Source organism: Megachile rotundata, chromosome 8, assembly GCF_050947335.1.
Source record: "Megachile rotundata isolate GNS110a chromosome 8, iyMegRotu1, whole genome shotgun sequence".
In the NCBI taxonomy this organism is placed as follows: Eukaryota; Metazoa; Arthropoda; class Insecta; order Hymenoptera; family Megachilidae; genus Megachile; species Megachile rotundata.
The window spans coordinates 11,114,390-11,664,368 of NC_134990.1; the positions used below are offsets into that span (position 1 = coordinate 11,114,390).

General features: G+C 34.6%; 51 protein-coding genes and 8 long non-coding RNA genes across 164 annotated transcripts; 25 read left to right on the forward strand and 34 right to left on the reverse strand.

The window, feature by feature from the left end:
* The first annotated feature begins 12,672 nt into the window (after nt 1-12,672).
* Trs33 (trafficking protein particle complex subunit Trs33) lies at nt 12,673-14,868 on the forward strand. 2 transcript variants are annotated; one of them, XM_076534123.1, is made up of 3 exons: nt 12,673-12,806; nt 13,072-13,229; nt 13,468-14,868. In XM_076534123.1, exons 2-3 carry the CDS (start codon nt 13,104-13,106, stop codon nt 13,867-13,869), a joined length of 528 nt encoding a protein of 175 aa, XP_076390238.1. In that variant the 5' UTR covers nt 12,673-12,806; nt 13,072-13,103; the 3' UTR covers nt 13,870-14,868. The 2 variants fall into 2 exon arrangements, with proteins under 2 accessions (XP_076390238.1, XP_003707113.1); XM_003707065.3 differs by having other exon boundaries at nt 13,099-13,229.
* Nucleotides 13,976-17,457, reverse strand: Cbs (cystathionine beta-synthase). Of its 2 annotated transcripts, XM_012294190.2 has the most exons (7): nt 17,194-17,457; nt 16,984-17,093; nt 16,029-16,138; nt 15,609-15,958; nt 15,292-15,542; nt 14,947-15,217; nt 13,976-14,867 (listed from the first exon to the last, which is right to left on the reverse strand). In XM_012294190.2, the coding sequence occupies exons 2-7, from the start codon at nt 17,067-17,069 to the stop codon at nt 14,418-14,420; spliced, it is 1,518 nt and encodes a 505-aa protein (XP_012149580.2). In that variant the 5' UTR covers nt 17,070-17,093; nt 17,194-17,457; the 3' UTR covers nt 13,976-14,417. The 2 variants fall into 2 exon arrangements, with proteins under 2 accessions (XP_012149580.2, XP_003707114.3); XM_003707066.3 differs by having other exon boundaries at nt 16,984-17,456.
* A 162-nt stretch (nt 17,458-17,619) lies between these two features.
* Nucleotides 17,620-23,009, forward strand: LOC100880322 (protein Aster-B). Of its 4 annotated transcripts, XM_012294185.2 has the most exons (14): nt 17,625-18,085; nt 18,236-18,524; nt 18,622-18,823; nt 19,661-19,941; nt 20,303-20,455; nt 20,564-20,717; nt 20,911-21,069; nt 21,179-21,300; nt 21,412-21,604; nt 21,864-22,094; nt 22,199-22,352; nt 22,425-22,545; nt 22,629-22,780; nt 22,879-23,009. In XM_012294185.2, exons 1-13 carry the CDS (start codon nt 18,045-18,047, stop codon nt 22,758-22,760), a joined length of 2,232 nt encoding a protein of 743 aa, XP_012149575.1. In that variant the 5' UTR covers nt 17,625-18,044; the 3' UTR covers nt 22,761-22,780; nt 22,879-23,009. The 4 variants fall into 4 exon arrangements, with proteins under 4 accessions (XP_012149578.1, XP_076390218.1, XP_012149575.1 ...); XM_076534103.1 differs by having other exon boundaries at nt 17,624-18,085; nt 18,625-18,823; nt 22,629-23,009; XM_076534101.1 differs by having other exon boundaries at nt 22,629-23,009.
* Nucleotides 20,959-26,001, reverse strand: RpS27A (ribosomal protein S27A). Of its 2 annotated transcripts, none has more exons than XM_076534126.1 (4): nt 23,965-24,077; nt 23,669-23,886; nt 23,400-23,559; nt 20,959-21,532 (listed from the first exon to the last, which is right to left on the reverse strand). In XM_076534126.1, the coding sequence occupies exons 1-3, from the start codon at nt 24,065-24,067 to the stop codon at nt 23,410-23,412; spliced, it is 471 nt and encodes a 156-aa protein (XP_076390241.1). In that variant the 5' UTR covers nt 24,068-24,077; the 3' UTR covers nt 20,959-21,532; nt 23,400-23,409. The 2 variants fall into 2 exon arrangements, with proteins under 2 accessions (XP_076390241.1, XP_012149582.1); XM_012294192.2 differs by lacking the exon at nt 20,959-21,532 and adding an exon at nt 25,865-26,001 and having other exon boundaries at nt 23,360-23,559; nt 23,965-24,083.
* Nucleotides 24,210-26,005, reverse strand: Ip259 (NSA2 ribosome biogenesis factor-like IP259). 2 transcript variants are annotated; one of them, XM_076534122.1, is made up of 2 exons: nt 25,865-26,005; nt 24,210-25,103 (listed from the first exon to the last, which is right to left on the reverse strand). In XM_076534122.1, exon 2 carries the CDS (start codon nt 25,072-25,074, stop codon nt 24,295-24,297), a length of 780 nt encoding a protein of 259 aa, XP_076390237.1. In that variant the 5' UTR covers nt 25,075-25,103; nt 25,865-26,005; the 3' UTR covers nt 24,210-24,294. The 2 variants fall into 2 exon arrangements, with proteins under 2 accessions (XP_076390237.1, XP_003707116.2); XM_003707068.3 differs by lacking the exon at nt 25,865-26,005 and adding an exon at nt 25,357-25,818.
* Nucleotides 26,006-26,869: 864 nt separating this feature from the next.
* Nucleotides 26,870-28,401, reverse strand: LOC100883970 (protein Nazo). Its single transcript, XM_003707101.3, has 2 exons — nt 27,813-28,401; nt 26,870-27,733 (listed from the first exon to the last, which is right to left on the reverse strand). The coding sequence occupies exons 1-2, from the start codon at nt 27,985-27,987 to the stop codon at nt 27,471-27,473; spliced, it is 438 nt and encodes a 145-aa protein (XP_003707149.1). The 5' UTR covers nt 27,988-28,401; the 3' UTR covers nt 26,870-27,470.
* A 534-nt stretch (nt 28,402-28,935) lies between these two features.
* On the reverse strand, nt 28,936-32,475 carry Crk (Crk proto-oncogene, adaptor protein). Its single transcript, XM_012294196.2, has 3 exons — nt 32,102-32,475; nt 31,250-31,605; nt 28,936-31,108 (listed from the first exon to the last, which is right to left on the reverse strand). Exons 1-3 carry the CDS (start codon nt 32,134-32,136, stop codon nt 30,636-30,638), a joined length of 864 nt encoding a protein of 287 aa, XP_012149586.1. The 5' UTR covers nt 32,137-32,475; the 3' UTR covers nt 28,936-30,635.
* Nucleotides 32,476-32,630: 155 nt separating this feature from the next.
* On the reverse strand, nt 32,631-40,622 carry LOC100880731 (uncharacterized). The gene is made up of 15 exons (XM_012294199.2): nt 40,361-40,622; nt 40,077-40,208; nt 39,882-40,019; nt 38,973-39,799; nt 38,344-38,893; nt 38,093-38,261; nt 35,077-35,190; nt 34,824-34,965; nt 34,515-34,753; nt 34,203-34,409; nt 34,026-34,131; nt 33,464-33,798; nt 33,236-33,399; nt 32,992-33,151; nt 32,631-32,912 (listed from the first exon to the last, which is right to left on the reverse strand). Exons 1-15 carry the CDS (start codon nt 40,394-40,396, stop codon nt 32,821-32,823), a joined length of 3,411 nt encoding a protein of 1,136 aa, XP_012149589.2. The 5' UTR covers nt 40,397-40,622; the 3' UTR covers nt 32,631-32,820.
* colt (carnitine/acylcarnitine carrier protein colt, mitochondrial) lies at nt 36,234-41,428 on the forward strand. 3 transcript variants are annotated; one of them, XM_076534120.1, is made up of 6 exons: nt 36,234-36,383; nt 36,610-36,819; nt 37,043-37,157; nt 37,585-37,899; nt 40,660-40,833; nt 40,905-41,428. In XM_076534120.1, exons 2-6 carry the CDS (start codon nt 36,724-36,726, stop codon nt 41,090-41,092), a joined length of 888 nt encoding a protein of 295 aa, XP_076390235.1. In that variant the 5' UTR covers nt 36,234-36,383; nt 36,610-36,723; the 3' UTR covers nt 41,093-41,428. The 3 variants fall into 3 exon arrangements, with proteins under 3 accessions (XP_076390235.1, XP_012149587.2, XP_076390236.1); XM_012294197.2 differs by lacking the exon at nt 36,234-36,383 and adding an exon at nt 36,405-36,539; XM_076534121.1 differs by lacking the exon at nt 36,234-36,383 and having other exon boundaries at nt 36,596-36,819.
* A 96-nt stretch (nt 41,429-41,524) lies between these two features.
* On the forward strand, nt 41,525-43,531 carry Gmppa (GDP-mannose pyrophosphorylase A). Its single transcript, XM_003707073.3, has 5 exons — nt 41,525-41,782; nt 41,950-42,526; nt 42,588-42,864; nt 42,954-43,218; nt 43,287-43,531. Exons 1-5 carry the CDS (start codon nt 41,740-41,742, stop codon nt 43,385-43,387), a joined length of 1,263 nt encoding a protein of 420 aa, XP_003707121.1. The 5' UTR covers nt 41,525-41,739; the 3' UTR covers nt 43,388-43,531.
* A 622-nt stretch (nt 43,532-44,153) lies between these two features.
* Nucleotides 44,154-48,505, reverse strand: LOC100881066 (uncharacterized). Of its 2 annotated transcripts, none has more exons than XM_076534100.1 (10): nt 48,150-48,505; nt 47,343-47,602; nt 47,064-47,267; nt 46,412-46,969; nt 46,152-46,327; nt 45,985-46,063; nt 45,578-45,901; nt 44,978-45,480; nt 44,677-44,897; nt 44,154-44,592 (listed from the first exon to the last, which is right to left on the reverse strand). In XM_076534100.1, exons 2-10 carry the CDS (start codon nt 47,547-47,549, stop codon nt 44,315-44,317), a joined length of 2,550 nt encoding a protein of 849 aa, XP_076390215.1. In that variant the 5' UTR covers nt 47,550-47,602; nt 48,150-48,505; the 3' UTR covers nt 44,154-44,314. The 2 variants fall into 2 exon arrangements, with proteins under 2 accessions (XP_076390215.1, XP_003707122.1); XM_003707074.3 differs by having other exon boundaries at nt 47,343-47,635; nt 48,150-48,504.
* A 943-nt stretch (nt 48,506-49,448) lies between these two features.
* Nucleotides 49,449-55,994, reverse strand: Nrt (Neurotactin). Of its 2 annotated transcripts, XM_012294207.2 has the most exons (8): nt 55,848-55,994; nt 55,621-55,688; nt 54,143-54,364; nt 53,247-53,438; nt 52,709-52,922; nt 52,128-52,623; nt 51,368-52,036; nt 49,449-51,285 (listed from the first exon to the last, which is right to left on the reverse strand). In XM_012294207.2, exons 3-8 carry the CDS (start codon nt 54,353-54,355, stop codon nt 50,898-50,900), a joined length of 2,172 nt encoding a protein of 723 aa, XP_012149597.2. In that variant the 5' UTR covers nt 54,356-54,364; nt 55,621-55,688; nt 55,848-55,994; the 3' UTR covers nt 49,449-50,897. The 2 variants fall into 2 exon arrangements, with proteins under 2 accessions (XP_012149597.2, XP_003707123.2); XM_003707075.3 differs by lacking the exon at nt 55,848-55,994 and having other exon boundaries at nt 55,621-55,841.
* A 367-nt stretch (nt 55,995-56,361) lies between these two features.
* Nucleotides 56,362-61,670, forward strand: LOC100884082 (protein O-mannosyl-transferase Tmtc3). Of its 4 annotated transcripts, none has more exons than XM_003707102.3 (13): nt 56,362-57,093; nt 57,636-57,772; nt 57,878-57,959; nt 58,183-58,282; nt 58,351-58,466; nt 58,534-58,706; nt 58,789-59,044; nt 59,120-59,268; nt 59,343-59,655; nt 59,728-60,018; nt 60,087-60,269; nt 60,337-60,621; nt 60,752-61,670. In XM_003707102.3, exons 1-13 carry the CDS (start codon nt 56,902-56,904, stop codon nt 61,496-61,498), a joined length of 3,024 nt encoding a protein of 1,007 aa, XP_003707150.1. In that variant the 5' UTR covers nt 56,362-56,901; the 3' UTR covers nt 61,499-61,670. The 4 variants fall into 4 exon arrangements, with proteins under 4 accessions (XP_003707150.1, XP_012149593.1, XP_012149592.1 ...); XM_012294202.2 differs by lacking the exon at nt 56,362-57,093 and adding an exon at nt 57,361-57,393; XM_076534097.1 differs by lacking the exon at nt 56,362-57,093 and having other exon boundaries at nt 57,734-57,772; nt 58,050-58,282.
* Nucleotides 61,507-64,227, reverse strand: LOC105663668 (uncharacterized). Its single transcript, XR_001097115.2, has 2 exons — nt 62,828-64,227; nt 61,507-62,250 (listed from the first exon to the last, which is right to left on the reverse strand). It is a non-coding gene; the product is annotated as an uncharacterized LOC105663668 (long non-coding RNA).
* ILP-2 (insulin-like peptide 2) lies at nt 64,201-65,414 on the forward strand. Its single transcript, XM_076534127.1, has 3 exons — nt 64,201-64,355; nt 64,420-64,636; nt 64,905-65,414. Exons 1-3 carry the CDS (start codon nt 64,353-64,355, stop codon nt 65,072-65,074), a joined length of 390 nt encoding a protein of 129 aa, XP_076390242.1. The 5' UTR covers nt 64,201-64,352; the 3' UTR covers nt 65,075-65,414.
* LOC100874793 (uncharacterized) lies at nt 65,110-68,696 on the forward strand. The gene is made up of 4 exons (XM_003707104.3): nt 65,110-65,470; nt 65,643-65,821; nt 65,901-66,822; nt 66,898-68,696. Exons 2-4 carry the CDS (start codon nt 65,702-65,704, stop codon nt 67,968-67,970), a joined length of 2,115 nt encoding a protein of 704 aa, XP_003707152.1. The 5' UTR covers nt 65,110-65,470; nt 65,643-65,701; the 3' UTR covers nt 67,971-68,696.
* LOC100874907 (uncharacterized) lies at nt 68,566-76,534 on the forward strand. The gene is made up of 19 exons (XM_076534095.1): nt 68,566-68,692; nt 68,960-69,118; nt 69,200-71,264; nt 71,378-71,670; nt 71,758-71,870; nt 71,950-72,098; nt 72,166-72,405; nt 72,499-72,712; nt 72,788-73,197; nt 73,281-73,579; nt 73,656-73,950; nt 74,028-74,302; nt 74,422-74,581; nt 74,681-75,028; nt 75,098-75,398; nt 75,496-75,693; nt 75,768-75,881; nt 75,949-76,092; nt 76,171-76,534. Exons 2-19 carry the CDS (start codon nt 69,019-69,021, stop codon nt 76,216-76,218), a joined length of 5,766 nt encoding a protein of 1,921 aa, XP_076390210.1. The 5' UTR covers nt 68,566-68,692; nt 68,960-69,018; the 3' UTR covers nt 76,219-76,534.
* On the reverse strand, nt 75,695-79,310 carry Ids (iduronate 2-sulfatase). Of its 3 annotated transcripts, XM_076534104.1 has the most exons (10): nt 79,205-79,310; nt 78,896-79,125; nt 78,561-78,738; nt 78,360-78,490; nt 78,107-78,278; nt 77,890-78,039; nt 77,678-77,815; nt 77,388-77,588; nt 76,962-77,311; nt 75,695-76,905 (listed from the first exon to the last, which is right to left on the reverse strand). In XM_076534104.1, exons 2-10 carry the CDS (start codon nt 79,079-79,081, stop codon nt 76,561-76,563), a joined length of 1,851 nt encoding a protein of 616 aa, XP_076390219.1. In that variant the 5' UTR covers nt 79,082-79,125; nt 79,205-79,310; the 3' UTR covers nt 75,695-76,560. The 3 variants fall into 3 exon arrangements, with proteins under 3 accessions (XP_076390219.1, XP_076390220.1, XP_012149600.2); XM_076534105.1 differs by having other exon boundaries at nt 78,185-78,278; nt 78,896-79,271; XM_012294210.2 differs by having other exon boundaries at nt 78,896-79,271.
* A 489-nt stretch (nt 79,311-79,799) lies between these two features.
* On the reverse strand, nt 79,800-83,077 carry LOC100881289 (uncharacterized). 2 transcript variants are annotated; one of them, XM_003707076.3, is made up of 6 exons: nt 82,664-83,077; nt 82,398-82,565; nt 82,010-82,110; nt 80,915-81,895; nt 80,713-80,838; nt 79,800-80,581 (listed from the first exon to the last, which is right to left on the reverse strand). In XM_003707076.3, exons 2-6 carry the CDS (start codon nt 82,497-82,499, stop codon nt 80,293-80,295), a joined length of 1,599 nt encoding a protein of 532 aa, XP_003707124.1. In that variant the 5' UTR covers nt 82,500-82,565; nt 82,664-83,077; the 3' UTR covers nt 79,800-80,292. The 2 variants fall into 2 exon arrangements, with proteins under 2 accessions (XP_003707124.1, XP_012149614.1); XM_012294224.2 differs by having other exon boundaries at nt 82,398-82,599.
* Nucleotides 83,078-83,228: 151 nt separating this feature from the next.
* Ir76b (Ionotropic receptor 76b) lies at nt 83,229-87,430 on the forward strand. Of its 11 annotated transcripts, none has more exons than XM_076534108.1 (11): nt 83,229-83,586; nt 83,912-83,994; nt 84,101-84,407; nt 84,534-84,592; nt 84,791-84,967; nt 85,038-85,264; nt 85,326-85,435; nt 85,501-85,694; nt 85,749-85,854; nt 85,929-86,118; nt 86,194-87,430. In XM_076534108.1, the coding sequence occupies exons 3-11, from the start codon at nt 84,332-84,334 to the stop codon at nt 86,663-86,665; spliced, it is 1,611 nt and encodes a 536-aa protein (XP_076390223.1). In that variant the 5' UTR covers nt 83,229-83,586; nt 83,912-83,994; nt 84,101-84,331; the 3' UTR covers nt 86,666-87,430. The 11 variants fall into 11 exon arrangements, with proteins under 11 accessions (XP_076390223.1, XP_076390225.1, XP_076390226.1 ...); XM_076534110.1 differs by having other exon boundaries at nt 83,912-83,963; nt 84,061-84,407; XM_076534111.1 differs by having other exon boundaries at nt 83,912-83,963.
* On the forward strand, nt 87,224-89,836 carry LOC100875247 (uncharacterized). Its single transcript, XM_003707108.3, has 4 exons — nt 87,224-87,430; nt 87,553-88,038; nt 88,107-88,818; nt 88,900-89,836. Exons 2-4 carry the CDS (start codon nt 87,567-87,569, stop codon nt 89,243-89,245), a joined length of 1,530 nt encoding a protein of 509 aa, XP_003707156.2. The 5' UTR covers nt 87,224-87,430; nt 87,553-87,566; the 3' UTR covers nt 89,246-89,836.
* D12 (YEATS domain containing 2 homolog D12) lies at nt 89,461-93,780 on the reverse strand. Of its 5 annotated transcripts, XM_012294212.2 has the most exons (6): nt 93,224-93,415; nt 93,058-93,127; nt 92,767-92,922; nt 90,021-92,659; nt 89,859-89,932; nt 89,461-89,742 (listed from the first exon to the last, which is right to left on the reverse strand). In XM_012294212.2, the coding sequence occupies exons 3-6, from the start codon at nt 92,849-92,851 to the stop codon at nt 89,625-89,627; spliced, it is 2,916 nt and encodes a 971-aa protein (XP_012149602.2). In that variant the 5' UTR covers nt 92,852-92,922; nt 93,058-93,127; nt 93,224-93,415; the 3' UTR covers nt 89,461-89,624. The 5 variants fall into 5 exon arrangements, with proteins under 5 accessions (XP_012149602.2, XP_076390214.1, XP_076390213.1 ...); XM_076534099.1 differs by lacking the exons at nt 93,058-93,127; nt 93,224-93,415 and adding an exon at nt 93,507-93,780; XM_076534098.1 differs by lacking the exons at nt 93,058-93,127; nt 93,224-93,415 and adding an exon at nt 93,484-93,780.
* A 400-nt stretch (nt 93,781-94,180) lies between these two features.
* Duba (Deubiquitinating enzyme A) lies at nt 94,181-99,518 on the forward strand. Of its 5 annotated transcripts, none has more exons than XM_012294229.2 (12): nt 94,195-94,844; nt 94,934-95,026; nt 95,817-95,908; nt 96,093-96,226; nt 96,356-96,498; nt 96,575-96,730; nt 96,806-96,962; nt 97,056-97,267; nt 97,344-97,463; nt 97,537-97,692; nt 97,761-97,950; nt 98,038-99,518. In XM_012294229.2, exons 1-12 carry the CDS (start codon nt 94,707-94,709, stop codon nt 98,181-98,183), a joined length of 1,737 nt encoding a protein of 578 aa, XP_012149619.1. In that variant the 5' UTR covers nt 94,195-94,706; the 3' UTR covers nt 98,184-99,518. The 5 variants fall into 5 exon arrangements, with proteins under 5 accessions (XP_012149621.1, XP_012149619.1, XP_003707126.1 ...); XM_003707078.3 differs by having other exon boundaries at nt 94,200-94,844; nt 96,350-96,498; XM_012294228.2 differs by having other exon boundaries at nt 94,209-94,844; nt 96,096-96,226; nt 96,350-96,498.
* Nucleotides 99,519-99,795: 277 nt separating this feature from the next.
* Nucleotides 99,796-101,966, forward strand: LOC105663669 (serine/threonine-protein kinase Nek5). The gene is made up of 6 exons (XM_012294227.2): nt 99,796-100,040; nt 100,097-100,187; nt 100,439-100,606; nt 100,761-100,921; nt 100,977-101,133; nt 101,208-101,966. The coding sequence occupies exons 1-6, from the start codon at nt 99,982-99,984 to the stop codon at nt 101,493-101,495; spliced, it is 924 nt and encodes a 307-aa protein (XP_012149617.1). The 5' UTR covers nt 99,796-99,981; the 3' UTR covers nt 101,496-101,966.
* A 2-nt stretch (nt 101,967-101,968) lies between these two features.
* On the forward strand, nt 101,969-105,389 carry LOC100875355 (MAM and LDL-receptor class A domain-containing protein 2). Its single transcript, XM_012294225.2, has 10 exons — nt 101,969-102,360; nt 102,424-102,621; nt 102,685-103,042; nt 103,113-103,289; nt 103,377-103,803; nt 103,870-104,214; nt 104,279-104,500; nt 104,577-104,968; nt 105,038-105,203; nt 105,273-105,389. The coding sequence occupies exons 1-10, from the start codon at nt 101,969-101,971 to the stop codon at nt 105,317-105,319; spliced, it is 2,724 nt and encodes a 907-aa protein (XP_012149615.2). The 3' UTR covers nt 105,320-105,389.
* Nucleotides 105,390-105,461: 72 nt separating this feature from the next.
* LOC100881620 (rRNA methyltransferase 3, mitochondrial) lies at nt 105,462-107,025 on the reverse strand. The gene is made up of 4 exons (XM_003707079.3): nt 106,709-107,025; nt 106,373-106,611; nt 106,153-106,308; nt 105,462-106,042 (listed from the first exon to the last, which is right to left on the reverse strand). The coding sequence occupies exons 1-4, from the start codon at nt 107,023-107,025 to the stop codon at nt 105,486-105,488; spliced, it is 1,269 nt and encodes a 422-aa protein (XP_003707127.2). The 3' UTR covers nt 105,462-105,485.
* Nucleotides 107,026-107,553: 528 nt separating this feature from the next.
* On the reverse strand, nt 107,554-115,816 carry LOC100875466 (uncharacterized). 2 transcript variants are annotated; one of them, XM_076534119.1, is made up of 4 exons: nt 115,723-115,816; nt 111,796-112,096; nt 110,935-111,236; nt 107,554-110,785 (listed from the first exon to the last, which is right to left on the reverse strand). In XM_076534119.1, the coding sequence occupies exons 2-4, from the start codon at nt 112,091-112,093 to the stop codon at nt 110,324-110,326; spliced, it is 1,062 nt and encodes a 353-aa protein (XP_076390234.1). In that variant the 5' UTR covers nt 112,094-112,096; nt 115,723-115,816; the 3' UTR covers nt 107,554-110,323. The 2 variants fall into 2 exon arrangements, with proteins under 2 accessions (XP_076390234.1, XP_076390233.1); XM_076534118.1 differs by lacking the exon at nt 115,723-115,816 and adding an exon at nt 115,449-115,589.
* A 3,306-nt stretch (nt 115,817-119,122) lies between these two features.
* LOC100881729 (putative ATP-dependent RNA helicase DDX17) lies at nt 119,123-125,893 on the reverse strand. 6 transcript variants are annotated; one of them, XM_012294236.2, is made up of 8 exons: nt 125,699-125,893; nt 124,999-125,349; nt 123,874-124,527; nt 123,611-123,783; nt 123,481-123,540; nt 120,372-120,614; nt 119,984-120,148; nt 119,123-119,879 (listed from the first exon to the last, which is right to left on the reverse strand). In XM_012294236.2, exons 1-8 carry the CDS (start codon nt 125,713-125,715, stop codon nt 119,845-119,847), a joined length of 1,698 nt encoding a protein of 565 aa, XP_012149626.1. In that variant the 5' UTR covers nt 125,716-125,893; the 3' UTR covers nt 119,123-119,844. The 6 variants fall into 6 exon arrangements, with proteins under 6 accessions (XP_012149626.1, XP_012149627.1, XP_012149630.1 ...); XM_012294237.2 differs by having other exon boundaries at nt 119,123-119,901; XM_012294240.2 differs by having other exon boundaries at nt 119,974-120,148.
* A 367-nt stretch (nt 125,894-126,260) lies between these two features.
* Nucleotides 126,261-133,864, forward strand: LOC100881840 (uncharacterized). 13 transcript variants are annotated; one of them, XM_012294244.2, is made up of 3 exons: nt 126,261-126,941; nt 130,684-130,775; nt 132,436-133,864. In XM_012294244.2, exons 2-3 carry the CDS (start codon nt 130,690-130,692, stop codon nt 132,773-132,775), a joined length of 426 nt encoding a protein of 141 aa, XP_012149634.1. In that variant the 5' UTR covers nt 126,261-126,941; nt 130,684-130,689; the 3' UTR covers nt 132,776-133,864. The 13 variants fall into 13 exon arrangements, with proteins under 13 accessions (XP_012149634.1, XP_012149639.1, XP_003707129.1 ...); XM_012294249.2 differs by lacking the exon at nt 130,684-130,775 and adding an exon at nt 130,980-131,181 and having other exon boundaries at nt 126,273-126,941; XM_012294247.2 differs by lacking the exon at nt 126,261-126,941 and adding an exon at nt 128,335-128,474.
* Nucleotides 126,939-128,374, reverse strand: LOC143264941 (uncharacterized). Of its 2 annotated transcripts, XR_013038916.1 has the most exons (3): nt 128,250-128,374; nt 127,300-127,521; nt 126,939-127,077 (listed from the first exon to the last, which is right to left on the reverse strand). It is a non-coding gene; the product is annotated as an uncharacterized LOC143264941 (long non-coding RNA). The 2 variants fall into 2 exon arrangements; XR_013038915.1 differs by having other exon boundaries at nt 126,939-127,521.
* Nucleotides 133,865-134,884: 1,020 nt separating the features above from the next.
* On the reverse strand, nt 134,885-138,673 carry alpha-Man-Ib (alpha-Mannosidase class I b). Its single transcript, XM_003707084.3, has 14 exons — nt 138,517-138,673; nt 138,360-138,430; nt 138,165-138,257; nt 137,718-138,051; nt 137,456-137,623; nt 137,233-137,389; nt 136,985-137,170; nt 136,769-136,917; nt 136,500-136,688; nt 136,252-136,439; nt 136,055-136,181; nt 135,820-135,984; nt 135,605-135,754; nt 134,885-135,532 (listed from the first exon to the last, which is right to left on the reverse strand). The coding sequence occupies exons 4-14, from the start codon at nt 137,814-137,816 to the stop codon at nt 135,314-135,316; spliced, it is 1,797 nt and encodes a 598-aa protein (XP_003707132.1). The 5' UTR covers nt 137,817-138,051; nt 138,165-138,257; nt 138,360-138,430; nt 138,517-138,673; the 3' UTR covers nt 134,885-135,313.
* A 14,847-nt stretch (nt 138,674-153,520) lies between these two features.
* Nucleotides 153,521-161,002, forward strand: nudE (Nuclear distribution protein nudE). Of its 7 annotated transcripts, none has more exons than XR_013038974.1 (9): nt 153,521-154,570; nt 154,957-155,143; nt 155,217-155,507; nt 155,596-155,732; nt 155,804-155,989; nt 156,513-156,640; nt 157,018-157,191; nt 157,415-157,485; nt 160,364-161,002. XR_013038974.1 is itself a non-coding variant. In XM_076534241.1 (9 exons), the coding sequence occupies exons 3-8, from the start codon at nt 155,058-155,060 to the stop codon at nt 157,171-157,173; spliced, it is 984 nt and encodes a 327-aa protein (XP_076390356.1). In that variant the 5' UTR covers nt 153,521-154,052; nt 154,223-154,570; nt 154,957-155,057; the 3' UTR covers nt 157,174-157,191; nt 157,415-161,002. The 7 variants fall into 7 exon arrangements, 5 of the variants coding, with proteins under 5 accessions (XP_076390356.1, XP_012152023.2, XP_003708098.1 ...); XR_013038976.1 differs by lacking the exon at nt 160,364-161,002 and adding an exon at nt 159,489-159,529; XM_076534241.1 differs by having other exon boundaries at nt 153,521-154,052; nt 154,223-154,570; nt 157,415-161,002.
* LOC100883938 (histone H3.3A) lies at nt 160,578-161,840 on the reverse strand. The gene is made up of 2 exons (XM_003708049.3): nt 161,711-161,840; nt 160,578-161,601 (listed from the first exon to the last, which is right to left on the reverse strand). The coding sequence occupies exons 1-2, from the start codon at nt 161,836-161,838 to the stop codon at nt 161,319-161,321; spliced, it is 411 nt and encodes a 136-aa protein (XP_003708097.1). The 5' UTR covers nt 161,839-161,840; the 3' UTR covers nt 160,578-161,318.
* A 3,056-nt stretch (nt 161,841-164,896) lies between these two features.
* Nucleotides 164,897-166,016, reverse strand: LOC100883829 (histone H3.3A). Its single transcript, XM_003708048.3, has 3 exons — nt 165,877-166,016; nt 165,358-165,487; nt 164,897-165,281 (listed from the first exon to the last, which is right to left on the reverse strand). The coding sequence occupies exons 2-3, from the start codon at nt 165,483-165,485 to the stop codon at nt 164,999-165,001; spliced, it is 411 nt and encodes a 136-aa protein (XP_003708096.1). The 5' UTR covers nt 165,486-165,487; nt 165,877-166,016; the 3' UTR covers nt 164,897-164,998.
* unk (RING finger protein unk) lies at nt 166,016-186,387 on the reverse strand. 10 transcript variants are annotated; one of them, XM_076534222.1, is made up of 14 exons: nt 184,827-186,387; nt 184,319-184,528; nt 178,828-179,250; nt 178,345-178,568; nt 177,885-178,027; nt 177,635-177,811; nt 177,356-177,548; nt 176,982-177,253; nt 176,675-176,884; nt 176,435-176,590; nt 176,146-176,307; nt 175,775-175,913; nt 175,649-175,679; nt 166,065-166,209 (listed from the first exon to the last, which is right to left on the reverse strand). In XM_076534222.1, the coding sequence occupies exons 1-14, from the start codon at nt 184,883-184,885 to the stop codon at nt 166,095-166,097; spliced, it is 2,514 nt and encodes an 837-aa protein (XP_076390337.1). In that variant the 5' UTR covers nt 184,886-186,387; the 3' UTR covers nt 166,065-166,094. The 10 variants fall into 10 exon arrangements, 7 of the variants coding, with proteins under 7 accessions (XP_076390337.1, XP_076390339.1, XP_076390338.1 ...); XM_076534224.1 differs by lacking the exon at nt 166,065-166,209 and adding an exon at nt 170,083-175,300 and having other exon boundaries at nt 184,827-186,385; XM_076534223.1 differs by lacking the exon at nt 166,065-166,209 and adding an exon at nt 170,083-175,303 and having other exon boundaries at nt 184,827-186,385.
* Nucleotides 186,388-187,282: 895 nt separating this feature from the next.
* LOC100883607 (uncharacterized) lies at nt 187,283-211,228 on the reverse strand. Of its 4 annotated transcripts, none has more exons than XM_003708046.3 (16): nt 210,978-211,228; nt 197,264-197,482; nt 196,282-196,586; nt 195,296-195,367; nt 194,301-194,524; nt 194,125-194,222; nt 193,702-194,013; nt 193,241-193,627; nt 192,932-193,170; nt 192,582-192,862; nt 192,355-192,511; nt 192,080-192,282; nt 191,857-192,005; nt 191,480-191,791; nt 190,991-191,400; nt 187,283-190,890 (listed from the first exon to the last, which is right to left on the reverse strand). In XM_003708046.3, the coding sequence occupies exons 2-16, from the start codon at nt 197,375-197,377 to the stop codon at nt 190,329-190,331; spliced, it is 3,825 nt and encodes a 1,274-aa protein (XP_003708094.1). In that variant the 5' UTR covers nt 197,378-197,482; nt 210,978-211,228; the 3' UTR covers nt 187,283-190,328. The 4 variants fall into 4 exon arrangements, with proteins under 4 accessions (XP_003708094.1, XP_012152000.1, XP_012152001.1 ...); XM_012296610.2 differs by lacking the exon at nt 210,978-211,228 and adding an exon at nt 200,133-200,254; XM_012296611.2 differs by lacking the exon at nt 210,978-211,228 and adding an exon at nt 200,013-200,231.
* Nucleotides 211,229-211,329: 101 nt separating this feature from the next.
* Nucleotides 211,330-214,478, reverse strand: LOC100883383 (diphthine methyltransferase). 3 transcript variants are annotated; one of them, XM_076534240.1, is made up of 5 exons: nt 214,399-214,478; nt 213,914-214,103; nt 212,000-212,594; nt 211,797-211,932; nt 211,330-211,723 (listed from the first exon to the last, which is right to left on the reverse strand). In XM_076534240.1, the coding sequence occupies exons 2-5, from the start codon at nt 214,070-214,072 to the stop codon at nt 211,363-211,365; spliced, it is 1,251 nt and encodes a 416-aa protein (XP_076390355.1). In that variant the 5' UTR covers nt 214,073-214,103; nt 214,399-214,478; the 3' UTR covers nt 211,330-211,362. The 3 variants fall into 3 exon arrangements, with proteins under 3 accessions (XP_076390355.1, XP_076390354.1, XP_012152025.1); XM_076534239.1 differs by having other exon boundaries at nt 214,299-214,452; XM_012296635.2 differs by lacking the exon at nt 214,399-214,478 and having other exon boundaries at nt 213,957-214,089.
* Nucleotides 214,479-214,575: 97 nt separating this feature from the next.
* On the reverse strand, nt 214,576-218,227 carry LOC100883268 (uncharacterized). 5 transcript variants are annotated; one of them, XM_012296619.2, is made up of 2 exons: nt 218,088-218,227; nt 214,576-216,783 (listed from the first exon to the last, which is right to left on the reverse strand). In XM_012296619.2, the coding sequence occupies exon 2, from the start codon at nt 216,564-216,566 to the stop codon at nt 215,295-215,297; it is 1,272 nt and encodes a 423-aa protein (XP_012152009.1). In that variant the 5' UTR covers nt 216,567-216,783; nt 218,088-218,227; the 3' UTR covers nt 214,576-215,294. The 5 variants fall into 5 exon arrangements, with proteins under 5 accessions (XP_012152009.1, XP_012152006.1, XP_003708091.1 ...); XM_012296616.2 differs by lacking the exon at nt 218,088-218,227 and adding an exon at nt 217,510-217,649; XM_003708043.3 differs by lacking the exon at nt 218,088-218,227 and adding an exon at nt 217,493-217,632.
* A 1,712-nt stretch (nt 218,228-219,939) lies between these two features.
* On the reverse strand, nt 219,940-224,421 carry ClC-b (chloride channel protein 7). 4 transcript variants are annotated; one of them, XM_076534229.1, is made up of 13 exons: nt 224,295-224,421; nt 223,815-224,196; nt 223,491-223,616; nt 223,130-223,328; nt 222,798-223,051; nt 222,533-222,710; nt 221,942-222,466; nt 221,713-221,882; nt 221,469-221,648; nt 221,187-221,396; nt 220,861-221,106; nt 220,705-220,785; nt 219,940-220,634 (listed from the first exon to the last, which is right to left on the reverse strand). In XM_076534229.1, exons 2-13 carry the CDS (start codon nt 223,971-223,973, stop codon nt 220,533-220,535), a joined length of 2,430 nt encoding a protein of 809 aa, XP_076390344.1. In that variant the 5' UTR covers nt 223,974-224,196; nt 224,295-224,421; the 3' UTR covers nt 219,940-220,532. The 4 variants fall into 4 exon arrangements, with proteins under 4 accessions (XP_076390344.1, XP_003708089.1, XP_076390345.1 ...); XM_003708041.3 differs by lacking the exon at nt 224,295-224,421 and having other exon boundaries at nt 223,815-224,266; XM_076534230.1 differs by lacking the exons at nt 222,798-223,051; nt 224,295-224,421 and having other exon boundaries at nt 223,257-223,328; nt 223,815-224,266.
* On the forward strand, nt 220,237-221,449 carry LOC143264958 (phosphatidylinositol N-acetylglucosaminyltransferase subunit Y-like). Its single transcript, XM_076534249.1, has one exon. It carries the CDS (start codon nt 220,237-220,239, stop codon nt 220,348-220,350), a length of 114 nt encoding a protein of 37 aa, XP_076390364.1. The 3' UTR covers nt 220,351-221,449.
* Nucleotides 224,422-224,699: 278 nt separating the features above from the next.
* On the reverse strand, nt 224,700-226,654 carry IFT46 (intraflagellar transport 46). The gene is made up of 3 exons (XM_012296621.2): nt 226,052-226,654; nt 225,762-225,950; nt 224,700-225,600 (listed from the first exon to the last, which is right to left on the reverse strand). The coding sequence occupies exons 1-3, from the start codon at nt 226,264-226,266 to the stop codon at nt 225,024-225,026; spliced, it is 981 nt and encodes a 326-aa protein (XP_012152011.1). The 5' UTR covers nt 226,267-226,654; the 3' UTR covers nt 224,700-225,023.
* Nucleotides 226,655-226,786: 132 nt separating this feature from the next.
* LOC105664003 (uncharacterized) lies at nt 226,787-230,334 on the reverse strand. Of its 4 annotated transcripts, none has more exons than XM_076534248.1 (5): nt 230,201-230,334; nt 229,328-229,404; nt 227,845-228,088; nt 227,570-227,781; nt 226,787-227,388 (listed from the first exon to the last, which is right to left on the reverse strand). In XM_076534248.1, exons 3-5 carry the CDS (start codon nt 227,935-227,937, stop codon nt 227,073-227,075), a joined length of 621 nt encoding a protein of 206 aa, XP_076390363.1. In that variant the 5' UTR covers nt 227,938-228,088; nt 229,328-229,404; nt 230,201-230,334; the 3' UTR covers nt 226,787-227,072. The 4 variants fall into 4 exon arrangements, with proteins under 4 accessions (XP_076390363.1, XP_012151999.1, XP_076390362.1 ...); XM_012296609.2 differs by lacking the exon at nt 230,201-230,334 and adding an exon at nt 229,632-229,756 and having other exon boundaries at nt 227,872-228,088; XM_076534247.1 differs by lacking the exon at nt 230,201-230,334 and adding an exon at nt 229,632-229,756.
* LOC100874871 (sodium-dependent nutrient amino acid transporter 1) lies at nt 227,765-234,139 on the forward strand. 3 transcript variants are annotated; one of them, XM_076534237.1, is made up of 9 exons: nt 227,765-227,846; nt 230,826-230,957; nt 231,281-231,521; nt 232,130-232,367; nt 232,459-232,833; nt 232,974-233,340; nt 233,418-233,694; nt 233,817-233,911; nt 233,981-234,139. In XM_076534237.1, the coding sequence occupies exons 1-9, from the start codon at nt 227,808-227,810 to the stop codon at nt 234,116-234,118; spliced, it is 1,902 nt and encodes a 633-aa protein (XP_076390352.1). In that variant the 5' UTR covers nt 227,765-227,807; the 3' UTR covers nt 234,119-234,139. The 3 variants fall into 3 exon arrangements, with proteins under 3 accessions (XP_076390352.1, XP_012151997.2, XP_076390353.1); XM_012296607.2 differs by lacking the exon at nt 227,765-227,846 and adding an exon at nt 230,588-230,727; XM_076534238.1 differs by lacking the exons at nt 227,765-227,846; nt 230,826-230,957 and adding an exon at nt 231,199-231,216.
* A 911-nt stretch (nt 234,140-235,050) lies between these two features.
* Nucleotides 235,051-241,052, forward strand: LOC100874759 (sodium-dependent nutrient amino acid transporter 1). Of its 4 annotated transcripts, none has more exons than XM_012296603.2 (10): nt 235,051-235,177; nt 235,993-236,067; nt 236,405-236,678; nt 236,735-236,945; nt 237,124-237,495; nt 239,550-239,916; nt 240,203-240,302; nt 240,371-240,547; nt 240,661-240,758; nt 240,835-241,052. In XM_012296603.2, exons 1-10 carry the CDS (start codon nt 235,163-235,165, stop codon nt 240,982-240,984), a joined length of 1,839 nt encoding a protein of 612 aa, XP_012151993.2. In that variant the 5' UTR covers nt 235,051-235,162; the 3' UTR covers nt 240,985-241,052. The 4 variants fall into 4 exon arrangements, with proteins under 4 accessions (XP_012151993.2, XP_076390350.1, XP_076390349.1 ...); XM_076534235.1 differs by having other exon boundaries at nt 235,134-235,177; nt 236,436-236,678; XM_076534234.1 differs by lacking the exon at nt 235,051-235,177 and adding an exon at nt 235,700-235,804.
* A 77-nt stretch (nt 241,053-241,129) lies between these two features.
* LOC105664002 (sodium-dependent nutrient amino acid transporter 1) lies at nt 241,130-245,905 on the reverse strand. The gene is made up of 9 exons (XM_012296604.2): nt 245,661-245,905; nt 244,053-244,425; nt 243,763-243,991; nt 242,775-243,149; nt 242,188-242,377; nt 241,906-242,082; nt 241,725-241,824; nt 241,363-241,634; nt 241,130-241,294 (listed from the first exon to the last, which is right to left on the reverse strand). Exons 1-9 carry the CDS (start codon nt 245,661-245,663, stop codon nt 241,130-241,132), a joined length of 1,884 nt encoding a protein of 627 aa, XP_012151994.2. The 5' UTR covers nt 245,664-245,905.
* Nucleotides 245,906-246,046: 141 nt separating this feature from the next.
* On the reverse strand, nt 246,047-252,371 carry LOC100874645 (sodium-dependent nutrient amino acid transporter 1). 4 transcript variants are annotated; one of them, XM_076534232.1, is made up of 12 exons: nt 251,908-252,164; nt 249,922-250,856; nt 249,584-249,670; nt 249,413-249,496; nt 249,085-249,334; nt 248,791-249,028; nt 248,041-248,415; nt 247,449-247,638; nt 247,202-247,378; nt 246,864-247,140; nt 246,708-246,802; nt 246,047-246,599 (listed from the first exon to the last, which is right to left on the reverse strand). In XM_076534232.1, the coding sequence occupies exons 2-12, from the start codon at nt 250,000-250,002 to the stop codon at nt 246,426-246,428; spliced, it is 2,028 nt and encodes a 675-aa protein (XP_076390347.1). In that variant the 5' UTR covers nt 250,003-250,856; nt 251,908-252,164; the 3' UTR covers nt 246,047-246,425. The 4 variants fall into 4 exon arrangements, with proteins under 4 accessions (XP_076390347.1, XP_012151976.2, XP_012151979.2 ...); XM_012296586.2 differs by lacking the exons at nt 249,922-250,856; nt 251,908-252,164 and adding an exon at nt 252,176-252,371; XM_012296589.2 differs by lacking the exon at nt 246,708-246,802 and having other exon boundaries at nt 251,908-252,168.
* Nucleotides 252,372-255,135: 2,764 nt separating this feature from the next.
* Nucleotides 255,136-256,076, forward strand: Rpb5 (DNA-directed RNA polymerases I, II, and III subunit Rpb5). Its single transcript, XM_003708039.3, has 2 exons — nt 255,136-255,605; nt 255,707-256,076. The coding sequence occupies exons 1-2, from the start codon at nt 255,304-255,306 to the stop codon at nt 256,035-256,037; spliced, it is 633 nt and encodes a 210-aa protein (XP_003708087.1). The 5' UTR covers nt 255,136-255,303; the 3' UTR covers nt 256,038-256,076.
* A 1,214-nt stretch (nt 256,077-257,290) lies between these two features.
* Nucleotides 257,291-261,029, reverse strand: drk (growth factor receptor-bound protein 2 drk). 2 transcript variants are annotated; one of them, XR_013038977.1, is made up of 7 exons: nt 260,311-261,029; nt 259,631-259,728; nt 259,434-259,553; nt 259,192-259,357; nt 258,941-259,114; nt 257,914-258,862; nt 257,291-257,746 (listed from the first exon to the last, which is right to left on the reverse strand). XR_013038977.1 is itself a non-coding variant. In XM_076534245.1 (6 exons), exons 1-5 carry the CDS (start codon nt 260,386-260,388, stop codon nt 258,941-258,943), a joined length of 636 nt encoding a protein of 211 aa, XP_076390360.1. In that variant the 5' UTR covers nt 260,389-261,029; the 3' UTR covers nt 257,291-258,862. The 2 variants fall into 2 exon arrangements, 1 of the variants encoding a protein (XP_076390360.1); XM_076534245.1 differs by having other exon boundaries at nt 257,291-258,862.
* A 206-nt stretch (nt 261,030-261,235) lies between these two features.
* On the forward strand, nt 261,236-265,966 carry LOC105664000 (uncharacterized). Of its 2 annotated transcripts, none has more exons than XR_013038980.1 (7): nt 261,236-261,989; nt 262,082-262,285; nt 262,360-262,695; nt 262,935-264,129; nt 264,200-264,977; nt 265,178-265,383; nt 265,837-265,966. It is a non-coding gene; the product is annotated as an uncharacterized LOC105664000 (long non-coding RNA). The 2 variants fall into 2 exon arrangements; XR_013038979.1 differs by lacking the exon at nt 265,837-265,966 and adding an exon at nt 265,534-265,790 and having other exon boundaries at nt 265,178-265,447.
* Nucleotides 265,967-266,897: 931 nt separating this feature from the next.
* On the reverse strand, nt 266,898-273,682 carry LOC143264959 (uncharacterized). The gene is made up of 2 exons (XR_013038978.1): nt 267,281-273,682; nt 266,898-267,220 (listed from the first exon to the last, which is right to left on the reverse strand). It is a non-coding gene; the product is annotated as an uncharacterized LOC143264959 (long non-coding RNA).
* A 2,733-nt stretch (nt 273,683-276,415) lies between these two features.
* Amun (protein amun) lies at nt 276,416-290,006 on the forward strand. Of its 3 annotated transcripts, XM_012296580.2 has the most exons (5): nt 276,416-278,685; nt 285,705-285,801; nt 286,064-286,406; nt 286,766-286,960; nt 287,063-290,006. In XM_012296580.2, exons 1-5 carry the CDS (start codon nt 278,537-278,539, stop codon nt 287,209-287,211), a joined length of 933 nt encoding a protein of 310 aa, XP_012151970.1. In that variant the 5' UTR covers nt 276,416-278,536; the 3' UTR covers nt 287,212-290,006. The 3 variants fall into 3 exon arrangements, with proteins under 3 accessions (XP_012151970.1, XP_012151969.1, XP_003708085.1); XM_012296579.2 differs by having other exon boundaries at nt 276,820-278,685; nt 286,766-290,006; XM_003708037.3 differs by having other exon boundaries at nt 276,842-278,685; nt 286,064-286,379; nt 286,766-290,006.
* LOC143264960 (uncharacterized) lies at nt 278,693-282,069 on the forward strand. 2 transcript variants are annotated; one of them, XR_013038982.1, is made up of 3 exons: nt 278,693-279,070; nt 280,106-280,249; nt 280,415-282,069. It is a non-coding gene; the product is annotated as an uncharacterized LOC143264960 (long non-coding RNA). The 2 variants fall into 2 exon arrangements; XR_013038981.1 differs by having other exon boundaries at nt 278,693-280,249.
* A 7,070-nt stretch (nt 290,007-297,076) lies between the features above and the next one.
* On the reverse strand, nt 297,077-300,151 carry asun (integrator complex subunit 13 asun). Of its 2 annotated transcripts, XR_013038972.1 has the most exons (10): nt 299,732-300,151; nt 299,585-299,659; nt 299,235-299,521; nt 299,072-299,162; nt 298,793-299,000; nt 298,338-298,717; nt 298,106-298,267; nt 297,713-298,044; nt 297,304-297,639; nt 297,077-297,240 (listed from the first exon to the last, which is right to left on the reverse strand). XR_013038972.1 is itself a non-coding variant. In XM_003708036.3 (9 exons), exons 1-9 carry the CDS (start codon nt 299,945-299,947, stop codon nt 297,354-297,356), a joined length of 2,037 nt encoding a protein of 678 aa, XP_003708084.1. In that variant the 5' UTR covers nt 299,948-300,151; the 3' UTR covers nt 297,077-297,353. The 2 variants fall into 2 exon arrangements, 1 of the variants encoding a protein (XP_003708084.1); XM_003708036.3 differs by having other exon boundaries at nt 297,077-297,639.
* A 416-nt stretch (nt 300,152-300,567) lies between these two features.
* sta (stubarista 40S ribosomal protein SA) lies at nt 300,568-302,625 on the forward strand. Its single transcript, XM_012296578.2, has 6 exons — nt 300,568-300,633; nt 301,040-301,201; nt 301,269-301,474; nt 301,667-301,954; nt 302,160-302,390; nt 302,473-302,625. The coding sequence occupies exons 2-6, from the start codon at nt 301,069-301,071 to the stop codon at nt 302,548-302,550; spliced, it is 936 nt and encodes a 311-aa protein (XP_012151968.1). The 5' UTR covers nt 300,568-300,633; nt 301,040-301,068; the 3' UTR covers nt 302,551-302,625.
* An 11,783-nt stretch (nt 302,626-314,408) lies between these two features.
* On the reverse strand, nt 314,409-432,645 carry alpha-Catr (alpha-catenin related). Of its 6 annotated transcripts, none has more exons than XR_001096623.2 (12): nt 432,318-432,642; nt 374,207-374,396; nt 347,398-347,675; nt 345,648-345,890; nt 338,185-338,448; nt 335,883-336,134; nt 335,496-335,655; nt 335,314-335,432; nt 334,006-334,335; nt 330,524-330,730; nt 327,666-328,165; nt 325,355-325,491 (listed from the first exon to the last, which is right to left on the reverse strand). XR_001096623.2 is itself a non-coding variant. In XM_076534896.1 (12 exons), the coding sequence occupies exons 2-12, from the start codon at nt 411,991-411,993 to the stop codon at nt 327,758-327,760; spliced, it is 2,466 nt and encodes an 821-aa protein (XP_076391011.1). In that variant the 5' UTR covers nt 411,994-412,034; nt 432,318-432,645; the 3' UTR covers nt 326,648-327,757. The 6 variants fall into 6 exon arrangements, 5 of the variants coding, with proteins under 5 accessions (XP_012145790.1, XP_076391011.1, XP_003705478.1 ...); XM_076534896.1 differs by lacking the exon at nt 325,355-325,491 and adding an exon at nt 411,979-412,034 and having other exon boundaries at nt 326,648-328,165; nt 432,318-432,645; XM_012290400.2 differs by lacking the exon at nt 327,666-328,165 and having other exon boundaries at nt 314,409-325,491; nt 432,318-432,603.
* LOC105663139 (uncharacterized) lies at nt 315,945-320,048 on the forward strand. The gene is made up of 4 exons (XR_013039193.1): nt 315,945-316,066; nt 316,420-318,308; nt 318,381-319,277; nt 319,816-320,048. It is a non-coding gene; the product is annotated as an uncharacterized LOC105663139 (long non-coding RNA).
* Nucleotides 336,715-343,611, forward strand: LOC105663140 (uncharacterized). The gene is made up of 4 exons (XR_013039194.1): nt 336,715-337,739; nt 338,171-338,539; nt 338,611-338,758; nt 341,153-343,611. It is a non-coding gene; the product is annotated as an uncharacterized LOC105663140 (long non-coding RNA).
* A 528-nt stretch (nt 432,646-433,173) lies between the features above and the next one.
* Nucleotides 433,174-453,789, reverse strand: LOC100877480 (myosin-IIIb). 3 transcript variants are annotated; one of them, XM_076534892.1, is made up of 16 exons: nt 453,635-453,789; nt 450,669-451,003; nt 449,840-450,121; nt 447,669-448,253; nt 446,524-446,915; nt 446,084-446,412; nt 444,616-445,122; nt 443,692-443,978; nt 443,171-443,445; nt 440,592-440,959; nt 440,412-440,516; nt 439,585-439,841; nt 439,089-439,297; nt 438,903-438,983; nt 436,641-436,805; nt 433,174-436,116 (listed from the first exon to the last, which is right to left on the reverse strand). In XM_076534892.1, the coding sequence occupies exons 1-16, from the start codon at nt 453,648-453,650 to the stop codon at nt 435,309-435,311; spliced, it is 5,001 nt and encodes a 1,666-aa protein (XP_076391007.1). In that variant the 5' UTR covers nt 453,651-453,789; the 3' UTR covers nt 433,174-435,308. The 3 variants fall into 3 exon arrangements, with proteins under 3 accessions (XP_076391007.1, XP_012145787.1, XP_076391008.1); XM_012290397.2 differs by lacking the exon at nt 438,903-438,983; XM_076534893.1 differs by lacking the exons at nt 436,641-436,805; nt 438,903-438,983.
* A 66,953-nt stretch (nt 453,790-520,742) lies between these two features.
* Nucleotides 520,743-529,945, reverse strand: LOC143265014 (uncharacterized). Its single transcript, XR_013039054.1, has 4 exons — nt 527,715-529,945; nt 527,425-527,507; nt 523,724-523,912; nt 520,743-522,181 (listed from the first exon to the last, which is right to left on the reverse strand). It is a non-coding gene; the product is annotated as an uncharacterized LOC143265014 (long non-coding RNA).
* Between the last annotated feature and the right edge of the window lie 20,034 nt (nt 529,946-549,979).

The following is a 549,979-nucleotide window of genomic DNA, read 5'->3' on the forward strand; positions in this document are numbered from 1 at the left end:
ATATTATTTATTTGTTGCTCTAGATTTATAAATCGAAGATAAGAAAATAATGTTATTTTTTATTAGTTTTTCAATTGATCAATACTTTCAGACACTTTTAATTTCATATTGTTCCTACACGTGAAATACAAAAGTTTACTAGTTGCTCTATTATACAGTTTTTGTATATTATATCTACTTATAGTACTACCTACACTATGGTATACACAGCATAGTACTAAAAGTGTATAATATCATTGCCTATTATTAGGTATATTGTGTAGTCTTATTCTCTAGCTTTTATCCCATAGTTTCAAGTATCTTGACAGAACTTTCTGTTCACAAGAAGACAAATAGCAATCTTTTAATATCTTTCTGTGATATGAAATAACAGTTTTGTTTGTCTTATATCGACGCGTAATCGATCTTTCGTTATTTCCCACGATACAGGTCATTGTTTACCATTTCTATTTTGCGACACCGACCTCCGACCCTCGAACTACACCGTTTCGTAGCAAGATTATAGATAATACATTTCTTTGCAACATTATCTCGTGTATCTTTTACGTAAGTAGTTCTCCTGGATAAAAATCGTTGACGTAAGTTGTACATACGCACATGCATTCACTGGACCGACGCATCTGAAGACGTGAAAGCCTTTAAGAAGAATATGTTCTGATATAGCGAATACTTTAGATACCTTTCAGACATTTGACCTAACATTTTTATTGTACCATTTTCCTTTTCTTACCGGTACAGAAACGTCTCGACGGTTCTTTCAGCTCGAAGGATGCACAGAAATATGATACAGCTTACTCTCGTTATATTGCTTTTTCAGTAACATGTCAATCGGAAATATAGAAAGAGATTTTTCCATGCAACTTTTGCCGATTTCAAACTTTTTCAATTTGCAGATTTAACGACTGATAAAATTAAATATTTGAAAGTTGATAAATTTGAATATTTGAAAGTTTTAGTTTTTAATTTAAAAAATATTATATTTAAAAATATAGTTTGTGTACTTGTAAAGCTAAAAAATTTAATTTATAATTTAACGCAGTATTTCAGTGTATTATATAAATTTCTAAATTAGTAAATTTTGATTTAGGTGCACAAGGAATTATAGCATTTACAGTCTTGAATTACTGAATGTTTCAGATTTTTCTTAAGATTACGAATTTATCAATTGGGGCAGAAGTGTTTTCCGCAATAATGAATGACGTGTAATCTATAAAAAATAATCGAAAAAGATCAACTACGGTATCTAAAATTGATTTTATCAACGAGAACACGTTACAATGGAGTGTTCAATAAATGAGTGACCAAAAAGTCAAAATGATCGCGTTATCGCGATCACTTGAATTGTAAAATTTATCAAGCAGATAAAAATTACGTAAATTAAATAGTACCGATATTCAAATCATTTGTCAAATAACTTTATTATTGACGCGAAACACCGTTACGAATTTTAAAGATCTTCCAGCTAATTACCGGGGAAAAAAAGGAAACTTTGAACAGTATGGCATAATGAATAAGTTATTAGTTCGTGACGCGGCGAAAATGAGCTAACTTCGGACACTCATACGACGAGAAAATTTAATAAAACATTTTATTTTATTTTTTTTTCTTTAACCGAAAATATTCAAGTATAAGAAAGAATATGTTATAAACTAAATTATACATTATATTATATGTTGATAATATCCATACATTATACTTTGGATACGAATAACTTAAAATTATTCAAATACAAATAATATAAAATTTTTAATCTATGCAAGGGGACAGGTTGTATAATATAACTTTTATTATGAATGTTACATAGTTCTAAAAGTATACATGAAAGTGTAGAAATATAAAAATATAAAATTGAGATATATTAGTTCAAAATACAGAAATTTAAAAATATAAAAAATTAAAAGCTTTTGATAATTATTTTTATTAAATTTAAAAAATGTTCGATTGAAATAGATTCAAATGAAACTCCTTCGACGAAGTGACAGAGGAATATTCTCCGCTATTCTAATTAAACTTTGAATTGTGTGTTTCCTGATATTCGAATGAACCGTTCATCCAGATGCACGGAGTACACCTTTGTGCTTCACACCCGGCCAATTTTATACGACTGAACCTTATATCAGTTGCGTCGACAATACCGTCAGCTCTAGATATATAAAGGCTGTTTTCCTTTTCATCTCAAGGCTCTGCAGATGCGCGAAAACCGTTACAATTTTACCTACAAAAGGAGGTCCACGCTCCCGACGAAGGTGTATCCTGCAGATGCTTCGGATTCTCTTAACGTGTTCCGTCACGTTAGCCATACGCGAATGACATTTGAATTTTCTTAAAAATTTTCGAATTTTATTTATCGAGTCAAACGGGATGCCATGATTCAGCCTATGCATTTATCACCGCCGTGCCGAGACATAATTACATTAGCAAAATCCTTGTGTCAAGATATTTCAATGCGCGCTTAGCGTGAAAACACTCAATTCTTATCACACCCTACATGCGACCTGTTTATTTCGAGCTGATAACAAGTCTCAAAACCGAACAATACTTGAGACTGTTAGGTGATTATATTTGAATTCCCAATCGAAAGATTGCTAAATTCATGGAATTCAGGAATATTGGAATTTTGGGCTTTCTAGAATTTTTAAATTTTGAAATTTTGGATTTTCGAATTTTTAAATTTTTAAATTTTGGATTTTTGAATTTTGAAATTTTGGATTATGGAATTTTGAAATTTTGAAATTTTGGATTTTCGAATTTTGAAATTTTGGATAATGGAATTTTGAAATTTTCGATTATGGAATTTTGAAATTTGTAATTTTTAAATTTTGGATTTAGGAATTCTGAAATTTTGGATTTTGGAATTTTGAAATTTTGGATTTTGGTATTTTGAAATTTATAATTTGTAATTTGTAATTTTGAAATTTTAAAATTTGGAAATTTGGAAATTTGGAAATTTGGAAATTTGGAAATTTTGGATTTTGGAATTTCGAAATTTGGAATTTTGAAATTTTGAAATTCTGAGATTCTAAAATTTTTGAATTTTGAATTTTGAAATTAAGAATATTAAAATTTTGAAATTTTGCAATTTAGAAATTTTGTAGTGAACCCTGGTCGAAATTAAAAGGTTGTAGAATTTTGATATTGCAGGAAACAATACTTTATTGCCAACTAATATAGCGCGAAAAATTACTATTTTCAAAACTGAATCTTAATCCATCACAATTTAGATTAGACAGTGATTTTTTTCAGGTGATTGTGTATTTAATACTGATTAAAGAACGTGTAATTAGATAAAAACTCTCCACTTGAATCTATGAGTACAAACTTTAAAAACCTACGGCCTTGTCTGAACATTTGTTTCTAGGCAGAGATATATTCATTTTGTCGTACATATTTGCAATGTCTAGTAATCAGCGATAAGGATTGTAATAGTTCGTGACCTTGATTACTAAATATCTACTATTTATTATACATTTGTTTACCAGTTTTTTTGTTAGTACCTACGTCAGTACTTTTTCCCTATGGATGTTGCAAGTATCACATTTCTTTTTGTGGTAATAATAATGGACATTCATCATGATACTATTATATTAATCACTAAAACATTTATGTGTAAAAAATTTCGTTAGTTTTGCTTTCTAATAAAATTGTGTTTATACCACTTGTGTGTTATTAAAATACCACTGTGAATTTGATTTAATTAATTTCTAACTAGAATACTAGAGTCATATGTATATTCCTAGATCCCTAGATCACTGAATTTCTAGATTCCTAAATTTATAGATTTTTTGGTTTTCAAATTTCTGAATTTCTAAATTTCCAAATACCAATATTCCTAAATTCCTAAATTCCTAAATTCCTAAATTCCTAAATTCCTAAATTCCTAAATACCTATATTCCTAAATTTCTAAATACCTATATTCCTATGTTCCTATGTCCCTATGTCCCTATATCCCTAAATTCCTATTTCCCTAAATTCCTAAATTCTTAGATTTCTAGATTCTTATATTCCTAAGTTTCTATATCCCCAGACTCCAATATTACTAACAAAAAAAATTATTTAAATAAAGGATGCAATATTATCCCTATTGCATGTAACACAGAGTAAAAGTATAAGGTTGCATGTCACTGCAACGTTCGGCCATGAAAAAACGAGAACAACATGAACAAAAGTTGTTCAACAAAGGTCATTTATCCGAAGGCCACGGTTCCCAAGTTCTCATGATTATCGGTATTATTTTTAACAGAGAATTACATGTTTTGCTAGCTTGGAGTAAAACAAAAGAATCGTAAGCAAAGAAGCGAAAAAAAACAATTCAATGATACTATGTACTGTTTACTTCTCGACTTCAAGTTGCAAAATAAATTTGATATAAAGGTCGTAAAAAAATGATAAAAATTCGAGTTGCATATAAAAAAATAATCAGTTCTAATCCGTTTTCCTAGATTTCTCGTATCAGGAATTTTGTAATGTACATTGCAAAAAACAATGTTTGTCTTTTTTTTATTTCTGTTTAGTTTATTGTGAAAACATATGATATCGCTTTAAATTAATATTGATGACCTCATATGCACGTAAAAAATAATCGTATAATTATTGTACGTCAACAGTGAATATTTGTTCTTGATTTGTCGTAATTGCAGAGATCATTTTTTTCTAAACGATTAAAATATCTACATTACTAATAATTAAAACCTTGCGGGGTGTGTAACATTTAATCTTTGAAATTTAAGAGTTCTAAATTTCCACATGTTTAGGATGTAAACTTAGGATGGAAATTTTAATGTCCACTTTTATTACACAATTTTATATGGATTATAACTAATGTAATCACCACAGTTCAAGAGTTGCACAAGGAACCGGTTCAGGAAATGGATTTGTATGTAATAAAAAAATATTCGTATATAAAGTAAACAAAATTTATTTTACTCATTTTGGTAACTCGTTAATAGGTGATAAATAATGAAAACGCTGATGACAATTAAGTGAACATTGCTACGTATGAATAATTACATTCCCATTCGTTCATATAAATGGTAAGTTTGACAATCACTCGTAACCATCCATTCGTTACTTATCTAATATTTACAAAAGGAAAAAGAGGAAAACTTAACCTAGTTAACGCTGTTTTAATAACGTACGAGACGAACATAAAGGACAATGACAGTTAGAGTCGTCGTTTCTTGTGAGTTGAATCGCGACGAGTTCTCAAATCGATACCTATCGAAGTACAATAAAGAAATCGAAAATCAAACACGTATCAGACGGCGACTGACTTTCGAGAATCGCTACAATTTTGTTCATCTTTATTTTGCCTGCACGTCATTCGTTAACGAAACGCGGTGTACACAGTACCATGAAGCCATTGCGAATATGACGCCATCGTCTACGTAATATCACAGACAATCTTAAAATTTACCAGAAAATGATAATTGTTATATCAACGGTGTGAAACGATATCGATTTACATTTCGGTTCCCATCGATTTATCGTTTGATGATGTCAAACGTATTAAGATACGTTTACAGTGAGCGAATAAACTGTTCTTTCATTTAACTCTTCTCCTTTCATGCTTCAACTTTCTCGAAAACATTATGCCAGTGATTATATTTATATGTACTTATAGATTCGTTAGTCTATGGTCGAGAACGAAGAAATTTGTTCGTTCAGTGTAAACGCACCGCATTGCTTGCGCATGCGCACAATTGCGCGTACTTACAAACACATTACGAGAAATGGTTTATCGTTTATGTAACGTGTCCGAGGAAAAGTTATAAAAGTTTGTATTCATCAGACGGTGTATCGTTTCGTTCCACGTGCAACAAGAAAAACGAACACTCGATGTGTGTATAATCAATTGAATTCTGGTTCGATGTTAACGCTTTGACAACCACGCATTTTATGGAATGGCTCGTGTAACGTTTATTTTCAGTTCTATATGGAAAAAGAGATTACCGAGAGTCTTGGCAATAATCAGTTTCTAATTTGCAAGTATTACGCGGTAAAATGGAAGAAATAAAATGAATACTGAAGTAGAAAGTTGTTACGTGCACTCGCGACCACTGACAGGTAACCAATTTCTTAATACGAAAATTAAAAAATTCGTAAATTCGGTACCTTTGAAATTTCTTAAATTGAATATTTAGAAATGCGAAAGATTAAACGCAACGTTACAAAATTTTTAGTTAAAAGTTTAACAAAAATGTAATTGTATGTGCGTACGAAAAATTGTGCGTTGAAATTATAGTTTCTAATTTTTTTTTATAATGTGACCGATAAGATTTTGTTATAATGTTAAATAAATTTTGAATATCAATTTGTAAGTTAAGAACATAATAAAATAAAACAATTAACTACTTCAATAATCAGCTTCTTAATTTAAAAGAATCCTCCGTTTAACAATGATAAAGTGCAAATTAAGATAAACTGAATTTTATTGCGTTTCGCCCCAATTAATATTTCAAATATGTACGCATTTAAAATATCGCTCAGTAGATATAGCAAACGTATAATCGTACAAAACGATTGAAATACCAAATGTTTTGAAAACAAAATTATTCCTTTAACAAAGTTGAAGATTTTTATCTCTAATTTGTCTATCGGTATAAAATCACTACTCAAATTCGATATTGATGATTCATAATCGGTGTTCAAAGTATAAAACAAATAAATTTTCCTCGTGTGCATTAATTCACGATAAATGAATGATCATCGGATCAATTGATATGTATCGTTAATTGGCTGTCGCTGAATTAATCTCAACACGTGACTCATTTCGAAATGCAGCTATTTTAAGCGATTCAAAGTATCAGATTATTTTAACCACGATTTAATTGCATCAATAAGTAATACAATCAACGATAAACGCAGCTGATCCTTTCCTCGGATAAGTACTTATATCGAAATAAAAAGTTAGGAAAAATAGTCTGAAGGCCGCTTCATACGGCCAACAGATATTTCGTTACACAAACAGCAACGTAATTATCAAGATAATTACAAGTCTTGATTGTGCTTTTCCAAATTACACTTGAAATAATATTCCTCGTTATCTTTTTCTTTTTAACCAAGGATTATGTAGCTTACGAAAATTCCTGTTGATACAATTTACAGCCGTACCCGCATTTACGTATCTGATTTATTTTCGGTTTTCAAATTTTATCATTTTTGAGTTTTATAATTTCTACGTTTTCAAACTCTCAAATTTGAACATAGTTGGATTTACAAATTATCAAAAATTAAATTTTTCAAAATTTTCAAAATTTCAAATTTTTTGATTTCCAATTTTCAAAGTTATAAATTTTCAAATTTCAAATTTTTAAATTTGCAAATTTACAAATTTTCAAACACCCAATTTTGGACATTCTTAAATTTGCAAATTTACAAATTTTCAAACATCCAATTTTGGACATTCTTAAATTTGCAAATTTACAAATTGTCAAATTTCTAATTTTCAAACTTCAAAATTTCTATATTTTCAATTTTCAATTTCAATTTTCAATTTACAAGTTATTTCTAATTTTCAAAATTTCAAAATTCCCCAAGTGCTAAAATTGAGCATTTGCAAATTAAAAATTACCTAAATTTATAAACTGAAAAATGTAAAAATTAAAAAATGTACCTAACCAAAAAACTGATACTCTCCCCTTTTTCCTATATAACCACTTTCCTCAAAGAAGCGTACTACACTCGTGCCTGTACATAAATACCTACGACAGCAATAGATACCTAATAAAAATATATAATTAACTATCAAACATATGCAACCTATTCCACGTGGACCGTTTTACATAATACTATGTAACGCCAATCGTGTTGTCAATATAAACGACAGTACAAAACGTAAATCGGGTTACGACTGTATCGAAATATTAATCAATCGATGATACATAAAATCTGAACAGTAAAGATTCGCCGAGATCAGGTTCGATCGGAACGTCCTTCAAGACCCGTTCAAGGTAACATCGAAGGGTTGGTCAAACGAATCCCCCTCCCTCACTCGGCTGAATCACCAGGACGCTCGTTTTAACTAGTAATCAGAGCCTATACGCGGTAGTTGGCAGTTGCCAGGTCAAAGTTAACGGTTATTTTCGCCGGAAAGAGGAGAATCACCAGTGCACAGTCGACTCGCGTAGGTAGCCCCATAAGCGAAACGTTGACCTCCTCCTCCTACTCCTCCTTCTCCTCCTCCTCCTTCTTCCACACTCGCGTGTTCTCCTTTCTCGTTTTTCCATCTTACAGACTTTGATTCTCCCTGATATCACCGTGTCTCACTTCAGCTTCCAACGGCGCGCCGGCTAGAAGGAAGGCTGCTGCGATTGGTCATAGCTGGCTAGGATCGATGATGCTGCTAGCTGCTGGAGCCTAGTGACAACATGGCCTCCCTGAACGCCGATAACACCCGGTGATGATCTGATCACTCGATTTGTTTCCAATAAATCGGGTGGAGCCGATTCGCACAAATGGCCGTATCCTCTGGTCACGGCTAATAATGTCTTTGTCAGGTGGACGCTTCTCGAACTCAGATAAGTGGTTCTCGAAAAATAAACGGATCTCGCACACAGGAAGATGGAGACGTTGGATCAAGAAGGCAGGAATTAAACGGTAATACTTTTCCTTTCGAGTACTCTCCGAGATCGCCGGAGAATCGATCGTTTGGCTTTCGGCCGCTGGTCGCGAACGAGACGTCGCGACGCGCTGGCTGTGTCCAGGATCATCCTTAAATCTCTTCCTCCTCGACAATCGGCAGGCTACTCTGGTGCATCAGCGGACTCGTTCTCGCGGTGAAGGCCATTATCCAGTAATCGAGCTCTTTCTTGTTTTCCATGAGAAAGGTCAACGCAATTGGCGAATCGAAACCTTTCTGTCTAACGAGGAATCCCTCGTCTCCGTAACGCTCGATCATCGTGTTCCTCAGGTTCAACACGCCCAGTGGCCTGCACACCTTCTTCTGAGGATAAATTACGGCAAAATGCTCGACGCTTGTCCGGTAGACCTTCACTTGAACGCCCTGACGATGACCGTTCGGGCCCACCAAGGTCATATAGCCGCTCATGTTCTCCGTGTTCCAACAGGAATCCACGTTCGAGTCCTTCAAGCTCGACTGATTAAATTGCAGGAAGTTGGTATGCATCGCTACGTCGGCTGGCATTTCGCTTCGTGCTACACCTTTAACCTCCTTCGACTCGAACGAAATATCGGCTGAACGTCGGAGATTGATAAGACCGTTGGTAATTAATTAGCCAGGAAAATGTCAATGCGCGCAGAGTCAATGACTCGTTTGTGCAAAGTGTCGTGAAGCTACTCGCGTTCCAAATCAAAGTGCGACGCTCTCTCGCACAGAACTGTCTGCGTAAACTTTCACCGCCGCTATTTATACGGAATAGAAAGGTACGCATGCGCAGTGTCACATGCGTAGACGCTCTCAACAGATGTCAGCGAGAATGATAGTAGTCGCGTGGTTATTATAATTCGAAATTATTAGCCGATATCGTGATAGAAATAATCGGCTTACAGAATAATTTTCTTTTCAATCGCACGAGCGTCGTAGTTTAATGATGCGTAGATATTTTCTTGCGAAGCTTATTAAACGAAATGTTTACGATTGCTATGTTTCTGGCTACAACTGCGACAGTTCGCATTACAGACAAGATCATTGTATCTATGATAGCAAAGTGAAAAGATTAAAAATTAAAAAATAAAAAATTTGTAATTAGGTTACTTCTCAATTTAAAAATATAAAAACTAAATTTCTGTTAATTAGTTAAACTCATATGGACAAATGTAACAAACTGCACATACGTTTTTAATTAATTTATTTTAAATTTATAAACTGTTAAATATAAAAACGTGAAATAAACAACTTATTTAAAAAATCTATAAATTTATAAACGTGTAAGTTTTAATAGTTCAATTTTCAAAATTTTGTGAGTTTAAAAATTTATAAATTTAAACATTTAAAAATTCCTAAATTTGAAAATTTATAAATTTTGAAGTTTGTCAAATTTAAAAATAAATTTCCGAATTTCTAAGCTCTTAGGTCTAAGAACGTTCAATTTTGAAAATTTGTAAATTTTAAAATTAAAAAATGTTAAAGAGAAAATTTAAAAATGTTTAAAGTTTGGAAGTTTAAAAACATATTTTCGTTTCCTTCTTTGTCAACTTTGTCAAACATGGTGTATGCACGTCGTACGGCATGTAAAACGACTTTAAAAATAATATATCGAAAGTGTTTTGCCTCCAAATACATTTAATTAATTAAAGCAAACCAAATATCGTCATTATAACATAATTCGTTTGAACTGCAATTGAGAACTTTTGGAAATTATATTACATTACTAATGTATAGTTCAAATAGTGTATATACATCTATATGTATACACATCCGTATATAAATGTGAGCTGGATGCATTGGATACGCAAATTAAATTTTTGGACCTTAAGATACTTAGCCATCTAGTGGTGAATGATGAAAATTAATAAAAGTAAATACGATACTACAGTTTTTCCATTCACCGATTTGTTCGAACTGTTAACACTTTCATAACATCCGGAAAACATGATTTCGGTGCAACATGACCAATATTATTATTAATTATCGAAAAAAATCAATATTAATAGAAATCGGTCGGAAACAGTATAACTGGCGACATCTGTCGGTCAATGACGAAACTAGTGAAATTAAAAATTAAGCTACATCGACTAAATTTTGCAAACAAGCTCTTTTTTCAAAAGAAGATATATGTGAGAATGGTTTTTGGCAATTCGAAAGAAAATTTTTTGTTATTCTTATGTTAATCTCTATATCGTCAACGAGATACACAGTAAAGTGTGTAAATTGTTCTGAACATATATTGCAAACAGCATAAAGTTAATATTAATAAATATATAATAGGCATATAGTATATTAATCAATAAAATCAATTTTAATTGAATTTTCACGGAAATGAAACGAATGCTGCCATCTCTCCGACGAAAAGGCTGGAGTACATACTTTTGAATCTGTAGTTGTCTTCTTCTAATTAGGCTAATTAGAATTAGCCTAAAAATGGTTAAAAATTGATAATAATTTAATAAAGTCAAATTCGAAGTTAATTCTTTTTGCACTCCGATGTAATTCCATTCATATTATAATAAATTAAGCTAATAAAATCAACTTTATTAATAGAATTGCACGGAAATGGTACTCGTGGCGCCACCTGGCGACGCCGTGTGGGACTAATGAAACTACAGTTTCAAAATCATGTAGTTCACCTTGCTCGCCGAAGAGATGGCGCAACTTGTTCCATTTTTTTGAAAATGTAGTTAACATCAATTTTCTTAGTTTAATTTACTATAATATGCATTAAATTACATCAGAGTACAAGAAAAATTAAAGAACACAAAGTATGTCTGATGCATGTCAACATACGGAAACCGGATTTATACTTGAATGCACTGCTTAAAGAGACTTTGAATACTGTATGGTAAATTATCATCAAAATTCAGTCATAGTCCGCTCCATGCAAGATGGTACTAGTAGTACTTTCCTCGTAGCAGTCTTTATAAAATAGAGAACACGTTTTGTATGAAATCTGATAACAAACTGACCAGTAAGCTTTTGCAAGCAAATATCTACTGTATAGAAATATTTTCTTTCTATGAACAACTCAATTTCAATTTGAACAACATAGGCAATGCTGCATTTTACTCATAAATGCAAACAAAATCAGATTTCATATTTTATCCAAATGTAAAGAAAATCAAGTATCTGTGTCACCTAAGAACTACGACTTACCATCCATTTATCTAATTTTTGTTTTCAGATAAACTACATAATATGAAATATTTTGTAAACAAAATCAGTTTATTATTTACATTCTCTGTTGGCATATCAAGAGTGGATAATTTGATTTATTGCGATCAATGCATTTCAAATAAACAATAGATTTCGTGTAAAACTTATTGCGTATGATTAGTGCTCTTACTGTAAATATTTCTGGAAACCGGTCAAGTTTTTCTTAATTTTCTTGTTTGTGGAATGCGCTTCTCGAATCTAGAGGAGGAAGCTAAGCACTCTAGTTGACGCATACTATGAATCAGAGTTCACAGCCGAGTGTATCTTTGCCAAATAATTGGTCGGTACACTCACCGGTATTTACTAGATGTCTGTTGTCCTCATTCTCTCTATCAAATATAAATTACGTATACTGATAGATTCAGAAAAATAAATATTCAAAGGAATTTCACAAAAGTCAGAAAAAATATACTTCGATATTAACAAATTATATCTTTTATACAAACTGATGTTATAAAACTGTAATGCTTAAAAATTTAGCATTTCCTTTTGTAATTCCTTCATTACAGTCTGAATTATGAAATAAATGAATCAGAAAAATCAACTTTATTATATCTATCAAAACATTGTATTTAAAAACAATTTCATAACAATTAGGATTACGTTATACATAATTACACATAATTAGAAATTCAGGATAGTAAATATTAAATAACGAAATGCATATTTTTACTTCCTCTTATATTTTCAAATATTTGAAATGTATATTTTTTTTCAATTAAAATTTAAATAAATATAGTTTCCTCTTATTATCTTTAAATGTATATATGTCTTATTATTTTTACTATAAACCGAATCTCTCTCTCCTGCCACTGTATTGTGTTGACATAAATTTAAGGTAAGTTTACATCAAGCGTTATTAGAGTTGACTGATAAAATAATTAAATCGTACTGAAAAAAACCATTTAATTCGTCAATACATTTGAATTTCATTGAAAAAGAGAATAGTAAATACATAAAAATATTCATCAAAGCCAGGTAACAGCAAAAATATGTTGCTTATTATATTAATTTCTGGGTTAATGTAACTATGAAAGAAAAGGTTAGATATAGTGTCAAATAGTGTCATATTGTTTAAGAAGTAATCAAGTGAAGATAAATTATCTTTTCTTTTTTGCAATAGTTTTGCAATAATAATTTATTTATACTGATTATTTAATAATAATTTATTAAATTATTTAATAATAATTTATTTATACTGAAATTATTTAATAATAATTTATTTATACTAATCTTTTAAAAGTTGTGCGCATTTATAATTTTATTAAAGATAACATGAGACAACAAATAATTGATGCGAAAAATAGTTCTCATAATTCTGGAGAAGCTGATGAATGCCTTTTTGAGTATTTACACACTGAGATGGTCAACTACGCTCTAAGTAAAACAAGTAAAAATAAGGTAATTATTAAATTAAATTAATATAATATAATATAATATGATTCTGAAACATATAATAGTTACAAAATGATTGAAACATTTTTAATAGTTAAAAGTACTAGTATGCATTACAACTATAGTATGTAAAATTATATGTACATTATTAAATTCACTTTAATTTTAATCAATGCTGAAATTGATTTTATACTTTTGATATTGGTAATGAATTATACTGATTTATATCATTTAAAATAAAAAGGAAGGGGAAGAAGAATTATCTCGACTTGAATGGATGGGATTCAGTGTTGGATACAGAATTATTGAACGATTGACACGGGAATGGAATCGATTTAAAGATGAATTGGATATGATAAAGTTTATCTGTACTGATTTTTGGTCCAGTCTTTATCATAAACAAATTGATAATTTACGAACAAATCATCATGGTGTATATGTATTGCAAGATAACTCATTTAGATTATTAGATAAAATAGGTACTAGTAACAATAAACAATATCTTCAAGAAAGTCCAAGATTACTAGCATTTACTTGTGGACTTTTAAGAGGTAGTTTAGCGAATCTTGGAATTATTAGTACTGTTAATGCAGAGATTGCTACATTACCAAGTTGCAAATTTCATGTACAAGTGCAAAGAATTTAATATTAATAAACCTGATTTAATATAGACAAAATAAGAGTTAAATGTATGTGTATTATAAAGTAGCTGTAAGATTATAAAGTACATGATTTTCTAGTAATAAAAAAAATGCAAAAGATATTTTGCAGTGTAAGATTTTGCAAATACATGCTTCACTGCAAAATTTTATTTATATAAACAATTACAATTGAACAATAGAAATGTATTATATCAATGATATTTCAAATAAAAATGTATTATAAATGTATATAATCACAACCAATTATATTGAAAAGATAAATGCAATTTTCATAACTTACATAATTCAAAATTCATATAATTTTACCTAAGTTAAATGTGGTAAATATCACCCATTCTGCAACTATATCCTAAAGTATATTTGTACTTTGTTTGATATTTGAATCTTTGTTTCACATGTAAGTTCTCGCATAATTTTATTTTTTTAGACTAATATAAAATGTAATAAAAAATTATGGAAATATGTAAAATAGTATATAAAAGTAAAATAATATAAATCTTATAATCTTAGATTGTATATTGGTTTCTAAAACTTAACTTATATTATTAGATGTTATTTTATCATTTTTGGCAATAAAATTCAGAATATGAAACTGATTTACAATGCCAACAAAAGCATCATTATGTTCGTCGTCTAAAATAATCGCGTACGATTCCTTTTCAAGAATACGTGATAGTAGACCAATAGTTGCAGAAGGTTTAACTTTAACATAATGTTTGATCATAGTCTTCTCTACAAAATCTGTGTGTTTTACTGCACCAGAAATTAAACTCGACATAAGTTTATTCGGGATAATAACACCTTTTACATGTACATTGTCGTCACTAATAACTAATGGTTGAGACTTTTTATCTTCAAAAATATGAGTAGCTTCACGACATGTTATTGTGTTTTCCTTTAATAAAAGCGGTTTATCAAAAGACAAATTTGTAACTGGCATATTCCACCACCATTTGTTCATCTCATTGTTACACTCGAGTGCCTGTAATTTATTATAACAATATATTGTTCGGATTTATAGGAAAAATATGTATTACATATATAACAAAATAATAGATTACCAAAAATCCCCTAACTTCCATCCAATGATCAGATACAAATTTGGTCAAATAATTTCGTATTCCGTCAGGTAAAATCATAACAACACGTTTTCCTTCAGGAAGATCTTTAGCTATTTTAAGACCACCTACAAGTGCAGCACCACTACTACCACCACATAATAAGCCCTCCTGACGTACAAGCATTCTGGCAGCATTAAATGATTCATTATCCTCAGTCTCTATCCAGTCATCAATTACATTACGATCTAACACTGTAGGTATAAAGTCATATCTAAAACAATTTACTAGTTATTTTAAATCTAATGTAAAAATGTATGTCAAATGTAATCAAAAAACAATATTTACCCAATTCCTTCTACTTCGTAAAAACCAATTTCTTCTTCTGATTGTTTTGCTGGGTTTAAAATACTTCCTTTGGGATCCACGGCAATAATTTTTATATCTGGTGATAATTCTTTCAACTTTCGTCCAACACCACTCACAGTACCACCTGTACCTGCACCAATTATTACATAATCTATCTTTCCTTCGCATTGTTCCCAAATTTCAGTAGCAGTTTGATCATAATGAGCTAGTGGATTCCCAGGGTTAGTGTACTAAAAACATAATATGAAATAATAACAAATAAAAACAGTTAAATATTTATATGTATAAAGTATTACCTGATCTAGGATGATACTGTTTGGTATTTCACTTTGTATTTTTTGTGCAACACTAATATGTGACTCTGGACTACTCCAAATTGCTTCTGTGGGTGTTCGAACAATTTCAGCACCAAATGCACGAAGAGTAGACACTTTTTCTTCTGACATTTTTTCTGGCATAACAATAATACATCTATATCCTTTAATTGCAGCAGCCATTGCTAAACCAATTCCTGTATTACCACTTGTAGGTTCAATAATAGTATACCCTGGTTTTAAAAGACCCTTCTCTTCTGCATCTTGAATCATTCTATATGCAATCCTGTCCTTAACAGATCCACCAGGATTAAAAAATTCACATTTTACATCTGAAATCAAACTCATATATTTATAACATTGTCATAAGTAATTTATTAAATGAATAATATTAATACTCACACATTTCACATTTAATTCCATGAGCTTTAGGAATATTATTCAATTTTATAAGTGGAGTTTTACCAATAGCTGTTAAAATATCAGGCATTATCTTGTTACGATCAGCATATCTGAAATAATGGTTATAATACAATTTAAATAAAAAGAAATTAATTTCAAATTAAAAATAATAAAAAACATCCTTGCAAAAATAAAATATAATCTTACACCTAATTTCTGATTGACTCTATAAATTTTACCACAAACTATTACTGTGAATGCTTTAATGTAGTATACAGATACTATTTAGTATTAATGTTAACATCTATTAAATCAGTTTATAAATAAATACAGTGAATGTAATAAGTAATACTATAATAAATAACTCTAATAAATTAAACATTTTAGTTTCAACAAAGTTTAGTTTATTACATATTATATCATACAAAATGTTAACTGTTCTCATATACACAAAGTTTATACTTTTATTTATTTACATGCCAGAATAATTATTTGTTTTAACTTAATTTGATTTTGCTATATTTTCGTAATAAGCTATTTCCTTCACGTTATAGCATTGTATACTAAAATTCATAATACCACTTTTCAAATTTGATGTATGCATGCTATGCAAATTTTCTTATATACAAAGTCTCCAATACAATTTTATTATTCATAATTTTTCATATTTTAAATTGTACCGTCTCCTGAACATTATTTCTATCATGAATATTAGCTGTACACATGCTAATACAAAAGACAGTATAAAATGTTCCTTATATTTACAGAATTATTATCTAACAACATTATCGCAGAGATTTTCTATGATCCAAAGCTGTTTACAGATTTTAAGCTTTTATTACAATCTAAAATCTTTGCATGTTATAAACTTTTGTAATATTAACAACTTCAAAAACGATTTAATTTTTAGTTTCAAGTTTGTTTAATCAATTAATATTTTCTTCTATATACTTACTCCATTTTACACGTATGTGGTGAATTTGTTGCATTTGGTTTCCACGTGCACCGACTTGGACGATCAGGTCGTTTGAATTCCATCATTAAATATCACTTAAAATTCCTAAACTTAATAAAAATAGATAATAAAAACAGTCTTGATAAAGAGGTGAAATTTTATAGAATCCTCTTTTTACATATGCTTGTTTAACGAAAGCAATGTGCTTACTATCAGTTTTATCACTTTACAGATTATTTTTAACTATTATAAAAGTATCGATATAATACGCTATTATTACAAATAACAAATATTTTAATTTCAAATATCACGTATTCTCATAATTTCATATCTTTCTTCTTAACTGATACGTATTTAGTATGATAGATAGAATTCAATTTATAAGATGCAATATATGATATATCACACATTTGTACTGCTCATGCGAATGATACTGATTCCGTTGAAAATTTCGCGTTAGATATATATACTCTGTTCTGAAGATTGCACTATACAAATTGTATTCGATAAAATTACATTTATATATGAAGATTACATGCAAATTTGAAAACATAATTTTTATATTTTACAGTATCAAATATTGTATATCGTTCAAAAAAATGTATTTGTAACAATATTTGAAATTTTTGTTCCATTTTTGTTAGTGTTAGACAAGGATAGATCAATTCAATATGGTGGAACATTTTTAAGACCGTCACTGTTTTTTGTTTCATTTTAAACAGTGACTTTGCATTGATAAAAATTTTGATAAGGAAGTGTGATACCAATGATTACAAAAAACATAATAGCTGCATAATTTTGTGGAAACTATGTCAACTGTCGTGTGTTCTAATGATAATTGAAACTTTTACTTGAAATGGATTGTCACTACTGCAACGATTATACATTTTGCGAAAATCGTATACAAAGTGTGTTTTCAAAATGTATTTACAGTAAAAGTAATGTATTATATTATTGATAATCATTACGGAATATTGTATTATTATCATTCTTTAATCTAACCAAGTGTATATTATAAAGCTGTGACAAATTTAACTGTACAATTGTACTATAAAATTATTATGTACTTTGAAGTGGAATCAATTCAAAAATATCCAACCATGTACGTAATTTTATAGTAAATAAGTTGTTACAATATTAATATCTAATATTAACTTTATTACCCTATGATGTGTCATTATTTACTGATCTTTTAAAACAGCTGTTTCAACATATTTTTATTTTGAATGATTTGCAATATTTTGTGCAACAGGAATAAGTCAGTGGAAGATTTGCTAATATCTAGCCGTGACGTTATGAACAATGTAAGTTCCACTGGACTGGAAAATCAAAATTCAACAACAAATGTGGGAAATAATGTATCAGATAATGTTCAAGAAGCAGTTACTGGAGGAACTGTAGAGCGAGGTAGTCCTGTTTCAAGTCCAAATTTGTCTCCACGTCTTAGTCCAAAAGTACGTTCTAAGCGGGATCATTCAAAAACAATTCATGATCCAACTTCCAAAGAACATAATAATGCCAATAAAGTGGATGAAATACATGTAAGATTCTATTATTTTCTTTTTTATAAAATTGTAATAAACAAATTGAATAAAACTAAAATTTAGTTTCTAAAACATTTTTAATGTTTATATTTAGCAGCAGGATGTAGCAAATAAATCATCAGATTCTTCTCAAGCTGTAAAAAGTTCACACGAAGGAAAAAAGGAAACACGTGGAAGTGAACGAAGTAAAAAGAAATCATCTTGGTATAACGTTCTATATCCAACCTATAAGTCTAGATCAGAAGACTTTAAACGAATTTTTAAGGATGTACCAGATGATGAAAGATTAGTCGTTGGTAAGTAATTAACTTGCAGATTATGGATTGTTTAACAATCGTGCAACATAGCGTCCTAGAACCAAATGGCGGACTCTGGGTCCATTTGGACGTATATAATACATGTATACTACATTTCTGAATTATTGAATTTTCAAAATGTTTTCTTAGTCAAAATTTTATAGTTCATCTGGATGTTAATAAAACTGCTTGAAATGAATGCATTAAAAAACTTTTCAAAGTACAGAAATTATAAAAAATGTTATATGTAAATTCTTTTTCTTTTTTTCACAGTAATCATATTAAATAAAAAGAGGAAAAAGAATGAACAAGTAATATTCATTCATAATAATTAAACATCAATGACATTAAATATTAACAGTTACTAATTCATATATTTTTACTAAAACTTTTTCCAACAATTACAAACATGTTTATTATATTTATTGTTACATTTCCTACTAACTTTTTTTAAACGTAATTCTCAAACGCACACGTTTCACTTTATCACTATAGGATGGTGTTTTGTTTTCAATAATGTAAACAAGACGACAACAACAAACGTGCCGCGCAGTGAAATTGCCGAAACGACGCAAGCATCAATGTATGACCAATAAGTAGTTTATAGGCTAGTTCTGAGTAGACCCGGAGACCGCTGAACAAAGGTTAATTAATTGTTTTCTAGGTTTGATAAACACATATTTTGGTAATTGTTAGAATTCAATGAAATATTTATTTAATAAAATAGAAGATAAAGTATTTGTTATATTTAACAGCACGGATAAAATTAAATTAAATTACATATAAATATGCAATTAATATAAGAATAAATATAAATTAAGAATACATGATTTTCAGACTATTCGTGTGCACTGCAACGTGAAATATTAGTTCATGGTAGGCTTTATGTTTCTCAAAATTACGTATGCTTTTATGCAAATATCTTCAGTTGGGAAACTTTAGTATGTCTACGCTGGAAGGATGTTACATCTATTACCAAAGAGAAAACTGCACTTGTTATTCCTAATGCAATTTTAATATGCACTGCCACTGATAAGTTTTTTTTGACATCATTTGGAGCAAGAGATAAAACATATGTAATGTTATTTCGTGTCTGGCAAAATGCTCTTATTGGTGAGGTATGGGAATCGCACAAAATGTTTCATAACATTAAAAAGTATTACTTTAGTGACACAAAACATCATAATTTATATTTTATAATTTATGTAATTACTTTTGTATTAAATTTGAAAGATACAGCACAATATTTGTTTATTGTGTTATGATTTATGAAGTTTTTAATCATACAATGAATTTCCAAAAGTTATAAATACAATTAATTGATCAATATTTATATATTCAACATATTTATACCTGAAATTTATTTCCTATGTTGTCATTACAATTTTATTATAGAACTTATAACTATTAAGTAGAATATAAAAAATATATAACAAAGTAATTGAATGATACTTCTAAACATAATATTTAATGTTTTAGTCAATGAATGCAGCTGAAATGTGGCAACTTGTACATTCTTGTTATGGAGATGAATTGGGTTTAACATCTGATGATGAAGACTATGTCCCCCCATTACCCCCAGTTGATGATGAAAAACTATCTACAAGGTTATCTGTTGAATCATTTTCAGAGGTAATTTAATATGGAGTTAAATTGAAACAGCAATCAAAATATACAACTTTCATTTTTAGCATTCTTTAATTTTCATTTTGTTTATCTATTATGTATTTTCAATTAAAGGTAGAAAATAATAATATGGAACATCCAATAACTGGGACAATGGATGCAATTATTGAATCCAAACCAGAAGTTCATCATCTTCCTCGATCAAATCCTATTATTGATGCAACAGATCTGAGTGATACAACAGAAAGTGAAGCTGAAAAGCATGCATGTATGTATTAAATATTACTATTTGTTTAGTTTCATTAAGTTTTTATTTTCATAAAATGTTTTCTCCCAAAAATATAATCTTCTGTGTATTATACCATATAATTGTTCAATGAAATTGTAAGAAACAGATTAAACATTTTACTTTTATGTTTGTTGCGTGATTTATGTAACAGTTTATAATATTGTATTTACAGTGAAATCAAGCGTTCGAGGTAATATAGTATGTACTTCATTACACGAAGGTCGTCAGATAAACCAAGCTATATTTCCCGTTCATATTGATCAGTTGTTTACTTTGTTGTTTACAAATTCGAAGTTCTACTTAGATTTTCAAACTGCTCGCAAAACTACGGGTAAGATACAATAATGTACATTTTTATATCAGATAATTTGTTAACTTAATTAACTAAAACATTCTATTTATGAATTAATTATTATTAAAATAAAAATATTATTGTAAAGATTTAGTACAGTCAGCATGGACACAAAATGTGCAAACAGGTCAGAAAGTCAGAAGTTTATCATTTACAATGGCACTCTCTCAAGCTATTGGACCAAGGACTTGCCATATTTCAGAAACCCAAGTAATTTTTTAAAGTTATTGATTAGATATATAATATTTAGTATTACTCTAATATAATTTATTAATTATCTAAAGAATTTTTGTTTTATATACAAATTTAATATATTTTCAGATAATGTTACCATGTAGCAAGCCAGGTCATTTATACAGCATTGATGTAGAAAGTGTAAATGCTGGAATTCCATATGCAGACTCTTTTTCTGTATTTATTCATTACTGCATGAATAGCATTTCTGAAAATGAAACAAGTATTTCAATTTATGCTCAAATAAAGTACAAAAAGAGTGTATGGGGTTTTGTAAAAGGTAAATATTTGAAATAAAGTCATGTTTTCGTATCCGCAAGTAATACGTATAAATATATGGATTTAATAGCAATTTTTGGAAGTTTGAGAATTTATAAATTTGTTAATTTGCTAATTTGAACATTTATAACAAAAAATTTCATGAAAATAGCAAACAAATCCTCAGGTATTGAGGAAGCAGATGCGGGAACGTGACAGTATATACATTTTGTTTTTATTTATAAACTTGGAATATATACTTTAAATAATAAAAAAAACAGGTGTTATTGAGAAAAATTGTTGGGCCGGATTAGAAGAATATTTTACAAGTTTAGTAAAAGCATTAACTATAGAATGTGAAGAAAGTAGTGGAAGTGGAGGAGTGAAAAGGAAGGCAAGAAGAAGACGTCGTGCTACTGGTCCTGGTATTGTTTTACAAACTCATTCTACAGATCATACGTCTCCCAGTTTACAGAGCTCTTTGAATTTGCCACATGTTAATGATAATACTGGTATGAAATTAATGGTATAACATTCCACTACAATATATACATTTGCAAATTGTTGATAATTATAAGTTAAGGATATCCACAACATATATATCTTTAATATATAGTTTCCGGCGCTCGAGGTGATTCCAGTATGATAATTAGTTCAATGCTTTTAATTGCGGTATTATGTTTGATGGTAATTAATGGTCTATTATACTATAAACTATGGGGTTTAGAAGAAGCTGCAGCCTATACAATCATGGATTTACATGTATTAAAGTATGTATTATCTATTCGATACGTGTGGTGTGAGGTATATTTGTAAAACATTTTACATTGTTTAATTTTTAGAAATACTCCAAAGACTGAAGAAGATTGGATCCATTTACTACAACAGCAGGAAAGTTTGCATAATGTAGAAATGAGAAAATGGCAAAGAGTACTTCATACTGCTGCACAATTACTTAGACAAGTAAAACATTCAGTTTTATTTTTATAAAATTATTGTTTTATATATTACATGAATTGACCAAATTATTTCATTTGATTTTAAAGACAGAAGAATCTTTAACGGAATTGCAAATGAGTATACATCCTACTGCAACAGAAAAAATGTTTTCGGTCTTAAAACCAAGTGTAAAAAGCTTCAATTCGCGTCCAGAACAGCGAAGTCATTCAGAAATGTAAAATATCCTGAGAAAAATAACGTGAGTATCAATACGAAATATAAGTAAAAATTATAATTATTAATAAAAATTAAGTGTACTTAATGATACCAATATTATACAATGTTGTACTTGCATAGAACATAAATTAGATAAACAAGTACGCTGTGATGATTGCTGATAACTTCAAATGCGCAACAATACGCATGTAAATTATTTATAATCTACAAGAAATGTGATGATTTAAATTTATTCATTTGTATTATTTGAATATTTGTAGAATATTATATATAAAATTTTTTTCCTATAAAATGTTAAGTTAAATTAAGTTACATTTTTAATATATTCTTTGTATATAAATATACACGCCCAAATATATATAAGTATGAATATTAATTATAAATATAATATTTATATTTATATGTTTATGTGTGTGAATAGAAGATGTATATTAGCACAATGTAAAGCAGAAAAATAAATAATTTTTAGAACAGCTTTTAACTTTATTCCAACAATTACCAATCTTTTGAGTAATTATTTTTTAGCTATTTACTAAAATATATCTTTATAAATCTTTAAAAGTTACAAACTGTTACAAAGGTATTGTAAAAACAAATAGTATTTTTGTATTTATGACATTTTTTTAATTAAGAAATCATACATTTTCGATTTTACTTGTCTTCTGGTTTGTTAAATACAAGTGTATAACCGCATTTGCCACAATAATGTCGATCTTCCATTGCAGCCATAAAAACTCCTGCACCACACTGTTCCATAGGACATTCTCTTCTTAGTCGATGAATTTTTCCGTTTTCGTCCACCTAATCAATAACATTCATTTTCATTGATATATTCTCAACTCATTAATACATTTTTATTTATTAGTATTTCTAATTATTTTTTAATATTTTTATATAATTTTTTAAATACCTTATAAAATTTGAGCACTGCAAGTTTAACCTTCTTCTTCTTATGTTTAATTTTTTTTGGAGTTGAATAATTCTTCTTCTTACGTTTCTTAGCTCCACCTCTTAAACGTAAGACTAAATGCAATGTAGATTCCTTTTGAATATTATAATCTGACAGAGTTCTACCATCTTCCAATTGCTTTCCAGCAAAAATTAATCTTTGTTGGTCAGGTGGAATTCCTATAATGTAAATGTGAATGTGTTTTTAAAAAACATTTCATAAAATAATTAATATAAATACATATTTTATATTGTTACCTTCTTTATCTTGAATTTTTGCTTTCACATTTTCGATAGTGTCCGATGCTTCAACCTCGAGGGTAATGGTCTTCCCAGTAAGGGTTTTCACAAATATCTGCATGGTGAAATGAATGTAACTGCAAGAAATAAATAGTTCATATATTTTTTACTATTTTAAATATGTATTACTACAGAAAACCGTTTTGTAATTCATAAAATATCATAAAGTATTATACACAAAAGTAAGGAAATAATTAAAACAGTTTGTATGTCAGCAAATGTATTTTTTTATTGTAACCGTCTTTTTGATTTACATGTAAATCAATTATGTAGTCATTCAATAATAATTTATACAAGTAAAACAGCATTAATACATCCATCATTTTCAGGGTTGTTCGTAACTTGAGCATATTTTCCCCAAACTACTTTTCCAGACTGAGTTACAAGACCTAATTCTGAAATATTTACTTCAATGATTGTTCCTTTAGTAATAACACCTAAACTGGTATACATAGATGAGCTCGGATTTTTCTTAACTCCAATAATTGGCAAATAAAATGTGGTCTTTAATTCAGGATGAGTTACATGTGCCTTTTTAAAACGTAATGCCATTGGTCTAATAAATCTTTCAAATTTTGGTGGTTTTCTTGTAAAGTTCTCACCAACAAATGTTACTTTTGTTACCATTCGCTTCCAAGATTTGCGTCTAGATTTTCCAGTTCTCATTATTTTAAAAACTTCAGATTCTGACTGTGTTTTAACTTTAGGTATTGGTACATCCCATTTACCAACTTTTTCTTTGCGTTTTTGTTTTATCATATTTGACAAAACTTTTGCATCCTTTTTAACATCACGATCTAGCAGATATACAGGTAATGCTCCATTTGGTACATCATTCGACTTTTCCTTTATTTTCTTTTCCATATGAGACTTAATTTTCTTTTTCATTTGTATCTTCTCATTTCGTCTTTCTTTGTTGAAAATCTTTGCTTTTATACCACGTAAAGTACGAGCCCGTTCTGCTCGTTTATGAGGCTCACGAGCCTCTCTTTTTCTTTTCCTTTCTTCATAATCTAATCGTCGCCCATACAGCTTACGATGTCTCTCAATGTATTCGTTTTGCGGCATGATGAATTACACGTTTAGTTGTCAATTATCTACAAAATAAATTACTTCAACTTGAATATTTTGAAAATAGAAAGTTTAAATACTAAAACATTTAATACATATTAATAAAAATTTGCCACATGTATATGAATATATACATTTATTTTTAATTTTATATTTATAATTTGCTTCATAATTAATTTAATGTTAATAAAGAATATATACTGTTTATATCCTTTAATGCAATTATATTTAAAAATATAATTTGAGAAATTACATGTATTTATTATAAATTATACCTACCTATATATTTTGTATTTAAATGCACTATACCGTACTTAAATTTATATTCAATAATAGTAATTTATCCTTCGCGAATTTCGCACGTTTTGATATAAATGCAGAGTTTATTTGTACATTTCACTACATTGTGAAATTCATATAAACGTTGGTAGTCAATACTGTTCACTTCACACATTCAAAACATACTATGTCTTCAGGAACTTTAAATATTTCAAATATAGTTCTTGTATATTAAAAAAATTACGTGATATGTGAAAATATTGATATATTAAATTGAATTTTAGCAACTATAAATCACATCAATGTGATTTTAAGATGCAATCACATTTACTACAACGTGCCATGTGTTCAACTTAAACATATCTTGGAAGCAAGTAAAATACAATAACTATAAATGCAAAGAATGTTTCAAACGCATTTATAGAAATTGTAAACGTAAACGATAGAATAGGAACATTCGAATAATCATTATTTTTCAATAATTTTCAAGATTTATCGCAAAACTTACCTTCAACTACGCCATGCACATAAGAAAAGAAATCGTAAGTAAGGAAACTCTAGATTGGAGAGATAGTCAACGCCATCTATTTTGTAAATTTAATTGACTACGTTTCCATCGAGGGTTCAAATCGAGTCAGAGTCGGGTTAGAGTCGGGTTGGGGTGAGCGCTTTTACGGTGGAAACACCAAAGGTTTAGTTGAACTCTACCCTACAAAATTTTAGGGTAGCGTTCAATTGGGTTCGGTGGAAACGACAAGAGTCGAGTTCGTGTTGCCAACATAACAAATCCAAATTGCATTGTGTATCACGTGTTGTATTAATCGGTGTAGAAGAGGTTATTATTACTTTTTGTCGGTGATCTTGTAATCTGAGAAATAATTTTTGTATGTTATTTTGATATTGTAAAATTAATATTGCTCTCCTTTACATGTCAGAATATGGTAGTTGACTTTGTGCAGTTGGTAATGTTCAACCCTGTCGCAACTCCAACCCGCGACTCAAACCCGACTCTAACCCGACTCTGACCCGATTTGAACCCTCGATGGAAACGTACTCATTGATACAGACAGGGTGTCTCGTAATTCTGTTTAAAATTTAAGAACATGAAAGGGGAAATTCAGAAACAATATTCGTCTTTTAATTTTGGCTTAAAACATTATTTACCGAGTTATTAATAATTAAAGTTAGCCAATCAAATGATGCGTTTTTGAAGTACACAGAGTCGTAGCACATAAACCACGCGCTTACCGCACATATACTACTGTTATGTAATAAATAAGTAAATGTATATATATAAAGAAATGTACAAAAATTAAAAATATTTCTGAAAAAGTAACTGAATTATTGTAGAATAATGTATTTTCACAAAGGATTGAATAAAATTTAACGGAATCTCATGTACATATATGTATATAGCAATTTATTGCATCAATGTCATAGATCATTTGGCAGTGGTTAGAACATGTTTTATTATAGAAAGAATGAGTAAAATTCAAAAATAGATAGTGTGAACTTATAGTTTAGTAATTTATTATCATTATATTTACAATTGCAAAAGTGTACAAATATGTATTATTTTTTATTATAATTAATAAAATGTATAATCATTTATTATATATAATATAATTTTGCTTATTTTATATATTATGTATAAAATAGTGGTTTAAAATATACTATTATATTTACCTTATTATATGTTAGTTAAGTATTATATTTCATATATAAACAATAAAATTAAATTATTTATCACAATTCCAGAATATTTTTTTAATAATGTTGTACTTTTTTTATAATTTCAGTTTTAATAGATTCACTATAAATTTCAAGAAAATAAATTAATTTTGGAGAAAAACGCATAATAATATTTTCAATTCATATTACATGTTAATATGTATGCAACTTTTTGAGAATTAAAAATTTGCATATATTATACAGGACATTTTTGCTTAAATCAAATGGTTACTCTTCTACAAAGAAACATTATAACATATAAAAATAAGTAAATCAATAAATTATACTTAATTATTCATTTGTAACTAGTGAACATGTTATTTCTTCCTATGCGAACAATGTATCAATGAACATTTCCATCTTTGTTTTTAGTATAAAAAAAATTATTGTTTTACTGTTCTATGAAGGTAGTTGGTTACAAATCCAGTAATTAATTGTACTATTAGCATTTGAAGCTCTACACTATTTTGTATATTAAGAATAAAGTCACGCATTGTATTTATATTTTTTGAATTGAGTTGTTCGCGTATTAATTGTGCTAGTTTCTCCTTTTCTTGTGGAGAAGTTTCATAAAGAAGAATATAAGTAACTGATTTAAATTCTCCTTGTGACATTAAACCTGCTACACAACTACTGAGTATACCTCCTAAAAATAGAAATTTATTTTTATAATATCTTATGCAGGGTATGATGATTAAATTTAAATACTTTAAAATAATAATTACCAGCTGTAATTCCTACAGGACCAGCAAGAATACCAGAAACCACTGTTGCTATTCCAACCATTGCTCCATATTTTATCGAAGAGTTAACAGATACTTGTATTTTTTTGACAGCTTCAAGTTTTGAAACTTCTTCTAAAATAGAAGATGTTGGTAACATTTTTTCTAAACAACTCATTTATAATTTTAACTTTAAGAATTAACTGTAATGTGTTGGAGTCTCAAACTAATCCCGTGTCGTACAAGTTTGTAGCAGTTGCATTTATATTCTCTCTCATCATTAGACTGGGGAATCCTAATAAACTTGATATAGTCTCATGCAGTTTCATTTGGAAGTCCAATCTGTGAGTAAAAGTATTGTCACCTCCCACCATTGTCCCCGCTATATTCAAATGTCATCAATTTCCATTCTTTTTTGCATATATTACTTTTATACTAACATTTTGTACATTGCATATTTGAATTATATTTCTATGACTAAGTTTCCACCGAGGGTTCAAATCAGGTTAGAGTCGGGTTGAGGTGAGCGCTCTTACGGTGGAAATACCAAAGTTTTAGTTGAACTCTATCCTATAAAATTGATGGGTAGCGTTCAATTGAGGTTCAGTGGAAACGACAAAAGGCAAATTCATGTTGCCAACATAACAAATCCAAATTGCATTGTATATCACGTGTTGTATTAATTGGTGTAGACAAGGTTATTATTACATTTTGTCGGTGATCTTGTAATCTAAGAAATAATTTTTGTATGTTATTTTGATATTGTAAAATTAATATTGCTCTCCTTTACATGTCAGAATATGGTAGTTAACTTTATGCAGTTGGTAATGTTCAACCCTGCCGCAACTCCAACCCGCGACTCAAACCCGACTCCAACCCGATTTGAACCCTCGGTAGAAACTTAGTCTATGAGATTTAAAATGAGATTTAATATAATACTAGAGTAGTATATTGTTATTAATAGGAATATCCAATTATTAATTCTTTAAACGGTACAAACTGAGCATGTATGTACCTTCCCTTTAGAATCGCATTTATCGATTTAAATTTCTTTCAAATTTTAATTTTACAAAAGGATCATGACATGAAAGATAATAAAATTATAGGATAATAAATGATTTAATAATTAAATTGCTTTATGCCTTTATAATACTTACAAAATTGATTTCGCTTTTCGATTTATTATATATTGGTTTTACTATAAATTTAATACGCATATAAAATTGTTACAAATCCATGTGCAAAAATTTGTATGGTGTTTATACTTACTTTTGTAATTTATAATGTATATATAATTACACAGACAAGTCTGCCTTAATGTTTCTTTCAATCTGATTTGAATTTATTTAAAATACATATTATCCTCTTGCAAAGATTTGTTAACAATTTAAAATAGTATCCTTACATTAATTTTAATGCAATTTACAAATATTAACAAAAAAGAAGTTCATCATGATTAATACCTCATACTTATGTAGGAACTGATAAATTAGTTATATTCTTAATCCAAAAATTGATTTTGCAGACATACCTTAAAAATTGTTTGTACAATTTATGTAAAATTGTAATCAATTCGATAATGAAATTTGTTCAGATATTTCACCCATGTATCTATATGAAATACCTTTACAAATTGTAATGAAAAGAATCTAAGTAAATTACTTTTTCTATGAATACTTTTTAAAACTATATTATAAATGAAATTATATAATTATATATTGTCATAGTTATAAATTTCTGAATTCAAGGTAGAAATAATTTTACAAAATTACAAATAAAATAATTCGATTTGTAAATACTTGTAGAAATGCAAAAAATTACAATGATTTCAAACGACTATACATAACATACATACAGCTTACATATAATTATACTCAAATGCAATTAATATATATTACTACGAGTAGAACTCGGAAGTTGCCTGTTTATATTCATATAAAAATATTGAAAACAATCGATTAAAACGTACGATAAAATTACAATTTTTACAAATATATAATAATATGTAAATATATATTAGAATGTATTTATACATACATAACTGGATTTATACGAATCACTACGTTAAACAGAACTTTAAAGTAATTTTTGAAGTTATTGTTCTTACAAAAATCACGATATACAGTTCACTTATATAGTTATATATTAATATATAATTTACAGTGATTCACGTATGACTGCCATTACAATAAAACTAATGTATACATAGTATAAAGCGGAACTTTAAAGTTGCTACCACTTTTTACATAACTAAATGCTCTTATGATCTGTATAATTACATATTAACAAGTAATCCGCGCAACTTACAATCATGACGTTATAATACGATGCACTTAGAAACATAAATTCACAGTTTCTGTTTTCTTAAAAAAGTTACTCAGCAATTGCAACTTATGTAATTACCTAATAATATATAGTTAATGTAATTCATGTATAATTACAATCATAATATGGTTAACAGCTTCATCATTAAATAGAATATTCTAGTAGAAAATGTTGCTCCATTTGTGGCACAACCTATGGCTAGACAGCATGATATGTACCGGTACAAAATTGTTAAAAAATGGTATGTTTTTTAAACCATAAATATATACGATTATCTAAAATGATCATGTATTCGAAGTTAACATGAATTTAATATATTTAAAATCGTATTAAAACAAATACAAATCATTAAAATCAACTATAGATTACTGTTGAAAACAAATAATTTCATACAGAAATTTTAAATAAGCTGCTTCTATGTACCAGTACATAGGATAACTGCTAATATAAACTTAAATTGCCAAGTCAACTTCATTACTCATCGCACTTGGAAGACCTCCGTTAAATCTCCTGATTGTCTTCTTCAACTTCATTATCCACAAATTCAACATGCGTAAATGGAAAATGACCAACCTTCCCATGTAGTTCACCTTCCCACTGGCCATTTATATTAGTTTTCGTTACTTTTATCACATCTCCAACTTCTAGTTTTAGAGCAGTTTTATCATATGCATTTGGTACTCTTGCTTGTTTCACTTTTGCAAAAGCAGGTAATGTTCGTTGAATATTTGACCTGCGGGTAGTTCCTTGTCCACTTTCTGGATATGATGGTTGAGAAGCAGAAACTTGAACAGAATTTGAATTCAGAGTCGAACTTCCTCCACTATCTGGACGCGAATTATTTTCCATCACAGAATGATTGTCTTCTTCATATTTTTGAACATATGGAACTGGAACTGATCCAGTTTGTCCAAGACTGTTTCTGGCAGTCCACCATTGCTCTTCATCTTTTGTTACAATTGTGAGAATTTCCCCTATAAATATTTCATTATTTTGTTAAAATGTACAAATGTAAAAATATGATATATAAATTTACTTTATAAATTTAAATTGTTTAAATGTCAATAAAAAGTATTTATCAAAACATATTCATTATCATATGAAACTACACAAACCTTTTCTAAATGGTAAGTCGTCTGGATCATTGCCTTCAAAATCATATTTTGCTATCACCTTTTGTGTTCTTTTAGGTGCAGGCCTGATTAATGGTGTTGTATCCAAATAATGTAATTTGTAAAAAGCCAAAAGGTTGGGAATATCAGGAAATATTTGATCTCCAATCCGATAACGTTCTTGATCACCCTGCTGAATTTTATTTATAATATAATGGCTAACTTTGCTGTCTTCTCGTACACATAGAACATAATCCCCATGTATCGATGTGCTGTCACGTACTAAAAATACACCACCTTCTTTTTCACCCATCAGTAAATCCGAGGCTTCTTGACGGGACATTGGACCAAAGTACCAACTAAAATGCATGATAATAAAAGAAACAAATAATTTCATAACATTCAACATCAACTTCAATATTATTGAATCTCATAAAAACATTATATTCTTGTTTCTGTTTGTTAAAACAACTTTTTTTAAATACTTTTATAGCTTCCTTATACTATAATTTGTTTGTTACTCTGTGAGTATAACTACATCAAATAATAAACTATTTTTTCATTAGTACTTCACTGAATTGATTATTAAATAATTTGAATCCCACTACTGAGTATATTCATAAACAAAATGTGAAGAGTCAATAAAAGTTAAGTCCCAAAGGTATTCAATTTTCATTGTAAAAATTTATTAAACATCAGCAGAATTTGTAAACAAATATCAAATGAAAAAATACATATCAAATCACATCGAGACTTTAATGGTTATGTCCATGTCTTTGATGTTTATTATTTTACGACACAACGGAAATAAAATACAAACAACAAAGTGATGAATAAAATTAGATTTTTATTTACCTAGATCTGTCATATTGATTGAAAGTAGCAGCCATTGTTTTATAAGTAATAAGCTGTGACGTCTCCAGACGTTAAGCCTCTGGCGGACATACGCCTTTCCTTTACTACTTCTTCAGTGAGTTCGAGCCCCACACATTCTAAGTCCCGACAATTAGAAACTAGCGCGACCGATAGACGGCGCAAAGTACAACAGCTCCTTCAAAAGTTGTCCAAATTTGTATTTTTGTAAAAATAATAACTATCCATACTCTACAATAAAAATAGAAACTAATAATTTAATTCGAGTTTTTTAATCTCACGGATGTAGAGTGTAGAATGGAAACTCGAAGATCTCGACAAATTTATGTTTAGCGCTATCTAACATCTTAATGAAGGAACTAAGACCTTCCATTTTGAAAACATATTCTTTTGCAAGATACAAGTATATCACTAAATTTATATTTATAAACATCATGCATGGATACACTATATATACATATTTTTAACATTTCCATAGAATATTAAGCGACAGGGTTTTAAAAAATATTACTTTACTTTCTACAAGTTTATTATTTTCTTTTGTTTTCGTACTTCTTTGTGAAACTGATATTAATTCGTCTTTTCCAAACGAGCCCTTTATCATATAAATTGCATGGTACACGCTGCGCAGAGCGCAACAGGAACTAAAACGCGAAATTAACATAATTCTGAAAAATGATGACTCATATTATGCAGCAAATCTATCGAGCTAATTGCGTAATTAATGCTGCACACATTTCAAAAAATTCCATTGTATGATGACCTGTTGCTTGAGGTGGTGGAAGTGTAGGATCTGAAATAAAAATTATATTTTTGATCATTAACTAATAATTTAAATAAGCTTAACAATAAATATACTATCTAATCTGTACCACGTCCAATATCTTCTTCTTCATTTGATAAAGATTTAAAATCAAGTAAATAGCTTTTATAATCGACTTGATAAAGTTGCAAAGACATCTTGCTGTATCTATCAGTTATCTTATTTTTCTGACGTACTCTGACACTGTAGGCATTTATGATCTTCCATTCCTAGTGTAAACAAAAATATGTTCATGATTTTCAACAATAGATTTTTTTAAATTTCTATGAAAATTAACAAGAGAAAAGTCTTACAAAGTTAAGAGCTTTCATAGCGCGATAAACTTCATTCATGATGTCATTGGGTTTAGATTGTGAGCGGATTCCTAAATGCCATTTGGCTCGTTTTACTGGAGTACCGCGAGAACCTTGTGTCTGAGATGACGTACTCCCCTGAGAGCTTTGTCTTTCCCGAAATGCTAAATTTTAACAACTACATTAAACCTTATTTTATATTTTATAAATAATAAATAAAAAACATACGTGCTATTCTTTCTGGATGTGGTCTCAAAGGGCTACTATTTGCCTCATTGGGGCTAAAGGCAACAGGAGGTGGGCTAGAAGCTACATAAAAATCTTTTAATTCGGCTTTAGCAGCTTCATCTGCGATTCGTTTATTATCTATTATTAAATGATAGGCAATTGCCAATTGATCATGTGGATCTCCACCCAATAAAGCAGAATGAACTTCAGCTTCTTTAACATTGAATTTCTCACAAACTTCATTTACCGCGTCAATATCAATTACAGAAGAATCTTGTTCAACGGGTGACGGGAATAAATATGAAGGCAAATCCTTTTGAAACCATTCATGTTTCCTAAAATAATGACATAATTTTTGGTTTTGTTGTAAATTAAAGTAAGAAGAATTCAAAAGTTTCAGCAATTTTTAGGCAGTGCGTAGAATAGAAAACATAAGGAAAAACACTTATTAGTTTGCTTACACATTATGTAGGTTCAAAGAATATATATGAATTTAGGTTTCTTCTCTCACGCACTGTCTACATCAAAGAACTATGAGATAATTGTATAAAATTTGATGTACTTGATATCCTCAATGGTTGCTCTTTTCATAGGATCCACTTGTAACATGTGACACAGAAGGCTTACAACACTTTTATTCAAATACTCCGGTATAGGAAAAACTCCCGCTAAACACAATATCTTGATTAAATTTTATATATGTATATAAAAAATGAAAGATCATAAGCATACTACTTACATTTAATTTTACGAAAGAGTGTTGGTACATGTTCATCATCAAAGGGTAATGTACCACATAATAGAGCATACAGTATTATTCCACAAGACCATATATCAACTTCAGGTCCAGCATACAGTTTGCCTGAAATAACTTCAGGTGCTGCGTAGTTAGGAGAACCACAAGATGTACGTAAGAATTCTCCATCCATCATCATGTTTGATAACCCTATAATTTTGTTAACAAATCTTAACAAATAGTCATGCATATTAATAAATATCTTGAGTGTCTTTAATTGAGTTGTTCAATAAAACATTAATTATATCCAAATACCAAAATCTGCTATTTTTACATGTAGATTGTGATCTAGCAAAAGATTTTCTGGCTTTAAGTCACGATGGACTATCATATGCCTATGACAATAATCAACCCCTGAAATAATTTGCTGAAAAAATCTTCGTGCCTCATATTCTTTAAGTTTTCCATGTTTCACAATATAATCAAACAATTCTCCACCTGATACATATTCCATTATCATAAATATATCTGTAGGTGTACTTATAACTTGATATCTGAATCAAAAAGAATAATCATAAAGTCATACTCAAAGTAATGTTACTTTGAATTACAATATTAACTTACAGTTTAATAATATGAGGATGCCTAAAAAGCTTAAGATTTTGTATTTCTCTTCGAATTTTTCCGACTACATCTAAGCTTTTAATTTTTTGTCGATTCAAAATTTTGACAGCAACCTTGTGTTTTGTTAAAACATGTTCTCCAACTATAAAAAACATTATGTCATTTTTAACACAGACATTACAACTAATTTCATTATTCATAATTTATGTAGAAACCAATTTTGTATAATTTTTTAAGAAGATAAGTTACATACTTTTTACTTTACCAAATGTTCCAACACCTAATGTTTGACCAAGTGTATAATGACCTATCTTAACAATAGGCTGAGGCTGATTAGATGGGATTTTTTCTGACATTGTTAATATATCTGCAATATATAAAGAACAAAATATAATAATTTATAAATAATGTTCAGAATTGATTAAACAGTTAAAATAAACTTCACTCATACATCTGTTAATATTCAAAGCAAGGTCAACTAGAATAATTAAAAATGATTCACTAACATTACATCGATAATTTTTGCAACTATGAACTAGTAGAATAAAATAAAAATTATGAAATGCAAATACGAAAATGAAAAGAATATTTTGCAAACTGCGAAACCACACAATTAATGACTTCAATCACCTGATACTATTTACATGTTCTATTTACAACTACACAGCTACTTAACACTGTGTGTATAATCATTTATCACATAATTTAAAGAACAGAAAACCACTGATAAATTTCTCAAAAACTTCAAACTTTATCTATAGCCCATTCAACAAGAGAACAGATAGTCGATCGACTAGCTTTCATTCGTTCTACGCATGTTCGCTCTGATTGGTTTGTACAGGATTGCATTTAGTGTACATATCCAGTGTCTTTTATTTCGTATACTTGTGATAGCACCAGTTTTCCACCTTTTCACATATTTTTATCCACCATATATATGACTGACCCAGTCGAAAGTACATCATAGTGGAACAACCATGGGTGGAAAGGAACATATTGAAGTTAGTCGAGATGCGCGGAACAATTATGTTCTCTTGTTGAACGGGCCATACTATGGGAGATTGTACGATCATACTCAATATGCATAACATATCTAATTTCAACAATTTCCCTACCATTAATTATTATACTACCATATACTTTGAAGATCATGCATACGGTGTATAAAATATATGAAATGTGAGAGGAAATATAAATTAGACATAATTAAATCTAGAAATCTGGAATTTGAAAGTATGCAAGTTTGGGGTTTAAAAATCTGAAAATGGCTTTTAAAAATTTGGACCACTGAGTATATAGTATGCGCAACATTATAAATGTCACAATAACGCATGCGTGGTACTCATGGTTAGGTTGGTTAGGTGGAAATGTGCCCGACCAATCAATTTAAATTGCGCAGGTCAAAAACTTGTCATTTGACGATTACACTTTATTGATGAGTGCACAATGGGTTGTTGAGAAATATTTTACGCTAGCAAGCACATAAAGATAAAATTATATTGCTAGCATATATAAAAACATTTTTTTTTATACCTTTTGTCAGATGTATTACATTAAAAAGTTATGTACATATACACACATATGTATATTTCATAATATTTATTTAAGTTAATGAACACATTTATTATTAGTTTATTTTAAATTACGTTCATCATTCAATTTTAATGAGACAATTCTAGATAGAATTAAAGTTTTAAGATAGAAGATCTGCCAATTGTAATTTATTATTTATATTTATATAATATATATGTATATACGTACTTTACTTTCAGTTTTTGATTATTAGGTTGGGGACGAACCACCTATAATTGGACTAAACGTTTTATACAGATAAGACTGCTTTTCATATGTATGTTGTGTTTTAAATAATAATACAGTTTGTTAAACGAATCATCTTAAAATGTCAGAAAAAGAAAGTCCAGTTAAATATTTTATAAGTGGAGGTTTTGGTGGAATATGTACTGTTATATCAGGACACCCTCTCGACACGATAAAAGTAAGGTTATATTAGTATTCAACCAAATAATTTAACCAAGTCAGTTTACTCTTAATAAAATATTATAAGAAATATACTTTGATTATTCATTAAATTGTAACAAATAAACAAAAATGTTGGATAGAATGAAAATTATTATAGGAAAAATCTCTCATTTTTCAGCTATTCCTTATCCAAATTTTTATTAGATTTGTTTTTAAATAAAACATATTTTTTTTAATAGGTTCGTCTCCAAACTATGCCAGTACCTGGTCCAAAGGAATTACCCTTATATAGTGGAACACTAGATTGTACTAGGAAAACAATAGCACAAGAAGGAATACGTGGTTTATATAAGGGTTTGTATAAATAGCATATTCTGATATTATAAGTTTAATATTATAGTAGTTAAATAATTTATATCTTATAAAATATAATTCAAATCATTCATATCTGTTTTATCTGGCATACATGAAATGTTTCAGACAGTTACACTTTAAAGAAAAATGATTTTAAAAAATACAAGATTAAAAAATGACTAAGTTATTTTCAAAGACAATTTTAAAGTTAATATTATTGTTACTTATTTGTGTTATAAAAAATATTTCTAAAAATTAATATATAATACTTTGGTTTTTTTTTAAAAGATTATCACACAATTGGAGATATAAGGTACAAAATAGACCTGTTGCATATAGCAATTAATGTTAAGCAATTGAAAATTACAGTTGATAATTAAAAAATATATAGCATTTGATTTATTAAATTCTTTGTTTCTTCTTTTAGGTATGGGTGCACCTTTATGTGGTGTAGCTCCAATATTTGCTATAAGTTTTTATGGATATGGACTTGGCAAGCAGTTAATAAGAAAAACAGAAGATGAACAACTAACTCCTTTAAAGTTGTTTTATGCTGGAGCATTTAGTGGTATTTTTACAACCATTATAATGGCACCAGGTGAAAGAATAAAGTGCCTTTTACAGATACAACAAAATGACATAAACCCAAAGTATAAAGGACCAATTGATTGTGCCAAGCAGCTTTATAAAGAAGGAGGAATAAAAAGTATCTATAAAGGTACTTGTGCCACTCTTTTGAGAGGTATGCAAAATGACTTATTCAGCCTATTTTATTTTGCTATAAACTTTGTAAGAACTTAAATCATTTCTACTTCTTTCATTTTAATATTCACTTTAAATCTTACGTTTTTATATCGTTTTATATTATTGTTTAATTTTGTCTTTTTTATACACTTACATTAATTAGTTGTAAATTAAGAAAAATATTTACTAACTGATGATATTATCTTCATAATTAGCTTTCTCTACTGAAGACTTTCTAAAATGTCTTCTGTTTAATTTTCTGCATTGCAAACCACCCTTACGTAGAGCATGAAAAACTCCCCAATTCTTCAACCTTTTTGGTGTTAAACATCTTGGTGCTGTTTCTCGTAATCTGTTTACCTAATTTCAATGAATTATTTTTTTATAATATTCAACCAGTAATTAATGAAATAAGTATTTTAAAGATCTTTACTAAACTTACCAATTGAGGATTCCATGTAACCATGGAACAACTACAATCCCATGGATTACCATCTAGTCTTACAGTCGCTAATTGCGATTGTCCATATGGTATACGTAACATTTTAAAGAATTCCAAGGGTAAAGAAGTCAGTTTATTTTTTGAAAGGATAATCTCTTTAAGCTGCTTCTGTTGTTGTATCCCAAACAAACCAGGTGGAATGGATTCTAGCTCGTTGTTAGATAAATCTATACGTTTAACGTTTTCTAATCCATAAAAAGCATCCATGGATATTTTACGAATGTAACAATGACTCAGATCAAGATATATCAGTTTGATTAAATCTACAAACGCGTCAAATTCAATGCTGGTGATATTTCCACGTGCCTTTAATTCTAACAATTCTGGCATTCCTTGAAATACAAAACGTTCCAACACTGGTATCTCTAGATTATATAGCTGTAAGATTTGCAACTGATATAACCCAAGAAAAGAATTCTTTTGCAAAAATAGTTTCGAATCTTCACCTCCCAAATAGAGTTTTAGTGTTGTGTTCATAATTTCAAAAGTACTAGAAACAAAAGGTAATTGCATATCTTATTTTTTCAATTACACAAAGTAATTTATTTTTTAATGAACTATTTAAATACCTTGGAAATATAGAATCCAAAGGATTTTCCCGAAAATCTGCAATTTTTAACATTGGAAATGGCGGAAAAGATAATTCCGATAAAAAAGTTAGATTATTCCCTTTTAAATCAAGATCTTCAAGCATCAACAAACCGGCTAAGTCAACGCTTTTAAGAGTTAACAATTGATTTCTTGCAAGTGAAAGTACTTTTAAATTAGGTGTACCATAGAAACAGAATTCTGGAATAAACTTTAAGCTATTTTTTTCTAATGAAAGCTGTATAAGACTATCCAAACCATCAAACATGTGCCATGATATATCTTTCAAGTCACAATCATACACTCTTAAATGGGTTAAAGCTCCTAAACCAGTGAAAAGTCCTACAGTTTCTCTGTAACCTTCCATTTCTTGCTTATAAACATCATAAGGAAGTATTTCTTTATCATCGCTTTCTCCACTATTCTGTTGACTTAATAATATTAATCTGTGTCCTGTACTTTGACTAGTATTATGTAGTAGTTCCTTATTTCCACTATCATCATTGGTAACTGTATTCATTGGCTTAATTACAAGATTAGCTTTATTTCTCCTTGTTGGACTTAAATTAGTCAATTTTACTCGTTCTAAATTTAAGTAAAGGAGATTTAAGCCTAATGGATGCAAAGAATCTACAGACAAAATAATTCCTCCTTGTTTCATCTGTTCACTACTTAAATTTTTTCCCATAGCTTCATTGTAATCTATGCCTTGTATATCTAAAGATATTAAATCTGTGAAACGTTGAAATGTTGTAGACTGTAAAAGAATCTCAAAGTCTCCTGAACCAGACTGAAGTATTGTAAACACCTAAAATAAATATGTATTATATTATTATTTCTTCTTAAAGTTCACAAAAAAGTACTGTGTTTAAATGTATAGTAATAGTGACCTGTATATCTGATGGAAGTTTGTCTAAAAGTTCTTCATAATCTTCAGCAACGACGCAGATCGCTACTTTCAGAAATTCAGAAATCATAGAATGATCCATATTTAAACCAAATTCAAAATTGGCATCACTGGTTAGGTTCTATTAGAAAAAATGCTGTTAAGTGCTAAAGAAAAGAGATATAATTAGTAATCATACCTGATCTTGATTTGTTCTAATCCATCGGTGTAAAGATAAATCAGCAAACTTTTGAACCTCACAGGAACATCCTGGTGGACATTTTACTTCCCACACACCGCCGATATCGATTATTTGCCCAAAGCACTCATTCTAAACACATATTTATTCAATAAAATTTAAACATAATATTACTTTTAATAAGTTCTGTTTTAACAATATATTATACCCAATATAAGAATACTATAATATAAATGTTTTATCAGTTTGCATCTATATTTTAAATAAAGAAAAGAATTATGTACCAACAGAGTAAGAATAATAATTAGAATAACCGCCATAATTTTCCTAAAATTTAAAGATTGAAGAAAAGTTGAACTTAAATACCACTGATGGTACGCTGGTTTGAAGGAAACTGAATTTTGTTAAGGGTTATCTATCTGCCTTGATGTTTCCTCTATCAAACAGGATGCTTCCTATCTAGCAACCTACACACATTATTCTTGTTTTATAATTATAAATAACGTTTCTACACCATGTTTTGATTACACAAATTCAGGTGAACCTTATTCTTTAATGATAATTCATTGATTAAACTTTTCAGATATTCCTGCCAGTGGAATGTATTTTATGACATATGAATGTTTAAAAAATTGGTTGACTCCTGATGGAGGTAATATAGGAATAGGAGCTACAATTGTAGCTGGTGGTTTTGCTGGTATTGCAAATTGGATTGTTGGGATGCCACCTGATGTATTAAAAAGTCGTTTACAAAGTGGTATGTTATGATTTATACTAAGTATAATATTTATTGTGAATATTATTTTTAATTTTATCTATTTTGTTTAGCCCCAGAAGGAACGTACAAACGCGGAATTCGAGATGCTTTTATAGTTTTAATGAAAGAAGAAGGACCAAAAGCACTTTACAAAGGAGTTACACCTGTAATGCTGCGTGCGTTCCCGGCAAATGCAGCATGTTTCCTCGGATTTGAATTTGCAATGAGTTTGTTGAATTTATTAGTGCCTGGCCTATAATGTGAATTTTTGTTAAGTTTTTAAACTAAGCAATTTATGAGACCTTTGTGTCTCAACTGTGTTCCTACAGTATTGGTTATTAAACCAATCCGTCATTAGACGGATAGACTATGTAACAGTATATTTTTATATGAAACGTAATTGAAAATATTGAACAACGATATTTGTTTTCGATTTTTGATATTATATGCATTGTTTTTTGTTATTTATACAAATAGTAATAATTGTTCAAGTATTTTCTTGTACTGAATCTCTTTTTTGTAATTTTTAATTTTATTCTTTTTTTTATTACAAACAAAAATGAATAAAAATAAAAACTTTATATGTCATTGCATACATTCTATTGTATTTATTTATATTCCCAAAGGGGTTCAGTAATATAGCTAACATTGTAAATAAGAGTAAAATAATTATGTAAAATCATTTGCTAATCATAGAATTTCTTATCCGCGCTTGTTTAAGTTTGCCGTACTGCTCTTTGTCAGGAAATTCTAGTCGTTATCTTATCTTGTTTAATGAACTGGAATTTATGAACATTTATGAACTGAAAAATTTAAAGGTGTTCCTAAATCTATTATCTGTTGCCTTTCAACACGACAATAACGAAATTCTTTAATATTGCAGTAAAATTTGTATAGTTTATAAAAATGATATTAAAATGTGTTATACTGATCGGAGGTCCATCAAAAGGTTTGTTTTTTGATAATATAATTATTTTTTATGTTGTTATTATGATCTATAAAATAATATAACCTTAAACATTGGTGCAAGCATTTCTGATATTCAGTCTAATGGTAAATAAGTAATAAATAAAAACAATCAACTTTAAAATATTCCATATTTAAACATTTTTTTAGGAACCAGGTTCAGACCTCTTTCTTTGGATATACCAAAACCATTATTTCCAATTGCTGGATTACCAATGATCCAGCACCATATAGAAGCATGTTCAAAGGTGAAAAATCTTAGTGAAATATTAATAATTGGATCATACCTTGCAAGTGATTTATCTCAATTCATCGAAGAAATGGGAAGCACTTATAATATAATCATTAGGTACCTTCAAGAATTTACACCTTTGGGAACTGCAGGAGGCTTGTATCATTTTCGTGACCAAATACGCTCTGGTGGTCCTACATACTTCTTTATAATGAATGGTGATGTCTGTGCTGATTTTGCTTTGCAAGAAATAGTTGAATTTCATACAGAGAAACAAGCATTGCTAACTATCATGGCTACAGAAGCAACAAGACAGCAATCTTTAAATTATGGTTGTATGGTCCTTGATAAAGAAGGAGCAGTTGCTCACTATGTAGAGAAACCATCAACATTTGTTTCAACTTTAATAAACTGTGGAATCTATCTTGCTTCATTAGATATTTTTCAAACAATGGCTGATGTTTTTTATGCAGGACAACAGCAAGAGAATCTTACGTAAGACTTTTTAAAAATTATTTGTCAAGTTGTGATGCTGAAATATAAAATTATTTTATAGACAGTTCAATGGTAATGGTAAAGATCCAGCTCATATATCTCTGGAACATGATATATTAACGCGTTTAGCTGGAACTGGTCGTTTATTTGCTTTACCTGTTATGAGATGGTGGTCACAAGTTAAAACAGCAGGATCAGCCATATATGCAAATCGACATTATTTGGCTCTTTACAAAGCAAAGCATCCAAACCGCCTTGCTCCTGTGGTTGATGGCTCCTATCAGATTATTGGTGATGTTTATATTCATCCTTCAGCAACTGTACATTCAACAGCAGTGGTAAAAAAATATCTGTTACTTTTTATAAAAGAAAAATATGCATGTAATTTTCTTTTAATTCATTACTAATATATAAATTGTATTTATAGTTGGGTCCAAATGTGAGCATAGGTCCGAATGCTGTCATTGCTCGTGGTGTTAGAATAAGAGAGTCAATTATATTAGCTAATGCGCTCATACAAGCACATTCTATTGTTTTACATAGTATAGTTGGGAAGAGCAGCTATGTAGGAGAATGGGCACGTATAGAAGGAACACCTTGTGATCCAAATCCTGATAAGCCATTTACAAAAATGGAAAACTTACCTCTATTTAATATTAATGGAAAGCTCAACCCTTCTATAACAATTCTCGGTGAGTCATGTATTAACTGATAGTTTGAAAAATGAAATAACGATACATTTTCATTATCTATATTTCAGGTACTAGTGTACGTTTAGCAGCTGAAAAAATTATACTAAATTCTATTGTCCTACCGCATAAAGAACTAACAAGAAATTTTAAAAATGAAATTATTCTTTAAGGTTGTATTTGAATTTAATTAAGGTATTTGCAGTATGATACTTTAATTACAAGTTATACATGTTGTTTCTTGTTAATTTTTATTGTATATATTAAAAAATATTACGTGGCGAAATATTTATAATAGCACAAAAATCAGTATTTTTTATTAAGAAACTGATATTGCACAACAGATACATTTATAAAGTATTTATACAGATGTAAATGTTTTATAACGACTTTGTTGTACATAATTGCTGATTTGTATATTTTTCATATGTATGAAAATATATCATATAAAAAATACATAAAATATTTTATTGTTTGTACAATATTATATATTTATTTTACTTTCATTTAATTGTACTTATTAATAAATTAAAAAGTTCATAATAAATATTTTTGCTATAAGTACAAAAAAGTAATTTTGTTTAAAAAATTGCTAATTACAAATAAAAAAATTTGTAAATAAATATGTAAAAAAGATTTTCCCCACATTATTTTGTTATAGATGCAATAAAATGAAATATTTTAAATATAAAAGAGTAATGTTATTTACGGTTTTTAAGCTATGTATTTGTTTATGTGATACAATTATGGAACCAAATAATTTACTGAAAAAATTAGTATAATGTATGACGTACTAAAATTATTTCGAATTCAAAAATGCTTAAATTGTAAAAACTGAATATTTAAATAAACGTACCTGGTTATTTGACACATATTAAATTTGTACATATTTTTCCCATCATTTACAAGGAACAAATGAAATGGTACTACTTGAAAAATGTATCTCCATGGCTACTTTATGTATATACAAACATGCTCTGCATCATTGGAATGTTGATTAAAAAAGTGTTAATTTTATAAAAGATAAGTCACATACAGTCTTTTCTGTTCCCAATTTTCAATTAGCTATTATACACTCTCTTTGTAAAAGTAGAAAACTTCAAAGCTTTGTTTCGTGTTTAACCCTGTTTCTAAATAACTGACTTGGTCGCAACAATCCTTGAGAATTATGTAAATATGAATTCCCGGAAATTATAACAGCCGATACAGAGTCAGAATTAGAATGCAAGAATTCATTTTTATTACTATCTTCGAACGTATATCGTTGTTGTTGCTGCTGTTGTGTTTCCCCGTTACTATTATGCCTGTGATTGTTTTTCATACGGAAATGTACTTCAGAATCTGTCTCATCTTCGTTATCCGCACTATCCACATCTCCTGAGAAACAAATTTGTATAATGCATTTTATGAAATATAATTTTAACGTGTATTTTAAACAATAAATTTAGAAACAATACCTACCATCAGAACTATTGGTAGAAGGTAAATAAAAACGCGAAGATGTCACCTTATTATTCCCTACACGTCGTTCTCGATCCCTGGCAATATTATTTGGGTGATTATATTTAAATTCTCGAGGAAGAGTATAGCTTCGAGGCAATGAAACTTGACTACCCTCCATATCGCTAATTTCTCCTTCGATTTCTCCTTCACCCTTGGAACTTTCTTCTCCACCGTTTTGGCTTAAACGTGATTTTTTATTTATTCATTGTTTATTTAACAATGAGGATATTCTATTTTATGTTATATATTTGCTAATTACCGATGATTAATGTGAGCGGAAGGTACCCAATGAGAATAATGATGAGGAAGACATCGTGGTGCGAGCAAAATTTCCGGTGTGTCTGCTCTTTCTCTCTGTGTCGTTCTCCATGAATTTGAAGGATGAACATTTGGATAATAGGAGGAAGATGGTGGTGGAGGTAGAAGGCAGTGCATTTTTACCGGAGGCCACGAAGATAACGTTACTCCTCCATTTTGATCAATTGCAGATGGTGCAGATGTAAATAATGGAGAACTGGGAGAAGTGTGCAACTTTGTATTGGGTGGTGGTTGTTGATTCGATGCAGGCGATGATGAGAACGAGGAGGTCGAAGCTGAGGGTGGAGGAAATAATTTTCCTTCTTTGATCTCTTCTTGGATAGCTCTTAATTCTCGCAGCTGCTGTTGCTTTTTCTCTTGGAGTTTTTCCCTGATCAAACTAACACTCAGGGATCCAGTTGCTCCAATATCTACTCCAATCTTTTGCTCGTTTGAGTGATCGCTCTACCTCAAAATAATGAATATCTGAATATAAGTTAAAGGAAAAACAATAATTCATAACATTCCTTTTATTTTTGTTAATAAAATAATTTTGTATTACCAAGATTATACTAGAATTTACGGATTTCTTCCAGAATGGTATTAATTGACGTGAATTATTATTTACACCAAGCCGCTGTTTCGTATCTCCTAGTGTATTTATAGAAGCTGTAACAGCTTCAGTTTGTGATTGTGGTGGAGGTGGAGGTACAAAAGTAGTTGGCTTTTTCTTTTTACGGTTTGGATTTACTACCGTTGGATTGGCAAAACGGCAGTTAAATACTCCTGGTATTCCACCATTACTTAATTTAACTCTTCTTACTCCTACATTTACGTTAATTTTTTTATCTTCTGAATATTCTATTTGTTTATCTTCCAAATTATCCTGCAAACATGTCATTGTTATGTTAGTGATGACGGTATACTTTAAATATTCGGTGTTCCGATTATGAATGATTCTTTTTATACCTGATTTGTCAAAGCTGTTAGATTCGAAGCCGTCATTCTACCACCAGCTTCGTACCTCAATCTTCTTACATGGAAAAACCTGGAGTAAGGTATAAAATTAATAGTAATTATCATGACTGAGAAGAGTGTTTCATATGACTGAATAAAATAATTGGTTCTATAGTTACCTATAATAAAGACCCATGAAAAACATACCACCGAAAAATAAAGCTAAAAACGTAAGTACTAAAGTTATAGGGTTTGGATGATGTTGGTGTGGAAGAAGATCACTTCTATTGATACCAACTATCCACACACCTATGAGTAGACTATTTTCCAAGAACATGACGGTATAAAAAATTACCTGTCCAAAAATATTTAATGTTTTTACAGATAGTCTTGTCATTTAAAATACAAAATATTTGTTTAATATGTACTGAAAAATTACCATTTTTTGACGATGATTCGTTTCGTGTAAATTTACATATGCAAATATGTAAACAAACGCAAGAAGTGATGCTAAAGATGTTTTTCTTAAAATAGGTAAATGTTCACCACCGTGAAAAAGGCCATCAGGAGTAAGCAGTAGCCACATCAACATTGATAGCCAATGAAGTGCCATAACAATTAACAGCCACTGCCCACCATAAAGTGAAGCATAAGCTACTAATACTCCTACTCTAGCACTTACAGTTCCTAAACGCCATGCTAGTTGTGCCAGCACACCTAGCCATGTCAGCACCAAACGTTCTAAATTACGAAGACGTGCTGCACCCTTACTAAAACTGGCAACTGCCCAGCATACACTCCACAAAGAGAGACCAGCAGATACTGCTGTTAATTTTGCCAGTTTGTCACTATCCCTACTTTCAGTTTCTTTTCCTTTAACAATATCTGTGTTTGATTCATTATTAATTCCAATTGATAATAGATACAATTGCAAAAGTAACATTGGTGCAGCTTCACAAAATGCATGAATAAGGCGTAATACACAGAGTTCTCTCACCTAATACAAGAGTAAAAATTTGTATAAAAGTGCTATATTTTGTAACATTAACTATATGTGATATTTTATATACACTAATCTAATAATTCTTTACCTCATGTTTGACATAAGTTAAATTAACTGGAATAAATAATTTGAAGTATCTCCAGAGTACGCCTACTTGAGTTGAATGAAGTAATAGAACACACCATATTGTCCAATTATTGCTTTCTTTTTTCTCATTAATATTGCAAGCTGGTATAGTATTACCAGTTAATTTGCCTCTGGCACCCCATAGATACCATCGTATACTAATAATCTGGAATTAACAATAAAATATGTATTAACCAAATGCAAATGTTAATAAATTAAATGAAATAATTGAAAATCTAACCTGAGAAATAATTAATGATGTTGCTATAAGAATAATGCTCAAAGGAAATAGAATGGGAGGAGCAACAGAATGATGCGCAAGAGCATATACCATTGCAAAATCGAAAACAACGTCGCAAAAATAGGATGCAAGTGAAATTATGTTGAATAATACATCGCAAAGTGGTAAGAATTCGTGTTGATGTTGTGCTTGCAGATGCTGGGCCATAATGGGCTTGTGTTATCCATTTGGATTATCCAGCACCTTTTCTTTCCATCAACCTATGCCACACATGCCACAGTATATAAATTCTTCTATACAGCAGAAAAAAAGAATAGTTATTTTAGCTAAAATTTGTAGTATTATATTAGATCATTATTATTAAAACCATTAAAATACATTTTTTAAACAAATTAATCGCTAATTTTTCGTTACAAAATATTTTGCATAAATCATATTTGTATTTGTAGCAACAGGTAGTCGACAGTCGATAGATCTAAATTTAAATAAATCGATTTTTATCCGCGCCTCTACAAATCGTTAATAAAATTCATATTTTCAATTTTTCATATGTGGCGATGTAAAAAAATAAATAAATAGCGTTAATATAAAATTAAAAGTATCGTATTATTATATAAAATTAGAAATAATATATTTTAACGTAAAAACTAATTCTCCACGCATTGTTCATAATGTGTCAATATATACACGGGGAATAGCAAGATGAAAATAATCGCAATAGATAAATTTAAAGAAAGCATTTTCATAAAAATACAATAAAAATAAAAAGAAAGTCTATAAAGTGTAGGAGGAAACAAATTTGCTTACCACATTCCTCAGATGTCACCGAATGAGTAATCACAAAAGTAACATTCTCATCTGGATGCTGGCCTCGCTAGACCCTGGACCAACGTTGGAATGCGAGGAATTTCTGTGTATACTTGGCAGACGCTTTCAAAAATAAAATCCTTTCTCACCGGCTGACCGTAGTTTGAATTCTCTTCTGACTATATCGATACATTTTTCACTAATTCATGTTTAAAAAAAACTGATTTCAACAATTTTAACAAATCTCTACTTAAATCTACCTGTTGATTCAATATTCAAGAGGCAACTGTAGTCTAACACATATTACTACCACATAGATTTATCATTACCCCACTAACTCTAAAATATAAGACTGTCGATCAAGTACTTAGGAATTCCAAACAGTGATTCTCATTTATTCTTTCTACTCTTTTCAGTGATGCTCAAACTTTTATTGCTTTATTATTCGTTATAACCTGACTAACTTCAGGACCTAGGAATACAATAGTGATAGCGTACTTGATCATCTACAATTATCTAGGTATGTATGTATCGATTGTTACAATTTCAAATTTAAAATTTCGAACTTTCCTGATCGAACATTTCTAAAGATCTTAATTTTTTAGTTAAAATATATGTATACATAAAGAGATAACCATTTGTTTGGTATGAATAATGTATGAATATTTAAATTATTATATAAACACGTCGAAAAAAATAAATATTAATATTGGCATTAATTTATTTTCATGATTATTAGCATTTTTTATAAAACATCTATAACCATACTATATTGTTATATGAATGTTTCTTGTTAATATGATTTTATATACTAAGAAATCCTTATTATACAACTAAAAATTTATATCTTTTTCTTATTTACCATATAACACTTTTTTAATAATCTTTAACTGGTACTTTTTTAAATATAGTGTTAATAAATTTTATAAAATTGTTCTAAGGCCACTTTTGCTAAAGTATTAATGTTTTACTTCGATCACATTTGTTATTACATAAACCAATGAAAATCTATTTTTATTCATTTTTTAATTATGTTATACAATGACATTATGTTACAAAATAATTATTTTTTAAGTTTTGTAACATAACACTAACTTCTTATGTGTGAATTAGAATGTGACAAAATAGTCTAACAATGTTAAAAACTGTATCAACATTCAAATTTATAATTGATATTAACAAGATGTAATAAAAGGACATAATTAAATTATTAAGAAGTGTACTTATATAGTAATGATATGAATAAATAATATTTACTATATACTTTATCATAATAAATGATCATTTCTGACCTATTAATTTAAAATAGGAATGACATTAATTTATTTCGTTTCAAATACAACACAAACATTCAAATGCACAGTAACATAAAAATGATTTTATTTCTTAAAACTTTAATAGATTTAGGAATATTTAAAATTTGTATACATTTGTTAAAAAATGAACGTTTATTTTTATTTAAATTGTGATTGAAGTTTAGAGAGGGTAGAAATAATATTTCTAAATCTGTAAGAGTTTCAAGATATAATTAATAAATATGTGCAACAGTGCAACTTGACATTATGAAAACATGACAGTGACCATGTACTTTATAAATGCACATCAATAGTGAGACAATGAGATTAAAGAAATATTTTTTACACATTCTTTAACTTACAGTACAATAAACACTGCCTACAAGACAGGTATTTTTATATTATAAAGCTATTCCCAGTTAAAACTAATATAAAAGACATTCATATGCAAACAGAATGCAGATTTATAAAATCAGTCTTACAGGTTAAAAGTCAGATCTGATACATATATATTTTTCCCTGCTTATAATATTATTTAAGCAGAAATATTTTTAAGTACATTGGAGTAAAAGAAAACGGAGCAACAGTGATATATGTACAAAGACAAAAAACCAATTAGTATCATCTACGTAGATATATGTTTCCTATATAGATATCTGGCAGCGTATTAAAAATTGCAATTGTTATTTTCGGTTGTATGCACGAAAGACTAGTGAAACAATTAAAATTGTTCATATTTTTCAATACCTAAAACGTCCGTATAACTTATTCAGTTTATACTTTATCGAAGCAGCACTTTTGAAAAGGTATATATTGAGTTATATTGTTTAAATGGTAACATCTCAGAATTGTATCAATAAATATTTTTATCAAAATATTTGTTTCCCGCTGGCATACTTCATATTTTAGGTAAAATGTAAAAATTCGTAATTTCAAAGTGTTCATAATCAATTTCTATTAATCCAATTTATATTATTGGATCATATTAATTTTCTATAGAATAATACAATATGTGAATTATAAAATTGGCAAATAGAATACTTTCGAATATGCTTTCGGTCTAAACCTTCAAATAATTACTACTCCTTTTACTTATATATAACTCTCAACAAAAAGAACAACGTACGAGTATTTTAAGTATCCTTATAGCTTAAACGAAAAGGAAACGAAACGTTTGTTTCGAGTGAGTTCAAGCAAATACATTTGCTTTTGTCTTGAAAATGTGCAATAGATACTTATGTATTGTATTATTCTTGTAAAAAAATTCCATTTACTTCATATCAATTTCGTCAGTCAGTATGTTTTAAAACATCTTCTATCCGCTTTTGTCATTTGTAATGTATAAAAGGACTAAAAATTTCAAAAATTTGAAGGAAAATCGTAGTTACACAGAACATCTTGAATTTGGTAAAAATTCTAAAATCGTCATTAAATAAACAATCAGGAAACTATTTCAATCAACTCGACCATAAGTTGGAACGATATCTTTCTCTATCCAAAAGTCGCAGTTTGGATAGTCATTGTCAGGAAGTGTATCTTGCCCAACAATGAGAACTCGTTTCACACCATTTTGATCCATCTGAGCTACTTCATCATGCCAAACGTAGTGATTGAAAAGTTGTTGCATCGCTGATACATGCCTTTTCTCAGAAGGTGTACGTGCAGCATATGATCCAAGTATCGCTGTAGCATCACTGTCAGGATCAGCCAATTGGCCACGTGCTTGAGTTGCTACATAGTACGGAATGTTACTTTTCATTCTGGCAACCGTAAGAAGTGGGCATACTACACGAATATCCGAAATCATGCTCACTAAACCTTTGAACGTTGCATTGTAACGCCTAAAAAAATAAGAAGAATATTAATTAAACATCAAACCAATTGTTATACTTTCAACACAATAAGTTTAAAACTTATTTTAACCTGAGAGCTTCATCGGCCAAGCCTGACGTTCCTAGTAAAGATTCCCTTACGATTTTTTCTACTTGTGTGGAATTAAGAGTAGTATTCGAATTAAGGTATTTAAGAGGAGCTCCAGCATGAGCTGTGGTTCCCATTACAATCTTAACCGAGAATTCATCTCTTGCCCAAATTTGACCTACGGGTTCTTGAAGAATGGCACCATCCAGGACAAGCCACTCATGTCTTCGGTCTCTCGACGTTGCTTCTCTAGTTTCAGGTAGTCCAACGTTTCCTAGATGCCAAGTTTCCGGGATCGAATCCATCAACTCCTCAGCGCTTTTGCTCCGTAGACAAGCAGCGTCGTTACATCTTATAGAATTCAAAAACTGACCGCTAAGTTGCTCTGAAATATGTAATTCTCTTCCGGGGAATATTGCGCTACCGCTGGATATCCAAACTTTATGGAAAAGATCCCTTGCTCGACGAATACCAACTAAGGTTGTTACTAGAGTTCCCCCTGCTCGGTGGCCCCATAAAGTAACAGACTTTTTGTTACCGCCGAAATTTTCGATATTCAACCGAATCCACTCAAGTGCTGCTATGATATCTGAGAGACCATAATTTCCAGATGTAGGTGGATGTGTGGCTCTTGAAAGCGGCTCAGCGGCTAAGAAACCAAAGACTCCCAATCTAAAATATGAAAGAAAGCATATAAAAAATACAGTCTACATTTTCATTCTTAAATCTTAAAATTGTTCAAACATAAGAAACTGTTATCTACCGAAAATTGGGTCGAACGAAGACCATATCACGGACTCGAGCTAACTTCGCAGAAGGCTGCATTACACCTGGAGAGCCGCCGCTAAGAGTCTCTGCACCAATCATAACGACCACCGGTAAAGGTGAATCGTATCTTACTTCGGGTGTGAAAACATCCAAGTACAAGCAATCTTCGCTTCCAACAACAGCACCGGAAGCTTCACGTTGCCAACAAACTTCAGAAGAATTGTGCGCCAGGTAAGTATCTGTCCAGCATTGTTCAATTCTTCGTAAAGTTTCCGCAGGCTGCCAACGACGGTTTTCCAGCGGCGGAACTGCATAAGGAATACCGCGGAATGCGACTGCACCATCTTCTGATATGCCTTGTACAGGACCGCAAGAAGTAACAGCTTTGATGAAGTTTCCGTTTTTCATTAACTGCGACGAATCCTTTCTTGGTCCAATACAAGCAACGCAGATAATGATCACGACTGACATCAGGATACAAAGCGAGGCCACTGAATTATAAACGAAGGGTTATTTTAAACGGACTTACGACCTTCCAAACATAGATATGCAGAGATATATAGATGCTATGCATACCTAATACAAATAAATTCCTTCTTGCAGCGGATATGCAAGCAACGAGGAAATGTTGCTTTGGAGATTCAATACCATCTGGAGCATCTCCATCGAGGCGGACAGTTTCCATCCCATCGTCGCTGGCAATAGGATTTTTCTCTGTCGCGGTGTCGTCCAGTGTCTCTACACTCGCTAATCCAGCTGCTCCTGTGGTTCCCAATTCTAGTTCTCCTTCCTACAAACAGTCATCTCGGTTAAAGCAAATCCTTAATATGGAATAAAATACAAAACGTTTTAGTATACCAAGTAAACTTCGTGTACACGTTCACGTAAAATGCGGTTAAAACGTTGAAGTATATAAGTACCTATGAATAGGATAAGGGGAGTACCTGAAGAAAAGACTACGTGCTCGAGGGTTTTAACTACTATCTTAAGGGTTTTGTAGGGTTTCGTTTGTCGAGTTATTTTTACCGTCTAATCAATCGTGTATTTTTTAACGTAAACAAAATGGCAGGAAAACTTAAATGTAATCTAATCACTGAATATGTTATAAAATCACCTTCTTTTTTCTAGGAAAAACAGAGACTAATGGTAATCTTATAGCGTCAAGTATTCCTTTGCGAGCTTCTTTTTCTTTAGCGTCCTTACTCGGCGTATTTGTTTTTTCAGAAGATACATTTTGTTCATTTTCTTTAGCATTTTTCTCGATTGTTTCACCATCGCCCGATTCGTTCGGTTTAGTCTCATCCTCCTAAAAATAAAACATAAAAATCGTAATCGTTCTATAAAAATAAAAATTAATTATCGTAAAATTGTTTAAAAGGACTAATTTTTGGGGGGCTAATCATCATCATTTATTATAAGGATACTTATTATTTTAAGGGCGCGTAATCAATAATGCCAGGTGTACTGTCTGTCTGACGTCATCCATTGGTTTAATGTTGGATAAAAATCGTTACGGGGTTATGAGCACCCTTTTATGAACACGCTATGGTGCCCCAGGAACTTGAGCTCTTTGAGTGCTGTTGTTTCGTCGTAAACAAACGTTAATCAACCAAAGGAAATTGTATATATGAATTGCTCTTTCGTCCGTTTATACACGTACTCGGATTAAATTAGTTACAAGAGAATGCAAAAACAGGTGCATGTATATACGTATTTAAATTCAATTACGTTTCTACAATACATGGTAGAATGAATGGAAAGAACAATCTGTACAGGCTGATGCAAAAACATTACCTCTCAAGAAAAATATAATTTTAAATATTATTTTCAATTAAATTTGTTCATGTCGTCTTCCTCAAAATAATTCATCAAAATTAAAATCAATCATTTTTTGTTGTAATTACAATAATTTTTAATTTAAATGAAATAACATATGTCAAGGTCATTAATGGCGGTGGTTATTCTAAACGATTACTGAAATTTTTTGATAAGATTAGAAAATAAAATTACTTTGCAAGGTTCCTTGCTTTTTGTGCGACAAAAGCCGGGCATCTTAATACCGCCAATAGGAATTTTTCTCTTAGGCTTCTGTTCTTCGGTTTCCGCGTCTGGAGTGGTCGACTCTACCGTGTGCTTCGTATTTTCAGCGTTCAGCATTTTCTGTCTTTCCTCCTCTGCGATTTCTTTCTTGTCCATACTCTTCTCTTGATCTGCTTGGCTCATTCTTTATTTCTAAAAATTCAGAAGTCTTGCACCAAACTAATTTACATTCCCATAATATAAAAATAAAATTTTTGCATAAAATATTAAAAAAGATTGTGTAATATTAAAATACGATATACTATTGAATAATATAAATAATAAAACATATTCAATGTGTATTATACAATAGAGGGGAAAATGTTGAAGGAAACCGCAATATGGATCACCCTGTACGTAAGCTTAAACATTGCAGCTGGCGTCGGGACGCCCAGACATAAACCGATCGATTGAATGGCATTGCTCTCTGAGCCTATTGCTTCTAGTTGTACATAGTTACCTGACTTTTATTTCCTGACAGTAGGAACTGCCTCATTGATTCAATTAACACGGTATCGATATATGAATATTATGATGTACACGATTTAATCGACACGGTAATAATTGAGGCGAATAAAAATAAGCAGAACGTCGTTTCGAAGAAATTTAAAAATTCGGAAAGACATTTGAAATTCGAGATTACAGAAATTTGAACACTTTAATTTTGAATACGAGGTACATTGCGTCCCAAGTTTAAATGCTACCCAAAAATCGAAATAAAATTATAATTGAACATATACGTATTGTTATAATATTTAATGCAGCAAAGCAAAAATTTCATTTATTTGAAATCCGTTATTTTTGCTGTACTACAATTTATTACCGAATTACTAGCATACTTTAACGTCTTTTTTTATAAACACAGCAACTGGCAATAGTAGACTGTAGCTTAAGGTAAAAATTCGATCGAGCAAATTTTACCGGTCGAACTATAGTGACTTCTTTTGTTTGTTTTCTCTTCTACCTTTCCGTCCCTTTATATTATTCCACTCGTCGGTACTACCATGCAGTACCGAAACAAATACGTAAAACTTTCTCTTTCGTAACATGATTTATATATACATATATATAATTACCTTCATTCTCTCAAGTCATATTTTATTTTCACATTCAAGTAAAATAATCTTACACCGGTTTCAAGACTACATTCTTTATTTTACTTGACATACGACCCAAACAAATACTTATGTTTTATTAATATCTTTAACGTTTTACAAACACGTATTATTTACAAGATTCGCTTGTTTACGCTAAGCCGCTCTTTTCTGATAACGTTACAAATAATCGATTATTCCATCTCGCAAGCCGGTAGTACGCCCACGATTCTGTTCATTTAGTTTTTCATCGTACGAATCGAGTAAATGGTACTGTTGACTAAATACAACTAAAAAGGATTTGTAAACACTCACGCTTTTCGAAGAGTACTGAGAAAGGACGCCACTGAATACTGCAGGATTTCTTGTGTACTGAGGATTTTCTGGAAAATTGATAGGTATCAAGGCGTGCAAGTTAATTTGCTTAGTGACGATCACTTTACAAATCGTAAAATAATACACCAATTCGATTTCAGATTCTATCACTAAACAATTTCAAACAGGACAATTGCGATCAAAAACGACGCCAAGCGCGTCCTTACCTGGACTGCCGTCCTACATCTGTATACGAAGCTTCTCCCCTCACAATTTGAATGGGATACGAAATTCCTTATTGGCTGGATCTGCGCATGTGCAGTCATCTCTTTTTAAAAACACTCCCCACCTTCAGCCTCACTCATATGAAACAAAAATGAAAAGAACAACGTTTATTGATGATAAACATAAATCAAATAAATTATTGAATATGCAAGAAAAGATTTATTTTTATCGCTAACCTTTTCTATGTCTTTATTAAACATCATTATGGTTACATTGACATCAGTGGCAGATTTACAAATAAGCGCTTGGACGATTCTCTGAAGCTCCATAAAACATGAATCTTGTTGCTCCTTAAATGTCATGTCATTTTTAAACACTGAACGTTATAGTCTTATTAGAAGCGTAAAACTTTATACTATCAGAACGACTTAAATTTAATACATGTTGCACGATTTACAGATAGCGAATTAGATAGTTCGCGACTATTCTAACGCGAGGCATGCGTACTCGACTTTAAATCGAATCCGCGTCGTCGCCGTCACCAGTATTGTACTGTATCGTACTTGCGTCGTACTCGTTTCACGATACGTAGCGTGCATTACTATACAATAGTATACACGTCTATCGTTTGACAGTCAATATTAACGCGCGCGCACAATAATCGTTGTTTCTTTCGTCGAATATTTTACTTTGGCGTCGAGGGTTTTCCGGGAACAGAAACTCATCTACCGTTGATATGCCTCTCTCCAAGTTTCGAAGATTGATCTGTGAAAAGGCGCGTTTGTATCTGGAAATACTGGACACATAAGTGCAATAATGTGTTTGAAGAGGAACGGATCTACATCTACGTGCCTAGAGATGAGATTCCTGCATTTTTTCTGGACATCGCAGGGTTAAACTCTTGGCTTGGCAGGCAATTAGATAGATAGATAGGTAGATCGGATAGGTAGCAAAAGAACAGAAGAGGATACTGAAGCGAAGAGGGAAGGCGTTTTCGAAAGGATTTCTAAATTAAAAATCGAGAAGAAAAGACGGCCGATCGATGTCTTATTTGTGATGGGAGTGCCTGCGCGGGGAGCACTCGCGGCGATCGTCGCCATAAGCGCTTTCGCCGTATACCTAAACAGCCTTAATTGCGGTTTCGTTTTTGATGATATTTCAGCGATAAAGGATAATCGAGATTTAAGGCCTCATACACCCCTGAAAAATGTTTTTTACAATGATTTCTGGGGTACTCCTATGCACAAGGTAGGTAATATGACAGAGGCGCTTTCATTTCCCCCTTCCCTTTTACTCTTGTCTTCCTTCTTGTGTATTGATCCGTTCAACTCTTCTCGTTTTCCTTCCTTTTTGATTTAGTTCGATCTAATTCGATCTTATCAAATTAATATGAATTTGGTTACATTTCAGTTTTTTTATCTTTATGGAACATAAATATAGAATAATCTTTCTGTTTATAGTCTATCGTATTGACGAGTATCGATGTTTTTGTTGATTTCGTTAACAATTTTGGTCTAAAATATCAATTACATGTTCTGGATTATAAAAGTAATTAAATTTCATTAACAGCTTTTAGGATTTTTATTTGTTTTGAAACTATAAAATTTATAATCAACATAAACTGAATTTTTCCCAGTCTTTAAAAATGCTATAAGAATAATGAAAACTGTTCTTTGAGATATTATAAAAATCCCAATTCAAATTGACTAATTCTTTATGTATTTTAAATATTATTATATGATATTATCTTCTTCTCCTGATACAAAACAAAATGTTTTCTTTTTAATTAGGAGCAATCACACAAATCATATAGGCCTTTATGTGTTCTTACATTTCGATGGAATTACCTGATTCATCAGTTGGATCCTATGGGATATCATTTGCTTAATGTCATCTTACATGTTGGAGTGTGTTTATTATACTTCAGGTAGAAATTGCTTCTTATATGTTCTTTGATAAAAGAATATTTTCTTAGTAAAATAAATTTAGATGAGTAGGTATAAGTCAGGTTAAGCATGTTTTGCTATTGCAGGACTTGCTTGATGTTTCTATCTGATTCTGCAACTTTTGTGTCTTCTCTCCTGTTCGCGGTTCATCCTATACATACAGAAGCAGTAAGTTGTTTGAACTGCTTTCCAAATCGATCGAATCGATCGACGTTACCTTGAAATTTTATGAGGATATTATTTCGTAATTATTTCTAGTCCTTGTTCTTCCCTTCGGCGACAATGTCTCAATACTGTATCCAGATTCGAAGGGTCGACGTCGAGCGATCGATCGCATCGTAGTACCTAGTTCACGTTTAGATGCATTGTCAGTGGATAATCGTGTCTTAAGGTTACAGGAGTGGTGGGAAGAGCAGAAACATTGTCTTCTTTATTTTATCTAGCGGCTTTAATCACGTATACTAAATGTTGCAGAAGTAGAAGATCAACAGGTAAGTTATTTATTTTTGATAAAATTTAATTTTATAAATCATAATAATTTTATTAAAATTTCTTTTAGGATGGAGGTCTTTGATATTATCCATGTCTTTTGTTTTTACTGCTATGTTATGTAAAGAACAAGGAATAACAGCTACTGCTGTTTGTGTATTATATGAGATCTTTGTTGTACAAAAGGTAAATATACTAAAACACATTTCACAATATCAATTATTTATACTTACTAATTATACTATCTGTTTAGGTAAGAGCAATGGATATTTTCCTGACATTAAAGGCAGCTTTTGGTGGGAAAAAAATATCGCTTGCTTGGTCCAGTGAAGGTACAAAACGACTGACAGTCCTTACACTTGTCACATTTAGTTTACTTATTCTTCGGCTACACGTAATGGGCTCAAAGTTACCTGTATTCACCAGGTATTACATACTTTTATGTATACATACATTGTAATAAAAAATATGTTGAAAATTCTAAAAAAAATTCATAATTGTATTTCAGATTTGACAATCCCGCATCAGTGGCCCCAACGCCCATAAGACAGCTTACATATAATTACCTCGCAGCGGTTAATTTAAGACTGCTATTTCTTCCAAACGACTTGTGCTGTGATTGGACTATGGGAACGATACCGTTGATAGAATCTTTTACTGATCCTCGTAATCTGGCTACTGTAGCAACTCACGTGACCATATTAGGATTATTGATAACGGCAATTTTAACATCTAACAGACAAACTTCCATCGTTCTCATAATGGTTAGTACTACATATTTAATTTGATTGAAGCTGTTATTTTAGAAAAGATGTGTTATACCTATATTTTTCATACAGAGTTTGGCGATGATGATACTGCCATTCTTGCCTGCCTCAAATCTCTTTTTTCCGGTTGGATTCGTTATTGCCGAAAGGGTACTATATGCTCCATCTATGGGGTTTTGTATGCTAATTGGATATGGATGGAGCATTTTATGCGACAAAAAGTAAATTTCCATACCTTTAAAAGATAAACATATTATTTAACTTTGTTCATAACTTTGTTCCTTCTGTTTTTAAGGTTTAAGAAACTAACACTATTTTTATTAATAACGCTTTTGGCTGCTCATTCGACAAAGACTTTTATCAGGAATTATGATTGGCTCGATGAATATTCTATATTTATGTCGGGATTAAAAGTGAACGATCGCAATGCCAAATTATTTAATAACGTGGGTCATGCTTTGGAAAATCAAGGTCGATTTAAAGAAGCATTGAACTTCTTTAATATGGCTGTGCGTGTTCAGGGTGATGACATTGGTGCGCACATTAACGTAGGCAGAACTTACAATCATCTTAAAATGTTCAAAGAAGCTGAAGATGCATACCTAAAGGTAAGTATACAGATATTTCAATCGACAATACCATTGAATCTGTTTCTTCTTTAAGATGTATTTTTTATTTAGGCAAAATCTTTACTACCAAAACCAAAACCCGGAGAATCTTATCAAGCACGAATAGCACCGAATCACTTGAATGTGTTTGTAAATTTAGCAAATTTAATAGCGAAGAATGCAACTAGGTTAGAGGAAGCCGACTTGCTTTATAGGCAGGCTATAAGTATGCGTGCTGATTACACACAAGCGTACATCAATCGAGGTGATGTTTTAATTAAACTTAACCGCACGAAAGAGGCCCAAGAGGTTTACGAACGAGCTCTTTTCTATGACAGTAACAATCCAGATATCTATTATAATGTAAGTATGAGATACTGGAAGTAATAACTGAATGTATAACACGTTTTATAATCGTTTTTTTTTTAAAGCTGGGCGTTGTATTTCTGGAACAAGGGAAAGCATCTCAAGCTCTAGCATATCTGGACAAAGCCTTAGAATTTGACCCCGAACACGAACAAGCATTATTAAATTCAGCTATTTTGCTTCAAGAATTGGGACGCGCGGAGTTACGAAAAGTAGCCAGAGAAAGACTGCTAAAACTTTTGCGAAAAGTACTTTCCTTTCTTTTAACTAGCATACTTTACACGATTCAAATATTAAATTAAAAATTACTTTCAGGATTCCAATAACGAACGAGTGCATTTCAATCTTGGAATGTTGGCCATGGATGATCATGACAGTGGAAGCGCTGAACGATGGTTCCGTAATGCAGTTGCTCTCAAGGAAGACTTCCGATCTGCATTGTTCAATCTTGCTCTATTACTGGCAGACGAGCAACGTCCTCTGGAAGCCGCACCTTTCCTAAACCAACTAGTTCGTTTTCATCCGGACCATGTTAAAGGATTAATCCTTTTAGGCGATATTTATATAAATAATATAAAAGACTTGGATGCTGCTGAAAATGTAAGTAAACATTAATTATTACAATTATTTTCTACTAAAGTAAAACTATTATTTGACACCGCGTTGGTAATATTTTAAGTGATATTATTGTAACAAGTGCGGTTAACATTTTGCTTTCAATTCCTTACAGTGTTACCGTAGAATACTGCAGCTGGATCCAACAAATATTCAAGGTCTTCATAACTTGTGCGTTGTAATGGTCGAACGTGGTAAATTAGGACTGGCTGCTCAGTGTTTGGAGCATGCAGCAGCGTTGGCACCTCATCAGGATTACGTGCATAGACACCTGGCCATCGTGAAAGCCCGTATAAATAGGCTGCCTCCGGAACAACGCGACACCGACGTGTTCGACGACTCTTTTTGGCAAGTTGGTTCAAAAGAAAGGAGTTTCAACATGGGGGACATCTCGGGTGGCAGTGGTACAGGGAATACTGCTGCTGCAAATGGACCTGGAAATATGGGAAACAGTGCTAACCAGTTTCTAGGACAAACGGACTCCGTTTTCTCGAATCATCATAGTCATATGGGACATAAAAAAAGCAGTACGGATCCGTTGAACGATCATATAGTGCATTTGAAAGGTCCATCGAAAACTGGGAGAATTTCTCCATTGAACGAAGCTAAAGTAGAAGTGCAAGAAGTATACAATGACAAAGACAGGCTCCTGAAGTCGGGCACAAGAAATGTGCAAGAGCAGCCCTCCGGGCGAGTTTTTGGTAAGGGCGTGAGCGCGGACGCAACGGAATTGACAATCGATCGAGAACGTGCAACTAAAACGATGAACTCTGAAAAATTCGATGAAAGCACGGCAATCTTTTCGAGAGGCACAAAGCGTGCTGGAACCACGCATCAAACAAAGGATACGGCACTTTCATAGTATTGACGTTAACTCCCGCCGAATACTGTATAAAGTTATATTCTACGTATAACGAGGGAATATCGTGGTACAGTCGTATAGAGCTAATGTGTGAATATAAAATAAATACAGAGTATTGTTTTATATGCTGTACGAATAGAACATTTTGTAAAATATATTTGAAAAATGTGCATTCTATTTGTTTTATTTGTACAACGTTTCCTTCGGTATAATTCTTGTTATAGATATAAAATGTCAGAGCTACTTTTTACTTTAAATATGCGAAATTAATTCCTACGTAATTAATGGTTTGTGATCGTGACCTGCGTCTATCGAGATTAAGTTACACTGCAAATTTTACAGTTGATTGGACATGTTGAAATCGACAAACTTCTATGCAGTTAGATGTCGTCACATCAGTCTGGTATTTAATGTTCAATTAATAAAAGCTGACACAAAGTCGCTTGCGTATAACGTGTTTAATGAGCACGTCTTTGTCGTTCAATATTACTAGAGACGTTTGCACGGCTTTATAAGGAACGTAACAGGTTTTTGCAGTGACATAATTTTCTTATTCTTCCTTAGCGTTAAATCGTCTCTTCGAGAAGCGGTAAGTTCCTTTAACTCTTCTTTTTTTACAATGACCGACGGCCCTTATACTTTTGATGAAATTTTTATTTTTATATTTGCGACTACTTTGGATTATACGTATGTCTTGATAGTCGCTTGTATAATGCAGATAAGGTCCCAAAAATTTGTAAGAGTCCGGGCCCCTGAAAGTTAAATCCGTCAGTGTTCAGAGTTAAGACTAAACTTAGGTTTCTCTATCGCTTTAAGCAGAATCATTGTTAATAATTGTGGATAACGATAATAATAATATAAGCAGTAATAATAGATAATATAGTAACGTGATAAAATGAATACATTCTGTTTGATAAAAAGAAAATGAAGAAACAAGAATAACACAGAAATGAGAAGACCGTTCGCGCCTTTACGGTATTGCGGTTGATTCGCGTCAACGGCGATCGAACCAATGCACACATTCCGTGATTAGTCAATTTTAAACAGACATCGTAATATCAATTTTTTAACACAGTGTTTTATCCCTCTTATTTCCTCTCTTGCTCATTTTAATTAATAATATTAACGGATAAACAGTGACGAGAGTGCATTAAAAATATTCAAACGGTGTAATGAATATCGAATGAAAAAATGATGTGCTATATGCAATAAGTGTTAGGTGTTTAAAAATATATTTACTTTGAAGACGAAAAAATACTGTTGAACGAAGAATGTGTTCGATTGAATTGACGACTGAATGAAATGAAGACAAGTAAAAGAAAAAAATACCTTCATTCTTTGAGTTTCCTTATTTTAAACACTATGTTCTTAATTTGAGAATTACGAAAACATGAATATTACCGTTGGAGGATCACCAAACGGACGCGAATACAAGGATTCAAGACCAATACCAACACAGAAAAATCCTTTTTACACAATTCACGTTGAACGAAAAAGATCGATCTCTGCTAATTTCACCGTAAAGAACTCACTAAAGAAAAAGCGATTCCTCTAATCGATTATAAATATACAGCTATCGATCAAATAGGAACAGTCTTCATTTTGGTACATCAAAGATCGCAGAACACACTCCGACAAGTGAAAACAAAATATGAAGAAAATACTAGCATACTTGAAAGAATGCAAATATTTGATCTCGGTGAAGAATTCTTCGATTGCTATTAATATTAATCGAGGGGTAATTTTTCGAAAGTATTTTGTTAATAGCAGTTACAAAAGAGTAAATACACTTTACGTACATAATTATTACGTATATAATTTTTCATGTACTATTTCTTGAATTATTTATCAAGATTATATATAATCGATTATACGACTATATCATTTATTTAGTTCTTAATTTTTGATGCATATTTTAATAATACGCATAACGTTATCGTAAACGTTAATGTAATCCCTATGTAAGAAAAAAAGAAGAAAAATACCGACCTGTGATAATATATCGTGATATAAAGTGATACGCATCTTTATTTTTTATTGATCTCTGTTTTATCAACGAATAATAAGTAAGTGATTGATTTTGGTACTTTCTCCATTTTTATTATTTAATTTTTATTATATTAAAAATATCTTATATAGGACTTAACACGATTAAGAAAGGCAAAACATTGGAACTATTAGTAACACCGAATAAACTATTGCACCTTTTAAAAATAATAATTAAATAATATCTGTACCGATAAAGAAAGTTATACTGAGAAGGTATGTTATCATTAGCTATAAATCATTTGACAGTATGATAATACCGGTATCAGTATCGCCGTTAGTGTCCGCTGAACAGTGGCACATTTTAATTTTCATATTTTTAAAAGATAAAAAATTTCTTGACGATACAATTTTGTTCGATTCTGTATGCAGGTTTTCTTTCCGAATTATTTGTTGAAAAGAAACACGCGTGGAGCGACGCAGACAGCATTACGATTTATGGGATACTTGTGAACCTTTCAAACCAGGGCTTTAACACGAGAAGATTTACAGCACGAGATTTATATTTGCACAAATGATATCTAAAAATAGGTCGTTACTCGTTGACTGGTACGCAACAGCATGGGGCATCGTTATTGATAAATTCTGATAAAGGTTAATAAAAGCGATTTAAATAGACACACTTGAGGATTCGCTTATGATATTTCAATTTCGAATTTGCTCGTACAACATTGTTTCTTAATTTGAAAAATTAAACTGTCAAACGTATTATAATAATTATACACATACTACAAAGAATTGTTATTAATAACAATATTTGTTAAAATGCATAACGAACACATCTTCTTTCATACATTAATTTCTATCTATGGTAATTTCAGTATTTATCAGATAATGATTGCAATGATATTTGGAAAATATTATTTTGCTTCTAGATGTTTTTATACCGACTCCACGCATTAATGTATTTAATGATCGTGATTACGATCTTAATGCAAGAAATGAAATATGTACGATCTGATATATTTCAAAAAAAACTTAAAAGACAAACCGTAAGTGAGGTACGACAATATTGCGGCGAAAGTTTATCCAATACTTTGGGAATGATATGCGATAGTGTTTATAATTCGCGGTTTAAGAAAAGCAATCAAGGTAAGAGTGCGCATGCCGCAAAATTATGTAGACCAGTGATGGGTAAATCAGGTGCCTCTCGAAGAACTCATGTGCATCGGCGGGAAAACTAAAACATAATAATTTTTAATTTTCGAAGTGAGAAATTAACTACCCATCAATACCAAATCCCTTATGGTTTCAATTGCCCCATCACTGGTATATGTAGATATTACTAATGTTAATAAAATATTTTCCTAAAATAGCTTTTAATGTTATTTCAATTAATAATATTAAAAAATCTTTCTAGAAATGGAAATGAACGACTACGCATTTAATTACGATATACATCCCTATAAATCCATAAAAAATGCAAGAAAAATGTTAAGATTCCGGAGACATTCGCGGGGAATTTACGAAGAATGTTGTGTGAAGTCTTGCTCAACAGAAGAGCTGCGGTCCTACTGTGGGTCTCGTTAAAAATATTGTTCGAGTAATTTAAAACATGGCAAATCGAAAAAAATTAAAATGTTTATTTTCTTGATATTAATATCACAATTCTACTTTGTTGTATAATCTCGAGTCTGCTGTGATTTTAATTAATAGCACTGGATTTTGAAATGTTTAAAACAAAGGACTATTTTATTCGGATACATTACGCTTCGTCTTCCGTACTTCGTCCGCCGGTGCAATCGATTGAATTTACTAAATGTTTATTATAAAATTTGATCTCATTTGTACTTAACCAATATGATATATGTATATATTATGTAAAAGCACATTAAATGTTCGTAATTAAACTATGTATTCATCTAAAAAAGTTTCTTTCTTTAAAGATATGTTAACATTTAAAAGCAGATTAGTGAAAATTAAGAGGTTAGTTCTTTTTAAATTTAGTTTTTGCGTACCGTATTTATACATATATGAATAAAATATTTCACGAGAAGGAAATATTCGTCAGTTTGTTATATTTTTTTGTACATTTTGTATTGTATAGTTATTACTTATCTATTTTTATAAATATATTATTTGGAAAAAATTTGTATAGGTAAAAGGAAAAGAAATTAAAAATTTTGTTTTACATGTGAAAAGACCTTTTTACTTATAATGGAAACTGAAGAAATATACAGTTTTGCAATTTCTCCACCAATTTTATCAATATTTGCAATACAATGGTCTCAAGATAACCATATATCAATTCTTACTGAAAAAGGAATTCATATATTTGTAAGTTTATATAATTTATTACATGGTAATCTCAGTATAACCAGTATAATATATCTGCTAATATTTTTGTTTTCCACAGGAACTTATACCCTCTCCAATGTCTCCTTATTCGAACATAAAATTTTCTAGGTCTTTTGTTTATCCACCTTCAATATTTCCAGCACAAGTTATAACAGGTAAAATAGAATCAAAGATTTGGAATATGCAACGTGAAGATGTGTATTCATGTCTAATGGAAGAAAGTTTAACTCCAAAGATGTCAAATGTTAAAGAAATGGTTCCAAAAATCATTAATTTAGCATGGTCACCACAGAATTTAATACACCCAAGCAAGTGTCTTCTTGCAATTTTAACTTCAGCAGGTACTGCTATGATAATCTACAAAATTTCAATGGAATGGTACCCTGCACATGATTTATCTTCTATACGCTATAATGCTGTAGAAAAGGAAATTAATACTGAAAATATTAGTAGCAAACAAAATTCAAATCAATCTATAACATTAAAAAATAATATAAAGGCACTGCTGGCTTCTTGTTTTACTTGGAGTGAACTTTTTATCAATTTTGCATACTTGACTGTTGCTTACCGTAATGGAGATATAACTATTTACAAAATTCCAAGAATATTAAATTATAATGAAATACCAAATCCTGAAATTGTAGGAACAATGAAATCAAAAGAGTCTGTTAAAATAAATGTTATGCATTGGATTAGTATCAATGCAGAAGAACATTTGATTATCATTGCTTATTTAGATGGACGTATTTATGGTCTTAAAGTTCAAAATCATAATCATATTCTTGAAATGAAATTCATTCATAAATATTATGATTATAAAGATCGTATTGTTATTAGTGCTATAAAAATATTTCCTCAAAATGATTCATGTATGAAAGTTCTTGTATCAAAAGGGACGTTCTTACTTTTGCTGTGTTTATCATTGGAGGGTAAATTAGAAATCTTGAAACATTTACAATTAAAAGGTTTCACGATCTCAGGTAAATAAAATATGAAACTCGATTATGTAAACTGTAAAAAAAACAAGAACACTAATAGATTTAATCATTTTCTAGGAGCTGTTTGTATAAGTTCACATAATGCATTGGTTACAACAGAAAATGGTTCTATGTTTACAATCGACACGCGAGAAAATAATTTGTCAAAAATGGAAGTAAATAATAGAATATCACAAATTCATGCACGATATTTGGGCCTTACCCATTCTTTAAATCGTGTAATATTTGTAAATCTAACTATGCCAGATACCATATATGATCATTTAGTAATTAAGGAACCAAGCAAAATTTGTATGTTTGGATTGAAAGGTAAACAGTGGAATCCATTGCTAGTTTTAAAAAACAGTGAACATGAAAGATTTGAACAATTATGGGACTGTTTAGAAGTACTTAGGATTAAAGCAATAAAGGCATCAGAACCTACAAGTATATTTCCAGAACTTCCATCAGATCTGAAATCTTTATCTTTAAAAGAGTTACAAATATCAATGTGGATATCAGTAATGATGGAAATTTGTGAAAAGAAAAAAGTAATTGAAGGCGTAGGCAGTATTGCTGGAGAGATATCAGAAGCACAGCCATTAATTTTTGTTCACACTGCCTATAATTATCTTATGTATTTTGTAAATAAATCTACATTGCTTCAAGAACAACAGATTTCTATAAACTTGTTAAGAAAATATTTAGAAATGTATCTTGCAGAAGAAGCAAATGAAAATGCATCTCCATTTTATGAACGTATTAGAAGCATTTTAAAAAAAACATCACAGTTCAAGTTAGATAACATTGAATCTTGTAGTTTGTGTGGTGAAACAATAAATGATCTACCTTGGAAAGTTAATAAATGTCCTCAAGGACATATATTACCTAGATGTGCTATTACACTTTTACAAATAACAAGTGCACACTACAGTACATGCCCAATATGTGGACTGATTTTTCATTCAGCTGTAGATGAAGTGTTTAAAGAAACAAGATGTCTCTTTTGTGATGTAGCTGCTCTTCAGGAGAATCGAATACTGAATTCAAAATATTGTGTTCCAGTTAAGAAAAGCTTATCTACATGGAATAATAAGATGGAAGTATCAGAGGAGCAAGAAGTAGAAATAATTGCCGAAGAAACAGTATGAATCTTTATAGTTTGAATGTAAATGTAACGAATACCCAGTTTTTGTATAGTAATATGTTTAAATATTTTCTTGTACAATATTTCTGAAACTCAATTATCATTTAATATGTATTTTAAAATACAGAAATTTTTTAATTTTTGACGGCAGTGCTTTTGCGAATATTCTATTGTTACAGTCCTGTTTACAGTCATATAGCAAAATTCCGCTTTATTGCATTAAATTATCAAAGTTCTGCGAATTGGATATAGTCTTTCAAAATAGATTATGTGCAAAACTTTTCCGCGTTTTCTACCCTAAACCATGAAAAGTCATATTTATCATATTTGATATATTTGTAAAAACATACATATGTATATATATTTATAAAATAAATTGTTATATTTAAACAGTTATTGAAATATTCAATATGACTGTAACGTTCAATAGCGGTTCAATTTTAATATTACACATTTAACCATCAGAGGGCACTAGTAACAACAGCTAGCTTTCACCACCTTTGTGTAAAGACTCGAACGGGGTACCGACACAATTGAGTATTTTGATCAATTACAACTGTCTTACGTGTATGTTTCGTTGCTAAAATATATGTTATTTATTTATTTAATAGTGTCTAATAATAAAAGTAATTTTCAAATTGAAAATAAATCACTAATACTTAGTTTATATACCGTGTACGGTGCTTAAAATGTGATGATTGCGTTTTAAATAATTTTACTACACAGGTAAGATTCTTAAAGACTAATATATTAATATTTAAAAACTTTATTCATTTACCTTGTATGTAAGTTAAATAGATATGAATGTGTGACAAAAAAAAATTGTGTACTGGTTAATGAACCTAATTACAGTAGATCATTTTATATATCATAAAATATATAACTTTGTTTATTAAACATTCTCATAAGATACTATTTCTTCTACAGAATCAAACGTTGCTTAAATCCGAATAATATTTTAATTTCTATAATATGAATATTTATATGTTACAGGTAAAAAAAAAAAAATGCTTTCGTATACATGCAGTATAAAGTAACATAAGTAAAAGAAAATGAAGAAAATAATGGGATCATTACATGATGATGATTCTACTTCTGCAGAAGATGTTCGGGTTTCTTTCAATACCAGCGCTATGGATTCACGTAAGATAGGTATGTTGTAAAATGAAAGAATTATAATTTCAAAACAGAAGGAATATAATTCCATAGAAACAATTTTCAAATCATTTTTAGGAAGCACTGATGCCACTTCTATTAAGAATTCAACTAAAAGACCACAAAAAAAATGTTCTTCGTCATCTGAAACTAATTATTCTAGTGCAAATGATGAAACTAAAGAGAAATGGATGTCTAATAAACAGCAGTCAAAGCTGGACAAACAAGAAAATAATACAAAAAACAAAAAAGCTATTTGCACTAATGTAAGAAGAAAAAATTATAAAAATAAGGAATCAAAATGTAGTGATTCAGAAGAAGGAAAACATTCAGAAAAAGGTCAAAAGAAGCATTCAATCTCAAAATCGAGTCGAAGAAGTTTTATCACTTTAAATAAAGATGAAGCTGATTCTAGTTCTGGAAAAGAATTTCAAAAGTCAAAATTTTCTCGTCATAACAATCTTATAAAGAAAGTGTCTGGAGCTAATAAGAATGACGAGTCAGATTCATCATTTAAAAAACATACAGAAGAGAAAACCATGATCAGTAAAAAGCAAAGTTTATGTTTTAAATCTCGTGTTATGAAAATTTTAAATAGATTTAAAGAAGTTTGTTCTGATTATGAATTACGGATGGAACATGTAAAATGGAAACATTTAAAAAAAGAATTAGTGTATCAAGAATCTGCAAATAATATTGTAAACAAATCAAAAAGTTTGATTAATGAACTTAAATTGGAACTTGATATCCAAGAAAAGGAATTAATAAATTTTTATGAAGAATGGAGTAAAAATTGTAGTATACAGAATACAGATCATGAAGATAGTTCTTCAAGTGAAAATGAAGTATTAGAAAATACAAATAAGAAAATACCAGATAAATCAAAGAGTAATTCAAAAGAAGGAAGTATAGTTTCAGAATATGATAATGCAGAAATATTTTCTGACACTGAAGTAATATCTACCAAAACAAATAAAAAAAACAACAAGGAAAATGAAAGTTCATCAGTTGCTGAAACAGAAAAACTTATAGATGATGATACTGATGAAAACGTATCAAGAGTTATATCACCAATTTTAGGTAGTAAAACTGAGAAAGAAATATGTAATAAAATACATACAAAAGATGCTTCAAGAACTGTTTTGAACGAAAAAGTTTCAAAAGTATCTCATAACAATGAAAATAAACAAGTCGAGAATGAATCTTTAGATGACATATTTGAGGAAAGTACAACTAATGATGCATCTACTTGCAAATCAGTTAAAAATAAAAATTTGCTTTCAAATGATAGCTTAACACAAAGTATTGATACAGAATCTCAACTTAGTGAAGCAACAATAACTATAGAAGACACTGTAGGAAGTAATACAAACTCAACTACTGTACTAACTGATGCTCAGAAAACATCGGAATCGACTAAAAATGATGAAGATAATTCTCTTCCAAAAGTTGTTAATAAAGGACAAACCGAAAAAGTACTCTTAGAATCAGATCAGGAAACACCTTCAAATGAAGAGTGTCCTATTAAAAAATCATCTACAAAATCTTCAACCAGTAATTCAAATGAAAAAGGCAAATCAAAAGTCAAAGAAATAAAGTCTAATAGCAAACAAGATAATAAAGTACAAAATAAGTCCACTTCTAATGATACTCCATCAGATGAGCAAGTTGAAATTATTGATATAGAAAATTCTGTTAAACGTACACTTTTAGATTCAAATTCAGATGATTCTATGGATTTCTCTTCTGACAAAAAAATGTCTGACGAGAAAGATGACGAGCTAGATGATAATAGTGATGATATGCATGCAAAAGCAAAGTTACTAATTTCTTCAAACAGTGAAAGCTCAAGTTTAAGTTCTGATAGTGATGATAAACTACAGTCTACAAAAGTGAATTTACCGTTAAAAAAAAGTAATACAAAAAATAAAGATTTAGTTACAGATACTTCAGATTTTGATGGAAGTGTAGGGGGAAGGGTGAAAAAAAGACGATATTTACTCAAAGACGAACATAAAGCCGATAAAAAATTAAATATGGCCTGCCGCGTTGTTTTAGAAAGATTGCCGAGGAGTATTCTTAGGAAACATGCGAAGGCGTTGCAAAAATCACGACAGTATTTGGAGTGTAAACAGATTAAAAGGTATGAAATTAAAATGATATAAAAATTGATAAATTTTCGCACTCTGTTTTATAAAAATTTGCAAGTGATAGTTAATTCCATTAACAATAACATTTTATTTCGATTATTTCTAGTCTTATTAATGTGGATAGACTGCAAAAAAATCAAGGAAAAAGCTGTGCATCAGGACAAATTTCATCCAAGAAAAAATTAGCAGCAAAAGAAACAAAAGATTCCCTCTTAGATCATTTAGAGAAAGTAAAAAATGGCGAGTTTGTTGAAGATGCGGACAAGAATGCTCATTCAGATAGTAGTACTAGTACAATTCTGTTACCACGAGCTAATATTCAAACTAACGATCAATTAATGTTAGAAGCAGATAAAGCTACAAAGAACATGCTTCTAAATTCTTCCGATTCAGACACTGGTATTTAATGGAATTATTCTTGAAAATTTGATCCTTTTATTTGTATATATTACATGCAATACATTTTATTAATTATTATTAATTTAGAACATCAAAAAGCCTCCTTAGAAGTTCATGATAGTGATAAAGAAAAGGACAAGATAAAGGATAAATCAAGAAGACCTTCTGCAACAAAGACAGAAAAGAAAGACGATGACGAGGTAAAAAATAATTTTTTTTTAATAGATTTAGTTATATTTAGCTTGTATTAAAAATATTTGTTTAATTGAATATACTTAGGAAGATGAAGAAAAAAAGAAGAAGAACAAATGGAGACGAAACAAGATATTGACAATGAAGCTTTCTTCAGAAACTGATTCAGATGCTGAAAAAGCAAAGTGGAAGAGGACTCAAGAGAAACTGCGAGAAAAACAGGAAGAAAATGATGAGTAAGTTATTCAACATAATTCTTCGATAAATTAAGTAACACACAATAAAATGCTTTTTTTTCAATAGTCAAGGTTCAAACATTGAGAATAAAATAGTTACACGCAAAAGGAAAAATCGTAGAAAAATTGTGGATTCTGATTCAGACACAATGGCAATTAATTCCGACACGAATTCTGATTCTTCTGTCGTATTGGAAGAAAATTCATCTTCAGACAGTGACGCTTCAACGAAGAAGCAACAGAAAAAAACACGTAAACGTAAAACGCGTAAATCTTCTGATACAGATTCCTCATTTGCGGAAAAAAGGTATATGAAACAAAAGTATATAAGAGTAAAAGTAAAGTACGTCTTTTCAAGTAGTTGGAACACACTTGTTAATAATATATGTGTATATTCTAGAGCAAAACCCAAAAGAAAACGAATAAAAAATGTAAGTACCGACAGCGATGAAAATGCTGATGACGCACTTTCAAATTCGCAAGGAACCCCTGGAAAGAAGAGTCGTAAAAATATTCGAAAAGTCATGAAGGACAAACAAGTTGCGGATGACACAAAGCAAGCTGCTAAAGAAGAAGAAGAAAGACTTAAACGCATTGCTGAGCGACAAAAATTGGTACAATATTAATTGCTTTAATGAGCACAAAATTATGTATTGTTATAACTTTTTGTTTTTGTCTGTCTAATATAGTACAATGAAATGTATGAAACCAGATTGGCTAACGAAGAAAAGGTAGACAAACTTGTATTAGATTTTGATCCTGAAACAAAAGAAGAACTTTTAAGCGTTCACGAGGATTTAGTGAAACGTTTGAAACCTCACCAAGCTAAGGGAGTAAAATTCATGTGGGACGCATGTTTTGAATCTATTGAAAGAATGAAGTCTTCCCCAGGATCTGGATGTATAATTGCACATTGTATGGGACTTGGCAAAACTCTTCAAGTAATTGCATTGACGCATACACTTTTAGTACACGAAGAACTTGGTGTTAAAACAGTTATGATTGTTTGTCCTTTAAGTACGGTACTTAATTGGAGAAATGAATTCAATCTGTGGTTGAAAGATATCGAGCATGATATTGAAGTTTATGAACTGACCAAGTAGGTTTAGTAAGTTTTGTTATTATCATAAAATTACACATATACACAACTGAAAGTAATGTTTAATAATAAATTTGTTAAAGATTGAAGCAAAATTCAGACCGAAGGTATATGTTAGAAAGTTGGCAAAGGACTGGTGGTGTACTTATCATTGGATATGAAATGTTCAGAAATCTCAGCGGTACCAATAACAGAATGCGGAAGAATATGAAAGAATCAGTCTTAAAATGTTTAATAGATCCTGGTCCAGACATAATAGTTTGTGATGAGGGTCATTTATTAAAAAACGAAGATACCGCTCTAAGTAAATCAATGAATCGTATAAAAACATTAAGGAGAATTGTACTAACAGGAACACCTCTGCAAAACAACTTAATAGAATGTGAATATTTATAAATATTAAACAACAACTTTTCGCATTCATAATTTGATATTCATTTCTATTTAAACATTTGCAGATCATTGCATGGTACAGTTTATAAAACCAAATCTTTTAGGAACAAAAAAAGAATTTTTAAACAGATTTGCAAATCCAATAACGAATGGTCAGTTTGATGATTCTACTGAATACGACGTTAAATTAATGAAAAAACGTGCTTACGTTTTACACAAAATGTTGAAAGGTTGTGTTCAGAGATTCGATTATTCAGTATTAATGCCATTTTTACCACCAAAACAAGAATATGTTATTTTTGTAAGTTTGACAGAAGTGCAAATTAACTTATATCGGCACTATTTGGAAAATTTCGCACGGTACGTAATAGCATCTGATAGCAATTTATAGATATACATATATTATTCTAAAAATTAATTTGCAATTCTTTGCTCAGACAAAAACGCTCTGGTGGTGGATTTCTATTCACTGATTTTCAAGCGTTACAAAGAATATGGACGCATCCTTTAGTTTTACAATTGAACGCAGAAAAAGTAGAAAAAATAAATGGTAGAAGATATACTAGTGATTCTGAAGGCTCATTAAGGAGTTTTATTGACGACGATACCGAGACAACTACAACTACAAGTAGTTCCAGTGATGAAAATGACGATGACGTTCAGGCTATTGACTCTGATGTTCCAAAGAAAAGTACAAGACAAAATAAAATAGGTAAGGTTTTATACATATTACTCTAACACTGTGTTATTAAAGATAGTGAAGTACAAGTGTCATGTACTTATAAATTATTTCTTTAAATGTCCATGTTCTGTAATTATTAAAATTCACAGAGCCCGAGGTTACTCCAAAAGTAGAAGAGAGTGAAGTAAAAGAAGAGGCGTGGTGGTCACAATTTGTTCAACCAGAACATTTTGAAGACATAAGAGTTTCCTCTAAGTTGTTACTTCTATTTGGTATTTTAAAAGAGTGTGAACAAATTGGGGATAAAATGTAAGTCTGTGAAGATTTAATTGTGCACTATTTTCTTTTTTTTTTTAGTTATTTTTATATCTGCAAATTATATAATAATATATTTAATTGTCCTTTTAGATTAGTATTTTCCCAGTCATTATATTCATTGACACTAATTGAAAGATTTCTTGAGAAGATTGATAACGAAACACAAAATGGTACGAGTTCGGAATGCATCGATGGTCATAGCGGTAGTTGGTCATTAGGGTTAGATTACTTCCGATTAGATGGTCAAACATCAGCTGAAAACAGAAATACTTGGTGTAAAATCTTTAATCAACCCTCAAATATGAGAGCAAGATTATTCTTGATATCGACACGAGCAGGTGGATTAGGAATTAATTTAACTGCTGCAAATCGAGTGATTATTTTTGATGCAAGTTGGAATCCGTCTCACGATGTACAAAGTATATTCCGCGTATACAGGTGTTTGTTTTAGAAATGATCTAGAAGAACAATTTTATAATGGTTGTATAAAATATGTATAATTTACAGATTTGGTCAAAAGAAGCCATGTTACGTGTATCGGTTTCTAGCGGCTGGCACAATGGAAGAGAAGATCTATAATCGACAAGTGACAAAATTGTCACTTTCCTGCAGAGTTGTTGATGTACAACAAATAGAACGTCATTATAGCAACCATGATTTAAGTGAACTGTATAAATTTGAACCGAATCCGAATAACGGAGAGAAAACTTTGAATTTGCCAAAAGATAGACTATTAGCGGAGATATTTTTGAAATATAAAAAGTATGTGGAGAACTATCACGAACACGATTCACTTTTAGAGAATAAAGTAAGTAAAATTGTCAATAATTAAATTGGGTTTGTATAAACATAAAGTTTGATTATAATCTTCGTTTATTACGATAAATTAATTGTGTTCTACATAGGCTGAAGAAGAATTGAACGAAGAAGAAAGAAAGCAAGCGTGGTTAGAGTATGAAGAAGAGAAGAAAGGAAGGCAAATGCCACCACCTCAGACAATGACACTTTATCCAAATAGTGTAATGTTGAATCAATATAATTTAACATCACCACTTGATATCACTACAGACTATGAAAAACTTCAAGAACTTATTCGAAAAGATGTTAGTATATAATTTTCTTTTATTATTTTGAATTATATAGTGATCGTATAATTATTATGATTAATATTTTGCAGTATCCAAATGCAACGCCAGAGTATCAGCAAATGGTAACTGCTCGCGTTTTAACAGATATGTACAATTATTGGGAACAACAAACTTATAATTCCAATAAAAGATTAATAGAACAGGTATGTAAAAGTTATTTAAATAATTATTGTCCTGATTCAAATTTAAATGTGATTTTATAAACAACAGAATCTAAGTACAAAAGCACCAATCCTGAGAGCACAGATGCTGAACGTGGCTCAAACGTCCTATGGATTACATAATGCCACTTTGAAACCTGCAAATCCTGTAATCCCTACAACCCCTGCAAGTTCTGATAACGATGTTATAGAGGTAATTTTCAATATTCAATACTACTTTCAACCATTTTGTATAAAAAAATCTAATGAACCACTATATTGTACTTTGCAGATTATATCTCCTCCAACAAATAAAACAAATAAAAGTAAAGAAGAGTGAGTAAGAAAAAGTAAATATTGTTAATGTAGGTTAGGAGAACCTAACATCAACATCACTTGAACAAACAAGTTTTGTATTGTTTTGCATAATATGAAAACTGTTTGATAATCTATTATCCTAGCTACTTACATTTTAATTCAAAGAACGTTTAATATTTTATATTTATATATTACACACATTATGTCTTATACTACATGTATGTTATTACCAGTATTGATGTAATTCAATATTATTATTGTTATAAATATTGCTAGTATTAAACTATTATTTAGATAATGATAGTAATCTTTGTTTAATAAATTTACATTCTTAGTAAGACTATATACTAAATATTTCTGCAAATTATTTGATAAATGTACCTGGTAAAGCATTTCTCCAACCATGCTGCAATAAATTTCTCAACTCCTCTTTTACCTTAACATATGTTTCAAAAACCGCTAAGTTCTGAATTTCATTATTGTCTACATCGTGATCATACAATTCTTCTGCAATGCTATGATTCCAGTCTGGTATTCTTGCTTCAGGTTTAAATTGTAACCAAGATGTATAACGATATCTATTTGTTCTTAGAGTATATCCCATCACTTTAATTTCTTTAAAACGCGGTTCATCACTATTTGGATGCATGGAAGGTTTAATACCTGGTCTCGGATATTGTCCAAATACTGCTTTCTTCCATAATATCGGCTACGAATTATTAAACATAGTTACTATATTCGTTCCGACCTTATCTTTAATTTTACCTTCTGTTTTAAAGCAGCTTTTATAAGTGGCATAAGAGTGATACCTTCACTACAGACAATTTCTATATGGGGATTATTTGTACAAATAGGTATTGAAGAGTTTGCTAAATCTGCGATGGTTGGAAATATGTCAACTAGTTCTACTAACGAATTTATAATTATCTGATTCTTGGATGGATTGAATGTATCATACTGTTTTGATAAATTTGTTGCATTCGCAACGTTAAAAATCTGTTTTTTATAAAATTGCGTAATCTCTCTTGAATATGCAAAATATGTTTTCAAAATATACATTCTTTTTCGACTCTCGATATATTTTTTCATGCTGTATAATATATTTTTTGGATATCCTGAAAAAATAAACAATTTGTATTGTAATGTCTTCCTAAAATGTTTTATGTTATTTTGTAATAAAACTGTATGTACCATTTGTTAGTTTAGCATTGTCAATTTGTCTACGGTTTAATAAATATTTTATTGTATTTATTTGATTTGTAATTTTAACTGCATTATTTTCTTTACTTTCTTTGAATGTAAGTCCTGGTATTGACATTATTAAAGGTACCCTGAGGGCGACGTCATAATTGCTATACTTTGCCCAAATTGCATGTTCTCCTAGAGACCACCCTATACATTTATTTACTCAGTAAATAAATTGTAACTGTAAAAGATTTTGTTACTATTATTGTCAATTCCTTTTAAACATATTGACTTACCATGATCTGACATTAATATTATGGTAGTATTATGTTCAATGGATGAAAATTTCAATTGATTCATTAATTGTCCAATCAAATTATCAATATAAGTTACAGAAGCATAGTAGGATTGAATAATCAACTTAGCAAAACTTTCTAAAAATTCGACATAAGTAAAAATAAGTAATTGATTACATAAAAGTAAAGTGTGTTTTATGAATTAATTTTACTTGGTATTTTTTCCCATGGAAATTTAAGATTTAAAGTTTCAACATCTCTTCTTTTTCTCAAATCATTCCATGGATTGTAAGCTACACTACTAACATTTTCTGGCCATCTATATGGATTAGGTACCTCAAACTTATGCAATGGATGGTACTCTGCAAAATATGCTTTATAAATATTATTTATAAAGCTATTATTTAATTTTAAAATGATAAACTGTACTTAGGTATTTTTTAGGATATTTAAATGGTATATGTGGTTTTTGAAAGCCAACTGCCAAGAAAAATGGTTTAGTATTACCAGCTTGATTTAATATGAAATTTTTAGCTTCATTCAATATTTCTATATCTGGCAATGTTTTATTTGTCATTGATGAAACTTCAACTGGACATATCTAAAGAATATTAAAATATTTTATATCAATTCAAAATAAATTTTAAAAAGGAGCTTATTAGAAATAAATTTGAGACCTTACAAGATTTTGGGCAGGTGGTATTTGTATATTTGCTTGACATACTGGAGCATTTTTATATTTTTCTGTGAATGGATGAAAGGGGGTTTCTGTCCAAGAATAAGGACTGTCATCAGAATTATTTGAACTAATACCTACAAAACATCTATGAATATATTATATTGACAAAAATACTTTATGCATCATGCTTTATAAGAAGGAAACCTGGATGAAAAACTTTTCCTATTGATTTGGTAATATATCCATTATTCTTGAGATGCTGTGGCAATGTTGTAAAATTGCCAATATCTGTTCTCCAGTAACTGTAAAAGTCATACAGTTGAAGTGTGTCTGGTCTTCTACTTGTTAAAAATGAATTTCTGCTTGGTGCACATAGAGCTTGCTAGAAGGTATAATTTACAGCATAAGAATGTGATCTGAATACCAATTAAAACTTATAATAAAAATTCCCCTATTCATTAGAAAAAGTTATATGATCATATTTTTTTCTGTCATGTGTTTATACCTTGTGTAAAATTGTCATTTGATTCGATACTAACCTGTGCAAATGCTTGCGAAAAAATGACACTCTTTTTTGCTAACTGATCAATGTTTGGTGTATAAGCTTTTGAATCACCATAGCATCCTAAAGTAGTCCTTAAATCGTCAACGATTATTAAAAGGAAATTTTGTCTTTGTGCTATACACCAAGTTAATAAATTTATGAAATATAACATAAAAAACATTTTCGATAGGTTAGTCAACTGAGATGAAACAAAATGAAACTCTTCTGAAATTACAACATAATCATATTCTTCCATTATAGGAAAATAAATATTTTTATGATAATATCTCAATACTTCTTTTACCTTATATTAAATACTTGGTTTAAACGTTACTGTAAGTTCTTATTGGTAAAATAAATGGACATTTTGTTTTTGATAGATTTTCTATTTTAACTCACTATTGCACTTTATTTTTCAATGTACAGACATACAAATGAAAATGCTATGTAATGCTTATAGTTCTACAATATCTAATACAATAACTACATTAATATACCTAACATAAATTATGTCAAAGTGATATAATATAAAATAGTAAAAATTAGTATGGAAAGTTAGAAGTTTTTATATAACATGCATACAGATTACTGCAACCTTTTTTCTCTTTTGTAAACTTTGTTTTTAAATCAACACAGCTTATTAATCTACAAAACTGTACTTTTATCTTGAATTCATTGCTGCGTTTATGAAACATTGAAAATTCTTTGGACTTGCCTATATTGCTCGTCATACTTTCCAGTAATTATGACTATTAACTTTTTAAGCGTAAATATAAATGAATTGATTCAGTATTTACTTCAAATAGTATTTGTAATAATTTTGTAAAAATAAATTATGTTGAATGTACAATATGCTTTGATAATAAAGATATACCTAAAAACATTGTAATATACATATGTTTCTGTCATAAGACATAATACCATTTTTATTTCATTTATTACATATTTTAAAATAATCATTATTCAAGTAGCTAGTAGGAATGAAATTACAAAATTTGTCAATAAAATTGGAAAATGATATTTGAAAATTATTCAATGAATGCTTTATACGATGTCTTATACAATGCTTCAGTTTTTGTTTAAAAAATCATAAAAGAATAATTCTAGTGATCTAAGAGAGTTGTATTTCAATTTTGGATTCCTATAATTAAAAGTCAGAGACACAAAGATTTGAGTAATTAACAAGGGCCATTACACTTAAATTCAATAATAAAAGCGTAATAAAATTGTGACTAGTCAAAAAGATGGAGAACAAGAAGTAGAATCGCTCTTGAAGAGAGAGGAACAATAATTCGTTTGATAGTTCGAATACTTGCGGCCCTAGTAAAATACTCTGATTCATATCGCTACAATTATTTATCATCACGTTTATAGATACTAGTTCGTCTCAAGTCAATCTCGAGTTTCTTTCTTAACAACTGATGATAATCTTTGTTCATCGGTACTTTTCGTACAATCATTTGCATTAATATTATTCTTTGCCTTAAAGTCAGTCTTAAAGTTTCCTTGCAGGGTGGTAGCATCATCTTTGAATATTTCAGTATAATGAAAACTACTCCCATTCCCAGTCTTTATGTTTGTGCTAGCATTGTTGCCAGAACCATTTGAGTGCACTTCATTGAAGTGCTTGTACAACATTACTGTTGTACTAAATTCTGTTTCACACCCAGGAATTTTGCAACTGAAATTTTTTGTTTGTTTTTAATATTACTTTCAATAATGAGGTCATGAATGTTTAGACCAGTATAATCCCTCTACTGATATTAAATATAATATTGGATTTATAGCTGAATATAAAATTATACAACTTACCGAAATACTTCAGTACTCTTAGCTTCTTGTACTACTGGCAGTTTTGAATTAGCATGATTGTCCTGGTAATGTTTCCATAGACTTGTTACATTGCTCACCTGCGCCTTACAGCCGGGAATCTTGCATCTAATTAATACATGGTAAATAGAAAATATATAAAGGTTGATTGTACTACAAGATACAAATTAATAAGAAAACTTACAAGAAAAAACTGACTGCCGACGCTTTCCCTTGCTTCAGTTTTACTATTGATTTACTAGAATTTGAACTAATAGCATTAGTTATTAATTTATGACTGTCTTGATGATGACGATAATGGGATATGTATTTATATTTTCTCCCACAACCATTAACTGCACATTTGTAAATTTCTTGTTTATATCTAGACATACGTTGCTTTTTTGGCGTATATTCTTCATCATCTGAACAATTACTATTTGTTTCTATGATATTCTCCTCAGTTTTTGAAACATCATGATCTAAGTCACTTCTAAAGATTCTTTCCAAATTATCCAGTTCTATTCTATGTTCTTGATTTCTTGAATTCATATTACATACTTCATTTTTTGAATTCTTAGTAATGGTAATATCACCATTTACATAAACGACGTTAACTTTTTCTTGGGAATGATCTGACTGAAGTTCTGAATTTTTCGTACTGCCATCATATTTGGATAGAAAATTCTCTGTATTTATCATTACATTTTCATTCATAGGAAATGTAACGGCATCAGTTACAGTTTCTGAATTGGAAGAATAATCTTCCTTACTAGAATTGTCATTTGCAGTACTCTGATCATGAGAGGTTTCTTTCTTTTGTTGCTGCATATTGTCACTTCTAAGAATATTTTGTTCATTATTGTCATCATACTGATGTGCTTTTATTGCAAAAGCATCACTTGTTCTGTTCTCATAACATTCCTCAGTACTTTGTATAATTTCCTCATCTATTGCATTTTCAGAATCTTCAAAGCATATTACTTCTGGTTCAGTTGGCAGTGTTGGTGGTTGTCTATGATAGTTTTCGATATGTTCTTCCAAACTGTTGCTGGTTGTATGTAAAGACTCACAATTTGTGTATGGACATATAAATACATTTGTTTCATTATTATGCCATTCTTGATAATGCCGCCACATACTTCCAGGGTCAGATAATTCTTCTCCACATCCTGGCTCCCGACAACTGAGTAAAAGCATTCAAACTTTATTTCTTCATAATATTTTTAAATGTATTATCAATACACATATATATTATCATTATATATTTTAATTTATAACAAAAAGAAAGTTAACTTACATGAATCTAATTTTTAAAGCTTCAAGAGTTTCATGTGTCTTATATTCATCTTGATTAGTGAATGTCTTTCCACAACCTCGTTGCTTACAAGTATATATTTCCTAAAAATGTGATGTAAAATATATGGGATATTATTAAACGTTTTAACTATTTAATATTATTCACAAAGAAAATATTGATTTTTTGAAGAACCTAAATTTTTATTGATTATATTTATAAAATCCACGTATTTACAAACAAAGCCTTTTAATAAAAGCACATTAACTTAAGTGATTATTTTATTGTGACAAACTAATTCTAAACGCACAACGCAGTAACTTGATAAACGCTGAACAATTTGTTTTGAGTTAGGGGTCATTGAACCCGTTAAATAACTCCGGTGATTTACCTTTTTTGGGACGATTTCTTCAATGGTACGATTCCTGGATACAAATCTGATGACACTAACTTCAGTAGGCCTGTCCGAGCAGGTATCTGTACCCTGGCCCATCCTGGCCGGTGTTTGGGAGAAACGGCGAACGTCGAGGCGTTTCGAAGTTCACATAACCTGTATTCACTAACGGGAATTCGGAATAGAATTTTTCTTACACCTTGAATGAAAGTCCCAAATATGCGATCAATTCCACGAACGGGATGCTTTGTCGGGCTACTTACCAACAAAGTGCACTCCCGTTCGCGCCGAAATATATTTTCTTTTTCACCTCACATTATACCGTCGTCAATAATATCAATCACTTGTTGTCATTTCAATGTACACTTCAGAGCAAATCTGGCTTCCCTGGGGAAATGGCGGCCAAGGGGAAGAGGTCCCCACTACTCGTAATAAAATTGCACATTAGCACACATTTTACCTACTTTACAATAGGCATTTTTGAAATCGATAAATAATAAAATTTTCATTTATACTTCATTTTGAAAATATATATTCAAGTTTAGGTCAATTAATTCCCACTTTGTACTGCTAGATAGCTAAGTTTAAGAGTCGTCAAATGCAATTTTTAAAATTTTCGAATACAAAGTTTCGAGTTAATAGTAAATCAATTTTTCGTCATTATTGTGCCCGTAGAACAATTTACAAGTGTCAATAAACCATAGAATTAATTTACTTCATAAAAACAAACAAATTTTTGTTTGGTAGTTCGGCGCTTAACCGCTAGACGACGAGAACAATACTGTTTTCAGGCAGAGCGCGCAAAAATATAAATTTTCAGCATACATGTAATAAGGCTTTAAGTTTGCAACTTTTTAAATCAAATACTATACAATAAGTTACTCTTCATATTTTGTTATAAAATAAATAAGCTCACTTCTAAAAGTATTATTTAAGGAAATTGGATTACTTATCGATTCTTATATGTCAATGCACGTGTGCTATGACAAGTGGTGGGGACCGCTTCCCCTTAACCACCATTTTCCCCAAAGAAGACATTTGCTTTCGAATGTACTTGAACTAACTTCATGGAGATTTTGTATCTACTATCGCATTTTAATTCATCATGAACATGAATTTTATTCGATTTGTGATTGAAGATATCTATTGGCACTAAAAATCCTGAATAGGCTTTTCTAGAAAAAATGTAAGAACAAAACCTTCACAATTCAAATTTAAAATTGAGGAAATTTTGTAATTATTTTTTTAATACCCAATCAATTTACAAAAACAAACTTGTAAACGATTAATCTAGGAATTCTTACATATGTGAAATAAACAGATATTCATTTTCGTACAAGAACTCGATCAACTCGATATCGAAATATTTGATTTCGATAATAATCTCGTATGCGCATAAACGCGATTTGAATTTAACACGCACGTTATACGTTGTAAATGGTAAAGATAATTTTAGTTATTATATGGAAATACTATCAATTTTTTAATTTCAACTTTCTTTTGTATTTTAGAACAGAACAAACTAGAACAACGCCAACAAATAAATTATCGTATATTAGACATGTACGAAACGATGAAAGGATAAGTGAATCTTGTGATTTTTCTGCATTTTATATTAAATATGACTAATAATATTAATACTTTATTTGTTTTCACTTAGGTGATAAAAAGTAAGTAATTGAAGACAATGATTTCTTTAGGTTGGATCGATATAGCCGTGCTCGCGTGAACTAAAAGGATGATGTGATAAATTGTCATATACGCAGGTGTCAACCGGGTCACCATTAGTTAGGCTGTGACCAGTTACGTTAATATTGATCACCTAGGTATCAAGTTTGTTGTGACAGTGATCGTGTAACGTAGTTGATAATTTACGGACTCTATTACATCGCAATTGATCGAAGTCAATATAATTTTGATTTAATTAAAGAATGCAATTTTCTTATCTACTACTTTATGCAACGATCTTATTTGCTTCACAATGCGTATGTAACGTTAATGATGAAAGTACGTCAAACTTTCTTATTAATTTTTTTTTGCATAATTAAATTCTTTTTAATTATAAAACGTATTCTTATTTTTTTCTCTTATTTTATCTACTCTAATAAAATAATTTTAATCTTTTTGTAACAGATGATGACAATGGAACTAAAAATCCCATACCATCACAACTAACGGTCACATCATGGAACGTAAGTTCACGATATAAAAATAGTTTCTTATCTCAAGGTACATCATTTCAAATTCTCAAGGTTAAACATTATAATTTTCTAAAATATTAAGGATTTCAAAATTTCATAATTTCAAAGTCCTGAACAAAGTTCCGAATTCCGGAAGTACCTTGGATTTAAAGAACTGCAAAACATTTTGAAAGCTTATTGTTCTTACAGGACATGCCGTACTCAGCAATCGAGAAGCGCAACGGAAAATGGATCGGTAAAGGATACGCATTTGACATCTTCAATTCAATCTGTTTCAAATTGAATATTACATACACCATTATTCCACCGAATGAGCATATATTGGGTGACGAGAAAAATGGTATTTTGGGTGCGCTATATCAAAAAGTAATAAAAATAAATCATTTACAAACTAACAGACGAACGAGGATGGTATTAATTTTTATTATTTCTATAGAAAGCAGATATAGCCGTTGCATTTCTTCCGATATTACTGGACATGCGACGATACTGTGAGTTCAGTACCTCACTGGATGAAACAAGAATAACCGCCATAATGAAAAGGCCTCAGATATCAGCTACTGGTTCAGGTCTTCTTGCACCATTTGAAGGAACCGTTTGGTTACTAGTTCTAGCATCTTTACTTTGTATAGGACCTACTATTTATATTTTTGCTAAAATCAGGTAAAGTCTTCTACAATGAAATATTTTAATTCAAATGATGATTTTAATTCCATTCTTGCAGCTCCAAGTTGTGGAATGATTCAACTTCAAATCACTTTACTTTATCCTCCTGCTTCTGGTTTGCTTATAGCTCCTTCTTGAAGCAAGGATCAAGCATTGTTGCTACAACAAGTATGTGGCTTTAAATAACCGTGACACTATTGATCTTTAATTATTACAGTTTTTTGAAACCGTAGATTCAATACGAATATTGTTTGCTACTTGGTGGATCTTCATATTGATTTTAACATCGTTCTACACGGCAAATCTCACTGCATTTCTTACAAAACCTCAATTTACGTTGGCTATTAGTTCTCTTCACGATATTGTTTACATGGGGTACAACTGGGTTACGTTCAAAGGGAGAGCAATTGAATTTCTTCTTTCTCAAGTAAGATTCAAAGGACGTTCGTAAGGTTTTTAATTTAATTATATCGTCTTCTAGGACCATGAAAATGACTTGAGTTTATTAAATGTGAGCAGACACCGAAGGAAGGGTATTTTTAAACAGTATGATCAATCAGAGAATATTTTAAATCACGTAGGCCCGAGTATGAATTAAATATTTCACTTTGATTATAATTAAACAATTTTGTAAATAATAGTCTTGTCAATTTTTTTTTAGGAAGACTTTTTTTAGCTGAAGCACATTATTTGCAAACTGTATTATTCCAAAATTATATTAATAATACTCGTAGTCATTTGGACCATAATCTCCGTTGCGGCTACGTGATCATGCCAGAAGCCATTTTGATAACGAATCGTGCGTTTGCTTTTCCACATGGTTCACCTCTGACGAAACATATCAATGCAATGTAACATTTTAAACTGTCAATCTAAAGGTATTAAACATAATCATCTTGGTCTATTAAAATATATTACTTTTGCAGGTTGCTAAGATTCGTGCAAACCGGTATTATTCAACAAAGAAAGGTAAAAAATCTTCCATTAGCGGAAATCTGCCCAGTCGATCTACGTTCAAACGATAGAAAATTGCAAAATAATGATCTTATTTTAACGTATAAAGTGGTTATAGCTGGTTACATAATTGCTGCCATCGTATTTTTGTTTGAAATAATTTATGCGTTCATACTGCATCGAGTGAAAAATAGTAAAGTGAAACACAATTCTCATGTCCGAAGAGAAAAATCTAAAACCTCTCAAATTCAAAAATCTATGAATGATGTCAGTATGTTAAAAAAGTCCCAGGTGATGTATCCAGGTACTGAAAATCTTATGCTACAGGCTAAGCAACAATTTATCAATGGAAGACATTATTATGTGATCACCGATAAGGATGGCGATCGGAGATTAATTCCTATGAGGACTCCATCCGCTTTTCTATTTCAATCTATAGCTTAAGTGCATCAATGTCTATATTATAAATTGCATTCGCAATTATTAAACATCTATTGTATTCACAATTATTATACATTAATATTTTCTAATTACGAATACAACTTTTTTATTTTTGCGGAATTTAATGACATGTATAGTCCCTTCAACGGGAAATCATTCTCGACTAACTTCAGTAGGTTCGCATCCTATACCATATAGTACTGTAACTGCGTTTTTCATTCCGTTGTTCATATATATGGACAAAGATATAATAAGAAAAAGAACTGCTGATATAATAAAAATGTACAAAACAAATCTCTTGTTTTTCTCTCAATATTGTTTGAACGAAGGATAAACAATTTCGTATGTTTCTTGAAGAATTATATTCGTTTATGTATATCAAATATTAGTCATTATTTAGTACATATTCGTCTTACTTTATTTATTGATAAATATATAATAAAAATTTCGTGGAGGGAATTTTAATTTTTTCGGATAGCAACATTGGCTAGGGTGTCGTTGGTAGCACTGAGTTTGAGATCACCGAGTGAATAGATTAGTAAACAGTAAACAATAATAGAAAGAGTGAGCCGTTCGTTAAATGTCCGGGCGTTTTTACAAATATACCTGATGCTCTGTATTTATAAAATTTTGCCGTTATTATTTCAAATCCAATGTAGGCGGTTGCTCCACACGTTTCCTTCATGGAGGTTTGAAGACAGTCTTTATTACATTAAATTGTATTTTATAAAAAAATATCCCTCAGCTGTATCTATTGTCAAATCTAAGGTAATCAATTTATAAAATAAATTTATATATATTGTACTTCATTAGTAAAATAAACCATTTTCAATTTATACAAAATTTGTTCTTCTAACAAAACTTTTATTATTATCCAATATATTTTTTAGAAATCAAAAGTTCAATGGCTGAAGAAAATACTGAAATTTGTGGATTCCTAGATGTCAAATTTTTTGGTGGCAAATCTAAGGTTCATAAAGTAAAAAAGAGGACATTAGGTCCTTGGAAAGTATGGAAAAGACATTGGTGCTCCATTAAAAGACTAGGCCCTGGTCTGGGTGTTAAAGTACAACTTGATTATACCATTAGTAATGGTAGTACTATGTCACCAAATGATAAGGGTAACTCTATAGTAATACCATTGGATGCCATCATTTGTCGTACCCAATCTAGATCCAAACAATTTGCCTTTGGTATATTTCCTACCAAAGAAAGAAAACCATTGCTCTATTTAGCTGGTAATTCAGAAACAGAAACACAAAGATGGATGGCAAATATTAGGCAGCTCTTAAAACCCAGAAGGTATAAATTTGATTCAGAATTTTATAGTATATCTATGGTTGATAACACGCATTCCAAATCATCGGGCCTCACAGGTATATGAGTTGTTAATTGTCTGCACAGTTTGTAAGTTTTAGAAATCTAATTTGAAACCATATTTTAGGACTATATGGTGACCTAGTAACTAATACATTAGGAGTGATTATAAAAGACATTTATTCAGGTGAAACAATACAAAGTTTTGAATGGAAAGAATTTGGCCAAGTTCATTTAAGCACAGCTGGTCGACCAGAAGATGTTAAATGCATTTGCGTAATTCATACAACTAAAGAGTTTCGTGGCGGAATTGGAGAGCTTCATATATTTTGTATAGAAGCTACAACATTGTTGCAAGATTTGGTAACTCAAGGTCGTGGACCGCGAAATAGACATATGAACCGACGACCTTTTAGTTTAAGCGAGGGCGATCTCAGGTCATTAGCACGCAACGAGTCGCTACAAAATTATCTGATATTTAGTGAAAAACCAGACGTGAAAACGTTGAACAGAAGAAGGGAAAATAACGATAGATACGAAGAAATACGCTGTAAAATACCTAACTTAGCAGCAGAAGATGTCTATCAACCTGAACCACCTAGTACTTCAAATTTTGGAGCAAGTTTTGGTGATCCAGGTAGCTGCTCTCAGAATAAAAGGGTTTCCGACATTTCTATGGCCTCTGGGATTTATGAGGAAATAGCAGATGAACGAAGCAGTAGTGGAACAGCTTCTCCAAGTTCCCATATGCATCAATTGTTCTCCACTCATCATCCACAAGAACCACCACCCTTACCTCCAAGACAAAGAGCTGCTTCAGAGTCTATAAGTATCAACAGGTTAGTATCTATTTAATTTTCATTATCATTATGTATACTAAACAAAAATATTATTATTTCATCAACATATTATTTTTTAAGGTTGCAAGATGCCCGAATGTTTCCATCAAACTTTAGAACTATGCTACCAGCTCGAAACTTTATACAAAGCGGAAGAAATGCTGCGATACAGAAGATACTGGATAACTCCAATTATGTTCCTATGTCTCCTCGATTAAAAGATATCTCTCTACACAATCTACAAATGCAAGCAGCTCAACAGGAAAACGATTACGTTGCGCCGAATCAAAGAAATCCTTTAACGCCACAAAGAATGATAGATAACTCCAATTATGTTCCCATGTCACCTCGATTAAAAGATATCACTTTGCACAATCTACAAACACAAGAAATTCAACCGGAAAACGAGTATGTTATTATGCGCTAAACGATTTGCTAAAAACAGTGACAATATTTTTATAAAAAGTCATGTTTGAATCATATCTCTTATGCAATATTTGACCCCTTTTCTGAACTGCTTTTAAATGTAGTATCAATTTATATATGAAAGACGAAGCTTATAAAGACGAATTTAAATAATTATATATCGAAACGGCAGAAAACGGGTCAAAAGATCAAAATTGAAATATTCTTAAATACCTATTCGTACAAAATTTCGTATGCTTTATTCAAATTTATAAATTTGTACATTTGTGAGGCTTCCGTTTCCAGAACTACATCGGAGCACGTTGATCGCAACAGATTTATATCGCTTGATTGCTATGTATGGTAGTATTACTTTCTTACGTTTTATATGCTTTTGTGAATTAATCCATGACCGACAATCTATACTTGGAACCTAATCCTTCATTCGTAAAAATATCGAATTCTTCACGGTTTAAGAGAGCTCCACGTACATCGTCCAAAACAATCACCTTCGGATGTCTATAAACAAAATAAAAAGATGACTATCACGATTTCGTGGTAATAATGTATCCACTGACGTTTAACAAATAATTATGAATTTTATATAAAATAATCTACTTAAATTAAATATTTACCCGTCATCGCTACATCTTTCCCAAGCTTTTGCCAATGACATTCTGACTAGATCTTCCACGAGACATTCAACAGCCTAAAGCAAATTAAAAGAAGAGAGAATTTAGTATATAATAAAATACATCACATAATATTATCAACAAGTAAATGAGTATCATACTCACTCGCATTATCATTCGACCAGTTGCACAGTATACCACATTTGGCACAATCTCTTCAGAAACAAGTTCAATGCCAATTTCTCTAGCAGTTTCATGTATGAAATTATAAAGAGGTACAAATTTTGTTTCAAGATTTAATGCTGTAATTTTTTTATCAGGAAGTTCTTTGCTTTCTTTGTCTTGGCTTTTGATACTTTCTAGTGCATTGTCAATATTTACAACATCTACCTCAGTACTAATTCCATTAACTTGCTGTAAAGTGGAGTCGAACGAAGAATCATTCAATCGACCTGGATAAGTTTGGAGCCACTTACAAAAGGTGTCAGGTTCAGTACACGTAGACATGTTTTTAACAATTGTAGAATCAGGTAGATTTTTTTGTTGTTTTAGAAATTGCATTGTAAAATCTGAACAAAGAGGTGTATAACCATGTAACCGTGACCAAATCATTATTTCTTTTATACTCCATAACTTTTCTTCAGGAAACGATTTTTTTTTAATGAAACTTTTTATTATTTTTGCTCGACTCCATTCACAAGCATTTTGTTTTGCGAGGTTGTATCCAAAAAATTCCTCCTCGCTTACGCAAGCATAAGGATGAAGCCGCCTATAATCAGAGTCCATAGCATCTTGAGTTATCATTGGCATTCTTCTAATAATGAACCGTAACAGTCCTTGAATATCAGCAATTTTTGCAGTCTCTATTGATTGAAGAACATCGTCATAAAATTCCTTTCTACTTTGAAGTTTATGCTTATCTTTGCCCAAGGTAATCTTCCGACGAGATAATTTGTATTCCTTTAACTCTTGCTGGTTTATTTTCGTTGTTTGTTCAGAAGTTGATTCCTTTTCAACATTAAACGAATTTCTTCGTTCAGCTATTTTTAATACTGGTATATTAGAATTTACATTCAGAAACATACTTTTGGACAATTGAAGTTTTAATCCTTGTTGTACGTTTGTTCCATTAGGATTTCGTACTTGGATTGTCGTTTCTGAATCTAAAGGCTTTTTTAATAAACTTATACCGCGGGAAGCGGTGAAACTCGCCTTTGATCTAGTTTGATCGTTATTGTGATCACTTGTGCGTGGAACTGCAATATCTACAGGAATTGTTTGATTATTTTCTAAAACTAGGACATGTTTACTTCCAGATGGTTCGAATAATGGTGGAATGGAAATTTGTAAAGGACGAAGATTCGATTGAAGTTTAGAACAACCTAGTGGAAGCGCTTTTTGTCTGTTTCGATTAGATTCATTTACTATTGAAGAATTTCCTACATTAATTGTTTCTTCTTTCTCTTTCAATTTAGACAAGTCCGCGTTTATTGAAGAATCAGTTAAGTTAGTGTTTTCGGTCGTTTTTTCTTTATTTTCTTCCAGGTGGGGATTTTCTGACGAAACGTTATTTAATGATGTTGTTAATGAATGATTAATAGTTAAATTTCCTTCAGAATAATTTAAATATTTTGATCCACAATAATCATGATCAAGATCTACGTACAGCTGCATCTGTTTAGTATCTATTGAATTTTCATTAATGTTGAAGTCACTTGAAATCTCTTGTTTTATGACAACACCGGAGTCTTTACTTATTGACTCATTTATAGTACTATTTAGAAAATCACATTCTTGTTGGCTATCAAATTGCAATCTTTCATCATTTTCTAATTTCACTCTACAATTATTTTCATTTTCAAGAACATCTTGTTCCGTTTTACCGACGTTTCGTTTGGAATTTCGAGGATCTACATAGATCCAAATGTCAACTAAAGTTTCAGCCCCTAAAGTTTGCAGACCGGTATAAGTACGATCCAATTTCAAATAATGAATTATATCCATTGGTTTATTGAGTACACTTTTAAAATGTAACTGCACCCTTAATGGAAATTCACCCCATCCTCGCCTTGAAAGGCAAAATGGCACTGATGTAACTTCTACGACATCATTAGGTCTGTAGCTAGGGTGCAAAAAGAATCTGACTTTGCTAACAAAGTCATCAATATCCGGATTTTCTTTATTTCCGCGAACGTACATTGTCCATTTATGACTAGCTGCATCTTCTCTCCATTCTGGAGGAATCCATTTTGAAATATTACCAATAATTATGCGTTTTCTGACTTTATGTCTAATCCCTCTTGAAGGATACTCAGATTCTGGAATTCCACTCTTAGGAGGAATATATCGAGGGATTTTTTTTGGTCGTGATTCTTCATTTGTTTCATTATTTCTCTTCTCTACACGGCAATGTTCATTTGTTTCTTCTGTTGATTTTTCTTTCTTTATTATACAGTCAGTAGGAGATGTTGAAAATGATTGTAATGTTCCATAACAAGTTGTATTATTTGATGTTGCAGTTGATGCAGGTACAACTGAACCATAGGATGATTTTGGTGATTTACCAATTAATTGTTTTATTGCAGGATGAATCTGAGTTTGTTTTGCTTCTCCATTTTGTGAATTCTGACACTGTTTGCGATTATAAAAATCTGTAACAATCACATAACGCAAAAGATGAAGAACTTTTGATGCTCTCTGTAATCTTTCTTGAATTTCTAAAACTTCTTTCTCTTTTATGTCAATTTCTTGTGAAAATTCTCTTTCGATTATAGTTGTTATCTTTCTTGCAGTACTACTACGTGCTAAAAATAAAACAACAGGACATAAGTCAATTTTGTTTTATATATTTCATTTCTTATACTTCTGTGATTCTATAGAAATTTTAGTGTAAAATGAAATATTTGATTACCATTTTCTTCATAAATTCGTTGATGCTTTTCATTATTTGCAACAGATGGCCCGTAATCGGGATCTTGATCTTTTAAGGCACTCATTTACCATGCTTAGTTTCAAACAAATGATAGTTCAATGAACTATTTCAATATAAACAAACAATGTTTGGTGCCTGAAAAAAGTACATTTATCATTAAATATATCAAATTTTTGCAATATTTCTTACCATCTAAATAACAAATATATATTTCATTCTACGTAGATATAAACGAGACAAAGATTTATAATTTTATAAACACTGACATACCACTCTGTAAACAAAGACTAGAGGTTATATTTTTCTTTAAAGTATATCTCAGTCATTAAGAAATGTTACACTGAAAATGCAACCATTCATTATAGATCTAATAATGATTATCATAAATAACCGACTACATAAATGATATCATAGTTACAAATACATGCATACATACATATCTTATCATTTATTGTCTAATTTATCCATATGTTACTTCATGTGTTCTATAACCTTATGACACATATAATATATGTTGTAATTATAATGTTCTTAATATTAATGACTTAATAGCGACAAGTATGTTTCATAATAAAAAGATTTTAATAGATTTTCATTCTTCTAAAAGTATTGTAAGAGAGTTTTCTTTTCATACCGTTCTTATAAAATTTTCATACATGTTAAAAATTGTATAATACGTTCAGCAATGGAACATACTTGTTTCGCGCAATTTAACTAACTTCAGTAGGCTCGTTTCCATCTATAGTTGTCCTGCTATGATACACTTTTGACTCAGTCAGTCATGTACATGGTGAACAAAAGTACATAAATAAGAAAGACCAATGTATGATATAGAAAGTATGTAAAATAAAAGATTGCTAGGTATATACGCTCCGTATCATGAACATCTTAAATGTGCTGTTACGTTGCTCATGGTTACCAAGTATGCTCGAACTAATCAAAACGTACATGCGCAAAACGAATGAAAACTGGCCGATCGAAAAGTATGTTCTCTCGTTGAACGGACTATAAATTGAAGAAAATTCACTAAATTTATGTATCTCTGAACAAGGTTCATTACAAATTTTTTTTTCAGCTAAAGTAAGTAACATTTATCAAACTTCTATAAAAAATATTTCAAGTGCATAGTTGATGCTTTTTTCTAAACTGATAAATATTCGATGTAGGGACTTTAACAATCTATTTGTTACACGAGAGATCATATTCACTTTGCGCATCACGGCAAACTTCAGTAAGCATCCCACTACTAAGTACTGCCCCTACTACCATACGTTTTCCACCCTTTCAGTAATATACCTGATGGACAAAAATATGCGAATAAAGAGAAAAGGTGATGTAGAATATAGGATGTATACAAAATAAGAGATCACTGGGTATATACATTCTGTGAAAAAGCGTATCAAAGCGCATGTGCATTGTCCTTAGTTACAAATTATACGGGAACCAATTGAAACCAACATGCGCAGAATGAACAAAAACTCGTTGAATGATGGGTATGATCTCTTGCTAAACGAATAATACTCTGGGGAAAATATTAAAAGACAGATTGGTAACAAGTCGCCTGGTAGTGTGTGCAAGTGTAGTCATGGCTGTCTGACAAAACATTCGAAATAACAAGAATTAATGCGGTAGTTGGTTATTAATGGTATCATGTCGTGCTTCTTAGGAGGTGTAATGTTACCCTGATTCAAATTTTGGAGAGTTTATCGCCGATACAGTGCCCACGATTTTATTCGGATCCACATACTTTGTAGTGTACTTTGTAGATATCATTGAGAATAATAATAAATAAGTGGATAGCAGTTGGTGGAGGAAGAAAGTTACGGAAGGCGCAGTGAGCGTGAGCCTGCAAAATTTTTCTTTGAATTCTTGTTAAACGAGAGTCGCGTCTGACGACCACCGACGATCGATTACGCAAGATGACCATTCTGTCGAAGAAGAAGACGAACGCCTCAAAAGATAGGCGAGAAGGAGGCAGCACTTCCGAAGTCGATGTTCATGGAGTGCAAAATGAGCATAGCTCTGGATCCATCACACTACCTAATAGCCCGTATCAGGTGAATGAATATCTCCTCATTGCAGCCATACTACTCGTGTAGTAGTTGCAAGAGCAAACCTTAAAACGACCTTTTGCGAACCGTGACAGGTACGTGCAGCGAACGGTTTCGCGGTCGATCTTCATGGGGTTCAAACCGATCACGGATCTGGTTCTATTGTTCTTACTGGAAACTCATATGAGGTAACAAATTCTTTCTTTTTCCTTATCTTCTTTTCCTTTCATTTTTTTTGATTGAAAAAAATTGATCAAAAAAAGAACAAGTAAATCACGATTTGATATGTATAATTTATTAGGTGTTTAAATACATTCTTTCCAACTGACTTTGAAAGATCAGAATAGCCGTACAAATTCAAAATATTTTCATGTTCTTTTGAGGTTTTGTAATGTTGATGTACAGTACACTCTTGATAACTTTTTGTGCTCGGGGCAATAGGAGAGGGAATTTTTGGAAAACCAGAAGCTAACAAGTGCCTCCACTACAAAGGCTAATATATAATGCGGAACTGGAAATATAATTAGCAGAATGACACAGGGACAAGAGACTTACTTCAATTGCTCAGTCCAATTGTCTCGTGCTACACGAGGTATGTTAAAACATCTGGATGTTTGAATAGATCATACATGTGACAAGCAATGTGATAGAAATATGTAAATAGTATTGATGAATTCTCTGCAGAAAATTAGCAAACAGAATGTTATCAGGAGTATACTGCATAAGTTTACAATATGTCAATTCATTGATTCAAGACTTTTCAGTTTATAATCTAGTAGTGTTTACAAACTACCAAAAGCTTGGTAAAAGGTCATCTATTGTAATGGAGGATATTTTGATGATCAACTTTTTAATTCTCTTCAAGAAAACTTTGAATTTATTACAAATTTGGAAGGAATTTATTTTTGTACCTAATATTATAGTTAATAAGTACATATTGTTATGCATTAGTACATTTCAAATGTTCTTATATTGAAGACGAGCGTTGATCGTCGTGAAGATAAACATTTTGAAGAAGCAAGTGGTCCAAGTCATGGCAAACGTCATAGACAGCGTGCAAGCCCCCATAGGTATGAAGTTCCCACTAAATATGTGATTACTGATAAATTGACATAAGACTGTACATACAATTTTATGATTTGTACAAGCACACATGAGATTCCAAGTATCCAAATATGTTTTACCAATTTACATATTATTTTATATCATCATATGTATGTTTAATATACTGTAAATAAAATTTTTGTTTTTAAGTAGTTGTATTGGAAGGAATTCACGTTCTAAACGTGAAAGAGAAAGAGACAGAGGTCGGGAAAGAGACAGAGAGAGGGAAAGAGAACGAGAAAGACAAGCTACACCTCCAGCCGCATCATGCAGTGGCTTACAAGGTTTTATATCCATAAAATATTTTCTATTAAATTAAATAAATGTTTGAATAAAAAAATTGATTATAGTTCTGGTAGGATGTTTTATAAATATTTAAAAATGAACTAAGTAGTAAATTTATTTAGCTACAGATGCTGGTATAATAGCTAATAATCGAATGGCTATTGTTGGAGCTGCTGCAAATTTAGAACATGAATTAGCTAATGGTTATAATAGTGGGGATGAATATACTGGCAGAACTGGAAATAATCTTACCTTGGCTGAATGGCAAGAGGTTGGTGATATTTTACATTTAAATACTTCATTATTTAAATGTTTAGTAATGAAACATGCGATATCTTTCGCTTTAGCGGGACAGGTGGTTTGAAAAACGAATGCGAAAAATGGGATTTATTGTCAAAAAAATGGGCGAAGATGGAGCATGTCTGTTCAGAGCTGTTGCAGATCAAGTTTATGGTGACCAAGAAATGCACGGTGTAGTAAGAAAGCATTGCATGGATTATATTGTGAGTTGTTAACAAAAGGCTAATATTACAATGTGTTAAAAATAAGATTATTAATTGTACAATATGTTTTTCTAGGCTTCCAATCAAGAATTTTTTTCTCATTTCGTAGCGGAAGATTTTAGCACATATGTAGATAGAAAACGACAAGAATATGTACATGGGAACCACATAGAAATGCAAGCAATGTCTGAAATGTATAATCGTAGCATTCAATTATATTGCTACAGCACTGGTGTGTACCAATATATTCTTGCTTAATTTTGTCGTTTATAACAAATTTTCAACGACCAAAATGATTATGATCGTTATTTATAATTATGTGTAGAACCAATCAATATCTTCCATACAATGGTTGAAAGTGATAATGAACCGATTCGATTGTCTTATCAACGGGGTAGTCATTATAATAGCATAGTAGACCCATATAAAGCTACAATTGGTGTTGGACTCGGCCTACCATCCTATAATCCTGGTGCTGCGGATCGGCAACTGATATCAGATGCAGTTCGTCAAAGCGAGGAACTACATATCGAACAGGTGGGGAAATTAAAGTTACATTGGTTTGCTTTGTTTAATTACTTTATTTAACGAGACAATTTTTTGTTGTTCACAGACGATGTTGGAAGACAAAATAAAGGCAACAGATTGGGAAGCAACGAACGAAGCCATAGAAGAACAAGTTGCCCGGGAAAGTTATTTGCAATGGTTAAGAGATAACGAGATGCGAAAAGCGGTAAGTGCTGTATGATTTTTAGTTGCATCGTATTAGTAATGCTAAAATACTGCCGTATCATTTTCGAATAAAGCGATCAGCTAGTAGTAGCAGTACAAGTACGGTGACCAGCGCACAACACAGTCACGCTCATTTTCATCCTCATGGTGGTCGTGGACAGCAACGTACTCATACTTCTTCTCCGACCACGACCCAAACTAGCCAAGATAATTTACGAAATTCACCGAAGGTCCGTTTTACACTGGTTACACGTTGATCGAGCAATACGAAAAGTTTATTTATATGTTTTAATTTCAGATGAACGATTCGGTAAGATACAGTAAAAGATCGCCACAACATCAGTCAACCCAAGGAGCCACCATATCTCACCTTACCTCCGATTTTGAATCTAAAATTTCTCAAGAGCCTATGCCTGGGAGCAGTAAAGAAGAAGCCCACGCATCACCAGATATTTCGTTGTTTAATCGTCTTCCTCCCGAAGTATTTGGTAAGACTACAGCAATACATATATTCGTGATATTTGTAAAATATAATTATTTCCAAAGAGATACATTTATAAAATAAATATTGACAGGTTTGACGGATTGGGAGGACAGTGACATACTTTCACAAGTTTTGGCGACGTCGCAGCAGGAATACTTGGATAGCCTGAAACAATCGCGGAATTCTGCCTCTTCCGGGAACGATGCTAACAATATACTAGATTCCAGTAACAGTTAATTTTTAAGATCTTTAACGATAAAGTTCAGAGGAATAATGAAGTAAAAGTATATGCATTTGTATGCAGTGTTTTTCATAGGATGTGATATATCCGAAAAATAAGATAGTTCTAAATCAAAAATGAAGCAATTCTTAGTGTTATCACATGATCATTAATCATCGCTGAAAGCCATTGATAATTTTGTTGAATGCATGCCTAATAAACTTAATTACTAGTAGCAAATCGTATCACATCGACTTTTATTAGTATTCCATATATAAAATTAGACTTAAATTTTAGTATAAATGTCCAGAGGAAATGTCATTTTATGAACGCGTCATCATAAAGTCATTCACAGAGTCATGTTTTATAACAACGTGAAACCGTAGATATGAGTAATGTTTTTTGTTCGGGATAGTAGATAATATATGAAGTCGTTTAAGTTTATTAAGGATGCATCTGACGTCCGCCAATAGTAATAAGAAATGATCAGGTAAAAGCATCGAGAATTGTTTTATTTTTAGTTAAAAGTTTTTGGTTTGATAGATACGGTGCATCTTATGGGATACTCTGTACATAGTGCAGTATCATCTAATTCTGCATTATATAGGGTATAAGGTGGTTTGCTTTTTTCCATGGAAGTAAATGTTCAGTGAACATTAAATCATCGTTCGATTCTTTTTTGGAATTCTCGATGTATACACGAATACTTTACAGTAGTATAGTTTCCGCTACGAAATAGCGAGCCTGTAAAACTTGTCGGAAGTCGATGTGCACGTACGAGTGCCAAAATTTAAGAACATTGAAATTCGGTAATTTGAAAATGAAATTATTTAAAAGCAAAGAAATTTTATATTCCCCTTGCGAGCGCAGTTATCCGCAACTCTTTTGTGCAATATATTGAAACAAAGCCCTAAAGCAGAATGTAGCATGCGATCCTGGGATCTTTGTCTTTTACTACGTTCGATTTGATAGGGGTTTCATTTATTTCGCTATATCGTAGCGAAAACTATGAATACATCGCTGTTACGTGCACTTTTTCGAACACTAGAGTAGCCATATTATTTTTGTCTGCAGTGTTTCACCTTGTCAGTGTCGAAATGTTTTGTAAGATCAATTTCAAAGTTACAAGAGAACGTTCTTCTTTCAGTCATTGTTCTATACTAAATTTCTTGCGTGTTTTTGGATGCCATGTTTACTGCCGGTGTTTACGCAAACCATGTAAACAAATCGGCTCAACTACGTAATTATACCTTTTTCGTGGTACGATATGATACATCTTAAACGCTTTAGAAAAATCTTTATTGCGTTATTTGTAAGAAAAGACAAATAAAACTACTACAATGTAATTTAAACTTTGGACTTTTCCTTCCTTTGTGTACGTATTTTTATTAAACTGTTAGTTCACGCGTTGGAATGTAAAGTTAAGTGAATGTACGTATAGATTATTGGATAAGATAGTAATTTTAGAAATATTAGTTAGTATTAAAATAATTCTTTATAAATTGTGAACGAAAATGTTTTTGTAAACACTTTTTATGAATAATAAATCCCCAAATTCATGCACATCATATCCCTAAAAATGCTCATAGTCATAATATCTATTTATTTAATTAGATATTATTCTTTTATTCTTTTTCAATTATTAATATATTATAGAATAACTTAGTATAGTGGAATATTGTTATTATACACAAGGAGAATGTAACGTTCAAAATCAAATTGTGTTGATGTACCGTAATCGATTATTTGTCGGTAGTCGATAATTGTACTTGTTAGTGAGAACAACGTACTTTGAGTTCAACATTTTATACGAAAATGTCAATGCATATAAATGATTATTCATTCGAAACATTATTAGGTCAAGGTACTTTTGGGTATGTATTGAAATTGATCTTCATTTCTCCATTTTCTTATTGCCTATTTTTCGTAGATCCGTTTACCTAGTACGACGAAAGAAAGACTTGAAACCGTTCGTAATAAAGGAACAAATTTTAAATGCTGCAAATGCTTTACCTTTCAAGGTAAGAAAATCCGATAGAACTAAGTAATTACACAGTTGGATATTAATATTCATTGTCTATATACGTATGTATACTAAATATGCGATTTCATGAAACTGTTTTACCTACCTGGAATTTAACGGTTACGATATTGTGATCTTGTGGTGCCCTTTACTGTTCTGCAAATAAAAAGTTATCACTTAAGCAATTTAATAACTCGTTTAATAAATTATCATATGCAGTTATTGAAGATAATGTTCTTTTGTGTATAGAATATATTGGAAGAGGTACAATGCTTATATAGATTAAGGCATCCAAATATAGTAGCTTATTATGGTGCTTGGATAGAAAACAATCACAGTTACATTTTGATGGAGTACGCGACGCGATGCACCTTAAAGGATTTATTAGAAAAATATCATTCACCTCTTAAAGAACAAGTGAGTTCAAACACTTACCTTTTCAAGTATAAAATTTATATCGGTTGTTCAATAATTAACCCATTAATACATTTCCCGCCAAAATATAGCGTAGTCGTAAATTATGTCGATTGAGAAATTGCGAATATTTTGATAACATCATACATTTTTACAGGATGCATTGTACCTATTTTCGCAAATCGTTCTCGGAGTTCATCATATTCATTTTAAAAAAATTCTTCACCGTGATTTAAAGCCAGAGAACATAATGTTGACCGGAAGTCGCGGCGATGTCGTCAAGATTGGAGACTTTGGAGTGTCAAAGAATTTTAAAGAGTATAATTAAATAAATTTAATATAAAATTACGTACTGAAATAATATGCGTTATAGGTTACACAATCCATTGACTGTGTGCCGCGCTGGATCATTTAATTACATGGCCCCAGAGATGTTAAACGGACAATCCTATGATTTCAAATGTGACATATGGAGTATGGGTATTATTCTTTACGAAATGGTCACCAAAAGACATCCGTTTCCTGCCACGGTAAATTTTTAATATTGAAATCAGGAAAGTAAAACCTATTAAATGCAATTACTAATTTTTTTTAATATTTTCAGACTCTGGAAGAGATCACAAAAATGATATGCACCGCAGATCCGCAACCCCTTCACAGAGGAGCATCAGAATCTATCGTGAATATAATATCAAAAATGTTGAGGAAACAGCCGCGTTATCGCCCAAAAACGGACCAATTAGTCCTATGTCCTTACCTGATACCTTACATCGTTCGAATATATTTGAATCTCGGTCGAATACCGAACACTGCGAAACAAAATAGTAGCAATTTTGGTCCGGAAATGTTTCTAAAATTTTTAAGACCGCAAACAATTCGGCTCGATATTTGAATAGACAATGCTACGGTTCGATTATTTTCATTCTGTTTAAAACAAAACTGAACTGTTGATATAATTACTATATTGTACGCAGCTGTTTATTGTTACTTGTATGGAATTGTCCAATGAACGGTTATCGAACTCAACAACTATGCGCATACTAGGATCAAAAGCGTAACGACAGGAAGCGAAGACCGGAACTGCGGAATGTTCGTTTTATTTCATCACGTGCATACCTCTTGAAAACCGTTTGATTCGCATTTAGTTAGAAGTATATCAACCTTCCGTCTGTATTAAACTTCCAATAATCGCGTAACGAACATCTGAGAATGAAGTTCTTTCTGTAAAGTTGCATCTATGTGATTCTAAATATCCTATCGAATTACTATGATAAATAGTTGTGATAATCTCTGTGAAATATCATCAGATTAAGGACTCTGTAAATTCTGTTTACAAGAGTATTACATAAAGTTTCTACTGTAACTATGTGGCTAATCTTGTTCATCTGCTGCTGCTTATATTCGTCATCGCACAGTACCTCGTGGTACCCTGTGTATCCTATACTTGGAGAGCAAATAGATCTAGTGGGTACACATAACGAAAGTATTAATCACAACTGGTCTAAGAGTAACGAAAACGACGAAGTTAAGGACGTGCTAGACAACAGTGATACATTCAATTCAACGCAAATACCGTTCAATTCCATCGATCGTGACCGAGAACCCTTGGACGAAGTTGAACGCATCGACCCCCGAAATTGGCCTATCAGACCGGATATCTTCTACACTCGAGCTGCTGTTCCTTCTACCACGGAAGTGTCGTTACCAAGAAATCCATTTCCATCCTTGTCAGCGCAAAGAAACTCGTCGACACAAAGGTACTTTTTAACCGATAAGTTAAAGCGTTAATACTTGAAATAAAAATATATTTCTACTATTAGGTATCCACCCGTTACTGCACCACCACCTACAGCCTCAGTAGATGAAGTCTTTTGCGACTTTGGATCATTCCCGGCACAAACGTTTTGCGAATGGCAGAATGGAGATGGTGTGTTAGACTGGATAGCTGGTACTGGCATGGGTACCAATTGGATGGGTGGTCCTTCAAGTGATTATACAACTGGAACAATGGAAGGAGGGTACGTCCATCTGATCAAGTAAAATAAGTTCATTGGTAATAACTTCTGAATAACTTGAATTAGGTATGCCTTTCTGGAAACATCACAATTGCCACTAAGGGAAAGTAAAACGAAAACTCTAGGAAGTTTATTACACAGTCCTCAGTTAGGAAGCACAGGTGTGGTTGGAACTTGTATCATGTTCAAGTATTCCATGGATGGTCTCAGCAGTGCTGGTCTTCGAGTTTTACTACATATTGGCGTGGACCAATATTCTATCAAAAAGGAACAAACTGAAGAAATCACACCTGAGAACGTAACGATACCATCTTGCAAACCGATCGACGTCTTCGACGAACGTGTCATATGGAATGCCCAGTATTACAATCTTGGAGTTTGGCAACAGACACAAATACTATACACCTTCCCTGAAGTACATTCGGTAATCGAGTAATTTTAGTTAACTTGTAGTCAGTGTTACAAATGTATTGAAATAATATATTTGTCGCTAGTTAATCATTGAGGGAATTCCCGTGGATCCCACTGACCCAGCGCGATTATACAGGGGGTATATAGCTGTGGATGACATAGATTTACAACCTGGCACTTCCTGCGTAGGTTTTTGCAATTTCGCTGGCGGCTTTTGCGATTGGGCCAACGATGCAGACGATGACTTCGACTGGACAATTGTAACTGAAGCATCAAACCTTCTATTGTTATACAAACACGTATCAATTTTTTATGAATCTTGATGAATCTCTAAATGAATCTTGCAGAGTCGAGGAAGTGGGAATCCTACAACAGGTCCAGCAATGGATAGTTCAACAGATCGATTACTGTCTGGAGGATACGCGTACATAGATTCCTCGTTCCCTCGTAGACCCGGTGATAGAGCTAGACTTATTAGCACGAGTTTTCCAGCACCAAGTGCCGACACACCTATGTGTATGCATTTCTGGTTCCACATGTTCGGCTCTGGCATCGGTACTCTCAAACTTTTTCTACGTCATTTCCGTAGTTCTGATACGCCACTACGAGAAATTTGGAGTCTGAATGGAAATTCTGGGAACACGTGGTTCGTTGCTCAAATTACAATCGGCTCTCTCGACGATTTTCAGCTTGTGTTTGAAGCAACTGTAGGAAATACTGGAATGGGAGACATTGCCATTGATGATATCTCCTTCACACAAGGCTCTTGTCCAGGTAAAAATTTGAGAAGGAAAGATAATTTTAGCTTGAGAGTGTTTGCTTGATTGTATACGTTTACAGTTGCACCCCAGGTTGCTGCACCTACTCCACGAGATTGCACCTTTGAGGTGGACGAGTGTGACTGGATCAATTCTCGAGATCCTGATCGAGTTGAATGGGAGAGGATATCCACGCAAGCACTGAGTCTAAGAAATCAACGAAAACCGTACAGCAATGGATACACGATTAATCGAAGAAATGAATATTTTCTTAATCTTGGTCGACCAAGAGGAGGATCACGATCCTCCGGAGGTGGAACAGCTCAGTTGGTCAGTCGAGAAATGAAAGGCACTGATGAACCCCTTTGTGTTACTTTCTGGTACTATATGTTTGAGTCTTTCATCGACTCTACTGGGCCAAGTTTAGGTTCGTATTTTACAGATCCTTTTGTCTATTTTAATTTACCTATAATAGTTTTATAAATTCAAAGGTGTGCTTCGTTTATCCATACAAACAACTGGGGAATCTTCCATGGAAAGTAGACCAATCTGGCAGCTGTACAATAATCAGGGCCCTACTTGGAGTTATGGACAAATCAGTTTAAATGAGAGGAAAGACTTTAACGTAGTTTTTGAAGGTACTTGGGGTCCTAATCGTGCTAGCGGCAGTATTGGCATAGATGATATTTCTTTCTATACCGGCAACTGTTCTGGTAACCTTTGACATATTTTTTTTAAATGCTACTGTTAATAAACTTTATATAAACTAATGGTGATAATAATGTTTAGTGAAACCACTTAGTGCATCTGTGAGAGCGGAAGATTGCAGTTTCGAGAAAGGATTATGTGGTTGGGAAAACATTACATCCTCTGAAAATGAGCGCACTGTTACTTGGCAACGAGCATTTCTTGCTCACCGTCCAGCTCAGTTACTAGACAAAACTTTTGGAGCAACTGGGGACTTTGTTTTTTTCGATATTTTTACCACGAACAAGCAGTCGACGGATGTACAATTACGTTCACCTGTAATACAAACATCACCCGATGAAGAATCCATTTGCTTCACTTTTTGGTTCGCTGCCTTTGGAGTCGAGGAGTCGACGACTTTGCAAATTATTAAAATGAATGCAGATGAAGAATTGAACGAAGAAAATGATGAAAATAATAATGGACAACAACCTGTAAGATTGGAGACAAATAATTACAATGAATTTAATATTTTATAGACAATTAAAAATTTGGTGTTTTAGTTATGGTCATTAACAGCGAAAGGATTTAATAATCCACGACCTGTATGGACTGCTGCACAAGTTACCATAGACGCTCGTGTACCTTACCGATTAATTTTAAGAGGAAGTGCCAGTAATGGAGGTTTTGCGATAGATGATATCAAATTTCAACCTCAAAGTTGTGCAAGTAAGAGATCTTTCGTAAACGAATTAAAAAAAGAATTAATTATACATGTTCTTTGTTTTAACTTTTTAGTCCGACCAGCTAGTGCTCTACCTGTTAATGTTAACAATGGAAACTAAGGCAATGAAATATGTATTAATTGAATTAAATGTCGAGATGAATTTATTTTCTACTTAAAATTTAAATAAGGTAAGCTTCTATTTCTAGTAAATGAAAATATTATTAAGAAACATAAACAGAAGGGAATTGTTTATTAAAAAATTCTTGTATATTAAAAAGTATTTATTAAAGTTCACTTTGTTTTTTTAGAAATTGTCTCTTAATTTCAAAAGTAACAATACCAAGTGCAACTCCTGCATTTAAACTATCGACTCCTTTCATAAGAGGTATATTGACGCGAATACCCTTTTTTTCACTTAAAAATTTGCACGAATCAATATGCAAACCTTCAGTTTCTCCACTTAAAATGATGACAGTTTCTTTTTTTGTATAATCTAAAGAATAGTATGGTACAATAGGTAGGTTTAACATGAACTGTTTCATCATTTTTTTATTTGTTGGTATTATTAATTTTGATTCTTCATTTTTTTCTCCATCGACAGCTAATTTGTTTTTCAAAATATCTGGATCAATGTCAAACACACATGCACTTGATTCAAGCATATTAGGTGTGTAGTGAGATACATATTCATCGCCAAAGTTGCTATCTGCCACAATTATATTGGAATCTTCACTAATTAATGATGGAACCTCATCCCATTTTGGAAATGCATGAATAGGTAAACGGAAATGAGATCCAGCTGCACTTCTAAGAACTTTTGGATCCCACAAATCTACACAACCTATATAAAAGAAATTCAATTTCATATTAAAATATAGTCCATTTATCTGAAGGATATGGATCATTTACTGAACATATTCATACAATTGTTTAAACTTAAGATTTACATACCTTTCAATAATATTAATTTTTCGCAACCTACACCTACAGCAGCTCTCATGATGGATCCTAAATTTCCTGGTTCCCTTATGTTGTCACAAATAATAGTAAGTGGTATTGTATGGTTATCAGAAGGATTATTACTCACATCAGGAGTATCGAAAATTCCTATATAAGAAAAGTTTCAATAATGAGATATTAATATTTAAAATATTAAAATTATGTTTATTACCTAATAATCCAGGGCTAGTAGTTAAGGCAGACCATAGTTGAAGTGATTTATACGGAACTTTATATAATTTGACTTCATCAGGAAGATTTAATGATTTTACTTCAGAGAAATCATTAAAAAATACCGCTTTTGGGACCAAACCAGCTTTGAGAGCATCTTTAATTAATCTATGTCCTTCTAATACCACTTCATTGTTTTTCTCTCTCCTTTTTCGAGTTTTTATTTGGCTCATTAAATTTCTAAAATAAAAAAGAAAATTAGAAAGTGGTTCTTTCCAACTTGCTGTATAACATGTCAATCTTATTAAATATTAAAATGTACAAGTGAAGATCTTACATTATGATTTTTTCATTTTCTCTCAACTTTGTGAACATATTTGTTTGTTTAGTTTCTGAAGGTTCTTCAGTTTTCACCGAAGATTCTTGAGTCTTATCTGAAGATTTCCTTCTCCTGTGTCTCCTTCTTCGCATACGTATAGGTTTTTCAGTAGCTGTATCCTCAGTTTCATAAAGTTCATCTTCATTAACAATTGCAATTGGTCTTCGACTAGTCCATCTACAGTACTGTCGTGTTATATTTACATTAACTAACTGACAAGTATTTACATGATACAATGGTCGGATAGCGTTACGCACGACGTTAAGAAACACCATTCTAACCAAGTTTTAACAACAATTTAATTTAATTAATCGTGGTCACCAGTGCGTGCCACTGGTGCTGGCGATATTTGTAGTCGCTGCTGATAATAAACGCAGGCGCCATCTAATGCGTACAAATTATAGTTCCTGATGATGCCGTAAGAGGTCTTCTAATAAATTTGTGAATTTAAATTGTTGCATAGCGTGTATTGAACTCTAAACTTTTATAAACTCATGTAGTGCACCAAATTTATTCAATTCGTGAGTTATAACCTAACCGTTATGTTGTTATACTGTATCTTCCATGTATTGTATCTCTATACATTATATCGTCACGGAAAAATTTGGAATTTCTAAATTTGAAAATTTGAGAATTTAAACTTAAAGTCGTTAGTGTTTTGTTTGGCAAAAAACGCGGTATTGCATAGTTCGATACTATGTAGTTGACTGAAAGGAACGTAAGTCTGTTTTCTTCTTTATTCAATGACTTCATAATTTAATGATACACTAGGGTATGTTGGTATAATAAATTAATAATTCAAGTTGCAATAGCTAATATCGTCATAGTTATATTTCAAACATAAAAAAGAAGTATGGAGCAAAATGAACAATTATGTAATAGGAAATTTTAAGCATATAATTTTCCCTAATCATTCATTGATATTTCGAAGACACCTGGGTCGAAGTATCAAATAGATAATTCTGATTAAACGCAATACACGGTTCTTATTTATTTGTAGTAGATTGAAAAAGGAAGGCTTGATACCTTGATCCGTGTGTCTTTTAATGCTTTAAATTAATTTACCTCAGTTTACATAAATCCTCTATTTCTAACATCATTCAGAATATACAGAGCAGTTGGCAATTGATGACGCAGCCAGAAAGGGAATAATTCCACATGAAAAAACAAATCGAAAATGTAGAATAAAATCATCTACATTTTTATTTATTTTTCTACGCAGAATTCCGGTTGCACCGCCATTTACCGACCACTCTGAGGTTACTCGTGTAACAGTTCACATGTATACATCTTATATGTGTGTGTATACGTTTGAATAACAGAGATTTCAAAGAGATTTTAACCAGTCTCTAGTGTTGGATATCAGGCACTGATTCCATGTTTAAAGAATCCTGGCTAAAAATATCCATTTTTTTCTTCTCTTTTTGAAACTTAATACGATGAAAATAGCAATAGTTGCAGGTGCATAACAAATGTATATTATATGTATATATATATTTGTGTACTTCGATATGCATGTATATACATACATGTATGTACATATGTGGTGTGTGTGTAAGTGATTATATGTACGTGCGCGTGTATACTTGTTTCTCTGTGTTAATGTATGTATGTAGTATACGCGCATGTCATATTAAAATGGATGTATACAAGTATAAAGTATTTATAATCAGACGTTAGAATTGCAATCCATATCAAACTGCACTATATAATTGTTCAGAAGTTTTCGTTTTTGTACGCATCATAAGAGCTGAAAGTGATTAATTCTCAGCATATGAGATATGGATTAAGCCACGTAAATATCTGTCTTTAACCTATTTAGTTTTTTTATACGATTACAAGAAACGTTTATATTTATTGTCTTTACATGATTTTGATCTTCGTGCACTTATCGTTGGCACACGTAATACAAGTAAACAATCGAGAAAGAATTTACGATTAAGCTTTGGCCGTATCGTAACGTAATTAATAATAAAATATTACAATATATCATAAAATATTGTAAAATATTATAAAATATCACAATTTTAAAGTAACTACTTTGTAAATTTGTCTGTCACAGAAAAAAAGTACTTGACAGAAGAAAAATTCAAATTTGGCGGGTAAATCGATCGAGTGCTCAAAAATCAAAAATTATGTCGTTTGTACGCATAATCAATACACATGAAGATCGAGTGCTGCAGCGAGTTGTACCTCAAAAATTTAGGAGCTTTACGCGTAAGTTCACTTTATTTTGATACTAATACACTCGCCTTATCTTGAAATTACTTATACATGCTAAGAAACTTGAAACTGTAATTCGCATTGATTATACGTCCAGACTACAAGAATATCTCTTAAGAATAATTATTGTCTTCGGTACAATTCCGTTGTTATGTATTATAGTTTCTTAATTTAATTATGTATACATATACATATATATACTGTCAAAATCTTCAAAATATTAGTCTTTCTATTTTATTGTCCAAGTTCAAACAGAGCGGAGAAAACCAGAGCAACGTGACGCGTCAATCTCATTCTTCAATATCGACCTCGACCGTCGAAATCAAGTCGTTCCATTTTCAAAAGGAAAGGCGCGCGATGGAATAGGAACATTACCAGTAGTGTAAGTATTGAAACATTTGCATTTTACATTGATATAAGATCGTTATGATTGCGATTTGAAGCATAAACTAAATTTCTGTATTTGCTGTAGATGGACAGTTGGAGAAATCTGGAGGCATCAGACATTTGGAAATTCAGAAAATTTGAATCAAAGGAAATTTGAAAATTTCATAAAGCTCGAATCTGACGGTCTGTTTTTACACAAAATGGCACCCATAATTCCGTCTTAAAAAATCGTTAAGTATCGTTGAATAATTACTGTAATTTATCCACTTTCATAAACCAGACCGTTCCTTTGCCCCCTTTAATTGTAATTATTTCACAAAATGAAACATGTCTTTTTTTTAGGAACGTATATGAAGATAGAATATTCAATAGAAATTCAACGTTTGATCTGGTTGACTCGTGTTTTTTCCGCCCAGTGATGGTTGCGATTATATCACCGCCGTGGATATTTCCGGAAATAGTATTAAATTTATACATCTGAGAGATTCTAGATAGGCGGTCAACGTCGCTCACGCAATTAAATCTGTGCGATTATTAAACGAATTAAGAAAATATACATTTATAGTATTCCTTCGTTTTAAGCCGTTTTATGCCACGACTTATCACGATCCGTTCCGTTATTGACTTCTCATTGTTTTCTGGGCACAGGTAACGTTAGACTCTAACTGTTAGAGGAATCGAGATAACAAAAGGATCGAGGCCTCCATGATACGAGTCGAAGATAACCCAAAGGCTCGGAGCAACCGCAGAGGACAACGAAGTGGCAACGAAATCATTGAAATCCATCCGGGGGTGGGTTTACGATACTCATCGCTACAAACGCAAGAAGCTTGATTCATGCGAGTTTCAAGATGTTAGAGAGAGAAGCAAATGCGTCCAGTTGCGAGCCAATGTACCAGGGAACCGATACATCGACCTTAGCCTTTTCTTAATCAACCAGATATCGGCCAGTTCGTTGAGATATTAATGCAACATGAACTCTTGAGACTGAGGTTCGCTTCTCTGAAAAAAATTAGAGTAATTGCTTACAAAGAGGCACACATGATAATAAAATACACCACACTGAAATGAAATATTCTTTGGCGTGTTATAGTAGGAATATTCAGGAGTAACATTAGGTGTGTCTTTGTGAGGATAATGTAGTTGTAAAATACTTTGAGCGTTGAATGCAATAATGTAACGGGCACGTAATTTATTATGTCGAATGTGATATTGTCCGTTACTTACCAACCAAGCTTGTCCAATGTTGGGCACATTCGACGTGTATCGTGTCTGACCCATGTCGTAATTAATTTCCGTCGGATTTCGTACTGTCGGTTTCACGAATTGCTTTCGAGAATGTTGCATATGTAATAATTGATCGTTGTCCCTAACGTCCTTAAAGATGGATGGTTTATCCGTTAATTGATTTGCCTGATATTGCTCCTAAAATTATTCATTCTCGTGTCCAATATAATTGTAGGATTCAATGAAAAATATTTTGACTAAACTGATTGACTCAATGTAGGTAGGTGCCCTCTTTATCAAGTACTTAAATGTTATTTAAAAAATACGTTTGTAACATGAAAATTTACCTGTAGTTCGCGGGCCCGTTCAGCTCGAAGCAGTTCCTTGAGACGTTGAAAACTGCCAGCCTGAGGAACCTGAGACAGAGGAGGAGAACCACCACCCACTGCACGGAAACTGGTGACGCGTCGCCTCGACGATGGTGGATAAGAATTAATCGTGCCGTATAAATGAGGAATTTTATCGTATGGCCGCAAAGAGTGTCGCATCCCGTTTCTTAATCTACTTCCTGCTGGTGCTTTGTGCACCATTCTTCCGTAAATAGGAGCGCTACCCCCAGCACGATTTCGAGGTCTCCCAGTAAATCTTCCTATATTTACCAGGTAAACAGTATTTCTTTAAAAATATTCAAACATTGGGTGAATATTCTTTAAATATAATTCATACAAAAATATCTGTGAATATTTAAACAGAATTGTTATGAATCTGTGTATCTTTGGACTTGTATAGAATTTTATATTCCGTCCAATAATTCACCATCCTATACAAAGTTTGGCTCAAAGAGCCGTCTCTAATAGCTTTAATGTATACATAGAAACCAATAATCAGATTATTCTGCTCGTGCCTCTTTGTTAGTTTGGCGTGCAATCTAAAGGCGAAACTAAATCTTGATCAAACAACAAGGTGAGGTACGACGCTATGTACAAATTCTATATAAGCAGTGGGTCGTATAACAAGAAATTAACATGTAAAATCGAAGCTTTTGTCAATAAATATCTTTACTCTATGTTGTGTAAAGGGAAGATATTATGTAAAGGGATGTTTGCTTTCATTTCAATTAAAAAAGACTAGGTCTTCAAAGGATTTGTTGAACTACCACAAATAACTATTTATATTTATTCAACAGAGACTCGCGTAGGTGATTTTACCTCGATAACCAAGAGGAGGCTTGGTACGATCGGAGTAAGACTTCCACATGTTGTAAGCAAACGGATCAGGATAAAGAGAGTAACCAGGGGTGGTCTCAGCAGCCCTGCTCTGTCGTTTGGTGTACCTCCACATCGCCCTCAGTTCCTCGCATGTCGGTTCGGTCAGGTCAACGCGCTTCTCGGTAATGTCGGAGTTCCCTGATTGCGCTGAGATCGGATCGATGTATCGTATACCGAACACGAATGGGCTGTTCGAATACGCTAACACGAAAACGGTCCATATAGTTACAGTACGCATTTTCTGGAAAAAGGAAACACACAGATATTAGTTATATTGTTACTCTTAATTCTGTACCCATAGCTATTGAAAGTTTCCTTAAATCTAATACATTATATTCTAGTCTCAAAGAACAATTATTATTAGTACTATCAGTTACAGAAATTATTTACAATGTCTTGTTATTTAAAAAAGTAAACAATCGACATTGTTTTGCACAACTGATTGAAATCAAATCTCAAACATTACGAAGCAATCAATGATGTGAGTCTTCCTCGCGTATTCAATTAACGAGTTAATGCAGAGGGTATACCATAGCTAATTGAAATTCCGCGGCACGAATAACGAAGATGATTAAATTTTATGTTCTGTAAATCATAAAAAGGAAATGAGAATTGGCCGTTTATTATCTGCTAAGTAAAGAACGCCCGGTAATGAAGTTATTAACATTTCCGAGATCAATTTACTCCGTGATATGAAAGGCTATTGCTGTTTTCAAATAATAATCACATAAACTGCTGAAAGCAGCTCTTGTATTGTAAGAATTTTTGCGTTCAGAGAGACAATTTATTTCGTTTAAAAAGTAAAAAAAAAGGTTGCACTCCATATGCTTCAAAGAGGAATTTTATTTCTGCATACCAATGTTTTCTCTGGAAATCCTTTCTGTTTTAAAAAGTTTTTTAATTTGTGACATAAACTAAATCTGTTGTAAATGTACAGATAATTGATATTAGGTCATCAAGTATTAAAACATGTTTCATTTTATTTTGTAAAGCGTTTATATTATTTATGTAAAATTATATTATTTATACACTTTTGCGATTTTGGCGGTAATATGCTATTTGTGTAAGAGTTTGGTATACAGGAGTTGATCAATTCCTTGAAAGCATGTCCAACCTTTGGAACTTTCCCGTCAACAAGTTATCCAAATTTCTTAAACGATAGTAGTTCGTGGGTGTCAGCAAATTTGCTGGACAATGTAGAGTTTCCAACTGCAATTCCTGCAGCTTTGTCATGGTAATTTGTGCGGTATGTGTCAGAGCGTTGTTTCGTAACAGGAATTTTTGGTTCTTTTTGAATCAATTGTAATTTCGGTTGCTGTACCAAACAGTTTACCGGCCATCTCCGACTCCTACCGCAGTAGAATTCACGTTCAGAAACCACACGAATGTACGGTTTTTCATAGACTCATAAAATGGGTCAACCGATAAAACCAATAAAGAAAAACCAATAATATTGTGACAAACAAGTGTGGAAGATAAAGGGCGAAGGTGTATCCCTCAAACTAACTTGATCCAATACTGAAATTTAATGCCAAATGAAAAGTAATAGATGTGGGATATCGTTTTGTTGAAATCTGTTTCTATATTTGTGGAGTTTCGTACTTAACTAATGTAACTTGTTATAGAATAACAACAGGTGGTAATCACTTCTTAAATATGTTGCTATTTAATCGATAGTGAAAGACAATTTGTCTTAACAAGATAAAACTTTCTAACTACATCATTGATACATCTCATAAACACAGTTCAGTATTAGTTATATGAAGATAATATCTGTATTAGAATTTTGAAACATTGATACTTCTGAATTTAGAAATCCTGTATCCTACATCCTTGCTTTATAGTTTGAGTCATTTTATACTTTGAGAGAAGACTCATTTTTAAGTAGTTACATCAATGACTTACACATAATATTTTGTAAATTATTTTGTTAATAATGTTATTTTATATTATAACTGGCACGTTTTCTCTTCTCACATTTTTGGCGTTTCTTTGTAATGTATTTATGCGCTAAATTATCGTCGAACACAATGAGCATCTGAAACTCGTTTTTAGAAGAAAATTGTATACAAAGTGGTCAGAAACTGGTGGAACTTTTACATAAAAAAATAAGTTGAAATTGTAGAATGGAATTTGTAAAACTAAGAAAGTAACTGTTCCTATATTTTGTATCACAAAATTCATTCATACATTCTGTATTATAGAACACAATTCTGTGCTTATTAGTAGACAATATTTTCAACAATTTCTGTTAATATTCTATTTTATAATATAAACAGAGAAGTACATTAGATGAGACAATTTCTCCAAAGTGAAACCACGTACAAAATTTGATTCTATATTTTAGATTTATATTTTTATTATAATTATTTGCTTGTGCCATTTGTTACTGACCCCTCTGTACATCACACACGTTATAAAGAAGGCATTGTTCCTTAATTCTCAACCAGTTAAAAAAGTTATTTGAAATAACTCCAAACTTTGAAGATGAAATTATCATTGTTTAAATATTTCAGCGAAAATTTCACGAGAGGAAAACTTTCTCAGCGTTAAGTGTTTAAACCAGATTAAATTCAGAATTTAATACCTAGTGGTAGGGTGCTAATTGCGATCTATTAAGCGCATGGTTTAATATAGGTAGTACTTTACAATTGAACTGTAATACATTTTGCACTTAATGCATGAATGGCCGACCACCGCGGCAACTAGAATTTAAATTTAATTTTACTGCAATGGCGTATATAGGATTTTCGGTTGGAGTAGGGTGCGTTCTTTAACTTTATTAATTTGTAAAAGCGTCTCACCATTGTATAAAATTAGGTTTAGGCAAAATTTGTTAAATTAGAGATTTAGAATTTGGAAATTATAAATTTGAGAATTTGTAAATTGGGAGATTTGAAAATTTAGGAATTGTGAATGTGAAAATTTGAACTTTTATGAAATTTGAATTGAATTGTTAAAACCTACAAATTTTTAAATCTCTGAATTTTTAATATTAGGTATATACTCTGTTCCTTACACAACTTGAGCCAGTCCATATTTTTGTCCATACATTTTCATTTTCCAAATTTGACAAGTTTCCAAGCAAAATTATTTTATACTTATATTGAAGAAAATGTAGAATATACAAGTAATGAATATTAATTGACTTTAGATCTCCGTTCAGTGTATGAAGCCATTCCGAGTAATTTCACAGGACCGTGTTAGATGACAATCCGTCAATTTTAAGATTAGCACAGTTCACGTAACATATCAATTTCTTCGCTATTTCAACCATATGCGAAAATTTTGACGAATTATTTTCGGGATCGATTATGTTCTAAATCAATGTCCTAAAGGTCATGCACTTGCAAGGATACTTGAACCACAAAACAATTTCAATCAACCGACCATGCAATTAACACTTTGACTGTTGTGTCAGACGTATACTGACGCTTAAATTCCCATACGAATGACCTATATTCACTTACCTAATTAGAATACTAAACTACTTGAAACGACTAGTAAATATAAAAATAAATACTGAATGAATTTCGATCAACGTGTTAATGGAAAACAATTTTCAGGTGACCGAGGAGAAACTGGGACGATACCTGTAACAGGTGAACCTAAAGTGCGGTGGCAATTTGGAGGTCGACCAGCAGTGGGAAGAAAATCCTTTCCACGACGAACTTCAATAAATCAAGGGAAACGGCGATCGAGCAAGGAACGAGACTCGCATGAATGGAGTTAGCGGACACACGAGGGTGGAAAGGAGGTAGAGACCGAGAGAATGAGTGAAACAGAGAGGGTAGCAAAGAAGAGGAAGGAGGTCAAGAGTGGAACGAAGAGAAACTGGTGAATGAACGAGGAGTTGGATTCACTAACCTGCTAGTCCACGCAGTCCGGAAACCGAGGAGCAACTGAGAGAGGTGGTATCATCGGGCCGTCTATTCGCCTTCCTTTCTGCCCCCGCTTCAAGCACAACCCCTGTTCACTCCAACCCCTCTCTACACCCTGTCGAGCTCCCACCTCTTTTCCCTTTCCTTCTTTTCTCTCCACTCTATAGGGAGCTTTTCCTCAGGACGATGGACATTGGCGTACCTAGGATTTTTGTATGGGCTGGGCCAGGTACCCTAACTTCGCTGATCATGTTAACGCCCCATGATCTAATGATTTTTATAAATTTCCAAATATCAATGTTATGAAATTGGGGAGTTTGCATATTTTGCTGTGTAGGAATTTGATAATTTATGTGTTCCTTGTGGAAAGGGAGTATTTGAAAATTTAGGGATGTAGGAACGTACATTTGGAAATGTGGGTATTGGGAATTTGGAAACTTGCTGCTGTGGTTATCTGGAAATTTAGGAATTTGGGGCACCAGCTTGGGATTTGAAAATTTAAACATTTGGAGATGTGAGAACTTAGAGATTTGAAAATCAGAGAGAATTTAAATTTGAAACTAACTCGGGATTTGTAACTTTGAAGTTTGGAAATTTAGAAAATAATATGAATAACTAGATGTTTGAAATTAGAGATCAATTCAAGTATTTGAGCTTTTAGAAGTTTTCAATATTATACAGTCTTGGAAGTTTGAAAATGAGGAAATTAAAATCAAATCCAATTTTTGAAAATTTGAAGATTTGTAACATTGAAGACTTCCAAATTTTTAATATAAAAGGACTGGCTCTACGTACTTTGTACCTCCGTTTACGCAGTAGGACCAGTAATGTAATGTCACCCTCATATGTACGTCAATGATTATGAGCTTTTCTCGAAGTTCAATTTCAAACTTATATAAAAACAGTGTCGTAATCTGCACACCGTTGTATCTTCGGATTCTGTCTAGGATATTCTGGTCCTTCTGCGTATAACTTTGTTATGTTTAAACTAATCAAATATAGAATAATTTCTATAATTTATTCCAAATTTGTTATCGAACATCGTTCGTTGTTATGAATAACATTTTGTGCAATACTTCAAATAAAAAATGAATGTACAATTTAAGATAATGCACTGAATGGAAGTGTGAGAAAATCAAATTTTATAGAAATCATGCTCGCAATTTTTGCTCATGCGAAGTCGGGTATGGTAGATCGCGAACAAGCTTGCGGCCAAGTTCCGGTCCGCCTGCGCAACAAGTTTCTCCCTGGGACTTAAAATCGTTGTAGCCCTCATCCTCGATCTAATGTCAAAAACACTTGCGCCATTGAAGAACCTGCATCGTCACAAATCAATGTCACAATTATTGCTATGTAAGAACAAACTAAATGCGAAGATGTATGCACAAAATGTTATACATTTATTGCGACATAATGAATTAAACAGAGACATTTTATCGGGATGTATATACTTTTTAAATTCAATCATATTAATTAAAAAATTGTAATCTGAACTTTAAGCTTATGTTTATACAAGTATTGTACATTGTAATTGTAAATGTCATGAAAGAGGGAGTGAAGGTAGTTTGAAATTAAAATGTAATATGAATGAATATTAAAATGTAAATTTATTTTGCTATAAATATTAAAATTAATAGCAAAATAAATTTACATTTTAATTAGTACAAGTTAACAAGACAATGTAAATATTTTATAATTGATAATTCCGTATATGCGTTGAAGGCTCTGGCCTGACCACGTTCAGGACCAATCTACTTGTCTCCCCTTTTCACTTGGATTGTAGTTCAGCGAACGGTATAAAATTTCTATTGAATACTTTCGTCACACTCCGTGTAACGTACATAATACGTTTTCATTAGTTTCGTGATATTGTGCCTGGGGTAGATGCGAGATTCCACGAAACGAAGCAGAAGCTGAAATAATCGAAGTACATAATACGTCTTCTATGACACTGCGATATCATCAATGTCTGCCCGATAAAGGATTAGATGTGTAAAAATCGAACAATTGAATAATCTAAATTACCGCACAGTGCGGCTGCTGAATGACCGAAAGTGGGGGTAACTCATCTCTTCTAACCACCCACGCAATCAATAGCAGCCTTGCTGCTTCTACTGAATGGACTCTGCCCTCCACGGCCTCCTCTGCTCTTCGTCTGCTCCGAGCCGGCTTCTATTCGTTCTCACCCTCACTCTATCGATTACTACGCCCTTGCCGTGTGATCATGCGGGGGGCCGCTCTATCGACCCATCCACCTGTATTACAGTTCATTCATAAATCTTAGCTGCTTTTCACTTCAGGATCACGGCTGCTTTTTTCTCTCGATTAGGCTTCTCGAATACCCTCATTGTATTTACTGTAATTGTTAGCGCTAAATTCGTGTTTGTTGTACGTTTAACGAGGGTAAATGTTTCAATTAATAATTGAATGAAGCACGTGTACGAGTCGACAGGCATGGCGGGTCAGAGTTTGTGCTAATAAGTATTTAAATGTTAATTCAGATTTCTCAGGATAAAAATCATGCAGTGAAAATTGTGATATACTTTCTTTATATAAAAAGTTCAAAAATTGTCAATGTTACTGCTAATTTTCTTAGTTAATTCTCAAAATTCTTATATTTCTAAATTTTTAATATTAAATTTTCAGACACTGATATGCATAACATTTTAATTTAGAAGTACTCAAATTTTAAAGATCTCCAAGAGCCACTTAGTTACTCTAGTGTTGAGTGCATTGACTCTATTAGTAAAGAGAACCTGGGTCCAAATAAAAAACCTACTTATACTGCATAAATAATGTTATCCAATTTGTGAAATTTGAAATAACCTAGTCTAGTTGTTACATGACTTGCAAAGTTAATAAGCTAAATTCAAAATTACAGATTTTTATTATTTTACAAGTTCAGTAAGTAAATAAAGGTGGAGCCATTCATTATGAAAGTGGGGCAAATCCATTTTCCCCATGCTGATAAATTGATTACAACATCACGTTTAGTAAACAATAAAATTAAATTTCTTTTCTACTCTGTCATAATAAACAGCTTCACAATGAATGAGATGAAAAGCAATAGTAGTTGTTTTCTATTGTCGAAGAAGCATTCCATGAAACTTTCCCCTCGAATCCTTTGATTCCTTTGTTTGGTAAATAGAAACTGACAGCGTTATCCAATATTAGTTGTCTTCTAGACAATAATTTCACGATGGACCAGATAAAGACGACGCGATACTATTGAGCGAACACGAAGTATTTGGGCTGGAAATTCGTGGTACTCAGAAATTGATTGGCATTTAATCAATTCGTCCTTTGTAGCAGTTTAGGGTTTGACACACTTTTCGTAAATAAATTTTCTTAGAAAATAATAAGAAACGCAAGAAAAACACGGACTGTTTCCTAAATAGTTAATAAATTTATTTATTACATTTTTGTTAAATACTGTACATTATTCTATCGGTTTTAAATGCTCATGTACGAATTGCTAGTAAGCACTAGATGTCTACAATTTATTACAAACTACAAATTGCGAGACGTTTCTGTAATGGATTTTTAATTGATTTATCTGCTAATTAAACTCACACGGTCACTTACACGTAGACTTATCTCGTAGTATCGAATGTTGCAATGTCGTTACAAAATATTTATGTGATGTAGTACGTGAATATTATAACTTGACCACGCTTATGCTATACATAATTGTTATATCGAAGCTTAATGGTGATTAAAACAATATTCTATAAATATATAGAAATATTCCAGAACATCGATACAAAAACATATTTCGTATCACAATTGAGATGAGAATCATATTTGCGCGATGATATTTTTGATTTCTGGGTATCGATCGTGTAAAATCAACATTGCATTCAATTAACCCTAGTACTTTTCATTTTTAATTCTTAGGATTATGTTCACATCGGAAACATTTATTCTTCAGGTTTCTATAAATTAGCTACAGTGCACAAAACTGACACGCATTATGTTCGACGTTCATGTTAAATCGGAATACCGATGTTACAATCTGTACGACATGTATCCCGTATACTTTAAAAGAGATGTAAAAAAAAGAACATGAATTGTACGCAACTGTTGGTCCTTAGTCACTCGTGGAAGATCATCTTTCGCTGCTCCAGTAACTCTTACCGATAACTTCTGTAAACACATTGATTTTCTTAAAGCATACGCAATTGTAATTCATTATGTACGAAGAAATAGTAAATGCGTCAGTATTGAGCGAACGTACCATTACTTACCTGTACGATTGCTCACTGGACTACGACTTCGGGAATAACTCCGACTGTAACTCCGACGATTACCACGTCCGTTGTGTTCCCTACTATGACTTCTGCTTCTACTTCTTGAATAACTGCGATCTTTACCGTTACGACCGCCTCGAGACCGCCATCTATTTCTTCCGCCTGAAAATATTTATAAAAACATTAATATTTCAATTAATGTAATGTACAATCAGATCTAAGCTCTTCCTTAAGCTCTAGACTTTCCCTAACCCCCTTATTAGCTTCCCGTCAAGATGTCTTGAGGTTAGGTTCTTCCTAAACGTAAGAGCAGTCATGCATAGAATGAAGGAAAATTCGAAATGTCTAATCTTAGGAGAAATAGAATCTATTAATGTGTAAATACCTCTGTGCCTGCCGTATCCACCACTCTTGTTATCGGCAAGTTCCAGTAATTTGGGATTTATAACTTGATTCGCTTCTTTTAATACCTGGATCAGGTCGTTAGCCTTATTGGAATTATTAGGTGTAAAAAAGGTATATGCTGTACCAGTTTTTTGCCGACGACCTGTCCGACCGATTCGATGAACATAATCTTCCGAACAGGAGGGATAATCAAAATTGATGACAAACTTGACGTCTTCAACGTCTGAAATAAAGCATATGTATTAGCTATTAATTAATGGAAGCATCCGCCTTCAAGACAGACATTTGTTAAGATAGTAGTAATGACAGGGCGTATATAAAGTATCGATCGCTTATTTGGAATAAATATCTTAATTAATACGCTCTCCAAATAATGTATGATTAAAATCTCTGAGTATATTGATTTAACACTTGACTTTATCTTTCATGTAACATCAAATTAAAATGATAAAATACAATGGAAAAGAATGCATGTTTTTTAGAGAGCGTTTCGACTACATTATAAAATTCTGAAATAAAGATAAATCTTTGCGCGTAAACAATTCTGGTTTCCTTTTCTAATAAAAATGATTATTAACTTCAATACATTTATGTTATCCAAAAATGATTAAAACTTATTTTGATAAATTTATTCTGATTTGATATTAAAAATTTTGTCATAAACACATATCTAATTACTTGATAAATTTTTCTTAATGTTCCAATTGTACAATTAAACACTGTAATAGTTAATGAAAAAATAAAAATATATACAAAGAATGAAACCAGAGTTGATATATATATAAGATCTTATCTGATACGATAGTTAGTATATTGTGAAGATGTAGTGATATAATTATCGTAAAGGACTTAGAAGGATGAAGGAAATGTGAATTCAAATGGAGATAAAATGTGATAAATGTGTATGTATACAGAAATATACATACACATATACATATAGATACAAAATGTTTTACAAAATGTAGCTTGCCCAACACATTAGAAATTCTTGAATGAAAGCAAAGAACCTCTTGACAATGTTGCGTGATCATTAATCAACAACTTTTTAATATCAAATATTGGGCCCAAAATAATTCAAATTTTAAAGTACTATTTTAAAGTTATACTGCACAGTGTAAAGTTGGTAAATGATGACCACATAGAAATATCAATAATCAACTTCTGTTTAACTCAAGAATATCTTACATGTCCTAGTATAACACATTTTATAAAACATTTTGTTATATATGTACATACAAAAAGTGTACATATAGAATCTGCTAGAAAAATACATTTGAACTATATTACATCAATGTTCAAGTCTAAGATGCTTTTGATCAGACAAAATGTTGTGCATTTCTTAATAAAGAAGCTTCATCGATAAAAGTATTAGTAAAATAAATTGTAATGGTATCTTCCAAACTAACAAGTACGCAACATTCAATGTTAACTAAAATATCTGATCAATCTGAGAATCATCTTAGATCCATGTGAATACAGTCAAATTGGCGTTTTTGTAGCTGATTCTGTATCTGTATATAGCTATATATATATAGCGATTAATTTTAATATTACTGTTATACTAAAATTAGGCAGTGGGTGAGTGTCGCTAGCAACGTACGGGCAGGGCCTGGCTGTTTGCGCTCGCTCCAGCTACAGCCTCCGCCATTCTGTTGCTACAGGGCACACTAGAGGCTCTGGCATCAGCTACCATGCCACCGCCTCATTGGACCGTTGTTGGGTCTGATTAGCTTGAGCGGCCAGCGCAGGGGATTCTATTCTGGCAACAACGACTTGGCCAGCCCAGATGGCGTACAGCGTAGCGTAGAACTGATATCCAGTATGTAGGAGGTAAAGTAGATCCCGATTTGGCCCGGACTGGCCCTTCACGGAATTGACGTATAGAGGCACGCGTCGCAGCCAGCGCAGACAATGCAAACCAGTGCACCACCGAACAAACAGGCGGCGGGCACCCCCAATTTGCTTTGCATTACCCGGCGTGGGCCTGCGCGCAATGTGCCTCTGCAATACAAACAAAGATCCAACCGCGTTAGGTACATGTTTACCTCATTATCTTCCTATGTTCAATATGAATTTTGTATTACTCTTATTTCTCTCATCTAATCTTTAACTGAATTCTGATTATCTTAGAAAGTCGAATTTATGTATGAGAAAAAGAATACTTTTATATTGTCTTTATCTAATTTTCGGCAAGCACGTTTCACTTTAGCTACAATGTTAACGTGAAAATTTTAGTGATCATAGTTGCAAACATAGTTGGCATACAATGCTGTATTCAATTGTTCAATTAAAAAAAAATAACAAGTGATACCTCAATTTACAACTAGATTTCTCTTTCAATACAGATAAAGTTATGATTCTGAAATTGATTTGAATTCTTTTGAAATGTACAAATTGTTTTTACATATCCATAAATGAACAGCTTGCCGATCATATCTAATATGAGTTTAAATTCATTTTCACTATCTTTATTCTCATATATTATTTAACAATTATTACCTTCAGCAAAAAGTGAGGAAGCAAATAAACACAAATATTAGAAATGTTGCATGAATCACATTATGTATAACATTTAAACTTGAAAACTATAAAACTTCTGTTTATAAGACAAACTTTCTATAATGATTAAAATTTAGTTATGATTTTTTTTCGACAAATATCATTAAAGACAAAATTACATACATCTTTTTCATGAATTGAAAAAATGTAGATAATGTTCAGTATTTTTTCAATTAATATTTTATATGTACATAATGTGGCTCAAGCATAGATCAATGAAACCTTGTTCTGATTTATAAAATATAAGTTCTTTAAAATTAGAAAAATTTTGATTAAACATATTTTAATTGCACTTAATAAATATCAGCCTACACGTGATTATACGTTCTACTAAACGCAAACAGTTATTTAGTTACTATTTTCATTGAATATTGTGTCAGAACAAGGTATCCCATATTGCAGTACTTATTAAGCTCAAATAATATTGGTAGAAATATGATTTAGAGCAACTCATTTTCCATACCAAAGGAAAATGTATAATGATGTTTGATCTCATTATTTTATCAAATTATAATAACAATCTTACGTACCAAGACCACGAGCAGCAACATCTGTTGCAACAAGAATTGGTGCTTTCCCCGATCTGAAATCTGAAAATTAAATACATTTATTAAAAAACGAATATTTCTTCTAATCACTGCTTTGCAATCGCAATTCTACCTTGTAAAACCCAATCTCTTTCTTGCTGTGTCTTATCACCGTGTATACAAACAGCTGGCCAACCATCTCTCTTCATTTTTCTGGTTATTTCATCCACTCTACGTTTTGTTTCAATAAATACTATAGTTTTATTTTCACTTTCAGCCATTATTTCTTTTAAAAGTGTGCTTAATCTGCATGAAACAGTTATAAATGTAGAATATTTCCTGAATAAAAATATGACATTTCTATTCTTTCCCATTGAGGAATTTCAGTATACTTACTTATTCTCTTTTTCGTAATCTTGACATACATCAATGATTTGTAATATATTATGATTTGCTGCTAACTGTAGAGATCCAACATTTATTTGAGCATAATCTTTCAGAAAATCTTCAGCTAAATTCTTTACTTCTTTAGGCCATGTAGCAGACCACATTAATGTTTGTCTATCTGGCCTAATTTGCTCTATGATTTTTCTAATTTGAGGTTCAAATCCCATATCTAACATTCTATCTGCTTCATCTAGTACCAAATAGGTACACCGTTTTAAATTCGTACGACCCGATTCAAGAAAATCTAATAATCTACCAGGCGTAGCTATCACAATTTCTACGCCCCCGTCCAAATCTCTAGCTTGGGCACCTTTAGGTGCTCCACCATATAGGCAGGTATTTCTAATGCCTGAAGTATGACCAAAGTCATCAGCAACTTGCTGTATTTGTTGTGCAAGTTCTCGAGTAGGAGCTAATACCAATGCAATAGGTCCATCTTTTCTGCCTAATTTAGGTTGACTATTAATATGAACAATTGCAGGCAATATATAGGACAATGTCTTTCCAGAACCAGTTGATGCAATTCCAACCATGTCCCTACCACTTAAAGCAATTGGCCAACCTTGTGCTTGTATCGATGTAGGCTCTGTAAAACCTTGGCGCCTGAAAACAATAAAAATTACAATAGATTTTAATACTCAATAGCATTATTAACTTTATTTTGTTCCTATTTGAAAATACAAATAAAAAACAAAATTATTTTAATCACTTCTTTGTTTAAAATTTATATTATCATATATATATATTGGTTCTTTTCCCAGTATCTCTAGTATAAAAAACATTCACTTGAACAGAATCAATTATTGTTATTAATAAGCTGATACTATATTTCATGTTACTGATGTTCAAAGGAAATACAATTTTAGTTCCATTCTTACTTGATCTGATGAAAGTTAACTTCTCACAATAAGCAAGTTTTAAGTTGTGACAATATTCTTGATGATGTACATTATTATCTCATACTGGATACTTGTTCTAGACTTAAGAAACAAATTCTAACATCATCATAATAAAATAACTACTATGTTCAGTCTGCTTCTAATATGAAGGAATTACTTCTGCCAGAATACTTACTTTATTTCTTTTAAAACATAGTCTGGAAAACCTGTTTCTTCAAATGTAAATACAGGATTAGGTATGTTTTTTCCTTTCAACGTAATTTCTTTTTCACTTCTGTATTGTTCAACTATACGTGGATCACGATTCTGAACTGCGTCATGTGGTATATAAAAGTCTTTTTTAAAGGGTTCTAATCTACTCAAATCCCATCTGGGTTTCCTTAAGTTTGCTCCAGGTTGACCACGGTTATTTCTGCCACCTCCTCGATCTCTGCCTCCACTACTACCCCAGTTTCTTCTATCTCTTGGTGATCTACTACGAGATCTACTGCGAGATCTACGTCTCCTATCTCTATCACGGCTACGACTAAAATAAAATAAATCAGATTGGCTTAATTAATACTGTTTCACAAATTGAATTAATTCAAAAACATTTAGTACTCTAATCTACACTTTAATTCCTTTTGCATTAACATCTTAAGAAGTTTATCTCAAAAGGGTGTACAAGGTTATAATCATCATACGTTCGTTATGGTTATCTTAGCATTTTTTTTAACTTGAATTTATCTTTTGCTTTATATTCCTTGCACAATTTGTTATATTATACAAATAGTAACAATGTGATCGCGTGTTTTTCAAATATATTATAATAACGCTGGACACTGGACATATTGATAACATGCATTCGTATATCTATATACATGTGTACGGCTTACCTTCTGTAACGACCCATATTCAGTTTCTTTTCAATTTTTATCTACTCTATTACAATGTTATTTTATTAATACTAATTATTCAAGTACAAGGAAATTCAAGGTACTACGAAACTTGTGATACTTGAATGCACTCAAAAGACGCAAATGAAAGCGGCTTCCACACCACTAACGACACAATCACAAGGAAGAAGAAAGATATCTTAAAATCAAAGCGCATGCGCAACAATCGATAAAACTTTTCAACACCTAGTTTTTATATTTTTATATAAAATATAAATGTTACTAATTAAAGAATGAATATATAATGTGAATATTATAAATATTGACGTAAAGTTAATGTTATGACCATACTATAGTATAAATAAATTATGGAGACTCAAAAGTTTGTAACGCCTTGGGCTCTCTAGAAGCTACATCCGTCAGTGACTGTATGTAAATTTTATATTTATTTTCTTCAATTTTACTACACCAAAAGGTAAAGATCCAGCTTTTAAATTATTTAATTTTTTGTTGAAACTTAATATATCGAAATAAAAAATAATATCGTTTATTAATATTTTTATTGTTTTTCGCACGGTACAAAACGATCAGTCATATTTCTACTCATCAATGTACTAATCATAATGGTTCCACAGCGAAGCGAATGTTTTGTCGTTAGTAGCTCCTGAGCCACCGTAACGAGAGGAGAGGTTAGGTCTTTCTCTCTCCTATCATCATTTTGTATAAACTATTGAAAAAGAACAAAAACGTTTCTCATTTTTAAATGTTCTATTCTCTCTTCTCAAAGTGTTAATTCCTCCGGAAAGTTATCGATCGTATTTGAAATATAAATTACACATAAGTATATAATCCTTGGAAAAAAGTCTTCTACATTATTACATACGCTTTGACATTTGAAGCAACGTACTGTGAGAAGATGAAATTTAAATAAGATGGATCGTTGTTTAAAACTGTTGTGATGATTGAAAATCATGAGATCAAAAGGTGATAATGAATACACGCGGAAACCTTGAACGGCGAACGTGTAATGCGAAACAATATGCATGATCTAATAAGACGGAGCAAAGAGGTGACTACGCGAGAAATGCAATGAGAAATCGAGTAGACGTCAACGGCGACACAAATTTCAGGATCTTCGCTTCGCCCTTTTTTTGTCATGCAACAACTACAGTACAATGAGAAACGGGACGATTACAACGCGTGCTGATGTTTACGCAGAAGAAATTCCATGCACATCTGATAGGTAAATAATACACTCATTTATTATATTAAAAAAACAAAATTTTAATTTCTAGTTTGTACATAATATCTATCACATAAAAACTGTCATCTGATACATCGAAAAGTTTGTGTTCTTCAATTGTACCCTTCAGTTTTATCTGAAATTAATTAATAGTTGTTAAATTATAGTTAGTATGAAAATTTCTTATTCCTTTATCGAATTTAAAACTTCTCGTCCTAAGCCACTTTGTGGTATCATATAACTTCTAAGAAGGTAACGATGTAATTTAATCTGTCATCTCCGAAGGTAAACGATACAAATACGAGCAATACCAAACAAGTACGATGCATCTCAAGATGATAATCATAAGTTTTACTACCTTACGAATTATCCATCCCACGATTTTTTTCGAATTCACGGATGTATATACAGTATGTACATATATGTATAGTTAAACATTTCGGAAGGTATTGGCACAAGAGGTTTCCCTTTGCTCCGTGACCATTCTGCTTTAAAACCGGTTTCATGTTGGGTGGGTGTACATACATATACTAAAGGATGAAGTAAGTCAAACTGAGAAGAGCGTCTGCCTCGGTGAAGTCTTAGATAAAACGATTAAAAAAACGTTGTTATTATATACAATCGCGTTTCCATAAACAGACAGTATATTAATATTATTTTTATATTTATTACATTTTATGTATAATGTTGTTATGAATATTGACTGGGTTAAACGGTAAAATATTTCTAATAACCACGCACTGGGAAAAAGAAGAGAGTACATCGACGATGGTAAAAATACATCCGGTCCTCGATATATTAAGCAATGGGTACATCATATAATAATAAGAAGGGTGCATTGATTAAAGCCAATGCGCATTGAGTCCTTTACATTTTAAATCGTGTACACAGTCTCGTTACATGGCTATCTTTTATATGGCTCAGTAAAGTAAAATTTTCGAAATATTCAAATTTCTCCAAATTCACAATTTTTTTTAATTTTTAAATTTCTAAGAATCTCAATTTTTTAATTTATAAATCCTAAATTTTTTCTTTACAATAAAATTCAAATGTTGGCATTCAAAATATCGGAAGTCGTGAATCCCCAGATAAATGTTACGCGCATATTTTAAAATGATCGATAATCGAACATTATCGAACGATAAGACGGTGTCGCAATAGTTAACATTCGAGTGTCAAAGTTTCGTCGATTATATTAATTATATTACTGTGTTTTCTTTAAAAGTTTAAAAGTAATATTGTTTATTGACTGAATTTTTCTAAAACGAATCGGAGGTTCAATCAACTCAAGTTTCGACTCTACCTCACCTGCCTCCCCATCTTGAGCCGTATGCTTCGCTTGTCTCCTCTTTGCCAGTCCTCTGTGTGTCTGCGTGCTTGTCGCTCGTTCAAATCGAGATGGTGTATAATTTCGATTCTTTGTTCGACGATTGGTGAACATAAACAAGCGTAATCAAGAGTTGCTGTCTGTAAATTAAGTGATCACGAAGTTATGCGTTTTAAAATTCCGTTGCCACAACGTGGCTCTTACAAGTAAGTTTATTACATAGATCGTTTTCCTAGATTTCGAGGTTAAGCATTCTTTTCCCGTCACCCCTAATCTGTTCCTTTTGACTCTTAAACGTTTAATCGCTTAACTTGCGTTTAACTCTCCTAATGTTCATTTATATATTTTATTTCTTAATTTCATACAAAATTGTTGCATTATGCAATTGTATTTTTGTGCACGATCTTTGAATAATGTGTAAAATTTTATCGTATTCTGAACGACTTTAGTTGAAAATATTCGATATTGAATTAATCTTTCAATGACAAAACTAATTCGGTAAGTGAATCGTCCTTCGTTGTAGCAATGAGATAAGTGGCTTCCAGTTACAGTTACGAAAATTCAAGGGGTAACGATGAAGTGTTTAATTGCATTGTTTCTTCTGTGTTGTCTGAAATCAATCCGTTTCGTATGTGCTTCGAATATAAACGGACTGATTTTTTTTTAATGTAAACTGTCGCAAAAAATGTGACGTTAACGGGACAGTATTCAAGACCCCATACACGCGATTCCACAACATTTTTTAGTTTGTTGATAATATCTAATAATAGATTTTTCGCTTATGTAATTTCTGGAAAGTAATACTAATCCAACCTGCGGTTTTATGAAACTTTCATTCGCTGGACATTCTTTTTGAGTTGTCCCCAATAAGATCCTTTTACCTAAAGGATGTTGTCGTATCGTATCGTATATCGGGTTTTAGTTTTAAAAAGATGTAGATATTTAAACAGAAAGTTATATAATTTTTTATTATTAAATTCCATGATCTATAATAGAGATACACTACGCGTCGATCTAAATTATAACCTAATTTATCGTGAATTACATTTCATACAAAATTACTTTAAATCCCGAATTTTCTAAAATTTCATATCTTCAAAATTCCAAGCTGTCAAATTTCTAAATATCTAAGCTCTTAGAATTCTTAAGCTATCAAGAATTTACATGCAAATCTCGAAGTTTCGAATTAAATTACTGTTTACATAATGTCGTACTGATATCTTCGAGATTCGTTCGATAAATCGTTTGAGCGGCTCCGTCTCGATAGAGGGGGTGGTTTTCGATATATGCACGTAGAATAGGCGCGTAGATTATAAGTTACTTCGAGCAGTTCAGCGTGTGTTGTCGTTCGTGGCGTGAGCGGTTCTGACTGTGACAAGTATTCCACTCTTTTTGAAATAAAAGAGATACGTTTATTAGTTTTAATCAATTGTTTCCATAAAAGTGAGTTTAATAATCGCACAAATCGATCAAGCTGACAGTTGTCAATCAACGTGTTCATAAAAGAATCGTGTAGTTATTTTTTTCTGTTTTTCTCGTGACTTCGTTCTCTATAATTTACTTGCATTTATTTTGGCATATAAATTGTAATTAACTGAGATGCTGGATTTTTAAGATTATCGTGTAATTTAAGTTAAGATTCAGTACATAGTTCTCTTTTTAATGTTTCACAGTTGACCTCTTCATTACGTAAGTTTAGTGTTAATTAATTCTACTTCTCTGATTTGCTTTTGCTAGTGTACATCATGTAAGATTGAATTTACAATAATACTTTTATCTCTAACTCCCATTCTAGTTATCGAACAATAGCGATTCAAATTTCGAGATGACTATCGATGTCGAGTTATCGCTAGTAAAATGAAATAGTAGTTGCTAGTAGAAGTAAAATGTCACATTACGTTTTTGATCGTTTACACCGTACGCCAAGATCGATAATTCTTTAAATATCGATTACATCTATTATTTACGATATTCATTTATCGAAACTGTTGTGCAACTGTGATTTCGTACGTTGCATGAAAATATGAATTTGACAGTGTTGAGCTCGATTATTTTATTTTATATAATCAAGTAGATTTCAATGTACAATGCATGTACTTAGAAGCTGTAATTATTCTTTATTAGCTCAAAGAATGCAAGTATGGTTAATTTTAGTTGTGATTTTTATAGAAATATTTTTGCAGTTTATGACAAGATATTACTTTCAATTTTTAAAGAGGTCTCAACTTGTATATATTGTCAGTATTTCCGGATTCTGTTTATTTGAAAAGGCGGGAAAATTTGAATGAAGAAATTCGAAAATTAAATTCAAGAATTTAGAAATTTGAGAATTTTGAAATACTGACAGATGACAATCTGACGTTTCTCAACGTATAATCTTTGATTTGAATAATTCAAAATTTGTTTCCCTGTCAGGAGCGGATGCAAAAGCGGCAACGGATCCCTTTAGAAGAAATAAAAGTTTTAAAAAATTTTGAATATAATGCTGTCAGAATTAAACGTGCAAGGTGTGTATTTATTTCATGAGTTTTTACAAATATTTGAAGTTGCCTCTAAATCAAGACTTTTGTATCCGTTCCTAATAATTGATTTTGCGTTTGTAATAGTAAATTGTTGCACGTTTGGATTGAACTATAAATTTCGATGCGAAGAAAAAAAATGTAACAAACGCAAAGTATCAATTAGTCATGTGTGAACTTGGAATAAAACAGGAGGACAGATGAGGTGCGCGAATCGCTGCGTTGAAGGGAAAGGATAAACGATTTGAAATATTCGAATCGCACCACGTATACAATGATTCTAATTGGTTGAAAAACTCCAAATTTCCAAGAAAATGGCCAGGCAAATATCATTTTACACCACTCTGACGTCGGAAGAAAAGAGTAGAATGCAACCTTGCATGAAAGCTAGGTGGTACGTCTCCTTATACTTTCTACGAAGTACTTAAAAAAGAAAAGGACAAAGAGAAATAAAGAACACGTGTAACGTTCGACGAACGAAATTCCACGAATGGATTCGGTTACAATTCTTGCCGTGAATCCGAGAATCGTTTTGTCAGACACACCGGCAATATTTTTAAGCGCTTATACTACAGTAAATTTAAAATCGAATGCAGATCTCTTGCATAATGTTAAGTTGTTAGGGAAAGTTAAGAACCGCAAACTGTTCAGTAATTGATACGATACCTGTGTGAAAAGGGATACAAGTTATTAACCCATTAATACACAAAGTTGCTTTTTTTTATGAGCAAATATATACATTCACAAGCATAATTTACAAATTTACACATTTTCAGATTTGCAAACACTTGAAAGGACCTCTTTCTATATCGTCGTTTAGAAGTCTGCACTGTGAAGTTGTCCATCACTGAGCTGCATCAGATGTGTTAACTACCTGTTTGCATAGATTCTATCTTTGTTTATTAATGGGTTAGCTTCGAGTTAATCTGCAACTGGTGTGTGGGTCATTTGGTCACGTAATACAAGTTCATAGAAATCAAAAACCTTGAATGAAAAGAAAGTATTGCTAAAAATAGAAAGAAACCACTTTACCAGTTACGGGTTAAGTAATAACATATTTTTCTTTCGGCGTATCGCGATGAAGCACGGGTAAGACTAGCTTGAGTTGAATAGCAAAGACACCAGGGTCAACTGCGTGACGAGCCTGAATAACAGTGTAGCAGTTGACCAGATCAACAGACCGTTGTATAACTGGAATTTAACTGACAAAAAGTTGTTATTAGGTCATTAAATATGAAACTTGAGATATAGCATTTTCCATTTTCAGTCATTCGCCAAAGATGTCAGACCATCTCACTCTCTACACAACAGAATCCATAAGCCACACGAATCCCACTTTCACGTAGTTCAAAAATGGGGATGAATAAAAATATTGTACGAAGAGCGAAGATAGACCTAACCAAACTTAATATTAAAATTTGTCATAAAAAAATAATGAATATCAAAGTTTGCGTTTCATCTGTCAAGTTTCATACTCATACGACCTAATATCATATCTTAAAACTTTTATAATTTTTATTTCGCATTATATATCTTAGCCTAATTATAGCACCATTGTATTTCCAAGAATTCTGATATTTTTAATAATGATGTGTAAGCGTTTTCAAAGCATTTGAGATATATATTAAGAGAATTTTGTTTCTTTCAGTGTTATCATGTCCAGCGATTCACCTCCGCCGCTTCACACTTCTATATCTTTGGTAGACTACGACGTACCAGATGAAGCACGTCCTGGTAAAATCACACCGACCACACCTACTACTCCGGTGACGAATGAACTATTGAATACCGACCCCGATACCGAGATGATTGAGAATGCAGTACCAATCGCGCAGACGGTTTTGCCGGTCCCTCAGCCACAGCCGAAAATCGAAAGGAATGGAATCGATGCGGAGAAAAAGAAACCGGTCACTCAACCTGAAAACGACTCCTGTGTTGTAGATTGTATATACTTCACACAACAATGTTGTGAATGTGTGATACTTTAACGGTCAGAGCTCGTCACTCGTAGAGAATAACCATTTAAATAGTTATTTGTATGATTTCTTGACTGCGATCGACGATTTAAGTCTTGAAATGCTGGACCTGAGTCAGCCCATTGGCGTAAAGTAGAAGGGGACCAGCTTGGCCTTAAATTATAAACTGGTCTTCCACATAAAAATTCAGGGACATGGAGAGTGTAGAAAAGTTAAAAATTTCTACATTTTAAAATTCTTAAATTGAGATATTTTATTATTTAAATTTATAACTTACAAATGTCCACATTCCCAAATTTTTATATTTCTAAATTTCGAAATGCTATGTAGTCATTAATGGTATAGAGCCGTTGGCTATGATTAGTAATAAAGATAGAAGACCTAGCCCAGCAAAGAAAAATATTCATTGGTATTTCGACTGATGTTAAAAATATTAGTCTTTATTTGAAAGAGTTTCAAACACTAAACAGTACTATTTGAAATTACATTTAAATCGTCATCTCAGGATATACTAAGTTATAGTATCTTTGAATCTCAGTTATTGAAATTACTAAAAAGATCGTGCTTTGGCTGTTAACTGAGCAAAAAATTAATATGGCATTCGTCCATCGTAGTTTTTATACTCTTCAAAATCAGCGAGATCTGAAATGTATACGATAGAATATATTTTGGTAATTTAGCTTTCCGAGATGTTTGAGAAAATCAATATACTTTTTATAGTAAGAGATTTATTTATTATCGAAAATCTAATACAGTGTATGAAGTTAAGAATCTCACTCATTATAATAGCAGACATTAATGTCTTTGACTGTTAAACTTCATTCCAATGTTTCTATTTATACATAAAAATCGTATTTTTATTTAATTTTAGATAAGCTAGAATTATATTGCGGAAAGTAAATTTAAATTTTTGCATGTTAACCTTCTCATGCATCTCTACTTTTAAATAGCGGTATCACGATGTACGTGACAAATATTTGTACTGAGAGGTATGTACTAATATACATACAGTTTTCCAAGAGTATAAGAAGCGGTATTTTTGAAAAAAATATTAAAAATTTTTTGTAACGTAAATACAATAAATGCTTTATTCGAATATCATTTTTAAGTATATAAATGATACAAAATTTGTATTTAAAATTAATACATAATGAGCAAACTGTACATAACAATGATAGTCTAGATGAACAGGTTAAGAAAATTTGAAGTTACATATACATCAATTACGATTGTTACATTTTAACAATTGTATAAATGCAAAAGAAAATAATCGAATTATTTTGAGTATACAACATTAAAAGTGATATATTGTAAATATTTTTCGAAGTAATGTCTAATTAAAGGCGCTGCCATGACTTCTCGAAATCCATGTCAATTAATAAGTAAGAGGCTTAGTCACGCTTATGCAAAGTTTATTTTTATAACTAGCTAACAAAACCAACAAATAAATCTTGATATTTCACAGAAACTGATGATTAGAATTCATAAAAATTGATCTTCAAATTATTAAAGTGCAATTGAATAATTTACTAATAGTATATAATCTATTTAACTATATAGTTTAATTGAATGAGCTACTTGCACTATTTATACTTCTTCAATAACCTATGCTTATAATATGAAACAAAATTTGACGGTTATTTTTTTTTACATAGGACGACTATTTCAACAATTATATTCGCGTACTAAAATCTACATTACAATATTTATTATACACAAACATCGTGTGAATATTTTTTATTAATATTTTGTACAAAAATGTGCAATAAATAAGAACAAAACTATAGTAGAAAATGAAAGTTAAGATTACTTCAAATTTATAATAATGGTTATAATAAATTTGTGAAATATATATCATACGTATTTGTGATATATATTTTTGTATTGTGAATATTTCCATAATAAATGCAAAAGTGATTCTAAAAATCTGAAATATTGACACTCCCGCGTTATATTACATCCCTTAAAAAATGTATTCCTTATATGTTAATGAACAGAAATTTGACTAGGATCTTTGAAAACTTTATAAGTAACTTGGTTTTGAGAAAAAAATTGATATCATCACAATTAAGTAGAATCTTGAAAAGGATTTGGTATGTTAGGCTACAAATAATTTAACAATTATTTCATACTTTACAATATTGTACTCAACAATTTTGATACACTGTTCACAAGTGTAATTTTTAATGTTCCATATGCACTGAATCAAGTGATTAATTACAGAATGGATTATAATGATCAACTGGAAAATACACTCTTGAATTGGAAAACGAGTAAAAAAGTCGAGTATAAATAGTTAATTGCTAGTAAATATGTCACTTTTGTGCTTATTTTATCGTAGTATAACGCACAAAAAAGTTTGCAAAATAGTTTTAACGTAGAATATTGTTAGCCTTAAGTGGAGTTTCTATTCTGAATTTTAAAGTACATTAATTTGACTAATTTCTTATTTGTCTGTGTTATTACGGTATCTATTGACTGGCCTTAAAACACATTTAAGAATTCTTTAATATCGTAAATGTACACACGATAGTTCACGTTTTAATTTAGTTACGATTCGTATATCGGCAGAGGATGTCCTTCAGAATTGAATACCCATCTATCCAAATCAATTAATTGCCTCGTGTCATCGAACAGCAAATATAAATATTTCAAAGTTTCAGCGAACCAGAAACTCTCGGTCATGTCTTGTTGCCTGGTATTCTGAACGTTACGCACGTTACCGATACTGGTATAACCTTTTTCAACTTTTGTATAGTTTTCAAAAGCCTATTAAATTACAAATAATGTATATTGTCAAATGTAAAATCAATGCATGCATACACAAAAAAGTATAATTACTTGAAATATTTGCCATCCCCAATCTTGGAACGTTTTGTTCCCAGTAAAATACCACATGTAAAAAAGACTTTCAATGAATTCTGGTCTGAGCAAATTGTGGGCATCATTTATCTTTACATGCATATCCATTGACTTTTCTCCATCAACGTTCTAAAATAATGTAATAGTTTAATATTGTAATTTATATGTAAATCACTAATTATTATTATAGTTACCTGAATATTGAAATAAGTAATTTCTGGAGCAAGAAACGTAGGTTGAATAGCGTACGTTTGATAACAAGTTTTAACAAGTTCATTTGCAAGATCCATATGATCAGATGGTAAACCATGATGCACTCCTAAAGCTAAAGTGCCTCCTAAGTAACACGTAAGATGATCCTGCAAGATGAATAGTATATATGATTAATATTAATACATAACACAATTAATTTCATTTTCAATAATTTACCATTTTTGGTCTTATTTCTTTATTGCCTCCAACCAGTTCTGCGATGAAGAGATATTTATTAACAACTGTACGTTTTACTAAATGTTTCTGTGTTCCAGAAATGCCTAGCAAATAATCATCTCGTAAACTGAAAACATTTTAGATCAGAATAATTTTTATATAAACAGAAGCAAATTTATGCACTATAAAATACTAACTAATTAATAGTTTTCCCAGTTTGAAGCCATTGTTTCAATAGATATTCGTAATAACTATCGCCACGTGCACCAAGTGTAATTGTTGCAGATTCTCTGAACATTCCAGTGTTAGCATTAATAAAAATCGGTACTAAACCATCGTATTTATCTAATTTATGAACGTGTTCTGAAACTTTCGCAACTGCTTCCTGAAAAATAAAAATGTTTTGTTGTATATAATACGATTACCAAAGTACATGCAAAATTACCTCGTACTTCGGATCCCCTGTACTACGACTCAGATCACGAAATTCTAACTGAATAGATGTAACTTCACTAGTACTACTATCAGGACCCCATTTGGGACTATGAGCAGTTTTAGTGCCAAGGTTTACATCCGAAAAGGGAACTCCAGATGATGTTAAAAAAGCTGGCATCATACGTTCTCCTAATGCCGTCTACAAATAAATTAAATCATAAATTTGTAGCTTCATTTAAACGACCAGACATTCATTCTCAAACACCAGAAATAACTTACAGCTTTATTTAAAAAAATCTTGTCACCTGAGAGATGATATGCTGATAACAGACCTCCTAATACTCTAATTGTAACTTCAAATAAATTAACATCCCTATTTGAAGTGAACACTAAATTCTTATCCACCCATGTTCTGGCTTCTAAAAATTCTGAAAACAACAAGAAATGTTAATTTTGAGATTTTTTTAAGTACATTAAAAATATATGAAATATTACCATTATTTAAGCCCATTATGTACATAGTATCAAGGGAGTCAACTATAGTAAGACCTAATCCAAACCATTCATGATATTTTCTTGATATGGGTTTTACATTATCATGACCCCAAGCATATTCTTTGTATCCATTCCATGAATGTTTAAATGCTGCAACAACAGCTCTTTGTCTACTATTTTGTGGACCTATAAATAATTATAAAATTAGTTAAGTTAGTTTACAATTTAAAAGCTATGTAAAATAATACCATTGAATCTAAGCGTGTTTGGCTTAGGTTGAGGTGGTTCTCCAATTTGATCATCGTCAACTTGGTTTATTTCTGGTTGGAATTCAGGTTCTTCAATGACTTCCCCACCACCTTTATGTTCTTGATTTACATTATCTACTACAATATCTTCTATTGCCTATAAATTATAATTAATGTAAAGAAACCATACATAAATATTTCGTTCATACAATATTCTTAATACCTTTTCATATTTAAGTGTATCTTGTACTACTTCTATGTTATTATAGTCATTTTCATCTAAAACTCCATTCTTATTATCACCAGGTAACAAATAAAATATAACTAATACGATTGTGATGACTATGAAGTAGAGGATATTTCTTTGAAACCTTGATAACTGATTCCATTGCTTGAAAATAAATTTTTAAGATATGTGAATGGTTTTTATAAAAAGTCTGAAAGAAAAATATACACAAAGTATGGAAGAAATATTTTAAACTTACTCTCCAAAGACTACGCGATGTTCCACGCGCGAAAGTTGCACTCTCTTGGATATTTAAACTAATGTAATCCGTTTTCCCTAAATCTTTCGGCGGAAACATATTTCCTTAGAGGTTAAGTTGTTCTGGCGAGTACAATAATAATAGCCAGAACACTTCACAAAACAATAATGCCACCGTTGCACATTAATTGCAAAGGTCTTCATTTATGTAATCCAAGTTAAACATACTAATAATTAATTATATTCTTTCCGGCATTCGTGAAAACCACAAAACGTAAACTTTGTTCACAAAAGATACCATGAACCAGGTGTAATGCTGATATCAGAACTTGATTCTAAAAAATGTTAATAACTTGGTATTATTTGTAACTAAAATATTACTTATTTTATTCACATGTATTTTTTATTAAATCAATTTTTGAATGTAGATTAATAAAATACTACTTACTTATAATATTATTAAATTAGGCACAGAAGTACGTTTTGAACCATAAAAATTGAGCTCGATTCTTTACAATTTCAAGACAGTGCGATTGTTTTCCTAATAAGAAAACCTTAATTGTTATTTCAACAATATTGTAAAATTAATCTCATTGTATCGTATGTATTTAATAAAATAACATTTAACAAGAAATATACAGACCTTTTTATTAACGAACCACAATACCTTCTCCTTTCTGATTTCATTATATTATTAGTTTATCATTCTTATCACTTGTTGTCACGGAAAAAAAATAAAGTATTCAATAATTTATACATTGCTATAAAGTATTTTTAACTATAAGTGAAAAATACATTACCATTATTCTCCGTTAAGTACAAGTAAAGCATCGCAAGGTAAGTTTACTAATAATAAAAATAATAATCTCAAACTGTTTATAAACATTTAAAAACATTGAAAAATACATGTACTATGTTCATTACGACTGTGGTACAAAGTACAATTCAAAACTAGTGCGTCAGAGCAACTATCAATGGCTCCGAAATCTGCTCCTGGTAGCAGGGGAGCAGAATACGCAAGGAGGTATGCGCAATACTCTTCTCCCGCCAAAATAAGCATGGCTCCCATAGTTAGATAAAAATAATTAATTACACGTCTTATGCTACTCAAAAGTGAACTTTTATAATTTATTTTCAAAGAATGATGTCCAGGGAATTTTTTAATGCCATTTTGGTGCATATTTTATTTGTAATTATTTAATTATTAATAATTATTAAAGGGAGTTCAAGGTTCGAGAAGGAATTCGAATTACACGTCTTATGCTACTCAAAAGTGAACTTTTATTATTTATTCTCAAAGAATGATGTCTAGGGAATTTTTTAATAACATTTTTGTGCACATTTCATTTGTAATTATTTCATTATTAATTATTATTAATGGGACTTCGAGGTTCGATAAAGGGTTCGAATAAATCATTTATTTCCACGGTTTGCGGAATATTCTATGAACTTTTATGATTGCATTACAAAGAATAAGGTTCAAACTAATTTTTAAAATCGATTTTGTAAGAATTTGACATGCTGCTAATTAATAATTCTAATGCCAATTTATGTCATATGTATTACATTATACATATATGGATCTATTACGCAACTTTTCTGCGCAGTCTACTGCGCACCTCTTCTGCGCAGAAAATCGTGCCACCTCTTTGCACATTCTACTATCCTGCTACCAGGAGTAGATTTCGGAACCATGATGACGTAAAAATTACCCCCACCACAGACCGATTTCGCGCGCAGCTTTTCTGCGCAGTCTACTGCGCACCGCTTCTGCGCAGGAAATCGTGCCACCTCTTTACATATTCTGTTATTCTGCTACCAAGAGTAGGTTTCGGAACCATGATGACGTAAAAATTACCCCTCCCACAGATCGATTTAGCGCGCAACTTTTATGCGCAGTCTACTGCGCACCTCTTTTGCGTAAGAATTCGTGCCACCTCCTTGCACATCCTACTATAGTGCTACCAGGAGACAGTGTTGGGCAGTCCCAGTGCATGCGCAGAAAGCTATCCGTAGAAGTCCTCAGTAGCGTATACACTTTGATGAAATATAAGGTATCAGTAGGCCCTAGTGAGGAAAAAAAAAATCAGAAGAAAATTGCAGGAAAGAGAATAAAAGGGTTAAATAACACAACAGATTACATATAATAAAAGTAATATTAAATTTGTTTATGATTATTATTATTTTTTACGTTTGCAGCCGATTTGTTATATGAATACCAATATTTGTTGCAAGAGCCAAGGAAAATATACCGCTCAGTCTCTATGAGATCATGTTAACAAAATAAAATCCATGTATTTCTTTGTTATTGTTCTCTGATATTATAATTTTCACACGTATAAAATATAGTTATTCAAAGAGGTCCTTCCATGTCGTTTTTCTTAAATAACAAATTCATTTAGTGTTTTAAAAGTTATTGTGCTTTTGTGTTATTTTAAATATAATAATCTCCCATATTCCATCATATTATTCCCATTATAATATATTATATAACTCACGACATATATATATAGTTGTATAGTTATATACAGTCATATATATGTATAACTACTTATATTACTACTTATATTACTACGCATATTACTACTTCTATCATCATTATCTTTATCATTCTTATTATTATCAATATTATTACGCATATTACGACCACTATCATCGCTGGAACTGTAATTATCCTTACTACGCTTATTGTTATCAATATTATTACGCATATTACGACTACTATCATCGCTGGAACTATAATTATCCTTACTACTCTTATTTTTATCAATATTATTACACATATTACTACTTTTATTATCATTATCCTTATTACTCTTATTATTATCAATAATATTACGCATATGACGACTATTATCATTGCTGGAACTGCAATTATCCTTACTACTTCTATTATTATCAATATTATCACGCATATTACTAATTTTATCATCATTATCCTTATTATTCTTATTACTATCAATATTATTACGCATATTACTACTCTTATTATCATTATCCTTATTATTCTTATTATTATCAATATTATTACGCATATCACGACTATTATCATTGCTGGAACAGTAATAATCCTTACTACTCATATTATTATCAATATTACTACGCATATTACTACTTTTATTATCATTATCCTTATCATTCTTATTATTATCAATATTATTACATATATTACGACTATTATCATCGCTGGAACTGGAATTATCCTTACTACTCTTATTATTATCAATATTATTACACATATTACTACTTTTATTATCATTATCATTATTATTCTTATTGTTATCAATATTATTACGCATATTACTACTTTTATCATCATTATCCGTATTATTCTTATTATTATCAATATTATTACGCATATTACGACTATTATCATCGCTGCAACTGTAATTATCCTTACTACTCTTATTTTTATCAATATTATTACACATATTACTACTTTTATCATCATTATCCTTATTATTCTTATTATTATCAATATTATTACGCATATTACGACTATTATCATCGCTGGAACTGTAATTATCCTTACTACTCTTATTATTATCAATATTATTACACATATTACTAATTTTATCATCATTATCCTTATTATTCTTATTATTATCAATACTATTACGCATATTACGACTACTATCATCGCTGGAACCGTAATTATCGTTACTACTCTTATTATTATCAATATTATTACAAATATTACTACTTTTATCATCATTATCCTTATTATTCTTATTATTATCAATATTATTACGCATATTACGACTATTATCATCGCTGCAACTGTAATTATCCTTACTACTCTTATTTTTATCAATATTATTACACATATTACTACTTTTATCATCATTATCCTTATTATTCTTATTATTATCAATATTATTACGCATATTACGACTATTATCATCGCTGGAACTGTAATTATCCTTACTACTCTTATTATTATCAATATTATTACACATATTACTAATTTTATCATCATTATCCTTATTATTCTTATTATTATCAATACTATTACGCATATTACGACTACTATCATCGCTGGAACCGTAATTATCGTTACTACTCTTATTATTATCAATATTATTACAAATATTACTACTTTTATCATCATTATCCTTATTATTCTTATTATTATCAATATTATTACGCATATTACGACTATTATCATCGCTGCAACTGTAATTATCCTTACTACTCTTATTTTTATCAATATTATTACACATATTACTACTTTTATCATCATTATCCTTATTATTCTTATTATTATCAATATTATTACGCATATTACGACTATTATCATCGCTGCAACTGTAATTATCCTTACTACTCTTATTTTTATCAATATTATTACACATATTACTACTTTTATCATCATTATCCTTATTATTCTTATTATTATCAATATTATTACGCATATTACGACTATTATCATCGCTGGAACTGTAATTATCCTTACTACTCTTATTATTATCAATATTATTACACATATTACTAATTTTATCATCATTATCCTTATTATTCTTATTATTATCAATACTATTACGCATATTACGACTACTATCATCGCTGGAACCGTAATTATCGTTACTACTCTTATTATTATCAATATTATTACAAATATTACTACTTTTATCATCATTATCCTTATTATTCTTATTATTATCAATATTATTACGCATATTACGACTATTATCATCGCTGCAACTGTAATTATCCTTACTACTCTTATTTTTATCAATATTATTACACATATTACTAATTTTATCATCATTATCCTTATTATTCTTATTATTATCAATACTATTACGCATATTACGACTACTATCATCGCTGGAACCGTAATTATCGTTACTACTCTTATTATTATCAATATTATTACAAATATTACTACTTTTATCATCATTATCCTTATTATTCTTATTATTATTAATATTATTACGCATATTACTACGATTATCATTATCCTTCTTATTCTTATTACTGTCAATATTATTACGCATATTACTACTTTTATCATCGTTATCCTTTAACTGTTATTATTATCAATATAACATATATCATTCCCCATATTACTATTATTGTTATCGTTGCAACTATAATTATTATGCTTAATAGTGTAATTATTACCAGTTAGGACCTAAGGTTTTGTCGGATTATGTCAGGCCCACGGTTAGTTTAGATTAGGTTTCTTCAGGCCCTAGTGTTAGGTCCCGGCCTAGGGTTAGGCTATATTAGGTTAGGTCGGGGCCTACGGTTAGGTTATATTAGGTTAGGTCAGGCTAGGTTAGGTAGGTTATGAAGTTATAAATAAAAAACGAAATTTCGGTAATGGCGACCTCCACGCGATGCGAGGAAAAGCATGGGGTGCAAACCCATGAGTAATCGAAAGCGAGGAAACGAGTGTTCGGACCGACCGCGGAATAAATAAATATGTGCGCGACTTAAATACGATTATTTATATATCGCGAGTGAAATAGTGCAATTTAAGGGTGAAAGCTGCCCTCGAAGAAGGACTTGCGTGAACACGTGGTCGTGCGACATGTAGAAGTTGCGATAGAAAGTCGTAGAAATTAGATTAATTAATTATAATGCAAATGTCATTAGGGATTTAGAGTGCGGGAAAGGGCGAATGAGGCATACTGAATGCATGCGGTGATTAGTTTTGGCTATTTTTGTATTTTCTTGATAGTAAATAAATAATGGCGTCGGTCAAGCATGCTTCGATATATCGTACGAACACGTGGGCATCTCCGCGCGAGGGAAAGCGCAGAGCGTAAAGGCCGGTTCGCAAACATCCAGCATGGCCGGGGAAGGGTCGCTACAGGCGCATGGAGAGCGGCCCTTAAGGACGAAGCCTAAAGGCGAAGCGAAGGCACGCGGCAACAAGTAAGATGGCGGAGGAAGGATTGCCGCAAGCGCTCGGAGAGCTGCCTTCAGGGATGAAGCCTATGGGCGAAGCGGAGGCACGCGGCAACAAGCAAGATGGCGGAGACATGGCGCGTTTTTCAAATGGTAAGCGGATTGGCTGAAGCAAGAAGACAGGGAGGAGGAAAAGAGGAAGAGGTGAGACGACACGGAACAAAGTGAAGGAAGGAAGAAATAAATTAATTAATTAATTGATTAATAAATGAAGTGAAGTGAATGAGATTAATAATAATAATAATAATAATAATAATAATAATAATAATATTAATTAGTTCATAATTAACAAATAAATTATTATAAATAGTGAAGTGATTAGTAGGTTAATAAATTAATAAATAATAAATAATAAATAATTAACAGATAGGCAACTAACTCGGGTAGTGTTAGGAAAGTGTTGTGAGAGCGCAGTGAAGTGCTAGGAGTGTTGCGGGTACAGGGGAATATACGTGACCACGTGCGCGAGTGCAGAAGAACAGTGCAAAGCGGGAAAATGACGGAAAAGTGCTGGAAGAACTGTGGAAAACGCTCCAGCACTCTGGAAACTCCGAAGACACAACGATGGTGGAGAAAAGGGGCCGCACTGAGAATAACCAGAATATCCAGCATGGCGAGGGAAGGAACGCTGCGAACACGTGGAGAGCGGCCCTGAAGGGTGAAGCAAAAGGATGCAGCAACAAGCAAGACGGCGGAGGCACGGCGCGCTTTTCAAACGGCAAGAGGAGGGGAAGAAGTAAGAGGACAGCGAGAGGGAGAAGAGGAAGAGCAGGAGCAGAAGAAGCGGCGAAACAAAAATAGAAACGACCGATCAAACGACTCAAACCCGCAAGGGAGGAAACCGGTGTCAGCCTGGTCATAGCACCATTAGGGGGCACAAACGGTGACCGACTGAGCGGGGGAGAGGAGGGAGAGAGGTCAATTGAGCAAAGCACCCTTCTGATCAACTGTTGATTCAACTAGGGACCCAGTCGTCAGCCTGGTCATGGCACCATTAGGGGGCGACAATGGGGACCAAGTGGGATCGGCGGAAGAGAAGAAGGAGAAAACAAGACACGATCGATCGAACGACTCAAACCTGCAAAGGAGGAAACCGGTGTCAGCCTGGTCATAGCACCATTAGGGGGCACAAAACGGTGACCAACGGAGCGGGGGAGAGGAGGGAGAGAGATTAAACTGAGCAGAGGATCCTTCTGATCAACTGCTGATTCAATTAGGGACCCAGTCGTCAGCCTGGTCATAGCACCATTAGGGGGCGACAATGGGGACCGAGTGGGATCGGCGGGAGAGAAGAAGGAGAAAACAAGACATGGTCGATCAAACGACTCAAACTTGCAAAGGAGGAAACCGGTGTCAGCCTGGTCATAGCACCATTAGGGGGCACAAAACGGGGACCGACTGAGCGGGGGAGAGGAGGGAGAGAGGTCAAATTGAACCAAACACCCTTCCGATCAACTGCTGATCCAGCAAGGAACTCAGTCGTCAGCCTGGTCATGGCACCATTAGGGGGCGACAATGGGGACCGAGTGGGATCGGCGGGAGAGAAGAAGGAGAAAACATGAGACACGATCGATCGAACTACTCAAACTTGCAAAGGAGGAAACCGGTGTCAGCCTGGTCATAGCACCATTAGGGGGCACAAAACGGGGACCGACTGAGCGGGGGAGAGGAGGGAGAGAGGTCAAATTGAACCAAACACCCTTCCGATCAACTGCTGATCCAACAAGGAACCCAGTCGTCAGCCTGGTCATAGCACCATTAGGGGGCGACAATGGGGACCGAGGGGATCGGCGGGAGAGAAGAAGGAGGAAACATAAGGAAATTTGGCTGGCGCCTAAACGGCGACAACAAATGAAAGCAGCAACAATGGCGGGCAGCGCTATGAGCGACCCGAAGGCTTGGCAGACTTTTTGATCGGAAAGTACTGGAACGAGGAACTTGAACGTCAGCCTGGTCACAGCACCATTAGGGGACGGATTGAGAACCGAGGGAAAGTGCTGGAAGAGAGAAAAGAAATAAATACCGAGAGCAATGGGCTCATGTAGCGTTGTGGAGAAAGACTGGGGCGAAGTAGGAACAAAAGGGCTTATTACATATTTATCTATTTGCTGTTATTTACATACTTTATTACTTCATTAGGTCTAACAGCGACGGTATTAGTATTGATGACGCACACAGGGAATCGTATATGAACAAATAGGGGAGCAGGAAAGAAACAGCGCGGGGGGGGGGGGGGGGGGGCGAAACAGAGGCAAGATTAGAAACAAATAGCGTTAATTAGGCATAGGGAAGGAAAGATTGTAAAGCGCGGAGATATCAACCTATTAATCGACGACCGAGGGGGCGGGGGCGGAAATACGGAAACGAAATATGAGCGACAGGCAACACGCAGGGGATAGGCAGTAGAAAATAGACTACAGATCGGCACTTAGGTGGGAAATGGTGGAGAAGGTCGCGGTTTTACCGTATGTTCGAGCCCACCGGGAGGCGGTGCCGAGGGGGCGTTACAAGGTCAGCTGGAGGTCAGCGCATTTTGCCCGGGAGCCTCCCCTAGATCTTGACGCAGCCCCTAGGGCCAAAACCCTTTGGTTGAGAGCATCCAGTCTCCACACATGGAACACACACGCGAGGGGGGTGGGAGGGGGGGGGGGGGGGGGTAGTCTTTCTTCCACAACTGCGAGCGATGGCCTAGACCAGGTACACTATGCCCCATCCGGTAAGGAAGCCTGGCGGGTTGCCGCCAACCCCCGCGTAGCGGGGGCGGGAGACAGTTTTAGTGAGTAGGCCGTGGAAACCGCCCCTCTTCTAGGGGCGCCGGAAGCGGGAGTCTCACACTATCTGGGCTATCTTCCCAGGTGTCCGTTACTGGATTTCTGTCTTCCTTAAACAAAAAAAAAAAAAAAAAAAAGGTTATATTAGGTTAGGTCTGGCCCCAAGGTTAGGTTATATTAGGTTAGGTCTGGGCCAAAGGTTAGGTTATATTAGGTTAGGTCTGGGCCAAAGGTTAGGTTATATTAGGTTAGGTCTGGGCCTAAGGTTAGGTTATATTAGGTTAGGTCTGGGCCTAAGGTTAGGTTATATTAGGTTAGGTCTGGCCCCAAGGTTAGGTTATATTAGGTTAGGTCTGGGCCTAAGGTTAGGTTATATTAGGTTAGGTCTGGGCCCAAGGTTAGGTCAGAATAGGTTAGGTCTGGGCCTAAGGTTAGGTTATATTAGGTTAGGTCTAGGCCTAAGGTTAGGTTATATTAGGTTAGGTCTGGCCCCAAGGTTAGGTTATATTAGGTTAGGTCTGGGCCAAAGGTTAGGTTATATTAGGTTAGGTCTGGGCCAAAGGTTAGGTTATATTAGGTTAGGTCTGGGCCTAAATAACAGCAAATAGATAAATATGTAATAAGCCCTTTTGTTCCTACTTCGCCCCAGTCTTTCTCCACAACGCTACATGAGCCCATTGCTCTCGGTATTTATTTCTTTTCTCTCTTCCAGCACTTTCCCTCGGTTCTCAATCCGTCCCCTAATGGTGCTGTGACCAGGCTGACGTTCAAGTTCCTCGTTCCAGTACTTTCCGATCAAAAAGTCTGCCAAGCCTTCGGGTCGCTCATAGCGCTGCCCGCCATTGTTGCTGCTTTCATTTGTTGTCGCCGTTTAGGCGCCAGCCAAATTTCCTTATGTTTCCTCCTTCTTCTCTCCCGCCGATCCCCTCGGTCCCCATTGTCGCCCCCTAATGGTGCTATGACCAGGCTGACGACTGGGTTCCTTGTTGGATCAGCAGTTGATCGGAAGGGTGTTTGGTTCAATTTGACCTCTCTCCCTCCTCTCCCCCGCTCAGTCGGTCCCCGTTTTGTGCCCCCTAATGGTGCTATGACCAGGCTGACACCGGTTTCCTCCTTTGCAAGTTTGAGTAGTTCGATCGATCGTGTCTCATGTTTTCTCCTTCTTCTCTCCCGCCGATCCCACTCGGTCCCCATTGTCGCCCCCTAATGGTGCCATGACCAGGCTGACGACTGAGTTCCTTGCTGGATCAGCAGTTGATCGGAAGGGTGTTTGGTTCAATTTGACCTCTCTCCCTCCTCTCCCCCGCTCAGTCGGTCCCCGTTTTGTGCCCCCTAATGGTGCTATGACCAGGCTGACACCGGTTTCCTCCTTTGCAAGTTTGAGTCGTTTGATCGACCATGTCTTGTTTTCTCCTTCTTCTCTCCCGCCGATCCCACTCGGTCCCCATTGTCGCCCCCTAATGGTGCTATGACCAGGCTGACGACTGGGTCCCTAATTGAATCAGCAGTTGATCAGAAGGATCCTCTGCTCAGTTTAATCTCTCTCCCTCCTCTCCCCCGCTCCGTTGGTCACCGTTTTGTGCCCCCTAATGGTGCTATGACCAGGCTGACACCGGTTTCCTCCTTTGCAGGTTTGAGTCGTTCGATCGATCGTGTCTTGTTTTCTCCTTCTTCTCTTCCGCCGATCCCACTTGGTCCCCATTGTCGCCCCCTAATGGTGCCATGACCAGGCTGACGACTGGGTCCCTAGTTGAATCAACAGTTGATCAGAAGGGTGCTTTGCTCAATTGACCTCTCTCCCTCCTCTCCCCCGCTCAGTCGGTCACCGTTTGTGCCCCCTAATGGTGCTATGACCAGGCTGACACCGGTTTCCTCCCTTGCGGGTTTGAGTCGTTTGATCGGTCGTTTCTATTTTTGTTTCGCCGCTTCTTCTGCTCCTGCTCTTCCTCTTCTCCCTCTCGCTGTCCTCTTACTTCTTCCCCTCCTCTTGCCGTTTGAAAAGCGCGCCGTGCCTCCGCCGTCTTGCTTGTTGCTGCATCCTTTTGCTTCACCCTTCAGGGCCGCTCTCCACGTGTTCGCAGCGTTCCTTCCCTCGCCATGCTGGATATTCTGGTTATTCTCAGTGCGGCCCCTTTTCTCCACCATCGTTGTGTCTTCGGAGTTTCCAGAGTGCTGGAGCGTTTTCCACAGTTCTTCCAGCACTTTTCCGTCATTTTCCCGCTTTGCACTGTTCTTCTGCACTCGCGCACGTGGTCACGTATATTCCCCTGTACCCGCAACACTCCTAGCACTTCACTGCGCTCTCACAACACTTTCCTAACACTACCCGAGTTAGTTGCCTATCTGTTAATTATTTATTATTTATTATTTATTAATTTATTAACCTACTAATCACTTCACTATTTATAATAATTTATTTGTTAATTATGAACTAATTAATATTATTATTATTATTATTATTATTATTATTATTATTATTAATCTCATTCACTTCACTTCATTTATTAATCAATTAATTAATTAATTTATTTCTTCCTTCCTTCACTTTGTTCCGTGTCGTCTCACCTCTTCCTCTTTTCCTCCTCCCTGTCTTCTTGCTTCAGCCAATCCGCTTACCATTTGAAAAACGCGCCATGTCTCCGCCATCTTGCTTGTTGCCGCGTGCCTCCGCTTCGCCCATAGGCTTCATCCCTGAAGGCAGCTCTCCGAGCGCTTGCGGCAATCCTTCCTCCGCCATCTTACTTGTTGCCGCGTGCCTTCGCTTCGCCTTTAGGCTTCGTCCTTAAGGGCCGCTCTCCATGCGCCTGTAGCGACCCTTCCCCGGCCATGCTGGATGTTTGCGAACCGGCCTTTACGCTCTGCGCTTTCCCTCGCGCGGAGATGCCCACGTGTTCGTACGATATATCGAAGCATGCTTGACCGACGCCATTATTTATTTACTATCAAGAAAATACAAAAATAGCCAAAACTAATCACCGCATGCATTCAGTATGCCTCATTCGCCCTTTCCCGCACTCTAAATCCCTAATGACATTTGCATTATAATTAATTAATCTAATTTCTACGACTTTCTATCGCAACTTCTACATGTCGCACGACCACGTGTTCACGCAAGTCCTTCTTCGAGGGCAGCTTTCACCCTTAAATTGCACTATTTCACTCGCGATATATAAATAATCGTATTTAAGTCGCGCACATATTTATTTATTCCGCGGTCGGTCCGAACACTCGTTTCCTCGCTTTCGATTACTCATGGGTTTGCACCCCATGCTTTTCCTCGCATCGCGTGGAGGTCGCCATTACCGAAATTTCGTTTTTTATTTATAACTTCACTATTCCACTTCCGATTTTCACAAAATTTCACCGCCCACTTCCCCCACAGTCTCCCCTCACTTCACAACATTATTTATCTCACTTAAACCACTTTTCCCACCAACAAATTGTAATTTATCGCGGAGCGACCCCCGAACACGTGCGCTCGCCACGACAGCCAACCTAACCTAATATAACCTAACCTTTGGAACTAACCTAACCCAATAAAACTTATCTTTGGGTCGTGACTGATAGTACTAACAGTAGTAGGAATACTAATTATAGTTCCACACATTGTAATACGTGTAATAAGGATTATTTATATTAAAAATAGATTATTCCTACTAACAATAGTTAAACGATAATAGAAGTAGCAATATTGATAGTGATATTGGTTAAATTGATAATAATAAGAGCGATTAGTATGATAATAATAGTTCTAACTATTATAACAATAGTTATATGCGTAAAAATATAGGTTATATTGGTAATAATAAGAGTAGTAAAGATAATTATAGTTCCAGTGATGATAATAGTCGTGATATGCGTAATAATATTGATAATAATAAGAATAATAAGGATAATGATGATAAAAGTAGTAATATTTGTAATAATATTGATAATAATAAGAGTAGTAAGGATAATTACGGTTCCAGCGATGATAGTAGTCGTAATATGCGTAATAGTATTGATAATAATAAGAATAATACGGATAATGATGATAAAAGTAGTAATATGCGTAATAATATTGATAATAATAAGAGTAGTAACGATAATTGCAGTTCCAGCGATGATAATAGTCATAATATGCGTAATAGTATTGATAATAATAAGAATAATAAGGATAATGATGATAAAATTAGTAATATGTGTAATAATATTGATAATAATAAGAGTAGTAAGGATAATTACGGTTCCAGCGATGATAGTAGTCGTAATATGCGTAATAGTATTGATAATAATAAGAATAATAAGGATAATGATGATAAAAGTAGTAATATGTGTAATAATATTGATAAAAATAAGAGTAGTAAGGATAATTACAGTTGCAGCGATGATAATAGTCGTAATATGCGTAATAATATTGATAATAATAAGAATAATAAGGATAATGATGATAAAAGTAGTAATATGTGTAATAATATTGATAAAAATAAGAGTAGTAAGGATAATTACAGTTGCAGCGATGATAATAGTCGTAATATGCGTAATAATATTGATAATAATAAGAATAATAAGGATAATGATGATAAAAGTAGTAATATGTGTAATAATATTGATAAAAATAAGAGTAGTAAGGATAATTACGGTTCCAGCGATGATAGTAGTCGTAATATGCGTAATAGTATTGATAATAATAAGAATAATAAGGATAATGATGATAAAAGTAGTAATATGTGTAATAATATTGATAAAAATAAGAGTAGTAAGGATAATTACGGTTCCAGCGATGATAGTAGTCGTAATATGCGTAATAGTATTGATAATAATAAGAATAATAAGGATAATGATGATAAAATTAGTAATATGTGTAATAATATTGATAATAATAAGAGTAGTAAGGATAATTGCAGTTCCAGCGATGATAATAGTCGTAATATACGTAATAATATTGATAATAATAAGAGTAGTAAGGATAATTACAGTTGCAGCGATGATAATAGTCGTAATATGCGTAATAATATTGATAATAATAAGAATAATAAGGATAATGATGATAAAAGTAGTAATATGTGTAATAATATTGATAAAAATAAGAGTAGTAAGGATAATTACGGTTCCAGCGATGATAGTAGTCGTAATATGCGTAATAGTATTGATAATAATAAGAATAATAAGGATAATGATGATAAAATTAGTAATATGTGTAATAATATTGATAATAATAAGAGTAGTAAGGATAATTGCAGTTCCAGCGATGATAATAGTCGTAATATACGTAATAATATTGATAATAATAAGAATGATAAAGATAATGATGATAGAAGTAGTAATATGCGTAATAATATTGATAATAATAAGAATAATAAAGATAATGATATTAAATGTAGTAATATCGGTAACAATATTGATAATAATAAGAGTAGTAAGGATAATTACAGTTCCAGCGATGATAATAGTCGTAATATGGGTAATAATATTAATAATAATAAGAATAATAAGCATAATAGTAATAGTTGTATCGATAATAAAAGTAGTAATATGGGTAGTGATATCAGTTAAATTGATAATAATAAGAGTAGTAAGGATAATAATTATAGTTCCACGGTAATAGTAATAGTAACATGGGGAATGATACATGTTAGGTCTCCAGACCTAACCTGATACAACCTAACCTTAGTCCCTGACCTAACATGATCCGAACCAACCTTAGATCCTGACCTAACCTAATATAACCTAACCTTGGATCCTGACCTAACCGAATATAACCTTACCGTAAGCCTGACCTAACCTGTTGATTGTCTGTTATGTTTATGAATGTAATGGAATGGATTGTAAATAAGTACATGATTTCTTTTATTTATTTATTGTAACTTCATAAAGACATACAATTTGCAAATATATTTTGTACAATTTTTCATTTATGTAAGTCTTTATTGGTTTAATTCTTTGTCGAAGATCGAGGCAGATTGTGTGTATATTCAATTTTGGAACTGAAAAATAAAAGCATTTATAATAACATATTTATTGTTGTTGCACGATTTAATAATATTGTTACGTGAAGGTTAGATCATTAGTAAACAGAAAATGTTAATTATAAAAATAATAAATTGAATAACTATTTATAATGTACAATTGTTGTGACTAAATATATGTGTTATATTAAAAAATAGGACTTACGTTGATTAAATGGAACGCCGAGATCCTTCCTCCACTTCAATGCTGTAAAGACTAACTCGTCGGTCTGATAGCATGGCTTAAACTACTTTTAAGTAGCGCGCAGATCAGCGTTATAACTAACATATATATAACTAACCTAACCCAGCCTAATGTAATCTAACTCAACCTATACATTCATAGTTTACAGTGCAATTATAAGAATTTTTGAAAAGTTATGTAGAATCATTAAGATGCCCTCATCAGTCACCATTGCGTGTACCGGCTAGGTACGGCATTGGCAGCAAGCTGTGACGTCAGCTGACGCATGCGCATAAAGCTCTCGCGTGAGATAAAATCTCACGACTGCCTAACACTGCCAGGAGTAGATTTTGGACCGTAATTCTCTACCCCTTCCCGGCCCCTGTCAGCTGATATGTATGATAAAGAACGTGCCACCTCTTTACATATCATGTTAACCTACTACCAGCAGTCTTTTTCAGAGCCGAAACACTGATATTGCAATGATTTATACGTGATAAGTCTTCTCAGATAGGATTGAAAAATTAAAAAAGTTTGAAAATACGAAATTTTTTTTTAAATTGTCTTTAAATTACCTTTTCCCACCTTATATTCTTATGATACAAAATTTTTAAATTGAACAGTTTCGAATTTGAAGAATTGTCGGAATGTGTCATTATTTCTCAAAAGTAGCTGAATTTTAAAACTTTTATTAATGGAAAATTTGAATAATTAACAAACGGCTCTGTTACTACTATGTTCTTCTGATACAAAATCTCAACCCAACTCAACAAATTCAAAGTTTTAAGATTTGCAGTTTTAAATGAATAAATAATTTTTTCGTTTCATTTCATATTTATTTAATCAAGTATTAGAACAATAATACAACAGTGTACAATAATATAGTTTTCTTACAATTTAGATATTTTACAATTTCGTACTACAGAAGTACGCATAATGTACAATAATTATACAACATATACAACTGTTAACGATGATAAGCGTTTCTTATAATCTACAACGGTACAATTGTTTGTAACTGTATAATATGTGTTATAATGCGATACAATGGGAGCTTCTTAGAATCTGTACATGTATATATAAAATTTTACAATTGCAACGAACAAGTAAATGAAATTTAAATTATTGAATGTATTAGTTATTTCTGTCATCACCTTGACCGTTTCAAAATTGCATATTCCAGCAAAGTCTTGCAAAATGTATTTGACTGTCACAACAGCGCGCTTTCCAAACTTTGTTAAATAAGTGGGGAATAATAGATTGTTGATTAGACTCTCTTCAATCTGATTTACAACAAAGAATATCTGTAAATCAATTCTATGAGTACGCATTTGAAATTATCAATCAATATGAAACAAAGAATAAGTCGTACATTCCACCTCGTCCTGTTCCGTGTCCACCATATCGAATGCACGCGTAACCGGTTAGCTCTCGTGACGCCACCTGAACTGCGCCGTAGCATAGTGATCGAACGGGTATGTATCTGCCATTTTGCGATCGGTAAACGAGCGTGTATTTCATTCAAGATTCATTCCGCGAACGAGACTGAATCGGATGTTATACGATTGCTCAAGGAACGTTTCGTTTAATGATCGATCGATGACCTGCCAAACAGTTTTCGCACGGTCCATTCGTAACCTTCCAGGGAAACAGAGAATCCACGTTCAACACCGTGTTTCGTGGAACAGCTTTTTTTCTACTTTACCATCACAACCAGAGTGACTCACAATTGTACGGTAATGACATTTATGTCACACGCGGCATTCGCTACGTTTCACCTGCTAGCGCTTCTTCAAGGTCCTCCGTATTTATATGCATCTTAAGGCGAACTTCATCTTAATGCGCCCACACGTCGTCATCGTTAGTCGTTTTATTCAACATTTTTAGACGATAATAGACCACAGGATTTTGCTCGGTCCAAAACGGTGAAGCTGTGTTTACGCTGTCCCGTTTCTCGCTTGCTTCGTCGCGTGTTTCTCTCCCAACGATACATGTAAGTCTAAGTCTTCTGAATTATGCAGTTATTACGCTTCAAATTTAATTTTATTTCGACTACAATTGACGATCAATGGTCTGATGTTTTATCGTTTATTTTGCTGATCAAGAATTACGCTATCAGTCTGTGTCTGCGAGTAATTATTATCAACTTGCTGTGAGTAGGTTAGATTGATGCATCGATCGCATTACAGTTACACGTATATACACGGTAATTGCGATTTTTTTTAAACGAAGTTGAACTTTCACCGTGATTGTCAACACAGATTGTATATATTAACAGGCCAATAATGATATTAACGTTTTTCACAATTTTCATAATTTAACAATTCTTCATTGATTGCATGATATTTCATGTGTAATTATGACTATTTTATTTTGTAGGATGTCATTGTATCAGTAGAAATATAGAACAATTTGTAGTTGTAATTAATTCTCAAAAACATTTGCTAAGGAATTGAATAGACTCGGAAGCATTAGTCAATATGATGGACATTGATCCCCCGGAGTTTGTGTCCAAAGATGATGAAATTCAATATTGGATGGATCTTGCTCATCAAATACATAGAAGGTAAACTATTTTCTTTCTTAGTTAGAATCTTAAAAGTAGTACGTTATATTAGAAAGTTGTTTTGTTTTTGTAGGAAAGAAGATATAGAAAGAGAGCTAGAGGAATTTCAAGAAAATTCACAATTATTAGAAAAGGAATTAGAAGCTTCGTTAGAACAGGCAGAAAAAACTAACAGAGAATTAAGGCAACGAAATACAAGACTAGCCACAGAAGTGGAACAATTAAGAACAAGATTAGACCAACAATCTGCGGATTGTATAATGTTTCAAGGAAAGGCTCAAGATTTACAGACTCAACATGACCATTTACTGAAGTATATTAGAGAATTAGAACAGAAAAATGATGATCTGGAAAGAGCTCACAGGTATTTCAAAATTATATACATTTAGTTAGAATATCTAACATATGTTGTTGAATTTAGAATAATGTATTGTGTCTTATTCAATTTACAGGATAAATAGGGTAACAGAAGAAGAAATAGAAGCAAAACTTAATTCTGCCATTGAAAAAAATGCTCTGTTGGAATCAGAACTTGACGAAAAAGAGGCTCTAAAAGTTATAGTACAGAGATTAATGGATGAAATTAGAGGTCATACAATAAACCACATAATTTGGATGATGAAGTACCCAAATTAACACCGATATTTAATTTTATTACAGACCTAAAGCAAGAAATTCAAGTTCAAGAAAGACATCAACCAGACAATGATAAATCAGCTGACAGAGTTCGTAATCACGTCGATAGCAATAAACTACAGGTTGAATTGGAAACGCATATACCTCCTAGTGGTCCAATAGTACCACAATCCATACCTCCGAGTAATACAGCAACTTCACCATTAAAAAGTAAGATACATAATACTCTACGTAAAACTAAGCGCATGTTTTGCTTTGGGCCTAAAAGATGATTCTTAATATCATTAAAATCAATGGTCAACAAGAAAAATACCTAACAAAATAGAACAGTTGCAGCTAAATGGATGCAAAATTTGAATTCAATAGTCTAATATGTCTTTCTTCAGAAATTTTCCTCAGTAACAAATACCTTAATTAATTGATATTTTAAGATTACAAAACGTCCTGTCTAACTTATATGCTTTATTAACATACTTTTATGCGCTTCAATTAATTTTATCAGTTTGTACATACATATATAATATTGTTATCGATGAAATAAAAATTATTTTAACAAACTTGTTCTTTATTTTAGTTTCTAAAAAGTATAATTTCAACTGACTTGCATGCCAACTTTCTTTTTATTTGTTTTATTAAAATGTTGTCTTATAGTTCTCAGTATGTTTTCTGTTTTCTATAAATTTAATGCTGTCATGTATCTGTAGTAATTTGTTCTTTTCCTGTTTGCAATTAGTTGGAAACAGAGTTGTAGGGGGTGTAACTGGGAACAACAATAACAATAATAATGTGAATCCACCATTGGCACCATGTACAAGAATATTAGCAATGAACATGATTGGCGACCTTATGAGAAAAGTTGGTGTAAGTATCATCAGTTTTCTTTACACTTATTGTGTTTGGTTTTTTTATATTTCAAATGCTCATTTAGCACGTATGGAAATAATTCAAAGCATGGCTTGTGTATTTTTAAAATTAAGCTGTTTTAAGTTGCCGTAAATTTTAATTTTGGTACTAGGCAATTGTCTTATTTGTTCTGGTTTTTTTGAACAGCTTTTATTTTGATTTCCTCTTAAATTTGAAATGTGTTTTCTATCAAACAAGAAATTTACTAAATAATATATAAAACTGAAATATAGGTGTACAAATACTTTGTAAAAATTTGCTCAGTTTATATAAAATGCTTTAGTATAGTGTTAGTCATTGATACTGGTAGTGTGATGTAGCTGGTGTTTTGGTAGCTTGACAGGTGGGTCTGCATGGACTGTAAGAAGGTAAAATGCACTTGCGTGGGTGGAAAAAAAACTGTTTCCACTACACCCACTGATTTACCAACCGTCCAGGTTCACACACCCACTCAATGTATACGGCAACAACCTAGATCAACCAAGTGCTGACCAAGCCTTTGTGTACAGGTCTCTATTTGGTTTCTTTTGTTTTGTATTGCATACCTCTGTTCTGTATACACCATGCTTCACTTTATTCCCTACTGAATAATCCCATGCTTTTTCCACCTAATTTTACCAGTCACAGAAATCTGTAACTTCTAATTAAAACATGGTATCGACACTGGAAATAACAATAACAATTCACAAAAATTATGATACCTCATTTAACAATACTTATTTAATTGCATAGGCATTGGAGAATAAGTTAAATACATGCCAAAACCCTTCACGAGAGGATCAAACCGTCCGCGACCTCTACAGGTAACGTTACAGCAATGTGTTAATAATTTCGAAATATCACATTATTGTCTCTACATCTTTGTGCACTGCGTGTACTTTTAGTAAAAGAGATATCATGTATCAAAAATGTTTTTAATTGACTCTGTTACAAACAGAATTATTCTTTTAAGAAATCTGATTTATACACAGTAACGCTTTAGCAAAAATTTTGTTTATCTATGTTTAAAACGATACATGATAACTATTAAATGAATTGTACTTATTACTAGTTTCGTGTTGATTCTTAATTACATAGTGCTTTATGTGAACGTTAAACTTACGAATTTGTGTATAATCAAATGCTTCTCACAATCCCAGTTCTCTAGCTTTTTAGTATTTGAAAGTTCAAAATATTTAATAAGACTGCATTATTTGTCAAATAGCTCGTGTATCGCTTGTGTTATAATTTAAGACAAAGCATCTTATTTTTTATGTCTCTAAATCTAATTTGTTTAGTTTATTAGTTGTATACTATTCTGAAGCGAAGCGATCAAAATTAATTAATACTGTAAACTAAATTTTCGAGCTTCAATGTTAATTTTTATTTAACGTTTCTTTTCAATTCCATAACTGTACTTTATTCTTTAGTATACTTTAGTTTATGTGTATGACTTGTACAGTGGAATTACATCTAATTGTCTGTACATTTTCTTTGTGGTTCAAAGAGTACAATACTATATTTTGACTATAGTCTATCAAGGTCTTAATAATCTAAATCATAAGAAATAGTTGTAGATTAGAATTTTGTATTACTTAATTCTTAAAAAATTCTATGATTATTAAGACCTTCAATAAATTGGATTAATATTATACGTATTTTGGAATAGAAATTTCGACAAATTAATTATTATTGTAATATGATATATAAAACAAAACAATCAGTTTTGTAATATGCGCGTATATGATATGATCATACCAAAAATATTTTTTATAAAGGAGTAAAAATTAAAAATTTAATCGAGTAACTATGTTCAAAAACTATAATTGTCCCAGTTAACAGACTATAATCAATGTAACTGAAAGAAATTCCTGATTTATATTTTTTAATGTTTTATAGAATAAATATAACTTAAGTACGTTTCATATTATTATAAAGCTTTTTCATGTATTAGATTGAGCTAACAATTTTCAATACTTCATAATGTAAGTACACACTTGTATATAATATGTATATATACATTTTAATGATCGATGCAATGTTATAAATTATATATAAGATAAATAGATGCATAATAATTAGTTTGTTATTATAAAAGTTTCTTTAAATTATAAATTATAATCAATATGTGATAATGTACGCGTAAAATTATATAGTTTTTGTACAAATTTGTAGCTCAATCTATAATTGCAATATTTAAATGTTGACCTTTAGTGCTCAAAAGTTTTTTGTTAAAAATAAATTTTCAGTTACAAATATACTCTTTATAAAAGAACGTTTAATTGAATCCTATGCACAGCACAAAAGGATTCAACATTATTTATGTAATACAATGTTAATTGTATTTATACAAATCTTTCTTGCATGAAGTTTACATGTAATTTTTGTACTTTCTGTCAGTAACGTTGACATAGTGTTCGCAATAAAATTGTCTGTACTATTTGTTGTATCAAAGTGCTTGAAAGCATTTTACATTGCACAATATAGAACTTCTGTTTTGTCACTGTTTTGTTAAAACCATGCATTAACATTTTTACAATTGAGACTTACCTTGAAAAACAATCATGAATTGTAAATCATCAAGCTAATTTTTATGTGCATGTTGTACAGTTTATGCACGATTCATAAATATGTACAGCATTTCTCAATCTTACATAAAATTATATTTCTTTTAATATTGTAACTGTCTATTATACAATTTAATTAATTATCAAATGAAAATAAAAATTTTAAACTGATTGAGAAACGCTGATTTAATTGAAGTTTCATAGCCATATCCTCCCTTCGTATAAAATAGTAACAAAACAGTACTAAATTTTTTTATCAGGACTAGGCGGCAAGTTCGAGGCTTTGCCTCTGGCAACAGCAACCACATTCGATTATAAACATCGGATAATATTCCAACAGTAAACTTCTACGTTGTCCATTCTGTTTCTATATTTGTAAATTCTTACTATACTTCGATTCTAATGTCATTCATTAATTTATTATTACTTAACGGTGAAACAAACATGACTTCTATTCACTTACTTATTATTTATTTTTATAAATTATTTAATTTTTCTGTTGTATGGAATTCATTATTTACAGAAGTTAACTTATTATTTCTTTTCTTGAAATTTAAAAGCATATTTGGTAAAAATATGAATGAAATTTGTAAATAATTATTCAAAATTGTAAGTGTAAAGTTGATTATGTGATAATTATAGATATGTATTAGAATTATGTTATTGTTGTGTAGATATTCACAAATGATATTAAATAAATAATTTGTGAATTTTTAGTTTAGAAAATTGGTATAGTTTTAGGACAATTAAAAAATTCAGCCACAGTTAGAAACAATATTATAACCACTAGTGCAAATCTAGCTTTTACAGTAAATTAGGAATCTATGTCTATTTTTAATAAGAAAAAGATATTCTTTTGCGTCTTGCAATTCAATTTTATACTTTAAATTATATAAAAGTTATTGAACTGTGTATCATATCTCCAACATAAACTGTGTGCTTTTGTGCCACTAAATAATTATACAACTTCATATTTTAAAACATTTATATGGAATTAAATGCGAACTAACATTACTAATTAGAATTCAAACATATTCACAACTACGTACTGAATAAAAAAAAACCATTGTAAGTTTGTATTAAATTCCGCTTGACGTATAGTGTAAAAATTATTGTTTCCGTTTTGTGTCAATAGTGAACTGATAATGAACTGGAATTTCCAATAAAACTGAAATACAAGTAGTAGCAGAATTTACATAATATTTGTAACATAAATTTGTAAAATTAAACTAAAATATTTGTAAAATAAAGTTACTGTAAACAGCTTTTCAATTCATAAAATTGAAGTTCTTTAAACCTATCACACTTATAAAATAACTGTTACCGTCTATTAAACAGAAACAGGTAAGTCAATGTTTTCAAATTTTATTTATGAAACGTTTATCTTTACACGAACAGTGAGTACTTATCTGATTGAATTACCTTATGTGATTTTAGTACAACCAGAATTCTAGTACAATAAACACTACATTGGATTCCTATAAAGAAACTGTCTTATGTTCTAATGTATATTTCTTTTTCTATGTACTGTATCAATAATGACGATGATGTATGTATTGTAATAATGATATACGTATATCATAGAATTATAATGAGAAATTGCGGTTGCTTTTTAATCCTAAAAGTACTTTTAGAAGAATTAACAATTTGTTTTGTCTTTTGTTAAGACCCATTTCGCTTCTAAACGTATTTTAGATCTCGATGTTCTTACTCTATAGATAAGATGTAAACTGATAAAAAAAGAAAAATATAAACTAAACTAAAGAACAAAAGATTAATATTTATAACTGACAATTTGTATGCAGTAACATAATTTAGTTTACAGTTTTATGTAATAACATCAAACATTAATGGGTTACTATTTTCAAAATAGCCACCAATTTTATATTAATTTATCAAAGTTCTGAATTTTCTATCCTTATCATAAGAAATGACAATTTTATAACTTGTACACTTTCATGGAGTACAAAATAATATGTAGTTTGGAATGAAAATGTTTTATCCATGATTGTTACGAATGACGATAATAATAATAATAGTGATGAGAATAATAATAGCTGTAAATGGTATGTATGGGAGTTACATATTATTTAAGCACGCTCGCCACGAATTCGTCGAGCTAGCTGAATATCCTTGGGCATAATGGTCACACGTTTGGCGTGAATAGCGCACAAATTGGTATCTTCAAACAACCCGACCAAGTATGCTTCAGAAGCTTCCTGTAAAGCTCCAATAGCTGCACTTTGGAAACGTAGATCAGTTTTGAAATCCTGTGCAATTTCACGAACCAATCGTTGGAAAGGTAACTTTCTGATCAACAATTCAGTAGATTTCTGGTATCTTCTGATTTCTCGAAGAGCTACTGTACCAGGCCTAAAAATCATATTTTATGTCATATATATAATGTCACACTTTTATTGAATGTCCATATATATTGTCATAAATATTTTCAATGAATGTGTATACATTCTGTAAAATTCACCTATAACGATGAGGTTTCTTCACTCCACCAGTAGAAGGCGCACTCTTACGAGCTGCTTTTGTAGCGAGCTGTTTACGAGGCGCCTTACCTCCAGTAGATTTACGTGCCGTCTGCTTGGTACGTGCCATTATTCAACCTGGAATAACAAAAACCTAATTAGTAATAGAACTATGTGGCTATCTTATTTTAAATCTTATATAAAATATACGAAGTCGGTTGAAACTTTATTGTTAGTACTCTTTCGAATATTTTAATGTTCACATTTATTTTAATGCAGATTATAAAACATATCAATATTAGCTATGAAAATTTGAAAAAAAACACTGATAAGCTAAATTTAATAATATAAATGTAATAAAAGGTTCAAGGTACCTCGGTGACTCGAGACACCACTGTATACAAACAAGGAACGCGGGAAAAACGATTTCGAAGAGAATATTGTAATATCTAGAATAAACGAAACTTGGTAGTGGGGTAAGAGAAAGGTAGTGGGGCAACAAGGGTGGGGGTACGATCCGTTGCTGTTCGTACGGAGGAGCCGCGCACCGAGGAACGCTGCGCATTGCGCAATGCACAAACTTTCGTTCTTCCTGCATCGACTCGAATAAAAGCTATGTTACCGAGAAAAATGTATTATGGAAATTGATAAAAATTCTTGGAACTCTCGATGGTTCTTTCCGCGGGAAATATCATTCAACAAATGAAACATAACGAATGACAGTCTCCGCAAGAAGAAGCCGAAAACATCACTCGCAAGAGAAGCTCGTGAATGATTCCCTCCACGAACGTCAATTGCAAAATGGAGGCAATACGACGGTACGTTGCGTTCGGACGCGAAAACCCGAGTTTTCCGGCACTTTTCACTCTTTACGATACACGTTGCACTTCCCGCTTATTTGCCGATAGCCAGAATCACACGTGACATAAGATGAAATACGATTTGTAGGAGTTTACGTACCTTTGAAAGGAAAAATTGTACGAGAAGCAAGAGCTAGCACTATCCGATTCCTTGTACTTCGATGGCAGTGGACGCTCTCCCAAGTCACGACTCCCTTGTCCCTACCCCCTAGAAATTAAATCGCGAGAGGCACGTAAGCCCGCGGTGCACTGCATCCAATCAGATGTCGGATAGCAGTTGAGCCTCGTAGTGTACCATACGCGATTGGTTTAGCCTCCTACGCCTAGAGTGCGAACTGAGAAGAACCCTGTCAATTGTAATATACATGATACTTCTCTCAGCAACCTCGTTTTACTTGCAACAATTATTGTCTCGTTATCGCCGAAAGTACTTAAACTGATAAATGTTTCATTTACAATATATTTCCCATGAGAATTACCGACATATGGCTCAGAATTGCTTCCGCGACGAACATTCGAATGTACATTTAAATTTGTATCTCCGCAAACGAGCTTCCACGAACTCGTTCCTGTAATTCTTTCTGCAATGAAATCGGTTATTTCGTAGAAATTTCTAGAAAAACATGCAAGTTTTATCAAACGAAACAAGAGAACACGTCATCTTGACGTTCTATAGTTATCAAGATAATTTTTAAATCGTTGCTTCGAGAGAATATGCCTTTCGTTAATGTTAAAATTGTAATTTCTAGAATTAAAGCTTCTTTAAACGTTTTCGCTTGGAAAAAGTAGACGCCATTGTGCGTCTAAACGTAAACAATATTGTATCGATATTCGATAGACAAATTTATGACCTTTATGCATTTAACTGTGCGGTTCAAATAGCACAGTACGAAATTTGATTTTACTAATGATTCTTTTTAAATTTTAAATAATATTTTTAATCTTATTATGGTATTATGCTGCAAAAATGTTTTTAAACACGTATATGTACGGTTACAATCCGTTATCAACGGTGTAATCTGTGCATTCATAATGATACATGTTTCATATTTATTCATGCAGCGCAAATTATGCTGATGTCTATTCTCGAAAAATATAATCGCACAGTTGCAAGTCTCGCGTCATACATAAAAAAAAAAACAATTGAACAAATCGCAGATCCATGAAATATGTTATTTATGTAGCTGACGTAATCGCTACAATCAGTAATCATATTAAATATGTATGATCCTATAAAACAATTAATTATAATGACGATATTTCATGGAAATGTTTTTGATATATAATTTACAATTACTCATAACAATTTTCCAAAGATATCAATCTCTAGGGGATATGCAATGTAAGCGAGTGAATTACAAGGAACCATTTTCGGATCTGACTTTCAAAATTTTTTAATTTCGAATTAAAAATTTTGGAAATTTGCAAAAATAATGCGTTAAAAACGGAAACAAATTTCGTTACATAAAATTTTGGAAAGTCGTGTATTCAATTATTTAAATCCATTAAAAGATTAAATATTAGGGTAGGTGAATATAACATCCAAACTTGAATTTTGTAATTGTATTTTATACACATACGTAGCCGTATTAATGATTGACGTAAATTACATTACATATTTTTTAAAATATAATTTTTCAAGGTATACAAAAAAGAACGTATATTTTATTCTTAAGACAATTTAAGTTAATTTACCGAAAATCTGAGTTTTTGTAGTGTAACTACAAAAGTACTAAAATAATCATTAATAAAATATAATTACATGGTCATAAATTTGCTAACTTCAATGAAATTACAAACGTAAAATATAAACGCAAATTAACGTTGATAATACAAATAATAACATAAATTTATGGCTTTCTTAGTAGATAATTCAGTAATACTTTAATTTTCTACAGATTTTCTTCATACAGTACTACAATATTACCTATATGTAATTGCATGTAAAGGTCATTTTACAGTATATTTTAAAATTAATCTATCCTAAGTTTGATGCGTAGAAAATTGTATTTAAAAGTTGAATTATGAAGTAGAGTCAATGGTATGTAACTGGCTTTTTTGCAAAATATTAAATCTACATTGTAGTATTGCTTATGCATTGTTAAGTTTACTTAGTGCAGTATATAATATTAAAATAATTATGCACAGTGACATTCACTATTTGTTATGATCTACATACTCTGCTTGGTGCTTTCTGTATATTTTCCTACCATCAAGTGATAACTGTAATTCAACTAAGCTACTAGATATGATTAATAGATATACTTTATCTCCTGCATCTTATAGCTCTAAAGCCTGGCAGTGTCAACTATAATAATGACTCATGGAAAAAACTCAAACATGACGAATTTAATTATTCATGAAGACATTTAAAAATGTGATGACAAAATGAACTTGAATAGAGAAACAATTTAAAGAAATATAAACTGTTTAAGCACGTTCACCACGAATTCTTCTCGCTAACTGAATATCTTTAGGCATTATTGTAACGCGTTTAGCATGAATTGCACACAAGTTTGTATCTTCGAACAGTCCAACCAAGTAAGCTTCAGAAGCTTCCTGCAATGCTCCAATCGCAGCACTTTGGAAACGTAAGTCTGTCTTGAAATCCTGTGCAATTTCACGAACCAAACGTTGGAATGGTAATTTTCTGATAAGTAACTCAGTCGATTTTTGGTATCTTCTGATTTCTCTGAGCGCTACGGTACCGGGCCTAAAATACAAGAATTTTGTCAAAATCACGGCAATAATTTATAATATTATTAAACCCTTAATATTATAATTTTTACCTGTAACGATGCGGCTTTTTTACACCACCAGTAGAAGGTGCACTTTTACGAGCTGCCTTGGTTGCAAGTTGTTTCCTGGGAGCTTTACCTCCAGTTGATTTACGAGCAGTCTGCTTAGTACGTGCCATGTCTAAAAAGAATTATCGTAAATTTATAACGGACAAATTGCAATTAACAATCAACAATTTTTGTATCTACATAGAGATATTTATATATATATAAAATACCTAACGAAAATATAATTAAACATAATTTAACGATCAAACTTCTTTAGTTATTGAATATGTAAATAAAAAATTAAATTATAATGAACATAAAATAACTTTTCATTTCCCTCCAAAAGTGGACACAATAAACAAAATGGCGAATAGCGTGTATGTACATAAGAATTTTGTATACCATGAAAATTATAAGCGCCTTTAATGTACAGATAATTATTTATGATCAAAGTAAAGAAATGTAAAAAATGATACGTTTTTTATCATATTCATTTAATTATATAGGGAAATATAAACATACCTGATATTCAAACGTTTACAACAAGACCGACACACAAGCTGTTTCGTTCGATGGCGTTCAACTGTTGTTTTTTTCAGAAACGCAGTTTGATCATGTCGAGGTAGGCGACAACATTGTTCAGATGCAACATGGGATTGGTCGTTGTTTCATAACGTAGCCTGCGATTGGTCGAGTTTCATCGAATGAACGTATTTGTTATGAAACTTACAACTTTACAATTATTCTAATAATCTATTACGCTCTTGGTTATCTTCTCCGTAAATCAGCAATACCGAGATATATGATTCATTTCTTTTCTCAGAAATATTTATGGAATTTTTTGTAGATGACATACTAAATATCGTTACAAAACATGAAGCATTAGACAAAGAGAGATGCCGTGATAAGAAGGGGAGGGGACAATTGGCTGATGATCAAATACGATTGGTTGCTTTTCTACGCATGTTCCGCATCGCGAATTATGAAATTAGAAACTTCTTTTTGAAAGTTTTAGATTTTTAAATTTAGAAATTAAAAATTTTTGGATTTATGGATTTGAAAATTTCAAATTTTTAATTTGTATAAAAACTTGGTCAACTAAAACTGATCAAATTCTATCAAATGTACATGTGAATATAATTTTATTTTTTCATAATAAACTGTATGATTTAATATGACTTGAATAAATTTTAGAATGATAAAAAAAGATGTTAATTTAAATATTTATCAACGATAACAGTAAACATTTAACTAATATCATGGTATCAGAAGATATCAATATAATTTATTTTTCAAATGATCAATTTTATTGATTTACAATATTCATTTTTATAATCACTACCTAATAATAGCATAAGAAGCAATAATAAACATTCGTTCTACAAATTACGCCATGAGATAATTATTATCCTTGTATTTTCATTATCAATATTATTCATATACATATATGCATATCTATAAACTTTCAGTCATCGAGAAAATATTAGAACAAAATTTATTTACTAACGTTCTAACTACAGCTACGCTAATTTAAATACGTTATTTAAAATTGTATTGCCAAAAATACGAGTCGTCAATATTAGCATTTTTTTCTTCATTTGCACACAAATGATGCTTTTTTTAATCTTTATTATTCAATTTGTACTGACATTCATTAGAATTCGCTACAATCGTTAATGACAACGAAAACTTCTTACTGCATTTTTTTGTTATGTTCCATTACTTTTTCTTTCGGTATGCGACCAGATATGAAATCTCGTTTGAATATCACGTAAATACTAGTATATTCATTGGTTTATGAGTAATCGCGTTATTTTGGCAGGACATGAACATTAAAATGCAAGCCCATATTACTTTTATACTGTATAAAAAAATGAGTATATATTTTAGTTTTTACAAAAATCAATGTACTTGTTTTTGCAGAACCTACGTTCCGTTTTGACGAATTTTCTTATATAAATCAAACGTGCACTTACTTAACAAGTTAAAAAAACATTAAAGTTTACAATTAATTTTGCAATATAAAAAATGCTCCTAAAATTGTCAGCATATATTAAATTAAATACAGATACTAGAACAAAATAAATTAGTTATAAATATTTTAAGCATCACACAAATACATTTTATTTAAAAAAAAAAGAAAAATGTTATTATAAGATATTAAAATGACATTATGGACTTTACGATGAAAAAAATTAGCAAACAATTTTCATTTTGTGTTTACTATGCGAAACATAAATGCAGTTTTAATCTATAGTATAATAAAATTATTATTAAATATACAAAATATTTTGTTCTTTAGTATCTAAAAGGTACTGCCTGACATTTAAACAATATATAAGATCTATAACGCTAAACATTTTTTAATAATTGAATACCAAACATCGTTAACTATATAATATAAAGTTTACCATTCGACTTGTTTATGAAGATAAAAAAAAGAGAATTATTTACTTGTATATATTTACAAATTATAAATATAAGACATGTTTAACTAAAGTGACTACATATACAATTAATAATATTAGTCGAATGGAAAAGTAGTTATAATTTTTTAAAGATTACATTACAACATGAAACATTATAATAAAATTCCACACTACACAAGTTTTGCTTGGTATGAACAATAATAATACTAAACAGTCATTATCTTAAACTTAAGCTTTCCTGGTTGCTTTTTATACTTCTGTTAATAATTTCTTTTCCTTCTTTAACTGGCAGCACCTTTGATTTAATATTTATTTAAATATAGATGAAATATTGCAATATTTTGTGTTCCTTCTTGATACTCTATAGAAACGAGCATGACTAATTTTTAGTACAACATTAATTGCATCATTATATTTTTATTCCAAGTATTTATTATATTAAAAACCTTTTTTGTTGCTAAATATATCTTTATACCTTTTTGTATCAAAATATTAAAAATTATATGAACATACCTTAGTATAAATCATGCAAACATAGAGTACACATATTAGACGTATATTCAAATTGACAAAATTGTATGCTATATTTGTCTTTGCCTACTTCTCAAATGAAATATTTGTAAAAAATAGATCATTATTTTTAAGATTTAATAATCCATAAAAATAATGATTTTTTTTTTAAATAAAATGCCTTAATGTAACTATAAACGAACTTATCAATTATTGTACATTTCTTTTTTTTTTTCATTAAGATTTCAAAATTTTATATATAAGACATATTTATTTATTTAAAAATGGGTAATTTTCAATTATTTCTTATTTAGTATAGAATTTTGCCCGCCTCTAGTAAACATTGTAACTCTTTATGTATTAAGATCATTTTTAAATACATATAAACTTTGAATCCATAGAAAAATTAGTAATGATATGAGTTCAGCGTGTACAGAATCACAATCATTCTATAAAATGCATGTACAGAAGTAACCACAACCAGAACAATCTTAGATATCCACGATTTTTTTTCTTTTTATAGTCTATCATTATTATCTTGCAAATATTGTTTCAATTATTATTGTTTTTCCTTTTTTATCAGGGTGACCACCAATGGTTTCTTTTTCAAGATCTTTTGTAATTGTTTACTCTTCAATTTTTGATTTGTTAGAGCGCTTTTCTTTCTATAAATTCATGTATAATTTTCATAAAGTTAACAATAATTTTTTACAGTAATTAGTACAATATTTATAATGATTATTACATGGTAGTTATAATATTGTGAATTTTATAAATACAGTGTCAATTGTATTCCTATTATGCAATTGTAACTTCACCTTAACCACATTATTTTTGTCAATCTCATAGAATAGATACTTTGCAAAGTATATTGTTAAATGGTATTTCGTTTTATAACATCATGTAACAAAATGTGGTCACCCTGAGAAAGTATGTTGTACGAACGGTCTGTGCTTATTCTTTGATGTTTAAAAAGTTATATATCATACATCGTTTATCAGCTTTGTATTTTAAGAAAATGGAACATCTTGTTTCAGAAAATATCTTCTCGGTCGTACAACAGGTTAAGTAAAATATTTCTTATCGTAGTACACATGCTTTATAATAGTACTAATATACTTTTTGTTTTCTTTTTTTTATTAAATCTATATTAATTGTTTGTAGTTTTGTTTCTTTGCACTGTAAGAGAATGACAAGCTTAATAATAAACATTTCTTTCTTTCGCAATATATCAAATTGCTCACTACTGCGCTTTAGGCTATATGCAAACATTATTTATACCGGAAGACGGTGTTGTTATATTGCAAAAATACTAAAATATTTTAACGGGCGTACTTCCACATAATCCTGCATACCTAAGGCGCGGAAATCGAGTTAATATAAATAGTTTTTCGAATCAAATTTCGTTTAGCTTGGTTAAATATAAAAGTACCATATTAACTTTAACTTATCATATAAAGGTACATCTGAATGACACGATTAGAAATTGAAAATACAGCTTCTACGCTTCACTCTTTCCAACATTAAACCTTGAAGCTATGTTTTCAATTTGCGTTCAACATTATCAATTACATATTAAAAAGTTAAATTAGGATTTAAAACTACACAAATGTTAAACATTAATTGTCATTAATATTGTTCTTCTCCCTCTATTATTAATCAGGTAAGAGTTTATGCGTTTAAATTTTGATGAGATCAATCAACTGGTACAAACAATTTAGTGTGTCAACCTCCGTCACATCAGAAATGCAGAATTATTTATAGAAATTAGAAACATTAACAGATCACATTCATTTCTCGCAGAACGTAACTTTATTACTTTCATAAATCTGTTAAAAATGGCACTGTTTTTACAGATTGTACCTTGTGCACGTTACTACTTGTTTTTATTCATTTGATTTGTGTATTTCCTTTTCTTTAATACTTGAAATTAGTTCAATGACTTTAAATGAATCATTAATTAATCAATAAATAACCAATAACTTTCCAAAGAATAGTGTAAGAACTCGTGTTACAGTTTACAACATTATTTTGACAGTAATTATTGATATTTAACAATATGAGGATGCAAATGACTGACAATTTTCTAAGAATACATATAAGCTAGTAAATTTAATACCTCAATCTTTTTACTTATATTAAAATAGCAATGAATCTTTACCATACAAAATGCAATTGAAAACAGATACAATATCAATGCACAGCAAAGTAAAATGCATCAAGTGAAATGCAAGTTTATAAAAAACCATGTCAAAATAATGCATAAGTTATTAAAACATTTTCTCACGATTCTTACAAATTTCATTGTGCAATTTCTGATTAATGATTCAAAAGTTGTATGGGCTTGCTCTTATTTTATGCTCGAATGTGCAAGTATTATTTTTTTATGTTTTTCTTTTTCTATTAGTTGTCAATCTTAATAATTCGTAAAAGATGCACCTCGAAGATTTACGTCAACGAGCGATCGCACAATTAAAAGTTTACAGCCTTTCCTCGTATGTAAAATATTTATATCTTCATAAATACCGACATACCGAACGATAAGATCTAAGTAGAGAAATTGTTATTACATAATCACAGTTGTACAGCCATTTGCTACCTCGTATTTAAATACAAAAATGCTTAGATATCAGTACCGTAGAACTCGATCATTTTTTTTAATATACTTTGTGTTTCTGTAATTTCAGTCTGATCATTATTATCAAAGAAAAAGGAACAGGGCGCAAACAGGACGTGTTTTGGGAGGTCACTATTGGAAATCGCCAATTATAAAAACTTGTGCAATTAAAATCATATACGAGTTTACAATCTAAGCAGTTTTGCAATACTATAACGGATAATAATACGAATATTTCAAAGAGCATACGTTCACATAATAATTGCAGTAACACCAGATACTATAAAATTGGATCATTATCAACAATGTGTCCACGTTTGCATAATGAATGAAACAATGTGTTAGAAGACTGAAAATAGAAGATGAAATAGAAACAGTGATAATGTAGCAAGAAAAAAACAAAGCATCCACTATTTTTTCTTTGTTTCCCACAATATTGAGCAGTCACTGTAGCAAACAAGAACACATTCTACAATGAATCAAATCAATTTGTTTTTTTTTTAGTCAGAGTACTGTTTATCGGAATTCATATACTGCTACTATATCTAAATAACAAATGCATTAGTCATATATCAAAACTACAAGTGATTAAAGGTGATACAGATTTATAGCAAGTATTCTTTAGTTATAAATCGTAATATAAATGTTCAGCAAATTTGTTTTTTTTTTGTAAGATATTACATATTACTATTTTACGTAATTCATTATTGTACAGTAATCTAATGATTATGTGTATGTTTTGCCGCCCAGAATGTGCAGATAATTCTCCCTCGATGTTAAGGAACCATCATCTGCCCTTTTATATCTGATCACAAATCCTTTCGACAAATGAAACAACAGGCAATCTCTTCAACGTTCAACTAGTGCATAAATAAACGTTCGCAATATGGCTCTTATGACTTCAATAATGTTTAACACAGGAGAAGAATCATTCGCACAAAACAGAGCATGTAACGTTTTGTATTTATATTATTGTAACTTGTCAAAAATATATTGTTCAATTTGATCCTGCCCTATTGTTGGTTTTCTTTGTGCAGTGTTCAACGAAAATCCAATTGATCATAAATTGTTCTTACATGAACGTACTTTGACAATTAAGTTTGAAATATTTAGTTTATATAAAGTTTTTACAATTATGAGATTCAACATATTCAAGATTGCATAGTACTTTGAAGTACTATTCTTTTGTATGATACTTAACGTGTTAACTATCATGTTTCTATTATCCACAATTTCAAATACCTATTACAAGTGTTTTTGATTAAGTAAATGAAAAAAGATAATATGAATGATGGGTTCATAAGTAGGCAATCAGTTAATGCGTTAAATTGAATGAAAGTATAATGAAAAAGAAGAAAAATGATAGCACCTAAAGTTATATTAAAATTATACACATTTTGCAGATTGTAATAGAAAGAAGAGAAAGCAATCACCGAAACCAACAACTTGGGCAGTACTATATAAATATTCAACTGTATGTTTTCTTTAATACACAGTATTAGCTAATTAATTTATTTTGTTATTCTCCTATTACCCTATTTTGTAGCTAAATTTGTTGCTTTCACAATAATTTATGTTCTTATTAATAATATTTTAATTGTGTTATTGTTATAAGTAAAATAGTACATATATTGTATTGTTTATAATATTCAATATTATATATCATTCAGGAATATCTTTCCTAGATTTTCACGCAGCTCACCGTAATCAAGATACACTCCAACTTTATACAAAATAACATTGTTTCATCTATATAGTATCTGTATCGATACTATACATTATATACTACACAAACAAGTACACATTTGATGTTAAAGCGTAACACAAACCATCTTTCACTTCCATAATTAGTATTTATATAAATATAATCTACTAGAGAGAACATCATGATTACGAGAAGTCGGTGAAATGGGCATTCTTTACAAGTACGTTTAGCAACAAATTGCTACCATATTAAAATTGTTTTATTTTCTACTATTTCTATCGGAAGGTAGAGAAAGTTCTTTTTCATCTTTTAGAGGTATGTAATAATAACAATGTAACAATCGACGATTTTAAAAAGGAAACAGAAAACGAGGAATAGTATCTTTAAGATAAAATATATTCAAAGTATTTGACAATAAATATTTTTGTTTTTTAAAGACTTGCTCTGTGGTTGTTGTACTTATAAAGAATGCATTTAAAAAACATAATTGAAAAATGCATTATTATAGTGCTAAATTGATTAAATTCTAAATAGTACTTTGAAAATTGTATCATGGTGCATACGATCCACAGCGAAATCAAGATATTTATATTTTTTCACCACACTACATGTAATATAATATATAATCTATTTGTAACAGCGTTATTCCTTTTGTTTAAATTCTTAAATTTTTGTCAGTATCAATGGATGTCTCATTTCCATCCCCACCTCGATAACATATTTCTTCTACCTTCTTTCAAACACCATCTTCATGTTCGTCGAGATCGTTCATACCATGATACACAAAATTGTATTTTTCTTTTAGTAACATCTATTATATTTTAATATTAATAACCTGTAATAAAAACGGACCTAATAAAAACATTTATTTCTTTTTTGGCCTCACTTTTTGATATTAAACTATGAAAGTAATCGAAGAAAAAAGAAACACAACAATCAGTATTATTGTTGGATGTTAAATAATTAAATAATTAAGTAATGTTTGCTATAATACCCCCTTTTTCTTGTTGCAATTAAACCTCTAGTATTTTTTGTTTTCCTTTAACTCTTGTTTGATCTACTATTTTATCTCGATTGGGTTAACAAGGTTCAAAAGTATTCTATAGCCATAAAAAATATACTTGTTTGTTCGCATATAATTTGTGCAGGGTATTATGCATTTTAAAATAATTTTTTAATTATATTGTAAATATTAAATAATAGTCTTTAAAATTGGTTATTGTAACATTTTATGTCTATGAGGAAAAAATTTGATAATGTTGTCCTATCTATTCTAGTCAATTATACTTTTAGGCAATATTTTACCTTTATTTTCTTTCATTATGAATGTATATTCATTTCATAATAGTGATCTTTCACCAGCTACATATTCAAAATGAAAATATTCCATAGAGCCGGTATATAAAACGCGTTTTTGATGCGTTCCATTGAAAAAAGCTAATTGGCATGCTCCATTTTAGTTTGCATGTCATAAATATCGAGCTGTAACACGTATGTCACATCATATTCTTGGTATCATAAATATAAGTTATTTCTTTATCTTTTGATTAAATTGAAAAATCCTAAATATCCGTAATATTCTTATACCTAAAATGTAAAAACTTATAACAGAAAGATTGAATTCAATCAATTCAATTAATTTAGTAATGTACTTTCGTCGTAAATTACATTTCTTCATTGCTATCACACATTATTTAATTTAATGTTTAATTTCAGTAAGGATATAGTGTATAATATGTATGTGTGTGTATTTGTATATAATGTATATATTATATATTAAGCATACTTAAAGTTTAAAATTGTAATATACTACATGTATAGAAAAGGCATGAAACAGATACAAGGACTAATATTATGATTTATAATTACTAGCTATAAAAAAAGAGAAAAAGAGAAGAGAAAAATGAAAGAAGAAAAGAAAGAAAGCGTACTTATATAAAATTTTTTACTACTGACTATTATATTCTTCGATGTATCCAAAGTATAAAAATTTTTTTATGAATAATAATTTGAGTATGTCCTATAGAAATTACAAAAGGTGAAAAAAATTATATATTTATTTATATATTTATATATAACAAAAACAAAAAGAATAGTAAGAGTGAATATCATAAGAGTGAAAACAATACAGGTACCATTTCATTTAGCTTTTAAACAATGAAACAGTTAAATGTATTATTTGTATCTTACACATCTTTGACGAATTCCAATTCGTTTCATGTTATAAATATGAGCAATTTTATTATTTTGTATAAAAGTCTAGAAATCATATGCTCCTTATATATATGTAAGAGATATTATCAATACTACCTTTTCAACCAAAGATATAAAATTTGTTAATACTTGTATTATTACCATCAGTACGGGTCAATTGAAAAATCCTATTTAAATATAGCTTTAAATATAATAGAAATATCATTATTTCGCGTGACATACGTTTAACAGCTCAGCAATCGAGGAAAATTATCCCATAACTATTATACCTGGGACATTATTAATTGTTTGTTGTTGTTGCGTTTAATTATGGTATTACAATTTTTAAACAAATATATACTTTTAGAGGTCCCAAAACTTTGTCCATCATTTACGATTATATGGTTTTTCTTCTTTTTTCCTTTCACACTACATGTGTTTGTGTAACTGGCACACATACGTGTTATTAATGCTAACTATTCAGCTAGCACCCTGCTAATAAATGTATTTTGAATTATATATTAAATATTTCTTTTTCATTTGAAGATCAATAATACGTGTTCTTAATTATATAGGATGTGATATTTCAATCTTTATAAACAGCTATAGTAGCAGCATGACTGTTGACACAAGTATGACAAATAGAGACTTCGTAAAGTCTTATCACATCCACATTCACTTTGGCGATAGTCAAAATTACATATTCGATAAAATTTTTTGTTTTTTCTATTGCGATCGTACGTGTACCATGCAGTACAAAATTTGTTTGTTAACTATTCATTTATATACCATCGCATTCTTAAAAACACTGAATTCGCATGAAATTGTATTACTACTCACATTAAAATTCTGAGAATATTCGTCCTTGTTACTGAAAAAGAGCGTAGATATAACAATGGGCGTTTCAACGAAATATTCGGACCTAACTTGTGGAGACAACCGGAGTCTGGCAGTACGGGCACTCACGTTGGTTTGGAGCGCACGTTGAGCAGACCACGTAGTGGTTACATGGTGAGAGAGTAACAGTACGATTTTGTTCTTCGCAAACCATGCACTTTGTTGCCGTTTCTCTGTACAGCACCTGGAACGGCAACGACTGAGCTACCTATAGTGTTTTCATTAATTAAACTGGTCGCAAAAATTAATATTTACGACTAACAAGAAACATTCTTGATTTTCTAATGTTACGTGTAGATAGAGATGATAGAAGGAAACTGATGAAGATGAGGTAGTTATAGAATTTAATTCTTTCGCATCCTCTTCGAATTCAACTAATAATTACTCGAAAATCGCTTGATATACCAGCTGTTCAAACCTGCATGACAACTTTGTTTTACCTTTTCTACTTCTTCGAGATCCGAACGAAGCTGCGATTGAATTGATTTTAATGCAGCTATAGATAACGATCTGAGTTCACTTGTTCTTCTCAAAGTGTGAAGATACGGGCCACCGCTAGAAGCTTCGTTCTCCACCCTCAGTGCTTTTACTTGCATCATGGCCTGTTAAATAATATTATATTTACAATTATAAGGTATACAAAAATAATGAACAACACGTGGTAATAGAAAATACTCATGTAGAAAATTGCATTTGTTATTTAGAGTACGAATGAGATATTCTAAATACCTCGTCTCTTTGTTGTTCAGCAATACTTGCTTTTCTTTTAGCTTCTTCGCTCTCCAATTGCCATGCAGCACAAGCAGCTCTAGCTTGATTAATGCGTTCGTCCCATGTTGCCAATTGTGCACGACTCGATGTTAATTCCTCCCTGAGCCTTTGCACCTGTTGAATATTATTACCAGACAAATTTCAAAATTTTATTTCGAAATGAATAATATTGAATTAAAAATTTGGAAACAATCTTACCTCCGATAAAGATCCTGTATTACTTGGACTAATAGAAAATGCATTGACTAATGGTGATGCTGGGAGTGGTTGCGTACGAGATGGAGACATTCCTTGATTCGTGAAATCAAATAAACTACTATTAAATCCGCTAAGTTTAGAAGCTGAACTGCTAAGTTGTGAAATGTGATTGCTAAATGGATCTGACACTTGATTCATAAATGGCATTGTCTGAAATCATTCAAATAAAATAAAATGTTAGAACAACGTTGGAGCATCCCATACCAGTATATGTGACTAATAAAAAAGAACAAAATGTTTTATTTACCGATTCTATTGAATCTTGATGAGAAAATCTGGACCCAGTGAGAAAACCAGTTGAGTGTAAGTGTTGAAGTGGACTGGATGTTGATGGCGAAAAATTAGTAAGAACAGAACGTTCAGCCATTCCAGGAATATTAACTGGAGCTGAGCTTCCCAATAATCCAGAACTTGCTAGGCCTGCTGATATTGAATTGCTAATTGGTGAATTAGTATCCCTATGAATTGATTCTACTAAATTTAGGGGATCATCTAGATGTAACTCATCTAATGCATTTCCTAAAAATATAACAGAAAATAACAGATAATACGTATAACAAAAACAAACAAAACAAAAGAAGTAAAAACGAGTTTTCTATTCTGCTTCTGAATGTAACTCACCTACTACGGATTCAACAGTATCATTTGGATAAAATGAACTTGAAAGTGGTGAGACTGTAGTTGCTAACGAATGACTGCCTAGGGTTCCATTCAAGTTGTAAGCAATGTATAGACTCTGTTTCTGTTGAGCTTTTTCAGCTTTTGTTAATAAAGGATCACTATCTATAGCAACCACTTGTTTTCGTATTTCACCCTGTTAAATATTTTTTGAAATTCAAGTTATTGCTATACTATCATTGATTGCATCAATATGATCATAAATACAATGGCTAAACTTACAACTTGTAAAAGAGAATTGGGATTGTAAAGTATGCTCGTTAACTTCTGCTGATTGGAAGTATTTACAGTGTTATTGGAATTAGAATTATGCAGTTGAGCACCAGGAGCTTTACTGTGTGAACTGTTACTACCAACGCTACTAGTACTTGCCGACTCAGATACTTCACCACTTCCATTCTGTAATTTGAAAATTTGCTTAGCATTAGTAAAAACAAACTTTTTTCGTAGCCAAATACTTTTCAAAACTTACACTGCTATCACTAAGCGGTTTATCTTTGTCATGAGCACGCTTATCGGGTGGAAGCGCGTTGCTGAGAATATCTGCCAGATTGGTTCCACAATCTATAGGTACCGCCATGTCCCTCGCCAGGCTCATTTCTTCTGTTGGCAACACTGCTCCATCAGCACACCATACCAACGTCCCAATATATCAATTTTGAGAAGCAATTTTGAACGCTAAGTATATCACTTACAAAACGCCTACGTTTACCAAATTGTATTTTCAAAGGCAAAAAAAAAAAATGCCAATATACTTTTACACGAAAGCGATACAAGCGTTCTGATTAAGTTAGTAATTCAAAGTTGGCGTTATGTGAATTTAATTACGTTAAATTGCGTACGAAGCGATTAAAGATTTTACTTGCATCAGCAAACAATTTGTAACACGAATCTTTAGAACTTACTAAAGTAGTAGTAACTGTTTTACGTACGATTTATGAGGGTAAACTCACGGTCAACATGTGCAAAAGCACAGAAGACTCCGCGCGGACAATAACCAGCTTGTTGAACATCGTTGCATTTCGTAGATTTATATATTTCAGGATGGAATTGTTGTTCTGTACGTGTATGACAATATGTACAAGCATCTCCTTGTTCACAGTTTCCTGGTTCACCCCATTCCTCTCCATGTTTTACATTAGGGCACGGTGTTGACCTAAATTAAAATAAAATTATAATTTGCAAGAAAGGTTTGATTTGTTTCACTTATAGAAGAGACATATTATCCCAGTTGGGGTTCATGAAATTTTAGAATAATAAGGGTATCAAAAAATAGGTTTAATAAATTTGATGAGATTTTGTATTCAGATGATTTCAGTCATAATATTTTTTCCTGTTTCTAATTCTAATCTGTTGAAAACTGACTTTATAAGGTTTCATGAACATATACTGAGACAAACTATAGATATGCTTACCTGTACTTGTACTTGCGTGGACTACGTCTCTTATCCTTACTATTATGATATTGTGGGCAAGCATAGCCTTGTCGACAGAGTCTTGGTGGACGTTTGCAAGGTTCTGTCTTGTAATTACTTAGTACATAATTTGTATCCTGCCACTTTGGGTCTTCGTTCATTAAGTTTCGTTCCTTGTCAAGTATGTTTGGTCCATTTGACGATGAATTAGGGTCAGAATCAGGGTTTTCCAGCGCTTGTATCTCTTTGATATCATAAACAGGAGGACGTAGATCATGATTGCCATGTGCAAATGCACAGTGAGGACCATTCTTAACACAAAATCCACGTGTGTCAGTGTCATGAACACACATGCAAGTTTTGTAATAGCGCAGGTGATAGCGTCGCTCTGTATCGCCAGCGGTGCGATGAAGGAATGGGCACCTAAATAACAACAAATAAAACATAAATTAGTTTGAATCCATTATTGCAATTCGCATATAACTACTGGTCAAAAATTTGGAATCATTACATGAATTAAAATAAGAGAACGTTTTCTTTGTTAAAAGTTAATAAACATTGTTTGCATTAAATTACTTTTGACAATGGTTTGATATATTTCAAGCATTCTGGCAGTGCCTTTTTAGTTGTTTCAAATTACAAATCATTTTATAATTCTTAGGGAAAAGTTTATTAGGAAATTTTATTTTAATAAAAATTAGTAAATGATTCCAAATTCTTGACTTATAATATAAATGTAAATAAAACAAATAGAAATGTGACTAAAAAATAAATTATTACTAAATAATTAATAGCAACAATTATTTATTAAATTCACTAATTTTTGCATATTAAAAAAAGAGAACGAATTTTGCTCTAAGTTGCTACTTCAATAAATATAATATAAATAAAATTGTCTATCAATGTTAAGGAAAATAAAAATAAAGTTTTAAATTATACTATATTTAATACAAATTTCGATATAGTTTCCCGCACGATAATTTCGCCATAATAGTTTCAATGTTTTGTACGGTGCAGCAACAAGGATATTACCACGTATAATTCTTTGTTGCCACCATGCCACGTAAGAGAAAATCAATATCAGTAGGCTCTTTGTTTGGAAACTCGAGGCACTGGATATTTTGGAGGGAAAACCGATCGCGGATATTTCCATCCATACACTGTGTCCAAAATAAATATTTTAATATCGCTTATCGACTGCTATTGATATCGGCATATAATCATTCTTGAGTTCTGCCGAATAATACATGACCTTGTATAACGAGTTGTCAAAAATAAAATAAGAGAAATCAATACAAGTATCAACTCGAATAAAAGTGTTACTAAAATACATATGTACAATATTATATAATTTTGTAACTAATATTTATAATCGATAAAAAATTGTAAAGCTAATATGATTTACAGTTATATCAATTTTCTTCAATTTTCAATGTGTGCAATTAGACATAAACACGTTCAATTAAAAAATACGAAAGTTTATCAACGTAGTAATAATTAATAACTCTAATATCAACGTTTGGAAAGATTACGATAAGCGCAGTCACGCACAAGCTAATTATCAATTAAAATAACGCTGGCAAGCTTATGTTTTCGAAGGAAAAAGTTTGATAACATTTTTAAAGCTTACGCTAGTACCTATAGACGTAATTTCCATATTTAATAATTGATAAATAAAAATTTATGTATATAGCGCAATATGCACGAAGTTACGTTTCGAAAGTTGATAAAAAGTGCAGTGAAAACTTTTTCATTCATTTCATCTAACTAGCGGTATCGTAGAAAGTTTAAGATAAAAATTATTTATAAACATTCCCGGTGTTATTTAAGACCATTATTTAGCGTCGAATATCTTGTTATTAATATCTTCTTAAAAGAAAATGGTTGCTGTTGTTTTCATTAGTAGATAACAAGTTTGCAATGCTCTTGCTGATAATTTTATCCAATTGTTCGTTTTAAACGATTTTTATACAATGTTATTTAAACTGAGCATTATTTAAAGATTTTCGATAAAAATATTCGATTATTTTTTGTACATTCTTTTCACGCAAAAAAAAATTGCGTACAACAATATTCTTGACCTCTTAAATATAAACAAATCTTCACTCTTAGTAATTAAAATGATTCCTTGCTGACCTAAATTTCGTGATATTCTATACAAAGCCTATCACCAAAAAGGAAAGAAGTCAATAACCTCACTGTTACATAAATATCTTTGCCTTTCATTTTCCCAGTTATATTTTTAGAATATAAACAACCTCTATTTCACAAATTTTTCTACATAATCATTTGACCGTTAAACGATCAAAATATCGACGAATAAAATTTAATGAAAATCGTTTGGACGTGTATTAAACATGGCTACGAAAGATATAGCTACATCGGAATCCATAGAGAAATGTCTAGCTACGTTAGTAGGGTTATCTACAATGGATGACAACAGGTTAGCAGCCGACGACGGTAGCTATATTCTGTCACGAGCAATGGCGGTTACGAATAACCATATACATACATTCACGAGAAGACAAACACGCGACTTATGACGAATCGTTTTAATCTTCGAGTTAATGCGATTGCACGAATATATTCGTATTATGTTGTTACGTTTGAAAAATAACGGTTAAATACAAAAGATGACTAATTCCATCTACGTAACCTTTTTATTTCCTTTCCTTGCGTTTGTAGAATTTAGGTCAAATTCTTACCCGCGAGAAGATTCACGTAACTATGCAACAATCAAATCTGAAAAACCTTAAAATAACTTACTACATTTTTTTAATACAAGCCCACGTCAAAACGGAGGTACACCATTGACGTAACTAGTATTTTTCTCAAGATTAGATTTTTTTGTTGAAATTTAGGAATTTTACAAATTAAAAATTTGGAGATCTTAACATTTGGGAATTTGGAAATAAAAAAATTGAGAATTTTTAATTTTTAATATGATCCTACATTTTACATATTTCTACATGGGGCAGGCGTCAGTATTTTTTGTTTTTGGAAAACAGGTTCGCACTAAATCTTGCATAGTTACGCCAATGGGATACCACGAATAAAAATATAAATGAAAACACCGATCGATAATAATGGAACACGTAAAAAAGGAATAATAAAAAGCGAAGAATCGTAAATGTGGATAACATATAAAACCAAAGAACTAAAAAATGTGCGGGCAGTTTTAGTTTAAAACAGTGGCTATGAGTAAGCAAGAGATTACGATGAATTATGCAATTCAAAAGAGTGTGCTGAGGGTTTGGATTCCCAAATTTTTGTAAGGCAAGACCCACTTCTGAAAATGCTAATTTTTAATAAATATTAATTTTTGTATAAATATTAAAGAAAAAATATTACTCTACTTTTTAATTTTTATATTTAATTTAGTGGGTCCGGAATCACACCTTGGGAATCCCTGATATGGTGAAACCGGAAGTGGGCATTATTTACAAAGAACTATATTTATCAATTAAGAAATAAGTTTGGTTTCTTAATTATATAAATGAGATAATTTAGTGCGTCATTATATGTACATCTATGCGTAATAATTCATAGGTGTGTTAATTTTTCAACGATATATTACAATGTTCAAAGAGGGTTCTGTATATAAAAGGCGATGCAAAATGAATAGACGAGAAGATCGTTTCGAGATGCACGTAAATAGGTGAAACTATTATGGCTACGTTTACTACTTCCATGCTGCTTTCTCGCTGTATACAAAATTCAACATGCGAAAGTACAGCGATGTATTTCGATTATATCGTCTCAACTTATATGCACACCACGCACACGTGTCATCAGAAATTACGTCGAAATTGACCCGTTTACAGTTACTGACAAAATTGAGAATATATAGATTATAAAAATTTTATACATTCAATTCTTTCATAAATCACATTTCTTTTATATTATAGTGTTAATAAATAATTATAACATACAATAAAGAAAGAAATATACATAATACATTTTATTGCTACACGCCTGAAAGAACATACACACAACACTGTTACATATATTAATCAATAATTATGACTTTGATACTTCGTTGCATATGCATTTGAGCATATAAAAGCTTGCAAACGTTGTGGCATAAATTCGGATTTAATTTCAATGACTATAGTGGAGTGTAAGTAATTTTGAACCATTAATTATCATTATTAAAAATTGAATATAAGTATACGACAGGCCTTTATAAATTTTTAAAAATGTTAATATTTTTCATAATTGTATAAATAAATATTTTCAACTTCAGCTGCCATATAACTTCATGACAATATTAAATTTTTTATTTGCCTCCTATCATCCAAATTAAAATTATATAATGCATATAAAAAACTTGACTCGTGAAAAAATTGTTTGTTTTATTTGTACACGACACACTTTGATAGCGTGTTGCACTCAATTTTGTAGGTAACTGTAGGTTATTCTCGACGAGAGTTACGTCGTTATGCATTACCACGCAGATGCGCGTTACAACACACGCGTGTCAACGACACAAAGAAACACGACGGAATCGTATATTTCTTTTTTCTTTCTCTCTTAACATACATTTATTCCGAACGATATTGAGGCGTGATTTCATTCATGCTAGAAACTGATTTGCATGTAGTTTCTAGGCATGGAAACGAGAAGTTTACGTTTTAATAGCGGGGCAATTTCTAATACGTTTATTGTATGTATATGTATACGAGCGGAATAGCAAGCAACAAAATGGTATACTCAGGTGCAACGTAGGGTTCCTTTGGATATGAACAGGGGAGGAACCTCCCACTAATTGCCTTCGATTTTGGGTTACCGATTATGTAAATTTTTACAGGTCTATATTACAACATTTCTGATCTTTAGTTCAAACATTTGAAGATTTGTCAATCAAAAACAAAAGAGTGGAGGAGCTTCTCCCTACGTCGACATTTTGACTAGAAAAAATCTCGGTGTTTGTCATTGTACAGTGCAAAGCATGGTAGGCTTCCTTAGTAACAATGACGTACAAGAAATCCCCCAGCACTTGTTTGTAAACATTGACTGAAAAAATTTGTTCCGAATTTTCAAATATCTAAATCTGCAAAATGTCAAATTAAAAAATTTCCGAAATTCCCAAATATCTAAATATATAAATTTAAAAATTATAATTAAAGAAGACCCCACCACTTGTGCAAACTAAGTGTGTACGTGACAATTCTCGGGTGTTACATCGAATGGTAGAACTCTCTTCCCCTGTATCGCCATTTTCCCTAGGGAAGCCTATTATGCCCGACACTGTACGTTTCACGGTCGAATCGGTGCAGACGAGAAACGACAAAATCGAAGAACGTAAAAGAGGGCTAATGAGTCGAAACTGAAAAAAGAGATCATGGTCGAGCAGTGCGACGCGACAGATCGATGCATCTGACATGAACAGTAAATATACCACCATTCGTCTGAATGGCTTCTACCGACGGAACGATCCCCGTCGTCAAAAGAGAAATTCATTTCCGCATCTTCAAACAGATAAACTTACTCGTCTCCATCTGGGCATATGCCGGTGGTCTCGTCGTATTTGGTGCAATAATTATCGGCGCTATAGTTGAAGGTGCGGTCCCTCTTTCTCACCGGTCTGCGCCTCCGCTGGTTCATAAAGTGCCAGTTGAAGCACGTGAACGGTCGGTGTTGTGTGCATTTGCGCTGTATAAAGAGGGGACATTGTTCGACGCGAAATTCCTTCAAGTATCTGGAATGCGAATCCACAGAGCTACACATTATTTCGTGGCGTATTTTGACGCGCGCGTCGATGCCGCGCTGCTCGCGGCCCTCCCTTCTTTCTCCGTTCTCTTTTCTTTTCTTTTCTTTTATTTATTTATTTACGTATACGCGTTATATATATTACTTTCTTTTTATGTAATCTCGTGTTTATTCACTCCACTATTTATCCTCGATCCACGCACTTTATTCTCGGCCTCTGATTCCGATCTCACTTTTTTCTCTTTCTCTCACGTAGCACGCGACCGGCCCGGCGGCCGCTTACTTACGTGTAATGATTCGCCTTTTCCGCCTGAGCTGTCAACAAAGGTTTAGAGTCGGACTTCATCTTGGACAACACAACCGAGATATACACGCGCGCGCGCGCGCGCGTCACACGCACGGACGTACAGGCGGACACGGCACTCTCTCTCTCGTCTTTCACGTCGTCCTCGTCGTCGCCGTAGCCGTCGTCGACGCCGTCGTCGCCGTCGCGTAGTCTCTTTATCGTCCCTTTTCCCCGCTGTAACCTCAGCCGTCTATCGAAAACGGAATGCGGGACACACGGCGCGCACGACGCAATACGCGTTATATGCGCCTCGATCGTCCAATCACCGTGCTCCTTTCACGTCACGTGATCCCGCCTCTTTCAAGGTCATTGGTGTTTTGGTTCGCTCGCACATAAACACGCACTCTTGCAAATGCCGGTGTTATGGCTGAAAAGTCTTCTCACACTCCTTCGTTCGATCCTGCTTGCTTTTCAATACCTAATAATGCTATGTGACATTTTATTTGCTCAGGGAAAATAGGACGCTGATAATGCAACGATCGATTCTCGACCTCGATCAAGTTCCGATTCTCTGCTACGTTCTCGCCGATGTCAAGTCCGCAACGTGTGGACGTGCCTTTCGCAAAAACCAACTACCTTTTTCTTCTCGATATTTCTCCATTAATATCTTCTATTACGTCGCCGTTCTTTAATCATTTCCTGCAAGCTTCAAAAATTAAATCGTACACATTCACAGACATCTTTCATACGCAGTTCAATAAATTTTTGTTGTTCAAACATACTTCATTTTCGTATTTCTTTTTCTTCCTTTTTAATATAAACGGCTGCGTAATTCAATAAAAATGTGTTACATTTTAGAAGATTATAATTTTCTATTGAATATCTTGTTCTGTTCAGTTTGTATTGCGATTCAGGAATGTCAGCTTATAGACACGCTTAGGAATGTCTAATGTATTCGTTTTTTTCATCGTAAGAATATTATGGGATTTTAATGACTTTGATCTTGTCCACTCTCGCTTTCACTTTTACACCGTACTTGTTTCAAATTACATTATTTTCTTTGGTCGTGGATCTTACAAGTTTCACAACTTGATCTTCTTAACACGATCTTCTACACATCACAGACACGTTTGTTTGCCGCAAGCCGTTATCGTAAGAGTTACACGAATGAATCATCTCTTATCGCTTCTTTGCGGCGATCTTGATACATATTTAGATACCCCTGTTGAGTACGGTCAGCTACAATAGTTTTTCCTTGGTGACGATTGTCGGAACTTACTCGACCACGTTTCGCGATTTGTAAACCGCGACGTGCAACGTTTAACACGACCTTGTCGCACTCCAACGATTTCGCTTACTTTCCCCCTCTCACTTGAACAAAAAATAATATAAATTTCTGTACCTCATCGGTTACCAATATTTATCGCATACTCAATAAACATTTTACGAAATGAATATCGCTTGATGTATAACCTGTTCTCTTAGGCATCTTATTCCGCGTAAACTGTTAGACTATTTGCAATTTCCGCCCAAACGATATGTGTATCAGAAAATGGCATCTCTTAGCGCATGCGCAGTTGCGGCTTCTTGAAGCATCAAATTTTGCGACCAATCAAAATAAAAATACGCAGCAAATTTTATCTACCTAGTGCTCGTTCAACAAGAAATTATGCTCGATTTGCGCAATGTAGCTCACTTCAGACTTCCTGATTTGTATTTTATTAAATATATACACAATGAATAAAATATATGGATAATAATAACATGGACCAGGACTGGTTAGATTTAGAAATTTAAGAATTTGAAAAATTGAAAATTTAGACATTTAGAAAAGCGGGACTTTTAGAATTTCAGAATGTTACAATTTTAGAATTTTATAATGTGAACACTTAGAAATTTGGGGTTTTGGAAATTTGGATCACTAAGTATACACGCTGGGCGTTAGAACGTCGTAAATGCGCATGCGCATCATTTTGGTCGCGATGCGTAGAATGAACCAAAATTCGTCGCATAATGAGAATGATTTCATTTTTAATGAATAATATTGTATACGATAATTGATTTAAAATAATTTTTTTATATATTGAAATAAAAGTAGAACTTTTCATAGAACTCTCTCGTCAACATTAAAAAATAATATGAGAACAGCAATATATTTATCTATTTTTTAATAATGTTCATGTTATTAGATCAAAATGTTCATGTTATCAAAATGTATTAACTCATTATTAAATTGTTTATTTATGACTTTCATATTTCGCTATCAATGATATAAATTTGACATTTCTACGTATAAAGGAAGTTTGCTTACTTTTTAACTATTTTGTAAAAAATAATTAAAAGGATAAACATGAAAATATAAGTTCTTCTTTCATCGTATTTAAGTTTAATGTGTACAAAAACGTAAAGAAATGCGATAATATTAAGGAAAATGTCTACATACAATGATTTCAAATGTTTTTGTTGAGAAGGACATTTCAATTATATTGTTATAATATAAATAATAGTTTGTGATAAAAAATAATCACTAAACTAAAAGTTTGTAATAAATTGTAAATAAATGTTTCTACTATGTTACATTATGCCAGTACGCTTATATTACGCAATCATACTTTTGTACAGCTTACAATTTAATAAAATTCGCTAAAAACAAAATGTATGTCAAGTATTAGCAATAACATGACAATTATAAATAATGTATTGAAGCTAGAATTAACCTATACGTAATTTCAGTTTCTATGTAAATTTGTAGCTAGTTATGACTTCCAACTTTTGTTGTTAGTTTCAATAATATTGCAAATGTATACGTTACTACTTTTGTTTACAACTTATTTGACTTTGTACAATTATATTCTTGTCTACCGTGTATTTAAAGAAAGTCTTGTAGTACGCTAACATACCTAGACACAAACTAAATGTGAACCATTCATCAGACTGATAAAAATATAATGCCTTTACAGTATATGAAAATAATACACATTTGGTTTGTACGTATGCATGTTTGATTAATGCTACATTCATAATACAATACTTCCTACAATTGTTAGATTTATAATAATACATACTACTGATTCCTTGTCATCATGCATCATTCTCTTTTCATAAGAAATAATATTTTGAGTATTTTATTCTGATTTTCTTTCCTTAAACTTCGCTTATCTCTGTAATTACGGATAATCCTTTGAAACATTTAGATTATAATTTCTAAGATTAATGTGTTTATATTGCCATTGAAAAAATTGTATATACTTATACGTTTATTTATGGAGCAGACAGTTATTAACAGCATGTTTCTTTTAAAATTATGTTTCAAAGAATTAACGATCATAATCATTGCCTTTAATGTTAACAAATCAAATTTACATAATATTACATAAAATTTTGTCAGTGTTATTCAATTAATTCTGAATTGCAATGCAAGTAATTATATATCCAATGTACCTTTTCGTTAGCTAAGTTTTTTACTTTGACATATTGCATCGTTCTGTTTGCCATCTGATATACTTAGGTTTGCACTAATTTTGAGCACTCCTTGGATGGATATTATGCAATTATTAATTAACTGTATAGTTATTACTATGACAGTATCTTCATTGGATGTTTTCTTTTGGATGGACTTATATGTTATAGTAGTAAATTCAAAGGCAATTTTAAAAATGTGCCTTTCTTTAAAAATGGAGCGCTTAGTTTCTTAACTATTATTTAATTTGACAGCAAACAAAGACTGGTCAAAAAATTGTATAACCGTTTTATCGCTTAATGTTCCTACGCTTTACGACATCTAGATTTAAATACCTATTATTAAGATTTTCATCGAATTTTAGTGAATATTTTTTAAAGTTCTGATTAATGATATTCTGTAAAATGTATTTTTCATACACAGATCCATATACTGTGTATTATTTCATTCAATTGTATCGAGACATATAGTTTTCAAATATTATAATTTAAACAAACAATTTTTGAAAAATATTACAATTGTCATTAATATATATTGTGCGATTTTAATTGTTATAAATTTCAAGATTGTATAACATTCTTTTTATATTACTGAAAATTTTCACTTTCATAGTATGTCTCAACACTTTCAATATATAGAAGACAAAACTTATATCTCATCAGTTGCACTGCTCATAGAAATATATGATGCAATTAATTAACTTATATATATATATATATATCAACAATGTTATGATTAGAAACAACGAAGAACACAGTTAAATAATATCAGGGAAATGTTTAGGCGTTTAAAATATTTCTATCCAGAGTTCATTCTTACATTTGTAATTTAATTTTGAAGTGAAAATTTATTAATTTTAATGGTTAATAGTTCTAATTGTCATAAGAATAATTCATTGGTGTTTACATGTATATTACAAATGAATGAAAATTATCTGTAACTTAAGTTAACGAATTACTGTCAGATTATACAATATACTGGCAGCTTGAAATTTGATAAATGCTTTAAAGTGAAATAATCTTACGACTTCATTTCGCATTACTTATGTAGATATTAAAAGGGAGCAAACTTTTACATATTCATTTAAATGGCCTTTAGCGTAAACAACAAGAAAATGTCTTTGAAATATTATTACATTAACAAGTTTATTTATACAATTAACTACCTATGTACAATATATCAATAAGAATGTTGTATAATTTTAACATAGATTTAAAGAGGCTTTTTTTAGAATGGCGTCTGCCATTTATATGCTAAAATTCTAATTATTTGCTCTGTTTATAACCTGTATACATAAAAGTTATGAATCGATAATGACATCCCAGACTTCGCAGATGAGCATTCTATACTTATCATTATTATCAACCATGAGTTTTCATGTAATTTTCATAGAAATTAATACTTATGGTAGTGATCACTGATTAACTATAAATTAATCAAAGATCAACTTAAAGATGGATTTATAACACATTTCAATATTCTACTGTGTTGAAATTGATATCAGTGTACTGATCAAGTATACATAATAATATATAAATTAATATAAAGCTTCCATAAATATTTGTTTCGAATATTTAGTAAATGTTCTCCTTATACTTGATTTTAGCTTGTAAAATTTTGATATATTTTTATGCATTTTGTGCCACGTTCCAATGTAATGCTTAGTAAAATTGTAAGATATTATTTAATTAAAAAATGAAAAAAATTTGTTCGCAACTGCTGAATATGTTCTCGTTTAAAACATATTCAAATTACATTCTCAAGTACAATTAAATTGTATCTAAAACGATATTGTCTCTAACTTACGTTTCTTAATGAAATAAGTTTCGCAAGTTCAAATTATAAATTTCATAAGAAGGAAGTTTGACTTAATCTATCTCGTAAGAATAGAAGTCAAATGAATAAATGCAAATTTAAAAAAAAAATGTTATGGACGAAAGATCATAATTAAACCTACATTGTTCGTTTTTTTCAAATAGTTATTTGTTTCTACTCGCACCTATTATGTATAGTATATTTACCTGGTGTAATAGTAAATTTAATTCAAACAGTTGTTCCATACGTACTGAACATCACTCTGGTGGTATCTGTATCCAGAGTAACGTCTTCTGGAGATGCTAAATCGACTTTTATAGATCCAGAATTATTTCTTCTTCTCGTCATGCCGCCACCCCAATTTGATAATGTCCAATGATACGTTTCGCCCTCCTTTTCTGTATTCGTCGTTTCTTGCGTTTCGTTATCTTTGTCTAAGCCAGTCTCTACAGAAACTGAAGAATGTGAAGCTACAGAATCGAAACTGGAATCAGCTGCTCCTCTGTAACGACTAACGTATTCAGTGGACATTTCACCAGGAGATTCTTCTATCGCTCTCAATATATTTTGACAGAGTTCTGAATCGAGTGGAATCGGATTCTCGGAGTCGCGATTGTGAATGGTAACAGCTATGTGAGCTGGATGTGGGATAGGAAGCGGAATAAGTAACTTTTCCGCGCTGTAAGGACGAATCTGTCGTTTCCACGGCTGCCAGCGTGCTTCTGTCGTACCATTTGTCGATGTTGTGCGTCTTCTAATTTTGGTAGATGTCAGAAGTCCTCCGGTATCACTGTAAAACGAATAACTACCGTATTTCTATTTTTTACCATTAACTGAATGTCTTCAAAACATAGGCATATAAAAACACAGCAACTCTGAACATTATTTACCATCGTTTGTCAGATTTCCTGCTACTACTATTTTGTTTAGCTCGTGGATTAAAAGCTGAGACTTCTAAGTAAGGGCTGTAAACTTGTATGTTTCCTCGTGGAGCGTAAACAGCCCCCAGTAAATCTGGGCCATTGGTTCCACCAAGTTCAGTACTGTGGACCATATCAGTATAACGTGACAAATCCACACCTGGATGAGGTTCTAATCTGAACTTGGTATCTGCGTCATCAAGAGGTTGGAGGAAATTTAAACTAAAAATGTCCGCGTACATAAGTCCAGCTAAGCCGGCCCAGTCACCAACACTTAAACCTTTGTTTTCCCAAAAGTCTTCCTCATTTCCTGTCAATCTGGCGAAGACGTGGGTAGGATAAAGTCGTTCCAACATGAGAGCCCCCTGTTGTATCACCACCTACACATCATTAACATATTAGTAAATTTAACATTATAAACAAATTTGATATAACCAGTGTAGTTAAATGAACAATTACTTTCAAATCGAAGGTAGTAAGTTTTATTTTACTTCTTACAACCATTCCAAGACCAGTTTGCAAATTTTTTCTACGTCTATCTAATTTCTCGTGTAATACAGCAATCAGATCTTTGGCTTCCTTTTCAAGCGATTTGTAAGGATCCTTTGTTTTGGCAAGGCTAGCAGCGAACGGACCAAAACAGGCCTCCACAAACTGAGTGAAATCTCTTTGTGGTTGGGTAATTAACCGTTCTGTTTCTTGCTGGAAAGCTAGTAATTCATCCAGCTCTAATTTAGCTTCAAATGCGGCCAATGCTTGTTCAGGTCTAATCTATCAATAACAATGAATTATTTAGTTTCTGGACTCTTTCAGTAGTTGCAATTAATGATACCTACTTGATAATAATAATCAGATGTTAATCCTGGTCCAGCTATTCTTTTAACCACAAAACTATCACTGGCAGGTATACGACCCCTGTTCTTTATTACTAAATGGAACATGGTCGTGTCCCAGACCACTCTAATCCAATAACGTATCACAGCAACTACATAATATTATAGTTGGAATAATTCTGCTGAATGTAAATTACATACTACGTCATTATGAAAAAAATTATACCTGTAAGTATCACAAAAGAAATGATGGGGCACAAAGTAAGAGCTACAATTAATGCTGCGATTGGCTGCAGACACCCTTGTATACCAATATTCCAAACTAACGCCTCCATAATAACAAAGTATCGATTTCTACTTGGTTCTGGACTATCCAAATCCATTATAAGTGCCATAAACGCGTGCAGAGCTAAAGTAATCAAAGGCATCCTAAAACAATTCTTATATTGTAAAATTTGGAAATTTGATATTATAATTGAAAAAATAATACGATTAACATACCATAAAACCGCAGTAAGCGCAATTAGAAGCGATCCTAAACTCGTGATCACACACACGATAGGAAAAACAAATAATATGATGAGTGTTCCTAAAAGACCCTTGACGCCATAGTTCCATAGCCTATTTAAATGCCTCGTCATTCCTTTCCCAATAAATCCTATAACAAAATAAATATTAAATTAAGAACCAATCAAACAATTATATATTATACTATTATATAAATATACCAGTGTCCGGTTCGGTTTCAAAATGTGTTCGACTTTTGCTAATATGTCTCCAAAGTGCAATTAACCGAGAACAAAGAGTGGGCATTTGGGACGATTTTCTGGGAAATAAAGTTCCATTTAGTTGACTCAATTCTAGGTCAGGGGTAAAAGGTTGCACGAGTAACAGAGCTCGTATGGAGACTGGACTACACCACGGTACAGCTACACCTAACAGGAACATTGCATTCCAAGTCCAACACCATGTTCTAGCAACGTAATTGATCCAACGCCACATAGGCCACCTATGCAAACGTTTTTGAATAAAGTAACTTCCCAAGACTTTAAAGTATGATTACGTTATTGCAATATACCTTGTTGTGGTTGTATGTACGATTTCTCGTTCAACTAAGAAGACAGGTTGACTTGGATCAGCTCTAGGCGTGGTAATGGATGTAGGCGTATTGCTCAGCACTGTCGGTATGATTTCAGACTGGCCTTGAAAATTACGTCTGATGATCCAATTTTTTGGAAGCCATATTTGTGTTGGCCATTGGAAGCTCCTAGTAGGCGTTTTTACTTTTCGCAATTCTTTTAATAAAACTGGTTCTCTCTAAAAGGAACAATCATATTGCAATCATAGGAAATAACAAAGAAAATAAAGGTGTGCAAACTTGATGTACCTCCTTCATAAACGTTAAATCACGATTAAGAAAATAAACAGTTTGTTGCAGATTTTGATGAGTACACAGCGTGAGAGCTTCTTCGTGAGCACTCCATTCGCACTCTTCTATAAACTTCTCTTCCACCTCTCTCATTCTATCACGCATCCAGGGTTCTATTCGAGAAAGAACCGGATGCTCATTTTCGATATGACGTCTCAGTGCTTCTTTAGTTTGCAACAATTTACGCTGAACTGTTTCTATAGCTCGATGCATCAATACGACGGATTGTGCTTGTTGGACAAGAAGTTGAGCGATTCCGTTCCCTAGATCGAGTATGTCTGGATGTGACAAAATGTTAGAGAAAACTCTTTGCAGATATTCTCTCATAACAGCTTCGTTGACTTCCTGAAATTCATCGTAAGTGACAAAACTGTACATCGAATGAAATCAATGAATTTTATTATCATCAAAAGTTGTACTCTTTCAATTTCTTCATCCGGTTTTTTTCGCGCTCTCAATTCTGATATCAGTCTTTCTCTAAAATGAAGAAACCAGCCTCGTGTCTCTCTCTCCAATATAGCAACTAGAATCGGTAAAGCTTTTCTGATAATGTCTCTGCTAAATAGTCTAAGATCAACCACTGCTCCGCCAGGTGTTCCGAACACGAAAGGAACAGGAATAGGCAATAACTGCGACAGTTCTCTTTCCACTTCAAATTTCTCCATGGTCGCTCGTCGAAGTTGTTTCCGGACGAAGCCGCACAGGAGTTCCAACGAATCTTCATACTCCGGCTGAAAAGTGCATAGCCTATATATATCTTTATAAGCGATGCCTGAAGAACTAAAACTACTTGACTCCTTTCCTTACAAATTCATAACGTTATTAAGCAAGAAAATGTTTACCCTGCAAACTAACTCTGCAACCAAGTATCGACACCTCTCTTCCTTGATTTTGGCATCTAGATTATGTGCTTGAAGTGATGGCACGCCAATTGTTATATCTGACAAGGAAAATATCACATATTAAGTTTGTGGATGAACGTGAAGAATATCTTTTAATAATATTTGATAAATTTTACCAAGTAGTCGTAACAGTCCCGTTAGCAATGCTTTCAAAGACTGTGAAACGCTGAAACAATGAGAGACAAGCCTGGCTTTAGCCGTAACCACAAGGAACCTGGTTGCCAACGCAAGATCTCGAAGCAATGCGTCTCTCCTCCTGTCTCTCCCGCGTTGAAGAAGTCCACTTAATCTCCATCGATGCGTTTGTCCAGAAAAGTTGATTGAATCCACTTCGAATTCCCTGAAATATGAAGCACATGTTAGAGTTGTCGATTCTTGGACAAAAGGGTGAGAGAGGTCCAGAAACAGAACGTAAACGTCTACATCGTGTAAACGAAATATTAACATGTTCCATGGAAAAAATAGGAAAAAAGCAAAAGTATAATTCTTTTACAATTCACACATCATACTTCAGGTGGAATATGTTAATAAGAAAAATACCCTGAAAAATATATGAAAATCTGTTTTCACAACAGGAAATCTGTGCATTATTACAATCCTTCAATTCATCACCTTCTCTACCCTTGTTTCATGGTGCTAAAGCTACTAAAAGGAATTGACGGCTATAATACAAGCATGTTCTAACATTGTGGGTATAAAAAAAAAAGACAACCTACACCATTAACATATTGTATTCTATAGCAACTAGGTTGTGTTATTTTCATGCGGTTCAACAATTATTATGTTTGTTAAAAGCTGCATTGAGTTCATAAAACCTTTGTGTAAATCATACAACAATAATAACAATTTTCGGTCAACGATGTGTTTGACAATGTTTTGTACATTTAATGTATATAATGGAAGGAGACGAGTATCATCATGCTGTTTTAAATCCTGTTTACAGTTTTAAAGGGAGAATAATCGTTCTTTCTGATTGCTGAGAAGTCGTGAAAAATGATCCTAAGTTATTGTACAAGGCGTGGTATCAATAATCAATCGTTTTGGGTGAACTGGTTGCTCTGTGTGCATGTGTGTGTATGTACGTGTTAGTGTGTGTATGTGTATGACATACCCGCATCTTCGAATGCTCTCCAATTGAGTGGCATTCAGCTTCTTCGGTTTTCCGTACTTCTCCTTCTGAAAGCTTTACAATAAATTGTTAGAAAATATCAGACACATCTTTAGTTGTGCGTTCGTTAACCAGACAACAGTTCAAGGTTGTTCTTTTTTTACTATTCGACTTTTTTTTAATCTTTTTTAAATACCACCGACGCCAAATAAGGATTCAATTCCAATTGTAATATTTTTATCAATGATTTACAACCCCTTTTTTCTTTCTAGTGGCACAAGAAATACAGCATGGACCATATGTAATAAGGTAAAAACAAAACTCCAAGAGAATTTTGAAGGACGACGGATTATTCTAATGCAAATAAGTTCCTTGTACCCTATGAAATGGCATTTGCATCATATAAGTCTTAAATAAAGCCTTGTACATCGTTAGTGGATACTTCGTATGCTGTGCTTAGAATTGTGTAACATCTAACTCTAAGGGATACAATTACTATTTTTCGTGTTTTACTATATTTTGAAGCGCTTGTAATTTGAACATCAATGTCATTAATCTATGAGTTGCAATGATATGAATGATTGATACAGATTCAACACGATTACCATCAAGCTTCAAATGGATATGACATAAGTGCTATTATGTGATACTTGTATGTCATCAAATCATGTCAGACTTCCTACGCATCATAGTTCATTAAGTTCAGCTTAAAATGTGCCCACAAATAATCTGAAAAAATATACAGTTCTACTTTAAAAAACCACAGTTAACATAATATAAAAAGACATATATAATTCTCTATATCCTCAATAATTAAAAACTTAGGAAGACCTTAATTTCATTTCTATTGAATACATTTGTTGATTTAATCATTCATGTATTGCAACTGCAAGATCACACTGACGTGATAGCTTAAAAGTTCTGATACTACTTCTATCTACAGAGATAGAGAGAAAAATACTCAAGTGAAGTTTATTTAAAATACCTACCCCCGTTTGCTGATGCTCTCTAATTGCTTCTTGGTCAACCTCCTAGGTTCACCCTTGCTATCCACAGCGACTGAATCAAGTTCATCGAAGCTAGGTGCTACAAACAAGTCCCTAAGGTGGTGCTTCTTCCTGGCAAGAGTATCTTCACCTTCCGTGCACGTGGATAAAGGAGGAGGAAGAACAATGGGAAATGTTCTCCAATGGTAAAGGAACTGTTGTGCAACCTCTTTGATGTTATGCACCAATGCCTCAACTTCAGCTGGTGCACCCCGCAAATGCGACGTATCAAATTCCACTGGCTCTTTCTATAAGTACAATTTTTCTTTTTAATGTTATGGTTTACATTAGGTAATATACATTAGGATACATTTATGGTACTATATTTTTATAAATATATATTTGAAAATTTATTGACAAGAATTTTAAAACACAGTGTATATGAGAATAATTATTAATTTGAAAGAAGGGAACACAATTTCAGGCCTTTAATCTCCTTAAACTAAAACTACTTTTTATGCTCTAGAAACGCACATGGTCAGCTAATTAAAAATTAACGATGAATCGTCGTACTAAGAACTGTTTGTTGTTACAAAGCAAAAATGTAAATTTTCGACGATAAATACTGTAGCTATATTTCGCAGTCTAGAAATTTAGAAATTGATTCATCAGCGCCATTCTTAACCCCTCAATTGACAACCGCTATAAATTAAAATTACATAGGTCTATTAATAAAACTCGATTTCTCCATTAAGAAAAGAAAAGAAGAATCGTTCACCCTCTTTTAAATTCTCCGTCTCGAGGACGACGATTAGAGGATCTCTTTCATAAGATAGATCTCGATTCACGAACAACGAGTTCATTCTTCGAGTCTGTTGAAAGGCAGGCACGCGTGTTAGGATCTCGCCTCTCCTCCCGCGAGTCAGTTGTTGAGAAATGTTCATGGAATTTTCATTAGAATTTCATCGAAACGCGTGGACAATACCTCTGGCTGGAGTCCATCTCCATTGGGTCGATGATAAGGCTGGTGATTGTAGGACTGGTGATTCGGTCCCGTGTTGGCGGAGTTGACGGAAGCTGAGTTCAAATTGTGGGGCATCTCGCGCGTGAAAAGCGTGCGCGGCGGCTGGGGTCAGCTGCCCCGTATCCCGACTATCTCTTCATACACCATGCTGCTGGTCGCCACCATTTATCATTCCACGCTCTGCACAATTCAATTTGTTTTTATTCCCATTTGCTCTCCCTTTTACGCGTACATAAATTCTTTATACATTTGTATAGTACAATATAGGCAGGACTTGAGTAGAGTTGTCGTTATCGATACATTGGCGAGACATCGTTAAGACGAATATGTAAGAGGTTAAAATGATCACGTGTAATTTGATGTAGTTTTCAATAATATAAAATGAAGATATAGGACTGCTTTTTAGAGGATATATATTTTATTAAGAAACAAGTACTGCGTAATGAATGCGTAACGCATTAGGACATGTTTACCGTACTACTGCGCATGCGCAGTGAAGGACAGGTAGATTTAAATGTCAAAATCTTAACCTAACATCTCACCCTATTAGACACAATTAAAAATTATTTTATACAGTTAAAAAATGTAACAATTAAAATTGTTTAATATGATATTAAATTATTATGCAGCACTATGCAATGTAAGTATATATCAATTTGTATAGATTTTTTTCAGTGACAGGAAGTACAGAGCATTTAGATTATTTGCAGGTTTATAGTGGTATAGTTCCAACGGGAAACGTGAGACGTTCTGCCAGTGTAGAACAATATGAAGTCCCTCGAAAGGAATAGAGCTCGAACGATCTTTTCTTGGCACAAAAGAATGATACTTCTAGATAATTACAACGCGTAATTACGACCTGAGCTCTCTCACCTGAGATTCTCCGATTTTTTCTTTCAGGCCTTCGTAAAATACGGGAACGCGGATTTCTTTAAGAGCTTCTTAGGACTGGCTACAATTTCATTGTGCTATACAATAATAAGGCAAGAATTCCAAAAGTCAATCAGTATTTTTAAAAGACTAATTCTTGTTTTTTTTTAGTAATAAGGACTTTTGATATATTATTTAAAAAGAGTATATGCAGATACAAAATGGCGGTACAAAATAGAGCTACAAAATGGAGGTAGAAAATATAACCCATTGGAATTATTTTGAGATAAAATTTTCCTGAATTGTACCGAATAGAAATTCTTGCGTAAAAGTAGATTTTATTCGATACACATGTCGGTTAGACGGAGCAAGAAATGGAATGCTCAGAATGTTAATCGTATAATGGGGTATAATCGGTTAATGGGAGTCTGCATTCAGTCGAAGCCTCTATACTGGATGATCACGTTCTTTGGTCCCCTTTTATAAAATACTGCTTCTTTTGTCGCGGGATATTTAAAGAAACACGTCTCCAATTACAGCATCTAAAAATATTGTTACAATATTTTATTATATGTCTTATTAAAAAAATAAGGGTGTTATGTTTAAAAAAAAATAATAAGGGTATGTTAAGTTCTGCATATTAACGAGAACAAAAAGTGCGATCAAATCGATCAAATCAATTTCTGGGGCACTCGACTTTAAGCGAGTTGCAGTCACGAACTGCAATGAAGTGCAAAATGATATACGACCATTTCAGCATTGATTTATTCAAACTGATAGACAGATAAAAGTGAAATCTTACTTCCTGCTATTTTCTGAGAATTGCAGGGTGAGATCAATTGATCTTACAATATGCTACTAATTCCCAGACTATCAAATTTTTTCAAACTAGCAGATTTTTTATAAATTCATAAATTCTCAGATATCCTTTATAAATTAAAAAATTCCTAATTTTTAAATCACTGGATTATGACATTCTTGAACTCCTAAAAATGTTCAGATCTTTTTTCCATATTTCCAAATTGAAAATTCAATTCTAAAAAATTCAGCAAATTTAAAAAATTCGAATCTGTCATACGTCGACAGTATTATATAAAAAAATAAGAGGGCTATCGAATGAAATCAGTTGATCAGCCACACACGTAGCCAGCAATCAAGATCTCTCCCTGCTTTCGCACGAATCGCATGTTGAACGATCGAGCAATGTGCTACGTGTATTACAGGCATAGACTGGAATAGCAGCACTGTTTTAAGGTTACCAGAGCTTGCAAGCTTTTGAAGTGGGTCAAAAGCCAGCGCTCGCCAACCTACTTGGAACGCATTCGAGCGAAGTCGTAAATATTCTTTCCTGACGAAGCTCCGTGGTGAATCTTCGCCACGAGTAACATCAACACGTTTCATTTTAAAGCAATTCGTTGCTACTGTCGTTAATCGATCGCTTCACTGTCTTTCATACAGTTTTCCTTTGTAGTTGTGTTACAAAGGTTCATATATAAAATGTTCATATGTAGACCCATCTCTGTACCATAATTTATGAGATAAAATAGATAATTTATAATTAAGTTGGATAGACTGGATGAAGTTTGATGGAAATGGTTCATTTGTAAATGACCTATCAAGGTTCCTATCAAGGTTCTTTGTAAATGACTTATCAAGGTTCCCATCAAGGCTCTTTGTAAATGACCTATCAAGGTACCCATCAAGGCTCTTTGTAAATGACCTATCAAGGTTCTTTGTAAATGACAATGTGATGAAGGAATCTAATTGCTGTAAAGCATGTGGTTGTCCAAATTCAATTTCTTAAATTTTCAAGCATACAGAAGTTTGCATTTTCACGTACTCAAATTGGTGAATTGCTAAATTTCTTGGTTTCCAAATGTTTAAACTTCTGAACTCCACAATTTGCAAACTTCTAGGTCCTCAAGTTCTACAGTTAACATATTTCAACGTTTCTTAGTACCCCAATCTCCAAATCTCCAAATGTCCAAATGTCCAGATCTCTAAATCTCCAACTCTCCAACTCTGCAACTCTCCAACTCTCCAAATCTCCAACTCTTCAACTCCTCATCTCTCCAACTCTCCAAATCTCCAACTCTTCAACTCCTCATCTCTCCAACTCTCCAATTCTCCAACTCTCCAACTCTCCAACTCTCCAACTCTCCAACTCTCCAACTCTTCAACTCCTCATCTCTCCAACTCTCCAAACCTCCAACTCTCCAAACCTCCAACTCTCCAAACCTCCAACTCTCCAACTCTCCAACTCTCCAAACCTCCAACTCTTCAACTCTCCAACTCTCCAACTCTCCAACTCTCCAAATCTCCAAATCTCCAAATCTCCAAATCTCCAAATCTCCAACTCTCCAAGTCTCCAAATCTGAAAATCCCCAAATTTTTAAACTTCCAAATCTCCAAAATCCCCAAATCTTCAAATCCCTAAACCTCCAAATCCTCAAATCCCCAAACTCCCAACTCCCCAAATTATTAACCTTCCTACCCTACCCAAAACTTCAAAAATCCCCAAATTCCCAAAAGCCTAAACTTGCACCTCCCCAAATATCTCTTCCAGCATCTCCACCGCAATAACCACAAAATTTTTATTCAACACGACAAACAAGAATCGCCTCTCCGTTTTCCGTCAAATCGTAAAACAACGTCACGCCGCATAAAATTACAAGAAACACGGTGTAACACTGCAAAGAACAGCTTACGCGTGCATCAGCAGCGAGAAGTGCATAGAAAAAACACGTGACAGAGTATACATAAACGTGTACATACGTGCACCAGGTACATAAGAGAAGCACACTTCATTGTCGAGCTCTCTGGTCGTCTCATTTCAACGTGCTAGTTGAATTGCGTCTTTTACGCAGCGTTCGGATTCAGAGGGGTACAATAACCTCATAGGATGATCCCTTAATCAAATTTAGGGATACGTTTGCTACATTTAATAACTTGTGAGATATTTAAAAAAATATCAGACATGTTTCAGTTAATACTATGCATCTTCCTTGGATGTTTGAATGCAAGCCATGAGAAACAACACACCTATAAAATTTTTAGAAACATGCTGAAAAAAGTTCCAATTTGATTTTTCTCATTTTGTTCATTTTATGTATATTACTGTTTGTACCACCAGGTGATTGCAAAAAGCACGACCCACCATTTTTGAAACAGTTTCGTGTTGATCGAGCAAGATTTCCATAGCGTGTTAATTTTACGAGTGACTATGTGCTCGCCACAGTAAATAATGGTTTCTTCGGAAGACGTCCAGAAGGAGTAGAACAGAGGGACTGCTGGTGCTGCAAATACGGGTCACACTCGATAGGAAATGCAAAGGGGGAGCCGGGATATTTCCAATAACGATTCCTCTCAATCTGGAGCACTGGTGCTCGTTATCCGGCCAACGATTACTTTGCCAAAGGAACAAGACCACCGAATACTCTTTTCCTCAGATATCACCGATACACCGATCCGTTCGAATACAATTTTTACGATTGAGTGTACGTTCCACTATTGAACTCGTTATCAATTCCGTTAAAGCATTAAGAACGGTTCTGTCTCGAGTACCGAGATGAAAAATCCACGGAAGAATTGAAGAGCTCGAGCTACCAGTGGCAGAGAATTTGCAATATTTAGAACGCAAAGTTTGCACCAAACAAAATTTGCGGAGTTTCAAATTTCATCCAACTATTAATAAAAAAGATTGTGGACATTTTCTGTAGAAAATAGTTTCTGATAGGCGTAAAGATACAATGCAGAGCAAAAAGGATGAACACAATTGTTAAAGCCGAAGCTCCAGACAGAAGGATACCATCCATCGACTTCGCGCTGAAATATGCATCGAAAGAACTGGAAATAGAGAAATTATCAAGGGAATTGCAGGGAAGATTTTTTTCCTCTCGTTTCTTTTCACGCGACGCAGGGTGAAAACCACTTCAAACATTAACACGGCTCTCCTTTCAAAAAGACGTCATCGTACGCGTGATTTCAATGACAAGTATCCAGACAAACGAGGAAACGAGTTCCTTCGCCGTCGGAAGCACCGTCATTATACAGGGTGTTCTAGTGATCCGCTCTTCCGATACAATCGACGCGGTGGAACTTTTGAATGGTTTCCATTAATACCATGTAATTGAATATTTTGTAATTATTGAAAGAAGATAAAATTAAAGGATGTACTGTGAGAGTAGAATATTTTAGATTAGTTGAAAAGTAGTTGTAATCGATGAGATTATCGATCGACGTTTTGGGGGAACCGGTAGCGTCGCAGACTACAAATGCGAGGGTCCGGGGTTCAAATCCCGAGGAGAGAGGGGGGTTCAGCATTTTTTCTGAAGAATTTAAAAAATACAACATTGTAGAATTACAACAGGTAGAATACAACACAATGGAATAAATAATGTATGAAAATACAACATGGTGCAATTACAATGAGTACAAATAACAACAAGGTGTTGTTACAGCACGTGGATGTACAACGTCGAAAGAACTACAACGCGTGAAAAATACCAATGTGGTGCAATTACGAGTACAAATAACAACACGGTGTTACAACGCGTGGAAGTATTAACGTGAACGCGTGTAAAAATGAAGGAATACACTGTGTGAATATTACAACACGATAGAATTTACAGCAAAATAGAAAAATACACCGTAAATTTCTCACAGCAGATACACAATAGAATTACAACGCATGAAAATGCAACTCTGTAAAATTACAACAGTAGTATACAACGCATCCATTATTCAGTACATAGCAACGTCTAACTCGAGGAAGTGAAATAAAGTTCCTTGAAAAATGTTCTGCAGTCCTGTTCTCACTCCTTTTCTGGAATAAGTACTGAAACGTGTTTGAGTGTGCGTGCCTAAACTCGATTCCGTCGTATCGACCCTCGAATGCAACACCCTCGGGGGTGTAAGCAGCCGCATATCAAACGAAAGCAAAAGGGGATGTCCTACAGGAAAATCGAACCTTGACTTCCTCCTTTCACTCAATTTTCTTTTCAATCTTCGTTAAAAAAATTTAATAAACACCTCTCTTTAAACCCTTAACATAATTCTATTATATCGAACATTTTTATCCTGCAATCGATAAGTCCAACATTTCTGAAAACTTCCGTTAAAATTTCACTCTATTCTAATTAACTTCACTAATTCAGGACCTGAGAATGAAACCAAAAAATTGAACTAAAAAATAAGAAAGAAAGGTTGTATTTTAAAAAGAAAATGTAAAATTTCGATGACAAACGCACAGTTATATTCGGCGAATGATCACCTTACCACAATTACGATGCAGCCATCAGCCGCCGGATGCTTCTGAACACCAGAGTGTGGAACGTAAACGTCAGAGTGTTAACGACACTATGGGAGTAGTGCAGGTGTACACATATCCAAGTAGATTGGATAATGGGCCCTTAACGACGTAACGGAATGCAGTGTGTGCACATGAACAGTAAAGATGTGGTGAAAAAGAGAGAGAGGCACGAAACAAGTATGAGAAACGTACATCGGGTACATTGAAAGAGCAGACTGGATTTAAGTGTCGTTTCCACCATGCTGATCCTGTTTGTCCGAACATACAGAAACACCGACGCTCTTTCTACGATGCTGGAATCACTGCTTCGCGTCGGAGAAGCCATTTAACTCCTACGCGATGCACGCCGGCGTTTTTAATTAAGCAGCCAGACATTTTATGTTAAGAATATTAACATACACGTATACTCCATCAAACTTTAATACAACAAAGACACCGAAAGTAGCAACTTGACCAAATTTCAGAATTAAGTTAGGATTTTAACTATACTCTCAGGTACACATTTGATGCGATAGGGAAAAGTTAGAAGACTGAACAAATTATCGATGTAATCTTTAAAGTCTCGAATTCCGCACAGGTTTTTTTGAGAAACTGTCACCCATTTGTTACCAAGGTTATAATAGTTGTGAAGAAAAAAGAGTGAAATATATACGAATTTAAAGGAACCCGATCCTTCCGCGTTGCGGTGGATCGTTTCGAATTAAACGACCGCTTCCGGCGAGGCTCGGTTATCGCATTACGAACACGAAAAATCCAGCTACGAAGGAAATACAAGTAGAGCTCCAGTCGTGCATCATCGAATTCGAACAAACTCGATCCTTCCGTGTGTTGCCGCATCGTTCTCGTCATTTGCATACGACCGCCATCGATTCAACCACCCATACACAAACGCAACCTTTAACACGCGTGCGCGATATACAAATACACGCATTTCGGCGTACGTGTGCACGGGGTGGTATCGCACAATCAGACTACGTCAAATATCAGGGTGCATTCTGCATTCTTTAGACGTGCGTATACAGGGTGATTCGGCAAAATACGACGCCGTATTTTTATCGAAATCACGAATCTTCTTGCGATAGATTAATATTAGATTTATCGCGGATGGGAATAGAGACGAGTGAAGGATGTTTAAGTATTTACGATATATCGAAGAATATAAAATGAGATAACCTTGAGAGCTGATTTATGTATACTGTACAGATTTGGATGTATTAAATAAACGTAAGGACATCCACAATCTCCGACTAATATTTAAAGCGATATTTTTCAGATACGTAGGATTAATTTGTATATGCAGTAATTGTTAGTATTTTGTTAGAGAATGAAAAATTGTTTAAGTAGATCTTGTGTATCGTTGATGTGTAGATAGTGAAATAAGTAGCTTCTCGATGCCACGATCAGTAAAATGACGCCTTGTATAACATGGTTCCGGGTAACAATGTCAGCCTAGGGTGAGAAAGTGCACCCTCGACTGGAGCAAGGGTCGCCATGCACTTTTGAATCGCGCTAGATTGTACGGGCTCGTGAAATCAGCTGGGGCGACGACCAGTCTCTTCTGCAGCTATAGGGTGTCTGAAACTCTTTGTCTTTATCTCCTGTTTCTGTATCGAGTTTCTTACTACCGTGCGTTTGACGTATAAGTATTACGATCTTGCAGGTATATTACTCAATACCTAAATAGAGTCAACTCTTATTTATGCCATATGTAACGCGTGGTTGTGCAACTAAAGATGCTCTGCTTTTGCTATGAACGATGAACGGCGATATAATGCGAGTACAACACGTGGTGATACAATACACGGTAATACCATGTAACGAAACGATACGTGGTGATATAACTAGCGGAAACACAATCTTTGGCGATATAATGGGTGGAAATCATTTTTGGCAATATAACGCGTGGAAATACAGATTTTGGCGATATAACGCGTGGGAATAAAACTTTTGGCAATATAACGCGAGGTAATACAACCCGTGGTGATATAACGCGTTGTAATGCAACCCGTGGCGATATAACGCGAGGTAATGCTATCCGTGGCGATATAACGCGTGATAATGCTATCCGTGGCGATATGACGCGAGGTAATACAACTCGTGGCGATATAACGCGAGGTAATTGCTATCCGTAGCGATATAACGCGTGGTAATGCTATCCGTGGCGATATAACGCGTGGTAATACAACTCGTGGCGATATAACGCGAGGTAATGCTATCCGTGGCGATATAACGCGTGGTAATGCTATCCGTGGCCATATAACGCGTGGTAATACAACTCGTGGCGATATAACGCAAGGTAATGCTATCCGTGGCGATATAACGCGTGGTAATACAACTCGTGGCGATATAACGCGTGGAAATACAATTCGTGGCGATATAACGCGTGGAAATGCAATTCGTGGCAATATAACGCGTGGTAATGCAACCCATGGCGATATAACGCGTTGCAATGCAATTCGTGGCGATATAACGCGTGGAAATGCAATTCGTGGCAATATAACGCGTGGTAATGCAACCCATGGCGATATAACGCGTTGCAATGCAATTCGTGGGAATACAACGCGTGGAAATATAATTCGTGGCGATATAACGCGTGGTAATGGAACGCGTAGCAATATAACGCGTGAAAATATAATTCGTGGCGATATAACGCGTAGTAATGGAACCCGTGGCAATACAACGCGTGGAAATATAATTCGAGGCGATACAACGCGTGGTAATGGAACCAGTGGCGATATAACGCGAGAAAAAAATTTGTAGCAGCACCATAGATATTTGTATTTGCATCTAAACACATCGTCTGTATCCATATTGATGATGGAAGTAGAGTTTGTCAGAAAGAGCGGCGCGAGCTCGTTCATTTTGAATATTAAAACTGACATTCCGTGGTCGTCGTCGTCGAAGCGACGATGCGTGAGATGATGAAGAGACTGAATGTCAGTGCGACGTGCCATCAACGTACTCCGTACTTGTTAGTTACTAATTACAATAATTATCGCATATAGATTACCGAAATCGTTCTCGAGCAATCGGTAATTCGAGTACAAACAAGGAGCCCGAAGCAATTCGATGATCACGAGATACACTTTAATTATCACGACTTAAAATCGCCGCGTTCAGAAATGTTCTCACTTGAACGGAAAGAGAAAGTCGAAAGAAACTACGCTCGATACGATTTCACGAATTGCAAAATCGACTGATTTAGTTTTATTCCATATGCACCGACGGCGCAGATTTCGGATTGAAAAAAATCGAAAGGCAGAACCGGAGTCGGAGAACGGAAGAAAATCGATGGAAACAGAAACGAATGGATGAATCATGAAGTGGAAGCATTCAGAGAGTTGCAAAGCTCCCGCTGCGCGAGTTCTCCATCTTCCTCTTGGCTCATTTTTTTTTTGGAGGGATACCACGTGGTCGCTTTTGCTCCCGGGAAAATCGACGACCCCGTTGTAACCGGGAGAGAGAAAAAGCAGAAGAAAATATCGGTTTTCCCAGCGGTACCAACGAGAACCGTGGAACAGTTGAAGCGTCCGCATTTCACCAAGGAGACTTCGTTTTTAGAGAAAAAATTTGCCCGAGGCTCGACTCCGAAACCTAGTCAGAATTTCTTGAATAATAGGAAATTAAAGTACGACGAAAAAATCAAAAGAACATTCATAATATTTTATTACTAAAATTCATCCATCTGCCTTAAAATAAATTCTACCATATTTAGAAATTACGCTTTTACATGTTTTACATTAGACATTTTTTATGGGGAATATTATGGAAATTTTTACTGAACTTTAAATTCGTGTGCTGTAAGTAGCTTTGCACCATTTTTATGTCAAGAAATTGTGTCAGAGTTCATACGTTTTGAAATTGAGCATTGTTGGCAGTAATTGGAAGGCAGCCATTTTATATTAAAAATACCCATCAGGCATTTAGATAGTTATTTTTATTAAGCTTTAACCTACAAATTGATATGCCATAAGTGGTGTTTTGAAATACTTTTATGTCATGAAATTGTAATTTTACATTTCAAAAAAATTCACTAGAGCGTCTCAATATTTTTATTTCTGTTATTCCCCAAAAGTTCCGGCCGCCATTTTGTAGCCCGTAATTGCACAGTTTCAGTCAATGTATTTTGTTATACTCTCGAACACGCGTTTGCACGCCTTGTCGAACTTTTAAGCTCCTGTTGGGTTTGTAAGAAATTGGACAACTCGTTAGATCGTACTTCGTGACCCAAAATTTACCGCGATACGAGAGTTAGAAACTTTAAGTTTCTTTATACGTATTGTGTGGCGCTCCTACAGAAATTACAATTTTAATTGGAATTAACAACTTTCAGCCTCGAATACCTTGTAAGTTTTCTTAAAAGATTTCAAACACGATTAATTATATGTCTTCAGTTTCAATTTAAATTAATCTAATTGGAAATCAAATATTTGATCATGAAATCCTAAGTTTTCCTACACGAGAGAAATTACAGTTTTAATTTCAATTATTTATTGTCTTTGATATCGCATTGAAACTTTTACTAGAAAGTTTCTGTATGATTTAAAATAAAGTAAGAGAGAAACTTTAATCATAAATTCTGTTAAATTTAATATTGAATTACGCTTTAATATTCACAAGGTGCTTAAAGCTCGAAGGCACAGCTTGAACATAACAGTATCTCCAGGAGACGTGATCAGGAAAGTATCGTATAGAATGAAACACGTGTTCCGGCCGACGGACACGTGGTGAACGACATCGTCTACGAAAATGCAACGATGCACGACACGAAAAAACAAATCGCATGTAGGATGTGAAACAGGATGTATAAATGGCTACATGTTTTGTGGACAAATTTGTCATCAATTATATTTGACATTTTTTTAAATCGCATAATTGTTATATCACACATTTAATAATACTAAAAATATAATAAAAAGAAAAAGATTGAATAGTACAGTAATTTTGCTATAATTTTATATATGAACAATATGTATCTTTTACACGGATCGATTATTCGAAATATTCCGCATAAAAAAGTATTAAACTACAATAACAAAAAAATGAACAATTCGTAAGATATTTCAGACTTAGTTATTCAGGTCGCTTCTTGTGCATCAGCGACAAATTATAAGTTTCTGATTCGATATTACTCGATTCGAGAATCGTAATAAACCTAGCGAGCCGTCTAATTCGATATAAATACTTCGTTGATGACAAATTTTCTACTTTGTAATTCGATTTGATATTGCGTCATAACCTAATGCGAAATTAATTATTTTTCCCACCTTGATTTACCTAAAAATTTATTACAGATTTATATGGTTAACGTGTCAGTGTCAAACTATAGTATTACATTACTCTCTTCAAAATTAATAGCAGTTTGTGATGCTAATTAACTTCATTATATACTTTGACAGTATCGATTTACCCCTTCGAAGAGATGCTGCTATCGATAATATCAAAATGTTCCCGATAATTCAATATATCGATAACAACATCGAATCAAATTGAAATAATTTTAACCTATAAATATATGGAAAATTATACCGCATTATTTTATCAGCCACTAAATTATTTATAATAAAAATTAATTCGTATCTATGTACGCCATAGACGAATCAATCTATAGACAAGAAATCACGCAAGCAATCTATCGCGTGTATGATTAATGGTTTACAGTTTATAATATTCGATAAATAATGTTGTCTAGTAAATGCTGTATAAAAATCACCCAAGGAATTCGTTCAAAGAATAATGTATCAAATGTTTTCATTTCTATGTTATTTTATGTACGACATTATTCCGTTCTCATGTGTGATAACGTTGGCACAGCACGAAATCGATTGAAACATGCATGCACGCATATCTATGTACCTATATGGTAAATAGAAACGTCAGCACGAAATCAGCAATAAAATCTATTTTTTTCTATTTGCCTATTCCGATAAAGGGAGAAGTATTAAATACGATTGTCCTGCGTAGTTTGAAAAGACAACGCCCTTTTCTCGCATAGAAGAAAAAACTGACAAACTCTAGACCACCCTAAACAACGTTGTCTACAGTTCGTTCTATATCCCACTCGTCCTTGATCTCATAACCTGTATAAACATACCAACACCCAACCAAAAGAAATATGTTTTAATAATCCTGGCGCCATGTTTTCGCGGTCAATTCAAAACTGCTAATTCTAAGCTTGAAGGGGCCCGGGGCACGTACCCCTTTCGCCCGGAACTAACATTATCATCTTTTAATATACATGTAATTATTTGATAATTTATGCGTCCTTATTATCTCATCAGATTAACAAATATTAAAAAATAGAATAGTCTTAGAAAATCATATAAACCTGAAGAAAAATTAATCGAAATATTTAATAAAATATTCTTGAATGGCTTTTCATAGATACAGAAAAAGTTAACTTTTACCACGTCAACTTAAAAATAAAATAATTAGATAGTTGTCATTAGAAAATCCGTGTACTCGAAACAATGAAACAATCATGGAAAAAAAAGATCTACGAAAATTGAATGTTAACGTGAGAAGGATTTAACGCAATTAAACTGCTGGTAGGAAGTAAAATAATTATAACAGCGAGTAAATAATGGCGAAGAAACGGATAACATTAGCACCGTTATAAATTGTATCTGAATCGACAATCAAAAGCTGCGAAGAATAATTAATATGTCGTTGAGCTAACCTTCGGCGGATTTAGTGAGAAGCGTAGCTGTTAGATGAGCTTCGCGCTCGAACGCTCGCGCCTTCGAAAAGAGAAATGACAGTCGTCCAATTTTCTCTTTTCACGAAAGAAATGTTAATTCTACAGAAATCAGGCACAGGTTTGAGAACAACGCGTGACAAAAATTAAAATAGTATTTAATTCACCGGCTATTCATGACTTGTATTCGTATTTCACCCCACCCTGACGCAAGTGGTTAAATGACATCGCAAATAGCATCGTGAATGCCATTTTCGATCAAAAAATGATCAAAAAGTAATAACACAAAGTGGCCACTGAAATGGACCACGTTAATAAAATTTATTACATCGTAAAGTTTAGTCAAACACACTGTAAAGAATTTTGGTCATTGAACATTATTTGAAAATACTGAAAGGTGGTTGTTACGCGGCGACCGTTTACAAATGAATCTGCTAATGAATCGATGGACCAGCGACAGTCTCGAAACTCGATTAAATTCTCTCACGACGGTCTCCCTAACGGCCTGGAGAATTAACCGCTGCTTTTCTCCCAATAAGGACATCGAATAAAACAACGTACTCTAACCTTAATTTAATCGGGCATTTCCGATGGTTACGCGAAGGGATTCGTAAAACTACTTGCTAAAATTTTGCAAGGATACGCGCCAAATCTTTTCTAGGTCATTCTACAGGGGCAGGACATGCACGGTCCCACAGCTGATTTTCTTGTTCAAGAAAAGAATTCACGATGCTAAGTAGCGCAGCAACAGATCGACACGGCGAATAAAATACTGAATGAATTGAAAAATTACTCACCGCAATTAATCACTGATAATTTACCGCGGCACGGCACACGAACTCGTCACAGAAATCACAGCACTGCTACCACGCCAAAACAGCCCCTCCGAACGACTGATTTTTATCGAACTGGTCACGACGAACTGCAGTTCGCGTCGACACATTGCCATCTGCCAGCGGGTCGCGTAACTACTGTGCGTCCATCGACACCGACGCCAAGGACCACCCCCACTTTTTGGCCATGCATGCGCACTGTGAAGCCTTTGAATTTAACCAATCACCTTGAACAAAAAATATAACGAAAGAATTTTGTAATTGTATCGATTGTAATAATAAAGTGAATAATGTATATTTTAATAAAATTACCCGATTTTAATTATATTTCCATTTATTACATGATTCTTTAGTTCTTTAAATTAAAGGAACATAGTTTTAAAGCATGATCGTAGAAGGAACAAGTACCAATCAAACAAATATTTTGCGATTCTGTTTCAATTATTTGTTCTGCAATTTCTCTGTTATTTAAGAAACACCAATCGCATCCGTATGCTATGCTTTTATGCTCATTGTATTCTCCAATAATGGATAGAGTTTCTGGTTTTTCACAATCGATTATTTTAAATCCACCATACATGCAAGCTGCGAGTAAATATTTTTGTACGAATGGATCCCATTTTAAACGCCATATACCCCCGCCAAGATTAATTTCTGAAATAGGTCGCTTCAGGTTTCTGGTGTCCCACAATCTTAGAATTTCATCGTAACTGAAACATTACGAGAATGTCAATAGGAATGCAAATTTTATTTTTAGATTATTTCGTTCTTTTGATACTACACCTTCCGCTTGATAATAAAAATTCTTGGGTTGCATTACTATGAAGGCTAGTAACTCCAGCACCATGAACTCTGTTCAAAGCTGCAGGATGAAATCCTATTCTCGTATCGAAACGTTGAAATTTACAGTCATCGCCGCCTTAAATATAATTAATGTTATGAAATATTCGGTTAATCGAATAAGAAATTTAATAATATTTTCATACCAGTATATATCACATTTGTATCCCAGTAATCAAAGCATGTAATCCAAGCTTCAAATTCGTGCGCAGGCCATGAATTAATTTTACTAAGTTTACTTCCATTTATTTGAAACAATGATATACAACCCTTTGAGTCACTAACTACTATCTTTGAAATGGATTCATTACTATCTGTACACCAATCTAAAGATAATGCAAGGACCTCATTCTCATTTGCAACTTTTTCTTCTGTTAATAACTGTAAACTCTTTTTGTCATTAAGTTCATAAATTTGTAGATATCCTAAAGAATTTACAACACCAAGTAAAATTTTGGCCTGACATTTAACATGTGACCATTTCATGTCTAACACAGCAGGTACTTCTAGCTGTTGCAATAATGTTAAAGATCCACTGGTTTTAACTTGAAACATGTAAATTCTTCCTAAACGTTTTGATGATACTGATTCATTGGATTTTAATTCTGCATCTTTCATTAATTGATAAGTTCCACAAACAAATATATCTTTGAAAGGATCTATTGGACACCATTCAACAGAATCAGCAGAGAACTCTGTATCAAAATTATCCAATGTGTGGAACATGGTTGAATTATTAATCTGTAACAAGAAATTAAATCCTATAATCCTAATGCACATATATAGTTCTACAAAATGCAGATTGTTATTATAAAAAGGATATTACAGGGTTTATGCACAAAAATCTTTATTTTGTATTATAAATGTTACAATCACTGGAAATTATATGACATACAATTTTCAAATCACTACAGATTTATGGTTACATAAATGTAGATAATTACTCAAAATGTATCCATTACTATTAACATTATTAGTGGAAAGAATTCATTTACATATACATTATGAAATTGATATTTTATAAGATTCAAAAGCAGTCAAAATCTGAACAGTGTTATTAAATATTTATACTTCATACTGAATTGTATAGTCATATATAAATTGTACTTCTTGGTCAGAGTATATCATTATCATTGAGATCATACTATAATCTTTAGGAACAAGATACGACATTGGTTAATTTTTGCTTAAAAATAGTAACTTGTACATGTATACATTTCTGAGCAATAGGTCATTTAAACATTATAGGAACTTTTTAATTGTCTCACTTTAAATATTTCCATAATATGTAATTACTTAAATATATATTTATGTATGTCTTACAATAACTATATACTATGACATATTAATACTTATACTGGTTATAAATGACTTTCATTTTGTCATTTCATGTACATTTCTATTATACTTGGGAAGCAAATTTGTACTATTAGTTTTCTTAAATGAGTATTTTTCAACTCTGACAAAGGTTAAATTGTCAGGTTTAGTGGAATGTATCATCTGATACATTATATGAAATTATCATTAAAGCAATAATCTTGATAAAAACATATTAAGTTTGCTCATATAATACTAACTATACTTCAATAAATTATGGCACCTAATGGTTCTCGTTATATTCTTTGGTAGTCTAAAAATGAATAAATAGTTTATAAATTAAAGAATAAATAGGCAATGACAAGTGATATGATGATGAATTTACAAAGAAATGTCAAATGAATGTATCTCTTCCTAAATATACCTTTCAATGAATTTTCATAAATAATTTTGTTAAATACTATATGTAACTTTAATGTATTATGATAGAAACTTGAGGTAGATTAGTTGTCACTGTAATTTTCTCATCTAATATCCATGTCCATTGAAAGAAAATATATATATATGCGTTTGAGATTCTTATTTATGGTTAAGTACTTATCAAATTCACAAAAACATTTATCTCATTGACGAGCGCTTTTTTCAGTTTCAACTAAACATTCCCTGACTAGAATACGGGCGTGTACAATACCACGCTTAATCTTTTCTGCAGAAGTACGACTGCCAGCATATGTAGGACGAACCTCATGACCAAGTTCTTCTATGACATTAAGCAGCTGTATATACTTTGATTGTCCAGGTACAGAAGAAACAGTTTGTTGGAGGGCTCTTGGATTTGGTACATTTATCAATGGCTCTGTAACCTTTGTTGAAACTTCTACATTTCCTCGTTCTTCTTCCATCTTCTAATGTTTTGCTTTTTAAATAAATATCCTAATAAATAATATACGAATAAAGTCAGAATTATAAAGAACTAAATAGCATAAAATAATATAATTATACAGTAATAATATGTAACAAAAGTACTGTCGAATATCTTTCTTTTTAATCAAAACATTGATAAAATACATAAACATTACCTTAACAACACATAACCTTAGATCAAATTTGTTACTTAATAAAACTTACCTTTAACGATACGTTAATAAATTTCGAATGTATATTCTATGTAATTAATAAATAAATGCAAATAAAAGTTAAATATAATAAACTACAAATTAAAACTAGCCTCGTAAACGTATCGGCTTCCACCTTCCACCCTCCCCCACTATAGTTTGAATATTGGATACAAGCTATTCAAAACGAATACAACGCTTTAACGGAAAACGTAGGAACTAAAAACTATAAAAGCGCCAATTGTGAATTGCTTAAACAGAACTCAAGGGTATAAAATCAATACACAATGTTATAGAAAATTGCTTCTTTTTATTTAGATATACCTCGTAGTCAGTTATATTCAAGGATTATACTTTCCGTAGGTACATTCTGTTTGATCAACCTTTTCCTGCATGTATATTGTAAGTAATTACTAGGTACCCATAGTTTTAACCAAAACTGCAAATACATTTTTCTTAGAAAATATAAATGAAAGCTCTTGTACAAATAGTCCCTGTCTAATGTTAATTTTTCTATTTGCTAACTGATAATTTAATGAGAAGGAATAATTCCTTCATGACTTGTATTCTATATATAAAAAACGCTCTAAAGTCCTCTTTAATTAAAATAAAAAAAAAAAAAAAGAAAAAATGATGGAAATAATCTTCTCGCCTTTTCCATTTATTTATATCCAATATTATGCACTATCGAATGATTAATTTCTTTTAGGCGTCCACAAAAATGCACGTTTCGTGTTAGTTCAGTTGATACTAAAAGTGATATGAAGTTACAAAACTACTGTTATCATGATCTCTTCATTGTTTAAAAATACTCGCTGCTTAGATTTATTTTAACAAACATACAATTGGTCGTATAAAATATCAAACAATAAATGCTACGTGTACAAGCACATTTTTGTGGATGCTAAGACACTCCCTTTAAAATATACTGCTGTACTTCATACAATGTACATAGCATTATCCTGTAAAATAATCGACTAAAAATCTAGTCACTAAGTATGTCGGCAGATCATTGCCGTGCATTATGTTCTGTTTCCAATAAACATTCTCTTACAAGAATTCTAGCATGCTGGATACCCATTTTAAGACGCTCGGCCGCGCTACGACTTCCAGCATACGAAAGACGAATATCTCTTCCAAGTTCCTCGATAATAACCAATAACTGAGCATATTTACCCTGTCCAGGCACAGTAGGGAAGTTTATTGTACTGGATGGGCTAGCTTGCGCTACTTGAACAGTTTGAACATTTTGTAAATTTCTTGGGTTTGGCACTGTGATCACAGGTTCAGGAATTCGTGGAATTTCTGGTACCTTTGGTGGTGGTGGTGGAGGGTCATTTAACTTTGTTATTGTTATCTCATTTAACTTGGCAAGTTCAGTTAATTTTGCCATCTCTGCCATTTTCGAATATTCAGGCATTTTTGTGATATCATTTTGTATATTTGCCATCTTAATCATTTCATTCATCTTCGTTTTTTCATTCATCTTTGCAATTTCTTTAGCCATCTCATTGATTTGTGCAATTTCGTTCAATTTTGTTATGTCATTATTGTATTTGGCCATTTCCGTCATTTTCACCATTTCATTTAATTTAGCTATTTCATTCATTCGTTGCACTTCATTAATCTTTGCCATTTGTGACATCTTCATCATCTCATTCATTTTTGCAATTTCATTGATTTTTGTTATGTCATTATATTTTGCCATTTCTGAAAGTTTAACCATTTCATTCATTTTAGCAATTTCAGACATCTTTGCAATTTCTTGCATCTTCATATACTCTGTTGTTTTGGCATATTCTGCCATTTTTTCCATTTCATATCTCTTGGCCATGTCCTGAGACATTTTATTCAATTCAGTCATCTTACTGAATTCGGCTAGTTGAGCCATTTGAACTATATGCTCTGGAACCTTTCCTCTTTCCATCATTTGTTTTAGCTCTGCAGAAATTTTATTCATATTCATCTCTGACATTTGAGCTATTGTTGCAGCATCAGGCATTTTTGAAAGTTCAGCAATTTTTGATATTTCTCTTGCTAAATTTTCATCCAAACAACGCTTCTTCTTAGCACGGTGCCTAGCCATACGTTGAGCTTCCTGCATTCTTCTTATGGCTGCTTGCTCCTCTGTCTCTTTGGCTCTGGCGTTCTTCATTCTCTCCGCAGCGCTGTTTAGTCTAATGGCGCGTTCTTCTTCTGTTTCTGATCTTAATTTTTGGCGTCTATATTCTCGCATCTCCCTTACCTTTTTAAGGTAAGGTTTCTTCTTAGCCTTAGGCATAACATATAATTATGCATCATAGTATAGATATAATCATCTGTATACAATGTCATTTTTGTAACTTTCAAATACCAAATTTTTCACAAAATATATTTTATGCATACGTTTCTAATTAAACGTGGTTAATTTTATTGTTCCTTACTAGTATTCATCAATATTTCTTACATATTTTCTTTATATGTAAATGTTCACATTATTTCTGTATTTCACACATCACCTGTAACACAAAATGATAACAGCAAATCATAAAAATATTCATTTACATACTCTGATATACAATGGTTATTGTCATCGTTTAAGTTATGATTTAATTACAGAAAATTACAGTTATCGACAAATCAGTGGCTTATTATTCTTTATTCACTTTTGATGTCTTCCAGAAAAACAGGCATAACAATTCAATGGTATTTTATATTTTATTAAATAATTACTTTTGCCACTAATATATCAATAACTTAAAGCATTTATAATTAGTAATAAGTTAAAATTTGCAAGATTATAAACATCTGTGCAATCAAGATAGACAAAGACAGAAAATATTGTTTTTAACAAATTTATTGAGTACATATAAATGTAATTTTTATATAATATAACGAGACAATTAAGAACTATTTGTTGCACATTGTACAGGTATAAGAATTAAAATTGCACAAAACAGTCATTTAAGCTATCGAAATATAAAATTATTAAGAACAATGAACGAAAATTATTAGTACTTGTGACAAAAGGACACGACCTCGGGATCTCCTCGCTTAAAAAACACCGTAACCGCTTCTTTCGGCGTAGAAAAGAAAAAAACAAGCATGTAAATTAATTCGATTTTCAATGTGTAAAAAGACGCGGGTAGCAAACTCAAAAAATTCCATGGCACGTGCGCAAAAATCAAGTGGTGAATACTGTTTTCGAAATCATATACGTGTACGTACGTGTGTGTGTCGGCTACCTGTATATCGCGATCGCTTGGTGTATATGTATGTACGTGTCTTCCAAAATTCGAAAGAAGAGCGTCGTCGAGTAACACAAACTGCGCATGCGCGTCGATATAAGAACGCCGTCTTCTCTGGAACGTTCACCAATCACAACAATGGCGGACGCAATTCGGTCAGTTCACCGAAACGTACGATTAACCCTCCGTGAAGCTAAATCGTGTCACGAATCGGTCTCAATTTTATATACGTATCTTCATCACGACGAAACGTGTACATTCATGGCATTCGCGTTAAAATAACTTCGATTTTTCTTAAGATATTTCGTAGACAAACGCACAAAAGCAATATCGGCCGACACGTAAGATTTTCGTTCGGAGCCACTTTAAGGGGCCAAGCGGGGTCGCCGATAGGCTGCGTGTGACGTGGTTGCGTTTATTGACCATAACCCCTTCCTACTCCCGTCTGCAACTTCACGACGGACAGGTGTACGACCCGAGTAACTGCGAAATAATTGACCGAACCGACTGCATCTTAAAATACCTCGATATTTTCAAGAAATCACGATAATACTTGGGATAATCGATTATCTTACCATTCTTATTAACGGCGATTTTTCTTATTTCTTTCCTTCGATAAAATGATCGTTTCTTGGAAATGTCTGACTCACGACAAGTCTTCTCAGTGTTTTGAAAGAACAGTGCCTAAGGAATGAGAAAGTTTTGACAAATTTTCTTCGATTTCTTTCAGACAAGGTGAGACAATGAGCTCGTCGAGAAGAACCGTATGTTCAACGAATGCTTGAGTCACGAAAACATTCCAATATAATATGATACAAAATTATTAATAATCAGTTTATGAATAGATCTGAATACATGTTTTGTAATGTTTTCGAACTCAAATGTTCGTGATTTAATAACACTCCGATGACGATCTAAATTTAATATTTCTTTGAGTATTGTTTTCTAGTCTAATTATTAATTTATTATTAATGTCATCAATAATATTCTTTTTGATTTTCCTATTGGCATAAAAGAAGTTTATAAACATTAACATTTGAAATTAACAATACTGAAGATGTTTATTCAACTCTCATGGAATTATAAAAACAAGTCAATCCTCTATCTTCTAAAAAATAAAATATAATTCATATATACATTGTTTAGAATCACTATGAGGTCATTTCTGTTTCCAACAAACATTCTTTTATCAGTATTCTGGCTTTTACAATTCCTATCTTTACTCTTTCTGCTGAAATTTTACTACCAGCATATGACAGTTTGATATCTTTTCCTAGATCTTGGATAATTGTTAATAGTTGAGAATATTTATTTTGTTGACAAGATGAATGTGCAAAAACTGGTGGATTGTCTGTACAAAAATTGCTTTGAAATTGTGCATTAGTAGGTGCATTAGCAATAGAATTAATATTTTTAAAAATAATAATCTTTTTTAATTCATGGAAATTTCCTGTTTTAAGTGTTTTTACTTCTTCTAAAGCTTTCCTCTTTCTGGCTCTAAACCTTGCCATTCTTTGTGCATCATGGAATCTTCTAATTGTAGCTTCCTCTTCAGTTTCAAAAGCTTTTGCAGTAGATCTGTGTATATTCTTTTTTCTTTCCTTAGTTGAATGTAATTGCTTGTTCTTTTTATATCTATTCCACTTGTAATTATTCATTTTGCATGAGGATGTTCCTGTTCGGTTGTCTTTTGAATTCATAAATAATATACAATGTATATCTGATGAAATATTTTTTAACAAATTGTTCTTTAAAGTTAACTACTACATGTATGTGTCAGTTACATTTAATTTAACCCATTCGTAACAGACTGATCACTAGCATGGATAATAATACTGGTATTTCAAAGATATAATTCATATCAGTAGTTACAAATAGACTAATCAATGAGATTAGCACAGTTGCAAATGAGTTAAAGAATGGTTACAAAAATTTTTCATCTATGTATAAAACTTGTTAATTTGTTCTATACCTACATTATACTTCAATAAATTTTTTGCACTATTTTATCAGTCTTGATTACTTATAATTATTAGACACACTGACAAATAAGACAAAAATGACATACTTGCACACGAGACTCGAGTATTGTATTCTTTTTATTAGCGAAAAAATCTCAAAATCTCGACTTATTAGAGATTAGAAGAAGTTAACTGTCTTGTGCTTTGTATGTATTATTATCTCAAGGTGATTCATTCCTAAAATAGGAACCTACAATTAATTGGCGACATTTGTTATATCTTCGATACTCGTGGGTATTGATACGTTTAATGCAGTGTTGCATTTTCCAACAATTCAGTAACAAAATGTCTTTTTTATTTTTTACATTTTAAATAAAGTATAAATTAATATTACAATTTCTTCCTTAGTTAACATTTCTTTCGTTAATTCGAACCTATATTAGGATCAAATGAAATAATACCAAAATGTATATATAAATTTATTTTATAAACCAGACTATGTTTACAAAATTTTCAATGCTTAAAATGCACAATGTCTAACTCACTTTTAAATATATTTACGTGATCAAAATTTTGCTTATATTTTAACTTACTTAATAGAAGTAAGCGTTTGAAATCATATTTTTTTTGTTTGTAATAATAAAATACTTTTTTATGTTCCAGATTGCATATCGAAGTTCTGAATTACGTGATTATATGAGTTACAATTGTTTCGAGACATTTATATCAGTTGATTCCATTTCTAACTGTTAAGAACATTAACATGTCCATTTCCTCCTATGAATATTATTTTCTTTTATCATTGGTAATTCTTCCAGTGTATCTTTTCTTTAAATTATGGTCATGGTTAGGTTGGCAATTGTTTGTAAATAATTAATACTATTTGTATTTCACTTCTTTGGTTAATTTCAAATTGTTTTTTATAATACTTTAATCTCTCAAGTTTGGTAATAGATTTTTTGTACGTTTGTATACTATTATAATATATGTATTATTATAATATTTCGTCAAATCTTTTTTAGTAAACTGTCATTGTATATTTATATAAAAAAGTAAAAATTAAATTTTATTAGTGATTAAAAGTTCATCTAATCCCATTCTTCCTCTATGTTTCCATATCCTAAATCTAGCTACATCTTTTCGCGTAATAATTCCAATTACCTAAAAAAAATGTATATGCAGATCTCTTTATTTTGCAATATGTTTTATAATATTTTAAATAATGAAATACCTCGTTCGTGTCATTCACTACCGGTAAATGGCGGAGACCTAAAGCTCTAAAAAGTCTAAACGTGCGAGGCAGTGTTGCAGACTGAAAACAGAAATAATTGCTGATAATTGATTCAAATTGTTGACAACCAAATAAAGTAATAAATAAATTACGAACATGTTTTACTGTGTATGGAGAAGGATTCATAAACGGTCTTAGATCAATCATGTAAGTTTTTTCTTCTTCAGAGATGGTGACTTGTTCAATAGTCGGATACCTAGGATATTCCTTTCTGAACATTTTAATACTTAAAGATTTCTCCCAATATTCGGCATACTCGTTGAAAATTTTATTTTGCAATAACACTATTAATTGAGAACGTAAGATCAGACCACGGAACCGTCCGTAAGAGTTTATTTCAGTCTACAATAAAGAACGCAGAAATTGATATTACAGAAGAATAAGAATACATAGTTTTCTAAAATTACTATAATAGTTATTACCTCATCACTACTAGGTGGATCTACTACAGGAAAACCATTAAATGTTACACATTTAAGTAGTTCCAATATATGCCCCACATTTTCTACTGTTTTTAATGTCACCACTGGATGACTCATTATCTCACTGGCATATATGTTATTTGATAACGGTGGGGCTTCCCATGCTAATATGGGAATCCCAGCCATTTGTGTATGAATATCATAAATGCCCTATAAAAATAAAGGGCTATTTATGCAACAAATAAATATCCTATAATGTTAAAGATTGGTATATTTGCGTGCCTCATTAAAAAAGTCTCCAACCCATTTAGCCATAATAAGAACTATTATAACTGGTAAACCAAAAGATATGCCTTGAGTGGCTTCTATGAGTATAGCAGTTAAACTTATTGTCATCCTAACTACTCCTCCCAACTGAGCAGCTGCGCCTAATAAAGCATATTTTCCCGGAACTAAAACAATCTGTAATAATAAATAACAGTTCATATTTGATTTTCTATATTTTATTTTTTAATGATGTTCTTACGCAATTTGGGAAAAGTCTTGTAAGACCCGAGCCAATTAATCTTCCCCATGCTGAACCAATAAGGAGAGATGGTATAAAAAGTCCACTGGACATAGATAGACCAAAGGTAGCAACAGCCAAAAAGAAGTATAGAATCACAAAAATTGCTAATGTTAGATCATTATGAGAACCTTAAAAAAAAAATTAATGAAATACTGATTGCTTTCTTTTATATGCATGAATAACATACCTTTTGGATCATGAAACAAAGACCGAACGCTACTTTCTGGGGTTTGAAACCATAAAGCGGCGACTGCGCTGTATTCACCCTCATTACAATACATCTGAATGGGAAATTTAGTGGGGTCTTTTCCTAAAGGTTTACAATCGTTTATGAAATAAATCATTAGGAATCCCATTGTTGCACTTAATCCAGCAACCAAAAGAGCTTCTATTACTTTCAACCATTTCTTCTTTATATATTTTAATCGAAAACAGGTAATTTTATAATTTAGATGATTCCAAAAAGCACCTAGAACTCCACCCGTTGCTCCCATCAACATAAATAGAGGAATTTCATAAATTTGATAGGGTATCGTTTCGAACTTTCCAAGATTTAGTAAGCCTGGATAGGAAAGGTCACCAGGTCGTCCATGATACGTGCTGAGAATAATATTTAACGTGAATGTTGTAATCATGCTAGCAAAAAATGTCCTCCATGTAAGGCTTTGATTAAAAAAACTAGTTCCCTCTTCAATACTGAATAATACTCCCCCTAAAAAAAATGTTAATCCATTTATTAATACTCATATTATGTTTATTGTCCTCTTTCTTTGCTTACCAATTGGTGCTCCAAATGCAGCAGATACACCAGAAGCTGCACCTCCTGACACGAAATCTCGTTTTTCATGATCCTCTCTAAAATACTTAAATATTTGAAAGTCCTTTTTAAACGTGGTACTTTTTCCCTGTGATATTCCTGCTGCCACCACAGCTCCAGAATGTATCATAGGTCCTTCCTATAAACACATTTTACTTTATATTACAATATTTTCTGATATTAACAACATATGATGACATTTACTTTTGATAGTGATAATATTTACTTTTCCACCAGCTAAGCCTCCCACTACTGTACAAATTACTCCAATTGTTTTTACTGCTAGTGTTTTAATACGAACAACTCGAGGTACTTTTATTCCATTTAAATAGCATTTTACTTGTGGAATACCACTGCCAGCAGCGACAGGTTCCACATAAGCTACTAAAATAGCACCTATTAAAACAGGTACAAAATTTAAGACTAACCATATTAGATATGGTAACCATAGACACTTGTCCTCCACACATTTATCTACATCTATTAGTGATCATAAGGAACAATAGCTATATGTACACATACAACCTCCAATATATATATATTGTTCTTAAAGGATACAAGTTTTGAGAAAACCATATTTTATGTTTGTTAATTCCTCAATAGAAATGTTTACAAAGGATGCTATAAGCGCTGTGCAAATACCTATTAATAGGAAAATAAACCATCTAGCAAAATTTTTTTTTACCACAAATTTGTATCCTTTTTTTCTTTCTTCATCTTGAAGAAGGTGATTCTCACATGGATCATAATCTAAACTCTTAAAAGAAAACAAAAACAAAGATAAATTTTATATGCAGTATGCATTCAAAAACTTAATTACTTTTAAGATAAGATAAAATATTTGTGGTGACTAATGTAACAAATTCCTTGGAAACCAAACAGCATAGTCATACATTTATATACAAAAAGAACAAGTTACCTCGTAATTTGTTGATAAGAAATTGGTTGCTCCAGGAGTTATCTCTTCCGTATTGAGTCTCCTTGGATTATTAGAAACTGCCTCTATGATACTTTCACATGATAAGCTACTAGGATTGTGGATACTCTGTTAAAAATGCAAAGATGAAATATTAAAACAAACAGAATACTTTCATTCTTAACAAATTTTATGAATGGAATTACAAAGAGGGAAGTATGAACGAATGACGACAGGTGTCAAAGGTTGTCATTTAACCAAAACAAAGGTAACAAAACAATTTAATGTCAGACAGTCATTATCACAGAATAGTAACAACGTTCCTACCCGAAATCTAACTTCAACATTTTCGTTCGAGTATGACGCAAAATTGTTCCTTGGTTTTAATAGCCTCTCTCTGTCACCCTCGTTATCAACACAACTATCAACATTGTCATCGATGCTACTGTTGATTAACACGTTCACATGCGTTGGTGAAGTTGCCATTTTTTTTCAGCCACTTAAATCGCAGTTCAAGAATTAGACTGTGAAACGACTATTGTTTAATTTGATTCGTCACATATCACTGTTATTACGTATTGAATGTACACGAGGAAATGAAACACCATCCGCAACCACGTGACTAATACTATGATAAGAGATACAGAATAGATATATACACAATCCCTGTCTTGATCGATTAAGAAATTTTCAGGCTTCCACATCATTTCTGCGTTAAACATAATAAAAATAAAATATCATACTAGAGACTAGAATGAATGCAGCAAGTTGAAAGTATTACGCGACTGTTATTTTTATGTTATTTACTTTTATAATAATGCGCGCGTTGAAAACGGTACCCTGAATGCCATCTAGCGGGAACTGCGTGGGTGTAGAAGTAAAGCGCTCTCTATTAAAAAAGTTTGTCATTTTCTGAAATATATTTCTAATAAACATTCATTAAAGTTATTTTATGAATATAAATTTTTAGTTCTTCTGTTTGCTGTAAGATGACGATACATTACTATTCTTCAAGTGCATTACAATTATAAAACAATTTAATTTAATAGAATCAACTGTTATATTACAAATGATAAAATATTTGGAAATACCTTTTCTTAACCTCTAAGTATTATAAAAGCTATATTATTCCATGTGTAATGTTTATAAGTATACAAATGTCTGTATAAAATTTCTTATATGTTTCATTTAATATAATGCAACTGTATTACCTATCCTTGTACCTATGACATTTATTACATTATCTAAAAACATGAATGCGTCTACATTTTTCAGTGCATATCAGTGCTTTTTTATGACACTTAGGTTACGTAACCCTCTTACGTATTCATTGCATTGTTCGTAAAACTGAGAGATGTGTCTTATAATCTGACAGGAAACTAAGGGAAACTATTACATCTCAGCAATTGTTTCTCAGCAATTACTGCCTCACTGGAATGCATATTATCACACAGCTATGTCTACCAATGTTACGACCTCATTTTGGGACCATCTTCACTCGTCCCTTATAAAAGGACGTTATAATCATTAAAATCCTCAATATTTTTGAGCCTTTACGTTCCGTACTTCCAAATAGAGTGTAAACAACGTGTGAAGCGCTTCAAGTCTCGATTCTCCATCCGATGGAATATCCAACAGATTACAAATAATATCAACCAACTCATGCAACTCGCAGTCGAGCTCCGTAAAATCCAATTCAGCCTCGTTCAGTTTTTCCTCCACTTCTGCCGGCCATTGTTGAAGCAACGAGTCGATGTCGGGCATAGGTTTCATAAGATTCACAGCTGGTGGATGCTTGCTTCTATGCAGTTGATTCATATCCTCGATCCACTTGTCGATCGATTTGCCATTTTTTTCCGCGTCCTCGATCCTCTTGATCACAGTCTGCCTCGCTGCACCGGCGCTTCGCATGTAGCTGCGTAGCTGCAGGTGCAGCACGGCCGGGTCCGACTGATTCGTGCAGGGTTCGTCCAGGACGTTTAAACCGATCTTGTCCTCCACTCCATCTGGGCGCGGGATCTTTAAGAAGGCGTCGATGTCGCCCACGGCTGGAATGAAGTCGGGAATGAAGGGGATGAGCTTGTAGTTCAGTTCTATTTTCTGAGGCGTGTATCTGCAGAAGAGTAGAATTATTAACGGTTTGAATATATAGTTTTATAACTATACTTATATAAAGCTTATAGCTTATGGTTTAAATACTTCATTATAAGCATTGTCTTAATTAGAACTTTTGCCTGAAGACCTTTATTCTACCAATGGTGCATTTAAGGGTACCTCATTATGTTTTGGAACAGTTCCTTCACTTCTGTGGATACGTCCAAGTCCTCAAAGTCTTTGGGATTATAAATTTCAACAGGCTGAGCGTTATTGGTTCCTTCTATGTCATCGTCATCGCTTTCTTCACTGTCTGAGGGGTCACTGTTCATTCTCATAGACTTTCCAAAGCCGCCTTCATTGTCATACCTGTAATATGCTTTATTGAAACTGTCTTTCCACATACCTAGTTACACCAATATTCTACTAATAGTAGAAATAATCTACTAATGATAGAAATAATTTAGTACCTCTTAAAATTTAATTTTTCACGTGGTGAATTGATGCCCATAGCATCACGACTTTCGTTTCTACGGTTCGGTCTGGGTCTCCTGGAGCTTGAAGGCCTGTGGTTTACGGGACTCTGTATTTCTTCAGCATTGCGCACTTCAATGCTCTCGTCGAATTTTGTGAACGCTGAAATGTGTGTTTCTTCTTCGTCACTGCTATCTTTGATATCCATCATTGATCATATTCAGACAATTTTGTACTGAACTATAATGGACTGATTGTTTTGGTTTTCGTTGCGTTGTTGTTTCTATGGTTGCTCGGAAGATCGATGCGCAGGCTCGAACTGCGTTATGGTGGATGAACATTGCCATTTGAAGAACACTGAAATCAAATATATTAATGAATACTAAAATAAAACTTAATATATTAAGATTTACTTAAATTAATATTTTCAATAATTTGTCCAAACTCATTTTAAATCCCTCTAGATATAAAAATTTCTTATCAATGATACAAACGATTGTACAAGAGCAATAAAGGTTTTCACAACTGCAGATAGGGCTGTAGTAATAAATTTTCTTTCCGATAGATAAAGTTAAGTAATCTTGAAGTTCCTGTTATTTATCATTATCTTTAAAACGCACCAATTTCTGGTTGTAAATTAGTAATTTTATTGGAAGCAGTCAACGTCGGACTTACACTAACAGTATTAAATAAAAATAGAAATTTCATAGAAATAAAATGATTCATAAAAGTCGTGTAAAGAGACATTTCTATAATAAAAATAAACTCTAACAAACTCATACATTTCGACATCAACTTTCGTTTAAAATAAAGTCTTTCTAAAACATGTGTACACAATAATACCACCAAGATCAAAGTACGTTCATACACGATTCGATAATTAAGACGATTACAGTCGCTTAAATGAACATATACGACTTAGTTAATTCAAGACAAAACAAGACGTGTAACAGCTTCTTGGAATGTCATATTTTACCAACAGATTCGGAACTAAAATATGGATATGAATACTGTTTCTTATATAGGATATTTCCCATAAATATGGCCGCTTCTGGTTCTCCTGATCAACCATTTCTGACTGCTTTTCTGATATATTTTGTCTGTGGTTTGCGTGCTCTGAGAATTTCGTAGTTGAATGCTGTTTAGACCGAAGATTGACTTTTTTGGTATGCTTGTACTCCTTTTGTTGGTACGAACTCTTGTTACGTCTTCGTCGGAGAAGTTTCTTTTCGGAATTCGTCCACGAGCGCAGAGGGAATCGCCGCAAGCGTGGAAGCAGTTTGTGCCTATGTTTGCAACGCAGTAGGATTCTTCTGGCAAACCCACTGCCACCCTGTTAACATGTAGAATTTAGAATAAAGCGTAGTATAATAATAAAGCAGAATATACTAGTCTAAGTAGCAACATAATAAAACTCTATTGAATTCCTAAACTCTCAAAAATATTAAAATAAAACATTTACTAAAGTTTGCAACATTAAATATTTTTGTATTAAAAAGAAGGATGAAACCGACGTTTCAATGCCAGCAGAAGAATAAAGTTGTTGACAGTCCTTCTCGCAACTGGACGCAAACATCACTAAGATGAAGAGGACGCTGCAGAGTATCGAAAACGCCAAAATATCGGATGTAAGGTTCCTGAACGTCATACCACGCAGCTTCGAGTCCGACACGTCGAAATCATCGTTGAACGCAGCGATCCAGAAGAATTTGTATAGAATCAAGTCCTGAAAAGAGAACAGACGTACATATCATGTCAGATAATGAGAAGGTTAATTACACAATTGTACCCGTAAGTAGATGAAAACTTGACGGACAATCAACTGCACGAGATAGTAAATGTCGCTCAGGTTCTCCATTATCGATCGCAACTGATTGATCATCACGGTCTTCAAATTCACGAACTATGGTGGTAATTTGTTAAGTCATTCTTTGCCGAAAAATCTCACATTGCTCTGCCAACTGCCCGGAATTTGACAAACGCGGTCATCGATTACTCTTCGTTTGTTTTTGTGAATGAACTTGTGGATATATCTGGAAGAAATAGAATGATTTATTATTTTACTGCTTTGGTACTATTCTGCTATTTTACTATTCTATTTCTTCATTTCATTATTCTATTACATACTAGTAATCTATGTCTATATATTTTAAATATAAAAGATACCTTGTGACAGTATGAATATTGAAGTTTCATGTACATAGAAGTAACAATAGAATGATTTATTATTTTACTGCCTTGCTATTACTCTGCTATTTTACTATTCTATTTCTTCATTTCATTATTCTATTACATACTAGTAATTTATGTCTATATATTTTAAATATAAAAGATACCTTGTGACAGTATGAATATTGAAGTTTCATGTACATAGAAGTAATAATAGAATGATTTATTATTTTACTGCTTTGCTACTATTCTGCTATTTTACTATTCTATTTCTTCATTTCATTATTCTGTTACATACTAGTAATTTATGTCTATATATATTAAATATAAAAGATACCTTGTGACAGTATGAATATTGAAGTTTCATGTACATAGAAGTAAAAATAGAATGATTTATTATTTTACTGCCTTGCTATTACTCTGCTATTTTACTATTCTATTTCTTCATTTCATTATTCTATTACATACTAGTAATTTACGTCTATATATTTTAAATATAAAAGATATCTTGTGACAGTATGAATATTGAAGTTTCATGTACATAGAAGTAAAAATAGAATGATTTATTATTTTACTGCTTTGCTACTATTCTGCTATTTTACTATTCTATTTCTTCATTTCATTATTCTATTACATACTAGTAATTTATGTCTATATATTTTAAATATAAAAGATACCTTGTGACAGTATGAATATTGAAGTTTCATGTACATAGAAGTAAAAATAGAATGATTTATTATTTTACTGCCTTGCTATTACTCTGCTATTTTACTATTCTATTTCTTCATTTCATTATTCTATTATAATAGTAATAATTTAATTAAGTCTATGTGTTTTAAATATTTACTAAATCTATGTATTTTAAATGAAGTAAGCAATAATTTAGAAATAGAACAATCATGAAGTCAAAGAAATAAAACTGAAATTATAAGAGAAATCAGTAGAATTTAAAATAAAGCAGAGCAGCTGAAGGAAGTTCCATAATCAGACGGTATCTCATCGTTCCACGCTAATCCTTAGTGTCAATTCACATTTATTGCACATGAGAAAGCAGACAGCTGCATATCACGCATTCCCTCGTGAACCATATAACGTTGACGCACAATTTTATATTAAAATATCACATTCCCTCGATGTCGAACCAGGTTTTTACTCTTCCATGTTTTCAAAATCCCTGAGTCTGTAACAGAACAGAATATATTAATTTAATAATTCACGTAGGTTTTTATCGTTTTACAATCTTGACCTATTCTTTTCATTCTTGCTGATAAAGTTTAATCATGATTGCTTTATCAAGGAAACAAGCTTTCTTTGCCATTAAAGAATGATCGTCGAATTACCCGTGTTTATTGTCCTAAATTTATTGTCAATAAAATTTATCGATAAAAATAATATTGTTTAACTTACATCCGTTCCATGTTTCCTTTGTAATAAGACGTTAAGCAAAGATGCAAAAATATATTTTGTAAAATGTCACTGAAATTTATATCTTAGTTCATTTTATTATGTACATTTCTCTCCGCAAATTTGCAAGTGTATTGAACTTTTTTTATATTGCCATCTTTGTGGATTTCATTGTCCATTAGTTGCTTCACCTTCTTAGGATTCAAAGATCCATAATGCGTCGTGATATAATGTGCAGAAATACAATGGTGTTATATGGTGACGTTTGATACAATTAACATTGCTTGATACAATGTACACAATTACTAGTGACGATACAACGCGTGAAAGTAGACATCAAAGTACAATTTGTGAAGTTACGTATGGAAGTATACCACTATAGCATGGTTTTTATAAAATAAAAATTTGTTAAAAAATTACTGGAAAGAGTTCCACAAGAAGAAAATATTGTTATAAGTAAAATGTAGAAACGAGTGCAGAATTAATAAATTCCTTTTCTTCATGGCAATTGTCAGTGCACAGAAAGTTTGAGTGACAAGAAAATTGTTAAGGTGGTTTTTAACTGTCAGTACCTTTTGCAATTAGCAACACGTGTAACAGAGCTTAGACCCGAGATTTTCAGAGAACGAAGGGGACAACGTCTAGGTCAGACGTATCTAATCGGAGTACGCGTTCAAAGCGAGCTTTATTTTGTAGTAGCACGTCTTCGCAACAGGTAGTCGGTCTTCCATCATCTTAACGAAAAAACCATCATGGAAATTTTATAACAGCATCGGTCCATCAGTTCAGTGTTCCTTTTTGAGTTTGAATTTTCTTCTCTATGTGCTCCAAAACAATTTCCTGTAAAATGTGAAAGTATGTTGTGATCTTTCAAATGTAAAATTAAAAGTGAAGATAGATACCAGAATGAAGTACCGATTTTACAATAGTTTGATCAGAACTTTTTGGTTGATTATTTTGAAAGAAGTGACTCTTTCCTGGATGTAGTCTTCTGAGTCAGTTTTGCAGTGCTTCTTCTATTATTTCGAAAGTCTAAAGGAATATTGAGTGATCCTGAAATTGTTCAGCAGAAATGGAGAAGTTAGAGAATGGAATTTATGTGAGATATTTAGCATTGTAATTAATGATGCATGATCTTCGACTTGAATAAAGTTGAAGATCAATTAAAGTCATCAAATTATTTATTAATATTTACAGAAGCAAAATGAATACACAAACGAGGCCTTCCAGATGGAAGATCATCTCGATCAAAAAGAGAATAATTTTTCTGATATAGAAAAGTCATTGAAACCCGAACAACAGAAAGATCCTCCAGAAAACGACTCATCGGTATGTTGACTTCTGCGAAATATTTACAAATTACCCGCAGTCATAGTTGATCGCTAACTGCAATATAATGCAAAACAATTTTCCTCGCCTGTCGCGTTTGTTTATTTTTTCATTCGTGAATCACAGTATTTATGTTTGACATTTGTTTTACACTTATCATCACGTACTCATCTGATCTCTATCTCAAGGCATAGTATTCGTCTCGCTATTTTTTCCTCTTCTTATCGTCGCCAATTGTGAAACTGTGTGACTTTCGATGGTATGGGGGAAATATTTTACTTATTCCGTATTCGCAAAAAATTCATTAACTTTTTTTGAATTAGAGGGAAGAATGGAGCGGAGGATTGCAATTTCTAATGGCATGCATCGCCACGTCTGTAGGTCTCGGAAACGTGTGGAGATTTCCATTCACTGCTTATGAAAATGGAGGCGGTGCTTTTTTAATACCTTACATTATTGTTTTACTGTTCGTGGGAAAGCCCTTCTACTTTTTGGAGGGTCTTCTTGGTCAGTTTACTAATAGATCATGTGCGAAGACATGGGCCATGGTACCTGCAATGAAAGGTAAAACAGTTTACCAGTTCGATAGATGAAATAGTTCTGAAAAATAGTTCTATTAATTAGTTAGTTCTATAGATAGTTCAAGTCAAGTAATATAGATAGTTCAAGTTCTATAGATAGTTCAAGTCAAGTAATATAGATAGTTCAAGTTCTATAGATAGTTCAAGACAAGTCATATAGATAGTTCAAGTTCTGTAGATAGTTCAAGTCAAGTAATATAGATAGTTCAAGTTCTGTAGATAGTTCAAGTCAAGTAATATAGATAGTTCAAGTTCTGTAGATAGTTCAAGTCAAGCAATATAGATAGTTCAAGTTCTATAGATAGTTGAAGTCAAGTAATGTAGATAGTTCAAGTTCTATAGATAGTTCAAGTCAAGCAATATAGATAGTTCAAGTTCTATAGATAGTTCAAGTCAAGCAATATAGATAGTTCAAGTTCTGTAGATAGTTCAAGTCAAGTAATATAGATAGTTCAAGTTCTGTAGATAGTTCAAGACAAGTCATACAGATAGTTCAAGTTCTGTAGATAGTTCAAGTCAAGTAATATAGATAATTCAAGTTCTGTAGATAGTCAAGTAATTCATGTATTAAATATGATTAAATTATTCCAGGTCTAGGATACGGACACGCATTCACAGCAACCTGCGTGGTCTCCTACTACTGCTCTCTAATGGGTCTAACACTCTACTACCTAGTAGCAAGTTTCCAAGCCGAACTACCTTGGTCCTATTGTCGAGAAGAATGGCAGGGTCAATGCGTTGACGCCGTTTCGAAGGACAACGACATTAACAGAAACTCACAATTAATTAATAACGCTACCATTCACAGTTCTGCAGAGTTATACTTCAGGTTTACCTTTCATTTCAATCTCACTTTCTTATAATTTCCATTTGTATTTGATAACTCAATTCTGCTATAATATTCATATATATTTCTTCAGAAAGATTGTTCTAAACGAATACGACTCCATCGATGACGGAATTGGTGCTCCCTCCTGGCAGCTGACTATCTGCTTATTCATCAGCTGGGCGACGATATTCATCGTGCTCTCCCGGGGAATAAAGAGCACGGGAAAGGCCGTGTATTTTTTAGCAATATTTCCTTATGTGGTTATGATAGCTCTGTTGATTAGAGCGGTGACCTTGGAGGGTGCGGTCGATGGGATTCTGTTTCTGGTTACTCCCAAATGGGACAAATTGTGGCAACCTAATGTGTGGTACGCGGCCATCACTCAGTGCTTCTTCTCTCTGTCGGTTTGCTTTGGGCCTATTCTCACTTACTCCTCCTACAACAATTTTGGACATAACATTAGCAGGTGGGTCCTTATAATACTCATTTAGATGGTACTCTAAAAATTAGTGTGATATCAGTCAAATTAGTCTTTGATACTGATACCTTGTTTGATACTGAGTCTTTAATTACAAGATTATTGACTCATTTTACTTATGCTTTCAGAGACGTTTTAATAGTAACCACCCTGGACACCTTCACCAGCCTAATGGCTGGCTGCACGATTTTCGGTATCTTAGGAAACCTTGCGCACGAGATAGGCACCGAAGACATATCGACAGTCGTTCGTGGCGGTACCGGGCTCGCTTTTATTTCTTATCCAGAAGCTTTAGCCCGTTTCAAAGTAGTTCCTCAACTGTTCGCTGTGCTCTTCTTCGTGATGATGTTCGTCCTCGGCGTTGGTAGCGCGGTCGCCCTCTGCGGCGCCATCTTCTGCATCCTTTGTGATCATTTCCCTAACATCAAGCACTGGAAATTAGTGCTGATAGTATCCATTCTTGGATTTCTTGTTAGCTTAGTTTATATCACTCCAGTAAGTTGAAATGGAAAGTATGAATTTTAGACATAAATTACTATGCTTTGCTAAGCGTTATGCTTTGATCGTTTTAGGGTGGTCAGTGGTTTGTGACACTGGTGGATTATTTCGGTGGCACGTTCGTGGCGATAATCGTAGGAGTGCTGGAGATGGTCACTGTTTTCTGGATCTATGGTTTGTCGAATTTTATTAATGACCTGGAGTTCATGCTGAGGTCGAGACCCTCTTTTTATTGGAGGCTCTGTTGGGCTATTGTTACACCTGTACTGATGATTGTTATACTGATTTACACCATCGTTACTTATGAACCGCCCACATATGATGGACTGCAGTACCCCACATATGCTTATGGTCAGTGATACAAGTATAGTAACATGTTAACATAAATAATGTTACATATTAACTGTCTTAACAGTGTATAATGTATAATGATTTCTCTGTGTAATCAAATAATAATCTTTGTATAATCACAGCTATTGGTTGGTTCCTGCTGGCTTTGGGCATTTTAACAATTCTCAGCTGCATTCTACAGAAAATGTTAGAAAAACGATCATCTACATTGCTGGAGGTAAGAATCTTCTTCTATGTTCACATCTTATGATGTGACCGTGTTAAATCTTGATTTTTCATTCCAAAGACCATTAAAGCAGCATTTCGACCTGACGAAGAGAAGTGGGGACCCAAAGACCCCAAAATCCGCTTGGAATGGAAAGAGTTTATAGCGCAGAAGAATTTCAAAGACCAAGGAGGCTTTGTTCAGACTTTTTTTAAATAAATTATACGAATTCTGCCTTTACTGTTGTGTGATTTAATAAAATCCTTCCAAATCCTGATCAAAATATCATGGTTCATTCCTGAAACACAATATTTAATTTAATACCAAAGAAAAAAGAATTGAAGTACAAAGAATAATATATTGCTTAAAAAAATGTTGAGAAAAGATATTTAATATAATTCAATTATGAATGTACTTGAAATTGAAATGAAAAGTGTAACTTTTAGAAAGAAACGACCTTCGACAAAGGTAAACCTGTTACTCCCTTGCATCGGTCACGCTTGAAAGCGCGTTTCTAATTAAAATTAGCAAGTCAGCAATGAGAGCGATTGAAGAAATTCTTTTAGAGGCAATGTCGTAAATAGAAAGTGAAACTGGAGCAGAATTTTGCATCGATTATACAACAGTATTGCACGCGAGGGTTTCTAGCACAATTTCTAGACAAACAACGGTCTCTAATATTTACAATATTATAATAACTTATTATTAAAAAGCTTGGCAACTTATTATTAAAGAACTTGTTAACTTATTATTAAAGAACGTTTCTAAAATTTGTAATTTTGTTGTCAGATAGCATTGTTATTTTGAGTCATCAATTTTTCAAAATTCTTTGGACAATGATGCACTACTTTTTAAATGAATGGTAAAAGAATTCTTGACCTACATATATTTAAAAAATTAAAGTACTTGATTTAATCCTGTATAATCCCTAAATCAACAGTGACAAGTAGTGAATAAAAAAATATGTATCTAAAGACGTAGAATCTATTTTTCAGTGAAGAAATAAAAGTTGTCTCAGATAGAGTAAAGGTATTAAGTCAGTGATAGCATAACAAAAGAAGGTAGATATTGATAATACGCCATTACTAAGAAGATGGTAATACTGCAGTGTTTTGTCAACATTTCTCACTGCATTCACTACTGATCTAACAAGTTGCGAATCAAAGTCGTCGATCAGTCTTCCAAAAGCAGTTGCCTCACAAAGACCTCGTAATAAATTGTCGTGGATAGAGTTTCGAGCTCATAATCCGAGCTGCAGTGATTATGGGCCAGACGAAGGTTCGTACCTGTAATTTAAACACATTTATTATAATAAATAATCTTAGCAATTTTTCTCTTTAATATTCTTTAACGATACTCGCTAATAGTTCATAAGCTTCTTACTTTAAACGCGGAACGTCTAATCTAAATTGCAGTTGTAAAGTTGCATTAAATTCTTGTTTCTTTATCTCGTACTTGTCCTATTTTAAGATATCTTAACGTGGATTTATTATTTTTTTTATTATTGCTTCACTTTCATAATCAAGTTCGACATGTGTTATTTCTTGAGGAGAAAGAAATGTTAATTCTCTTAATTATTGCAATTTTTGTGGATAAAACATTTATACATATTATTTTATATGTATATTACGTACAGTGATGGTGAAAAATAAATGAGAAGAAAATATATTAATAGCAAAAGGAATTTACTCTACCTAGTCTTTGTTCAGACTAATCGTGGATTCGTCACAACTTCAATACAATCTTACAGCAATTATGCATAATTGTAGCTCACATCAAGTCGAACTCAACAGAAGGAACACTCGTTGATGTATCATGATTTCCCTTTACGTAAACAAAGCATTTTACTCAACAGTCCACTTATCATCTGCAAATATTGGGCCATTAAATATAAAACATAAAGAAGTAAAATATAAAATCAGAATAAGAATAATAAACATTTTTCTTATATAAGAAAAATCATTTGTTCCTATTTTAAATATGTACTCATACATATGTATACTTTTTTAATTTCAGTCACAGTGCATGCTGTTGTGCAAACTTATATGTGGTGTATTACAAAATATTGTTTATATGCATACTTCTGTTTATAGAATGATTTTATGCACAATGAGGGAATGCAAGGCACCTACAAAATTTCTGTTCCTGAAAAGCAAGCTGACAATGAGGTAAGTTCTGCTATATTCATTAGTGTAATATTTACACATATTGGTGTAATATTCATTGATAGTTGCCTGAGAACTTAGTTTACTTTACAAAAGAAATTTACAAAACTTTTAATAATTAATGTCCTCCATAAACGACTCTTCAATATTCATTGATGATACTTGCCTGAGAACTTAGTTTACTTTACAAAAGAAATTTACAAAACTTTTAATAATTAATGTCCTCCATAAACGACTCTTCAATATTCATTGATGATACTTGCCTGAGAACTTAGTTTACTTTACAAAAGAAATTTACAAAACTATTAATAATTAATGTCCTCCATAAACGACTCCTCAGTCTACAGATCCCAAAACTGATAAACCAACAGGCAGAGCTCAATGGGGCAACGACATAGAGTTCCTAATGTCCTGCGTCGCCTTCTCCGTCGGTCTCGGTAACGTCTGGAGGTTCCCGTACACCGCGTACCAAAATGGAGGCGGCGCCTTTCTCATACCCTACATAATCGTGCTCTTCATCATCAGTAAACCAATCTACTACATGGAGATGATCTTAGGACAATTTAGTAGCAGATCCTGCATCGAAGTTTGGTCCGTCTCTCCCGCCTTCAAAGGTAATTCTTTATAATACGATTCTGACAAATCTTTCGTTGGATCTCCATCGTTCTAGGGATCGGATATGGCGTCGCCGTAAGCGTGTTTTCGGTGGTGACTTATTACTGCTCGCTAATGGCGTTGACGATGTACTATTTACTGGCAAGCTTTCAATCGGTTCTTCCTTGGGCTTTTTGCTGGGAAGAATGGGGTGACACTTGCTTTGACAGCAGTTCTCACAAGGAAGGGAATGCTAGCAAGAGCAGCTCGGCTGACTTGTACTTTCGGTTTGTATCCTTAATTCCCAAAAAATAAATCCTTCTTCCTAAAAATGAAAATTTCTATATATCAAGTTTCATTAAAAATGAACTGAAATGAAAATTCCTATACATCAAGTTTCATTGAAAATTAATTTAAAACTTGTTGAACTTTAAACATTAAAAATGAGAATTTCTTCCATTTCAGCAAAGTGGTTCTCAACGAAGCCGGAATCGAAGACGGATTAGGAGACCCATCTTGGAAACTGGTGCTAACTCTCCTCGCTAGTTGGTCGTTCGTGTTCATAGTGTTGAGAAACGGAGTGAAAAGCAGCGGTAAAGCTGCTTATTTTCTGGCTTTATTTCCGTACGTGATTATGATAAGCCTGTTGATAAGGGCAGTAACGTTAGAAGGAGCAGTGAATGGTATAATATTCCTGTTCAAACCAACCTGGGAGAAGATACTTGATCCTTCAGTCTGGTACGCCGCTGTGACGCAGTCCTTCTTCTCTCTTGGGGTCTGCTTTGGAGCTGTTATCATGTACTCATCTTATAATCAGTTCAACCATAATGTGTTAAGGTACAAAGTTGTTAGTTATGTAGCTTCTTATGTATCAGCTGCAAAAAAGGAAAATATGAAATCTTGTGTGGTACAGAATCTTGTGTGCAAGAATTTGAACTACATATGAGATCTCAAATAAATGAGATATTTATAGATGCAACAGCAGAAGCTAAATTTTGTGTTACAAATTTGAAGATTATAGTTTTTGATATAGGACCTAATATAAATATTTAATCTGAGTGTTAAAGATTATAGCTTGCTAGAAATTGCACCTATAAGAGATTCCAGCTTTCCAGAGATTACACCTATAAGAGATTCTAACTTGCCAGAGATTGCACCTATAAGAGATTCTAACTTGCCAGAGATTGCACCTATAAGAGATTCTAGCTTTCCAGAGACTGCACCTATAAGAGATTCTAGCTTTCCAGAGATTGCACCTATGAGATTCTAACTTGCCAGAGATTGCACCTATAAGAGATTCTAATTTTCCAGAGACTGCACCTATAAGAGATTCTAGCTTTCCAGAGATTACACCTATAAGAGATTCTAGCTTTCCAGAGATTACACCTATAAGAGATTCTAACTTGCCAGAGATTGCACCTATAAGAGATTCTAGCTTTCCAGAGATTACACCTATAAGAGATTCTAACTTGCCAGAGATTACACCTATAAGAGATTCTAATTTTCCAGAGACTGCACCTATAAGAGATTCTAGCTTTCCAGAGATTGCACCTATAAGAGATTCTAGCTTTCCAGAGATTGCACCCATAAGAGATTCTAGCTTTCCAGAGACTGCACCTATAAGAGATTCTAACTTGCCAGAGATTGCACCTATAAGAGATTCTAGCTTTCCAGAGATTACACCTATAAGAGATTCTAACTTGCCAGAGATTACACCTATAAGAGATTCTAATTTTCCAGAGATTGCATCTATAAGAGATTCTAACTTGCCAGAGATTGCACCTATAAGAGATTCTAGCTTTCCAGAGACTGCACATATAAGAGATTCTAACTTGCCAGAGACTGCACCTATAAGAGATTCTAGCTTTCCAGAGATTGCACCTATGAGATTCTAACTTGCCAGAGATTACACCTATAAGAGATTCTAGCTTTCCAGAGATTACACCTATAAGAGATTCTAGCTTTCCAGAGATTACACCTATAAGAGATTCTAACTTGCCAGAGATTGCACCTATAAGAGATTCTAGCTTTCCAGAGACTGCACCTATAAGAGATTCTAGCTTTCCAGAGATTGCACCTATGAGATTCTAACTTGCCAGAGATTGCACCTATAAGAGATTCTAATTTTCCAGAGACTGCACCTATAAGAGATTCTAGCTTTCCAGAGATTACACCTATAAGAGATTCTAGCTTTCCAGAGATTACACCTATAAGAGATTCTAACTTGCCAGAGATTGCACCTATAAGAGATTCTAACTTGCCAGAGACTGCACCTATAAGAGATTCTAGCTTTCCAGAGATTACACCTATAAGAGATTCTAACTTGCCAGAGACTGCACCTATAAGAGATTCTAACTTGCCAGAGACTGCACCTATAAGAGATTCTAATGTTCCAGAGATTACACCTATAAGAGATTCTAGCTTTCCAGAGATTACACCTATAAGAGATTCTAACTTGCTAGAGATTGCACCTATAAGAGATTCTAGCTTTCCAGAGATTACACCTATAAGAGATTCTAACTTGCCAGAGATTGCATCTATAAGAGATTCTAACCTGCCAGAGATTACACCTATAAGAGATTCTAGCTTTCCAGAGATTACACCTATAAGAGATTCTAACTTGCCAGAGATTGCATCTATAAGAGATTCTAACCTGCCAGAGATTACACCTATAAGAGATTCTAGCTTTCCAGAGATTACACCTATAAGAGATTCTAATTTTCCAAAGATTACACCTATAAGAGATTCTAATTTTCCAGAAATTGCACCTATAAAAGACTCTAATTTGCCAAAAATTGCACCTCTAAAAGATTCTAACTTTCCAAAAATTGCACCTATAAAAGCTTCTAACTTTCCAAAGATTACACCTATAAAAGCTCCTAACTTTCCAGAGACTGCACCTTGGTAACAGCTCTGGACCTCTGTACCAGTCTCATAGCAGGAACCACCATCTTCGGCATCCTGGGTAATCTTGCCCACGAATCAGGGAAAGAAGACATCAGTACTGTGGTACGCGCAGGAACAGGACTCGCTTTCATTTCTTATCCAGAAGCACTTGCTAAGTTTACGGTGGTACCACAATTGTTTTCGGTTCTCTTCTTCTTGATGCTGTTCATATTAGGAATCGGTACCACAGTTGCGTTTGCTGGAGTTATTACTAGCATCATCACGGACCAATTTCCTCGACTTCCGAACTGGAAGGCTGCTGGAGGGGTTTCTTGCGCTGGTTTCTTGATTGGTATCGTTTATTGTACTAGAGTGAGTAACGTTGTGCATTTTTGATTTACATCTTCACAATTGTGTATAATGTTCCTGCAATATAATAGAAGAGTTTATAATATAATATATTACAAAGAGTTTATAATATAATTTTTGTATAATATAATACAAAGAGTTTATAATATAATATAAGTTTATTGATACAATAAGAGTTTACTATATATGAACGTAATATATTATTCATAAAATTAAGTTCTGTATACACTATCATTATTTAAGTTCTGAATACAATTATAATTAATTAATATAAGCAACGTATCTTCAGGGAGGCCAATACATATTAAATCTGGTGGATTATTTCGGCGGAACATTCATCGTCGTGTTTTTAGCTTCGTTCGAAGTGATCGTTATTTCTTGGGTGTACGGTAAATCAACATTTATATATTTTCAACATTCCGAAAACATTTTTATCGATTGGTTATTGTTTTTGCAGGTGTCGATAACTTTTTGGATGACACTGAATTTATGGTCGGTTCGAGACCGTCGTTCTATTGGAGATTTTGCTGGGGTTTCTTAACTCCTCTCTCGCTTTTCTCTATCTTGATCTATTTCCTATCGGAGATCAAACCTATCATGTACAATGATGAATATTATCCAACATCTGCTTATGGTATAATTCAATTTAAATTACAATTAACTGTACATAGTAGCAATAGTTTAGAAAATAATAATATTATTTTCAAAATATTATTATATTTTTATTAATGTGCCTCACTCTTTTAGTTGCTGGTTGGTTACTTTTGATACTAGGAGTGATACAACTTCCCATCTGGGTCATTATTGGCAGGTTAAAACAAGGAAAAAGTGAATCTTGTTTAGATGTAAATAACTAAATAACTATATACATATTTATTAATTTATTTCATAAAATTGTATCCATTCTTCTCTGTGTTTTAGATTCTGAAACCAAATTCTGACTGGGGACCAAAGGACCCAGAAAAGCACAAAGAATGGAAGGACTTCAAGGACTCCAAAAGGATAGCAAGGATGAATCCCGACAAGAAACGATCGAGGATCGTCACTATGTTAATTGGAGATAGAGAATAAAATAACTTTTGTACACATCTTTTCACTGTTAAAAATAATTCTTGAATAAATATTCAGTTGTTACTTCATTTTAGTAATCACAAATGGAATTCGAAGTATCGAATACTTTTCTAACAAGAGATTCGTTATGGATTTCAGTCTCAAATTATTTATCTTTGCCGATTAACATGTGTAGTAATTTACGCCATTTAGGACCAGGTTTCAGACTCCTTGCTTTGGCCTTTTCTTCCTTGAACCGAAGCCAGTCTTTCTTGTACTTAATTTCTCGGGGACCCCATTCTGGAGACGGTAGAAAAGACTTCTTCACGTTCTAAAACGAAAACACAAGTCATTACCCTCATGTAAAAAAAGTTAAAACACAAATAAATAGCAAAACACCTGTATAAAAGGTAGATCTCTATTTTTCACCATCTGCACAATTACCCAGAAAGGTATTTGCAACACACTGTAGCAAAGTATGGCTATTCCAGCCGCATGAGCGGAGACTGGTAGCTCTTTGCCGCCGTAAGTCAACGGAGTCAAGGTAGCTACCGTATAGAAGAAGATGACTATCAAAATTAACGGTGTCACGAGAAACCAACAAATTCTCCAGTAACAGCTCATTCTTCTATCCAGCATAAATTCTATGTCATCGATCAAATTTTCGGTACCTATGTGAAGACACAGAATTAAGAGAAATTGTAATTATTATAGAAATTGTAGAATTGTAATTAGCTTTAGAACTAAATGGAAGTACAAACCATATACCCAGGTGACGGCAGTGATTTCAAAGGATGCGAGGACGAATACCACAAAGGATGTGTCATAGTAGTCGACTAGCGTTAGCAAGAATTGTCCACCCTGTGTGATAAATAAAACCAGTAAAATAATTCAGTAACCGGTGAAATAATATGTACAGGTGTATGTTCAGTATCTACGTACCGGTGTCACATACACAGTACTGACAGCAAATCCCATGGAACAAATTGCAGTGACAACCTTCCACAATGGAATATCAGGAAATTTTTCTTTCAGAGCGTCCACTATTGCGGAGACCATTCCTACTATGCTTCCTACTCCCAGAACGAACATCATGACAAAAAACAGCACTGAAAACAGCTATTAAATACATTCCTTTAATAAAAGATGGACAGAGAATTTTGTAATGTTGAATGAAAGACGACTTATCAGTTATAAGTAGCATGATTCGTATTACATTTTTACCTGTGGTAACACTTCAAATTTAGCTATCGCATCTGGATATGAGATAAATGCTAAGCCAGCTCCCGATTTTACCACTGCACCAATATCGTCGACGTTCATTTCGTGAGCTAGGTTTCCAAGAATTCCGAAAATCGTACATCCTGCTAATAAGCTGGTCACGGTGTCCAAGCTGGTCACGATCATAGCGTCTCTGAAACAAATTTTCGTCAGAAACAGTATTCTATGTATATGTATGCAAAACAGACACAGTATGTCGGTTAGGTTTACATAAAAATAAAGCAAAAATAAAGATACATATGAAATGACGTGTATCTCTGATACTTCGAAAACAATTGAAAAAATATTATAAAATTAATTATTTAAAGCAAAGATTGTCAAGATTAGCCACTCGAGCCTTTATCAAAATTAAACAACAGTCTAACTATACTTATCAATGATAACAGCAGTTTTCGTTGTAAAATCAAAACACAATGCTCCCGAGATACTTCACAAGATACATTATCTCAAAGATATCGCAAAAAATGTAGCACTCGTCTAGGAGTGTTAACACAACTATTGAAAAAACGTAATCTTTAAGTATATCTTACCTATACACATTATGTTTGAAGTCGTTGTGACACGAGTACGTGATAATCGCGCCAAAACAGACAGAAAGAGAAAAGAAGCACTGTGTCACGGCTGCGTACCACACAGTTGGTTCTAGGAGCATGGACCATTTTGGGGTAATGAAGAATAAAATTCCGTCTACCGCTCCTTCGAGAGTCACTGCTCTGACTAGGAGGCTGACCAAAATTATGTAAGGGAAAATTGCGAGGAAGTAGGAAGCTTTCCCTGAACTCTTCACTCCCTGGAAGGTGATGAGCACGACGGATAACCAGCTGATGAAGAGACACAGTGTTAATTTCCAATCTGGCAATCCGATACCGTCGTCGATACTGTCTTTTTCTTGAAGGACCGTCTTTCTGAAATTATGAAGATGTTTGAGTACTGAGACTGATCTTGTTGAAAGCTTGCATTATAATTATAGTATGCTTGTATTATAATTGTATTGACGGCTTAGTATATGTGCTATGTTGTATGTGATGGCTTGGTATGTGTGCTGTGTGGTATGTGATGGCTTAGTACATGTGCTGTGTTGTATGTGGTGGCTTAGTACATGTGCTGTGTTGTATGTGATGGCTTAGTATATGTACTGTGTTCTATGTGATGGCTTAGTACATGTGCTGTGTTGTATGTGATGGCTTAGTACATGTGCTGTGTTCTATGTGATGGCTTAGTACATGTGCTGTGTTGTATGTGATGGCTTAGTACATGTGCTGTGTTCTATGTGATGGCTTAGTACATGTGCTGTGTTCTATGTGATGGCTTAGTACATGTGCTGTGTTGTATGTGATGGCTTAGTACATGTGCTGTGTTGTATGTGATGGCTTAGTATATGTGCTGTGTTGTATGTAACAGCTTAGTATATGTGCTATGTTCTATGTGATGGCTTAGTACATGTGCTGTGTTGTATGTAACAGCTTAGTATACGTGCTATGCTGTATATGCTGTCATATACAATAAAATGAAGATTACAAGAAGTACAGTTCCGCCGAACTTCTGTGTTGATCGTCTGCCAATATGCTAACATTGTTGCTCATCTTCCTGCCAGAATCAATACAAACGGGTCCCCATTCTTCCTTGCACTTAGCCCACGGTAGTTCAGCAGAGAAGGAACTAACCAGGTAGATCAATGACAAAGCCAACAGCGAGCTATAGTACGTCATCACGGCAATATTCGAGTAAAACTGTGACCAGCCAACACCTGAAACGATTGAACATGAATTTAGGGTAAAAAGCAAAAATAAAACATGTAAGAAAATTACCAACGAAAGCAGGAGACAGGTTCCAAACTCCAATAGAAGAGGACGAAGAGAATTGTCCAAGTACCATCTCTAAATAATAAAACGGCTTCCCGACAAGAAACAGGACGATGATATAAGGAATCAGGAAGACTCCTCCACCGTTTTCATAGGCGGTAAAAGGAAATCTCCAAATGTTTCCAAAGCCAATCGACATGGCGATGCAGGACATCAGAAACTCGATGCTGTTGTTCCATCTGCTTTTGTCTTTGGGTTCCTTCGGTGCCTCCGAACATGAAATCCGTGAAATCTGGGAGTCTCTGGGTTGATCGATGGACTTCTTCCCTGTTTCGTCCAGGACGAACGCCTTGTTCCAGTATCCATGTGGGTCGTCGTTCTACGATACATTACGAAATCTCGTTATAAACTTGGAGATAGCGAGGAATTAGTTTTAAGTCCTTTATTGTGTCTTTACCGATATGAGTGACATGCTATCATTGTGGAAGAAAAAAGACTGTTTGCTTGAATTTTGTTGAAAATTGTTTTTTAAGATTGTGGAAGGTAATTGTTTTAGTGAATGTTTTTGTAGTTGTGGTGAAAGTGGGTGTAGTTGGTATAATGTATGATAATGTACAATAATGTATAATAATGTATAAGAATGTATAAGAATGTATAATAATGTATAATAATGTATAATAATGTATAATAATGTATAATAATGTATAATAATGTATAATAATGTATAATAATGTATAATAATGTATAATAATGTATAAGAATGTATAAGAATGTATAAGAATGTATAAGAATGTATAAGAATGTATAAGAATGTATAAGAATGTATAAGAATGTATAATAATGTATAATAATGTATAATAATGTATAATAATCTATAATAATCTATAATAATGTATAATAATGTATAATAATCTATAATAATCTATAATAATCTATAATAATCTATAATAATCTATAATAATCTATAATAATCTATAATAATCTATAATAATGTATAACAATGTCTAAGAATGTATAAGAATGTATAAGAATTTATAATAATCTATAATAATCTATAATAATGTATAACAATGTCTAAGAATGTATAAGAATGTATAAGAATTTATAATAATCTATAATAATCTATAATAATGTATAACAATGTCTAAGAATGTATAAGAATGTATAAGAATTTATAATAATATATAATAATGTATAACAATGTATAACAATGTATAACAATGTATAATAATATATAACAATGAATAATAATGTATAACAATATATAATAATGTATAATATACAAAACTAAACTTTACTTTACCAAAATAATAAATGAAAGTAGCTATTATAAATCTAATAATATTCCTTCAAATTCTACATGATGCATCAGATAAAACCCATGTATTTCTCAAAATGAAGTACCTACTGAAATTAGATGTTGTAACAGTGATAAGATCTTGTACGATTTAGATCGACATTTTCACTTTAGTAATTTCACGTTTGAAACTTGTCGATAATTTTAGTCAAGTACTCTACACAGTAATCGCTTCAATAATACCGTTAAAAGAGGCAAGCAATGAAACTGTCAAACCTTCCTTTGTACACGAGAAAAAGAACGCAGCAGTCACTCACCATTTTCTGTTTCAATGTACACTAAAATGATAACAAAATAAGTACTACGTAAAGAGTATTAAAACAACCCGCCACACGTGGGCGCTCATCGACGACCTGCTCTTATACCACAAACTTGATGCACTGATTCTAGACTACGACGAACGATCGGAAAACCTTGGCGATAAAGCGATTGTAATCCCAACGTTTAGATTAAATTGCAGTTCACTCGATCTGATAGCGGCTGATCTGACAAAAACGTACAGATTACTCTTACCCGATGTACTTTCAATAAAAACAAGGATTTAACGGACTTGATTAAGAACACTACACTAAATAATTCTTATCAAAATACTTATATTATATCAAGGAGGATAAGGATATGGAAGAAAAAGATAGAAAAAAAATTGTCTTTATGCCTCATTGACCAATATCTTGATGACTAATTTATTGCATTCAAAGTCATAATTAAACTTCAAAGAAGTTATAATTATTCTTTGATGTTTAGAGCGGTGATGTTTAATAAATAAATGTCGTGTATATTAAAATACTTTCAACGGCAGTTTGTTACTTCTGCATATTAATACTTACACAGGTACAAACGATTTAAAAAAGGAAAGATTTTGTACAATGTAAATTAAACTACATCTACAAAAAAAAATTAAAGCAAAAAATACTGAAATTTGCTATAAAGAGTGACTAAGAGAACTTATTTTTGAAATGCAGATACTGAAGCGATATATAAATTATAATTAACTAGAACAAATGTTTTTAACCGACTTATTATTAGACGAGTTTGTCCTCCCAACACAGCAGCACGTAAACGAACTGCTTGATTCTTGAGCATTCACGCTTTTCTCTTATTTTTCGCCTAGTCTCTTTGAACTCGCTCCAGGAGGCCAGCTCTCTGGTATTTTTGGGTCCCCAGTTTGCTGAGGGTCTGAAGGCTGACTTGATCATCTGTAAAGTTTTAATTTTCATTAATAAAGTAGTTTCATTAATCCACATACTTGTCTACTCTTATACTACTTCTACTATCAATTCATTCTACTATTACTTCAATCTTACTTCAGACACTTGTAAGTTCTTCTTTGAAATGATAGTGTACATCATCCAGAATGGAATTTGTAGGATACCAAATGCACAAATGGTCCATCCAGCCGCTGTAATTTTTCCCATAACAAATAATTGTTACACTAATTTAAAAAGTTATGTGAAACGTACCATGTGCACTGTCAGGATAGGAAATACCGCTGTAGGTCAGGGGTTGCAGTGTAGCTAACGTGTAAATTAAAATCACAGCTAATAGAAGAGGAGTAATAACGCTCCAACAGACTCTCCAATAAATGGACGGCCTTCTCTTCAACATGTACTCCACGTCGTCCAAAAAGTTCTCCAAACCGTACACCCAGAATATACCGGTTATCTCAAGGGTAGCTAAAATGAAGACGATGAAGGAGCCAGCATAGTAATCGACCAACTCCAACATGAACTGACCACCCTGCAAGTGAAGATGACAGTAGAGAATGAAACTTTATTTCAAGAATACTGAAGATACGTACAGGTGTACAATAAATGATGCCAACAGAAAAACCAAAGGTGACTGTACCAAGTACAACGTAGATGTACTTGAAACTTGGGAACTGGTCGCTGACGATGGTTATTATTGCGCCTGCCAGTGCGATGGCACTTCCAATGCCGAGGACGTAGAGCATAAGGAAGAATAGGACTGAAAATAACTGCAAAATACGATGGATGAATGATATATATTGCATATGAATGATAAGTTTTAAAAATTGCATACTCTACCTGTGGGAGGACAGTGAACTTCGCTATAGCGTCAGGATAAGAGACAAATGCAAGACCGGTTCCTCCTCGAACCACCTTGCGGATGTCTTCGATACCCAGTTCGTGAGCCAAGTTCCCCAGGATCCCAAAAATAGTGAATCCTGCCATTAAGCTTGTGAACGTATCCAAAGTAGTTACCACAATAACATCTCTGAAGAAGGAACAAAATGCATAGTTAGAAGAAGGCTTTCTCTGGAAAGTGATTCAACATTCAAACAGATAACAAATGAACTTAACAAATGAAATTAATATGAAAATCAGAAATTCAGCAGGTAATTGCACCAGTGCATTTAACCATCAACTTCTTTTTCTTTAACAAACTAAATAAAATGAACCCTCAATGTATAACAACGTATAGAGTCTAGGGTTTAGACAGTCAAGTTATAAAAATCAATGCTTTTTTGTGATTAATTTACACATATTCTCTTGTGACATTTAAAGAAGTGATGCAAGCGGTAACTGTATTACAAAGTACTAAACAAATAATCATCTTGAAGTGCAGCATACAAGATCACTCTCTCAATTAGCCATTATTTTATGTTCAAAGAGTAACCTGTATATATTGTGTCTAAAGTCGTTGTAGGACGAGTACATGACGACACCACCGAAGCACACAGACAGCGAAAAGAAGCACTGTGTTACAGCAGCGTACCAAACGTTCGCATCGAACAGCTTCTCCCAGTTCGGCTTGATGAAGAAAATAATCCCGTTCACAGCACCGTCCAGCGTTACCGCTCTGATCAGCAAGCTGATCATGATGATGTAAGGGAAAATAGCGAGGAAATAGGCTGCCTTTCCAGAACTCTTCACTCCGCGTGCTAGGACGGCAAATATACAACTCCAAGCGAACAGGAGGCAAATCGTCAGCTTCCAATCTGGAGCTCCTATGCCGTCGTCGATGTTCGGTTTTTCTTTTAGCACCACTTTTCTGATAACAAAAATTATTGTACTCAGACACTTTCATAATGTTTATAACGATGATTAAACTAAACTAATATAATTAGCTTAACATAACAAAACAATAACATAATGTTTGTTCGATAACCGATATGCAGTTACATAGATGAATATTTATCAAATGTGAAATCAAACATTAAGCAATTCTAGATAGATATCGCCTTGCATGATTCATAGATGATAATAGATTTGTAGAGCAACACTCCTTGAATTGATATACACTGAAAATACATGTATGCATATCTCTGAGATTGGTCTGACAGGACTATAATTCTCACAACGTGTAACGTCTATTTTAAGATGTCTTATTCTAGACATTTCATATGCAGTTGAATGTGAAATTCACCTAAAATAAAGTTCAGCCGAAGTTTTCATGCCTGTTCTATTTCTGTCAGTGACATTGTAAGACCCTCCAGAGTCGACGCAGGAGTCCCCCCATTCCTCGAGACAGGTGGACCACGGAAGCTGAGATCGAAAGCTCCCAATTAAATAATAAAGTGTTACAGACATCAGAGAACAATAGTAAGTTCCCACGGCAAGCATGGAGAACATTTGTGCCCAGCCGACACCTCGAAATCCTGGAGCTGTAAATATTGAAGTCGTAATTCAAATTCTATCAAGGTCAAATGTTTGTACACACCTGCTGACCACATTTTCACCGATGACCTGCTACAGAATTGTCCCATTATCATCTCTAGATAGTAGAAAGGTTTTCCGACCAGAAAAAGAACAATTATGTAAGGAATCAGGAACACTCCACCGCCATTTTCATAGGCAGTGAATGGAAATCTCCAAACATTGCCGAGGCCAATAGACATGGCGATGCAAGACATCAGAAATTCCAATTCGTTGCCCCAGGTTGCTCTTCCAGGCTCGTCCTCTACCATGGACTGAATATTTAAGTTATTTAAGTTATGCTAGCTATTTATTATTATGAAAATGAACATCTGCAATTTCTATTAGCATACCATTTCTTCTGGAAGAGATAAGGAGAGTGGTAGTTTACGATCATCTTGAACTTCATAGTTGAAGTTGAAGGAGTTGACTTGAAACTGAAATCATCGATAATAATTTTAATTGACGCACTAACTATGTTATTTATAATTAAAAAATTGTTGATACGAGGTGTGTTCATGTACCTTTTTATCATTGTCTGTGTTTGATCCCTGGAAGGTCGTCGTTCTGTGATCCTCATCTCCCACAAATGCAGCATTCTGTCTTCCTTGCTGTAACAGAAAATTTAATAAACTCCAAAGAAGTGAAGCAGTTCAATATTAATTAACTATGCAATAATAACTATAAACTATAAGCTATGTAATAATTATTCCATTTTTTGGAAAATCATTGCTGCGTTGATGGCTATTTTGTTATGTATCCCGAAAGAACCGTGACACAACTAATATAATTCTTGTTTAACATCCAAGGACACTTTCCAAAGTCTATAACCGCTACACGCGATACGAGGTAAATTATGTACATCTGTGCTCGGAGTGAATTGTCCGGTGATTTCGATGCTCGTACACGAGCGTATTTGCACATCATCATTGCACAAGAACATTGACTACTTTGCTGCACGAGACAATCATAAGGTGAAGAATAATGGCGTAAAAATATTAAAATTATGGATATAGAGGGATCATGCACAAAAAGATAACAGTACGCTGCAACGCTATATCTTCTACATAAATTGTGCATAATGATCTCTAGGATGACTGTGCAAACGATACGCGCAACTGAATCACGTGTCGTTGTTTCAGAACCGCATTCTTCGAATGTTGTTCCAAACATTTCAGCGGAGTCTTGAAACAGTATTTCAAAACGCTCATTGACACTGCAAACATCCACTTCTACTGAAGTACTTGACGCATACTACTTATTGGAAAAATCGCGATTAATCGAAAGCACGTAATTCCAGATATCAATTTCTGTGTTACGTATGAGGTATGTCACAAGAAATTAATTACAAGTAAACTGAATACGTACACTAACTGAATACATAGTATGTGTATTCTATACATAGGAAAGAAATATATAGCAGAACTGTAGCAAAACAAATATTACAGAAAAAGTTATGGAAAAGAATTGTATACAATGTGTAAATTTGAGAATCTTAAATTTATGGTGTAGGACCTTCCAGGAAGTAAACTTCAGTCTTCGAAAAATGCCGGTTGCAACAAAAACCAGTTTCTATTTATCGAGTGACCCTTGTAGAAGATGTAATTACTTTCGCTTCTCTTGTTTCATTTCTTTTTTTCGCCAGATATGGACAGTAAGTTCTACCGTAGAATAATTATGTGCTGTTGCGTAAAAGAAGCCGGTTCAACAACTTTGCAATGATTTTGTAATGTCAAACGTGATACGTGTTATTAGAGTCACCAGACGAGTGGACACCTCCTAGGATCCCATTATGCTCTAGAAAAAAAAGGGGATAATAGCGTTCGCTCGTAGAGTGTACAAAAATTTAGGTCGTAAAATTGAAAGGAAGGAAGAAAGCAACAAAGACTTTCACGATTCGTTTAGCTGATTTTTCGTGAACGTTACATCACGACGAAAGCGATTGTCTCTTTACTTTCATACTAGACCTCGTTATCTCTACGATGAATTATCACGGGAAAGCATTTTAACCTGTCGTAAAAAGATTATTTCCGCAGTCTTAACATTGAAATGTTTATATTACAAAAGATACATTTAAATTATACTTTCGTGGAAAGTTCAAGTGAATTAAGAATGAAAGCGGAGAAAAAAGTGTTATCATATTGTTTGGTAATTTTTGGGACTAGACAGCGAAAGCGATGATTGTCGTTGAGTCACGTACATACATTGCGTATGCACCTTGCATTCAATCCTAAATGCCAGCACTCTCACGCGACTTTGCGAAACGTATTCTCATGACTCTTCGTTCCTTTTGTTTTGGTTATGACAACACGTGTCGATTCTCACCACGTGGTTGCCTCAAATACTGTTTCAAAGAAAGCAACAATTCATTTCCAGAAAACTGTTGTGTTATGGTAACCAAAATTGGTGGAAGAAACAATTTAAGTTAACTCCAAGCTCTTCAAGTTTGAAATAGTGATTTCAAGATGAATACAAAAATGTACATGAAATATAAGATAGTACTCATTGTTTATAACAATAAAAATTCACACAATTAACTCATTGCATCAATATTAATCTTTCAGCTTCACTCTTTAATTTTTTAATTGAACCTTGTGTTCATAATCAGTTTCCTTAGGTTTATTAATCAAATATCAAGGTAATTAATGTTCAAAAATCTCCACTTCTTCTGATACTAAAGTTTTAAAATTTCCAAAAGTTATTTATATCAATTTCTGTATGTGATCCTTGATGTGTTGACACTATTAGTAAAAAGTACCTAGTCCAACTGAATCAAAAGTTCTAATTAAATGAAGATAGATACCTAGGAAGCCGGCTTTTAACGCAAGGAGCATTACAAATACCATACCTTATGCATGTTTCCAATTTACTTCAAGCAAGAGTGGATATCCGATCAGGAGGTTGAGTGTTGACAACGTGAAACGCGCGAAAAGTTTCGAATTTACAGCTTTGTGACATCTATAGCACCGGTCTCGACAGGTGTATCTATCACCTTCACGAGGACCAAACAACAACTGACCTGCGACCAGCTACGGTGCGGCTGTCATGAAAGTAATCGAAGTAGGGATCGCAAAAGCTTGAATCAAGAAGGGGGAAATGCGATTCCCGTTTTCTACCTGCTCTGTTGTCATTTCTGCCCCCATCATTTAGGTTGTGTTCTTGTCTTGTTCCCTTTCATCGTTCCTTTTTCTTCCTTCCTTTTCGGTATAATTATGGTCATAAAAAGATCAGACTGTCTTCTGGTTCCGACTTGTGTAGTCGTTGATCCTGTTTTGATCCTCGCTGGAGGTCGTGTTAGGTTTTAAAGAACATCTGTACAAGCAATATATAAAATAAGTAATGGTTTAAAAAATATCAAGGTTTATCTTGATTACCGTGTAAGAAAAATAAAATTTCGAAGTTTAATTTGTTGAGGTCAAAGTAACAAATTTCCAAGGCATCGGTAAGAGGATAAAGAAGAAAATTCTTTTACGTGCTCTGCAGAAGCTTAACGAACCTGCTAATTGTTCGACCTCCTTGCATCAAGGATGAATATAAATCGCAGCGACGCCGAGAGCGAAGGAGGAAATCGAGATAAATGCGTCTTGAACTCAAGAACTTCTGGTCGCGGTTTCTTACATTTCCTTCCTTAATTTTTTCTTCGGTATTGATCACCATGACAAAGCGTCTGCTATTTTCGTCGTCGACCATGTCTGCACATTTCCTGGAATTATAAATTTACTATTGAAATTTATCATGTTTTTTGAATGTTTACATAACTATATAAATGTACAAACATTTGGAAATTTGAAGCTATCAAAATTTGTTAAAATTTGTTCAGATTTTAAAAGATTAAATTAACCACGTCTGCACATTTTTTACAATTTTAATTTACTATTAAAATTCGTCAAGTATTTTCAGTGTTTGCATAACTATGTAAATGTACAAAAAATATTGAAATTTGAAGCAATAAAAATTTGTTCAATTTTTAAAAGATTAAATTAACCACGTCTGCACGTTTCTTACAATTTTAATTTACTATTAAAATTCGTCATGTTTTTTCAGTGCTTGCATAACTATGTAAATGTAGAAAATATTTTGAAGCTTTAAAAATTTGGTAACTTTTAAAAGATTAAATCGACATTGAAATTAGTTATGCAAATGTGAATTATTACTTGGAGGTATTCGACCCACGAGAATAAATTTACTATTACTAACACATCAAAGATTTCGACGCTCGCTTATTTAGTTACGGGAATTCCATTTACGCAATCTTCGTGGATCTTGAAACGGGAGATCCTAATTTTTTCTATGTCCAGCGAGCGTATTCGCGAATACGAGAATATTGCCTTAGCGAGTGACCTTCGACAGTAGTTAAGGGACAAGGGGGCCTGTACAAGTGAAAGTAAAAAGCAATCCAGTTAAATCTGACGTTAACTGGTTAATCATGATCGAAACTGACTTACGATAACAATGTTTTAGCATCAACACTAGAAAAAGAATAAAACATTTGATTCAATTTACATTTTACAAGCCATTCACATAATTTAATTAATTTGCTAAAATTCCTGTAAATCACCTGAGCATACATTCCTCGCCACAAAATTAACAAACACATAAATCATATTGAAAAATCTTATCTCCAAAATGTGGTTTGATTACATTCCTGTAACTCAACGTTAATATATCCGACGTACAAAAACACAGTGCCATAATTGAACAGCTACTATATCAATGTCTTATTTACATTCACGTACCGCGAAACATGCATCACCAGTGACCCACGAATGCCACTATTATAAGAATTATCCTTCTGAAAAAATACAAATGAATCGGTAATAATAGAATGAATAGGAACTAATTAATTATTATATGTATAACAGCTCATATATTATAGATAATCACTTTTCGAGGCAATAAAGTCAGCCGACGGGTCATTTTCTTATTCCTTGTTTTTATTCACGATGACGTTCGTCCGCTCCAGCATCCGCCTATAAAATTCCCGCTGAAACAAGACAGGACAAAGATACTCCTGATTGATGCCTTCACGCAGTAGGACTCGTAAATTCCATATGAGTTACGTAGTGCGAATTGAAGCGTTTTCTAACCGGATGACAGGTAGAGTGAACGGTCAAGGCTTCCCCGACGAACTGGTCGAGGCAGTTTTCTTGCTCTTGATCCCTAACAATAAAGTCACATTTTATTCGTCGATAAATTAGAAAACACGTGCCGCGTACCAAGGATCAAGTAACGAGTCTTCAAACCGGTAAAAATTATTCAACTTGTTTAAACAATGTTTCAAACAATTGTGCTTCGGTTACAATAAACGTAAATTGTCATTACAGTGAACGTAAGATATTTTTTATAACTTGTTACTGTAACGCATGGAATGTCAACGCATAGAAGTGCAACGCACAGATAAAAAATCACCTACTTGTCCCTTTACTGGTATTATGTAAAAGTGTCGAAAGATACTCTTCATTATGATTCTGATAACAATACATAGTAGGTTATCGATGATCCAATCTGTACAGGAAATATCATTGTCTAAATATTGACGGAATTTCGACGTTTTATATACGATAAATAGTCAGCATTATATAAGTTGCGCAATAGCTACTTAGCAATTCATGATTCCTGTGAATTTCAATTGTACTACTTAATTCTTGAAACTTTATTACCTTGGCAAAATCCAGAGTTATAATGTATGTACTCATAACACTCGTTTCATATTATCACACCTAAATCAATTAAGTATCAATTAAAAAAACATCACTGAATATTTTATGTGCTCAGATTTTAAATTGTTCTAGATCAGTAAAGTACGTTACGTCGGTAATTGTTCCGACCTTTGAATTCGAAAGAATATAATGGATAAAAAAACACTTCACTAACTTTGATTGTCTATTTGCATTATACTTTCCAATTAATATCATTTTTATCCGTTGATTTCTTCTTTACTATCATAAATTATTTAACGATCTAACATTATTTGACTCTGTGCTCAAGTAATTCTGCACAGAATTAGATACGTACGAAACTTATACTGAAATATGACAACGAAATTCAAATTGAAATCCATTATATGGGAACGCATGCGCATTCGGTTTACGATTAGAGCGGCTTAAAAATGTGAGGTTATGTGTATTATAAGAAACACATTTTGTTTATAAGAGTAAGGTATATCAAAAACAACAAAATAAGGAGAAGTGTAAGAGAAATTTATTTAGTTATTGTACACAATTAATTTTCACATAATTCAAAAATGGATGACGAAGCTGAAACATACAAATTATGGAGGATAAGGAAAACAGTGATGCAGTTGTGTCATGATAGAGGTTATCTTGTTACACAGGATGAATTGGATCAAACTTTAGAACAGTTTAAAGAACAATTTGGTGATAAACCAAGCGAAAAAAGGCCAGCACGTAGTGATCTTATTGTGTTGGTTGCGCACAATGACGATCCGACAGATCAACTTTTTGTATTTTTCCCAGATGAACCTAAAATTGGTATCAAAACCATTAAAACTTATTGTCAACGTATGCAGGAAGAAAAAATTCATAGGTACTATAGAAAATTAATCTTAATTAAGTAGTTTGTTTAATCAGAAAAATCTTTTTATTGAAAATCTATTGACATCAGACTGGTATTTTTTTTTATGATAGAGCTATTATTGTTGTACAACAAGGAATGACACCATCAGCTAAACAATCATTGGTTGACATGGCACCAAAATATATATTAGAACAATTTTTAGAATCTGAATTACTTATCAATATCACAGAACATGAATTGGTACCTGAACACATAGTACTTACACCAGATGAGAAAGAAGAATTGCTCGGAAGATATAAGTTAAAAGAAAATCAGTTAATGCGTATACAAGCAGGTGATCCAGTAGCCCGCTATTTTGGTTTAAAACGTGGACAAGTTGTAAAAATTATCAGACCTTCTGAAACTGCTGGAAGATATATTTCTTATAGGCTTGTATGTTAAATATACAAATTTCTATAATGGACTATTTGTAATTACAAATGTACTGTTTATTATTTCAAGTATAAATTAGAACCTATATACATAATTATTCTGTTCATCGCTTAAGAACAAAAGATACAAAATTAATAAATATTTTTTACCAGTTATTAAACAGGATTAAAATATTTTTTAATAGGCTTTTATTATACTATCAGAATTACGTTTAATAATTACATAAGTGATTCAACATTAACTATATATGAGGCAGTTAATGATTATTAGCATTATGTGTTTTGCAATACACTTTGATTTATAAAGATATTTTTAATTGGCTTGCAAAAACAGTAGTACAATTTTATACAGCTTACAATCAGTATACAAAATCAAAGTGAGCAAAACAAAACTTGTTCAAATATATATTTTATTACACTTCATTATTATACACTTCTTGGTCCAGATATATCATGGTGTGTTGTCATAAAGACAACTCAATTCCAAATTCACTCAAGCAATTGTACACATATAATTCCACGATATTTTTTGCAATAATTGTATGCATATATTGCTCCATTAATTTTACTATAACATTTAATATTAAGTATTTAAAAAACAAAAGAATGATAAACTCGCAAACACGCGCTAATAATAAATCATAAAACATATAACTAATATTAGAAATTAAAGCATTAAAAAAATATAAAACGACTAAATTTCTTTGCTACATACTTCTAAAAATCTAAGCTATTAATTTTTAGTAATTTGGGATAAAAAGTTTCACTATAACACATTTATATTTATAATAACATCAACCATAAAACTAGATAAAAATTATAATTTGTGTTCTAACAGCTTCAAATGTTAGTAAGATATAGTACATCTTTTGAGTTTATCAGCATAATACTTACATTATCAGGAACTACTATACAGTAAATTATCTCAAAAATACTGGCACTAAAGGGAGAAACTGTTACATATTTTGCATTTTAATCTCAAATGTTCATAACCACAGTTTTGATATGATATTGAAATGAAAGATTTTATTTTTGGCAAAAGTCATTGCTTAATTATTGCAGTCTTTGTATTTCAGAAACTATCATTCATATTATTCGCTTTCTTTTGTTTTTTTTTTTTCTATTTTAAATACGATGCATGCATAATTTACTTATCTATAATAGATTGACAAAGCCGCTAAAATATTTAATTTTCAATACAGACAACGTTTAATTCTAACAAAATTGCTGTGGATATGGGCATAAGTAAATAAAGCATATAAATATAATTAATATAATATATTGTTATCAATAAATGTAACATAACGAATAATAATTAGTATAATAATAATAATAATAATAATTATAATAATAATAATAATAATTACACAATAAAACTACGTATTTTAAATGTTTACACGGAAATAAGAAAGTGAGATTTACTGAAATAATCAGATAAAAAGAAGTATTTAAAAATATACATGAATTTTCATTTCTTTTCCTCGAATAATTCGTTTTAAGGCAGAAACGTTATACATACCATTCGTTCAAAAGTCAAGTCTATTTCGCATGGCCGATTTCGTGCACCGTATTTATCGCTTTTTGGCATGTCAGAAAAATGCATTAAACGGAATAAATCAATATTATAAAAATTGCAAAATTTTTTAAGTGAATAAGTATGTACCACGTTCGTATAAAAAACTTGTATAATATTTAACTCTTTTTCCATCATGAAATCCTCTGGAAAAAACACAATGTTTCAAACAAACAAAAAATATATATTTCATAACATAGTAAATAGTAAAAAAAATAAAATTCTTCGACAATATTGGCGAAAATAAAAACGTGAAACACCTTATTTAAGATGTTGTTATAGTTTTGTTGGTAATACTTAAAAAAGGATTTACCTCAAAAGATGTCAGAATTATTATTCAACGTACAGTCTGAAAAGTACAAGTCTATATATATAATACACAGCAAGTATATCTGACATATTGATATCAGATGTATCTTAACCAATGGAAGAATCCTTTCTTCCACAAATATTTGTAAAAATATTCACAACATAGAGGCAGAATGGTGTGCATTTTATGCCAAAAGGCGACGCTTTTAATACTACATCTATATAAAGTTCTTGTATCTTGCATATGGGTAGTTTACTAGGCTCTTTATCACCAAGGTCCCCGGTTCTTCGAACAACAAATTTGTATTGAAAAATACAATGTTTATGTCAGCCCGCTTATAAACCTGTCTTTCAAAACAATACGCATTATCGTTTCAATACAACCAATACTTCTCATTATTGATGTATACAGTTGATGTCATTTTTGAACATATACTCCATTAATGGACTACCAAGGTATAGGAAACACCAAGTTTCGTTTATCCCGTGTAAATACTATAAATGTATTTTTAGGTTCATGTTCTACTCAAATATTCACGAAAATGAAATGAGATAGTTGAAGATGTGTCTACCATACACGTACAATGTCTATTAATAACTTTGAATAGTAGTAGCTATCAGTCCCAGTGAAAAATTTTTTTTGAAGTTTCAATGACAATCAAACAAACATGCTACCCTGTTGTTGTGCTATGTCAAGGAACTCTACGCTTGCTTATGTAAATTACTGAGTATGGAAAAGTTCTTTTAACGAGACCAATAAACAGCCATCAATGATATATTGAGCCCAGTTAAACAACTCTACGTCTAGACCACCAATACATCCTGGTAGCCCATTCGATAGGTGGAGTTTGTAAAATATTGTTGATTAATTCTGCGGTAAGTCTGATCCTGTACGTGATAGTGGTGGGATAAAGCGGCCGATGCCTTTGGCCTCTGTGTGCACAACATGAGGCCTGAAATAAACCCTTATTTGATTAGAAGAAATTCAAAATAGAAAAAGTAATAATGTATAACAGATAAATATTACCAACCTAGGAGTGATATGGAGTAACATATGTAGATGGAAACAAACCCCGCCTATTACCAATTTCTCCATGCCACCAATGTTGATCTGTGCGATCAGTAACAGTGATTACATCACCACGTTTAAATTCGAGTTCACCAGGTTCCTGGGGTTGGAAATCGTATAATGCTTGTACTAAACACTGAAACAAAATAGTATATAATTATTTTGAGTTGAAATTCCTTTAGTTAGAGTGATCATTACATAAGATATAATTACTTCTTCTGGAACCATATCCCTTAACTTAACATCTTGCGAGCGAGAGACAGATGCTGTACGATGATATTCTACTAATTCATTTAGGCTGTTAAATTTAACCACCCACAGGAAGAATTTACCCTGAGCATCTCTCAATACTTTAAAGTGCTGAACACCATCTGAACATCTGGAAAAATTATTGAATACTGATTAAATCAATTCATTTACATATGCAGGGATCCTCTATATATTCATTTACTAACTTAACAGACAAAGAGAAATCACCAGGAGAACTTTCACTAATTCTAATAAGAAAGGCGCCTTCGTGTTTATTCATTAGTAGTCTTTCGGCATCTGCTCTGGTTATCCTTCCATAATACCAACTGTATAAAAGACAACAATATTACATTCATGTATTGCATTCAATCAATTCAAGGAAAGAACTTGTTTAGACACTTACTCGTGATTTTTCATTTCTATATAGTTACTTGGAATGAGTCCTTCTCTAGAATCTAATTCAGCCCTATACCAATTCATGTCATCTTCCATATTTAAAATCTGTAAGAATAAGGCCATGTTTCATTCAACATGTTCATTATGGATACAATGTCTACATTAAACATGTTAATCATCATACATATTGATGGCTTAGTATTCAAATATTGTATAACCACTTTATTGTTCTGAACAAAAAAACTGGTTAAAAAATACAATGGTACTTTATAATATATTAAACAAAGTGCAATTTTTATATAACATAAAGAATTTAAATTTTACAAAAATTAGACAGACAATATTAGAGAGTAAGCCATCTACATGAAACATTAAAATACATTTTTTGAAAAGAACTCTATAAATAATGACAAATGCATTATAGATCACCTACAACAAAACTATAGAAAGAAGTAAAATATTTCATATCTAAAGAAAAAAACAGAATAGCGGTAATCATCAGTTTGTAGAACGCTGTGTACAGTCGTAAATATCCTTAAGAGACACGCGATATCCGCTTGTACGAAAGCAACTCAGAAACTTTGGGATTGGTAAGCTTCACAATGAAAATCATCGATACACAGCGGACTACTGGTTTTCTCGATAGTTTAAGAAGGACTATCGCATCGTGACTAGTGACGTACAAACCTTTAAGATCTGACTTCTACGGAAACTAAGCTCATCTTCGGCTGTCGCCGTAAAATCGTGCTTTGCTATCGCCTCCATTCTTCTTCCTCGTCCCTCGAGAGCAAGAACGAAAGAGAGGGAAAAAGAGAGGCAGTACTGTATCTAGTCTTCAAAGGCAGCAGTAAAACCAGCCACCTTTGTTTGCCAGTGAAAAAGAATTCAGGCAAATTTTAGCCCTTTCTTTGTTTCGTACGGCCAATAAAATTTTTCGTTATGATCTCTATCTTTTTCGATGTGAGACACGTAATGGTTACGATACAACGCGCGCACACACACCAACCACTTGTGCTTTTTTTTCCTGTTTGTGTGATCTTCTGAATTAGTCCTTCATCGAGTTTATTCGATAATACATTCAAGCATACATGTTAGACGCGATTGTAACACTTTTCACGAATATCCGTCTCCCTTCCAGTCAGTTTTTCGTTGAACTGTCAAAACTGAAAATACGATCACGCACGCTCACGGCTGTCCATCGCTCGTCTTATCAGACATTACACTCTCGACTCTCCTACTGATCCTCTCACTGTGTTTCGGTCCAACAATGCGCACTAGTAACTGCGCAGTCTGATGTCTGAATTTCTTTCTCGACAATGTACATAAAAATATGTTCACCGTATCGAACACCTTTCGAATAGTTATAACATTCGGGTTAAACGACCTGTCCACGTTTGTCGCAGAGTTTCGTATGCCATGGAAAAAGAAACGCGATTCAATGAGACGAAAAGCTAACGCGTACTACTTTTCCGTGGCGCAGGCGCGCGCATGCGTGCTTCGAGATATGCTGCGTCGACTGCTTCGCCACCATTTTATACTTTACAAGATCACCAGAATGCATGCTCATGTTGTGATTTAGAGGTATTTCCATCCATGTAGCATTTCAATCATCACAAAATATATATCTCGTAGGTGTTTCATTATTCGTGAGTTAAGAATGACGTGTGTACTCTATGATTTCTGTTCCACCGTTCATGCAAAAATAGGAATCCAATATTCAGGGAAAGAGGATACTTCGATAAATCGATTTGACATGTATTCAATTGATCGTTTAAACTTAGGAATATGCGTTCGATGTTCAGCATCGTTTGACGCTTCCAAGAAAGATGTAGCACAAATTACCACGAATGCTATCAAAAGAGATAATGAGGTACCATGTATTTTCCATTTTCCATCATTTCTTACTACGTATATGGGATAATTATGATTGAGTAATCGCAATCGAACATGCAATAAGTGCTGACTACAATCCATTTTCTTTGCGCAATTACTGCCCATGCAGTACTACGTTCTGCTGACATTCGAGGAATCATCGAGGATACAAATGTACATCAAATAATTAATATTAAAATAATAGTAAGGTTTTTATCGTGTATCCAAAATCATGTCTCAGCTGATAATGAGTAATCTACCATGTCGTATCTACAAGAGATCAATGTATTATCGCCTGTGTATAAACATGAGCGTTTATTTTGAAAACACGGAAGAAATATACAGACACCCAATCAATGCAAATGTATTTTTTAGAGTAGAAATGATTGATACAAAGAAAAAAGAAAAGGTGATAATAGATGAATATTTTAATATTAATTAATATCTTTATAATATTATTGGAGAGTACTTTGATATCATAAAAAAATACAAAGGTACATGATGCAAATTCTTTTTTTTAATTCATTTTATTTTTAAATAGTGGTCATTAGAAATTATGATTTTGCCATTGTTTCTGTTTAAAAAGAAATAATAGCTGGTGGAAACTGCTGGTCTATTTTATACATTCAACGACTGAGTTTGCAAACAAAATGCGGCCAAGTACAGTAGATGGCTTTTCATTTTCGGTTGAAACCGGGTAACCAGGTAAAAAGTTCTCATAAATCCTCATCGGTCTAAGAGCAGTTCGTCACGCAAACAACATCGACTCGTGACTGTACCAACCTCTTATGTAAGGCTCTTCATGCGAATACATTGTTTATTTGGGTTATTGCTTGGTCGGTGTTTAAGGAGCAATGTTTTCAGGAAAGCAACGATCAGATGCGCAGCGCCGATGCGCAGCTGCGCGTGTTAGCGCGGAAATTGAATTACCTTTGTGCGAGTGCTGCGATAAAAGCGAGGCCAAATTGTACCATCTTGCAAACGCTTCCAATTAAATGTAGCTATGAACTGCAGTCTAACGGAACAAAGGACCTCAATAGCGAAACTTCTCTTGGTTTTGTTCTAAATGTCATAGGTTATCGATGAAGTAGTTTTGTTGGAAATTTGCTGGTTATAAATCAGTACTTACACTACCCGAAGCAATAACATTGTTGAGATGTCGATAATTTAGGAAATGCATGGTATGAAACATTCTTGCAGGTAAATGTTTCTGAAGTAAAATTTATATGGGTAGAATTAGAGTATCAGAAACAATTTAAATAAATGATTAAATTTCCAAAAAATTAAATTTCTATATTCCAACATTTTTATTTATAATAAATGCTTAGATGTTGTATTAAATTATCAGAAGTATCTACATAGTATTTTACCTTTCAAATTCAAAGTTAATAGTTCAATTGAAAGCTGACAAGTTTCATTCAAGGCATTTACTTTTGCAGGCCAATGAAACGACGCAAAACAGATTTAAAGTGGCGTATTATTCTGAAGCTTTTTGCAATTTAAAACGAGCCCACGTTAGAAACGTCGAAAGGAAGAGGATCAGTATTCGGAAGTGAAAAAACCGCTATAGCATTTTGATATTTATTCAGTCGAATCTTGAACGAAACGAGTCGTAGCATTGTGCTCAGAATTTTTATGGAAAGGCAGTGGCGAATTCATGAATACGTGCTTCCTGTTCAAGATTTAGTGGTATCAAAGATGCACGCTTCCGCCTACGTTCAATAAAAGTCTTCAAAACATTCGCACGCTATTTAATCAAGCTAACCCTGCTGTTCATTCTTAATAGCAAACGCGATATTAAGCTGTTTGTCTCTTTGATGATACCGTTCCCTTCGGAAGCTTGTGAGATGAAACTTGAGAAGCACATTAGCACAGAGTTGTTAGGACAAAATGTAAAACTTTCTAAAGGTAAAATTGTGTGCGTCCCCGCGCGCTGGAAGTGAAACTTCCGTGTTTTTATGGATAGGAATTTGAAGTCTTTAAATTTTAGGATTTGAAAGTAAATGTGGTTTCTTCACGTACATTATTTCTTATCTAAACCTTGCACGCGATGGTATAATTTTTATACTAATTAGTAACTCAAAGTGAAGTTTCATCTTCACTCGGTATTATTTTTAAGAAAGATTACGGCAAGAAGAAAAGAATATTGTAGTTCTAAAACGATGCGTGAAAGAACAAACGCATGAAAGAAAGAAAGGAAAGTAAAGACGCACGAAGGGGAAGGTAAAAACAAATGAAAAGCAGTCGGAAGAGATGAACAGTAAGTCTACTTGGTGTCTGAGTGAGGACGACCCTCGGTGAAAATGCAATTTCGGTTCTTGTCTGGAGACGACGTCGCTACTGTGGCTTCGTACTCCCTTCAAGATTGTTGAGGACACAGCCTCTCGTGCACACAGAAGTTCTCTCCGACGTGTTCCAGGAGATGAAAGGCTCCCGTGGCTATCAAAGGGAAAGGGAAGTAGAGGTAAAGACCCCACCCTACAATGGCCCTGAGCTCCAAGGTTTTCAGCCTGGACGTTCAGGCCTCCAGAGATTCACAGGACGGGCAGACGTCGATATTTTTCTTTCGATTTTTACGTTCCTTAATTTCAAAATTTTTTAATTTTTTAAAAAAGCTATTACATAAAAAATTAGGTACCGTTCACATTTTTACAATAATATATTCTAACAATTTGATCAGTTATAACAATTGTTTTCTCTGCAGTGCACTGAGGATGCCAGGAATAAATGAACCAGGAAAAAACATATTACTTACGGAGAATCGCATCGTCTTATTTAAACGATTACGAAACGAAGAAAGAAGGCGGTTCTAAATTTGTATCGGTTCAGTTTGCATCCTCGTTCGCGAGGTGAACGCTCTGGCCAGCGACATCTCATTGAAGAGCCTTCTTCGGCAACGAGAACCGGAACAAGGTGCCCGATGAATTTTCTACAAGCTCCTCGTGCACGTTGCCAATGATTCAGCGTTCTTGATCAGTTTTCACGAGAGTGAGAGAGAAAGACGCAGTGCACGTGCTATGTTTTACATTCTGCTTTTTTTTATCCGAGAACTTTCGAAGTTGGACTTCTAACTAAGGCCATAGTTACAGTTCCTGATAAACTGACATTGTGACGAATACGGTATAAGCAAATAAAGATTGGTTATCTTTTACATGATGTATACGTTAGAATATCTGTAACTATAGTTCGATGCTTGTGACGCACCGTATGTGTCGTATACACTTTGTATTAGTAGTAGGAAATTACCATTAGACCCTAGGTTGTTCCCTCGAAATTGAAAAATTTGCTTGCTCTGCACAGGTATGCCATTGTGAAAAATTTCGTTAAATAGAACAATTTAGATTGCTGGTATATTTCTTGGAAAGCAATTAGCTTTACAAAATCCAGTCGCGTATTCGATGGTTGTATAGGCGCGAACCAGACATAATAAGGCATTTGTATGTCCATCGTGATTTTGATAGCAAAGGTCCCGTCCTCTCTAGGTACATTTTTAAATCAAGGATCCAGAATGTCGAGAAGGTCGACTAACTCTGAACGTGTATTTTTTTTATGTAGATTGCCTAATTAATTTTACATATATTTCAATATATCCTGTTTTACATAAGATGTATATTTTATTTATGAATTTATGTACTTTATAATTTGCTGTAAATTCGTTTTTAATGATATTATGTATTCACAGGTACTGGAGAGCATATACATTTAAATTAAACGATCACTTTTCGCTGGAAATACGATTGAGAACATTGGCTCATAAAGGGAGAAAGAGGGAAAGAAATAGTCGAATCTAGCCGATAGTGCTACCGTAAATCCGCGTCAAGATCATGGCTGACGTCATCCTCTGACGCACCATCATCTGACCTCATAGTCTGCATTGTCTGACGAACAGTTAGTATTATGTTTTCCATCAGCTGCGATCATTCGATTATCGTCTACATTTCGTGCTCTAAAGGTCTTAAATCACTCATCATAATATTTAAATTAATACAATTGTACACAAACAACAAAGGGTACTGAAAGTTAGATTTTTTTATGCAGGTGTTTTACATTTCACGATGTTTCGATACCTTCGAATTGATTCATTGTTGAATTAAACATTGTTGACAATGAATTTGCACGTATGCTTTATGAGCTGCAGCGGATGAAAAAATAGCGACACAACTTGTTTCTTTGTGGTTACTTTTTTTAAATTGAAATAGATATCTTATTGCGTTATATTTGTTGCATAGAACATTTCTGTATTAAAATAATATTTCAATTCTCAATTACAACTGTCTCAAACTTGTTATACTAATATTTGCTATATGTACATTATACATTTATTTATTTTTCTATTTATAGATGCAAAAATGCGATACATATTAGACAAATAAATTTGAGGCATTGAAAAAATGTATTAAAGATAATACTTTATTAAATATGAGAGATTATATTATTTAATGCAGCTATATTTGAAATAGTACAGAATTACTGAAATCTGTCATTTGAATATTTTATAGTAACGCTTCGAGACGTGCTGCCATCTACAATGCTTGACATTTCCGATAAAGTAGAGTTCTGCATGTTACAATGAATGATGGACCGGCGCAACATGAAAATAAACAGAACATCTTGTGTTTACAAACTCTGTAACAGGTGTTTTTGTCCTTCTGAGAGGGAGTACATTTTAATTACACATCATTGACTTATATTTCAAACGTTTTCCATTGCTAATGCATTAAACTCAACTTGTCAGGTGTCAAGGACAAAATAGAGAACATTTGAAAAAGCTGACTTGTTTAATTTATGAAACATTCTCAATAGAAAGTAATGAAGTATACTTCTCAAATAAAATTTCCAGTCACAGTATTCGACAAGAGGTTATTTTTTACGAACCAGATTGACAAAGTTAAAATTTTATTCATTGCAGTTGATTCGTGGAAGCATAGATTTTGTATAGATAACAAAATTGTGAGGGTGTAAAATTACAAGTATTCAGGAACATCGAAGAAAAAGGGGGCAGGTGTACTTCGAACAGACGTAACACGAAGATAATATTCAACCGTAAGAAGGAGCAGCCTTTGCGGGTATAAAAGTGTGAGTGATCACGTCCTGCACTTTCCTAAGCACCTGCAGACCCAAAACGGATCCGGCAGGTGCAAGAAGGACACGAGGAACATCGAACAATTTTATGTTAACTTCAATGAATTACAGGTACAATACAGATAATCAAATTATCGAAACATTTTTTTGCATAAATTATTACAATCATTCACAGATTTAACCTTCATAAAAATATACAATATACAATATATAAAAATATATTGTTTATAATAATACAAGAGTTTATTGACTTGAGGAAAATTAGTATATTATTTTCAAGTTTAAAATATTATTAGGTTATTGTCAGTTAAGTAAATGAAATTATTTATTTATTTTATTTTTCAAGAAAATGTTAAAGTTTGATGTGTAACAGCATTCGTTATTTAAAGCTAGTCTCTGCAGTATATGGTGCAATAGTATTTTTCTGTTGTTTCTGAGGTAACTTTTGCGTTAACCTTTATCGCCGGAGGAAAAAGAACTCGTTAGCTTGGCGCGGCCTAGCTGGCCTGTTTCCAGAACAAACCGCCAGAGGTCTGGCGTTACGTGCGAACCGAGGCCGTGCCGATGAATTTGGTGACGTAAGAGAATAAAACCATCATAAAGGCTTGCTGGTTCATTAGCGCAAACCGCGGAGCATGGCATCCTTATAGAGAGAGCGAGGTTATAATCCATAGTCTGATCCGAGTGTATCCACAGTACGTACCTTTAAAACGTGCGCTCCGTTGGCACGGAACTGCAATACTGAACGCGAACACGCGAAACGATGAACGTTTACGATCAAGGAAAGTTGTCAGACGTATTTCACAAACGCTTTTTTCTATTATTTTAACTCAAGTCGTTACATTAAAGATGTAAAAACAGATATAAACATATATCTACGTAATTGCCATTTAATACGGTTCATAATATGATTTTGTGCGTAAAATGATTCGTTCCGATTTGTTGCGCATGCGCAGTACGATTTTTCTTTGTTACAACTTCGGTACACGGAATTTCGATAAATCAATAATATCGAACAACTATCGATATGATTACTTGATCGAAGAAGTTTAACTGAAACGTTCTGCAACAAATATTTTTCCTGAACGATCGGTATTTTTGTTTCTCTTCAGCGAGTAACGTATATTTTTCTGAGTCACGCTTACTCGCGGTTTTTCCTTTCCTTTTTTTCAAATATTTGATGTGCACGTGTTTGAGTTTATTATAGGCGTAACTTATTTTACAGTCGTATATCTTGTTGAATTATCGACGAGAAACGTAGATTCTGGTCGGTTTCCATGCTGCAGCGAAACGCAGCAATAAGGAGAGATAATATAGTTGACTTCTGCTTGGAGAGGTCGGGTAGATAAGAGAAGAGCGAACCCGCAAAATTGACTTTCGTAATTACCGACCGAGACTACAGCAGTAGTATTCAAGGTAGTATTCGCTCGATGTACGAGATTCGTAGATCAGTCGGATACGATAAAGTTTGTAATTTGTATGCAGGGAGAAATGACCGGATTCATTTGATCAAGGATTTACCGATAATCGTATGAATATTACACGTAAAGCTATTAGTAAGCAAAATTACAATTACGGTTACACCTTTCTTTGTCCGAAATATAACCTATTTTTAACTTTATCGATCGGTATATTGACATAAGATCTTACCGAATTTTTAGTGTGTGCAAAAGTAGCAGCTGTATTGTCACAGAGTGTGTGGATGGCGAGTGTGAATCTGTAGTGGTTGGCATCCAGCGTTGCGTAAAATGACGTCAATTGGTGCGTAACAATTATCTGAGAAGACCGGAAGACCGTAACCGACATCTTTAAGTTTCGCGTATTTGACACTGTCTTAGGGTGAGTTTAACAAACTTCTAGTTTCTTTCGATGGAACAGTCTTAAATCTGACACATATTAAATTATCAATAAGATATAACAGGTGTCCTGAACGGACATTTTTACATTTGTGGGGTAAACTTTTATTTTGAACGGTAGTCGTATCACAAAAAAAAAAAATGTTACGACCGACTGTGCCATCGAAAGAGGTTCAGTGTCAAACGTCAGCGATTTGTTTTCACGATACAACGAACGTCGTTACGTTGCACAACGCCGATTTATCGCTGACGAACGTGTTATTGGCGGTTCGTGATTAGCGTGAACGCAATATCTTCAGAACGGTCGGATGTTGGCGAGAACCGATTTTAAAAATCAATTCATCTCCACGCGGGAAACGTTTTTCTGCTGTTCGACTCTTTTTTAATTTTGTGAGTATTGAAAGTAATAAATATAACAGTAAATAATCATGTTACGTGCGGCAGTATATTTTGCCAAGATAACGAGGCTAATATGAGTAAGGTTTGAATTATCGATAATTTGATATATCTTCATCGTTAAGATATTGATAATTTATCGATTATCAATAACAGCAGCGGTACGGTGTACTCTATACTATAATCTATTATACTCTGATGGCCAATATGATTCTATTCGAGATCTCGTTTGCAGAGAAATCAGAATCCGGAATTCGAGACACGCAACTCGATCTTCAGCACGTATCGATTTCAGTGGCCCGATCGAACGTTGGTTCTTGCGATCTTGTTAGACAAGTCCTTCAATTGGTGACCTAGACATTTTCCACATTCCAGCTGGATTATCATTTTTGCACAGCGGCTATTGATTATGCGTATATTGAAAATTAAGTTTCATCCATCGTCAGAAACTGTATCCTTGAATTACATAGAACGTATTCTTCATTTAATGCAGAATATACGTAGCGCCACAGTGGGAGTGTTTTCTTGTTGAAAGACAGAAAATGTCGAGGTCTTGATACCGCTATCGTGGCGCACACTGTTTACCATGAATTACGCTCGTATTTCTCGAGTGTTCGTAACCTTTATTTTGAAAAACTTTCATGGAACAAGTAGCCGCGATGCACACCAGACGTTCTGTATTCAATTAATTTAAATGAAATTGATATAATAAGGGATGTACGTCACGATCATTAACATAGCTAAGTAGGTGTGAGGTTATTAATTAACTTTAATTAGATGCATCAGCTTCTGTAATCAAATAATTATTGTTACAATTATTATCACATTCAATTATAATTATTAACTACTCTTTCACCGTATCTTCAATAGGTTTTCACTGTTATGCTGCAGGAAACCAGAGCGTTTTAATCTTCATCAAAACTCCTACGACTTTGCATAAAATTCATCAGCGGTCCAAAGTGTACTGAAAATCTGATAAAAGAGCGAGGCAAGAACCTGCATATCTCATAAATCAAGCGCTCCAGTAAATCCTTCCGCACCGACTGCAGCAATCAAAACAATAAACACGGTTGCAAGTCCGTATGACGCGTATCGTTCATTTGTTTACAAACCCGATAAGGCTTTGTCCTGGGTCAAGGTTGTTCCGTTTGATAATCCAGTTCAGATAACGGTAACGTAATTCCTGGACCTTGAGTACGTCGGCAAGAGAGAACGTCGTGCAACGAGGATGACTCATTTTGGAGGAGTAATTTGTCAAATCATCTGTATCCCCTCTTTCTTTCTCCGTTCGCGATCGGTCGTCCCGTAATTCCCTCTCCTCGCGAAAAAGGCACACACGTGTTTATCGTGAATAGTGGTACGTTTAACGTGAGCACGTGACATTTCAAGAGTATCTCGAATTAAACTGTAAACATCGTAGTAGGAAAAACGGCGTTGAAGAGAGCCACGCGGACGGTACGGTGTCAATGATCCTACTATTTATTGGATCGTTGCTTACACGAGACACTCTGTCCCGCGCTTGTCTGTGCACCTCTCTCTCTCTCTCTCTCTCTGCCTTCCTATCCTCGTCTAGCTTTTTGTCAGACCACGATCACCACGTGGGTTTATGTATTTCGTTTCTGTCCGTCTTTATCTGTTGCGAACATCCTTCTCTACTCGATTTTCGCTATCTTTCATTCAGGCGGACGTCACTGGCGAATGACACAGAACCACGAGGGATCTTCTTCAGTATATATAGAATTGTTTCGAACCGAGCGATCAGCTGATTTAACGCCTCGAACGACGGAACTGGGTCACTCGTAATTTATACCTGCGAAACCGTATACTGCAGTGTTTGAGGGTTAGTCGTAAAGGAAAGTCATGCGGTTTTTTCTATTTTCTTCCTTTCAACAACTTGCGATGTTTTATGGAGATTGTTATCAAACTCTATATCTTCCAAAATAGGTTATCGCTTTAATCAGTCGCTTTTTATTGATAATCTCGATGGAACGTTTATGTAGTCACTTTTGTGAAATTTGAAGCTTCAAATTGATGTACGATGTCCGCCATTTTGTGATACTTTTATGTCATCAAATGGTACCAGACTAAATTCTAAAATCATTGCTTAAACTAGCAACCGACTTGTATTAAGAGTATCTAGGTTTAGGTGATCATTTTTGTGATACTTGAAGCTTTAGATTGATATACCTTGAGCGCCATTTTGTGATACTTTTATGTCATCAAATGGTACCAGACTAAGTTCCAAAATCATTGCTTAAACTAGCAACCGACTTGTATCAAAAATATCTACAATTAGGTGATCATTTTTATGAAACTTGAAGCTTCAGGTTGATACCATAAGTACCATTTTGTGATACTTTTGTCATCAAATGATTCTATGTTTCAAAGTAACGAAACCTCTGAAATCTACACGTCTTCTCAGAGTTTTGATAGTACATTCGTTAAAGGTGTAATGATTAAATTGGTTATTATCGTGGTCCAGCATGTAACTAGCATAGGTCGTAGGGATATAGGTAAACGCCGTTCGCGTCCAAGCGAAGCACGTGCGTGTGCCTTTTGCGTTCGCGTGTTCGCAGTTTGTGTCGTCGTGGCGAGGGTGTTGGTGGTGGTGAAAAGGGGGATAAAGGGTGACGGGTAGGGAGCAAGCACGTGTGAGGACGATTTACTCGCAGATCGGTGGAACGTCTTCCTCGTTCCCTCCCTCGCCCTCTTTCTGCACGGAATATCCGTCTTTCTTTCTCTTTCCACCCCTTCTACCTATCTTGCATACTTCTCTTTCTCGTTCTCCTTCTCCTCCTCCTCCTCCCCCTCCTCCTGTTTCTCCTACCATCGACATTATACTACTACTACGGGGTACTCCACTTTCATTCAGTCGCTTCTAAAAATAAAGTCCCTGATTCACAATGCATGAATGACAATCACACGGAAAGGAATACCACACAGACTTGTTCCCTTTCTCTCTCTTCCGTGTCTTCTGTCTTTCTCCCGTTCGCTATCTCCCTTTGATGCTCACGAATGTCCGAGAGTCTCTTTTCTCTACTATCACTCTCGTCTCTCTCCTGTTTCTTTTTTTAACCTCGCACGATCTCTCTCTCTAATGTCATCCCCCTTTCCCTTCCGCCCTGGTCCCGTACTCTCTTGTAAGAGAGTGAAATCTCAGTTCGCCTGTTGCATCGAACTATTGGTCCCGTGTAAATAGATCCCGCGGAAATTCCAAGTGCCATTGCCAGCCTGGCCCGTGATCGATTCGTACGCGCCCGATCGATCAGCGGATACTTGTTGCTTCGCGTATCGGATTTTACGAATATCACAGTGCAATGTTTCCAGTGCAAAATGCGTGCGATGAAACGATCCTTTGTGTACCGTGCTTTTGTGTTAATATTTCATATCAAATTTGCAGAGGATATGGCGATGGAAACATATGAGCTGTAGAAACAAAAATGGACGGACTGTTCGTCACTGTCGATTTAACACTTAATTATTACAACTAATAATTGCTGTGGTAGAATAAGTAGCAATTTCGTTGCAGTCTCGTTATATTGCCATCGATAAGCGGAAACATTGCGGCTCACATGTGGTCGTGTAACTGAGTCATTCAATGACTATATGTACTTTGCATCAATCCTCTGGTTCTATTATACAATTATTTTGTTATTCTATTTCATTCCTCTACTACTATAATATATTGTAATATATTTTAATGTACCGCATCGCTATTTTGCAGATATCAATGGCAGTATAACGCATGGTGATATAACATGTGAAACACTTGTTAAAATCAGGAGTTAGCGAATCGATAGCCGTTCTCAAAATCTGCGTCCGCCTGCAAACGTATCACGTGCTGATAACACGAGATATCACAGTTATCGTATTACGTCAAATAGTTTATTTTAAAACGACTTTCAGCGTTCCTCAAATTAGACATTCAGGTATAACGCTTATCCTTAGTATAACGGCTATAGACTGTACAAAGAGCGTAACGGAAGGATTTTATAGATTAACCTGCGAGGGTTAGTTGTCGGAAGTAGCAACTGTAATTTGGGAATACCCAATTGTCCCGTAACGCTCGGGAGATTCACGGAAATTGGGGCGAGTAACCCTGAATACCCTGTGATGCCGGTCTTGTGAAGCACCCAAGGAGAACTGGTTTCAGAACTCATCATCGTCGCCTTCTATTCACCAAACAACATTCCAAAATAGAAAGCCGATTATCGAGAATTGTGACTAAATGTCGTTCGAAACTACTTAAAAATCTGCAACAATTCGTCACTGTTTAGCCTTTCGCTCCGAGAATTCCTTAAATAATCTGTCGAATTTTCTTTGAACAGTTCATAAATTATTTCTTGATTTTATTAAAAAAAAATATCGTGTAACACGTATGTTAAATTATTTTTTAAACGTGCGTTAACAGGGTGCATCCCTCGTTATTATCTGTGCAACTCTAAAGAGAGACTTTAGAGCGTGAGGGAGAGCTAGGTAGCAAGCAGTACCAGCAGCTCGAACTGCTCACAGCTAAATATATCTCTCTCTAGAGTTACTCAAGGTCACAGCGCTCGGATTGGCCCACGATAAAACGGAGAGCTCTGTGCCCGTCCCTCCGGCTACTGCTTGGCCTTATGCTTCGTCCGCACACGCGTTCTATCGCACCGTGGCCCACATGTCGTATCGCGACGATGTCGTTTACCATGCTGCATCGGAACACGTGTTCCTATAGAACGCGGCAATAGTTCGCGTGCAACGCATATTTGAAATCTGCGATATCCCTTTCTATCTCCCTTCGCTTCACATTCGAATCGATAGGTATTTTCTCTAAAAAGTTACTGGGAAGAATCTATTTATTACAAATTCAGTTTAATTTTATACCAAGGTTACACTAAAAAAATAGTTTTAATGTTTATAGGTTTCGATGGAGTTTTGAAAGTGGTAATAAAAAGAGTAACAGCAATAATGTAGCTATACAACGCATAAACGATGTATGACGATATAAAATGATATGCAAAGCAGGTATGCAATGTAATGATGTAAAGATTAATACTATTTGAAAATACTCAGAATATTTTTGAAAATGCTTTTTACTGTAAAAGTGAATATTTGTAGGAAATGTGGAATAAGGCAATAATTCGAAGGTAAAATGTGAAAAAGGAAAGAACGAAGCGGGATAGCACGGTACGTGACGTTATTATTATTCCACGAACTACGCACCGACTTCCGGGTAAAGAGTAGACACGAAAGAGAGTGTGACCTGTTGCTGAGGACAAATAATTAGCGGGTTGTACAGGCGGCTCTTTGGAAACAAGCAACCCAGAAATGCATAGAATCCGAAGGGCGTATATACCGTGATGCATGCAGTACCGTGTATCCGGGATCTTGCAGACAATGGCGCGTCAACCTCGTCATAAAACGAGACTACGTTTCTATTCCCTTCAATTCCATTTATTAATTTCGAAAAGCTTATCAAAGAACGACGAGTTCACGATCGTTGGAAACTCGTTTGAATGGAAAAAAAATGTGTTGAAAGATAGTTTTGAAGCTTTTGAAAAGCACTCGTTGAATTTAAAGAGGGCCGCTATATGGGTTCGACGTTGCTGATAACAGCCGCGCTCGTTCCACCGCTGAATTTGAGGTTAGGTGATTGTCCGGGTGTGCGGTAAGCATCGATAACGGCACGTTGCAACCTCGCGTTCTGGCAACACACGATCTGGCAACCCTGCAGCGGTCGACAGTGCCGGGGTTGAATTTCAAGCGCCCGAGGGACAGAGGGGGTCGGGCCTCTCTCTTTTGTATAAGGGGCACGAGGGCTTCACCGATGCTCGGCACATAACGGTGAGTCGACGGCCATGATGCGGGGCTTATGGCTGGCTGCCTGGTTTTGCTTGCCTGCTAAAATGCTTTCAGAAGAAAACCGGCCTTTCTCTTCGGTCCGTTCCCCACCGTAACATTACCCACCACTTACTACAGACCTACGGGGTTGCGTCTCGGTAATCGCTCGTTTCTCACCACCGAATATTCCCCCGCGTATTAATTATACTCCCCGTGGACATTTAACATTTCTCCGATCTAATATCTTTAAATTGTCTTCGAAATTGTAAAACGTTCCGAAAAACCCCGAAAGCCCCCGGCCGTTTACCTGCGCGCCATTGTAAAACTTTATATTACCGTCCCTTCGAAAAACTTTGCTATAATCCCTATACAATAAACTATAAATTATAGAAAGTTGAAAGGTCTTTTGAAAGCCGGTTTTGTTTCGTGGAATAAGGGATGCGCGTATTCGAAAACACAATGACGGAATTATCAAGCGCGGCCGTTCTAATCTTTCGTGAACAACCCGATAAAATATTTCGATTTCGCGATAGTTCTCCAAAATATTTTCAGCCTCGACCGTGTACCGAAAGTTTCGTAAAGATTCCCGGTAAGTTTCTTCATTTTCGCTCAGCAGAAGCAACGACAATGGAAAGTTACCGAAGCGCAAGCGCTCGCTCGGCACTTTCCACGAGTACAGCCGACAGGCTAGTAGCTATATAAAGTGCATCGGTGGTAGTGTCGCTGACATTGGTAGTGAGGCGTTCGCTCGCTATGGTACTCATGGGTTGGTCGGCGAAGCGAGATCTCACGACGATATACTACAGCGTGCACGAACACCAGTATCGTTAACCAACACCAGCTCGCGAATGATTATACGCCAGCACTGCCATGCCGGTGTGTTAGCATGTGGTTCGACGTATAGACTTATGCTAGTCTCACACATGCGTACACAACGGCTCCTCGTGCGAGCGTATGTGGCAAAAGTTTCAAAGAAAACGCTCATAAGTTTCCTCGTGCTTGCAATTTTGCACGAGTGTCACGGCCAGTAGCGAGAAACCAACGGAATGCAAAACTAACGAGAGACAAAGACTCCCGCAAAATTTTACAAATTTTATTAATTACATTTTTGTAACTTGGAGTCACGTGCTTTCTTACTATCCTATGCCACTTTAATACTGTTTCAGAGATTCAACCGTACAGCTATTGTATTATTTTTATATATGCTAACCTAACCTTTATATATATAACCTGACCTAACAATCATATTCTACTTTTGTATTCATATGAATATTATTATTTTACATTGTGTTTATACAGCTACTGTATTCATTTTTATTTCTACTATTTTGTTATTGTATTTAAAAATTGTTTTTGGTATTATTTAAAAATTGTTTTTGGTAGGCAAGCTGAACTTGTAAAAATAATAACGCTAAAGCTCGCAAGCGCGGAAGTACAGCGCACGTCGCGTTGACAAAATTGTGAAATCGCTCGTTTCGCAACGGCATCCGTCTCGTGATCTTCCACCACTCGTAGCAAGATAAAAAAAAGGAAAAAAGCGAACACGTTTCTGCCCCTCCGCTTTACCAACCGCCCAATCGTCATCCTTTTCGAGCCACGCAAACTTTTTCAAAATGTTCGCGTCACAAGGGTTGCGAGCTCCGCATATGCTCTTTTGTGCGTATTCGAACCACTTCTGGCGCACACACCGCTAGAGCGTGACGCGTCGCGCACACAGGCAAGCGACTCGGTGTCTACCCACACGATCCAACCTCGCTGTTGCACACGTACGGGCACCTACACGAGGATTGTGAGCTATGTGTGCGTGTATGTGTGTGCACAGACCACGCGGTGTGTGTCAGCCGTGGTACGGCACCACTGGCGCGCCTCTACCCCGGCTTCAGCATCGATTTCCAGTCGGACGACCCAGCGCGATCGAGCGAACGGTACGCGCCTTCACGAGGAGGTATCGAGCGTGTCCGCTGCTCGTGGGAGTCGCGCGAAGAGGGGTCGAAATAATACGGTCCGTCGTCGTCGAAAACGAGCAACGTTCCAGACATCGAGTATACGCCGATAAACCTAATCTACCGCCTTCGTTGCTTCGTTTTACGTATTAGGAAAGATAGATCAGGGGCAAAGAAGATAAAGAGAGAGAGAGAGCGAACGAATATCCCCGCCAAGAGAGGGGAGATAGTAGGGGTCGACGGATCGGTGGTAGTGCGGGGTCCCGAGTGGGGCACAGGGAGGGAAAGGGGACGGGCAGAAGGCAGCGAACGCGCTGCCCTCAGTCGGTCGCCCGTTTTACTACAGTCAGCATTACGGAGAGAGCGAGCGATTGGCTATACATATACACGGTGTCTTCGCCTAAGCGCGCACTAACTCTCCGTGTTCCCGTTTTCTCGAGCGAAGGCTCGGCTGCGAAGCCTTCGTTCTACCCGCTCTTTCGCTCGCTCGGTCGCGAGTGCGCGCGCGCACCCGACAGAGACACCAGCGAGGAGTCGTGCAGAGAGACAGGCGCGCGTACACAGCCATCGAACGTGGTGATTCGTACGGAGACGGACGTGTAAACCGGGAGAAAAAGCATCGCCTCGACGTTCCCGTTTCTTTCGTCGTCGATGAGATCGTCAACGGGCATTCGTCAACGCTCGAGCGTAACGTTTTCCTGGCTCGACACGAAGCCACAGTCCCACGGGAGCAGTTACATGGAAACACGAGGCACGACAAGTCCTGGCGAACAGCAGGATCGACCACGATCGTGAGTAAATAGAGCGACGAAGAAGAAGGGGTACGTACCCTGTCCGCGACGGACGATCCAAGTATACCAGTACGCGAGCACCGTGTGTATTCGTCCGTAGATCGGTGCATACGTGCGTGTACGAGGACTGAAAAGAGGTGGGGGGGGAGACAGAGTCTATACTTGGCGGACATCCGGCGGGGAAACCGCACGCACTCGGTACCGAGAGAGCGAGGGAAAAAGGAGGAAGGATCTCGGCCGACGAGGAAAACGCGGTGCTCTCGAGTTCTCGAACGACTCGACGGATTCGAGAGGAGAAAGGAGGTTCTCACGTTCTCCTTCGAAAAATCGAATCGAATCGAATCGCGATCGCTTCGATCCTCGCGCGTGTGGTAGCCGCACACGCAACCGTCGAAATTTTCGGTACAAATAATAATAAGGGTGGTGGAAAGCGACGGAAGGACGTGACGATAGAGGGAGAGCGCGAGAGAGAGAGAAGGAGAAGGCAGAAACACGCCGAGCAGTGCTGCTCCCTATTGGCGACGTCGAGTCGCGCTCCCCACCCGGGACAGTCGAACGAGGTCCGAAGGCGAGTTCTCGGCGTGTAACTACGGTGATTTTCCCTTACAAGAGTGTACGCACGAGACCTCGTAGCTCCGCGAGTCGTTCCGCGTAAACGCATCACCTTTGAATCCGTCGCTCGAGTACACGCGGTCGTACAATCTAGTAAAACATCTTGGAAGAATATCGAAAAACAGCCAGAGAAGGAGAACAGACAGAGAGAGAAAGAGGAGGCCGCTTTACCACGCGTGCTATCGTCGATATTCTGGTGCCGTGGTCCCGCGAGCAGCCGTGTGTGCGCCGATCGTGGAACACGTCCCACGCGTGTGTCGCGTATCACCGCCGCCGGTGAAACCGAGAGAATTCGAACGAGTCAGAGGGTAAAATAGGATTTCTCGCGTGGTCGGTCCTCTCCCGAAGCACGCGCGGAGAGGGGTGCACGGAGGCACGAGAGAGGGAGAAGGAAAGAAAGCGAGAGAGACACTGTTCGAGAAGAGGAGAAGAGGGAGAGAGAGATAGAGACTCTTGAGGGGGAGAGACGAGGACGTGTATTAGTGCACGGAGGCGCGCGTGCTGCGCCCCAACGGCCGTTTCACGAAACTCAGTTATCACAATGGCTTCCGTGAAAGACACAGCGACTTTCTTCGCGGAGGGCACAGCGAGTCAGTTCGAACACGTACTGAAGCTTTATCCGCAGGCTCTTCGACTGAAGGCCGATCGCAAGACGAAGAAACCCGAGGAGCTGATCAAGTTGGACAACTGGTAAGTCGCGGAAAATTTGTTCGTCCTTGTTATTTCGTTCGAGGTATTAACGCCCGACACAGGCACACGGGGCCCTCATTTTCAACGAGGGGCTTCCACCACGGGCACACACGGGACAATGAACCCGTGGCGCGCCAGTTGCCATCGCATACCGCGTGTTGTGTGTGTATATACACCCGTATTGGCCCCCTCCTCCCTCTCGCGATACCAGTTACCCATTCTAGATAGTATATTTACTCTCTCCTATTGCCGTGATCGACGACGATCTGTCGAGAGCGGTCACTTCGAATCATCCGTTCGTCGCACGCTGCTTTTTCCATCAGGATAAAAATCAAAAACGCCAATTCCATCATAATAATTCACACCTTTTACCATTTGCAAATTCGTAAGTTTCTGAATTTCAAAATTTCGATTTGGAGTTCTTCATATTTCTGACAAACGATTTAACCCTCGGTGCTTGAACATGGATACTCTAACAGACTTTTCGAACAAAGATTAATCGTTTTCCAGTCGGTGCTCAAACTTTAATCTGCCGGTCTTTTCACAACGTCCCATTCAGAACTTGTAATTTTTCTTGTCCTTTTGATCAATCGAGACGAACGAGTTTAATTCACAAAGCGAATCTTCGCAATTTAAAACCAACGTAAATACGCTTTGTACCTTTTCTGCTGCTTTTGGAGTTTCTAGGTTATTCTATATTTTTACAAATTTGTAGTTTAAAATGTTTGAAAATATTCATGTTTTTTTTTTTAATTTTTGAGGCATTTACAGTGAGAGTCAATTTCGTGTTTTTGGTCAAAATCGTTTCTCCAAAATTAAATTCAGGAGATAGGCTAGAGATAGGAATTTTGTGCCAGCTCATCGAGGAAGTCCCGACGTTGCCATTACGATCGCGCAACCACCGTAGCTACCATTCCGTCGTATCGACAAGCCCGAATATTATTGCAAAAAGGATTCCACAATATTTTAATGAAACGATACGTCGATGGTCTGAGGAAGTTCGCAGAATTTTTCGTCGATATTAAGCGGATTTTCGAGCGACCGTCGCGCTGGCAACGACGCCAGTGAAAGAGGCGACTCGTCGGCGTCGCTTTCACGGCGTCATACAAACCTTTCCTCGTTCGGACACGATTTAACGAACCTTTCTCCACTTTTGTTTTCGCAATTTCTTTTTCTACTATCATACTTGTTTTCCTCGAAGAAAATATCCTTTTTAATAGGTACAAAAAATAATTTTTGGTGGAAGGCTTTTTGAAGTGAAACTTTGATGATGCGATTTTGCGCGGGAACGTTGCGTTACAAAAATTCCAAGCACATTTTCTACTCTACGAATTCTCATATTTTTAACTCTATAAATTCCCACGTTTTTAACTCTGTAAATTCTCACATTTTTAACTGTGTACATTCCTAAATTTTTTAGGTACTGCAATAGTTCTTTGGTTATGTTAGCAGTTACATACATGTGCGTTACGTTGATTTCATGTTGGCTGGCATTGAAAGCGAAAGCATTCTTGATCTTTCATAATTATGCTGCGTTTAGATTGTCCAGATGGAGTCAGATAATGTACTATTCACAATATTTTATATTTACAATATTTTTTTTACAATATAACCTTACTTTATTTTATTTAAAATATATTATTGTTTCAGAATATTCACTATATTTTATATTTACAATATTTTCTTTGAAATATCACCTTATTTTACTTACAATATATCCTTGTTTCAGAATTTTATACTTGGGATCTAGTGACCTAGAGATATAGGAATTTATTCTCTAAAATAATTATTTTGATGTGAAGACTGGTTCAACGGACATAAAATAAGACTTGTTCCCAAATGTAAAGGGTCAACAGCACCTTTGTCTCGTAAGATATACTATGACCTTTAGAAAACAGTTCTTTTTTTGTCATCTTAAGTTATTCAGCGGAGGAATCAGATAAAACCAGTTCATCGAACCACGTGAGGGCGTTAGATCATTTTATGTATACAAATTAATTACTTCCAAACTTACATATTGTTTAAAAATTATTTTTTGAACTTTTGGCAGAGGTACCTTCATCGGAAAGTTAGGTTAGGTTGCAATTTATTAGCTATAACAGTAAAAAATATTTATGGAGTCATTTATAATAAGTTTTCACAGTTTTTATACTAAAAATGACTCCCACAAACGTAGAACTTGTCGAGAAAGATTGGTTCTTTTTTCCAAAACAAAATTCGACGTTTCAGGGATTGGAATACTTACTGTTGACGAGAATTCGCGACAACGATGTTTCCACGAGACGAGAGCTTCAATTCCACTGGCGTCACGTCTGGCTTAATTAATTAAAGGCAGGTTCGAGCCTCGTTAAACACCACGTTGAGGCTTTTTCAGTACTTCCAAAATTCGATCGAAATCGATCAATAACTCCAGCTTTTTCTGTCTATCACCGTTTGTCATTTACTTGTATTCTCTGGGGAATTATCTGTGCAGCCATTTTTATTTCAAGTGTTTATAAAATTTCTCTTGTCAAGTTAATTTTTATTTTTTAATTGTTGTAGTGTCTCTGACTTGTACCAAGTGTATACAAGTAGTTTTTTTATCTGTGTAACAAAGAACATAATCTGGAGGAAATTTGAGAGGGCCCAGAGATAACGCAGCTGCCATAGCTCCATGTTGACCAATTTTTAGTACATCAGAAGTATCTTGTTTCTTCTATCAAACTCACAAATTTTTTATTGTTGAAACCCAGAGCTGTCTCTTACTTTTATATATAAAAAAGAAAGTACCTTTTTTAACTGGGTAAACAAAAATTTTAAGAAAATTCAAGAGGATACATAGGGAACGCAGCAGCCATATTAGCTCCATATTGACTAATTTTTAGTACATCAAAAATATCTTGCTTCTCCTATCAAGCTGACATATTTTTAATTGTTTAAACCTATAGCTATCTCTTACTTATACCTATAAAAAGAAAGTACCTTTTTTAACTGTGTAAAAAAAAATTTTTAATTCAAGGAGATCCAAAGAACCCAAAAGGGGTTTCATAATATCATCTTAAAATCACTTTCCATCGACCACAATTCAAAAAGTAGCTTTAGGGAATCGATAGTCCGGTTCCCATAGCTTTTTGTCCCGCTAGAATCGCCGTCTTCCGGTTTGTGGTCGAAAGAAACCGGAGCAAAAGGAAGCAGGAAAGATCTTTCGTAAGTCAACGATTAGCGCATAAATTATCTTTGTCGAATGACGGCTGGATTTTCCTAGCTAAATGGTACACAGCTTCAATTCGTGGAAACATTTTCGCTGAATCATGAATTCGTTAAAGCGATGAACATTTGGGTCAAACGGCTAACAATCGAATATCGGTTATCGTCGTTTGCGGTCATCATTCGTTTATTCTTCACTCATTACGATTACGTTCCATTTGCGGTCGTGGGATTGAATTTTGTAGAAAAAATTAATTGCTCTTCTCTAATAGACTTTTGAGTTTTATTACAGTGGTTGAGTTTGTCTAATTTTGTAGATTATAACATTTTAAGATTGCAGTGTTAGTGTGTGGTGTTTATAGGTTTATGTATTGGGCGGCTGTGGTCACGTGACTCTGCACTGGGGCGCGCAATTCAAAAATCACTTGGGGCCTCTTTCTTCACCACCCTTATTACGAGTTGTATTTTATATAATATAATACTGAATATTTTATGTATATTATGTACAGTTAAATTATATAAATTATATGCATGTTAAATTTAAAAAATATACAATTTTAAATATTCTAAAATTAAATTTTCATATTAGGAGCAAAATTAAAAAAATTTCCTGTAAATTCAGACAAAATTCTCTGCAATTACCAAAGATATTTTTTAAAGTTCTAACAACTCCCTGCAATATTCTTAAATTCCTAAATCCAATATGGTTTCAAGGAAATTTGCAGATGAATTTGAAATGAAAAAAAATAAGAGCGAGGGGATTAGTAGCGAAAGCAGAGAAGAAAAAATAAGGCACGTAGAGTTCTAGCGAGGCACAATTCCCGGCGTTAAAGTACGGCGATTGTGTCAAGGTTGTTTTTGCGAGGAGTTCGCGTTGCGTGGTGCGAGAGAGCCTCTCAAAATGGTTGCACGAACCTCTGTCCTGAAAAGGTTTCGAGACTGTTCAAAAGAAATACACCGTTCTAAAGAAACTACTCCGTTACGACACTCGACCAATTGTTTTTTCGACTTTTCGTTGGACAATCCCTGCAGAATTAAAACACGCGTTCCTGAAACAGTGAACGAAATTTTTCGAATATCATTCTTTTTTTTTTCTAGAAAAATTCATTAAATTTTTTTCGTTTAAATATCTGTGCTAATTTTCGTTCATGGATCATTAAAATAAGATTGCAACTTTTGACGTAAAAATTGAAAATATTCAGCATATTTTTTACCTCGAAGTTTTTTATACATTCTTCGAAAATTTTTTCGAGCTTGTAGCGATGGATCCACGGAATTTTTAGTAAACAAATTTCACGTGTCTTTCGAAGGAAAAACTGTCGAAAACTTTTCCGCAAATCCGCGGAAAAAATTCTAGTACACTAACGCAATTAGTGGAGATTACACTTACACAACCGCGTAACTTGTAGGGTATATCGAAGAATCTTAAATACAGCGTCAGAGAGTCTACAGCATATAGTTCTTACGTCGTTTTACCGCGAACCGGTGATTCAACGAAACACACGCGTCCAAGTGTCGCATTATATGAATGAAATACAAACTGTCCGTAACTAAGTTTAGCTGTTCAGCCAAACAGCTGATCTCTCGGTCGACCTTCGAAAGTACCTGCAATAAAAGCACGCGAGAGTGCATCTCGTTCTGTCTCTCTCGCACTCGCGTGATACCAGCCTTTGCTCCGTAGAACAGAGAACTTGTCCCGATGTCGATGACCCGAATAATAGGAACAAAGAGAGCACCGAGAAGAAAAAAGATGGAAACACTACCTGAACCGAGATGTTCGTTTCTGGTATACGTATAAAGCGATACCACTGGATTCTCCGCTTTTTTTTCACGATGGAAAATCCAGCTCTGAAGGTCACTCCCGCATTCGCACTTTTATTTTTCTTTTTTATTCGCAAAGGGACCAGTTTTGTTAATGAAACTTTAGTGACACGGTTGCAAAATTATTTGGGGGTTTAATCGTTGAAAGGTAGGGTGCAAGGTCGGATCTAGGGATATTTAGATCTGGAGATTGGAATCTGGATATATTTTAATTTCGGGGTGTTTAAATCTAGGGACGTTGACATCTAAGAATATTGGGATCTAGAGACATTTCAATTTAGGGACATTAACATTCTGAGATATTGAGATCTAGGGACATTCAAATTGAGGGAAATTCCAATCTAGGGAAATTCCAATATAGGGAAATTTCAATCTAGGGTAATTTCAATCTAGGGTAATTTCGATCTAGGGGAATTCCAATCTAGGGAAATTCCAATTTAGGGAAATTTCGATCTAGGGGAATTCCAATCTAGAGAAATTCCAATATAGGAAAATTTCGATCCAGGGAAATTCCAATCTAGGGAAATTTCGATCTAGGGGAATTCCAATCTAGGGAAATTCCAATCCAGGGAAATTTCGATCTAGGGGAATTCCAATCTAGGGAAATTTCGATCTAGGGGAATTCCAATCTAGAGAAATTCCAATATAGGAAAATTTCGATCCAGGGAAATTCCAATCTAGGGAAATTTCGATCTAGGGGAATTCCAATCTAGGGAAATTCCAATATAGGGAAATTTCGATCTAGGGGAATTCCAATCCAGGGAAATTTCGATCTAGGGGAATTCCAATCTAGGGAAATTAAAATCTAGGGAAATTTCGATCTAGGGGAATTCCAATCTAGGGAAATTCAAATCTAGGGAAATTTCGATTTAGGGAAATTCCAATCTAGAGAAATTTCGATCTAGTGAAATCCCAATCCAGGAAAATTCCAATCTAGAGAAATTCCAATCTAGGGAAATTCCAATCTAGAGAAATTCCAATCTAGGGAAATTCCAATCTAGAGAAATTTCGATCTAGTGAAATTCCAATCTAGAGATATTCCAATCTAGTGACGTTGTCATATAGGAATATTGAGGTCTAGAGATATTGAAATCTAGGGACGTTATCATCTAGGCGTATAGTTATCTAAGAGTGTTCTAATCTAGAGAAATTGTAGTATGAAATATTAAGAGTTATATTGCATTCTAGTGATATTAGTATCCCTGGTTGTTGAATTCTAGGAACATTGAGAATACTGGAATCTAGAAATACCTATAGTCTAAGCGTGTTTTTATCTGGAGATATAATCGACAGATAATGTAATTTAAACATGTGTGATCTAAAGATATATGAGATCTAGAAATTAAATAACATGTGTACATTGCAGTAATGTGTAGTTCGTTTTTACACCATTGAATTTGAAAATATTCTCCGAAGTTTTTACACCTTCGTGCAACTTCTTTCAAGGCGAGTTCTTGCACGACGTTATTATTTAAATGCATTCAAATTTATGGAAGCCAGCTAGCACGTGGTTATGCGGTTTTTACAGCGTGTATCGAGTCCCCGACGATTGCCGAATTAATAAAATAAATTGCTGTAAAGGTTGAGAGGATTTATCGTATTATAAATAAAATAGGAATACAAAAAGTCCTTACAAAATGAATGTTAAATATCAAGCTTCGCGATTAGCGTTATAAGCTTAACTCTTATCTGACGTAAGAGCTTCGCGGGAAAATAGGTTTCAAGAAAATTCAGAAATTATGGAGGATCGATAGCGCGAAGTTTTATCAGTGTCTGAGAAATCTGATGCATAACAGCGTATCCAATTTGACTCGTGTTCCGTCCTCGTGTTATGGCATCCCACGTGCTTGTCAGTAGATGGAAACCCGCTTTTCGCAGCCACATTTTTAATCATCGTTTCTTCTCCTTTGCTTATATAATTACAGCCGGCGCGAGTAATTACAATCTTGCGCGTAACAGTTCCTAGACGTCGATGATCGTGCTCACTTAACATTCGCTTTTTCTGCTTACAGGTATCAAAATGAGCTTCCAAAGAAGATTAAATCACGCGGCAAGGATGCGCATCTCAACCACGAGGAACTTGTGCAAACGATGAAATGGAAGCAAATAGTAAGTCTTTTTATACTAACCCTATATTAAATAATTTCCGTTTACTTTTATTGTAACGTTAATGCATCAGCTATAATCTAAAGTATATCAGATTAATTGCTCGAGTTTGAATCTTGAAGACTACACTGTCTGATATTGTTCTGAAATTTTCAACGAACTTTAAGTAAATGATATAGTAATCGTTTTTTAACGACCAAAGTGGTCTTCACCTTAACCATAATTACGAATTCCTTTTAAACGTGCCGTACCTTCTGATTTACAGCGTGGGAAATTCTACCCCCAGCTGTCGTATTTAGTCAAAGTGAACACACCACGTGCCGTGATGGCGGAAACGAAAAAGGCGTTCAAAAAACTTCCGAACCTTGAACAAGCGATTACAGCCCTGTCGAATCTAAAAGGAGTAGGAACCACGATGGCATCGGCTCTATTGGCAGCGGCATCGCCGGAAAATGCACCATTTATGGCCGACGAATGCCTAATGGCAATACCAGAAATCGAGGGCATCGATTACACCACCAAGGAGTACCTTAACTTTGTTCAACACATTCAAAACACCGTCGAGAGGTTGAACAAACAAAGTGAGTGTTCACTCTCGTTCGTTCAACGTCAGTATTTGTTTAATTCGAAATCGATTAATTTGTAATGTAACACCGTTACCACAACGCTTTGTGATCCACGTGTTTAGACATATTAGTTGCTCTTTTATAGCTGCTTAGGAAGAACGTATATGTACGTCTTTCATTATTATTCGAACGCGGATTTTAAATTTAAATTGCTGATGGACAGAGTATGTATACGTCCTTGATAATGTCATTACAAAGCTTAAAATCTTGTGCAACATTTCCATTACTTACATCATATGTATCAGAAAGGTGTACCCTCAGAATTGGATCACAAAGAGTTACCAATGAAAGGTATTTCTTAGAATGGTGGATTCTAAACGTGGTGTGGTTGATTGTTCCAGCGTCAAATGGCAAAACATGGAGTCCGCACAGGGTGGAGTTAGCGTTGTGGACCCACTACGTGGCGTCCGAGTTAAAACCAGAACTCCTCGACGGCATTCCAGGTTCAACAGAGAACGGTAATTCTCATCCGGCAGCGAGCAACGGCGAAGCGACGGAACCGTCGGACGACAGTAATCAGGAAGTGGCGGTGAACGGTAAGGAACTAGGCAGTATTGATCCAGCGGCCATCGACGAGAACAGCATGACCACGTCCTTCACCGAAGACTCGATGGATAAACCCGCTACACCGATTACAGTGGGCGTAGCCAGCGAAGACACGAACGATTCCCTCGCAACGAACGAGAACGACGACAGCAACAACACGCCACGACCAACGGACAGCGAGGACACCGAAGACTCGCAAGACGTCGTACAGGAGCCGCCTACGAAGAAGAGTAAGAAGTGACCCACCTCGAGCCAAGGAGCCACGAATACGAGCAACAACGTCACCAACCTAATGTCGGCCGCCAATTTAACGCTGATCGCGGCGAGGCGCTTCTAAAAAACCGCCAGGGTCACCGATCAGGGTCGCGGATAGTAGACTTTCTTCTTGTACCTCACCATCATCAGGCCCCGCCATCACGTTTCCCTTTTTTCCGGATCATGCTCCCTCTCCTTTCTATTCTCGATTCATTATTTATCCCAAATACTCGGTTACTTTCATACACTCGCTCCTTTCGTCATGGTCACGGCACCTCGCCTTTCTACGTCCTTGTCTCTGTGTGGAATAACGTAATTCGTAGTCGATGACGATGTGGAAGTCATTGTGTAAACACCTCGCTGGTTTTTCTATCGATTCGAGACAGAAACAAGAGGCGAAGCTCGACCGATGAACATTACTGTACAAAGCGTTTCTTCTTCTTCCTTTTCCCTTTCTTTGCTTTGGTTACAAGGTTTCTTGCGTTCTTGTTACTCACGTTTTACGATCGTAACTATTCTAGTTATGTCGAGTTTCATGTTTCGATGCTTGTCTGAAGCTTTCTCTCTTGTTCTGCCGTAGTTTCTCTTTTTATTGTAGGGGACACCGTAACCGCAGCTTTTCGTTCGTTGATCGAGACGATCTTGGTACTGCCTTATCAGTGACCCATTTCCGTTGGTTACGCGTTAGCGAAAAACAAACGTAGCCTTTATTTACCAGAGAAAGATCATTCCTTTTTATCCGCGATTTGTATACCGTGTTCAAGGGCCACTGAAACATACACACACACACACACACATATACGCGCGATGTTAACGTGTAAAGCGATTTGTGTGTAAAATGAGAATGAGAGGGAGGGAGAGATAAAGAGAGAATGTATTATAAAAATTCGGGTATGAGAGAGAGATCGAGTAACTGATCCTGTGACCAGCAAGAAAACAAAAAATATCGGCGGTACACCGAAACACAATGATAATATTAATATTAATAATAATTATTATTATTATTATAATTATAATACCGAATCATTACCATAATTTATATACCTAAAAGAAAAAAACTGCATGTCAGAGTGATGCATGGAGCAAAACCAAATACCTTGTAAGTAAAAAAAAAAAGAAAAAAAATGAAAAAAAATCTTTAGAAACAAATAAAAGTAACGCTTTTTTGAGTCCATCATGAAAAACGTGAAAATGAGTGGCGGCAGACACCCGAAACACACGACACACACTCTCTCACACTTTACACACACACAAGTATACACGTCACGTCGAGGTTCTCATGTACAGGGATTTAACTAGTATTTTTGCATTATTGATGATTAATTAATCATTATCGAGGATGAGGCGCGAACGAAGAAGACGAACCACGATTAATGATCGCAAATGAACGATGAACAATTAAAAACTGAAGAAATGGAAAATATATAAAAAGAAGAAAGACAAGACTACACGAGATAGAAGTATAACGATGACGTTGAAACATGATAGAGAGAGTGAGAGGAAGAGAATGAGTGCGTAAGGAGAGCGTGAAAGAGAGCATGTAAGGTTGCCAGAGAGTTACAGAAGAAGAATAAACCACTATAGCTTGATCAACAACGTTCATTCAAATTTTATAAATATACATATTATATATATATTTGTAATTTAGAACACTGTGGCCAGGCTGCGCTATAGTATTGACCTTATTATTAATTCACACATAACCATACACGATATATGGTATGACAGTCGTACTTGTTTGGCTGCACGAAACCAGAAAAGAAATTTTCAATTTCTGGTACATCGATTTTTAGTCTTTGCCAGGGGAGCAAACCCTCACCACGTCCCGACCCGTGAACCAGGAAAAAATACGACTAATAGGGTGTTTGTATGGTATCGAGCCACAGAGTTCACGAACTCGATAATTAATTCGTGTACTCTCTTGAGAACGCAACGACAGGAGGTTCTCGAAGATTTTAATGAGATTTGGCTGGATATTTGATTATTGGAACTTTAATTGTTACAAACTTTAAATTCGAATTCGAATTATTCGAATACCCAAGTTTCAAAGTACCTAAATTCGAATACTCAAATTTGAAATTCAAAGTATCGTTTCGATATTCAAATATCTTATTCCAGCTACTTCTGCCGGACTTCATTAAAGTCGCGAGAGACCAATGGAGACCTGGTCGGAATAGTTTCGCAGCGAGTATGGATGAACCTTAATAAAATCGTAGTGAATCCCGTTCTATTTATTTAGCGCCTAATTTATTCCGTATCGATCGTTTCGTTGGCAAGGAACAATATATAAATAATTGAAGTAATAGATATATTACCAACGTGGATCGAAGTGAACAGTTTCAGAGAGGAGTGTTCGAGGAATTTTTTTTTATTCAGCGGATAATGTTAATTGCTGAAAATTTGATATACATATGCGTGAATTTACTACGCGATTATAGTGATTACGGTTGATGACGACAATGAGATTGACAGCGAACGAGGGTGATTACGATTATTATATTACGTTATTGCTGCTATTAATTACTATTACGAATCGACGGCGAGCATAGTTTTTATTGTCTTTATAAACGTATAACGGATTAATGTAGCGTTGTTTTTTTTCTGTTCTTTTCTTTTCTATTCTCTTTTCTTTCTAATCACCTGATAAATTATTCTCGCAATTACAACACATTCCACCAATGACTTGTTCTGTTCAATGCCATTTTCTTTTGCGTTTTTCTTTTGAGAAGCAAAATTTGTCGACAGGGGAATCCCCCAATAAAATTACAGATTTTTCAAAAATATCGTACACAATTCGTTTGAGTGGTGCATTTTTTTTTAAAAGAAATGTTCACTCAAGTTATACTTATCGTTATTTCTATTTTTTACAAAAGAGCGTGATTTAACCGGAAAATAATTTGCGAAACAACGAAGTGCAACGGTAAAAACAAAATGGCGGACCACTCAAACGAGTTAGACTACGTAGACTTAATTCGATTCAACAATTTTCCTTAGCGCTAATCGTGGCCTTTTTTCCTCCGTATTCCCGGAACAGGTGATCAAATTTTTAGAGATCTGCCCTAGGATAAGTCCACGAGAGCTTGGAGATTCTCGACCGGAGGTGAACTGTTTAAAACTGCCATAACTATAAGCAATCGTGTTAAAAAATTCTCTTGTTTTCACAAGAAAATCGGTGAAGTCACACGTTTGCCTTGCCTTCGAACACTGGGCGTCGATCTAGCCCGATGTTCGTGATCTTCGTTTTCTTTTTTACTTCCCAATATTTTGGCCCTCCTATACCCACAATCCTCGACGGCCAATTCTCTCCACTTTGTATAGAACGCTTTCTGCGATCGATTCGTTTTCTTTCGATAGTAACGTGTAATTCTTGGATTAATTGTAAAGTAAGGCGATGTCATTACGAAGTACGAGGTTAAATAAATTATTTGAAAACGTTACTGGATTCTGTCAAATACCAGACACATTTGTGTTTTCAAGTCATCGAAAATCACCCATAAGCTTGTTTTATATATTTTAATATTTGACATTCACTCGCACGAGGGAAAACAGGGACAAGGGATTTTTATAGAGGGGATAAAGTTAATGTTTTTTCCTTCTCCTCAATCCAGCTGGAAAGTGGAAATGATTGATCCTCCTTTGTATCCGGCTTTTGTTCACTTTTTACCTTCATTAAGGTTCGCTGGGCTCATTAATCGCCACTTCATGTATTCCATGCAAAAAAGTACTTTTAGATCGGTTTACTGCGTACTATTTTTATTTTTTATAAAAACAACGTTCATCTATTATGAAACACGGTGAAAATTACTTGAGATATTTTTGCTAAAATTCGAAACTTACTTCGCGCTCAAGAGGTGACATTTTATTTCATAATTCGAGATAAATATTTTTTAAGTTTCTATAATATGACTCTTGTGACGTACAAAAATAGTGAAACAAATAGTGGGAAATATTAGCAGAGACCTCAAATATAATCTCAAAACAATTCATTTAACTTAATTATTAAGTTTTAAAGTTGCCGTTTGCAAATTCGAGAGCAAAGGGTAAATTCTCACCAGCACGATTCCCTAATTGACGGGAAGTTGACAATGCACTGATCGAATTCGGACATCATAAATGCTGGATGCTATTGAATCATGCATCATGGTTTAATAGCTCCCCGGTGACAATATTTGCAATATCGATTTCGAGGATGATTGGATGATGCTTATGACGTCGATGAACCTCAAAATCATTGCACATCGAATCTCCACAAAATCAACTTAAATTATTGATCGACGTATTTAAGTTTTCCAAAGTATCCACCTATTTTTAACGAAGGAAATTCAACTTGTTAAACGCTGAGAGCCGAGCGAATTCACAAAGTGAAAGTACTCGATCTTCAACTTTCTCCTCGTACTTGTTCAGCTGCCATACATCACCTTGCACCGTTTAATTGGAAACTTGAAGACACGAACTACGGTGAGAAAAATGATGACATTGTTACATGATCGTTTTTTCGCGTGTGCACTTGATTCTTATTCTCGTCTCGTATCTATATACGTTATTATTTTCGTCGTGGTCTTCTGCTGCTAAAATTAAGGATTGGAGCAACCTTGCATGACTCGTTGCCAGGAAACGTTTTAAGAAGTTCCTCGGGAGAAGATGAATCTACCGGTGCAAATCTGCACGCGATATCGCGTGGTACTTCAAGATGGAGCATTTTATTTGATCTTGGAACTCGAAGAGATCAAATGGAGATGGAGATCAAACAGTATCTTTTACAGAGACAGACTTTTTTACTACTCTTTCGCTCATCCATCTGTACAATTATATTATTATTCTTTCATGACTTTGCTTGTACTGTTATACTATTACCATTCTAAATTGGTACCAGTTACTATCAGTTAATATTTGATACATTGACAATCAAGCAGACCAAGCTCATTTGTTTCAGTTCAAAAAGTGCATATGACAAGTAGATTATATGGTTGCTTACAAGTAGAGAACGTCTTCAGAGAGGTAGAGAGAACCAAGGTGTAACATGGAATTTTCGTGGCAGACTTCTTTCAAGTACAGTGAAAATCTCCGCATGCAACAATTAAAGTGCGAATCTGCGTTGACCATCGATCGATCCCAAATCCATTTACATCGGCGTTAACCCAAAGGAAAGTAGCTTGGGGTCATCAGGGTCGTTCCAGTGACCCAGTAAGCTCTGGCACGACCTTCGAGTCGATGTGTTCACCCATTTAAACCATCCTCCCTCACTTTCACTCTCTTGGATCACGAGAAAACAGCAGCGCGCGTATCCACTTACACACGGGATCTCTGCGATGTACGAAGGGCACCCCGGAGTAGCGGGGGAATTCCGAACGGCGTGTGAGGTCACCGGGACAGAGACGCGGAAGACGAAGAGAGACAGGGAGAAATGGTACACGGTGAAACGTGGCTAGAAGGAGAGGTGACGAAGAGAGCGAGACGGAAAGAAGGTTGTCTATGCCGAAGAGAGAAGGCGGATGGAGAGTAGAACAGGATGCAACAAAGCACCGACAGGTCGTGTGATACCCTGTTACGTCACAGACGGAACAACTGGTTGCCTCATGGGGAGTTCGAGGAGCACTCTCTGGGTGCAAGAGGCAAGGGAGAGGAGAGACGATACCGGATAGGGGTATTCCCGGGTCCGCGGGGCCACGGGAGGGACATCCCACGGGCATCAGGAGGGAGGATGATATATACAAAACACAAGGTCACGAGTACCGGCTATAGGTATCTCTCTGTAAACACGCGGTGACGTAGCAAGCACGTGCTACCACGACGTTTACCAATGGCGGGGGCGATTTGAGGGACACCCTCCACCCTATGACACCCGCTCCAACTTTCTTCCATCCTACTTTCAATTTCCCCTACCCCTTGCAACGCATTCTCTCCTCTCTGGCCCTTCTCTCTCTCTCTCTCTTCCTTCTTCTATCTTACGCTGGTACTTTTGATAGACTTGGGAACTGGGTCCCGGAAGGAGAAAGTATGTACTTTCAGACAGAGGATCTGGTTTACCCAAACACTGCTTCTGTGGCTGGTTCGATGAACTCCTTCCTCAAGCAGGTTTTTTGTAGCACTTTGTTCAATTTTATTCTGGGTCTTCTTAGTGCTGGCTGATCTTCTGTTTAGTGCTGGTTGTCTTGTTGTTGTTGAGCTTGTTAGGATTGCTTTGATCATTGGCTAATATAGTCTGAAGTACAAGGATTTAACATCCATTAGACGTTGAGGACCTTCAAGCTTCCTGTTAGGTATAGCAGCTTTTTGGAATTGGCTAATATAGTCTGAAGTGTTGCAAAGAGTTAACATCCATTAGGTGTTAAAGACCTTCAAGCTTTCTGTTAGATATAGCAACTTTTTGGAAGTGGCTAATATAGTCTCAAGTGTTACAAAGATTTAACATCCATTAGGTGTTGAGGACCTTCAAGCTTTCTGCTAGGTATAGCAACTGTTTGGAATTGGCTAATATAGTTTGAAGTGTTACAAAGATTTAACACCCATTAGGTGTTGAGGACCTTCAAGCTTTCTGCTATGTATAGCAACTTTTACAGTCTTCTCTATCTTGAGAGTCCTGAATGAACCTTGTTCATCTGCAATAGAAGATTGATGCATTTATCAGTAGTTTCATTTCAGTTCATTCTACTTGTGTTCTAATATTAGTTCATATCTTTTGATCAAATAAAGTGTACTCCTACCACTATTATAATCTAAGATCACTATGGATCTAACTGATCTAACTGACACATTGTAACTGACTATTATTTTATACAAAGATGAAGCTGTCATTTTGTAACATTCTTGTGTCACATATTTCATGTACAATGTCACATTGTGCGCTAGTGTATGATTCTTTCTAGTGTGTACACTATGATAATCTAAGATCACTATAGTTCTAACTGATCACATTTTAGTTTACTTGTTGTAACCGACAATTATTTTATACAAAGATGAAGCTTTCATTTTGTAACATTCTTGTGTCACATATTTCACATACAATGTCACATTGTATGCTAGTGTACAACACTCAGTTTGTTGTAAGTCACTGTCTATTAACAAGCTCAAGCTTTAATATTCCAAAAGTGTCAATCTGCGTTAATGTACCAAAGAAACTAACAATAACATTCGTTAAAGATCCTTGAAATCTTGACGCAAACTGAAAGAGATTTCGCCGGGTGAATTTTTCAGTCCCTAACGTATTCCATTGAGGCAAGAGGAAAGCGTTGCAGGACTCGCTTTCCCGCTGTGCTCCCCGAGGGTTAGGGCTCCCCCTTTGTCGCCCCCTTTCAATGCTCTCTGCCCGCTCGCCTGGCACGCCAGCTGCCTCTCCATCTCTGTCTCTCTGCGAGACACGTTTTTCAAAGTTCCCTCTGCGCTAACGATCACCGGGTCTCTTCCTCTCCCTAATGCGAAACGCGGCGAGGGTCGAAAATCCCGCTGGGAGATTATTTTTCCCTCGTAGCATCCTCCCTGCCTCCCTGGCCCGTCTTCTCTGACCTGGCCTTACCAAGGAATATTACGGCCAGAATATACGTTTCCTGGACGAGGAAAATACTTCTTCTATTCTCGTGGTTCGAAGAGGATTATTGTCGATGCCATATTTTTCCCTTTTTTTGCCTCGGTATACCGGTTAACCCTTTGTCTGACGTTGTATTAAATGGAATCTGCAAATGAAAGAAGAATGAATTAGCGAGATAGGTTGCACAAAGTAATCTTCAGACTTTTGATTATACTTGATGGATTAATTGTGGCGATTATCTTGGCAATCCTTTTTTATCCGCAGTACGGTTATTACGTTTTTTCTTTGATGTTTGTGTCGTAATGAGAAGCAAAGTTACAAACTCGGAATAGTTGGAACCGGTCCATTTTATCGGTAAAATCACGTGCTGTGTTTACCTCGATATCGATCAGTCGCTGACAATTGCAGGGTTTACGAGGCTTAGGGGAACTGCGTCCCCGAACTAATATCCAACTGTCTCTATGTTCTCGGACGTGCAATTAATTCCGTAAGACCAAAAACTATATTAATGTGAGCATTTCAAAAATAATATATTTTGAGAGAGAACTCCAGCAAAAAAACTTGATATGCGACAAGGCGTCGAGTCTGTCCGAGAAGTACAAAGACCAGGAAGTGGAATGGTGATGAATTATAAAGGGCTAGCAAACGGGGCACGTCGCTTCTCTAGCACAGATCGATATCCACTCTACAGACTTGACGATGTGTAGCGAGAATCGATAACGCCATGAATTATCAACTGTCTTCCGTTACATCCTAAGTCCTATTCCGTTTGCCAGCACTGCGCTCTTCTAAATTAGAAAAATTTCAAAATTAACACTGGTACAGAAATTTGAAAATAATTCTTAAAAAAGTAATATTTAGAGAATTAAACTTTTTACGTTTTGATTCAGTTTATTGAAGTCAATCGCTCGTTTCATCGAAGTTCATTATACTATTGTTTGATGTGCAGGGGTGATTGGCGCAGTGACATCGGTGATTGTTAGCCAGGTTGTCTGTGTTTCTCTTTTCATCGGTTCGTTCGGTGACCCTTTGTCAGGATCGATATTTGGGGTAGATAGGCGAGGTAAATTATAAACGGACTCTTCTTCGTGCCACCACCTGCACAGCTGTAGCCAACGATCAATAATTCTATCTAATTTACTTTTCAGCTACGTTCGTAACATGAATTTTTTAACAAAAACATTTAACGTGATACTTGAACAGCCTGGCAGTAATTTTCCCTGTGAAATCTGCTAATCATATCTTCGAAATAGCTCCTAGCTTTCACGAGTGTTTAAAAATAGTGTAGCCTTCAGAAATACACAAAGATAATACTCATAATTTGCAGATTCCCGATATCAAAGATCAAAGCAGCCTATAATTACTTGCAGTTAAAGCTCGTTGAACCGATAAGTCCAATTATTTCCATTCCATTATGCAACGTCTCTACGTCGCTCGCGGTTCAAACGCCTTTTCTAAAATAGTCTACCTGTTATCGATAAGAGATACGAATTACGCAAGACATAAACTTGTGCGATAACGAAAATTGTGACCGTTGGAGGGGGAATGGCGAGGACAGATTTATCCGTGGACCAAAGGGAGCATCGATACGTAGTAACTGGCCGAGACGAGGAACGAGCAAACCAAAGCAAGAGACGAACATCACGTGCACGTGTGCACTTCACGCGACACACATACGCCTGTACGTAGGTGTACACACGCGTGTGTGTATCAAATAAATGCGTGCCCGTGTATGTATATGTACTCCATTGACCGGGATATCGTCTGTCTCGGGATGAATGAACCATTACGTCACGCACTTGTACTCTCTGATCCCCTTCCGCCTCCCTCCTCCTTCCCTCTGTGTATGCTTCTCCTCACCCGTCGATTCTGTCTCCTTCTCTCTCTCTCTTTCTCTCTTTTCCCCGAGCTCTCCTCGTGCTCGCATTATATTATGTGCAGCATACCTTCCTCCTTCCTTTCATCGATTAGCGGCGGAATTCCAGCCCGTGGAGGGAGACGATAGAGCTACAGTTTCGATGGAGGTCAACGTATCGCGGTGGCTCAGACACCCGGCAGACGTGTCTGTCTGTCTGTGCTGTTGTAAAATACCGTGGGACGAAGGACGCGGGGATAGAGAGACGGTGAATCGCTTTCGTTTCGTACCACTGATACACTTTTGCGCCGCCTCTTGTATACGTATCTTGGAGCGCAGGTGCCATTCTTCTGCTCCTTTACCTCGCATCCCTTTTCATTGTTCTTCCTCATGACCTTACGAGTTTACAGAGACAGTAACGTACACCGTTAATCGATTGGATCTATAGGAATTGGAAAATTTGGTTCTGACTGTTTACGAAATTATTATTATTGTACGTCACGAGTATCGTGATACATTGTTCATCGATGGTTCAACAAATTGTTCCTGCTCTAATTGACTGTACCTTAGATTAACACGTTGACTGGCTGATGCTTGAACTTCAATAGGAATCACCCACATACTCTTTAATTTACCTAATTAGAAATATCTGTGTTAGGTACTTGAAGTTATGAACAATTCGTTAAAAATAGAAATACCTAATGACAGTTTCAATGGCTTCAGTCAACGTGTTAAATGTTTCAAGCTATTAGCCTTCTATGATAGTTTCACGAGGTTCACGACCAGTTTCTTTCAAGTTGGGATATAACTTTGCTTTAGGACCGTCGCTATTAATTCTTCCATGAAACTCTGGTTTCTTCTCCTTGGGCGTACTGCGTTGTAACCAGATATCCAATAAACTTTTAGGAGCGTAAAGCCCTCCTTTATGGAGTTGTTTCCCAAGGGACATTGATGTACTCGGCGGTGGAGACATCGGTGAATCGGTCGTTGCTCTTATTACGCTGGCTCTGGCAGTTCCATCTTCTTTGCCAAATCTATCTCGTTAAAACAAGCAGAAGATTAATACTTTATCTTGATGGAAACTGTTTGTGAAGTGATGTGATTTACCCGTCCAACTCGCGCAGTGCTTGGTCCAATTCGACTTTGTCCTTGTCGTCCTTACTTCGTACTTCGAGAAGACAAGTTAGAACTTCAGAATGCGCCGCAGAATTATTAGCGTGATGTTTGAGGAATGTTTCTAGTTCCCCCCATAAAAGTCTGTAATGTTCTTCTCTGCGTACACCACTTTTGCCGCCGCGACCACCGCCTATACTTGGGAGGGGCAATGCTTCATGTTTTGCTTCTAACTGCAGCAAACTGAAGATCACTTGTTTGCATTGTACAACCTCCTCTGCGGTGAGTTCCTCCTTTACCATCAAATCTGGCAGTGGATCTATCAACTTCGGTGTAACATTCGTTAATTAGTTGTTTGATTAAGTATAATTGCATGTTATAATATACCTGTTTTAAATTGAACATAAGAGTACTGGAAATGGTAATTGGCCAATATTTTGTATGCCTCTCTAATCTGGACCTCATCTTTTCTGCTGGGCCGTCGTTGTTGCAGTTTGTACTTCGTTTTAAAGGCACCAATACATTATTGCGCATAAGTCTTCCAAAATCCTGCAAATAAAATACTGAAAATCGCGAACAATTTTTTTAGACGATTAACAATAGAGTATTTTATATTTACAGTTATTCTGTAATCCGTTACGCGTCCACCACATCCTTCGCTGATGGAAGGTGGGTCCTCCAATACGCTCCTAGCAGTGGATAACGTGTGTATAAAAATTTCTCCACCGTGTGCCGCTAACAAATGAGATATAGTTTTCCCCCCACTCTTTCTGGCCATTTCTAACATTACTGATCTTCCATTCAACAAGAAGTTGATTAGACAAGAGGAGGGTCTACTGTTTACGTCTACTGGTGTGATTCTGTGCATAGCAGTGCAGTTCTGCATTTCAGCTGCACTGCATCCTCGTGGTGTACACCATTTTAAAGTTATTGTCTCGTATTCCGAACCCTCTTCAAACCTTCTGAACGTCTTAATTAATGCTGAATCTTGTGGGTTTCCTAAAAAGAAAATAATCACATAGTGATGTCAGGTGTATGCATTTATAAACTAGTAATTTGTAATAAATAAAATACCTTTTAAAATTGCGGAATGTGCAGCTGATGAATGAAATATCTCGACGTCATAATTGGCAGAAGAACTAGCATTTTGTTCTTCCTTCATTGGTATACCAGTCACTGTCGTACTTGCCAAATCATAATGAGATAAAATTAAGTGGGATAACTTAGAGTGTAAAGCAGGTGCCTTAATAGAATGCACCTCTACCATTAATAATGGTGATACCTAAAACAAAATTTTATACAGTATTATTTCTTTCAAAATAATAATTTAGTATTATTAAGAAATAAACAAACCTCTCTTGGTCCTTGACTAGTAACTTGTGACTCAATATTGTTAGGAAAAATATTCAATATAACTAAGTGGCAATAATCTACAGGTATTAAACTGAAACATAAAACATGAATATGTTAAAAAGATAGCAGGTATAGTACTGTATAATATTAATATTATACTGACTGATCTGAAGCTAATGCTGTTTTATTTTCTTGAGCTAATTCATTCAAAAATATATTTTCCAAATTTTTCATATTGCTATTATCGCGAGCACTAGTAATACATATTACTCTTCCTCTATTAACAAGTTTACTAGCATTATCATTTAATGATGTCCTTTTCTCATGCTGAATTTCTGAACACTCATTGAGTGTTTCAATAGCTACCCTTAAGCCATGTATCACCGAATAATCTTCTCCAGGTTGTGGAGTTTTTGTAGGTACTCCTAAAATGGCTGTACCATTCATTATCTGTAACAGATTAAATTAAATAGACTAGTTGTTAACATAAAAGTATTAAAAAGTAGAACTTACATGATTTAAGTTTTGCTGTGATGGACTCCATGAGTTTAATACGTATGCGGCACGATCAGTTACAACAAACCTTATCTATAATTCATTAATACAAAAATTAGACGTGTTTAATTTAAATAGTGGATTAAATTGATTAATATAGTGTACCAATTTCCCAGTTGGAAAGAGATCCCACACTATACGGCAGTATTCCAAGGAAGCCTCTACACTGGTTGTCCACAAAGATTTACAAACAGGTGCCAAAGGTATCAAGTTCTGGCCGCGGCTTTTCAGAAAATCAAATTCTAGAGGAGCCTCAGTAGATATACCAAAATATGGCGTATGGTCCAAAACGAAAATAGTCTTATGGTTTGCAGGATACATTATTTTAAACCATTGTTTTTTAAAAGGCCACTTTTTCACGTATAATGCGTTATAACTTGTCAATTGTATATACGCGAAAAAGGCATACGATACTTCGTTGGATCAGATGTTATAGGTTAGGTTGCAATACTTTTGAGACATAAATATTACGGTTTCACCATTGAGAAAATATCGTGTAACATGGTGAAATGATCATGAAACTGTAATGTAATATTTACATTTCTTTTATCTATCACTTTATTTTGACAAGCGTTTTGGAAATATAAATGTTTAAACAATAAATTACATGAAACAGAAAAATATTTCATGTTTTTTAAGAAAATATGTAGATTTGTAAAATTAAATAATATATTTGTAAAGGTTATGATTAATAGCTTGCTAAATTTGATTTATAAAACTATTCATTTCGTGTCTGAGTAACATTTAAAATTCCCCGGTAAAATTCAGTACACTTCCGTTCCTAGATGTTCCTTCAATCGAAGTGTAAAATATATGTTTTCATAAATTAAATTGCACCTTTTTCAGGTCATGCATTTTCAAATTTACAATTTTATTTGTATATTTTACGAAGTATTAAAACTTTGTGTTATAAAATAAATATTATCCCCTTCCCCTTCTTTTTATAGCACAGATGTGAAACGTGGTACTTCCTTTCCGACTGGAAATCTCCTAGTGGCGTTGATAACGTAAGTTCGTCTAATATTTTTCGTAATTTATAATGTTTATTTAAACATATGTTAAATATTAATGTAACCCAAAGAACCAAGTGTTCCTGAGTAATAAATTCCATATAAAGTTTTATCAAAATATTTAGTAAATGAAACAAGTTTTGTACAATATTTGGATGTCCACTACACGTGGTGTTATTTTAATTAGCGTTTGATTTCAATAAAATTAACTGGTTATTCTCATTTTTTAGTATATAAAAATATTCTTATAGTTCATATTTCATTGTAATTTTTTTAATTATTTAATATATAAGAGGTTTCATATTAATTTGAGGTTATAAAGTGAGGTTATGTAGCATGCTTTTAGTAAACCAAAAAGACCGCAAAGTAGAACTAACTGTTATTTATTAATATTTTTCTTCAGGTTAATCGTAATTCAACCATAACGTTAAAATGTCAGGAGGTTTAGATGTATTAGCCCTCAAAGAGGATGATGTTACCAAAATGTTGGCTGCATTTACCCACTTGGGTGCAGAAAACGTGAACTTCCAAATGGAACAATATGTCTATAAAAAGAAAAATGATGGTATGCATTCTTATTTTAATTTGTTCTGTAAGATTTAGAAACTATAAGTAATAATTATCGATTACAGGTGTCAGCATCATAAATTTACGTCACACATGGGAAAAGTTACTCTTAGCAGCACGTGCTATTGTAGCTATTGAACATCCAAGTGAAGTTTTTGTCATCAGTTGTCGTCAAACTGGCCAGAGAGCTGTTTTGAAATTCGCACAGCACACTGGAGCTACACCTATTGCTGGACGTTTCACGCCTGGTGCTTTCACCAATCAGATCCAGGTTGATTTTGTTTCTATAAAAATATGGATTTTGTAACATTATTATTCATATATATGATGAGAATTTCTTGTGTCATAATCTACATATGTTGATTTATTTTGGCTTAATCTTTTCTGATTTAATTTTCAAAATTAAATAATCGTTTATAAATTGTATAATTGCCATGTACTAATTGTGCTAATCGTTTTTCAGTCTGCCTTCCGTGAACCCCGTCTTCTGATCGTAACTGACCCATCCACCGACCATCAGCCAATCACTGAGGCCAGTTATGTGAACATTCCAGTAATTGCATTCTGTAATACTGATTCACCTCTCCGTTTCGTCGACATCGCTATTCCCTGCAATACAAAAAGTCTTCATTGCGTGGGTCTTATGTGGTGGTTGTTGGCGAGAGAAGTGCTCAGACTGAGGGGTTCTATCGCTCGCGAAAGCAAATGGGACGTTGTCGTTGATTTGTTCTTCTACAGAGATCCAGAAGAGGTCAGTTCTTGTTATAATATGAAGAATTTACATTCACTCATCTTCCTTCGTATTTATATTTTATAAATGATGAGAAACTAGTAGCAGAGATATGCGTGTTGATTTATTTAAATATGGCTTAATCTTTTCTGAATGTATTTATACTATTTATTTTATATCCATAGAAGCTGTTCAAATATAATAATATTATGTAATATGTTTATAGGCCGAGAAGGAAGAACAGGCCGCTAAAGAGATTGCACCAGCTAAAGATTTCACAGGACCAGTTGAAGTTGCAGCTACTGCAGAACCCGGTTGGGTCAACGAAGTCGACGCAGGTGCAGTCACTACTGAAAACTGGGCCGACGATGTTGCAACACCAACCGCCGCAGCTACTGCTATTCCTGCTGCGACTGCTGCACCAGCATTCCAAACTGGTGGAGACTGGGCTGCACAGGTATAAATAATTAGTTAAAAAACAAGGTTTCTAATGTTCAAGTTCACTTGAAATTTATCTGTGTATTTCGTTCTTTTTCCAGACTTCAGAAGAGTGGTCTACAAGCACACAACCTACTACTGGTCAAAGTTGGGGAGGTGCTACCACAGAAAAGTGGTAATTTTATCCTCTTTGACTGTTTCATACACTGACATATTTTGTACAGTGAACAAAATAAAACGACTAAAAATCGGAATTATTGTTTTCTTGATCTGAACATAATTGTAGTACCTTGTTTTTCCATCTACTTTGTATACGTGCCACCTCCTTGTATATTCTACTATCCTGGTAACAGGATTAGATTTTGGTCCCGGTCATTTCCACCACCAATTTCATCAATCTATTGCGCAGATAGTTCTGCGCAAAATGCGTTGTGCCACCTCCTAGCACATTCTACTAACCGGGTATCAGGAGCAGATTTTGAACCCCATCTGTGGTCCCACTATGCTACACAATGAACCCTCTTCTACGCAAACTATGGGTGTGCCACCTCTTTGCATATTCTGTTATCCTAATACTTCTGAAGTCCTGATAGTAGGAGTGCAAAAGATGACACAGATAGTATTTTAAGTACCTTCACAATCCCATGTTATCCTATACAAAACTTCGGAATACCGTCATGTTCCGATTGTGGTCAAATTTTGCAAATAACTCTTTTTTGCAAAAGGAAATATTTGTAAAATGAAATGAAATGAAATTAAGCTAAATTAAACAATTAAAATCGATTTTAATGGGCTTTTTCGAAAATTGAACAAGTGGCGCCATCTCTCCGGCGAACGGGGTGAACTACACACTTTTGAAACACTGCTTTAATTAGTTCCTGTCTTCTACCGCTAGATGGCGGCGCATAAAACCGGAAGTCCTAGGGTAATATCTTAAGCGTGATTAAAAATTAATATTAGTTTGCTAAAGTCAAAATTATTTGGAGATTGGTCTTGCACTAGAATGTAATTCGATTAATTTTGTAATTAATTAAGCTAATAAAAATAGTTATCTTCATTCGATTAAACCGGAGAAGATACAAGTGGCGCCATGTAGCGAAATTACATGGGACATCAAAGAGGTCCTTCCAAGTCGTTTTTCTTAAATAATAAATTCATTTAATGTTTTAAAAGTTATTGTGCTTTTGTTTTATTTCAAATATAATAATCTATATTCCATCATATTATTCCCATTATATTATATTATATAATTCACGATATATACGTATATGTATATTAATAAATAATCATTTTGCAACATATCTGCAAGATTAAGTTAAAAAAAATTAATAAATTTAAATAATTACAACAATAAATTTGTTAATAAACTACCAAAAAATATAAAATTATAAAAAATGTGACGTTAGAATAATTATAGAGCAACCAATGAGAGTGGCTGCACGCTATTGGTGGATTACATGATGTCTGATTGGCTACTGTACACTAGCAATCACTCTTGCACTTCGATTTGATCTATTGGTCGATTGCGTGATGTCTAATTGGCTACTGTAAACTACCAATCGCACTTACACTTGAAGAGGTCGCCGCTGCTCAGTTTTGTTTTGGAAGTCGAGGAGGTCGGATCGGCCCTGTCAACACTTACCGGTACGAGTCAAGGGTTTACTTTACCGATATTGTGCTTGTCCCTGTATTACCTACTGTGCTTTAATAAGTGTTTAGTATGTTTTAATAAATATTTTTTAATAAATACGTGGGTGTATTAATAAATTTTATGGTGTAATTCTACAAGTGTCAGTGACTTTAACAGTGTGTTTCCTGCATGCATATACGGATATATAAGTGTACCTAGTGTACTAATACTAGTGTTTAGTGTGCTTTAATAAATATTTTTTGTTAAATATGGGGGTGTATTAATAAAATTTATGGTGTGGTTCTACAAGTATCAGTGACTTTACTAGTGTGTTTTCTTAAGTGATTGTGCATGTGTATACGGATTTATTACTGTGTTTTATGGTGCGGTTATTTGAATGTTTTATTAATTTTTTACTGTTTTAATGTATTTTGTGGAGTGATTATTTAAGTGCTTTTACAAACTGTTATTGAGTGTTGGTGTACTTTATGCAATGGTTATTTAAGTGTTTTGGCATAGTGTTACTGGTGCTTTAGTCTACTTTATGCAATGATTATTTAAGTGTTTTGACATATTGTTACTGGTGGTTTAGTGTATTATGTGGAATGATTATTTAAGTGTTTTGACATATTGTTACTGGTGTTTTAATATATTTTATGGAGTGGTTATTTAAATGTTTTAACAAATTGCTACTGGTGTTTTCGTGTGTACTATGAAATGGTTATTTAAATATTTTAACAAATTGTTACTGGTGTTTTAGTGTGTATTATGGAGTGGTTATTCAAATGTTTTGGAATACTTGAATACGTGTTTTAATGTGTTTTACCATGTAGTTATCTATGTGTTTCGGTATAAATTTGCAAACGTTTTAACCTGTGCCATACAATAATTATTCAAGTGCATTGGCATATTTTTTCGAATATTTTATGTTTCACTGAGTGACTATACGTTTTGATATATATTTGCAAATTTATTACTGGTTTTTGTAATGTAGTACTGCATGCATGCTTAACTTGTTTATTAACTGTTTGCGTTTCAAAAATGTATACGTTACTTGAAATGCAATTTGATTGACAGTTACTAAATTGTTGTCCTGCTATGATTACAGGTCACGCTGCCAATTCAATGGACAAACTGCCAAATCCAAACGTTGCCAAAGCAGTCCAAACCAGTCCAAAGTAGTCCAAATCTCTGATGCTTTACCGGTGAAACGATCGCAGTGGTGCAAGTCAGCGATCGGTGAGTCGCATGCTTTACGATTCCTCCGGTTCCCATCATGTCGTAGGACGAATGGTCCGAAGCGACACGGGAACTGGTTGTATTTTATATTTTTGAGCGAGCATAGTGACCACGACTGTACGATCGTGTAAAATTCGTACACACTATTTATTTCATTTATTAGCTCAGGTCAGGGTTTTCTTGTACATCGCGTTTTAACTTCTTTTCAATTTAAAATTAAAATTAGTACATAGAAGTCGGATGACCCTCCGATTTCACAATACTTATCGAGTCACTTTCATAAAGTTATCGAGTCACTTTCAATTTTTACGTACGCGTGAAAATTTTTTAAATGAATATGTACAAGAAAGTATCGCGAGAAACAGATTTCGATATCAAAGTTATTTACGAATGTTTGAGTCATTTAGAAATGTACTTTGATATCACAAATCTGTTAAAAATGAATCAATCGTATACTTAGATTTTTGCGAAGTGATCTTCCATTTTCCATTTTGAAAGTTTTTTAAAGTTAGAGTGAATTTTTGCTGGAAGACACTTTATTAGCATGTTTCTAATCATGTCTTTTAGCTCAGGATTTTCAGCACACATGAAGAAAACTGGTAGGTGAAAATACACGTGGCCGTGTTCATTTTTATGCTCTATACTCATGCGCGTGCTTAGATGCTACTCGCATGGGTTAGGGCAGGTGAACACGGTTTAGTTTTAAGATGTTTTGGCGATCGACAAATTGACAGTGAATTATCGACACAAGTTACACGTGTGTGTGTGGTTAGGACGTGGACCTTGTGTCGATTTATTTTTTAAATTTTGCAAAATTCTATTTGAAAATGCATACAAAATGCAAGTCGAGTCATTTGAAAATGCATACAAAATGCAAGTAGAGTCATTTCAAAGTTATATAAATTGATTAAGTTAGAAAATTGTATTTCATAGTTAAAATTATTACATGTACATATTGCATTGAATATTCGAAAGAGTAGAAAAATGAAATATGTTCAATGTTCACTGTCGATTGTCGATCGATTTCAGCAAAAAGGTATGAACTTAGAGTGTGAATGTAGTATTGAACTCGGGTGTCGGAGACGTCCCGGGACGTACTCCCTAGGATTAGGCTTATTTGCACCCGGGTGGTATGTGTGAGAACCGTGGAGTGTGTTTTTGTGAGAATGGACTTTGCAATTTTTTAAATATAGCGATAGGCAGGCAGGTAGCTTACTTCTGGTGTGAATGAGTTAGTTTTAAGTAGGTAGGGCCAGAGCAAGCTTTCACGTTTCTCTGTCCTCCTCTCTCACACGTGAGATGCTTGCATCTGGGGGGTTTACGAAAAATCGAGAAGAGAAAAATTAAATATGAATATATTTAATATCTCTTGAACTCGATTGTTCGTTCAGGCCAGGCCTTTTAGTTTGTAAGTCGCAGTCGGGTTCTAGATCCGACTGCAAAAATGAAGTATACAGTGAAGTGAAGTGTAGTGAAATAAAATAATCTGCTCGGACATTCTTTTACGGACAGCGCATTCTAAGAATCGCTGGTCGTATATCTTTTTTCAGTATTTTTCTTGATTATCAAACTAACTTATTAGATATTACATAAAATTTCGATTTTGTTATCGATCGAAATAAATTGATAGTAATGCAATTTTATTTTTATAAAACTGTCTGCTATCTGTTTATGGAGATTGATAGGAAAATTGAGAATTTATGTAATTGAAAACTAAGAATGTCCGAGTTACCGTAAAATTTCGCGAGTGATTTTTGTGAGGCTTTGCCGAAGAGAGAAGAGGCTATATGCCGAAGAGCCCCGGCAAAATTTGCCAAAGAAGAGGGGAACTATTAATGGCTGTCCATCTTAGGATGGACAGTCATTTGTCACTATGCTCGCTATTATTTTCTTGTATTTTATATGTGCTTTTTGAACGATACGAAATGTATCGTCACGTTTTGCTCGAATTTTTACGAGCATAACCACTCGCGATTTTATTTGTATCCCTTCGCGATTCGAGATTTTTATGCCCTCCCAATTAAATTTCAAGATTAGAGATTTTTGCATAACTTCGCGATTAAATTTTGAGATTAGAGATTTGCATATCCCTTCGCGATTCGAGATTTTTATACTTTCGCGATTTTATTACGAAATTAGAGATTTTAGTATCCCTTCGCGATTTTATTGCGAAATTAGAGATTTTAGTATCCCTTCGCGATTTTATTGCGAAATTAGAGATTTTTCTATCCCTTCGCGATTATTTTATGAAATTAGAGATTTTTATATCCCTTCGCGATTTTATTACGAAATTAGAAATTTTTCTATCCCTTCGCGATTATTTTATGAAATTAGAGATTTTTATATCTCTTCGCGATTATATTTCGAGATACGATATTTGTATATCCCTTCGCGATTTTAATTTCCCTCAATTTTATGTGTTAATTATTTTTCTCTGTTTCAGGAATTGATTTCGTATAAAATGTTTTATTGTTGATTGATCTTGAATCCGTAATTTTTATTGTGTTTTCTGTTTTTCGATATTGTCGTTTCACTTTTTTTTCCTACAATTGTATAGATTAATAAACTTTTGTCTGTTTCAGAATTTAATTCTTGGTAAGCTCTCTGTTCTGTAAAATCTATGTTAATAAACTTTTGTCTGTTTCAGAATTTAATTTTTGGTAAGTTCTTAAATTGATCGAAATTTTCTATGTTAAGAAATTTTTGTGAGTTTCAGAATTTAATTCTTGGTAAGTTGTTCTCTCTTCTTAAATTTCTGTGCTAATAAATTTTTCTCTATTTTAGTGTTTCTTCTTTCGTAAGTTATGTTGCCTCCTCAAATCCGCAATTTTCATTGCGTCTTGTATTTTTTGAAATTCTTGTATGAAATAAAGAAAAATTTTCCTCCTCCTCCCACAATTTTCTGTCTTAATAGAATTTTGTCTGTTTCAGATTTTTATTTTATGTAAGTAATTCAATATTTCATAGTTGTCATTATTCTTGTCTGTTACAGATATTTATTTCAAGTAAGTAATGAAATCATTCATTTTTGTCTCAATAACTTTTATTTATTTCAGCATTTTATTTTTGGTAAGTTGTGTACAGTGCATTAGTTTTACATTAATTCCGAGCTTGTGGGAGGAAGGGTGGGCTCGGGCGCAGGTTTTTCGTCACGTCATGTGGCGAAAAGCTTGCGCACATTGTAAGTACCTCTTATTCTAAATTGCACTCATCTTTGTCACAATTTTTTAACTTAGATTGTAGTAATAGTTTGTTATTTTTTGTACATTTTTTTCTCAATTTCTCCAAACTTAAAAGAAAGTTCTTTCAACTTTCTTTCCTATCTTCTTGCAATTTTTACAAAGTTTTATATGCGAGTGCAATTTTAGAATAAGAGGTGCATGTAGGGCATTTAGAATGTATTATAGTATGCGTGAGTGTGTGAATGGTGTGTGTCCTGCATCCTGTACTCACTGATAGGGCCTCTAATAGTCTATCTCATTTTATTTTTAGCTTCAAAGTTTTCAAGACTTTATTTCTTCCTCTCTCTAACTTTATTTTTTGATTGGTTTTTAATTCTTGTATTTTGATTTCAGTTTCTCTTTCATTTCATGCGAGAATATTATTTCGAGAGTCAAAGTTTTTGGATCTCCTCGTCATTTCAATTGGGTCTTGAAATTTTTAATCTCTTTAGGTTTTTATTTCAAATTTGAGGTTTTCAAAGAGTACCGTGATTTTATTTCAAGTTTTGAGGTTTTTTAATCTATACGTCTTTTTATTTCGGAGTTGAGGTTTTTGAATCTATAATTTCATTTCGGATTTTGGGGTTTTCAAAGCATATGATCTCGATTTTTCAAAAGTTTCGTTTCGAATAAAGGGAGATTTCATTTTTTCCTCCTTCCATTTTCTGTCATAATTACTTTTATCTGTTTCAGGTTTTATTTTAAGTAAGTAATTTATTTTCTTTATTAATAAATATTTGTCTGTTTCAGGAATTTATTTTAAGTAAGTAATTTATTTTCTTTATTAATAAATATTTGTCTGTTTCAGGTATTTATTTTATGTAAGTAATTTATTTTCTTTATTAATAAATATTTGTCTGTTTCAGGTATTTATTTCAAGTAAGTAATTTATTTTCTATGTTAATAATTAATAATTATTTCTCTGTTTCAGGAATTTATTTTAAGTAAGTAATTTATTTTCTATGTTAATAATTATTTGTCTCTTTCAGGAATTTATTTTATGTAAGTAATTTATTTCCTTTATTAATAAATATTTGTCTCTTTCAGGAATTTATTTTAAGTAAGTAATTTATTTCCTTTATTAATAAATATTTGTCTGTTTCAGGAATTTATTTTAAGTAAGTAATTTATTTTCTTTATTAATAAATATTTGTCTGTTTCAGGTATTTATTTTATGTAAGTAATTTATTTCCTTTATTAATAAATATTTGTCTGTTTCAGGAATTTATTGTAAGTAAGTAATTTATTTTCTATGTTAATAATTAATAATTATTTCTCTGTTTCAGGAATTTATTTTAAGTAAGTAATTTATTTTCTATGTTAATAAATATTTGTCTGTTTCAGATTTTTATTTTATGTAAGTAATTCAATTTTTCATATGTGTCTAATTACATTTTATCTGTTTCAGATTTTTATTTTATGAAAGTAATTTTTATTGTTTCATAGTTATCTTAACTACTTTTGTCTGTTTCAGGTTTTTATTTTATGTAAGTAATTCAACTTGTTATTTTGTCTAATTACATTTTGTCTGTTTCAGATTTTTATTTTATGTAAGTAATTCAATTTTTCATATGCGCCTAATTACATTTTGTCTGTTTCAGATTTTAATTTTATGTAAGTAATTTTTAATGATCCATACTTGTCTCAACTATATTTGTATGTTTCAGGTTTTTATTTTAATGATTCATGTTTCTCTTAATTTATACATTTCCCAAGTATATTGTATTTTATTTGCGTATTTTTATCGAGTCGACTCGAGTTTTATTTCACTTTTATTCCGAAAATGTTAATATAAATATAAATGTTAGCATGAATTCTGCATGCATTCTATGGGTAAGGAATAGATCATCATTGAAGACTTCCTTCGAAGGATATCATCAACTAATGCATTAATTTTAAGTAATTTTAAGTTAGTTTTAAGTTGCGTCTATTGTAACATATTGTAGTATGCATGAGTGAATGTGCGAAATGCGTATACGCGAAGATTGAAGACATCGATCATCGAGGGATGCATGTGTTACTTTTAAGTTAATTTTATGCGTGCGTTAGTTTTAAGTGTATGCTTGTGGGCAGGGCGGGTGGGTCCCTGTAAGTGCCTCTTATTCTAACTTGCACTCATCTTCACAATTCTCAATCTTTGTACGCGTTAGCTTGTAGTATACTCAGTTATTTTTGTCAATCGTTCCGAACCCAAGTGGATCATTGGGGGTTCATAGCGCTGTGAACACGCGGCAGAGGTGAGCTGCAAGTGCTGGTGTAGCGCCAGGGACACATCTCTGCGGGGCCGATCGATTGATGAACCATCTCGATCTGCCGCCTCACGGCAGGGGTCTCCTCTCTGCGGTCAGACTTGCTTCAAACGCAAGCGGGGAGAAATGGGAGACCCTCCGCGGATGTGTCACTCGTTCTTACCAGTATTTTCGGTTCATCTCTGTCTCGTGGTTCACGTAAGCCACTATGGACTACCCTTTGACCCATGGAAGGCGAGGTTCACTTGGCGAAAAATACTGATCCTCTTTTCTCACAGAAAGTTCTTCTAACTTTCTTTTCTTCTTGACAGAAAGTTCTTCTAACTTTCTTTTCTTCCCCTTTGCTTTTTGACTTCGTCATAGATTATTTGAGTGCAATATTAGAATAAGAGGTACCCTGCGTTAAGCGTGTGTGTGTGATCCCATGGGATTAGTATTAAGTTAATGTATGCGTGCGCGTGTGATACAAGTTCTTTGCAAATTTGTCGTAAAGAACTTGTATGCGAGCCTACGAGCTAAGTAGAGTCAGAACTCATTTATCCTTCTGATAAATGAGGTTGCAATGGAGGGTGGTAGGGATTTGGAGTTAGGGCGGGTCACTATTGTAACGTAGCCACCTCCTCGTGGTGTGACCTGGTAATCGATATCGTTTTCTAAATATTTTTCACGAAATTATCTTTAGAAAACGATATCGAGCTAAGAGCTACGATTAGAACTTGCAATTTCTTAGTTACATTTTTCTGTTTTATATTTCGATTCTAAGTAAGAAATTGCATAATTCATATTTCTGAATTCACAATACTTTTCCAATGTTGATTTTTCAAAATTTTTGTGTTAAATACAGGAAGATTACGTATCTTCACCCACAATTTGCAACTTTAATTGTATTTGTTTGTTTGAGGTTTAAATTTTGTATAAGTAAAAACATTGTTCACGTTAATTACGAGCTGTGGGTGGAAGGGTGGGCTCGGGCGCAGGTTTTTCGTCACAGCATGTGGCGAAAAACTTGCGCAAATTGTAAGTGCCTTTTGTTCTAACTTGCACTCATCTATACAATTTTTTAACTCGTTACATATTAGATTGTTACAAATTAGATTGTTACATATTAGATTGTATTAATAGCCTATCATTTTTATTGTCAATTGCTCGAAACTTTAAAGAAAGTTCTTCCAACTTTCTTCTTTTACTCTTTTCTTTATATACTTTTACATTATACGAGTGCAATTTTAGAACAAAAGGCACATTTAGGGCTTAATCATTTTTGTATGTTTCACGTTTTTATTTTATGTGGGTAATTTGTTTATTCATACGTGTTTTATTTGTATTTGTATGTTTCAGGGTTCTACTTTAACGATTCCTGTCTGTTTTAATTTCATTGAGATGTCTCACGTTTTGATGTTAATAATTCTTGTTTGTCTTAATTTCACTCAGATGTTTCTGGTTTTTATTTTAACTAGATAATCTTGCATTTCCTTTTCTGTTTCCTTTTTCATTGTCACACCTATTTATTTTACAGGTAATGAATAGCTCATCATTGAAGACATCGATCATCGAGGGATCATCGAGGGATGCGTGCGCTAGTTTTAAGTTAATTATATGCGTGCATTAGTTTTAAGTTAATTGTAATCGTGTGGGAAGGGTGGGTGGGTCCCTGTAAGTACCTCTACTTCCAACTTGCATTCATCTTCTCAATTCTCAATGTTTGTACGCGTTAGTTTGTAGCATACCCACTTATTTTTTGTCAATCGTTCTGAGCCCAAGTGGATCATTGGGGGTTCATAGCGCTGTGAACACGCGGTAGAGGTGAGCTGCAAGTGCCGGTGTAGCGCGAGTGATATTCTTTGCCCGGCGGGGCGGATCGGGGTTGGCACCTCTCATACTCTGATGTGCCTCCCCGACCCGCCGCCATTCTGCCAAGGGGCATCACGGTCTGGGTATCCTCTCTGTAGTAAGACGCGAGAGCGCTGGGGGAAATGGGAACCCTCCGCCAACTGGGGTGTATCACTCGTTCTTGCCAAAGGTATCTTCGGTTCATCTTTGCCGTCGTGGTTCACGTAAGCCACTATGGGCTACCCTTTGACCCATGGAAAGCAAGGTTCGCTTGGCGAAAAATAATGGTCCCCTTTTTTGACAGAAAGTTCTTCTAACTTTCTTTTCTTTTTAATAGAAAGTTCTTCTAACTTTCTTCTCTTTTTGTAGAAAGTTCTTCTAACTTTCTTTTTTGCCCCTTTGCTTTTTGAATTCGTCATAAATTATTTGAGTGTAATCTTAGAAGTAGAGGTACCCTGCGGCGTTAGAATAAGTTAAGCGTGCGTGCGTGGGATCCGATGCAATTAGTATTAAGTTAATGTATGTGTTTGTGTGTGTGATACAAGTTCTTTGCTGGATTGTGGTAAAGAACTTGTATATGCGAGCCTATGAGCTGAGTAGAGTTAGAACTCATTTATCCTTCTGATAAATGATGTTGCATTTGGAGGGAGGATGGGATTTGGAGTTAGGGTGGGTCGCTATCGTAGCCACCTCCACGTGGTGTGACCTGGTAATTGGTATAGTTCTCTGAAGGCTTTAAAAAATCTTCAGAGAACTATACCGAGCTAAGAGCTACGATTATAATTTAATTTAGAATTAGAATTCAGAATTTAAGAGCTACGATTGTAATTTTACTTATAATATATGTATATATAGTTGTATAGATTTATATAGTCATATATATAGCTAACCTAACCCAGCCTAATGTAATCTAACCCAACCTATACATTCATAGTTTACAGTGCAATTATAAGAATTTTTGAAAAATTATGTGGGATCATTAAGGAGCCCTCATTAGTCACCACTGCGTGTTCCGGCTAGGTACGGCATTGGCAGGAAGCTGTGATGTCAGCTGACGCATGCGCATAAAGCTCTCGCGTGAGATAAAATCTCATGACTGCCCAACACTGCTCCTAGCACATTCTACTAACCGGGTATCAGGAGCAGATTTTGGACCCCATCTGTGGTCCCACTATGCTACACAATGAACCCTCTTCTACGCAAACTATGGGTGTGCCACCTCTTTGCAAATTCTGTTATCCTAATACTTCTGAAGTCCTGATAGTAGGAGTGCAAAAGATGACACAGATAGTATTTTAAGTACCTTCACAATCCCATGTTATCCTATACGAAACTTCGGAATACCGTCATGTTCCGATTGTGGTCAAATTTTGCAAATAACTCTTTTTTGCAAAAGGAAATATTTGTAAAATGAAATGAAATTAAATTAAGCTAAATTAAACAATTAAAATTGATTTTAATGGGCTTTTTCGAAAATTGAACAAGTGGTGCCATCTCTCCGGCGAACGGGGTGAACTACACACTTTTGAAACACTGCTTTAATTAGTTCCTGTCTTCTACCACTAGATGGCGGCGCATAAAACCGGAACTCCTAGGGTAATATCTTAAGCGTGATTAAAAATTAATATTACTTTGCTAAAGTCAAAATTATTTGGAGATTGGTCTTGCACTAGTATGTAATTCGATTAATATTGTAATTAATTAAGCTAATAAAAATAGTTATCTTCATTCCATTAAACCGAAGAAGATACAAGTGGCGCCATGTAGCGAAACTACGCGGGAAAATTTTTCGAATCAACAAGTAAACTCGCACTGCAACAAGTGGTTACATGAGCTGTCAAGAAATGAAGTAAAGGAAACGCATCAGCTTTCGGTTTTGGTTACAATTATTTATTTCCATTGTCCTCTTTGGCTCCAATACATATAATACTTGATATATAATGATTCAATAATGTTCATTAAATACGAAGTACGAAACCTATCTACGCTAAATTCGTCTACAATCAATACCTTCATTTTTTATTCGCCATACAATATCGTCAATACAAATGAAACGTTCGGTAATAAATTATTAGGTAGGTAAGCGTTTATTTTATCATTTTTTTTTTGTTGTTTTTGGTTTCAATCATTTCTTTCTCTCACACGTGCATTCTTTTCCTTTCTTACGCTCTCAATCATCCTAATATTACACAGAATCACACGAAGCGTAAAACCGAACCTACCACGGATCAAACGAACCATTTTGAAAAAAGTCCACGATAGAAATCCCGCAACTGTTCTATCGATCGATCGCCTTCGTTCCTTATAAAATTATCTTAAACAACGAGAAAACGTTTTAAGCATCGATGGGAAGACCGTGTGAACTACGAGAAGGCGTTCATCAAACACGAACGAACGAATTATGTGTCTGTGTATGTTGTGTAAAAACCTCGAACGACTTTTCATCGAGCAGTCACGGTGAAACGAAACGACACGTATTTTTTAATGAAGTTTTACCCCGCATTGTGCTACGGCCATTTTGTTGTGTTTCTTTGTTTGGTGACAATCACAGCCCCACGTTGAATAGTCGAACGAAGAGAAAGAAATAACGACAGAATGTCCCCTTTTTCTCGACTTTTTGTCGACCATTTTCAGGGCAGGATTAAGGCTTTTTTACACCTTTGTTTTTAGAATATTTTGGTATGCATGCATTTGGAATTTTGGGGTTGTGAGATATAGGGATGTAGAATTTGGAATTTTTTAAATTTTGGTATTGTGAGATTTGGGGGTATAGGATTTGGTATATTTGGAATTTTTATATTTTATAATTTGGGTTGTAGGATTTACAATCTTTAGAATTTTGGGGTTGTGAGATTTGGGAATATAGGATTTGATATATTTGAAATTTTTATGATTTACAATTGTGGATCTAGGAGTTGTAATCTTTATGTTTTAGAACTCAGGAATCTAGTATACAGAATCTTTGGAATTTGAAGACCTACGATGGAACTTTGGAATTTAAACACTCTTGGACTTTATGAGATTTACAGAACTTCAACACTGGAATTATCAAACTTATGAGATTCACTGCATCTTTGAGGTTCATCAAATTTCAATACATTACTGTTTTAAGTTTTCTGAGATCTCGACACTTGAGAAGTTGAAAGCTCTAGTATTTGGAGACTGAAATATTTGAAACTTGAAAGTAACTTTGGAACTTAGATTTTGGTTCAAAATTCTGGGACTTTAGGTACTTTAAGATTCATGAAATTAAAAAGAGAAGAATCTTATAATATTTACAATTGAATTTTGATATTTTAGAATTTTAATCCAGCCCTGACTACTTTCGACTGCCTTTCAATCGTTCCCAAATTCGAACAGATCTCATTCTCTCTAAGTTTAAATTTTCTTCGCTATCAGATACTATGAATGCTACAAAATGTGCACTGGAGATGTCTACGGATGTTCATTTAATTTTAGCCACCATAACTAGTGACATATTCCAAATGTTTTTGAAGAGACTTTTACATCATTTATTGGTAACAAAGTAAGTTGAAAAGTAAGATTAGAAGTATGTACAGTAGAACTCTGTTTATTCATAATTTATAAGAAAACTGTTAGTTGCAAATGAACTTATACCTCTAATCATATAAATTATTAATGATATTAATATAACTTCTATTAATAATTATCTTACAAATTTTTGAATTAAATATAATAATGACATACATAAACAGTATATGAAAGAAATGATATATAAAATCCATTGAATATTACAAAGTAATAATTTAAAATTGTTATCAAAAGAATAATGAATTATTACAAAATTAAACAGAGCTATACTGTACAAATTTATAAAAGTACCACAAGAAAGAATTAATTTATTGCTTTTATCAACAGATGGATATTATTTACTGATTTAAATAGTAAACTAGGTAATAGAGTCTTTTGAAAAAATTTAATGAAACAGAAGCATTACCCTGCATCACCAAAATACGACACAAATTGTATCCTACGTTTTGCACACGAATTACAATGTTGAAACAGCTCGAGATACACGCTGATCAATTTTGAGAAAGTCACAAGATTAGCAGCTTTAATAGAAGTAGAGAAAGATCGCTATGAGGCTACGTTCGATTAAGATTTTTACGTCGCGTTCAATTGACCGTTCTGATGTACAGTATCGAGAACGGTGGGCTTCCTTGTGGAAAACGGCGATGTAGGGGAAGGAAAATTCACTACTCATTCTTTCTTTATTTAGCAATTTTGCAAATAGGTTTGGAAATTTAGAAAGTTGGACAAATGAAAATTTTTAAATTTGGGGATTTATGGGGTTGGGGATTTAGGGATTTAGGGGTTTAGAGGTTTGGGGATTTAGGGATTTAGGGGTTTGGGGATTTAGGGATTTAGGGGTTTGGGGATTTAGGGATTTAGGGATTTGGGGATTTAGGGATTTAGGGGTTTGGGGATTTAGGGATTTAGGGATTTGGGGATTTAGGGATTTAGGGGTGTAGAAATTTGGAAATTTCAAAATTTCAAAAATTGTGAATTTGGAATCTTAGAAATTTGGGGATTGGGAAATTCTGATACTAGGGAAATTGGAAACTTAAGATCTAGAGGAATAAAAAATTCGCAGACTTGGGAATTTAGTAATTTGAGAATTTGGAAATTTGGAAAATGTAGAATTTGGTAATTTGGAAAATTTAAAATATGGAAATTTGGAAAATTAAAAATTTGAAGTTCCCGCCAAACCCGAAGACGAGTAGTCGAACACTCCTACACTAGTCCTAACCCAAAGGAAGTCCCTAAGTCACCGTCTTTAAAATCGCGTTCAATTTATAAACCGCGTCTAACCGCAGAGAACTACAGTCGTGTTTTTGGCATCAGTCGCGTATAATAAAATGTAGAAAAATCTATATTTTATTAAATCGTGCATCGACGCGCACTGTAAATTCTTTTTGTTGGATAAAATCGACGAAAGATAAAGCTTACAATTTACGTAGGTGTTTTTCTTGTAAGTACGTTATTCTCCATTAAATTCTATATCGAGTATCAAATCCGAGACACATCGAAGAGAGATTTTTATCTACTGAACCAGCTATTCAATCAACTATCCGTTTTTTCCCATACGTTTATATAAACCGCTATAAGCTCAGAATATAATATATATGTATATATAATAAATATATGTATATTAGATGAATTTATCGAGGGTTCTTCCCAAACGTGGATACAAAGAGTTTTAAAATGGAGACAATTCGAGTAATTTTCGCTTATTCACTTTCTATATTAATGCACGTGGTATATGATTACAAGAAAGATAGCCTGAAGTGAGCTGCTCCAGTGAGCCGAAAAAAATCAGAAGATACAAAGTAAGCGTTGACGGCACGACAATGTCAGTTTTTCCCAAAAGAAAATGCAACAATCTCTTATCGTATGTACTTATCAATTAGTATTATTAATAATGCGTTAAAGTAATCGATTATTATAAGACGTTTAGACAAGTTTTAAGAGGTTATATATATGTATATATATCGATATTAGCTTAAACAAGATTTTTGTACTTTCTTAGAAAATTGCATAGCACGAGTAACTAATTCAGCGTTTTCTAACAGAAATCATAAAAGGTCACTGCGATTGTGGCGCCATTAACACCGACTTCAAGCACGAACGATCGCTTCCGACCGTGGAAACTATGAAAATTCCTAGATCCATCGGGTAACGTTAAAAAATATACCGATTCCAGCTATCAATTGCGAGCTAACCTGTCGCTATTAACGCATGCGAAAGTAAGTACCGGAAATTATTGTCATCCGTATATTTCTAGAACTCGTTAACTAACTAATCGTCATCTAACGTAGGACATCAACGGAGAGAACGACGGTGTGCGAAGCGCGGATATTACAGTTACGATTCGTTAGATTAAGATCATCCGAACATGGAAAGACTACGATTGGAAAATTTATTGTTCACGGATGACGGATTTACGGATATTCGACTGGATTCAATATGATTGCAAGTTTAGTAATTTCAAGATTAGGAAATTCAGAAATTGGTAAAATGATTGTTTGCATTTTCCTCTTTGGGAAGTAAGGAATTTGGGGATCTAGGGATTTTTAGATTGGGAGATTCGAGGATCTAGGGACTTTGAGATAGAGGGATTCAAGGATCTAGGGATTTGGGGGTATAATTTGGGGATTTAGAACTTTCAGGATTTGGGGATTGGTGGATCTGGGGATTTGTAGGTTCAGGGACTTGGGGATTTAGGGATTCGGGGCTATAGGGATTTGAAAATATAGTAATTTGGGAAAGTAGGGATTTGGGGAATTAGGAACTTGGAAATATAGTAATTTGGGAAAGTAGGGATTTGGGAATATAGAGATTTGGAAATATAGGAATTTGGGGGTTTAGGTATTTGGGAATGTAGAAATTTGGGAATTTAGAGATTCAGAAATACAGTAATTTCAATATATGATTTGGAACCTAACCTAACCTAAATGAAACTATGATTCGGAACCTACCCTAACCTAAATAGATTTAAAATTTAACCTAACCTAAATGTCAATATGATTAACCTAACCTAATCCTCAGTCGAATATCCGCTCATTCCACCGTCAAGTACTATGAATCTATTGCACGATTAATTTCTATGGCCGCTCTTTTCAACTAAAACTTGAAGGTGATCGAACATTCGGATGATGGGTAATATTACACCACAGGCACGAAACAGTCCAACTAACAGCAGTCGTCCCTATTCGGTAATCACGTAATAGTATTTTATTTTTTCTTTTTTATGTGTACGTATATTTAATAAATTACGATTTGCACTATATACTTCGTTCGTTAGCACTAGTGTCGGTATTTCTTTTCATCGGAGCGCTGAACAGCCACGAAGCGAACATTTGACGTTCTACAAACGTGACACGCGTGTTTCGAGTAAAAATTTGTTACCTTTTAGAAGAGATAGGCACAATCGATGGCAACGATGAACTTTCGGGAAAAAAGTGTCTCGCGCGTTGCTTCGATCAGTCGTTCTTGGATCGTTAACCCTTTGAGTGCTCTTGACGCATATATACGTCCTATAACTATGACTTTCATCTCTTAGCGTTATTCTCTAAATAAAATAATTGTTAATTGTTATGACAACAATTAATAATTGTTAATTAACTCTTACTGCCATTAATTACAATTTGAAAATATATAATTTGAGAGATAGTATCAACAAATTATGATTATTAATATTTAAACATCATACACTTATTATAAAATCACTAATAGTACTTTGAAAATTTTCAGGTGAAAATTTAATAAGTAATGTTACCGACAGTGAGTTAACAACGTTATCGACAGAGGAAATTTCGTGAGTTAGCAACGTTACCGACAGAGAAAATTTCATGAGTCAGCAAGGTTACCAACAGTGAAAATTTCGTGAGTGAACAACATTGCCGACAGTGAAAATTTTGTGAGTCAGCAAAGTTACCGACAGAGTATATATAAAATACATAGAAATAAAAAATTATTTAAACACACTCAAAGGGTTAAATAAACGTTCCCTTGATTCAACGAGTTTTTTCCCCCACAGTTTCACTAAATGGCATCATCTACTACTAACTGTTCGGACACTTCAGGAGTTGATTTACATACATCAGAAATTCTCCTGCGAACAAACGAAATTCCACGAACACCTAATCGTCGCTTGAATAATTGAGGTAGAATTATACACGGGTAAATTCGGGTACGCTACGAAATGTCGATGAATGGAAACGGAAAATAATAATCCGCGAGCTTGAATATTAAGAAGCTTCCTCGAAGCGTAATATGACCGTGATTACTAAGAGCGTGTAACTTCGAGTTATTGTTAAAATTATTGTTACATATCTAACGATATTATCGATACATGTTACACTTACGAACTGATTCTATCTAACGACTAGAAACCCGATCTATGTGTACTATCACCACTGGTTTACGTTTATATACGAGATGCGAACTCCATTTTGGACAGGAAACAACGAAGTCGACCTAATGCGAAGCTGTGTCTGTAGATCTCCTATTTATCCCTGAACATCTATCAATTACTGCAGATTCTTAATCAAAAAATCTCTACAGACTTGAAACTTCTGATGTTTAATTATAAAATGTCTTTAGTCTTGAAACTGCTGATTTTTAATTAAAAAATGTCTACAGACTTGTAACTGCAGATTTTTAATTAAAAAATGTCTACAGATCTGTAACTGCAGATTTTTAATCAAAAAATGTCTACAGACTTGAAGCTGCAGATTTTTAATTAAAAATTGACTGCAGACTAGAGACAGCAAATATTTAATTAAAAATTGACTGCAGAGCAGAGTCTGCACAAGATATTTAAATTGTGATACAAGATATTGAAGACAGTTCTCAAATTCTCCAATATAAAAATCTACATTTTATAATTACTTTCAAGTACTTCTTAATATCATTAAAATCTCTGCAAGCAATTTCTAAAAATCAGCGACTACCATAAAAGTTACAAAATTCAGACTACACTTTCCCAAGTGTAAAAACGAATGATTAAAAATCCAAAGCATCAATTCCTAATTTAACTCAGATCTACCAGTCGAGCTTCGCAGATCGTTGCTAGTTGATTAATACCCCACCAATCAGATTTAACTATGAAAACAGAACTCGTTCCCTTACAAAATATTTGTGCCGTTTTATACAAAGAAAAAACTTAAGCTTACCACCCCTTACTATTCTAAATAAAGTATGATACAGAGTTTGTACAAACGCGTCGCGTTACACAACCGATGAAACATCAGTTTGAAATTCCTGCGAGGTTATACGCGTACACGCTCCACGAAATCCGCGTAATTACACTCTAGGAACATTTTGGGGATCGAAGTCCACCGATCCGAGGCTTCCGTTTCCGGTTTCGCGCCTCGTTTTCCGATCGTGTCAGTCGATTTTACCAAGCTAAAAGCATCGACCAAGACGATCGGTTATCAACAGATCGCTCTGTTGGTCGCATTCTTTGTGCCAACTCTGTATAATACATACAGAATCGATCTTCTATTTAATATATAGATAGATAGATAGATAATATAGCTGTAAGTACGAGAAATGCATGACTGGTCGACGTTTAGCTCGCTTGAACTTAAAGTTCTATGTACAAACGTACGTTTAGCGACGCTAAAATCGCTCGAAGCGGGAGCGATTTTCAAGCGTCTCCGCCATCTTGGATCAAGATGGACGCTCTTCGCGTATGATCGGAACTACCGGATTTATCCTGGATAAGACACTATCGACGCGATACGCGAGGTGTAAAATACACTCATCTTTGTGTACAAAGAACGAGCTCGATTTTAACTGCGATTAATTTACAGCTTGTCGTTGTGGAATACAAAATGCTGCTATCGCTCTTACTGATTTACCCTTTAGGTATCAAACAATTCTTTTAATATTGTAATCTTATTTGTAAGACTCGAGTAAGATTTATCAATCTGTTAGTATTTATAGCATTGTAACTAGAATTTTTGTTAGGGTTCAATCAAAATATAATTGTAAAAATATTAACACGTCACAAAAATCATTGAGATTCAAAGAGATCATTGTAAGTCCATGACAGAAGTTATGTTTGAAACTTTTTTACTTTCAAGTTTATAATAAACTTGGTTGGTACAAACTGTTTAAATCAAAGTTAACGTGTTAATATGTAGTTAATGTGTTAATTATCTAGTACGAAAAGGGTAAATCGTTCGAAACATAGTTTGAATCGATGTCTCAATTTTCGTCAGCGGTTTCAAAGACGACTCTGCGTTGCAATCCGCGCGAAGCATCTCGATTCGTCGTTTCGAATTCGGCTTGAAAAATACATCGCTCGCGTGTCGCCCGAATCGAGAAGCCGGAATCGCAAAAACGTGTAATCTCGAGCGACGAGATTTCGAGACAAGTGAGCCAACGTGTCTTTGCCACAAAGTACGTCCCTGACCGCCCTGCTGCCGCCCCCAGGTCACCCTCTATCGCCGTCTCCTGCCCCATCGTTTCTGTGCTCGATTTTTCATTTTCGTCATTCGCAATTTTGCGTTTCTTTGCAGCCTCGATATCTCGAACTACGCGAGCGAAAAGCGGTTTGATCGTTAAGTTTATTTTTCGCATTGTTCGGTGACAAGCGTGAAATCTGAGGTTCGAACATTGGTGACTCGAAATAATACCTTTAAGAGATTATGTTAATATTATTGTAGTTAAGACTGTCTTTAGAAGGTTACATAAAATTACAGCAGGTTACAGTATTAGTGCAATGTAGGATCATTAATTTAATTTATAATGAATGTGAACATGTGAGGTATCTAAGGTTTTATGAATATGAACATGTGAGGTATCTAGGGGTTTACGAATATGAACATGTGACGAATCTAGGTATTTAGGAATGTGAACATGTGGAACCTAGGGACTTTAAACCTACTTAAATCCTAATACAATGAATGCAAATTTACCATATACAATTAATCCCATATTGCACCATACTGAACAACAAAGAACCAAATTATAAAACAGAGAATATTACAAAACACAGAATATTATAATAACAGAGAATATTATACTAGACAATGTTATAATAGAAACAAAAGACTCAGAAAGGTATTTGAAAGGTCAGAACATTAATTCCCATAAAACAAATGCAGATTTCACGCCTTTCATAGCTGATGCACGCAATAAGCAAGACCGCCTGGCTACACGAATACACCTTGCCAGACATGCTAATTAGCGATATCTCAATTAATCATTGCTGGACGTTGAAAGCAGTTTTGGAGAAGCAGCAGCACGTTCGCGTTAACGAGCACGATTATAAACGATGTTAAAGACGCTTTCAGATATTCAAGATCAAAGTTGGTTCGACGCTTAAAAATGGAAGTTGGCCTCTAAAATGGTTTCACCTCTAAAAGGCACTCTCCGTACCGAATTATTATTGTCGTATCACCAACTTTTCTACATGGAAGAACTATTCTTCAATGTGCTCGTTAACGAGTGAACGTGCCGCGACATCTTTCTTTGCATCTTGATGGCGAATCGGCCATTACGCACTAGTTACGCAGTTTCTTGCTTCGACAAAATGGCGCCGGAGTGAAAGCAAAGCCACTATTTAGCCACGGACTTGCCTGAAGCACAGCGTTGTTCGCTCAAGGTTTCGTCAGATATGGCCGCGTTATTGCCACCGTGTAGTTTCATCCCGCTACATGGCCGTTCGGCGCGATGAAACTCGATTGCACGCTGAATAGAGTCGCGTTCGGATTATCCTTCGAATCGAAGGATTACATTGTATAAAGTCACATGGAGTGCAGAAGCGTGCCTCGATTTATCACTATAAAAATCGTGTTCTCGATCGGAAAGCCCACGGATCTATATTGAGCAGAAACGTTAGCTAGTTCGCTGGTATAGCTTGTGCTCGAAGCGATTACGTTGTCGAAACGTACACGTCGACGATCCGATCGGTCCCTTTGAGCGTCTCAAAGATTACCGGCTCGATAGAAATTCGGTATACTTATCATCTAGGTCTCTTACGTTAATCGTGGCCGCCGATTGGCGACGATAGCACCGGGCGATTTAGATACAATCTCGACGAGAGCTTCTGAGAATCAGATTTTAGTCGGTTTTATAATTCGGTTGTCGAATGCGAGCTTTAAAGAGCTCTGGTTTCAATTCTCTCCAAGGGATTTCTCTACGGTTTTGAATACTTTTTAATATTTGCTTCAAATTATTTTTAATACTTGCGTTAGCACAAATTTTATTTCAGATGTCAGTGTGGTTTTTAATATATTTATTGTCAAATCGAGTTTTAAGATTATTTATCTAATTTCAAGCAATTTGATGTAGTGGAGACTAGTTTAACCCCTTGACTCGCGACGCACTGTGACGCACCATGTTATATTCATCACAATTGAATTTTGGGTTCAATTCAAGTTTTTGGCTATCAATTTCAAGTAACTTAAGACATGAATGCAGTGGTTTGAAACTCATTGGAGGTTGAACAAGTTTAACTCCTTGACAACGTCACACTCGTGACGCACTGTGACGCACCATGTTATATTCATCACAATTGAATTTTGGGTTCAATTCAAGTTTTTGGCTATCAATTTCAAGTAACTTAAGACATGAATGCAGTGGTCTGAAACTCACTGGATGTTGAACAAGTTTAACCCCTTGACGTCACACTCGTGACGCACTGTGACGCACCATTCTATATTCATCACAATTGAATTTTGGGTTCAATTCAAGTTTTTGGCTATCGATTTCAAGTAACTTAAGACACGAATGCAGTGATCTGAGACTCATTGGAGGCTGAACAAGTTTAACCCCTTGACAACGTCACACTCGTGACGCACTAGTGTGACGCACCATGCTATTCTCATTGCAACTGAATTTTTGTTACAATTTTAATTATAATCTTCATAATTAAGGTAATCTTCTTAATGTTCTATATTTGTCAATATAGCAATTGACAACTATTAATGATTCTTGATAACTATTGTTTCAAACTGAACTACGTAATTAAAAATTTGTACGTCAAGGAGTCAACGCTATTTCAACTTGTGATCTCGTAGTATTTGAAGAGTTCATACGAACAGAGCATAACGTACAAATAAAAACCACACGTAACAGAGTAAATCCCTTGGTAGAATATGTAGAGGGTTAACGAACGAGCACCGTGGTTCCCTGAAGGAGGTCCGCGAGGTCTCGACGTGTACGCTTCGCTGGGGCAGGCGAGGGTTCTTCCTAGAAAAGTAGAAAAGAAACCCGGGTGCGGCGAGCGTCCCCCTTGGCCCGTCGGGCCATCCCAAACTGTCAGACGGACGGGTCGCTGCCGGGGGCGGAGCCCGTCTTGCTGCCGTCGACACCAGCACCGCCACCGTCGCCGTCGGCGCCCGCACCCTCTCCGCCCCTGTACGGCGAGCCGCCGGCCCCACGCGCCGACAGACCTCGGAAATCCAGGTTGTACTGAAAAATAAGTCCGATTTAATTAGATTATTGTAGGGAGTTCATGGGGGAAATTAACTAGGAGAGTGTACGTCGGAGGATGAATGTCTTGGGACTTCTTGTAAGAATCTATGGTTGGGGCGTTTTTATATGATTTGGGGAATTTTGTAGTTATTGAGTTATTGTGTCATTGTTAGGTTACAATGATTTGAATCGGAGTATTATTATTGGAGATTGATTGTAGTGAAATTGTTTTTGGTGAAGGATTTTGCAAATTTATGAGATAAATTCCCAAATTTATAATTTTCCTAGAAAAACCAAATTCTACAATTTTGATAGAAACTCTAAATTTTGACAATTTCCCTAGAAACCTCAAATTCTACAATTTTGCTAGAAACCCTAAACTTTGACAATTTCCCTAGAAACCTTGAATTCTATAATTTTGCTAGAAACCCTAAATTTTGACAATTTCCCTAGAAACCTCAAATTCTATAATTTTACTAGAAACTCTAAATCTTGACATTTTTCTTACAAACTCCAAATTCCATAATTTCTCCCAAAACCCCACATTTCAAAATTTCCCTAGAGACACCTAATTCCGTAATTTCTCTAGAAACCTTATGTTGTGAAAATTTCCCTAGAAACCCCAAATTTCAAAATTTCTTCCAAAACCACAAATTCCACAATTTCCCTAGAAATCCCAAATTTCACGATTTCTTTATAAAACCTAAATTTTAACAATTTTCCTAGAAACCCCAAACTCCATAATTTATCTCAAGACCCCAAATTCTACAATTTCCCTAGAAATCCCGAATTTCAAAATTTTCCTAGAAACTCGAAATTTTGCAACTTTCCTAGAAACCACAAATTCCAAATTTCCCCTAGAAAATATAAAATTCCACAAGTTCCCTAGAAACCGCGAATTCCAAATTTCCCCTAGAAACCATAAAGTTTCACAATTTCCCTAGAAACCACAAATTTCAAATTTCCTCTAGAAACCATAAAATTCCACAAGTTCCCTAGAAACCATAAAATCCAAATTTCCCCTAGAAACCATAAAATTCCTCAAGTTCCGTAGAAACCACAAATTCCAAATTTCCCCTAGAAACCACAAAATTTCAAAATTTCCCTAGAAACCCTAAATTCTAAAATTTCCCTAGAAACCCCAAATTTCACAATTTTCTCCAAAACCCCAAATTCCAAATTTTCCCTAGAAACCTCGAATTCCAAAATTCCTCCAAAATCCATAATTTCCCTATAAATCTCAAATTCCAAAATTTCTCCCGAAACCCCAAATCCTAAAATTTCCCTAGAGATCCTAAATTTCACAACTTCTCCCAAAATCCCAATTTTTCTCCCTAAACAACCACAACAGAATAATAACGTTATCGCTAAAATAATTCAGAGCCCCAAATTGAATATCCCCAATGATTAAGTTAGAATATCTTCAATAATTAGTTACGCTCACAAAGAGCCGATTATTATAGATCAATAATATCCCAGAATTAATTTCCTCGCATAATAAGGAATAATTAATGCGCGCTTAAGCACATAATCAAAATCTAATTACTCTTATCTCCATTAAGCCCCAAAACATTTTCGCCCGACGCATCGATTTTCTAGTTAACATCGTAAATGAGCTCGTTTAATAGCATCGTGACTGTTAATAATGCTCTCACCGTGATAATACGCAAACATTATTACTCTGTTATAAGAAAGCTAATTTTCGAAAAATTCCAATGTTATTGTTATTCCAAAGCGTCTCGCACGAGCAACGGCTTATTTTTCCGTGAAAAATAAGCACAATTAGTGTCCCTGACAACGTATAAAAATTTACGAAATTACGCCCGGTTCCTGCAATAGAAGGCTGAAAACAGTAAACTAGATCGATTAGCGTAAGTTACATCAGTATAAGCGAAAGCAAAAACCGTGATAAGTAAGAAAAAACACTCAAGCACTTACCATCTCGGGCAGAACTACGCGTAAAATGCCACATGAAAAAAGAAGCGTTAAGAAAAATCACCGCGCATCGATCGATCTCCTCCGCGGTTTTAAATCCGAGTTAAAATTTCATCGAGACCAGTGAACTCGATTAACCCAGTTCGCAAGTTTCGCGAGAAGTCCCGATCGATGTCCGCGTGCAGTAAGCGCAAAAAAGTAAGGAGGCAAAAAACTGAGGGAAACCAAAGTCGAACCTGTGCAACGTAAAGAACAACGCTTCGTGGTGTGCGCGTAGTAGCGTAGCGGTAGCACGCGCGTACGCGCGAGCATCGGCGATCTGTCTCTGTTATCTGGGCAGAGTGGCGTGTCTTAAGTGCTGCAGCTGTGCGTGGTGCAGCTGCAGCTGCAGCATCTGTAGATTCTGCAGACAATTCGGTGCCTGCGGTCCACAACTGGACGTTGTGGTCGTCGAAGAGTATGGCAGGACCGAGGGATGCACGAAGGACGCGGAATTTCGTGAACCGGTGCTCGACCCGGTCGATTGAGGAACCACGGACGGGCTGAATAATGGAAAATTCAGACCAGGTGCACGGAGGATGCCGTGCAACTGGGCGGAGGTCAAAGGATGAGGGTGCACGTAAGGACTTGTCGAGGGGAGTAATTGAGGGCTAACTGGGTACAAGCAATCCTCTTCGCCCAGACCGGGTACTGTTGTTGGACTCAGCTCCACGTACTGCGGCATCGTGATATTGTGCTAGTCGATGAATACATGGAAGGAGACACTTTAGGCGTGATACGATACATCCTGCGACCTGCACTACTCTGTGCGAATATTTCTCTGAGATTATGCTTTTCTTCACTTGTCAAGTTTTAAGTCGTTTTAGATGGTTTTTGATTAGTTGGTTTTTAGTTGGTCGTCTGGGATAGTTTTGATGAGAGTTTATTTATGGTAAAAGCGAAATTACAATTTTTATGTACTGCTCAATTGTAAGTAACTTCTACTCTACTTGTAGGGAATCAGTAGAACAATTAAATCGATATGATTTATCATGTTATTCTACTTGGCTGATCACCTGAGTTCATTATTCTAATTGTCTGATCACCTATGTCACAAATATACTTGTCTGACCACCAGCGATGATGAATCTACTCGAGAGCTGATTCTCCATGTCACTATTCTACTTGTCCGACCACCAGTGATGATGGATCTACTTGAGAGCTGATTCTTCATGTCACTATTCTACTTGTCTGACCACCAGTGATGATGGATCTACTTGAGAGCTGATTCTTCATGTCACTATTCTACTTGTCTGACCACCTGTGTTGATCAGAATATACTGGTCTGATGTTCCATGTCATTATTCTACTTGTCTGACCACCTATGTTCATCAGAATATACTGGTCTGATGTTCCATGTCATTATTCTACTTGTCTGACTACCTACTTTCATGAATATCTTTGTCTGACTGCCTATGTCATTATTCTACTTGTTTGACCACCTATGTTGATCAGAATATACTTGTCTTATCTTCCATGTCATTATTCTACTTGTCTGACTACCTACTTTCATGAATATCCTTGTCCTACTGTCTATGTCATTATTCTACTCGTCTGACCACCTATGTTGATCAAAATATACTGGTCTGATGTTCCATTTCATTATTCTACTTGTCTGACTACCTACTTTCATGAATATCTTTGTCTGACTGTCTATGTCATTATTCTACTTGTCTGATGACCTATGTTCATCAGAATATACTGGTCTGATGTTCCATGTCATTATTCTACTTGTCTGACTATCTACTTTCATGAATATCTTTGTTTGACTATCTATGTCATTATTCTACTTGTCTGACCACCTATATTAATCAAAATATACTGGTCTGATGTTGCATGTCATTATTCTACTTGTCTGACTACATACTTTCATGAATATCCTTGTCTGACTGCCTATGTCATTATTATACTTGTCTGACCACCTATGTTGATCAGAATATACTTGTCTGAACTTCCATGTCATTATTCTACTTGTCTGACTACCTACTTTCATGAATATCTTTGTCTGACTGTCTATGTCATTATTCTACTTGTCTGATGACCTATGTTGATCAAAATATACTTGTCTGATGTTCCATGTCATTATTTTACTTGTCTGACTACCTACTTTCATGAATATCCTTGTCTGACTGTCTATGTCATTATTCTACTTGTCTGACCACCTTAATCAATCTACTTGTCTTACCACCTGTGTTTATCAACCTACTTACTTGATGTCCTACAGTCTTATTCTACTTGTCTGACCATATAGGCTCTTAATCTACTTGTCTTACCACAGGTTTTTAATCTATTTGTCTTACCACATAGGTTCTTAATCTACTTGTCTTACCACATAGGTTCTCAATCTACTTGTCTTACAACATAGGTTCTTAATCTACTTGTCTTACCACATAGGTTCTTAATCTACTTGTCTTGCCTAATAAGTTCTTAATCTACTTGCCTGACCACATAGGTTCTTAATCTACTTATCTGACCACATAGGTTCCTAATCTACTTGTCTGACCACATAGGCTCTTATCTACTTGTCTTACCACCTACGTTTATCAATCTACTTACTTCATTTCCCACCGTCTTATTCTACTAGTCTAACCACCTATATCTATCAATCTACTTATTCTCCTAAATTCTCATTCTACTTGTCTGACATTACAGCTTCTTAATCTACTTGTCTGACCCCATACACTGCCTACCATCTCTTTCACATTGAACCCCTATTAAAATCTACCCTCGTCATCTACCCTCATTAAAATCCCCCCCAAAAATCAATTAACCCAGGAAATATTCGCACAGAGCTAATTTCTTACACATTACGCACATCTAAACTGCATGAAAATTCGAACCTGTCGCAAAGCTAGCTATAAAAATTAACGTTCAGTCTTTCCTTATTTCTCCCAGTAACTCTAAGATACACAACTTGATTAACAATCGCAACAGCAAAGACTGAACCCATTACGCATAGCGCAAAAGTCAAAGATAAAAAATACCGAACAAAAGACAAAACCTGAGTAAAGAGGTCGTATTGAGCACTCTTCTCGAGTCTTATACGATGGCTTACCTTTGTGGCGCAGACGAAGCATGTTGTGACCACTTTCGAAATCACGTTCATTAAATTCTTTGTCTCTTGTATCACGTTATCGACTTTCGTGAATGTGGCGGCTTTTCCGACGGTGGGGTTCTTCACGGTGAACTGAAGCTGCTGAACGTACGTCGGCACGCGGTCCAGGTTTTCCAACAGTTCTTTCTTGTGCGGGCCCCCTGGTACCTGCGCCCATGCAACATCGTATACAAACTTACGTTCACGTTCTGTCGCTAGGCGAACGTGCTTGCGCACTGTTTACAACGATCTCTTACACCCTCGAATCTCAATATTCAAAACTTTGGTCCCACATCACAAGTTCAGAGATTTAAATTTAATTCTGGGGAACGTCTTTGGATCTAAATATTACAGCTGAATGTTAAGAAGTGAAAATTGTAGCTCGATAAAAATTAGAAATGGTGGATCGTTGTAGACAACCAATCACACTAGCCCAGCGAAACAGTTCATACATATGTAGCGTTTCTTAGTGACTCTTCAAAGCAATGCTTGAATTCTATTCTTTATCGATTGACTAGTAATAAATACTTTGAAATACGTATATCTTGGATACTTAGAAAATTGCATCTAATAAGTTAACAGAAAAAGATCTTCTATCCGTCCTAATAGAAACACAATGCAAAAGTTTGAAACGGAAAGTGTTATTTGTCTGAGAAGAATATTAGAGAGTGATTGTGTGAATGACAGTGAAATAGTACAGACCTTGTTGTTTTTGCTAGCTTCTCTGACGTTCATTCATTAGATTTATTTATATTCTCATCGTTAGTCAACTAAGATGATTTTTACATGTGTAGATCGCATATAATGTACAGTTCACATATAACGTGTAGATCATAGTAGACTCATTTAAACTTGTCAGTGATTATTATTTACACATGTATATTTTTAATTGAATTTAATTCAACTGCATGATGTCTACACTTGCACTCAGATTATTTTTTTTATAATTGTTAAAAATTAACTTTAATTTCTTGGGAAAAGACTGATGTGATAAAAATTCAGCTCAGTTGTTATCAGAAAAATAGATGAAAATCAGAAGCTGGCAAAAACTGAGACATAATAGTCATGCCCCAGATAGTGGAAGGAGAGGGACCACAATGCACATAGACGTCGTCCACAGACGGAAGCATTCCCGTAGCATCTAAAACACACCTTACTAATCGTACACAAAAAAGTCGTAAATGTACGTACACAAAATAGATTTACCAACAAAAGTAATGATCACAGTTGATACGACATGAAACGTGAGAATGGTAGCTCGAGAATCACGTTCCTCCAAAGCTAATTCCAACGGATAATAAATTTTTGCGAGAAAAGAATATTCTTCGTCGTTTCGGAAACCCGACAAAAGAATATTAATCCAATTTTTACCTATTAAAAGTCCAATGGGTCTAAAAGAAAATTAATGAAATGATGTTCCTTGAAAACGTGCGTTCTTCTCTGGTACAAAAAGAAACGTATAAAAAATTACACACTACGGTTGTTAGAACACGGAATCAGGGATGATTCATACCAGGTGTCACGGGTCTTGCATAGCAGTACTGCGTATATGTAAAAAAAACGAGTGTAGTGATATGAAAAGAGAAACAACATTTAACACCAGCAACTGGAACAATGAATTCGCAAAAAACATCAGCGGTATGTATATACATATATACATCGTATGTAATGTATATATATATGCAGAGCAATGATCTGTACAAGGCGAACGTGATCTCTATTAGCCCAACGAGGGTCTAAAGTAAAGAGAGAAAGAGTTTACCTGGATGGAGGCATTCAAAGAGCGAGGGTCAAAAAAAGGGTTTCATAATACAAGAATATATTACAAGGTTAGCGTTTCTGTTGATTTCTTTCAAAGAAGAGTATAGAGAGATCAAAAAATGGTTTCAGGTAACTATATATATATTCGGCCTAGCTAGGAGGGTCGAAAGGGCAGCAAACGTGTTAATTCGAACATGTCTAATGCTAATAACTCACGCTTCAGCTACTTCCAATCCACTTTCAACATTGTTCAACCGAGAACTGATCGAATCACCGAATTTTTCATCGGATTAGGTTGCCAAATGAATTCGCCATTTTACTGCTTTAAAATAATCTTGTAATACAGTAAATTCTAACATAGTGCAACGCTTGTTTCACTTACATAGTGCAGAATATAGTATGTTCTAATTTCTCAAGGTACCAATTTTCCAAGGTTTTAATTTCTCAAGGTCCCAATTTCCCAGGGTCCTTATTTTCCGAGGTTTCAATTTCCCAAAGGTCCTAATTTTCCAAGGTTCCAATTTCCCAAGGTTCCAATTTTCCAAGGACCCAATCTCTCAAGATCTCCATTTCCCAAAGATCCCAATTTTCCAAGGTTCCAATTTCCCAAGGTCCCAATCTCTCAAGGTTCCAAACTTCTAAAGGTTCCAATCTCCCAAGATTCTAATTTCCCAAGGTCCCAATTTTCCACACCTCAATTTTCCAAGGTCCCAATTTCCAAAAGTCCCAATTTCCCAAGCTTCCTATTTCCAAAAGTCCCAATTTCCCAAGCTTCCTATTTCCAAAAGTCCCAATTTCCCAAGCTTCCCATTTCCAAAAGTCCCAATTTCCCAAACCCCCAATTTCCAAAAGTCCCAATTTCCCAAGCTTCCCATTTCCAAAAGTCCCAATTTCCCAAGCTTCCCATTTCCAAAAGTCCCAATTTCCCAAACCCCCAATTTCCAAAAGTCCCAATTTCCCAAGCTTCCCATTTCCAAAAGCCCCAATTCCCCAAACCCTCAATTTCTAAAACTCCCAATTTCCAAAAGTCCCAATTTCCCAAGCTTTCTAATTCTAAAAGTCCAAATTTCCCAAGCTTCCCATTTCCAAAGGTCCCAATTTCCAAAATCCCCAAATCCCTAAAATACTTGTTCCGTTATTAAAGTATTGCTTCTAGAAACACTGTTCCAATATCTTCAGATATTTAAATGTCTCGCCCTCTCCTATTTCACTTATCTGCCTCCAGTGTCCACTATTCCCACAGCGAGTACTTTCGACCTCCGTTGCACTGAGAATTACTGTAGTCGTAAATGCAGATGGTAAACCACTGAATAGCGAATTCAGTCGACAACCTGAAACAACATATCCTTAGAACATTTGCAAGTATTTACATTTGGATTGGACGTAGCTCCAGCGCAGCGGTTACGTAAAAACGAAACAGCGAAATTCAATTAAAAAATATCTCCAATATAGCAAGGATCAAAAAACTCGGAATCAAGTCCAGTATAGAATCCGTATAATAAAAAACAATGGTTAAAAAGAGTATGATCGTAAAGAAAGAAGGGGGGATGTACGTGTATACGTGTATGTAAGGCTGTCCCACATATACACGTATATACATAGCATCTCAACATCAGTCCAATTAAAAATGTGTATCATTTTGCTCTCAAATCTACGCTGGCCTCGGCGAATATGATACATACCTGATAGCTGAATTGTCTCACAACCTTGTACAATCTGTTCGCCTCTTCGGCGAAATACTCAGCTTGGGTGAACAGATCTTGGGTTGTTTTCAACGCTCCCTCGCCTCGCGTGAACTGATACATGGAGAACGCCATCGACGACATGTTTTTCGCTCGTTTCACGATGTCGTTGTTCTCCTCCAGGGCACTTCCGCTCTCCTGCCACTTCTCCGTTTCCGCGTCCATCTCCGAAGTGATCAGCTTCATCTCTAAGCCGGCCTTTGCGATCTTCGCCTGCTCCTCGCTGTCCAGTCGTACGGGCTTCAACGGCTTGCTTGTGGTACCGTGTTTCTGAAATAGAGTCTCGTTTTAATTTATGTGCTTGGTACAGAAATTGTTCAGTAGCTATGACAAGTTTTTAATTGAGCATCCGAGGACTTTATTTTAAACCCAAGCATCCATTGGCACCTATAGTACCAGGAGGCTATGTGTTAGGTGTCAATAGATGCCAACTTAAGACGCCAAGGTCCCTTTTTTCAAAGTCCCAATTTTCTCAAGGACCCAATTTTCTCAAGGTCCCAATTTCCCAAGGTGGCAATTCCTCAAGATCACAATTTCTCAAGGTTCCAATTTCCCAAGGTTCCAATTGCCCAAGGTTTCAAATTCCCAAGGTTCCAATTTCCCAAGGTTCCAATTTCTCAAGGGCCCAATTTCCCAAGGTTCCAATCCCCCAAGGGCCCAATTTCCCAAGGTTCCAATCCCCCAAGGGCCCAAATTCCCAAGGTTCCAATTTCCCAAGGGCCCAATTTCCCAAGGTTCCAATCTCCCAAGGGCCCAATTTCCCAAGGTTCCAATTTCCCAAGTTCCCAATTTCCCAAGGTTCCAATACTCCAAAGGTCCAATTTCCCAAGGGCCCAATTTCCCAAACTCCCAATTTCCAAAAGTCCCATTTTCCCAAATCCCCAATTTCCAAAAGTCCCATTTTCCCAAATCCCCAATTTCCCAAGGTTCCAATTTCCCAAGGGCCCAATTTCCCAAACTCCCAATTTCCAAAAGTCCCATTTTCCCAAATCCCCAATTTCCCAAGGTTTCAATTTCCCAAGGTTCCAATTTCCCAAGGGCTCAATTTCCCAAGGTTCCAATCCCCTAAGGGTCCAATTTCCCAAGGGCCCAATTTCCCAAACTCCCAATTTCCAAAAGTCCCATTTTCCCAAACCCCCAATTTCCCAAACTTCCAATTTTCCAAGGTCCCATTTTCCCAACATCCCAATTTTCCAAGGTCCCAATTTCCAAAAGTCCCACTAATCAAGATAGCTTCAATGTACTCACTCCTGGCCGTGGCAGAGACATGTAAACTTGCTTCTCCGGTCGATTTTGGTTCAACTCGAGCACGTCTTTCGCCACCGTGGTCACATCGGTCATGAGCCACTGCCACATGTCGGTGAACACTAAAATATTTGTTAATGTATATTTATTCTATTCAGAGACATGCGTTTAAGCAGTTGATTTACCTTCTAGGTTTTCCTTTGCAATTTTACTGGTGGGATGTCTGGCCAACGTGTGAGCGGCGGTTACCACTTGGGGACCATATATTCTCAAGTTGATCTCCGTGAACTTCGCGGAAACTTGCAGCGATTCCGAAAGTGCGACGTGTCTCAGCATTTTGCATACCTGATTCAAGTATTGGATGAGATTAATATTTGATCATTTTGGAGAGGTGGGTACTTGATCAAGGTCTCTTATTATTATTACTTACAAGGTCTTACTACGAATTTATATAGATTTGATTGTAATTAAGATTTTACATAGACATGACTTGTACAGCTACGTTCATATTAATTTAAATTTTCAGAGACAACAAAAGAAGGATATGTTTATTAAACGAAGAGGATACTCACTTCAAGAATATGGTCGATGTATTCATGAAATCTGTCGCTGCTCTCTTGAAGACGATTTATGTCATTGGCCAGAGCCAGATTCGTGATCGTCGACACAAGTTCTTGGCCAGCTTTGGTTACCTGGCCTAAGTCGCCAGCTTGTTCCATGGTCGTGGTGCACAGCTGCTGACGAAGATCCCTGGTGGTACGTAGCACACCCAGCACAGCTTGTTCCATTTCAGAACTTGGGGATCCACCGCCGCCTTCGTAATTCTAGGGTAAACAACATTCAGAGTTCAGTTCGAAGTACTGGATTTCATATTGCTGGGAAAATATTATGACTTCATTTGTGTGGAGAAGGTGAGATTGTTGTTGGAGGTACTATGAAGATGTGGATTCGTTCACATTCGTGGTGAAGATATGGATTCGTTCAGATTGTCATGAGGATACTTTTAGTTACTTTGAGTTGAGAGGATACTTTTGGTGTGGAGCTGTTTTGTTCATATTGTGATGGAGATATGATTTCTATATTATTATTGAGGTATGATTTTACTCAGATTAGTAGGAAGATATGAGTCTATTTATATTGTAATGGAGATATGATTTCAGACACATCATCATGGAGATATGACTCTACTCACATCATCATGGAGATATGATTCTACTCACATCATCATGGAGATATGACTCTACTCACATCATCATGAATATGACTCTACTCACAACATCATGAAGATATGACTCTACTCATATCATCATGAATATATGACTCTACTCTCATTATCCTGAAGATATGACTCTACTCACATCATCATGAAGACATGTCTTTACTCACATCATCATTAACATATGACTCTACTCACATCATCATGAACATATGACTCTACTCACATCATCCTGAAGATATGATTCTACTCACATCATCATGAAGATATGATTCTACTCACATCATCATAAATATATGACTCTACTCACATCATCATGAAGATATAACTCTACTCCCATCATCATGAATACATGATTCTACTCATATCATCATGAAGATATGACTCTACTCACATCATCCTGAAGATATGATTCTACTCACATCATCCTGAAGATATGACTCTACTCACATCATCCTGAAGATATGACTCTACTCACATCATCATGGAGATATGATTCTACTCACATCATCATAAATATATGACGCTACTCACATCATCATGAAGATATAACTCTACTCACATCATCATGAATACATGATTCTACTCATATCATCATGAAGATATGACTCTACTCACATCATCCTGAAGACATGTCTCTACTCACATCATCATTAACATATGACTCTACTCACATCATCATGAAGATATGACTCTACTCACATCATCATGAAGACATCATTCTACTCATATCATCATGAATACATGATTCTACTCACATCATCATGAACATATCATTCTACTCACATCATCATTAACATAAGACTTCATTCACATCACCATATTTATCCACATAACTACAATACTATCACAACATCACACACATCATCCCTATTTCATTCACATCAACATATCATTTCCTTCCTCATTATTAATATCGTGAATCAATATCAACGCACCAATATTCTTTAATTATTAGCTTCCATTAAACTAGCCCAGTTAGATAATAGCTCCTGAATATTACATGGCTAATGGTCATGTTTCCTAAAGGGACACATATGTTTTATTCCCCAACTAAAAGGACAGCTATTCAGCCGGTCTACTATGCCATTCACTGCCATTAGTCTGTGATAACTGATTCAGTTTGGCACGGTCATTCATTCGGATTTACGACTCTTTCAAACGCGGATCAAGCCGTGTGGGATTACTCTTTCAGGAGGGAACATTTAATCCGGTATTATATGAATCTTTTTTTGCATCCATTCGAACAAATTCAGTGCCAGAATATTATATCGAGTCTGCAATTTACACTTGTACAACTGTGTTGAAAATAACAACAATAAAACTGATTCATGAATAGGTGGATGTTATTTATTGTTTAAATAATCTGACTGGCATAAAAATTTCAAGTACCAAAATTCTTCAGCAAAAGAAATTTAAACTACTTCATTTACAATAACAATTCACAATATAACCATTAGAGTATTCACAACAATAATTGCTGAACAATTTGAACAATAACAAAGCAAATAACTATTAGAACGAAGTATCTACTTCTGACACAAGAAAACTTTCCACGATAAAAATAACGAAACTTTAATTCAAGAAAGAAAATCCCAAAATTGCTTTCACAAACAAAATTTGTAAAAACGTTCTATATTTCAGAGCATTATCCTTACCATGCTGTTACCGATCCGCAAGAGAGTATTGAGCTCGAGTTTCGCTCGATCGCATAGCAAAAGGATGTTCTCTCTGTGCTCGTGACTCGTATAAGCACTATCAGTAAAGTCCTGCGTCCGCTCAACGACAGTATCCAGGGCAGATGTGAGTGTCTCTCGACATCCTGGTCCTAGGAGAGTCATCCTTGTAGTTTCCACCAGTCTCTCGAAATGTTTCAAAGCGGAGAAAGCTGTGCTGCTGTCCCAGTCCTCCTGCTGTGGACTCTGAAATTAATGACCGAATCAGAGGAACTTCTTCGGAACCATCTGCTCCCGCATTTACATAATCGCCTTTCGCGTGCATCGAAACTTTTCGGTAAAAATTTTGTTATTCGTGTGTACGAATATCTGAGTTGTTAAACGTTACTTATTCTTGCATTTATGTAGGTAGAATTTTGGAGATGAAGACGAGGTTCAATGAAGGCAAGGTAGATGAAGAGAAGGTTTAATGAAGGCAAGGAAGATGATGACAATGATAAATCTTGATGAGAGTAATGGAAATTGTGGAACTGTCAGAGCAAGGTTCAAACACTGGGTATTTGAAATTTTTAGCAAGTTTTCAGTAGATCTAACTTTAACTAAATTTCTCAAATTTTCCCAATTTCCCAGGGGTCCAATATCCCAACGGGTCTAATTTTCCAAGGGCCCAATTTCCCAAGAATCCTATTTCCCAAGGGCCCATTTTCTCAAGGTCCCAATTTCCCAAGGTCCCAATTCCCAAGGTCCCAATTTCCCAAGGGTCCCAATTTTCCAAGGGCCCAATTTCCCAAGGTTCCAATTTCCCAAGGTTCCAATTTTCTAAAGTCCCAAATTCCCAAGTTTCCAATTTCCCAAGGGCCCAATCTCCCAAGGGTCCATTTTCCCAAGGTCCCAAATTCCCAAGGTACCAATTGCCCAAGGTCCCAATTTCCCAAGGGTCCATTTTCCCAAGGTCCCAAATTCCCAAGGTCCCAATTTCCCAGGGGTCCATTTTCCCAAGGTCCCAAATTTCCAAGGTCCCAATTTCCCAAGGGTCCATTTACCCAAGGTTCCAATTTCCCAATGGTCCATTTTCCCAAAGACCCAAATTCCCAAGGTCCTAACTTCCCAAGGACCCAATTTCCCAAAGTTCCATATTTCCAAAGTCCCAATTTTCCCAATTTCCACTCTTCTGAAGTCCCAATTTCCCACTTTTCCAATTTCCAAAAGTCCCAATTTCCCAATATCCCAAACTCCTTACATTTCCCAACATTTCCAAAGAAATTTTACAATTTATAACTCGTGAACCATTTCGCGAACCAACTTGTGAATCACTCGACTGATTTCATAGTTTCAGCCTTACTCTTATAAATCACAAAAAAAAAACTTGTACTTAAATGGTTAAAATGAAGGCTTGTTTGTAGAAGATTATTTATCAGAAGATGCGCTTTAAAATGAAATTACGCGTGTTACAGTGACTATGTTTACAACGGAACATGACCCAGTACAAAGATATCGTGGAACTTTAATGGCACGCCGCGTCTAAATATAACGCGTGTTCTAAGGTCAGCATACATAGTTGCAGTCGAGGATAGAGTTCGTTCGACTATGAAATATCGAGTGCAACCATATATTTTTCTCCGGTAATTACTCGCACGAGATCCTTGAACGTGACCGAGCTCGAAAACACCATTTTCTTCACACAAGTTCCACGATTATCGCTCAATCTGCACGTAATAAATTTTTCATCGAGTATCCACTCTACGGAATCGCTTATACATCGATCTTGGATATTTTTACCGGCTATTCGGAAACATGTTCGCTTTTGATAGACCAATTTATTTTACTTTGCTTTTGAATATGTTATTGTGATTCGGTTGGAAATTTGTTTGCGATTGTTTGTTAAGGAAGGGGGAATTTGGGGTTTGGAGGGAAGTGAATTGGGTGCAAGAGTCCTAATTTTCTAAGGGCCTAATTTCCCAAAGTCTCAATTTTCTAAAGTCCCAATTTTCCAAGGTTTCAATTTTCTAAAGTCCCAAATTCCCAAGGTTCCAATTTCCCAAGGGCCCAATCTTCCAAGGTTCTAATTTCCCAAGGGTCCAATTTCCCAAGGTCCCAATTTCCCAAGGTTCCAATTTCCCAAGGTCCCAATTTCCCAAGGGTTCAATTTCCCAAGATCCCAATTTCCCAAGGTTCCAATTTTCTAAAGTCCCAAATTCCCAAGTTTCCAATTTCCCAAGGGCCCAATCTCCCAAGTTTCCAATTTCCCAAGGGCCCAATCTCCCAAGGTTCCAATTTCCCAAGGTCCCAATCTCCCAAGGTTCCAATTTCCCAAGGTTCCAATTTTCTAAAGTCCCAAATTCCCAAGTTTCCAATTTCCCAAGGGCCCAATCTCCCAAGTTTCCAATTTCCCAAGGGCCCAATCTCCCAAGGTTCCAATTTCCCAAGGTCCCAATCTCCCAAGGTTCCAATTTCCCAAGGTCCCAATTTCCCAGCGTTCCAATTTCCCAGGGTTCCAATTTTCTAAAGTCCCAAATTCCCAAGTTTCCAATTTCCCAAGGGCCCAATCTCCCAAGGTTCCAATTTCCCAAGGTCCCAATTTCCCAGCGTTCCAATTTCCCAGGGTTCCAATTTTCTAAAGTCCCATTTTCCCAAGGTTCCAATTTCCTAAGCATCCAATTTCCCAAGGGTCCCATTCTCCTAAGGTCCCATTCTCCCAAGGTCCCATTCTCCCAATTTTCCAATTTTCTAAAGTTCCAATTTCACAAGGGTCCAATTTCTCAAACTTCAAATTTCCCAAAGTCCCAATTTTCCAAAGGTCCCAATTTGCCAAAAGTCCCAATTTCCCAATTTTCAAAAGTCCCAACCTTCCCAACTGCCAATTTTCTAAAGTCCCAATTTCCCAATCCTCCAAAATCTTAATTTTCTAAAGTCCCAATTTCCCAAGATTCTAATTTCTCTCTGTTTGCAGGTTGGCAAGAAATTCTAGCGATGTCGGTGCATTAATGCAGCGACTGCAATTTGGCACGTGCCGAAGAATGGCCCGCAACGTTTATGACATCCATTTCGGCGTCGTTCGCTATGCGACGCCCTTTATCCGCGGTACGATATCAATTCGCAATGCTGTCAATGCACCCGGTCCATTCCGTGCTTCTTAAATTTCGAAAATGCTCGGAGGGAGATGGTACGGCTGAAACTTCGTGTCGTGATACGTGGAACACGTTGCGAAATATTCTCAACTTTCTAATGCACCCTTTCCGTATCGAGGAGGAAATTATCGGAAAAGCATCTCGACAAGTGGAGGACAAGATATTGACGAGTGATCGAGTAGATTCGATTTGAGATTGGAAGTGTATCTTTTTAAAGGGAAGTGTGTTTTGCAATTTGGAACGTGGAGCGATTTTTAGAGGGTTGAGAATTTTTGCATTTATAAATTTTTAATTATTAAATTACTATATTTTCGTATTCTTAACTTTTCAAATTTCTGGATCCCGAAAATTGCAAATTTCTCAAATTCCCCAAATTCTCCAAGTTCCCTAAACTACTTAGATTTCCGTAAATTTCAAAATTCTATAAATCTACAGATTTTTCAAATTTTCCCAATTTTCTCAATTTTCCAAAATTCCTAAATTTCCCCTATTTCTCATATCTCTCTATTACAAACTCCCCTAATTCCAAAGTCAACAGACTAAAAATACTAAAAATAAATGACTAAATCTCGAAACAGTCAAATTGCAAAATTTCCAGCCCCAAAATTCCAGTTCAGAATGAAAGCAGAAATTTCATATCTCAACGAGAGTGTCGTTCACATAGATAATTATTTCTTTCTCCGACGAACATACTGTGCTTTGTAACTTTACGTAATATAACTTTTTAGAGGTACTCCCAGTGTTTGACTACCTCAAGCTTTCATCAAGCAACCGTCCATCAACGCACTTTGGAGTATTTTACTTAAGGTGGTTTCATCACAAACACGCTTTATTACGAAACTGCTTTAAAATTTAATTGGATGTAACTTTTACAACGTCGAGCCTCATGCGAAAGTAAAACGGCATGAAAAGGACTATTGTTCACTGTCAAATTTCTCTACCTCCAAGTGAAATGTGTAAATTATCTTGTATTTCTTTCATTTCTTAGGTTTATGTATAAAATTGTACTGAACTGGAGTTGGAAGAATGATTATTAAATTCATTATGTACTATGGTTTTAAATTGTTAGTTTTGTAAGAGTTACAGGGTTACATAATTACAAGATTCTAATTTTCCAAGGTCCCAATTTTCCAAGATACCTATTTCTCAGGGGCCCAATTTTCTAAAGTCCCAATTTTCCAAGGTCCCAATTTTCTAAAGTTTCAATTTTCCAAGTTTCCAATTTTCTAAAGTCCCAGTTTCCCAAGGTCCCAATTTTCTAAAGTCCCAATTTCCCAAGGTCCCAATTTTCTAAAGTCCCAATTTCCCAAGTTTCCAATTTTCTAAAGTCCCAATTTCCCAAGGTTCCAAGTTTCCAAGGTCCCAATTTTCTAAAGTCCCAATTTCCCAAGGTCCCAAGTTTCCAAGGTCCCAATTTTCTAAAGTCCCAATTTCCCAAGGTCCCAAGTTTCCAAGGTCCCAATTTTCTAAAGTCCCAATTTTCCAAGGTCCCAATTTCCCAAGGTTCCAAGTTTCCAAGTTTCCAATTTTCTAAAGTCCCAGTTTCCCAAGGTCCCAATTTTCTAAAGTCCCAATTTCCCAAAATCCCAATTTTCTAAAGTCCCAATTTCCCAAAATCCCAATTTTCTAAAGACCCAATCTTTCAAAATTCGAATTTCCAAAGGTCCCAATTTCCAATAATCTCAAATCCCCAAAGCGCCTACTCACTAAATTCCTAAATCCCCAAATCCCCAAAAGAAAACAAACTCTATGCCCCTCAAGAGAATTGCCCCGTGAAGAATTTGAAAGCACATCGATATCAACAAGGTCTCTAAAAGACTATTTTAGCCGATGCAAGTTTATGCGAATGTAGGTTTCCCGCACGGATTTACAGAAGTACGGCGCCACGACGAAATATCGGCCACGAGTGCAGGGTGGTTACGCACGTAAAATAACGCGCGATGACACGGCGAGAAACATTAACAATGAAATACATGGGAAAAGCTTGGATCAAATCCAAGGAGCTTTCGCCAAATTCTGACTCACTATTAACCCGCAACGCCCGTGAAATAAGATTTTTCCGACCTTGGATAACATTGGCCAACTTTTCTAACGTGGCGCGCCGTCGCCAAAATTCTAGACAACCGCCGGCGAAGAATGCTCGTTTAATGAAGCTGTATTTCAATTAAACGTGGAAGTTCATCTTCTTGGGTGACGTTATTTGGGTTTCTCGTTTAATTCGGTTGCTGGGAAATGGAGGGATGTAGTGTAGGAGTGAATTAGAATTAAATATTGGGATTTGGGACTTTGGAGAGGTGGGTTGTTGGGAAATTGGGACTTTGAGAGATTAGTATATTAGGGGATTGGGACTTTAGAAAATTGGAATTTTGGGAAATTGGGACTTTAGAAAATTAGGACCTTGGGAAATTGGGACTTTGAGAGATTAAAATCTTGGGAGATTGGGACCTTGGGAAATTGGGACTTTGAGAGATTAGAATCTTGGGAGATTGGGACTTTAGAAAACTGGAACCTTGGGAAATTGGGACTTTAGAAAATTGGGACCTTGGGAAATTGGGACTTTGAGAGATTGGAATCTTGGGAGATTGGGACTTTAGAAAATTGGGATCTTGGAAAATTGGGACTTCAGAAAATAGGGGCCTTGGGAAATTGGGACTTTGAGAGATTAAAATATTGGGAGATTGGGACCTTGGGAAATTGGGACTTTGTGAGATTAGAATCTTGGGAGATTGGGACTTTAGAAAATTAGAACCTTGAGAAATTGGGACTTTAGAAAATTGGGACTTTGGGAGATTAAAATCTTGGGAAATTGGGACTTTAGAAAATTGAGATTATAGAAATGTGATGATATAGGAATTTGGCTATATACAGATTTGACATAATCCTCATTCACATCCCCAAGTTTTGCACATCTAAGTACAACTATTGTTACAATAATACAATTGTAGATATTCTAGTTTAAACTATTGTGCAGCTGCAGTGGTACACCAATTTATGAACACATTAATTCAGCCATTTATTACTCCAAAGTTTCAGAAAAGCAAACTTTTGATCACTGTTAGAACAATCTCGTACTAACCTACACCTCTACAAAATCACATAAATAATCTTCCACAAATTCCTCTCTATTTTTGATAACAGTAGAAATTATAACAGTACTTGACGTGGAGTTACTGTGGAAAGTTATATTATACTCATCTTTATTCATAACGAAGACCGGACTGTGTGCGAGGATTAAACGATAACCTACTTCACAGTCAAATATTCCTACATGAATCTGCTATTTGTTTTCTACGATCCACCATACATATTTATTAACACGCTATGGTGACAATTGAATGGTGTCAATCAGCTTCTGAATTTGACACTGGGTTTGCTGCACTAAATGACGCATTTCAAATTTTGCATATTATGATATGAGACATTATATGGGAAAATTATTAAAATTTGCTGGGAACTGTTAACTTATGTAAAGAATAAAATTGGGTCCAATTTCTCAAGGGTCCAATTTCCCAAGGGTCCAATTTCCGAAGAGCTTAATTTTCCAAGGGCCCAATTTCCCAAGGTTCCAATTTTCTAAATTTCCAATTTCCCAATGTTCCAATTTTGCAAAGGTCCCAATTTCCCAAGGGCCCAATTTCCCAAGGGCCCAATTTCCCAAGGTCCCAATTTCCCAAGGTTCCAATTTTCTAAATTCCCAATTTCCCAAGGTTCCAATTTTCTAAAGTCCCAATTTCCCAAGGTTTCAATTTTCTAAAGTCCCAATTTCCCAAGGTTCCAATTTTCTAAAGTCCCAATCTCCCAAAGTTCCAATTTCCCAAGGGCCCAATCTCCCAAGGTTCCAATTTCCCAAGGGCCTAATTTCCCAAGGTTCCAATTTCCCAAGGGCCTAATTTCTCAAGGTCCCAATTTCCCAAGGTTCCAATTTTCTAAATTCCCAATTTCCCAAAGGTCCAATTTCCCAATGTTCCAATTTTGCAAAGGTCCCAATTTCCCAAGGTCCCATTTTTCTAATGTCCCAATTTCCCAAGGTCCTAATTCCCCAAGGTCCCAATTTTCCAAAGTCTCAGTCTTCCAAAATCCCAATTTCCCAAGGGCCCAATTTGTATAGAATAAAAAATAATTACATAAAGTACTTTATATTTCATCTCTTTCGCATTTTGTTATATTTTATCTTTTATCTTTCCATCATTTTCATTCATATTCAAACAAATCTTACTAATTTATCTGTTAAACTCATCAAAAAATAAAATCAGTAAATAACATTTCAGATAACGTTTCAAGTACAGAGTTAATCAAATATGGAGTTGGTCAACTCACCTGAGAGTTCGAATACGATTGCGACTCGCTGCAGTCCAACACTCCATCCTTGACCACGTAGTGTATTAAATCCATGGCTCTCCTCATTTGACAGAAAACGGTGTCTCTGTTCTCCCTAGCAGACGGACATTCCGGATGCCTCAAGCAGGTTTTGCTAGACGTGAGCAGCATCATAGTACTCCGCTCCAGAACTTGGCGAGCTGCGGCCATCTGTGCTCTTCGTCTCTCGTCTTTCAGGTCATTCTAAAAGAAGTTAAGACGTTCTATTCATTTCCTAGAATTTATACTTGTTTTGGTATTGGTAAAATGTTAGTATGATTAAAATTTTAGGAACTCATTTTAGGAACTCATGGTTTTGGGAGAAATTATGGGGTTCGCAAGGTTGATGCTTGGAGACGTGTAGCGAATGTAAATGTGGAATTTTTAAGGTGATAGTTACTCAAGGTTGCAATTTCTCAAGGTGACAATTACTCAAGGTTGCAATTTCTCAAGGTGGCAATTACTCAAGGTTGCAATTTCTCAAGATGACAGTTACTCAAGGTTGCAATTTTTCAAGGTGGCAATTACTCAAGGTTGCAATTTCTCAAGGTGACAATTACTCAAGGTTGCAATTTCCCAAGGTGACAGTTACTCAAGGTTGCAATTTCTCAAGATCCCAATTTCCCAAGGTCCCAATTACCCAAGGTGGCAATTCCCCAGGTTCCAATTTCCCAAGATCCCAAACTTCTGAAAGGCCCAATTTCCCAAGGTCTCAAACCCCCCCGGATCCCAATTTTCTAAAGTCCCAATTCCTTAAGGTCCGAATTTTCTAAAGTTCCAATTTTCCAAGGTCCCAATCTCCCAAGATCCCAATTTTCTAAAGTCCCAATTTCCCAAGGTCCCAATTTTCTAAAGTTCCAATTTCCCGAAGTCCCAGTCTCCCAAGATTCTAATTTTCCGAAGCCCCAATTACTCAAGGTTCCAATTTTCCAGAGTATCAATTTTCCATTATACCAATTTCCCAATTTCCCAATTTTCAAAAGTCCCATATCTCCATAGTCCCAATTTCCCAATTTCCCAAATTCCAAAAGTCCCAAATGTCCTCAGTTCCAATTTCCCAATTTCCAAAAGTCCCAAATCTCCACAGTTCCAATTTCCCAATTTCCAAAAGTCCCAAATCTCCATAGTCCCAATTTCCCAATTTCCAAAAGTCCCATATCGTTATAGTCCCAATTTTCCAATTTCCAAAAGTGCCAAATGTCCTCAGTTCCAATTTCCCAATTTCCAAAAGTCCCAAATCTCCACAGTTCCAATTTCCCAATTTCCAAAAGTCCCAAATCTCCATTATTGCAATTTCCCAATTTCCAAAAGGCCCATATCTTGATAGTCCCAATTTCCCAATTTTCCAATTTCCAAAAGTCCCAAATCTCCACAGTTCCAATTTCCAAAAGTCCCCAATCTCCATTATTCCAATTTCCCAATTTCCAAAAGGCCCATATCTCCATAGTCCCAATTTTCCAATTTCCAAAAGTCCCATATCTTAATAGTCCCATATCTTAATAGTTCCACTTTCCCAATTTTCCAATTTCCAATAGTCCCATATCTTAATAGTCCCACTTTCCCAATTTTCCAATTTCCAAAAGTCCCAGATCTCTATTATTCCAATTTCCCAATTTTCCAATTTCCAAAAGTCCCAAATCTCCACTGTCCCAATTTCCAAAAGTCCCAAATCTCCCCATTCCCACTTTCCCAAAGTAAACAACTTAATTACCTGTCGATCGCCAGTTAAGTGAGCCAATTCCACCATCTCCGCGCCGAACTGACTGAAGGCCTTCACGAATTCGGTGAAATTGGAGACGCTCTCAAGGCGACCAAGACTACGAGCGACCTTGTCCTTCGCGAGGAGAAGCTGTTTCACGACGACGATGTCCGCCAACAGAAGAACTCTCGTCACGGAACCAAGAAGGCATCTTGCTGCCCTGACGACAGAGCCTCGATCGGCCAAACTGTCCTCCATCGCGCATTCGCATAGTTTCTCGATCGCCGATCCTGCAATGGAATAATTTTTCCATTAATTACTGCACTTCGATGATAGTGCGTATTAAATGATCGTTAATTTGCACCGCTATCGGTATTCATTAATCTTGTGAACGACTAGGAGCGGATCGATAAATTCTTGACGTTGCTAACATTCCTCTTTAATGGGAATTTCATTCCGATGAGCACGCGTCATATTTTCTCATCTTCTGCATTTTTTTATATAGAAAATATTTTTACGACTGACAATTTTTATGTAAAAATTTGTTCATTTTGTCCGAGTTTATTTGGAGGTTCAAAATGATTGTTATTTTTAATGTTTCTAAAAAAAGTGATAACAATTTTTTTTGAGACTAGAAATTGTAATAAATTATTTTTTAAACGTGGAATGCAAATAATTTTTATTTTAAGAATCAATAATTTATTTTGGAAAAAGTAGTTGCTCCAAGAAATAATTTTTGGAAGAAATTTTTATTTAAATGAAAAATTGTCAGTCATTCAATCTCACAGAAAAAAATTATAAACTTTTTGTTTACTTTCTAAAGTTTCATTTTTCAATTGCATTTTAAATTTATTTTCGACCGATCAATTTTTAAAATTTATTTTGCAGAATTATTTAAATGAAATTCTTTTCGAAAAGAGAACAACGGGACAGTGAACCGCAGATTATATTTTGCATCTTAAAATTGTTGTTATTAAATGCAGAATACATTGCACGCGAATCAATCTCGTAGATACGCACACACTATTTCCGTTCTTTGGATCTCACCGCCATAAAGCCCGTCTGCAATATCATCCTGTCTCGTCAATCGAATTTCCTTTCATCCCATGCAATGAATATTTATCATCTTATGAAACGCGATGAACAATATCAATTGCATTCGATTTTCTCCGCCTATTTTTTCACGCGTCAGACGACGCCCTGTTAACACAGATACTTCAGTGTCCCGGTGAAAATCAGGTGAGACTCGATTTTCAAAATAATTTTACTAATTTTAAGTTTTCACATTTCCCTGTGAGATGAATTATCAAGGACTCAATTTTCCAAGGACCCAATTTTCCGAGGGCCCAATTTCCCAAAGGCCCAATTTTCAGGGGGCCCAATTTTCCAAGGTACTAATTTTTCAAGGTCCCAATTTTCCAAGGTGGCAATTCTCCAAGGTCCCAATTTCTCAAGGTTCCAATTTCCCAAGGTTACAATTTCCCAAGGTCCCAACTTCTCAAGGTTCCAATTTCCCAAGGTCCCACCTTCTCAAGGTTCCAATTTCCCAAGGTTCCAACTTCTCAAGGTCCCAATTTCCCAAGGACCCAATTTCCTAGGGTCCCAATTTCCCAAGGGCCCAATTTCCCAAGGTTCCAATTTCCCAAGGTTCCAATTTCCCAAGGTTCCAATTTCCCAAGGTTCCAATTTCTGAAGGTCCCAACTTCTCAAGGTTCCAATTTCCGAAGGTCCCAACTTCTCAAGGTTCCAATTTCCCAAGGTTCTAACTTCTCAAGGTCCCAATTTTCCAAGGACCCAATTTCCCAGGGTCCCAATTTCCCAAGGGCCCAATTTCCCAAGGTTCCAATTTCCCAAGGGCCCATTTACCCAAGGTTCCAATTTCCCAAGGTTCCAATTTTCCAAGGTCTCAACTTTTCAAGGTTCCAATTTCCCAAGGTCCCAATTTCTCAAGGTTCCAATTTCCCAAGGTCCCAATTTCTCAAGGTTCCAATTTCCCAAGGTCCCAATTTCCCAAGGGCCCAATTTCTCAAGGTTCCAATTTTCCAAGGTCCCAATTTCCCAAGGTCCAAATCCTCAAGGTTCCAATTTCCCAAGGTCCCAACTTCTCAAGGTTCCAATTTCCCAAGCTCCCAACTCTTCAAGGTTCTAATTTTCCAAGGTCCCAATTTCCCAAGGACCCAACTTCTCAAGGTTCCAATTGCCAAGCTCCCAACTCTTCAAGGTTTCAATTTTCCAAGGTCCCAACTCCTCAAAGTTCAAATTTCGTAAAGTCCCAATTTTCTTAATTTTCATAATGTTCTTAATTTTCCTAATTTCCCTAATTTTCCCATTTTCCATAATTTTCACAATTTTCACAATTTCCCTAATTTTCCCAATTTTCCTAATTTTCCTTATTTTCCCATTTTCCCTAACTTCCCCAACTTTTCCAATTTTCCCACATTTCTCAATTTATTAAACGTCCATGTCCCAATCACCCTAAAATTCTCAGAGCTCCAAAATCCTAATGTTCGAGCCCCCGCGTCTGGTAAGAAACATAATTGCGAAGGCGTTGACCTCAAGAGAATGAAACGTAACGTAACGCTCCTGCGCGCAGTAAATTCTATTAGAAATTTTACGTGCCATAAAAGCTTGGTGTATCGTGAAAGGGTTCCGGTTTCCCTCCACGGAAGCCATCGCGTCTTTGAACTTTGTCCTCGAGCATTGACTAGGCGAGAAAATTTACGAACGTATGAAGTTCTTAAACTTAAATGATCTCCGGAAAAACTTCCAAACAACCGGAAAATTTATTTCCAACTGGAAAACACCGACGCGTATATAGGCGGAGTAATAAAGGAGGAAAGAACAAGAAAGTTCTTTAATAATAGGATTCCGAAGTTCAATGGCGATCTTAAATTTTTGAAATTAATTATTGCTATCAGTTGTTTAAATAAATTATAGCGATGAATTAAATAATTGAATGGTTAAATAAATTTCATTCGGATGTACATAAAAATATAGCAAGTTTAAAACAAAAATAGTGAAATTATTAAAAATGAAATAAATTAGTAAATTATAAAAAAAATGAAAATTATTAGACAGAGAAATTATAGTAAAAATAGTGAAATTATTTAATAAAATAATTTTGCAATTGCAACCATCTTTGAAGGCTGGTTTTGAACATCCAAATATTTTCTTTTTTAATGTATTATAAAAAAATAATTTTTACTGTTAAAATTTAATAATAAATAATGTCTGTTAATTATCAAACAAAGTTTGCATGAAATAAAATGCATGAATTGAATTAAATCATACTGGGAAATTTACTCGGGTATAAAACGCAACATTTCAGGAAATGAGAAAAGCGTGGACGGAAACGGAGAACACACACGCAAAGAATACGAGTGTTGCAACAAAAATGATACGAAAAGTTATAAAGTGGATTCGAGGATACGTGGTCGAGCTGAATTGGGGTTATACCCGAGATCAGAATCAAACGATTTATGGTGTTCTCTTGTCACCTGCTGGTGACTTTAAACTTTATTTATTGCGCAAGTTGTATACGCGTGTAACGAATCTGAATACATTGTAACTTTGCGAGGGCTAAAAACGGTTTGATCTTTGTTGAGAAAAATTGAGGAGATATTTGCAAATTAGCTTTTGAATGGTTGTAGATAAGAAACCTTTAGTATTTTTTTCTTTTGCTTTTTACGCATTTTTGATTACTGTTTTAGGGTGGGATTTTTGTGATTGCAAATTGGGGTAGTAGTTTTGAAGATGGTTGTTTATAGTCATTTATATGTTTACATGAGTTTTGTGTTTAATACTGCAGAGTCTGAGTTTTACAATTTTAAAGAAAATCAAATTAAAAAATTTTTAATTCTAAAGATTTCCAAATTAAAAAATTTGAAATTTCAATGAGTTCAAAATTATAAGATTGTGAAGTCCCCAAGAATTTAGCTCCATGTCCCTAAATTCTACCTAATCTAGAAATATCTAGAAATCCTAGAAATATTTCCAAAGACCCAAAATTCTAAAATCGCAAAATTAAGAAAATTCAGAATCCAATCCCAGAGTCCTAAAATTCAAAAACCTCAAAATCTCAGCATTCCACTCTGAAAAATCAAGAAGCATATCATCGCAATTATCCAGCATCATAAATTCCAATAAAAAAATAAAAGCGTAGCATACTTCAGAAAAACAGAAGAAAAAGTACAGGATTTATGTAGTTGCCTGGGTGAGGGCGATATTAAAGGGAAACGGCTAACGATCATAATTTCGTGGGTTGCTTATTTCGCTGTGTTAATTACACAACAAAAAAAAAAAAATACGAAAAAAGTTCTCTTGTTTCTCCAAATAAAAAGTGTAGAATATACGAACGTGTCTCGTTTAATATTAAACTCACAAATGCATAATACGTGCATTAAAAAATTAAAAAAGAAGTTAAATAGTACAGAAAAGATAAAACAAATTAATGTACACAGTCATTTTTTATTTTGATGAAAAGCAATGCAAATTTTAAGAGAACTATGTTAACAAATTTAATATTATTTGATTATCAATTGGTGAATATAAGTGGAAGGTGTATTAATGAATTTCAGTTTGAATGATTGGACTTGTTACTTGATAAATGAAACTTGATACTTGAAACTTGATACCTGATACCTGTAACTTGATACTTGGAACTTGAAACCTGATATCTGAAACTTGATACTTGATACATGAAATCTAATACTTGCAATGTGGAACTTGATACTTGATACTTAAAACCTGATATCTGAAACTTGATACTTGATACATGAAATCTAATACTTGCAATGTGGAACTTGATACTTGATACTTGAAACCTGATACTTGGAACTTGATACCTGATATTTAAAACTTGATATCTGATACCTCAAACCTGATACGTGTAACTTGAAACCTGATATCTGAAACTTGACATTTGATACCTGAAACCTGATACATGCAACTTGAAACCTGATATCTGAAACATGATACTTGACACCCAAAACTTGATACTTGGAACATGAAACTTGATATCTGAAACTTGATACCTGATACCTGATACTGGGAACCTGAAACCTAATATCTGAAACTTGATACCTGATACCTGAAACCTGATACTTAGATCTTGAAACCTGATATCTGAAATATGATACATGATACCTGAAACCTGATACTTGTAACTTGATACGTACTTTACTGTTACATTTTGTTAGTTAGGTTAAATAAAATTATTTTCTGATGCTGTCGTATTACAATTTTTGTACTTTAGAGGTTCGTTGTATGTGTGACGTCAGCAATAGTGATGATTAAAATATAGGTGCAATCATTAAATTCTTGTGTGAATATAAGTGGACTGTATGTAAATGAATTTCGCTTCGAATGACCAGATTTGTTGCTTGAAAATTGAAACTTGATATATGAAACTTGAAACTTGATACTTAAAACTTGGAACCTGATATTCGAAACTTCATACCTGATACCTGAAATCTGATACTCAGAACCTGAAACTTGATATATGAAACCCGACACTTGATGCCTGAAACCTGATACTCAGAACCTGAAACTTGATATGTGAAACCTGACACTTGAAACCCGAAACCTGATACTTGGATCTCGGAACCTGATATCTGAAACATGATACATGATACCTGAAACCTGATACTTGTAACTTGATACGTACTTTCAACGACCAGACTTGTAACTCGATACTTGAAACTTGATATTTGAAACCTGATACTTGATACCTGAAACCTGACACTTGGAACTTGATACGTACTTTTATTTTGCTGCGTACTTGATGACTCGAGAGTGACTCTTCGAAGAATTTGTACGTTTCACAAAAGCTCGGAGCGGGCTAACAATTTTTGTGACATTGCCGAGGGAAAACAGTTTCCGATTTTCTATCGGTTTAGCTAAAATTCGGCTGGAGATGGAAATGCGAGTGACGTATGAAGTATGTCTTTTCCCGCAGTGAGCAAGTAATAAAAGCAATACCTCGACACGAATAGAAAACTGCAGACTCTACTGCTAAGGTTAGGTTCACAGATGTGACTAACAAATCATAAAATATTGGAAATGTTATGACTCCTACAAACGTTAAATTATCTCTGGAATTATATACAGAGATCTCTCGTTGCACAACAAGCACTTTGATAATTTAATCGTTCAGTCCAAAAATCAACAAATATAATTTTCCATCAGCACGCAAAATGGGAATACAAGTAAAATATTTTCATAACGCAACCTGTATCAGTTCACGAATCGACGAACTGATAAACGTGCATCGGTTTCCCATCGAGCAAGAAATTAGCCGGGTCCCGGTACGAAACACGTCAATAAATAAAATTACGAAGAGTCGGCGAGCAGCACGAAGGTAATTTACCGTAATCGAAGAAGAGGGAAGTTTTCTCAAGAACAATCGCGATCGAAAAACTGTTTACGGAACAAATTGATACGGAAACAACGCGAGACATTACAGCTTTAGCGAACTATAATCAACCAGGAACAGCTTATCAACGCTAACTTGATGCACGGCTATGTCGAAACACCTGTTTCCACTTTACATATTCTGTATACATTATGGAATATCAAAACGTGCCTGTTAAATTGCTTCCTGCGTTCCCTGTAATAATACAGCATCTCACCGGTTATCTGCAACGTTCTGACATCGTATCTTCAATATTTTTAATAATATTTTAGGACTCTTTTCGCGCATCTTCGCTTTTGTACATCACAAACACATTTTCTACTTTCTTTACATAGATTATAAAATGTGGTATGATATAGGAATGAGTTGTTGTTAAATTGATGATTGATTGTCTCAACAAATTTTGGGTTCTGTATTTAATCACCGAGGCGAACAGTGATAAGTAAACGAAGCAGAAGAGATATGCTTATGTCTCCTAAGTATTCTTGGAAAATGGGGAGAGGTGTATTTAGAGGTTTAGGTAAGGTTTCATTTGGTAGAAGTATCAGTGTGAAGAAAATTTGGGAATCTACAGATGTGGAAATCTAGGGACATTTAAGAATTTGGATATTTAGGAATATAGACACTTTTGGGGATACACTTATGAGGATTTAGGGACTTGGAGGTCCAGAAACTTGGTGGTCTAAAAATATCAGTGTGAAGAAATTTTGGAATCTACAGATATGGAAATCTAGGGACATTTGAGAATTTGGATATTTAGGAATATAGACACTTTTGGGGATACACTTATGAGGATCTAGGGACTTGGAGGTCCAGAAACTTGGTGGTCTAAGAATATCAGTGTGAAGAAAATTTGAGAATCTACAGATGTGGAAATCTAGGGATTTTGAGGTCCACAAATGTGGTGATCTAAAAATATCAGAGTGAAGAAATTTGAAAATCTAGGGACTTCAGTGTCCACAAATGTGGTCATCTCAGAATATCACAATAAAAAAATTTGGGAATCCACAGATGTGGAAATCTAGGGACTTTGAGGTCCACAAATGTGGTGATCTAAAAATATCAAAGTGAAGAAATTTGGAAATCTAGGGACTTCAGAGTCCACAAATGTGGTCATCTCAGAATATCAGAATAAAAAAATTTGGGAATCCACAGATGTGGAAATCTAGGGACTTTGAGGTTCACAAATGTGGTGATCTAAAAATATCAGAGTGAAGAAATTTTAAAATCTAGGGACTTCAGTGTCCACAAATGTAGTCATCTCAGAATATCAGAATAAAAAAATTTGGGAATCCACAGATGTGGAAATCTAGGGATTTCGAGGTCCACAAATGTGGTGATCTAACATCAAAGTAAAAATATTTGAAAATCCAGGGTAAACAACCTAGTATAAAAATATCGTGACCTACTAATATTTGAACGCAGAAACCCGGAAATATGTCCCGAACAAAATCACCAGGTGAAAGAATGTTACAACCTTTCTGGTCTGATAGTAAGTCGTAAGGAATGAGTTAGCGTAACGTAATCAGTTCAGCTGCCTTGATAGCGAAACCTTACGATGCTTTATGCAGATCGAGTATCAAGTACGCCATGCAATCCCCCTTGACCCAATTTAACAATTAGAGAAGTGCATTGCATTGTCCCGATTTAATATTTACTATATGGTTTTTCTCTTTCTCTTCGCGAATAAATGCTCTGTTCGCAATGTCAGAGAGAACGTTTCTATTTCAGACGTAACTATCTGCGATCGATCGCCGGACTTTTCCGACGGATGTGCAGAAAACGTATGTAAATCGAACGGGGCTTTGTTGAAGATGAGAATATTGTTGAAAGTTGTTAAAATGAATAAATGAGATAATTTAGTAAATACACTTTTAGATTTTCACTTTGGGTGATGATAGAAATATTCTGGTACTGGATTACCAGATTAGTGGGTAACTAGATTACCAGATAACTACGTTATGAGATTCCTAAAATCATGTATTGGTAAAGCTGTAGGTATTCAGATTGATAGACTTCTAGATTTACTTATTTCTAGGTTCCTAGATTACTAGATTAGGAGATTTGTGCGTTACTAGATTACTACGTTACTGGATCACCAGATCACCAGATTACGAGATAAGTAGATTACCAGATAACTACGTTATGAGATTCCTAAAATCATGTATTGGTAAAGCTGTAGGTATTCAGATTGATAGACTTCTAGATTTCTGGATTTACTTATTTCTAGGTTCCTAGATCACTAGATTAGGAGATTTGTGCGTTACTAGATTACTGCGTTACTGGATCACCAGATCACCAGATTACGAGATAAGTAGATTACCAGATAACTACGTTATGAGATTTCGAAAATCACGTACTACCATGTCTATAGGTCTCCAGATCGATAGACTTCTAGATTTCTAGATCCCTAGATTACTAGACTAGTGCGTTACTAGATGACTACGTTACTGGATCACCAGATCACCAGATTATGAGATAAGTAGATTACCAGATAACTACGTTATGAGATTCCTAAAATCACGTACTATTATGTCTATAGGTCTCCAGATCGATAGACTTCCAGATTTCTAGATCCCTAGATCACTAGACTAGTCGTTACTAGATGACTACGTTACTGGATCACCAGATCACCAGATTACGAGATAAGTAGATTACCAGATAACTACGTTATGAGATTCCTAAAATCACGTACTACCATGTCTATAGGTCTCCAGATCGATAGACTTCTAGATTTCTAGATCCCTAGATTACTAGACTAGTGCGTTACTAGATGACTACGTTACTGGATCACCAGATTACGAGATAAGTAGATTACCAGATAACTACGTTAAGAGATTCCTAAAATCACGTACTACCATCTCTATAGGTCTCCAGATCGATAGACTTCTAGATTTCTAGATCCCTAGATTACTAGACTAGTGCGTTACTAGATGACTACGTCACTGAATCACCAGATTACCAAACTACCAGATAAATACATTACGAGATAACTGCATTATCAAATAGATCCCCTTCTATCCACCTAAATCCTACCCTACTCCAAACCCTAGAATCATCCAAATATCCCTAGAATGTCTCAATCACTCCACAAGAAACAAACTCATAATCAACTAAAAAAATCCCCCCCCAAAAAAAGAATCTCGTCATCCTCAATCTCGTTCTAAAATAAAATCCGTTCTAAAATATTTGTACGTAAGCACCCGAATCTGGAAGACATTCAAGGTAATTTCAGCCGGTCCAAGTGGATCCCGAATCAGCCGGGTCGGTCTTGATATCCGGCAGTAAATGCTCAATCACGTTTCATTGCGGTGATAAAATTTTATTCCTCCTTGGAAATATATTCTAAATAAATCGCTGTTATAGCTGTAGCTCACGCGCGACAAAATTGGATCGTACTCCAGTTTCGCATGTAAATTCGGCTGCACTGTATTACAGATATCGTAGCACCTACATGGGCGCAATGCGTACAACCCCGTTCACCCATTGGTAGTTTGGTGCCATTGATTCTCCTTTGTGGTGACAATGGAGGTACGTCAAGCAAAATACGTCCTCAGAGATTTATAGTGGTTAATTGGATGTGTGGAGGGAGATGCGGGGTGTTTGACCATTTGCTTTGAGTGGGTACTGAATGTTTGTGGAGGTCTATTTTGAGTTAAGTAGTTTAATAGACTAGTATTGTACGAATGTCTATACTTCATATAGATACTTGGAATTTGAAACTTGATACGTGAAACGTGGTACTTGATACTTGAAATCTGATAATTGAGGATGGAAACATGATACTTGATATCTGAAATCTGATACATGAGACTGGAAACATGGTATTGATACTTGAAACTGATACTTGAGACTGGAAACATGGTATTGATACTTGAAACTGATACTTGAGACTGGAAACATGATACTTGATATGTGAAACCTGATACCTGAGACTGGAAACATGATATTGATACTTGAGACTGGAAACATGATACTGATACTTGAAACTGATACTTGAGTCTAGAAACATGATACTGATACTTGAAACTGATACTTGAGACTGGAAACATGATATTGATACTTGAAACTGATACTTGAGACTGGAAACATGATATTGATACTTGAAACTGATACTTGAGACTGGAAACATGATACTTGATACGCGAAACCTGATAATTGAGGATGGAAACATGATACTTGATACCTAAAACCTGATACTTGAGACTGGAAACATGATACTGATACTTGAAACTGATACTTGAGACTGGAAACATGATACTTGATACCTGAAACCTGATACTTGAGACTGGAAACATGATATTGATACTTGAAACTGATACTTGAGACTGGAAACATGATACTTGATACGTGGAATCTGGCAATTGAGAATGGAAACATGATACTTGATACCGGAAACCTGATACTTGAGACTGGAAACATGATATTGATACGTGGAACCTGACAATTGAGAATGGAAACATGATACTTGATACCTGAAACCTGATACTTGAGACTGGAAACATGATATTGATACTTAAAACTGATACTTGAGACTGGAAACATAATACTTGATACGTGAAACCTGATAATTGAGAATGGAAACATGATACTTGATACCTGAAACCTGATACTTGAGACTGGAAACATGATACTGATACTTGAGACTGGAAACATGATACTTGATACGTGAAACCTGACAACTGAGAATGGAAACACGATACTTGATACTTGAAACCTGATACATCAGACTGGAAACATGATACTGATACTTGAAACTGATACTTGAGACTGGAAACATGATACTTGATACGTGAAACCTGACAATTAAGAATGGAAACATGATATTTAATACCTGAAACTTGACAATTGAGAATGGAAACATGATACTTGATAGCTCAAACCTGATGCTTGGGTCTGGAAACATGATCTTGATATCTGAAAACTAATACTTAAATCTTGATACTTGATGTCTGAAACCTGATACCTGATATCTGACACCTGATATTTGAAACTTGATATTTGATACTTGATACCTGAAACTTCATACTTGAACCTTAAAACTTGATATCTGAAAAATGAGACTTGATACCTGAAACTTTATACTTGGAAGGTGAAACTTGATATCTGAAAGGTGATACTTGATACCTGAAATCTGATACTTGGAAGGTGAAACTTGATATGTGAAAGGTGATACTTGGTACCTGAAATCTGATACTTGGAAGGTGAAACTTGATATGTGAAAGGTGATACTTGATACCTGAAATCTGATACTTGGAAGGTGAAACTTGATATGTGAAAGGTGATACTTGGTACCTGAAATCTGATACTTGGAAGGTGAAACATGATATGTGAAAGGTGATACTTGATACCTGAAATCTGATACTTGGAAGGTGAAACTTGATATCTGAAAGATGATACTTGATACCTGAAACCTGATACTTGGAAGGTGAAACTTGATATCTGAAAGATGATACTTGATACCTGAAACCTGATACTTGGAAGATGAAACTTAATATCTGAAAGATGATACTTGGTACCTGAAATCTGATACTTGGAAGGTGAAACTTGATATGTGAAAGGTGATACTTGATACCTGAAATCTGATACTTGGAAGGTGAAACTTGATATGTGAAAGGTGATACTTGGTACCTGAAATCTGATACTTGGAAGGTGAAACATGATATGTGAAAGGTGATACTTGATACCTGAAATCTGATACTTGGAAGGTGAAACTTGATATGTGAAAGGTGATACTTGGTACCTGAAATCTGATACTTGGAAGGTGAAACATGATATGTGAAAGGTGATACTTGATACCTGAAATCTGATACTTGGAAGGTGAAACTTGATATCTGAAAGATGATACTTGATACCTGAAACCTGATACTTGGAAGATGAAACTTAATATCTGAAAGATGATACTTGGTACCTGAAATCTGATACTTGGAAGGTGAAACTTGATATGTGAAAGGTGATACTTGATACCTGAAATCTGATACTTGGAAGGTGAAACTTGATATCTGAAAGGTGATACTTGATACCTGAAACCTGATACTTGGAAGGTGAAACTTAATATCTGAAAGATGATACTTGGTACCTGAAATCTGATACTTGGAAGGTGAAACTTGATATCTGAAAGATGATACTTAATACCCGAAACCTGATACATGGAACTTGAAACTCGATATCTAAAGCATGATACTTGATACGTGAAACCTGATACTTAAACCTTGAAACTTGATACTGAAACATGATACCTGAAACCTGATACTTGAAACTTGATACGTGATACCTGAAACCTAATACTTGGAACTTGATACGTACTTTTCAAGAATGACTCAAGAGTGATCATAAGCTCCAATTATGAACACACTTTATACAACGAATGCTTCAAACATAATTTCTAAAAATGTACATCAAAAATGTCCCTCATAAGTTGCACATATGCTGACATATTTCCCAAGAATTCCCACGCAATATTAAAAATGCACATGAAACGTATCGTCCACAACTATGATATATGTCGCAAGGAATGATTTGTCAGTGATTAGTCGGATGCAACGAGAGTTTTCTTTTTCGGACCACATTCAGTTGAGCATAAAGGGTGAGCATCGTAAAGTCAGCTTTTTCCCTAGGCTCTCTCTGTTCGTTCAATTCGTTCCGTATGCAAGATGGATTTCCAGCATGTTGAATCATTTAATATCTGTGCCATGCGTCTGCCATATGGATAGATTGACAGTGCATTTCGTGTAATACACGCGAACCACGCTCCCAAAGGATTAATCAGAAAGCCGCAAGGTACGTTAGCGTATTTCAATCGATCGAGAACGTCGATATAACTCGTGCCAGATATATTCCCGGCGCATTCAATAGATCCACGGTTGAACGAACCGATATGTGAGAGATAAGAGGGAGAAGTTCGGTTTTTTTATTTTTAGTGGGTGCGTTTTTATGTAACACGTGGAAATTTCGATGATAATTCTTGGCGCGAATGAAACTATTAGAGATAATATGATTTATCGCCGCACTTTAATTACGGTGCCGAAGGCAGAAATTTATGGACGTTTCCGAGTTCCAAGTATTACCGCGTTATCTGCGAACTACTGATCCGTTAGTTTCTGGGAATTTCATTCATCGGTGGGATGAAGTAATTACCTTTTTATGGGACATTCATTTTTCAGGATGAAATGAAGGAATTAACTTTTTGGGTATTTTTTGGAGGGTTCGAATTTTCTGATTTTTACGAATTTACAAAGTTAAGCAAATTTTTAAAACTCTAAATTTCTAAAATTCCTAATTTTCCTAATTTCCCAAAATTTCCAATTTCCCAAATTCCCTGATTTTCCAAATTTCACAATTTCCCAAATTTCCCAACTCTCCAAATTTCTCAATTTCCCAAATTTCACAATTTCCCAAGCTCCCAATTTCCCAAGCTCCTAATTTCCCAAATTTCACAATTTCCCAAGCTCCCAATTTCTCAAGCTCCAATTTCCAAAGCTCCCAATTTCCCAAGCTCCCAATTTCCCAAGCTCCCAATTTCCCAAGCTCCCAATTTCCCAAATTTCACAATTTCTCAAGCTCCCAATTTCTCAAGCTCCCAATTTCCAAAGCTCCAAATTTCCAAAGCTCCCAATTTCCCAAGCTCCCAATTTCCCAAATTTCACAATTTCCCAAGCTCCCAATTTCTCAAGCTCCCAATTTCTCAAGCTCCCAATTTCCAAAGCTCCCAATTTCCAAAGCTCCCAATTTCCCAAGCTTCCAATTTCTCAAGCTCCCAATTTCCCAAGCTCCCAATTTCTCAAGCTCCCAATTTCCAAAGCTCCCAATTTCCAAAGCTCCCAATTTCCCAAGCTTCCAATTTCTCAAGCTCCCAATTTCCCAAGCTCCCAATTTCCAAAGCTCCCAATTTCCAAAGCTTCCAATTTCCAAAACTCCCAATTTCCCAAGCTCCCAATTTCCCAAGCTCCCAATTTCCCACGCTCCCAATTTCCCAAGCTCCCAATTTCCCAAGCTTCCAATTTCCAAAGTTCCCAATTTCCCAAGCTCTCAATTTCCCAAGCTTCCAATTTTCCAAGCTCCCAATTTCTCAAGCTCCCAATTTCTTAATTTCCCAAATTTCCCCAATTTCCCAATTTCCCTAATTTCCCAAATTCCTCGATTTCCCAAATTTCCTTAATTTTTCCAAATTTCCCAATTTTCCCATATTTCCCAAATTTCCTAATTTCCCGAATTCTTCAATCCACAATATCCCAAACCCTAAAATTTCTCAAATTTCCAACCCCCCAAAATTCCCATCTCTCCATTTCCCAAAGTCCTCAGACCTCCTCGTGTAAAACGCCGCCTTTCAGCCGCATAAGGGCAACATACGAAGAAAAGTATTCCGCAAATATATCGATATTCGGCAAACCAATGCACCCGGCCTGGTTCTTCCTGAGAAGCCGCTCGAGGGTTAATAAATGTTTTGCACGTTGACTTGACCCGATCTTAAAAGGTAGTTGGGATAAAAATAGCAGAGTGCCGTCTATCGTAAGGGTACACAGACTCTGGAAGAAGTTACCGTTGGCTGTTGATCGATGCAGTTATTAGTAGACGATGCCACAGTGGCAGACTTTCTTCGACTAAAGAGAAAAAGCAAAATTGGACCTTCCAAATACGTACCGTTTACTCGCCGTTTTCCACACTACCCCGATCGTTATTTCCCGATATACATTTGTACTCGTTTTTTCGGGAGATTCGTTAAAAGTGTCTTTCGAAATGTTCGCTCTCGAATGGAGAAACATTCGTACAAAAACTTCGTCGCTGTTCATTCGAGTCGAAAATGCGCAGAAAAAGATTAAAAAAAAAATATTTGTACGAGTAACTAATAAGAGATTTTTTGATAAATGAGGAGTATGTTAAAATGACGTTTCTGTGCAAGTAGCACGAGTCAATCATTCGTTAACGGCGCAAGTAGTACGAGTCAATCATTCGGTCCGATAACAGCGCAGGCAACACAAGCCATTGAATTGTTCAAACAGCATATAAGTAGCACAGGTCAATCACATATTTAGATAACAGTTCTGGAAGTAGAACAAATCAATCAACTGTCGAAGGGATAGTTCTGTATGCGAGTCAATTTTCTGATAACAGTTCTACGCGCACTATTATTCAGTACGAGTCAATAGTATTACGAGTGGCAGAAGTTAATTCGCCTAACAGTTTTACAAGCCAAGGTAAAAGTACCGTAATACGAGTCAATCCTGGCTAAGTAGTTAACGCGTCCGCAAGTAGTAAAAGTCAATGGCTCGGTTAATAGTCAAACGGTAAAAGTCAATCGTTCACGTAACAAGTTTTACGAGCTGGATCAATAATTCGTTTAGATCGTTTTACAAGTAGTACAAGTCGTTTACTGAGCTGTGTAAGGTTTGCTTAATTGTATAAGTAGTACAGGCCAATCATTAATTTAAATGACTGTAAGTAGCACAAGTCGATAATTCGATCATATAACTGTGTTCCAGTACGAGTTAATTAAACGGGTGACAGTTAGAGGAATTCGATAAAAAATTTAATGAATTTCTCAGATAACAATTTTACCATTAGTTTGTGTTAATTATTTGCAGCAAAAATCAATTTGGTTACGTAACGAGGCTGACAGTGGTACAATCAGCTTGTTCTGACGACGGTTGTGTCATAGAATTTAATCGAGGTTCAGATAGTAGTTTTACAAGTAGTACAAGTCAATCGTTTGTTGATAAAAAATATTTGCAAGTAGTACAAGTCAATCATTTGTTCATCAAACCATTCTACAAGTAGTACAAATCAATCATTCTTTGTTCAAACAATTTTTACAAGTAGTATAAGCCAATCATTTATCGATAACAATTTTTTACAAGTAGTACAAGTCAAGCATTTGTTAATTAAACAATTTTATTAGTAGTGCAGGTCAATCATTTGTTGCCCAAACAATTTTTACAAGTAGTACAAGCCAATCATTTGTTGATCAAACAATTTTGCTAGTAGTGCAGGTCAATCATTTGCTGTCCAAACAATTTTTACAAGTAGTACAAGTCAATCATTTGTTGATCAAACAATTTTACTAGTAGTGCAGGTCAATCATTTGTTGCCCAAACAATTTTTACAAGTAGTACAAGTCAATCATTTTTTCATTAAACCCTTCTACAAGTAGCACAAGCCAATCATTTGTCGATCAAACAATTTTTACAAGTAGTACAAGTCAATCATTTGATCACCAAACCCTCCTACAAGTAGTAGAAGTCAATCATCTGTAGATGAAACAGTTCTACAAGCAGTACAACTCAATCAAACCTTTCGACAACAGTTCAAACGACAGAATTTAATCAAGGTTCAACAGTTCTAAAAGTAGTACAAGTCAGTTTACACAGCAGTTCTACAAGTAGCACAAGTCAACCATTTTCTTTATTCAACAGTTGTGCAAGTAGCACAAGTCATCTGTACACGACACGAGCAGTGTAAGTCAGTTTCAAAATTAACAAACCCTCCAGATAATAGTTTCATAAGCGGTGCAAGTCAATCATTCTCTACAAGCCTTCTAGAAGTAGTACAAGTCGGTGATAAGATCGTGCAACAGTATTACACGTGTTACAAGTCGATTAATCATCCACTTAAGGTCTACAAGCAATAAACCGCAATCAATCCTACAGATAACAGTCTTGCGAGTAGTACAAGTCAACCATTTGCTCGGTGGATGTTTCTACAAGTAGTATAAGTCAGCTGGATCATACGACACGAGTACTACAGGTCGATTAATTGTGCAGCTAACTGTCTTACAGGCAAACCTCAGTTAATTCTGAAGGTTATAGTTGTGGAAGTAGTACGAGTCAACCATTTGCCCAACAAGAACTCTACAGGTAGTAAACGTCAGTTCGTGTGACACTACAAGTCGTACGAGATTTAAAATTAATGAACAATCCTATAAATATTAGTTTTGTAAGTAGTACGAGTCAATCATTTGTTAGTGCATTTTGACAAGTAGTAGAAGTCAATGATTGGCTTCCATTCCAAGTAGATTAATCTACCTAACAGGTCTAGAAGCAATAGATATGGAGACAATAGTTCAACCCTCAAAATAATAATTTTCAAGTAGTACAAGTCGACCATTAGTCTGTACAACCTTTCTATGGCTACTGTAAAATAATAATTGGCTCACACAACAGTTGTACATGTACTACAAGTCTATTAATCGTCCACCTAGCAGTCCTACGAGCAATGAACATCAAGATCGAGACCTGAATAGTTTAACTTTGAAGATAACAATTTTACAAATAGTACAAGTCAACCATTAGTCTATACAACCTTTCTATGGCTATTGTAAAATAATAATTGGCTCACACAAGAGTAGTACATGTACTACAAGTCTATTAATCGTCCACCTAGCAGTCTTACGAGCAATGAACATCAAGACTGAGACCTGAATAGTTTAACTCTGAAGATAATAATTTTACAAGTAGTACAAGTCAACCATTAGTCTATACAACCTTTCTATGGCTATTGTAAAATAATAATTGGCTCACACAACAGTAGTACATGTACTACAAGTCTATTAATCGTCCACCTAGCAGTCCTACGAGCAATGAACATCAAGCCTGAGACCTGAATAGTTTAACCTTGAAGATAATAATTTTACTAGTAGTACAAGTCAACCATTTCTGCAACTAGTAAACTAAGCAAAATAACAATTGGATCACAGTAGTACTACAAGTCGATTAATCATTCACCTGACAGTTCCACAAACCTCCATCAGTTCTCAAGATATCTCAATTCTTAAACTAACAGTCTTGCAAGTAGTATAAGTCAATAATTGTGCACGTAATATCAAAGAAGTAATTTAACAGTTCTACAAGCAACGAATTCGAACTTAAGTGAATCATTCAAACACTATCTCCAGCGAATAAAAGCGACATTATAACTCGATAGTCAGTTTCGCAAGTAGCGCGAGTCAACCATTAACACGGCATGATCAAGAACCGTTAATATCGAGCTTTCGACTCTCCTCGAGATTCGATTATGCTCCGTGGCCGGCACGTGTAAACGGCGCCAAAGCGATTTAACTTCCGATTGCAGTGTTTTTTCGCCATGGAACGATGCCGTTTCAAATGTTTCAGGAAGTTGGAGTACTTTCGCGGACAAAGACGATCGAGCAAAGTGGAAAGGCAGGGCAAGCAACACGGTTCGAGAAAGTGGCGGGATGCCAAACGATATATATCGTTGCGAACAGCATCGTGCATAAGTTTCGGAATAAAGCTATCTTATAATCCATTCTCTTCCTGAAACAAAGGATCGCCTCTGGCCAACTCGATCGATTGCCTTTAATGTCCTTCTTCGGAACGCTCAAACTTTTGATTTCTATGGTCCTTTGTTGCCTCTTCAAACGTTACGATTTCTTCTCACTGCTATTGTAATTTGTATTTGCATTTCATAGGGGGGTGTTTTTTAAAATTTAGGGTCAAAGATACTTTCCATGATCTTCTGGATTTTCAAACTTTGTTAAATCAGATTTACAGATTTTTACTTCTAAATCTTTTTACTAGATTTTGTGTTTGGGAATTTGATGTTTGAAGAATCTAACGAATTGGCACTTAACACCCTTCTCGAGGAAGATAATTAAAGCACTTCCCTCGAAATTATATGAGTTAAAAGTCCTCGAGAAGTCACGTAACACTCGCACCCTTAATTTCCTCAGAAACACGTTAATTCGGTCGCAACAAGCCCAGTAGCCATAGGAATCGTCAGTATTCCTTCAAGGGTTCCACCCTGTTTAATCTTCTCGTCTTGGTTCTGTCGTCTTCAAACTTTCCACCTTTGTCGTTTTTACTCCCTGTGCACCCCTCGTCACTCCCTTTGACTCCTCGCTTTTGTCCTCTTAACTATCATCGTCTGCCTCTCGACTTTTGACCTCGTACTACATTTTCTCGTGTTGCCCGTTTCACTGATAATATCTGCTTACTGTCCCCTGTCACGTTTGAACTTTACACCGAGACCAATGCTATCAACGATTAATGGTGCAAATGTTACCCTGTAATCTCTCTTCCGCCTCGAACGTCACAAACGACTTTGCGGATCGACCTCTAACCTCACGGACACAGATTTCCTTCACTGGGAAATTTTGAATATTTCGAAATTTTGAAAGGTGGAAACGAGGTTGATATTTAGAAATTTGATAAGGAATTTTTAAGTTTTTTTCAAATTCGTGTATATCGAATTCATATATTTCGAAATTCGCATATATCGAATTTACTTATTCCCATATTCTCATATCCCAAATCTACAAATCCTCAAATTTTCATATTCCAAATTCTCATATTAACAAATTCTCATATATCGAATTCACATATTCCCATTTTCTCATATCCCAAATCTACAAATCCCCAAATTCTCATATTCCAAATTCTCATATACCGAATTCACATATTCCCAAATTTTCATGTCCCAAATCTACAAATCCCCAAATTCTCATATTCCAAATTCTCATATTTCTAAATTCTCATATACCGAATTCACATATTCCCATATTCTCATATCCCAAATCCACAACTCCCCAAATTCTCATATTCCAAATTCTCATATTCCTAAATTCTCATATACCGAATTCACATATTCCCATATTCTCATATCCCAAATCCAGAAATTCCCAAATTCTCATATTCCAAATTTTCATATACCGAATTTACATATTACGAAATTCTCGTGTAACGAATTCACATATTCCCAAATTTTCATGTCCCAAATCTACAAATCCCCAAATTCTCATATTCCAAATTCTCATATTTCTAAATTCTCATATACCGAATTCACATATTCCCATATTCTCATATCCCAAATCCACAACTCCCCAAATTCTCATATTCCAAATTCTCATATTCCTAAATTCTCATATACCGAATTCACATATTCCCATATTCTCATATCCCAAATCCAGAAATTCCCAAATTCTCATATTCCAAATTTTCATATACCGAATTTACATATTACGAAATTCTCGTGTAACGAATTCACATATTCCCAAATTTTCATATCCCAAATCTACAAATCCCCAAATTCTCATATTCCCAAATTCTCATATACCGAATTCACATATTCCCAAATTTTCATATCCCAAATCTACAAATCTCCAAATTCTAATATTCCCAAATTCTCATATACCGAATTCACATATTCCCATATTCTCATATCCCAAATCCAGAAATCCCCAAATTCTCATATTCCCGAATTCACATATTACGAAATTCTCATATAACGAATTCACATATTCCCAAATTCTCACATCCCAAATCTCCAAATCCCCAAATTCTCATATACCGAATTCACATATTCCCAAATTCTCATATCCCAAATCTCCAAATCCCCAAATTCTCATATACCGAATTCACATATTCCCAAATTCTCACATCCCAAATCTCCAAATCCCCAAATTCTCATATACCGAATTCACATATTCCCAAATGTCCACATCCCAAAACTCCCAACTTCTCAAATAATCCTAAAACCCATCATCCTAAAACCCAACCTCCAAAATCCACAAATCCTCACATCCCACCTTCACAATCACCCAAATAAACCTCCACATCCACCCTCCTCCCCACATTCCCTCCCCAACAAAACATTTCCCCATTGCAAAAACGCTACAGACGAACTGATCTCCACGGAATATGTTTACGATTGCGCGTTTGTAAGCGAACCGTTCAGGATTCAGCGTCAAAACTTGTTAGGCAAGTAGCGTGTCTCTAAAAGGCCGTCGCGAAGATTCTAAAGCCGCTCGAAGATATAAAGACGTTTGTCACGAGTTGTCGCTTCTAAAAGCTGAAAGGGTATCTCTCAGCAGCCATTCATGCTCGTGACGATGGTAAGGGAGGGATGTAGTTGTACTTCCAACAAGTTTAACTGCACTTCGACTTTGCTGTACTTTGCTACCCTGATTGTTACGATTTTTGCCACCAGTAATCCTCTTATCTAGTTATTTCTTGTACGATCGTGTCTCGTTTTTTATCGATGTATTTGCTGGAGTTTATCGTCGCTCAGTTACAATTTTTCCTCTTACGTTTCTTCGCTTCTTCGTCATTTTCGATGTATGGCACGTCTTTCGAATAGCATGAATTTTTGACACGTGGAAATCTCACACATGGTAATTCGATGCGTGGAAATCTCACATATGGTAATTCGATGCGTGGAAATCTCACACATGGTAATTCGATGCGTGGAAATCTTACACATGGTAATTCGATGCGTGGAAATCTCATATGTGATAATTTGACGCGTGGAAATCTCATATGTGATAATTTGACACGTGGAAATCTCACACATAGTAATTCGATGCGTGGAAATCTCACACATGGTAATTCGATGCGTAGTGACTCCACGCGTGGAAATCTCATATGTGATAATTTGACGCGTGAAAATCTCATATGTGATAATTTGACACGTGGAAATCTCACACATGGTAATTCGATGCGTGGAAATCTCACACATGGTAATTCGATGCGTAGTGACTCCACGCGTGGAAATCTCATATGTGATAATTTGACGCGTGGAAATCTCATATGTGATAATTTGACACGTGGAAATCTCACACATGGTAATTCGATACGTGGAAATCTCACACATGGTAATTCGATGCGTAGTGACTCCACGCGTGGAAATCTCATATGTGATAATTTGACGCGTGGAAATCACGAATTTTTGGGGTGATTTAATTTTACTTTGATTTGAAACTTGAGAGACTGGTATTACATTATTTAATATTATTATTATATTATTGTCTAACATTAGATTGATTGTGTATAGTAGGAAATTTTTATGGCGATACCTTAAATCAATTTATCACCTGTATCGATCAGTGTCCAAGATTTATTCGGCTTAAAAAATTTTTATCGACTCGAACGTTACCGAAGCAATTTATAAAATAACAAATTGTAGAGATAAATTCCGGAATGACCGTTCGAAAATCCGTTTTATTTCGAGCCCTGAACGGCATTAAATCGCTCGGTAAATGTAGATTTTATTGAAATGAGAATCGTTTAATTTGTCAAATCGATTAACAGAAACGGGAGGCAACGAATCCGGATGATTAAAATCAAAGGATACCGACTAGACGGTATTTGTTTAATTTATACGAGGCGGAAACAGCAGGAACCGCAAACAGGGACGTTGTAACGAACCCGCAAGAGGGATAAGCATTATACAGGTATTCGAGCCTGTAAACTTTATGAATTTCAGAGGCGTAGTTAAATTGCGTAATTACAATATATATTTTTGCTGTTTGATATTTTCGTGGTTTTATTTGATTAGTTTATGCAAATGGACGATGAACTTTATTCAATTTGTTCGTGAATATATTTCATAACATATGTGAACATATGTGATATGATTGCATGTTACACATACTCGTATGATCATATGTAACATGACTGTATGTTGATATTTCATATGAATATGTAACATGATTGCATGTTAATATTTTATATTAATACATGATATTTTTCGTGCATATTTCATATGAACATATGTAACATGATTGCATGTTACACATACTCGTATGAACATATGTAACATGACTGAATGTTGATATTTCATATGAATATGTAACATGATTGCATGTTAATATTTTATATTAATATATGATATTTTTCATGCATATTTCATATGAACATATGTAACATGATTGCATGTTACACATACTCGTATGAACATATGTAACATAACAGTATGTTGATATTTCATATGAACATGTAACGTGATTGCATGTTAATATTTTTATGGTTGCAAGAGTATTTTACATTTCATACAAAAATTTCATATATTACATATGAATATTCTACATATGTATCTACATATGTATACACAAGAATATACTACATATGTATATTTTACAGTAAAATAATTTTTGTATTAAAATAAAATTCACATGAGTACGAACATTCTCATCATCTCGAAGTTTTCAAAAATGCAATTCATGCGCCATCTCGTTCTACAATACCTCTCGAGCACAAAACACATATACGAATGGCTAAAAGCATCGATATAAATGCAAGCTCGAATGCCATCGAGAAGAAACATGTGTCGATACGAAGTTCTAAAAGCATCGTAATTGCAAGCTCCGAATTTATAAGAGAAAATTTATGTCCGTCGAGTAACGTTTATAGAGCGTGTTTTCGTAACGCGATCGTGGCGACGTTACCAAAAAATATCGCGAATGTGGAAACGGTATGCGTTGACCCACATTCTATGGTCCTTGAAAGATTTCTCGCCGCCTTGAGCTCGCAGCTTTGGGTGACGTCTTCGTCTCCAGGGAAAACAAGCAAAAACTCTTTCGAAACTGTTTCTTTTCCGGTTAATCCGTCTCTCTTCAAACTTCCTTGATAAAAACGCACCCTCCCGTCAAATAACGTTCCGCGGGCTCGATTTGTGCAAACCCCGTCGATTACATCTGCGTTAGATTGCAAGGAAACTTTCAACATTTTATTTATTCAAAGAATGTGCAAATGTAAATTTACTTTCGAACGATCTTTTAGAGGTAACGTAAAGCTGTGATTAATACCAAATCTGGTTTCAGGTATGAAGTATCATGTTTCAGGTATCAAGTTTCAGGTTCTAAGTATCAGGTTTCAGGTATCAAGTGTCAAGTTCCAAGTGTCATGTTTCAGATATCAAGTTTCAGATTTCAACGATCAGGTTTCAAGTATGAAGTGTCATGTTTCAGATATCAAGTCCAGATTCCAAGGATCAGGTTTCAAGTATCAAGTATCACATTTCAGATATCAAGTGTCAAGTTCCAAGTGTCACGTTTCAGATATCAAGTTTCAGATTCCAAGGATCAGGTTTCAGGTATCAAGTATCACATTTCAGGTATCAAGTACCAAGTTCCAAGGGTCACGTTTCAGATATCAAGTTTCAGTTTCCAAGGATCAGGTTTCAGGTATCAAATATTATATTTCAGGTATAAAGTGTCAAGTTCCAAGTGTCACGTTTCAGATATCAAGTTTCAGATTCCAAGGATCAGATTTCAGGTATCAAGCATCACATTTCAGGTATCAAGTGTCAAGTTCCAAGTGTCATGTTTCAGATATCAAGTTTCAGATTCCAAGGATCAGGTTTTAGGTATCAAGTATTATATTTCAGGTATAAAGTGTCAAGTTCCAAGTGTCACGTTTCAGATATCAAGTTTCAGTTTCCAAGGATCAGGTTTCAGGTATCAAATATTATATTTCAGGTATAAAGTGTCAAGTTCCAAGTGTCATGTTTCAGATATCAAGTTTCAGATATCAAGTTTGAGATTCCAAGGATCAGGTTTCAGGTATCAAGTATCACATTTCAGGTATCAAGTGTCAAGTTCCAAGTGTCACGTTCCAGATATCAAGTTTCAGATTCCAAGGATCAGGTCTCAGGTATCAAGTATCACATTTCAGGTATCCAGTGTCAAGTTCCAAGTGTTCTATCTCAGATATCATATTTCAAGTCCCTAATATCTACATGAAGGCATCCTTACAACACCAGTTACCAAATCTGAGACATCATTCAGAAGTAGAAGCAGATTAATACAAACTCGCCCAAGCAATAAATCCAGAACCCCGCAGACAGATCGATTTTTGGAAAACGACCAAAACCGTAAAAATGTCATACTTTCAAAGTGTATCCAGCAGCGTCCAAAATGTTGATCGAATCGATCGAACAGCATTTAATAAAGCCCGTAATGACAAGTACGCCACGATTAATTGCTAATTGAGACTCTAATGCGAGCGCAGGCGAATCTGGACGCAATTCCGGCCGGAAATTGCAGCGATCTCGTCCGCAAGAATGAATGCATCCGTGGTGGACGGTAATTTACGATACACAGATTAGAAAAGCCACGATAAATTTTACTGACCACGCGAGCTAGCTTCTACCAACGCAAAACTGTATTTATGGCCGACATCGGGGACGGGGTGGACGATAGGTCCCCTACGATGATAATTAAATATAACGAATCGGAAGCGAGATGTTGCGTTCTCGAGGTACTTGCTAGTTTGACAATTTGATGATCTGGGGATTTTGGGGAGTGGAGGAAATTTGGGAGTTGTGGAGGTGTGGAGATTCTGATGTGGGTTTTGGGGGTTTGAAGATTTAGGGGTTTCAGGGTTTGGCATTTGAAAATTTTGACAATTGAGAATTTTGGTATTTGAGAGTTTAGGTATTTGAGGGTTTGGACATTTGAGGGTTTAGGCATTTGAGGATTTGGACATTTGAGAATTTTGGCACTTGCGAGTTTAGGTATTTGAGGGTTTGGGCATTTGAGGGTTTAGGCATTTGAGGATTTGGACATTTGAGAATTTTGGCACTTGAGAGTTTAGGTATTTGAGGGTTTAGGTATTTGAGAATTTGGACATTTGAGAATTTTGGCACTTGAGAGTTTAGGTATTTGAGGGTTTGGGCATTTGAGGGTTTAGACATTTGAGAATTTGGACATTTAAAAATTTTGGCATTTGAGAATTTTTGGCACTTGAGAGTTTAGGTATTTGAGGGTTTGGACATTTGAGGGTTTAGGCATTTGAGGATTTGGACATTTGAGAATTTTGACAATGGAGAATTTTGGTATTTGAGATTTTAGGTACTTGAGGGTTTAGGCATTTGAGAATTTGGACATTTGAGAATTTTGACAATTGAGATTTTAGGTATTTGAAGGTTTAGGTATTTGAGAATTTGGACATTTGAGAATTTTGACAATTGAGAATTTTGGCATTTGAGATTTTAGGTATTTGGGGATTTAGGCATTTGGGAATTTGGACATTTGAGAATTTTGGCATTTGAGAATTTTGACAATCGAGAATTTTGGCATTTGACATTTTAGGTATTTGAGGGTTTAAGCATTTGAGAATTTGGACATTTGAGAATTTTGACAATTATGAATTTTGGCATTTGAGACTTTAGGTATTTGAGGGTTTAGGCATTTGAGAATTTGGACATTTGAGAATTTTGACAATTGAGATTTTAGGTATTTGAAGGTTTAGGTACTTGAGAATTTGGACATTTGAGAATTTTGACAATTGAGAATTTTGGCATTCGAGATTTTAGGTATTTGAGAGTTTAAGCATTTGAGAATTTGGATATTTGAGAATTTTCACAATTGAGAATTTTGACGATCGAGAATTTTGGCATTTGACATTTTAGGTATTTGAGGGTTTAAGCATTTGAGAATTTGGACATTTGAGAATTTTGACAATTATGAATTTTGGCATTTGAGACTTTAGGTATTTGAGGGTTTAGGTATTTGAGAATTTGGACATTTGAGAATTTTGACAATTGAGAATTTTATAATTTGTGAATTATGGAATTTGAAAATTTGGTACATGAGAACTCGACACACAAGAATGTTGGGATTTGAAGATGTATATTTCAGAACTAGATAACTTGAAGAATAGAAAAAACTTTGTGACTCACCAGCGACCCTCGCTTCTTTACACGCCTCGTACATGTCCTGCTTAATTTCCGGATTGTCATCTGCAATAGTTTCGCCAACGGTGACGAATCTTTCGACGGCCAGGTTTACAGCTTGGCCGACTCTGGCAACCGCACGGAGACTCCTGTCCGAGCATAGCGGACGTTCCCTGTGCGACACTAACGTGGAGATCTGCAAAAAGCAATTAAAACAAACCTTAATATTATCTGTAAAAATTATCTTTGTACAAAACAATCATATTCTAAACACAGTAGCTTACAAGTATTTTCTCTTGCATCACAAGTCAGAATAACTTTCATTAAATTGATGTACTGAAAGGTAGAACATAATCACTCTTAATCCTACTCTTGTATCATTCAGTAAATCGATGAATTATCTCCTCAAAATTCAGTTTCAATTTTTAAAACAAACGTGACTTTTCCATACGTTAACTTTATCAAAGTTATTCCAACTTCAGATGAAATGTATGCCACTCTAGTATTTATTTCCCTAAAGCTACACGTGGTGATCGTAATTAGCCCCGCACAATATGGAAGTTCCGTTCTTAATTACGAACGCCGGGTAAAAAGTATTTCTACCCCAATTGGCGAGTCACCAATCCCGGAGCACCATCAATTTCGAAATAACCGCACACAAAACAACGTAAAACGTGCGTCACGGAGAGGAAGAGCTCATTATTAAACGAGTTCGAGTCGGTTCTAATTAACGAAGCATCCCGCGATGCGTTATTTCCGAAGGAAAAAAAAAAAACTGATACTCGTGGAACCTTGTATAGTTTGCGATGGAAAGCCATGCTCGGATTGTACGGTCCGCTGTTTAACTACCAGACCCTTCTTGGTAAAGAACAGGCTTGTATTCAAGAAAACTGTATGCAACTCCGTTAACTCGCCTCTAGCTACAGGGCTCACGAGGTCGCGCCTATGCAACTCACTTTCAACACAATTAGACAATGCATTTACCCGACACTCGTTTTTAACGAGTTCATTGCCGGGGGTGTACGGTGACCGACATGACGAATTTTATTTAATGATGGAAGGGGAAAGGTGTGAGGGATTATGGGAATTTGGGAGGTCATGTGTGGGTGGAGTAATATAGTGGGGGATATGTGTGTAGAAATATGAGTGGTAATTTGGCAAGTGATTCGACAAGCAGAAGTCTTGAATGTAGTAATTGGATGTGTGGAAATCTCGCATGTGGTGAGTTGACAGATGAGAATGTCACTTGTGATGATTTGACGCATAGAAATGTCACATGTGATGATTCGTCGCGTGGAAAACTCACATGTGGTGAATCGACACATGAGAATGTCACTTGTGATGATTCGACACGTGGAAATCTCACATGTGGTGAATCGACACATGAGAATGTCACTTGTGATGATTCGACGCATGGAAATCTCACATATGGTAATTGGACGCGTGGAAATCTCACATGTGGTGAATCAACGCATGGAAATCTCACATGTGATGATTCTACACATGGTAATCTCACATGTGATGATTCTACGCATGGAAATCTCACATGTCGTGAATCGACACATGAGAATGTCACTTGTGATGATTCGACGTATGGAATTCTCACATGTGGTGAATCGACACACGAGAATGTCACTTGTGATGATTCGACGCATGGAAATCTCACATATGGTAATTGGACGCGTGGAAATCTCACATGTGGTGAATCGACACATGAGAATGTCACTTGTGATGATTCGACGCATGGAAATCTCACATATGGTAATTGGACGCGTGGAAATCTCACATGTGATGATTCTACGCATGGAAATCTCACATGTGGTAATTTGACACGTGGAAATCTCATACGCGGTAATTTGATGCTTGGAAACTTCATACGTGGTAACTTGACGCGTGGTAATTCGATGCGTGGAAATCTCACACATGGTAATTCGATGCGTAGTGACTCCACGCGTGGAAATCTCATACGTGGTAATTTGACGCGTGGTAATTCGATGCGTGGAAATCTCACACATGGTAATTCGACGCGTGGTAATTCAATGCGTGGAACTCTTACATGTGGTAATGTGATACGTAGTGACTCCACGTGTGGAAATTTCGTATTTGATAATTTGATGCGTGGAAATCTCATACGTGGTAATTCGATGCGTGGAAATCTCACATGTGCTGTCTCGACGCGTAGAACTTTCACACATTCCACTTCGACGTGTGGAAATTTAACACATGGTAATTTAACTCGTGGCGATTCTACGCATAGGAATCTCTCACACGGAATATCGACGCGTAGAAATCTCACATATGATGTTCTGACGCGTAGAAATCTCACATATGCAGTTCCGATACGTAGAAATCTCACATATGAATTAACGCATAAATTCGCTCGAAACCTAGCCGGTTCTAATTTCACTCGAAATCCCGTTAATGACGTATACTAATCTGGCACATAATTTTACCTCTCGAAATACATTGCCTGGCAATACATTGTAACTTCATATGTGTAACGAACATATGACTACAGCGCACTACAAAATAATCATTAAACTCTCCAACTACTGATCGCAATTAACAACCATATATTAACAAAATATACTAACAACCAATACACCATACTAGCATAATTTCTACCATAAATCTGATCATGTTAAACCACCCTCCCGCGCAGAAAGAGTGTCACTGAGGCGTTCAGATCCAAAGAATCCCTGAAGACGCACAAAGGGCGAAAAATGGGGCAGATGCAGCGATCGCTTATAAAGGAATAACAGGCAAACGTAAGGATGAAATAGCGATAAAAAAAGAAAAGAAAAAGACGAAGAAGATTGGGGTAAAGACCGTGGCATTTGTAAGCGAAGGTTGACAGAAGAAGCGGAAGAGAAGTTGACAGCAACGGGGAGGGTTGGAAATATCGAGAAAAGGACGGATCCAAAGGTATTGTTTCGCCAAGTGAATGCGTACAATCGAATGAACGCACACACACGTTCCCGCAAACGTTCGTGTAGCATTTCCACACCCACATTTCTGTTCATGGGTTGGACCATTGTCAAATGTCGCGGGTCGGGGCAAAACCATACTGTTCTGTTGTGAATTTGAACTAGTTGTAAGCGAATTTTTTAATAAAATGTTGGTGCTTCGATAGCAATGGTTGTTTATACGAGAATGATATGTGGTGAATGAAGATGGCGAGTTACAGGTACTTGTAAATGATATTCATTCACCACATGTGAGATTTTTACGCATCAAATTATCATATGTGAGATTTCCACGAGTGGAGAGCGTCGAATTACCACGTGTGGGATTTCCAGGCATCGAATTACCACGCTTCGAGTCATCACGTATGAGATTTCCATGTGTGGAGTTACCATGCATCGAATTACCACGTGTGGAGACACCATGCATAGAATTACCACGTGTGGGATTTTCAGGCATCGAATTACCACGCTTCGAATCATCACATATGAGATTTCCACGTGTGGAGTTACCATGCATCGAACTACCACGTGTGGAGACACCATGCATAGAATTACCACGTGTCGGATTTTCAGGCATCGAATTACCACGCTTCGAATCATCACATATGAGATTTCCACGTGTGGAGTCACCACGCACCGAATTACCACGTGTGGAGTCACCATGCATCGAATTACCACGCGTGGAGTCACCACGCACCGATTTACCACCTGTGGGATTTCCAGGCATCGAATTACCACGCTTCGAATCATCACATATGAGATTTCCACGTGTGGAGTCACCATGCATCGAATTACCACATGTGGAGTCACCATGCATCGAATTACCACGTGTGGAGTCACCATGCATCGAATTACCACGTGTGGAGTCACCATGCATCGAATTACCACGTGTGGAGTCACCACGCATCGAACTACCATGTGTGGGATTTCCAAGCATCGAATTTCCACGTGTGGAGTCACCACGCATCGAATTACCACGTGTGGAGTCGCCATGCATCGAATTACCACGTGTGGAGTCACTACGCACCGAATTACCACGTGTGGAGTCACCACGCATCGCATTACCACGTGTGGAGTCACCACGCGTCGAATTACCACGTGTGGGATTTCCAGACATCGAATTACTACGCATCGAATTACCATGTGTGAGATTTCCACGCATCGAATTACCACGCATCGAATTACCATGTGTGAGATTTCCATGTATCGAATTACCACGCATCGAATTACCATGTGTGAGATTTCCACGCGTCAAATTACCACGTATGAGATTTCCACGCGTCAAATTACCACGTATGAGATTTCCACGCGTCCAATTACCATATGTGAGATTTTCATGCATCAAATTACCACGTATGAGATTTCCACGCGTCGAACCACACACGCACCGATTCACGACATGTGCGACTTCCATGCGTAGAATCACCACTCGTCAAGTCACACACGCACCGAACTACCACATGTGAGATGTACACACATGCAATTACCACATATGAAAATAAACTACCTGTCTACTTAGAATGAATACTAACTGTATTCTTAACAAACATAAAACTACCAATAAAGTATTTTAAATATTGACAACGATTATTCTAAATTTCCACAATATTAAAATGACTGCGTCATCATTACATTTTATTTCAAAAGCCTTTATAACAAAGGATGCATAATACTGTATGCACCTTCATTGTACGAAATAAATAGAAGGGACCCTTTGTTATCTTCCAACAAAATTGAAATAATTCTCGATTAGCATAGATAGCGTCGAATTTTTTCCCCGTGTATTTCATCCAAGTCTCGTTCCACCTCATTCGTCGAGCACGTAGAAAATTTTAATATCACCGCGGGAAAAAATGAGAGACTGCCCAAACAATGACAAGCAAAAGTCGTAGGACAGGGGGTGAGAGAAGCTTTTTCGTTTATTTTCGGCGTAAACCACCCTCCGGCACAGATGTTTCCCCACGATTGCTACACGAGAGAACCGCTAGCGTATCTCGACGATGAATTTTGAATGCTGTTTATCTGTATCGCCGACCCCTCTTCGTGCAGCTCTGATGGAATCACGAGTATGCGTTCCAGAGAAACGTTTTGCATAGGAAGACGTGGAATCGCTGGCAATTATGGGTTTGATGGTCTGTGGTGTTTGTGTGTGTGACGGAGGTGGGAGGAGAAATGTCGAGGATGTGGTGTGTGGAAAAAGTGGAGAAGGGTTTGAGGATTTAGAGATGTGGTGATGGAGGAATTTAGGGATGTTATTATTTTGGGATGGAAGGTTTGCATATGTGGACATTTGGAGATGTGAGAATTTGGAGATGGGAGAATTTTCACATGTGGACATTTGGAGATGTGAGAATTTGGAGATGGGAGGATTTTCACATGTGGACATTTGGGGATGTGAGAATTTGGGGATAGGAGAATTTTCACATGTGATAATTTGGGGATGGGAGAATTTTCACATGTGGGGATTTGAGAATGTGGGAATTTTCACATGTGGGGATTTGAGGATGTGGGAATTGGAGGATATGAGAATTTGGAAATGTGGGAATTGGAGGATGTGGAAATTTGGATATGTGGAAATTTGCATATGTGGAAATTTACATATGTGGAAATTTAAAGATGTGAGAATTTGGAAATGTGGGAAGTGGGGGATGTGAGAATTTGGAAATGTGGGAATTGGGGGATGTGGACATTTGGATATGTGGAAATTTGGATATGTGGAAATTTGCATATGTGGAAATTTACATATGTGGAAATTTGGAGATGTGAGAATTTGGAAATGTGGGAAGTGTGGGATGTGAGAATTTGGAATTGTGGGAATTGGGGGATGTGGAAATTTGGATATGTGGAAATTTGCATATGTGGAAATTTACATATGTGGAAATTTGGAGATGTGAGAATTTGGAAATGTGGGAAGTGGGGGACGTGAGAATTTGGAAATGTGGGAATTGGGGGATGTGGACATTTGGATATGTGGAAATTTGGATATGTGGAAATTTGCATATGTGGAAATTTACATATGTGGAAATTTGGAGATGTAGGAATTTGAAATATGAGAATTGGAGGATGTAGAAACTTGAGTATTTTTGTCATCATATGACATACATCATATGCATACATACGTGTGTATTTTTACATCACCTGTCATGTATGTAGATTAACACATGAACCAAAGACATATGTGCCACACATTGAATTACTTGAATTTTCAGAACATCACCACATATTATCTATGAATTTAAATTTCATAAATCTTCCTCCATTTTAATCATGTCTTCACGATGCAAACTTGCATGGTAACTATGGTAGCTCATAAATTCATTAGTCGAATATAAGGAGGCTACACGTCACGCGAGGTACACAGAACAAATTCTTGGAATAAGTCCGCCGTTCTTGCAGGGGAAAGTTATTACACGATAGTATGTTGAAAACCACACGTGGTTGGTTCGGTTCGGCGTAAATTTCCGGTAGCTATTAAGAAATTAATTCGGGGCGATTAATTGACTTGCTGATATCTCGTTAGTATATAGAATTAATTTATTCCACCGTAAACGCGGTGTATAATTTACTGCCTTCATGAAATATTCTATTAATAACAATTTGTATGGATAATTACTCTGTAGCATGAAAAACAGCATGTGATGAATTAATTATTGTGTTTATTGTTAAATTTAATTTGTAGATGTCTTATGTTTTCTGACTTCAAAATGATTGCATGACAATTAACTTGCAGTACTTTTTTTAAACATATTTTTATTTAATTTTTTCTCATTCTAATCTTGTTGAAAAATAATTTTTTTTTTAGCAAGTTTTAATGTAATCTTCATTAATTTTAATTTAATCTTGTTACTGAATTGATATTTTATTTTAAAATAATTTTTTTGTATTTATTTCATTTTTAATGGTGCATGGATCACACCTCCAGTTTAGGGGTTGGAAAATAATTTTTTTCTTAAACAAGTTTTAATGAAATCTTCTCTAATTTTAATCTAATTTGTTACTGAATTGATATTGTGTTTCAAAAGAATTTTTGTGTGTTTATTTTATTTTTAGTGGTACATGAACCACCCCTGTAGTTGAAGGGTTAAAACATAATTTAACAATGTACTCACTGAATTATAATAAATACTGAATATAAATGTTATGTAATCTGAATAATTTAGTAAGAAAGCAGACATTACATCTCTGTTTCTAGTCGATTTAACAGCAACCTCATACTCTTGACTTAAGCTTTGATTTCCAACAACACATTTCAACAAAATATCTCAACAGCTTAAAATTATCACGCGAAATTTACCAACCATGACACCATTAATATCCACCGATTAATCCAAATTTAATCCAAAAGAAGGGGCGACACTCCAACAATTCTAATTAGAAATCTCACAGCAGAAGAAACGCGAATAGAGCTTAAAACCCCTTTCTGCCTAAAACCTCGACAAAATCCACGAATTTACCCAAGATTTCAGCTCTACGAAATTCTTTCCACAAACAGATTTCTAGAGCTCTTCTCAGGCAATTAATTTTTTTCCCCCAACACCCTAATGAATTTTCGCCTTGACAATTCAGTATTTTTTCTGCAAGAAAACCTCGTTGCACCGCGGTACAATTAGCAAACGCGTTAATTAATACGTGCAGCGTGCAACACCGGACGTGTTATGCAAATCTGGTTACTTTGCATAATAAGTGATAAACGCGGCGCGATAGTAGATAATTGAGGTTGGTGTGAACAGTGATTTAATTTATAAACAGCGAACTCTTGGAGTTTGAACGGTGAGAGGAAGTGGGTCAGTCGTGACCCATGCTAAAATTTTGATTGTGTTCTTGATTGCTTGCTGGTGGAGGAGACACTCGTTATATGGCCGATTCTGCACTACGACGTGAATTCTCATATTTTTAGAATTTATCTGAGAGAAATATAAAAATTGTGATAAAGATTATGAATTTTCTTGATTGTTTGCTGGTTGAGGAGACTCTCGTTATATGGCCAATTCTGTACTACGACGTGAATTCTCATATTTTTGGAATTTTTCTGTGAGAAATATGAAAATTGTGATTTTGATGATGAATTTTCTTGATTGTTTGCTGGTGGAGGAGACTCTTGCTATATTGCCGGTTCTGTACTATGATGTGAAGTCTCATATTTTTGCAATTTTTCTGCGAGAAATATGAAAATTGTGATTTTGATTATGAATTTTTTTGATTGTTTGCTGGTAGAGAAGACTCTCATTATATCGCCGATTCTTCACTATGACGTGAATTCTCATATTTTTAGAATTTCTCTAGGAGAAATATGAAAATTGTGATTTTTCTTATGAATTTTCTTGATTGTTTGCTGGTGGAGGAGACTCTTGTTATATTGCCGATTCTGTACTTTGATCAGAATTCTCATATTTTTAGAATTTACTGTGAGAAATATTAAAATTGTGATTTTGATTATAAATTTTCTTGATTGTTTGCTGGTGGAGGAGACTCTTGTTATATCGCCGATTCTTCACTATGACGTGAATTCTCATATTTTTAGAATTTCTCTAGGAGAAATATGAAAATTGTGATTTTTCTTGTGAATTTTCTTGATTGTTTGCTGGTGGAGGAGACTCTTGTTATATTGCCGATTCTGTACTTTGATCAGAATTCTCATGTTTTTAGAATTTTTCTGCGAGAAATATGAAAATTGTGATTTTGATGATGAATTTTGTTGACTCTTTGCTACTGGAGGAGACTCTCATTATATCGCCGATTTTGCACTACGACGTGAATTCTCATATTTTTAGAATTCTTCTGTGAGAAATATTAAAATTGTGATTTTGATTATGAATTTTCTTGATTGTTTGCTGGTAGAGGAGACTCTCATTATATTGCCGATTTTGTACTACGATGTAAATTCACATATCTTCATAATTTTTCTGCGACAAATATGAAAATTAGTATTTTTGATAATGAATTTCCTTACTCATTGCATCAGACTCTATCTATATTGCCGATTTCGTACTCTCATACAAGATCACGTATTTTTATAATTTTTCTTGCCAAAAATATGACACTTACTATTATTACAGATGTTCGATGAATCATACATTAAAGAATTTCTTTGATTGCGTCAGACTCTCCCTATATTGCCGATTCCACACCTTTATGCGAGTTCCCCAATCTTTCTAATTTTTCTTGCAACAAATATAGCAGTTACGATTACTATACACATTCAACGAATCCCACAATAAGAAAAAAATAAAAAATGCATTAAGTGCGTCACAATTCAACCTCATAAAAAAAATTCAAAAATTTAAGCACAATTAATAATGTCTATTATATTAAAATTAATAAAGGTCCTGAACTAATTTTGTCAGTAATTAATTATTCGGACACTCATCGTAAAATTAATCGCAGACCAGCTTAGGAATTTGCACACAAAATGGATGACATCGTGATAAATGAAACATGTTACAAGACCAAGAGGAGACGAAAGTTAAAACTATACCACCTGCAGCGTTTGTGTGAAGCCGCTTCAATTTATCGTGGAAAGACAGACCTTGTCGTGACGGTTAGTTGAAAAAAGGTGGTGAATATTCAATTCCGTGTTAATTAGAGCCGTACGGAGCTCTCAAAGCAAGATGTCGCGTGCATGTAAACCACCCCATGTCTATTCAACTTTTAAATATATATCCTTACTTCCTGCTAACTGAATACTGGATTTTTTAAAACTGTTTTAGCGATGATATTTTTCTGATTGATAGATTTAATGTATTTCTACGTTTTCAAATGACATTTTCGAATTTTTTAAATATTTATAAGTTTTGTAGTTTTAAGTTTTCAAGTTTTAAGGTCTCCATTTTGTTTTCAAATTTTTTAGCTATCAAGTTTTTACATTTACAAATTCGTAAATTATACAGTCTTCAAGTAAATATCAAATTATCAAGTTTCCAAATACTCAAACTTGGGAGTACAAGATTTTCAAATCAGAAAATCCTTAAATTTTCAAATTTCCAATTTCCCACATTTCCAAATTTCCACATCCCCCAATTCTCACATTGTCCAATTCCCATATTGTCCAATTACCAAATTGTCCAGTTCCCACATTGTCCAATTCCCACATTGTCCAATTCCCAAATTGTCCAATTCCAACATTGTCCAATTCCCACATTGTCCAATTCCAACATTGTCCAATTCCCACATTGTCCAATTCCAACATTGTCCAATTCCCAAATTGTCCAATTCTCACATTGTCCAATTCCCATATTGTCCAATTACCAAATTGTCCAGTTCCCACATTGTCCGGTTGCCACATTGTCCAATTCCCACATTGTCCAGTTCCAGCATTGTCCAATTCCCACATTGTCCTATTCCCGCATTGTCCAACTCCCACATTGTCCAATTCTCACATTGTCCAGTTCCTACATTGTCCAATTCCCACATTGTCCCATTTCCACATTGCCCAATTCCCAAATTGTCCAATTTCCCACATTGTCCAATTCCAACATTGTTCAATTCCCAAATTGTCCAATTACCAAATTGTCCAATTCCCACATTGTCCAATTCCCAAATTATCCAATTCCCAAATTGTCCAATTCCCAAATTGTCCAATTCCCAAATTGTCCAATTCCCAAATTGTCCAATTTCCAAATTGTCCAACTTCCCACGTTCCAAAATTCCCAAATCCCAAAATTCCCAATTCCAAAAATTCCTCTCCAACGAATTCAAAAACATCAAAACTCTAAATAAACAATCTTTCTCAAACTAACATCCTCAAACTAGAATCCTCAGATAAGCAATTTAATGACACGCAATCAAACCGTAGTGACCATCGACACACACTATCCAACCTTCGTCATTTCCTCTTGATTTTTATCCCTCTTCTGGCACTTGGAGGTATCATGCGATTACCAGGCACGTCGCAGGGGACATACCCAGGTTTCTACCCTCATAAAAGATGCATGAGCTATGCTTTTACACCGTTCATGCTATCCGTCACAGAGCTTCCTTCTTTCGCTGTTTCACCCTCGCCAACTGCGTCCACCTATTCCTACGGCATACTTTCACGATCTTTTGTTACTTGGGCATTATTTATCTACCGGTAGCTGTGCCTCGCGAAATAATGTGACAGCGAACGACGGGCTTATTAAGACTTCTACATTCATCTTCTCCCTCGTTCCTCCGGAAACAAAGATGCTTTCCACTGATGTTTTTTAGTCTCGTTAACTTCTTAATATACGGGGTGTTCTATTTTCTCTTCATTCGATAAATTCTTTTTTTTTTGTTGCTTGATATCTTTATACATGTGTCAGAAGCATTTCGAAATATCTATTAGTTTCGTCGTTTATAGTTTATTCAGTTACGAGGGGAGTGGAAAAAAATTTTTTAGGACGAGATGAAAGTGGGAGTATTAGATAAAATTTGATCTAGTCTGAAAATTTTTAGATGAGGGATAAAATCTTAAACAGGATTTAAGTGCCAGATAAAATATTGTTTATCAAGATTGGAATATTACTTGCAAGATGAATCTAGCTACAAGATAAAATATTATCTATCTAGAAAATTTTTAGATGAAGAATAAAGTCTTAAACAAGATTTAAGTGCCAGATATAACATTGTTTATCAAGGTTGGAATATTATTTGCAAGATGAATCTAGCTACTAGATAAAATATCTAACTACGAGATAAAATACCTAGCTACAAGATAAAATATTATCTATCTAGAAAATTTTTAGATGAGGGATAAAATCTTAAACAAGATTTAAGTGCCAGATATAATATTGTCTATCGAGATTGGAATATTATTTGCAAGATGAATCTAGTTACAAGATAAAATATCTAACTAGAAGATAAAATACTTAGCTACAAGATAAAATATTATCTAGCAAGATAAAAGATTATCTAGCTACAAGATAAAATCTTGTCTTCAACATTGATCCTCGTTTTTTTTTTTATTTAAGGATACATCTTTTGAACCATGTAGATGAATGTAGTGCAACATACAGTGAAAAGATAATACTGGGATATCTTCGACTAATTTAAGAGACTATCGAGCAGACTGTAATTCCGGCGTCTCTTAATCAAAAGTCGAATAAAGTAGTCGTTAAGTAGAAGGGCCGGTGTCTTACTAAAATTCCTCGCTCGAGCGACTTCAAAGACTTATTCTTGCTTTATATTTCCGTCGAAGAAGTTCGTCAACTTTCTGGTCGGCTTTAAATTACAAATACTTCGGACGGAAACGCGGAAATGAGCAACGTAATAGTAGCCTACTTTCGGCCGAGAAAGAACTCGAAGAAGACAAAGCAACAATGCTTTTTTTCCAGCTAATTCTAATCACAAAAACGTTTAACCTAATTCTGCGAAAACACCGGCAAAAGAGACGTCAATTGCGAACGCAGTTTTACTATCGTGTACACGAAAACGGAGGCTTTTCAACAACGTTCGAAAATAGAATCGAACCCGTATGTTTTATATACAAATATTTTCGAAACGAAAGCGAGGAGAAAAAACGTGGAACACGTTTTCCGCGATCGCGTAACCAGCGATCTTCGACCCAATTCCTGTCCGGAAAATTAAAGCCGAATAAAAAGGCTTGTTAAAGTGGATCAGGATTTTCGAGTGTGTTCCGGAAATTAATGAAATTCCCTGGAAATTATCATATCGCGAAAATCGAGGACAGTTTTTGATTAAAAACAGAGATTAACTGACATTTCATTTTTAATGAAAATATGTACAGAGGCAAAGTTGTACTAGCTTCACTTACGAATTTATTTCTCAGAAACTACTCAACCGATTTAGCTAAATTCTTTTTTGTTTTATTCACGAAGGACTGGGCTATTTTAAAATATTTTTTATAATTCCATCAATTTGTTATAAAATGATGAAAAACTTAAACAAATTCTTTTTTTGCGTTTTTTTCAATGAAGGGCGTGCAGGATTTAAGTTTAAAAGATATTGTTATGTTCTTTGAAGCTTCTCCTTTAAAATGAGCCCTTCTGGATGATGATAAGTCGAAAAATGACGTCGTTACAAGCTGGAAAAGCGGGGTACCTCCGATTTAGGTAGGCGAGTTGCGCGCGCAGCTACCATAATGGCTGCGCGCGTACCAATCACAATGGCTGCGCGCGGACCAATCACAATAGCTGCGCGCGCACCAATCACAATACTTGCGCGCGCAAATTGCCTAAAACGCAGGTACCTGCGTCTTTGCCAGCTCATAGCGACGTTAGTTTTCAAGTCTCAATCGTTCTGAAGGGCTCATTTTAAAGAGGAAGTTTCAAAGAATATAACCACCCTTCTTAAACTTAAACTCTTTACACCCCTCATTGAAAAAAACGCAAAAGAAGAATTTGTTTAAATTTTTCAACATTATATAACAACTTGATGGAGTTAAAAAAAATATTTTAAAATAGCCCAATCCTTCGGGAATAAAACAAAAAAGAATTTAGCTAAATTGGTTGAATAGTTTCTGAGCAAAAAATTCGTAAGTGAAGATTTTCGCAAAAATGGGCAAAATTTGCAAATTTTGAAGGCTTTTTATTCCTTAACAAATTCGAAATCGGCAAAATGATGACTTAAACCCCCTCTAATTTCACATGGATTACAATATACTTTAATTAGAGTAAAATTGCCGAATCGATTTGGCGTGGAGTGTCACCAGTAGAAAATTACTCTACCGAATACTTTGGTTGAAAGATCCTCTCGGTTTATCGCAGTGAAAGTTTCCCCGATTCCAAGCGGCATCGAAACAAAACGAGAAGGCGATTTGATCCAATTTCCAGGCCATCAAGAAAATAAACAGAACGGGACAGCCGGTGCAATCCATTAATTCGCTCAAATGGGAACACGCGTATTCAGCCGGTTTCATTCGGATAAGTGGCGGATTGGGCGAAAAATTAGCTGGAACAGATGATTTCCACGAAAGGAAAGTTAGGGAACCGATGGAAATGAATTACCCGGCCAATTTGTTTCTGTCGTGTTCGGAAGTTGGATGTCTATCTCGGTCATGTCACTTGTTCGCGCAACTACGACGCGGCACAAGTGAGCACACGAAACCGAGAAACAAAAGGAGCAGATGGCAAACTTTGGTCCACTTCTATCCAACTGCTCCATCAACTAACTGTTCTGTCGTCAAGTTCGAAAAAGATGGATATCGAACTTCTTGCGTCTGCTTCGAAACATGCGAATTTTCATTCAAACTGAGGAAACTTCTGATGTCAGAAGATTTGAAGCTTTCTCGATGATTAAAATAAGAATTCTTCGTTATCGTCTCACAAAATATTGTACATATAATTTGTAATATTATAGACGTAATTTGACTTAAACTTCATTCTATCATTGCTACGTGAGATTACCTCATAAAGAAGTAAACTACGAGAACGTTTCTGTACATAAAGTATCGCTTGATTAAACAGGGTGGCAGTAAGAAAGTGAGTACATTCTGTTTCACATTTACGTGCTCTAAATTTGCAGTAGGTGGTGAAAAAAGGTTAATTGTGCAAGGGAAAGTATGTAACATGATAAAAACTAGTGTCACGTTTACCACTTGAACCGATTAACATAATCACGCTTAATTCGTTCTCGAGATAATGCCTCTAGAAATTCACGGAAACAAGATTACCATTTAATTAAAATCCTCTTTAAACTCGCTCCGTCCTTATTCATCGAGCGGCGTTTCGTTAGTATTCCAGCGAAGGGAAAACTAGCCGTCAGTAGGATGACGATTTTGCATCATGCTCCGATTCGCGATACTGCTATGTAAACAAAGATACATCGTGCAGGGTTAACGTAATCCGTTTATCCATGATTGGATTCCAAGTGATTCCGTAGATATGCCACGGAAGACGGTTCGTTGCCACTATAATGACCTGTACTGACTGGCAATCGATGCCACACCGACGATTCGATGAAATCGCACTTTCCGATATGATCATTAACAAGTCGGACGTAGTCTATACGTTTTATATTACCACGCGTTTTATCACCGTATATGGATAATACGTTATAAAGCGTTATCATGTCTCACGTTGTAAAGACGAGTGTGATTTTTATGTTAGTGGTATGTTGTACACGCTGTATTGCAATGTGTACATTCCACGCGTTATATTGCCGTTCAAAGTATATTTCACGTGCTGTGCCGTGTGTGGTATATAACGTTGTATCGCCACGCGTAGGATTTCTGCGTGAGAGAACATGACGTATTGTATTTCCATGCGTTATATCGCCGTGTGTGCTACTTCTCGCGTTATATCGCCACTTGTGGTATTTCAACGCGTCATACCGCTACATGTTATTTTCCTTGCGTTACATCACCACGTGGCGTATTTTTACGCATTATATCGCCATGCGTGGAATTTCCTCGCGTTATATTGCCATGCGTGGAATTTACTCGCGTTACACCGCCACGTGTAGTTTTCCTACGCACGATATATTGTATGAGTTATATCGCCACGTGTTGTACTTCCACGTGTTATATTGCCACGCGTGGAATTTTCTCGTGTTATATCGCCGCGCGTAGTTTTGTTACGCGTGGAATATTCTACGCGTTACGTCGCCACGCATTGTACTTCCACGCATTATATTGCGACGCGTGGAATTTCTTCGCGTTATATTGCCACGCGTGGAATTTCCTCGCGTTATATCGCCACGTGTTGTACTTCCACGCATTATATTGCCACGCGTGGAATTTCTTCGCGTTATATAGCCACGCGTGGAATTTCCTCGCGTTATATCGCCACGCGTAGTTTTCTTACGCGTGGAATACTCTACGCGTTATATCTCCACGCGTTGTACTTCCACGCATTATATTGCCACGCGTGGAATTTCTTCGCGTTATATTGCCACGCGTGTAATTTCCTCGCGTTATATCGCCGCGCGTAGTTTTCTTACGCGTGGAATATTCTACGCGTTATATCGCCACGCGTTGTACTTCCACGCATTATATTGCCACGCGTGGAATTTCTTCGTGTTATATCGCCACGCATGGAATATCCTCCCGTTATATTGCCGCGCGTAGTTTTCTTACGCGTGGAATATTCTACGCGTTATATCGCCACGCGTTGTATTTCCACGCATTATAGTGCCACGCGTGGAATTTCTTCGTGTCATATTGCCACGCGTGGAATATCCTCGCGTTATATCGCCACGCGTTGTTTTCTTACGCGTGGAATATTCCTTGCGTTACATCACCACGCGTCGTACTTCCACGCATTATATCGCCACGCATAAAATATCCTCGCGCTATATCGCCCCAAGCGACATAATTCTTGCGTTATATCGCCACGCGTAACATATTCCTGTCATCGCATCTTCCACGCGTTGCATTTCCATGCGTAGTACATTCCACTTGTTATATCGCCACACGTGGAATTTCTGCAAGTTATATCGCCACTCCTTATATTGCCACGCGCAGCACTTCTATGCCTTATATTGTCATGTGTGATGTTCTAATGCTAAATTTCTACGTGTTGTGTAACCCTCGCGTTATATCGCCGCGAGTGGTATATTTCACGTTATACCGCCATTCATAGTATTTTAACGTCTTGCACTACCACGTGATTCTACTTTCACTAATTAAAGCGTGAATATTACTAAAAATTTATTGATCGTGATAATTAATGCAGTGAATCCACAGAAATCGCTAATTACATTGAGGTATTTTTAGCAAAGATCGATCTCTCTTTTTCGAAGGATAATCAAAAGAGGAATAAGACGATTGTTCTAATACGCTGAACGAAAACGGATAATCGAGATATGATCTTTACAGTTGCCAGGATCATAGTGCACGATTAATCAATCGTTCAAGAACTCGGATATCCGATCAAACAATTTTCACGCTAAAGACATAATTCTCATATAATCATTTAAACTGGATGATTATGAAACGAGATGCCTAAAGCAATTTCACGCCCTGTTAATTAATTAAGCGTTGTCGATGGATAACAGGGAATATTATATAACACAATAATTGTTACACAATAATATTGCGTAACAAAAAGAGGTGTTAAAACTGGGAACAATCGGTTTGTTCAAGCTCACACAATTTCATGGTTTATTATTGGCATCAGATGACTGAAATTTATGCGAGCAATGTTTACAGTCAAAAGATCGTAAGAACACAAAGCACGCGTTGATCGGTGGTAAAAGATTGTATTAACAAGAGTGTTAACCACTCTCGCGTGTTTTGCAGTTATAAACTGTTGCGAAAAACTCGATTCATTTCACCGCGTACAGTACACACTCATCCATATTTAATCTCTCGATATATTACAAGGAAAACTAACTCGCGTTACCAGTCGAGCGAAACGTTTATTGAAAAGTTCCTGTATTTGTTATTCTTTGTATTATTCATAGATGATTTTTAATAGGGAAGGTTGCTTTTAATTGTTTTAAATTTAGAAGTTTTATAGAGTGGGATTTTTGCGTCGAGCGTACGATTTCTATTTTCCTATTTTCCAATTTTTCAACTTTTCAATGTTTCAGTTTTTAAATATTCCACTTTTCTAATTTTCCAATTTTTGAGGTGTCAAACTTTCCAATTTTCCAATTATTTAATTTTCCAATTTTTTAGGTGTCAAACTTTCCAATTTTTCCATTTTCCCATTTTCCTATTTTTCAATTTCCCAGTTTTCCAATTTTCCAATTCCCAAATTTTCCAATTTCTCAATTTTTCAATTTCCCAATTTTTTAATTTTCCAATTTTTAAGGTGTCAAACTTTTCAATTTTCCACTTTTCCAATTTTTAAAGTGCAAAATTTTCCAATTTTACATTTTTGTAGAATAATATAGAATTTGATATTTCTTCAAAATTATACCGAATTTGATATTTCTTCAAAATTCTCCAGAATTTAACATTTTTTAAAAATTATACAGAATCCCACATTTCTGTACAATTCTATAGAACCTGAGCATTTTTAAAAAGTATACAGAATCTTATATTTTTTTTAAATTATAGAATGTCACATTTTTGTAAAAGTATATAGAATTTGATATTCTTTAAAATTATATAAAATTATATATTTTTTAAAAATGATAGAATTTCACATTTTTGTAAAATTATACAAAATGTGATATTTTTAAAAACTATATAGTACTTAACATTTTTTTAAATCCTATAAAATGTTACATTTTTTCAAAACAATACAGAATCTTACATTTTTAAAAAATGATAGAATGTCACATTTTGTTAGAATTGTACAGAATTTTCATAAAACAGCAAAAATGAAAAAGTAGGAGATTCGATTTGCGTCCTAAGTCGAACATAAATCTACATTCAGAGATATGAATTACAGAATTCTATTCGTATCAAAGAGTTCCTATAATATTACTGCAGACCTTCGTGACAGGAAGTGATAACGATGAAAAGACGAAATCGAACGTCGAGCTCGATAATACTTTCCAATATCGCATCTTTTTTTCAATATCTGTAGAAACTAATAAGCAGGCTTTAATGGAGGATTCCGGTGCGAGATTCACCTCGTCTAAGACCCCGGCCATACGGTTTGGCCTCTTCTTCGCGCGAGGAGAAAAGACACAGAATGGCGGAGAAAGGGCGGTTTCCTCCGTTGGGGATTCACCCTAAAAATGAGAGAAGATTCGAGGGGTTGAATCGAGAGGGTGGTCGAATCTATAGCCTCAAGGCAGTTCGAGTAACGTTTAATCAAATCCTCACCACTACGGATGATACGTGCTTTGATGCTACTAGTTATTGCGAGAGAGATCGAAATAAATCGATCCGCAAATTCTGACGTCAGCTGTCTTCATTAAACCAATCGTGCTATGGAGTTTTGTTTGCACTTTTGTACAGCGTGTTTCATTATTTTCGTACTCACTATACAGGGTGTCTCACAACTAGTGTAGTTCTAACTATCCCTGAAATGATAGCTGACGTGATTCTGAATAAGATTTCCCTTTGCAAAAATGCGGTTCGAAGCTTCGTTTTTGAATTATTAAGGAAAAACACGGACCAATCAGAGCGCGAGTGCGCGCGCAGCCGCTAGGCTCGCAGCTGTCGCTCTCGCGTCTGCGCATGCGTAATCCTCGCGCTCTGATTGGTCCGGCGTTTTTCCTTAATAATTCAAAAACGAAGCTTCACACCACATTTCTGCAAAGGGAAATCTTATTCAGAATCGCGTCAGCTACCCCCCATTTCAGGGACCTACACTAATTGTGCAACACCCTGTATAGATGAGATTATATTGGTGTTATTGTTGGAAAAATTTGTAATATTTAATTATTATACATTGGACCTAATTATTAAATTACATGTTCTAGTAGACTGTATCTATCTTCTAGCTATTAAATTATATTTTCTACTAGACTAGTCCATTTTCTAATCATTAAATTATGTCTTCTACTAGACTATCTATTATAAAATTATTGTAGAATATTAGTAATAAATATTAATTGCTTTTGTAAAATATTTATTTATATGCAACTTAACTGTCGTTTGAATAACGAAACATTTTAAGTTCTTAATGAGCCATGAATTTTTATGTATTATTTGTATACGTTTCCTTTAAATAACAGATACTTAATAAATCAACTATTCAGTAAATGATAGACACCCTATTATTAAATTACCCGGGGTTTCTATTACGATCACGTTGAACTCGAAAATAAAACGAGTTGCCTAGATAATATGAAAATAACTCTGTTCTTTCAGTGTGGTGGAAGATTGCATTTTTTGCAGTAATAAAGAGTTCGTTCATTGACGGTTCAATAACGATTTCGATAGGTCAGTGAATCCTAAACAAAAAATAAATCAATTTCGAGCTAAAAGTGACTGGCATCTGACACCTTCAATTGTGACGTTGAAGTTAAAGTGCAATTAATAATAAAAACTCGTGGTTATAGTAACGGAAGTAACAGAATTTGGGATATGAAAATTTGGCGAGTTGTGGATTTGGGATATGAGAAATTGAGGAGTTGTGGATTTGGGATATGAAAATTTGGGAAATTGTGAATTTGGTATATAAGAACTTGGGAATTTGTGGATTTGGTATATGAGAATTTGGGGAATTGTGGATTTGGTATATGAGAATTTGGGGAATTGTGGATTTGGTATATGAGAACTTGGGAATTTGTGGATTTGGAATATGAGAATTTGGAAATTTCTAGATTTGGGATATGAGAATTTGGGGAGTTGTGGATTTGGGATATTAGAACTTGGGAATTTGTGGATTTGGAATATGAGAATTTGGAAATTTCTAGATTTGGGATATGAGAATTTGGGGAGTTGTGGATTTGGGATATGAAAATTTCGGGAATTGTGGATTTGGTAAATGAGAACTTGGGAATTTGTGGATTTGGAATATGAGAATTTGGAAATTTCTAGATCTGGGATATGAGAATTTGGGGAGTTGTGAATTTGGAATATGAGAATTTGGAAATTTCTAGATTTGGGATATGAGAATTTGGGGAGTTGTGGATTTGGGATATGAGAATTTGGGGAATTGTGAATTTAGTATATGAGAACTTGGGAATTTGTGGATTTGGGATATGAGAATTTGGGGAATTATGGATTTGGTATATGAGAACTTGGGAATTTGTGGATTTGGAATATGAGAATTTGGAGATTTGTAAATTTGGAATATGAGAATTTGGAAATTTGTGGATTTGGTATATGAGAACTTGCCATTAATTGCACCAAAAACTTGCCCCTATAATTTTACCAAAAAATTGCCCCTATACTTGCACCAAAAAATCACACCTAATAATTACAAAATATTCCATACAATTATAGAACAGCAAAAATGTGAGATGTTAAACTGAACTTTATTAAAATTAATGAATATTTTTATTTGAAGTTCAGTAGAAGCGATGTTCACAGAACAATTAAGATGGAAATAACGAGCGACAAGCACGGAAATATTTATCTTAAAGATGTTTAAAGACGATAGCGGTTTGTTTTAAACGAGAATTTCCTCGAAGATTTCGCTTGTACATTTCAATTTGGAATTCTTAGAACGTCGCACCAATCAAAAGACACCCTCGAGGCGTCGTTTTTAGAGAAACGGGGCCGACGTTTTAGATTTATTTCTCGAACTCTTTCTCCTCTGCTCTCATTTACTTCGATTTTTCTTCCTTTTACAATTCAAAGCACGTTTATCGGCAAAATGACAGATTATATACTTCTGTGTATAACTTCGGATAAAACAGCTTTGTCTGATCTCTGCTAGAAATAGAACCTGTTAGGGTGCTACGTTTAACTTGATAGAAATGTGTTATCGTGTTATAGTTTCCTCGTGAAATAATAAATTAATTATTTTTATTAGTATTAATATAGATTGTATTATTGTGCATATGTGGTATATTTACATATGTGTGAAGTGGGTAGTTAAATTTTAATTTTAATATTTTATATTTTACTATTTTTAATTTTTCCTCTACCACCCCTTTCAGGGAGTGACACTAGTTACGAGCCACCCTTATATTGATACATCAAAAAATTAATTAAACACACTGGTTGAATAAATTCTGGATTATAAATTTTTTATCACTGCACGCATTATATCGCCATACGTGGAATTTACTCGTGTTATATCATAGCGTGTAGTTTTTCTACGCGTGGAATATTCTACGCGTTATATCACCACGCGTTGTACTTATACGCGTACAATTTCCTCGCGTTATATCACAGCGTGTAGTTTTCCTACGCGTGGAATATTCTACGCGTTGTACTTCCACGCGTAGAATTTCCTCGCGTTATATCGCCGCGCGTAGTTTTCTTACGCGTGGAATATTCTACGCGTTATATCGCCACGCGTTGTACTTCCACGCGTAGAATTTCCTCGCGTTATATCGCCGCGCGCAGTTTTCCTACGCGTGGAATATTCTACGCGTTATATCGCCACTCGTTGTACTTCCACGCGTAGAATTTCCTCGCGTTATATCGCCGCGCGTAGTTTTCTTACGCGTGGAATATTCTACGCGTTATATCGCCACGCGTTGTACTTCCACGTACTGTATTGCCATGCAAGGAATTTCCTCGCGTTATATCGCCATGCGTGGAATTTACTTGCGTTATATCACAGCGTGTAGTTTTCCTACGCGTGGAATATTCTACGCGTTGTATCACCACGCGTTGTACTTCCACGCGTAGATTTTTCTCGCGTTATATCGCCGCGCGTAGTTTTCTTACGCACAGAAGATTCTACGCGTTATATCACCACGCGTAGAATTTCCTCGCGTTATATCGCCACGCGTAGTTTTCGTACGCGTGGAATATTCTACGCGTTATATCGCCACGCGTTGTACTTCCACGTATTGTATTGCCATGCGTGGAATTTCTTCGCGTTATATCGCCATGCGTGGAATTTACTTGCGTTATATCGCCATGCGTGGAATTTACTTGCGTTATATCACAGTGTGTAGTTTTCCTACGCGTGGAATATTCTACGCGTTATATCACCACGCGTTGTACTTCCACGCGTAGAATTTCCTCGCGTTATATCGCCACGCGTAGTTTTTGTACGCGTGGAATATTCTACGCGTTATATCGCCACGCGTTGTACTTCCATGTATTGTATTGCCATGCGTGGAATTTCCTCGCGTTATATCACCCCTTTCAGGGAGTGACTCTAGTTACGAGACACCCTTAGATTGACACATTAAAAAATTAATTAAACACACTGGTTAAATATAATACTGAATTATAAATTTTTCATCACTGCACTTTGAATTATTTTAATACTTTCATTTTTTTATTTTTTATTTTTACAATGAATTATACTTTGTACACTGAATTATTTTACTCTATTTATTTTTTTAGTTTTGTCTTCAATTTTTACACTGAATTATACACTGTACTTTAAATTATTTTACTACGACTTCCACTTTATGTTTCATTTAGACTTTTACAATAAATAAACTATTTATCACTTGCACAATTTACTCCACATTTTCAAGTTGAACTTTCTATTTCATAAAAAAAATCGAAGTAAATTTTTCGAACGAAAATTTATGACAGATAAATATTATTCAGCATAGAAATTTTATCGTGATCTCAATTTGCATATGAAGTGTTTCTGTATCGAGGATCAACAAGTACACCTGTACAACTAAATAAATAAATGTGTATATTTTTTTAAAATGAAGATTGAGCACATACAAAAGTATCAAAAAGCTATTCAATTTTTATTTAAACTTCGCAACAATTGCAGTGAAACGTAATCGACATTTGAGTGCTTTATTCACCGAGAGTGCTAAGAAAATATTTTCACGAGTCTCTTGTCATTCACTTTCTTTTCTAATCAAATTTTCACGAGTCTTCGTAATCCTATCGAGTTAATAATTTTCACTGTGAACTTTTGCAAACTTCGAGGGATTTAACTCTGAAACAACGGAAGTTTAAGATGGTCCTCAGATTAGAGAAATTGAGATATTTCTGCACTGATAAGTAATTTATCACTTATTAAGAATTCAGGAAATACTTTTAGCTGCGATTACGGAAACTGAGTTTGAACCTTTCCTATCAATATTAAAATAAAAAGTTAGAGGAAAGTTCAATGTAATGATTTATTATTAACTCACTTTATAGAATTTATCTTTAAAATTAAGGAAACAGGTTGAAAGTTCTTTTAGAATTTTCACTTAGACCACTCTGATCACCAGTACATTTAACACTCATTATTTGGATATCAATACATTGACACAATGTACATAAATACGTTAATAATTTTAAAAATGCCACTGTCACAGTGATCGACGTTTAAAATTTTCTACAATTAAGTATTTAAAATGACTACATGAATATTTACATTTTTTATAATTTGAAGAAACAGAAATATTCTGTGTGAACGTGTATGCAGCCCCTTTCGCATGAAATTAACAGACCTACACAATTTTTGGATTGCAAGTTTATGAGATAGAAATATAATTTAAATGAGGGGCCCCTTTTGCAGGAAATTAAGAGACTTGCACAATTTTTGCATTGAAAGTTCATGAAATAGAAATATAATTTAAATGAACAGCCCCTTTCGCAGGAAATTAAGAGACCTACTCAATTTTTGGACTGAAAGTTTATAAAAGAGAAATGTTCTGTATGAGCAGCCCGTTTCGCAGGAAATTAAGAGACCTACACAACATTTTAGATTGAAAGTTGATGAAACAGAAGTATTCTAAGTGAACAGCCTCTTTCGCAGGAAATTAAGAGACCTACACAATTTTTGGATTGAAGGTTAATAAAAGAGAAATGTTCTGTGTGAGCAGCCCCTTTCGCAGGATATTAAGAGACCTACACAACATTTTAGATTGAAAGTTAATGAAACAGAAGTATTCTAAGTGAACAGCCCCTTTCGCAGGAAATTAAGAGACCTACACAATTTTTTGATTGAAGGTTAATGAAAGAGAAATATTCTGTGTGAACAGCTCCCTTCGCAGGAAATTAAGAGACCTACACAATTTTTAGATTGAAGGTTAATGAAAGAGAAATATTCTATGTGAACAGCCCCTTTCGCAGGAAATTAAGAGACTTGCACAATTTTTGGATTGAAGATTAATGAAAGAGAAATGTTCTGTGTGAACAGCCCCTTTCGCAGGAAATTAAGAGACCTACACAATTTTGGATTGAAACTAAATGAAATAGAAATACTCTAAGTGAATGTATATGCAGCCCATTTCGCAGGAAATTAAGTAACCTATCAAATTTTTGTATTGAAATTAAATGAAAGTAAAAATGAAGTGAACAGATGAGACTACCATAAAGTAAAAGATGAATTTTCTTGTTAAAATAATAAAACCTACCTGTCGATCAGGGACCATGCCACAGTCGTACATGCTTCTGTCACGTCGATAAAATGCGGCAGGCATAGGGACAATTAATAAATAACCAGTTGAAACGATGATCTTCTCCTCTTCTTACAGCTCTACGCTTTTAAGCTCTATGAACTTATTGTGCCTGATATTTCTCTCTTCTCTTAAAATTCCACGCGATATGACCAAAATATACTATGAATCCTCAACATCGTTAAGATATGTGTGCATCTCTTATATACGTAAAGAAATATTTAAATCTTCTCTATCGAGTGCAGGTGATGTCGTTCGTTAACAAGTGTGCCTCTCTCTCTTCTAACAATTACGATTAATCATTACCTCTCGGTTCCTCTCTTTTGTTGTCTCGCTAATAACAACGAGCCCGCGAACAAAAGGGGCCCGGATTCGAACGGTAACCAGAACAAAAATAGACGTTTGTACATACATATATATATATATGTATAATTTGCCGGAAGATCACTGTTTCTTTTGTTATTAGGCTGCTACCACAGGCTCAGAACTTGTCTCTGAGAGCGATGAACCCAACTTGAAAGTTCGTCGTCGCCCGACGGGTTCACGACCCGGGATCGGTCTAACCGATTCCGTTAATTATTTCCTCGCTGAACCGATTAACTCCTCGACGGTTTCTCCCGATCTTCTAACAGGCTCCTCGCGTGATATCGCCGCGCGTTGACCAGCGAATTCGAAGACCACTCGTTGTGCGGCTCTCGCGTACGCGTGTACACAGTGTGACCAGACATGTGGTTGCGCGTCAATGTATGTATATGCGCGTGTACGTGTTCCTAAAGTGTCATATTCTACGCGCGGATGCACCGTCCGCGCCTGTGTGGTCTCATACGATGTTCCTTACGTGTGTGCATGTGAGAGTGGGTGAGCGAGGTGTTCTGCGAGGACGACAGAGCGCGTGTCGCTTCGAGAAACAGGTACCGGCCTGTCGAGTGCCTAGGGGAAGACTGGACTCGAAACCGACACGATGGCAGGACCACGGCGAGGGTGGTTTCTCCCTCTTTTCCCTCTCTCGATCTTTCTCCGCCCTCTGTGCACCCTCGCACCCTTATCCCTGTCTCTCTCTGCGTGAAACACGCCGGAGCACAGGCGCGCTGACTCTCTCCACCAACCGACAATCAATACACCGGCAGGCCCGTACTTTCGCCCGCGAAATCGTAATTTTCACGGTTGCATACTCTTTTACAACCTACGATCTTACTAACCTACAACTATCCTGTCACTCTTCGGATTCTACTCTAATTTCCTTTATGCTGTTAGGAGTCGGACGCTGATTCGGGGGTCTGGGGAATTCTTGCTTTTTTTGCGGATTGCCACGATGAAAAAGCGCGGGAGTTTCTTAAACACCACGGGACACCTTCGGACGTTAATTAATCTTTTGAATTTTTAGTTTTTTGATGGGCGCTGGGGAGTTACTTTGGTATGGTTTTATCTCTGGGAGATTTTATATTTTAAGGTTTTAGGTAGTTTTGGTTAGCAGTTTCTAGGGGTACTGAGATTTAGTTCAGGTTTTTGGTGTTTTTGTGTGGGAGATTTTGAGGGAGTTTTGAGTTTTGTTGTTGGGTAGTTTTTCTTCTTCAGCAAGTTTCTTTTTTTATAGTAAGCTTGTCTTTTTATAGTAAGCTTGTCTTCTTATAGCAAGTTCATATAGTTTAAAGAGTTCCTACATTTTTAGATTCAATGAAATTACATAATAAATAATTTCTTTTTTCTTACCCTCTGATTTATGGATGCATCTTGACAATGTAATTTATAAATTTTTATTGTGTCATGCTTGTATAATTCATAAAAGTTTAATCACACTCTGATACCAAGTTAAATTGAAAAAAATTAGAAACAATTAATTTTTGTTTTTTTTTTCACTGATTTATAGATACAAATTTAATTTGTGTCTTAGTGAAGTAATTTATAAATTTTCATTGTTCTATGTTCATTGTATAATTAACAGAAGTGTAATCATACTCTGATTCTATGTCAATTTCAAAAAAATTATAAACAATTTGTATTTGTATTTTTTTCACTGATTTCGAGTTACAAAATTAATTTGTGTCTTAGTGAAGTAATTTATAAATTTTCATTGTTCTATGTTCATTGTATAATTAACAGAAGTGTAATCATACTCTGATTCTATGTCAATTTGAAAAAAATTATAAACAATTTGTATTTGTATTTTTTTCACTGATTTCGAGTTACAAATTTAATTTGTGTCTTAGTGAAGTAATTTATAAATTTTCATTGTATCATGTTCATTGTATAATTAACAGAAGTGTAATCATACTCTGATTCCATGTCAATTTGAAAAAAAATATAAACAATTTGTATTTGTATTTTTTTCACTGATTTCGAGTTACAAATTTAATTTGTGTCTTAGTGAAGTAATTTATAAATTTTCATTGTACCATGTTCATTGAATAATTAACAGAAGTGTAATCATACTCTGATTCCATGTCAAATTAAAAAAAATTATAAACAATTTGTATTTGTATTTTTTTCACTAATTTCGAGTTACAAAATTAATTTGTGTCTTAGTGAAGTAATTTATAAATTTTCATTGTACCATGAAGTCCCCCATTTTGTTTCGAAAGAACTAATAAATTCGCCCCGTTTTATTTCAGTATAACATAGAGACCCTTCACGGCCTACAAAAGTTTAATTACATTTAAATACGATTGCACGACGCGTCGAAGGAATTTAATTTACAGATTTATCTTGTTTCTATCTAGAGTGAAGGGTAGTTCAAAAATTCAATTACTGTTTTATCTGTCAACTTTCAGACATTCCACCCTTTGTGTTTTACCAATCTGTAAAAATTCAGTTATACTTTGACGTCAATTTCCAGGAATAAGGCTGCGTTATTGCTGTAGGAGCAACGTCGAAATCGAAGAGAATGGAAGTGACAAAGTTAAAGAAACTCGCATTTATCGAAATCGTGCACAGAATTGCGCGTTTTGTGGTGCAATCGGGAATTCCTCTTGAGGAGATAAATCAGAAAACATACTGAACAAGCAATGATGTTTGTAAGAATTTGTAAAAATAATTTTACTGTTGCACAGCTGTTAATTGTATAATAAAATATATATTAACAATTGTGCCATCATTAATTGTATCATAATATGTATAATAACAATTGTACAATTATTAATTGTATCATAATATGTATAATAACAATTGTACAATCATTAATTGTATCACAGTATGTATAATAACAATTGTACAATTATTAATTGTATCATAATATGTATAATAACAATTGTACAATTATTAATTGTATCATAATGTATATAATAACAATTGTACAATTATTAATTATTTCATTATAGATATAATAACAATGGTACAATTATTAATTGTATTATAATATATATAATAACAATTGTACAATTATTAATTGTATCATAATGTATATAATAACAATTGTACAATTATTAATTATTTCATTATAGGTATAATAACAATAACACAATTATCAATTTTATCATAATATATACAATAAAAATGAAACGATTATTGTATGTTAATAACATCAATTAAAGTGCATTTATGCACAAATGCAATTATCAATATTATTTCACGTGATAAAATTAACATTTCAATATGCTATTATTAAAATATCAAAATGAATGATATTATGAATATTTCCTAATAATATCACAGGTATTGGTAATCCCTTATCTTCCAGCACTCGTGTCAGAGTCATCTAATCATTTCTATAATTTTGAAACAAATAAGAATTAAAATGTTAAATTATATTCTGAATGTAAATAACCTTCATTATTCAAATTACAAGACTCAAACCTGCTGCGAATATAATTTTGATTTGTGTCCGAAGTACAAAGTGCGTCATGAGTGCGTCTCCAGTATGTCAAGAGTGCGTCACGAGTACATTATGAGTCACAAGTGCGTCAAGGGTGCGTCACAACTGCGTCGAGTGCGTCGTGGGTGCGTCACAAGTGCGTCATGAATGCGTTACAGCTGCGTTGAGTGCGTCAAGAGTGCGTCACGAATGCGTCACAACTGCGTTGAGTGCGTCATGAATGCGTCACAACTGAGTTGAGTGCGTCACGGATGCGTCACGAATGCGTTACAGCTGCGTTGAGTGCGTCACGAATGCGTCACAACTGCGTTGAGTGCGTCATGAATGCGTCACAACTGAGTTGAGTGCGTCACGGGTGCGTCATCAGTGCGTTATAAGTACGTTGAGTACATTAAGAGTGCGTCACGAATGCGTCACAACTGCGTTGAGTGCGTCATGAATGCGTCACAACTGAGTTGAGTGCGTCACGGGTGCGTCACGAATGCGTCACAACTGCGTTGAGTGCGTCACGAATGCGTCACAACTGCGTTGAGTGCGTCATGAATGCGTCAAACTGAGTTGAGTGCGTCACGGGTGCGTCATCAGTGCGTTGAGTGCATCAAGAGTGTGTCATGAGTACCTGACGAGTGCGTCATGAATGCGTCAAGTGTGCCATGCGTGCGTCACAAATTCGTCAAGAGTGCGTCATGAGTGCGTCGCCAGTGTATCAGCAGTGCGTCACCAGTGCGTCATGAGATAAGTCGAGCTACTCAAACAATAATAACAATTGCATCAAAAGCGATCAATACCGAAAATTTCCAAGAAACCAACCTAAATTTCCTCGACACGAAAGAATTATACTACGGTCGCCATTTCCCGAAGAAGTATCCGCAGTTATACCCCGATTATTGGCACACGCTGTACGTAAAAAAAGCGTATCGCCGTTATTTATTCAGCACGCGCTCGTAAATTCGGTGGCAGTCTTCTCCGCAATCTGCGGGAAAGATTGGCAACAAATATTCGATTATCGAACCACCGGCACCGTATTTTATGCGAAAGCTTTGGCTCAAACCATATGGAAATAGTTGGCAGTCGCATCCTCTCTTTTTACCGAACGGGAATACTACGGACGCGTTATAATCGAAGGAGACGTTGCCACGTGGTTTAACGTGATTTCACGCGTTTCGCGAAATGAGTTCCAGAGTTACTTCGGTAACTCCGACGGGCGAATCGAACGACTTCTCGACACGGACCGAGGCGACGATATGAAGTTCCTCGGCCAATTTGAAGCTTGACTAACTTCGACAGTGATGGGGTGACAATAGTGTTCGAGGAAAAGTATTAAGGATGATGAGAAATATTTTTTCTGTTATTCGCATATAATTACTATACCTCACTTATATCAAATCAATCACCTACATAAAGAATGTTTCAATAGTGACGGGGTGACAATGTTTAGTGTTCGAGGAAAAGTATTAAGGAGGATGAAAAATATTTTTTCTGTTATCCACATATAACTACCATACCTCACTTGTATCAAATCAATCACCTAAATAAAGAATGTTCCTATAGTGACGGGGTGACAATGTCTAGTGTTCGAGGAAAAGTGTTAAGGATGATGAGAAATATTTTTTCTGTTATTCGCATATAATTACTATACCTCACTTATATCAAATCAATCACCTACATAAAGAATGTTCCAATAGTGACGGGGAGACAATGTTTAGTGTTCGAGGAAAAGTATTAAGGAGGATGAAAAATATTTCTTCTGTTAGCCACATATAACTACCATACCTCACTTGTATCAAATCAATCACCTAAACAAAGAATGTTCCAATAGTGACGGGGTGACAATGTTTAGTGTTCGAGGAAAAGTGTTAAGGACGATGAGAAATATTTCTTCTGTTATCCTCATATAACTACCATACCTCACTTATATGAAATCAATCACCTAAACAAAGAATATTCCAATAGTGACGGGGTGACAATGTCTAGTGTTCGAGGAAAAGTGTTAAGGACGATGAAAAATATTTCTTCTGTTATCCACATATAACTACCATACCTCACTTATATGAAATCAATCACCTAAACAAAAAATGTTCCAATAGAATTAACGACATACAAAATGAAGAATTCACAAATACAGAATAATTATACCTTAATTACTAATAATTTCTGCCTAAATAAAAAGACTTCCACTAGAGTCTCCACATCGGTAATCAAATGTGTAAACACTTAAAATTCTCGCACAGACAACAGCGTTAATTAAAATTGGTCAAACGCAAAGAAATGTTGTTCCTCGACTCGAAGGATTTATAACAAATAAGCACGTAGAATATTGAAACACCGTAGCAAGAATCTCGGCTATTTTTTCAGCAGTTCGCTGAAAAAGTCCTTCGTAGTATAAAGGTATCAGAAATATATACAACGGTCACGTTTTCTGCTTCGCATTCTTTTACCGCGAATCATGCTCCTTTTGTCTCATTTCTCTGAGCTTTTCTCTCCTATCTGAAATTCCGTCTTCTGTACTTTCGACTACGGAATCATTCTGTGTATCGATACCGAGGGAAAAAGATGGATATCGTTTACACAGATATGCGTTATTTCGCCGAATCGTCTGACCACTGTACATGTTCTACTTATCGGAGTCTACGATTTTCTTCGAAATCCCTGAATGACAAATCGTGGATCTGGAGATATCTTGGGAGATTCTTGAAGTATTGTGGGGATTTGGACCTTGGGAAATTGTAGATTTTTGGGCTTGGGGAAGGTTTAGAGTATAAGGAATTTGGGGATTTGGGGATTTGAGAGTGAAAATTTGTGAATTTTGGAATTTAGAGAATTTGGGGGATTTAGGGATTTGGGAATTTGAGAGTGGAAATTGCAAATTTTGGAATTTAGGGATTTGGAGATTTGAGAATGAAAATTTGTGAATTTTGGAATTTTGGAATTTAGGAAATTTGGAATTTAGAGAATTGGGGAATTTAGGGATTTGGGAATTTGAGAGTGAAAATTGCAAATCTTGGAATTTAGGGAATTTGGGGAATTTAGGGATTTGGAGATTTGAGAATGAAAATTTGTGAATTTTGGAATTTAGAGAATTTGGGGGATTTAGGGATTTGGGAATTTGAGAGTGAAAATTGCAAATCTTGGAATTTAGGGAATTTGGAGAATTTAGGGATTTGGGTATTTGAGAATGAAAATTTGTGAATTTTGGAATTTAGAGAATTTGGGGAATTGAGGGATTTGGGTATTTGAGAATGAAAATTTGTGAATTTTGGAATTTAGAAAATTTGGGGGATTTGGGGATTTGGGAATTTGAGAGTGAAAATTGCAAATCTTGGAATTTAGGGAATTTGGGGAATTTAGGGATTTGGAAATTTGAGAATGAAAATTGCAAATCTTGGAATTTAGGGAATTTGGGGAATCCAGGGATTTGGGTATTTGCGAATGAAAATTTGTGAATTTTGGAATTTAGACAATTTGGGGAATTTAGGGATTTGGGAATTTGAGAGTGAAAATTGCAAATCTTGGAATTTAGGGAATTTAGGGATTTGGGAATTTGCGAGTGAAAATTGCAAATCTTGGAATTTAGGGAATTTGGGGAATTTGAGGATTTGGAAACTTGAAAGCATAGAATTTTTGAAATTTCGGAAACTTGAGCTTGGAAAATCACAAATTTTGCAATTTAAAAAATTTGGAAGAACCTAAAAAATTCTGTCATTGTAGAAGAAAAATGATTTCGACATAAAAATACTTAAATTCAAAAAATTGCTTTCGAAAAGCAAAATTTGAAAGAATATATTACATTTTATTCCACAAGCTTCATATTTCCATTCTTGTCAAGCAGACCGAAATAAGAATTCGGGCTACCATTTACACGAATTTTTTCTAAGTCTTTGTGTTCATTTTCCCGTGTTTTCTTTCTTATCTGAGCCCTGTTTCGCGTTACATTTCCTTCGCATTTCGCTCTGGTTACCTCAGAATCACGTCGTTTTGCTTCCATCATTTTATTTTTATACAGAGATATAACGTTTCAGTCTTGTCACAATTATCGTGTTTCACCGTCTCATGATGTTGTGCTTGATAAACATTTTTACTTGTTGAATAAACTTTTACTACCGCTTCTAATGATGCAAATGTGATTAAATGGCGGTATTGGATTAAACCTCTTAGGAGATCAAGATCTTTCGGGTTCTTTTAGAGAGACTGGTGAAACTTTTATCTGAAGTTTCAGGGATGGGAAATTGGAAAATGGGAAAATTGTTAAAATATATATTAGTTTGTGCATGTTCTTCCATTTTGTATATTGAGAATTCTTTTGAAACATTCTTTATTTAGGTATTGATTTGATATAAGTAAAGTACAATAATCATATGTGGATACACACATGTTCACACATGTGGAGATTCTTTCATTTTATATATTGTTAATTCCATTGCAACATTTTCATTAAGTTACCAATTTAAAATAAGTGAAATACAGTAATCATATGTGGATACACACATGTTCACACATGTGGAGATTCTTTTATTTTATATATTGTTAATTCCATTGCAACATTTTCATTAAGTTACCAATTTAAAATAAGTGACATACAGTAATCATATGTGAACATAATCATATGTTGATATACATATGTTCACATATGTGCACATTCTTCCACTTTGCATACAGTTAATTCTATTGCCAGTTTTTTTATTCCATTACTAATTTGAAATAAGTAAAATACAGTAATCATATGTGAACATAATCATATTTTGATATACATATGTGGATATACATATGTTCACATATGTACACATTCTTCCACTTTGTATACAATTAATTCTATTGTCAGTTTTCTCATTCAATTACTAATTTGAAATAAATGAAGTACAATAATCATATGTGAATATAATCATATGTTGATATACATATGTGGATATACATATGTTCACATATGTACACATTCTTCCACTTTGTATACAGTTAATTCTATTGCCAGTTTTCTTATTCTATTACTAATTTGAAATAAGTGAAGTACAATAATCATATGTTATAATCATGTCCACATATGTGTATACACATATGTCCACATGTGTAGACATTCATCGTATTATTAATTTTATTAGAATTCTCATTTAGTTCTAAATTAAATTAACTACCCTCGTAATTAATATATTAAAAATGTATTAAGAAATCTATGAGTAAATAAAGTGCAAATAGAATGACAGTAGTTTGAGAAATTTTGCGTAAGTAAAAATCGTCCTTGGCAAACAGAGGAAACCCAGTTTCGATAAGAAGAAAAGAGTGTGATCCGAGTATATGCTATCACATGTATGCACAGATGAGCGAACGAAGTAAATATCCTTAAACCTAGCCATCGAGAACATGTCCTTCCATAAATCTATGTGCAATATCCAGATATGTTCCAAACTCTACACATAAGAGAAAACGAGGAATTCCACACGGCTGACTTATCATTTCTGCTCGATTGAGAGAAAGTCTGTGCTGGTATCACGGTGCGAATGTAATCGATAAGTCTGCATCGTCCCGCCTTTATAAATTCATCGAATTTTTGCATCAGGAATAATCTCTTGGTTAGAGGAATCATTTTGATCGATAGGTGATTCATTATTATGACAGAAATTTGCATATTATTCTAATTTATTGGTTAAATGACAAAAAAAAATAATGAAAATACAGTGAAATAATTAAATATGAAAAAATAATGTAGTAGCTCAAATGTAGTGCAATAATCAGAAACAAAAAATAATTAAAATAGTGCAGTAATTATAAAAAAAAATAACTGAAATTACAGCAGTTAATAAAAAAATAAAATACAGTAAAACCATAAAAAAAAAATAATTAAAATGTAGTGTAATGGTCACAAACAAAAAATAATTAAAATAGTGCAATAATTATAAAAAAAAATAATTGAAATTACAACAGTTATTGAAAAAATAAAATACAGTAAAACCATAAAAAAAAAAAAAAATGAAAAATAATTCAAATGTAGTGCAATAATCATAAACAAAAAATAATTAAAATAGTGCAATAATTATAAAAAAAAAATAATTGAAATTACAACAGTTATTGAAAAAATAAAATACAGTAAAACCATAAAAAAAAAAATGAAAAATAATTCAAATGTAGTGCAATGGCCACAAGCAAAAAGTAATTAAAATAGTGCAATAATTATAAAAAGAAAATAATTGAAATCACAACAGTTAATAAAAGAAAATAAAGTATAGTAAAACCATAAAAAAAAAGAATGTGGTAAAATAATAAAAGGTAAAAAAATAATGAGAAAATGAGGAAATAAATAAAAGGTAAAAAGTAGTAAAAATGTGTAATGAAATAATGGGGTAACGATTGTCCATTAAACAGCGAAATTTCAATCGGTTGTTCTCATATAAGAAAAATGAAAAACGAGACGAGGAATATTTTTGCTTTTTTCTCATCTCGCCGTGCCAGCAGTTAACTCGAGAACGGTTTCCTTTTTTATGAAGCTCTTATGCAGGCTTCAGGCGAGTCAAATACACTCGGTGTTTTATGCACCATTAGAAAAATAATTTGCAATGAGTTACGACTTAACGCCCACTTAACGTGCACACTTATTCACGAGGCAGCATTCGATTTAATCCTCGCCAGAAGGTTTCCGTATAACTGCAACCTTTTTCCACGCCGGCTAATTTGTATAGGAATAAAAGGGAACGTCTTCCTCTCTCTCTCTCCCTCGGGAACCGATATTTTTTTATAAGCGTAATGTTCTTCCGCGAGAAAATGAAGGTTGAATCGCGTAATAATCACGACCAATGGCGTCCGGAGATGAGGCGCTCTTAATGGAACCTTAACCCTGCTACGAAATTGATCTTACGTTTTGTAACGGAATTACAGCGGAATGAAAATTCAGATTAAAATAGCTGCGTGTAGCTCTTAAGACTTCTGCTTAAATATTCCTCCGATTTTTCTACTTATTTCTATTCCAGTTTCTTCGAATGTAGCAAGACCGCAGAAAATTAAGACACCATTTTTAATGTTTCCATTCGGAAATAGTCTTGGTAAGAAACTTCTCAAAATTAAACGAGGCTACCTCTGTTAAGCTTTTCAGCTACTACGGAAATTATTAGTAATGTTTTTGGAGAATTTGCAATACAAGCTTGAAATTGTATTTGAATTTCTTGTATATAGCAATGGAATTAGAAGGTGTCTCACAACTGAGGTCCTGAAATGGTAGCTGAGATGATTCTGAATAAGATTTCCCTTTGCAGAAATTAGATTTGAAGCTTCGTTTTTGAGTTATTAAGGAAAAACACCGGACCAATCAGAGCGCGAGGAGTACGCATGCGCAGACGCGAGAGCGACAGCCGCGAATCTAGCGGACCAATCAGAGCGCGAGGAGTACGCATGCGCAGACGCGACTGCGCGCGCTCTGATTGGTCCGGTGTTTTTTCTTAATAATTCAAAAACGAAGCTTCAGACCCCATTTTTGCAAAGGGAAATATTATTCAGAATGACATCCTCTAGGGAGTAACACTAGTTAAACACCCCGTGTATTATAATAAAAATTATAAATTGAAACCTACTTAAAACACGACAGCAAAGAAGAAATATAAAACGACTTGAAAAATGAGAAACACGAAGTCATGAATGAAATCAAAAGCTCGTAAACTCGTTAATAAATAGTAAGTTATATTGTAGATATTCGGAAAGATTGATTCTGTACAAGGAAGTTCTGTAACACTTTTAAATTACAGTATGCACTCGACATGGACGGGAACAAAAAAGGAAAGCAATGTTGAAAAGTTCTACCATCTGGTGGAGGAGCTCCAAGGAGGCGAGTCGATCGAAGTTCTTTCGATAGATCTCGCGACTGCGAACTTCAAACTCCTCTAACTCTAATGTAAAACAAAGTATCAGCACAGTAAACCGAGCCGCATACCGAAATCATGCCATGTTCGTGGAAAAGCTACTGAAAATAAGGGGGTTCACAAATAGAACGGGCAATTATGTCGTATGTTATCCACGTTGCTGTCTTTTTCGGGGATCGATGTTTCGAGTAATTTTTCGTATACAATTTTTCAATTTTTCAGGTTTTCAATTTTTCAGGTTTTCAATACTTCACTTTTTCAATTTTTCAATTTCTCAATTCTTCACTTTTTCAATTTTTCAATTTTTCAATACTTCACTCTTTCAGTTTTTCAAGTTTTCAAGTTTTCAAGTTCTCAAGTTCTCAATTATTCAATTCTATAATTTTACAAGTTTTCAAGTTTCCAAGCTTTCAAGTTTCTAAGCTTTCAAGTTTTCAAGTTTCCAAGATTTTCAAGTTTTCAAGTTTTCAAGCTTTCAAGTTTCTAAGCTTTCAAGTTTCCCAGATTTTCAAGTTTTCAAGCTTTCAAGTTTCTAAGCTTTCAAGTTTCCAAGCTTCCATGTTTTCAAGTTTTCAAGTTTCCAAGTTGTCAAGTTTTCACGTTTTCAAGTTTCCAATTTTTCAAGTTTTCAAAGGTTCAATTATTCAATTATTCAATTATTTAATTTTTCAATTTTTCAATTTTTCAATTTTTCAATTTTTCAATTTTTCAATTTTTCAATTTTTCAATCTTCAATTTTTCAATTCTATAATCCTTTAGTTTCTCAATTTTTCAATTCTTCTAAATTCTTCGAAAACTACAAAGTCTTAAATTTAGCAAGCCGTCATATATCCAAATTCCCAAATTTCCTTGAAGAATTTGTAAAAACTCCAAGCTAACAAATTCTTCAATCACGCAATAAAACATTTCAAAAATTCATGAACCAAATCATCCTAAGTATATCTAAAAGCTTTCTACACGCGACTACAACAATGACATCGTGGCAATATAACAAATATGCGTATGCAAAAAATTACTCGTAAAATGAAACCTCGAAATGGGCAAAATGGATGAAACATCGCAGAATTACCGTCCCTATCGCAACAAGAAACATCGATCAACGATTCCCTGTTCTAATCGCATACAACAATCGGCAAACTGTACTACATTATCTATAGCGCAACAATATAAAAAATGTTCACAGTCTGATCATTGTTGTTCTCCGTCTAATCGATCTATATAACAACTCTGTTGCAAGAAGCTCTTAACGATTCGGTTCAGGCTTTCGTCTATTCGCTTCCTTTCGCTCTAATTACACGTAAACAACACCGTTCGATTGTCGCTAATCAACTATGAAACTCTAACAGCGTTACACCACACGCAATTAACGATCAACGATTGTCTCGCGAAACATTTCTTCGCTAAAAATACACTTACCATGGAAGAACCCATTATACCTACGAACTCAATTGTTTCGCCTGTGGAAGATGTGCCTAGAACATATCGTAGAATCCTTTAATTGAAAAATGATCACGCGCAGCTCGAGGTATACAGTTTGTTTGTTATTTTTTTTGAATTCGTTCTACGTTTCTAGCGATAAGCGACACTATTTCACCGGAAGTTTTATCTGCCCGATGGAAGTTTACCGTTGTTACTCCGATTCCCTGGAAACAACTACATCCCGGTCTACTAATACCGAATGGACTTTCTCGTATGTCGGCGTTTGCGGTATCGTCATTACAGCCACCTACGTGTACATACAGGTATAGTGTCTCGTGTTGTTCGACCGTGGTAGGAATTTTATCGTCGCAAAATAACATACTTCAAGCACATCGAATGCAACGTATATTTGTTGGAACCATTTTGGAATTCTGATGATATGTTCTAAATAGTTGTACAGAGACATCTTCAAGAATTTAAAAATATTTTATTTTTTATGATATTGTACTTCAAAATTTTAGATGTGCGTATTCTGTGATTTCTGATATGAATTTTTGGATTTGCAAATTTTTAATTGCGTGAATTATATGGACTGTTATAAATTGTTTAGGAAGAGGCAGTAATAAAAAATCAATCGATAATGGAACAATAATTAATCAATGATCAATTAAGGATTAATCGATGGTCAATCAATAATCAATCAATGATTAATCAATTATCGATAAACGATCAATAAATGATGGAGCAATAATCAATAAATAATAAACCAATAATCAAGCAATGATTAATTGATGATCAACCAATAATTAATCAATAATTAATCAATGATCAATAAGTGATCAATTAATAATCAATCAAGGATCAATCAGTAATCAATCAATGATCAATCAATAATCAACGAATGATCAATTAATGATTAATAGTTGATTAACCAATAATCAATCAATGAACAATCAATAATCAATGAATAATCAATCAACAATCAATCAATGATCAATCAATAATCAATGATGAATCAATGATCAATAATCAATCAAGAATTAATGAATAGTCAATCAATAATCAATAGGTGATCAATCAGTAATAAATGACAATAAATGACAAATAATAACAAATCATAATAAATGATAATATTCATAATAAATTGTAATCAATCATAATAATAGATTATAATACATGATAATAAATGACATGAAATTATAATAATGAATGATAATATGTGATAATAAATGACATATGAATTCATAATAATTAATGATAATAAACGTCATACGAAACCATGATAATTAATTTGATAATAAATGCAATAGAAAATCATAATAATAAATGATATATAATATCACAATAATAAGTAACAATAAATGGCAAATTCATTCATAATAATAAATATTAATAAGTAACACAAAATTGTGATAAGTATTCCCTATAAAAAGATTATAATAAATATTCCCCACAAGAAATTATAACAAATATTTCCTGCAAAAAAATTCTAATAAATATTCTCTACAAAAAGTTCTAATAAATATTCCCTATAAAAAAAAATTAAAAAAAAAATATAATCTAACCTAACTAAATAAAACCTAACTATAACTTAACCTAACTAAATATAATCTAAATATAACCTAACCTAATTAAATATAATCTAAATATAACCTAACCCAACTAAATATAACCTAAATATAATCTAACCTAACTAGATAAAACCTAAATATAACCTAACCTAACCTAACTAAATAAAACCTAAATATAACCTAACCTAATTAAATATAATCTAAATATAACCTAACCTAACTAAATATAACCTAAATATAACTAACCTAACTAGATAAAACCTAAATATAACCTAACCTAACCTAACTAAATAAAACCTAAATATAACCTAACCTAATTAAATATAATCTAAATATAACCCAACCTAACTAAATATAATCGAAATATAACCTAACCTAATTAAATATAATCTAAATATAACCTAACCTAACTAAATATAATCCAAATATAATCTAACCTAATTAGATATAATCTAAATATAACCTATCCTAACCACAGTAAATTTCCTTTCACCCATAAAGAACCAAAATCCAATAAAAATCCGTGAAAAATACCAGAATGCAATCAAAGCCGAATAGCTCCATTAAAAAGAGGTAATTAATACCCGTCCTAAAACAAGATGGCCAATCAGCTCTCAAAGAAGAGTGGAATCGTTCATCACCATCAGTACTCAGATGGGACTTAGCTTTTTCTTACGAATTTTTCGTTCCGCGATATCGATGTGATCGAGTGAAGTTCATTCAAGATAAAGGCGACACAAAACTCCTAGAAGATCCTTTTATTTCTTCATCGTCCTATATTTTCTCAGCCTTCGAACTTCGGTCTACGTGATTCGCACTTTTCCCGCTTCGACCCGATTCCATCTTTCTTCCAGTCGAATAACAAAGCGAATTTCCAACAATACGAATCGTCAATCGGATTTTCATTGAATCATCCGTCCTTCTACTGCCATGACTCCAGAATCGATGAACAGACAATGCCCGCAAAAATCGACAATTTTGGAGCTGCACGGTTATTGGCTCTCGTTATTTAATAATGCGTCATTTGGGGGATTTGTTGTTTTAACGAAGAAGTAGACGTGGTAGTGGTTTGCTGGGGGTATGTTATTCTGAATAAGTAAATATTTGAATTATTTGTAAAGGGTTGTATTTCAAAGGTGGTCGAGGTACTTCAATTATATCAATTTTAAATATCGAAAGTTTCAAAATTGTAAAATTTGCAATTTTTCAAAATGTCTATTACAAAAATTCTCTTTTCTGAATTTTTGAAGATCCACAAATTTTTTAATATCAAATTTTTCAATTTTCCAAACTCATCCTCAAAGACTAAAATTCTTAAATTTCAAAAATCAAATTTTACTAAACTGCAAGGTTTGCAATTTTCCAAGCTCTCAAATTTATGAATTATCAAATTCCTTAGATTCTAAAGTCCTAAATTACCGAATTCCCTAGATTCTAAAGTCCTAAACTACCAAATTCCCTAGATTATAAAATTCTGAATTACCAAATTCCCTAGATTTTTAATTTCTGCATTACCATATTCCCTAGATTCTAAACTTTTAAATTACCAAATTCCTTAGATGCTAAAGTTCTAAATTCCCTAGATTCTAAAGTCCTAAATTACCAAATTCCCTAGATTCTAAATTTCTGAATTACCAAATTCCCTAGATTCTAAATTTCTGAATTACCAAATTCCCTAGATTCTGAACTTTAAAATTACCAAATTCCCTAGATTCTAACGTCCTAAATTACCAAATTCCCTAGATTTTAAACTTCTAAATTACCAAATTCCGTAGATTCTAAATTTCTAAATTACCAAATTCCCTAGATTCTAAAGTTCTGAATTTCCTCGATTTCAAAATTTGCAAATTTTCATTCTCAAATCCCAAAATCCCCAAATTCCCTAAATTCTAAAATTCTAAATTTCGTAAATTTCAAAATTCACAAATTTCCACTCTGAAATCCTCAAATCCCCAAATTCCCCAAGTTCCCTAAATTCCAAATTTTCTAAATTCCAAAATTTGCAAATTTCCACTCTCAAATCCCCAAATTCTCTAAATTCCAAATTTCCTAAATTCCAAAATTCACAAATTTTCATTCTGAAATCCCCAAATCCCCAAATTCCCCAAGTTCCCTAATTTCCAAAATTTGCAAATTTCCACTCTCAAATCCCCAAATCCCCAAATTCCCTAAATTCTAAAATTCTAAATTTTCTAAATTCCAAAATTCACAAACTTTCACTCTGAAATCCCCGAATCCCCAAATTCCCCAAGTTCCCTAAATTCCAAACTTTCTAAATTCCAAAATTCACAAATTTCCACTCTCAAATCCCCAAATTCTCTAAATTCCAAATTTCCTAAATTCCGAAATTCACAAATTTTCACTCTCAAATCCCCAAATCCCCAAATTCTAAAATTCTAAATTCCCTAAATTCCAAAATTCACAAATTTTCACTCTCAACCCCAGAATCCCATAATTCTCAAAATTAAAAAATCTAATTCTACCAAAGTCCAAAACTTGCAATTTTCTCATCTCTTCACTTTCCAAATTCCTGAATGTCCTAAATTCCAAAATTTGCAGTTTTCCAATCTCTCAAGTTTCCTAATTCACAAACATCGCATTTGAACCTAGAGATGACAAGATTCCACCTAAACAATATATTTTCAATTTTGTACACTTTTATAAAAAATAACATATGAATATCACACAAAAAGGAACGTTCATATATAGACTTGATAATAACATTCTAAGAAAATAATAATAGCACAGACTTCTATTGTCCTCCACATCCCGCAAATTGGCCATTTTCCATCATTGTCTAACCGCGAACAAAATGATCCATTTCCCTCATAGCTGTTCCAGCAAGAACGCACACACGAGTTAATTTCAACTAAACGTCTGAATGTTTTCAAGTTTCTATCTGACTGCTTGTCCGTTCGCGAGATCGTCGTGACATAAAAACTTTTTATACGCCAGTCACTTAAGATAGCAGAATTCGCCACGGGGGCTTTTATTCATCGCGATGGTCACCGATACGAGCAATTTATCGCGTGTCGGATTTAACGCGAGGCAGTTCGCGAATCCAACATTGAAATTTTCAACGTTCTCTCCTTAATGGATACTCCGGGTTTCGCCAAGATTATTATCCCGCCTTTTGACCTATTTCGATCAGAAACAGTCGACACTTTGCGCGAATATTTAGCTAAATATTTATCGGTACAGGGCGTTTCAAAATAGATGGACGCTTTTGGAGTTGGAAGTATAATATAGTAAAAATAACTGATCAATTATTTATTATTCTATGTTAATTTATTGTGTTTGAAAATTTTGTATTGAATAAGTGTCTATGTATTAGAAATTTACATATGTTAATATGTTAATATGTCTAGATAAATGTTTTACTAAATAATATACGTCAATGTGTTAGAAATATACTTATGTAGATATACATGTATTAATATTTATTAATATGTGTCGATAGACACTTTGATGAAAGTTAAATGTGTAATATATTAGTCGGTGAGTACATCTATTTTGAAACACCCTGTATTTAAAGATAAAAGTATAGATAAATGTCTACGGACATGAAATATAAAAATGTAGAGACAATTTTTTGGATAAATATTTATGAACAAGTATATCGACAAACATTTTCTATTGTAAAAATAGAAAAATAAATATTTAGATGAATATTTATGAACAAACATTTAAAAATAAATATCAGTGGACAAATGTTTGGACGAATATTTAGAGAAAAATGGTTAGATCAAACATTTAAAGAAAATAGTCCCGGTAAAATATTTGAAAGAATATTTAATAAACAAGTATTAGATTATGAATTATTAAAAAACAATTTATAAATTCGAAGAATTTACTAAAAAAATTTGGACAATATAAAAATTCCGTTGTCAGCATAAAATATAGAACGTGATTCTTCCTTGACTCGAAACGGTAAAACGTTGATCGAAGTTTCACTATCGTTGGACAGACCAACGGTCAATATTAGTTTGTCCGATGGCTTATGGCATGTTTGTTCAGCATGCAAACGAAAAATATCTTTCGCTGTACACAACATATATATTGCTCCCCGAACTATTTGCCGACAGTTGTTTGCTAGGAACTTCACAGAAGGAACAGGTTAAATCTACCCTATTACTGTAAGTCGATGTGGGATTCCTTCCTTTTTGTGGACTTTATGTGGTTTTGGGATTTAGGAATTTGGAAATTTGGGAATTTAGGAATTTAGGGGGGAGGAATTTAGGGAGCAGGAATTTGGGGAGCAGGAATTTGGGAAGCAGGAATTTGGGGAGCAGGAATTTAGGGAGCAGAAACTTTGGGAGCAGGAATTTGGGAATTTAGGAATTTAGAGAGCAGGAATTTAGGGAGCAGGAATTTGGAGAGCAGGAATTTGGGATGCAGGAATTTGGGGAGCAGGAATTTAGGAACGGAGAATTTAGAGAGCAGGAATTTAGGGAGCAGGAATTTAGGGAGCAGGAATTTAGGAACGGAGAATTTAGAGGGCAGGAATTTGGGGAGCAGGAATTTAGGAACCGGGAATTTCGGGAGCAGGAATTTAGGGAGCAGGAACTTAGGGAGCAGGAATTTGGGAATTTGGGACTTTAGAGAGCAGGAATTTAGGTAGCAGGAATTTAGGGAGCAGGAATTTAGGAAGCAGGAATTTGGAGAGCAGGAATTTGGGGAGCAGGAATTTAGGGAGCAGGAATTTAGGAACCGGGAATTTAGAGAACAGAAATTTAGGGAGCAGGAATTTGGAGAGCAGGAATTTGGAGAGCAGGAATTTAGGGAGCAGGAATTTGGAGAGCAGGAATTTGGAGAGCAGGAATTTAGGAACCGGGAATTTAGAGAGCAGAAATTTAGGGAGCAGGAATTTGGGGAGCAGGAATTTGAGGAGCAGGAATTTAGGAACCGGGAATTTAGGGAGCAGGAATTTAGGAACCGGGAATTTAGAGAGCAGGAATTTAGAAATCGGTAACTTAGGAAGTAAGTATATATATGTTACCTAAAAACACATCGAGCACGTAAATATGTGAAGATCCAGAATTTGAATCCAAAGTGATCTGATTCACCAGCTAAAGTTTGATAAGTACAAGCTGGTTAATTAAATATGAATCATTTATCAACCACTTACTTATTACTTGTACACGAAATTTATTTTTAACGCGAAAGATGCATTCACAGATCCATTTAACAATTTGACCCAAATATCCATCTCCGCAGAAATTCGAAGACGCAATTAAGTCGAAACATTTAAGAAACTTCAACGAGCAATTCACGTCCGAGTGCTCGAGTTTATTCGCGCATTTAAGATATTTCACCGTATTTTGGAGGATTTTTTCTGCGCTCCGAATGGTCCGCAAACACTCGTGGCATCTGACAAGGCCGTTGTACTCGAGATGATCGAGATAATCCACGATGATCTATAAATGTCGTGTCCACACGATAGAACAGCACTTTTGAGAAATTGCATAAGGAATGAAGTTTATTGGATAGCGCAATCAACGGATATTGAATTACACGTCACTTCATTCAGCTTCGTGAGCAGTTTACGTTCTTGTAAACGATCCATCCATCTTGGAGTGCGAATTAATTCCGGAGATGCTCTGCGAGGGTAAGATCATACGTGGAATATAGTAACGTTTCGTTATTTGAATTTCACGTTATTGCAGAAATTTGGGTTATGTTTGGGGAGACTTGGGTAAATTTCGGGGCTTTTATTAATTAGGTTTCTAGGTTTTAATTGGAGTTTTGGTAGATTTTTAAATGTTGGAGTCTGCAAATTTTTAGGTTTTTACGTTTTTGAGATTTTTGTAGTTCGTTTTAATTCCCTGATTCCTAAATTCCTGGGTCATATATTCCCGCTAGCTAAATTCCCAATTCCTAAATTCTCTAAATTCCCGCTAGCTAAATTCCCAATTCCCAAATTCTCTAAATTCCCGATTCCATAAATTTCTACTTTCTAAACATCCAATTCCATAAATTCCTACTTCCTAAATTTCCAATTCCATAAATTAGGGACTAGTCCCGAAATTCCTGCTGGGACTTTGAGAACTTGAGTACACTGAGAGATTGGACCTTTGAGAATTTGGTACGACTAATCCACAGTCTACCAAATAAACCTCTTTACAATAATAAATTATATCATTATATAACTACACTAAAATATAGCTCTATTCAAAGGTTGTCTAAAGAAATGTTTAAGAGCAACCTGATTCGACGAAAGTACTATTTGTAAGCTGGCAACGAGAACGTGATTAACGAGTCTCAGTTTTCGTGGCCTAAGCCGAAACAGACTGAGGAATTCAAAGGACGAAACATAGAAGGAGAGCCTTAATGAGAGTATCGATTGATCGCAGCGGGAGGATTACACGAACGAGAGACGTCTAGTTGATTGCGACCCTAAATTCCATGTAGTTTAGACCACGGACGCGTTGTCCTTCAAGGATATTTTTTTCTTGCCTTTGGAGATTATGTGGATCAGATGGTCCGGTAGGAAGGTTGGAATTTTTAGGTCTGAGATAATGCGATGCTGGACATTTGAGAACAATGACATTTGGGATATTTAGGACATTTAGGATGTGGTGAAATGCTGACGAAGTGGAATGTGATGGAGGATTGGGGTTTTTGGACGAGTGGAAGTTTTGGGGAAATTTGGAAGAGTGGAATTTGGAAAATTAGTTGTAGAATCTTGGGAGATGGGAACTTGGAGACTTGGGGATATGAGAAATATGGGGACTTTGAGAGCTTGGACCTTTGGGATTTTGGGAATTTGAGATTATGGAACCTTGAGAGCTGGGACTTTGAGAATTTGGGGACTCTGAGAGGTCGGACCTTTGAGAATTTGAGAACATTGAGAGGTTGGACCTTTGGGAATTTGGGGACTCTAAGAGCTTGGACCTTTGGGAGTTTGGGACTTCACAATTATGCAACCTTGAGAGTAGGGAACTTTGGGATTTTGGGAATTTGAGATTATGGAACCTTGAGAGCTGGGACCTTGAGAATTTGGGGACTCTGAGAGATTGGACCTTTGAGAATTTGAGGACACTGAGAGGTTGGACCTTTGAGAGTTTTGGGAATCTAAGAGCTTGGACCTTTGGGAGTATGGGACTCCAGAATTATTCAACCTTGAGAGTAGAGAACTTTGGGATTTTGGGACTCTGAGATTATGGAACCTTGAGAGCTGGGACTTTGAGAATTTGGGGACTCTGAGAGATTGGACCTTTGAGAATTTGAGAACACTGAGAGGTTGGACCTTTGGGAATTTTGGGACTCCAGAATTATTCAACCTTGAGAGTAGAGAGAACTTTGGAATTTTGGAACTCTGAAATTATGGAACCTTGAGAGCTGGGACCTTGAGAATTTGAGGACTCTGAGAGGTTGGACCTTTGAGAATTTGAGGACACTGAGAGGTTGGACCTTTGGGAATTTGGGGACTCTAAGAGCTTGGACCTTTAGGAGTATGGGACTCCAGAATTACTCAACCTTGAGAGTAGAGAACTTTGGGATTTTGGGACTCTGAGATTATGGAACCTTGGGAATTTGGGACTCTGAGATTATGGAACCTTGAGAGCTGCGACCTTGAAAATTTGGTGGACTCTGAGAGCTCAGACCTTTGGTATTTTACGACTCTGACAATTTAAAAGTTTGAAATTTGAGGGCTCTGTAATTATAGAACCTTGAGAGGTCCTATAGTTACCCAAATTCTAACTGTTGAATTCAAACCTTGATGGTAATGCAACTATGAAATATTTTTGTAATGTTTGAATTGTGGTGTGCGTCACGAGTGTGTACACTAAGGTTGATATTGTTCAATCGTACTTCTGATCATTTAATACTGTTCAAACTCATGATCATTTAATACTGTGTAAACTCTTGATCATTTAATACTGTTCAAGCAGTTGATCATTTAATACTGTGTAAACTCTTGATCATTTAATACTGTTCAAACGATTGATCATTTAATACTGTCCAAATGCTTGATCATTTAATACTGTCCACAATCTTGACCATCGAATGCACTTATTTAATACTGTCCATACTCATCTAATATTTGCCCTGACTTCCATCCTGTTTAATTCAAAACTTTCGATGCGATATGAATATTTCATACGAAATTTCTCAATATCACGCTAGGATAACTTTACAGATACACGTAGCGATAGTTACTCGAAGTTATTATTTTTGATCGGTCAGACGATGCCACGAATGAAATTTCTGACACATAGAACTTCTTTGGATAGCTGCGTTCAGTAGACTGCAATTTATGACCTCGAAAAGTACTCGACCAACTTTCGGTTCTATATCAAGTTACCAAACTCACCGCAGCTTGGAAACTTTGGCTACAGAAATGAACTTATTTAAAGGATGTGTCTTGGAGTTAGTCACATATTAATTCCTGTGTGGTTACGTGGTATGCTTCTGGTATGGGGTTGTAGACATCGATTTATTTTATGGATAGTAGGTTGAGGGTTGGAAGCATTTTTTATCATTTTAAGGTTAAATGAAATTAAGAATTTGATTTGGTCAGGTAGTATTTATGAATTTTGTGGGTTCAATTAATAGGATCAATGTTTAAGGATTAATGTGAGACTTTAATGATTAAGTGTGAGTGAACAGTACTGAATGATCAAAAGTTTGAACTAATAGCATCAAATGATTAAATGTCTGAGTGAAGAGTATTAAATTACCAAGAGTGTGATTGAACAGTATCAAATGACCAAGAGTGTGACTGAACAGTATAAGGTGACTAACAGTGTGATTGAACAGTATTAAATTACCAAGACTGTGATTGAACAGTATCAAATGACCAAGAGTGTGATTGAACAGTATCAAATGACCAAGAGTGTGACTGAACAGTATCAAATGACTAACAGTGTGATTGAACAGTATTAAATTACCAAGACTGTGACTGAGCAGTATCAAGTTACCAAGACTGTGATGGAATAGTATCAAATGACCAAGAGTGTGACTGAACAGTATCAAATGACTAACAGTGTGATTGAACAGTATTAAATTACCAAGACTGTGACTGAGCAGTATCAAATGACCAAGACTGTGATTGAACAGTATCAAATGACTAAGAGTGTGACTGAGCAGTATCAAATTACCAAGACTGTGATTGAATAGTATCAAATGACCAAGAGTGTAACTGAACAGTATCAAATGACTAACAGTGTGATTGAACAGTATTAAATTACCAAGACTGTGACTGAGCAGTATCAAATGACTAACAGTGTGATTGAACAGTATCAAATGACCAAGAGTGTGACTGAACAGTATCAAATGACTAACAGTGTGATTGAACAGTATTAAATTACCAAGACTGTGACTGAGCAGTATCATATTACCAAGACTGTGATTGAACAGTATCAAATGACCAAGAGTGTGACTGAACAGTATCAAATGACTAACAGTGTGATTGAACACTATCAAATGACCAAGAGTGTGACTGAACAGTATCAAATGACTAACAGTGTGACTGAACAGTATCAAATGACCAAGAATATGACTGAACAGTATGAAATGACCAAGAGTATAACTGAACACTATCAAATGATTCAAAATTCGAACTAACACCACCAAATGAACGAACAGTACTAAATGACCAAGAATGTGACTTATGAAAATGTGGAATGATTAAACCGCCAAAAGTCTGAATGAGCAACAAATTAATTTAAACAAACCATATCAAACGACCAAGACTATAAACAAACACGTGTTCTCCAAAATCAACACGAAGACTTTCTACAGAATCCAACACATTACTCGCCTAGTGTGAAGCAAGCTTAACACGCTAACTCAACGTGTGCTATCTTAAACCTCGACAAGGAACCTAAATTAAGAATCTATTTTGACAAGGAATAAACGTCGACTCTTGTGTCTGTATCAGACCTTTTGCAAACACCTCTACGTTTCTTAAACTCGTTGGAACAAGGGCAATGTTGGTAAAATGGACAATGCTAGAATTTTAATTTATGTGGACAGTTGAGGAGTACAGAACTCTAAAATTTGAGATGAAATATGCTGGAACTTTGTTTAATTTATGTGGATTTGCTTTTGAATGGAGAGGATTTAACTTTGGTTGATTTTTGAAGTAAATTAACATTGAAAGAAATTGTGACACAGAAAAGTTTTTGAAATATTCTTGTTTTTACAAGAAAAATTTTTCTTTTTATTAACTAACTAATTTTTTGACTCTTTTTGTTAATTAACTCATTTTCTTACTCTTTTTGTTAACTAATTTTTTTATTCTTTTTGTTAATTAACACATTTTCTTACTCTTTTTGTTAACTAATTTTTTTACTCTTTTTGTTAACTAACTTGACTTAAATATATTTTCATGGTGTTAGATCTGATTCTAACATCTCATCTATTTCTGACATGATATTTAACTATTAAAGTATATCAAACTCTGTCAAGTGAGGAATCAAAAATGTCTAAGACATTAATTATTAATTCTTACATGTAACTCCAGCACCTGCAGATCTGACTTATTCAACTATTAACTATTAACATATTTAACTATGAAAGTACATAAAACTATATCCTCGCAGGAAAAACAAAAATCTATAAATAATTTATTAATCATTAATTTTACATTTAAATCTAATTCCTCGTCATCTGCCATATTTAAAAATTAAAATATATCAAACTGTCTAAAAAATCAAAGAACTCGTTAACAGTTAAACATTGGAAGTAAAGTGGGACAAGATAGACCCGATAAAATATCTCCAAGTATATTTTAGTAGCGGCTGTCTCCATTTATCTGTCACAGTTGCCGGTGTATAACCAAGAGACACCCTGCGGAAGTCTGCGAGCGTAGTAACCGATTGTAACGTGTCAGTAATGGGTCAGTGTGGGGTTAGGTCGAAGATCGAGGTTAATTGAAGTGTTCAAGTGTGCCACTCGAGGAATTCTCAGTAGATATTGGTGGTTTACGAGTGTGTCACCGTCGTAACGACTTTTCTATCATAAAAACCTTTTCTTCGGGTTTGACAAATAAGAAATGCTGTTTCCGACACTCGGCAATTAATGTTATGGTGTCAGGAGTATTCCTAAGGAATTTTTAGCGATTTTTATGGATTTTTTTTATTAAAAGTTTTGAAATTTAGGGATCAGGAATTTGCGAATTGGGAATTTAGGAAATCGGGATTTTATGGATCGGGAATTTAGGATATGGGGAATTTAGAAATTGAGATTTTAGGGATCGGGAATTTACGAAATCGGGAATTTAGGAAGTGGGGAATTTAGGGATCGGGAATTTAGGAAATGGGGAATTTAGAAATCGGGAATTTAGGTAGTAGGAATTTACGAAATCGGGATTTTACGGATCGGGAATTTAGGAAGTGGGGAATTTAGGGACCGGGAATTTAGGAAATGGGGAATTTAGAAATCGGGAATTTAGGAAGTAGGAATTTACGAAATCGGGATTTTACGGATTGGCAATTTAGGAAATGGGGAATTTAGAAATCGGGAATTTAGGGATTGGGAATTTAGGAAATGGGGAATTTAGAAATCGGGAATTTAGGGATCGGGAATTTAGGAAATGGGGAATTTAGGAAGTAGGAATTTACGAAATCGGGAATTTAGGGATCGGGAATTTAGGAAATGGGGAATTTAGAAATTGAGAATTTAGGGATCGGGAATTTACGAAATCGGGAATTTAGAAAGTAGGAATTTATCAAATCGGGATTTTACAGATCGGTAATTTAAGAAATGTTATACTAACAGTTATAAATTAAATTCCTAAATTTATATAAAATTAAAATTATAAATTTTCCAAAAGTCTAAATCAGTAAATAATATACAACGAGTGAATACTAAAAAAAACCTCAAAATTATCGACAGGGAAATAAAAAAGAATAAAACAGTAATCTGCGAATGACCCTCGAAAAAGACCGATGGTTTACGCTATTCAAAACCGTTTTAGAATAACAAACCAAGCACTCGAAGCTATTTTCGCGAAAAATGAAAAACCGATAACGAATTTTGCGTCAGGTAACGGACAAATCGATTTTATATGCAGTTAAGCTCGCCTATCTACAAAATAAATCAAACATTATAAGGAGATCAATATTTGATCATACTTTAAAAAATGTGACGCTACAATTTATAAAATAATGATGTAAAGTGTTTTTAAACCGAATTTAAATGTACATAAAAGTCAGTCATACGATATTAATACACGTCGGTTAATTACATCTCGGTTTCATTAACATTCACGATTGACAGGGGTGATGGACGTGGCTACTAATCTTAGCGCATGATATCAGAGCGGAACAAGGGTTAATTGAAGAGTTCCGAGAAATTTCTTGATTACGACACTGGAACTTCGTATTCATTTAACAGGTTTTATTTGAGGAAATATAAATAACATTGGCACGGATTTTATAAATTGAAGTGTACGTTAAAAAAAAATATTAGTATCGTTAACGAGGATTTGAACCCGTAACCTATGGATTATGAATTCGGAACTCTACGCCCTTAACCACTAGACTTCTTTAATTTTTAACACAAATTATTTAAATTGAACTAGAGGATTTTTAAATTTAATATTTTCAGAAAATCTTGAGAGGTGTACGGTACTTTGATAAATTAACTTTGGGGACATGTTTCTAAATATTGCAAGTTTCAGAGAAAAATCTGCTTTCTGTCGACCTTGATATTTATTTATTATGTAGTGTAAGAATAAAATTGGTGATATGAACTGGGTTCTTTGTTAGAGTGTTTGGGGCATTTGTAGTGTTTAGAAGGACTCAATAGTGATCACAAGGTAGTTTAAAGTAGTGAGGTAGTGAGATAATAAGATAGCAAGATAGTAAGATAGTAAGGTAGTGAGATAGTAAGGTAGTGAGATAGTAAAGTAGTAAGATAGTAAGGTAGTGAGATAGTAAGGTAGTAAGATAGTAAGGTAGTGAGATAGTAAGGCAGTAAGATAGTAAGATAGCAAGATAGTAAGGTAGTAAGATAGTAAGATAGTAAGGTAGTGAGATAGTAAGGTAGTAAGATAGTAAGGTAGTGAGATAGTAAGGCAGTAAGATAGTAAGATAGTAAGATAGCAAGATAGTAAGGTAGTAAGATAGTAAGATAGTAAGGTAGTAAGATAGTAAGGTAGTAAGATAGTAAGATAGTAAAATAGTAAGGTAGTAAGATAGTAAGGTAGTGAGATAGTAAGGTAGTAAAATAGTAAGGTAGTAAGATAGTAAGGCAGTAAGATAGTAAAGTAGTAAGATAGTAAGATAGTAAGATAGTATAAGGTAGTATAATGTAGTAGAAAGTAATAGAAAGTGTCTCACAGCTAGTGTAGGTCCCCAAAATGGGGGATAGCTGACGTGATTCTGAAGGATTCTGACACTCGATATCTGAAACCTGATACTCAGAACCTGAAACTTGATATCTGAAACCCGACACTTGATACCTGAAACCTGATACTTGGAACTTGATATCTGAAACCCGACACTTGATACCTGAAACCTGATACTCGGACCTCGAAACCTGATACCTGAAACCCGACACTTGATACCTGAAACCTGATACTTGGACCTCGAAACCTGATACCTGAAACTCGACACTTAATACCTGAAACCTGATACTTGTAACTTGATACGTACTTTTAACGACCAGACTTGTAACTCGATACTTGAAACTTGATATTTGAAACCTGATACTTGATACCTGAAACCTGATACTTGGAACTTGATACGTACTTTTATTTTGCTGCGTACTTGATGACCCGAGAGTGACTCTTCGAAGAATTTTTACGTTTCACAAAAGCTCGGAGTGGGCTAACAATTTTTGTGACATTGCCGAGGGAAAACAGTTTCTGATTTTCTATCGGTTTAGCTAAAATTCGGCTGGAGATGTAAATACGAGTGAATAATTCAAAAACGAAGCTTCAAATCCCATTTTTGCAAAGGGAAATCTTATTCAGAATCACGTCAGGGACTAGTTGTGAGACACCCTGTACAATACAAGGGTAGTACAAGATTAGCATAAGGTAATATAAGGGTAGTGTAAGAGTAGTAAGGGTAATATGAGGGTAATACAAGAGTAGTACGGCTAATACGAGGGTAGTACAAGAGTAGTATAAGTACTAATTCCACCCCATCTAAGATCCCAGCAGTCAAGAACAATAAAATAGAGAAACACTCAAAGAGTGAATACAAACAATTCACTCCTCATCCAATAAAAATTACCGTCTAAATTTAACCCTCAGAAACCTACAAAAAGATTTACAGAAATACCCCCGTAATGAAATACCCGCAATAAATGTATCTCTACATGAAGCTATCTAAATTATTCAAAAACGAAGATCATGAAATCGTAAAAGAAGAGTCGAACGGATCGGTTTACCAACAAATTGACCAGGTGGTCAATAAAACATAGACCGCAGCTCGGAATAGCAGCAAGAGGGAAAAGTCTGCGCGAAAAGTGCAGGTCGAAGGTCTCTCCTAGCCGAAGAAGATACAGAGAAGAAAGAGAAAGATAGAAGAAAGTCCGGGGATGGCTAGACGGAGCTCTAACAAGTGGCTGCAGTCCGGTAACGATCGTCTTCTGTGTCATGCACCAGACACTCGTGCGCTTTCTCTATCTAAGAGGTTTAACCAATACACACGAAATTTCACGTTTCTTCGTCATCACGTGTGTGTACGTGTGTACCAACATCGTCGTTTAACCTATTAACTGCGCTCGAAATATTTTTCGAAAATAGTCATTTTTTATTACTTCGATTTTTGATAATTTTAGCAGAGTTGTAAAAATATAATGATCTATAGACTGGGTTTGAAATATATTTCGAAGATAGCTATTTTTTACTATTTCGAAGATTTTTGTAAATTATAGTAGGGGTATATAAATACATATAATGACCTATTAACTGGGTTCGAAATATACTTTGAAGAGAGGTATTTTTTATTATTTCGATTTTTGATAATTGTAGTAGGGGTGTATAAATATAATGACCTATTCATGGGGTTCCAAACATATTTTGAAGCTAATTATTTTTCACTATTTCGAAGATTTTTGATAATTACAGTAGAGGTGTAAAAATATAATGACGTATAGACTGGGTTTGAAATATATTTTGAGGATAGTTATTGTTTATTATTTCGGAGTTTTTTGTCAATTATAATAGGGGTGTATAAATATAATAACCTATTAACTGGTTTCCAAATATATTTTGAAGATAGTCAGTTTCTATTATTTCGGAGACTTTGTTAATTATAGTAGGAGTGTATAAATACATATAATGATAGTATTATGGGAGAGCGAAGTTTAGTAATGTATTAATTCTGATAGGTAAATGGAACGCTTAATGACTATCGAGTGCCAGGCAATTCTAATTGCAATGTTTTGGAGATTAACGTTTATTGTCGGAAGTTTCATGTATATTAATTTATTGCAGCTTTGTGTGTAGATGCAGATTTAAGGGATTTTAGAATTTCTGTAATTTCTGGGGGTGAAATTCCTAAATTTAGTACCTAACTTTTACATTCAGTACTCAATTAATCTTGTAAATTCTGAAATGTTTACAATTGTAAATATTTAAACTTCTAAACACTCGAATTTTCAACCCTCCAAAGTTTGAAATTTTTAAATTTCTATGCCCTGAATTTTATACCCACAAAATCTGCAATTAGCAAGCTTCTAAACTTTTAAATTTTCAACCCCTTAAATTTTGAAGATTTCACTATTTTAAATTCTCACATTTTCGACCCCTTAAACTCTCAAATTTTCACTATTCTAAACTCTCAAATTTTTACTATTGTAAGCTCTCAAATTTTCAACCCCTTAAACTCTCAAATTTTCACTATTTTAAACTCGCAAAATTTCAACCCCTTAAACTCTCAAATTTTCACTATTCTAAACTCTCAAATTTCCAACTCTTAAACTTTCAAATTTCCAACCCCTTAAACTCTCAAATTTTCACTATTGTAAGCTCTCAAATTTTCAACCCCTTAAACTCTCAAATTTTCACTATTCTAAACTCTCAAAATTTCAATCCCTTAAAATCTCAAACTTCCACTCTTCCAAACTCCCAAATTTTCAACCCCCTCAAACTCTCAAATTTCCCTCTTCTAAATCCTCAAATTTTCAACCCCCTAAACTCTCAATTTTCCACTCTTCCAAACTCCCAAATTTTCAACCCCTAAACTCTCAAATTTCCACTCTTTCAAACTCCCAAATTTTCAACTCCCCAAACTCTCAAACTTCCACTCTTCTAAATTCCCAAATTTTTAACCCCCCAAACTCTCAAACTTCCACTCTTCCAAACTCTCAAATTTTCAAACCCCCAAACTCTCAAATTCCCCTCTTCTAAATCCCCAAATTTTCAACCCCCTAAACTCTCAATTTTCCACTCTTCCAAACTCCCAAATTTTCAACCCCCCAAACTCTCAAACTTCCACTCTTCCAAACTCCCAAATTTTCAACCCCCCAAACTCTCAAACTTCCACTCTTCCAAACTCCCAAATTTTCAACCCCCCAAACTCTCAATTTTCCACTCTTCCAAACTCCCAAATTTTCAACCCCTAAACTCTCAAATTGCCATTCCTTTAAACTCTCAAATTTTCAATCCCCAAACTCTCAAATTTCCACCCTCCCAAACCCCCAAATTTTCAACCCCTAAATTCTCAAATTTCCACCTTTCCAAACTTCCAAATTCTCAACCTCCCAATCCTCCAAACTCACTCTCTTAACCTCTGAAACCTCCACCTCCCAAATATCCAAACAAACCCGAAATATCCACCCTCCACTAATCTCCAAACACACAACCGCAATAAAAACAAACTCCCCATCAATCTCCACATCAGTGAACGTTAGAAAAGCTTTGAACTGTATACGTTGTTCCATGTTGGTAATACATGTATTAGGCCATAGCGCATATCGAACGAATAGAAGGAATATATGAATATAAAACGGAACTCGTCCGCGCGTACTCGAGATCCCAAGGGTATACAGGATTCGCTATAATTGGATACGATTCTATTATTCCGTTATTCAGAAAATGCAACTGGTCAGAGTGTTCATATTTTCGCGTAATTCAATTATACGTTCATTCGTTGAAACGCTAATAATTTATAACACAAATGAGGGAATAAATTTGGTAGGAAAAGTAAATTGTCCGGGCGTAATCGAATTTCTTGGTAGATTTCGTTCTCCCGTGATTCGGATATGTAAATATCGGGGAGTGACCGTTCGAAATTAATTCGAGAAGCGACGTAGAAAACTGGATCGACGATTACGAAATTAAGTAGGTCCTAGAATAAAGAGAATCCACTTGAACCTGTTCGTTTGCTCGCCTCTCCTCGATAATGACGTCTTTTGTGGATCGAGTTTCGTGTTTGAACACAATTCGTGTCTAAAGAGACGAAGATTTCGGAATATTCTTTTAAAGATTCATTTCACAAAAATTCTGCCTATTTTTGTTACCTTTTAATAAACGAAATTGGAGCGCGACTCCCCGTCGTGTTTGAAATATTTAAAAAATTTTTGGGGCGTAATAAAATATCGCGGTATAAAAAGAGCGACGAAATCGGATAAAAAGTAGTCGGAAACGAACGCGTGAAAATTATTTTCGGTGACCGAAAATCGTGACCCTTCTCTCCCAAAATTAGCGGTTCTAAAAAAAGGGTAATAAAGAACACGTGCGGCATTTCATTAATCTTCCTCTGGCGAAAAAAGGGGATATCGATATCGGTTTATAACTGTCTCGTAATTATAATTATAGTTTCCCGCCAAATTCGCGGGCGTTTTTCGCAAGTCAACGCCCTCCATGCTCTGTGTACGTGTATTCATGCGTGTTAATATTATTTGACGAAAGTTTGAAATTGACGCGGTGCCACGCTGGTCACGTGACACCGCACAGACACACACACGTGCAGAAGGCGAAAAGAAAGGACAACAAAAAGGAGGGAGCGAGAGAGCGAACTACCAAAATATCTGTTTAATCGCGGCTCGATAGAAAGCACATGCCCGGCTAAAGAACTGTCAAATACCGCTAGATTTCTTTTTAAACGAAGACTGAGGTCTAAAAAAGGTACTCCTTAAGATTAAATCGATATCGAAGAAATGGTTAATGCTGCACGTTCCTTGTCTTAAGTAACACTTAATCCTCGATGTACACGCTTCTTTCGTACATCTGTCTCCTTCTCGATCGCGTTAGACACGTTTGTTTCTCCTTGTCTCGTGTCTCGCACGTCTGCGAGTCTCTCTTTTTCTCTGACCACCATGCTCTCTCGCTCCCTCGCGGACATACAGGGTGTCGAGCTAAACCATCCTCGTATTTATTCAAAATCACAACGTTAGGTTAGCAAAGATTGTCAGACATTGAAGAATATTTTTAGACATTTAATTGTCTGCTGTGCTGTACTCGAGACACGAAAAACCTTATTACACGTGTATAGGATATGTCGGCGTGATATTTGTAAGAGTATTCCAGATGGCCAAAGCGGTACACCCTGTATATACACATGCATCGGTGTGTACTGTAGCATACACACGTGCATAACTACACATCTACGTGGTGTGACGCGTAGCCAAACACGCACACAATCGCTGTTATTATTCGTGTGTGGAGCAATACCGATGCCGTGCAACAGAACGTAACGGTGTCGAAGTAAGCCGGGGTGAGAAGACCTTAACCTATCGCGGTTAAAGGCCAGGCAGTGTAAGCGGCTCAAATAATTGAAAGAAAAAAGAAGGAACGCCGGGTGATCAGAGATCAAACAAACAGTTTCTTTTCTCTGGTTTCCGATTAAATTCTCTTACCTGCTTTACTAGTGGGAGTAGTGTCTGTTCTATGCTACGGGTCTTTATCTCTAGGGTGGCTGGGTCTACGGGGTCGGGTGTCGCCATGATTCGAACACAACTCCGCGCTCCGTAGACTCGAACCGAGCCTAGAGGGTTCGTTGCACCCCTCTTGCTTCTCCGTCGTCGCCACACAACCACCGCGCAGCACGACAGTGTGTTTCAACAACGTATTTCCCTAGACACCCCTCTTGCCACACTGCCGGCCAATCGGCGAATGACGAGCCCCGACGCGAGCGACATCCTGCCGGCGCGGCGACGCATGAGCAACCTCGTGTACCTTCGGATCGAAGCGCGAAGAGCACCGAGGGCGCCATCTTGCGTTGCGCGGTCGACTCACCATGGCGTGACGTCAGTCCTCTGTGAACTGTCAGTGCTGCGGACGTTTCGAATGTAATTGCGACGAATTTTGTTATAAAAACGTGGAAAGTGGTAGAAAAATAGTGTTGTGTTCAACGTTTCATTGCGGAAGAACTCCTGGATTGGACTGGTTTGATGTGCTGACTGTTCTTGCCCGGAAAAATGAAGGTAAGTGGGTTTTATTCTACTTTCGCTTTGCGCGCCAAAAAGAATATGAAATCACGTACTGCGTGGTACGAAGTTTTGATGTAAATTCAAATTTATTGTGACTTTAAAGCATAACCGTCGATTTCTTTACTTTTTATTTAACTTTGTACTTGATGTATCGATAGTGAAAGTGCGAATATGTGAAATAAAAAGATCGAAATATACATTTGTATAGATTTAACGAGCGGTTAGAGATACGTCATGTAATAAAACAAAATGGAGTCATAGGAGTTAGTAATGAAAAGAAAAGTTAACTTAACGCAAAACGTTTATATATTTAATAGATTATGTATCTTCTATCAGAAGTTTATTTACAATCTGTACTGTCGAGATTAATAAATAACGATAACTATGAATTAAGACGCCTTTCTAAACACTGAACGAGGACACGAACAATTGTGTCGTAAAATATTGAAGTCATATTTAAATGCTCATGATATAAATATCACGTAGGATAAACGTCGTCAGAGCTTCGTGAAATTTTTTTTCTTTTCTTAATTAACACTATCGAACACATCTAAATCTTTCGTAAAGCTACACATGACTAGTTCTAAATAAACAATATATTCTGTTGAAATAACAGCAATCGTTTAACGACTGAAATATATTCTTCAACCTGCTACGGAAAAATGTTGAACTTTCGATATAACGTAGAAAAGAACGAAAAGACGGATGCGAAAGAAATAAGGATTCGGGAAGGATTCTTATTTTTACTGTGGTTGATACTTACAAAAATTGGAGCATTTTTGAATTAGTGGAGTCACGTTTTGGATTCTCAAATTTTTGCGAATTTGGAAAATTTAGGAATTTGGGATTTTGGAGATTTAGGGATATAGGAATTTGGGGATTTGGGGATTTAGGGATTTAGGGATTTAGGGATTTGGGGATTTAGGAATTTAGGGATTTAGGGAAGTTGGGTAGTTTAAGGAAGTTGGGGAATTTAGGGTATTTGGGGAATTTGGGGAATTTAGGAATTTGAGAATTTTGGGGAATTTGAGAATTTGGAGAATTAGAGAATTTTAGAGAATTTGGGGAATTTGAGAATTTGGGGAATTTGAGAATTGGGGAAATTTGAGAATTTGGGAAATTTGAGGAATTTGGGGACTTTGAGAATTTGGGGAATTTAGGGAATTTAGGGAATTTAGGGAATTTGGAAATTTGGGAATTTGGGAATTTGGGAGTTTGGGAATTTGGGGAATTTGGAAAATTTGGAAAATTGGGAAATTTGGGAATTTGGGACATTTGAGGAATTTGGGGACTTTGAGAATTTGGGGAATTTACGGAATTTGGAAAATTTGGAAATTTGGAAATTTGGGAATTTGAGAATTTGGGGAATTTGAGAATTTGGGAAATTTGAGGAATTTGGGAACTTTGAGAATTTGGGGAATTTAGAGAATTTAGGGAATTTGGAAATTTGGGAATTTGGGAATTTGGGAATTTGGGAGTTTGGGAATTTGGGGAATTTGGAAATTTGGGAATTTGGGAATTTGGGAGTTTGGGAATTTGGGGAATTTGGAAAATTTGGAAAATTGGGAAATTTGGGAATTTGGGACATTTGAGGAATTTGGGGACTTTGAGAATTTGGGGAATTTACGGAATTTGGAAAATTTGGAAATTTGGGAATTTGGGAATTTGGGAGTTTGGGAATTTGGGGAATTTGGAAAATTTGGAAAATTGGGAAATTTGGGAATTTGAGAATTTGGGACATTTGAGGAATTTGGGGACTTTGAGAATTTGGGGAATTTACGGAATTTGGAAAATTTGGAAATTTGGGAATTTGAGAATTTGGGGAATTTGAGAATTTGGGAAATATGAGGAATTTGGGGACTTTGAGAATTTGGGGAATTTGGGAATTTGGGAATTTGGGAATTTGGGAATTTGGGGAATTTGGGGAATTTGGAGAATTTGGAAACTTTGGAAATTTGGGAATTTGGGAATTTGGAAATTTGGGGAATTTGGGGAATTTGTAGAATTTGGGAATTTGTGGAGTTTAAGGAATTTGGAGAATTTGGGGAATTCGTGAAATTTGTGAAATTTTGAGAATTTGGGATCCTAGGAATTTAGGGATTTAGGGACTTAGTGATTTGGTAATGTAGAGACTTGAGAGCAGGAAATTCAGTTAATTTGAGAATCTCAAAACTTAAACATTTAAAATTTCAATCATTCCAAAATTCCTAAATCCAAAAATTCGGAGTCCCAAAGTCCAAAAAATTTAGAAAGCACTCAAATACCTGATATCCTCAATTTTTGCAAGTATCTTCGTACACGAAATTCTCCCCGAACTGATTGCCTGCATTCTGTGCTATGTTTCCCTACAAATCCACGTTTCTCAAAAAGACTCTACCAGAACTCAATGCTCCATAACTATCTTCAAAACAGTTTCAATTACTTTTTCCCATGAACGATTTTATTCTGATTAGGCGCAGAGGGCGCCCTCCTCTTCACATGCTTCTCCGGAAGCTTGTCCTTCGCCACGGAAACCCCGTTGCAAGCAATTCCCCCTTTACGTTTCCTCAAAGATTCAGTGGGAAGGTACTCAGCTGGTCTGAGCAGTTGTCTAAAATTATAAGGTCCGTTGATGTCTTCAGGATCGTAATCCACTTTGAAGATCTCCGGTTTCTGAATCACGGTTGGTCGCAGCACTTGTCTCAGATCGGTTGGCTCTTTCCTAGCCAGTCGATTAATAACATTCTGAGAATTGAGTCGATTATTTATCCTATCTTCTGCTCGGTTCTTTAGCTCGACTCCTTTGGCCGGCTGCAATTCCCTTGTTCTATCATTCGAATTACTCCTATTGTTTAATCTCGACGGTTTGATCAACTCGTCTTTGACAACCATTTTGTTAATAAATAAACCGTTCTGGCAACCCGTGAAGTTTCGATACCCTGGCACGTTGATTTTGTTCGTTGAAGGTTCAGTTGGACGACTAGAATCCCGCCCATTCAGGTGATGATTGTTCAAATTGAACGGATGGTTAGGTAATCCATTTTGATGACCGAATCCGTTTTGGTGACCGTTCACGGGGTTACGTTGGTTCGACTGGCGCTCATTAACGTCACCGTATCTGAGGATGTATCTGGATCGTATGCCGTTTGGATTGTTGATATTCGAAGAGTCGACTGGATGTTGCCTACGGCGCGGATTGCCCTCAGCGGGCCGCAGCTTGTTGTTAGACACGTGATTAGTCCTTGTACTGCAAAAAAAGGGCTCTTCTAGTCTGGTTGATTAAGACCACCCCTCAACTACCGACTCAGTTTTTCTGATCTAGAACTACTCAAATGTACTCAAACTTGTGATAGGCCTTGAAACCTGGTGGGGTGCGATTGAGGGACTAATTTACTTGGAATTTTGATCTTTCACCCTGTATGATACCCTGAAGTTTAGATACCGTATTTTTCACCCGGTTTCTATTCCTTGTGCGAAAGTTCTACGTCGAATTTGAATGCCGGAATGGAATCCGTATGACAACTACATGAGCTAAAATTAAATTCAGATGGGGTGATACACTCTACGGACGGCATAATTTTATTGTTTTACCTGGAAGTTTGCCATGATACCTCTGGCAAGGTTACAGAAACACAACAAGAGATTAGTAACTCAATTACTGGTACGATACTGGCTAATGCGAAAATAATGTAGAAGGTGAGAGAATCCGGGGGTGTAAATTAGGAAACCCAAGACCGAAACCGGGTTAGAATGATCGACTTGCAACTTTACCTCGGCCTGCCACAGTTCTCTTGTTCTTGATTCTCCCTCGGATTTCTCAGTGCTTTGTGCCATATATCCGAGAGATGTTGCTCCGGGGTTATCGAAAAGTCGCCCTGAGCTTCCAGACGCTCCCTCCTCTCGGCGTTTACTTCCAGAACTTGGCCCATTCGACTCCTGTCATCAAATACCACTTCACACCTTCTATTCTATGCACTCTTTTTGTACTTTGCACAATTTTGGTTCTCAAATGGGTTTCATAGGTTTTATAGGTTTATTCTAAAATTCTGGCGATTTGTACTTTGCACAATTTTGATTCTCAAGTGGGTTTCATAGGTTTTATAGGTTTATTCTAAAATTCTGGCGATTTGTACTTTGCACAATTTTGATTCTCAAGTGGGTTTCATAGGTTTTATAGGTTTATTCTAAAATTCTGGTGATTTGTACTTTGCACAATTTTGGTTCTCAAGTGGGTTTCATAGGTTTTATAGGTTTATTCTAAAATTCTGGTGATCACTTCTAAAATTGTGAAGGCTACTCAAATTCTGGAGGTCCTAAGACTCAAGTGACATCACTCTTTTATATTTATAAATATATACTCGCAAATTTTCAATTTTATAAATATGTAAAATTTCAGCCCTTTGCAGTTTGAAATTTTTAAATTATTAAGCAACCAAATTTTCAACCCCTTAAACTGTGAGATTTGCAAATTTCTAAACTCTGAAATTTTCAACCCCATAAATTGTGAAGTTTTCACTCTTCTAAATTCTCAAATTTTCAAACCCTCAAATTCTGAAATTTTCACTTTTGTAAACTCTTAAATTTTCAATCTTTCAAATATCCTAATTTTCAACCCTTCAAATTCTCAAATTTTGATTCTTCTAAACTCCCAAATTTTCAACCCTTTAACTCTCAAATTTCCACTCTTCTAAACTTCCAAATTTTCAACCCTTTAACTCTCAAATTTCCACTCTTCTAAACTTCCAAATTTTCAACCCTTTAACTCTCAAATTTCGACTCTCCTAAACCCCCAAATTTTTAACTCCCTAAACTCTCAAATTTCCACTCTTCTAAATTTCCAAATTTTCAACCCTCCAAACTCTCAAATTTTGAATCTTCTAAATTCCCAAATTTTCAATCCTTAAACTCTCAAATTTCCATTCTTCTAAACTCCCAAATTTTCAACCCTTAAGCTCTTAAATTTCCATCCTTCTAAACCCCCAAATTTTCAAACCCCTAAACTCTCAAATTTCCACTCTTCTAAATTCCCAAATTTTCAACCCTCTAAACTCTCAAATTTCCATTCTTCTAAACTCCCAAATTTTCAACCCCCTAAACCCTCAATTTTCCATCCTTCTAAACCCCCAAATTTTCAAGCCCCAAAACTCTTAAATTTCCACTCTTCTAAACTCCCAAATTTCCAACCCTTCAACTCTCAAATTTCCACTCTCCTAAACCCCCAAATTTTTAACTCCCTAAACTCTCAAATTTCCACTCTTCTAAATTCCGAAATTTTCAACCCTCTAAACTCTCGAATTTCCATTCTTCTAAACTCCCAAATTTTCAACCCCTAAATTGTCAAATAAGACAACTGTCTTATAGGTTATTTTTAAAATTCTGGTGATAGGTTACTGTCTTATAGGTTACTTCTAAAATTGGTTACATCTAAAATTCTGAAGACTACTAAAATTCTGGAGGTTCTAAGAGTCAAGTGACATCACTCTTTCATGTACTTTGTACAATTTTAATTCTCAAATGAACAACTGTCTTATAGAGGGTTACTTGTGTGTATTACTTCTAAAATTGTGGAGGTTACTTCTAAAATTCTGGAGGCTACTAGAATTCAGAAGGTCCTAAGACTCAAGTGACTCAAGTACTTTACTTAGTACAAGTAAATTAGTATAAGTAAATTAGGTTTTGATCCAACAATTCTTAGAAGTGCGGATAAACAGTAAATGAAGATGGAAAGTTCAACGTCAACCTTGGCTAATATGTACACAATACAAACTTGATATTACTATTGCACTACGTACTCCATAAAAATTAATACCTCAAAAGGAAATGCTAAATCGCATGTCAGTTCAACCTACATCATTCAACCCACAGGTTTTAGCTACAAGGTCAAGTTTAAAGATAGCTATAAAGTTTAAGATTCCTAAAGCTGATGTTAAGTTGTACTCACTAAGTGACCAATATCATCAAACTACCAATATAACAACCTTAAGGTTTAACAAGTAAATGAAACAGTTTCATTCTGGGGTTAGCATAAAGTACCTCGACAATGGGTGAAGGTCATTTTCTAGCTGTATCAACGGTAAGTCCCAACCAGCTTCGTCTTCGTCGAAGTCCGAACCACTTCCGATGCGAGTGCCAAAAGCATTGGAAAATTGAGCATTCGAATTTTCCATTCGTTCATTGAAACTGGTGAGTTAATCTTGAGGGAAGATTAGATCTATTTACCTGCTCATCTCGTCCTTGAGGTCACGATAGTACTTCACGGTCTCCTCTCCGTCCGCTTGGTCTCCGCTTCGGTATTGCATGATGGGTTGCACCATGTTGAATCCTTCGGGTTTCACGTAGTCGGGGGGTGGTTCCTCGATGTCGTTCACTCGTATTCCGGGTTTGTTGCGACGTAGGTTCTTGTGCACCTCTTGGTTCTTCATGTGGACCTGCAAGATTATGAAATTAGAAAATTAAGGGAAGGAAGGAAGTTTGAGAAAATAGCAAGATTTATTGCAAGAAATTTAATAGGATTTAAGTGGGAGAACAGGATGGAGCTTGCGAGGAAAGGGTGAATTATGAGGCATTGAGTTTGAAGCACTGAGAAGGATTGAGGAGATAATAGGGTTAATCACTAGAAAATAATAGGGCGGATTGAGCAATTTTTGCTTACGTTCCGAGAGAACTGTATGAGAAAATAACAGGGTGGATTAATGATTTAGCAATTTTTGCTCACGTTCTGAGAGAACTGTATGAGATCCGCTTGTCTCAGCTTGGGATGCACGGTGTCTTTTGCGGGTGGTTTTCTCGTTTGATCCGTTTCTTCCTTTTTGTACCATCGTTCAACGATCATTTCAGCATCTTCGTTCTTCAAGCCCTCTCTCAGCAGCGCTTTATGCGCCTCGACTTTGTCGTCGTAGTTGTTCAAGATATTCTTGAAACGTTCCTCGTGCTCCGCTCCGAAACGCTTGCGTATAGTGTAGCCTCTGAAATCTGCTAACATCGAACTATTTTTTACTATGAATCCCCTAAGAACTTCAAACAATATACACAGTATGTCTGAAGTTCTGTATGATATAGACAGTATGCCGGAAAGTAACGGAACTTAAATTTAAGGAAACTAGTGCCATCTATTAAAATATTTTATATGAAACCTAACCTATAAAATCATTATTGTATGGTTTATTAAACTTGAATATTTTTCTTACTGCAAGTCAAACATTTCTAGCATATTCAAAATGATCACAACAATCATTATTGTGTGATCTGTTAACCTTGAATAATTTTCTTATTGCAAGTCAAACATTTCTAGCATATTTAAAATGATCACAACAATCATTATTGCATGATCTGTTAACTTTGAATATTTTTCTTATTGCAAGTCAAACATTTCTAGCATATTCAAAATGATCATACAGGTTAGTTCAGGTGGAAACTTAGAATTTCAATGAACAACTCTGCAGTGAAGGTACAAAGATCGTCTATTAAAAATAGTAACATTAAAATTGCATCTGTCTAGTATTAAAATAGCATTTGCTTCCACAATGTATTGAATAGACTCACGGCTTTGAATGATGACCGCAGCATCATCCTCCTTCAGTCCCTCCTTCTCAGCTTCATCTTCATTTTCCTTTTCTGGTTCCTCAGCAGCAGCTTTCTCTCGCTCTTCTACAAAAACAATTCTCTTAGCTTCAACTTCTAGCTCAAACCTTGTTAATTCAAACCTTGCTTGTTAGTTCAAACCTTTCGCTCTTTGACAAGCCATAGCCTCCTCCTCCTCCTGCTTCTTCTTCATCTCCTCCAGCAAATGTTTCCTCGACAGCCATCCACGTATGTGTCGCTGTAAGGTAACAACCGACACCGCGAACTGCCATTTTTGTTTCCTGAATCGGATCTTCGCCAGCCATCGACGAACGCACGCCTGCACCATAATGATCTTTCGGAGCTGCTCTTCGTACATTTTTGATAGAAACTCCACGTGGTAGTACTTGAGGAAGACTTTCGTTCTGCCCAGCGCCCAGCCGTCCATTTTCAGGCGGATCAGGAGGAGACGACAGTTGTCGCGGTTCGCTATTACTCGTTCGTCAAAGCCGAACGCTAGGAAACAGTATCTGCAATGGAAATACAAGTTTCAGAAGTTGGTACAAGTCTTGAAAGTACAAGTTTTTAAGATACAAGTATAAAAAATGAAGATGGTACAGGTTTTGAAGATACAAGTTTGAGAAATGAAAATGGTACAAGTTTTGAAGATGCAAGTTGCAGAAATGAAGATAGTGCAAGTCTTGAAAGTACAAGTTTTTAAGATACAAGTTTAAAAAATGAAGATGGTACAGGTTTTGAAGATACAAGTTTGAGAAATGAAAATGGTATAAGTTTTGAAGATGCAAGTTTCAGAAATGAAGATAGTACAAGTCTTGAAAGTACAAGTTTTGAAGATACAAGTTTGAGAAATGAAAATGGTACAAGTTTTGAAGATACAAGTTTGAGAAATGAAAATGGTACAAGTTTTGAAGATGCAAGTTTGAGAAATGAAAATGGTACAAGTTTTGAAGATGCAAGTTTCAGAAATGAAGATACTACAAGTCTTGTAAGTACAAGTTTTTAAGATACAAGTTTAAAAAATGAAGATAGTACAGGTTTTGAAGATGCAAGTTTCAGAAATGAAGATAGTACAAGTCTTGAAAGTACAAGTTTTGAAGATACAAGTTTGAGAAATGAAAATGGTATAAGTTTTGAAGATGCAACTTTCAGAAATGAAGATAGTACAAGTCTTGAAGATGCAAGTTTCAGAAATGAAGATAGTACAAGTCTTGAAGATGCAAGTTTCAGAAATGAAGATAGTACAAGTCTTGTAAGTACAAGTTTTTAAGATACAAGTTTAAAAAATGAAGATAGTACAGGTTTTGAAGATACAAGTTTGAGAAATGAAAATGGTATAAGTTTTGAAGATGCAAGTTTCAGAAATGAAGATAGTACAAGTCTTGAAAGTACAAGTTTTTAAGATACAAGTTTGAGAAATGAAAATGGTACAAGTTTTGAAGATACAAGTTTGAGAAATGAAAATGGTACAAGTTTTGAAGATGCAAGTTTGAGAAATGAAAATGGTACAAGTTTTGAAGATGCAAGTTTCAGAAATGAAGATACTACAAGTCTTGTAAGTACAAGTTTTTAAGATACAAGTTAAAAAAATGAAGATAGTACAGGTTTTGAAGATGCAAGTTTCAGAAATGAAGATAGTACAAGTCTTGAAAGTACAAGTTTTGAAGATACAAGTTTGAGAAATGAAAATGGTATAAGTTTTGAAGATGCAACTTTCAGAAATGAAGATAGTACAAGTCTTGAAGATGCAAGTTTCAGAAATGAAGATAGTACAAGTCTTGAAGATGCAAGTTTCAGAAATGAAGATAGTACAAGTCTTGTAAGTACAAGTTTTTAAGATACAAGTTTAAAAAATGAAGATAGTACAGGTTTTGAAGATGCAAGTTTGAGAAATGAAGATAGTGCAAGTCTTGAAGATGCAAGTTTCAGAAATGAAGATAGTACAAGTCTTGAAGATGCAAGTTTCAGAAATGAAGATAGTACAAGTCTTGAAAGTACAAGTTTTTAAGATACATGTTTAAAAAATGAAGATGCTACAGGTTTTGAAGATGCAAGTTTGAGAAATGAAAATGGTGCAGTCTTGAAGATACAAGTTTGAGAAATGAAAATGGTACAAGTCTTGAAGATGCAAGTTTCAGAAATGAAGATAGTACAAGTCTTGAAAGTACAAGTTTTTAAGATACATGTTTAAAAAATGAAGATGCTACAGGTTTTGAAGATGCAAGTTTGAGAAATGAAAATGGTGCAGTCTTGAAGATACAAGTTTGAGAAATGAAAATGGTACAAGTTTTGAAGATACAAGTTTGAGAAATGAAAATGGTATAAGTTTTGAAGATACAAGTTTGAGAAATGAAAATGGTACAAGTTTTGAAGATGCAAGTTTTTAGAAATGAATATAGTACAAGCCTTGAAAGTACAAGTTTTGAAGATACAAGTTTGAGAAATGAAAATGGTATAAGTTTTGAAGATACAAGTTTGAGAAATGAAAATGGTACAAGTTTTGAAGATGCAAGTTTTTAGAAATGAATATAGTACAAGCCTTGAAAGTACAAGTTTTGAAGATACAAGTTTAAAAAATGAAGATGGTACAAGTTTTAAAGATACAAGTTTGAGAAATGAAAATGGTGCAGTCTTGAAGATACAAGTTTCAGAAATGAAGATAGTACGTGTTGGAGATACAAGTACCAAAAATCTACTAGATCTGGCTCAAAAAATAATGTTACCTCTTCAAAAATTCGTTGAAGGGTATTCTATGAGAGAACCCGTTCTGCCTAATCCTGATGGTCTCCAGAACCCCCGTGTATCTCAACTGCTTCACGACCTTTTCCTTATCGAAAAATTGCGGACTCTTGGAATCGTTGGGTTTGATGCAACGCACGAATTGCGGAGAACCTGACACCATTTTCTGAAGCAGGTCCATAAGCGAGTATCGGAAGTACGTAGCGACTGTTTGCTGGGCCCTCGATTGAGACGCCAGTCCACGGCTCGAATAACGTTCCTGTATAGAAAAGAATTAGTTCCGTTTACTTTGCTTAACGATAATTGCTGATAAAATAATGTATACTCTAATTATAATTTAATTTTCTAATTTCAACTTTCCACACGTGCGTAATAAACGCAACTTTGTTATAATCTTTAGATTTAAAATCAAATTTCGAAACGGAATTAAGTTTATGGGTTGAACATAGACTAATTGAGTTGTTTGAAATTAACGAGTTTCTCTTTTATCTATTAATTAACATACCTTCGTGTTCTGATTCGATTGCGACAGTTTCTTTGAGTCGGTCTCGTGAACGGCCGAATACAGATTGCCGGTCTTTGTGATCGGACATTGGAACAGGAAACGAACCATGTCGTACTGAGATTGTCTCACCAGTTGGATGACTTCCGGAGGGAGGAAGTTTCTGTTCTTTTCTAGGAATCCTTCCGCTTGGTAGACCACGCGGCCTGCGAAGTGGTGGACGGCGAAGCACACTGCGTCCGATTTTGGGCGCACGTAGAATTTTGATTTGATGTTACTGTGGAACTTCTCTGTAATGACACAAGTTTATATTTAAGTATTTCTTGATATGGAAATGTAGTAGGTGAGATGGATTAGGTGACAGGAAGGTGATGTTAAGATTAGGTATTGGTAGATCTCAACATCTGTAGCTATATTACTGTATACATATATGTTTGCATGCATGTATGTTTGTATACATCTTTAGATGCAAGCATATATACATCAGACATATGTTCATATGTTACTTCTAGTTTGGATGGGTATTCCTAGTTTCTACATTATTTGACTGTTATCAGTAGTTGTCCACATCTCTACATATGTAATCCACACATCAGTGGAGCAACACATATGTGAACATATGTACATCAAACATATGTTCATATGTTACTTCCAGTTTGGATGGGTATTCCTAGTTTCTATATTATTTGACTGCTGTCTGTAGTTGTCCACATCTCTACATATGTAATCCACACATCAGTGGAGCATCCACACCTACATGTCTACATCTACATGTTCACATCTACATGTCCACATCTTCATCCCTAACCTTACATCTCTGCCTCACATATTTAAAAATGTCTATAAAAATCTCTATATTTCTATCCATATAAAATTGTGCAATTGACAGACTTGTTATATATGGAAACATAGTCTTGAACTCTTTACCTATCAGTGATTTATTAGTAGCTCTCGGGAACCTGCTCTCTTCATCCAACAAAGCCAAAAGCCCCATCGGTTTACTCAGCAGCATATCCAAAACAGGTCTATTATCCGAAAACTCGACCAAATCCACCGGAATGCCTTCAGCCATATATTCCTGCTGCTCCCACGTGAATATATGTTGATTAAAGTAATACTGTATCTGTTCGTTAGCAATATTGATACAGAGTTGTTCGAACGAGTTCCTCGGGAAATTCTCGAAGCCAAAGATGTCGAGGAGACCGATCGCTAATGGCTCGTAGTTAGGCGATCTATTGAAACATAGCAGACAGTTGATTTGATTGACCATCCAGTCGAACAATCGACCATATAATCCTTTCGCCATGGCGTCTCTCGCTGCACAGGCCTCTGCTACCGTGTTGTTTCGCGTGATTGTTTCACCTCGGGTCATTACGGAGTTCGATGTCAGTGCTTCTAGGAGATCGTTTTCTTCCACACCGAGGAGCTGTGACACTGAAATGTTAGATTTTGGGTTTTGGGTTAGGTTAGGATAGTTATTTAGGTTTGTGCATTTTGCAATTTTTTTAAGTTTGAGAATTTTTGAATTTTCGAGTTTTCAAGGTTTGGAATTTTCAAATTACCGAATTTTCAAGCTTTCAAATTTTTAAATTACCGAATTCTCAAGTTTCCGAATTTCCAAAGCACCAAATTCTCTATTTCCCCAGTTTCTAAATTCCTAAATTTCTAAATTTCCAAATTTCCAAATTTCCAAATTACCAAATCTCCAAAGCCTCAAATCCCTAAATTTTCAAATTCCTGAATTCTCAGATTTCCAAATATTCTATTTTCCAAATTTCTAAATTCTCATATCTCCAAATCCCAAAATTCTCAAATTCCCAAGCCTTCAAATCTCCAAATCTCCAAATCCCCCAAATTCTCCAAATTCTCCAAATTCTCCAAATTCCTTAAATTCTCAAAATTTCCCAAATCCCTCAAATCTTCTAAATTTCCCAAATTCCCTAAATTCTCCAAATTCCCTAGGTCCCACAAATTCCTCAAATTCCACAAATTCTCTAAATTCTCAAAATTCCCCAAACCCCCCAAATCTTCTAAATTTCCCAAATTCCCTAAATTCTCCAAATTCCCTAGGTCCCACAAATTCCTCAAATTCCACAAATTCTCTAAATTCTCAAAATTCCCCAAACCCCCCAAATCTTCTAAATTTCCCAAATTCCCTAAATTCTCCAAATTCTTTAAATTCTTCAAATTCTCCAAATTCTTTAAATTCTTCAAATTCCCCAAATCCCCCAAATCTTCTAAATTTCCCAAATACCCTAAATTCTCCAAATTCCCTAGGTCCCACAAATCCTCCAAATTTTCCAAATTCCCCAAACTCCCCCAAAATCCACAAATCCTCCAAATTTCCCAAATTCCCCAATTCCCTACCTCCAAAAAATTCCCAGAATATAAATACCTCTATGCAACGGAGCAGTGTCAATAACTCTGCTCTTGTTATCAGTATTATCCTCGCTCGCCACTTCTCCAAACTCGATGTCCCCCAAATGAAGAATCGCCGCCAGAATGCGATATATCGTGTTCACCTCGGTGTCCTGAAATCCGAGTAACTTAAATCCTGCCTTCAACTGTTGGAATTTATCGATATGCGTCTGCGACGTCTGATTCTGATCAGCGAGATATCTATGTTGCTTTCGGAGGTTCGGATCTAGATAGAACTCTGATAAACGATCATCCGCCTCCAGGCCGTCGTACATGTAGTAAAATATGTGAAAGTTGCGTTCGCCCCTGAAAGAAATTATAATTTTCTTCTAATTACCGTTAGAAGACTAACATCGTCAACAAAACAATCAACAATTATTAACAAAATCAGCATAATAAATTATGAGTAATACTCACTCAGCTTGAGCCACGACTCTAGATTGCTCCAACAAATAAACCGAAATCCTAGCACCCGTCACTTTCCCGCCTTTCGTCATCGTCAAGTCCAAATACTTCCCGAACCTCGACGAGTTTGCATTTATTCCAGTGGTCGCGTTTCCGAACGCCTCCATTATCGGGTTAATTTGCAGGATCCTTTCTTCCAGGTTACGGTTTGGCGCCTTGCTTAGGTATACTAATTGCTTCAGCAACAAATTAGCGCTCTCCGTTTTTCCGGCACCTGATTCGCCGCTAATTACGATCGCTTGGTTCTGTCGTTGGTGCAACAACGCCTGATAGGCTGCGTCCGCTACCGCGAATATGTGGGGCGGGTTGTCTGATCTTGCTTGACCCTTGTATCTCTTTTGTTCCTAGATGAAGTCGTTAAAAATTGCATATTAGGACTTTTATTCTCTGAGTTTGTTAGGGTACTTCTAATTCATTCTGGGGTACTTATAGTCATTCAGGGGTCAGATTGTTGTTGGGCAAAAAAGATAATCCAGATACGGTTTTGATCAAAATTTAGTATGGATGGGTGCACACTTTCTTTTGCAATTTTTCTGTCATAGCTTAGGTGTACTTTTCTATGAGTTTGTGTCACAAAGTTAGAATAGTGGACTGCTAAATAAATTTGACTCAAGGACTTGTACATTGTTAGATATTGTTGATTAGTGGCCTGGTCATCTGAGCTGTGCAGCTGATGTGGACAACAGCAAGTTATATCATCTTATCAAATCACAAACTTCACCTAACAAATCCATACAGAACTCTTCAACAAACATCTGATTCCAGACATCTCAGATTAACACTAAAACTACCAAACCGGTCAAATGACCGCTCCACAAGTTTTTTATTATAAGGTGCACATTTTGTTAAAGTACATTCCTTCAAATCAGCATTCATTATCATCAAGATAAAGAATAAATGTGCGCACTAATTTAGGTTTCGTCATTTGTTTATTTATTTTTTAACTTCATTTTTAATTTCAAGTTAAGTACACGGTATATGCCGGTAGCTTTAGTGTTAAATGCAACCATTCACAATATTCACTGTAAAATGTCTCTTCATCCACAAGCTACCCAGAACCCTAACCTCTAACAACCAAATCCAAGAAAATTACTCACAATGCCAGTGTACAATCCCAAGTTCGTAAAAGGGTTAACAGCCACGAGTATATCTCCTATATAAGTATATATCTGCGCCTGTTCATATCGATGCTGCAGCTGATCAACAATGGCGTCCTCTGAGAGCGTATCCAAAGCAGCCAGATCATCCATGTACATCTTCTCCGGCCTCGTCTTTCGATCCGTCTTCAGTTTCCCATGTTTGGTCGTCACTTCCGGTTGCGTGTGAACCCTACCGTCGGTCCTCTGTCGACAAATCTCCTCTCGAAGCTCGTTTCTGACCTTCTCCACGTTCGGTTCGACGCTGGTCAACAGAGGATGCTCCTTCAATTCGCTGGCGAACGGTCGATACTCGAGATCTTTCACCAAACACTCGGTTACGAAGTCCACCAACTCTGGACAGTGTATGTCGGGATTTTTCAGAGCTGGTGGGGGATTTCTGGGGATTTGAAAGAGCGCCCTCATCGGATGCAGGTCGGATAGCGGAGGATCCCCTTCTGCTAACTCGATAGCGGTGATCCCGACCGACCAGACGTCGCAGCGGGAATCGTAGGAGGAGTCCAGTTGTTGCTCGCACGCGATTACCTGTTATTCGTTTCGTTGAATTTTGGGAAGTTTGAAATTCTTACAAAATTGAGATATTTGAGGGATTTGGAGGGTTTAGGATTTGGAGGCTTGGACGTGTGGAAGTTTGGAGAGTTAGGAGATTTGGGGAATTGGAGTATGTGAAGGTTTCGAGATATGGGGAGTTGAGAATTTAGGGATTTGGGAGATTTGGAGAGTTGAGAATTTAGGGATTTGGGAGATTTGGAGAGTTGAGAATTTAGGGATTTGGCAGATTTGCAAACTTAGGAGATTTGGGGAAATGGGATATCTGGGGGTTTGGAGATTTAGGGGTTTGAGAATTTAGGGATTTGGGAGATTTGGAGAGTTGAGAATTTAGGGATTTTGGAGATTTGGAGAGTTGAGAATTTAGGGATTTGGGAGATTTGCAGAGTTAGGAGATTTGGGGAATTGGAGTATGTGAAGGTTTGGAGATATGGAGAGTTGAGAATTTAGGGATTTGGGAGATTTGGAGAGTTGAGAATTTAGGGATTTGGGAGATTTGGAGAGTTGAGAATTTAGGGATTTGGGAGATTTGGAGAGTTGAAAATTTAGGGATTTGGGAGATTTGTAGAGCTAGGGAATTGGGATATGTGGGGGTTTAGAGATTTAGGGGTTTGAGAATTTAGGGATTTGGGAGATTTGAGAGATATGAAGGATTTGGAAAATTTGGAGAGTTAGGAGATTTGGGAAATTGGGGAATGTGAGGCTTTGGAGATTTGTAGACTTGAGAATTTGGGGATTTGAGAGATTTGGCGGATTTAACGAACTCAAAGTATTTGAAAAATTTATAGGAGGGGGAAATTTGGAGGTTTTGTAGGATTTGGTGATTTGACATTTGGAGATGTGGGGATATGAAGGTATAGGTGATGCAGAGATGTAGACATGTGGATATGTGGACATATGGAGATGTGGAGATGTGAAGGTGTGCAGATGTGGAGATATAGGTGATGTAGAGATGTGGACATGTAGATATGTGGAGATATAGACATGTGGACATGTGGAGGTATAGGTGATGTAGAGATGTGGACATGTAGATATGTGGAGATGTGCAGGTGTGGACATGTGGAGATGTGCAGGTGTGGACATGTGGAGATATAGACATGTGGACATGTGGAGGTATAGGTGATGTAGAGATGTGGACATGTAGATATGTGGAGATGTGCAGGTGTGGACATGTGGAGATATAGGTGATGTAAAGATGTGAACATGTAGACATGTAGACATGTGGAGATGTGGAGATGTGCAGGTGTGGACATGTGGAATATAAGTGATGTAAAGATGTGAACATGTAGACATGTAAACATATGGAGATATAGGTAATATAGAGATATGGACATGTAAACATATGGAGATGTAGACATGTATACATGCGTTCATACGAAGATGTGGATTTTTGCGAATGTGAATATGTGGAGTTTTGGTTATGTGAAGATGTGGAGGTCTGAAGGTTTGAAGATGTAACGATGTAGGTACACACACATATGAAGTTATGTAGATGATGATACTTAGTAATACGAAAATTCCAAGATGTATAGTCTTTTTTAAATTTATTAAGTAATGCATACCTCAGGCGCCATCCAATACGGTGTACCAACAGATGTATTTTTCCTAGCAAGCGTCGCAACGAGATGCGAAGAAACTCCAAAGTCAACCAACTTCACATGTGCATCCTCGTTAAGCAGAATATTATGTCCCTTAACGTCACGGTGCATGCAGTGATTGCTATGCAAATAAACTAACGCCTCCACTGTTTCCCGAAGGATGTAGGCTATTTGTTCGTCCGTTAAACGTTTTCCTTTCTTCTTTAGACCTTGGACGAGATCGGTCACCGATCCTCCCGCGCACAGCTAATTCACCAAATGTACTACGTTAATTCTCTTCAAAATGTATTAGATCTAACTATAGTTAAAACGATCATTTTGTGTTTGAGCAGTATATATTTGTGGACCAATGATTCATCGTTAAATTAATCATGAAACTTGAAAACATATATGTTTGGACATAAAGGTTGAATCACTAATACATTAATCGGGTCATTTTTGTCTCACAACCAGAAAGTTAGGCTTCTTGTATCACTGCAATATTAATCTATGAATTACTGAGACACAAATATGACAGTAATAACAGAAAAATGATGGATTAATTCACTAATTTGTAGAACAGGAAGTCCAAAGACTCTCAACGTCTACCTATGAACAAACTCCAACCCAACATTAACTTCCTCCAAATCGTTGAACCATCAAAAGATAATTATACCCAGCTCGACAACAGTTATCGGTTAATTGCAACTTAATAAGATGATCAGCAGGTTGATAATTCGTACAAATGTTAGCTAGGATTTTTTACCGGTTACGCTTTCCTGACCGTGTTACGAGAAAGTCAGAACGACAATACCTCCATGACGAACCATAATTGATCCTCTTCCTGAGCTGGTTTCGCTCTCTTCAGAAATAAACCGTGAAACTGTGGGATGTTTGGATGATGGCTGAGGTCCCTTAACACCAGATACTCCTCTTCGATCTCTTCTATATTGTCCGCCACGTTCTCCAGGATTTTAATCGCGACTTTGTTGCCGGTTTCGTTGTCGTGTGCGCTGTAAACTTCTCCGTAGGTACCTTCGCCGATCAGTTCCTCTAGGACGAAACGGTCTTCGGGGTCGGGTATCACGTCGAAGTTCACGTGCTGGCTGAGACCGTGGTACGCCATGTTGGTACCACCTCCGGTCATTTCTGAAATTATTGAGAATGTTTGGTTGGTGAGGTGACTTTGGAAATTTGGGGAAGGAGGAATTTTGGGCAATGAGGAACTTTGGGCAATGAGGAACTTTGGACAATGAGGAGCTTTGGGATTTTATGGAGGGGAAGATTTGGGGTATGTGGAGGTAGGATCACGAAGGTTTGGAGTATGTGGAGATAGGGATTTGAAATTTTGGGTTTGAGAAGATAGGGATTTGGAGATTTGGGGGTTGTGGAATTAGGAATTGTGAGGATTTTGAGTTTGTGGAGATAGAATTATGAAGGTTTGGAGTATGTGGAGATAGGGATTTGGGGATTTGGGGGTTGTGGAATTAGGAATTGTGAGGATTTGGGATATGTGGAGTCAGGAATTGTGAGATTTGGGGTATGTGGAATTAGGGATTTGGAGATTTGGGGGTTGTGGAGATAGTATTTTGGAGATTTGGGGGTTGTGGAGATAGTATTTTGGAGATTTGGGGGTTGTGGAATTAGGGATTGTGAGATTTGGGGCATGTGGAGTTAGGGATTTGGAGATTTGGGATATGTGGAGATGGGGGTTTGGAGATTTGGGGTATGTGGAATTTGGGATTTGGATATTTAGGGTATGTGGAATTTGGAATTTGGAGATTTGGGATGTGTAGAGTTCGGGATTGTGAGATTTGGGGAATGTGGAATTAGAGATTGTGAGATTTGGGGTATGTGGAATTAGGGATTTGGAGATTTGGGGCATGTGGAATTTGGAATTTGGAGATTTGGGATATGTGGAGATAGGAATTGTGAGATTTGGGGTATGTGGAATTTGGGATTGTGAGATTTGGGGTATGTGGAATTTGGGATTGTGAGATTTGGGATATGTGGAGTTAGGGATTATGAGATTTGGAATATGTGGAATTAGGAATTGTGAGATGTGGGATATGTGGAATTAGGGATTGTGAGATTTGGGGTATGTGGAATTAGGGATTGTGAGATTTGGGATATGTGGAGTTAGGAATTGTGAGATTTGGGGTATGTTGATTTAGGGATTGTGAGATTTGGGATATGTGGAGTTAGGGATTGTGAGATGTGGGATATGTGGAATTAGGGATTTGGAGATTTGGAGTATGTGGAATTTGGAATTTGGAGATTTGGGATATGTGGAGTTAGGAATTGTGAGATTTGGGGTATGTTGATTTAGGGATTGTGAGATTTGGGATATGTGGAGTTAGGAATTGTGAGATGTGGGATATGTGGAATTAGAGATTTGGAGATTTGGAGTATGTGGAATTTGGAATTTGGAGATTTGGGATATGTGGAGTTAGGGATTGTGAGATTTGGAATATGTGGAATTAGGAATTGTGAGATGTGGGATATGTGGAATTAGGGATTGTGAGATTTGGAGTATGTGAAGTTAGGGATTGTGAGATTTGGGGCACGTAGAGTTAGGGATTGTGAGATTTGGAATATGTGGAATTAGGAATTGTGAGATGTGGGATATGTGTAATTAGGGATTGTGAGATTTGGTATATGTGAAGTTAGGAATTTGAAGATTTGGGATATGTAGACTTAGAAATATTTAAACTTAGCACATGCAGATTTAGAAATATGATAATTTTAGGATTTGGATTCTGTATGTTGGGAATTTGTGTGATAATTTGGAGATTCCAAGAATTATAAATTTTGCAAATAAAAACCATAGGAACATAGTATTAATTACAGAATTTAAGATACCTTAGGAGTCTAAAACTTTAGTCCTTTGAAATTTAAGAGAATCTTGAAATTTTAATAGGTACTTTCATGTTTTATAACTCTCAAGCTTGTTAATTTTTGTAATTTTGAACTTGTAGTGATTCCAACATACTTCACTTTAGAAACTTAATACATCAAATGTAAAATAGGGTCAATAATGACCCAGGTTCTCAAATTCTTCAATATAGCTCTAATATCTTAAAATCTATAATTGTGCAGTTCAAAGTGAAAATGATTTAAAACTATACTCAATCTTCATAGTAATCTTGATATTTTTAATCTACACATATCCTAATAGTAATTAACAAAATGATTAAATATTACTTTGAACTCTCGATCATTCAAAGATGACAGTAAAATTCCAAATCTCCTTAGAAAATATTTTAAATATAAAATCCCTAAATAATATAAACTCCCTAAAAAATATAAAATCTCTTAAATCGTGCTCCTTAAACTTACAACTATAGAAAATTAACAAAACCGTGTTTCGAATCGATCCTTGGATCGAGCCTCGTAGAAAGTTGCGTTGAACAGAAAGAAAAGTCATTACTCTACCTTCAACCACTTCCCCAAATACCAAAACTAAAATCAATCGACATCGCAAGAAATAAGCCTCTTAATTCGATTAAATTCACTCAAATAAACGAGATTTCCTAAGTCAGTTAAGTCCCTTACATAACGCGTTATTATATTCTCTAATTATAATTGAATTTAAATTTCACACGTAAACAAAATTAAATTAACCACAATTACATAATTATTTCAAAACACTAAAATCATATGAAAAACACCTTTTCTACAACCAAAAGTTAGATCACCAAAAAAATTCCTTCAAAAAAACAAATTTACTCACTTCACTTTAAGTAACATTCTTTTTTGGTAAAATTATTTTCTACCCACCGATAATATCACCCATTTTGATAACTCGTTGGTCGTCTCAAAACTGCCGATGCCTCATTTAACTGTTAGTGATTTTGACGAACACTGTTCACTTGACCAGCTACGGAGTACGACTGGGTCGTTCGTCTTCTAACCAGATACCTGTTAACCCCTTAATAGGATTGGACTCTGTAAGACCGGCGCACTTCTGCTGGGTCTCAGAAATAGGTCTCGTAAGAAGACCATGCCATGTGTTCCACTGTCATTTTAATTCCTCTTCTTGATATTAATTTCATAATCGATTAAATGGATAGGCTTTCGTACGCACCAATGTGACACTCAATGCGATTGAACATGGGTTCCATTGGGTTGTCCCGAAAGTTCCTTTTCGGTAGACGGCATGAAAGTTTATTTAGAAAAATTTTTCACCGAAAAACCTGAGAAAGATTGACCTGAGTTGCGTGAAAGATGGAGAAAGGTTATGGAATTGAATAGCACCTGTATAATTTAATAAATGTATACCAAATTTAAATGAGCTGCGTTTCAAAGCCCCTTCAAAATCGGCATTAAAAAGAATATATTAGCTATCTGCTGATCGAGGATGTATCGATGTCTATTTGTATCTTCGGAGGAGTTCGATGTTTTTGAGGAACTCGATGTTGATGACGTATTGATGAGGTATCGGTTATTGGTATCTTCATTATTATGTTATTGATTGATACGAATCGATATTTCTGAGAACATACTGAGACTAAGCTACTGATCGAAGGTATATTGATACGTATCGATGAGGTATTGGTTCTTCGTATCTTTATGGAGGTGTCATGGATTAATACCAATAATTGATATTTTTGAGGAACTGAGAGGTACCGATATTGATACGTATTGATGAGGTATCGGTTATTGGTATCTTCATTATTATGTTATGGATTGATACGAATCGATATTTCTGAGAACATACTGAGACTAAGCTACTGATCGAAGGTATATTGATACGTATCGATGAGGTATTGGTTCTTCGTATCTCTATGGAGGTGTCGCGGATTGATACCAATCGATATTTTTGAGGAACTGAGAGGTACCGATATCGATACGTATTGATGAGGTATCGGTTATTGGTATCTTCATTATTATGTTATGGATCGATACGAATCGATATTTCTGAGAACATACTAAGACTAAGCTACTGATCGAAGGTATATTGATACGTATCGATGAGGTATTGGTTCTTCGTATCTTTATGGAGGTGCCACGGATTGATACCAATAATTGATATTTTTGAGGAACTGAGAGGTACCGATATTGATACGTATTGATGAGGTATTGATGAGATATCGGTTTGAGACAAATAGTTACTGATCGAACTTGTATCAATAGGTATCGATTATTGGTACTTTTTTGGAGGTGTCACAGATTGATACGAGTCGATATTCTTGAGGAAATACTAAGACAAATAGCTACTGATCGAACCTACACATATCGATAAGTATCGATGCTGTATCAATTATTGACATTATTGTAAAGCTATCAAGTTTGGTATACTTTCGAAGAAATTTTATGAGAATTGATTTCATTTGGTTAATTGATTATTTGAGGATAGGAATTGATTTATGTCTTCAAGATCTCAAAATAACAAAATTTTTACACAGTCCACTGCAAATTCTGAAACTTTATAAAATTGAGAAATTGAAGAATTGAAGAATTGATGAATTGCGGAATTGAGGAATTGAGGAATTGAGGAATTGAGGAATTGAGGAATTGAGGAATTGAGGAATTGAAGAATTGGAGAACTGGAGAATTGAAGAATTGAAGAATTGAAGAATGGAAGAATGGAAGAATTGGAGAATTGATGAATTGAGGAATTGAAGGATTGAAGAACTGGAGAATTGAAGAACTGAAGAATTGAAGAATTGAAGAATTGAAGAATGGAAGAATTGGAAAATTGATGAATTGGGGAATTAAGGAATTGAGGAATTGGGGAATTGAGGAATCGAGAAATTGAAGAACTGGAGAATTGAAGAATTGAAGGATTGAAGAACTGGAGAATTGAAGAATTGAAGAATTGAAGAATTGAAGAATGGAAGAATCGAAGAATCGAAGAATCGAAGAATCGAAGAATTGAAGAATTAGAAAATTGATGAATTGAGGAATTGAGGAATTGAGGAATTGAGGAATTGGGGAATTGTGGAATTGAAGGATTGGAGAACTGGAGAATTGAAGAATTGAAGAATCGAAGAATCGAAGAATTGAGAAATTGAAGAATTGGAGAATTGATGAATTGAGGAATTGGGGAACTGAGGAATTGAAAAATTGAAGAATTGAAGAATTGAAGAATTGAAGAATTGAAGAATTGAAGAATTGAAGAATTGAAGAATGGAAGAATTGAAGAATCGAAGAATCGAAGAATCGAAGAATCGAATTACCTCTAAAACTTAACAATACCAAAAAACCTACAAATACATGAACCTTCACTGAACCTCCATGAAATTTCAATAAACCTTGAAACCTTCCCAAAAATAAATGCCTTCAATCCCATAAAAATCCCCCCCAAAATACATAAAAAACCCCAAAAACTTTCCAAAACCCATCCCAAAAATAATCCTAAGGAATGCAGACAAGATCTTCCGCACGAAAGTAATAAATCTCAATTAAACTAAAATAACGGAAACCAGCATTTAATAAAGAAATTATAAAACTGTCAAAACAGTTAGATACAATGGAACCATTAATCTCAATTCGCACGATTTCGCACGCATCTATGATTAATTATCGTTTAAGGTGAAGAATCGCAATTTCACGGGTGCAAATGACTTCATACACGCGAAACAGATGCTTTTGACACACTTCACGCTGTTCAACTCCTATGTACCATAATTAACACCTGTGTTCTCCGATTATAAAATTATCCGTGTGTTTTAGCCTGTGTTTCTGCATTTACATTTCAATGAAATCGCGAGGGTTATTAATTACGGCGTTTATCGTGAAGAGATGGAATACGATCTTCGTTCCATATAATTATACTTCTTCATTTTGCTAGAAACACCTTTCATGTTTTCATTTTCTCGGAAGCAGATTTTCTCGGTGCGAAGCGTGCTATTGTTAAATTAATAAGTTTGTTGGGTGAACGAATTAATTGGAGAAGATAGGATGTTTGGAAGACTTTCGATTATTTTGATATTAATTTACACTTAAAAGCTGCAGCTGTCGTTCGTGATCCATAAACGTCCTGTTTAATTTCGTGTTATAGAGTGTCACTCGATACTGGAGTGGCTTCGACCCTTAGGCGGCTTCGTACAGTGGCGTGGAACTCTTTTTAACATACTTTCAGACTTTCTTGCGAAAGAGTTGTAGTTTTGTTAATTATATTTTAGTCGGAATGTCGTATGAGTTATTTTGTTAGGAATGGGAAGAAGTTCGTTTAATTTTTCAATTTTTCAATTTTTCAATTTTTCAATTTTCCAATTTTTCAATTTTTCAATTCTTCGATTCTTCAATTCTTCAAATTTTCAATTTTTCAATTTTTGAACATTTCAATTTTAGAAGATAAATTATTAGGTTAGGTTTGTAGAAGTTGGGTACTCTTTTGGGATCTTAGGAATTATGGGATTTTGCAGGTTTGGAATTTTGGCACTACCAGATTATGGGATTTTGTAGGTTTGGAGTTTTGGGAATTTCAATTTACTGCAAATCCCAAAATTTCAACTCCAACCCACACCAAATCCCAAAATCCCAGTTTCAATCCACCCCGAATCTCAAAATTCCAATTCCGATGTGCCCCAAATCCCAAAATTCCAATTCCAACCCACCCCAAATCCCAAAATCCCAATTTCAACCCACCCCAAATCTCAAAATTCCAATTCCGATTTGCCCCAAATCCCAAAATTCCAATTTCAACCCACCCCAAATCTCAAAATTCCAATTCCAACGCACCCCAAATCCCAAGATCCCAATTTCAACCCACCCCAAATCTCAAAATTCCAATTCCGATTTGCCCCAAATTCCAAAATTCCAATTCCAACCCACCCCAAATTCAAAAATCCCAATTCCAACCCACCCCAAATCTCAAAATTCCAATTCCGATTTGCCCCAAATCCCAAAATTCCAATTTCAACCCACCCCAAATCTCAAAATTCCAATTCCAACGCACCCCAAATCCCAAGATCCCAATTTCAACCCACCCCAAATCTCAATATTCCAATTCCGATGTACCCCAAATCCCAGAATTCCAATTCCAACTCACCTCAAATGCAAAAATCCTAATTCCAACCCACCCCAAATCTCAAAATTCCAATTCCGATTTGCCCCAAATTCCAAAATTCCAATTCCAACCCACCCCAAATCCCAAGATCCCAATTTCAACCCACCCCAAATCTCAATATTCCAATTCCGATTTGCCCCAAATTCCAAAATTCCAATTCCAACCCACCCCAAATTCAAATATCCCAATTTCAACCCACCCCAAATTTCAAAATTCCAATTCCGATTTGCCCCAAATCCCAAAATTCCAATTCCAACCCACCCCAAATCCCAAGATCCCAATTTCAACCCACCCCAAATCCAAAAATTCCAATTTCAAGTTTACTAACAGCGAGTCCAAAGAAGAGTTCTGTAGTACTGAAATTGTACTAAATAGGATAGGTGGTAAGAGAACCTCTGTTAGGACACTAACATATAAACAGAGTGAGGAATGCGAGCGGGACAGTCGAACAGTCGAAGTTAGCAAATATAAAATAAGCGAGCGTGCGAACGAAAGAAAATAATAAATTCGCCGAGCGTGTCGATAAACAGAGTACGGATTTTTGTTTGTACATTTACCTATCGTAATAGTTAAATAAAAAACTGTGAGATGTTCTTTTATTTTCGCATAAACCTTACAGCAGTTAGAAGGGAGAAGGAACGATGTTCGTGACTCGGTCGGCTTATGCACCACATTAGTCGCAGTCCGACATGGTCCAAGGCAGTTGGACATCATGACGCAGCTCTGACAGACATTACTTTACAGTCGCGAGGCCTTTAAGCCAATTTCACGTCGGGTTTCTTCGCTCTAATACCCATCTGTCCACGTGACCGTTCATTGATTATTCTTTACGATTGATATTCCGATCGAAGCTATCGAACCGAGGCGAATTTTATCAGGAGAAACGACACGCACAATCGGGAGTAATGACTATGGTCAACCGACTCACAATCGTTTCTAAACGAACCAAAACTGATTTCACAGAAGAACCATCGATCTGTGAAATTGATAGGATTCTTCTTTCTGGGTCGCTCGTACATTTATACTAGCGTTATTCTCTGTGATATACCATTTTATTTTTACTGGGAATGGTCGAAGGAGGATGAAGGATTTTTAGGAGGATAATTAAGAGATGTTTGGTTGTTTTATGGGAGAGGGGTTTTGGGAGATGGGGGTTTGGAGTTTTGGAGGAGTTGGAATTGAGAGTTTGGAGTTTCGGGGAGTTGGATTTGGAGATTTGGGGTTTGGAATGGGGTGGAGTTGGGGGTTTGGGATTTGGAGAGAGTTGGAGTTGGAATTGAAATTTTGGGATTTGGGGTAAATTGTAATTGAGATTTTAGAATTTGGGGTGGGTGGGATTTGGAATTTTGGGACTTGGGGAGGGTTGGAATTGGAATTTTAGGATTTGGGGTGGGTTGGAATTGAAATTTTGGAATTTGGAGTAAATTGAAATTGGAATTTTGGGATTTTTCGCAAATTCTCCAAATTCCCAAATTTCCAAATTCCCAAATTCCCAAATTCCCAAATTTCTAAATTCCCAAATTCCCAAATTCTCAAATCCCTAAATCCTCAAATTCCCCAATTCCTGAATTCTCAAATCCCTAAATGCCAAAATCTCCAAATTTCCCAAATTCCCCAAATTCTCCAAATTCTCCAAATTCCCCAAATTCTCAAATTCTCAAATCCCTAAATCCCCAAATTCTCCAATTCCTGAATTCTCAAGTTCCTAAATGCCAAATTCTCCAAATTCCCAAATTCCCAAATTCCCAAATACCCAAATTCCTAAATTCCCAAATTCTCAAATCCCTAAATCCTCAAATTCCCCAATTCCTGAATTCTCAAGTCCCTAAATGCCAAATTCTCCAAATTCCCAAATTCCCAAATTCCCAAATTCCCAAATACCCAAATTCCCAAATTCCCAAATTCTCAAATCCCTAAATCCTCAAATTCCCCAATTCCTGAATTCTCAAATCCCTAAATGCCAAAGTCTCCAAATTCTCCAAATTCTCCAACTTCTCCAAATTCTCCAAATTCCCCAAATTCCCAAATTCTCAAATCCCTAAATCCCCAAATTCTCCAATTCCTGAATTCTCACGTCTCTAAATGCCAAATTCTCCAAATTCCCCAAATTCTCCAAATTCCCCAAATTCCCCAAATTCTCAAATCCCTAAATTCCCCAATTCCCCAATTCCTGAATTCTCAAATCCCTAAATGCCAAATTCTCCAAATTCTCCAAATTCTCCAAATTCTCCAAATTCTCGAAATTCCCCAAATTCCCCAAATTCTCCAGATTTCCCAATATTCCCATTACTAAAAAAATAAAAAACTTCCGTTCGGAACCATCATACATGAAACGTTTCAAGCGAGCCTCGCATGCCAAATGAAACGAAATAAGAGGTCGGCGAGTTTTTCTAATCGCAGTTATACACGCGGTTCCGGTACTTTAATCCTTTTAGCGTGACGGCGTAACGGTGCAATGCGTGTAACCAATGGTCACTCTTCTTCTCCGTAATATTTAAACCACGTCTCGAACAATGCAATGGCAAAACTGGACCTTTATGCTAATTACCCCCGGCGCAATCTCTCTTTCATGAAAGTTGTTGATTTAATCGCCGCTAAACGCGTATAAGCGTGTACCATGACAAAAGAACATTTTGTTTTTGAACGCATTCCCTGAATAACGTGTGTACATTGTACAATGCATCGTAAAAGCGTTAACACGACAAACTTGTAATTAGCATATACCGATGTGAAAGCGGCTATGTTTACGATGATTCATCATTTTTTATGGAAATAGTGCGGCGGAGATAGTTGGCAAATATAGTTGCAAAATTTAGGTTTCGTTACAATTGTGAAATTGTGAAATTGCTATTTGATGGTTATAGTTTGTAGTTCGTTCTGGTTGCAAGGTAATATTGAGAGGTTATTATTTTGCATTTTTTTAAGACTATAATTACAATATAATTTTTCATTTTGCCATGGTTACAATATAATTACAATGTTATGTTACACAACTCAAGTATGAAACATATGTTTTTGCAAAGAATGTTTTATTGTGTTAAGTATGGAGATAGTTGTGTAACAATATGAAGTAACAGAAACGTGTTTTGTTCTTCGTTGATTAGGTAAAATTTTTCGTAAAACCCGCCATACTTCGCGGTTATGGTTTCGTCTGCATACCGTGACGGAGTAACGGTATAATGTGTGCCATCGATGGTGTTAACCTCTCACTGTTTACGCATTGATTCAATGAAACTAATTCTGGGATTTTATTCGTTCGAAATTTTTTACACAAATCTTTATATAAATATTATACTACTCAATGTAAATTTATTGCAAGAAAGTTAGTAGTTAAAAATTAATCATGGTCTTCAATTTAATTTCAAGTTTCATGAGGAGAAGAATTAGTAGACAAAAATTATATTTCAGTTCACTTTAATTATTATTTAGTAATTATAAATTCTAAAATTCCAATTCCAACCCACTCGAAATCCCAGAATTCCCATTTCAGTTTATTCTAAATTTCAAAATTTTAATTCCAACCCACCTCAAATTCCAAAATTTCAATTTCCACCCACTCCAAATCCTAAAATCGCAATTTCAATTTACCCCAAATCCCAAAATTCCAACCCCAACCCACCCCACATCTCAAAATTCCAACTCCAACCCACCCCAAATCTCAAAATTTCAAATTCTATTTATCCCAAATCCTAAAATTCCAACTCCAATCCACCACAAATCCCAAAATTCCAATTTCAACCCACCCCAAATTCTAAAATTCCAATTTCCACCCACCCCAAATCCTAAAATCTCAATTTCAATTTACCCCAAATCCCAAAATTCCAACCCCAACCCACCCCACATCTCAAAATTCCAACTCCAACCCACCCCAAATCTCAAAATTTCAAATTCTATTTATCCCAAATCCTAAAATTCCAACTCCAATCCACCACAAATCCCAAAATTCCAATTTCAACCCACCCCAAATTCTAAAATTCCAATTTCCACCCACCCCAAATCCTAAAATCTCAATTTCAATTTATCCCAAATCCCAAAATTCTAATTCCAACTCAGCCCAAATACCAAAATTTCAACTGCAACCCGCCCCAAATTTCAAAATTCTAATTTCAATTTGCTCCAAATCCCAAAATTCCAATTCCAACCTAACTTCTCCAGCCTAACCTAAACAATACCTGCCATAAACTTAACCTAACCTAAACTCTGCCTTAAACCTAACCTAACCTAATCTCTATCTTTAATGTAACCTAACCTAAATTCTGTTTTAAATCTAACTTGATTTAAACTCTACTTTAAACGTAACCTAACCTAAACTCTGCCTTAAACGTAACCTAACCTAAACTCTACCTCAAACTTAACCTAACCCAATCTCTACCTTTAATGTAACCTAACCTAAACTCTGCCTTAAACCTAACCTATCCTGAACTCTGCAACTTAACCTAAATTATGAACCCTAACCTAAACTCTGCCTTAAACTTAACCTAACCCAAACTCTGCCTTAAACCTAACCTATCCTGAACTCTGCAACTTAACCTAAATTATGAACCCTAACCTAAACTCTGCCTTAAACTTAACCTAACCTAAACTCTGCCTTAAACCTAACCTATCCTGAACTCTGCAACTTAACCTAAATTATGAACCCTAACCTAAACTCTGCAAACCATCCTAAATTTTGCAACCCATCTTAAATTCTCCAAACTAACCTAAACAATACTTATCCTAAACTCTACCTTAAACCAAAACTAATCTAAACTTTGCAACCTAACCTAAATTCCAAAACGTGACATCAACTGTAACCATTAACTCCACAAATCCTCCGAGTTCCGCAACAGTCCATTATTTCGCCAATAAAATATAAATGCGAAGTGATACGCACAAATGCGACAGAACGCGAAACGAAGTAGACGGAGTAACGACACGCGTCTCGAAACCACAATCACGAATATCATTTATCATCGATCCAAGATGATTACGCTACGAAGTCGAACGCAAAATTTCTGTCCGGCGGTTTCGCGACCGATTCCGCAAACCGATACCTGACCGACTTCATTTTCTTTTCTCCTCGGATCATACATCCTCGAAATCGATACCATGTATTTGTCGATGCAGAACCCTGGATATTAATTCCGGTTGACTCGAAACAGAATATCGATATCGCCGACTTGCCTCCGGCTATTGTTTCACCCGCGTAACAATCGAACAATGCGGATTTTCTTTTTTTAACATTTAAAAATTGTGCACGAATGAATTGTCGTATTTCGAGCTTCCGCAATTCATCTCTCTAATCGCGTACGTCATGTGGCGGAAATACGGGTTACGGCACTTTTATGTGCATTTATCGTCGGGTTTTTTGTTGACGGGAATAGTTGTCGAGTAATGATGTTATCGTTGTGTTGTGATTTCTCATTAAGGGGAGGAGCAAATTTTGAGAAGCTCAAATTATGAAGTTTTCAATTCTCCATTTTTCTAATTGTCAAATTTTTTAATTTCTATATCTGCAAATTTCCAGAATCGCAAATTCTTGAGTTGCCAATTTTCAATTTCCAAATTTTCAAAATCACAAATTCTCAAGCACTGAAATCTCAATTTTCAAATTTCTAAAACCACAAATTCTCCAAAACCTTTAATTCCCAAATTTCCGGAATCCCCAGAATCCCCAAATTCTTAAAAATTCCCCAAATTCCTTAAATTCTCCAAACTTATCAAATTCCCTAAATTTTCCAAATACCTCCAAAATCCCTAAAATCCCTAAATTTCACAAATTTCGCCAATTCTCCAAATTCCCCAAATTCACTAATTCCTAAATTTTCCAAACTCCCCCAAATTCCCCAAATTCCCCAAATTTCCCAAAATCCCCAAATTTCCCCAAAACCCCAAATTCCCTAAATTTCCTAAATTTCTCCCAAATTCCCCAAATTCCCTAATTCCTAAATTTCCCAAATTTCCCAAATTTCTCCAATTCTCCAAATTCCCCAAATTTCCCAAATTTCCCAAATTCCCTAATTTCTAAATTTTCCAAATTCCCCCAAATTTCCTACATTCCCAAAATTCCCCAAATTCCCCAAATTTCCCAAATTCCTCAAAATCCCCAAATTTCCCCAAAACCCCAAATTCCCTAAATTTCCCCCAAATTCCCCAAATTCCCAAAATTCCCCAAATTCCCTAATTTCTAAATTTCCCAAATTTCCCAAATTTCTCCAATTCTCCAAATTTTCCAAATTTCCCAAATTCCCTAATTTCTAAATTTTCCAAATTCCCCCAAATTCCCTAAATTCCCAAAATTTCCCAAATTCCTCAATATCCCCAAATTCCTCAAATTCCCTAAATTCCTCAAAATCCCCAAATTCCTCAAATTCCCTAAATTTCCCAAATTCCCCCCAAATTCCCTAATTCCTAAATTTTCCAGATTCCTTAAATTCCTTAAATTCCCCCAAAATTCCCAAATTCACCAATTTCTCAAATCCCCAAATTCCCCCAAAATCCCTAAATTCCCTAAAATCCTCAAATTCCAAAAAATTCCCCAAAATCCCCAAATTCTGAAATCCCCTCTTCTTAAATTTCTTTTTGTTGTCGGAAAATATTTGTCGAGTAACGAAGCTATTATCGCTGCATCGTGATTTCTCATTAACCGTAGTACTTTTCGAATTATTTTGCATGTTAATACGAAAATGGAAATTCGCGTGATGTCGGGTAATTAGCGAAGATCGTTCGAAAATGAAAGACAATTATTATAATGCACTTTTGATATGCATGAGCCGGGGGGGACGTTTAATACCGCTTTATTTTAAGCTAATAAAAGGTTTATGTTTCCGGAAGGTGAAGAATTCATTATTTTATAATGAACATGATTAACAGAGTATGTGAGAAAATGAGTGATGTCTACGGTTTTATGCGGTTGTTAAAATTTTATTAGCATTAATATTGCTGGTGGGTTTCCTGCATTCACATTTACATTCCACATTTCTGTATTTTTAAATTTTTGTATATGTTTGGTAAATTTTGGATCGTTTAAATTTTGTATAAATTAAAAAATTTTCGATTATTTACACTATTTTTGTGGATTGAATTGCTAGAATCGTTAAATTGTTAAATTATTAAATTTCTGATCTTTGATTACTTCAATTTTTGATTGCTGCAACCTCTCCAAATACCAAAATTTCTAAATTTGCAAAAATTAGAACTTCAAGCTTCAGAAACATAGAAAATGTTCATCTATATGTTAATATAATAAAAAAACAGAATTGCACAAAACAGCAGGAAGAACATTAAAAGCCAACTACTACAAATTACCATGAAAATAGGAAATACATGAAGTATGTACACACAGAAAGTATAAATTTAGTTTCGTGTCGATGTCACCCGTGACTCCGTAAAAGTGTGCTAATTCCATAATAATGCGAAGCCCTACTTTCCAACCTTTGACCACTGTTTGCTTTCATATTCGTTACGCTCCAACGTAGCCATTGTATTCCTTCTTTTAATCGTCCGCCAGATAGCGTGACTCGAAATGGTTCCACAATTAATCGAACTAGAAATCGAAAAATATTCAAACCTACAAGGTTTGGGGTATTTGGGGATTTGGGGGAATTTAGGTGATTTGAGGAATTTTGGGAACTTGAGGATTTTTGGAGAATTTGGGGATTTTGGGAAATTTGGGAAATTTGGGAAATTTGGAAATTTGAGAAATTTGGGAAATTTGGAAATTTGGAAATTTGAGAAATTTGGAAATTTGGAAATTTGGGAAATTTCGAAATTTGAGAAATTTGAGAAATTTGGAAATTTGGGAAATTTGGAAATTTGAGAAATTTGGAAATTTGGGAAATTTGGAAATTTGGGAAATTTGGAAATTTGGGAAATTTGGAAATTTGGAAATTTGAGAAATTTGGAAATTTGGGAAATTTGGAAATTTGGAAATTTGGGAAATTTGGGAAATTTGGAAATTTGAGAAATTTGGAAATTTGGGAAATTTGGAAATTTGGGAAATTTGGAAATTTGGGAAATTTGGGAAATTTGGGAAATTTGGAAATTTGGGAAATTTTGAAATTTGGGAAATTTTGAAATTTGGGAAATTTTGAAATTTTGGGAAATTTTGAAATTTGGGAAATTTTGAAATTTGGGAAATTTGGGAAATTTTGAAATTTGGGAAATTTGGAAATTTGGAAATTTGGGAAATTTGACGAATTTGGAGAATTTGCGGATCTTGGGGGATTTGGCTAAATTTGGAGAATTTGGGGATTTTGGGGAATCTTGGAAATTTGGGAAATTTGACGAATTTGGGGAATTTGGGGAATTTGAGGAATTTTAAGAACTTGAGGATTTTTGGGGAATTTGGACAATTTGGGGATTTTGGCGAAACTGGGAAATTTGGGGAATTTGAGGAACTTGAGGAATTTGGGAAATTTGAGTATTTTTTAGGAATTTGGGGATTTCAGGGATTTGGGGAATTTTGGAATTAGGGGTTTTGGAGATTTGGAAATATAGAAATTAAAAAGTTTGAGAATCGGTGCTTTGAGAATTTGGGGTTCTAGAAATTTGGAAATTTGAGAATTAAGAAAATTAAGAAATGAAGCTAAAGTAAATAAGTAAAGCGTCAATAAATCCATAATAACAGACTCATCAACACAAATTTGCTACATAAATTTTCGAATATTCAGATTTTTCTAAGAGTCCTAATTTCAGCGTCGAAGTTAACAAGCTTCAGTAAACCTGTAATAACAGATTCATCGATACTTTCATATTATGCAGATTTTGGAATATTCAGATTTTTGCAAGAGCCCCAATTGCAGAGTTGCAGCTAAGCCTCGGTAAATCCGTAATAACAGATCCATCGATACGAATTTGAAATGTAAATTTTCGAATATTCAGATTTTTGCAAGAGCCCTAATTCCAGGCATACTAAACGCGCGTAATAGAGCGATACTTCGTGGCTCGTTGGTAAATTTCGATCGTTAAAAGAAACCATGTACATGTTCACCTGTTTAGGAAACATCTGTCGGTAAGCAATGGCTCGTTGAGTCTCTATCGCCAGGAATTCTAGGCGGTCTGATTATCCTCGAGTCAATACACCGCCGCAAAACAGCTCGAGTGATCCTGTTCCATTGTTACCAACTTTTTCTGACATTTTGCTTTGTACACGGAGGAAGAATGCTTCCGAGCGGACGTGGGAACGAGAAAGTGGCGGACCATCAATTTTGTACGGTCTTTCTGGCTTTCGGATGTTTTCGAGTTAAGTTAGGTGTGCGATCGGTAATATTTGAGGATTCTGGGAAACTGGAGGATATCGTTGTTACAAATGTCTCACGAGTTGACGCGTAAGCTGAGACGCACTCGTGACGCACTCAAGTATTGTAAATTTTTCTTGGACTTTTGGTACGCGTGAATTTTCAATTTGGGTGTAATAATTTAGAGACGTCCCACGAGTTGGCGCCTCAGCTATGACGCACTCGTGACGCACTCATGACACACTTGTGACGCACTCGCAGTTCAAGTATTGTACATTTTTCTCATATTTTTGGCACGCGTGAATTTTCCATTTAGGTGTACTCGTGACGCACTCGTGACGCACTCGCAGTTCAAGTATCGTCAATTTTTCTCACATTTTTGGTACGCGAGAATTTTCAATTCGGGTGGAATAATTTACGTACGGATGTCCCGCGAGTTGGCGCGTCAGCTATGACGCACTCGTGACGCACTCGCGGTTCAAATGTAAATTTGGGATTTGGGAATCTGAAAATTGAGATGTTGGGAGATTTAGAAATTTTTGAATGTAGAAGTTTGGGAATTTGAGATTTTGGGAATTGGGGATTTGAGAATTTGGGCCGCTTTGCGCGGCAACTCGTGGGTTGCCATCGGTACATTCTAATCTGAGCGATAACGTCATGAATCATAGTCAAACAATCTCTATTTAACCGCAGGTTTTATGGACGTGACCATGAATCAGTTTCGACATAGATTATTATCCCTGATAGAGATACTAGGAATAATCGAGAAGACTGTCGAAACGTTTTTATTGCAGATAAAATATAGATATTATGATTGAAGCAATATCGATGATCAATTCGAAGCGATCAATTCTGTCGACGTGACCCATGAAAGGCACGATTTCTTCGAGTAAAAGCGCACAACTTTTACTTATGGCAAGTACCGAAGTGTAACATTTCTACCAAGAAACCGAGCACAATTTTTCATGGTTGACGAGCAAGTGTAATGCGAGATGTTACTATGGTGTCACTCGATATCTGCTCGAATACTGGTGAATTGCGAGTGGGAAAGGTGGAGGGAGTTGATTGTGAAGCGTGGAGATTGAATTTTGGGTTTTGAAATTTTGGGTCTTTGGGATTTTGGAATTTTGGAATTTTGGAGCTTTGGAATTCTGGAATTCTAGAATTTTGGAATTTTGGGATTTTGGAATTCTGGAATTTTGGAATTTTGGAATTTTGGGATTTTGGAATTCTGGAATTTTGGAATTTCGGGACTTTGGAATTTTGGAATTTTGGAATTTTGGAATTTAGGAATTTTGGAATTCTGGAATTTTGGAATTTTGGAATTTTGGAATTTTGGAATTTTGGAATTTTGGAATTTTGGAGCTTTGGAATTCTGTAATTTTGGAATTTTGGAGCTTTGGAATTTTGGAATTTTGGAATTTTGGAATTTTAGAATTTTGGAATTTTGGATTTTTGGAATTTTAGAATTTTGGAATTTTGGATTTTTGAAGCTGTAGAGCTTTGGAGCTTTGGAATTTAGGAATTTAGAAATTTGGAATTTTGGAATATTGGAATATTGGAATATTGGAATTTTGGAATTTTAGGAAATTGAGACTACCAGATTTTGGAATTTTGCTGTTTTGCAATTTTGGGAAACTAGGACTTCAAGATTTTAGAATTTTGGGACCTCAGGATTTTAGAACCTTAGAATATTGAAATCTGTTAATTTTGGGATTCTGAAGTTTCAGAACCTTGAAACGTTGAAATCTTTCAATTTTAGAATCCTTGCAGTTTCAAATTTTGAAAATTTAGGACATTTAGAGTTCTAGAATTTCAGAAATTGGGGTAGATAGCAATTTGAACTGTTAGAACTTTGAAAACATGAAATTTTGGGACTTTGGGAGTTTGAAATTGTCAAATTTTGAAAGCGTGACATTTTGGAGCATAGGAGTTTAAAATTACCGAATTCTGAAGCTTGACACTTTAGACCTTCAATTTCGAAATTTTTTACCACAATAACGTTGGAATTTTAAGATCTAAAATTCTCAAACCAATGAAACTTTAATGAACCTAAACTATTTAGTATTTCAAAATTTGTAAACCACGCAATATCAAAACTTCTGCATTTCAAATCCCTCTAACAACAAGCATTTACAACTTTGGAACCTTAAACATCAAATACTCTACTCAATGATTTCGTACTCTCACATAAAATTTCAGGACCGAAAGGTAGAACCTAGTTCAATGATCTATGAACCGTTCGGCTCTAAATCTTCAACCGTTGACTTTCCACAGTTAGTTACGCCCTGCACTTTCCTTGTTTTTTGAAACACCGTCAGTCACTTGAAATTCCAACTTCACGGCTTAATTCGAACAAAATCAACTTAAATTTTCATTCATCACTTTTCGTCGCTTACGTAAGTTTAGAGATCGATCGCAATTTTTCCTCGATTCAAACATTTTTTACCTGCATCAAGTCTAACTGTAAAAGGAAGTTACAGTTTACTCGAATTCGTTACGGAAAAATGTGCTGACTGAGCGATTTAACTTCACGTTTTGGTCACGTAACATTTTATTCTGTAATAATAAATAAATAAATACGAGTTTAATTATAAGATCTCTGGCTGTGATTATAGGTTCTTATGGGACTTGTTCTCAACACCTATATTCATAGCTAAAGCGATGAAATTAAAATTCAAATGATACTTAAAATTAAAAGTCTAAATAGTGTTTGAGGATTTGGGGTATTTGGGAGGTGTGGGTTTTGAGGATTTAGGGAATTTGAGAGCTGTGGGATTGTGGATCTAGGGATTTAGGGATTTGGGGATTTGGGAGACGTGAGTTGGAGTATTTGGGGATTTGGGAGATGTGGGTTTGAGGATCTAGGGATTTGGGGATTTGGGAGATATGTTTGAGGATTTGAGAATTTTGAGATTTATGACTTTGGGAAATTGGGAATTTGGAAATATGGGAATTTGCAAAATTGGGAAATTGGGATATGGGGATTTGGGAATATGGGAATTTGCAAGAATGGGAATTTGAGAATATGGAGATTTGGGAATATGGGAGTTTGCAAGAATGGGAATTTGAGAATATGGAGATTTGGGAATATGGGAATTTGCAAGAATGGGAATTTGAGAATATGGGAACTGCAAGAATGGGAATTTGGGAATTTGGGGATTTGGGGATTTGGGGTTTTGCGAAATTGGGAATTTGGGGATTCGGGAATTTGAGAATATAGAAATTTGCAAAAATGGTAATTTGGGAATATAGAAAATGGGGAAATTGGAAAATTGGGAAATTGGAAAAGTGGAAAAGTGGAAATTTGGAAAATTGGGTAATTGGAAAATTGGAATAGCGGAAAATTGAAATATTGGAAATGGGAAAACTGGAAAACTGGAAAATTGAAAAATTGAAAAATTGAAAAATTGAAAAATTGAAAAATTGAAAAATTGAAAAATTGAAAAATTGAAAAATTGAAAAATTGAAAAATTGAAAAATTGGAAAATTGAAAAATTGAAAAATTGGAAAATTGGAAAATTGGATTTGGAGTCTTGGAACTGTGGAAATATGCAAATTGGAACCCATAAAAATTTGAGAATATAAAAATTTGTGAATATTAAAATTCAAGAATACAGAAATTTGCGAATATTAAAATTTCCCCATAGAATTCTGAATTTTGAAATATTTCAAAGTAAAATGTGTTCAATTGTATCACAGAAATACTCTACACATTATGAAATATTTTTTAAGAAATTAAATTAAGGATTCTATATGGACAGTGGAAACATCTACATATGTATCATATAAAAAAAAATTACTAATATATTTCTAATGGCATCAGCAATAATTAAATTTTGTTTAAAAAGACTAGGAAATCGCTGCTGTTTACATTCTTTGACAAAATTAATTTTTCTCCCTCTTTAAAAAAAATTTGTATTTAAAAAGTTCATCTGTTCAGATTTCAACCTAATTAAAGATATCATCGCTCATTAATCTCAATTAATTAGTCTCCAAGGCTGATCACTAGATTGATACCCGAAATGAACCACAAAGAAGGCTAGAATCTCCACAATAAATCAGATCAGGAAACCCGAGATATTTCTTAACGCATTGTTCGAGGCCAACCGTGTGTTCCCTGACATTGTTCAACCTACGCGTTTGTACAAGCGTGAGCGTTTTCATTTCCATACAAAGTAATCCGATCGCATTCATCGCCTCTCCGGTTATTAAAAAGCTATAATTACCGGTTGGACCTGGTTCATGTAGGAAGTGTGTTATGCAATTCATCTGGTACCAGTTTTAAGACTGTAGGAACTTACGCTTGATTCATCGACGTTCTGAATCGAAAGTGGGACTGTGTACTTCTGAATAATTCAACTATTCGAATCATGTGAAACTGTGTGTGTGATATGTTCAGTTGAATTCCTAGGTTTCTGTATGTTGATAGGTCGGTAGATCAGTGGAGTTCTAGCTCAGTGGAACTACGGATTGGATCTGTAGATCGGTTAGATCAATAGATGGATAGGTAACTGGTCTGAGGGAACGTTAGGTTAATACTTGGGTTGATAGGTTAATTGAATAGGTAGAGCAATTAATTTCTGGACCGAATTAATAAACATCTAGATCTATAAAGGAATAGATAGCTGGCTTATCAGATCTCTAAGTTGATAGACACCTGGATCAGTGGATAAATAGATACCTAGATAGATACTTAGGTCAATAAACATCTAGATCAATAGACATGCAGATGAACAACTCAATAAACATCTAACTTAATAGACACCTGGAGACACCTGGATAAATAGATACCTAGATAGATAACTTAATAGACACCTGGAGACACCTGGATAAATAGATACCTAGATAGATACTTAGGTCAATAAACACTTAGATCAACAGACATCCAGATAGACACTGAGGTCACTAAATACTTAGATCAACAGACATCCAGATAGATATTTAGGTTAATAAACACTTAGATCAATAGACATCCAGATAGACACTTAGGTCACTAAATACCTAGATCAATAGACATCCAGATAGATATTTAGGTCAATAAACATTTAGATCAACAGACATCCAGATAGACACTTAGGTCACTAAATACTTAGATAAATAGACATCCAGATAGATATTTAGGTCAATAAACATTTAGATCAACAAACATCCAGATAGACACTGAGGTCACTAAATACTTAGATAAATAGACATCCAGATAGATATTTAGGTCAATAAACACCTAGATCAATAGACATCCAGATGAATAACTCAACAGACATCTAGCTTGATATACACCTGGATCAATACCAAAATCAATGAATTACCAGATCCCTAGATCAGAATTGAGATCCATGAATCCTCAAATCCTTAGATCAGTAACAAAATGACGGAGTTGTCAGATTCCTAGATCAACATTGAAATCCATAAATCCCCAAATACCTGCATCAATACCAAAGTGAACAAATTGCCAGATCCCTGCCCACATACCTAGATCCCTGTCCTAATGTCCACATCTCAAGATCCCTGTCCCAATGTCCACATCTCAAGATTCCTGTCCCAATATCCACATCCCTAGAACCTTGTCCCAATGTCCACATTTCTAGAACCTTGTCCCAATATCCACATCACTAGATTCATATCTCAATGTCCACATCTCAAGATCCCTGTCGCAGTGTCCACGTCACTAGATCATCGTCCCAATGTCCACATCCTTAGATCCCTGTTCCAATGTCCACATCCTTAGATCCCTGTCCCAGTGTCCACATCCTTAGATCCCTGTCCCAGTGTCCACATCCATAGATCTCTGCCCTAATGTCCACATCTTTAGGACCTTGTCCCAATGTCCACGTCACTAGATTCATATCTCAATGTCCACATCTCAAGATCTCCATTCCAGTGTCCACATCCTTAGATTCCTGTCCCAATGTCCACATCCATAGATCCCTGTCCCAGTGTCCAATCTATAAATCCCTGTCCCAGTGTCCACATCACTAGATCCCTGACCCAATGTCCACATCCCAGGACTCCTGTCCCAATTGTCCACATCTCAAGATCCCTACCACAATGTCCACATCCCTAGATCAACAACCTTAATAAATACAGACCTAGATCAACACAGAAGCTAATGAATCCTTATATCCCCAAATGAACACGCAAAGTACTGAAAGTGTACAGTGACAGCCTCATAATTAACGTCTTTAAAACTCCAACTTGCGCCTTCAACTTGCATTACTCTTTGCATTTAACATTGTCTATTCAGGAAGTTTGGTCGAGTTCTTTTCTCGCGGTAATCTTCCGGTCGGAAGTCGTGCACGAATTCTCATATGTAATGTGTTTCCTACTATACACATACAGCTTCACGTTGCTCATATGTAACGTGAATTCTCATATGTAATGTGTTTCGTACTGTATATAACACAGCGCGAGAAATCTCTTGCAATAAGGAACGAGGATCGACTTTAACAGCATCCATTGTCTGCTTCAAGCCCGTTGCGAACAATGCTGTCTTACATTTAGCTATCGTAAGAGGCTTCAGTTAATCGTATTTTATGCTACTAAAGGATTACAAAAATAATTTAGCAATAATAGTAGTATTACTGCGAATAACTTGGTAATGGAAATGTAGATTTATGGCAATTATCCTTCGAGGTTAACAATAGTATTTCGTTCTGTGAAATACTCAGTCTCACTGAACTTCTGAATGTTTAATACTGTAATTATTGGGCAGATTTATGGAAGCGCTTTTATGCTGAAAGAAGAAATTCATTTGAGCGAGCTTTTGTTAAAATCTGGAGATTGCATCAATTAGGGATATTCTATACCTTCGTTTATTTTAATACTTTTCAATCTAAAAACCACTTCCGCGATCAAGAACATTAGATTTTTACACCCAGAATGTTGCATTTTGCCTTGCTAATCTGCAAATGTTACAAGAGAACACGACATCGATACTTGATACACTTGATCGAATTACCTTATTGAAATCATTCGTTCTACTTCTGCGATTCACGAGGCACGAGTCTGTTCCGGTCTCGATTCCTTCTCACGACAATTAACAACTTAATACCGATATCAACCCACGTGTTAGCAACCCAAATTCTCAAAACCCCAAATCTCAATCTCCCAAAATCTCAAATTCCCAAACATCTACATTCCCAAATTTCTAAATCTCCCAACATCTCAATTTTCAGATTTCCAAATCCCAAATTTACACTTGAACCGCGAGTGCGTCGCGAGTGCGTCATAGCTGACGCGCCAACTCGCGGGACATCCGTACGTAAATTATTCCACCCGAATTGAAAATTCTCGCGTACCAAAAATGTGAGAAAAATTGACGATACTTGAACCGCGAGTGCGTCACGAGTGCGTCACGAGTACGCCTAAATGGAAAATTCACGCGTGCCAAAAATATGAGAAAAATGTACAATACTTGAACTGCGAGCGCGTCGCAAGTGTGTCATGAGTGCGTCACGAGTGCGTCATAGCTGACGCGCCAACTCGTGGGACGTCCCTAAATTATTACACCCAAATTGAAAATTCACGCGTACCAAAAATTCAAGAAAAATTTACAATACTTGAGTGCGTCACGAGTGCGTCATAGCTCATGGCTTGCCATCGGTATGCTCTTACGAAAATGATAAAACCGATATTTTCTAGAGACCATGTAAAACGATCGAAATCGGTGAAAGTATCGTTGTTTCACTTTCTTATTTATTATTAATCAGTTCCGATATCGTGCACTTATAGACGGGACATTAACGGACGAGATGTATCATAAATTAAATGCACAGCGATTCTGCGTTTACGAGGAAGAATATTTCAAACAAAATATATAAGAAATTAAACCTAATTAGTTTCCTTCGTCAATATATGGCAATGGAGAAAATCTAATATCCTCTACATTCCATCATATTAATAAATAACTTGATTATGAATAATCAAGTTTAATTGAGTTTAACTTCAGCATGGAAAGTGGTGCGTTAAATCAAAATCGCTCTAATTTACATTCATTCCGGTATTTAATTTTAAAGTGAACGTTTCTTCGACCAAGGTTATTGCGACCGTAATTAACAATTAGAGAAAATGAAATTTTTCGAACATAACGTTCTTGTTTTTCCGTAACAACGAACCTCGTTTCACTGAAATTCGCTTTTGTTCAACACATTTTATTCGTCGGGACAAACACCCAACGGACAGAAGTGATTTTCTCCGAACGTAAAGTGAACTTAATCGCGGTAATTAGCGCGACGTTACGCAATTATGTTCCACGCGAAAATCTGATTTAGACACCGGTGTCAATTGCAGAGGAAGTGGAAATGCGCTTCCTGAATGCAACGGACCGCATGAAAAAAAAAAGAAAAAAGCGGAAAATTAACGTAATCGGATGCATTGTTGCATTGGGTTGCACTGAATTTGCTTTTGTTATAGAAAGTTACGAAAGCTTTTACACGGATATTTCTATGCGTCCCTTTAATTTTTGCTGAAACAAAAGTTTTATGTAAAATACGAGACAAAAGGTTTACATGAAATATGAGACAAAAGATTTTCATAATTGTGCGTGTAATTATTTTTATGCATTGTTTTTGTTCTTTTGTGAAAAGAGCAAGAGGATGGAATCGGAGAAAGAGGATGAAAAATAGGACGTTTGTAAGTTGAGGGATTTGCAATTTTTAGAAGGTTGAATATTTGAGGAATTTGGGGAATTTTGGGGAATGTGGGGATTCGAGGATTTTAGGGATTTGAGGGGCGGAGGAGATTTGTGGGGATTTGGTGATTTGGTAATTTGGGAATTTTAGGAATTTGGGGATGTGGGAAATTAGGGAGGTGAGAAATTAGGGATGTGGGAAATGGGGGATGTGAGAAATTAGGGATGTGGGAAATGGGGAATGTGAGAAATTAGGGATGTGGGAAATTAGGGGCGTGGGAAATTAGGGGCGTGGGAAATTAGGGGCGTGGGAATTTAGGGGCGTGGGAAATTAGGGGCGTGGGAAATTAGGAGATGGGAAATTAGGAATGTGGGAAATTATGGATGTGAGAAATTAGGGATGTGAGAAATTTGGGATGTGGGAAATTGGGAATGTGAGAAATTAGGGATGTGGGGAATTAGGAATGTGGGAAATTAGGGGCGTGGGAAATTAGGAGATGGGAAATTAGGAGATGGGAAATTATGGATGTGAGAAATTAGGGATGTGAGAAATTTGGGATGTGGGAAATTGGGAATGTGAGAAATTAGGGATGTGGGGAATTAGGAATGTGGGAAATTAGGGGCGTGGGAAATTAGGAGATGGGAAATTAGGAGATGGGAAATTATGGATGTGAGAAATTAGGGATGTGAGAAATTTGGGATGTGGGAAATTGGGAATGTGAGAAATTAGGGATGTGGGGAATTAGGGATGTGGGAAATTAGGGGCGTGGGAAATTAGGGGATGGGAAATTAGGAATATGGGAAACTAGGGAGGTGAGAAATTAGGGATGTGGGAAATTAGGGGCGTGGGAAATTAGGGATGTGGGAAATTAGGGACGTGAGAAATTAGGTAGTGGGAAATTAGGGACATAAAAATTTGGGGCTATAGAAACGTAAAAATATGGAAATTTAGAAGACGTGAAATATTGGAAAGCGTGGCAACTTGGGAAAATAGGAATTTGAAGACTACTAAAATTTGACAGTACAAAAATTCACCAAAATATTGAAATTTCATGAACCATTACAAGTTTCCACATTTAAACCTTGAAAACCCATCTCCAAAAAATTATCAGTCATTTGATTTCTAAGAATCGATAACAAGCGACAGCCTCTCCTTCCCCAATCATCAAATAAATCCTACACATATTCCATCTCACTCGAACGTATGTAGATACACTTTTTAAATAGTCATCACCTGTCGATATGGAACGATAGAGTGTTCAGCTTGTTACTTTCTCTTACGTAATAATTTTCTTGCAGTTAATAAGCATGCCTTGCACGCTTCCTTCCTGTAATAATTCTCACCGTAATCAGCGATGAACAGTCACATTCTTTCTGGGAGACGAGTTCTAGGAGTCATCATCCTGTCCGCAAAATGACTACTCGTTCAAGTTAAATTGACTGCGAATTTTTAGTAAAGATTGACTCATTGAGTACCGACATTCTCTTATCTTTCGAGGTGTCTGTTAATCATCGACGTCCATTATTTATATTTTATATGATTCTACCTCTTAATCATCGTCCATCGAAGTTGCATATAAATCAATATTTTACAAACGATTGTAATTAATATTTATTACTAATATTTGACAATAATTTCATAGTAGATAGTCTAGTAGAAGACAACTTAATGATTAGAAAATAGACACAGTCTAGTAGAAGATATAATTTAATAGCTAGAAGATAGATACAGTCTACTAGAACATGTAATTTAATAATTAGGTCCAATGTATAATAATTAAATATTACAAATTTTTCCAACAATATCACCAATATAATCTCGTCTATACAGGGTGTTTCACAATTAGTGTAGGTCCCTGAAATGGGGGGTAGCTGTCGCGATTCTGAATAAGATTTCCCTTTGCAGAAATGGGGTGTGAAGCTTCGTTTTTGAATTATTAAGGAAAAACGCCGGACTAATCAGAGCGCGAGGATTACGCATGCGCAGACGCGAGAGCGACAGCTGCGAGCCTAGCGGCTGCGCGCGCACTCGCGCTCTGATTGGTACGTGTTTTTCCTTAATAATTCAAAAACGAAGCTTCGAATCCCATTTTTGCAAAGGGAAATCTTATTCAGAATCACGTCAGCTACCATTTTAGGGACACTGTAAGACACCCTGTATATTATGGTTATGAGTAAACTTAAGTAGCTGTTGAATTGGTACTTAATATTAGTTTAGAACGAAACTATAATATACAAGTTTAATTCGTGAGTAGTCTCTTAAACATTTATCTCAGTACATAAATATATAACTATTTAAATTAAATTTACTATTGTAAATTAAAATTTTGAATAAAAATTCCTAACCTCAAAATAGAAGTCAGATCAATCTTCAAATCTGGGAACTTCAGACACAAGAACACATGAATTATAAAACTTGATATTTGAAGAGATCTGGTGATTCATAAGACATAATTTTACGAGCTGTAACTGGTTTTATTACCATATCTGTAATAGTGTGTTTTATCAGTTCTCTATATAGTAAGCCCCTTTCACCGAATATCTCGATATTTGCTCGGAACACAAGCCGCAAAGTCCGTTCTTGACCTTTCGTTTGTAATCGAGTTCAAGGCACACACTTTTACAACAAAGCAAACCTACGTACCAGAAGTATTTAACATTTGCCTCGAAAGATCAACACGTGGTACTACATGGACTCATGATCGTTTAAATCTCATAATCGTCGAGAAGTGAAATATTTACTTTTTACTCTGCAATCGTCTGCCGAGGATTACCGAGAAAATCCGATGTAATTTAGGGAAATTCGAGTTTTAAAGAATTTTAAATTGCGAAACTAAATATTTGAAGAGAATAAAATTGATGGGTCGATAACTCTAATCTTCATGTGACTCTATTCTTGATATAACTCTAACCTAATACGACTCTAATCTTGATACAACCTAACCTTAATTACGTTAGAGATAAAGTCTTTTATTTATTGAATGAAAAACTGTAGATTGAGAAATTGAATAAGATGTTTAAATTAAATTAAAAACTTGATGAGTAAGTGAATATAACTTTAATCTTGATATATTGCATTGAAAATATAATCAGCTGTTTTTATTTATTAAATGAAAAATTTTAAATTGAGAGACTAAAGAAGATGCTTAAATTAGATATAAAAATTGATGAGTCAAGTTTGTGAATATAATTTTAACCTTAACAACTCTAACCTTAACATGACTCTATTCTTGTTATAACTCTAACCTTAACATAACTCTAACCTTAACATGACTCTATTCTTGTTATAACTCTAACCTTAATGTAACCCAACCTTAATATAACCTTAATGTAACCTAACCTTAACATAACTCTAACCTTAACACGACTCTATTCTTGTTATAACTCTAACCTTAATGTAACCCAACCTTAATATAACCCTAACCTCAATATTCTCTCAAAAATCCTTTCAACAGCCTTCACCAAACAAAAAATTGCAAACTAAAACCTCAAATATTAAAATTAAACAAAAAGATTATTGTGTTCATACTGATCTACCCAACACAAATTACAGAGTACACATTTCGAGTACCGCCAAAGTAAAATATGCTAATCGTTGTTTCGTTGCAACGCAGACGTCAAGCGAGTGCAGTGAATTAAAGCTTGTGCATAATGCATGCAGCAGGAATGCAATATATATATGCAAGTGGAATTATTTTAAGCAAATCACGTGCAGTCCAGTAGATACAAATGTACTGCAGCGGTTGCCTTCGTATGATTGTTTTGTTTATGGTATCCCTGTCATCGTTTATGGTTACACGAGCATTGTGTACTAATACAAGCCTACGGATACAAGCATTATGTACCTTTCAAGGATTTGAACTTTTAGTTAATAATTACTAGATACACAAATAAAATACAAGTAGATACAGAACAAGAAATTGCAATATCTGTATTGATATGTTTGCATATATGTATTATATAGTTGTATGTACAATTTTATTTTGGAACAAGTTTTTGTGATTAACAAATTTTCTGTGTCATTTTTTAAGTGTATGAATTCATTCGTCACCGAATTAAATTTCATAGTAATTTGCGACGATCATCCTGAGTCATGTGTCTCGATCACTATGATTGTTACCGATCACTATGTAAATTAGAATCAACAGATAACGTTTATAAACACCTGTTACAGACCAATAGTGAATACAGGTACAGTTGTAAACATTAGATCATACAGAAGTATAAGTATAATGTGAAGGTACATATGAGCATATAGACACATGTGTGACAAGTGGTATTATATCAAATATTCCTACATGTCATGTATTCACATATTCAAGTTATATTCAGTTAAAAATTTAACATGTGGAGCTGACAGCAAATGAACATACTCACACATGACTGTTGTCATACTGAATGTCCCTATATGTTACAAAATTCAGTTATATTACATTAAAAATGTAGCATGTAGAGTTGACAGCAAATGAACATACACACATATGACATTATATCAAATCCCACATGTTACACATTATTAAGTCACACCATATTAATTCCTACATATGACAAAATTCAGTTACATTAAATTAAAAATGTAGCATGTGGAGTTGACAGCAAATGAACATACACACATATGACATTATATCAAATCCCACATGTTACACATTATTAAGTCACACCATATTAATTCCTACAATATTACAAAATTCAGTTACATTAAATAAAAAATGTAGCATGTGGAGTTGACAGCAAATGAACATACACACATATGACATTATATCAAATCCTACATGTTACACATTATTAAGTCACACCATATTAATTCCTACAATATTACAAAATTCAGTTACATTAAATTAAAAATGTAGCATGTGGAGTTGACAGCAAACGAACATACACACATATGACATTATATCAAATCCCACATGTTACACATTATTAAGTCATACCATATTAATTCCTACAATATTACAAAATTCAGTTACATTAAATTAAAAATGTAGCATGTGGAGTTGACAGCAAACGAACATACACACATATGACATTATATCAAATCCCACATGTTACACATTATTAAGTCATACCATATTAATTCCTACAATATTACAAAATTCAGTTACATTAAATTAAAAATGTAACATGTGGAGTTGACAGCAAATGAACATACACACATATGACATTATATCAAATCCTACATGTTACACATTATTAAGTCACACCATATTAATTCCTCCAATATTACAAAATTCAGTTACATTAAATTAAAAATGTAGCATGTGGAGTTGACAGCAAATGAACATACACACATATGACATTATATCAAATCCTACATGTTACACATTATTAAGTCACACCATATTCCTACATATGACAAAATACAGTTACACTATATTAAAAATTTTGAACATAGAATTGTCAGTAAATAAACATACACATATGACATCATATAAAATCCTATATGTAACACATCATATCAGCCATATCAAAAATGTAGAACATAGAATTGTTCCTAAATAAACATACAAACACATGACTGATACATCTCATTTAACATGATCCATCCACATTAGTTCAACATTCGTTCCTACATATCAACTACATATTAACTCCTACACCATGCCAGCAAGTTTACTACAAAAACAACTAAACAAAAGGATTTATTTATGAACAATTCATAATGCCAGCTTACCCAAAACATCAAAGAAGATTCAAGCCTCAGCCGAACATGACCCAAGACCAGTTTCCCGTGGATCACCTTAAAAACAAGCAGTCGGATGTTGCCCAGGTGAGTTCACTAGCACTTGGCCACTGCGTGGTTGTCTAACCGGTACTGTACAACCAAGACGATACAGAAAGGAATCGGCCACTGAGGAGCAGGACACGCGAATGCTGCCTCTGTCTTCGGTTTGATGCCCATGGAGCATGGGAACCACGTTGGTGCCCCCTCTTCAGCGTCCATTCTTCCTTTCCTCTTTGCCTCACCGATGCTCCGTTACTCCTTCCGCTTGCGTTTGCTTGCCTTATCGGATCTGCTCGATACGATACCATATCGAGCAGTCGAATACCGTGTTCTTGGTGCTTCAGGGAGACTTTGGAGAAGTTCGAGGTGGGCAGGCATGAGTAAACCTTGCAAATGTATTTAGGTGGAACAGGGAAGAATTTGTAGTTTTTTTTTAAAGAAGGTTTGGAGTTTGAGGATTGGGGGATTGGGGAGAGGTGAGTTTGAGGATTTGGGGAATTTGGGAGGTGTGGGTTTGAGGATTTGGGGATTTGGGAGGCGTGGATTTGAGGATTTGGGGAATTTGAGAGGTGTGGGTTTGAGGATCTGGGGATTTAGGGATTTGGGGATTTGGGAGACGTGAGTTGGAGTATTTGGGGATTTGGGAGATGTGGGTTTGAGGATCTAGGGATTTGGGCATTTGGGGTTTTGGGAGATGTGAGTTTGAGGATTTGGGAATTTGGGATTATGGGAATTTGCAAAATTGGGAAATTGGGGATATGGGGATTTGCAAAATTGGGAAATTGGGGATATGGGGATTTGGGAATATGGGAATTTGCAAGAATGGGAATTTGGGAATATGGGAATTGCAAGAATGGAAATTTGGGAATTTGGGAAATTGGTAAATTGGGAATTTGGGGATTTGGGCTTTTACGAAATTGGGAAATTGGAAAATTGGGAAAGTGGGAGAGTGGAAATTTGGAAAATTGGAAAATTGGAAAAGTGGAAATTTGGAAAATTGGGTAATTGGAAAATGGGAATATTGGAATATTGGAAATGGGAAAATAGAGAAATTGGAAAATTGGAAAATGGGAAACAGGAAAATTGGAAAATTGGAAAATGGGAAACAGGAAAATTGGAAAATTGGAAAATGGGAAACAGGAAAATTGGAAAATTGGATTTGGAGTCTTGGAACTGTGGAAATATGCAAATTGGAACCCATAAAAGTTTGAGAATATTAAAATTTAAGAATACAGAAATTTGCGAATATTAAAATATCACCATAGAATTCTGAATTTTGAAATATTCCACCATTCTCCAATTCCCTAATTCGATATGAAAACCTTGATATACAAAACCTTGAAAATAGCAATGCAGCAAAAATTTTCCGTATCGTTACATTTTATCTATTATTCCCGTACCACACGAAACTGTTATGTTCACGGTCCGCCAATCTTTCCGTTCCAAGGCAATTCAAAATCGAACTCCCATTAAATCTCCATCATTACCGATCCATTTTACCCCATTTTTGCATAATTAAACCCCGGATTAGGACAACGTATTAACTGCATTTCACAGTTGTACCTACCGTTACTCTGCAGTTTGCTTTTCATTCTTTTTCCGTTTTGCGTGTTTTCCATAACTGTACCACTCGGCTACCGCTCACGAGGTTAGATATTAAGATAACCGTGCGTGAAGCACCTGGTAAATTAATCAAACGCATAATGAAAGGAATAATTCAGCCTGTAACGTGAAACACTCGTTCGTGTCAGATTGAACAAAAACGTCTATTTAAGTAGACGCTCGTTACATCGATTACGAAGCGACTCGTTAAGGACCTTTAATGTCGTATTTATGGACTTTTACGGCGTACTTATTACCTCGAAACGATTAAACTTTCTAGAAGTGATTTATCGGGGAAACTTAATGTATTGGTCGAAATTTATTTTGTGTCGGATTATTTAGATGTTTAGTTTTTATCTGAGAACACGTGTCGACCTTCGAGGTGGATTTACGGTGGCAAGGTTACGAATGTAAACATTTCGAGATGAAAGATATGGGGATGTCAGATTAATTCTTCAGATTGTCATTGTTCAGTGCTTTTTATTTTTCTGTTATTGTTGAGATTATGATCTTGCAATAGAAATTATCCAAATATTTTTAATTTTATTAGTTTAAATGATTTAACAAGTTCAATTGAAACTTTATAGATAGTTGAAGCCTACTTTAATACTACTTTAATTTTCTAAAATTAAAAAATGCAGTTAGGTATTGACAAAATGTGGAGAAAGCTTTGGGAGATGGAAATTTGGGAAATTGGGAATTTGGGGATTTGGGCTTTTACGAAATTGGGAAATTGGGAAAGTGGGAAAGTGGAAAAGTGGAAATTTGGAAAATTGGGAAATTGGCAAACCACGACAAATCGTGGTTATTTTAAGTAACATTTGAGGATCAGATGAATTTCAAGTGGTCAGATGACAATCCATATTTGTCAAGTCTTATATGTAGCTTTTGGTAATTCAAAGTTTATTTATATTTTATTTGTGATTTTTTTAAAATGACTTGTGAGTCAAATGAGACAGCTATTTGTCAAGTATTATTGTTTTTGCTAATTCAAGATTTATTTGTATTTTAATTATGTACATTTTATTTGTGATTTTTTTAAAATGACATGTGAGTCAAATGAGACAACTATTTGTCAAGTATTATTGTTTCTGCTAATTCAAGATTTATTTGTACTTTAATTACCTACATTTTATTTGTGATTTTTTTAAAATGACATGTGAGTCAAATGTGACAACTATTTGTCAAGTATTATTGTTTCTGCTAATTCAAGATTTATTTGTATTTTAATTACCTACATTTTATTTGTGATTTTTTTGAAATGACATGTGAGTCAAATGAGACAACTATTTGTCAAGTATTATTGTTTTTGCTAATTCAAGATTTATTTGTATTTTAATTATATACATTTTATTTGTGATATTTTTTAAATGACATGTGAGTCAAATGAGACAGCTATTTGTCAAGTATTATTGTTTTTGCTAATTCAAGACTTATTTGTATTTTAATTATGTACATTTTATTTGTGATTTTATAAAAATAACATGTGAGTCAAATGAGACAATTGTCTCTCAAGTATGATAGGGTTTGTAAATTCAAGCTTTTCTATTGTACCCAATAAAGTAGAATGTTTCGTCAAAAAAGAAATACTCGGAGTGATAGTTTCACGATTTGACGCATCGCTGAGTTCTGCACTATGTTGCATACTTCAAAATAGATTCTTAACACTCATCGTGCCATTCGTACTCTTCTCAAGAATGGACGGGATGTGTGTTCAACAAAGTGTGAAATAGTTTCACTGATAAAACACTCTTCGATAGCACGATTATTCAATCACTGTATTAGTACACACTCTTCGAAAAATTATACTGTGGACGAAATTTCTGAAAACATTACTGCTTTGAAGAAAAAAATAATTTTGATGAAATGATTGCAAGATGAAAATAATTGAAGAGTGTAAGGCAGATGTCAATATTTTGAATTCAAACTGCACTTTTTTGTGAACATGTATTAGATATTGTTATAAATAAATTATGCTGGATGTACATAAGTTTAACAAAATTGTGTACCCTGGTACACATTTTCAGATGAAATTGTGAAATTTTATGTTTTCAGTAAAATTGTAAAATTTTCTATTTTCAAATGAAATTGTGAAATTTTATATTTTCATTAAAATTATGAAATTTTATATCTTTAGGCGAAATTGTAATTTTTGTATTTTTGCTGAAAATAATAAAATTTTATATCTTCAGTAAAATAATGAAGTTTTTCATTTTCAGTAAAGTAATGAAATTTTTCATTTTCAGTAAAATAATGAAATTTTTCATTTTCAGCAAAATAACAAAACTGAATACCTTCAGTAAAATCCCCGAACTTCGTATTAACAGTAAAATAATAAAATTTAATAAATTTATTTATCGAAGCCCTCAGTAAAATTTTTGAAGTGTATTTACCATGAGAAGTGAAATAAAAAGAAACTAGAAACGAAGTAGCAAAGTTTCACCCATAAGTGCCTGTCCAGTAGACTCAAGACACTCTATTCAATTCATTGTATACAATGAATCATCGAAAATAAACCAGGTGTAAATAAGAGTATGATCGAGTACAAACTAGTGATTTACAAAATAAAAATATGATAATTGCTCGCTGGTGGAAAATTAAATAAGTTTCTACAAGGATCAACGATCTCGATAAAAAATAAAATGTAACACGTTTTCGAGAAACGTTTAATTTCTCTACGGTGAAATTTGAATAATTAATAGTCACATATTGGTATAAATAAAAACAGGGAGCGGTTTTCTGTTTTATCGATCGCTCATTAAGACGACCAGGTTTCAAAAATAGAGAAGCTTTCTAACTCTGTCTTGAACGTCTAATTTATTAAGATGCGTAATTAGAATCGCGGTGTGAAGCGATTTGCGTAGATGCGACAGCGTGAAAGATCGATCGCGTGATTTATGGGTAATGAGAACCAGTAATGGATAAATCTTTCGAAATGTGACGGTAATTTATTCAAAAGTTTTGTCACGAAAAAGTATACTGTGTTATTTTATGAAATTGTTATTCGTTGCAAGGTGGTTTAAGAATTTTGGGGACGGAATTTAGAGATAATTTTTGTACTGTAATTAATGTTTCATAGTTGCATTAATTATAAATTTAATACATTAATTATATACGTTGAGTTATGTGGTACAAATTATGTTAATGTTACGTCCATCGAAGTTGCATATAAATAAATATTTTACAAAAGCAATTAATATTTATTACTAATATTTGACAATAATTTCATAGTAGATAGTCTAGTAGAAGACAACTTAATGATTAGAAAATCGACAAAGTCTAGTAGAAGATATAATTTAATAGCTAGAAGATAGATACAGTCCACTAAAACATGTAATTTAATAATTAGGTCCAATGTATAATAATTAAATATTACAAATTTTTCCAACAATATCACCAATATAATCTCATCTATACAGGGTGTTTCACAATTAGTGTAGGTCCCTGAAATGGGGGGTAGCTGACGCGATTCTGAATAAGATTTCCCTTTGCAGAAATGGGGTGTGAAGCTTCGTTTTTGAATTATTAAGGAAAAATGCCGGACCAATCAGAGCGCGAGGATTACGCATGCGCAGACGCGAGAGCGACAGCTGCGAGCCTAGCGGCTGCGCGCACTCGCGCTCTGATTGATCCGTGTTTTTCCTTAATAATTCAAAAACGGAGCTTCGAAACTTATTTTTGCAAAGGGAAATCTAATTCAAAATCACGTCAGCTACCATTTCAGGGACACCAGTTGTGAGACACTCTGTATATATGAGTTACCATGGTACGATAAGACAAAGTGTTGAAGATTGACATCTATCGTCCTTTTAGAAAAGCAAGATTACTTTCACGTCGGTATATCAGTTTCCTGTTCAATGTAACCTTCAAAAAATATTTGTGTACGAAAATTTATTACATAAAAATAATAATACTAGTGGAAATAGAATATTTTACAATACTAGTTTTATATAATGTGTTATTGATTTTGTTGATTATTGATTTCCTCTTTCAATACATAATATCGTCAGTAGATGGCGTAACATGTCCCTCAAACAGCCTTCTCATACAGAAATCTATTTTATCCTCATTTAAAATAAAATAGAATCATTATTAAACTCTCCTAAAATTCTTAATTTATTTCCACATCAAAAATAAAAATTTCCACATAACCATCAAAGATTAATAAAACACCCCGTCCTTTTAATAAAGTCTTTCCCAGTTGACCTTTCGTTTGTTTAATTAAAATTTTCATACAAGCAAGTTCAAAGCATACCTCAACAACCAGAAGGGAGATCAATTTTATAAATTATTGAATTCCGACAAAATATTTTTGATAGAAGGATTATTAATTATTCAATCTACCAACGGGAAATTATTTGGTTGAAAGCGTTCTTTATTTCGAATCCATCGTCTGTAAATCCATAGATTCCCTCTGTTCAAATACGTTTAAAAGCTATTCAGATAGCTAAACAAGCGAACAATTGAAATCCATTTCGTCAGAGCTCATTGATTATGACTATGAAAGTGACGAATTGATTTGACACTAATTAGCCACGGTTAATGAAATTGCATGATGACGATGAACCCTCAGAACACGGCATAACAAATACAATTGTGATAGTTTATCATCTTCAAACATGTATATATTTTCAGGCACGCTGTTCTATTTGTTCGCGAGCCAGCAACTAAATATCACAGAGCAGCTAATTGTTTGATTAATACGTGGAATATTATTAATTCGCGGATAGATGCGATCCGTGATCGCTGATGATTGCCTCGGTGGAAATGGACGGGCAAGACAGGTCGCTGCTGTGATCGTGTAATTAATTATTCGCACTACAGGTGTTGTTGTTAGGACGAATTTTTCTAGCTTTACATTTTTCAATTTTTAATAAATAGAATTTTATAGTGTTTTTGAATGTTTGAATTCTTAAGAATTCTGCAAATTTAAATATTTGGGAATTCATAAGTAGGTTTGTGAGATTGGATTCTTGAAATTTCAATGATTTGTACTTTTGAATACAAATATTCAATTTTTTAAATATTTAATACCCTGAATTAAAAAATTAAGAAATCTTGCAATATTCAAATTTTTATGATCTCAAATTCAGAAATTACCAAATTTTGACTTTCAAAGTCTTTAGTTTTCTAAAATTTCAAATTCTCAAGTTTCCAAATCCCCAAATTTCCAAATTCCTCCTAAATACTCAAATTTCTGAATTTCCAAATTTTCAAATTTCCAAATTTTCAAATTCCCAAATTCCAAAATCCTCAAATCCCTAAATCCCCAAATCTCTAAATCCTCGAATTCAAAAATTCCCTAAATCCAAAAATCCCTAGATCGAAAAATTGTCAGATCCAAAAATCCCCAAATTTACCAAATTCGTCCAATTCCCCAAATTCCCCAAATTCCCAAAATTCCCCAAAATTCCTAAATTTCTCAAATTCTCCAGATTGCCCGAATTTTCCAAATTCCCCAAATTCCCCCAAAATTCCCAAATTTCTCAAAATCCTCAAATTCCCCAAATTCCCCCAAAATTCCCAAAATTCCCAAATTCCCTAATTCCTCTAAAATTCCCAAATGCTCCAAATTCCTTCAAAATTCCCAAATTTCCCAAATTCCCCCAAAATTCCCAAATGCTCCAAATTCCACAAAAATTCCCAAATTCCCTAATTCCCAAATTCCTCAAATTCCCCAAATTCCTCAAAAATTCCCAAATTCCCTAATTCCCAAATTCCTCAAATTCCCCAAATTCCTCAGAAATTTCCAAATTCCCTGATTCCCAAATTCCCTAATTCCCAAATTCCTCAAATTCCCCAAATTCCTAAAAAATTCCCAAATTCCCTAAAAGTCCCAAAATCCCCAAATCCAAAATTCCCAAATTCCTCAAATTTCCCAAATTCCCCAAAAATCCCCAAATCCAAAATTCCCAAATTCCCCAAAAATCCCCAAATCCCCAAATCCAAAATTCCCGAATTACCAAATTTTCTATCATGTCATCCATTATTACTATAAAGAAAATATTTGAAATGGTGTCACTGTTCATAAAACGTGAGAATTGTTCCAATTTTGCCCTTATCGGTTTCCATCGTATTCGGTAACAAACATCTGCCTTTGTTTGACTAGTTTCACGGCGTAGATAAAGTCAGAGAGCTTCCATATGTGCCCTACCTTTTTATTCGTGTGGGGATTAAATAAGAAAATCGTGGAAAATATTGATAGCATCGTCAAGAGATCATTCAGCTGTTTTCGTTTACGTTATCGTAGCTCTTGTTTGGAAGATTAGATAGAGTCAGTCGATACAAAATCGTAGTTGTAATTTTTGGTAGAAACGATACAAAATTATAGTTGGTAATAACTAGACACCATCCATAAATTAAAAGAAAAATTATAGTCGTTAATAATAATTTGCAATATCCAAATTAGGAGCAGAATTATGGTTGGTACTAACAAATTACAGTGTCAAAATTAAGAAAGAAATTATAGTTGTAATAACAAAATTCCATCCCTAAAATAAGAGAAAATTTATTGGTACTATAATTTACAGAACAAGTTGCAACACTTAAATTAACAGCAGAACAATAGTTAATAATTAGTCAGAAAAAGTTGGTAAAATATTAATCCCCGAATAAAAAACGTAGAATATAAAACAAATTTTGTAAACAAATGATAAACCAAAGAATAGTACGAAATTGATGATTGTCGAAGCGATGATGAGTGAACCGAAGCGTAGGTTTTCCACGGCGTTGAAATAGAACAGTAGTACCGAGGAGCGTTTTATTATTCGGTTGATTTATATTCCACTTGCGTGGAACACGAAAAATTCGATGCACACGTCGAATTTCACGATACGATCGAGCAAACCGCTTTCGAAATAAAATTCTGATCCGTTCGTCGTTCGTCCCCTATTTCTCCCGCATCTATCGACGCTCATCATTCGACTTACAAATTTATCGATCAGAGTGTATGTCCCAACGTGGAGTCATCAGCTGCTCGTTCCAAGCTCCCGACACCCCTTGCATAAATTTAAGAATCCTTTTACCGAGGGGAGGCTTTACAGGAACCGGTTGATCCCGCAGAAACGATAAATTCCGCTTAGCGAACAGTGACGAACTCCTAATTTCTCGGCGGGACGTCAGGATCGCGTCACTCTTCATTTCACCAATTCACACTCGCAGAGCAATAAGTTGACCACCCGTCGTTTTCGAATCGATCTTGACAATACGGGACGTGTGTATCTTACTGCTTCCGTGTCTTAATCTATCGCTGTTTCGATCGCTGTCACCTGACCTAACCTTCTGACCTGACCATCTGACCTAACCTTCTAATCTAACCTAACATTCCAACCTATCTTTCTAATCTGATCTAACATTTTAACCCAAACTTCTAATCTAACATAACATCCTAACATGACATTCTAATCAAACCTAACATTCTAACAAAATATTCTAATTTGACCTAACATCCTAACCTAATATTCTAATCTAACCTAACATTCTAACCTAACATTCTAATCAAACCTAACATCCTAACCTAACTTTCTAATCTAACCTAACATTCTAACCTAACTTTCTAATCTAACCTAACATTCTAATCTAACTTTCTAACCTAACCTAACATTCTAACCTAACATCCTAACCTAATATTCTAATCTAACCTAACATCCTAACCTAACATTCTAATCTAACCTAACATCCTAACCTAATCCCTTAATCCAACCTAACACCCTAACTTAACCTCCTAATCTAACCTAACACCCTAACCCAACATTCTAATCTAACCTAACACCCTAACCTAACCTTCTAATCAAACCTAACACCCTAACCTAATCCCTTAATCCAACCTAACGTCCTAACCTAACTTTTTAACCAAACCTTCTAATCTAATCTAACCTTCTAACTAACCTAACCTCTTAACCTTCTAACCTTCTAACCTTCTAACCTTCTAACCTTGCCAGCTTCCAAACTCCTAACCTTAATTTTGCTGAACCTCAAAATTAAAAAATTAAAAAGCACCTAATTTAAATTATTTCAAAATACTTAAACCTTCAAATCCAACATAAATTTTAAGATTTTATCATTCAAAAGGATTAAACACTGATTATTCTGAAATAATTAATTAATAAATCGCACTTCAAAGCAATCTAACATCTTAAATTTTGCATATTGTTATCAGACTATGGGATCGTGACGTATTATCGTATTTCCCAGCCACTAATTATGACTTATCCTTGTACCGGAATGATCTATAACGATTAATTTGATCTTCCTAACAAGCAGCTTCTGTCTTTGGAAAGCATGAATCGGATTATTGATAATTAGGTCGTGTATCTGTATAGAGATGCTCCTTATATGCATTCACTTCATAGATAGAGCTCCTGTTACAGATCGATTTTTATCTCTTGCAAGCATTACGTCGTAACTACGATAATTCTGGGAAAGCTCAATGCTTATTATAATCTCGTAGTTCTTGTTTAGAATAATTAGAATAATTCATGAAGTTTATGATTTATAACATTGAAAGGCATTTATAATATTGGAGCTTCATTTTTTGGATTCTTCTTTCGTTTCTTCATTTCTATATTTATACTTTTATTATGTGTGTGTATCTTCTCTTTAAATATTACAAAAATACTAATGAATTCAAATGTTATTCATAGTATTCGCTTTGTACCTCATATTGGAAATCGCTGGGCAAATATAAACAGTAACTAAATTGTTACCTATGGTGATTATTTGTTGCACGACTGAAGTTTTATTTAAATGTGTAACATTTTTTGTTTGGATCGTTTGCGACGATGTTACTTGTGATTACGATAATCAGAGCTCTGTTGATTTAATCATTGTTTATTGGAACAAGATGCTAATTGATCTTTATTGAAATCGAATGTTAAATTAACTTCATACATTCTGAATTATTACTAAACTATAATTACCTCTTGCTATAATTAGCTAATCAAGTTTTATAATTTTCACTTTTATTTAAAAAAAAAATTAGACATATGTGTATTCATATATTACACATATGCGAACATATGTATGTGTACACATATATTACACATATATGAACATATGTACATATGTGTACACACATATTACACATATGTTCACATACGTATGAGTACACATATATTACACATATATGAACATATGTATGTGTACACATATATTACACATATGTTCACATATGTATGAGTACACATATATTACACATATGTGAACATATGTATGTGTACTCACATATTACACATATGTTCACATATGTATTTGTGCTCATACATATATTACATATATGTTCACATATGCATGCGTACACATACATTACACATACGTAAACCTTGTAAAAGCACATATGATTAATTACCAATAAAATAAATTAATTACCAAACATAAGCTTGTACCTTAACAACAGATAATAACATACACACACATGTGTGTAACATATGTACCATACGTGTACTTTTATACAGAATAAAGAGTGTCGATGACACACACAAAATTTAGAGCTCATTTGTCTTCGTTTCCCGGAAGGCTGACAATTTATCTAACAATTTGAAAGCAATTTATTATTATTGCGAGCAGTCTAAACAAACGAAGCGACACGCAGCAGGTTCGAAACGGGATATTTTAAGGGCTTCGATGAACTAATATCTTGGAGTGCCGCGACGAATCGTTGGGGGGTAAATGAAAGTGAAGTCTTAATTGAAGCGTTCGTTCTATGTGTCGACACAACTAAACTTAGTCACATCTTACGACGACAACTTATTCACGCCATATAAAACGTTCGGAGACCTAATCCAATTAGTCGCACGAAATACTCGTTAAATTTCCGATCGATCGGTGTGTTTGGCTAACGATACGATTGATGGCTTTCCGAAAATTTCTCTTTCAAAGTGGAACTTTCAGACTTTTTTGGGGGATTGTTTTTGGAAATTTTGGGAGTTCTGAATTGTCTAAGGGTGGGGTGTTTGTTCGGGGTTTAGGGATTTAGGGAGCTGGAGGTTTGAGAGATGGAGAATTTAGGGATTTGGGAATTTGGGATTTGGGGACTTAGAAATTTGGAAATTTGGGGATTTGGGGATTTGAGGATTTGGCGACTTGAGAATTTTGGAATTTGAGAGTTTGGAGATTTGGTGATTTGAGGATTTGGAGATTTGTAAGTTTGAAAATTTGGGGATTTAGAGTTTTGCAGATTTGGAGATTTAAGGATTTAGAGATTAGTCACGAGTGCGTCATGCGTATCACAAGTGCGGCAAAAAGTAAATAGTATCAAAACTTCAAAAGTTAACAATAATTTAAGTTAGCACCACAATACAATTATTCCATCTTCGAACCTAAATCTTCGAACCGACAAGAAAGAGTCTCACGACCATCATAATTAGAGTATATCAGATTATTATTTAACGTGCGCATAACAGTTTGGTAGTAAATCATAATCCATGACAAGCAGAGAAGCCCTCGAGGCAGACATAATCGATAGCCCAAACAAAAGGGACAGATCATTATTTCGATCTCAACGTGTGTCTACTCAAGCCATATATTGAGTGCTCGAATTTCTGTGACCTCCCTTCTAACGGATATGTCCACTAACCGGCCACGGGTTACTCGCCACTTATCGTGTCCTATTTATCATAGCTGGCATATTTCAGCCAGAGCCCAGGTAATATTTAGTACGTGCGGTTGCGTACGAGACCCGTATTTGCCTTGCACTTGAGTCAAGCCACGCTTCTGCCGGTATAATGACCACCCTCGATTCACCGTGGATGGATTTATGTCCAATTACTTCTTTCTTATTCCTGGCAACGTTGCATCTACGATTGACAATCGACTGTCTACTTTTTTATGGATGTCATCGTAACGAGGTTTGAACGAATAAGTTTATGCAGTTTTGACGAATTTAGTCACCGAGTGTGGGTGGATAGGGTGGAATGTGGAGTTTTGAGAAGGAAGGTGTGGAGGGCACATATTGCAGGGTTCTGAAAGTACAAAAGCTTTGAATTGGAAAATCTTGAAGTTCTGAAATCCTCAAATTTCTGTATGTCCACATTCTTCGTCTTCACATGTGGACATTCTGGGTGTTCACATTCTTCGTCGTCATATGTGGACATTCTGGATGTTCACGTTCTAAGTACATTTTAGGTGTTGAAGTTGGAGAATTCCAACAGTCAGCAAATTTCGAAGTCCCCAAATTGCAAAAATTGTTATAAAAATTGTTATAAAAGTCCACATTTCTAAAATTCCAAGGCACCAATTCTTGATGCACTCATGATGCACTCATGACGCACTCAATGTATTCGCGACGCACTCTTGACGCACCCAATCTACTCATGACGCACTCTTGACGCATTCAATCTACTCATGACGCACTCTTGACGCACTCAATGTATTCCTGACGCACTCTTGACGCATTCAATCTACTCATGACGCACTCTTGACGCACTCAATGTATTCGCGACGCACTCTTGACGCACCCAATGTACGCGTGACGTACTCTTGACGCACCCAATGTAGTCGTGACGCACTCTTGACGCACTCAATGTATTCGCGACGCACTATTGACGCACCCAATCTACTCATGACGCACTCTTGACGCACTCAATGTATTCGCGACGCACTCTTGACGCACCCAATCTACTCATGACGCACTCTTGACGCACTCTTGACGCATTCGATCTACTCATGACGCACTCTTGTTTCACTCAATGTATTCCTGACGCACTCGTGACGCACCCAATGTACGCGTGACGCACTCGCGACGCACTGAATGTAGTCACGACGCACTCATGACGCACTCTTGACTCACTCAGTGTATTCATGACGCACTCATGACGCAATAATGGCGGACAAGTATTGTAAATTCGTCTCAGATACGATTCCTTAAAAAAAAATTCTAAGACGTCGTTCACCAAAGAAGTAATCCAAGATGTAACACTCGCTAAATAGGATCGTTAACGATCATAAGTAGCCAAAGAAATAACATCGTTGAAACGGTAGCAATCGATCACAGAAGAAATTCTTAAAAGAGATCGTTCACATGATATCCCAATTCCCAAAACTTGTATCGATGAATTTTCCCTCGTTTTTCGTTTAGAAGACAAGCTCGTGAAGCGGAAAGATTGATGAACTTTATCCTCTTGAAATGTTAGACATTTTTTTTAGGTGATAGTTGGGTGATTGGGAGACTGATGTTTGGGTTGGAAATTTAACTATTTAATTTATTGTTTATTATTTGAGTAATTTTAAGTAAATTATTATTTATTATTTGATTAATAAGTTTGGATAATTTTAGCTAGTTTATTATTTATTGTTTGATTAATAAATTGAGATAATTTTAATTGATAATATTATTTATTATTTGATTAATAAATTTGGATAATTTTAACTCACTTATTATTTAATTTTTGGACTGTTATTAGATGAGAGTGGTGAGATTCAAATTGGTAGGACGTAGAGTTTGTGTTGGAAATATGTTTGAAATTTGATATTTGGTTATTTACAGATGTGGGGATGGGGAAATGAGAAGCTATAGAAATATAGAGGCACAGAAGTATGAACATTTAGAAATATAAAAAATTAGAAATGTGGAAATATAGAAATATATAAAAATAGAGAAATGGGGAAATAGAAAAATAGAAATATAGAAAAATAGAAAAGTAGAAATATAGAAATATAGAAATATAGAAATATAGAAATATAGAAGAATAGAAGAATAGAAGAATAGAAAAGTAGAAAAATAGGAAAATAGGAAAATAGGAAAATAGAAAAATAAAAAATTAGCAAAATAGAAAAATAGAAATATAGAAAAATAGAAAAGTAGAAGAACAAAAAAATAGAAAAATAGAAAAATAGAAGAATAGAAATATAGAAACACGAAACTACAAAAATATAAAAATACCAAAATGCACAAATACAAAAATAAAAAAATATAAATAACAATACAAATAATCATACAAATATCCAAATATCCATCCACCAACCCAAACATCCCCGCAACGCCGAAATTCAGAAATTAGTAATTTGATAATTTAGCAACCCGATTCCCTCTCGTCTCGATTTCTAAATGCATATTCATTGAAATAGAATCACTATACAAATGTACGTGATTCACCGCACACGTGATCGATACCCCGCCAGAAAAGAGGGAGCATAACAAGAGCCGAGGGTCGTTAAAAAAAAAAAATATAATAATTTTCGTTCTTTGATGTCGATTGGCCCGCAAATAATATTCTCATTTTCTTGTTGTCGAATATAGAGGCTCGATTTGCGGGGAAAACTCAAATCGTCGCAATGAATGGTTAAAAACCACAAAGCACCCCAACGAGTCCTCTTCCTTATTTTCTTCGTCGAATCGCGACAAGCTTGTCAAAGACTCATTTTCCCTTTGCTTTCTTAGCGTCGTGTACCGGAAGATGGGAAGAATGCTGATAGACACCGGAAGTTCATATCATTTTGAAATATAGGGGTGCTTCGTGTATTTTATTTTGTTAATCTTTGGTATAGCCAAAGATAATCTATAATCTATGTTAATCTTTTGAATGTTTTAACAATTCTCAATTATTCAAATTTCAATCTCCTGAATTTTATAATTGGCAAATTGCAATTTTTGCAATTCTTAAATCCCCAAATTTCAATTTTTGCAATTTTCAAATCCACAAGTTTTCCATCTCACAAATTCTGAAATTGGCAAAGTTCCATAGATAAATTCTCAAATACCCACATTTCTATCTTTCAAATTTTACAGTTACCGAATTTCAATCTCCCCAATTTCTCAAATTTTCAAATTTCCATCTTTCAAATTTTACACTTCCCAAATTTCTATCTCCCCAATTTCTCAAATTTTCAAATTTCCATCTTTCAAATTCTAAAATCCCCAAATTTCCATCTCCCAAATTCCCAATTTTCCCAATTCCCAATTCCCAATTTCCCAAATTCCCAAGTTCCCCAATTCCTAATTTCCCCAATTCCCAATTTCCCCAATTCTCAATTTCCCCAATTCCTAATTTCCCCAATTCCCAATTTCCCCAATTCCCACTTTTCCCAATTCCCACTTTCCCCAATTCCCACTTTCCCCAATTCCCAATGTCCCCGATTCCCAATGTCTCCGATTCCCAATTTTCCCAATTCCCACTTTCCCCAATTCCTAATTTCCCCAATTCCCAATTTCCCCAATTCCCACTTTCCCCAATTCCTAATTTCCCCAATTCCCAATGTCCCCGGTTCCCAATGTCTCCGATTCCCAATTTCCCCAATTCCCAATTTCCCCAATTCCTAATTTCTCCAATTCCCAATTTCCCCAATTCCTAATTTCCCCAATTCCTAATTTCTCCAATTCCCAATTTCCCCAATTCCTAATTTCCCCAATTCCCAATTTCTCGAATTTCCAAATCCCCAAATTTCCATCTCCCAAATTCTCAACCCCCAAATTTCCATCTCTCCTATTCTCCAACCCCCAAATTTCAACCTTCTCACTCCCCAAATCCCCAAATTTGAATCTCCCCTATTCCCCAATCCCCAAATTTCAACTTTCCCACTCCCCAAATCCCCAAATTTGAATCTCCCCTATTCCCCAACCCCCAAATTTCAACCTTCCCAATTCCCCAACCCCAAAATTTCAATCTCCCCACTTCCCAAATCCCCAAATTTCCATTTTTCTCTCCATCCATCAAATCCCCGAATTTCACAGTGAAAATCGCCCCGCCCAAAAGTGCCAGTTACGCCACTGTCCGAGCAATAATTTGCTTTTAACCGTTTTGTAACAACGCTTTATCGCGCAACGTAGTTGATTAATGTCCCCATAGCAAAATTCCCGTGAAAAAGTCCTCTCTATCTCTCGATGAAAAATTGTTCCCTCCGATAAATAATTCCTCAGCAAATTTTCACTTCCATATTTTGTACGTTACGCAGCTTCCGATAGTTTTCCACAATATTTCGACAGTTTTCCACTATTTTGTACAATTTCCATAACATCAGCTTACAATCCTCAAAATCTAGTGTTCACATTTCGTACAATTTCTACGACATCAGCGTACGATCCTTAAAACACAAACTTAACCCTTTGCGCTCGAGAGGTGACTCACAGTCACCATTATATTTAATACAATAATTTTATGTAAGCATTTTTTAACTGATTCTATAACATGACACGTGTGATGTATATGTTATCGTGAAAGACCGAAATCTGGAGAACGTCGACTTTCACCGGTGAATGTCGACATTCACATAGTCGCTTGGTGTGTGTCCGAAATATTTGCTAAATACCCTTATTTCTGACTTACACCGGTAAATGTCGACATTCACCATGCACTAATGGTGAATGTTGAACATGTCGGAGATCTATATTTTCTTCTCCGTAATTCAGTCGCTATAAAACGTCACAAGGGTGACGTAACTTTTTCGCCTCTCTTTCTGAGAGGAGAGACCAAGAATTTAAAACACAGTACATTCTAAGCATACGTGTTCTTCCTCCGTGGCCTATTCTGGCGTGAGTTTCATATAGTATACTGAACAATTCTTCATTGGTAACATAATACTGTATATTCGTTTCCCCTGATTTTAATGGTACAATTAATTTCCTTTCATCATTCATTTTTAAAACGTCAAAACGTTTTAATCGTCTGTAATCCAAAGGTGTGTTGCACTTAGTTTTAGCAGAAACCACTTCAGAAAGTATTTTAGAGTACTTTTCTTGAGAAAAATAAAAACAATTGTCTTCTCGTTTACCCGCAATTAATGCATTTAACTTTTCAAGAAAAAGATCACGATTTACTGCAGTATCCATTCAGTATAAATTACGGTATTGGAAAAGAAAATTAAGAAAACGTTGCTCGCATCATCAAAGCTTGCATAAGATTGACAAAGCTGACTGACTCCCAGCAGAACACAGGATTTGGCGGGAGAGAGCCAGTCGCTTCTTTGTCGACTCCTCTCTTTTGGACCTCCACCAGAGCATATCCGTGACTGTCGACATACACCGGTGAAGGTCCGAATGTACAAGAATGTAATAAAATATTCGATCTTTCACCGACGTGTTTGGTATATGTCGACATTCACCGACATTCTCCAATTTCGGTCTTTCACGGTAACATATACATAGTGAAACAAATAATAGTGGAAATTATTAGTAAAGAAATAATAACCTCAAGAAAATTCATTTAACTTTTTAACAAGTTTTAAAGTTGCTGTTTGTAAACAGTCAAATTACATTCGAGTACAAAGGGTTAAATTCCTGAATTCTCACTTCTACGTTCTTTAAATACCCAATTCATGAATTCCCGAATCCTTCCTTCTCCGTTCTCTAAATCCCTCAATTCCTAAATTCCCGACTTCTAACTCCACGTTATTTAAATTCCCGAATCTATAAATTCCAGAATTCTAATTCCTCCGTTCTTTAAATCCATGAGTCCCTAAATTCCCAAATTCTAACTTCTCCGTTCTCTAAATCCCCAATTCCTGAATTCCCGAATTCTAATTCCTCCGTTCGCTAAATCTTCGAATCTCCAAATTCCCAACTTCTAACTTCCTGTTATCTAAATTCCCAAATCCCCAAATTCACAAATTCTGCCTTTTCCGTTCTCTAAATCCCTCAATTCCTAAATTCCCGACTTCTAACTCCACGTTATTTAAATTCCCGAATCTATAAATTCCCGAATTTTAATTCTTCCGTTCTCTAAATCCATGAATCCCTAAATTTCCGAATTCTCAGTTCTCTGTTCTCTAAATCCCTCAATTCCTAAATTCCCGACTTCTAACTCCACGTTATTTAAATTCCCGAATCTATAAATTCCCGAATTTTAATTCTTCCATTCTCTAAATCCATGAATCCCTAAATTTCCGAATTCTAATTTCTCCGTTCTCTAAATCCCCAATTCCTAAATTCCCGACTTCTAACTCCACGTTATTTAAATTTCCGAATCTATAAATTCCTGAATTCTAATTTCTCCGTTCGCTAAATCTTCGAATCTCTAAATTCCCAACTTCTAACTTCCCGTTATCTAAATCCCCAAATCCCTAAGTTTCCGAATTCTCAGTTCTCCGTTCTCCAAATCCCCAAATCCCTAAATTCCACAAATTCTAAGTTCTCCGTTCTCCAAATCCCCAATCCCTAACTTCTAACTTCCCGTTATCTAAATCCCCGAATCCCTAAATCCCTAAATTCTCAAGTCTCCGTTCTCTAAATCCCACAATCCCCAAATTCCACAAATTCTAACTTCTCCGTTCTCCAAATTCCCAATCCCTAAATTCCCAACTTCTAACTTCCCGTTCCCTAAATCCCCAAATCCTTAAATCCCTAAATTCTCAAGTCTCCGTTCTCTAAATCCCAAAATCCCTAAAGTCCACAAATTCTAACTTCTCCGTTCTCCAAATCCCCAATCCCTCAATTCCCAACTTCTAACTTCCCGTTCTTAGTTTTAAAGTTGCTGTGTGTAAACAGTCAAATTACCTTCCAGTACAAGGGGTTAATGTCTATTACCACCATCTTTAATTCCAGATAACGGTTACAATTTTATTCGATTCTCTTCATAGTCAACCGTGGACAACTGTTCATCGTAGCTGATTGCTTTCCACGGTTCGGTATTTTTTTCCACCTTTTGTGATTTTCATCGTTTGCACCCCTCGAGGCAGTTTATCGAAATGTCGTGTTCGTCGTCGATCGAACATCTGCATTATCACAGCCAACATCTATCTCGTTGAGTCCGGCTGTTCGTTAAATCGGGACACATTGTATCGACAAGACGACGTGTCTGATACAGAAGAATCGATAACGTCTCTGCTAACGGTTTTTTTTACCAACGTTATGCCGTTTATTTTCATGTCTATGCTTCCTATCCTGGCACGGTGATTGTAATTTATTTATATTATTTCCCTCGCATGTTTCCACGTGAAACGTCATAGGGGATGTTCTTTTCGAGCAGAGTTTTTGCCGAATGCTTTGAGGGTTTCGTGGCGGGCGCGTGGGGAATCTTGCTGATTTTTATCGCAAGTTTTTTGAGGTGTTTTGGTACGTTCGGAAGATAGGGATCGTTTTTGGGAGGGGTGGGTAGGCTTATGAGGGTTTGTTGCAATTATTTTTGTTTAAGTAAGGGTGGTTGTTTGACGTTTGGGGGGTGGAAAATTGGGGAGATTGAAATTTGCGGGGTGGGGAATTGGAGAGGTGGAAATTTGGGGGTTTGAATATTGGGGAAATTGAAATTTGGGGATTTGAGGGATGGGGAGATGGAAATTTGGAGATTTGAGGGATGGGGAGATGGAAATTTGGAGATTTGAGGGATGGGGAGATGGAAATTTGGGGATTTGAGGGATGGGGAGATGGAAACTTGGGGATTTAAGGGATGGGGAAATTGAAGTTTGAGAATTTTAGAATTTGGGGATTTGAGAATTGGGGAGATTGGAATTTGGGGATTTTAGAATTGAGGAGATTGGAATTTGGGGATTTGAGAATTGGGGAGATTGAAATTGGGGATTTGAGAATTGGGGAGATTGGAATTTGGGGATTTGAGAATTGGGGAGATTGAAATTTGGAAATTTTGGAATTTGGGGATTTGAGAATTGGAGAGGTTGAAATTTGGGAATTTTGGAATTGGGAAGATTGGAATTTGGGGATTTGAGAATTGGGAAGATTGGAAATTGGGGATTTGAGAATTGGGGAAATTGGAATTTGGGGATTTGAGAATTGGGGAGATTGAAATTTGGAAATTTTGGAATTTGGGGATTTGAGAATTGGAGAGGTTGAAATTTGGAAATTTTAGAATTGGGGAGATTGGAATTTGGAAATTTTGGAATTTGGGGATTTGAGAATTGGGGAGATTGGAATTTGGAAATTTTAGAATTGGGGAGATTGGAATTTGGAAATTTTAGAATTGGGGAGATTGGAATTTGGAAATTTTAGAATTTGGGAATTTGAGAATTGAGGAGATTGGAATTTGGGAATTTTGGAATTGGGGAGATGGTAATGTAGAAATTTTAGAATTGGAAAAATTGGAATTTGTGCATTTGAGAATTGTGGATATCAGAATTTGGACATTTAAGAATTGGGGAGATTGAAATTTGGTCGTTTGAAAACTGGGGAGACAGAAATTTGGAAATTTTACAATTTGAAAATTCGAGAATTGGAAAAATTGAAATTTTAACATTTGAGAATTCTGAAGATTGAAATCTGTGAACTTAAAAATTACAATAACTGAAATTTAGAAATTTGAGAATTCACCAAAATGAAATCAACCTAACCTAAAAATCATCCTGCACCATCCTTTCCAAAACCACATTCACACCCAACTTGTCCAAAACTAACCCCGCATTTATGAACCCAAATAAATATTAAAAAATGTACGACCGTATTTACTCCACTGAAATTACGTGGATAGGTGTGTCATTCCCCTAGGCATTTCACCTAGTAAATATAAACGGGCGATTCGTTTCGATCGCGTAAAAACGACGTAGTTTCCGGCTAACAGTTTTGTCGGGTTGTTAATGCTGCTTAACGTTACATTTAACCGGATTATTACGTAATAACGCGTGTATTGTACCGTGTGACTCGGAAATATATAAATATGCATTGGCTTATGGGGGTCGAATGCACGTGCAGCTCAGTCGAGTTAGAGCTGAATCGTTATGCTAACGAGTACATCGTGTTTTGCTGATGTACGTGGTTCTTTCGTGTGCGTTCGACGACACAGTCCTGTAAAAAGAAAAGGGAGAGCCTTCCCTTGACGTTAAGGTTTATCAGTAACGAGACCCTGAAATCATCTGCATTTGTCCGTGTTATAAAATACCGAGACAACTTATCGACAAAATATCTCAATATTATTCTTTTCCTTTATTATTAAATTTTATTGCAATTGTTCTGCTTTTGGGATATAGGGTTTGGTCGTAAATAAACATTTTATTTACAATTTTATTTCGTGGTATTTAATTTACTCGATGTCGTCATTTATCGATGTTAATTGATAATGTTTGAGACTTCTTGTAAGACGCATAGTACATCGTATTTCATACTACAGTAGCTGCGTTATAAATGCATAAACTCATTATCAATAATTATTTAATAATCATTCAATTCTATTGCAACTGTTCTGCTTTTGGGATATAGGGTTTGGTCGTAAATAAAAATTTTATTTACAATTTTATTTCGCGGTATTTAATTTACTCGATGTCGTCATTTATCGATGTTAATTGATAATGTTTGAGACTTCTTGTAAGACGCACAGTACATAGTATTTCATACTACAGTAGCTGTGTTATAAATGCATAAACTCATTATCAATAATTATTTAATAATCATTCAATTCTATTGCAACTGTTCTGCTTTTGGGATATAGGGTTTGGTCGTAAATAAAAATTTTATTTACAATTTTATTTCGCGGTATTTAATTTACTCGATGTCGTCATTTATCGATGTTAATTGATAATGTTTGAGACTTCTTGTAAGACGCACAGTACATAGTATTTCATACTACAGTAGCTGTGTTATAAATGCATAAACATAAGCAGTCTAGTTATTACCATATGAGTGGTTTTCGAATTTTAAATAGAGCTTACACACGCGAAATAACATCGCGCAACGAACTGTACAGTAAAACATCGTTTGTCGACCCATTAGACGGACGTGTACGACCACTATTTTCGTAGTTTAATTTACTGTACAATTTTTACGGTACCTTTTCTTTTTACAGCGTTTAATCGGTTTGAGTCGATGGCTCGGTAGTGACATGTAAGGTGTCCTCCAGTTTTACGAACTTTTGATAGTGTTAGGGAACGGAAGTGTTTGAAAAATATTTTACCAAGGGTTAATTTCAGTTTCATCATTTTTTCAATTCCAAAATTTCAATCTAATCAATTTTCTAATAACGAAATTATAAGATTCATAAATTTTAATTTTCCTAATTCTCAAAGCCTCCAATCCTAAAATTCTCAAACTTCAATTTCCCCAATTCTCAAATTCCAAATTTCAATTTCCCCAAATTCCAAAATTTCCAAATTCCAATCTCCCCAATTTTAAAATTTTAAAATTTCAATCTCCCCAATTCTCAAATCCCCAAATTTCAAAATTTCCAAATTCCAATCTCTCCAATTCTAAAATTTCCAAATTTCAACCCCCCTCAATTCTCAAATCCCTAAATTCCAATCTCCCCAATTCTCAAATCCCCAAATTCCAATCTCCCCAATTCTCAAATCCCCAAATTCCAATCTCCCCAATTCTCAAATTCCCAAAATTTCCCTCCCCCCAATTCTAAAATTCCCAAATTTCAATCTCCCCACCTCAAACCCCCCCCAAATCTCAATTTTCCCAAAATTTCCCTCTCCCCAATTCTAAAATTCCCAAATTCCAATCTCCCCACCTCAAACCCCCCCAAATCTCAATTTTTCCAACCCTCAATTTCCCCAACTCTCCAATCCCCAAATTCAAATTTCCCGCCCAAAAAATGAACCATTACATCATTGATCCAGCCACCTGATAAATGATATTCCCACTTGTTTTTTTACACAATTAACCCGACATCTTAATTTGGAACCGACGAAGGCTTTAGTTAATTCCGCTCAAAGCGAAGTAAACATTTAATAATGATCGGTCTGTTATTTCCTGAATATTGATCAGCATGCACAATAAATGAAATTACTGAAGTAATTGGTGATATATTCGCAGAAGGGAAATGTTTATCGATTGCTTATTCAGTGAAACACGTAATTCCAGATTATTGGGATATTACTTATTTATTAAAAAGAGCGACGCAGCTTATAAATATTATTCGTTGTAATTTAATATACATAAATTAAATGTGCCCTGTACACGGGTTAAATAACAGGAAATTAATGAAGAGCATGGAATAAAAAGGAATTTCCGTAGCAGACCTTTATTAACTCGTATCACGTGATGTGCTGTTCAATTAAAATGAATTCTAAGATAATTAACTTGTTTCTCTGTCTTCCGATACATCGGTTTAAATGTCAAAACATATTTTATGTAGGAGTAATCGATAAATTACCGATAATGTTTATGTTAGTCGTTCTTTATGTTATGTCTATCATTCTTTATGTCTATCAAGTTTATTCAATCTTTCATTTTCTATAACGTATCTACGGTGTGGTTGCAACTAACATTTATTACTAATATTCTACAATAATTTCATAGTAGATAGTCTAGTAGAAGACAACTTAATGATTAGAAAATAGACTAGTCTAGTAGAAGATATAATTTAATAGCTAGAAGATAGATACAGTCTACTAGAACATGTAATTTAATAATTAGGTCCAATGTATAATAATTAAATATTACAAATTTTTCCAACAATATCACCAATATAATCTCATCTATACAGGGTGTTTCACAATTAGTGTAGGTCCCTGAAATGGGGGGTAGCTGACGCGATTCTGAATAAGATTTCCCTTTGCAGAAATGGGGTGTGAAGCTTCGTTTTTGAATTATTAAGGAAAAACGCCGGACCAATCAGAGCGCGAGGATTACGCATGCGCAGACGCGAGAGCGACAGCTGCGAGCCTAGCGGCTGCGCGCGCACTCGCGCTCTGATTGGTCCGTGTTTTCCCTTAATAATTCAAAAACGGAGCTTCGAATCCCATTTTTGCAAAGGGAAATCTTATTCAGAATCGCGTCAGCTACCATTTCAGGGACAGTGTGAGACACCCTGTATAGGAAGAGTAACACTTTCAGCTCCGATATCTAACAATTGTTACATTAACCTTAACATTGATTGCTAAGTCAAACTAAATCAATTGCTAAATCAAGCTAAGTCCATTGCTAACGAAATGAATTGTCAACAAAAATTTCAAACAAGTCATTTTACTAACACAAATAAATTTGATGAAAATATCGATCTAATTTTGAGTCCACAAATTTTTCTATCAGTCATTTAAATTTACAGTCGAACAGAAAAAGTGTCTAAAACTGTGGTAACGAACGGTGAAAAAGGAGGAGCAGCAAGGGTTGAAAGGCATTCGGATGAATATTTCCTGATGGTTGAGCGAGGGAGTCAGGGTTCGTCATCGAATTTGCATAATTTCCAAATCTGCGTCGATGAAAACTACGCGAATACACTCTAGTGTACGGGGCGTGAAAAACGCGATATCTCGGGGGTGGATCGCAGATTTTCAACGCTGCGTGATGTAGCTAAAACGTAAAAAGGAAGGGGTTGACGTCGGCAACGGGAAGATATTGCGGTTTAAACGGCCGGAAAATTGTCCAAACTGCCGTGCCGCATAATTTTGACATGACTTAACGGCACTTAACTTAACGCTTCAACCTCGTTAATGTTGGCTCCTGTTTCGAGGGTGTGGCAGCTCGGAAAGAATTTTATTTGCTACCAAGACGGCCACGTCGCTGCCGCTTATGCACGTTTCGCTGATAAATTAACGATTCACGCTTTTCGACGGCGCAATCGACTGTTCGATTCAACCCTTCAGAATTTGTCAGATGCTGTATTAAAACAGAAATTAAGAAACGTAACTCTTAGTCAAGATTTATTAATTATTATTTTCTTTACTATACATCATATGTGTAATACTATAAATTTAGTTAAAAAATGTTTATTTCAAATTGTTGCTTAAAATTGAATGGTAAATGTGTCATTCTTCAAGTCTCGTCAAGTTTAAAGAGTATTAAAAATTGCAGTAAGATTTGTCATATGTGAACACAGTCATATGTGAACATATGTAAACATGACACAGTAAAACAGAATTATGTGAAGATCATATGTGAACATATGTTAACATGCCACAGTAAAACACAATCTTGTGAAGATAGTCATATGTGAAGCTAGTCATGTGTGAACACAGTCATATGGGAACATGACACTGTAAAACATAATTATGTGAAGGTTGTCATATGTGAACATAGCCATATGTGAAGTTAGTCATATGTGGACATAGTCATTCGTAAAGATAATCATATGTGAACATACGTTAACGTGACACAGTAAAATACAACTATGTGTAGCTAGTCATATGTGAAGATAGTGATATGTAAAGATAGTCATACGTGAACATGACACTGTAAAACATAATTATGTGAAGGTTGTCATATGTGAACATAGTCATATGTGAAGATAGTCATATGTAGACATAGTCATACATGAAGATAGTCATATGTGAACATATGTTAACGTGACACAGTAAAATACAACTATGTGTAGCTAGTCATATGAGAAGATAGTGATATGTAAAGATAGTCATATGTGAACATAGTCATACGTGAACACAGTTATATGTGAACATGAAAGAGACAAAATAAAAAAGGGGATCATCAACAAAAGCTTCGTTATAATTAAAATTGAGAAGCCACGTGTTGACACCTTCATTAAGAGAGAAAGCTCAGAAACCACTTATCGAGCTTCGCACAGTGAACGATTTGAAACGGGGACATGTGTTGCGACACAATCGATGGCGCCGGACACCCGTGTTCAGCGCGTTAATATCAACGCCGCGTTACCTCAAATTATAACAATTTTATCTACCGTATATCGCCGGAGTTTTCGCGACGCTGGAAAAAATCGATAGGATTCTTCGCGCGATGTTTGAGCGATCACCGTGTTCCGATCCCTATAATTTTATTGGACTCCCTTTTACGACCGTGTGTAACCGTGTGTCACGGACGAGATTGTTACCCAGGATACGAGATTGACACGTTTTACTGTCTCACGTGCAAATATAAGCGATATACGTTTTAACTCGTATTATCTACTACGATTTTCGGTGCCTTATGCTCTTTCACTCGATTATCGATTTTTGTTATTAGGAAAAATTATTGGGACATTCAAATTTAGGAGGAAAAGCTAAGGTTCGTTAGTTAGATTTTTTGATGGATTTTCATATTGGGAAATTTTTATTTTTACATGAACATATGAATATGATACAATAAAACACAATTATGTGAAGATAGTCATATGTGAAGGTAGTCACATGTGAACACATGTGAATAGGACACAGTAAAACATAATTGTGTGAAGATAGTCATATGTGAACATATGTGAACATGACACAATGGAACACCATTATGTGGAGATAGTCATATGTGACAATAGTCATACATGAAGATAGTCATATGTGAACGTATGTGAATATGAGGCAGTACAACACAATTATGAGAAAGTAATCACATCTGAACATAGTCATATGTGAAGATAGTCATACGTGAACATAGTCATATGTGAAGATAGTTATATGTGAACATAGTCATATGTGAAGGTAGTTATACGTGAAGATAGTTATATGTGCACATAGTCATATGAGAACATGGTCATACATAAAGATAATCATATGTGAACATGTCACAGTAGAACATAATTATGAGAAGATATTCATATGTGAAGGTAATCATATGTGAAGGTAGTCATATGTGAAGGTAGTCATATGTGAAAGTAGTCATATGTGAACATGACACAGTAGAACATAATTATGAGAAGATATTCATATGTGAAGGTAATCATATGTGAAAGTAGTCATATGTGAACATGACACAGTAGAACATAATTATGAGAAGATATTCATATGTGAACATGACACAGTAGAACATAATTATGAGAAGATATTCATATGTGAAGGTAGTCATATGTGAAAGTAGTCATATGTGAAAGTAGTCATATGTGAACATATGTGAAAGTAGTCATATGTGAACATATGTGAAGATGACACACTAAACCCCAATTATGCAAAAATAGTCATATGTAAAAAATAACGCACATGATATTTGTGGAACCGAGGTTATTCAAAAATAGCATACACGACAGAGAGGCAAATCAGCCCCTTTATGACTAGCGCTTAGATCGCATCAAATCTGCCGACAGTCGGTCGCAAATCCTTGGTTCCGACGAAAATTAGCAATAATTGACCAGAAAATGAACGTTTGTGGGGGATTAAAAGGGGCCACACCGCAAAACAAGCACACGACCGTATCGTGCGTACGCCTCGCGTTCCTGTGGTATCATAAAACCGGTCCATGGTCTGTAATTTGTAATGAATACGGCTCTAACTAGCCCTCACTCCCCTTTCATTGGTTGACAAATCACGCTTCTGCGGCCGAAACGGACCCGCCTGTATATCTACCTGGACACGCGTCGCTGTGTCGCGAATTTGTACACCGTCGGCCTCGGTGTTGTTGTATGAAACGCCTAAATCATGCGACAGAAACATACGTACGTGATGCGTCTGTTCGTGCGTTGAAACGGTGTCACGATCGATGCACGATTCCGATCCGATAATTGGATTATTAGCGGTATAATATATTCGATTCCGTGGTTCGCCGGTTCCTCCTCCACGCGGTATTTATCATTTCCGCTCCGGTCGAAGGAAAAATAATATTTCATATACGATTGTAACAATAACCAGGTATCATTTTTCCCCTCTTGTCTCATCGTAGATCAAATGCTACGTCGTAGACTATCAATGGATTTATATACGTCAACCTATCATTTTTGAGGCTAACTCATGTGACAGTTATGGCTCTATTAAAAGCATCCCTATTCATCGGCTACTCGATCATAGGGCGCATCATTGTAATCTCCATCTGAATCGTTATTATCCCTCGAAAATACCGTGTCTCGATAGTCGCGGTATCGTGTAACATGTCAGGGCATTAGCAATCACGGGGATGAGGTTCTGTTTGTCTTCATAGGTCACAATCTTCAGATTAGGTTACCTAACATTCTCACCATGTTGCTACTTCTTACATGATTCATTTTCTCAGGATATTTTTGTTTGGGATTCTACTAGGACCATACATTCATGTTACATATGTTAAGTGAACAATGTTACGTTACATACGTTGCACCGTATGTAAACATATGTTGCATATGTTACATTGTTCACTTTGATCTGGACTAGAGTTATTAATTTTTAGTTTAGTATTCATAGCTGCCATTTTGTGGCGGATTCATGTAGTCAAATGGCTGACATCGAACGACTACATCTGCAAAATTTAACATATGTGAACAGGACACAGTGAAACATATGTGTCAATTGTACTTCATCGTGTGCAAGTTTATTCACATCACATAAATTGGCTCTCTTTATTTATTTAGCTATAAGACATCATCATTTTGTCTTTAGCTATAAACATACTGGTGGTTTAAAAATTTAAGGATTGTCCTAAGTGCTATTTTGCAATGACATACCGTCACATGTGAGATCTAACATTTCACATATGTTGATGAGAATGACACACAAGTTGAATGATATCTAATGAAAGACATCAGTAACTTTTCAATGTAATCATATGAACCTGTAGATGTGGATCTAATTTAAGTATTAAGTGAACAACCACACATGTGACATATGTGATATATGTGACATATGTAATAATTTATCGTGTGTGACTACATGCAAAAATGTACCATCACACGTGAGATCTAACATTTCAGAATGTGCAGCAATGCTAAATTAATCCCACATGTCTTAAGTTGTCAAGATGGTATAAATGCTTGCACACATGTGACCACATATGTTGATGAGAATGACACACAAACTGAATGATATCTAATGAAAGACATCAGTAACTTTTCAATGTAATCATATGAACCTGTAGATGTGGATCTAACTTAAGTATTAAGTGAACAACCACACATGTGACATATGTGACATATGTAATAATTTATCGTGTGTGACTACATGCAATAATGTACCATCACATGTGAGACCTAACATTTCAGAATGTGCAGCAATGCTAAATTAATCCCACATGTCTTAAGTTGTCAAGACGGTCTAAATGCTTGCACACATGTGACCACATATGTTGATGAGAATGACACACAAACTGAGTGATATCTAATGAAAGACATCAGTAACTTTTCAATCTAATCATATGAACCTGTAGATGTGGATCTAACTTAAGTATTAAGTGAACAACCACACATGTGACATATGTGACATATGTAATAATTTACCGTGTGTGAATTGCAACATGCAATAATTTACAATAAACAAAAATTCATTCGTATATGATTATATCATTCATATATGATACAGTCTGCAATTCGCAAACAAGCTCCTAGATGTTGATCTGTTATTCAAGTATTAAATAACCAACCACACATATGATATACTATATGCAATAACCACAAGCAACAATTACTACAATTCGTAAATAAAAATAACTACACAACAGGATTAATTACAGTATGAAATAGAAAAAGCAGACATATGCCCAGAATCTGTATAACCTAATCTCGAATAAGGTCTCATACTTCTGGTCGCCTAACGTAGTCTAACCAAGGAAGTAGATCTCGACCACTCTCGCTACTCGAAGAGTAAGAAGAAGAAGGGGTGGTCGCGCGCGCACCCTTCCCTTCCTTGTTCCCTTCGGACCGAGCCGATATACCGCACATATAGGTGTCTCGTCACCGTATCACCTATCCACCCTACCCTTTAGTCGTAGCACGCTTCTGAATAGTGTGTCGGTGGTGGTTAGGGGTGTAAGGGAGTCGTAGGAAGGTGGAAAACGCCTGAGCCCGTTAGTGGGGTCTTTTGGTTGAAAAAGGGGCGCGCATGCGTCCTTCTAAATCAAGTCAGAGCCACTCCCGATCGCCAATGACCGTCCAACGCGATCCTCCAAGTGAATCCTACCACCGCTTCAGTCTAACGTCCGCATCCGCACAGTCGACAACCCCTTGTCTCGAGCTTCTCTCGGATGCAGTCGTTTCCGCGCAGTAGATTTTCCCGGACTTCACCACTTCTCAGGCATCCGCTTTAAACGTGTCCTTTGAGGCTCACGTACGCGTTAGACTCATCTCTTATCATTCACCCTCTCTGTGTTCACTCCGTGATGTGACGTATCGCTCGATTTACGTGTCTCGTGACTTTCAATTTCCCTTCACTTACATTTCCATTACTGTATCTCGCAGTGATCTCACTTTTCCAAAAGAAAATTTAGTGCTGTCGGATTCAGCAATTTTTAATTGGAGAATGGCACCTGCTTTCATGCGGGCACATGACACGTCACGTGGGGGGCCACGAGCTCGTGTGTCGGTGTTACACGTGACATCGGCATTCTAACAAGCACCGCGGAAAAACTAGTGGGGTCGCCGTGTTTTGTGAAACCGGCCATTTGTGAGCCGTATACGCGACCGGCCAATTCGCGATCCAATAGATGCTTCCACACGGTAAGTTTATAACTCTCTATGTTATTTCAAGATTAATTTGTTAATTGCGAAGGAAGTCACTTCCCGAAGCACATCTCGGAGTAGTACTAAGCTTTCGAGTTATTATTAATATACGATTGTTCGCAACTCAGGACTCTACACAAGTTTAGCAGTAGATCTTTGGCCTTGATTTCATCTTAGAAATATTTTTTTTAAATATGCATTCACTTTGTGATGCGTATTGAATCTTAACATCACATGATTTTTAACGAAGTTACAAATTTTTTAATTTTTTTGTGATGCATTTTTTTATTGTATTGTAATGATAAAATTTTTTTGTTACGAAAAAAATTGTGTTTTAATCTTTTTTAACGATGTACGTTTACGTAACGATCATGAAAAAAATTGGAAAAATTGTGTTTTAACTTTTTTATAACAATGCACATTTACGTAACGATATATAATTATAAAAAAATTACCCTTATGAACAAAATTTGAGAATTTTTGTGAAATCTTGAAATATGAAAATTTCTTTGATTAGCACCCCTTTTGTTTAACTCAAAGTACATTTGATGCACCAAGTACATTTGTCAACAAACTAAATACCGAATGTGATCGAATAGTAATCAGCAAAACATAATTTAATCGAGCGATTATTCAAGGCGGGAAGAAGTTTCCGATCGTCGCAAAGCGGATTTATAAATCGATACACGAATTTTAATTTAAAGTTGTATCCCTCGTAACAATTAGAGCTTCTCTCTCGCCCTTTTGGACAACTTTATAATCGCTCGGAGAACACTGTTTGTGATCGAGACTTTCTCAATCAGAAGTTGTCTCGTACTTTGGAAGAAATTTTAAGAGCGAGATTGATCCGAGGATTATGGTTTTGATTCGAGAGTTTTGTCTGTAGGATTTGTTCGATGAGACATATTGTCTTTGATGTTAATGTGGAGGATTAAGGCAAATATGTTGGAAGTGTAAACTGAATTTTGGGGTGGTACCCTTAGTAGACGCTCTTCCTTGAATCATATTTACGTGGGCGTTTTCAATTGCGTTTTCACGGTAATTTCACAGAGGCGGAAACGAGCACGACGAACGAGGGTTGCAAGGTCAAGTTGGAGGAACTTCTTTCCGATCATCTTTCGCTATTCAAATTGATGGGGGTAGATTCTTCCTCCTTTTTAATGACCTACCTTGGCGAATTTTTAGGTTCTGTGGATATTCATTTTTAAAACCCTTACTGAATTTTTGGGTTCTTCTGCAAACACTTTTTGTCGAATTTTTAGATTCTGTGGATATTCATTTTTAAACCCCTTCTGAATTTTTGGGTTCTTCTGCAAACACTCTTTGTCGAATTTTTAGATTCTGTGGATATTCATTTTTAAACCCCTTCTGAATTTTTGGGTTCTTCTGCAAACACTCTTTGTCGAATTTTTAGGATCTTCTGTGGATATTCTCTTTTCAACCCCTTCTCGAATTTTTGGATTCTTCTGCAAACACTCTTTGTCGAATTTTTAGGATTTTCTGTGGATATTCTTTTTTAAACCCCTCAATGAATTTTTGGGTTCTTCTACAAACACTGTTTGTCGAATTTTTAGGTTTTTCTGTGGATATTCTCTTTTCAACCCCTTCTCGAATTTTTAGATTCTCCTGCAAACACAATTTGTCGAATTTTTAGGTTTTTCTGTGGATATTCTCTTTTCAACCCCTTGTCGATTTTTTAGATTCTTCTGCAAACATTCTTTGTCGAATTTTTAGGTTCTTCTGTGGATATTCATTTTTCAACCCCTTGTCGAATTTTTGGATTCTCCTGCAAACACTCTTTGTCGAATTTTAAGTTTCTTCTGTGGATATTCTTTTTTAAATTTTTAGAATTATTCTGTGATTACTCTTTTAAATATTCTTTGTCCAATTTTTAGGTTCTTCTGTGACTACCTCTTTCTGAACTCTTCGTCAAATTTAAAGATTCTTCTGCGAACACTCTTTGTCAAATTTTAAGCTTTGTGGATATTCTTTGTGAATTTTGAAAATTTTTCTATGAACACTCTTATGGATATTCTTTGTCCAATTTTTAGGTTCTTCTGTGAACACCCTTCTTTTACACTCTATGTCAAATTTTAGATTTTGTGGATATACTTTGTGAAATTTTTAAATTATTCTGTGAACACTCTTCTGGATATTTTTTATCCAATTTTTAAAATCTACTCTGAACAACCCTTTCTGAACGTCTCCATCAAATTTTCACATTTCTCAGCGAATATTAAATGTTTCACCCTCCTTGTTGAATTTGCAGATTCTTCTGTGAACACCCTTCTCTTAAACTCTTTGTCAAATTTCAAATTTCTCCAGTGAATATTTTTTTCAAACTCTTTGTTGAATTTTTAAGTTCTTCTCTGAACACATCTTTCTGAACGTCTCCATCAAATTTTTCAATTTCTCAGCGAATATTAAATGTTTCACCTTCCTTCTTGAATTTTCAGATTCTTCTGTGAACACCCTTCTTTTACATTCTTCGACAAATCTCAAATTTCTCCAGTGAATGTTTTTTTCAAACTCTTTCCTCCGAATTTTAGTTTCTTCTATGAACACCCCTTTCTGAACTCTTCGTCAAATTTCTACATTTTTCTGCGAATATTCATTTTCTCCCTTCTTGTCGAATTTTTAGGTTCTTCTGTAAACACCCCTTTTTTCAAAAACGTTGCAGAATTTTCAGGTTCTGTGAACACCCCCTTTTATACACAGGTTGCAGAATTTTTAGTTTCTTCAGTGAACATCGTTTTTTAAAAATGTTAAATTTTTACATCTTTTAAAAACGTTGAAGCTTCACGCTTTTACAAAAACGTTGAATTTTCACGTTTTTTAAAAATGTTGAATTTTCACGTTTTTTAAAAATGTTGTAAAATTTTCAATCTCTTGTAGGAATACAAGAGCACTTTTTAAACTCATTAACAGCACAACTCTATTAACAGCACTTTTTAAACTCATTGTCAAACATGTATGAAAACTTTGTCAAAGTAAATTAACTTAAAATTTTCATCTTCAAATAATTTGTCCACAAAGTGTTTCGCGATGTTGAATAAAAAATTTTACAACGTCTCAAACAAAAATACACATTACATTAATCGTTACAAATGAAAATACGCATCTAATTTGTGAGGCTATCAGTTCAGAGAAAATTAGTCCGTGTAATAAAAACGAATATTTTCATAGCTGGACGAAAATATGACAAGTAAAATAGCCACTAAGTGAATAAATGAATTTTTATGAAAATTTTCTGCCTCGAATGAGTAGCAACTTTTGTATCTCCTGTTTCCATGAATAATTTATGACGGATTGCAATTGAAATATTAAATTTTGAAACTTAATAATGTTTTAAAATGCAAATTAAACAGTAACAATTTTTGTACTGCGGCTTTGAACCTTGATAAAAATTCAAAACCCAAAGGTAGAGTTTTTTTTAAATAAATATGTTTAATTACTTGTTACATGCAATTTTTAGGAATAGTAAATTTTAATTGTTTCGTTTTAATTTTTTAAATAATTGTGAATTATGAATATTGGATAAATATTATTCCTTTACATAATTTTTGCTTTAAATAAATTATTACTTGACATAATTTCCATTGGAATTTTTTGAATAATTGTGAATTATGAATATTGGATAAATATTATTCCTTTACATAATTTTTGCTTTAAATAAATTATTACTTGACATAATTTCCATTGCAATTTTTTGAATAATTGTGAATTATGAATATTGAATAAATGTTATTACTTTACATAATTTTTACTTTAAATAAATTATTACTTGACATAATTTCCATTGGAATTTTTTGAATAATTGTGAATTATGAATATTGGATAAATGTTATTCCTTTACATAATTTTTGCTTTAAATAAATTATTACTTGACATAATTTCCATTGCAATTTTTTGAATAATTGTGAATTATGAATATTGGATAAATATTATTCCTTTACATAATTTTTACTCTGAATAAATTATTACTTCACATAATTTTTGCTTTAAATAAATTATTACTTGACATAATTTCCATTGCAATTTTTTGAATAATTGTGAATTATGAATATTGGATAAATATTATTACTTTACATAATTTTTACTATAAATAAATTATTACTTCACATAATTTTTACTATAAATAAATTATTACTTCACATAATTTTTACTCTGAATAAATTATTACTCTCGAAAGACTATTCGACATCAAATAACTCTATTACTATCTTACAATCAAAATAATGATTAAAATGAATTTATCAAAAATGAAATTTTTGAAGAAAAGATACGTTAAAAATGTTTATAGGTTAGGTTCTCCACTTGTTCGAAACTTAAAGCGTCCATCTATATTTCAAGTCCAAATATTTCAAGAAATAAACAAATAATATCTATCAAATATTTATTAATATCTAATAAAATAGTTAGAAGGAGGAGGGTAAATAAATTTGAGCGAAGGGTTGAAACGATAGGAAACAACGTAAGGATAAATTTGTGGGTTCCATTTGCAGCTGCCATTACGGGAACGTCTTTAAAAACCCTTTCTATAGCAGCATGTGCGTGATGCCTTCTGAAATAAGAAGCTCTTTATAAGGGACATTTTATTTTGTCGCGTGTCATTTGATGCTCGGAGCCATTAGCCGTGGCTGGTGGTTATAACTTGTAAGAGGACGGTAGGTTTACCTTTCCTCTCAACGTACCTGATTGTAAACTTAACTTTCTTGAGTGCTTCGCTTCCTGAATAGCTTGGATATCTTCCTTCTTCCGCCTTCATTAACCTGCCACGATATATTCTTATGGTTCAGTCTTTCAAGCTATAATTGAGATCCTCCGTAAACTTGTACTTTCAGTAATTAATACTTTCCCGCAATCGTTCTTGGGAAATCGGAAACTTCATATGAAATCTTCCGACTGCAAAAGCACACAGTATGTCGGGAAACTTTTTAAATAAGAAGATTTATTTTAATATAGATTTTTTTATGTCGTTTGGAATCGCTTCAAACACCCTTAGAGCTACTGGGACTCGTGTAACAGTGTCAAACGTTCCTTTTATACCTAATTTCAGTTTAGAAAGGAAGTAATCGCTTGGAGTCAGTCTTCGGAACCCACCTAACCTAATAAATATTCCGTAACAATCAAATTTCTAATAAATATTCGAAAGTAATCGAATTTCTAACCTAATAAATATTCGAAAGTAATCGAATTTCTAACCTAATAAATACTCCAAAGTAATCGAATTTCTAACCTAATAAATATTCCAAAATAATCGAATTTCTAACATAGCCCAGTAATCGAATTACCAACAAAAGATGCGCACCGCAGTTTTCCTATTTGTTCGACTGCAAAAATTTTCTTTGGACAGATACTTACGTGTCGGTATAATACACTGTACGATTGACTGAGCATTAAATATCGCACTCTCCCAGCGAAGCTTTATTGAGAAAGCTGCTTTCTGCTCCCTGCTGTGAAATTGCTTTACGCCTACGTCGATAAATTCGAAAAAGCCTTTTGATATTTTCGTTGCCTTTTATATCTCGCCACGCTCCACGGAACTCCGCCACACATCTAGCATGTCAATCCGCTATCGTTCGATGCACTTTCATTAACTCGATACAATCCAAATAAATAATTAAGTGGCTCCACCTGGTTAGCAGCTTAACGTCGATTAACGAGTCACTCTTAATTTCACGATTTTGCTACGGCGCGTTCATTAATGGAGGAATATTTGTTAGGTTAGGTTAGGTTAGAAATTCGAGTACTTGCAGAATTTTGTCAAGGTTAGGTTAGGTTAAAAATTCACGTATTTTGGAATATTTGCAAGGTTAGGTTATGTTAGAAATTCCAGTACTTTCAGAATTTTTTCAAGGTTAGTCTGGGTTAGAATTTCAAGTATTTTAGAATATTTGTAAGGTTAGATTATGTTAGAAATTCGAGTACTTTCGGAAATTTTTCAAGGTTACGTTAGGTTAGAAATTCGAGTACTTTCAGAATTTTTTCAAGGTTAGGTTAGGTTAGAAATTCGAGTACTTACAGAATTTTTGCAAGGTTAGTTTGGGTTAGAATTTCGAGTATTTTAGAATATTTGCAAGGTTAGAAATTCGAGTACTTTCAGAATTTTGTCAAGGTTAGGTTGGGTTAGAAATTCAAGTATTTTGGAATATTTGCATGGTTAGGTTATGTTAGAAATTCGAATACTTGCAGAATTTTTGCAAGGTTAGATTGAGTTAGAAATGCAAGTATTTTGGAATATTTGCAAGGTTAGGTTAGGTTAGAAATCGGAGTACTTCCAGGATTTTTGCAAGGTTAGGTTGGGTTAGAAATTCAAGTATTTTGGAATATTTGCAAGGTTAGGTTATGACAGAAATTCGAGTACTTTCAGAACTTTCTCAAGGTTAGGTTAGGTTAGAAATTCGAATACTTGCAGAATTTTTGCAGAGTTAGATTGGGTTAGAAATTCAAGTATTTTAGAATATTTGCAAGGTTAGGTTATGTTAGAAATTCAAGTACTTTCAGAATTTTTTCAAGGTTAGTTTGTGTTAGAAATTCAAGTATTTTAGAATATTTGCAAGGTTAGGTTATGTTAGAAATTCAAGTACTTTCAGAATTTCTTCAAGGTTAGTTTGGGTTAGAAATTTAAGTATTTTAGAATATTTGCAAGGTTAGGTTAGGCTGATGATAAATTTTGTAAGGATATAAATTGCATAAAATTCTGTTTGCTTTTATTTGTTACTTTAACACAATATTCTTCATGTCCAAAAATTTAGAAGGGTATCGATAGAATTTCTTTAAAAAATAATTTAAATCATTTCTCTGAATTCTCGCCCTTTTATAAATCTTGTCGTTACAGGTTTATAGATTAAATTTCATGGAATAGAAAAATGAAAAATTCTAATCAAGCCAAAGAAATGTAAATAATGTGATAAAATTGCAACTTATTCCACGACAAGAGCAAACATCGTGTTTGTGACAGTACATACGTGTAACGGAATAATCGCGTTTTCAATCGAATCATCGGGCACGATGTAAACCCGTTGTCATCCGTACGTTCCACCATATAGTGTATTTACAAACGTGGGATAAAGTATGCGTGGAACGTTGAATAAACATTTCGATGAATTAACAAGGGGGATTGCGCTTGGAATTTACCTGATTCGTTAAAAAATTAATTATTGGAGTGCAAGGGGACTGAGCGACAATGAAACGAGCTTTGTCGTTACGAGCACCGTTTATCTCGCTTTCAAGTTGTAGGGATATAATTATGATTGATATAATTAGATCCCGTTTAATTGGATACTCCGTTTCTATATCTTCGATGAAAAACTTTCCTATGCTAGATACAGACATTTATGCAATGATGCTTTAAAAAAATATTTGGGAGACATTTATGCAATTATGCATTAAATAAAAATATTTGGAGTCAGACATTTATACAAGGTTTCATTAAAAAAAATATTTGGGAGACATTTATGCAATTATGCATTAAATAAAAATATTTGGAGTCAGACATTTATACAAGGCTTCATTAAAAAAAATATTTGGAAGACATTTATGCAATGTTGCATTAAAAAAAAATATTTGGAGTCAGACATTTATACAAGGTTTCATTAAAAAAAATATTTGAAGACAATTATGTAATGCTTCATTAAAAGAACATTTGAAAGAAATTTATACAATAATTCTTTAAAAAAAAAATTTGCATTCAATCAAAAAAAAAATTCAGTCAAAAATTTCAAGTAAGATTTTATAAACAGTTAAACAAAAACACCAACTATGAAATAAAGTGAAAATAAATAGAAAGATGTTTACGAAGGCATTGTATTTATAATGCAAGTGTCTTTCACGTATCTCTTCATCCAATGATCTCTCTCTCTCTCGGCGATGTTACGTGTGTTCACATTACGAGTAAGAACAACACGTTCCACTCGGAGAAGCTCTTGTAACACCATGTTTGCTATATAGTTGAGTATGTAGGCAGGTACACCCCGTGTACACACGGAGTATATCGATCCTCCGGGAATACTGGGCGCGCATATGTATTTATCACTTTAACAATTAGTTTAATTGTTTGTACAACTGGGTAACGCTGGTTCACAGGAAACACGAGGAAGCTCGTCTCGCAATAACGTGACAAAATGAGGGTGAAAATTCTGCTAATACGTGTACCGAGTTCATTAATCCGCTCAGAATATTCTATACACGCTGTGTTACGTTTTCTTGGACGGGACTGTTTTATTGTGGGATTTGGTGAGGAATTTTTTTTGGTGTTTGGGAGATGGAGGGGGTAATGGGATTCTTGTGGTGTTATTTGGGGGAAAGGTTTTGGATTTTTGGGATTTGGGGGATTTGGGGTTTGAGGATTTTGGGATTTGGAGGATTTTGGGGTTTGAGGATTTTGGGATTTGGAGGAGTTTGGGATTTGGAGAGTTTGGTGTTTGAGGAGTTTGGGATGTGGAGAGATTTGGGGTTTGAGGATTTTGGGATTTGGAGGATTTTGGGATTTGGAGAGATTTGGTGTTTGAGGAGTTTGGGATTTGGGGAGATTTGGGGTTTGAGGATTTTGGGATTTGGAGGATTTTGGAATTTGGAGATTTGGTGTTTGAGGAGTTTGGGATTTTGAGAGATTTGGGATTTGAGGAGTTTGGGATTTGGAGGATTTTGGGATTTGGAGAGATTTGGTGTTTGAGGAGTTTGGGATTTGGAGAGATTTGGGGTTTGAGGATTTTGGGATTTGGAGTAATTTGAGATTTGTGGATTTCAGAATTTGTGGACCCAGGGATTTGGAGAGATTCGGGGTTTGAGGATTTTGGGATCTGGAGTAATTTGGAATTTGTGGATTTTCGAATTTGTGGATTTTGGGGTTTGAGGATTTTGGGATTTGGAGGATTTTTGGGATTTGGAGTAATTTTGGGATTTGGAGGATTTTGGAATTTGGAGAGATTTGGTGTTTGAGGAGTTTGGGATTTGGAGAGATTTGGGGTTTGAGGATTTTGGGATTTGTGGATTTCAGAATTTGTGGACCCAGGGATTTGGAGAGATTCGGGGTTTGAGGATTTTGGGATCTGGAGTAATTTGGGATTTGTGGATTTTGGGGTTTGAGCATTTTGGGATGTAGAGTAATTTGGGATTTAGACTAATTTGGAACGTGGAACAATTTGGGATTTGGACTAATTTGGGATGTGGAACAATTTGGGATTTAGACTAATTTGAGATGTGAAGTAATTTGGAATTTAGACTAATTTTGGATATGAAGTAATTTGGGATTTAATCTAATTTGGGACGTGGAACAATTTGGGATTTAGACTAATTTGGTATGTGGAGTAATTTGGAATTTAGGCTAATTTGGGATATCCAGTAATTTGGAATTTAGACTAACTTGGGATTTAGACTAATTTAGGATGTGGAGTAGTTTGGGATTTAGATTAATTTGGGATGTGGAGTAATTTGGGATTTAGACTAATTTAGGATATGGGCTAATTTGGGATGTGGAGTAATTTGAAATATAGAACAAGTTAAACTTGTGATTCAAAATTATGTGAATTTAGAAAGATTGAAAATTACATGAGTTTAGGAAGATTGAAAATTATGTGGAGTCAAATAAATTCCAAATCATGTGGATTCACATAGACTCAAAATTATCTACCTCATTAAATTCAATAATCTTAAGAATTTCACCTTGTCTCAAATTTGCTTATGTCTCACACTAAATCTCCTTCACACCTTACTAAACAAATGTACATTTTTAAAAATTATTTCACTTAATTTCACATAAACTCTTTATTTAACATACAGATTAACATACACACCTCTAGATCATAACTTCACAGCCTCAATAATTAAATTTCCCGTCTCACCTCAAGCTTGCCAAATATCCACATTCTTCTTCTGAAGTAATTCATAAAAATTTCATCTACTAAATTTTCTATCAACCCAGAATTAGACATGCAGGTGTAGGTTACAAAGTTGTTTATATCCCCTTAATCTGGAAACTTAGCTTGTAATCTTATAATCCCTTGAAGTCCGGCAAGCTGCGGTTCACATGTCAGTGCCAATTACCGGAGAATCTGAAAGAAATAATTAAATTTCAGATACGTAGAGAAACCCTAGAAATTTTTGCCAAAATTATGCTGTTGGAAGGTTTTGAATTGGATTGTTTTAATAATGAATGTAATGGAAGATTGAGATTATTTAGGGCAAAATTAATATTCGTTAGAGATTATAGGTGAAGCATACACATGAAGGACATAAGAAGAGAATAACAGGTAAAATAGAGTGATTAATTTGGGATGTGGTGCAATTTAGGATGTGGAGTAATTTGGGATGTGGACTAATTTGGGATGTGGAGCAATTTGGGATTTAGACTAATTTGGGATGTGGAGTAATTTGGGATTTAGACTAATTTGGAATTTAGACTAATTTGGGATGTGGAGTAATTTGGGATTTAGATTGATTTGGAATTTAGACTAATTTGGGATGTGGAGTAATTTGGGATTCAGACTAATTTGGAATTTAGACTAATTTGGAATTTAGACTAATTTGGGATGTGGAGTAATTTGGGATTCAGACTAATTTGGAATTTAGACTAATTTGGAATTTAGACTAATTTGGGATATGGAGTAATTTGGGATTTAGACTAATTTGGGATGTGGAGTAATTTGGGATTCAGACTAATTTGGAATTTAAACTAATTTGGGATTCAGACTAATTTGGAATTTAAACTAATTTGGGATATGGAGTAATTTGGGATTTAGATTGATTTGGAATTTAGACTAATTTGGGATGTGGAGTAATTTGGGATTTAGACTAATTTGGGATGTGGAGTAATTTGGGATTTAGACTAATTTGGGATGTGGAGTAATTTGGGATTTAGACTAATTTGGGATGTGGACTAATTTGGGATATAGACTAATTTGGGATGTGGACTAATTTGGGATGTGGAGTAATTTGGGATTTAGATTGATTTGGAATTTATACTAATTCGGGATGTGGAGTAATTTGGGATTTAGATTGATTTGGGATTTAGACTAATTTGGGATGTGGAGTAATTTGGGATGTGAAGTAATTTGGGATTTAGATTAACTTGAGATTTAGTCTAATTTGGGATGTGGACTAATTTGGGATCTGGAGTAATATGGAATACAAAGCAAGTTAAAATTATAATTCCAAATCATGTGAACCTAGAAAGCTTGAAAATTATCTGTCCTACACACGAAGGACATAAAAAGAGTGACCTGAAAAATAAAGTAAAGCTAATAATTTTCCTAAAAATAATTGTAAACGAAACATCAAGTCTTAATCGATTACCAAAGGGTGAAATTCCGTATTCTTTTATTTCGAAGGGTCCTTTCTGACAATGTCGTATCACGAACAAGTTGAGCTTCTTGAATGAGTTCATTCTGGGAACGAATTAATAGGTGTTATCCCCTTGATAGAATTTAAGTAACGAGATTAAAACTAAAGAACCTTTCGGGCAAGAAATTGTGTCTCTTCACAGCCGGCGACGACACGTTGAAGCGCGGGGTCGTCGAGGAAAAGATCTTATTATCGTCCGAAGCGATTATCCGAAAAAGCGACGCGCCATCATGGAAAGGAATAATAATATTTACATTAATTTAGACGATGAAACATTTTCAATTAGTCCAGAGGTGGAACGGGACTGGTTTTCATTGTGTAACGTTTGCTCTTGCTTCTCGTTTCCTGCTGCTGTTGTTTCATTCGATCAATCGTCCTCTCGTTTTCAGTCAACTAAAATGCTCCTCTCTTTGTACTGTTTGTTTGTCCCGTTGCGATAGTTCCTTTAAACACGGAAACAAAAGTAATTAAGTTTGCAACCGTGGAATATTGCCGGAATCGAATTGATCCGTTATTTTCACCCTCTTTTTGTCGATTTGGTTTTTGGAAAATACGACACGCAACAGGTATCGAAACTTTTATCAGAAACTTTTTCTCTGCCATTAGGAAATGCAGTATTTTTATCGGATTTCTGTTTTTTTAATTCATTTATATGTACATAATTAAAATACAAATAAATCTTGAATTAGCAAAAACAATAATACTTGACAAATAGTTGTCTCATTTGACTCACATGTCATTTAAAAAAAATCACAAATAAAATGTAGGTGATTAAAATACAAATAAATCTTGAATTAGTAAAAACAATAATACTTGACAAATAGTTGTCTCATTTGACTCACATGTCATTTAAAAAAAATCACAAATAAAATGTATATAATTAAAATACAAATAAATCTTGAATTAGTAAAAACAATAATACTTGACAAATAGTTGTCTCATTTGACTCACATGTCATTTAGAAAAAATCACAAATAAAATGTACATAATTAAAATACAAATGAATCTTGAATTAGCAGAAACAATAATACTTGACAAATAGTTGTCTCATTTGACTCACATGTCATTTTTAAAAAATCACAAATAAAATACAAATAAATCTTGAATATACGAAAAGCAGTAATACTTGGTTCATCTGACTATATGTCATTAAAAAAAATCACAAATAAAATATAAGTAAATCTTGAATTACCAAAAACTACACACAGGGTGTCTCACAACTAGTGTCCTTGAAATGGTAGCTGACGTGATTCTGAATAAGATTTCCCTTTGCAAAAATGAGGTTCGAAGCTCCGTTTTTGAATTATTAAGGAAAAACACGGGCCAATCAGAGCGCGAGTGCGCGCGCAGCCGCCAGGTTCGCAGCTGTCGCTCTCGCGTCTGCGCATGCGTAATCCTCGCGCTCTGATTGGTCCGGCGTTTTTCCTTAATAATTCAAAAACGAAGCTTCACACCCCATTTCTGCAAAGGGAAATCTTATTCAGAATCGCGTCAGCTACCCCCCATTTCAGGGACCTACACTAATTGTGAAACACCCTGTATAGATGAGATTATATTGGTGATATTGTTGGAAAAATTTGTAATATTTAATTATTATACATTGGACCTAATTATTAAATTACATGTTCTAGTAGACTGTATCTATCTTCTAGCTATTAAATTATATCTTCTACTAGACTATGTCTATTTTCTAATCGTTAAGTTGTCTTCTACTAGACTATCTACTATGAAATTATTGTAGAATATTATTAATAAATATTAATTGCTAACATATATGTTCATAACGAATTCCACCTTAAATATTCCTGTCTTCTTGCACATCCTGGCAAAAATGCATTTGAATGGCTCCGAACTATTTCATCGAATATCGCGATATCAGGGGAAATTATCGACGCTCGTCATAATCGAAAGGTTATATAACTGCGATACCATTGCACACGTACATTACGCAACAGCATTATTTGCTCGCAGCCCCTATAAATCCCATTAGCTTTCATTAAGATTCGTCTGTAATCTGCATTAAACGAGCTCAGTCTCCGACAGAAAGTTAACAGAAATATTGTTAGGACAATTACCTGGAACGCTACGAATTAATCGGATCGGTGTTTTTTTAATCCGTTCGCTGATTTTTCGACGGGAAAGCGGAAATTTAACTTGATGCGTTATTAGTTTGCTCTGCATATTGTAGAGGGTTAATTAGTTCGATGCGACAATATGCAAGTATGGTTCTATTGAAAAGCAGTTATGACCTTATGATGTCAATGACTCCATTCGGCTTAACTCTCTTCATACAATTTTACTATTAATTATTTCTTTCGTTAGGGGTGCAATCCTCAAGACTATAGATATGCTTATTACAAAGTAATTTTACTCGACGGAATATTATTATAATGTACTGTTTGTACTACTTTTGTGTATTAGTTTGTTCCATCAAAATAGAAATTGTGAAACGAATTGATTATATTTCCTCTGAATTTATAAACCCTCAAAAAGTAGTAAACATGAAAATTTGTAAGTTTGAGTCAATACAAAACTGTGCAAATATAAATTTGCAAAGCAAGTGTACGAATGCTTGAAAGACATGAAGAGATTAGTGCACATAACATGACCGGATATAAAAAACGTCGAAATCTGGGCGACTGGCGAATTGCTGATCCCCGCGACGCCCTTAAATATACATTATGACTCCGAATTATAACAAGCGTCCCGAGATTATGCAAATGTTTAATCGCGAAGGAGCCCGCTAATGGGAAGAAATTGCAACGCTGGCGTCAGATTAAGAGTCGCCCTCTCAAGAAGCAACCCTGCAGAGACAGCGAACAGCAACCTCCCTAAGAACTCCTTCCCTTAACCGCTCGCACCCCTTTCACACCCCATACCCGTGCTTGTCGGCTCTGCCGAGATAAGGATTTAATTTTTGGCCACCTTTAATCCTAATTCCGAGTTACTTAGAGGTGCCACCTTGCTGCAACCTTCATCTTACCATAATCGCTATCCTTAACTGTCCAGTTCTTGGAGATATCAAACTGTTATCGATACTATACATAATACTGTTCATAATACTGTTCATTTATTAAATATTTAATATTTTGCGTTATTTTGAAATATTTATATAATTTTTTGTAGCTATCTGTTATGGATATTATTCTATTCTTGTTTAAATATATATGGCTTTGCTTGTAGCTATGTATCATTTATGTCATTCTGTAACTACTGTCAATATGTCTCGAAAACAGTAGATAAAATTGTATTATTACAAATTTATAAAATGGATGTAATTGCATGAAGGTTTCCTTGGAACGACAATTAAGTAGCATATAAATAAATATTTTACAAAAGCAATTAATATTTATTACTAATATTCTAGAATAATTTCATAGTAGATAGTCTAGTAGAAGACAACTTAATGATTAGAAAATAGACACAGTCTAGTAGAAGATATAATTTAATAGCTAGAAGATAGATACAGTCTACTAGAACATGTAATTTAATAATTAGGTCCAATGTATAATAATTAAATATTACAAATCTTTGCAACAATATCACCGATATAATCTCATCTATACAGGGTGTTTCACAATTAGTGTAGGTCCCTGAAATGGGGGGTAGCTGACGCGATTCTGAATAAGATTTCCCTTTGCAGAAATGGGGTGTGAAGCTTCGTTTTTGAATTATTAAGGAAAAACGCCGGACCAATCAGAGCGCGAGGATTACGCATGCGCAGACGCGAGAGCGACAGCTGCGAGCCTGGCGGCTGCGCGCGCACGCGCGCTCTGATTGGTCCGTGTTTTTCCTTAATAATTCAAAAACGGAGCTTCGAATCACATTTTTGCAAAGGGAAATCTTATTCAGAATCACGTCAGCTACCATTTCAGGGACACTGTAAGACACCCTGTATATTATGGTTATGAGTAAACTTAACTAACTATTAAATTGGTATTTAATATCTACTTACACACCTGTCTCAATCTTGCACCTTTATTTTTAATCTTGCATCTTTATTAAACATTATTGCCCTCCAAAAATAACCACCAGCAACTAAAATTAAAATAACAACATCACTAAAATTGACATCGAACATAAACGCAAAAATGGACCCACGTTACACATCATATAACCCACGTTAATTTCCTTGTGACAAAAAAATCGTGAAACACATAAATTTCGCGAGAAAATATTTAATTCCAATTGGAATGTCATATGTAGGTAAATGGAAGAATGGTTTGAGAACCCCTGTTTGCTCACCTCCCTATGAAATTGGTGGAGACCACTTTGACGCGTCGATGAGCTTCTATACTTCGTAGTGCTCTCAAAACTTCTCTTACCCTCCCGTGCTTTCCTGTGGCTTTGCCATGTGTTGTATGTGTCATCGTATGCACACGGATTCGCGTTTCTGCGGTGAATATGATATAAACTCGGACAATTTATCGCTCAAGTGCGCGTGTACAGTTAGCGGGTCGAGCGGTGCTTCATTTATTTACCATTTACCCTAGATTTTCCTCTATTTTCTCGTTTGGAGCGATAATTTACTCCGCGATAACTGTTTCAGAAATATTTTTTCTTTGGTGCGATTTGTAGCTTTTAAGTGGGACTGTTATGGTTGCTGGATGGTATATATTATTATTGCGGGATACAAGGTTATGCTGTGGGGTACAAGATTATGTTGTAGAGTACAAGGTTATGTTCTTTAAATTCTTATAGGTAGATGTCATTCTTCAGTATTCATAAATAAGTAGATCTAACATGTGGGACAGGTTTTAATAAACACGATAGAATTTCAGATTAATAACCTAATTCAGTGAAAATCATGGTCGTTAGACATAGTTCGTTTAATGCACACTTCATCTTGACATACCTTTGATTAACATATCTCATCCAACTGCAGATTAATCCACAATTCAATGAAAATCATGGTCATCAGGGTTTATTTAATGCACACTGGTTCATTTTAACATACCTTAGGGCAACATGTTTCATCCAACTCCAGATTAGTCCTCCAAGCAGTGAACAATATGGTCACCACACATAATTCATTTAATCCACACTGGTTCATCTTAACATACCTTAGGTTCTCATACCTTAGCTCAACATACCTGATCCAACTCCAGATTAACCTCTAATTCAGTGACCAACATGGTCACCACACATAATTCATTTAATCCACACTGGTTCATCTTAACATACCTTAGGTTCTCATACCTTAGCTCAACATACCTGATCCAACTCCAGATTAACCTCTAATTCAGTGACCAACATGGTCACCACACATAATTCATTTAATCCACACTGGTTCATCTCAACATACCTTAGGTTCACATACGTTAGCTTAACATACCTAATCCAACTCCAGATTAATCTCTAATTCAGTGAACAACATGGTCACCACACATAATTCATTTAATGGACACATGTTTATTTTAACATATCTTAGATCAACATACATGTTAACATAATCCAACTCCACATTAATTCCAAATTCAATAACAAACATAGTCACCATAGTTTATTAATGCACTCCACATAGCAACACACCTTAGATTCACATACCTAATGCAACTCCACATTAACCATCTAATTCGATAAAAAACACGGTCACCATAATTCATTTAATACACACATGCTCATTTTAACATACCTGAGATCAACATGCAAACTACATAACCCAACTCTATATAAATCCCCAAATTTAGTGAAAAACATGTAAAAACCATCGTCACAATAGTTCATTTAACAGTCCTCCATACCTCATTTCACCAAACAGAATTCTTCAATCATAAAAACAGTTATCATGCATTATCCCTAGCTTGTTATTCATTAACCAGGATTATATCAGCGTAACAGATGCTGAGAATTCTGCTTTCATGCGATTATTTCAATTTCGTTAATAGCAAATGGTGATTCCGTCGGTCCTCTTTGTCGACGAGGGACTCTACCGTGACACCAGCGTTACTAACGTCCCTACAAATTAATTAGGCGCGATCGAAATCCCAATAACATCCGGGGATTACATGCTCCACTTTTCGACCCTCTCTCCTTTCTTCTTGTATCGGTCAATTTAGCTAAACTCTTTTCGTTTCCACAATCAAATTCCTCTCGCAATTAGTCAGATGTTTAAGACACATGTTAGAGATATTTAGGTTCACATAGATGTTAGAGATATTTAGGATCACATAGACACATGTTAGAGATGTTTAGGTTTACATAGATGTTAGAGATATTTAGGTTCATGCTGTGCTTTGGTATTTGCAAGGTTTGATGACATTTGTGGTATTTGGGGATTTTGGGTTGAGTTAATTGTAAGTGGGAAATTGGGGATGTAGGAATTTGGGGACATAGGGAATTGGAGATGTAGGGATTTAGGGACGTAGGAAATTAGGGGGCGTGGGGATTTGGGGACGTAGGAATTTGGGAACGTTGGGATCTGGGGACGTGGCGATTTGGGGACATGGGAATTTGGGGATGTAAGGATTTGGGGACGTTAGGAACTGGGGACGTGGGAATTTCGGGACGTGGGAATTTCGGGACGTAGGGATTTGGGGACGTTGGGATCTGGGGACGTGGGAATTTGGGGACGTGGGAATTTGGGGACGTGGGAATTTGGGGACGTGGGAATTTGGGGACGTGGGAATTTGGGGACGTAGGGATTGGAGGACGTTAGGAACTGGGGACGTAGGGATTTGGGGACGTTAGGAACTGGGGACGTAGGGATTTGGGGACGTTGGGATCTGGGGACGTGGGAATTTGGGGACGTTGGGATCTGGGGACGTGGGAATTTGGGGACGTGGGAATTTGGGGACGTGAGAATTTCGGGACGTAGGGATTTGGGGACGTTGGGATCTGGGGACGTGGCAATTTGGGGACGTGGGAATTTGGGGACGTTGGGATCTGGGGACGTGGCGATTTGGGGACGTAGGAATTTGGGGGCGTTGGGATCTGGGGACGTGGCGATTTGGGGACGTAGGAATTTGGGGGCGTTGGGATCTGGGGACGTTGGGATTTGGGGACGTGGCGATGTGGGGACGTTGGGATCTGGGGACGTGGCGATTTGGGGACGTGGGAATTGGGGGACGTAGGGATCTTGAAACATAGGAATTTAGGGACGTGGCGATTTGGAGACGTTGGGATCTAGGGATGCGGCAATTTAGTGACGTTGGGATTTGAGAAAGTAGCGAATTGGGGACCTAGCAATTTGGCGACACAGATATCTGGACACATAGGTTTCCAGGAGTGTACAAATTTGAGGATGTAGCGATTTAGGTACGTATCGATTTGGGGTCATAGGATTCTGAGGATGTCGAAATGTGTAGAAGTACAAATTTGAAGACCTATCAATGTGAATCGACTTCACAATCAATAAAACCTTCAACAGCCATGTTAAACATACACCTCCGACATGTCAACCTAGAACTTGCTGCGTCTGTCTATTACCAACATATGGTTACATTTGCCATACTTAATGATCATGTCACATTACCTTCCTCATTTTAACGACAATTTTGCAATAACAGCAAGTTTAACCCCTTGCACTATGACGTATTTGTCAGGTGCGTCAGTCAGAACTGCCTAATTACAATATTAGAACTTAGAAAGAAAATTGAAATATTATTCAATCGTTGACTACGCAAATTATAATTAGACTCGAACTCCAAATTAAAGCGTATTAATATGTAGGAATTAAAATGATAAGAATGGTTTTGCACCGTTTTGATTTGGTTTTGCGCAAAAGAAAACTCCTTTTATTATTTAACAAGGAAAAAACTTGAACACAAACATTAACAAACAAAACTTAACTGTAACATTATTTAGCAAAACATAGAACTTTTAAAATAAAACGACTTTTACAATCTTTTAATAAACACCGAACTTTCACGACTTTTACGCCTATTTTTCTAATGCGTCTCCCTTTACGACCAGGTTTCTAATAAACAACGCTCCTTTCTTTTTTAAAAACACACATCAAGCCCGCTCGCTTACAACGTCTTGAACTGTCGATAACTTATAACAATTTACAATATTATTACCGACGATTAACATTTATTATCGATGATCAATTACCGACATTCGGTCAGTCGGCCACTGACAGCGTCATTCTCTCATTCCCACAAATAGAGTAAAATTGACGACGACCGAGGTAGGAGTGCGTCACGAGTCAGACTCGTCAAAATGTAAGGGGATAATTTACACCAGCAACGCTCCAAATCCCAAGAAGAAAATTTACGAGCATGTAAGAGCGGTTTAGTATTCCCAGCGAGTTAACCACTGTCCACCATAAATCGTCTTTGAACGATAGCCTGAAAGGACTTTTGGGTGATAAGGGAAGCTCCACGCGGGACAACGTCCGTCGGCATAGCAAGGAGGAAGAAACGTACTCGGGGTAACAGACGTATCAGAACGATGTCTAAGAAGCATAAAATCCGAAAATCCGCGAGATCCGAGCGATTTTACTCCCCTTACTTACACTACGTAGGTAGCCAGCTTCCCTGTCGTTCGTTTCCTTTTTATTTTCCAACTTTCTTCCATCCGGCTCCGACAGGACCTTCTTTCGGGAACGTGCATTTAACGTCGTCTGGCTTCCTGAACATTCGTGCGAAATCTCCGTTAAGCCTGGAGCGAGTCTGGCTTTGGCGATGGACGTTCAGTGTTCGGACGGTGTCTTACAACCAGGGCTAAACGACCTGATTGTCCACGCTTCTCTAATTTCTTCTTGCATCGGGGAGATCGAATTGGGTTTTATTTGGGGTGTGGAGGGAATTTTGGGAGTTAGAGGGAATTTGGAGACTTGCAGGTTTGGGATTTGGAGGGATTCGGGATGTGGAGTAATTTTAGATTTGTGGATTTGGAAATTTGGGAATTTGAGAACTTGGAAATTTGAGAATTTGAATATTTGAGAAATTTGGAATTTGAGTGTGAGAATCTGAGAATATTGAAATTTCGATGATTGTGAATTTGAGAAATTTGGAATTTGAACGTGAGAATTTAAAAATATTGAAATTTGGATGAGTGCGAATTTGAGAAATTTGGAATTTGAGTGTGAGAATTTGAGAATATTGAAATTTGGATGAGTGCGAATTTGAAAATATTGGAATTTGTGTGTGAGAATTTGAGAATATTGAAATTTGGATGATTGTGAATTTGAGAAATTTGGAATTTGAACGTGAGAATTTAAAAATATTAAAATTTGGATGAGTGTAAATTTAAAAAATTTGAAATTTGCGTAAAAATTCCAGATTTCAAGAATTTCAACTCGTACATAAAAATGTGATAATTTAAAAATATCTGAGTTCTCATTTTCGCTACCCGTATCCGATGCAAACTCCGATAAAGACAAATATCCTAGCAAGAGTATGGTTAATAAAACAGTAAGCTTGTAAAACCAATATTCTGTGCGTTAGTAGGGTATAAAGCAACGAATTTTCGCTTTTAATGAGTCCGAAGTGGGGTGTAGAGCGGTGGCGTTGACTCAGGGGCCCATCTTGGCTGGCAAATAGCTGGCAGGGAAACGTTTAAAACCGAGCCGTTTCGCACGTGAGACACCCAAATTGTAGCACATTCGAAGCGGACTTTACGGAGTCTTGTACAAACAACCGTTTAACACGGCTTCTACCTCCTACGGTGAGAAAGGGTTAATGAAAGCCGTCGGGTAAGACCTGGAACGACGTCGTATCTAGGGAAGGCGAGCACGATGGAAACGGGCTTAAGGGAATAAGCGAGCTACCTATGAGGCGTGTAGGGCGTGAGAAATAAGTAAGGGACAAGCATGAACGCGGCTACGAAACATCGAGACATGGAACTGGAGGAAATTGGAACAGATTTACTTGGCTTTCGACCTGTTCTCTCGCTTCCAACAAGGATGTCCGCACTTTCTGCCGAGAGGGTGACGCTGGAAAAGAGGGTTCATTCTTTCATGAGTTTCTTGGATTTAGTCCCCTTCGATCAAACCCTACGGTAGACACGAACGAGAATAATTGGATGAATTTCGATCTTAACGACCGGTTTTACTTTTTTATCGCACTTTTTCACGATGTGTGAACCTCACGACCATTTTGTATTATGCTTCATGACTGCTTTATACATGATGAATTAATTCTGAACTTTGTACATATTGTTTTTTATATTGTGTTACATAATTTTATGTGGTTTAAAGAACTTGTTGGAAGTAGTCGAAGACATATGTCAATAATTATATATGAATGACATATACCTTCATATGTAAAACATAACCTCACATATGTTTTATTTTTGTATTTGTTTTATCCAAATTTCAGTATTCACAAATTCTCACACTCAAATTCGAAATTTCTCAAATTCGCACTCATACAAATTTCAATATTTTTAAATTCTCACGTTTAAATTCCAATATTCTCAAATTCACAGTCATTCAAATTTCAATGTTCTCAAATTTTCATACTCAAATTCCAAATTTCTCAAATTCGCACTCATCCAAATTTCAATATTTTTAAATTCTCACGTTCAAATTCCAATATTCTCAAATTCACAATCATCCAAATTTCAATATTCTCAAATTCTCATACTCAAATTCCAAATTTCTCAAATTCACAATCACCCAAATTTCAATATTCTCAAATTCTCACACTCAAATTCCAATATTCTCAAATTCAGAATTATCCAAATTTTAATATTCTCAAATTCCCACACTCAAATCCCAAATTTCTCAAATTCGCACTCATCCAAATTTCAATATTCTCAAATTCTCACACTCAAATTCCAATATTCTCAAATTCACAATCATCCAAATTTCAATATTCTCAAATTCCCACACTCAAATCCCAAATTTCTCAAATCTGCACTCATTCAAATTTCAATATTTTCAAATTCTCACACTCAAATCCCAAATTTCTCAAATCTGCACTCATTCAAATTTCAATATTTTCAAATTCTCACACTCGAATTCCAAATTTCTCAAATTCGCACTCATCCAAATTTCAATATCCTCAAATTCTCACACTCAAATTCCAATATTCTCAAATTCACAATCATCCAAATTTCAATATTCTCAAATTGTTGAACTATTCACATGCATATAAACAATCTTAAACCCACTTTTGAACTATTCACATTAGAAATAAACAATTTTGAACTCTTCACACGCATATTGACACGCGATATCGTCTACTCACATGTCACAAATTTTCAGCGTTTGCACAATATAATATTTCGTCCATTCTATATATCAAGTGAGTTTGAAGTTTGTCGACGAGCGAATAAATCAGCAATTTTCAGGTATTTAGAGATGATTAATAGTCGATCGAGAACCGACGATTGCCTTTGGAAAACTTTTGTAATTACTGATAATCTCGCGCCGGACGAACCGGAGGAAACATTAAAAAACGATAAAGGACCCGGGGATTTCAGCGAGGGAAAAAAAAAGTCAATTAAAATCTGCTTAATGAATTGACCGATTAGCTACGCAAGAAACACACTTCCTGGACAAAGACGGATAACGGTCGAATTAAACGAAAATTAAAGGAATACCGTAGTCATTTAATCGTATTGCGAAGTTTACTTTGGAAAAAAAATGTGTGTTTTATTCGTCCCGCCTGAAACACGATATTTAACTTGTTGACCAAGGAAGATGAATGAACTCTTTACCGGAAGGTTCAATTTCATTTCATAATTGTACCGTTGAGAACTATAGCTTCCGTTAGTTCTTCGGGCTCGGATTTCACGTTTTAAATTGAAGAATCGAGAACCGACGCAGCTATATTTTCGGCAATTATTCTGTTCATTAATATTGTTGATAACAATACACCGCAGCAAATTATCCGCTATATTGCGGTCCGTGTTAAAATATATTCAGGATACTGTTCGCTTCGATGCATCAAGGTCGTTGCAAACTCGCCGCATTAATAGTTTTATGCGTTCAGTTTACGTTCTTCGCGAACACTTTTCCACGTGTTTCCTGCGAACTTTAACCGTATAAAACTTGCGTCCGCTCATAATAATCCCGAGCAAATTGAGCAAACTTAAAATCCGCTTCGACGGTTTATAAAACCGAATCGTGGCGAATGATCGAAAAGGGAAGTATTTGGATTTTGGAGATGTGTCAGGGTTTGGGTTTAATTTCTCAAATATCTATACAAGCTTCAAACATCACTTAAGGGAGGAAATATTTAGAAGATAGAATATTAAAGAATTGCAAATTTTTTTTTTGTGAAACGTTAATGCAATATCTCAAAAATATAGTTTCAAAAGTTTATTCAACATATGAATGTAACTCATGTGTGAGGTCACTCATATGTAATGTATGTCTTCTACTATTTCTACAAGGCTTATTCAACCATAGAAAATATATAAAATATTACTTTTTCATTCATAATTGATAAAGTAGTCATCAAGGTTAAAATAAAACATATGTGAGGTTATGTTCTACATATGAAGGTATATGTCATTCATATGTAATTAATGTATGTCTTCTACTATTTCTACAAGGTTGTTCCAACCACAGAAAATAGGTGCAAAGTTCCTTTTTAATTCATAATGGATAAAGTAGTTATCAAGGTTAAAATAAAACATATGTGAGGTTATGTTCTACATATGAAGGTATATTTCATTCATATGTAATTAACGTATGTCTTCTACTATTTCTACAAGGTTGTTCCAACCACAGAAAATAGGTGCAAAGTTCCTTTTTAATTCATAATGGATAAAGTAGTTATCAAGGTTAAAATAAAACATATGTGAGGTTATGTTCTACATATGAAGGTATATGTCACTCATATGTAATTAACGCATGTCTTCTACTATTTGTACAAGGTTGTTTCAACCACAGAAAATATGTGCAAAGTTCCTTTTTAATTCATAGTGGATAAAGTAGTCATCAAGGTTAAAATAAAACATATGTGTGATTATGTTCTACATATGAAGGTATATGTCATTCATATGTAATTAATGTATGTCTTCTACTATTTCTACAAGGTTGTTTCAACCACAGAAAATATGTGCAAAGTTCCTTTTTAATTCATAGTGGATAAAGTAGTTATTAAGGTTAAAATAAAACATATGTGAGGTTATGTTCTACATATGAAGGTATATGTTACTCATATGTAATTAACGTATGTCTTCTACTATATCTACAAGGTTGTTCCAACCACAGAAAATAGATGCAAAGTTCCTTTTTAATTCATAGTGGATAAAGTAGTTATTATGGTTAAAATAAAACATGTGTGAGGTTATGTTCTACATATGAAGGTATATGTCACTCATATATAATTAACATATGTGTTCACCTACTTCTAACAAGTTCGTGAAAACACACTATGTGCAAACTTCAGGATTAGTTCATCATGTACAAAGCAGTCATCAAAGATAAAATAAAGTGAAGTATATGTTCCACATATGAAGGTGTAATTCACATATAACTGACATATGTCTACCTATTTCCGACAGCTTGTTTTCCCCCCAGATTTCGATCATTCCCAACGAACTTTTTCCAGTACCAAACGAAATCATGAACAAAGGGATCGTCACAAAGTACATTCCACGAAAATAGAGTGAGTATATTCGCGTTAATTACCGTTGTATCAAAATTCTCCGTTCGTTTAAAATTAATAAAACACAGCCTTGTGCTCGTCAACGTTGAACGTCGTTATAAAACGACAAAAAGCATCTCGATATTAACAAAGGGAACTGCGTTGAATGATGTCGCTGGCGCGTTAACGAACAGGTGAATTCAGCTAAATGGAAAATTAACGCCGTTACGCTAATCTGTGCAAGAAAAATGCCGCTCTGCACGCCCTTTATATTTAAGAGTAATTGTATAAATAATCGCCGCACGGATAAACTTAATGGCCCAAAGCTTTGTATCTGAAAGGAGAGTAACCTTTGACTGGCTTCCGAATGAACAATTGCATGAAACGTGTTCGTTCAAAAACCCATTGTAACCATTTTGCTGTTTGAAACATTAATTCAAAATATGTTATAATTATTATTAATTGTTTTGTACATTATCTGTGATAAAACAGTTTCCTGATAAAACTCTTAACGTATGATTACTCAGGTGCGTCAGATAGGGTTAACTATTTATTACCACAAACTTAAAACTAGTAACACAAATTGAAATCTTAAATATATTCTGGGTTCAGGGGTCCCTGATTATGCAAACTATAATTGGTATTAAACTTCAGACTCCATCATTACAGCAAAAATAATTTTTGTTCATTGAATCTGAAGTGCAATGTGCGTCACGAATCTCCCTAAGCCACGAGTGTCACATATTAATAATAAATTCTGAACTAAAATAAAAATACCAGCTACAATTTTACATCTTTAAGACAAAGTACACAAAACTACAACCAACCACCAACTACCAGAAATGGAAAAATGAAAAGTGTATCAAAAGGTGTTATATGCAATAATCCGTTAAACGTATGACGTATATATTCCGTGACGCAGCATGTACCGAAACAATTTGACGGTAAGTTTCAACACCCTGCACGGGTGCATGAGTGCACGTACACGTGCAATATGCAGCAAACTGCAGCAGTGCACAAAACCTGCTAGGACGGGCTGCGGACAATGCTGATTCGCCGTTTCCAGAGAACAATGGAATCTGAGATGTCAGCCAGCTCGTCTAATTCTGAATTTAATAAACACATACCTATCTAGGTGGGAAGCATCGGACGCACAGATGTTCCGGCTAGGTCCTCGACACGCCGGGATGATAAATAATAAACGCGAACAGGGATGATCGCGATGAAAGTTGTGCAACCCTCCTGCTAGACGTGCATTAAGAAGATTAACCACGGGGGTGGCAGACTTTTGACGTATGAAAGAATTTTTTTTCTAATTTGCACAATTGCGGGCTATTTTGTTCTTCGATATTCAACTGTAATTTGAATAACAAGATTTTTGAGCAGGGGTAGAATTTTTTAGAGGTCTTGGAATTTTTGGGATGATGGGTGTTTTGTTCTTTGAAATTCAACTGTAATTTGAATAATAGAGTGGTAGGATTTTTGAGAGGTTGCTTTGGAATTTTGGGGATGATTATGGGTGGAGAGTGGTATTTGGTATTTGGGTGATTTCTGTAGATCATATAACATCACATACGATGTTTAGATTCTTATTTGGATTCTTATTTGGATTCTTATTTGGATTCCTATTTGGATTCTTATTTGGATTGAGTCAAGAGTGCGTCATGAATGTGTCATGACTACATGGAGTGTATCACGAGTGCGTCATGAGCGCGTTAAGAGTGCGTCACGAGTACATTGGGTGCGTCAAGAGTGCGTCACGAGTACATTGGGTGCGTCACGAGTACATTGGGTGCGTCATGAATGCGTCACGTCTACATTGGGTGCGTCAAGAGTGCGTCACGAGTAGATTGGGTGCGTCAAGAGTGCGTCACGAGTACATTGGGTGCGTCAAGAATGCGTCACGAGTACATTGCGTGCGTCACGAGTACATTGGGTGCGTCAAGAGTGCGTCACGAGTACATTGGGTGCGTCAAGAATGCGTCACGTCTATATTGGGTGCGTCAAGAGTGCGTCATGAGTACATTGGGTGCGTCACGAATGCGTCACGTCTACATTGGGTGCGTCAAGAGTGCGTCACGAGTACATTGCGTGCGTCAAGAGTGCGTCACGAGTACATTGGGTGCGTCAAGAATGCGTCACGTCTATATTGGGTGCGTCAAGAGTGCGTCATGAGTACATTGGGTGCGTCACGAATGCGTCACGTCTACATTGGGTGCGTCAAGAGTGCGTCACGAGTACATTGCGTGCGTCAAGAGTGCGTCACGAGTAGATTGGGTGCGTCACGTCTACATTGGGTGCGTCAAGAGTGCGTCACGAGTAGATTGGGTGCGTCACGTCTACATTGGGTGCGTCAAGAGTGCGTCACGAGTACATTGGGTGCGTCAAGAGTGCGTCACGAGTACATTGGGTGCGTCAAGAGTGCGTCACGAGTACATTGGGTGCGTCAAGAGTGTGTCATGACTACATTGAGTGCGTCAAGAGTGCGTCATTCCTCTCGGCTTCCAATCCCTGTTTAGAAACGCTGACGTCACTTCAGTTTGGATTCTTATTTGGATTGTCAGAGTGAAATATAGGATTGGAAGCTTGTGGAGAAATTGATGATGCCCAGAAATGTTCAGTCAAAGAAAACGATTGCACTTAATCGAAGTGCAAACATCAGTCAACAGCATCTGGATGTCAATCGTTTGAATATGTAACATTTGACACACGTGTAAATGTATACTTGCATAAAATAGCTATAAAGAGGAGAAGAGTTCCGCAGGATAGTTTGAAACGCTATACTCTGTAATCGAGATATTTGATGAAAAACCAGACAGCAGAAATTCGCGAGTAATTGCATTCTCCGCGTCAGATCGAGGTTATCTTATTTTCCAGCATCCGCGAAAGAAATGCAAAGGTAGAAAAAAAGAAGAGAGAAAGGAAGAAAGAAAACACGAGTCGACGACGATCCTTCAAAGGGACGAGCACTTTATTAAGTCCTAAAAGAACAGGGTAATTCGATTTGATTTCCAAAGGCGTTTCCGCGTTTCCATTCGATATCGAGCCATCGGCTCGAGGCAATTACTTCGCGCCTTTTCTTTCTGGTCGCACGAACGGCACGTGAGGTGAAAAAAGCGCGTCGCAAGAGGATACACTTTTAAGCGCGAGAAAAAAGTCGCGACATCGCGAAGGAAGAAGCGTTTTCACATCAAACAGAATGGCGAAGATCGAATCGAACGACACGTTGGTTCTTTTGGGGTTTAATAAAGTCCTCATCCTTTGGTGAACCTCTCCCTTCGTTCGCCCAGACGTCTTCTTTTCTGATACGTCATGGAATGCTGGAGAGATTCGTGGAAATCCCCGGGGCGAGTCGTGCGAGAAAATAAGTTGGACATATAATTTGAGGAGCCGCAGGAAAATAAGCAACGGCGGAACTTCATCTCCGACAGCGTCAAAAGGCAGAGGAAGCAGAAGACGAAGTCAGCGGACCGGAGATGAAAGGCTCTTCGTGGCCCACGTAAGATGCCGGCAGAGGAAAAAAAAACGGATTAAAGAAGGGAAGGAAAACGAGGGCAAGGGTTAAGTTAATCCGGAAGACCCGCACGACGGGTCCTTGCCTGGAGATCTTTAATTAGAATATAATTCCAATTATTCTTGCAATCACCAACTTTTGTCGAAACACAGGAATTTACACTGACACAGTGGTGTTTTAGGAAATTAACTTGCAAATTAAACGTTTATATTGTTACACTTGGAATGGACACATCTTTAAGAAATTTAATAATGTAGATTGTCTATGTATCTGTTTCAATATAAGTATTAACCTTAACCTTTGATGTACTGCAGTTGTGTTACAGCTTATAAATTATTATTGTAATGTTAAGATAAGTGAACAAGGTTGAAATATTAAGTATGTTCTACAGTTAGCAGTCTTTGATTAGACTGTAGTCGATATGGAACTTAAAATTTGATCCTCGTGCAAGTATAATGTGGTGCGTCACATGTGCGTCACGAGACTGACTGAACATCGTAAAGAGTTTAATGATAGATTTTTGAGGTTATGTTGCTACTTTTGAGAAAAATAATGAATGACTATTTAGACATTTTTAACAGATCAGAAGCAGTGAGGAAGATTCAAGTCATGTGAGCTCTTTGACTCTCATGTGTCAGATATGTAGATGTCCACATATTTCGACGTAAACCTCCACAGTCTATTAATAATTCTATTAACCTATTGATATTAATAATTGTTAATGACTAGTTTATGGACATTTAGACATGATACATCAAACTCTAAGTGAGGAAGATTCAAGTCATGTGAGCTCTTTGACTCTCATGTGTCACATATGTGGATGTCCACATATTTCGACGTAAACCTCCACAGTCTATTAATGATTCTATTGACCTAGCTATTGATATTAATAATTGTTAATGACTAGTTTATAGACATTTAACATCAAACTTGAGTGAACATAAATTATGTGAGCCAAAACTGTCTACATATGGCTAACCTCACATATGAACCCACATATGTCTTGACATACCATCTTATACCAGAACCATCATTATCTCAAAACAATCTTGACATGTCTTAGCTCACCTCAAACAGTCCACCAACAGTAATATTATAACTAATAAATATTAACAATATTACAATTAATATTACATATGAATATAAGGTAGCATAAAGCACATATGATCCCCACATATGTCTACATATATCATCTTATACCAAACCCATCATTATCTCAAAACAATTTTGACATGTCTTAGATCATCTCAAACAGCCTAACAACAGTAATATTATAACTAATAAATATTAACAATATTACAATTAATATTACATATGAATATAAGGTAGCATAAAGCACATATGATCCCCACATATGTCTACATATATCATCTTATACCAAACTCATCATTATCTCAAAACAATTTTGACATGTCTTAGATCACCTCAAACAGCCTAACAACAGTAATATTATAACTTATAAATATTAATAATATAACAATTAATATTACATATGAATATAAAGTAGCATAACGCACATATGATCCCCACATATGTCTTTATATACCATCATTATCTCAAAACAATCTTGATATGTCTCAGATCATCTCAAACAGTCCACCAACAGTAATATTATAAATAATAAATATTAATAATATTACAATTAATATTACATATGAATCCAAAGTTACCATAAAGCATCAGCTATCACAGTGAGTGGCCCTTTGAAAGTCAGATAGCGTCATGTTGAACGTTTACGACGATTCACGAGCCAGACGGATATTTTATAATGCCCGCCACTAAAGTTGACTACGATCAAGTTATACGATGCATTCTAGAAGTCTTTAAGTCGGCGTACTACGCTCTTTCGCGTCATCAAAGTGCACGACGTCTCCAATTTTATTCGTCGAGACATCTCAGGAATCCTGATTTTCTTCGGATTTCATAAATAATCTCGTAGTTTTGGATATCAAGGATTTTTATGCATTATGTGATGTGGAACATTTGAAAGTTGAGTGGGCATAAAATTTCTTTGATCACCTGCTTCAAATTGAATAATATATTTTTATTGTATAAAGGTTATTATACTGAATGTACTTCTTCAAGTAGAAACAATTTTAATATTTGATGCTGATGTTGTAATCATAATTACAATTATTAAAATTAATGTACCATATGTTATAATTAAAATTAATATACCGTATATCATAATTAAAATTAATGTGTCATATATGATTTAATGGAATCATAAAAATTGATGTATGTAAAAATTGTTATAACGTTAAAATATTGTATAGACATCTTCCCAAAAAATTTCAACTGAAAGAAAGACGTATAAAATTTTCTAAAAAAATACCTCAAACATCTTGATCTTCCTGAATACCTAAGCTGTTTGAAAATTCCTCATCCAACCATTTTGTGCTGGTTACAAGTCTGAAGCTACTTCGTTCTCTAAAATGATGCACTCCAGAAGTGTATGCTATATCTAGAAAAATATTTAACATGAGTGATGAGTAATATGATTACTATTGAAGTAATAGGAGTTCAATTAAAAGTAACCCAAGGTAAAATTTCACAGGGCCTTTAGTGACTTACTTTTCCCTTCTTCGTTTGACGGAAGCCCTCGAAACTTATCCGCGTTTAATTGCAATCCGAATCGTTACATTCATCGTGATATTCTGTTTGTCGAACGCCGGGCGAGAAAGAAGTGTTCTTAACAACGCGACGTATCGTATCGATGTCGATCGTAATTCAAAGCCCCTGTAGCTGATTGCGAAAGAATCGAATTGCGTGTCGGGTTCTCTATCCAACGAATATCCGTCAAATTATCATATCGTCTATTGGAAATTAGTGGTCCGATATACAGCTGGCCCGGACACAAAGGAGATTTAATTAATGGAATTAACTTGAAATGGCTGCCCTCTCTTTGATCGGTTTGCAATTTCAATTCCTCTTCGGAATGTCCCTTGCTATCGTGGAAAGGTGACGCGTCCCATCGTCGTCGTTTACACTTAGATTAAATGCATTTTCTAAATTCCACGAAACTCGTGACGAACTACCGACGATCCCTGACGAATTCTTACAGGATCGAGTACCTGCTCGACGCGCAGGTACTGATCCGACGAATTATCAGATTTCCCTGCGAAGGAAAGTTACTTCATCGATGTAAAATTTCTTAGCGAGAGGATCGGTTTTTAAATAGCTGAGCAGTCTCTTGTTTTTCTTGTATGTTCTTCAATAAATAGGTAATTTAGTGCAAAATATGATGAGGCAGTCATACAAACTGTGTATATACAGGGAAATTAAAGTAGCTACAAAAATTCATATAGACATAACAGTGCTAAAACAATAATACACTTTTGACAACTTACCAAATTAAATTAAAATTTTCAAGAAATTGCTGAGTAAAAATATCTGTCGAACTTCAAAGCAGTGTAAATTAAAGTTTCTCTAATTGTGCAAACATATATCAAGTTTCAAATAATTCTTTTAATCTTGATTTGTTGCGTCTGAAGTGTAATGTGCGTCATGAGTGCGTCATGATTGCGTTATGAATGCGTCAAGAATGCGTCGTGAGTGCATGAGTACATTGAATGCGTTATGATTGTGTTACGAGTATATTAGGTGCGTCATGAATACACTGAGTGCGTCATGAATACACTGAGTGCGTCATGACTACATTGGATGCGTCATGATTACGTCACGAGTGCGTCACGAGTACAGTGGGTGCGTCAAGAGTGCGTCACGAGTAGAGTGAGTGCGCCAAGAGTGCGTCATGACTACGCTGAGTGCGTCAAGAGTGCGTCATGACTACATTGAATGCGTCATGAGTGTGTCACGAGTACAGTGGGTGCGTCAAGAGTGCGTCACGAGTAGAGTGAGTGAGTGCGCCAAGAGTGCGTCATGACTACGCTGAGTGCGTCATGAGTACAGTGAGTGCGTCATGAATACATTGAATGCGTCAAGAGTGCGTCATGAGTACATTGGGCGCGTCAAGTGTGCGTCATAAGTACATTGGGTGCGTCAAGAGTGCGTCATGACTACATTCGGTGCGTCAAGAGTGCGTCACGAGTACATTGGGTGCGTCATGGGTGCGTCATGACTACATTCGGTGCGTCGAGTGTGCGTCATGAGTACATTTGGCGCGTCAAGTGTGCGTCATAAGTACATTGGATGCGTCAAGAGTGCGTCATGACTACATTCGGTGCGTCAAGAGTGCGTCATGACTACATTCGGTGCGTCAAGAGTGCGTCATGAATACATTGAGTGCGTCAAGAGTGCGTCATGACTGCACTGAGTGCGTCAAGAGTGCGTCATGAGTACACGAAGAGCGTCAAGAGTGCGTCATGACTACACTGAGTGCGTCAAGAGTGCGTCATGACTACATTGAGTGTGTCAAGAGTGCGTTACGAGTGCGTCATGATAATATTTGCGAGTTTTCAAAAAAGCATATTCTCAAGAAAGTCTCTAGTTAAAATTTTCCCCAAAAGATCGAACTTTCTGAAACATTTTTAAAAGCGAAAAACGTTACGTACGAAAATTGTATAACACGAAACGCAGTATAACGTTCGAAGAATATTGAGAAACACAGGTATTACAAGGCGGAGTAATTAAACCTGTCATCGTAGACGTATCCGTCAAGTAAGAGAATGGCTGTCGTACGCTGACCGTTCGAAAAAAATTTCCTTCGACTTATTCCTCTCGGCTTCCAATCCCTGTTTAAAAACGCTCGCGTCACTTCCAGGCGCATTAATAAACGGTAGACGGGTGTTATTAATTCAATAACTGGAAACTCGAGAAGAAGGAATGTTCATAGTCCGGAAAATTGAATTGCAACAGCATGAAAATTAGATTTTAAGATTGCCGACGTGCGCGACTCGTGATGTGCCGAAATATTATTTTATCAAAACGGTGAAATTTTGATTTGTGAAACATATGAATGATATGTGTGGAACGTGTGATCTTATTTTTAATATTGGTATCACTTTATATTGATAGTCTTGCCTTTTTACAAATTTTCACAATTTCACCTGGATAAAAATTTTGAAAATTATTTTGGAGGGTCGAATATTTAAGTATGTTATCATATGTTCACATATGTTATCTTTGAGATCTGTATGTCTTTCACATTTTCATATGTAACATATGATCATAAAGTACTTATGTCTCGACATAATGGAAAGCTAACCTCAAACTTGAAGACTCTCGATATATTGCCAGTTCCAAACTACACACCCAATCAAAATAACATGTGTGGTATATGTAACATATTATAAATTACCTGTGTCAACAATGGAAGGCTAACCTCAAACTTGAAGACTCTCGATATATTGCCAGTTTCAAACTACACACCCAATCAAAATAGCATGTGTGGCATATGTAACATACATATTATCATAAATTACCTATGTCAACAATGGAAGTCTAACCTCAAACTTGAAGACTCTCGATATATTGCCAGTTTCAAACTACACACCCAATCAAAATAACATGTGTGGCATATGTAACATATTATCATAAATTACCTGTGTCAACAATGGAAGGCTAACCTCAAATTTGAAGACTCTCGATATATTGCCAGTTTCAAACTACATACCCAAAATAATATATGTAGCATATGTAACATATTATCATAAATTACCTGTGTCAACAATGGAGGGCTAACCTCAAACTTGAAGACTCTGGATATATTGCCAGTTTCAAACTACACACCCAATCAAAATAACATGTGTGGCATATGTAACATATTATCATAAATTACCTGTGTCAACAATGGAAGGCTAACCTCAAATTTGAAGACTCTCGATATATTGCCAGTTTCAAACTACATACCCAAAATAATATATGTAGCATATGTAACATATTATCATAAATTACCTGTGTCAACAATGGAGGGCTAACCTCAAACTTGAAGACTCTGGATATATTGCCAGTTTCAAACTACACACCCAAAATAACATATGTAGCATATGTAACGTATTACCATAAATTACCTGTTTCAACAATGGAGGGCTAACCTCAAACTTGAAGACTCTCGATATATTGCCAGTTTCAAACTACGCACCCAATCAAAATAACATGTGTGGCATATGTAACATATTACCATAAATTACCTATGTCATCAATGAAAGGCTAACTTCAAACTCGAAGACTCTCGCTATATTGCCAGTTTCAAACCCACCCAAAATAATCCACCTATAATCCACAATAAGTCCACTCCAAATTCTTCTCCAGGAACATAAATAAATACAGAATAAAAATCCGCAAAGCACATGACCGTATAAAACTAGGTTCCGTATCGAACCGCTCATCCTTTATCAGTTTATTTCCGGAAGGAGCCCTATTCTACCATCCGTGTTTATTCTTCGTCCCTTCTCGAGTCCATGCGAGACGTCTAGGTGAAATGAGTCGTGAGAAAATCGCTAAATTGAATACCGTCGAGCGTGTATACGGTAACACTCGTGTGCACACACTTCAGATACCATAGCTACATACGTGCGTCCAATAAATAAAGGTCGATTGTGTCTCTCGGTAATGTACAAGGCACATGTGCATGTACCTCGTCTCGACAATATGGTTTCCAATATTGTCCAATATGTATGATTCACCTCATGCCGTTTGCACGAATCGTTCGTTTCACCTGTACTTACAGGTGAACGCATCTGTTCATCCGCACGTTTGCTGTCCATACCACTGGCGATATTGTTACCGTGGAATTGTAACGGGTTTCTTTTAGTATTTATACATTTTTAGGGTGTTTGTACTAATTTTAGGAAAGTTACAGGATTTTAGGTAAACTTGCAAATTCTATGTCCATGTTATTTAAATCACCGAATCTCTAAATTCCTGAATTCTAACTCCCTGAATCATTAACCCTTTGCACTCGAGAGATGACTCACAGTCACCATTATATTTAATACAATAATTTTAAATAAGCATTTTTTAACTAATTCTATAACATGATACGTGTGATGTATAAACATAGTGAAAGAAACAATAGTGAAAATTATTAGTAAAGAAATAATAACCTCAAGAAAATTCATTTAACTTTTTAACTAAGTTTTAAAGTTGCTGTTTGTAAACAGGCAAATTACGTTCGAGTACAAAGGGTTAAATTCTTGAATTCTCACTTCTACGTTCTTTAAATACCCAATTCATGAATTCCCGAATCCTTCCTTCTTCGTTCTCTAAATCCCCAATTCCTAAATTCCCGACTTCTAACTCCACGTTATTTAAATTCCCGAATTCTAATTCCTCCGTTCTCTAAATCCATGAATCCCTAAATTTCCGAATACTCAGTTCTCTGTTCTCTAAATCCCCAATTCCTAAATTCCCGACTTCTAACTCCACTTTATTTAAATTCCCGAATCTATAAATTCCCGAATTTTAATTCTTCCGTTCTCTAAATCCATGAATCCCTAAATTTCCGAATTCTAATTTCTCCGTTCTCTAAATCCCCAATTCCTAAATTCCCGACTTCTAACTCCACGTTATTTAAATTCCCGAATCTATAAATTCCCGAATTTTGCCTTCTCCGTTCTCTAAATCCTAAAATTCCTAAATTCCCAACTTCTAACTTCCCGTTATCTAAATCCCCAAATCCCTAAATTCCACAAATTCTAACTTCTCCGTTCTCCAAATTCCCGATCCCTAAATTCCCAACTTCTAACTTCCCGTTCCCTAAATCCCCAAATCCCCAAATCCCTAAATTCTCAAGTCTCCGTTCTCTAAATCCCCAAATTCCTAAATTCCACAAATTCTAAGATCTCCGTTCTCTAAATCCCCACTCCCTAAATTCCCAACTTCTAACTTCCCGTTCCCTAAATCCCCAAATCCCTAAATCCCTAAATTCTCAAGTCTCCGTTCTCTGAATCCCCAAATCCCCAAATTCCACAAATTCTTACTTCTCCATTCTCCAAATCCCCGATCCCTAAATTCCCAACTTCTAACTTCCCATTCCCTAAATCCCCATCTCTCTAAATTCCCAAATCTCCAAACTCTGAAATTTCTAAACCAAAAATATCCAAACCCCAAACTTGTAAAAATCCAAATCCCATCATCCAAACCCCAATTCCAAACCCTAACTAACCAAAAGAAATAATTTGAAAAATTAAAGAAAAGAAATAACTTCGCCCTAAGGTTTGATGAAACTCAGCAACTGAAAAGAGACTTCGGACCTCTTTAGAGAATCATTGTTTCGTTAAATTCAGGTGTCTTTATAGCAAGGGCTTCGCCCAGCGTGGGTTTGACAGGTTTGAACCCCCATGATTGATATCTATCTCCTTCTCTGCTCCTCCACAAGCCCCGTTACGAACCACGTTCTTTCCAGTAAACTACCCTTTTCAATTATATCGATTCGCTGTTACGTTGCTTTGTGTACGGAGGATCAGTTTCTACGCTGCCCATCAGCTGCATCGGTCGATACGACTGTTATGAAAATTGAAAATAAATGCACCTTCGTAGAGACGGATTCAAACAATCGTTGGTTCCGCTTCTTTTATTCTATGGTGCCACGATATGGGAGAGAGATTTATTAATTATTTCTTCCGGTTATTGGTCGCGTGTACTATTATCAGAGAGCGACCCGCTCGAGGACGAGATATTCTTTTAGCCGACGCTACGGAAGATTGGCTAGCGAAATCGTAATATCCTTTTATCGTAGGCGGCCGTGATGTTATTACCTTTTTTCAATATTTCCCTGCTCGATATTTTCCTTGCTTTTAATTCGATATTGAGTGCTTTTTGATGCACTCTTCTGATTAAATGAGAGATGTGCCGCTGGGAGGTTCAGGATAGGGTTTCGCAATTTTGAGATTTGGTGGATTTGCAATTTTGGGAGTTGGGAAATTTGAGGGGTTTTTAGGTTTGGAAGTTTGGGAGTGGTTTTGGAAATTGGGAATTTGGGGATTTTTGAGATTTGGGAAATGATTTTGGAATTTTGGGAAATTGGGACTGGGAGAGTTGGAATTTTGTAAATTTGGAATTTGGTGGATTTGGAACTTTGGAAATTCGGGATTTGGTGAATTTGGAATTTTAGGGAATTGGGGTTGGAAGAATTGGAATTTGGCAGATTTGGAATTTTGGAAATTTGGAACTTGGTGGATTTGGAATTTTAGGAATTTGGAGTTTGGTGGATTTGGAATTTTAGGAATTTGGGATCTGGTGATTTCAGAATTTTTGAAAATTGGGATTTGGAGAATTGGAATTTTAGTAAATTAGCATTTGCAAAATTGGAATTTTGGAAATTTGGAATTTTAGAAATTTGGGATCTGGTGATTTTAGAATTTTCGAAAATTGGGATTTGGAGAATTGGAATTTTGGAAATTTGGGATTTGATGAATTTGGAATTTCAGAAAATTGGCATCTGCAAAATTGGAATTTTGGTAATTTGGAATTTTAGAAATTTGGGATCTGGTGAATTTAGAATTTTGGAAATTTGGAATTTGGTAACTTTAGAATTTTAGGGAATTGGAATTTTGGAAATTTCGACCGTGGTTTTGGAATTTTTAAAATTTGAAATTTGGTGA

Bases quoted from the DNA above. Each gene is read 5' to 3' on its own strand.
- Trs33 (XM_076534123.1), top strand. From the start codon at position 13,104: ATGAGACAACAAATAATTGATGCGAAAAATAGTTCTCATAATTCTGGA. The intron at 13,230-13,467 runs GTAATTATTAAA...TAAAATAAAAAG, and splicing joins GTAAAACAAGTAAAAATAAG to GAAGGGGAAGAAGAATTATC.
- Cbs (XM_012294190.2), bottom strand. From the start codon at position 17,069: ATGATGGAATTCAAACGACCTGATCGTCCAAGTCGGTGCACGTGGAAA. The intron at 15,543-15,608 runs GTAATACTTTAT...TTATGTTTTTAG, and splicing joins ACAGTATCATCCTAGATCAG to TACACTAACCCTGGGAATCC. The intron at 14,868-14,946 runs GTAATCTATTAT...AATAAATTACAG, and splicing joins TGGAAGTTAGGGGATTTTTG to GCACTCGAGTGTAACAATGA.
- LOC100880322 (XM_076534101.1), top strand. From the start codon at position 18,045: ATGTACTTTGAAGTGGAATCAATTCAAAAATATCCAACCAT. The intron at 21,301-21,411 runs GTAATTTTTTAA...ATATATTTTCAG, and splicing joins GCCATATTTCAGAAACCCAA to ATAATGTTACCATGTAGCAA. The intron at 21,605-21,863 runs GTAAATATTTGA...TAAAAAAAACAG, and splicing joins TGTATGGGGTTTTGTAAAAG to GTGTTATTGAGAAAAATTGT.
- RpS27A (XM_076534126.1), bottom strand. From the start codon at position 24,067: ATGCAGATATTTGTGAAAACCCTTACTGGGAAGACCATTACCCTCGAG. The intron at 23,887-23,964 runs GTAACAATATAA...TTTACATTATAG, and splicing joins AAAAATTCAAGATAAAGAAG to GAATTCCACCTGACCAACAA. The intron at 23,560-23,668 runs GTATTTAAAAAA...GTTATTGATTAG, and splicing joins CAGTGCTCAAATTTTATAAG to GTGGACGAAAACGGAAAAAT.
- Ip259 (XM_076534122.1), bottom strand. From the start codon at position 25,074: ATGCCGCAAAACGAATACATTGAGAGACATCGTAAGCTGTATGGGCGA.
- LOC100883970 (XM_003707101.3), bottom strand. From the start codon at position 27,987: ATGAGTTGTTTAGAAAAAATGTTACCAACATCTTCTATTTTAGAAGAA. The intron at 27,734-27,812 runs GTAATTATTATT...TTCTATTTTTAG, and splicing joins TCCTGTAGGAATTACAGCTG to GAGGTATACTCAGTAGTTGT.
- Crk (XM_012294196.2), bottom strand. From the start codon at position 32,136: ATGGCTGCTACTTTCAATCAATATGACAGATCTAG. The intron at 31,606-32,101 runs GTAAATAAAAAT...CATGCATTTTAG, and splicing joins AATCAATATGACAGATCTAG to TTGGTACTTTGGTCCAATGT. The intron at 31,109-31,249 runs GTTTGTGTAGTT...AAATATTTATAG, and splicing joins CGACTTACCATTTAGAAAAG to GGGAAATTCTCACAATTGTA.
- colt (XM_076534120.1), top strand. From the start codon at position 36,724: ATGTCAGAAAAAGAAAGTCCAGTTAAATATTTTATAAGTGGAGGTTTT. The intron at 37,158-37,584 runs GTTTGTATAAAT...TTCTTCTTTTAG, and splicing joins AATACGTGGTTTATATAAGG to GTATGGGTGCACCTTTATGT. The intron at 37,900-40,659 runs GTATGCAAAATG...TAAACTTTTCAG, and splicing joins TTGTGCCACTCTTTTGAGAG to ATATTCCTGCCAGTGGAATG.
- LOC100880731 (XM_012294199.2), bottom strand. From the start codon at position 40,396: ATGGCGGTTATTCTAATTATTATTCTTACTCTGTTG. The intron at 34,966-35,076 runs GTATGTAACTTA...TGTTTTTTATAG, and splicing joins AACATTTGGTAAAGTAAAAA to TTGGAGAACATGTTTTAACA. The intron at 33,152-33,235 runs GTAAGACTTTTC...TGTTTACACTAG, and splicing joins CTATGAAAGCTCTTAACTTT to GAATGGAAGATCATAAATGC.
- Gmppa (XM_003707073.3), top strand. From the start codon at position 41,740: ATGATATTAAAATGTGTTATACTGATCGGAGGTCCATCAAAAG. The intron at 42,527-42,587 runs GTAAGACTTTTT...ATTATTTTATAG, and splicing joins CAACAGCAAGAGAATCTTAC to ACAGTTCAATGGTAATGGTA. The intron at 42,865-42,953 runs GTAAAAAAATAT...TTGTATTTATAG, and splicing joins CTGTACATTCAACAGCAGTG to TTGGGTCCAAATGTGAGCAT.
- LOC100881066 (XM_076534100.1), bottom strand. From the start codon at position 47,549: ATGGCCCAGCATCTGCAAGCACAACATCAACACGAATTCTTACCACTT. The intron at 47,268-47,342 runs GTTAGATTTTCA...TGTTAATTCCAG, and splicing joins CATCATTAATTATTTCTCAG to ATTATTAGTATACGATGGTA. The intron at 46,970-47,063 runs GTAAAGAATTAT...CTCTTGTATTAG, and splicing joins TAACTTATGTCAAACATGAG to GTGAGAGAACTCTGTGTATT.
- Nrt (XM_012294207.2), bottom strand. From the start codon at position 54,355: ATGAGCCAAGCAGATCAAGAGAAGAGTATGGACAAGAAAGAAATCGCA. The intron at 52,624-52,708 runs GTATGCATAGCA...TTTATAATTCAG, and splicing joins AAGGAATTTATTTGTATTAG to TGGCCTCGCTTTGTATCCTG. The intron at 52,037-52,127 runs GTAGATAACAGT...TTCATATTTTAG, and splicing joins TTCGTTCGACCCAATTTTCG to ATTGGGAGTCTTTGGTTTCT.
- LOC100884082 (XM_003707102.3), top strand. From the start codon at position 56,902: ATGGGAGTGCCTGCGCGGGGAGCACTCGCGGCGATCGTCGCCATAAGC. The intron at 58,707-58,788 runs GTATTACATACT...ATTGTATTTCAG, and splicing joins AAGTTACCTGTATTCACCAG to ATTTGACAATCCCGCATCAG. The intron at 59,656-59,727 runs GTAAGTATACAG...TTTTTTATTTAG, and splicing joins CTGAAGATGCATACCTAAAG to GCAAAATCTTTACTACCAAA.
- ILP-2 (XM_076534127.1), top strand. The intron at 64,637-64,904 runs GTAAGAGTGCGC...AAATCTTTCTAG, and splicing joins GTTTAAGAAAAGCAATCAAG to AAATGGAAATGAACGACTAC.
- LOC100874793 (XM_003707104.3), top strand. From the start codon at position 65,702: ATGGAAACTGAAGAAATATACAGTTTTGCAATTTCTCCACCAATTTTA. The intron at 65,822-65,900 runs GTAAGTTTATAT...TGTTTTCCACAG, and splicing joins AAAAAGGAATTCATATATTT to GAACTTATACCCTCTCCAAT. The intron at 66,823-66,897 runs GTAAATAAAATA...ATCATTTTCTAG, and splicing joins AAAAGGTTTCACGATCTCAG to GAGCTGTTTGTATAAGTTCA.
- LOC100874907 (XM_076534095.1), top strand. From the start codon at position 69,019: ATGAAGAAAATAATGGGATCATTACATGATGATGATTCTACTTCTGCA. The intron at 71,871-71,949 runs GTAAAAAATAAT...GAATATACTTAG, and splicing joins AAAAGAAAGACGATGACGAG to GAAGATGAAGAAAAAAAGAA. The intron at 75,029-75,097 runs GTGTTTGTTTTA...TATAATTTACAG, and splicing joins AGTATATTCCGCGTATACAG to ATTTGGTCAAAAGAAGCCAT.
- Ids (XM_012294210.2), bottom strand. From the start codon at position 79,156: ATGGAAGAATATGATTATGTTGTAATTTCAGAAGAGTTTCATTTTGTT. The intron at 78,040-78,106 runs GTACAGTTTATC...CATATTTTGCAG, and splicing joins ATATCCTAAAAAATACCTAA to AGTACCATCCATTGCATAAG. The intron at 76,906-76,961 runs GTAAAATTAAAG...AATAATTCGTAG, and splicing joins AAGCTGCTTTAAAACAGAAG to CCGATATTATGGAAGAAAGC.
- LOC100881289 (XM_003707076.3), bottom strand. From the start codon at position 82,499: ATGGGCCAGGGTACAGATACCTGCTCGGACAGGCCTACTGAAGTTAGT. The intron at 80,839-80,914 runs GTAAGTTTTCTT...TGTATTAATTAG, and splicing joins TCGGCAGTCAGTTTTTTCTT to ATGCAAGATTCCCGGCTGTA. The intron at 80,582-80,712 runs GTAAGTTGTATA...AAAAAATTTCAG, and splicing joins AAGAGTACTGAAGTATTTCG to TTGCAAAATTCCTGGGTGTG.
- Ir76b (XM_076534108.1), top strand. From the start codon at position 84,332: ATGCAATTTTCTTATCTACTACTTTATGCAACGATCTTATTTGCTTCA. The intron at 85,855-85,928 runs GTATGAATTAAA...ATTTTTTTTTAG, and splicing joins TTTAAATCACGTAGGCCCGA to GAAGACTTTTTTTAGCTGAA. The intron at 86,119-86,193 runs GTAACATTTTAA...TTACTTTTGCAG, and splicing joins ACGAAACATATCAATGCAAT to GTTGCTAAGATTCGTGCAAA.
- LOC100875247 (XM_003707108.3), top strand. From the start codon at position 87,567: ATGGCTGAAGAAAATACTGAAATTTGTGGATTCCTAGATGTCAAATTT. The intron at 88,039-88,106 runs GTATATGAGTTG...ACCATATTTTAG, and splicing joins CAAATCATCGGGCCTCACAG to GACTATATGGTGACCTAGTA. The intron at 88,819-88,899 runs GTTAGTATCTAT...TTATTTTTTAAG, and splicing joins GAGTCTATAAGTATCAACAG to GTTGCAAGATGCCCGAATGT.
- D12 (XM_076534099.1), bottom strand. From the start codon at position 92,851: ATGAGTGCCTTAAAAGATCAAGATCCCGATTACGGGCCATCTGTTGCA. The intron at 89,933-90,020 runs GTGAGTATGATA...AATTTGCTTTAG, and splicing joins CTGGTCGAATGATAATGCGA to GCTGTTGAATGTCTCGTGGA. The intron at 89,743-89,858 runs GTAAATATTTAA...TTTTGTTTATAG, and splicing joins GAAAGATGTAGCGATGACGG to ACATCCGAAGGTGATTGTTT.
- Duba (XM_003707078.3), top strand. From the start codon at position 94,707: ATGACCATTCTGTCGAAGAAGAAGACGAACGCCTCAAAAGATAGGCGA. The intron at 94,845-94,933 runs GTGAATGAATAT...GAACCGTGACAG, and splicing joins TACCTAATAGCCCGTATCAG to GTACGTGCAGCGAACGGTTT. The intron at 97,268-97,343 runs GTGGGGAAATTA...TGTTGTTCACAG, and splicing joins AGGAACTACATATCGAACAG to ACGATGTTGGAAGACAAAAT.
- LOC105663669 (XM_012294227.2), top strand. From the start codon at position 99,982: ATGTCAATGCATATAAATGATTATTCATTCGAAACATTATTAGGTCAA. The intron at 100,041-100,096 runs GTATGTATTGAA...TATTTTTCGTAG, and splicing joins TTAGGTCAAGGTACTTTTGG to ATCCGTTTACCTAGTACGAC. The intron at 100,922-100,976 runs GTATAATTAAAT...TATGCGTTATAG, and splicing joins GTGTCAAAGAATTTTAAAGA to GTTACACAATCCATTGACTG.
- LOC100875355 (XM_012294225.2), top strand. From the start codon at position 101,969: ATGTGGCTAATCTTGTTCATCTGCTGCTGCTTATATTCGTCATCGCAC. The intron at 103,804-103,869 runs GTAAAAATTTGA...ATACGTTTACAG, and splicing joins CACACAAGGCTCTTGTCCAG to TTGCACCCCAGGTTGCTGCA. The intron at 104,501-104,576 runs GTAACCTTTGAC...AATAATGTTTAG, and splicing joins CTATACCGGCAACTGTTCTG to TGAAACCACTTAGTGCATCT.
- LOC100881620 (XM_003707079.3), bottom strand. From the start codon at position 107,025: ATGGTGTTTCTTAACGTCGTGCGTAACGCTATCCGACCATTGTATCAT. The intron at 106,612-106,708 runs GTAAGATCTTCA...TTTTTATTTTAG, and splicing joins GAAAATGAAAAAATCATAAT to AAATTTAATGAGCCAAATAA. The intron at 106,043-106,152 runs GTATGTAAATCT...TCTTTTATATAG, and splicing joins AAAATTAATATTATTGAAAG to GTTGTGTAGATTTGTGGGAT.
- LOC100875466 (XM_076534119.1), bottom strand. From the start codon at position 112,093: ATGCGTACTGTAACTATATGGACCGTTTTCGTGTTAGCGTATTCGAAC. The intron at 111,237-111,795 runs GTAAAATCACCT...TGGTAAATATAG, and splicing joins GCCTCCTCTTGGTTATCGAG to GAAGATTTACTGGGAGACCT. The intron at 110,786-110,934 runs GTAAATTTTCAT...GAATAATTTTAG, and splicing joins AACGGGCCCGCGAACTACAG to GAGCAATATCAGGCAAATCA.
- LOC100881729 (XM_003707080.3), bottom strand. The intron at 123,784-123,873 runs GTAAGTATACTG...TGTTTCATGCAG, and splicing joins GATTACGAAAAAGAGAATAA to ATTAAGCACACTTTTAAAAG. The intron at 123,541-123,610 runs GTAGAATTGCGA...TTTAATTTTCAG, and splicing joins AAGAGATTGGGTTTTACAAG to ATTTCAGATCGGGGAAAGCA.
- LOC100881840 (XM_012294243.2), top strand. From the start codon at position 130,356: ATGCATGTACTTAGAAGCTGTAATTATTCTTTATTAGCTCAAAGAATG. The intron at 130,407-130,683 runs GTATGGTTAATT...TTTCCCTGTCAG, and splicing joins TATTAGCTCAAAGAATGCAA to GAGCGGATGCAAAAGCGGCA. The intron at 130,776-132,435 runs GTGTGTATTTAT...TGTTTCTTTCAG, and splicing joins GTCAGAATTAAACGTGCAAG to TGTTATCATGTCCAGCGATT.
- alpha-Man-Ib (XM_003707084.3), bottom strand. From the start codon at position 137,816: ATGTTTCCGCCGAAAGATTTAGGGAAAACGGATTACATTAGTTTAAAT. The intron at 136,440-136,499 runs GTAATTTTGCAT...TTTATTTTTCAG, and splicing joins CAGGGGATCCGAAGTACGAG to GAAGCAGTTGCGAAAGTTTC. The intron at 135,755-135,819 runs GTAACTATAATA...ACATTATTTTAG, and splicing joins TTACTTATTTCAATATTCAG to AACGTTGATGGAGAAAAGTC.
- nudE (XM_076534241.1), top strand. From the start codon at position 155,058: ATGATGGACATTGATCCCCCGGAGTTTGTGTCCAAAGATGATGAAATT. The intron at 155,508-155,595 runs GTATTTCAAAAT...TTCAATTTACAG, and splicing joins GATCTGGAAAGAGCTCACAG to GATAAATAGGGTAACAGAAG. The intron at 155,990-156,512 runs GTAAGATACATA...GTTTGCAATTAG, and splicing joins AGCAACTTCACCATTAAAAA to TTGGAAACAGAGTTGTAGGG.
- LOC100883938 (XM_003708049.3), bottom strand. From the start codon at position 161,838: ATGGCACGTACCAAGCAGACGGCACGTAAATCTACTGGAGGTAAGGCG. The intron at 161,602-161,710 runs GTGAATTTTACA...TATGATTTTTAG, and splicing joins AAGAAACCTCATCGTTATAG to GCCTGGTACAGTAGCTCTTC.
- LOC100883829 (XM_003708048.3), bottom strand. From the start codon at position 165,485: ATGGCACGTACTAAGCAGACTGCTCGTAAATCAACTGGAGGTAAAGCT. The intron at 165,282-165,357 runs GTAAAAATTATA...CTTGTATTTTAG, and splicing joins AAAAAGCCGCATCGTTACAG to GCCCGGTACCGTAGCGCTCA.
- unk (XM_076534222.1), bottom strand. From the start codon at position 184,885: ATGAAGTCCGACTCTAAACCTTTGTTGACAGCTCAGGCGGAAAAGGCG. The intron at 184,529-184,826 runs GTAAGTAAGCGG...TTCGCATTCCAG, and splicing joins GAAAAGGCGAATCATTACAC to ATACTTGAAGGAATTTCGCG. The intron at 178,569-178,827 runs GTAAGCATATCT...ATTTTAATTTAG, and splicing joins CCACGCAAGTACAAGTACAG to GTCAACACCGTGCCCTAATG.
- LOC100883607 (XM_003708046.3), bottom strand. From the start codon at position 197,377: ATGCCCCACAATTTGAACTCAGCTTCCGTCAACTCCGCCAACACGGGA. The intron at 196,587-197,263 runs GTATTGTCCACG...TTGTACTTATAG, and splicing joins GAGATGGACTCCAGCCAGAG to AAAGAGCCAGTGGAATTTGA. The intron at 195,368-196,281 runs GTAGGTATTTTA...TTTATTGTAAAG, and splicing joins GAGAGCATCAGCAAACGGGG to CTTTCAGAAGGAGAAGTACG.
- LOC100883383 (XM_076534240.1), bottom strand. From the start codon at position 214,072: ATGGAAGAAGAACGAGGAAATGTAGAAGTTTCAACAAAGGTTACAGAG. The intron at 212,595-213,913 runs GTTCGTCCTACA...TTCTTGTTACAG, and splicing joins TAGAAGAACTTGGTCATGAG to ATTAATAATTCAACCATGTT. The intron at 211,724-211,796 runs GTGTAGTATCAA...GTAATGTTTCAG, and splicing joins TTTTTATTATCAAGCGGAAG to TTACGATGAAATTCTAAGAT.
- LOC100883268 (XM_012296619.2), bottom strand. From the start codon at position 216,566: ATGCCTAAGGCTAAGAAGAAACCTTACCTTAAAAAGGTAAGGGAGATG.
- LOC143264958 (XM_076534249.1), top strand. From the start codon at position 220,237: ATGTCCATTTCCTCCTATGAATATTATTTTCTTTTATCATTGGTAATT.
- ClC-b (XM_076534229.1), bottom strand. From the start codon at position 223,973: ATGGCAACTTCACCAACGCATGTGAACGTGTTAATCAACAGTAGCATC. The intron at 222,711-222,797 runs GTAAATATTATC...ATGTGTTTATAG, and splicing joins GAGGCTTAGCTGGTGGAAAA to GAAGGACCTATGATACATTC. The intron at 221,883-221,941 runs GTATGTTATTCA...TTTTTTTTTAAG, and splicing joins TTTGTTTCATGATCCAAAAG to GTTCTCATAATGATCTAACA.
- IFT46 (XM_012296621.2), bottom strand. From the start codon at position 226,266: ATGATGGATATCAAAGATAGCAGTGACGAAGAAGAAACACACATTTCA. The intron at 225,951-226,051 runs GTACTAAATTAT...AGCATATTACAG, and splicing joins GAAAAATTAAATTTTAAGAG to GTATGACAATGAAGGCGGCT. The intron at 225,601-225,761 runs GTACCCTTAAAT...ACTCTTCTGCAG, and splicing joins CTGTTCCAAAACATAATGAG to ATACACGCCTCAGAAAATAG.
- LOC100874871 (XM_076534237.1), top strand. From the start codon at position 227,808: ATGTCAGATAATGAGAAGGTTAATTACACAATTGTACCC. The intron at 227,847-230,825 runs GTAAGTAGATGA...TAATATTTACAG, and splicing joins TTAATTACACAATTGTACCC to AAGCAAAATGAATACACAAA. The intron at 232,834-232,973 runs GTGGGTCCTTAT...TTATGCTTTCAG, and splicing joins TTTGGACATAACATTAGCAG to AGACGTTTTAATAGTAACCA.
- LOC105664003 (XM_076534248.1), bottom strand. From the start codon at position 227,937: ATGATCAATCAGTTGCGATCGATAATGGAGAACCTGAGCGACATTTAC. The intron at 227,782-227,844 runs GTACAATTGTGT...TTCTCTTTTCAG, and splicing joins AAGTTTTCATCTACTTACGG to GACTTGATTCTATACAAATT. The intron at 227,389-227,569 runs GTCGGTTTCATC...ACATGTTAACAG, and splicing joins TCTTCTGCTGGCATTGAAAC to GGTGGCAGTGGGTTTGCCAG.
- LOC100874759 (XM_076534234.1), top strand. From the start codon at position 235,715: ATGATTTCCCTTTACGTAAACAAAGCATTTTACTCAACAGTCCACTTA. The intron at 237,496-239,549 runs GTACAAAGTTGT...CTAACTTTCCAG, and splicing joins TTCAACCATAATGTGTTAAG to AGACTGCACCTTGGTAACAG. The intron at 240,759-240,834 runs GTAAATAACTAA...TCTGTGTTTTAG, and splicing joins AAAGTGAATCTTGTTTAGAT to ATTCTGAAACCAAATTCTGA.
- LOC105664002 (XM_012296604.2), bottom strand. The intron at 243,992-244,052 runs GTAATTTTCTTA...CAATCGTTTCAG, and splicing joins CCTGTCTCCTGCTTTCGTTG to GTGTTGGCTGGTCACAGTTT. The intron at 242,083-242,187 runs GTAAAAATGTAA...TGTATTTAATAG, and splicing joins AATTTGAAGTGTTACCACAG to CTGTTTTCAGTGCTGTTTTT.
- LOC100874645 (XM_076534232.1), bottom strand. From the start codon at position 250,002: ATGTTCTTGTGCAATGATGATGTGCAAATACGCTCGTGTACGAGCATC. The intron at 246,803-246,863 runs GTACGTTTCACA...GAAAAATTACAG, and splicing joins CTATCCTGACAGTGCACATG to CGGCTGGATGGACCATTTGT. The intron at 246,600-246,707 runs GTAAGATTGAAG...AAAACTTTACAG, and splicing joins AGAACTTACAAGTGTCTGAA to ATGATCAAGTCAGCCTTCAG.
- Rpb5 (XM_003708039.3), top strand. From the start codon at position 255,304: ATGGATGACGAAGCTGAAACATACAAATTATGGAGGATAAGGAAAACA. The intron at 255,606-255,706 runs GTACTATAGAAA...TTTTTATGATAG, and splicing joins CAGGAAGAAAAAATTCATAG to AGCTATTATTGTTGTACAAC.
- drk (XM_076534245.1), bottom strand. From the start codon at position 260,388: ATGGAGGCGATAGCAAAGCACGATTTTACGGCGACAGCCGAAGATGAG. The intron at 259,358-259,433 runs GTTAGTAAATGA...TAATTTTTCCAG, and splicing joins GATTTCTCTTTGTCTGTTAA to ATGTTCAGATGGTGTTCAGC. The intron at 259,115-259,191 runs GTAATTATATCT...ATTTTGTTTCAG, and splicing joins GGGATATGGTTCCAGAAGAA to TGTTTAGTACAAGCATTATA.
- Amun (XM_012296579.2), top strand. From the start codon at position 278,537: ATGGCTTCCGTGAAAGACACAGCGACTTTCTTCGCGGAGGGCACAGCG. The intron at 278,686-285,704 runs GTAAGTCGCGGA...TTCTGCTTACAG, and splicing joins CTGATCAAGTTGGACAACTG to GTATCAAAATGAGCTTCCAA. The intron at 286,407-286,765 runs GTCAGTATTTGT...TGATTGTTCCAG, and splicing joins TTCACTCTCGTTCGTTCAAC to CGTCAAATGGCAAAACATGG.
- asun (XM_003708036.3), bottom strand. From the start codon at position 299,947: ATGTATCCTGCAAACCATAAGACTATTTTCGTTTTGGACCATACGCCA. The intron at 299,522-299,584 runs GTAAGTTCTACT...AATCTGTTACAG, and splicing joins CACAGCAAAACTTAAATCAT to ATAATGAATGGTACAGCCAT. The intron at 299,163-299,234 runs GTCAGTATAATA...TTTATGTTTCAG, and splicing joins ACAGCATTAGCTTCAGATCA to TTTAATACCTGTAGATTATT.
- sta (XM_012296578.2), top strand. From the start codon at position 301,069: ATGTCAGGAGGTTTAGATGTATTAGCCCTCAAAGAGGATGATGTTACC. The intron at 301,202-301,268 runs GTATGCATTCTT...TATCGATTACAG, and splicing joins CTATAAAAAGAAAAATGATG to GTGTCAGCATCATAAATTTA. The intron at 301,955-302,159 runs GTCAGTTCTTGT...ATATGTTTATAG, and splicing joins TCTACAGAGATCCAGAAGAG to GCCGAGAAGGAAGAACAGGC.
- alpha-Catr (XM_003705430.3), bottom strand. From the start codon at position 432,404: ATGGCGACACCCGACCCCGTAGACCCAGCCACCCTAGAGATAAAGACC. The intron at 374,397-432,317 runs GTAAGAGAATTT...TGCTTTTTGCAG, and splicing joins TACTCCCACTAGTAAAGCAG to ATCTCCACGTTAGTGTCGCA. The intron at 334,336-335,313 runs GTGAGTACATTG...ACTCTATTTCAG, and splicing joins TGTCTCTGCCACGGCCAGGA to AAACACGGTACCACAAGCAA.
- LOC100877480 (XM_076534892.1), bottom strand. The intron at 446,916-447,668 runs GTGAGTAATTTT...GACTTCATCTAG, and splicing joins TGGGATTGTACACTGGCATT to GAACAAAAGAGATACAAGGG. The intron at 436,117-436,640 runs GTAAAGTTGCAA...CTTTTTTTGCAG, and splicing joins GAGAACTGTGGCAGGCCGAG to TACAAGGACTAATCACGTGT.